At 46.2% G+C, this 576716-nt stretch overlaps 25 protein-coding genes, 1 long non-coding RNA gene and 7 gene segments (V, D, J or C); 9 read left to right on the top strand and 24 right to left on the bottom strand.

Annotated features, from left to right (window-relative positions):
* Positions 1-14574: 14574 nt before the first annotated feature.
* LOC136055764 (feather keratin Cos1-2-like) lies at positions 14575-15609 on the bottom strand. Its single transcript, XM_065747642.1, has 2 exons — positions 15490-15609; positions 14575-15107 (listed from the first exon to the last, which is right to left on the bottom strand). Exons 1-2 carry the CDS (start codon positions 15586-15588, stop codon positions 14781-14783), a joined length of 426 nt encoding a protein of 141 aa, XP_065603714.1. The 5' UTR covers positions 15589-15609; the 3' UTR covers positions 14575-14780.
* A 6463-nt stretch (positions 15610-22072) lies between these two features.
* LOC136055802 (feather keratin Cos1-1/Cos1-3/Cos2-1-like) lies at positions 22073-22378 on the bottom strand. The gene has a single exon (XM_065747678.1). It carries the CDS (start codon positions 22376-22378, stop codon positions 22073-22075), a length of 306 nt encoding a protein of 101 aa, XP_065603750.1.
* Positions 22379-33888: 11510 nt separating this feature from the next.
* On the top strand, positions 33889-36764 carry LOC136055801 (T cell receptor alpha variable 4-like). The segment is given in 3 exon segments: positions 33889-33931; positions 34110-34393; positions 36669-36764. Coding segments are annotated over 3 exon segments (423 nt in total).
* Positions 36765-39775: 3011 nt separating this feature from the next.
* LOC136055800 (feather keratin Cos1-1/Cos1-3/Cos2-1-like) lies at positions 39776-40081 on the bottom strand. The gene has a single exon (XM_065747677.1). It carries the CDS (start codon positions 40079-40081, stop codon positions 39776-39778), a length of 306 nt encoding a protein of 101 aa, XP_065603749.1.
* Positions 40082-47854: 7773 nt separating this feature from the next.
* LOC136055847 (feather keratin Cos1-1/Cos1-3/Cos2-1-like) lies at positions 47855-48688 on the bottom strand. Its single transcript, XM_065747729.1, has 2 exons — positions 48590-48688; positions 47855-48207 (listed from the first exon to the last, which is right to left on the bottom strand). The coding sequence occupies exons 1-2, from the start codon at positions 48686-48688 to the stop codon at positions 47881-47883; spliced, it is 426 nt and encodes a 141-aa protein (XP_065603801.1). The 3' UTR covers positions 47855-47880.
* Positions 48689-55167: 6479 nt separating this feature from the next.
* On the bottom strand, positions 55168-55473 carry LOC136055799 (feather keratin Cos1-1/Cos1-3/Cos2-1-like). The gene has a single exon (XM_065747676.1). The coding sequence runs from the start codon at positions 55471-55473 to the stop codon at positions 55168-55170; it is 306 nt and encodes a 101-aa protein (XP_065603748.1).
* Positions 55474-65768: 10295 nt separating this feature from the next.
* On the bottom strand, positions 65769-66074 carry LOC136055798 (feather keratin Cos1-1/Cos1-3/Cos2-1-like). The gene has a single exon (XM_065747674.1). It carries the CDS (start codon positions 66072-66074, stop codon positions 65769-65771), a length of 306 nt encoding a protein of 101 aa, XP_065603746.1.
* A 7748-nt stretch (positions 66075-73822) lies between these two features.
* Positions 73823-74656, bottom strand: LOC136055829 (feather keratin Cos1-2-like). The gene is made up of 2 exons (XM_065747704.1): positions 74558-74656; positions 73823-74175 (listed from the first exon to the last, which is right to left on the bottom strand). Exons 1-2 carry the CDS (start codon positions 74654-74656, stop codon positions 73849-73851), a joined length of 426 nt encoding a protein of 141 aa, XP_065603776.1. The 3' UTR covers positions 73823-73848.
* A 6520-nt stretch (positions 74657-81176) lies between these two features.
* On the bottom strand, positions 81177-81482 carry LOC136055797 (feather keratin Cos1-1/Cos1-3/Cos2-1-like). Its single transcript, XM_065747673.1, has one exon. The coding sequence runs from the start codon at positions 81480-81482 to the stop codon at positions 81177-81179; it is 306 nt and encodes a 101-aa protein (XP_065603745.1).
* A 10296-nt stretch (positions 81483-91778) lies between these two features.
* On the bottom strand, positions 91779-92084 carry LOC136055796 (feather keratin Cos1-1/Cos1-3/Cos2-1-like). Its single transcript, XM_065747672.1, has one exon. It carries the CDS (start codon positions 92082-92084, stop codon positions 91779-91781), a length of 306 nt encoding a protein of 101 aa, XP_065603744.1.
* A 7785-nt stretch (positions 92085-99869) lies between these two features.
* Positions 99870-100677, bottom strand: LOC136055794 (feather keratin Cos1-1/Cos1-3/Cos2-1-like). Its single transcript, XM_065747671.1, has 2 exons — positions 100579-100677; positions 99870-100196 (listed from the first exon to the last, which is right to left on the bottom strand). Exons 1-2 carry the CDS (start codon positions 100675-100677, stop codon positions 99870-99872), a joined length of 426 nt encoding a protein of 141 aa, XP_065603743.1.
* Positions 100678-118660: 17983 nt separating this feature from the next.
* LOC136055793 (feather keratin Cos1-1/Cos1-3/Cos2-1-like) lies at positions 118661-118966 on the bottom strand. The gene has a single exon (XM_065747670.1). The coding sequence runs from the start codon at positions 118964-118966 to the stop codon at positions 118661-118663; it is 306 nt and encodes a 101-aa protein (XP_065603742.1).
* Positions 118967-129344: 10378 nt separating this feature from the next.
* Positions 129345-130178, bottom strand: LOC136055736 (feather keratin Cos1-2-like). Its single transcript, XM_065747603.1, has 2 exons — positions 130080-130178; positions 129345-129697 (listed from the first exon to the last, which is right to left on the bottom strand). The coding sequence occupies exons 1-2, from the start codon at positions 130176-130178 to the stop codon at positions 129371-129373; spliced, it is 426 nt and encodes a 141-aa protein (XP_065603675.1). The 3' UTR covers positions 129345-129370.
* Positions 130179-139974: 9796 nt separating this feature from the next.
* On the bottom strand, positions 139975-140280 carry LOC136055792 (feather keratin Cos1-1/Cos1-3/Cos2-1-like). Its single transcript, XM_065747669.1, has one exon. The coding sequence runs from the start codon at positions 140278-140280 to the stop codon at positions 139975-139977; it is 306 nt and encodes a 101-aa protein (XP_065603741.1).
* A 7771-nt stretch (positions 140281-148051) lies between these two features.
* LOC136055846 (feather keratin Cos1-2-like) lies at positions 148052-148885 on the bottom strand. The gene is made up of 2 exons (XM_065747728.1): positions 148787-148885; positions 148052-148404 (listed from the first exon to the last, which is right to left on the bottom strand). The coding sequence occupies exons 1-2, from the start codon at positions 148883-148885 to the stop codon at positions 148078-148080; spliced, it is 426 nt and encodes a 141-aa protein (XP_065603800.1). The 3' UTR covers positions 148052-148077.
* Positions 148886-162392: 13507 nt separating this feature from the next.
* LOC136055791 (T cell receptor alpha variable 4-like) lies at positions 162393-164905 on the top strand. The segment is given in 3 exon segments: positions 162393-162435; positions 162593-162876; positions 164810-164905. Coding segments are annotated over 3 exon segments (423 nt in total).
* A 1959-nt stretch (positions 164906-166864) lies between these two features.
* Positions 166865-167170, bottom strand: LOC136055790 (feather keratin Cos1-1/Cos1-3/Cos2-1-like). Its single transcript, XM_065747668.1, has one exon. The coding sequence runs from the start codon at positions 167168-167170 to the stop codon at positions 166865-166867; it is 306 nt and encodes a 101-aa protein (XP_065603740.1).
* A 7703-nt stretch (positions 167171-174873) lies between these two features.
* On the bottom strand, positions 174874-175717 carry LOC136055737 (feather keratin Cos1-1/Cos1-3/Cos2-1-like). The gene is made up of 2 exons (XM_065747605.1): positions 175619-175717; positions 174874-175237 (listed from the first exon to the last, which is right to left on the bottom strand). Exons 1-2 carry the CDS (start codon positions 175715-175717, stop codon positions 174911-174913), a joined length of 426 nt encoding a protein of 141 aa, XP_065603677.1. The 3' UTR covers positions 174874-174910.
* Positions 175718-180775: 5058 nt separating this feature from the next.
* LOC136055762 (T cell receptor alpha chain MC.7.G5-like) lies at positions 180776-359542 on the top strand. Of its 9 annotated transcripts, none has more exons than XM_065747637.1 (7): positions 180776-180818; positions 180997-181277; positions 340337-340409; positions 356665-356928; positions 357348-357395; positions 358476-358581; positions 359087-359542. In XM_065747637.1, exons 1-7 carry the CDS (start codon positions 180776-180778, stop codon positions 359115-359117), a joined length of 846 nt encoding a protein of 281 aa, XP_065603709.1. In that variant the 3' UTR covers positions 359118-359542. The 9 variants fall into 9 exon arrangements, with proteins under 9 accessions (XP_065603709.1, XP_065603707.1, XP_065603710.1 ...); XM_065747635.1 differs by lacking the exon at positions 340337-340409 and adding an exon at positions 330774-330833 and having other exon boundaries at positions 180997-181290; XM_065747638.1 differs by lacking the exons at positions 180776-180818; positions 180997-181277; positions 340337-340409 and adding exons at positions 242722-242785; positions 242950-243232; positions 340717-340772.
* LOC136055850 (feather keratin Cos1-1/Cos1-3/Cos2-1-like) lies at positions 198548-199391 on the bottom strand. Its single transcript, XM_065747734.1, has 2 exons — positions 199293-199391; positions 198548-198911 (listed from the first exon to the last, which is right to left on the bottom strand). The coding sequence occupies exons 1-2, from the start codon at positions 199389-199391 to the stop codon at positions 198585-198587; spliced, it is 426 nt and encodes a 141-aa protein (XP_065603806.1). The 3' UTR covers positions 198548-198584.
* LOC136055784 (T cell receptor alpha variable 4-like) lies at positions 212729-224010 on the top strand. The segment is given in 2 exon segments: positions 212729-212771; positions 223571-224010. Coding segments are annotated over 2 exon segments (483 nt in total).
* Positions 220237-221080, bottom strand: LOC136055735 (feather keratin Cos1-1/Cos1-3/Cos2-1-like). The gene is made up of 2 exons (XM_065747602.1): positions 220982-221080; positions 220237-220600 (listed from the first exon to the last, which is right to left on the bottom strand). Exons 1-2 carry the CDS (start codon positions 221078-221080, stop codon positions 220274-220276), a joined length of 426 nt encoding a protein of 141 aa, XP_065603674.1. The 3' UTR covers positions 220237-220273.
* LOC136055783 (T cell receptor alpha variable 4-like) lies at positions 230701-231427 on the top strand. The segment is given in 2 exon segments: positions 230701-230783; positions 230958-231427. Coding segments are annotated over 2 exon segments (522 nt in total).
* LOC136055765 (feather keratin Cos1-1/Cos1-3/Cos2-1-like) lies at positions 238227-239070 on the bottom strand. The gene is made up of 2 exons (XM_065747643.1): positions 238972-239070; positions 238227-238590 (listed from the first exon to the last, which is right to left on the bottom strand). The coding sequence occupies exons 1-2, from the start codon at positions 239068-239070 to the stop codon at positions 238264-238266; spliced, it is 426 nt and encodes a 141-aa protein (XP_065603715.1). The 3' UTR covers positions 238227-238263.
* On the top strand, positions 255391-256308 carry LOC136055782 (T cell receptor alpha variable 4-like). The segment is given in 2 exon segments: positions 255391-255433; positions 255869-256308. Coding segments are annotated over 2 exon segments (483 nt in total).
* On the top strand, positions 263234-263754 carry LOC136055767 (T cell receptor alpha variable 4-like). The segment is given in 2 exon segments: positions 263234-263276; positions 263456-263754. Coding segments are annotated over 2 exon segments (342 nt in total).
* On the top strand, positions 293413-315710 carry LOC136055768 (Ig heavy chain Mem5-like). The gene is made up of 7 exons (XM_065747644.1): positions 293413-293499; positions 293770-294099; positions 307998-308042; positions 313233-313517; positions 314163-314225; positions 314602-314721; positions 315158-315710. Exons 1-6 carry the CDS (start codon positions 293448-293450, stop codon positions 314718-314720), a joined length of 894 nt encoding a protein of 297 aa, XP_065603716.1. The 5' UTR covers positions 293413-293447; the 3' UTR covers position 314721; positions 315158-315710.
* An 11830-nt stretch (positions 359543-371372) lies between the features above and the next one.
* DAD1 (defender against cell death 1) lies at positions 371373-374311 on the bottom strand. The gene is made up of 3 exons (XM_065747619.1): positions 374041-374311; positions 372052-372204; positions 371373-371560 (listed from the first exon to the last, which is right to left on the bottom strand). Exons 1-2 carry the CDS (start codon positions 374273-374275, stop codon positions 372074-372076), a joined length of 366 nt encoding a protein of 121 aa, XP_065603691.1. The 5' UTR covers positions 374276-374311; the 3' UTR covers positions 371373-371560; positions 372052-372073.
* Positions 374312-378741: 4430 nt separating this feature from the next.
* On the bottom strand, positions 378742-392987 carry LOC136055781 (olfactory receptor 10A7-like). Its single transcript, XM_065747664.1, is given in 3 exon segments — positions 378742-379351; positions 391903-392015; positions 392922-392987. Coding segments are annotated over 3 exon segments (789 nt in total).
* Positions 392988-396030: 3043 nt separating this feature from the next.
* LOC136055780 (olfactory receptor 6B1-like) lies at positions 396031-399662 on the bottom strand. The gene is given in 3 exon segments (XM_065747662.1): positions 396031-396086; positions 397427-397994; positions 399315-399662. Coding segments are annotated over 3 exon segments (972 nt in total).
* A 12069-nt stretch (positions 399663-411731) lies between these two features.
* On the top strand, positions 411732-433272 carry LOC136055763 (T cell receptor delta constant-like). The segment is given in 5 exon segments: positions 411732-411832; positions 431040-431324; positions 431987-432049; positions 432439-432555; positions 432999-433272. Coding segments are annotated over 4 exon segments (516 nt in total).
* A 36227-nt stretch (positions 433273-469499) lies between these two features.
* On the bottom strand, positions 469500-470835 carry LOC136055843 (cytochrome b5 domain-containing protein 1-like). The gene is given in 6 exon segments (XM_065747725.1): positions 469500-469936; positions 469939-469957; positions 470094-470205; positions 470207-470304; positions 470520-470596; positions 470706-470835. Coding segments are annotated over 6 exon segments (873 nt in total).
* Positions 470836-499008: 28173 nt separating this feature from the next.
* Positions 499009-499884, bottom strand: LOC136055845 (uncharacterized). Its single transcript, XR_010622887.1, has 3 exons — positions 499798-499884; positions 499295-499354; positions 499009-499200 (listed from the first exon to the last, which is right to left on the bottom strand). It is a non-coding gene; the product is annotated as an uncharacterized LOC136055845 (long non-coding RNA).
* Between the last annotated feature and the right edge of the window lie 76832 nt (positions 499885-576716).

Here is a 576716-nt window from a genome sequence, read left to right as displayed (position 1 = left end):
GTTTAAGCAGGTCCTTCTGACCAAAACATTTCTTCTAACCTTTTATCTTGTTTTGCAAGAACTCCAATCCTTACTTTGTTCATCCCAAAGTTTATTTGCAAGGACACCTTATCTTGTTTATCCTTCGCCGGGAAGGCTCAGGAAAATCTGATTCTCAGAAAAGGTAGTGAGTTACTGGAACAGGCCGCAGGGGAAGTGATGGAGTCGCTGTACCCGTAGGATTTCAAGGAAAAGATAAGCAGGGCCCGACCCCCAGCAACGCGAGCCCCACTACCGGCACACGATTGCCCAGCGCTCGCAGCCCGCACCAGCCCCGAGTGACGTCGGCGAAGGAGCAGCCCCGGGGCGGAGCTGTCCGCGGCGGCGGATTGGAGGAGGAGCAGAGACGGGGCTGCGGAGGGCAGCGGAGCGGTGATATGTGGCAGTGCCGGGCCACGGTGCTCTTGGGTGCGCGGGGCTGCTGCCGGCGGGGCCGGGACCGCTCTTGCCTCAGGCCCTCCAGCTACTTTCAGATCTGGTGCCACTCTCTCTTCCTCGCTGCATTCAGCCCGACTGTTTCCAGCGAGACCAGCCCACCGATCTCTCCCGACCGGCCTTTCTCGCTGCGCTACTTCATGCCTTAAAAATCCTTCCCCTCACTGCTGCATTCTGCGCGGCCTTTTGCTCTCATTCCCTTCCACCAGTGGACTGGATCCCGTGTCACATTTTCTCTTAGATCAAAGGGATTTTTTGAGTTCGCTTCTTGTTTTCTTCTCGGCAGTGGCTGTGAGCAGAGCCCAGGTGCAGCAGGATCTGTCGGCAAAGACCAGCGAGGGCACCGGCATCAACATCACCTGCTCACACCCAAAAATACAGTCCGACGACTACATCCACTGGTACCGTCAGCTCCCGGGCCGAGGCCCCGCATTCCTCATGGGCGCTATAAAGGGCTCCAAGGAGGTGCCGGACCCGCCGGGGCGGCTGTCGGTGTCGGCAGACCGCCGCTCCAGCGCCCTGTGGCTCGCCCGGCCCCGGCTCGGGGACGCGGCTGTGTATTACTGCGCGTTGGTAGCACGGGGAGAGGATCGGGGGCTGCGGCCGGGCACGAACCGCGGCGGGCGGGGCGGGGGCACAGTGACATTCGCGCTTGCAGGGGGCGCTGCCTCCAGGGCTGCTAAGCTCCGTGCTAGGCAGGGTGCACCTCCCTGAGTTCTTGAGATAAATGAGCACGGTATGCGTAGCATCAGTTCATCGAGGCCAATGTTAGTCAGACAGAGCTATGTTTGAGGTGGGCAGAATGACATAACATGAGTTCTGTTCGACTACAGAGTGACCTACACACAGTTCTATCTTCTATCCTCATCTACCTTCCCAGTGTAGCACTGATGACAATAGGAGGTGCAGCGTTCGTACGAGCCTCCGTGGCCTACCAGATACTCCTAGTTTTTCCTGTGAGCACAGGAGAGGTTATGTTCTCTCTTTGAATGTTCTGCGAGGATTGATGTGGGAAGACACACTGCAAGATGAAGGCTGATAGCCACTAGATGTGCTGTAATCAGGGATATCTTTTTCAGCAGCCCAAGGGAGGAGCCTTTGCAGGGTGTCACAACCTTCCATTCTTCTGGGAATGGAGTAGGGTCTCCTTCAACACCCATCTTATACCCAGCAAGAGCAAAGTTACTTTCCTTGGGTAGCTGTGTCACATGGAGTAGAGGCATCACAGTGCAGGATATGCCTGACCCCATGTTTGAGTTCATGCAAGGCAAGTGCCTGCCTTCCTTGCAGAGGATGTGTTCTTTTCTGAGGTGCCTCATTGCCCACAGGAGGACAGGGGAGGTGGGGGGGTGGGTTTTTAAACTCGTGTTTTTACACAAGTAAAAGCGAAGGAAGAGGTGAATAGAGGAGAAATAGAAGCAGAGACATGAGACATTGTCAGATGTCAGATTGATAGATTGTCAGGACTCCATCGCTGCTGAGGATGCTGCCAATGACAGCAGAGGTGGAGGATCTCACAGTGATCTGCAAAAATGAGCTGTGGATGGAGGCAGACAGGACTACTATCACAGGAGGGGACACAGTGATGACAGTGGACTTCAGACACTGCATCATTGTAGCTTTCGTCAAGGACGAGTCCACAAGAATGGAATGGCAGACATTGAGCACGGCAGACACTGGTCATAGCAGGACATGGATGAGGGCTGAAGTTGTACCTGGAAGATACTGCAGGGAGAAAACAGAGCACAGCGATATGTAAGTAGCAGTTCATCACCGTCCCATGAGCACACCAATGAAGCATTTTGTTTGGCTGGTAGAATCACAGAACTGTAGGTGTTGGAAGGGACATCTAGACATCATCTAGTCCAACTGCCATGCTAAAGCAGGTTCCCTAGATTAGGTTGGACAGAAAAGTGTCAAAGCAGGTTTTGAATATCTCCAGATAAGGAGATTCCAAAACCTTTTTGGGCAGCTTGATCCGGTGCTCTGCTGTTCCATGCTTGAAGTTAAGAAGTTCTTTCCCATGTTTGAATGGAGTTTCCTATGTACGCATTTGTGCCTGTTCCTATCTGTCCTACCACTGGGCATCACTGAAAATAACCAGGCCCCATCCTCTTTGACTCCTGAACTTTGGATATTTACAAGCATTGTTAAGATTCCCTCTTAATCTTCTCAAAGATAAACAGACCCAGAACTCTCATTCTTTGCTCCAAAGGAAGATGTTTGTGGCCCTATGAAACTTCACAAAGGGACAAAATGCTGTCTTTGCTTCATCCAGACATAACCTGAAAAGAGTAGCCAGATGCAACAAGGCTGCTGTCTTTCTCTCAGTGGAAAATCCATCTCAGCTAAGCCCCACAGAGGCATGATCAGAAAAGAATGTGGAAGAAGGGTTACACACAAGCTGATGACATGAGCTGTGTGGCTGATTCCTTTCATGCTACTTTTTCATTTCCTGTCTTATGCCACATTCATTCCCTCATGGAGGCTTCTTCTGAGAGGCCCTAGGACTTCTAGGCTGTGAATGAACCAGTGATGGCAGAGGACTCAGCTCAAATGCTGAGAGAGATCCATCTCACGCAAGTGATTCCGGCCTGGGTGGAAAAAGTTTCTATGGGAATCTGCTGGCTCCTTTGGGACGAAGTAGTCCTTATTTTCAGAGGGCTATTTTTTATTTTATTTTATTTTTGTCAGGGTGCAGCAGCTGGGATAGAAGGGAATACCTAGAAACTAGTAGGAGGGACATGGTGACCCTGTGTCTGGGGCCAAGGGCTTCAACAAAACAGCAGTGACCCTGTAAGGCTTAAAGCCATAGCAAAGGAGAAGATACCAGTGATCAGATTGATTCTTCTGGGCTTAAACTGAACACCCCAGCTGGGAAATGGTCCTGTTTGTCATTATCTTTCCCAAATGTCTCCTAATCTTGATGGGAATGGCCTCACCTTTGTCACTGTGGGAAGTGAGAGGCACGCGAGGATCCCAATCTACATCTTCCTCAACAAGTTCATCTTCACGCAGATCTGGTTTACAGTTGTTACAAAAACTCTGGAGAATTTCTGTGTCATCAGGAGAAACATTTGTGTTTCCTGGTGAAAGGTACAGCCATCTGAGTATTACTGAATGTCTAGTCTTCTCAGTGTTACCCTTTGATGCTATATACAATATAGTGCATTACAGCAGGAATATTGTCCACTTCTCCTGTGGTGCTGGATCTTTTCTGAGCCTGCCCTTTAGGACAGGAACCTTATTATCCAAAGTGATCTGCTTATCATGGTAGTTTCTGCCATCTGCATCATCTTCAGAGTTCTCCCTGTTCCCTCTCCTTTCACTCAGCAGAAGGCATTCTTCACTTGTGCTTCCATCTCACCACGGTTTCCTTTTTTTTTGGAAGATGTTGTGAAATAGATACAAAAGAATGGGTTGCAATTGAGACTCAAGAGTCTTATGGTTTAGTTCTTCATGAAGCCTGTGTGGAGAACGTCAATAGAATCAATCATTCCTGTCTGCTTGTCTGTTCTACCTCAGGATATCCTATGATTTATTGATTCCCTAATTTCACAGATGACAAGATGATCTGAGAACACTGTGGTTTATTTTTTTAATAGAAAAAGGATTCAAGAATGGCCTGGCTGAAGGTGTGACTGCAAGTCTCTAGGTGTAAAACAGCAGGAAAGGAAAGACACAAGGAACCTGTGGATCCTGTCATCTTGGGAACAACTGGACCAGGCAAGATACAGTGCTGAAGAGTGCTATGCTTGGGACGCCCCCGGCTGCAACACCATCCAAATCCAGCCCTGCCATCATCCCCTGTGGGGAAAGATGTAACTGTGAGTGAGTCAACAAAAACATTATTTGTTAAATCTTATCACTGTCAAGCCTTGGGAGATGGAATGTAAACTGTCTCTGAATATAAACAGTAGTTCTGGAATAGGTGCTGTAAATCCCATCACTGTTGGGAGGCCTGCTGGAAAGCCTGTCATCCTTTATCAATGCTGTGTGGGAGAAGCTGGGACCAATTAACTGATCAGAGGAACTGTTAGAGGAACAGGGACTTCTTGTTTGTAAAGTGAATGGTATATAATCATATATCTTATATATACATATAAAGTGAATGGTATATAATACATATATCTTATAGATGTCTTCTGAACACAATATATCAGATAGAACTGAGAGACTCTATAACTCTGTGCTTGCTGACAAGCCCCCAATTTCAACCTCACTAGAGACCTCTTAGGAGCAGCCTTTCTGCACAGCTGAGGTTTGCCTGAAGTGCAGGAGATCTGATTGCATGCACTCAGAGCCTGGGGGAGGCAGGGGAACTCCAGTATCGATTTACATCAGCCCTCAGGGAGAAACACATGCTTGCTATGCTTTGAAAAGCCTTCCCTTAAAAAAACATGCCTAGACTAAGTGGTTTGGCATTTGACAGATTTAACCCTTCCTTTGGAAATATTGCAAGTATTTTTTCTAATTATCCAGTGAGAACCACTAAGTCTAATTAGCTTTTGCCACTGTTGCAAGATTGCCCGGATCTGCCCATCTTCCAGGGAATGTACTGCAGCAGGAAACATCATCACTCACACATTTTCTGTGATGCTTTTCTTTAGACTCCATCAGCCCTGCTGCCTGGATGCTCTGGCCCTGGTGAAGTGGGGCAAGGACTAACTGTGGCATTTAATCCCTATGATATCATATAGATGGGGTCAGTGAATCACTCCCAACACCCCTAACCCTCTAGGCTCACCTGGACATAGAGTTCTTCCTCCACTCTAGATTTCTGAAGTGTGATCCATCTGTTCTTGAAATGCTCGAGCAGCCTTTGAAGGTTGGCAGTTCAGCAAATCTTTCTGGAATTCAAAAAGAGAGATCTTGCAGGGTAGATTCCCTGTGGAACTGTTCTCCTGGTGCCATGCAGAAGTGCTCAGGGTGCTCCCCTGCTGCCAGCATCTCCAGATGATCCTCCCTGACCATCTCTTATTCATTTCCTCTCCTCTGGCATGCGCGTCTGTTTTGTGCCTGCAAACATTGACATTTTCTTGGGGAAATAAGAGCTTGGTGGCTCTGAATGAAGCCATTACACCTTGTCTTCTTCTAGTTAACTGTGAAAAGAGGTTGACCATGCCTTGCTACCACATTCATTTAGGCATTTGTAGAGAGCGATAAAGTCTTTCCAGGCTGAACAGTCCTAGTTCCCTCGTCTGCTCTTCGTAAGACTTCACAGCTTTGTTGCCCTTTTTTGGACATGCTCCAGGACTTCAAAGACTTTGTAGTAGTGAAGGGGGCAAAAGTTAACACAGTGCTCAAGGTGGAGCTTTGCCTCTGCCAAGTACAAGGGGATGATCACATCCGTAGTCCTGCTGACTACATTATTTCTGGTACAAGCAAGGATGACATTGGCTTTCTTGGCCTCCTGAGTACACTGTTAGCTCATGTTTAGTTGTTCATTAACCAACACCCCCAGATCCTTTTCCTACGTGCAGCTTTCCAGCCACTCTGCCCCAAGCCTGTAGACATGCATAGGGTTGTGGTTACCAAAAAGCAGGATTTGGCATGTAGTATTGTTAAAACTCATACAATTAAGCTCAGCACAGTGATCCAGGTTGTCCAGGTCCCCCTATAGTAACATCAGAAAGATGAACACTTTCCTCCAACTTAGTGTCATCTGCAAACTTCCTGAAGGTATACTCAATTCCTTCACCCTCATCAGCAATGAAGGCATTAACCTGGATGGGCCCTAACACCAACCCCTGGGGAACACCACACATGACTGATCATCAGCTGGATTTAACTCCATCCATCACCACTCTCTGGGCCAGTTTTTAAGCCAGCAAAGAGTGCACCCATCCAGGCTGTGAGCTTCCAGTTTCTCCTGGATAATAATATGGGAGATGGTCCCAAAGGCTTTGCCAAACCTAGGTATTCTACATCAACAGCCTTTCTCTCATCTACCCATTGTGTCATCTAGTCATAGAATAGATGAGGTTGGTCAAGTAGGAATAGTTGCCAAGCCTCTCACAGTCATTTTTTAAAAGTCATGAATGTCATGTGAATTCCCCAGTGACTGGAGAAATGGAAACATCACTCTTTTATTTAAGAAAGTGAGAAAAGACCTGAAGAGCTATAGACTGGTGAGCCTTATGTCTGATCCGAAGAAGATCATGGAACTGGTCCTTGTAGAAGAAATGTTAAGGCAAGTAAGGGACGAGGAAGTGATCCAGAACAACCAGCATACCTTAACAAAGGTCTGATTGTGCCTGGCCAATCTGGTGGCCTTTCCTGATGGAGTGATGGCATCAATGGACCAAGGGTAATTGATGTAATCAACTTGGACTTATGGAAGGCCCTGGATATGGTCCCACAAAACATTTATTTCTCTAAACTGGGAAGATTTGAAGGATGGAACATTCAGTGGATAAAGAATTGGTTGGGTGATTGCAACAATTTTGCTGATTACACTAATCTGGGTGGTGCACAGAATGCAACAGAAGGAAGGAATGCCATCCAAAGAGACCCAGAAAAGCTTGAAAACTGGGCCCATGAGAACTTAATGAAATTCAACAAGGCCAAGTGCAGGCTGTTGTACTTACGCTGGGGCAATCTCAGCTATGTGTACAGACTGGGAGAAGACCTTAAGAACATCTCTGCATAGAAAGTCTTGGAGGTCTTGGTGGATAAAAACCTTGACATGAGTCAGCAGTGTGCACTTGCAGCCCGGATATCCAGTGGTATTTTGGGCAAGTGAGGTGACTGTCCCCCGCTACCCTGCCCTCATGCTTTCCCATGTGGAGAAGTACATCCAGCTTTGAGGCCCCAGCTCAAAAAGGGTGTATAGCCACTGAAGCATGTCCAGAGGAAAGCCAAAATACTCAGTGGAAAGCTGGAACAACCCTCCTACAATGACAGCCTGTGGGAGATGGTCTTGTTCTGCCTGGAGAAGAGAGCATTCTGGGGAGATCTCGTTGGAACCTTCCAGTACTTGAAAGGAGCTTATAAACAGGAGAGAGAACAATTTTTTACATAGGCAACTAGTGAAAGCACAGGAGGGAATAACTTCAAACTTAAAGAGGGGAAATGCAAGGGGGCTATACACCATAATGTTATTCAGACTACTGAATGCAGTGCAAGAACATCAGATGAGGCATTTGAGAAGGAAAGTGTGAATCCCCGAGGTATGAGTGTGCTGATCCAACTCAGAGCTCATTTTTCGATGGCAGATAATTCCAGAATCTACTGATCATTGTCTTAAGGTAGGCATTATGTATGGTACATATAGAATATGTCACTTCCAGGGTGAGAGCTGCAGCTATGATCCAGGCCCAGGTCAGATCCAAGAGTGTTCTGTCTAAAGACTCTACCCAATTACCACAGTGGACCAACAGAGTGCCTGGCCAAGCTAGGAAGTCTGCAGATGACGAGGAACAGGTTCTGTCATTTGTCAGGATTCTCATTCATGTGACATGCTCCAGGGTCTAGGGGACATATCTGAGCAGAGTTGCAGTAAGGCAAGGACTGAAAGTCATTGGTTATGGAGTAAGCAGAGATGACTTCCTCTCCTTCAAAATACAATGCCTGAAAAACAAAATCTCTGCAGTGAGAACTTCCCTCGTATACCTAGAGGACTAATCTATATGCAGACAGAAAAAAAAGCAGGAAAGGACACACTTAGGGTTGCAGCAAATGTTTAATGAGTCCGAGGAAGGAAATGATGCCACTTAAAGAGTGAACATCAAGTGTGGGGAGCAGCAGGAACAGACAAGAATAATTCCTATGGCAGTATTGCCATAGGGCCCCCATTTCGTGGCCAAGAATGGCAGAGAGGCAAGCAGGTCACTGGAGGCTGGTTTTGAGGGTACTAACAGATATCTATGAGGAGAAAAGACAACAAAGATATTAGATAGGAAAAGTGAGGGAAAGAAAGGACTGAGAGACTTCTCCCTGTTGACTAAGAAGTCAGGCTGGCTTCTTCCTTTACTTGTCCGATGTCATATTCAAAGTTACTGGGTGTCCTTGTTTAGGGCAGTGCACTGCATCTTTGGCAGGGGGGGCACCTTCTGCCACAGTAGCAGTTAGAAATGCAGGAGAGGTCAAAGCCTCTCAAGATGATGGGCAGTCCATTACAGTTGAGGATGCTGCCAACAGCAGTGGAGGAGGAGGCTCCCATGCAGTATTCTGCAGGAAGGAGCAGAGGATGGGTCCAGGCAGGGTCACCACCACGGGAGAGGGCTGGATGACGATGGTGGAATTCTGGCACTGCCTGACACAGGGCTCATTGCAGCTGCTGGCCAGAGGGTTTAGGCCACAGGACTGGCTTTGCTGGCACTGGTCACAGCAGGACATCTCTTGGAGCTGTAGTGCACCTGGGAGAGACGGCAGGAAGGAAGTAGAACATGTGGATGCATGAGGAGCAGACTGTCAACATGCCATGAGGGGAGTCAAGGCATATACACCTCCAGGAGCTGAATAGTTAAGGGCTTTTGGCCTCATCCTACCACAACCCATAAGGAAACACAGGGTTCTGTACAACTACTCTCTAGATTGCAGCTCATAGCGTACCTCAGTATAGACATAGAATGTCTCTATGACAAATCTTCTCAACACTTCCCTCCCCCGTGAAGAGCAATCACAAGATTTGGCATGGAACAGAGCTGATAGCAGCTGTGACCTCTATTTGGATGAGAAGGGGCTTCATGCTCACCAGGTTCCCAAGGAAGAGTCAAGAACAGTGGATGAGAGGGCAAGAAGCTGTACTGCCTTTTATAGTGGACCCCAGCTGACACATGTCCAGAGGCATCCCTTGCAGCAGTGATTATTTTCTGACAAGCTCCTCTTGAATGCAAAACATTCCAGATAATGATATAGACTGCAGTTTGGCTTTCTGAGCATTTGATTATCATTTCTGTCATTATACTATGTTCATTCCTCATTTAATGCATTTTTGAGTGGGAGGAAGAGAGATTCAAGCATTTCTGGGAAATATACATCCATTTGGACAAAAGATGCAGCTACCTTTTGGCAAGAAGTGGCCCAGCTCCTGGGTGTGACCTTATCCCTCTTGGGAAAATTCTTCTGGGCAGTTTTGAGTATGGGGGCAGAAGTTATGCAGGATCCTTTCCAGATCCCCAAAGAAAGGCACAGCATTAAATTGTGAAATTATGTGGTGGATTTAGTAAGACACAATATGAAGTGTTCTAGAGACAGCAAATATATCCTAACTGCCTTCTGGTGGTGGGAACCCCATCTTTGTTCAGCATCAGACAGAATCTGTGAAATCTACCCAAATCACACTGTGCAAACCCTTTCTATAGAGAACTCTATCTTCTCCTTATATGATGGAACTCTACTTCTGTCATTCTATCCTATGGCACTCAGAATGCAGCCTGCTGTGTTGCACTCTGGCTGATTCCATTGTTACATTTCCTCAGAGATAAGGGAAGGACTTCTCAAGCCCTAAATACAAGGCCCAAACACAGCAGAGTTGCCTAGCCAATGTCAACAGCTTCAAAGATTTAACAAGGCTCCTACACTTCACCTCTCTTCACAGTCTCTCTGGGTACCATAAAACATACGAGTACATATGAGAACATACATACATACATACATAGAACATAAGAGTTAAGGCACTGTCATGCACTGAAAATTATCCAGAGTCTTCCCTGATTGGAGTTCAGCTGCTGTAACAAGAAAGGGATCTCTGTGTCTTTAATGGAACGGGTGGGTCCTGGCGCACAACGAAGTGTGGCTAGGGAGGGTTTTATCTCTCTAAACAACAGGGTGTACCACAAAGGCTTAGAGATGTGAAGTTTAGCCCGAGGAAATTGAGTGGAATCGCTAGTTAAAGCTTGAGTGCAGGCAGATAAGAGAGGGGATAGATTGTCTGAGACCTCGTCAAAGGATCAGTGTCACCGAGCACAGCTTTGGTTCCGGTGGAGAATGTCAGGGACTCTATAAGCGTGCCTCCAGGTTTTTTCACGTCGTTTCTCCCACGCATTAAAACTTCGTATTCCCAACCACCCGTCCCGGCGCCGCTCCCGGTATTTCTCGGAGGATCACGAGCCACGCTATCCGCTCACAGACACGGACCAGCCCCGAGTGACGCCGACGAAGGAGCAGCCCCGGGGCGGAGCTGGCGGAGACGGCGGACTGGGGGACGAGGAGAGCCGAGGCTAGGGAGGGAAGAGCGGCGCGGGCGGTGGGGCGGCGGGATGCGGCAGTGCTCCTGGGTGGGCGGGGCTGCTGCCGGTGGGTCCCGGACGGGAGCTGAGTGGGGCCGGGATCCGGCTCGACTATGGCTGTCCGGCTTCTTTCCGACCGCGTTCCCCTCTTTCCCACTTCCTGCCTGAAATTCCTGTTGAAGCAAAGTGATTTTCTGAACTTTTCTTCTTTCCTTTCCCTTTCCTTTCCTTCTTTCACTTTTTATTTCGTTTTTTTTTTTTTTCCCCTCCCCTCCCATCTCCTCTCCTTTTATTCTTTTCTTCAGTGGCTGTGAGCAGAGCCCAGGTGCAGAAGGATCTGTCGGCAGAGACCAGCGAGGACACCGGCATCAACATCACCTGCTCACACCACAACATACAGCCCAACGACTACATCCACTGGTACCATCAGTTCCCGGGCCGAGGCCCCGCATTCCTCGTGGGCGCTCCAATGAGGTGCCGGGCCCGCCGGGGCGGCTGTCGGTGTCGGCAGACCGCCGCTCCAGCGCCCTGTGGCTCTCCTGGCCCCGGCTCGGGGACGCGGCGGTGTATTACTGCGCCGTGAACCCACGGGAAGCGGAGCCGGGGCTGCGGCCGAGCACGAACCGCGGTGGGCGGAGGTAGAACGGGGGCACAGTGCGGTCCGGGCCCGCAGGGGGCGCTGCCTCAACGGGCCGCCAAACTCCGTCCTGATCGGGGTGCACCTCCCTGAGTTCTCGAGAGAAATGAGCACGGTATCTGCAGCAGCAATTCATTGAGGCCAATATGAATCAGGCATACCTATGTTTGAGGTTGGCAGAATGGCCCAACTGACAACATGAGTGTCAAAGAGTGTTTTGATGTTGAAGAGCTTGAAGTTGGGAATGATAAAGTAGAGTGTCTATGGATGAGGATCAGAGGGATGGTCTGTAGGGGTGACATCGTGCTGGGGGTCTGTTATAGACCACCTAATCAGGATGAAGAGATAGATAAGGTGTTCTACAAGCAACTAGTAGATGTTGCACGATGGCCTGCACTTGTTCTCATGGGGGACTTCAACTTCCCTGATATATGCTGGAAATATAATACTGCGCAGAGGAAGCAGGCCATGAGATTTCTAGAGTGTGTGGAAGGTAGCTTCCTGACACAGCTGCTGCAAGAACCTACCAGGGATGTGCCCTGCTAGACCTGCTCGTCACTAACAGGGAAGGACTAGTAGGAGATGTGAAGGTTGGGGATTGTCTTGGCCAGAGTGACCATGAAATTGTAGAGTTTGTTATTCTTGGTGATGTCAAGAGGGTGACTAGCAAATCTGCTACCTTGGACTTCCGGAGGGCAGACTTTGACCTGTTCAGGACACTTGTGGCAAGGGTCCCTTGGGACTCGCTCCTGAGGGGTAAAGGGGTCCAGGAAGCCTGGATGCTCCTCAAGATGGAAATCTTAAAGGCACAGGAGCAGGCTGTCCCTGAGTCTCGAGTGTTGAGCAGGAGGGGAAGAAGGCCAGTGTGGATGAACTGGGAACTTTTGTTGAGACTCCAGAAGAAAAAGAGAGTCTGTGTCCTCTGGAAGATGGGACAGGCTACTTGGGGAGTCTACAGAGAGCTTGCCAAGATTTGCAGGCAGGAAGTTATAAATGCAAAAGCTCAGCTCGAACTTAGACTGGCTACTGCAGTAAAGGAGAGCAGAATATCCTTTTACAAATATATTAACAGTAAGAGAAAAACTAAGGAGAATTTCTCTCCTTTACTTGATGCGGCAGGGAATGTAACCACGGAGGATAAGCAAAAGGCTGAGGTTCTCAATGCCTTCTTCACATCTGTCTTTAATAGACAGAGCAGTTATCCTCATGGTACTTTTCGCCCTGACCTGGAAGTCTGGGATGGAGCCCATAATACACCCCCTGTGATACAAGCAGAGACGGTCAGAGACCTGCTCCTCCATCTGAACTGCCACACATCCCTGGGACCAGATGGGATCCACCCAAGGGTGCTGAGGGAGCTGGCAGAGGTGATTGCCAAGCCGCTTTCTACCATCTATCAGCATTCCTGGTGATCTGGAAGGTCCCACAAAATTGGAGGCTTGCCATTGTGACTCCCATCAACAAGAAAGTTTCTGGGAAGCACTTATAAGTGTGGGCTGTTCTGTTAGGATAAAGTAAGAATAATGTAATCAGACTGAGTTCACAGAGCTTCTTGTGGTTGTTTATTTCATTGTTATTTGTTTTTTATTTTTTTCAATATATTTTTACTGCAAGAAGTTAATGACTAGCCTTGAATTTCCACACCATTCTGCTGTGGTTTAACCCAGCTGGTGACTGAGCAACATACAACCATTCACACAATCCCTCCTCACTTCCCAGTAGGATGGGGGAGAGAATCAGAAAAGAAACAAGTAGAACATGTGGGTTGGGATAAATCTGGTACTAGCATAGAGAATAGGGAAAGGATTATATTTATGACTGTGTATATATACATATGAAGATAATTAACAAGGGATGCACAAGCAACTGCTCCCCACTCCCTGACCAATGCCTAGTTTGCCCCACAAACAGTGGAGTTTTCTGCCAACAAAGTTTGCTTTTCTCCCTTGGCAACTTGGGACTACCATAGAAAGGATCATTATGGAGGCAGAGGCTGGGATGCAGAAAACTCTTCCCATCCAGTCTGGCTTTGAACACTTCCAGGGATGGGAACTTCCCTGGGCAACTTGTTCCAGTGCCTCACCAAGCCTCACTTTGAAGAGCACCTTCCTTATATCTAATCCAAACATACCCTGTCTTCATTTAAAACCATTACCCTTTGTCCTCTCTCTGCATTCTCTGATATAGACCCTCCGCAGCTATCTTGCAGGCCCCATTTAGGTTCTGGAAGGCCTCACTGGAGCCTTCTCCTCACTTTGTGGCACCAGACACACAGACATTTGTCTCTAAATTAGATGCTTCAATTTATTTTAGTGTCCTTTCCTAGTAGAGGAGGCAGAGATGAGAAGAGGAGCAGTGTCCTCAGTTTCTTCAGGAAATGTCCCAAGGGTACGAAGTCTCTCTCTATGGAGGTGGACCTTGAACTATGTGCAGCTGCTTTGTCACCCTGATGTGAAGCAACAGTATCAAAAAGCTATCTGTTGGCCATACCAGGCCAGGCAGTATCTTGATGACATCTTTCATGCAGTTCCAGGGAGGAAATATATTTCTCTAAGAAGAGGTGCTGCCCAGCATTTCGGGCATTGAGTTCCCTGCACAATGGCTACAGCCCCTGAATCACGGGGTTGGAGGAATGGGAAAATGGGCCATCCACAAGAAAAAATACACTTTCCCAGTTCCTGCCAGCCTTTGGGAACATCTTTCTGTAAATCTCCTTTCCCAGCATAGCTCTACGCAAACCCAGTGGAACACTCCCATGAGAGTCTGTGGGAATGCTGACTTCCCACATACAGAAATGCACTCTTGAGGATATCATTTGTCAGGAATCCCATTCATATGATGTGCTCAGTGATCAAGGAGACCTGTATAAGGAGACACACAGCAATGCAGGGACTGATGGCCTTTGTCAGTGAGGAAATGTCCAGGAGTGACGGCCTCTACAGGGTGGAATAGTACCTAAAAATGAATGTCTGCAGTATGTACCAGTCTAGAATATCTAGAGGAGTGATGGAGATTCCCCAAGTAATTTCCACAAAAGTCAGTCATCTATACAACAACAGGAAAACAAACATGAATGGTCAGAATAAAGGATGCAGCAAATGTTTAATGAGCCTGAGGAAGGAAATGAAGTCACTCCAAGTGGAGGCTTTGAATGCAGCCAGCAGCAAGGGCAGACAAGAATCTATTCCCATTTCCTATGGCAGCATGGCCACAGAGTCCGATCTCCAAGCACAGGGTTTCAGGGAGATGAGGAGGTCATTCAGGAATAATTTTGGCAGATACTAACAGAGATCTCTAAAATGGAAAGACAATAATGGTATGAGGTAAGAAGAGTGAGTGAAACAGGGTATCAGTAGACTTCCTCGGTGCTGTCAGACAATCCAGGCTGGCCTGTACATGTCTGTCTTGCTGGGGAAAAACAGCCCCGCAACATTTGTTCTTCAGTCCAGTTTCATGTTCCTAAATTTCCTTGTCTGGGTGAGTGTACTGCATCTTTAGCAGGGGTTGCACCTTCTGCCACAGTAGCGGTTGGAAATGCAGGAGAGGTCGAGACCTCCAGAGTTGATGGGCACTCCCTCAGAGCTGAGGATGCTGCCAACAGCAGCGGAGGTGGAGGATCCCACGGCGGTGTTCTGCGGGAAGGAGCTGAGGATGGGTCCGGGCAGGGTCACCACCACGGGAGAGGGCTGGATGACGATGGTAGAGGGTTGGCACTGCCTGACACAGGGCTCATTGCAGCTGCTGGCCAGGGGGGTCGGGCCGCAGGGCCGGCATGGCACACACTGATCGTAGCAGGACATGTCTTGAGGATGCAGTTGCACCTAGCAGAGGAGGAGGAAGAGCAAACAAGGAATAAAACTATATTGAATTATGTGAAGCAGTCCATCACCACACTATGAGGGAATCAGTGCTCATGCAGTGCTGGGAGCTGAAGACCATTCACAAATGTACAAGGGATTCTTGCTTCCCTTTTGGTAGAGCCGAGTAACACCACTGATACCTACCCAGTTACTGCCTAGACGCTAGCCCGCAAGCCACCTCCTTACAGGCCCGGCCTTCACCCATGAGAAACATTCTCCCCACTTCTCTCTCTCATGACAAGTAGAGCCAGGCATGGAAAACAGCTAAAAGCAGCTGAGAGTTCCACTGAGCTCAGAACTCTGTTAGGAGAATGAAGAGCACAAGAAGGGGCTTCACACTCACCTGGATCCCAAGAAGAAGGAGGCAAGAGAAGTGAATGAGAAGGCAAGGAGCTGGCTTTGCTTTTATAATGGACTCCAGCTGCCCCACTTCCAGAGGCATCTCTTGCGGCAGTGATTATTTTCTGACAAGATCCTCTTGAATGCAAAACATCCCAGCTAATGATATGGTCTCTGTGTTGGTTTCCTGTGCTGCTACTTCTCACATCCTGATTTATTTCATTCCTCCCGAAAGGCATCTTTGGAGTGGCAGAAAGAAAGGCCCATGCGTTTCCAGGCAGTATGCATCAGCGTGGGCAGAGCATTCACCTCACGTGCTGAAAGAATCCAGCAGAGGGAAATGATGTCAGCCTGGATCACTCCTCAGGGATTCCTTGGGCCATTTCTTTCTTTTAATTTTGAGTAGCTGCAACAAAAAATCATTGATATTCGTATGGGCTTCTCAGGCCTCAAGGCAAGGCCCAATAGAGATGATTTCTCTCATCCAAGATCAATCACTTGATCTATTGTCTTCTGCATGGTTCCCTGGACACTTCTACTCTCTTTGCAGCCTCTCAGCATAATATAGAAATCCATTAGTACATTAGGGCATTGTCTTCACACAAATGCTTCTCAAAATCCCTGCTGAATTTTACCCCAGGGAGTCCTCAGCTGAGTGCACCCTCTGTCATGCTTATGCACGTGTTCCAATTTTGTTTCCTCTTGCCTGTAGTGGGTCTGGCTGGGGTGGAGTTAATCTTTCCCACACCAGTCTATGTTAGTGCTGTAGCTAGAACAGCATTGATATCCCACCCATGTTTTGTGCATTGCTCAGCAATGCTGGCACAAGAGCAAGGCTCTCTCCAGTCTCCTTGACAGCAGTAGGCTGAGGGTGAGCAAGAGGTGAGGAGGTGACAGATTCATGAGCATATTGTGAGAACAACTTGGGCTGATATAAGCTGAAGGACAGGAGGCTTATGTAAATGCAAGCTCAAGAACAAAATGCGGAGGCTGCAAAGCCTCTGCTGACTCATACCCAGGCTGAAACCTTGGGCCAAAGTGGCATCGAACCATAGGAACACGGCTCTGGTTGTTGCTGTGTCATGGGAGGATGGTTAGACTCTATAACAAAGTGGGGAAGAGTCCTTTGGTCATCAGCTGTCAGTGTAGTGCGTACAGTTCCAGAGTGCAAACCTTCTCCTAGAGATTTGTATATCTGGGCTCAGAGGAAGGTTAAAGAGAGCACAGCCAAGGACAGCCCCCTTCTGCTGGGTGACTGTGGAGATGCTGTTCCAGAGAGCTGCATGGCAAGACCTGACACTCATAGCATGACCTGTAAGAAGGGGGTTTCCAACCCAAGGGTAACTAGAAGTTATAGTAGTCAGATTGTGGCATTCTATAATATACCCAAACATGGAGTTATATTCTTCAAGGAATTGATAGTAGCAACTTAGAAGTAGTAAAAAGGCATTTTGAGATTTTAAAATTCAGAAACATAGCAACGACTATAGATTGATACTGATGTGTTTAACAAAATTCTCAGTAAGAAAATGGACTAACAATACTTACAGACTACAAACTTGCCAATCTTTTGAATAAAAACAATAATATTACAGGTTATGTATATCTACATGTATTCAGAATACACTGGAGACTCAAAGTGATCCCAGAAGTTCAGACCGACATGAAGGGGGTCCTGTTAAGAAACTGACTTCAGAGCGACTGACTTCAAAAGCAGCAATAAACTGATCACAGAAGAGATCAACCAGCCCAGGAATGAGACCAGAAGGGAATCACGGGAATCAACAGAGTCTTACTTTGAAACTTATCTCCATGATGAGCAGTGGATTGTCACAGGGTTCAGGAATTGATATCACAGCATGGCAGAGTTAACGTAACATTGCAGTGAAGTTTTGTCCCCTTTAGGGAGAAAAAATGGGGAAAAGAAAGAAGCAAACAAACAGTAGAGAGATAGGAGCACGTGCAGCATTGCAAGTTGGTAGGGTGGGGGTTGGGGCATCTCAATTTTGCACAAAGTTCAAGCACTTTTTCTATCACTGATGCATAAGTGGGCATAGGACATCACTGTCATTCAGGTATCCAATAGATTCTGTCCATGTCTGTCTTCCGGGTCCTACAGCTGTGAGGGGAGGGGAGGGGAGGGGAGGGGAGGGGAGGGGAGGGGAGGGGAGGGGAGGGGAGGGGAGGGGAGGGGAGGGGAGGGGAGGGGAGGGGAGGGGAGGGGAGGGGAGGGGAGGGGAGGGGAGGGGAGGGGAGGGGAGGGGAGGGGAGGGGAGGGGAGGGGAGGTGTAAAAAGAAAGCTAAGGAGACTGTATGTCCATGGGACCCTGAGAAAAGGGCTGTAATGAGAAGTAAATGTCTAGCGTAATTAATACTTTTTGTTCCTTTTTTTCTTTATCAGCCTTATAGTCAGAACTCCAACGTCTATGAGTAACTTTCATAAAACCCATGGAAATTATGTATTACACGCCATAAAGGAAGAAAACCTTGAGGAGAGCTTAATCCTGACAGACATACTTGTGTTCTTGAGAAGGGTTTGGACACATCCAAGGGCATTTGGTTGGATGATGTCATTGATCCACACAATCATTGGTAGAGAGCCTCCACAAAAACACTCCCGGCAGTTAACAGTTCTGCAAAACACATCCTGGAGATGGCAACTTCTGATTGTGATATCGTCCTAGTTCTGCTGACTCTCTGCTGAAGGTCAGCACCATGAGTCATTCCAAGCCATGCACTCTTCCTCCAATTAGGGTCTGCCATCCCACAGCTTACTTGAACTTGCTTTCCTTTTCATCTGGAAGTGTCCTTGGTTCTCAGCCTTTCATTCTCATGCTGTTTATCCTTTTCCACAGCTTCTGCACTAAATACACTTTCTTTTATTCCCACAACGTTCATGTGGAGGTAGAGTTTGGGAAGAAGACAACTGTAAGGACACTTAAGAGAAAAATGATCTCACTTAGAGAGAACATTGTCAGTACAGACAGTAACCAGGAGCTGACAGAAGTTTGTGCCCATCATCTGTTGCTGAGATCCTAACAAAAAACCTATCTGCCTGCCCCACAAAGGGAGAGAAGCCAGCAGAACCCTGGCAAGGCTTTTGTGGTCTTGAGACCTACAGGGACTGCAGAAAGGGAAGAGGGAAGAGAGAGCAGAAGACAGGGAAATTGGGCTTCGGTCATGTTTTCAGAGAGCCCAGCTGCCCTTCTGTTAGAAGAGAGCACCGGACACAGCCTTTCAGGCATCTATGGCCAGGATCTCAATCATCAGTCCAGCATCATCTTCTGGATTTTTAGGGGACCTGGGCTGGGCTCCACTCAGTAGCTTTAGCACAAGTTTGGAAACATCTGCTGCAGTAGCATCAGGCAATGCAGGAGAGATCACAGCACACAGAGGTGGTGGGGACTCCATGACTGCTGAGGATGCTGCCAAAGGCAGCAGAGGTGGAGGATCCCACAACAGTGCTCTGCAGAAAGGAGCTGTGGATGGGGTCAGACAGGACCACTATAACAGGTGGATTCACAGCAATGACTGGAGTTCTGGCAGTGCATCTTTGCAGCTTTTGAGCAGCAGTGTCAGACCACAAGGCTGGCATGGCAAGCATTGGGCATGGCAGAGACTGGTCATAGCAGGACATGGATGAGGGATGAAGTTGTAAATGGGAGAGACTGCAGGGAGGAAACAGAACACAGGGATGTGTAAGTAGAAGTTCATCACCTTCCCATGAGCACACCAGTGTACCATCTTGGCTGTCTGGATTCACCAGCCAACTGCAGAAAGTGACAAATTGCTGTCTTTGCTTCATCCAGAGATGATCTGAAAAGAGAAGCCAGACAAAAGAAGGCTGCTGTCTCTGTATTAGTTGAAAATCCGACTCCACCAAGCCCCACATAGACTGTGTCAGTCCTCCTCCTTTCCTCCTCATCCTGTAAGAAGCAGCACCAGAACCCAGCACACAAGTTATTGGCATAATCAGAAAAGGATGTGGGAGAAGGGCTTCAGGCTCACACGATTCCCAAGTAAAAATGAAAGAGACACAAAGATTAGACGGCCAAGGAATCAGGCTGCCTTTCATGGTGACCCTGTGCTTCCCCAGGACCAGACACAGCCTTCATGAATGTGACATTTTTCTAAGGTGCTTGTGATGAATAGAAAGCAGACGATGACATGGGCTGTGTGGCTGATTCCTTTAATGCTTCTTTTTCATTTCCTATCTTTTTTAGAAGGACAGAAAGGTGACCAAATTGATTCTCTTGGGCTTAAACAGAGTGCCCCAGCTGGCACATGTTCCTGTTTGTCGTTATCTTTCCCAAGTGTCTCCTAATCTTGATGGGAATGGCCTCACCTTTGTCACTGTGGGAAGTGAAAGGCACCTGAGGATGCCAATCTGCATCTTCCTCAACAACTTCATCTTCATGGAGATCTGCTATACAGTTGTTCCAAAAACTCTGGAGAATTTTTATGTCATCAGGAGAAACATTTGTGTTTCCTGGTGAAAGGTACAGTCATCTGAGTATTACTGAATACCTAATCTTCTCACTGTTGCCCTCTGATTGGCATACACAATATTTTGCATTGCAGCAGGAATATCATTGTCCATTTCTACAGTGATGCTGAGCCTGGCCTCTGGGACACTGTCCCAATCTGGCCCTGCCATCGTCCCCCAAATGCAACCTAAGACCTCCCAGCAGCAGCTCTTCCACACTGCTTTGGTTTGGATTAAGAGCAGGAGATCGGAATGGATTTGCACACACCCTGAGGGAGAGTGGGGATCTCCAGTATCAATTTACATCATCCTTGTGGAGGAAAAACATGATCTTGCTATGCTTTGAAAATCTTTCCCTTAAAAAACATGCCTAGACAAAATGGTTTGGCATTTGCCAGCCTTCTTCCACGGAATGTACTGTGGCCGTAAGCAACACCACGCACACATTCTCTTCAGACTCCCTCAGCCACTTCCCTTCAGACTCCTTTGGCCCTGCTGCCTCGATGCTCTGGCCCAGAAGAGATGGAGCAAGGACATACCATGGGCTTCTGTCTACAGCTGTCGTACATATGGGGTCAGGAAATTACACCATGCACCCTTAAGACTCCAGGCTAACCGGAACACACAGTTCTTCATCCACTCTTCGTAAAGTGTGCTCCATCATACCACGAAATGTTCAAGCAGCCCAATGAAGTATGGAAATTCAGCCAATCATACTGGAATTGGGAAGGAGAGATCTCGTCAGAGAAGATTCCCTGTGAAACTGCTGTCCTGCTGTTGTGAACTGCTGTCCTGGTGCTCAGACTATTCTGTTCCCCTCATTGTCAATATCTCCAGTGACCTTGGGTCCTCCCTGGCCACATGTCTGGCTCTTCCACTCTGGGGTTCTGCTTTGTTTTGTGACTGTATTTCTGGCACTCACTAGGGGAAGAAGGAGACTGGTGTTTCTGACTGAAGTCATTACATCTTGTCTTATTGCTAATTACCTGGGAAAAGAGGCCAACATTTTTATATTTCAACATTCTATGACCACTTTTCTGGAAAGTGCAGAAAGAGGTATAGTCACTCTAGAACCTCCTGTTCTTCAGAATCATCTCAGTGCACTCAGCTGTTTGTCATAAGACTTCACAGCCTCATCGCCCTTCTGAGGACATGCTCCACGACTTGAAGGACTTCCTCGTAATGAGGGGCCAAAAATTAATACAGTGCTCAAGGTGGAGCCTTGCCTTAGCCGAGTACAGGGGCATGATCACATCTATTGTTCCACTGCTTATGCTATTTCTGATACAAGCCAGGATGCTTCTGGCCTTCTTAGCAGCCTGAGCACACTGCTGGTTCATGTTCAGTTGGCTGTCAATCAACACAACCAGATCCTTTTCCTCTGTGCACTTTTCCAGCAGCTCCACCCCAAACCAGTAGCCATGCATGAGTTGTTGTAACCAAAGAGCTGGGTTTGGCACATGGTATTGTTAAAGATCACACAGTTAGCTCCAGCACAGTGTTTGAGGCTGTCCGGGTCCCACAGTAGTAAATTCAGGAAGATTAACTTTTTTAAACCACTAGGTGTCTTTCACAAATTTACTGAAGGTGCACTCAATTCCTTCACCATCATCAACAAATTTAATCGTTTGATCACATATAAGCATTCGGAAAAAGAAAAAGAAAAGAAAAAAAAAAAAAAAAGCATGGGCGGTCAGAATAAAGGATGCAGGAAATGTTTATTGAGCCTGAGGAAGGAAATGAAGTCGCTCCAAGTGGATACTCTGAGTGCAGCCAGCAGCAAGGGCTGCTGTATAATCTGTTCCTCTTTGCATTGCCACTGAGCCCTACCACCCAGGCCAGTGTTGTAGAGGGTCAAGCAGGTCACTCAGCGCTCATTTGGGCAGGTACTAACAGTGATCTCTAAAGGGAAAAGACAACAATGATATGAGATAGGAAGAGTGAGTAAAAATGTTGGTCAGTAGACTTCCTCGGTGCTGACAGAGGTGCCATAATGGGATCTGTCTTGCTGGGGAAAATCAGCATCACAACATTAGTAGCTCTGACAAGTGCCATCCTCAGTGTTCCTAGGTGTCTTTGTCTGGGTGAGTGTCCTGCATCTTTAGCAGGGGTTGCACCTTCTGCCACAGTAGCGGTTGGAAATGCAGGAGAGGTCAAGGCCCCCAGAGGTAATGGGCACTCCCTCAGAGCTGAGGATGCTGCCAACAGCAGCGGAGGTGGAGGATCCCACGGCGGTGTTCTGCGGGAAGGAGCTGAGGATGGGTCCGGGCAGGGTCACCACCACGGGAGAGGGCTGGATAACGATGGTGGAGTTCTGGCACTGCCTGACACAGGGCTCATTGCAGCTGCTGGCCAGAGGGGTGGGGCCACAGGGCCGGCATGGCACGCACTGGTCACAGCAGGACATGTCTCGAGGATGCAGTTCACCTAGCAGAGGAGGAGGAAGAGCAAACAAGGAATAAAACTATGTTGACTTATGTGAAGCAGCCCATCACCACACTATGATGGAATCAGTGCTCATGCAGTGCTGGGAGCTGAAGACCATTCACAAATGTACAAGGGATTCTTGCTTCCCTTTTGGTAGAGCCGAGTAACACCACTGATACCTACCCAGTTACTGCCTAGACGCTAGCCTGCAAGCCACCTCCTTACAGGCCCGGCCTTCATCCATGAGAAACATTCTCCCCACTTCTCTCTCTCATGAAAAGTAGAGCCAGGCATGGAAAACAGCTAAAAGCAGCTGAGAGTTCCACTGAGCTCAGAACTCTGTTAGGAGAATGAAGAGCACAAGAAGGGGCTTCACACTCACCTTGATCCCAAGAAGAAGGAGGCAAGAGAAGCGAATGAGAAGGCAAGGAGCTGGCTTGGCTTTTATAATGGACTCCAGCTGCCCCACTTCCAGAGGCATCTCTTGCAGTAGTGATTATTTTCTGACAAGATCCTCTTGAATGCAAAACATCCCAGCTAATGATATGGTCTCTGTGTTGGTTTCCTGTGCTGCTACTTTTCACATCCTGATTTATTTCATTCCCATTCCTCCCAAAAGTCATCTTTGGAGTGGCAGAAAGAAAGGCCCATGCGTTTCCAGGCAGTATGCATCAGCGTGGGCAGAACACTCACCTCACGTGCTGGAAGAATCCAGCAAAGTGAAAAGATATCAGCCTCCTTAGTAGGATATCGGCATGAAACAGCTAGAGCCTGCGTGCTAGATTTATGCAAGTGCCTGTGGGTATAGATGTTTGCATGATTCTGCACGTATTCATGAGTAGGTGAGTGTTCATGTGACTTGTGTGTCCCACAGAACAACACGTTTTCTGGTCACATCAGGGCCGCTCTCTACTGCTCTGTCCATGGACTCCAGAGACAAGCCGTGTCCAGAAGAAGCCTGAGCATAGCTGAACAACCTCAGATCAAACCTGGCAGAGATGCTTCCCAGCGCAGGCACAGAAATGAAAACGTTGGTATCTTCAGTCTCTTTTTCTTTTCAAAGCCTAAAACTGTCACCCTTTAATACTGCCGATCTCGCGCTTCAAGGACGGCCGCCTCACACTAGTTATGATCCTGAGATTAATTCCCCATAGTAATACTGAGCATGTTTTAGAAGGGTGATGTTCACCCCTCCCTGTCTCTCCAGGCCAGGAAAGAACAGCTCTCCTCAAGACTAAGTAGTTCCAAAGGGTGGGGTTAGCTTAATGTACACAGAGAAAGGTTGAGAAGTCCTGCCCACCTTATGTGAACCCACTGCTCAGTAAACATGCCTCCAATGCAGTCTCGTTGCTGTATAGGGCAGGACATGTGTCCCCCCTACTGAAACCAGCGGCACACCTTCTCATAGGCCTGGTGCAGATTCATGCCAGGAATGAAAGCTTGGGCAGAAGCAACAACAAACCAGAGCAGCATGGGTCCTTCTCTTGTCGTGCCATTGGAAGGAGGAAAGCCTCTGTGCCAAACTGGTAAAGCGTCCTTTGGTCATCATCCACCAGCACCTCTGTGTCCCTCACTGGAATTTGAGTCAGGGTACCCAGGAAATGCATCCAGATTTTAAGGGACATCTGGTTCATTGCCAGACACCCCAAAGCCTGCTGTGACAATGTCAGAAGGAGGCTGTTCTTCCACAAGGGTCACTGGGAAGTGTGTGAAATTCAAGAGTATGTTCCATCACGCACACATTTGTCTCTCTGGGCTCAGGTCCACTTTAGAGACCTGACAACCCCCTTCCACTGAGTGACTGTGGAGAGGTTGTTCCCACTTTGTAGGGGGAGACCTCAGGTACTCCTGACCTTCATGGCACCACCCAAAAGCAGGGGGTTCCCACCTTACACGTAAATTGAATTCACAGCATTCATTTTCTAGCATTCCATAATACACTCCAAACATAGAAGCTATATTCATTAAGGAATTAATAGTAGCAGTACATAGAAGTAGTATAAAGGCACTTCGAGTTAAAGAGTTAATGCTGCAGCTCTCTGGATTGTTGATAGTTGTGGATTTGCAACTATTTTTGTGGACATTTCTGAAATCCAAGGAAGACAATTTCTAAGTCCAGATAGCTGAGGAACTGATTAAGGGAGGCTGTCTATTGAAATTCTTCCTCACAAAAAAGGAGGATTATTGTATGGATAAAGGGATAGCCTTGGCTGCAGTGACCATGAGTCTGTGCAGCTTAAGACCCTGAGAGGACTTACCAAGGGCAGAACTGCAATTGTAGACTTCAAAATGTAAATCTTATGTTCTTCAGGAAGCCAGGTGTCAGAAGATGGAAAGTGCCCTGGAGGGGAAACAGTGCAGGAGATCTTGCTCATCTTTGAAGACAGCCTCCTCAAAGCACAAGACAAGCCCACTCCGGTGTGCAAGCAAAGGAGCTGGTATACCCAGTGGACCACGAAATGTGTAAAACGTTGAGAAGTAAATATCAAACACAATTAATGCTTATTTTTCCTCTGTTTTCATGTTGAGTCTTTGAGTAAGACCAACACGTTGTCTCAGCTTATTCACCGAATTCACGGCAATGAAGCAGCACTTGCTATGAAGAAAGGAAACAGTATGAGGCACATAACACAGTTGGACTTGCTTGTACCCTTGAGATGAGGTGAGATGCATCCAGGGGCATTTGGTTGAGAGATGTGATTGTGGTGCCGCTCTCTGTCAGCATTCAGGGGTCAAGACAGATGAGGAACAGTGCACACAGCAACGATAGAACAACATACAACAAACGTATCTTTAGAAGGCAGGACTCGGGAACTACTGAAATGATGCAACCCGTTCACTCCTTCTTCAACGATGTGTTTTGCAGCAGATTCCTTTAGATGCCATTCCTACACATCCGAAAGACAGCGATTCGCCTAGAACAGCTCAGACAAGCCCCCGAGAAACGGCGAAGGGCGCACCCCCGGGGCGGAGCTGAAGGCGACGGCAGATTCGGGGTGAAGCAGAGCCGGGGCTGGCAGGAGCAGCAGAGCGACGGGATGCGGCGGTGCGGGGCCGCGGGGCTGGCTGCGGTGCTCCTGGGTGCGCAGGGCTGACGCCGGCGGAATGGAATTTTCTCTTTTTTACAATTATTCTGAAATGGAATTTTCTGATTTTACTGCTTCTTTTCTTCTCGGCAGTGGCTGTGAGCAGAGCCCAGGTGCAGCAGGAGCCGTCGGCACAGACCAGCGAGGGCACCGGCATCAACATCACCTGCTCACACCCAAACATACAGCCCAACGACTACATCCACTGGTACCGTCAGTTCCCGGGCCGAGGCCCCGCATTCCTTGTCAGTGCCTTTAAGGGCTCCAAGGAGATGCCAGACCCGCCGGGGCGGCTGTCGGTGTCGGCAGACCGCCGCTCCAGCGCCCTGTGGCTCTCCTGGCCACGGCTCGGGGACGCGGCGGTGTATTACTGCGCGTTGGTAGCACGGGGTGAGGAGCAGGGGCTGTGGCCGGGCACGAACCGCGGCGGGCGGAGGTAGAACGGGGGCACAGTGCTGTCCGGGCCCGCAGGGGGCGCTGCCTCCAAGGGCCGCCAAACTCCGTCCTGATCGGGGTGCACCTCCCTGAGATCTCGAGAGAAATGAGCACGGTATCCGCGGCAGCGATTAATTGAGACCAATACGAATCAAACACACCTATGTATGAGGTGGGCAGAATGGCCCAACTGATAGCATGAGCATTGTTTCGCAGCAGTGGGGCATCCTCACAATTCTTTTCTGTTTTCTCACCTACTTGCCTTCTGCATCACTGATGAAAACAGTTGGTGCACCGTTTCTATGAGCCTGCAAGGTGTTTTGCTGCCGTGGCTCCCAGATACTGCTAGTTGGACATGTGAGCACAGCAGTGTTTGTGTTTTCTCTTTGAATGTTCAGAGAGGATTGATGTGGACAGACACGCAACAGGATGAGGGCTGATAGCCAATTGATGTGCTGCACTGAGAGGTATCTTTTTCATCCACAATGGACAGTCCCAGGAGAGGAGCCACTGCAGTGTAGCACAACCTCCCATTCTTCTGCGAATTAAGAAGGGACTCATGAAACACCCAACTTACACCCACCTAGAGCAAAGCTATTCTCCACGGTAAGCTGTGGAGTTGATACATGGAAAAAGTAACAACAAAAGCTCTAATGAGATGCAGAAATCTTTAATGAATATTTACAGAGGAAAACCAGGTCACACTGAGTAGAGGAACCGCAGTACAGGATTTGCCAGACCTCATGTTTGAGTTCATGCGTTGAGTGCCTGCCTTTCTGGCAAAGGATGTGGTTGGTTCTGAGGAGCCTCACAGACCACAGGAACACAGGGGAGTTGGGGGGTATGGAACAGAATTAAAAGTGAAGAAAAAGATATGTAAGTGAGTAGAGCAATAGAAGCAGAGACATGAGTCAGGTTGTCAGAAAGCCCTGTCTTGCCGTTTCCATTAAGCATATCCTGGATTAGCTGAGCACAGTCAGGAATTCTGAAAGCAGTGGCTGGTAGATTCCCTCTTGTTCCAGTGCCACGTTCCCAGTTTTTCAAAGAATTTCTCCAGGAGTATGGCCAGTGGCACTAGTACGTTGGGCAACTTCTGCCACAGTAGCGGCTGCTGAAACCAGACAAGTCAAAACCCCCCGAGGTGATGGGCACTCCCTCAGAGCTGAGGATGCTGCCAACAGCAGCGGAGGTGGAGGATCCCACAACAGTGTTCTGCGGGAAAGAGCTGAGGATGGGACCGGGCAAGGTCACCACCACGGGAGAGGGCTCAATGACGACGTTGGAGTTCTGACACTGTCTGACACAGGGCTCATTGCAGCTGCTGGCCAGTGGGGTTGGGCCGCAGGGCCGGCATGGCACGCACTGGGTGTAGCAGGACATGTCTTGGGAATGGGTTTATACCTGAGAGAGAGGGATAGAAGAAAGTAGAGTATGATGGTATGTGAGGGGCAGTCTGAATAGCCTCTCACAGACATAGCAAGACAACTGCTAAGGCTGGAGAAGATGGGTGAGAAAGGTCACACTCCTTTATTATGCCAGGGCTCTACAGAGAGCTGTGTCCCAAGTACTCTCTATGCAGACTTATGAGGATATATTCAGCACAGCTTGAGTAGCTTCTCACAAAGGTGCTGAGACAACTGCTAAGGCTGGAGGAGAAGGCTGAGAAAGAAGGTCAAAACCCTTCATTCACTATGTCAGTGCTACAAAGAGCAATGTAGCCCAGGCAGACTCACTTTGACTGCATCAATTAAAAGCCATATGAGCTGAGTCGCAAGCACTCTCTACGCAGACTTTATCCCCTCCGTTGAATCCCATGGCATGGAACTCCACTACCTGAATAGATTCCTATTGAGGCAAAGTCTCATTTAGCAAAAGGAGGAGGGAAGGCTTCACACTCACCTGGTTCCCAGCGAGAGGTAAGCAAGAGTAATGGATGGGAGAGGTGGGAATTTGGCTGCCTTTTATACTAGTCCTTCATTGCTTCAGCTATAGAGGCACAACTGACGCAGGCAATAATTTTCTGAGAAGCTAATCTTGAATGCAAGCTATCCCTTCTCATTATATGGGCAGTGATTTGGTTTCCTGCAGTGCTACCTTTTCATTTCCAGATTCATGCCATGCCCATCCTCTAATGAAGGATTCTGTAAAGTGTTGCTATGAATGGTACAGACATTTGTAGAGCTGAATTGGATTGGTGTGGCAGATGACTCAACTCAGGTATGCTCAGGTTCAGAGTATGCAAGTCATGTCAGTGGGGTTCAGTGCAGTGGGGCTGTTTGAAGTTCCATCCTCAGGATAAGCTCCTTCAAATATCAGCTGGATACTCAAGGCTTCCTGTAAACGAGGATATACTTCGACCTATTCTGCCTCCTCAAATCACTCTGATGACTAAACGTTTTGGCTCTCCCCTTTGTGTGGGTTTCCTATTGGGATATAGCTTCGTCCCAAGGATGAAGCAAACGTGTTAATGTTCCAAACACTTGATAGAAGATTATAAAGGAGGCAGTAGATAGGGAACAACTGGAGGAGGCCACGTTGCATATGTGAGACAACACTTCTCCAGACTGATTTCCTTATCTTGTGATAGTAAACCAAGCTTTTGAGCAACAGCAGGTACATTTAATGGAGGAGGGAGAGATCTCACAAACTCCACCTGCATGCCATGGAAGGCTTACTGGTGTTCATTTCAGCAGTGAGAGAGTGAGATCCCCTAAACCCCTGGAACCCACCAACAAAATTCCAGGCCATCGCTTTTTCCAGGCAAGATTCAGCCATTAGGACGTCTTCCAAACAATCACCAATCACCTCTCTATTCTCCATTTGCTTTTGTGTAGGTTTCAGGACAATCTACTTGTGATCTTGCAAGCTACAGAGCACAGAGTGACTGTTTTCCTTTTTGTTTTTGAGGTTGGACAGGAGTTCCTTATTCAGTCATGCAGGACTTCTGTCTTTTCTGCATGGCTTCCTATTTGCTGGGGTGTGCTCTTGAGCTCAGAAGAGGTGATTCCTAAATAGAAAATGGCTTTCTTGTGTCCCAGCTTGTTTCAGAGCTTTGTTCCGTGGTACTCCGCTAAGCAGAGCCTTGAAGAGGTGAAAGCGTAACCTCCTGAATTGCAGGAGATTTGTGAATTTTCTTGTTGCCCTACTCAATCTCCCGTGAGTGAAGACAGGGAACATTTCCATTTTTAAGTGTTCCCTCATAAGAGACGTATTCCATGCCTTTTATCATCTTTGTAGCCCTCTGCTGGACTCTTTCAAGGAGATCTCTGTGCTTTTTGTACCAGGGAGGCCAGAACCGGACACAGTACTCCAGGCAAGGCCTTGCAAGGACAGAGTAGAGGGGAAGGATCACTTCCCTTGACATGCTGGCCACGCATCTTGTAATACACCCCAGGATGCCATTGGCCTTCTTGGCCACCAGGGCACACTGCTGGCTCACAGCCAACCTGTTAACGTCCAAGGATACCCAGGTCCCTCTCCTCAGGGCTCCTCTCCAGCAGGTCATTCTCAAAAGTGTACCAGTGCATGAAGTTATTTCTCCCTAGCTGCAAGACTATTCACTTGCTCTTCTTAAATCTCATCTGGTTCCTTTCTGCCCAATTCTCCAGCCTGTCCGGGTCTCTCTGAATGGCAGCACAGACTTCTGGCATGTCAATCATTCCTCCCAGCTTTGTATCATCAGCAAACTAGCTGAGGGGAGACTCTTTCCCTTCATCAAGGCCATTTATGAAGATATTGAATAGGACCGGACCCAGAACAACCCCACATTTAGCAGGAGACACAGATTTTCAATAGCTTTCTAATTACTGCTGACATACTGGAAAAGGCCTTTCTTGTTATCCTCTATCTATTTTATTATCCTCTGTCACCATGTCCAGGTGGAGGCCAGTGGCAAGTGGCATCCCCTTAAGTTTCTGTCTTGGCACCAGTGCCCTTGAACATATTTGCCCAGGACAGAGTTGTTGGGATTGAGTGCACCCTCAGCAAGTTTGCAAATGAAACCACTCTCAGTGGTGAAGTTGATATGATAGAAGAAAGGGGTGGCATCCAAAGGGTCCTGATCAACCTTGAAAGATGGGCTCATATGAACGTGAATGAGATTCAACTAGGCCAAGTGCAAGGTGTTGCTCTTGTGTTGGGGAAACCCCAGGTATGCATACAGTCTGAGAGAAGAACTCCTTGAGAGCAGCCCTGCCAAGAAGGACTTAGGGATCCTTGTAAGTGAAAAAGTTAACAGGAATCAGTGGTGTGCACTTGCAGCTCAGAAGACCAAGGTTATCCTGGGCAGCATCAAAAGAGACGTGCCCAGCAGGGTGAGGGAGGTAATTGTTGTCCCCATTTAGAGTACTGAATCCCAGTCTGTGGCTCTCAACACAAGAAAGATGTCAAGCTCTAGCAGCATACAAAGGAGAGCCACCAGGATGACCAGAAGACTGGAGCACCTCTCCTGTGAAGACACAGGAGGGGATGCCACAGTAGCCCCACGAGATGATGGACAGTCCCTGACAGCTGAGGATGCTGCCAACAGAAGTGAAGATGGAGTATCTCACAGAGGTGTTCTGTGGAAAGGAGCCAAGGATGGGTTTGGGTAGGGTTACCACCATGGGAAGGATGGCTGGATGGCAGCGGTGGGGTTCTGGCACTGCCTGATGCTGTGATCATTGGAGCTGCTGGCTAGAGGGGTTGGCCACAGGACTGGCATGGCTGGCTCTGGTCTCAACTGGATATGGTTTGATGTCAGAGGTGCACTTAGGAGAATGGGTCAGTGTCGTCGGATGTAGCAGCCAGAGACATGACATGCACCAATATGTTTAACTACAAATGCTCTGTTTATTACCCAGACAGCCTCATTTTTATAGCACTTAAGACAGGGGCCTATAGAAAATGGCACACAATCTGCACATTGGCAGAAAACCTCAAGAAAAAACAACTCTAAAATCACTCCCAGCGGTTAAGAGTTCTGCAAACCACATCCCAGAGGAGGTTACTTTGGATTGCAGTATCGTCCTAGTTCTGCAAAGTCTCTGCTGAAGGTCAGCTCCATGAGTCCGTTCTGAGCCATGAACTCTTCCTCCAATTAGGGTCTCCCATCCCACAGCTCACTTGAGCTTGTATTCCTTCTCTTGTGGAAGTGTGCTTGGTTCCCAGCCTTTCATTCTCATGCTGTTTATCCTTTTCCACAGCTTCTGCTCTAAATATACTTTCTTGTATTCCCTCAGGTCAGGAGGAAGCATAAAATGAGGATGCCTGGGAAGCAGCCCTTCGCCACAACCCGAAGAAACCAAGGAACATGTAGTGCAGGGTTTTGGAATCCTTACAGGGTTGGTCAATGGCTTTATGATCAAGCCAAGCCAGGACCCAGAGAGAGCCATCACATCCTATCTAGCTACTGCTTAAGCCCTAGCTTGGTACAGGCCCAGCCTCCCTCTGTGCCACCTCTTCTCCCCATTTTCTTCTTCCATGACAAGCAGCTCCAAGATTGGACATAGAACTGAACTCATAGCAAATCAGAGGTCCACTGTGCTGAGATCTCTTTACAGAGAATGAGGGGTACAAGCAGGGAGTTCATGCTTGCCTGGTTCTATAAAAGAAGGTCGCAAGAGTAATGAATGAGAGAGCAAGAGCTGAACTGCCTTTAACAATGGACCTAACCTCACCCATATCCAGAGGCATTCCTTGTAGCAGAGATCACTTTCTGACAAGCTCCTCTTGAATGCAAGACATCCCATGCAAGACATGATATGGGCTATACACTAACTGTGGCTCTCCCCACAGGATATGCCTTCCAACCCCGGTACCAGCTCTGCTGCCCTCTTCTGGCCACTTCTTCACCTTCAAACGATTTATTCGTTGCGGAGCACAGAAATGCAAAAATTATTCCAGGTGAGGATAAATCAAAGCTAAATATACTGTCAGAATAACCTCTTTTGACCAGTTGGCTATGGGGTGTTCAATGCATCCTAAACGTGTTGGACGTCTTGGATGCCAGGACACAACGTCAGCCCTCAGTGAGCCAGTTGCCAGACAGCACACCCAGATCCCTTCAGGATGTCTGCGCTTCTCAGGTGCTCAGCTGTTCTTTAAGGGTGCCCAGAGTCTAAGACTAAAACCTGAACAACACAAAGAAAGGAAGGCACGGCAGGTGGTGGTTATGGCAAACATTTCATAGAGAGAGGCAGTCAGGGTGGTTGAGGCTGGAAGATGGTGATATCCTTGAACAGGAAAGAGGCTCTTGCTTTAGTCACAGACGTAAACATTCAGAGGAGGTATAGCCTCCCTGCTCACTAGAGATCACAAACAAGATCCACTGGGGATGCTCATCAGAAATGCCTGAACTCAAACCTAATGACTATAGGATGGAGAAATGTTGTGTGAAGCTTGAAGGAGACACCACTCTTTGGTAGCAGTTTAACTGTTTGAGTCTAGGCTGTTAGTTTCCCTTGGCATGGACTGACACCTGCAATGCTGCAGAAGGACTCCAAATGCTTGTCTGCATATCATTGTGTTTTCCCGAGTGTAGTATTGGGTAACCCAAATAAATGAGAGAAGGGAAGTATGGCTGGACATCAGGAATTCTGGAGATTTCTGAAAACGAAAAGAGGCAGGGGAACTGTGAGCAACTCAAAGACACTGCTCCCTGCCAGTGGTTTATTGACAGTTCAAGCCGTTTCTCTGGCAAATTTGTGTGTGTGGGGGTACCCATGAATCTTCTCCCCAGGAAAGGGAGAAGGGGAAAGGGAAAGGGTAGGGAGATGAGCCTAAAAACAAAAGAGCAGCAATGATCTGAGGATGGAACTAACTTACTAAATAAGATATTGAAATGCAAGATAACACAATATGATATAAGAGAAATTGAGGCTAATAAATCAAATATGATGAGATGGAGTTTGTCCAAAAACCAAAGGCCTTACTCTAATGCTGAGGGTGAAACAGTTAGAGAACACCACACACACTGGGGGGACAAGCTGTGAAAGAAGAGGGAGGTCTCATGACTTGTGAAATGCTTTGTCTTTTCCTCTGAATGTAAAATGGTAAGAGAGCGTGAAAAGTCCTCTGGGATATGCAGTTCTCTTCTGATACAGGGATACCCATAACTAATGACAATACACGGAACAAGAGCATGAACTCCTTAAATTCCTGTGCACCACATGATGTTATGATATGGAATACTGATAGCAAAATTCATAAAACCATGGCACTGCCCATGCGCAGCCAGGAACAGTACAGATGAGCCAGAGTTAAAAACTAGCCAGGGAACAATAATGAAAAAGGTGTCCTTAAGTCCACTGTGGCAGCAAAAAGAAAGCTAAGGAGATTGTGTGTCCACGGGACCATGAGAAAAGGGCTGTAATGAGAAGTAAATGTCTAGTGTAATTAATACATTTTGTTCCTTTTCTTCTTTATCAGCCTTATAGTCAGAACTCCAACGTCTATGAGTAACTTTCACAAAACCCATGGAAATTATGTATTACAACCCATAAAGGAAGAAAACCTTGAGGAGAGCTTAATCCTGTCGGATATACTCGTGTTCTTGAGAAGGGTTTGGACACATCCAAGGGCATTTGGTTGGATGATGTCATTGAGATGCTTCAATTTGTTATCTCTCAGGGGCAAGACAAGACAGTTGAGGGATGGCCTTAGCAGCTAAGAAAGAAAAATATGCATCAAACACATTGTTAGCGTGAGAAAGAAAGGGGATTCAGGGAACTACAGACCAACGGTTCTCCATTCACTCCTTCCTCATGTGAACTCTTGTGTGTTTTGGAACACGTATTTTTACATGCCATTACAACACATCCGAAAGTGAGCGATGGACTTAAAATCTCTCTCGAGAGGGCCCCTCGCGAGTAGGGCGAGAAGGACCCGCGGGGCGGAGCTGGCGGCGGCGTCAGATTCGAGGAGGAGGTGGAGCGGGCGGAGCAGAGCCGGGGCTGGCGGGACAGCGCGGCGCGGGCGGCGGAGCGGCGGGATGCGGCGGTGTGGGGCCGCGGGACTGGCCGCGGTGCTCCTGGGTGCGTCGGGCTGCCACCAGCGGGGCCGGGACGGGGACTGCGGTGGCCGGGACCGGGTTCTCGTCCGTTTGTCCGGTTTCTTTGCGTCTGCTGTCCTCTCCCTTCTTCCCTTCTTCACTGAAATTGCTGTTGGAGTAATGGAATTTTCTGATTTTACTGCTTCTTTTCTTCTCGGCAGTGGCTGTGAGCAGAGCACGGGTGCAGCAGGAGCCGACGGCAGAGACCAGCGAGGGCACCGGCATCAACATCACCTGCTCACACCCCAACATAAAGTCCAACGAGTACATCCACTGGTACCGTCAGTTCCCGGGCCGAGGCCCCGTATTCCTTGTGAGCGCCGTTAAAGGCTCCAAGGAGGTGCCGGACCCGCCGGGGCGGCTGTCGGTGTCGGCAGACCGCCGCTCCAGCGCCCTGTGGCTCTCCTGGCCACGGCTCGGGGACGCGGCGGTGTATTACTGCGCCGTGAACCCACGGGAAGCGGAGCCGGGGCTGCGGCCGAGCACGAACCGCGGCGGGCGGAGGTAGAACGGGGGCACAGTGCTGTCCGGGCCCGCAGGGGGCGCTGCCTCCAAGGGCCGCCAAACTCCGTCCTGAGCGGGGTGCACCTCCCTGAGATCTCGAGAGAAATGAGCACGGTATCCGCGGCAGCGATTAATTGAGACCAATACGAATCAAACACACCTATGTATGAGGTGGGCAGAATGGCCCAACTGATAGCATGAGCATTGTTTCGCAGCAGTGGGGCATCCTCACAGTTCTGTTCTGTTTTCTCACCTACTTGCCTTCTGCATCACTGATGAAAACAGTTGGTGCACCGTTTCTATGAGCCTGCAAGGTGTTTTGCTGCCGTGGCTCCCAGATACTGCTAGTTGGACATGTGAGCACAGCAGTGTTTGTGTTTTCTCTTTGAATGTTCAGAGAGGATTGATGTGGACAGACACGCAACAGGATGAGGGCTGATAGCCAATTGATGTGCTGCACTGAGGTATCTTTTTCATCCACAATGGACAGTCCCAGGAGAGGAGCCACTGCAGTGTAGCACAACCTCCCATTCTTCTGTGAATTAAGAAGGGACTCATGAAACACCCAACTTACACCCACAAAGCGCAAAGCTATTCTCCACGGTAAGCTGTGGAGTTGATACATGGAAAAAGTAACAACAAAAGCTCTAATGAGATGCAGAAATCTTTAATGATTTTTTTTTTAATTTTTCCGTTACAGAAGAAAACCAGGTCACACTGAGTAGAGGCACCACAGTACAGGATTTGCCAGACCTCATGTTTGAGTTCATGCTTTGAGTGCCTGCCTTTCTGGCAGAGGATTTGGTTTGTTATGAGGAGCCTCACAGACCACAGTAACAAAGGGGAGGTGGGGAGTATGGAACAGAATTAAAAGTGAAGAAAAAGATATGTAAGTGAGTAGAGCAATAGAAGCAGAGACATGAGTCAGGTTGTCAGAAAGCCCTGTCTTGCCGTTTCCATTAAGCATATCCTGGATTAGCTGAGCACAGTCAGGAATTCTGAAAGCAGTGGCTGGTAGATTCCCTCTTGTTCCAGTGCCACGTTCCCAGTTTTTCAAAGAATTTCTCCAGGAGTATGGCCAGTGGCACTAGTACGTTGGGCACCTTCTGCCACAGTAGCGGCTGCCGAAACCGGACAAGTCAAACCCCCCCGAGGTGATGGGCACTCCCTCAGAGCTGAGGATGCTGCCAACAGCAGCGGAGGTGGAGGATCCCACAACAGTGTTCTGCGGGAAAGAGCTGAGGATGGGACCGGGCAAGGTCACCACCACGGGAGAGGGCTCAATGACGACGTTGGAGTTCTGACACTGTCTGACACAGGGCTCATTGCAGCTGCTGGCCAGTGGGGTTGGGCCGCAGGGCCGGCATGGCACGCACTGGGTGTAGCAGGACATGTCTTGGGAATGGGTTTATACCTGAGAGAGAGGGATAGAAGAAAGTAGAGTATGATGGTATGTGAGGGGCAGTCTGAATAGCCTCTCACAGACATAGCAAGACAACTGCTAAGGCTGGAGAAGATGGGTGAGAAAGGTCACACTCCTTTATTATGCCAGGGCTCTACAGAGAGCTGTGTCCCAAGTACTCTCTATGCAGACTTATGAGGATATATTCAGCACAGCTTGAGTAGCTTCTCACAAAGGTGCTGAGACAACTGCTAAGGCTGGAGGAGAAGGCTGAGAAAGAAGGTCAAAACCCTTCATTCACTATGTCAGTGCTACAAAGAGCAATGTAGCCCAGGCAGACTCACTTTGACTGCATCAATTAAAAGCCATATGAGCTGAGTCGCAAGCACTCTCTACGCAGACTTTATCCCCTCCGTTGAATCCCATGGCATGGAACTCCACTACCTGAATAGATTCCTATTGAGGCAAAGTCTCATTTAGCAAAAGGAGGAGGGAAGGCTTCACACTCACCTGGTTCCCAGCGAGAGGTAAGCAAGAGTAATGGATGGGAGAGGTGGGAATTTGGCTGCCTTTTATACTAGTCCTTCATTGCTTCAGCTATAGAGGCACAACTGACGCAGGCAATAATTTTCTGAGAAGCTAATCTTGAATGCAAGCTATCCCTTCTCATTATATGGGCAGTGATTTGGTTTCCTGCAGTGCTACCTTTTCATTTCCAGATTCACGCCATGCCCATCCTCTAATGAAGGATTCTGTAAAGTGTTGCTATGAATGGTACAGACATTTGTAGAGCTGAATTGGATTGGTGTGGCAGATGACTCAACTCAGGTATGCTCAGGTTCAGAGTATGCAAGTCATGTCAGTGGGGTTCAGTGCAGTGGGGCTGTTTGAAGTTCCATCCTCAGGATAAGCTCCTTCAAATATCAGCTGGATACTCAAGGCTTCCTGTAAACGAGGATATACTTCGACCTATTCTGCCTCCTCAAATCACTCTGATGACTAAACGTTTTGGCTCTCCCCTTTGTGTGGGTTTCCTATTGGGATATAGCTTCGTCCCAAGGATGAAGCAAACGTGTTAATGTTCCAAACACTTGATAGAAGATTATAAAGGAGGCAGTAGATAGGGAACAACTGGAGGAGGCCACGTTGCATATGTGAGACAACACTTCTCCAGACTGATTTCCTTATCTTGTGATAGTAAACCAAGCTTTTGAGCAACAGCAGGTACATTTAATGGAGGAGGGAGAGATCTCACAAACTCCACCTGCATGCCATGGAAGGCTTACTGGTGTTCATTTCAGCAGTGAGAGAGTGAGATCCCCTAAACCCCTGGAACCCACCAACAAAATTCCAGGCCATCGCTTTTTCCAGGCAAGATTCAGCCATTAGGACGTCTTCCAAACAATCACCAATCACCTCTCTATTCTCCATTTGCTTTTGTGTAGGTTTCAGGACAATCTACTTGTGATCTTGCAAGCTACAGAGCACAGAGTGACTGTTTTCCTTTTTGTTTTTGAGGTTGGACAGGAGTTCCTTATTCAGTCATGCAGGACTTCTGTCTTTTCTGCATGGCTTCCTATTTGCTGGGGTGTGCTCTTGAGCTCAGAAGAGGTGATTCCTAAATAGAAAATGGCTTTCTTGTGTCCCAGCTTGTTTCAGAGCTTTGTTCCGTGGTACTCCGCTAAGCAGAGCCTTGAAGAGGTGAAAGCGTAACCTCCTGAATTGCAGGAGATTTGTGAATTTTCTTGTTGCCCTACTCAATCTCCCGTGAGTGAAGACAGGGAACATTTCCATTTTTAAGTGTTCCCTCATAAGAGACGTGTTCCATGCCTTTTATCATCTTTGTAGCCCTCTGCTGGACTCTTTCAAGGAGATCTCTGTGCTTTTTGTACCAGGGAGGCCAGAACCGGACACAGTACTCCAGGCAAGGCCTTGCAAGGACAGAGTAGAGGGGAAGGATCACTTCCCTTGACATGCTGGCCACGCATCTTGTAATACACCCCAGGATGCCATTGGCCTTCTTGGCCACCAGGGCACACTGCTGGCTCACAGCCAACCTGTTAACGTCCAAGGATACCCAGGTCCCTCTCCTCAGGGCTCCTCTCCAGCAGGTCATTCTCAAAAGTGTACCAGTGCATGAAGTTATTTCTCCCTAGCTGCAAGACTATTCACTTGCTCTTCTTAAATCTCATCTGGTTCCTTTCTGCCCAATTCTCCAGCCTGTCCGGGTCTCTCTGAATGGCAGCACAGACTTCTGGCATGTCAATCATTCCTCCCAGCTTTGTATCATCAGCAAACTAGCTGAGGGGAGACTCTTTCCCTTCATCAAGGCCATTTATGAAGATATTGAATAGGACCGGACCCAGAACAACCCCACATTTAGCAGGAGACACAGATTTTCAATAGCTTTCTAATTACTGCTGACATACTGGAAAAGGCCTTTCTTGTTATCCTCTATCTATTTTATTATCCTCTGTCACCATGTCCAGGTGGAGGCCAGTGGCAAGTGGCATCCCCTTAAGTTTCTGTCTTGGCACCAGTGCCCTTGAACATATTTGCCCAGGACAGAGTTGTTGGGATTGAGTGCACCCTCAGCAAGTTTGCAAATGAAACCACTCTCAGTGGTGAAGTTGATATGATAGAAGAAAGGGGTGGCATCCAAAGGGTCCTGATCAACCTTGAAAGATGGGCTCATATGAACGTGAATGAGATTCAACTAGGCCAAGTGCAAGGTGTTGCTCTTGTGTTGGGGAAAGTGTAACCTCTTGAATTGCAGGAGATTTGTGAATTTTCTTGTTGCCCTACTCAATTCTTTAAGGATTTAAAATCTAATTTGAAAAATTGCATTGTCAGGCAAAATCTCCCGTGAGTGAAGACAGGGAACATTTCCATTTTTAAGTGTTCCCTCATAAGAGACGTGTTCCATGCCCTTTATCATCTTTGTAGCCCTCTGCTGGACTCTTTCAAGGAGATCTCTGTGCTTTTTGTACCAGGGAGGCCAGAACCGGACACAATACTCCAGGCGAAGCCTTGCAAGGACAGAGTAGAGGGAAAGGATCTCTGGACTATGAGAAAAAGGGAAAAGGACAAAAATTTCCATTCAGAGCACCTGCTGGGAAGATCTGTGTGCCTGACCAACACAGCCCATTCTGTCTTCTTCTCAAGTCTTGAATTCTCTATGTGAGATTGAAGGTTGTGGTTGTGTTGAAGTCAGAGTTTTTGTTTTGTCTTTGAATATTCAGAGAGGGTTGATGTGGGCAGACACACTTCAATACGAAGGCTGAACGCCACTTGCTGTGCTGCAGTCAGGGCTATCCATTTCATCTGCAATGAACAGTGCCCAGGAGAGGAGCCTCTGCAATGCAGCACAACCAGCCATTCTTCTGGGAATGGAGAAGGGCCTCATGAAACATCCCTCTTATACCTACCAAGAGCAAAGACATTCTCCCTGGGCAGCTGTGCAGTTGATACATGGAAAAAGTAACAACAAAAGCTCTAATGAGATGCAGAAATCTTTAATGAATTTTTACAGAGGAAAACCAGGTCACACTGAGTAGAGGCACCACAGTGCAGGATACGCCAGATCCCATGTTTGAGCTCATGCAAGGAAAGTGTCTGTCTTTCTTGCAAGGGATGTGGTTGGTTCTGAGGAGCCTCACAGCCCACCGTAACACGGGGAAGGTGGGGGGTGAGGGGCGTGGGGAACACAACTAGATGTGAAGGGAGATTTCAGTAGAGAAATAGAAGCAGAGACATGAGTCAGGTTGTCGGAAAGCCCTATCTTGCCGTTTCCATTAAGAATTTCCTAGATTAGCTGAGGACGGTCAGGAATTCTGAAAGCAGTGGATGAAAGATTCTTTCTTGGTCCAGTGCCATGTTCGTGGTTAAGGAAGAATTTAACCGGGACCATGGCCAGCGGCACTAGGAAGGCGGACACCCTCTGCCACAGTAACGGCTGTCGAAGCCAGACAAGTCAAAGGCCCCGGAGGCGATGGGCACTCCCTCAGAGCTGAGGATGCTGCCAACAGCAGCAGAGGTGGAGGATCCCACAACAGTGTTCTGCGGGAAAGAGCTGAGGATGGGACCGGGCAAGGTCACCACCACGGGAGAGGGCTCAATGACGACATTGGAGTTCTGACACTGTCTGACACAGGGCTCATTGCAGCTGCTGGCCAGTGGGGTTGGGCCGCAGGGCCGGCATGCCACGCACTGGGTGTAGCAGGACATGTCTTGAGAATGGGCTTATACCTGAGAGAGAGGGATTGAAGGAAGTATGGCATGAAGGTATGTGAGGGGCAGCTGGGATAGCCTCTCACAATGGAGCCATGATGACTGCTAAGGCTAGAGCAGAAGGGTGAGAAAGGAGGTCATATCCCTTTATTATGCCAGGACCCTACAAACTGCTGTCTGACCCAGAGAGACTCTCTCTGAGTGCAGAAATCTAAAGCCAAGAAACCTGTCTCCCAAGCACTCTCTGAGCAGTCATTATCTCCTCCATGGTCTCCCATAGCATCGAGATCCACTGTCTGATAAGATTTATATTGACACACCAGGAGGAGAGAGGGTTTTGCATTTCCCAATGAGGAGTTTCCCAATGAGGAGAAAGCAGGAGAAGTAGATGGGGAAGTTGGGACTTGAGCTGCCATTTATAATGGTCCTTCGTTGCTGCAGGTCCGGAGGCACCGTTGATGTAGGTAATAATTTTCTGGCAAGCTAGCCTTCAATGCAAGCTATCCCTTCTCATTATACAGCCTTGGTTTTGGTTTCCTGCAGTGCTACCTTTTCATTTGCAGTTTTATGACGTGCGCATTCTCTAATGAAGGATTCTTTGAAGTGCTGTGATTTTAGGCTCAAAGATTTATAGGGCAGAATTGCACTGATGAGGCAGATGACTCATCTGTAGTGGTGATCAGGTCTGGAGGAGGCAAGTGGAGTCAGCCTGGTTTGGTGCATGCATACTGTCATGATTTTATGACTTTGGTTATCAGTACTACACATTATAACATCATGTAGTGCATGGGAAATTAAAGAATAAATTCTGCAGTTCAATAGATTGTCTATAGTTCCATTGCCTGTGTCAGAAGAGAAGCATGAGCTACAGCTCCCAGAAGATTTCACTGTTCCACTTCCATGTTCTGTTGGGAAGATTATACTTCCTGGGAGACACCACGCGTTTCTTTTTCACTGCATCATACACAGGTTCAAAAAACTAAAAGGGGGTCAGTCCAGACTCTTTGTAGATCTCACTAAGAGAGATCTTTGAGGAAAAAAATACTTCAGCCATCCAACCCACTGCTTCTCCTCTGTGTGAACCATCTACCAAATCCATACCTCTCCATCTCTCCAGAAAACGAAAGACACCCTTCATGTCCTCACCTTTGTACGTTTTTCGAGTTTGTACGAATTTGAGTGAATGTACGAGCATCCAAGCTAGATCTGTTTTAGTAGTGGGTATGTAGATGCAATCTGGATCAGAAGCTTGTAAAATTTGTAAACTATGTTGACCTTGTCATATTAGTATTGCAAACACCTCCACTCGTGATGTATTGGTTTTTGAAAAGGTATGCGGTAAGAATATCCATTCCAGGATAATGAGAGGATCGCTTCTTGAGGTATCCCACTGACATAACAAGCTATACAGCTGATAGGAATTTGTATTATTGTAAGAGATACTGGTAATGATAAACAAACACGATGGCTATATCGATGTTGCAGTGATGTTATTACAGAGTCTAAGCATTGTAGCTCTTGTGGTGTTAACTGTCTTTTAGAGGTTAAATCCTGGTCTCCTTTGAGTAGCTGGAACTGTTAGTGCAGCTCTTGAGTAATAATACCCAAAAGCGGTCGTAACCTAACAATTTTTGCAGATCATTCAATGTCTGTATGTGAGGTACTATTTTGAGGCTTTGAGGCTGAATGGTACGAGATGTATTTTTCCATCCTAAATATTTCCATAGAGAACTAAGTTGCACCTTTTCTTCTGCTATTTGTAAACCAACAGATTGAACTGCCTGCCGTATGAGCATTAAAGTGTCCTTTAGACTCTCTTCTCATTCTGCTGCTATTAATATATCATCCATGTAATGATAAATAAGGACGTGAGGCCTAGCCTTTCATACTGGTTGTAATGCATCTGTCACAGTCAGTTGGCATATTGTTGGGCTATTAAGCATTCCTCGTGGTAAAACAGCCCAATGATATGCCTGAGCAAGGCTTTGTTGGTTAATGCCAGCATCTATAACACCCGATAAAATAAAAAGTCCCATCTGTGTAACAGAAGAGCATCCTAACAAAGAGTGCTCTGCGTCCGTTCCCAAGGGGGCCCATGATAGCTGCTGGGATAAGAGTCAAGGTTGGTATCAGTCAGAATCACTGACTGGGCGGTGGCCACATCCACTCCTGTGCTGCCGGCGGTAGCTGGTCTCTGCGAGCTGGTCAGGCACGGGCCGGCTGATTCGGGACCGTATTTGTTGTCATAGCGCGCGGGCTCGCGCTCATTTTCCCCTTTCCCGACAGATCAGAGCACCGTGCAGCAACAGGGAGTTTAGATCGGCAGTCTCTCGCCCAGTGTAGCCCCTTCCCGCACCGGGGACAGGGTCGAGGCAGAACAGCACAAGCTTGCCTAAACTTTTAACAGTCCTTCTGTACATGACCGGGTTCCCCACAATTGTAACACTTCATTTTCTGAGCTATCCCTAGATCGAGTCGGGACACCAGCCTGCACTGCTCTAAAGCACCGCAGTACACTGTGGGTACAACAATATTTCTGTCTCCCGTTCCCTTCAAATTATCGTCAGGAGGGAAAAAGTTCGATTTGTCTTCCGGATCTACTAAACCAGGAACCGAAAGATCCTCTGGTTCCTCCTCAGCTTTAACCAAGTTACACGCAGACCGCAGAGACGCAGCAGTAGGCGACGTAGCCGGGGCGGAGGGCGGCAGGGGCGCGGCGATCGTTGGGGGCGGAGCGGAGGGCGGAACCGGCGCGGCTTGCGGAGGGGGGAGGGGGTTGCGGAGGGTGGCAGCTTGAGAAGGGGGGTTGGCGACAAGCGGCAGCGGCGCGGGGGAGGGGGGAAAGAAGCGGGGGTGCGGCAGGAGGTGTCGAGCTCCCTGCTCCCTGGGCGGGAGTGAGGTTGGAATCGCGGATCCCGTCCCGGCAGGAGCTGCTTCCCGTGCCGAGGGACGGCGGCAGGAGGGGGGGGGGGGATGGGAGCATGGGGAACAATCGAAAGAGTTTGCCCTTCATTGTTGAGTTCGTTTAAGCGCTTCCGAAATTTGGCGCCACACGAGGAAAAGTTTGGCGGCCGTTTTGTCTTTAGTAGCAGCCTCCCAGAGTGCGACACCAATTTTGTCCCAAAGCTCCTCATCAAAAGAAAACCCAATTATCGGAAACTCGGAGATATTTTTACTTATCCATTTAAGAGAATTAGCTAACGCTGAGCTAGATACAGATAGATTCTGAAACTATAAAATTGTTCGTAATGCTCCGAGAGGTACTTGTTGCTCCTTCATTAGGGCACTCCCCACAGTTCCCGACTGCTCACTACGTGTCCTGCAGAACGGTGCTGGCGCTCACGAAACCCCCTCTCTGTAGTTCAGTTGGGCGGCGCCGCAGTCCCGCAGCTTTTCAACGCTGCTAGATACATCTCTCTTAACTAAGCAAAAGTTGGATTGAGACCACTACCTCCATCTTATCTGTAACTTTACGCCAGCAATCCTTGACGAGCCGCGGGCACGTAGGGTCGCGATCCCCACCCCGCTCCTGCTACGCGGCACTTGCCTCACAGCTCTACTCGTCCTCCCCATCTCCGACGCCTCCATCTCCTGAGATCCCGTCAGGCGCGATCCACAGAGGTTTTGAGGTACAGCTCTATCGCTGTCCAGCTCCACCGCCAATGTGCGCATCCCGGTCCCTGTTCGGGTGCCACTTGTCGTCGGAGAAGACGGCCAGAGTCATGACATACACCAATATGATTAAACCATGCTCCGTTTATTACTCGGACAGCCTTATTCTTATAGTGTTTAAGACGGGCATATGGAAAATAGCACACAATCATTGGTAGAGAGCCTCCACAAAAACACTCCCAGCAGTTAACAGTTCTGCAAAACACATCCTGGAGATGGCAACTTCTGATTGTGATATCGTCCTAGTTCTGCTGACTCTCTGCTGAAGGTCAGCACCATGAGTCATTCCAAGCCATGCCCTCTTCCTCCAATTAGGGTCTGCCATCCCACAGCTTACTTGAACTTGTTTTCCTTTTCATCTGGAAGTGTCCTTGGTTCTCAGCCTTTCATTCTCATGCTGTTTATCCTTTTCCACAGCTTCTGCACTAAATACACTTTCTTTTATTCCCACAACGTTCATGTGGAGGTAGAGTTTGGGAAGAAGACAACTGTAAGGACACTTAAGAGAAAAATGATCTCACTTAGAGAGAACATTGTCAGTACAGACAGTAACCAGGAGCTGACAGAAGTTTGTGCCCATCATCTGTTGCTGAGATCCTAACAAAAAACCTATCTGCCTGCCCCACAAAGGGAGAGAAGCCAGCAGAACCCTGGCAAGGCTTTTGTGGTCTTGAGACCTACAGGGACTGCAGAAAGGGAAGAGGGAAGAGAGAGCAGAAGACAGGGAAATTGGGCTTCGGTCATGTTTTCAGAGAGCCCAGCTGCCCTTCTGTTAGAAGAGAGCACCGGACACAGCCTTTCAGGCATCTATGGCCAGGATCTCAATCATCAGTCCAGCATCATCTTCTGGATTTTTAGGGGACCTGGGCTGGGCTCCACTCAGTAGCTTTAGCACAAGTTTGGAAACATCTGCTGCAGTAGCATCAGGCAATGCAGGAGAGATCACAGCACACAGAGGGAATCCATGACTGCTGAGGATGCTGCCAAAGGCAGCAGAGGTGGAGGATCCCACAATAGTGCGCTGCAGAAAGGAGATGGGGTCAGACAGGACCACTATAACAGGTGGAGTCGCAGCAATGACTGTGGAGTTCTGGCAGTGCATCTTTGCAGCTTTTGAGCAGCAGTGTCAGACCACAAGGCTGGCATGGCAAGCATTGGGCATGGCAGCGACTGGTCATAGCAGGACATGGATGAGGGATGAAGTTGTAAATGGGAGAGACTGCAGGGAGGAAACAGAACACGGGAATGTTTAAGTAGAAGTTCATCACCTTCCCATGAGCACACCAGTGTACCATCTTGGCTGTCTGGATTCACCAGCCAACTGCAGAAAGGGACAAATTGCTTTCTTTGCTTCATCCAGAGATGATCTGAAAAGAGAAGCCAGACAAAAGAAGGCTGCTGTCTCTGTATTAGTTGAAAATCTGATTCCACCAAGCCCCACATAGACTGAGTCAGTCCTTATCCTTTCCTCCTCATCCCGTAAGAAGCAGCACCAGAACCCAGCACACAAGTTATTGGCATAATCAGAAAAGGATGTGGGAGAAGGGCTTCAGGCTCACACGATTCCCAAGTAAAAATGAAAGAGACACAAAGATTAGACGGCCAAGGAATCAGGCTGCCTTTCATGGTGACCCTGTGCTTCCCCAGGACCAGACACAGCCTTCATGAATGTGACATTTTTCTAAGGTGCTTGTGATGAATGGAAAACTGACGATGACATGGGCTGTGTGGCTGATTCCTTTAATGCTTCTTTTTCATTTCCTATCTTTTTTAGAAGGACAGAAAGGTGACCAAATTGATTCTCTTGGGCTTAAACAGAGTGCCTCAGCTGGCACACGTTCCTGTTTGTCATTATCTTTCCCAAGTGTCTCCTAATCTTGATGGGAATGGCCTCACCTTTGTCACTGTGGGAAGTGAAAGGCACCTGAGGATGCCAATCTGCATCTTCCTCAACAACTTCATCTACATGGAGATCTGCTATACAGTTGTTCCAAAAACTCTGGAGAATTTTTATGTCATCAGGAGAAACATTTGTGTTTCCTGGTGAAAGGTACAGTCATCTGAGTATTACTGAATACCTAATCTTCTCACTGTTGCCCTCTGATTGGCATACACAATATTTTGCATTGCAGCAGGAATATCATTGTCCATTTCTACAGTGATGCTGAGCCTGGCCTCTGGGACACTGTCCCAATCTGTCCCTGCCATCATCCCCCAAATGCAACCTAAGACCTCCTAGCAGCAGCTCTTCCACACTGCTTTGGTTTGGATTAAGAGCAGGAGATCGGAATGGATTTGCACACACCCTGAGGGAGAGTGGGGATCTCCAGTATCAATTTACATCATTCTTGTGGAGGAAAAACATGATCTTGCTATGCTTTGAAAATCTTTCCCTTAAAAAACATGCCTAGACAAAATGGTTTGGCATTTGCCAGCCTTCTTCCACGGAATGTACTGTGGCCGTAAGCAACACCACGCACTCATTCTCTTCAGACTACCACAGCCACTTCCCTTCAGACTCCTTTGGCCCTGCTGCCTCGATGCTCTGGCTCAGAAGAGATGGAGCAAGGACATACCATGGGCTTCTGTCTACAGCTGTCATACACATGGGGTCAGGAAATTACCCCATGCACCCTTAAGACTCGAGGCTAACCGGAACACACAGTTCTTCATCCACTCTTCGTAAAGTGTGCTCCATCTTAGCCCTATGAAGTATGGAAATTCAGCCAATCTGACTGGAATTGGGAAGGAGAGATCTCGTCAGAGAAGATTCCCTGTGAAACTGCTGTCCTGCTGTTGTGAACTGCTGTCCTCGTGCTCAGACTATTCTGTTCCCCTCATTGTCAATATCTCCAGTGACCTTGGGTCCTCCCTGGCCACATGTCTGGCTCCTCCACTCTGGGGTTCTGCTTTGTTTTGTGACTGTATTTCTGGCACTCACTAGGGGAAGAAGGAGACTGGTGTTTCTGACTGAAGTCATTACATCTTGTCTTATTGCTAATTACCTGGGAAAAGAGGCCAACATTTTTATATTTCAACATTCTATGACCACTTTTCTGGAAAGTGCAGAAAGAGGTATAGTCACTCTAGAACCTCCTGTTCTTCAGAATCATCTCAGTGCACTCAGCTGTTTGTCATAAGACTTCACAGCCTCATCGCCCTTCTGAGGACATGCTCCACGACTTGAAGGACTTCCTCGTAATGAGGGGCCAAAAATTAATACAGTGCTCAAGGTGGAGCCTTGCCTTAGCCGAGTACAGGGGCATGATCACATCTATTGTTCCACTGCTTATGCTATTTCTGATACAAGCCAGGATGCTTCTGGCCTTCTTAGCAGCCTGAGCACACTGCTGGTTCATGTTCAGTTGGCTGTCAATCAACACAACCAGATCCTTTTCCTCTGTGCACCTTTCCAGCAGCTCCACCCCAAACCTGTAGCCATGCATGAGTTGTCGTAACCAAAGAGCTGGGTTTGGCACATGGTATTGTTAAAGATCACACAGTTAGCTCCAGCATAGTGTTTGAGGCTGTCCGGGTCCCACAGTAGTAAATTCAGGAAGATTAACTTTTTTAAACCACTAGGTGTCTTTCACAAATTTACTGAAGGTGCACTCAATTCCTTCACCATCATCAACAAATTTAATCGTTTGATCACATATAAGCATTCGGAAAAAGAAAAAGAAAAGAAAAGAAAAAAAAAAAAAAAAGCATGGGCGGTCAGAATAAAGGATGCAGGAAATGTTTATTGAGCCTGAGGAAGGAAATGAAGTCGCTCCAAGTGGATACTCTGAGTGCAGCCAGCAGCAAGGGCAGAGTATAATCTGTTCCTCTTTGCATTGCCACTGAGCCCTACCTCCCAGGCCAGTGTTGTAGAGGGTCAAGCAGGTCACTCAGGACTCATTTGGGCAGGTACTAACAGTGATCTCTAAAGGGAAAAGACAACAATGATATGAGATAGGAAGAGTGAGTAAAAATGTTGGTCAGTAGACTTCCTCGGTGCTGACAGAGGTGCCATAATGGGATCTGTCTTGCTGGGGAAAATCAGCATCACAACATTAGTAGCTCTTACAAGTGCCATCCTCAGTGTTCCTAGGTGTCTTTGTCTGGGTGAGTGTACTGCATCTTTAGCAGGGGTTGCACCTTCTGCCACAGTAGCGGTTGGAAATGCAGGAGAGGTCGAGACCTCCAGAGTTGATGGGCACTCCCTCAGAGCTGAGGATGCTGCCAACAGCAGCGGAGGTGGAGGATCCCACGGCGGTGTTCTGCGGGAAGGAGCTGAGGATGGGTCCGGGCAGGGTCACCACCACGGGAGAGGGCTCAATGACGATGGTAGAGGGTTGGCACTGCCTGACACAGGGCTCATTGCAGCTGCTGGCCAGGGGGGTCGGGCCGCAGGGCCGGCATGGCACACACTGATCGTAGCAGGACATGTCTTGAGGATGCAGTTGCACCTAGCAGAGGAGGAGGAAGAGCAAACAAGGAATAAAACTATATTGACTTATGTGAAGCAGCCCATCACCACACTATGATGGAATCAGTGCTCATGCAGTGCTGGGAGCTGAAGACCATTCACAAATGTACAAGGGATTCTTGCTTCCCTTTTGGTAGAGCCGAGTAACACCACTGATACCTACCCAGTTACTGCCTAGACGCTAGCCTGCAAGCCACCTCCTTACAGGCCCGGCCTTCACCCATGAGAAACATTCTCCCCACTTCTCTCTCTCATGACAAGTAGAGCCAGGCATGGAAAACAGCTAAAAGCAGCTGAGAGTTCCACTGAGCTCAGAACTCTGTTAGGAGAATGAAGAGCACAAGAAGGGGCTTCACACTCACCTTGATCCCAAGAAGAAGGAGGCAAGAGAAGCGAATGAGAAGGCAAGGAGCTGGCTTGGCTTTTATAATGGACTCCAGCTGCCCCACTTCCAGAGGCATCTCTTGCGGCAGTGATTATTTTCTGACAAGATCCTCTTGAATGCAAAACATCCCAGCTAATGATATGGTCTCTGTGTTGGTTTCCTGTGCTGCTACTTCTCACATCCTGATTTATTTCATTCCTATTCCTCCCAAAAGTCATCTTTGGAGTGGCAGAAAGAAAGACCCATGCGTTTCCAGGCATTATGCATCACAGTGGGCAGAACACGCACCTCACGTGCTGAAAGAATCCAGCAGAGGGAAATGATGTCAGCCTGGATCACTCCTCAGGGATTCCTTGGGCCATTTCTTTCTTTTAATTTTGAGTAGCTGCAACAAAAAATCATTGATATTCGTATGGGCTTCTCAGGCCTCAAGGCAAGGCCCAATAGAGATGATTTCTCTCATCCAAGATCAATCACTTGATCTATTGTCTTCTGCATGGTTCCCTGGACACTTCTACTCTCTTTGCAGCCTCTCAGCATAATATAGAAATTCAATAGTACATTAGGGCATTGTCTTCACACAAATGCTTCTCAAAATCCCTGCTGAATTTTACCCCAGGGAGTCCTCAGCTGAGTGCACCCTCTGTCGTGCTTATGCACGTGTTCCAATTTTGTTTCCTCTTGCCTGTAGTGGGTCTGGCTGGGGTGGAGTTAATCTTTCCCACACCAGTCTATGTTAGTGCTGTAGCTAGAACAGCATTGATATCCCACCCATGTTTTGTGCATTGCTCAGCAATGCTGGCACAAGAGCAAGGCTCTCTCCAGTCTCCTTGACAGCAGTAGGCTGAGGGTGAGCAAGAGGTGAGGAGGTGACAGATTCATGAGCATATTGTGAGAACAACTTGGGCTGATATAAGCTGAAGGACAGGAGGCTTATGTAAATGCAAGCTCAAGAACAAAATGCGGAGGCTGCAAAGCCTCTGCTGACTCATACCCAGGCTGAAACCTTGGGCCAAAGTGGCATCGAACCATAGGAACACGGCTCTGGTTGTTGCTGTGTCATGGGAGGATGGTTAGACTCTATAACAAAGTGGGGAAGAGTCCTTTGGTCATCAGCTGTCAGTGTAGTGCGTACAGTTCCAGAGTGCAAACCTTCTCCTAGAGATTTGTATATCTGGGCTCAGAGGAAGGTTAAAGAGAGCACAGCCAAGGACAGCCCCCTTCCGCTGGGTGACTGTGGAGATGCTGTTCCAGAGAGCTGCATGGCAAGACCTGACACTCATAGCATGACCTGTAAGAAGGGGGTTTCCAACCCAAGGGTAACTAGAAGTTATAGTAGTCAGATTGTGGCATTCTATAATATACCCAAACATGGAGTTATATTCTTCAAGGAATTGATAGTAGCAACTTAGAAGTAGTAAAAAGGCATTTTGAGATTTTAAAATTCAGAAACATAGCAACGACTATAGATTGATACTGATGTGTTTAACAAAATTCTCAGTAAGAAAATGGACTAACAATACTTACAGACTACAAACTTGCCAATCTTTTGAATAAAAACAATAATATTACAGGTTATGTATATCTACATGTATTCAGAATACACTGGAGACTCAAAGTGATCCCAGAAGTTCAGACCGACATGAAGGGGGTCCTGTTAAGAAACTGACTTCAGAGCGACTGACTTCAAAAGCAGCAATAAACTGATCACAGAAGAGATCAACCAGCCCAGGAATGGGACCAGAAGGGAATCACGGGAATCGACAGAGTCTTACTTTGAAACTTATCTCCATGATGAGCAGTGGATTGTCACAGGGTTCAGGAATTGATATCACAGCATGGCAGAGTTAACGTAACATTGCAGTGAAGTTTTGTCCCCTTTAGGGAGAAAAAATGGGGAAAAGAAAGAAGCAAACAAACAGTAGAGAGATAGGAGCACGTGCAGCATTGCAAGTTGGTAGGGTGGGGGTTGGGGCATCTCAATTTTGCACAAAGTTCAAGCACTTTTTCTATCACTGATGCATAAGTGGGCATAGGACATCACTGTCATTCAGGTATCCAATAGATTCTGTCCATGTCTGTCTTCCGGGTCCTACAGCTGTGAGGGGAGGGGAGGGGAGGGGAGGGGAGGGGAGGGGAGGGGAGGGGAGGGGAGGGGAGGGGAGGGGAGGGGAGGGGAGGGGAGGGGAGGGGAGGGGAGGGGAGGGGAGGGGAGGGGAGGGGAGGGGAGGGGAGGGGAGGGGAGGGGAGGTGTAAAAAGAAAGCTAAGGAGACTGTATGTCCATGGGACCCTGAGAAAAGGGCTGTAATGAGAAGTAAATGTCTAGCGTAATTAATACTTTTTGTTCCTTTTTTTCTTTATCAGCATTATAGTCAGAACTCCAACGTCTATGAGTAACTTTCATAAAACCCATGGAAATTATGTATTACACGCCATAAAGGAAGAAAACCTTGAGGAGAGCTTAATCCTGACAGACATACTTGTGTTCTTGAGAAGGGTTTGGACACATCCAAGGGCATTTGGTTGGATGATGTCATTGATCCACAAAATCATTGGTAGAGAGCCTCCACAAAAACACTCCCGGCAGTTAACAGTTCTGCAAAACACATCCTGGAGATGGCAACTTCTGATTGTGATATCGTCCTAGTTCTGCTGACTCTCTGCTGAAGGTCAGCACCATGAGTCATTCCAAGCCATGCCCTCTTCCTCCAATTAGGGTCTGCCATCCCACAGCTTACTTGAACTTGTTTTCCTTTTCATCTGGAAGTGTCCTTGGTTCTCAGCCTTTCATTCTCATGCTGTTTATCCTTTTCCACAGCTTCTGCACTAAATACACTTTCTTTTATTCCCACAACGTTCATGTGGAGGTAGAGTTTGGGAAGAAGACAACTGTAAGGACACTTAAGAGAAAAATGATCTCACTTAGAGAGAACATTGTCAGTACAGACAGTAACCAGGAGCTGACAGAAGTTTGTGCCCATCATCTGTTGCTGAGATCCTAACAAAAAACCTATCTGCCTGCCCCACAAAGGGAGAGAAGCCAGCAGAACCCTGGCAAGGCTTTTGTGGTCTTGAGACCTACAGGGACTGCAGAAAGGGAAGAGGGAAGAGAGAGCAGAAGACAGGGAAATTGGGCTTCGGTCATGTTTTCAGAGAGCCCAGCTGCCCTTCTGTTAGAAGAGAGCACCGGACACAGCCTTTCAGGCATCTATGGCCAGGATCTCAATCATCAGTCCAGCATCATCTTCTGGATTTTTAGGGGACCTGGGCTGGGCTCCACTCAGTAGCTTTAGCACAAGTTTGGAAACATCTGCTGCAGTAGCATCAGGCAATGCAGGAGAGATCACAGCAAACAGAGGTGGTGGGGACTCCATGACTGCTGAGGATGCTGCCAAAGGCAGCAGAGCTGGAGGATCCCACAATAGTGCGCTGCAGAAAGGAGCTGTGGATGGGGTCAGACAGGACCACTATAACAGGTGGATTCACAGCAATGACTGGAGTTCTGGCAGTGCATCTTTGCAGCTTTTGAGCAGCAGTGTCAGACCACAAGGCTGGCATGGCAAGCATTGGGCATGGCAGAGACTGATCATAGCAGGACATGGATGAGGGATGAAGTTGTAAATGGGAGAGACTGCAGGGAGGAAACAGAACACAGGGATGTGTAAGTAGAAGTTCATCACCTTCCCATGAGCACACCAGTGTACCATCTTGGCTGTCTGGATTCACCAGCCAACTGCAGAAAGGGACAAATTGCTGTCTTTGCTTCATCCAGAGATGATCTGAAAAGAGAAGCCAGACAAAAGAAGGCTGCTGTCTCTGTATTAGTTGAAATTCCGACTCCACCAAGCCCCACATAGACTGTGTCAGTCCTCCTCCTTTCCTCCTCATCCTGTAAGAAGCAGCACCAGAACCCAGCACACAAGTTATTGGCATAATCAGAAAAGGATGTGGGAGAAGGGCTTCAGGCTCACACGATTCCCAAGTAAAAATGAAAGAGACACAAAGATTAGAGGGCCAAGGAATCAGACTGCCTTTCATGGTGACCCTGTGCTTCCCCAGGACCAGACACAGCCTTCATGAATGTGACATTTTTCTAAGGTGCTTGTGATGAATAGAAAGCAGACGATGACATGGGCTGTGTGGCTGATTCCTTTAATGCTTCTTTTTCCTTTCCTATCTTTTTTAGAAGGACAGAAAGGTGACCAAATTGATTCTCTTGTGCTTAAACAGAGTGCCTCAGCTGGCACATGTTCCTGTTTGTCATTATCTTTCCCAAGTGTCTCCTAATCTTGATGGGAATGGCCTCACCTTTGTCACTGTGGGAAGTGAAAGGCACCTGAGGATGCCAATCTGCATCTTCCTCAACAACTTCATCTACATGGAGATCTGCTATACAGTTGTTCCAAAAACTCTGGAGAATTTTTATGTCATCAGGAGAAACATTTGTGTTTCCTGGTGAAAGGTACAGTCATCTGAGTATTACTGAATACCTAATCTTCTCACTGTTGCCCTCTGATTGGCATACACAATATTTTGCATTGCAGCAGGAATATCATTGTCCATTTCTACAGTGATGCTGAGCCTGGCCTCTGGGACACTGTCCCAATCTGGCCCTGCCATCATCCCCCAAATGCAACCTAAGACCTCTCAGCAGCAGCTCTTCCACACTGCTTTGGTTTGGATTAAGAGCAGGAGATCGGAATGGATTTGCACACACCCTGAGGGAGAGTGGGGATCTCCAGTATCAATTTACATCATTCTTGTGGAGGAAAAACATGATCTTGCTATGCTTTGAAAATCTTTCCCTTAAAAAACATGCCTAGACAAAATGGTTTGGCATTTGCCAGCCTTCTTCCACGGAATGTACTGTGGCCGTAAGCAACACCACGCACACATTCTCTTCAGACTACCACAGCCACTTCCCTTCAGACTCCTTTGGCCCTGCTGCCTCGATGCTCTGGCCCTGAAGAGATGGAGCAAGGACATACCATGGGCTTCTGTCTACAGCTGTCGTACATATGGGGTCAGGAAATTACACCATGCACCCTTAAGACTCCAGGCTAACCGGAACACACAGTTCTTCATCCACTCTTCGTAAAGTGTGCTCCATCATACCACGAAATGTTCAAGCAGCCCAATGAAGTATGGAAATTCAGCCAATCATACTGGAATTGGGAAGGAGAGATCTCGTCAGAGAAGATTCCCTGTGAAACTGCTGTCCTGCTGTTGTGAACTGCTGTCCTGGTGCTCAGACTATTCTGTTCCCCTCATTGTCAATATCTCCAGTGACCTTGGGTCCTCCCTGGCCACATGTCTGGCTCTTCCACTCTGGGGTTCTGCTTTGTTTTGTGACTGTATTTCTGGCACTCACTAGGGGAAGAAGGAGACTGGTGTTTCTGACTGAAGTCATTACATCTTGTCTTATTGCTAATTACCTGGGAAAAGAGGCCAACATTTTTATATTTCAACATTCTATGACCACTTTTCTGGAAAGTGCAGAAAGAGGTACAGTCACTCTAGAACCTCCTGTTCTTCAGAATCATCTCAGTGCACTCAGCTGTTTGTCATAAGACTTCACAGCCTCATCGCCCTTCTGAGGACATGCTCCACGACTTGAAGGACTTCCTCGTAATGAGGGGCCAAAAATTAATACAGTGCTCAAGGTGGAGCCTTGCCTTAGCCGAGTACAGGGGCATGATCACATCTATTGTTCCACTGCTTATGCTATTTCTGATACAAGCCAGGATGCTTCTGGCCTTCTTAGCAGCCTGAGCACACTGCTGGTTCATGTTCAGTTGGCTGTCAATCAACACAACCAGATCCTTTTCCTCTGTGCACCTTTCCAGCAGCTCCACCCCAAACCAGTAGCCATGCATGAGTTGTCGTAACCAAAGAGCTGGGTTTGGCACATGGTATTGTTAAAGATCACACAGTTAGCTCCAGCACAGTGTTTGAGGCTGTCTGGGTCCCACAGTAGTAAATTCAGGAAGATTAACTTTTTTAAACCACTAGGTGTCTTTCACAAATTTACTGAAGGTGCACTCAATTCCTTCACCATCATCAACAAATTTAATCGTTTGATCACATATAAGCATTCGGAAAAAGAAAAAGAAAAAAAAAAAAAAAAAAAAAAAAAGCATGGGCGGTCAGAATAAAGGATGCAGGAAATGTTTATTGAGCCTGAGGAAGGAAATGAAGTGACTCCAAGTGGATACTCTGAGTGCAGCCAGCAGCAAGGGCTGCTGTATAATCTGTTCCTCTTTGCATTGCCACTGAGCCCTACCTCCCAGGCCAGTGTTGTAGAGGGTCGAGCAGGTCACTCGGTGCTCATTTGGGCAGGTACTAACAGTGATCTCTAAAGGGAAAAGACAACAATGATATGAGATAGGAAGAGTGAGTAAAAATGTTGGTCAGTAGACTTCCTCGGTGCTGACAGAGGTGCCATAATGGGATCTGTCTTGCTGGGGAAAATCAGCATCACAACATTAGTAGCTCTGACAAGTGCCATCCTCAGTGTTCCTAGGTGTCTTTGTCTGGGTGAGTGTACTGCATCTTTAGCAGGGGTTGCACCTTCTGCCACAGTAGCGGTTGGAAATGCAGGAGAGGTCAAGGCCCCCAGAAGTAATGGGCACTCCCTCAGAGCTGAGGATGCTGCCAACAGCAGCGGAGGTGGAGGATCCCACGGCGGTGTTCTGCGGGAAGGAGCTGAGGATGGGTCCGGGCAGGGTCACCACCACGGGAGAGGGCTGGATAACGATGGTGGAGTTCTGGCACTGCCTGACACAGGGCTCATTGCAGCTGCTGGCCAGAGGGGTGGGGCCACAGGGCCGGCATGGCACGCACTGGTCACAGCAGGACATGTCTCGAGGATGCAGTTCACCTAGCAGAGGAGGAGGAAGAGCAAACAAGGAATAAAACTATGTTGACTTATGTGAAGCAGCCCATCACCACACTATGATGGAATCAGTGCTCATGCAGTGCTGGGAGCTGAAGACCATTCACAAATGTACAAGGGATTCTTGCTTCCCTTTTGGTAGAGCCGAGTAACACCACTGATACCTACCCAGTTACTGCCTAGACGCTAGCCTGCAAGCCACCTCCTTACAGGCCCGGCCTTCACCCATGAGAAACATTCTCCCCACTTCTCTCTCTCATGAAAAGTAGAGACAGGCATGGAAAACAGCTAAAAGCAGCTGAGAGTTCCACTGAGCTCAGAACTCTGTTAGGAGAATGAAGAGCACAAGAAGGGGCTTCACACTCACCTTGATCCCAAGAAGAAGGAGGCAAGAGAAGCGAATGAGAAGGCAAGGAGCTGGCTTGGCTTTTATAATGGACTCCAGCTGCCCAACTTCCAGAGGCATCTCTTGCGGCAGTGATTATTTTCTGACAAGATCCTCTTGAATGCAAAACATCCCAGCTAATGATATGGTCTCTGTGTTGGTTTCCTGTGCTGCTACTTTTCACATCCTGATTTATTTCATTCCCATTCCTCCCAAAAGTCATCTTTGGAGTGGCAGAAAGAAAGGCCCATGCGTTTCCAGGCAGTATGCATCAGCGTGGGCAGAACATTCACCTCACGTGCTGGAAGAATCCAGCAAAGTGAAAAGATATCAGCCTCCTTAGTAGGATATCGGCATGAAACAGCTAGAGCCTGCGTGCTAGATTTATGCAAGTGCCTGTGGGTATAGATGTTTGCATGATTCTGCACGTATTCATGAGTAGGTGAGTGTTCATGTGACTTGTGTGTCCCACAGAACAACACGTTTTCTGGTCACATCAGGGCCGCTCTCCACTGCTCTGTCCACGGACTCCAGAGACAAGCCGTGTCCAGAAGAAGCCTGAGCATAGCTGAACAACCTCAGATCAAACCTGGCAGAGATGCTTCCCAGCGCAGGCACAGAAATGAAAACTTTGGTATCTTCAGTCTCTTTTTCTTTTCAAAGCCTAAAACTGTCACCCTTTAATACTGCCGATCTCGCGCTTCAAGGACGGCCGCCTCACACTAGTTATGATCCTGAGATTAATTCCCCATAGTAATACTGAGCATGTTTTAGAAGGGTGATGTTCACCCCTCCCTGTCTCTCCAGGCCAGGAAAGAACAGCTCTCCTCAAGACTAAGTAGTTCCAAAGGGTGGGGTTAGCTTAATGTACACAGAGAAAGGTTGAGAAGTCCTGCCCACCTTATGTGAACCCACTGCTCAGTAAACATGCCTCCAATGCAGTCTCGTTGCTGTATAGGGCAGGACATGTGTCCCCCCTACTGAAACCAGCGGCACACCTTCTCATGGGCCTGGTGCAGATTCATGCCAGGAATGAAAGCTTGGGCAGAAGCAACAACAAACCAGAGCAGCATGGGTCCTTCTCTTGTCGTGCCATTGGAAGGAGGAAAGCCTCTGTGCCAAACTGGTAAAGCGTCCTTTGGTCATCATCCACCAGCACCTCTGTGTCCCTCACTGGAATTTGAGTCAGGGTACCCAGGAAATGCATCCAGATTTTAAGGGACATCTGGTTCATTGCCAGACACCCCAAAGCCTGCTGTGACAATGTCAGAAGGAGGCTGTTCTTCCACAAGGGTCACTGGGAAGTGTGTGAAATTCAAGAGTATGTTCCATCACGCACACATTTGTCTCTCTGGGCTCAGGTCCACTTTAGAGACCTGACAACCCCCTTCCACTGAGTGACTGTGGAGAGGTTGTTCCCACTTTGTAGGGGGAGACCTCAGGTACTCCTGACCTTCATGGCACCACCCAAAAGCAGGGGGTTCCCACCTTACACGTAAATTGAATTCACAGCATTCATTTTCTAGCATTCCATAATACACTCCAAACATAGAAGCTATATTCATTAAGGAATTAATAGTAGCAGTACATAGAAGTAGTATAAAGGCACTTCGAGTTAAAGAGTTAATGCTGCAGCTCTCTGGATTGTTGATAGTTGTTGCTCTCAGAAGAGAAGAATGCACTACAGCTCTCAGGAGACTCAGAGGAAACCTTAGAAGTGACTGGGAGTCCCAAGACTGTCCTCTTTTAATGCTGGCCTCTGTAGTGTGTGCTCCATAGCCATCCCATCTTCATCATTAGAGTAAGGCCTCTGTTTTTGACAATCTGACTCTCATTTTATTTTGCTTATTAGCTACAATTCCAGTTATACTATATAATACTGTGTTCTATGGGAGGGGGTTTGGAACTAGATGATCTTAAAGGTCCCTTCCAACACAAACCATTTTATGTTTCTATGATGCTGTGATCTTACATTCCACTATCATATTGAGTAGATTAATTTTTGACATTACCTTGTTTCTGCTGTTTTCCTTCTCTGGACCCACCTCCTTGTCTTTACCCTTCTCCCAATCCTGGGTTCTGGGTCCATCAGTCCCTCCACTCCACTCCATTAGTCACAAAGCTAGACCTAATCGGGCTGGCACCATGGCTCTCCTTAACGAGAAAAAAAAAAAAAAAACGTGAAAGGAAGATAAAGTATGGGAAGTTCTGAAGAGACGGAGATCTCCAATTTGTGAAAAGGTTGAGAGATATTTATATCATTGATGCAAAACTTGGCATAGGACATCATTGCCGCTTCAGGCAACTGATAGATTCTGTTAAGCTCTGTCTTTCTGCTAATACAGATAATGGAGAGGAGAGGAACTGGAAGGTGCTTTCAAATATCATCAGGTTCAACTGCCTGACATATTTAGCACTAACCACAAGGAAAAGCATACTAATAAAAGCACTGTCCAAATGTTTCTCAACGCTGACAGACTTGGGGCATCATCCACGTGCCTGGGAAACTTGTTCCAGTGTTTGACCACCTTTACATTGAACTAGTTTTTCCTAGTGATACAATCTGTAGCAAGATTCTTAAGCTTGCTAATGCTCATTTGTAGATAGCCCTGGAGTTTGTTTAGAAAACAGGAAGAATCTGTGCCCCTGTACCAAGTAGATAACAATGACATACCTAACTTAATATTGAGTAGATAAGGAAAATTTTACCTTGATTCATCTAATTCTGTGAGTGCAAGTACTGTGTGATCAAGACAAGGAGCTAACTGAGCATTGATGAAGGTACAGTTCAAGCAGTGACCACAGGTAGGAAGAGTACTTGACTTGGTCCAGCCAGTTGCAGTTCTAGCACCACAAGAACACTGGACATGTACAAGGAGGCAGAACTCCAGGTTAATGATTTAGGGGGAAAAATAGAGTACGTATGTTCTGAACAGAGAAAACATTTGTGTATGCAACTGAAGTAACATATATAAACTGAAGACCATTTATGTAAGATATGCATGAAAAGGGGTGCTTACCCCCCATGTGTCCTGAAAATAAAGAATGACTGCTTTGTAACACTCCAATAGGAGTCTTAGTGTGTTTCACAACTGGCTGATTTATGGCATCATTATTATCCAGCCCAAACTTCTACTGGTGGTGTTTTTTGCCATTCCCTCATGTGTCCTGTCACCAGCCACCCGGGAGAACAGACTGGCACCTCTCATTCTGCTTTCCTTCCTCATGATGTTGTAGAGAGCAATGAGGTTGCCTCTATGCTTTCTCTTCTCTAAACTGGGCAATGCGCCCGTCCTCAGGCTCTCCTCACAGGATTGGCCTTCCAACCGCACTTTCAGCTCTGCTGCCCTCCTCTGGCCATTTATACGTCTTTAACACCGTTCTTACATTTAGAAACTCAGAACTGCAAAAAATATTCGAGGTATTGCTCGATATTCGAGGTATTGATCGAATATTCGAAGACACAGCAAGGCTAGCTATAGCGAGGGAATGAATTTTTGACCAGTTGGCCATGGAGCGTTCAATGCATCTTAAAATTCAGTGGGAATTCTTGGATGCTGGACCACAATGCAGACTCTTCTTGAGACTGATGTCAACTCCAGGATGTCTGTGCTTCTCAGGTTCTCAGCTGTTCTTCAAGGGTGTCCTTAGATTAAGACTAGTGCCCAAACTACACAAAGCAAGGAAGGTGTGGCAGGCGGTGGCCATGTCCAAAATGTCACAGAGGGGCAGAGAAGATGGTTGAGTCTGAAAGATGGTGATATCCAGAAACAAGAAAAACACTCTTGCTTTACTCACAGTCATGCAGCTTCAGAAGAGGCATAGCCCTCTGGGCACTGGGGAGGACAAATTAAGTCCGTTGTGTGGGCACTCATCAGAAGTGACTGAACCCAAGCTTTATGCCCATGGGAAGGAAAAAAGCTGTGTGAGATTTAAGGGAGACAACTCTTTTTTTTTTTTTTTCCTAGGGGATACACTAATTCAGTGAAGTCTTGGCTGTTCATCCTTGGCAAGGACTGGTACCTTGGATGCTATAGAGGGACTCCCAGGGCTTGTCTGCATATCAGTGTGTTACCCCCTGTAGCTCTTCCTTGCGGGTCATCTTCCAGACAGCAGTGACTTAACCACCCCAATAAATGCTAGGAGGGCAGTATGGCTGGAAATCGGGAATTGTGGACATTTCTGAAATCCAAGGAAGACAATTTCTAAGTCCAGATAGCTGAGGAACTGATTAAGGGAGGCTGTCTATTGAAATTCTTCCTCACAAAAAAGGAGGATTATTGTATGGATAAAGGGATAGCCTTGGCTGCAGTGACCATGAGTCTGTGCAGCTTAAGACCCTGAGAGGACTTACCAAGGGCAGAACTGCAATTGTAGACTTCAAAATGTAAATCTTATGTTCTACAGGAAGCCAGGTGGCAGAAGATGGAAAGTGCCCTGGAGGGGAAACAGTGCAGGAGATCTTGCTCATCTTTGAAGACAGCCTCCTCAAAGCACAAGACAAGCCCACTCCGGTGTGCAAGCAAAGGAGCTGGTATACCCAGTGGACCACGAAATGTGTAAAACGTTGAGAAGTAAATATCAAACACAATTAATGCTTATTTTTCCTCTGTTTTCATGTTGAGTCTTTGAGTAAGACCAACACGTTGTCTCAGCTTATTCACCGAATTCACGGCAATGAAGCAGCACTTCCTATGAAGAAAGGAAACAGTATGAGGCACATAACACAGTTGGACTTGCTTGTACCCTTGAGATGAGGTGAGATGCATCCAGGGGCATTTGGTTGAGAGATGTGATTGTGGTGCCGCTCTCTGTCAGCATTCAGGGGTCAAGACAGATGAGGAACAGCGCACACAGCAACGATAGAACAACATACAACTAACGTATCTTTAGAAGGCAGGACTCGGGAACTACTGAAATGATGCAACCCGTTCACTCCTTCTTCAACGATGTGTTTTGCAGCAGATTCCTTTAGATGCCATTCCTACACATCCGAAAGACAGCGATTCGCCTAGAACAGCTCAGACAAGCCCCCGAGAAACGGCGAAGGGCGCACCCCCGGGGCGGAGCTGAAGGCGACGGCAGATTCGGGGTGAAGCAGAGCCGGGGCTGGCAGGAGCAGCAGAGCGACGGGATGCGGCGGTGCGGGGCCGCGGGGCTGGCTGCGGTGCTCCTGGGTGCGCAGGGCTGACGCCGGCGGAATGGAATTTTCTCTTTTTTACAATTATTCTGAAATGGAATTTTCTGATTTTACTGCTTCTTTTCTTCTCGGCAGTGGCTGTGAGCAGAGCCCAGGTGCAGCAGGAGCCGTCGGCACAGACCAGCGAGGGCACCGGCATCAACATCACCTGCTCACACCCAAACATACAGCCCAACGACTACATCCACTGGTACCGTCAGTTCCCGGGCCGAGGCCCCGCATTCCTTGTCAGTGCCTTTAAGGGCTCCAAGGAGATGCCAGACCCGCCGGGGCGGCTGTCGGTGTCGGCAGACCGCCGCTCCAGCGCCCTGTGGCTCTCCCGGCCCCGGCTCGGGGACGCGGCGGTGTATTACTGCGCGTTGGTAGCACGGAGTGAGGAGCAGGGGCTGTGGCCGGGCACGAACCGCGGCGGGCGGAGGTAGAACGGGGGCACAGTGCTGTCCGGGCCCGCAGGGGGCGCTGCCTCCAAGGGCCGCCAAACTCCGTCCTGAGCGGGGTGCACCTCCCTGAGATCTCGAGAGAAATGAGCACGGTATCCGCGGCAGCGATTAATTGAGACCAATACGAATCAAACACACCTATGTATGAGGTGGGCAGAATGGCCCAACTGATAGCATGAGCATTGTTTCGCAGCAGTGGGGCATCCTCACAATTCTTTTCTGTTTTCTCACCTACTTGCCTTCTGCATCACTGATGAAAACAGTTGGTGCACCGTTTCTATGAGCCTGCAAGGTGTTTTGCTGCCGTGGCTCCCAGATACTGCTAGTTGGACATGTGAGCACAGCAGTGTTTGTGTTTTCTCTTTGAATGTTCAGAGAGGATTGATGTGGACAGACACGCAACAGGATGAGGGCTGATAGCCAATTGATGTGCTGCACTGAGAGGTATCTTTTTCATCCACAATGGACAGTCCCAGGAGAGGAGCCACTGCAGTGTAGCACAACCACCCATTCTTCTGCGAATTAAGAAGGGACTCGTGAAACACCCAACTTACACCCACCAAGAGCAAAGCCATTCTCCACGACTAGCTGTGGAGTTAATACATGGAAAAAGTAACAACAAAAGCTCTAATGAGATGCAGAAATCTTTAATGAATATTTACAGCGGAAAACCAGGTCACACTGAGTAGAGGAACCGCAGTACAGGATTTGCCAGACCTCATGTTTGAGTTCATGCGTTGAGTGCCTGCCTTTCTGGCAAAGGATGTGGTTGGTTCTGAGGAGCCTCACAGACCACAGGAACACAGGGGAGTTGGGGGGTATGGAACAGAATTAAAAGTGAAGAAAAAGATATGTAAGTGAGTAGAGCAATAGAAGCAGAGACATGAGTCAGGTTGTCAGAAAGCCCTGTCTTGCCGTTTCCATTAAGCATATCCTGGATTAGCTGAGCACAGTCAGGAATTCTGAAAGTAGTGGCTGGTAGATTCCCTCTGGTTCCAGTGCCACGTTCCCAGTTTTTCAAAGAATTTCTCCAGGAGTATGGCCAGTGGCACTAGTACGTTGGGCACCTTCTGCCACAGTAGCGGCTGCCGAAACCGGACAAGTCAAACCCCCCCGAGGTGATGGGCACTCCCTCAGAGCTGAGGATGCTGCCAACAGCAGCGGAGGTGGAGGATCCCACAACAGTGTTCTGCGGGAAAGAGCTGAGGATGGGACCGGGCAAGGTCACCACCACGGGAGAGGGCTCAATGACGACGTTGGAGTTCTGACACTGTCTGACACAGGGCTCATTGCAGCTGCTGGCCAGTGGGGTTGGGCCGCAGGGTCGGCATGGCACGCACTGGGTGTAGCAGGACATGTCTTGAGAATGGGCTTATACCTGAGAGAGAGGGATAGAAGAAAGTAGAGCATGATGATATGTGAGGGGCAGTCTGAGTAGCCTCTCACAGACATAGCAAGACAACTGCTAAGGCTGGAGAAGATGGGTGAGAAAGGTCACACCCCTTTATTATGCCAGGGCTCTACAGAGAGCTGTGTCCCAAGTACTCTCTATGCAGACTTATGAGGATATATTCAGCACAGCTTGAGTAGCTTCTCACAAAGGTGCTGAGACAACTGCTAAGGCTGGAGGAGAAGGCTGAGAAAGAAGGTCAAAACCCTTCATTCACTATGTCAGTGCTACAAAGAGCAATGTAGCCCAGGCAGACTCACTTTGACTGCATCAATTAAAAGCCATATGAGCTGAGTCGCAAGCACTCTCTACGCAGACTTTATCCCCTCCGTTGAATCCCATGGCATGGAACTCCACTACCTGAATAGATTCCTATTGAGGCAAAGTCTCATTTAGCAAAAGGAGGAGGGAAGGCTTCACACTCACCTGGTTCCCAGCGAGAGGTAAGCAAGAGTAATGGATGGGAGAGGTGGGAATTTGGCTGCCTTTTATACTAGTCCTTCATTGCTTCAGCTATAGAGGCACAACTGACGCAGGCAATAATTTTCTGAGAAGCTAATCTTGAATGCAAGCTATCCCTTCTCATTATATGGGCAGTGATTTGGTTTCCTGCAGTGCTACCTTTTCATTTCCAGATTCACGCCATGCCCATCCTCTAATGAAGGATTCTGTAAAGTGTTGCTATGAATGGTACAGACATTTGTAGGGCTGAATTGGATTGGTGTGGCAGATGACTCAACTCAGGTATGCTCAGGTTCAGAGTATGCAAGTCATGTCAGTGGGGTTCAGTGCAGTGGGGCTGTTTGAAGTGCCATCCTCAGGATAAGCTCCTTCAAGCATCAGCTGGATACTCAAGGCTTCCTGTACACGAGGATATACTTCGACCTATTCTGCCTCCTCAAATCACTCTGATGACTAAACGTTTTGGCTCTCCCCTTTGTGTGGGTTTCCTATTGGGATATAGCTTCGTCCCAAGGATGAAGCAAACGTGTTAATGTTCCAAACACTTGATAGAAGATTATAAAGGAGGCAGTAGATAGGGAACAACTGGAGGAGGCCACGTTGCATATGTGAGACGACACTTCTCCAGACTGATTTCCTTATCTTGTGATAGTAAACCAAGCTTTTGAGCAACAGCAGGTACATTTAATGGAGGAGGGAGAGATCTCACAAACTCCACCTGCATGCCATGGAAGGCTTACTGGTGTTCATTTCAGCAGTGAGAGAGTGAGATCCCCTAAACCCCTGGAACCCACCAACAAAATTCCAGGCCATCGTTTTTTCCAGGCAAGATTCAGCCATTAGGACGTCTTCCAAACAATCACCAATCACCTCTCTATTCTCCATTTACTTTTGTGTAGGTTTCAGGACAATCTACTTGTGATCTTACAAGCTACAGAGGACAGAGTGACTGTTTTCCTTTTTGTTTTTGAGGTTGGACAGGAGTTCCTTATTCAGTCATGCAGGACTTCTGTCTTTTCTGCATGGCTTCCTATTTGCTGGGGTGTGCTCTTGAGCTCGGAAGAGGTGATTCCTAAATAGAAATTGGCTTTCTTGTGTCCCAGCTTGTTTCAGAGCTTTGTTCCGTGGTACTCCGCTAAGCAGAGCCTTGAAGAGGTGAAAGTGTAACCTCCTGAATTGCAGGAGATCTGTGAATTTTCTTGTTGCCCTACTCAATTCTTTAAGGATTTAAAATCAAATTTGAAAAATCACAGTTGTCAGGCAAAATCTCCCGTGAGTGAAGACAGGGAACATTTCCATTTTTAAGTGTTCCCCCATAAGAGACATGTTCCATGCCCTTTATCATCTTTGTAGCCCTCTGCTGGACTCTTTCAAGGAGATCTCTGTGCTTTTTGTACCAGGGAGGCCAGAACCAGACACAATACTCCAGGTGAAGCCTTGCAAGGACAGAGGGGAAGCATCTTGGGACTATGAGAAAAAGGGAAAAGGACAAAAATTTCCATTCAGAGCACCTGCTGGGAAGATCTGTGTGCCTGACCAACACAGCCCATTCTGTCTTCTTCTCAAGTCTTGAATTCTCTATGTGAGATTGAAGGTTGTGGTTGTGTTGAAGTCAGAGTTTTTGTTTTGTCTTTGAATATTCAGAGAGGGTTGATGTGGGCAGACACACTTCAATACGAAGGCTGAACGCCACTTGCTGTGCTGCAGTCAGGGCTATCCATTTCATCTGCAATGAACAGTGCCCAGGAGAGGAGCCTCTGCAATGCAGCACAACCAGCCATTTTTCTGGGAATGGAGAAGGGCCTCATGAAACATCCCTCTTATACCTACCAAGAGCAAAGACATTCTCCCTGGGCAGCTGTGCAGTTGATACATGGAAAAAGTAACAACAAAAGCTCTAATGAGATGCAGAAATCTTTAATGAATTTTTACAGAGGAAAACCAGGTCACACTGAGTAGAGGCACCACAGTGCAGGATACGCCAGATCCCATGTTTGAGCTCATGCAAGGAAAGTGTCTGTCTTTCTTGCAAGGGATGTGGTTGATTCTGAGGAGCCTCACAGCCCACCACAACACGGGGAATGTGGGGGGTGAGGGGCGTGGGGAACACAACTAGATGTGAAGGGAGATTTCAGTAGAGAAATAGAAGCAGAGACATGAGTCAGGTTGTCGGAAAGCCCTGTCTTGTGGTTTCCATTAAGAATTTCCTAGATTAGCTGAGGACGGTCAGGAATTCTGAAAGCAGTGGATGAAAGATTCTTTCTTGGTCCAGTGCCATGTTCGTGGTTAAGGAAGAATTTAACCGGGACCATGGCCAGCGGCACTAGGAAGGCGGACACCCTCTGCCACAGTAACGGCTGTCGAAGCCAGACAAGTCAAAGGCCCCGGAGGCGATGGGCACTCCCTCAGAGCTGAGGATGCTGCCAACAGCAGCAGAGGTGGAGGATCCCACAACAGTGTTCTGCGGGAAAGAGCTGAGGATGGGACCGGGCAAGGTCACCACCACGGGAGAGGGCTCAATGACGATGTTGGAGTTCTGACACTGTCTGACACAGGGCTCATTGCAGCTGCTGGCCAGTGGGGTTGGGCCGCAGGGCCGGCAAGGCACGCACTGGGTGTAGCAGGACATGTCTTGAGAATGGGCTTATACCTGAGAGAGAGGGATTGAAGGAACTATGGCATGAAGGTATGTGAGGGGCAGCTGGGATAGCCTCTCACAATGGAGCCATGATGACTGCTAAGGCTAGAGCAGAAGGGTGAGAAAGGAGGTCATATCACTTTATTATGCCAGGACCCTACAAACTGCTGTCTGACCCAGAGAGACTCTCTCTGAGTGCAGAAATCTAAAGCCAAGAAACCTGTCTCCCAAGCACTCTCTGAGCAGTCATTATCTCCTCCATGGTCTCCCATAGCATCGAGATCCACTGTCTGATAAGATTTATATTGACACACCAGGAGGAGAGAGGGTTTTGCATTTCCCAATGAGGAGTTTCCCAATGAGGAGAAAACAGGAGAAGTAGATGGGGAAGTTGGGACTTGAGCTGCCATTTATAATGGTCCTTCGTTGCTGCAGGTCCGGAGGCAACGTTGATGTAGGTAATAATTTTCTGGCAAGCTAGCCTTCAATGCAAGCTATCCCTTCTCATTATACAGCCTTGGTTTTGGTTTCCTGCAGTGCTACCTTTTCATTTGCAGTTTTATGACGTGCGCATTCTCTAATGAAGGATTCTTTGAAGTGCTGTGATTTTAGGTTCAAAGATTTATAGGGCAGAATTGCACTGATGAGGCAGATGACTCATCTGTAGTGGTGATCAGGTCTGGAGGAGGCAAGTGAAGTCAGCCTGGTTTGGTGCATGCATACTGTCATGATTTTATGACTTTGGTTATCAGTACTACACATTATAACATCATGTAGTGCATGGGAAATTAAAGAATAAATTCTGCAGTTCAATAGATTGTCTATAGTTCCATTGCCTGTGTCAGAAGAGAAGCATGAGCTACAGCTCCCAGAAGATTTCACTGTTCCACTTCCATGTTCTGTTGGGAAGATTATACTTCCTGGGAGACACCACGCGTTTCTTTTTCACTGCATCATACACAGGTTCAAAAAACTAAAAGGGGGTCAGTCCAGACTCTTTGTAGATCTCACTAAGAGAGATCTTTGAGGAAAAAAATACTTCAGCCATCCAACCCACTGCTTCTCCTCTGTGTGAACCATCTACCAAATCCATACCTCTCCATCTCTCCAGAAAACGAAAGACACCCTTCATGTCCTCACCTTTGTACGTTTTTCGAGTTTGTACGAATTTGAGTGAATGTACGCGCATCCAAGCTAGATCTGTTTTAGTAGTGGGTATGTAGATGCAGTCTGGATCAGAAGCTTGTAAAATTTGTAAACTATGTTGACCTTGTCATATTAGTATTGCAAACACCTCCACTCGTGATGTATTGGTTTTTGAAAAGGTATGCGGTAAGAATATCCATTCCAGGATAATGAGAGGATCGCTTCTTGAGGTATCCCACTGACATAACAAGCTATACAGCTGATAGGAATTTGTATTATTGTAAGAGATACTGGTAATGATAAACAAACACGATGGCTATATCGATGTTGCAGTGATGTTATTACAGAGTCTAAGCATTGTAGCTCTTGTGGTGTTAACTGTCTTTTAGAGGTTAAATCCTGGTCTCCTTTGAGTAGCTGGAACTGTTAGTGCAGCTCTTGAGTAATAATACCCAAAAGCGGTCATAACCTAACAATTTTTGCAGATCATTCAATGTCTGTATGTGAGGTACTATTTTGAGGCTTTGAGGCTGAATGGTACGAGATGTATTTTTCCATCCTAAATATTTCCATAGAGAACTAAGTTGCACCTTTTCTTCTGCTATTTGTAAACCAACAGATTGAACTGCCTGCCGTATGAGCATTAAAGTGTCCTTTAGACTCTCTTCTCATTCTGCTGCTATTAATATATCATCCATGTAATGATAAATAAGGACGTGAGGCCTAGCCTTTCATACTGGTTGTAATGCATCTGTCACAGTCAGTTGGCATATTGTTGGGCTATTAAGCATTCCTCGTGGTAAAACAGCCCAATGATATGCCTGAGCAAGGTTTTGTTGGTTAATGCCAGCATCTATAACACCCGATAAAATAAAAAGTCCCATCTGTGTAACAGAAGAGCATCCTAACAAAGAGTGCTCTGCGTCCGTTCCCAAGGGGGCCCATGATAGCTGCTGGGATAAGAGTCAAGGTTGGTATCAGTCAGAATCACTGACTGGGCGGTGGCCACATCCACTCCTGTGCTGCCGGCGGTAGCTGGTCTCTGCGAGCTGGTCAGGCACGGGCCGGCTGATTCGGGACCGTATTTGTTGTCATAGCGCGCGGGCTCGCGCTCATTTTCCCCTTTCCCGACAGATCAGAGGGCCGTGCAGCAACACGGAGTTTAGATCGGCAGTCTCTCGCCCAGTGTAGCCCCTTCCCGCACCGGGGACAGGGTCGAGGCAGAACAGCACAAGCTTGCCTAAACTTTTAACAGTCCTTCTGTACATGACCGGGTTCCCCACAATTGTAACACTTCATTTTCTGAGCTATCCCTAGATCGAGTCGGGACACCAGCCTGCACTGCTCTAAAGCACCGCAGTACACTGTGGGTGCAACAACATTTCTGTCTCCCGTTCCCTTCAAATTATCGTCAGGAGGGGAAAAGTTCGATTTGTCTTCCGGATCTACTAACTTTAACCAAGCTTTAACCAAGTTACACGCAGACCGCAGAGACGCAGCAGTAGGCGACGTAGCCGGGGCGGAGGGCGGCAGGGGCGCGGCGATCGTTGGGGGCGGAGCGGAGGGCGGAACCGGCGCGGCTTGCGGAGGGGGGAGGGGGTTGCGGAGGGTGGCAGCTTGAGAAGGGGGGGGGGCGACGAGCGGCAGCGGCGCGGGGGAGGGGGGTAAAGAAGCGGGGGTGCGGCAGGAGGTGTCGAGCTCCCTGCTCCCTGGGCGGGAGTGAGGTTGGAATCGCGGATCGCGTCCCGGCAGGAGCTGCTTCCGTGCCGAGGGACGGCGGCAGGAGGGGCGGGGGCATGGGGAACAATCGAAAGAGTTTGCCCTTCCTTGTTGAGTTCGTTTAAGCGCTTCCGAAATTTGGCGCCACACGAGGAAAAGTTTGGCGGCCGTTTTGTCTTTAGTAGCAGCCTCCCATAGTGCTACACCAATTTTGTCCCAAAGCTCCTCATCAAAAGAAAATCCAATTATCGGAAACTCGGAGATATTTTTACTTATCCATTTAAGAGAATTAGCTAACGCTGAGCTAGATACAGATAGATTCTGAAACTATAAAATTGTTCGTAATGCTCCGAGAGGTGCTTGTTGCTCCTTCATTAGGGCACTCCCCACAGTTCCCGACTGCTCACTACGTGTCCTGCAGAACGGTGCTGGCGCGCATGAAACCCCCTCTCTGTAGTTCAGTTGGGCGGCGCCGCAGTCCCGCAGCTTTTCAACGCTGCTAGATACATCTCTCTTAACTAAGCAAAAGTTGGATTGAGACCACTACCTCCATCTTATCTGTAACTTTACGCCAGCAATCCTTGACGAGCCGCGGGCACGTAGGGTCGCGATCCCCACCCCGCTCCTGCTACGCGGCACTTGCCTCACAGCTCTACTCGTCCTCCCCATCTCCGACGCCTCCGTCTCCTGAGATCCCGTCAGGCGCGATCCACAGAGGTTTTGAGGTACAGCTCTATCGCTGTCCAGCTCCACCGCCAATGTGCGCATCCCGGTCCCTGTTCGGGTGCCACTTGTCGTCGGAGAAGACGGCCAGAGTCATGACATACACCAATATGATTAAACCATGCTCCGTTTATTACTCGGACAGCCTTATTCTTATAGTGTTTAAGACGGGCATATGGAAAATAGCACACAATCATTGGTAGAGAGCCTCAACAAAAACACTCCCGGCAGTTAACAGTTCTGCAAAACACATCCTGGAGATGGCAACTTCTGATTGTGATATCGTCCTAGTTCTGCTGACTCTCTGCTGAAGGTCAGCACCATGAGTCATTCCAAGCCATGCACTCTTCCTCCAATTAGGGTCTGCCATCCCACAGCTTACTTGAACTTGCTTTCCTTTTCATCTGGAAGTGTCCTTGGTTCTCAGCCTTTCATTCTCATGCTATTTATCCTTTTCCACAGCTTCTGCACTAAATACACTTTCTTTTATTCCCACAACGTTCATGTGGAGGTAGAGTTTGGGAAGAAGACAACTGTAAGGACACTTAAGAGAAAAATGATCTCACTTAGAGAGAACATTGTCAGTACAGACAGTAACCAGGAGCTGACAGAAGTTTGTGCCCATCATCTGTTGCTGAGATCCTAACAAAAAACCTATCTGCCTGCCCCACAAAGGGAGAGAAGCCAGCAGAACCCTGGCAAGGCTTTTGTGGTCTTGAGACCTACAGGGACTGCAGAAAGGGAAGAGGGAAGAGAGAGCAGAAGACAGGGAAATTGGGCTTCGGTCATGTTTTCAGAGAGCCCAGCTGCCCTTCTGTTAGAAGAGAGCACCGGACACAGCCTTTCAGGCATCTATGGCCAGGATCTCAATCATCAGTCCAGCATCATCTTCTGGATTTTTAGGGGACCTGGGCTGGGCTCCACTCAGTAGCTTTAGCACAAGTTTGGAAACATCTGCTGCAGTAGCATCAGGCAATGCAGGAGAGATCACAGCAAACAGAGGTGGTGGGGACTCCATGACTGCTGAGGATGCTGCCAAAGACAGCAGAGGTGGAGGATCCCACAATAGTGCGCTGCAGAAAGGAGATGGGGTCAGACAGGACCACTATAACAGGTGGAGTCGCAGCAATGACTGTGGAGTTCTGGCAGTGCATCTTTGCAGCTTTTGAGCAGCAGTGTCAGACCACAAGGCTGGCATGGCAAGCATTGGGCATGGCAGCGACTGGTCATAGCAGGACATGGATGAGGGATGAAGTTGTAAATGGGAGAGACTGCAGGGAGGAAACAGAACACGGGAATGTTTAAGTAGAAGTTCATCACCTTCCCATGAGCACACCAGTGTACCATCTTGGCTGTCTGGATTCACCAGCCAACTGCAGAAAGGGACAAATTGCTTTCTTTGCTTCATCCAGAGATGATCTGAAAAGAGAAGCCAGACAAAAGAAGGCTGCTGTCTCTGTATTAGTTGAAAATCTGATTCCACCAAGCCCCACATAGACTGAGTCAGTCCTTATCCTTTCCTCCTCATCCCGTAAGAAGCAGCACCAGAACCCAGCACACAAGTTATTGGCATAATCAGAAAAGGATGTGGGAGAAGGGCTTCAGGCTCACACGATTCCCAAGTAAAAATGAAAGAGACACAAAGATTAGACGGCCAAGGAATCAGGCTGCCTTTCATGGTGACCCTGTGCTTCCCCAGGACCAGACACAGCCTTCATGAATGTGACATTTTTCTAAGGTGCTTGTGATGAATGGAAAACTGACGATGACGTGGGCTGTGTGGCTGATTCCTTTAATGCTTCTTTTTCATTTCCTATCTTTTTTAGAAGGACAGAAAGGTGACCAAATTGATTCTCTTGGGCTTAAACAGAGTGCCTCAGCTGGCACACGTTCCTGTTTGTCATTATCTTTCCCAAGTGTCTCCTAATCTTGATGGGAATGGCCTCACCTTTGTCACTGTGGGAAGTGAAAGGCACCTGAGGATGCCAATCTGCATCTTCCTCAACAACTTCATCTACATGGAGATCTGCTATACAGTTGTTCCAAAAACTCTGGAGAATTTTTATGTCATCAGGAGAAACATTTGTGTTTCCTGGTGAAAGGTACAGTCATCTGAGTATTACTGAATACCTAATCTTCTCACTGTTGCCCTCTGATTGGCATACACAATATTTTGCATTGCAGCAGGAATATCATTGTCCATTTCTACAGTGATGCTGAGCCTGGCCTCTGGGACACTGTCCCAATCTGTCCCTGCCATCATCCCCCAAATGCAACCTAAGACCTCCTAGCAGCAGCTCTTCCACACTGCTTTGGTTTGGATTAAGAGCAGGAGATCGGAATGGATTTGCACACACCCTGAGGGAGAGTGGGGATCTCCAGTATCAATTTACATCATTCTTGTGGAGGAAAAACATGATCTTGCTATGCTTTGAAAATCTTTCCCTTAAAAAACATGCCTAGACAAAATGGTTTGGCATTTGCCAGCCTTCTTCCACGGAATGTACTGTGGCCGTAAGCAACACCACGCACTCATTCTCTTCAGACTACCACAGCCACTTCCCTTCAGACTCCTTTGGCCCTGCTGCCTCGATGCTCTGGCTCAGAAGAGATGGAGCAAGGACATACCATGGGCTTCTGTCTACAGCTGTCATACACATGGGGTCAGGAAATTACCCCATGCACCCTTAAGACTCCAGGCTAACCGGAACACACAGTTCTTCATCCACTCTTCGTAAAGTGTGCTCCATCTTAGCCCTATGAAGTATGGAAATTCAGCCAATCATACTGGAATTGGGAAGGAGAGATCTCGTCAGAGAAGATTCCCTGTGAAACTGCTGTCCTGCTGTTGTGAACTGCTGTCCTGGTGCTCAGAATATTCTGTTCCCCTCATTGTCAATATCTCCAGTGACCTTGGGTCCTCCCTGGCCACATGTCTGGCTCCTCCACTCTGGGGTTCTGCTTTGTTTTGTGACTGTATTTCTGGCACTCACTAGGGGAAGAAGGAGACTGGTGTTTCTGACTGAAGTCATTACATCTTGTCTTATTGCTAATTACCTGGGAAAAGAGGCCAACATTTTTATATTTCAACATTCTATGACCACTTTTCTGGAAAGTGCAGAAAGAGGTATAGTCACTCTAGAACCTCCTGTTCTTCAGAATCATCTCAGTGCACTCAGCTGTTTGTCATAAGACTTCACAGCCTCATCGCCCTTCTGAGGACATGCTCCACGACTTGAAGGACTTCCTCGTAATGAGGGGCCAAAAATTAATACAGTGCTCAAGGTGGAGCCTTGCCTTAGCCGAGTACAGGGGCATGATCACATCTATTGTTCCACTGCTTATGCTATTTCTGATACAAGCCAGGATGCTTCTGGCCTTCTTAGCAGCCTGAGCACACTGCTGGTTCATGTTCAGTTGGCTGTCAATCAACACAACCAGATCCTTTTCCTCTGTGCACCTTTCCAGCAGCTCCACCCCAAACCTGTAGCCATGCATGAGTTGTCGTAACCAAAGAGCTGGGTTTGGCACATGGTATTGTTAAAGATCACACAGTTAGCTCCAGCATAGTGTTTGAGGCTGTCCGGGTCCCACAGTAGTAAATTCAGGAAGAATAACTTTTTTAAACCACTAGGTGTCTTTCACAAATTTACTGAAGGTGCACTCAATTCCTTCACCATCATCAACAAATTTAATCGTTTGATCACATATAAGCATTCGGAAAAAGAAAAAGAAAAGAAAAGAAAAAAAAAAAAAAAAGCATGGGCGGTCAGAATAAAGGATGCAGGAAATGTTTATTGAGCCTGAGGAAGGAAATGAAGTGACTCCAAGTGGATACTCTGAGTGCAGCCAGCAGCAAGGGCTGCTGTATAATCTGTTCCTCTTTGCATTGCCACTGAGCCCTACCTCCCAGGCCAGTGTTGTAGAGGGTCAAGCAGGTCACTCAGGACTCATTTGGGCAGGTACTAACAGTGATCTCTAAAGGGAAAAGACAACAATGATATGAGATAGGAAGAGTGAGTAAAAATGTTGGTCAGTAGACTTCCTCGGTGCTGACAGAGGTGCCATAATGGGATCTGTCTTGCTGGGGAAAATCAGCATCACAACATTAGTAGCTCTGACAAGTGCCATCCTCAGTGTTCCTAGGTGTCTTTGTCTGGGTGAGTGTACTGCATCTTTAGCAGGGGTTGCACCTTCTGCCACAGTAGCGGTTGGAAATGCAGGAGAGGTCGAGACCTCCAGAGTTGATGGGCACTCCCTCAGAGCTGAGGATGCTGCCAACAGCAGCGGAGGTGGAGGATCCCACGGCGGTGTTCTGCGGGAAGGAGCTGAGGATGGGTCCAGGCAGGGTCACCACCACGGGAGAGGGCTGGATAACGATGGTGGAGGGTTGGCACTGCCTGACACAGGGCTCATTGCAGCTGCTGGCAAGGGATGTCGGGCCGCAGGGCCGGCATGGCACACACTGATCGTAGCAGGACATGTCTTGAGGATGCAGTTGCACCTAGCAGAGGAGGAGGAAGAGCAAACAAGGAATAAAACTATATTGACTTATGTGAAGCAGCCCATCACCACACTATGATGGAATCAGTGCTCATGCAGTGCTGGGAGCTGAAGACCATTCACAAATGTACAAGGGATTCTTGCTTCCCTTTTGGTAGAGGCGAGTAACACCACTGATATCTACCCAGTTACTGCCTAGACGCTAGCCCGCAAGCCACCTCCTTACAGGCCCGGCCTTCACCCATGAGAAACATTCTCCCCACTTCTCTCTCTCATGAAAAGTAGAGACAGGCATGGAAAACAGCTAAAAGCAGCTGAGAGTTCCACTGAGCTCAGAACTCTGTTAGGAGAATGAAGAGCACAAGAAGGGGCTTCACACTCACCTTGATCCCAAGAAGAAGGAGGCAAGAGAAGCGAATGAGAAGGCAAGGAGCTGGCTTGGCTTTTATAATGGACTCCAGCTGCCCCACTTCCAGAGGCATCTCTTGCGGCAGTGATTATTTTCTGACAAGATCCTCTTGAATGCAAAACATCCCAGCTAATGATATGGTCTCTGTGTTGGTTTCCTGTGCTGCTACTTCTCACATCCTTATTTATTTCATTCCTATTCCTCCCAAAAGTCATCTTTGGAGTGGCAGAAAGAAAGACCCATGCGTTTCCAGGCAGTATGCATCACGGTGGGCAGAACACGCACCTCACGTGCTGAAAGAATCCAGCAGAGGGAAATGATGTCAGCCTGGATCACTCCTCAGGGATTCCTTGGGCCATTTCTTTCTTTTAATTTTGAGTAGCTGCAACAAAAAATCATTGATATTCGTATGGGCTTCTCAGGCCTCAAGGCAAGGCCCAATAGAGATGATTTCTCTCATCCAAGATCAATCACTTGATCTATTGTCTTCTGCATGGTTCCCTGGACACTTCTACTCTCTTTGCAGCCTCTCAGCATAATATAGAAATTCAATAGTACATTAGGGCATTGTCTTCACACAAATGCTTCTCAAAATCCCTGCTGAATTTTACCCCAGGGAGTCCTCAGCTGAGTGCACCCTCTGTCGTGCTTATGCACGTGTTCCAATTTTGTTTCCTCTTGCCTGTAGTGGGTCTGGCTGGGGTGGAGTTAATCTTTCCCACACCAGTCTATGTTAGTGCTGTAGCTAGAACAGCATTGATATCCCACCCATGTTTTGTGCATTGCTCAGCAATGCTGGCACAAGAGCAAGGCTCTCTCCAGTCTCCTTGACAGCAGTAGGCTGAGGGTGAGCAAGAGGTGAGGAGGTGACAGATTCATGAGCATATTGTGAGAACAACTTGGGCTGATATAAGCTGAAGGACAGGAGGCTTATGTAAATGCAAGCTCAAGAACAAAATGCGGAGGCTGCAAAGCCTCTGCTGACTCATACCCAGGCTGAAACCTTGGGCCAAAGTGGCATCGAACCATAGGAACACGGCTCTGGTTGTTGCTGTGTCATGGGAGGATGGTTAGACTCTATAACAAAGTGGGGAAGAGTCCTTTGGTCATCAGCTGTCAGTGTAGTGCGTACAGTTCCAGAGTGCAAACCTTCTCCTAGAGATTTGTATATCTGGGCTCAGAGGAAGGTTAAAGAGAGCACAGCCAAGGACAGCCCCCTTCCGCTGGGTGACTGTGGAGATGCTGTTCCAGAGAGCTGCATGGCAAGACCTGACACTCATAGCATGACCTGTAAGAAGGGGGTTTCCAACCCAAGGGTAACTAGAAGTTATAGTAGTCAGATTGTGGCATTCTATAATATACCCAAACATGGAGTTATATTCTTCAAGGAATTGATAGTAGCAACTTAGAAGTAGTAAAAAGGCATTTTGAGATTTTAAAATTCAGAAACATAGCAACGACTATAGATTGATACTGATGTGTTTAACAAAATTCTCAGTAAGAAAATGGACTAACAATACTTACAGACTACAAACTTGCCAATCTTTTGAATAAAAACAATAATATTACAGGTTATGTATATCTACATGTATTCAGAATACACTGGAGACTCAAAGTGATCCCAGAAGTTCAGACCGACATGAAGGGGGTCCTGTTAAGAAACTGACTTCAGAGCGACTGACTTCAAAAGCAGCAATAAACTGATCACAGAAGAGATCAACCAGCCCAGGAATGGGACCAGAAGGGAATCACGGGAATCGACAGAGTCTTACTTTGAAACTTATCTCCATGATGAGCAGTGGATTGTCACAGGGTTCAGGAATTGATATCACAGCATGGCAGAGTTAACGTAACATTGCAGTGAAGTTTTGTCCCCTTTAGGAAGAAAAATGGGGAAAAGAAAGAAGCAAACAAACAGTAGAGAGATAGGAGCACGTGCAGCATTGCAAGTTGGTAGGGTGGGGGTTGGGGCATCTCAATTTTGCACAAAGTTCAAGCACTTTTTCTATCACTGATGCATAAGTGGGCATAGGACATCACTGTCATTCAGGTATCCAATAGATTCTGTCCATGTCTGTCTTCCGGGTCCTACAGCTGTGAGGGGAGGGGAGGGCAGGGGAGGGGAGGGGAGGGGAGGGGAGGGGAGGGGAGGGGAGGGGAGGGGAGGGGAGGGGAGGGGAGGGGAGGGGAGGGGAGGGGAGGGGAGGGGAGGGGAGGGGAGGGGAGGGGAGGGGAGGGGAGGGGAGGGGAGGGGAGGGGAGGGGAGGGGAGGGGAGGGGAGGGGAGGTGTAAAAAGAAAGCTAAGGAGACTGTATGTCCATGGGACCCTGAGAAAAGGGCTGTAATGAGAAGTAAATGTCTAGCGTAATTAATACTTTTTGTTCCTTTTTTTCTTTATCAGCATTATAGTCAGAACTCCAACGTCTATGAGTAACTTTCATAAAACCCATGGAAATTATGTATTACACGCCATAAAGGAAGAAAACCTTGAGGAGAGCTTAATCCTGACAGACATACTTGTGTTCTTGAGAAGGGTTTGGACACATCCAAGGGCATTTGGTTGGATGATGTCATTGATCCACAAAATCATTGGTAGAGAGCCTCCACAAAAACACTCCCGGCAGTTAACAGTTCTGCAAAACACATCCTGGAGATGGCAACTTCTGATTGTGATATCGTCCTAGTTCTGCTGACTCTCTGCTGAAGGTCAGCACCATGAGTCATTCCAAGCCATGCCCTCTTCCTCCAATTAGGGTCTGCCATCCCACAGCTTACTTGAACTTGTTTTCCTTTTCATCTGGAAGTGTCCTTGGTTCTCAGCCTTTCATTCTCATGCTGTTTATCCTTTTCCACAGCTTCTGCACTAAATACACTTTCTTTTATTCCCACAACGTTCATGTGGAGGTAGAGTTTGGGAAGAAGACAACTGTAAGGACACTTAAGAGAAAAATGATCTCACTTAGAGAGAACATTGTCAGTACAGACAGTAACCAGGAGCTGACAGAAGTTTGTGCCCATCATCTGTTGCTGAGATCCTAACAAAAAACCTATCTGCCTGCCCCACAAAGGGAGAGAAGCCAGCAGAACCCTGGCAAGGCTTTTGTGGTCTTGAGACCTACAGGGACTGCAGAAAGGGAAGAGGGAAGAGAGAGCAGAAGACAGGGAAATTGGGCTTCGGTCATGTTTTCAGAGAGCCCAGCTGCCCTTCTGTTAGAAGAGAGCACCGGACACAGCCTTTCAGGCATCTATGGCCAGGATCTCAATCATCAGTCCAGCATCATCTTCTGGATTTTTAGGGGACCTGGGCTGGGCTCCACTCAGTAGCTTTAGCACAAGTTTGGAAACATCTGCTGCAGTAGCATCAGGCAATGCAGGAGAGATCACAGCAAACAGAGGTGGTGGGGACTCCATGACTGCTGAGGATGCTGCCAAAGGCAGCAGAGCTGGAGGATCCCACAATAGTGCGCTGCAGAAAGGAGCTGTGGATGGGGTCAGACAGGACCACTATAACAGGTGGATTCACAGCAATGACTGGAGTTCTGGCAGTGCATCTTTGCAGCTTTTGAGCAGCAGTGTCAGACCACAAGGCTGGCATGGCAAGCATTGGGCATGGCAGAGACTGGTCATAGCAGGACATGGATGAGGGATGAAGTTGTAAATGGGAGAGACTGCAGGGAGGAAACAGAACACAGGGATGTGTAAGTAGAAGTTCATCACCTTCCCATGAGCACACCAGTGTACCATCTTGGCTGTCTGGATTCACCAGCCAACTGCAGAAAGGGACAAATTGCTTTCTTTGCTTCATTCAGAGATGATCTGAAAAGAGAAGCCAGACAAAAGAAGGCTGCTGTCTATGTATTAGTTGAAAATCCGACTCCACCAAGCCCCACATAGACTGTGTCAGTCCTCCTCCTTTCCTCCTCATCCTGTAAGAAGCAGCACCAGAACCCAGCACACAAGTTATTGGCATAATCAGAAAAGGATGTGGGAGAAGGGCTTCAGGCTCACACGATTCCCAAGTAAAAATGAAAGAGACACAAAGATTAGAGGGCCAAGGAATCAGACTGCCTTTCATGGTGACCCTGTGCTTCCCCAGGACCAGACACAGCCTTCATGAATGTGACATTTTTCTAAGGTGCTTGTGATGAATAGAAAGCAGACGATGACATGGGCTGTGTGGCTGATTCCTTTAATGCTTCTTTTTCCTTTCCTATCTTTTTTAGAAGGACAGAAAGGTGACCAAATTGATTCTCTTGTGCTTAAACAGAGTGCCCCAGCTGGCACACGTTCCTGTTTGTCATTATCTTTCCCAAGTGTCTCCTAATCTTGATGGGAATGGCCTCACCTTTGTCACTGTGGGAAGTGAAAGGCACCTGAGGATGCCAATCTGCATCTTCCTCAACAACTTCATCTACATGGAGATCTGCTATACAGTTGTTCCAAAAACTCTGGAGAATTTTTATGTCATCAGGAGAAACATTTGTGTTTCCTGGTGAAAGGTACAGTCATCTGAGTATTACTGAATACCTAATCTTCTCACTGTTGCCCTCTGATTGGCATACACAATATTTTGCATTGCAGCAGGAATATCATTGTCCATTTCTACAGTGATGCTGAGCCTGGCCTCTGGGACACTGTCCCAATCTGGCCCTGCCATCGTCCCCCAAATGCAACCTAAGACCTCTCAGCAGCAGCTCTTCCACACTGCTTTGGTTTGGATTAAGAGCAGGAGATCGGAATGGATTTGCACACACCCTGAGGGAGAGTGGGGATCTCCAGTATCAATTTACATCATTCTTGTGGAGGAAAAACATGATCTTGCTATGCTTTGAAAATCTTTCCCTTAAAAAACATGCCTAGACAAAATGGTTTGGCATTTGCCAGCCTTCTTCCACGGAATGTACTGTGGCCGTAAGCAACACCACGCACACATTCTCTTCAGACTACCACAGCCACTTCCCTTCAGACTCCTTTGGCCCTGCTGCCTCGATGCTCTGGCCCTGAAGAGATGGAGCAAGGACATACCATGGGCTTCTGTCTACAGCTGTCGTACATATGGGGTCAGGAAATTACACCATGCACCCTTAAGACTCCAGGCTAACCGGAACACACAGTTCTTCATCCACTCTTCGTAAAGTGTGCTCCATCATACCACGAAATGTTCAAGCAGCCCAATGAAGTATGGAAATTCAGCCAATCATACTGGAATTGGGAAGGAGAGATCTCGTCAGAGAAGATTCCCTGTGAAACTGCTGTCCTGCTGTTGTGAACTGCTGTCCTGGTGCTCAGACTATTCTGTTCCCCTCATTGTCAATATCTCCAGTGACCTTGGGTCCTCCCTGGCCACATGTCTGGCTCTTCCACTCTGGGGTTCTGCTTTGTTTTGTGACTGTATTTCTGGCACTCACTAGGGGAAGAAGGAGACTGGTGTTTCTGACTGAAGTCATTACATCTTGTCTTATTGCTAATTACCTGGGAAAAGAGGCCAACATTTTTATATTTCAACATTCTATGACCACTTTTCTGGAAAGTGCAGAAAGAGGTACAGTCACTCTAGAACCTCCTGTTCTTCAGAATCATCTCAGTGCACTCAGCTGTTTGTCATAAGACTTCACAGCCTCATCGCCCTTCTGAGGACATGCTCCACGACTTGAAGGACTTCCTCGTAATGAGGGGCCAAAAATTAATACAGTGCTCAAGGTGGAGCCTTGCCTTAGCCGAGTACAGGGGCATGATCACATCTATTGTTCCACTGCTTATGCTATTTCTGATACAAGCCAGGATGCTTCTGGCCTTCTTAGCAGCCTGAGCACACTGCTGGTTCATGTTCAGTTGGCTGTCAATCAACACAACCAGATCCTTTTCCTCTGTGCACCTTTCCAGCAGCTCCACCCCAAACCTGTAGCCATGCATGAGTTGTCGTAACCAAAGAGCTGGGTTTGGCACATGGTATTGTTAAAGATCACACAGTTAGCTCCAGCATAGTGTTTGAGGCTGTCCGGGTCCCACAGTAGTAAATTCAGGAAGATTAACTTTTTTAAACCACTAGGTGTCTTTCACAAATTTACTGAAGGTGCACTCAATTCCTTCACCATCATCAACAAATTTAATCGTTTGATCACATATAAGCATTCGGAAAAAGAAAAAGAAAAGAAAAGAAAAAAAAAAAAAAAAAGCATGGGCGGTCAGAATAAAGGATGCAGGAAATGTTTATTGAGCCTGAGGAAGGAAATGAAGTGACTCCAAGTGGATACTCTGAGTGCAGCCAGCAGCAAGGGCTGCTGTATAATCTGTTCCTCTTTGCATTGCCACTGAGCCCTACCTCCCAGGCCAGTGTTGTAGAGGGTCGAGCAGGTCACTCGGTGCTCATTTGGGCAGGTACTAACAGTGATCTCTAAAGGGAAAAGACAACAATGATATGAGATAGGAAGAGTGAGTAAAAATGTTGGTCAGTAGACTTCCTCGGTGCTGACAGAGGTGCCATAATGGGATCTGTCTTGCTGGGGAAAATCAGCATCACAACATTAGTAGCTCTGACAAGTGCCATCCTCAGTGTTCCTAGGTGTCTTTGTCTGGGTGAGTGTACTGCATCTTTAGCAGGGGTTGCACCTTCTGCCACAGTAGCGGTTGGAAATGCAGGAGAGGTCAAGGCCCCCAGAAGTAATGGGCACTCCCTCAGAGCTGAGGATGCTGCCAACAGCAGCGGAGGTGGAGGATCCCACGGCGGTGTTCTGCGGGAAGGAGCTGAGGATGGGTCCGGGCAGGGTCACCACCACGGGAGAGGGCTGGATAACGATGGTGGAGTTCTGGCACTGCCTGACACAGGGCTCATTGCAGCTGCTGGCCAGAGGGGTGGGGCCACAGGGCCGGCATGGCACGCACTGGTCACAGCAGGACATGTCTCGAGGATGCAGTTCACCTAGCAGAGGAGGAGGAAGAGCAAACAAGGAATAAAACTATGTTGACTTATGTGAAGCAGCCCATCACCACACTATGATGGAATCAGTGCTCATGCAGTGCTGGGAGCTGAAGACCATTCACAAATGTACAAGGGATTCTTGCTTCCCTTTTGGTAGAGCCGAGTAACACCACTGATACCTACCCAGTTACTGCCTAGACGCTAGCCTGCAAGCCACCTCCTTACAGGCCCGGCCTTCACCCATGAGAAACATTCTCCCCACTTCTCTCTCTCATGAAAAGTAGAGACAGGCATGGAAAACAGCTAAAAGCAGCTGAGAGTTCCACTGAGCTCAGAACTCTGTTAGGAGAATGAAGAGCACAAGAAGGGGCTTCACACTCACCTTGATCCCAAGAAGAAGGAGGCAAGAGAAGCGAATGAGAAGGCAAGGAGCTGGCTTGGCTTTTATAATGGACTCCAGCTGCCCAACTTCCAGAGGCATCTCTTGCGGCAGTGATTATTTTCTGACAAGATCCTCTTGAATGCAAAACATCCCAGCTAATGATATGGTCTCTGTGTTGGTTTCCTGTGCTGCTACTTTTCACATCCTGATTTATTTCATTCCCATTCCTCCCAAAAGTCATCTTTGGAGTGGCAGAAAGAAAGGCCCATGCGTTTCCAGGCAGTATGCATCAGCGTGGGCAGAACATTCACCTCACGTGCTGGAAGAATCCAGCAAAGTGAAAAGATATCAGCCTCCTTAGTAGGATATCGGCATGAAACAGCTAGAGCCTGCGTGCTAGATTTATGCAAGTGCCTGTGGGTATAGATGTTTGCATGATTCTGCACGTATTCATGAGTAGGTGAGTGTTCATGTGACTTGTGTGTCCCACAGAACAACACGTTTTCTGGTCACATCAGGGCCGCTCTCCACTGCTCTGTCCACGGACTCCAGAGACAAGCCGTGTCCAGAAGAAGCCTGAGCATAGCTGAACAACCTCAGATCAAACCTGGCAGAGATGCTTCCCAGCGCAGGCACAGAAATGAAAACTTTGGTATCTTCAGTCTCTTTTTCTTTTCAAAGCCTAAAACTGTCACCCTTTAATACTGCCGATCTCGCGCTTCAAGGACGGCCGCCTCACACTAGTTATGATCCTGAGATTAATTCCCCATAGTAATACTGAGCATGTTTTAGAAGGGTGATGTTCACCCCTCCCTGTCTCTCCAGGCCAGGAAAGAACAGCTCTCCTCAAGACTAAGTAGTTCCAAAGGGTGGGGTTAGCTTAATGTACACAGAGAAAGGTTGAGAAGTCCTGCCCACCTTATGTGAACCCACTGCTCAGTAAACATGCCTCCAATGCAGTCTCGTTGCTGTATAGGGCAGGACATGTGTCCCCCCTACTGAAACCAGCGGCACACCTTCTCATGGGCCTGGTGCAGATTCATGCCAGGAATGAAAGCTTGGGCAGAAGCAACAACAAACCAGAGCAGCATGGGTCCTTCTCTTGTCGTGCCATTGGAAGGAGGAAAGCCTCTGTGCCAAACTGGTAAAGCGTCCTTTGGTCATCATCCACCAGCACCTCTGTGTCCCTCACTGGAATTTGAGTCAGGGTACCCAGGAAATGCATCCAGATTTTAAGGGACATCTGGTTCATTGCCAGACACCCCAAAGCCTGCTGTGACAATGTCAGAAGGAGGCTGTTCTTCCACAAGGGTCACTGGGAAGTGTGTGAAATTCAAGAGTATGTTCCATCACGCACACATTTGTCTCTCTGGGCTCAGGTCCACTTTAGAGACCTGACAACCCCCTTCCACTGAGTGACTGTGGAGAGGTTGTTCCCACTTTGTAGGGGGAGACCTCAGGTACTCCTGACCTTCATGGCACCACCCAAAAGCAGGGGGTTCCCACCTTACACGTAAATTGAATTCACAGCATTCATTTTCTAGCATTCCATAATACACTCCAAACATAGAAGCTATATTCATTAAGGAATTAATAGTAGCAGTACATAGAAGTAGTATAAAGGCACTTCGAGTTAAAGAGTTAATGCTGCAGCTCTCTGGATTGTTGATAGTTGTTGCTCTCAGAAGAGAAGAATGCACTACAGCTCTCAGGAGACTCAGAGGAAACCTTAGAAGTGACTGGGAGTCCCAAGACTGTCCTCTTTTAATGCTGGCCTCTGTAGTGTGTGCTCCATAGCCATCCCATCTTCATCATTAGAGTAAGGCCTCTGTTTTTGACAATCTGACTCTCATTTTATTTTGCTTATTAGCTACAATTCCAGTTATACTATATAATACTGTGTTCTATGGGAGGGGGTTTGGAACTAGATGATCTTAAAGGTCCCTTCCAACACAAACCATTTTATGTTTCTATGATGCTGTGATCTTACATTCCACTATCATATTGAGTAGATTAATTTTTGACATTACCTTGTTTCTGCTGTTTTCCTTCTCTGGACCCACCTCCTTGTCTTTACCCTTCTCCCAATCCTGGGTTCTGGGTCCATCAGTCCCTCCACTCCACTCCATTAGTCACAAAGCTAGACCTAATCGGGCTGGCACCATGGCTCTCCTTAACGAGAAAAAAAAAAAAAAAACGTGAAAGGAAGATAAAGTATGGGAAGTTCTGAAGAGACGGAGATCTCCAATTTGTGAAAAGGTTGAGAGATATTTATATCATTGATGCAAAACTTGGCATAGGACATCATTGCCGCTTCAGGCAACTGATAGATTCTGTTAAGCTCTGTCTTTCTGCTAATACAGATAATGGAGAGGAGAGGAACTGGAAGGTGCTTTCAAATATCATCAGGTTCAACTGCCTGACATATTTAGCACTAACCACAAGGAAAAGCATACTAATAAAAGCACTGTCCAAATGTTTCTCAACGCTGACAGACTTGGGGCATCATCCACGTGCCTGGGAAACTTGTTCCAGTGTTTGACCACCTTTACATTGAACTAGTTTTTCCTAGTGATACAATCTGTAGCAAGATTCTTAAGCTTGCTAATGCTCATTTGTAGATAGCCCTGGAGTTTGTTTAGAAAACAGGAAGAATCTGTGCCCCTGTACCAAGTAGATAACAATGACATACCTAACTTAATATTGAGTAGATAAGGAAAATTTTACCTTGATTCATCTAATTCTGTGAGTGCAAGTACTGTGTGATCAAGACAAGGAGCTAACTGAGCATTGATGAAGGTACAGTTCAAGCAGTGACCACAGGTAGGAAGAGTACTTGACTTGGTCCAGCCAGTTGCAGTTCTAGCACCACAAGAACACTGGACATGTACAAGGAGGCAGAACTCCAGGTTAATGATTTAGGGGGAAAAATAGAGTACGTATGTTCTGAACAGAGAAAACATTTGTGTATGCAACTGAAGTAACATATATAAACTGAAGACCATTTATGTAAGATATGCATGAAAAGGGGTGCTTACCCCCCATGTGTCCTGAAAATAAAGAATGACTGCTTTGTAACACTCCAATAGGAGTCTTAGTGTGTTTCACAACTGGCTGATTTATGGCATCATTATTATCCAGCCCAAACTTCTACTGGTGGTGTTTTTTGCCATTCCCTCATGTGTCCTGTCACCAGCCACCCGGGAGAACAGACTGGCACCTCTCATTCTGCTTTCCTTCCTCATGATGTTGTAGAGAGCAATGAGGTTGCCTCTATGCTTTCTCTTCTCTAAACTGGGCAATGCGCCCGTCCTCAGGCTCTCCTCACAGGATTGGCCTTCCAACCGCACTTTCAGCTCTGCTGCCCTCCTCTGGCCATTTATACGTCTTTAACACCGTTCTTACATTTAGAAACTCAGAACTGCAAAAAATATTCGAGGTATTGCTCGATATTCGAGGTATTGATCGAATATTCGAAGACACAGCAAGGCTAGCTATAGCGAGGGAATGAATTTTTGACCAGTTGGCCATGGAGCGTTCAATGCATCTTAAAATTCAGTGGGAATTCTTGGATGCTGGACCACAATGCAGACTCTTCTTGAGACTGATGTCAACTCCAGGATGTCTGTGCTTCTCAGGTTCTCAGCTGTTCTTCAAGGGTGTCCTTAGATTAAGACTAGTGCCCAAACTACACAAAGCAAGGAAGGTGTGGCAGGCGGTGGCCATGTCCAAAATGTCACAGAGGGGCAGAGAAGATGGTTGAGTCTGAAAGATGGTGATATCCAGAAACAAGAAAAACACTCTTGCTTTACTCACAGTCATGCAGCTTCAGAAGAGGCATAGCCCTCTGGGCACTGGGGAGGACAAATTAAGTCCGTTGTGTGGGCACTCATCAGAAGTGACTGAACCCAAGCTTTATGCCCATGGGAAGGAAAAAAGCTGTGTGAGATTTAAGGGAGACAACTCTTTTTTTTTTTTTTTTCCTAGGGGATACACTAATTCAGTGAAGTCTTGGCTGTTCATCCTTGGCAAGGACTGGTACCTTGGATGCTATAGAGGGACTCCCAGGGCTTGTCTGCATATCAGTGTGTTACCCCCTGTAGCTCTTCCTTGCGGGTCATCTTCCAGACAGCAGTGACTTAACCACCCCAATAAATGCTAGGAGGGCAGTATGGCTGGAAATCGGGAATTGTGGACATTTCTGAAATCCAAGGAAGACAATTTCTAAGTCCAGATAGCTGAGGAACTGATTAAGGGAGGCTGTCTATTGAAATTCTTCCTCACAAAAAAGGAGGATTATTGTATGGATAAAGGGATAGCCTTGGCTGCAGTGACCATGAGTCTGTGCAGCTTAAGACCCTGAGAGGACTTACCAAGGGCAGAACTGCAATTGTAGACTTCAAAATGTAAATCTTATGTTCTACAGGAAGCCAGGTGGCAGAAGATGGAAAGTGCCCTGGAGGGGAAACAGTGCAGGAGATCTTGCTCATCTTTGAAGACAGCCTCCTCAAAGCACAAGACAAGCCCACTCCGGTGTGCAAGCAAAGGAGCTGGTATACCCAGTGGACCACGAAATGTGTAAAACGTTGAGAAGTAAATATCAAACACAATTAATGCTTATTTTTCCTCTGTTTTCATGTTGAGTCTTTGAGTAAGACCAACACGTTGTCTCAGCTTATTCACCGAATTCACGGCAATGAAGCAGCACTTCCTATGAAGAAAGGAAACAGTATGAGGCACATAACACAGTTGGACTTGCTTGTACCCTTGAGATGAGGTGAGATGCATCCAGGGGCATTTGGTTGAGAGATGTGATTGTGGTGCCGCTCTCTGTCAGCATTCAGGGGTCAAGACAGATGAGGAACAGCGCACACAGCAACGATAGAACAACATACAACTAACGTATCTTTAGAAGGCAGGACTCGGGAACTACTGAAATGATGCAACCCGTTCACTCCTTCTTCAACGATGTGTTTTGCAGCAGATTCCTTTAGATGCCATTCCTACACATCCGAAAGACAGCGATTCGCCTAGAACAGCTCAGACAAGCCCCCGAGAAACGGCGAAGGGCGCACCCCCGGGGCGGAGCTGAAGGCGACGGCAGATTCGGGGTGAAGCAGAGCCGGGGCTGGCAGGAGCAGCAGAGCGACGGGATGCGGCGGTGCGGGGCCGCGGGGCTGGCTGCGGTGCTCCTGGGTGCGCAGGGCTGACGCCGGCGGAATGGAATTTTCTCTTTTTTACAATTATTCTGAAATGGAATTTTCTGATTTTACTGCTTCTTTTCTTCTCGGCAGTGGCTGTGAGCAGAGCCCAGGTGCAGCAGGAGCCGTCGGCACAGACCAGCGAGGGCACCGGCATCAACATCACCTGCTCACACCCAAACATACAGCCCAACGACTACATCCACTGGTACCGTCAGTTCCCGGGCCGAGGCCCCGCATTCCTTGTCAGTGCCTTTAAGGGCTCCAAGGAGATGCCAGACCCGCCGGGGCGGCTGTCGGTGTCGGCAGACCGCCGCTCCAGCGCCCTGTGGCTCTCCCGGCCCCGGCTCGGGGACGCGGCGGTGTATTACTGCGCGTTGGTAGCACGGAGTGAGGAGCAGGGGCTGTGGCCGGGCACGAACCGCGGCGGGCGGAGGTAGAACGGGGGCACAGTGCTGTCCGGGCCCGCAGGGGGCGCTGCCTCCAAGGGCCGCCAAACTCCGTCCTGAGCGGGGTGCACCTCCCTGAGATCTCGAGAGAAATGAGCACGGTATCCGCGGCAGCGATTAATTGAGACCAATACGAATCAAACACACCTATGTATGAGGTGGGCAGAATGGCCCAACTGATAGCATGAGCATTGTTTCGCAGCAGTGGGGCATCCTCACAATTCTTTTCTGTTTTCTCACCTACTTGCCTTCTGCATCACTGATGAAAACAGTTGGTGCACCGTTTCTATGAGCCTGCAAGGTGTTTTGCTGCCGTGGCTCCCAGATACTGCTAGTTGGACATGTGAGCACAGCAGTGTTTGTGTTTTCTCTTTGAATGTTCAGAGAGGATTGATGTGGACAGACACGCAACAGGATGAGGGCTGATAGCCAATTGATGTGCTGCACTGAGAGGTATCTTTTTCATCCACAATGGACAGTCCCAGGAGAGGAGCCACTGCAGTGTAGCACAACCACCCATTCTTCTGCGAATTAAGAAGGGACTCGTGAAACACCCAACTTACACCCACCAAGAGCAAAGCCATTCTCCACGACTAGCTGTGGAGTTAATACATGGAAAAAGTAACAACAAAAGCTCTAATGAGATGCAGAAATCTTTAATGAATATTTACAGCGGAAAACCAGGTCACACTGAGTAGAGGAACCGCAGTACAGGATTTGCCAGACCTCATGTTTGAGTTCATGCGTTGAGTGCCTGCCTTTCTGGCAAAGGATGTGGTTGGTTCTGAGGAGCCTCACAGACCACAGGAACACAGGGGAGTTGGGGGGTATGGAACAGAATTAAAAGTGAAGAAAAAGATATGTAAGTGAGTAGAGCAATAGAAGCAGAGACATGAGTCAGGTTGTCAGAAAGCCCTGTCTTGCCGTTTCCATTAAGCATATCCTGGATTAGCTGAGCACAGTCAGGAATTCTGAAAGTAGTGGCTGGTAGATTCCCTCTGGTTCCAGTGCCACGTTCCCAGTTTTTCAAAGAATTTCTCCAGGAGTACGGCCAGTGGCACTAGTACGTTGGGCACCTTCTGCCACAGTAGCGGCTGCCGAAACCGGACAAGTCAAACCCCCCCGAGGTGATGGGCACTCCCTCAGAGCTGAGGATGCTGCCAACAGCAGCGGAGGTGGAGGATCCCACAACAGTGTTCTGTGGGAAAGAGCTGAGGATGGGACCGGGCAAGGTCACCACCACGGGAGAGGGCTCAATGACGATGTTGGAGTTCTGACACTGTCTGACACAGGGCTCATTGCAGCTGCTGGCCAGTGGGGTTGGGCCGCAGGGTCGGCATGGCACGCACTGGGTGTAGCAGGACATGTCTTGAGAATGGGCTTATACCTGAGAGAGAGGGATAGAAGAAAGTAGAGCATGATGATATGTGAGGGGCAGTCTGAGTAGCCTCTCACAGACATAGCAAGACAACTGCTAAGGCTGGAGAAGATGGGTGAGAAAGGTCACACTCCTTTATTATGCCAGGGCTCTACAGAGAGCTGTGTCCCAAGTACTCTCTATGCAGACTTATGAGGATATATTCAGCACAGCTTGAGTAGCTTCTCACAAAGGTGCTGAGACAACTGCTAAGGCTGGAGGAGAAGGCTGAGAAAGAAGGTCAAAACCCTTCATTCACTATGTCAGTGCTACAAAGAGCAATGTAGCCCAGGCAGACTCACTTTGACTGCATCAATTAAAAGCCATATGAGCTGAGTCGCAAGCACTCTCTACGCAGACTTTATCCCCTCCGTTGAATCCCATGGCATGGAACTCCACTACCTGAATAGATTCCTATTGAGGCAAAGTCTCATTTAGCAAAAGGAGGAGGGAAGGCTTCACACTCACCTGGTTCCCAGCGAGAGGTAAGCAAGAGTAATGGATGGGAGAGGTGGGAATTTGGCTGCCTTTTATACTAGTCCTTCATTGCTTCAGCTATAGAGGCACAACTGACGCAGGCAATAATTTTCTGAGAAGCTAATCTTGAATGCAAGCTATCCCTTCTCATTATATGGGCAGTGATTTGGTTTCCTGCAGTGCTACCTTTTCATTTCCAGATTCACGCCATGCCCATCCTCTAATGAAGGATTCTGTAAAGTGTTGCTATGAATGGTACAGACATTTGTAGGGCTGAATTGGATTGGTGTGGCAGATGACTCAACTCAGGTATGCTCAGGTTCAGAGTATGCAAGTCATGTCAGTGGGGTTCAGTGCAGTGGGGCTGTTTGAAGTGCCATCCTCAGGATAAGCTCCTTCAAGCATCAGCTGGATACTCAAGGCTTCCTGTACACGAGGATATACTTCGACCTATTCTGCCTCCTCAAATCACTCTGATGACTAAACGTTTTGGCTCTCCCCTTTGTGTGGGTTTCCTATTGGGATATAGCTTCGTCCCAAGGATGAAGCAAACGTGTTAATGTTCCAAACACTTGATAGAAGATTATAAAGGAGGCAGTAGATAGGGAACAACTGGAGGAGGCCACGTTGCATATGTGAGACGACACTTCTCCAGACTGATTTCCTTATCTTGTGATAGTAAACCAAGCTTTTGAGCAACAGCAGGTACATTTAATGGAGGAGGGAGAGATCTCACAAACTCCACCTGCATGCCATGGAAGGCTTACTGGTGTTCATTTCAGCAGTGAGAGAGTGAGATCCCCTAAACCCCTGGAACCCACCAACAAAATTCCAGGCCATCGTTTTTTCCAGGCAAGATTCAGCCATTAGGACGTCTTCCAAACAATCACCAATCACCTCTCTATTCTCCATTTACTTTTGTGTAGGTTTCAGGACAATCTACTTGTGATCTTACAAGCTACAGAGGACAGAGTGACTGTTTTCCTTTTTGTTTTTGAGGTTGGACAGGAGTTCCTTATTCAGTCATGCAGGACTTCTGTCTTTTCTGCATGGCTTCCTATTTGCTGGGGTGTGCTCTTGAGCTCGGAAGAGGTGATTCCTAAATAGAAATTGGCTTTCTTGTGTCCCAGCTTGTTTCAGAGCTTTGTTCCGTGGTACTCCGCTAAGCAGAGCCTTGAAGAGGTGAAAGTGTAACCTCCTGAATTGCAGGAGATCTGTGAATTTTCTTGTTGCCCTACTCAATTCTTTAAGGATTTAAAATCAAATTTGAAAAATCACAGTTGTCAGGCAAAATCTCCCGTGAGTGAAGACAGGGAACATTTCCATTTTTAAGTGTTCCCCCATAAGAGACATGTTCCATGCCCTTTATCATCTTTGTAGCCCTCTGCTGGACTCTTTCAAGGAGATCTCTGTGCTTTTTGTACCAGGGAGGCCAGAACCAGACACAATACTCCAGGTGAAGCCTTGCAAGGACAGAGGGGAAGCATCTTGGGACTATGAGAAAAAGGGAAAAGGACAAAAATTTCCATTCAGAGCACCTGCTGGGAAGATCTGTGTGCCTGACCAACACAGCCCATTCTGTCTTCTTCTCAAGTCTTGAATTCTCTATGTGAGATTGAAGGTTGTGGTTGTGTTGAAGTCAGAGTTTTTGTTTTGTCTTTGAATATTCAGAGAGGGTTGATGTGGGCAGACACACTTCAATACGAAGGCTGAACGCCACTTGCTGTGCTGCAGTCAGGGCTATCCATTTCATCTGCAATGAACAGTGCCCAGGAGAGGAGCCTCTGCAATGCAGCACAACCAGCCATTTTTCTGGGAATGGAGAAGGGCCTCATGAAACATCCCTCTTATACCTACCAAGAGCAAAGACATTCTCCCTGGGCAGCTGTGCAGTTGATACATGGAAAAAGTAACAACAAAAGCTCTAATGAGATGCAGAAATCTTTAATGAATTTTTACAGAGGAAAACCAGGTCACACTGAGTAGAGGCACCACAGTGCAGGATACGCCAGATCCCATGTTTGAGCTCATGCAAGGAAAGTGTCTGTCTTTCTTGCAAGGGATGTGGTTGATTCTGAGGAGCCTCACAGCCCACCACAACACGGGGAATGTGGGGGGTGAGGGGCGTGGGGAACACAACTAGATGTGAAGGGAGATTTCAGTAGAGAAATAGAAGCAGAGACATGAGTCAGGTTGTCGGAAAGCCCTGTCTTGTGGTTTCCATTAAGAATTTCCTAGATTAGCTGAGGACGGTCAGGAATTCTGAAAGCAGTGGATGAAAGATTCTTTCTTGGTCCAGTGCCATGTTCGTGGTTAAGGAAGAATTTAACCGGGACCATGGCCAGCGGCACTAGGAAGGCGGACACCCTCTGCCACAGTAACGGCTGTCGAAGCCAGACAAGTCAAAGGCCCCGGAGGCGATGGGCACTCCCTCAGAGCTGAGGATGCTGCCAACAGCAGCAGAGGTGGAGGATCCCACAACAGTGTTCTGCGGGAAAGAGCTGAGGATGGGACCGGGCAAGGTCACCACCACGGGAGAGGGCTCAATGACGATGTTGGAGTTCTGACACTGTCTGACACAGGGCTCATTGCAGCTGCTGGCCAGTGGGGTTGGGCCGCAGGGCCGGCAAGGCACGCACTGGGTGTAGCAGGACATGTCTTGAGAATGGGCTTATACCTGAGAGAGAGGGATTGAAGGAACTATGGCATGAAGGTATGTGAGGGGCAGCTGGGATAGCCTCTCACAATGGAGCCATGATGACTGCTAAGGCTAGAGCAGAAGGGTGAGAAAGGAGGTCATATCACTTTATTATGCCAGGACCCTACAAACTGCTGTCTGACCCAGAGAGACTCTCTCTGAGTGCAGAAATCTAAAGCCAAGAAACCTGTCTCCCAAGCACTCTCTGAGCAGTCATTATCTCCTCCATGGTCTCCCATAGCATCGAGATCCACTGTCTGATAAGATTTATATTGACACACCAGGAGGAGAGAGGGTTTTGCATTTCCCAATGAGGAGTTTCCCAATGAGGAGAAAGCAGGAGAAGTAGATGGGGAAGTTGGGACTTGAGCTGCCATTTATAATGGTCCTTCGTTGCTGCAGGTCCGGAGGCAACGTTGATGTAGGTAATAATTTTCTGGCAAGCTAGCCTTCAATGCAAGCTATCCCTTCTCATTATACAGCCTTGGTTTTGGTTTCCTGCAGTGCTACCTTTTCATTTGCAGTTTTATGACGTGCGCATTCTCTAATGAAGGATTCTTTGAAGTGCTGTGATTTTAGGCTCAAAGATTTATAGGGCAGAATTGCACTGATGAGGCAGATGACTCATCTGTAGTGGTGATCAGGTCTGGAGGAGGCAAGTGAAGTCAGCCTGGTTTGGTGCATGCATACTGTCATGATTTTATGACTTTGGTTATCAGTACTACACATTATAACATCATGTAGTGCATGGGAAATTAAAGAATAAATTCTGCAGTTCAATAGATTGTCTATAGTTCCATTGCCTGTGTCAGAAGAGAAGCATGAGCTACAGCTCCCAGAAGATTTCACTGTTCCACTTCCATGTTCTGTTGGGAAGATTATACTTCCTGGGAGACACCACGCGTTTCTTTTTCACTGCATCATACACAGGTTCAAAAAACTAAAAGGGGGTCAGTCCAGACTCTTTGTAGATCTCACTAAGAGAGATCTTTGAGGAAAAAAATACTTCAGCCATCCAACCCACTGCTTCTCCTCTGTGTGAACCATCTACCAAATCCATACCTCTCCATCTCTCCAGAAAACGAAAGACACCCTTCATGTCCTCACCTTTGTACGTTTTTCGAGTTTGTACGAATTTGAGTGAATGTACGCGCATCCAAGCTAGATCTGTTTTAGTAGTGGGTATGTAGATGCAGTCTGGATCAGAAGCTTGTAAAATTTGTAAACTATGTTGACCTTGTCATATTAGTATTGCAAACACCTCCACTCGTGATGTATTGGTTTTTGAAAAGGTATGCGGTAAGAATATCCATTCCAGGATAATGAGAGGATCGCTTCTTGAGGTATCCCACTGACATAACAAGCTATACAGCTGATAGGAATTTGTATTATTGTAAGAGATACTGGTAATGATAAACAAACACGATGGCTATATCGATGTTGCAGTGATGTTATTACAGAGTCTAAGCATTGTAGCTCTTGTGGTGTTAACTGTCTTTTAGAGGTTAAATCCTGGTCTCCTTTGAGTAGCTGGAACTGTTAGTGCAGCTCTTGAGTAATAATACCCAAAAGCGGTCGTAACCTAACATTTTTTGCAGATCATTCAATGTCTGTATGTGAGGTACTATTTTGAGGCTTTGAGGCTGAATGGTACGAGATGTATTTTTCCATCCTAAATATTTCCATAGAGAACTAAGTTGCACCTTTTCTTCTGCTATTTGTAAACCAACAGATTGAACTGCCTGCCGTATGAGCATTAAAGTGTCCTTTAGACTCTCTTCTCATTCTGCTGCTATTAATATATCATCCATGTAATGATAAATAAGGACGTGAGGCCTAGCCTTTCATACTGGTTGTAATGCATCTGTCACAGTCAGTTGGCATATTGTTGGGCTATTAAGCATTCCTCGTGGTAAAACAGCCCAATGATATGCCTGAGCAAGGTTTTGTTGGTTAATGCCAGCATCTATAACACCCGATAAAATAAAAAGTCCCATCTGTGTAACAGAAGAGCATCCTAACAAAGAGTGCTCTGCGTCCGTTCCCAAGGGGGCCCATGATAGCTGCTGGGATAAGAGTCAAGGTTGGTATCAGTCAGAATCACTGACTGGGCGGTGGCCACATCCACTCCTGTGCTGCCGGCGGTAGCTGGTCTCTGCGAGCTGGTCAGGCACGGGCCGGCTGATTCGGGACCGTATTTGTTGTCATAGCGCGCGGGCTCGCGCTCATTTTCCCCTTTCCCGACAGATCAGAGCACCGTGCAGCAACAGGGAGTTTAGATCGGCAGTCTCTCGCCCAGTGTAGCCCCTTCCCGCACCGGGGACAGGGTCGAGGCAGAACAGCACAAGCTTGCCTAAACTTTTAACAGTCCTTCTGTACATGACCGGGTTCCCCACAATTGTAACACTTCATTTTCTGAGCTATCCCTAGATCGAGTCGGGACACCAGCCTGCACTGCTCTAAAGCACCGCAGTACACTGTGGGTGCAACAATATTTCTGTCTCCCGTTCCCTTCAAATTATCGTCAGGAGGGAAAAAGTTCGATTTGTCTTCCGGATCTACTAAACCAGGAACCGAAAGATCCTCTGGTTCCTCCTCAGCTTTAACCAAGTTACACGCAGACCGCAGAGACGCAGCAGTAGGCGACGTAGCCGGGGCGGAGGGCGGCAGGGGCGCGGCGATCGTTGGGGGCGGAGCGGAGGGCGGAACCGGCGCGGCTTGCGGAGGGGGGAGGGGGTTGCGGAGGGTGGCAGCTTGAGGCGGGGGGTTGGCGACGAGCGGCAGCGGCGCGGGGGAGGGGGGAAAGAAGCGGGGGTGCGGCAGGAGGTGTCGAGCTCCCTGCTCCCTGGGCGGGAGTGAGGTTGGAATCGCGGATCCCGTCCCGGCAGGAGCTGCTTCCCGTGCCGAGGGACGGCGGCAGGAGGGGGGGGGGATGGGAGCATGGGGAACAATCGAAAGAGTTTGCCCTTCCTTGTTGAGTTCGTTTAAGCGCTTCCGAAATTTGGCGCCACACGAGGAAAAGTTTGGCGGCCGTTTTGTCTTTAGTAGCAGCCTCCCAGAGTGCTACACCAATTTTGTCCCAAAGCTCCTCATCAAAAGAAAACCCAATTATCGGAAACTCGGAGATATTTTTACTTATCCATTTAAGAGAAGTAGCTAACGCTGAGCTAGATACAGATAGATTCTGAAACTATAAAATTGTTCGTAATGCTCCGAGAGGTGCTTGTTGCTCCTTCATTAGGGCACTCCCCACAGTTCCCGACTGCTCACTACGTGTCCTGCAGAACGGTGCTGGCGCGCATGAAACCCCCTCTCTGTAGTTCAGTTGGGCGGCGCCGCAGTCCCGCAGCTTTTCAACGCTGCTAGATACATCTCTCTTAACTAAGCAAAAGTTGGATTGAGACCACTACCTCCATCTTATCTGTAACTTTACGTCAGCAATCCTTGACGAGCCGCGGGCACGTAGGGTCGCGATCCCCACCCCGCTCCTGCTACGCGGCACTTGCCTCACAGCTCTACTCGTCCTCCCCATCTCCGACGCCTCCGTCTCCTGAGATCCCGTCAGGCGCGATCCACAGAGGTTTTGAGGTACAGCTCTATCGCTGTCCAGCTCCACCGCCAATGTGCGCATCCCGGTCCCTGTTCGGGTGCCACTTGTCGTCGGAGAAGACGGCCAGAGTCATGACATACACCAATATGATTAAACCATGCTCCGTTTATTACTCGGACAGCCTTATTCTTATAGTGTTTAAGACGGGCATATGGAAAATAGCACACAATCATTGGTAGAGAGCCTCCACAAAAACACTCCCGGCAGTTAACAGTTCTGCAAAACACATCCTGGAGATGGCAACTTCTGATTGTGATATCGTCCTAGTTCTGCTGACTCTCTGCTGAAGGTCAGCACCATGAGTCATTCCAAGCCATGCCCTCTTCCTCCAATTAGGGTCTGCCATCCCACAGCTTACTTGAACTTGCTTTCCTTTTCATCTGGAAGTGTCCTTGGTTCTCAGCCTTTCATTCTCATGCTGTTTATCCTTTTCCACAGCTTCTGCACTAAATACACTTTCTTTTATTCCCACAACGTTCATGTGGAGGTAGAGTTTGGGAAGAAGACAACTGTAAGGACACTTAAGAGAAAAATGATCTCACTTAGAGAGAACATTGTCAGTACAGACAGTAACCAGGAGCTGACAGAAGTTTGTGCCCATCATCTGTTGCTGAGATCCTAACAAAAAACCTATCTGCCTGCCCCACAAAGGGAGAGAAGCCAGCAGAACCCTGGCAAGGCTTTTGTGGTCTTGAGACCTACAGGGACTGCAGAAAGGGAAGAGGGAAGAGAGAGCAGAAGACAGGGAAATTGGGCTTCGGTCATGTTTTCAGAGAGCCCAGCTGCCCTTCTGTTAGAAGAGAGCACCGGACACAGCCTTTCAGGCATCTATGGCCAGGATCTCAATCAACAGTCCAGCATCATCTTCTGGATTTTTAGGGGACCTGGGCTGGGCTCCACTCAGTAGCTTTAGCACAAGTTTGGAAACATCTGCTGCAGTAGCATCAGGCAATGCAGGAGAGATCACAGCACACAGAGGGAATCCATGACTGCTGAGGATGCTGCCAAAGGCAGCAGAGGTGGAGGATCCCACAATAGTGCTCTGCAGAAAGGAGATGGGGTCAGACAGGACCACTATAACAGGTGGAGTCGCAGCAATGACTGTGGAGTTCTGGCAGTGCATCTTTGCAGCTTTTGAGCAGCAGTGTCAGACCACAAGGCTGGCATGGCAAGCATTGGGCATGGCAGCGACTGGTCATAGCAGGACATGGATGAGGGATGAAGTTGTAAATGGGAGAGACTGCAGGGAGGAAACAGAACACGGGAATGTTTAAGTAGAAGTTCATCACCTTCCCATGAGCACACCAGTGTACCATCTTGGCTGTCTGGATTCACCAGCCAACTGCAGAAAGTGACAAATTGCTGTCTTTGCTTCATCCAGAGATGATCTGAAAAGAGAAGCCAGACAAAAGAAGGCTGCTGTCTCTGTATTAGTTGAAAATCCGACTCCACCAAGCCCCACATAGACTGAGTCAGTCCTCCTCCTTTCCTCCTCATCCTGTAAGAAGCAGCACCAGAACCCAGCACACAAGTTATTGGCATAATCAGAAAAGGATGTGGGAGAAGGGCTTCAGGCTCACACGATTCCCAAGTAAAAATGAAAGAGACACAAAGATTAGACGGCCAAGGAATCAGGCTGCCTTTCATGGTGACCCTGTGCTTCCCCAGGACCAGACACAGCCTTCATGAATGTGACATTTTTCTAAGGTGCTTGTGATGAATGGAAAACTGACGATGACTTGGGCTGTGTGGCTGATTCCTTTAATGCTTCTTTTTCCTTTCCTATCTTTTTTAGAAGGACAGAAAGGTGACCAAATTGATTCTCTTGGGCTTAAACAGAGTGCCCCAGCTGGCACACGTTCCTGTTTGTCATTATCTTTCCCAAGTGTCTCCTAATCTTGATGGGAATGACCTCACCTTTGTCACTGTGGGAAGTGAAAGGCACCTGAGGATGCCAATCTGCATCTTCCTCAACAACTTCATCTACATGGAGATCTGCTATACAGTTGTTCCAAAAACTCTGGAGAATTTTTATGTCATCAGGAGAAACATTTGTGTTTCCTGGTGAAAGGTACAGTCATCTGAGTATTACTGAATGCCTAATCTTCTCACTGTTGCCCTCTGATTGGCATACACAATATTTTGCATTGCAGCAGGAATATCATTGTCCATTTCTACAGTGATGCTGAGCCTGGCCTCTGGGACACTGTCCCAATCTGGCACTGCCATCATCCCCTAAGACCTCCCAGCAGCAGCTCTTCCACACTGCTTTGGTTTGGATTAAGAGCAGGAGATCGGAATGGATTTGCACACACCCTGAGGGAGAGTGGGGATCTCCAGTATCAATTTACATCATTCTTGTGGAGGAAAAACATGATCTTGCTATGCTTTGAAAATCTTTCCCTTAAAAAACATGCCTAGACAAAATGGTTTGGCATTTGCCAGCCTTCTTCCACGGAATGTACTGTGGCCGTAAGCAACACCACGCACACATTCTCTTCAGACTACCACAGCCACTTCCCTTCAGACTCCTTTGGCCCTGCTGCCTCGATCCTCTGGCTCAGAAGAGATGGAGCAAGGACATACCATGGGCTTCTGTCTACAGCTGTCATACACATGGGGTCAGGAAATTACCCCATGCACCCTTAAGACTCGAGGCTAACCAGAACACACAGTTCTTCATCCACTCTTCGTAAAGTGTGCTCCATCTTAGCCCTATGAAGTATGGAAATTCAGCCAATCTGACTGGAATTGGGAAGGAGAGATCTCGTCAGAGAAGATTCCCTGTGAAACTGCTGTCCTGCTGTTGTGAACTGCTGTCCTGGTGCTCAGACTATTCTGTTTCCCTCATTGTCAATATCTCCAGTGACCTTGGGTCCTCCCTGGCCACATGTCTGGCTCCTCCACTCTGGGGTTCTGCTTTGTTTTGTGACTGTATTTCTGGCACTCACTAGGGGAAGAAGGAGACTGGTGTTTCTGACTGAAGTCATTACATCTTGTCTTATTGCTAATTACCTGGGAAAAGAGGCCAACATTTTTATATTTCAACATTCTATGACCACTTTTCTGGAAAGTGCAGAAAGAGGTATAGTCACTCTAGAACCTCCTGTTCTTCAGAATCATCTCAGTGCACTCAGCTGTTTGTCATAAGACTTCACAGCCTCATCGCCCTTCTGAGGACATGCTCCACGACTTGAAGGACTTCCTCGTAATGAGGGGCCAAAAATTAATACAGTGCTCAAGGTGGAGCCTTGCCTTAGCCGAGTACAGGGGCATGATCACATCTATTGTTCCACTGCTTATGCTATTTCTGATACAAGCCAGGATGCTTCTGGCCTTCTTAGCAGCCTGAGCACACTGCTGGTTCATGTTCAGTTGGCTGTCAATCAACACAACCAGATCCTTTTCCTCTGTGCACCTTTCCAGCAGCTCCACCCCAAACCAGTAGCCATGCATGAGTTGTCGTAACCAAAGAGCTGGGTTTGGCACATGGTATTGTTAAAGATCACACAGTTAGCTCCAGCACAGTGTTTGAGGCTGTCCGGGTCCCACAGTAGTAAATTCAGGAAGATTAACTTTTTTAAACCACTAGGTGTCTTTCACAAATTTACTGAAGGTGCACTCAATTCCTTCACCATCATCAACAAATTTAATCGTTTGATCACATATAAGCATTCGGAAAAAGAAAAAGAAAAGAAAAAAAAAAAAAAAAAAAAGCATGGGCGGTCATAATAAAGGATGCAGGAAATGTTTATTGAGCCTGAGGAAGGAAATGAAGTCGCTCCAAGTGGATACTCTGAGTGCAGCCAGCAGCAAGGGCAGAGTATAATCTGTTCCTCTTTGCATTGCCACTGAGCCCTACCTCCCAGGCCAGTGTTGTAGAGGGTCAAGCAGGTCACTCAGGACTCATTTGGGCAGGTACTAACAGTGATCTCTAAAGGGAAAAGACAACAATGATATGAGATAGGAAGAGTGAGTAAAAATGTTGGTCAGTAGACTTCCTCGGTGCTGACAGAGGTGCCATAATGGGATCTGTCTTGCTGGGGAAAATCAGCATCACAACATTAGTAGCTCTGACAAGTGCCATCCTCAGTGTTCCTAGGTGTCTTTGTCTGGGTGAGTGTACTGCATCTTTAGCAGGGGTTGCACCTTCTGCCACAGTAGCGGTTGGAAATGCAGGAGAGGTCGAGACCTCCAGAGTTGATGGGCACTCCCTCAGAGCTGAGGATGCTGCCAACAGCAGCGGAGGTGGAGGATCCCACGGCGGTGTTCTGCGGGAAGGAGCTGAGGATGGGTCCAGGCAGGGTCACCACCACGGGAGAGGGCTGGATAACGATGGTGGAGTTCTGGCACTGCCTGACACAGGGCTCATTGCAGCTGCTGGCAAGGGATGTCGGGCCGCAGGGCCGGCATGGCACACACTGATCGTAGCAGGACATGTCTTGAGGATGCAGTTGCACCTAGCAGAGGAGGAGGAAGAGCAAACAAGGAATAAAACTATATTGACTTATGTGAAGCAAGCCATCACCACGCTATGAGGGAATCAATGCTCATGCAGTGCTTGGAGCTAAAGACCATTTACAGATGTACAAGGGATTCTTGTTTCCCTTTTGGTAGAGCCGAGTAACACCACTGATACCTACCCAGTTACTGCCTAGACGCTAGCCCGCAAGCCACCTCCTTACAGGCCCGGCCGTCACCCATGAGAAACATTCTCCCCACTTCTCTCTCTCATGACAAGCAGAGCCAGGCATGGAACAGAGCTAAAAGCAGCTGAGAGTTCCACTGAGCTCAGAACTCTGTTAGGAAAATGAAGAGCACAAGAAGGTGCTTCACACTCACCTTGATCCCAAGAAGAAGGAGGCAAGAGAAGCGAATGAGAAGGCAAGGAGCTGGCTTGGCTTTTATAATGGACTCCAGCTGCCCCACTTCCAGAAGCATCTCTTGCGGCAGTGATTATTTTCTGACAAGATCCTCTTGAATGCAAAACATCCCAGCTAATGATATGGTCTCTGTGTTGGTTTCCTGTGCTGCTACTTTTCACATCCTGATTTATTTCATTCCTCCAAAAAGGCATCTTTGGAGTGGCAGAAAGAAAGGCCCATGCGTTTCCAGGCAGTATGCATCAGCGTGGGCAGAACACTCACCTCACGTGCTGGAAGAATCCAGCAAAGTGAAAAGATATCAGCCTCCTTAGTAGGATATCGGCATGAAACAGCTAGAGCCTGCGTGCTGGATTTATGCAAGTGCCTGTGGGTATAGAAGTTTGCATGATTCTGCACATATTCATGAGTAGGTGAGTGTTCATGTGACTTGTGTGTCCCACAGAACAACACGTTTTCTGGTCACATCAGGGCCGCTCTCCACTGCTCTGTCCATGAACTCCAGAGACAAGCCGTGTCCAGAAGGAGCCTGAGCATAGCTGAACAACCTCAGATCAAACCTGGCAGAGATGCTTCCCAGCGCAGGCACAGAAATGAAAACGTTGGTATCTTCAGTCTCTTTTTCTTTTCAAAGCCTAAAACTGTCACCCCTTAATACTGCCGATTTCACGCTTCAAGGACGACCACCTCACACTAGTTATGATCCTGAGATTAATTCCCCATCGTAATACTGAGCATGTTTTAGAAGCGTGATGTTCACCCCTCCCTGTCTCTCCAGGCCAGGAAAGAACAGCTCTCCTCAAGACTAAGTAGTTCCAAAGGGTGGGGTTAGCTTAATGTACACAGAGAAAGGTTGAGAAGTCCTGCCCACCTTATGTGAACCCACTGCTCAGTAAACATGCCTTCAATGCAGTCTCGTTGCTGTATAGGGCAGGACATGTGTCCCCCCTACTGAAACCAGCGGCACACCTTCTCATGGGCCTGGTGCAGATTCATGCCAGGAATGAAAGCTTGGGCAGAAGCAACAACAAACCAGAGCAGCATGGGTCCTTCTCTTGTCGAGCCATTGGAAGTAGGAAAGCCTCTGTGCCAAACTGGTGAAGCGTCCTTTGGTCATCATCCACCAGCACCTCTGTGTCCCTCACTGGAATTTGAGTCAGGGTACCCAGGAAGTGCATCCAGATTTTAAGGGACATCTGGTTCATTGCCAGACACCCCAAAGCCTGCTGTGACAATGTCAGAAGGAGGCTGTTCTTCCACAAGGGTCACTGGGAAGTGTGTGAAATTCAAGAGTATGTTCCATCACGCACACATTTGTCTCTCTGGGCTCAGGTCCACTTTAGAGACCTGACAACCCCCTTCCACTGAGTGACTGTGGAGAGGTTGTTCCCACTTTGTAGGGGGAGACCTCAGGTACTCCTGACCTTCATGGCACCACCCAAAAGCAGGGGGTTCCCACCTTACACGTAAATTGAATTCACAGCATTCATTTTCTAGCATTCCATAATACACTCCAAACATAGAAGCTATATTCATTAAGGAATTAATAGTAGCAGTACATAGAAGTAGTATAAAGGCACTTCGAGTTAAAGAGTTAATGCTGCAGCTCTCTGGATTGTTGATAGTTGTTGCTCTCAGAAGAGAAGAATGCACTACAGCTCTCAGGAGACTCAGAGGAAACCTTAGAAGTGACTGGGAGTCCCAAGACTGTCCTCTTTTAATGCTGGCCTCTGTAGTGTGTGCTCCATAGCCATCCCATCTTCATCATTAGAGTAAGGCCTCTGTTTTTGACAATCTGACTCTCATTTTATTTTGCTTATTAGCTACAATTCCAGTTATACTATATAATACTGTGTTCTATGGGAGGGGGTTTGGAACTAGATGATCTTAAAGGTCCCTTCCAACACAAACCATTTTATGTTTCTATGATGCTGTGATCTTACATTCCACTATCATATTGAGTAGATTAATTTTTAACATTACCTTGTTTCTGCTGTTTTCCTTCTCTGGACCCACCTCCTTGTCTTTACCCTTCTCCCAATCCTGGGTTCTGGGTCCATCAGTCCCTCCACTCCACTCCATTAGTCACAAAGCTAGACCTAATCGGGCTGGCACCATGGCTCTCCTTAATGAGAAAAAAAATAAAAAACGTGAAAGGAAGATAAAGTATGGGAAGTTCTGAAGAGATGGAGATCTCCAATTTGTGAAAAGGTTGAGAGATATTTATATCATTGATGCAAAACTTGGCATAGGACATCATTGCCGCTTCAGGCAACTGATAGATTCTGTTAAGCTCTGTCTTTCTGCTAATACAGATAATGGAGAGGAGAGGAACTGGAAGGTGCTTTCAAATATCATCAGGTTCAACTGCCTGACATATTTAGCACTAACCACAAGGAAAAGCATACTAATAAAAGCACTGTCCAAATGTTTCTCAACGCTGACAGACTTGGGGCATCATCCACGTGCCTGGGAAACTTGTTCCAGTGTTTGACCACCTTTACATTGAACTAGTTTTTCCTAGTGATACAATCTGTAGCAAGATTCTTAAGCTTGCTAATGCTCATTTGTAGATAGCCCTGGAGTTTGTTTAGAAAACAGGAAGAATCTGTGCCCCTGTACCAAGTAGATAACAATGACATACCTAACTTAATATTGAGTAGATAAGGAAAATTTTACCTTGATTCATCTAATTCTGTGAGTGCAAGTACTGTGTGATCAAGACAAGGAGCTAACTGAGCATTGATGAAGGTACAGTTCAAGCAGTGACCACAGGTAGGAAGAGTACTTGACTTGGTCCAGCCAGTTGCAGTTCTAGCACCACAAGAACACTGGACATGTACAAGGAGGCAGAACTCCAGGTTAATGATTTAGGGGGAAAAATAGAGTACGTATGTTCTGAACAGAGAAAACATTTGTGTATGCAACTGAAGTAACATATATAAACTGAAGACCATTTATGTAAGATATGCATGAAAAGGGGTGCTTACCCCCCATGTGTCCTGAAAATAAAGAATGACTGCTTTGTAACACTCCAATAGGAGTCTTAGTGTGTTTCACAACTGGCTGATTTATGGCATCATTATTATCCAGCCCAAACTTCTACTGGTGGTGTTTTTTGCCATTCCCTCATGTGTCCTGTCACCAGCCACCCGGGAGAACAGACTGGCACCTCTCATTCTGCTTTCCTTCCTCATGATGTTGTAGAGAGCAATGAGGTTGCCTCTATGCTTTCTCTTCTCTAAACTGGGCAATGCGCCCGTCCTCAGGCTCTCCTCACAGGATTGGCCTTCCAACCGCACTTTCAGCTCTGCTGCCCTCCTCTGGCCATTTATACGTCTTTAACACCGTTCTTACATTTAGAAACTCAGAACTGCAAAAAATATTCGAGGTATTGCTCGATATTCGAGGTATTGATCGAATATTCGAAGACACAGCAAGGCTAGCTATAGCGAGGGAATGAATTTTTGACCAGTTGGCCATGGAGCGTTCAATGCATCTTAAAATTCAGTGGGAATTCTTGGATGCTGGACCACAATGCAGACTCTTCTTGAGACTGATGTCAACTCCAGGATGTCTGTGCTTCTCAGGTTCTCAGCTGTTCTTCAAGGGTGTCCTTAGATTAAGACTAGTGCCCAAACTACACAAAGCAAGGAAGGTGTGGCAGGCGGTGGCCATGTCCAAAATGTCACAGAGGGGCAGAGAAGATGGTTGAGTCTGAAAGATGGTGATATCCAGAAACAAGAAAAACACTCTTGCTTTACTCACAGTCATGCAGCTTCAGAAGAGGCATAGCCCTCTGGGCACTGGGGAGGACAAATTAAGTCCGTTGTGTGGGCACTCATCAGAAGTGACTGAACCCAAGCTTTATGCCCATGGGAAGGAAAAAAGCTGTGTGAGATTTAAGGGAGACAACTCTTTTTTTTTTTTTTTTCCTAGGGGATACACTAATTCAGTGAAGTCTTGGCTGTTCATCCTTGGCAAGGACTGGTACCTTGGATGCTATAGAGGGACTCCCAGGGCTTGTCTGCATATCAGTGTGTTACCCCCTGTAGCTCTTCCTTGCGGGTCATCTTCCAGACAGCAGTGACTTAACCACCCCAATAAATGCTAGGAGGGCAGTATGGCTGGAAATCGGGAATTGTGGACATTTCTGAAATCCAAGGAAGACAATTTCTAAGTCCAGATAGCTGAGGAACTGATTAAGGGAGGCTGTCTATTGAAATTCTTCCTCACAAAAAAGGAGGATTATTGTATGGATAAAGGGATAGCCTTGGCTGCAGTGACCATGAGTCTGTGCAGCTTAAGACCCTGAGAGGACTTACCAAGGGCAGAACTGCAATTGTAGACTTCAAAATGTAAATCTTATGTTCTACAGGAAGCCAGGTGGCAGAAGATGGAAAGTGCCCTGGAGGGGAAACAGTGCAGGAGATCTTGCTCATCTTTGAAGACAGCCTCCTCAAAGCACAAGACAAGCCCACTCCGGTGTGCAAGCAAAGGAGCTGGTATACCCAGTGGACCACGAGATGTGTAAAACGTTGAGAAGTAAATATCAAACACAATTAATGCTTATTTTTCCTCTGTTTTCATGTTGAGTCTTTGAGTAAGACCAACACGTTGTCTCAGCTTATTCACCGAATTCACGGCAATGAAGCAGCACTTGCTATGAAGAAAGGAAACAGTATGAGGCACATAACACAGTTGGACTTGCTTGTACCCTTGAGATGAGGTGAGATGCATCCAGGGGCATTTGGTTGAGAGATGTGATTGTGGTGCCGCTCTCTGTCAGCATTCAGGGGTCAAGACAGATGAGGAACAGCGCACACAGCAACGATAGAACAACATACAACAAACGTATCTTTAGAAGGCAGGACTCGGGAACTACTGAAATGATGCAACCCGTTCACTCCTTCTTCAACGATGTGTTTTGCAGCAGATTCCTTTAGATGCCACTCCTACACATCCGAAAGACAGCGATTCGCCTAGAACAGCTCAGACAAGCCCCCGAGAAACGGCGAAGGGCGCACCCCCGGGGCGGAGCTGAAGGCGACGGCAGATTCGGGGTGAAGCAGAGCCGGGGCTGGCAGGAGCAGCAGAGCGACGGGATGCGGCGGTGCGGGGCCGCGGGGCTGGCTGCGGTGCTCCTGGGTGCGCAGGGCTGACGCCGGCGGAATGGAATTTTCTCTTTTTTACAATTATTCTGAAATGGAATTTTCTGATTTTACTGCTTCTTTTCTTCTCGGCAGTGGCTGTGAGCAGAGCCCAGGTGCAGCAGGAGCCGTCGGCACAGACCAGCGAGGGCACCGGCATCAACATCACCTGCTCACACCCAAACATACAGCCCAACGACTACATCCACTGGTACCGTCAGTTCCCGGGCCGAGGCCCCGCATTCCTTGTCAGTGCCTTTAAGGGCTCCAAGGAGATGCCAGACCCGCCGGGGCGGCTGTCGGTGTCAGCAGACCGCCGCTCCAGCGCCCTGTGGCTCTCCCGGCCCCGGCTGGGGGACGCGGCGGTGTATTACTGCGCGTTGGTAGCACGGAGTGAGGAGCAGGGGCTGTGGCCGGGCACGAACCGCGGCGGGCGGAGGTAGAACGGGGGCACAGTGCTGTCCGGACCCGCAGGGGGCGCTGCCTCCAAGGGCCGCCAAACTCCGTCCTGAGCGGGGTGCACCTCCCTGAGATCTCGAGAGAAATGAGCACGGTATCCGCGGCAGCGATTAATTGAGACCAATACGAATCAAACACACCTATGTATGAGGTGGGCAGAATGGCCCAACTGATAGCATGAGCATTGTTTCGCAGCAGTGGGGCATCCTCACAGTTCTGTTCTGTTTTCTCACCTACTTGCCTTCTGCATCACTGATGAAAACAGTTGGTGCACCGTTTCTATGAGCCTGCAAGGTGTTTTGCTGCCGTGGCTCCCAGATACTGCTAGTTGGACATGTGAGCACAGCAGTGTTTGTGTTTTCTCTTTGAATGTTCAGAGAGGATTGATGTGGACAGACACGCAACAGGATGAGGGCTGATAGCCAATTGATGTGCTGCACTGAGAGGTATCTTTTTCATCCACAATGGACAGTCCCAGGAGAGGAGCCACTGCAGTGTAGCACAACCACCCATTCTTCTGCGAATTAAGAAGGGACTCGTGAAACACCCAACTTACACCCACCAAGAGCAAAGCCATTCTCCACGACTAGCTGTGGAGTTAATACATGGAAAAAGTAACAACAAAAGCTCTAATGAGATGCAGAAATCTTTAATGAATATTTACAGCGGAAAACCAGGTCACACTGAGTAGAGGAACCGCAGTACAGGATTTGCCAGACCTCATGTTTGAGTTCATGCGTTGAGTGCCTGCCTTTCTGGCAAAGGATGTGGTTGGTTCTGAGGAGCCTCACAGACCACAGGAACACAGGGGAGTTGGGGGGTATGGAACAGAATTAAAAGTGAAGAAAAAGATATGTAAGTGAGTAGAGCAATAGAAGCAGAGACATGAGTCAGGTTGTCAGAAAGCCCTGTCTTGCCGTTTCCATTAAGCATATCCTGGATTAGCTGAGCACAGTCAGGAATTCTGAAAGTAGTGGCTGGTAGATTCCCTCTGGTTCCAGTGCCACGTTCCCAGTTTTTCAAAGAATTTCTCCAGGAGTATGGCCAGTGGCACTAGTACGTTGGGCACCTTCTGCCACAGTAGCGGCTGCCGAAACCGGACAAGTCAAACCCCCCCGAGGTGATGGGCACTCCCTCAGAGCTGAGGATGCTGCCAACAGCAGCGGAGGTGGAGGATCCCACAACAGTGTTCTGTGGGAAAGAGCTGAGGATGGGACCGGGCAAGGTCACCACCACGGGAGAGGGCTCAATGACGATGTTGGAGTTCTCACACTGTCTGACACAGGGCTCATTGCAGCTGCTGGCCAGTGGGGTTGGGCCGCAGGGTCGGCATGGCACGCACTGGGTGTAGCAGGACATGTCTTGAGAATGGGCTTATACCTGAGAGAGAGGGATAGAAGAAAGTAGAGCATGATGATATGTGAGGGGCAGTCTGAGTAGCCTCTCACAGACATAGCAAAACAACTGCTAAGGCTGGAGAAGATGGGTGAGAAAGGTCACACTCCTTTATTATGCCAGGGCTCTACAGAGAGCTGTGTCCCAAGTACTCTCTATGCAGACTTATGAGGATATATTCAGCACAGCTTGAGTAGCTTCTCACAAAGGTGCTGAGACAACTGCTAAGGCTGGAGGAGAAGGCTGAGAAAGAAGGTCAAAACCCTTCATTCACTATGTCAGTGCTACAAAGAGCAATGTAGCCCAGGCAGACTCACTTTGACTGCATCAATTAAAAGCCATATGAGCTGAGTCGCAAGCACTCTCTACGCAGACTTTATCCCCTCCGTTGAATCCCATGGCATGGAACTCCACTACCTGAATAGATTCCTATTGAGGCAAAGTCTCATTTAGCAAAAGGAGGAGGGAAGGCTTCACACTCACCTGGTTCCCAGCGAGAGGTAAGCAAGAGTAATGGATGGGAGAGGTGGGAATTTGGCTGCCTTTTATACTAGTCCTTCATTGCTTCAGCTATAGAGGCACAACTGACGCAGGCAATAATTTTCTGAGAAGCTAATCTTGAATGCAAGCTATCCCTTCTCATTATATGGGCAGTGATTTGGTTTCCTGCAGTGCTACCTTTTCATTTCCAGATTCACGCCATGCCCATCCTCTAATGAAGGATTCTGTAAAGTGTTGCTATGAATGGTACAGACATTTGTAGGGCTGAATTGGATTGGTGTGGCAGATGACTCAACTCAGGTATGCTCAGGTTCAGAGTATGCAAGTCATGTCAGTGGGGTTCAGTGCAGTGGGGCTGTTTGAAGTGCCATCCTCAGGATAAGCTCCTTCAAGCATCAGCTGGATACTCAAGGCTTCCTGTACACGAGGATATACTTCGACCTATTCTGCCTCCTCAAATCACTCTGATGACCAAACGTTTTGGCTCTCCCTTTTGTGTGGGTTTTCTATTGGGATATAGCTTCGTCCCAAGGATGAAGCAAACGTGTTAATGTTCCAAACACTTGATAGAAGATTATAAAGGAGGCAGTAGATAGGGAACAACTGGAGGAGGCCACGTTGCATATGTGAGACGACACTTCTCCAGACTGATTTCCTTATCTTGTGATAGTAAACCAAGCTTTTGAGCAACAGCAGGTACATTTAATGGAGGAGGGAGAGATCTCACAAACTCCACCTGCATGCCATGGAAGGCTTACTGGTGTTCATTTCAGCAGTGAGAGAGTGAGATCCCCTAAACCCCTGGAACCCACCAACAAAATTCCAGGCCATCGCTTTTTCCAGGCAAGATTCAGCCATTAGGACGTCTTCCAAACAATCACCAACCACCTCTCTATTCTCCATTTGCTTTTGTGTAGGTTTCAGGACAATCTACTCGTGATCTTGCAAGCTACAGAGCACAGAGTGACTGTTTTCCTTTTTGCTTTTGAGGTTGGACAGGAGTTCCTTATTCAGTCATGCAGGACTTCTGTCTTTTCTGCATGGCTTCCTATTTGCTGGGGTGTGCTCTTGAGCTCAGAAGAGGTGATTCCTAAATAGAAAATGGCTTTCTTGTGTCCCAGCTTGTTTCAGAGCTTTGTTCCGTGGTACTCTGCTAAGCAGAGCCTTGAAGAGGTGAAAGCGTAACCTCCTGAATTGCAGGAGATTTGTGAATTTTCTTGTTGCCCTACTCAATCTCCCGTGAGTGAAGACAGGGAACATTTCCATTTTTAAGTGTTCCCTCATAAGAGACGTGTTCCATGCCCTTTATCATCTTTGTAGCCCTCTGCTGGACTCTTTCAAGGAGATCTCTGTGCTTTTTGTACCAGGGAGGCCAGAACCGGACACAGTACTCCAGGCGAGGCCTTGCAAGGACAGAGTAGAGGGGAAGGATCACTTCCCTTGACATGCTGGCCACGCATCTTGTAATACACCCCAGGATGCCATTGGCCTTCTTGGCCACCAGGGCACACTGCTGGCTCACAGCCAACCTGTTAACGTCCAAGGATACCCAGGTCCCTCTCCTCAGGGCTCCTCTCCAGCAGGTCATTCTCAAAAGTGTACCAGTGCATGAAGTTATTTCTCCCTAGCTGCAAGACTATTCACTTGCTCTTCTTAAATCTCATCTGGTTCCTTTCTGCCCAATTCTCCAGCCTGTCCGGGTCTCTCTGAATGGCAGCACAGACTTCTGGCATGTCAGTCATTCCTCCCAGCTTTGTATCATCAGCAAACTTGCTGAGGGGAGACTCTTTCCCTTCATCAAGGCCATTTATGAAGATATTGAATAGGACCGGACCCAGAACAACCCCACATTTAGCAGGAGACACAGATTTTCAATAGCTTTCTAATTACTGCTGACATACTGGAAAAGGCCTTTCTTGTTATCCTCTATCTATTTTATTATCCTCTGTCACCATGTCCAGGTGGAGGCCAGTGGCAAGTGGCATCCCCTTAAGTTTCTGTCTTGGCACCAGTGCCCTTGAACATATTTGCCCAGGACAGATTTGTTGGGATTGAGTGCACCCTCAGCAAGTTTGCAAATGAAACCACTCTCAGTGGTGAAGTTGATATGATAGAAGAAAGGGGTGGCATCCAAAGGGTCCTGATCAACCTTGAAAGATGGGCCCATATGAACGTGAATGAGATTCAACTAGGCCAAGTGCAAGGTGTTGCTCTTGTGTTGGGGAAACCCCAGGTATGCATACAGTCTGAGAGAAGAACTCCTTGAGAGCAGCCCTGCCAAGAAGGACTTAGGGATCCTTGTAAGTGAAAAAGTTAACAGGAATCAGCGGTGTGCACTTGAAGCTCAGAAGACCAAGGTTATCCTGGGCAGCATCAAAAGAGACGTGCCCAGCAGGGTGAGGGAGGTAATTGTTGTCCCCATTTAGAGTACTGAATCCCGGTCTGTGGCTCTCAACACAAGAAAGATGTCAAGCTCTAGCAGCATACAAAGGAGAGCCACCAGGATGACCAGAAGACTGGAGCACCTCTCCTGTGAAGACACAGGAGGGGATGCCACAGTAGCCCTGCGAGGTGATGGACAGTCCCTGACAGCTGAGGATGCTGCCAACAGAAGTGAAGATGGAGTATCTCACAGAGGTGTTCTGTGGAAAGGAGCCAAGGATGGGTTTGGGTAGGGTTACCACCATGGGAAGGATGGCTGGATGGCAGCGGTGGGGTTCTGGCACTGCCTGATGCTGTGATCATTGGAGCTGCTGGCTAGAGGGGTTGGCCACAGGACTGGCATGGCTGGCTCTGGTCTCAACTGGATATGGTTTGATGTCAGAGGTGCACTTAGGAGAATGGGTCAGTGTCGTCGGATGTAGCAGCCAGAGACATGACATGCACCATTATGTTTAACTACAAATGCTCTGTTTATTACCCAGACAGCCTCATTTTTATAGCACTTAAGACAGGGGCCTATAGAAAATGGCACACAATCTGCACATTGGCAGAAAACCTCAAGAAAAAACAACTCTAAAATCACTCCCAGCGGTTAAGAGTTCTGCAAACCACATCCCAGAGGAGGTTACTTTGGATTGCAGTATCGTCCTAGTTCTGCAAAGTCTCTGCTGAAGGTCAGCTCCATGAGTCCGTTCTGAGCCATGAACTCTTCCTCCAATTAGGGTCTCCCATCCCACAGCTCACTTGAGCTTGTATTCCTTCTCTTGTGGAAGTGTGCTTGGTTCCCAGCCTTTCATTCTCATGCTGTTTATCCTTTTCCACAGCTTCTGCTCTAAATATACTTTCTTGTATTCCCTCAGGTCAGGAGGAAGCATAAAATGAGGATGCCTGGGAAGCAGCCCTTCGCCACAACCCGAAGAAACCAAGGAACATGTAGTGCAGGGTTTTGGAATCCTTACAGGGTTGGTCAATGGCTTTATGATCAAGCCAAGCCAGGACCCAGAGAGAGCCATCACATCCTATCTAGCTACTGCTTAAGCCCTAGCTTGGTACAGGCCCAGCCTCCCTCTGTGCCACCTCTTCTCCCCATTTTCTTCTTCCATGACAAGCAGCTCCAAGATTGGACATAGAACTGAACTCATAGCAAATCAGAGGTCCACTGTGCTGAGATCTCTTTACAGAGAATGAGGGGTACAAGCAGGGAGTTCATGCTTGCCTGGTTCTATAAAAGAAGGTCGCAAGAGTAATGAATGAGAGAGCAAGAGCTGAACTGCCTTTAACAATGGACCTAACCTCACCCATATCCAGAGGCATTCCTTGTAGCAGAGATCACTTTCTGACAAGCTCCTCTTGAATGCAAGACATCCCATGCAAGACATGATATGGGCTATACACTAACTGTGGCTCTCCCCACAGGATATGCCTTCCAACCCCGGTACCAGCTCTGCTGCCCTCTTCTGGCCACTTCTTCACCTTCAAACGATTTATTCGTTGCGGAGCACAGAAATGCAAAAATTATTCCAGGTGAGGATAAATCAAAGCTAAATATACTGTCAGAATAACCTCTTTTGACCAGTTGGCTATGGGGTGTTCAATGCATCCTAAACGTGTTGGACGTCTTGGATGCCAGGACACAACGTCAGCCCTCAGTGAGCCAGTTGCCAGACAGCACACCCAGATCCCTTCAGGATGTCTGCGCTTCTCAGGTGCTCAGCTGTTCTTTAAGGGTGCCCAGAGTCTAAGACTAAAACCTGAACAACACAAAGAAAGGAAGGCACGGCAGGTGGTGGTTATGGCAAACATTTCATAGAGAGAGGCAGTCAGGGTGGTTGAGGCTGGAAGATGGTGATATCCTTGAACAGGAAAGAGGCTCTTGCTTTAGTCACAGACGTAAACATTCAGAGGAGGTATAGCCTCCCTGCTCACTAGAGATCACAAACAAGATCCACTGGGGATGCTCATCAGAAATGCCTGAACTCAAACCTAATGACTATAGGATGGAGAAATGTTGTGTGAAGCTTGAAGGAGACACCACTCTTTGGTAGCAGTTTAACTGTTTGAGTCTAGGCTGTTAGTTTTCCTTGGCATGGACTGACACCTGCAATGCTGCAGAAGGACTCCAAATGCTTGTCTGCATATCATTGTGTTTTCCCGAGTGTAGTATTGGGTAACCCAAATAAATGAGAGAAGGGAAGTATGGCTGGACATCAGGAATTCTGGAGATTTCTGAAAACGAAAAGAGGCAGGGGAACTGTGAGCAACTCAAAGACACTGCTCCCTGCCAGTGGTTTATTGACAGTTCAAGCCGTTTCTCTGGCAAATTTGTGTGTGTGGGGGTACCCATGAATCTTCTCCCCAGGAAAGGGAGAAGGGGAAAGGGAAAGGGTAGGGAGATGAGCCTAAAAACAAAAGAGCAGCAATGATCTGAGGATGGAACTAACTTACTAAATAAGATATTGAAATGCAAGATAACACAATATGATATAAGAGAAATTGAGGCTAATAAATCAAATATGATGAGATGGAGTTTGTCCAAAAACCAAAGGCCTTACTCTAATGCTGAGGGTGAAACAGTTAGAGAACACCACACACACTGGGGGGACAAGCAGTGAAAGAAGAGGGAGGTCTCATGACTTGTGAAATGCTTTGTCTTTTCCTCTGAATGTAAAATGGTAAGAGAGCGTGAAAAGTCCTCTGGGATATGCAGTTCTCTTCTGATACAGGGATACCCATAACTAATGACAATACACGGAACAAGAGCATGAACTCCTTAAATTCCTGTGCACCACATGATGTTATGATATGGAATACTGATAGCAAAATTCATAAAACCATGGCACTGCCCATGCGCAGCCAGGAACAGTACAGATGAGCCAGAGTTAAAAACTAGCCAGGGAACAATAATGAAAAAGGTGTCCTTAAGTCCACTGTGGCAGCAAAAAGAAAGCTAAGGAGATTGTGTGTTCATGGGACCATGAGAAAAGGGCTGTAATGAGAAGTAAATGTCTAGTGTAATTAATACATTTTGTTCCTTTTCTTCTTTATCAGCCTTATAGTCAGAACTCCAACGTCTATGAGTAACTTTCACAAAACCCATGGAAATTATGTATTACAACCCATAAAGGAAGAAAACCTTGAGGAGAGCTTAATCCTGTCGGATATACTCGTGTTCTTGAGAAGGGTTTGGACACATCCAAGGGCATTTGGTTGGATGATGTCATTGAGATGCTTCAATTTGTTATCTCTCAGGGGCAAGACAAGACAGTTGAGGGATGGCCTTAGCAGCTAAGAAAGAAAAATATGCATCAAACACATTGTTAGCGTGAGAAAGAAAGGGGATTCAGGGAACTACAGACCAACGGTTCTCCATTCACTCCTTCCTCATGTGAACTCTTGTGTGTTTTGGAACACGTATTTTTACATGCCATTACAACACATCCGAAAGTGAGCGATGGACTTAGAATCTCTCTCGAGAGGGCCCCTCGCGAGTAGGGCGAGAAGGACCCCCGGGGCGGAGCTGGCGGCGGCGTCAGATTCGAGGAGGAGGTGGAGCGGGCGGAGCAGAGCCGGGGCTGGCGGGACAGCGCGGCGCGGGCGGCGGAGCGGCGGGATGCGGCGGTGTGGGGCCGCGGGACTGGCCGCGGTGCTCCTGGGTGCGTCGGGCTGCCACCAGCGGGGCCGGGACCGGGCTCTCGTCCGTCTGCCCGGTTTCTTTGCGTCTGCTGTCCCCTCCCTTCTTCCCTTCTTCACTGAAATTGCTGTTGGAGTAATGGAATTTTCTGATTTTACTGCTTCTTTTCTTCTCGGCAGTGGCTGTGAGCAGAGCACGGGTGCAGCAGGAGCCGACGGCAGAGACCAGCGAGGGCACCGGCATCAACATCACCTGCTCACACCCCAACATAAAGTCCAACGAGTACATCCACTGGTACCGTCAGTTCCCGGGCCGAGGCCCCGTATTCCTTGTGAGCGCCGTTAAAGGCTCCAAGGAGGTGCCGGACCCGCCGGGGCGGCTGTCGGTGTCGGCAGACCGCCGCTCCAGCGCCCTGTGGCTCTCCTGGCCCCGGCTCGGGGACGCGGCGGTGTATTACTGCGCCGTGAACCCACGGGAAGCGGAGCCGGGGCTGCGGCCGAGCACGAACCGCGGCGGGCGGGGGCAGAACGGGGGCACAGTGCTGTCCCGGCCCGCAGGGGGCGCTGCCTCCAAGGGCCGCCAAACTCCGTCCTGATCGGGGTGCACCTCCCTGAGATCTCGAGAGAAATGAGCACGGTATCCGCGGCAGCGATTAATTGAGACCAATACGAATCAAACACACCTATGTATGAGGTGGGCAGAATGGCCCAACTGATAGCATGAGCATTGTTCTGTGAATTAAGAAGGGACTCATGAAACACCCAACTTTCACCCACAAAGCGCAAAGCTATTCTCCACGGTAAGCTGTGGAGTTGATACATGGAAAAAGTAACAAAAAAAGCTCTAATGAGATGCAGAAATCTTTAATGATTTTTTTTTAATTTTTCCATTACAGAAGAAAACCAGGTCACACTGAGTAGAGGCACCACAGTACAGGATTTGCCAAACCTCATGTTTGAGTTCATGCATTGAGTGCCTGCCTTTCTGGCAGAGGATTTGGTTTGTTATGAGGAGCCTCACAGTCCACAGTAACAAAGGGGAGGTGGGGAGTATGGAACAGAATTAAAAGTGAAGAAAAAGATATGTAAGTGAGTAGAGCAATAGAAGCAGAGACATGAGTCAGGTTGTCAGAAAGCCCTGTCTTGCCGTTTCCATTAAGCATATCCTGGATTAGCTGAGCACAGTCAGGAATTCTGAAAGCAGTGGCTGGTAGATTCCCTCTTGTTCCAGTGCCACGTTCCCAGTTTTTCAAAGAATTTCTCCAGGAGTATGGCCAGTGGCACTAGTACGTTGGGCACCTTCTGCCACAGTAGCGGCTGCCGAAACCGGACAAGTCAAACCCCCCCGAGGTGATGGGCACTCCCTCAGAGCTGAGGATGCTGCCAACAGCAGCGGAGGTGGAGGATCCCACAACAGTGTTCTGCGGGAAAGAGCTGAGGATGGGACCGGGCAAGGTCACCACCACGGGAGAGGGCTCAATGACGACGTTGGAGTTCTGACACTGTCTGACACAGGGCTCATTGCAGCTGCTGGCCAGTGGGGTTGGGCCACAGGGCCGGCATGGCACGCACTGGGTGTAGCAGGACATGTCTTGGGAATGGGTTTATACCTGAGAGAGAGGGATAGAAGAAAGTAGAGCATGATGATATGTGAGGGGCAGACTGAGTAGCCTCTCAGACATAGCAAGACAACTGCTAAGGCTGGAGAAGATGGGTGAGAAAGGTCACACCCCTTTATTATGCCAGGGCTCTACAGAGAGCTGTGTCCCAAGTACTCTCTATGCAGACTTATGAGGATATATTCAGCACAGCTTGAGTAGCTTCTCACAAAGGTGCTGAGACAACTACTAAGGCTGGAGGAGAAGGCTGAGAAAGAAGGTCAAAACCCTTCATTCACTATGTCAGTGCTACAAAGAGCAATGTAGCCCAGGCAGACTCACTTTGACTGCATCAATTAAAAGCCATATGAGCTGAGTCGCAAGCACTCTCTACGCAGACTTTATCCCCTCCGTTGAATCCCATGGCATGGAACTCCACTACCTGAATAGATTCCTATTGAGGCAAAGTCTCATTTAGCAAAAGGAGGAGGGAAGGCTTCACACTCACCTGGTTCCCAGCGAGAGGTAAGCAAGAGTAATGGATGGGAGAGGTGGGAATTTGGCTGCCTTTTATACTAGTCCTTCATTGCTTCAGCTATAGAGGCACAACTGACGCAGGCAATAATTTTCTGAGAAGCTAATCTTGAATGCAAGCTATCCCTTCTCATTATATGGGCAGTGATTTGGTTTCCTGCAGTGCTACCTTTTCATTTCCAGATTCACGCCATGCCCATCCTCTAATGAAGGATTCTGTAAAGTGTTGCTATGAATGGTACAGACATTTGTAGGGCTGAATTGGATTGGTGTGGCAGATGACTCAACTCAGGTATGCTCAGGTTCAGAGTATGCAAGTCATGTCAGTGGGGTTCAGTGCAGTGGGGCTGTTTGAAGTGCCATCCTCAGGATAAGCTCCTTCAAGCGTCAGCTGGATACTCAAGGCTTCCTGTACACAGGATGTACTTCAAACTATTCTGCCTCTTCAAATCACTCTGATGACTAAACGTTTTGGCTCTCCCCTTTGTGTGGGTTTCCTATTGGGATATAGCTTCGTCCCAAGGATGAAGCAAACGTGTTAATGTTCCAAACACTTGATAGAAGATTATAAAGGAGGCAGTAGATAGGGAACAACTGGAGGAGGCCACGTTGCATATGTGAGACGACACTTCTCCAGACTGATTTCCTTATCTTGTGATAGTAAACCAAGCTTTTGAGCAACAGCAGGTACATTTAATGGAGGAGGGAGAGATCTCACAAACTCCACCTGCATGCCATGGAAGGCTTACTGGTGTTCATTTCAGCAGTGAGAGAGTGAGATCCCCTAAACCCCTGGAACCCACCAACAAAATTCCAGGCCATCGTTTTTTCCAGGCAAGATTCAGCCATTAGGACATCTTCCAAACAATCACCAATCACCTCTCTATTCTCCATTTACTTTTGTGTAGGTTTCAGGACAATCTACTTGTGATCTTACAAGCTACAGAGGACAGAGTGACTGTTTTCCTTTTTGTTTTTGAGGTTGGACAGGAGTTCCTTATTCAGTCATGCAGGACTTCTGTCTTTTCTGCATGGCTTCCTATTTGCTGGGGTGTGCTCTTGAGCTCGGAAGAGGTGATTCCTAAATAGAAATTGGCTTTCTTGTGTCCCAGCTTGTTTCAGAGCTTTGTTCCGTGGTACTCCGCTAAGCAGAGCCTTGAAGAGGTGAAAGTGTAACCTCCTGAATTGCAGGAGATCTGTGAATTTTCTTGTTGCCCTACTCAATTCTTTAAGGATTTAAAATCAAATTTGAAAAATCACAGTTGTCAGGCAAAATCTCCCGTGAGTGAAGACAGGGAACATTTCCATTTTTAAGTGTTCCCCCATAAGAGACATGTTCCATGCCCTTTATCATCTTTGTAGCCCTCTGCTGGACTCTTTCAAGGAGATCTCTGTGCTTTTTGTACCAGGGAGGCCAGAACCAGACACAATACTCCAGGTGAAGCCTTGCAAGGACAGAGGGGAAGCATCTTGGGACTATGAGAAAAAGGGAAAAGGACAAAAATTTCCATTCAGAGCACCTGCTGGGAAGATCTGTGTGCCTGACCAACACAGCCCATTCTGTCTTCTTCTCAAGTCTTGAATTCTCTATGTGAGATTGAAGGTTGTGGTTGTGTTGAAGTCAGAGTTTTTGTTTTGTCTTTGAATATTCAGAGAGGGTTGATGTGGGCAGACACACTTCAATACGAAGGCTGAACGCCACTTGCTGTGCTGCAGTCAGGGCTATCCATTTCATCTGCAATGAACAGTGCCCAGGAGAGGAGCCTCTGCAATGCAGCACAACCAGCCATTTTTCTGGGAATGGAGAAGGGCCTCATGAAACATCCCTCTTATACCTACCAAGAGCAAAGACATTCTCCCTGGGCAGCTGTGCAGTTGATACATGGAAAAAGTAACAACAAAAGCTCTAATGAGATGCAGAAATCTTTAATGAATTTTTACAGAGGAAAACCAGGTCACACTGAGTAGAGGCACCACAGTGCAGGATACGCCAGATCCCATGTTTGAGCTCATGCAAGGAAAGTGTCTGTCTTTCTTGCAAGGGATGTGGTTGATTCTGAGGAGCCTCACAGCCCACCACAACACGGGGAATGTGGGGGGTGAGGGGCGTGGGGAACACAACTAGATGTGAAGGGAGATTTCAGTAGAGAAATAGAAGCAGAGACATGAGTCAGGTTGTCGGAAAGCCCTGTCTTGTGGTTTCCATTAAGAATTTCCTAGATTAGCTGAGGACGGTCAGGAATTCTGAAAGCAGTGGATGAAAGATTCTTTCTTGGTCCAGTGCCATGTTCGTGGTTAAGGAAGAATTTAACCGGGACCATGGCCAGCGGCACTAGGAAGGCGGACACCCTCTGCCACAGTAACGGCTGTCGAAGCCAGACAAGTCAAAGGCCCCGGAGGCGATGGGCACTCCCTCAGAGCTGAGGATGCTGCCAACAGCAGCAGAGGTGGAGGATCCCACAACAGTGTTCTGCGGGAAAGAGCTGAGGATGGGACCGGGCAAGGTCACCACCACGGGAGAGGGCTCAATGACGATGTTGGAGTTCTGACACTGTCTGACACAGGGCTCATTGCAGCTGCTGGCCAGTGGGGTTGGGCCGCAGGGCCGGCAAGGCACGCACTGGGTGTAGCAGGACATGTCTTGAGAATGGGCTTATACCTGAGAGAGAGGGATTGAAGGAACTATGGCATGAAGGTATGTGAGGGGCAGCTGGGATAGCCTCTCACAATGGAGCCATGATGACTGCTAAGGCTAGAGCAGAAGGGTGAGAAAGGAGGTCATATCACTTTATTATGCCAGGACCCTACAAACTGCTGTCTGACCCAGAGAGACTCTCTCTGAGTGCAGAAATCTAAAGCCAAGAAACCTGTCTCCCAAGCACTCTCTGAGCAGTCATTATCTCCTCCATGGTCTCCCATAGCATCGAGATCCACTGTCTGATAAGATTTATATTGACACACCAGGAGGAGAGAGGGTTTTGCATTTCCCAATGAGGAGTTTCCCAATGAGGAGAAAGCAGGAGAAGTAGATGGGGAAGTTGGGACTTGAGCTGCCATTTATAATGGTCCTTCGTTGCTGCAGGTCCGGAGGCACCGTTGATGTAGGTAATAATTTTCTGGCAAGCTAGCCTTCAATGCAAGCTATCCCTTCTCATTATACAGCCTTGGTTTTGGTTTCCTGCAGTGCTACCTTTTCATTTGCAGTTTTATGACGTGCGCATTCTCTAATGAAGGATTCTTTGAAGTGCTGTGATTTTAGGCTCAAAGATTTATAGGGCAGAATTGCACTGATGAGGCAGATGACTCATCTGTAGTGGTGATCAGGTCTGGAGGAGGCAAGTGGAGTCAGCCTGGTTTGGTGCATGCATACTGTCATGATTTTATGACTTTGGTTATCAGTACTACACATTATAACATCATGTAGTGCATGGGAAATTAAAGAATAAATTCTGCAGTTCAATAGATTGTCTATAGTTCCATTGCCTGTGTCAGAAGAGAAGCATGAGCTACAGCTCCCAGAAGATTTCACTGTTCCACTTCCATGTTCTGTTGGGAAGATTATACTTCCTGGGAGACACCACGCGTTTCTTTTTCACTGCATCATACACAGGTTCAAAAAACTAAAAGGGGGTCAGTCCAGACTCTTTGTAGATCTCACTAAGAGAGATCTTTGAGGAAAAAAATACTTCAGCCATCCAACCCACTGCTTCTCCTCTGTGTGAACCATCTACCAAATCCATACCTCTCCATCTCTCCAGAAAACGAAAGACACCCTTCATGTCCTCACCTTTGTACGTTTTTCGAGTTTGTACGAATTTGAGTGAATGTACGAGCATCCAAGCTAGATCTGTTTTAGTAGTGGGTATGTAGATGCAATCTGGATCAGAAGCTTGTAAAATTTGTAAACTATGTTGACCTTGTCATATTAGTATTGCAAACACCTCCACTCGTGATGTATTGGTTTTTGAAAAGGTATGCGGTAAGAATATCCATTCCAGGATAATGAGAGGATCGCTTCTTGAGGTATCCCACTGACATAACAAGCTATACAGCTGATAGGAATTTGTATTATTGTAAGAGATACTGGTAATGATAAACAAACACGATGGCTATATCGATGTTGCAGTGATGTTATTACAGAGTCTAAGCATTGTAGCTCTTGTGGTGTTAACTGTCTTTTAGAGGTTAAATCCTGGTCTCCTTTGAGTAGCTGGAACTGTTAGTGCAGCTCTTGAGTAATAATACCCAAAAGCGGTCGTAACCTAACAATTTTTGCAGATCATTCAATGTCTGTATGTGAGGTACTATTTTGAGGCTTTGAGGCTGAATGGTACGAGATGTATTTTTCCATCCTAAATATTTCCATAGAGAACTAAGTTGCACCTTTTCTTCTGCTATTTGTAAACCAACAGATTGAACTGCCTGCCGTATGAGCATTAAAGTGTCCTTTAGACTCTCTTCTCATTCTGCTGCTATTAATATATCATCCATGTAATGATAAATAAGGACGTGAGGCCTAGCCTTTCATACTGGTTGTAATGCATCTGTCACAGTCAGTTGGCATATTGTTGGGCTATTAAGCATTCCTCGTGGTAAAACAGCCCAATGATATGCCTGAGCAAGGTTTTGTTGGTTAATGCCAGCATCTATAACACCCGATAAAATAAAAAGTCCCATCTGTGTAACAGAAGAGCATCCTAACAAAGAGTGCTCTGCGTCCGTTCCCAAGGGGGCCCATGATAGCTGCTGGGATAAGAGTCAAGGTTGGTATCAGTCAGAATCACTGACTGGGCGGTGGCCACATCCACTCCTGTGCTGCCGGCGGTAGCTGGTCTCTGCGAGCTGGTCAGGCACGGGCCGGCTGATTCGGGACCGTATTTGTTGTCATAGCGCGCGGGCTCGCGCTCATTTTCCCCTTTCCCGACAGATCAGAGGGCCGTGCAGCAACACGGAGTTTAGATCGGCAGTCTCTCGCCCAGTGTAGCCCCTTCCCGCACCGGGGACAGGGTCGAGGCAGAACAGCACAAGCTTGCCTAAACTTTTAACAGTCCTTCTGTACATGACCGGGTTCCCCACAATTGTAACACTTCATTTTCTGAGCTATCCCTAGATCGAGTCGGGACACCAGCCTGCACTGCTCTAAAGCACCGCAGTACACTGTGGGTGCAACAACATTTCTGTCTCCCGTTCCCTTCAAATTATCGTCAGGAGGGGAAAAGTTCGATTTGTCTTCCGGATCTACTAACTTTAACCAAGCTTTAACCAAGTTACACGCAGACCGCAGAGACGCAGCAGTAGGCGACGTAGCCGGGGCGGAGGGCGGCAGGGGCGCGGCGATCGTTGGGGGCGGAGCGGAGGGCGGAACCGGCGCGGCTTGCGGAGGGGGGAGGGGGTTGCGGAGGGTGGCAGCTTGAGAAGGGGGGGGGGCGACGAGCGGCAGCGGCGCGGGGGAGGGGGGTAAAGAAGCGGGGGTGCGGCAGGAGGTGTCGAGCTCCCTGCTCCCTGGGCGGGAGTGAGGTTGGAATCGCGGATCGCGTCCCGGCAGGAGCTGCTTCCGTGCCGAGGGACGGCGGCAGGAGGGGCGGGGGCATGGGGAACAATCGAAAGAGTTTGCCCTTCCTTGTTGAGTTCGTTTAAGCGCTTCCGAAATTTGGCGCCACACGAGGAAAAGTTTGGCGGCCGTTTTGTCTTTAGTAGCAGCCTCCCAGAGTGCTACACCAATTTTGTCCCAAAGCTCCTCATCAAAAGAAAACCCAATTATCGGAAACTCGGAGATATTTTTACTTATCCATTTAAGAGAAGTAGCTAACGCTGAGCTAGATACAGATAGATTCTGAAACTATAAAATTGTTCGTAATGCTCCGAGAGGTGCTTGTTGCTCCTTCATTAGGGCACTCCCCACAGTTCCCGACTGCTCACTACGTGTCCTGTAGAACGGTGCTGGCGCTCACGAAACCCCCTCTCTGTAGTTCAGTTGGGCGGCGCCGCAGTCCCGCAGCTTTTCAACGCTGCTAGATACATCTCTCTTAACTAAGCAAAAGTTGGATTGAGACCACTACCTCCATCTTATCTGTAACTTTACGCCAGCAATCCTTGACGAGCCGCGGGCACGTAGGGTCGCGATCCCCACCCCGCTCCTGCTACGCGGCACTTGCCTCACAGCTCTACTCGTCCTCCCCATCTCCGACGCCTCCGTCTCCTGAGATCCCGTCAGGCGCGATCCACAGAGGTTTTGAGGTACAGCTCTATCGCTGTCCAGCTCCACCGCCAATGTGCGCATCCCGGTCCCTGTTCGGGTGCCACTTGTCGTCGGAGAAGACGGCCAGAGTCATGACATACACCAATATGATTAAACCATGCTCCGTTTATTACTCGGACAGCCTTATTCTTATAGTGTTTAAGACGGGCATATGGAAAATAGCACACAATCATTGGTAGATGACTCAACTCAGGTATGCTCAGGTTCAGAGTATGCAAGTCATGTCAGTGGGGTTCAGTGCAGTGGGGCTGTTTGAAGTGCCATCCTCAGGATAAGCTCCTTCAAGCATCAGCTGGATACTCAAGGCTTCCTGTACACGAGGATATACTTCGACCTATTCTGCCTCCTCAAATCACTCTGATGACTAAACGTTTTGGCTCTCCCCTTTGTGTGGGTTTCCTATTGGGATATAGCTTCGTCCCAAGGATGAAGCAAACGTGTTAATGTTCCAAACACTTGATAGAAGATTATAAAGGAGGCAGTAGATAGGGTATGCATCACAGTATGCATCACGGTGGGCAGAACACGCACCTCACGTGCTGAAAGAATCCAGCAGAGGGAAATGATGTCAGCCTGGATCACTCCTCAGGGATTCCTTGGGCCATTTCTTTCTTTTAATTTTGAGTAGCTGCAACAAAAAATCATTGATATTCGTATGGGCTTCTCAGGCCTCAAGGCAAGGCCCAATAGAGATGATTTCTCTCATCCAAGATCAATCACTTGATCTATTGTCTTCTGCATGGTTCCCTGGACACTTCTACTCTCTTTGCAGCCTCTCAGCATAATATAGAAATCCATTAGTACATTAGGGCATTGTCTTCACACAAATGCTTCTCAAAATCCCTGCTGAATTTTACCCCAGGGAGTCCTCAGCTGAGTGCACCCTCTGTCGTGCTTATGCACGTGTTCCAATTTTGTTTCCTCTTGCCTGTAGTGGGTCTGGCTGGGGTGGAGTTAATCTTTCCCACACCAGTCTATGTTAGTGCTGTAGCTAGAACAGCATTGATATCCCACCCATGTTTTGTGCATTGCTCAGCAATGCTGGCACAAGAGCAAGGCTCTCTCCAGTCTCCTTGACAGCAGTAGGCTGAGGGTGAGCAAGAGGTGAGGAGGTGACAGATTCATGAGCATATTGTGAGAACAACTTGGGCTGATATAAGCTGAAGGACAGGAGGCTTATGTAAATGCAAGCTCAAGAACAAAATGCGGAGGCTGCAAAGCCTCTGCTGACTCATTCCCAGGCTGAAACCTTGGGCCAAAGTGGCATCGAACCATAGGAACACGGCTCTGGTTGTTGCTGTGTCATGGGAGGATGGTTAGACTCTATAACAAAGTGGGGAAGAGTCCTTTGGTCATCAGCTGTCAGTGTAGTGCGTACAGTTCCAGAGTGCAAACCTTCTCCTAGAGATTTGTATATCTGGGCTCAGAGGAAGGTTAAAGAGAGCACAGCCAAGGACAGCCCCCTTCCGCTGGGTGACTGTGGAGATGCTGTTCCAGAGAGCTGCATGGCAAGACCTGACACTCATAGCATGACCTGTAAGAAGGGGGTTTCCAACCCAAGGGTAACTAGAAGTTATAGTAGTCAGATTGTGGCATTCTATAATATACCCAAACATGGAGTTATATTCTTCAAGGAATTGATAGTAGCAACTTAGAAGTAGTAAAAAGGCATTTTGAGATTTTAAAATTCAGAAACATAGCAACGACTATAGATTGATACTGATGTGTTTAACAAAATTCTCAGTAAGAAAATGGACTAACAATACTTACAGACTACAAACTTGCCAATCTTTTGAATAAAAACAATAATATTACAGGTTATGTATATCTACATGTATTCAGAATACACTGGAGACTCAAAGTGATCCCAGAAGTTCAGACCGACATGAAGGGGGTCCTGTTAAGAAACTGACTTCAGAGCGACTGACTTCAAAAGCAGCAATAAACTGATCACAGAAGAGATCAACCAGCCCAGGAATGGGACCAGAAGGGAATCACGGGAATCGACAGAGTCTTACTTTGAAACTTATCTCCATGATGAGCAGTGGATTGTCACAGGGTTCAGGAATTGATATCACAGCATGGCAGAGTTAACGTAACATTGCAGTGAAGTTTTGTCCCCTTTAGGGAGAAAAAATGGGGAAAAGAAAGAAGCAAACAAACAGTAGAGAGATAGGAGCACGTGCAGCATTGCAAGTTGGTAGGGTGGGGGTTGGGGCATCTCAATTTTGCACAAAGTTCAAGCAATTTTTCTATCACTGATGCATAAGTGGGCATAGGACATCACTGTCATTCAGGTATCCAATAGATTCTGTCCATGTCTGTCTTCCGGGTCCTACAGCTGTGAGGGGAGGGGAGGGCAGGGGAGGGGAGGGGACTGGAGGGGAGGGGAGGGGAGGGGAGGGGAGGGGAGGGGAGGGGAGGGGAGGGGAGGGGAGGGGAGGTGAGGGGAGGGGAGGGGAGGGGAGGGGAGGGGAGGTGTAAAAAGAAAGCTAAGGAGACTGTATGTCCATGGGACCCTGAGAAAAGGGCTGTAATGAGAAGTAAATGTCTAGCGTAATTAATACTTTTTGTTCCTTTTTTTCTTTATCAGCATTATAGTCAGAACTCCAACGTCTATGAGTAACTTTCATAAAACCCATGGAAATTATGTATTACACGCCATAAAGGAAGAAAACCTTGAGGAGAGCTTAATCCTGACAGACATACTTGTGTTCTTGAGAAGGGTTTGGACACATCCAAGGGCATTTGGTTGGATGATGTCATTGATCCACAAAATCATTGGTAGAGAGCCTCCACAAAAACACTCCCGGCAGTTAACAGTTCTGCAAAACACATCCTGGAGATGGCAACTTCTGATTGTGATATCGTCCTAGTTCTGCTGACTCTCTGCTGAAGGTCAGCACCATGAGTCATTCCAAGCCATGCCCTCTTCCTCCAATTAGGGTCTGCCATCCCACAGCTTACTTGAACTTGTTTTCCTTTTCATCTGGAAGTGTCCTTGGTTCTCAGCCTTTCATTCTCATGCTGTTTATCCTTTTCCACAGCTTCTGCACTAAATACACTTTCTTTTATTCCCACAACGTTCATGTGGAGGTAGAGTTTGGGAAGAAGACAACTGTAAGGACACTTAAGAGAAAAATGATCTCACTTAGAGAGAACATTGTCAGTACAGACAGTAACCAGGAGCTGACAGAAGTTTGTGCCCATCATCTGTTGCTGAGATCCTAACAAAAAACCTATCTGCCTGCCCCACAAAGGGAGAGAAGCCAGCAGAACCCTGGCAAGGCTTTTGTGGTCTTGAGACCTACAGGGACTGCAGAAAGGGAAGAGGGAAGAGAGAGCAGAAGACAGGGAAATTGGGCTTCGGTCATGTTTTCAGAGAGCCCAGCTGCCCTTCTGTTAGAAGAGAGCACCGGACACAGCCTTTCAGGCATCTATGGCCAGGATCTCAATCATCAGTCCAGCATCATCTTCTGGATTTTTAGGGGACCTGGGCTGGGCTCCACTCAGTAGCTTTAGCACAAGTTTGGAAACATCTGCTGCAGTAGCATCAGGCAATGCAGGAGAGATCACAGCAAACAGAGGTGGTGGGGACTCCATGACTGCTGAGGATGCTGCCAAAGACAGCAGAGGTGGAGGATCCCACAATAGTGCGCTGCAGAAAGGAGCTGTGGATGGGGTCAGACAGGACCACTATAACAGGTGGATTCACAGCAATGACTGGAGTTCTGGCAGTGCATCTTTGCAGCTTTTGAGCAGCAGTGTCAGACCACAAGGCTGGCATGGCAAGCATTGGGCATGGCAGAGACTGATCATAGCAGGACATGGATGAGGGATGAAGTTGTAAATGGGAGAGACTGCAGGGAGGAAACAGAACACAGGGATGTGTAAGTAGAAGTTCATCACCTTCCCATGAGCACACCAGTGTACCATCTTGGCTGTCTGGATTCACCAGCCAACTGCAGAAAGGGACAAATTGCTGTCTTTGCTTCATCCAGAGATGATCTGAAAAGAGAAGCCAGACAAAAGAAGGCTGCTGTCTCTGTATTAGTTGAAAATCCGACTCCACCAAGCCCCACATAGACTGAGTCAGTCCTCCTCCTTTCCTCCTCATCCTGTAAGAAGCAGCACCAGAACCCAGCACACAAGTTATTGGCATAATCAGAAAAGGATGTGGGAGAAGGGCTTCAGGCTCACACGATTCCCAAGTAAAAATGAAAGAGACACAAAGATTAGACGGCCAAGGAATCAGGCTGCCTTTCATGGTGACCCTGTGCTTCCCCAGGACCAGACACAGCCTTCATGAATGTGACATTTTTGTAAGGTGCTTGTGATGAATAGAAAGCAGACGATGACATGGGCTGTGTGGCTGATTCCTTTAATGCTTCTTTTTCCTTTCCTATCTTTTTTAGAAGGACAGAAAGGTGACCAAATTGATTCTCTTGGGCTTAAACAGAGTGCCCCAGCTGGCACATGTTCCTGTTTGTCGTTATCTTTCCCAAGTGTCTCCTAATCTTGATGGGAATGGCCTCACCTTAGTCACTGTGGGAAGTGAAAGGCACCTGAGGATGCCAATCTGCATCTTCCTCAACAACTTCATCTACATGGAGATCTGCTATACAGTTGTTCCAAAAACTCTGGAGAATTTTTATGTCATCAGGAGAAACATTTGTGTTTCCTGGTGAAAGGTACAGTCATCTGAGTATTACTGAATACCTAATCTTCTCACTGTTGCCCTCTGATTGGCATACACAATATTTTGCATTGCAGCAGGAATATCATTGTCCATTTCTACAGTGATGCTGAGCCTGGCCTCTGGGACACTGTCCCAATCTGGCCCTGCCATCATCCCCCAAATGCAACCTAAGACCTCTCAGCAGCAGCTCTTCCACACTGCTTTGGTTTGGATTAAGAGCAGGAGATCGGAATGGATTTGCACACACCCTGAGGGAGAGTGGGGATCTCCAGTATCAATTTACATCATTCTTGTGGAGGAAAAACATGATCTTGCTATGCTTTGAAAATCTTTCCCTTAAAAAACATGCCTAGACAAAATGGTTTGGCATTTGCCAGCCTTCTTCCACGGAATGTACTGTGGCCGTAAGCAACACCACGCACACATTCTCTTCAGACTACCACAGCCACTTCCCTTCAGACTCCTTTGGCCCTGCTGCCTCGATGCTCTGGCCCTGAAGAGATGGAGCAAGGACATACCATGGGCTTCTGTCTACAGCTGTCGTACATATGGGGTCAGGAAATTACACCATGCACCCTTAAGACTCCAGGCTAACCGGAACACCCAGTTCTTCATCCACTCTTCGTAAAGTGTGCTCCATCATACCACGAAATGTTCAAGCAGCCCAATGAAGTATGGAAATTCAGCCAATCTGACTGGAATTGGGAAGGAGAGATCTCGTCAGAGAAGATTCCCTGTGAAACTGCTGTCCTGCTGTTGTGAACTGCTGTCCTGGTGCTCAGACTATTCTGTTCCCCTCATTGTCAATATCTCCAGTGACCTTGGGTCCTCCCTGGCCACATGTCTGGCTCTTCCACTCTGGGGTTCTGCTTTGTTTTGTGACTGTATTTCTGGCACTCACTAGGGGAAGAAGGAGACTGGTGTTTCTGACTGAAGTCATTACATCTTGTCTTATTGCTAATTACCTGGGAAAAGAGGCCAACATTTTTATATTTCAACATTCTATGACCACTTTTCTGGAAAGTGCAGAAAGAGGTGTAGTCACTCTAGAACCTCCTGTTCTTCAGAATCATCTCAGTGCACTCAGCTGTTTGTCATAAGACTTCACAGCCTCATCGCCCTTCTGAGGACATGCTCCACGACTTGAAGGACTTCCTCGTAATGAGGGGCCAAAAATTAATACAGTGCTCAAGGTGGAGCCTTGCCTTAGCCGAGTACAGGGGCATGATCACATCTATTGTTCCACTGCTTATGCTATTTCTGATACAAGCCAGGATGCTTCTGGCCTTCTTAGCAGCCTGAGCACACTGCTGGTTCATGTTCAGTTGGCTGTCAATCAACACAACCAGATCCTTTTCCTCTGTGCACTTTTCCAGCAGCTCCACCCCAAACCAGTAGCCATGCATGAGTTGTCGTAACCAAAGAGCTGGGTTTGGCACATGGTATTGTTAAAGATCACACAGTTAGCTCCAGCACAGTGTTTGAGGCTGTCCGGGTCCCACAGTAGTAAATTCAGGAAGATTAACTTTTTTAAACCACTAGGTGTCTTTCACAAATTTACTGAAGGTGCACTCAATTCCTTCACCATCATCAACAAATTTAATCGTTTGATCACATATAAGCATTCGGAAAAAGAAAAAGAAAAGAAAAAAAAAAAAAAAAAAAAAGCATGGGCGGTCAGAATAAAGGATGCAGGAAATGTTTATTGAGCCTGAGGAAGGAAATGAAGTCGCTCCAAGTGGATACTCTGAGTGCAGCCAGCAGCAAGGGCAGAGTATAATCTGTTCCTCTTTGCATTGCCACTGAGCCCTACCTCCCAGGCCAGTGTTGTAGAGGGTCAAGCAGGTCACTCAGGACTCATTTGGGCAGGTACTAACAGTGATCTCTAAAGGGAAAAGACAACAATGATATGAGATAGGAAGAGTGAGTAAAAATGTTGGTCAGTAGACTTCCTCGGTGCTGACAGAGGTGCCATAATGGGATCTGTCTTGCTGGGGAAAATCAGCATCACAACATTAGTAGCTCTGACAAGTGCCATCCTCAGTGTTCCTAGGTGTCTTTGTCTGGGTGAGTGTACTGCATCTTTAGCAGGGGTTGCACCTTCTGCCACAGTAGCGGTTGGAAATGCAGGAGAGGTCGAGACCTCCAGAGTTGATGGGCACTCCCTCAGAGCTGAGGATGCTGCCAACAGCAGCGGAGGTGGAGGATCCCACGGCGGTGTTCTGCGGGAAGGAGCTGAGGATGGGTCCTGGCAGGGTCACCACCACGGGAGAGGGCTGGATGACGATGGTAGAGGGTTGGCACTGCCTGACACAGGGCTCATTGCAGCTGCTGGCCAGGGGGGTCGGGCCGCAGGGCCGGCATGGCACACACTGATCGTAGCAGGACATGTCTTGAGGATGCAGTTGCACCTAGCAGAGGAGGAGGAAGAGCAAACAAGGAATAAAACTATATTGACTTATGTGAAGCAGCCCATCACCACACTATGATGGAATCAGTGCTCATGCAGTGCTGGGAGCTGAAGACCATTCACAAATGTACAAGGGATTCTTGCTTCCCTTTTGGTAGAGGCGAGTAACACCACTGATACCTACCCAGTTACTGCCTAGACGCTAGCCCGCAAGCCACCTCCTTACAGGCCCAGCCGTCACCCATGAGAAACATTCTCCCCACTTCTCTCTCTCATGAAAAGTAGAGCCAGGCATGGAAAACAGCTAAAAGCAGCTGAGAGTTCCACTGAGCTCAGAACTCTGTTAGGAGAATGAAGAGCACAAGAAGGGGCTTCACACTCACCTTGATCCCAAGAAGAAGGAGGCAAGAGAAGCGAATGAGAAGGCAAGGAGCTGGCTTGGCTTTTATAATGGACTCCAGCTGCCCCACTTCCAGAGGCATCTCTTGCGGCAGTGATTATTTTCTGACAAGATCCTCTTGAATGCAAAACATCCCAGCTAATGATATGGTATCTGTGTTGGTTTCCTGTGCTGCTACTTCTCACATCCTGATTTATTTCATTCCTATTCCTCCCAAAAGTCATCTTTGGAGTGGCAGAAAGAAAGACCCATGCGTTTCCAGGCAGTATGCATCAGCGTGGGCAGAACATTCACCTCACGTGCTGGAAGAATCCAGCAAAGTGAAAAGATATCAGCCTCCTTAGTAGGATATCGGCATGAAACAGCTAGAGCCTGCGTGCTAGATTTATGCAAGTGCCTGTGGGTATAGATGTTTGCATGATTCTGCACGTATTCATGAGTAGGTGAGTGTTCATGTGACTTGTGTGTCCCACAGAACAACACGTTTTCTGGTCACATCAGGGCCGCTCTCCACTGCTCTGTCCACGGACTCCAGAGACAAGCCGTGTCCAGAAGAAGCCTGAGCATAGCTGAACAACCTCAGATCAAACCTGGCAGAGATGCTTCCCAGCGCAGGCACAGAAATGAAAACTTTGGTATCTTCAGTCTCTTTTTCTTTTCAAAGCCTAAAACTGTCACCCTTTAATACTGCCGATCTCGCGCTTCAAGGACGGCCGCCTCACACTAGTTATGATCCTGAGATTAATTCCCCATCGTAATACTGAGCATGTTTTAGAAGGGTGATGTTCACCCCTCCCTGTCTCTCCAGGCCAGGAAAGAACAGCTCTCCTCAAGACTAAGTAGTTCCAAAGGGTGGGGTTAGCTTAATGTACACAGAGAAAGGTTGAGAAGTCCTGCCCACCTTATGTGAACCCACTGCTCAGTAAACATGCCTTCAATGCAGTCTCGTTGCTGTATAGGGCAGGACATGTGTCCCCCCTACTGAAACCAGCGGCACACCTTCTCATGGGCCTGGTGCAGATTCATGCCAGGAATGAAAGCTTGGGCAGAAGCAACAACAAACCAGAGCAGCATGGGTCCTTCTCTTGTCGAGCCATTGGAAGTAGGAAAGCCTCTGTGCCAAACTGGTGAAGCGTCCTTTGGTCATCATCCACCAGCACCTCTGTGTCCCTCACTGGAATTTGAGTCAGGGTACCCAGGAAGTGCATCCAGATTTTAAGGGACATCTGGTTCATTGCCAGACACCCCAAAGCCTGCTGTGACAATGTCAGAAGGAGGCTGTTCTTCCACAAGGGTCACTGGGAAGTGTGTGAAATTCAAGAGTATGTTCCATCACGCACACATTTGTCTCTCTGGGCTCAGGTCCACTTTAGAGACCTGACAACCCCCTTCCACTGAGTGACTGTGGAGAGGTTGTTCCCACTTTGTAGGGGGAGACCTCAGGTACTCCTGACCTTCATGGCACCACCCAAAAGCAGGGGGTTCCCACCTTACACGTAAATTGAATTCACAGCATTCATTTTCTAGCATTCCATAATACACTCCAAACATAGAAGCTATATTCATTAAGGAATTAATAGTAGCAGTACATAGAAGTAGTATAAAGGCACTTCGAGTTAAAGAGTTAATGCTGCAGCTCTCTGGATTGTTGATAGTTGTTGCTCTCAGAAGAGAAGAATGCACTACAGCTCTCAGGAGACTCAGAGGAAACCTTAGAAGTGACTGGGAGTCCCAAGACTGTCCTCTTTTAATGCTGGCCTCTGTAGTGTGTGCTCCATAGCCATCCCATCTTCATCATTAGAGTAAGGCCTCTGTTTTTGACAATCTGACTCTCATTTTATTTTGCTTATTAGCTACAATTCCAGTTATACTATATAATACTGTGTTCTATGGGAGGGGGTTTGGAACTAGATGATCTTAAAGGTCCCTTCCAACACAAACCATTTTATGTTTCTATGATGCTGTGATCTTACATTCCACTATCATATTGAGTAGATTAATTTTTAACATTACCTTGTTTCTGCTGTTTTCCTTCTCTGGACCCACCTCCTTGTCTTTACCCTTCTCCCAATCCTGGGTTCTGGGTCCATCAGTCCCTCCACTCCACTCCATTAGTCACAAAGCTAGACCTAATCGGGCTGGCACCATGGCTCTCCTTAACGAGAAAAAAAAAAAAAAAAAACGTGAAAGGAAGATAAAGTATGGGAAGTTCTGAAGAGACGGAGATCTCCAATTTGTGAAAAGGTTGAGAGATATTTATATCATTGATGCAAAACTTGGCATAGGACATCATTGCCGCTTCAGGCAACTGATAGATTCTGTTAAGCTCTGTCTTTCTGCTAATACAGATAATGGAGAGGAGAGGAACTGGAAGGTGCTTTCAAATATCATCAGGTTCAACTGCCTGACATATTTAGCACTAACCACAAGGAAAAGCATACTAATAAAAGCACTGTCCAAATGTTTCTCAACGCTGACAGACTTGGGGCATCATCCACGTGCCTGGGAAACTTGTTCCAGTGTTTGACCACCTTTACATTGAACTAGTTTTTCCTAGTGATACAATCTGTAGCAAGATTCTTAAGCTTGCTAATGCTCATTTGTAGATAGCCCTGGAGTTTGTTTAGAAAACAGGAAGAATCTGTGCCCCTGTACCAAGTAGATAACAATGACATACCTAACTTAATATTGAGTAGATAAGGAAAATTTTACCTTGATTCATCTAATTCTGTGAGTGCAAGTACTGTGTGATCAAGACAAGGAGCTAACTGAGCATTGATGAAGGTACAGTTCAAGCAGTGACCACAGGTAGGAAGAGTACTTGACTTGGTCCAGCCAGTTGCAGTTCTAGCACCACAAGAACACTGGACATGTACAAGGAGGCAGAACTCCAGGTTAATGATTTAGGGGGAAAAATAGAGTACGTATGTTCTGAACAGAGAAAACATTTGTGTATGCAACTGAAGTAACATATATAAACTGAAGACCATTTATGTAAGATATGCATGAAAAGGGGTGCTTACCCCCCATGTGTCCTGAAAATAAAGAATGACTGCTTTGTAACACTCCAATAGGAGTCTTAGTGTGTTTCACAACTGGCTGATTTATGGCATCATTATTATCCAGCCCAAACTTCTACTGGTGGTGTTTTTTGCCATTCCCTCATGTGTCCTGTCACCAGCCACCCGGGAGAACAGACTGGCACCTCTCATTCTGCTTTCCTTCCTCATGATGTTGTAGAGAGCAATGAGGTTGCCTCTATGCTTTCTCTTCTCTAAACTGGGCAATGCGCCCGTCCTCAGGCTCTCCTCACAGGATTGGCCTTCCAACCGCACTTTCAGCTCTGCTGCCCTCCTCTGGCCATTTATACGTCTTTAACACCGTTCTTACATTTAGAAACTCAGAACTGCAAAAAATATTCGAGGTATTGCTCGATATTCGAGGTATTGATCGAATATTCGAAGACACAGCAAGGCTAGCTATAGCGAGGGAATGAATTTTTGACCAGTTGGCCATGGAGCGTTCAATGCATCTTAAAATTCAGTGGGAATTCTTGGATGCTGGACCACAATGCAGACTCTTCTTGAGACTGATGTCAACTCCAGGATGTCTGTGCTTCTCAGGTTCTCAGCTGTTCTTCAAGGGTGTCCTTAGATTAAGACTAGTGCCCAAACTACACAAAGCAAGGAAGGTGTGGCAGGCGGTGGCCATGTCCAAAATGTCACAGAGGGGCAGAGAAGATGGTTGAGTCTGAAAGATGGTGATATCCAGAAACAAGAAAAACACTCTTGCTTTACTCACAGTCATGCAGCTTCAGAAGAGGCATAGCCCTCTGGGCACTGGGGAGGACAAATTAAGTCCGTTGTGTGGGCACTCATCAGAAGTGACTGAACCCAAGCTTTATGCCCATGGGAAGGAAAAAAGCTGTGTGAGATTTAAGGGAGACAACTCTTTTTTTTTTTTTTTCCTAGGGGATACACTAATTCAGTGAAGTCTTGGCTGTTCATCCTTGGCAAGGACTGGTACCTTGGATGCTATAGAGGGACTCCCAGGGCTTGTCTGCATATCAGTGTGTTACCCCCTGTAGCTCTTCCTTGCGGGTCATCTTCCAGACAGCAGTGACTTAACCACCCCAATAAATGCTAGGAGGGCAGTATGGCTGGAAATCGGGAATTGTGGACATTTCTGAAATCCAAGGAAGACAATTTCTAAGTCCAGATAGCTGAGGAACTGATTAAGGGAGGCTGTCTATTGAAATTCTTCCTCACAAAAAAGGAGGATTATTGTATGGATAAAGGGATAGCCTTGGCTGCAGTGACCATGAGTCTGTGCAGCTTAAGACCCTGAGAGGACTTACCAAGGGCAGAACTGCAATTGTAGATTTCAAAATGTAAATCTTATGTTCTTCAGGAAGCCAGGTGTCAGAAGATGGAAAGTGCCCTGGAGGGGAAACAGTGCAGGAGATCTTGCTCATCTTTGAAGACAGCCTCCTCAAAGCACAAGACAAGCCCACTCCGGTGTGCAAGCAAAGGAGCTGGTATACCCAGTGGACCACGAAATGTGTAAAACGTTGAGAAGTAAATATCAAACACAATTAATGCTTATTTTTCCTCTGTTTTCATGTTGAGTCTTTGAGTAAGACCAACACGTTGTCTCAGCTTATTCACCGAATTCACGGCAATGAAGCAGCACTTCCTATGAAGAAAGGAAACAGTATGAGGCACATAACACAGTTGGACTTGCTTGTACCCTTGAGATGAGGTGAGATGCATCCAGGGGCATTTGGTTGAGAGATGTGATTGTGGTGCCGCTCTCTGTCAGCATTCAGGGGTCAAGACAGATGAGGAACAGCGCACACAGCAACGATAGAACAACATACAACAAACGTATCTTTAGAAGGCAGGACTCGGGAACTACTGAAATGATGCAACCCGTTCACTCCTTCTTCAACGATGTGTTTTGCAGCAGATTCCTTTAGATGCCATTCCTACACATCCGAAAGACAGCGATTCGCCTAGAACAGCTCAGACAAGCCCCCGAGAAACGGCGAAGGGCGCACCCCCGGGGCGGAGCTGAAGGCGACGGCAGATTCGGGGTGAAGCAGAGCCGGGGCTGGCAGGAGCAGCAGAGCGACGGGATGCGGCGGTGCGGGGCCGCGGGGCTGGCTGCGGTGCTCCTGGGTGCGCAGGGCTGACGCCGGCGGAATGGAATTTTCTCTTTTTTACAATTATTCTGAAATGGAATTTTCTGATTTTACTGCTTCTTTTCTTCTCGGCAGTGGCTGTGAGCAGAGCCCAGGTGCAGCAGGAGCCGTCGGCACAGACCAGCGAGGGCACCGGCATCAACATCACCTGCTCACACCCAAACATACAGCCCAACGACTACATCCACTGGTACCGTCAGATCCCGGGCCGAGGCCCCGCATTCCTTGTCAGTGCCTTTAAGGGCTCCAAGGAGATGCCAGACCCGCCGGGGCGGCTGTCGGTGTCGGCAGACCGCCGCTCCAGCGCCCTGTGGCTCTCCCGGCCACGGCTGGGGGACGCGGCGGTGTATTACTGCGCGTTGGTAGCACGGAGTGAGGAGCAGGGGCTGTGGCCGGGCACGAACCGCGGCGGGCGGAGGTAGAACGGGGGCACAGTGCTGTCCGGGCCCGCAGGGGGCGCTGCCTCCAAGGGCCGCCAAACTCCGTCCTGAGCGGGGTGCACCTCCCTGAGATCTCGAGAGAAATGAGCACGGTATCCGCGGCAGCGATTAATTGAGACCAATACGAATCAAACACACCTATGTATGAGGTGGGCAGAATGGCCCAACTGATAGCATGAGCATTGTTTCGCAGCAGTGGGGCATCCTCACAATTCTTTTCTGTTTTCTCACCTACTTGCCTTCTGCATCACTGATGAAAACAGTTGGTGCACCGTTTCTATGAGCCTGCAAGGTGTTTTGCTGCCGTGGCTCCCAGATACTGCTAGTTGGACATGTGAGCACAGCAGTGTTTGTGTTTTCTCTTTGAATGTTCAGAGAGGATTGATGTGGACAGACACGCAACAGGATGAGGGCTGATAGCCAATTGATGTGCTGCACTGAGAGGTATCTTTTTCATCCACAATGGACAGTCCCAGGAGAGGAGCCACTGCAGTGTAGCACAACCACCCATTCTTCTGCGAATTAAGAAGGGACTCATGAAACACCCAACTTACACCCACCAAGAGCAAAGCCATTCTCCACGACTAGCTGTGGAGTTAATACATGGAAAAAGTAACAACAAAAGCTCTAATGAGATGCAGAAATCTTTAATGAATATTTACAGCGGAAAACCAGGTCACACTGAGTAGAGGAACCGCAGTACAGGATTTGCCAGACCTCATGTTTGAGTTCATGCGTTGAGTGCCTGCCTTTCTGGCAAAGGATGTGGTTGGTTCTGAGGAGCCTCACAGACCACAGGAACACAGGGGAGTTGGGGGGTATGGAACAGAATTAAAAGTGAAGAAAAAGATATGTAAGTGAGTAGAGCAATAGAAGCAGAGACATGAGTCAGGTTGTCAGAAAGCCCTGTCTTGCCGTTTCCATTAAGCATATCCTGGATTAGCTGAGCACAGTCAGGAATTCTGAAAGTAGTGGCTGGTAGATTCCCTCTGGTTCCAGTGCCACGTTCCCAGTTTTTCAAAGAATTTCTCCAGGAGTATGGCCAGTGGCACTAGTACGTTGGGCACCTTCTGCCACAGTAGCGGCTGCCGAAACCGGACAAGTCAAACCCCCCCGAGGTGATGGGCACTCCCTCAGAGCTGAGGATGCTGCCAACAGCAGCGGAGGTGGAGGATCCCACAACAGTGTTCTGTGGGAAAGAGCTGAGGATGGGACCGGGCTAGGTCACCACCACGGGAGAGGGCTCAATGACGATGTTGGAGTTCTGACACTGTCTGACACAGGGCTCATTGCAGCTGCTGGCCAGTGGGGTTGGGCCGCAGGGTCGGCATGGCACGCACTGGGTGTAGCAGGACATGTCTTGAGAATGGGCTTATACCTGAGAGAGAGGGATAGAAGAAAGTAGAGCATGATGATATGTGAGGGGCAGTCTGAGTAGCCTCTCACAGACATAGCAAGACAACTGCTAAGGCTGGAGAAGATGGGTGAGAAAGGTCACACTCCTTTATTATGCCAGGGCTCTACAGAGAGCTGTGTCCCAAGTACTCTCTATGCAGACTTATGAGGATATATTCAGCACAGCTTGAGTAGCTTCTCACAAAGGTGCTGAGACAACTGCTAAGGCTGGAGGAGAAGGCTGAGAAAGAAGGTCAAAACCCTTCATTCACTATGTCAGTGCTACAAAGAGCAATGTAGCCCAGGCAGACTCACTTTGACTGCATCAATTAAAAGCCATATGAGCTGAGTCGCAAGCACTCTCTACGCAGACTTTATCCCCTCCGTTGAATCCCATGGCATGGAACTCCACTACCTGAATAGATTCCTATTGAGGCAAAGTCTCATTTAGCAAAAGGAGGAGGGAAGGCTTCACACTCACCTGGTTCCCAGCGAGAGGTAAGCAAGAGTAATGGATGGGAGAGGTGGGAATTTGGCTGCCTTTTATACTAGTCCTTCATTGCTTCAGCTATAGAGGCACAACTGACGCAGGCAATAATTTTCTGAGAAGCTAATCTTGAATGCAAGCTATCCCTTCTCATTATATGGGCAGTGATTTGGTTTCCTGCAGTGCTACCTTTTCATTTCCAGATTCACGCCATGCCCATCCTCTAATGAAGGATTCTGTAAAGTGTTGCTATGAATGGTACAGACATTTGTAGGGCTGAATTGGATTGGTGTGGCAGATGACTCAACTCAGGTATGCTCAGGTTCAGAGTATGCAAGTCATGTCAGTGGGGTTCAGTGCAGTGGGGCTGTTTGAAGTGCCATCCTCAGGATAAGCTCCTTCAAGCATCAGCTGGATACTCAAGGCTTCCTGTACACGAGGATATACTTCGACCTATTCTGCCTCCTCAAATCACTCTGATGACTAAACGTTTTGGCTCTCCCCTTTGTGTGGGTTTCCTATTGGGATATAGCTTCGTCCCAAGGATGAAGCAAACGTGTTAATGTTCCAAACACTTGATAGAAGATTATAAAGGAGGCAGTAGATAGGGAACAACTGGAGGAGGCCACGTTGCATATGTGAGACGACACTTCTCCAGACTGATTTCCTTATCTTGTGATAGTAAACCAAGCTTTTGAGCAACAGCAGGTACATTTAATGGAGGAGGGAGAGATCTCACAAACTCCACCTGCATGCCATGGAAGGCTTACTGGTGTTCATTTCAGCAGTGAGAGAGTGAGATCCCCTAAACCCCTGGAACCCACCAACAAAATTCCAGGCCATCGTTTTTTCCAGGCAAGATTCAGCCATTAGGACGTCTTCCAAACAATCACCAATCACCTCTCTATTCTCCATTTACTTTTGTGTAGGTTTCAGGACAATCTACTTGTGATCTTACAAGCTACAGAGGACAGAGTGACTGTTTTCCTTTTTGTTTTTGAGGTTGGACAGGAGTTCCTTATTCAGTCATGCAGGACTTCTGTCTTTTCTGCATGGCTTCCTATTTGCTGGGGTGTGCTCTTGAGCTCGGAAGAGGTGATTCCTAAATAGAAATTGGCTTTCTTGTGTCCCAGCTTGTTTCAGAGCTTTGTTCCATGGTACTCCGCTAAGCAGAGCCTTGAAGAGGTGAAAGTGTAACCTCCTGAATTGCAGGAGATCTGTGAATTTTCTTGTTGCCCTACTCAATTCTTTAAGGATTTAAAATCAAATTTGAAAAATCACAGTTGTCAGGCAAAATCTCCCGTGAGTGAAGACAGGGAACATTTCCATTTTTAAGTGTTCCCCCATAAGAGACATGTTCCATGCCCTTTATCATCTTTTTAGCCCTCTGCTGGACTCTTTCAAGGAGATCTCTGTGCTTTTTGTACCAGGGAGGCCAGAACCAGACACAATACTCCAGGCGAAGCCTTGCAAGGACAGAGGGGAAGCATCTTGGGACTATGAGAAAAAGGGAAAAGGACAAAAATTTCCATTCAGAGCACCTGCTGGGAAGATCTGTGTGCCTGACCAACACAGCCCATTCTGTCTTCTTCTCAAGTCTTGAATTCTCTATGTGAGATTGAAGGTTGTGGTTGTGTTGAAGTCAGAGTTTTTGTTTTGTCTTTGAATATTCAGAGAGGGTTGATGTGGGCAGACACACTTCAATACGAAGGCTGAACGCCACTTGCTGTGCTGCAGTCAGGGCTATCCATTTCATCTGCAATGAACAGTGCCCAGGAGAGGAGCCTCTGCAATGCAGCACAACCAGCCATTTTTCTGGGAATGGAGAAGGGCCTCATGAAACATCCCTCTTATACCTACCAAGAGCAAAGACATTCTCCCTGGGCAGCTGTGCAGTTGATACATGGAAAAAGTAACAACAAAAGCTCTAATGAGATGCAGAAATCTTTAATGAATTTTTACAGAGGAAAACCAGGTCACACTGAGTAGAGGCACCACAGTGCAGGATACGCCAGATCCCATGTTTGAGCTCATGCAAGGAAAGTGTCTGTCTTTCTTGCAAGGGATGTGGTTGGTTCTGAGGAGCCTCACAGCCCACCACAACACGGGGAAGGTGGGGGGTGAGGGGCGTGGGGAACACAACTAGATGTGAAGGGAGATTTCAGTAGAGAAATAGAAGCAGAGACATGAGTCAGGTTGTCGGAAAGCCCTGTCTTGTCGTTTCCATTAAGAATTTCCTAGATTAGCTGAGGACGGTCAGGAATTCTGAAAGCAGTGGATGAAAGATTCTTTCTTGGTCCAGTGCCATGTTCGTGGTTAAGGAAGAATTTAACCGGGACCATGGCCAGCGGCACTAGGAAGGCGGACACCCTCTGCCACAGTAACGGCTGTCGAAGCCAGACAAGTCAAAGGCCCCGGAGGCGATGGGCACTCCCTCAGAGCTGAGGATGCTGCCAACAGCAGCAGAGGTGGAGGATCCCACAACAGTGTTCTGCGGGAAAGAGCTGAGGATGGGACCGGGCAAGGTCACCACCACGGGAGAGGGCTCAATGACGATGTTGGAGTTCTGACACTGTCTGAAACAGGGCTCATTGCAGCTGCTGGCCAGTGGGGTTGGGCCGCAGGGCCGGCAAGGCACGCACTGGGTGTAGCAGGACATGTCTTGAGAATGGGCTTATACCTGAGAGAGAGGGATTGAAGGAACTATGGCATGAAGGTATGTGAGGGGCAGCTGGGATAGCCTCTCACAATGGAGCCATGATGACTGCTAAGGCTAGAGCAGAAGGGTGAGAAAGGAGGTCATATCACTTTATTATGCCAGGACCCTACAAACTGCTGTCTGACCCAGAGAGACTCTCTCTGAGTGCAGAAATCTAAAGCCAAGAAACCTGTCTCCCAAGCACTCTCTGAGCAGTCATTATCTCCTCCATGGTCTCCCATAGCATCGAGATCCACTGTCTGATAAGATTTATATTGACACACCAGGAGGAGAGAGGGTTTTGCATTTCCCAATGAGGAGTTTCCCAATGAGGAGAAAGCAGGAGAAGTAGATGGGGAAGTTGGGACTTGAGCTGCCATTTATAATGGTCCTTCGTTGCTGCAGGTCCGGAGGCACCGTTGATGTAGGTAATAATTTTCTGGCAAGCTAGCCTTCAATGCAAGCTATCCCTTCTCATTATACAGCCTTGGTTTTGGTTTCCTGCAGTGCTACCTTTTCATTTGCAGTTTTATGACGTGCGCATTCTCTAATGAAGGATTCTTTGAAGTGCTGTGATTTTAGGCTCAAAGATTTATAGGGCAGAATTGCACTGATGAGGCAGATGACTCATCTGTAGTGGTGATCAGGTCTGGAGGAGGCAAGTGGAGTCAGCCTGGTTTGGTGCATGCATACTGTCATGATTTTATGACTTTGGTTATCAGTACTACACATTATAACATCATGTAGTGCATGGGAAATTAAAGAATAAATTCTGCAGTTCAATAGATTGTCTATAGTTCCATTGCCTGTGTCAGAAGAGAAGCATGAGCTACAGCTCCCAGAAGATTTCACTGTTCCACTTCCATGTTCTGTTGGGAAGATTATACTTCCTGGGAGACACCACGCGTTTCTTTTTCACTGCATCATACACAGGTTCAAAAAACTAAAAGGGGGTCAGTCCAGACTCTTTGTAGATCTCACTAAGAGAGATCTTTGAGGAAAAAAATACTTCAGCCATCCAACCCACTGCTTCTCCTCTGTGTGAACCATCTACCAAATCCATACCTCTCCATCTCTCCAGAAAACGAAAGACACCCTTCATGTCCTCACCTTTGTACGTTTTTCGAGTTTGTACGAATTTGAGTGAATGTACGCACATCCAAGCTAGATCTGTTTTAGTAGTGGGTATGTAGATGCAATCTGGATCAGAAGCTTGTAAAATTTGTAAACTATGTTGACCTTGTCATATTAGTATTGCAAACACCTCCACTCGTGATGTATTGGTTTTTGAAAAGGTATGCGGTAAGAATATCCATTCCAGGATAATGAGAGGATCGCTTCTTGAGGTATCCCACTGACATAACAAGCTATACAGCTGATAGGAATTTGTATTATTGTAAGAGATACTGGTAATGATAAACAAACACGATGGCTATATCGATGTTGCAGTGATGTTATTACAGAGTCTAAGCATTGTAGCTCTTGTGGTGTTAACTGTCTTTTAGAGGTTAAATCCTGGTCTCCTTTGAGTAGCTGGAACTGTTAGTGCAGCTCTTGAGTAATAATACCCAAAAGCGGTCGTAACCTAACAATTTTTGCAGATCATTCAATGTCTGTATGTGAGGTACTATTTTGAGGCTTTGAGGCTGAATGGTACGAGATGTATTTTTCCATCCTAAATATTTCCATAGAGAACTAAGTTGCACCTTTTCTTCTGCTATTTGTAAACCAACAGATTGAACTGCCTGCCGTATGAGCATTAAAGTGTCCTTTAGACTCTCTTCTCATTCTGCTGCTAGTAATATATCATCCATGTAATGATAAATAAGGACGTGAGGCCTAGCCTTTCATACTGGTTGTAATGCATCTGTCACAGTCAGTTGGCATATTGTTGGGCTATTAAGCATTCCTCGTGGTAAAACAGCCCAATGATATGCCTGAGCAAGGTTTTGTTGGTTAATGCCAGCATCTATAACACCCGATAAAATAAAAAGTCCCATCTGTGTAACAGAAGAGCATCCTAACAAAGAGTGCTCTGCGTCCGTTCCCAAGGGGGCCCATGATAGCTGCTGGGATAAGAGTCAAGGTTGGTATCAGTCAGAATCACTGACTGGGCGGTGGCCACATCCACTCCTGTGCTGCCGGCGGTAGCTGGTCTCTGCGAGCTGGTCAGGCACGGGCCGGCTGATTCGGGACCGTATTTGTTGTCATAGCGCGCGGGCTCGCGCTCATTTTCCCCTTTCCCGACAGATCAGAGGGCCGTGCAGCAACACGGAGTTTAGATCGGCAGTCTCTCGCCCAGTGCAGCCCCTTCCCGCACCGGGGACAGGGTCGAGGCAGAACAGCACAAGCTTGCCTAAACTTTTAACAGTCCTTCTGTACATGACCGGGTTCCCCACAATTGTAACACTTCATTTTCTGAGCTATCCCTAGATCGAGTCGGGACACCAGCCTGCACTGCTCTAAAGCACCGCAGTACACTGTGGGTACAACAATATTTCTGTCTCCCGTTCCCTTCAAATTATCGTCAGGAGGGAAAAAGTTCGATTTGTCTTCCGGATCTACTAAACCAGGAACCGAAAGATCCTCTGGTTCCTCCTCAGCTTTAACCAAGTTACACGCAGACCGCAGAGACGCAGCAGTAGGCGACGTAGCCGGGGCGGAGGGCGGCAGGGGCGCGGCGATCGTTGGGGGCGGAGCGGAGGGCGGAACCTGCGCGGCTTGCGGAGGGGGGAGGGGGTTGCGGAGGGTGGCAGCTTGAGAAGGGGGGGGGGCGACGAGCGGCAGCGGCGCGGGGGAGGGGGGAAAGAAGCGGGGGTGCGGCAGGAGGTGTCGAGCTCCCTGCTCCCTGGGCGGGAGTGAGGTTGGAATCGCGGATCCCGTCCCGGCAGGAGCTGCTTCCCGTGCCGAGGGACGGCGGCAGGAGGGGGGGGGGATGGGAGCATGGGGAACAATCGAAAGAGTTTGCCCTTCCTTGTTGAGTTCGTTTAAGCGCTTCCGAAATTTGGCGCCACACGAGGAAAAGTTTGGCGGCCGTTTTGTCTTTAGTAGCAGCCTCCCAGAGTGCTACACCAATTTTGTCCCAAAGCTCCTCATCAAAAGAAAACCCAATTATCGGAAACTCGGAGATATTTTTACTTATCCATTTAAGAGAAGTAGCTAACGCTGAGCTAGATACAGATAGATTCTGAAACTATAAAATTGTTCGTAATGCTCCGAGAGGTACTTGTTGCTCCTTCATTAGGGCACTCCCCACAGTTCCCGACTGCTCACTACGTGTCCTGCAGAACGGTGCTGGCGCGCATGAAACCCCCTCTCTGTAGTTCAGTTGGGCGGCGCCGCAGTCCCGCAGCTTTTCAACGCTGCTAGATACATCTCTCTTAACTAAGCAAAAGTTGGATTGAGACCACTACCTCCATCTTATCTGTAACTTTACGCCAGCAATCCTTGACGAGCCGCGGGCACGTAGGGTCGCGATCCCCACCCCGCTCCTGCTACGCGGCACTTGCCTCACAGCTCTACTCGTCCTCCCCATCTCCGACGCCTCCGTCTCCTGAGATCCCGTCAGGCGCGATCCACAGAGGTTTTGAGGTACAGCTCTATCGCTGTCCAGCTCCACCGCCAATGTGCGCATCCCGGTCCCTGTTCGGGTGCCACTTGTCGTCGGAGAAGACGGCCAGAGTCATGACATACACCAATATGATTAAACCATGCTCCGTTTATTACTCGGACAGCCTTATTCTTATAGTGTTTAAGACGGGCATATGGAAAATAGCACACAATCATTGGTAGAGAGCCTCAACAAAAACACTCCCGGCAGTTAACAGTTCTGCAAAACACATCCTGGAGATGGCAACTTCTGATTGTGATATCGTCCTAGTTCTGCTGACTCTCTGCTGAAGGTCAGCACCATGAGTCATTCCAAGCCATGCACTCTTCCTCCAATTAGGGTCTGCCATCCCACAGCTTACTTGAACTTGCTTTCCTTTTCATCTGGAAGTGTCCTTGGTTCTCAGCCTTTCATTCTCATGCTGTTTATCCTTTTCCACAGCTTCTGCACTAAATACACTTTCTTTTATTCCCACAACGTTCATGTGGAGGTAGAGTTTGGGAAGAAGACAACTGTAAGGACACTTAAGAGAAAAATGATCTCACTTAGAGAGAACATTGTCAGTACAGACAGTAACCAGGAGCTGACAGAAGTTTGTGCCCATCATCTGTTGCTGAGATCCTAACAAAAAACCTATCTGCCTGCCCCACAAAGGGAGAGAAGCCAGCAGAACCCTGGCAAGGCTTTTGTGGTCTTGAGACCTACAGGGACTGCAGAAAGGGAAGAGGGAAGAGAGAGCAGAAGACAGGGAAATTGGGCTTCGGTCATGTTTTCAGAGAGCCCAGCTGCCCTTCTGTTAGAAGAGAGCACCGGACACAGCCTTTCAGGCATCTATGGCCAGGATCTCAATCATCAGTCCAGCATCATCTTCTGGATTTTTAGGGGACCTGGGCTGGGCTCCACTCAGTAGCTTTAGCACAAGTTTGGAAACATCTGCTGCAGTAGCATCAGGCAATGCAGGAGAGATCACAGCACACAGAGGGAATCCATGACTGCTGAGGATGCTGCCAAAGGCAGCAGAGGTGGAGGATCCCACAATAGTGCTCTGCAGAAAGGAGATGGGGTCAGACAGGACCACTATAACAGGTGGAGTCGCAGCAATGACTGTGGAGTTCTGGCAGTGCATCTTTGCAGCTTTTGAGCAGCAGTGTCAGACCACAAGGCTGGCATGGCAAGCATTGGGCATGGCAGCGACTGGTCATAGCAGGACATGGATGAGGGATGAAGTTGTAAATGGGAGAGACTGCAGGGAGGAAACAGAACACGGGAATGTTTAAGTAGAAGTTCATCACCTTCCCATGAGCACACCAGTGTACAATCTTGGCTGTCTGGATTCACCAGCCAACTGCAGAAAGGGACAAATTGCTTTCTTTGCTTCATCCAGAGATGATCTGAAAAGAGAAGCCAGACAAAAGAAGGCTGCTGTCTCTGTATTAGTTGAAAATCTGACTCCACCAAGCCCCACATAGACTGAGTCAGTCCTTATCTTTTCCTCCTCATCCCGTAAGAAGCAGCACCAGAACCCAGCACACAAGTTATTGGCATAATCAGAAAAGGATGTGGGAGAAGGGCTTCAGGCTCACACGATTCCCAAGTAAAAATGAAAGAGACACAAAGATTAGAGGGCCAAGGAATCAGGCTGCCTTTCATGGTGACCCTGTGCTTCCCCAGGACCAGACACAGCCTTCATGAATGTGACATTTTTCTAAGGTGCTTGTGATGAATGGAAAACTGACGATGACTTGGGCTGTGTGGCTGATTCCTTTAATGCTTCTTTTTCCTTTCCTATCTTTTTTAGAAGGACAGAAAGGTGACCAAATTGATTCTCTTGGGCTTAAACAGAGTGCCCCAGCTGGCACACGTTCCTGTTTGTCATTATCTTTCCCAAGTGTCTCCTAATCTTGATGGGAATGACCTCACCTTTGTCACTGTGGGAAGTGAAAGGCACCTGAGGATGCCAATCTGCATCTTCCTCAACAACTTCATCTACATGGAGATCTGCTATACAGTTGTTCCAAAAACTCTGGAGAATTTTTATGTCATCAGGAGAAACATTTGTGTTTCCTGGTGAAAGGTACAGTCATCTGAGTATTACTGAATGCCTAATCTTCTCACTGTTGCCCTCTGATTGGCATACACAATATTTTGCATTGCAGCAGGAATATCATTGTCCATTTCTACAGTGATGCTGAGCCTGGCCTCTGGGACACTGTCCCAATCTGTCCCTGCCATCATCCCCCAAATGCAACCTAAGACCTCCCAGCAGCAGCTCTTCCACACTGCTTTGGTTTGGATTAAGAGCAGGAGATCGGAATGGATTTGCACACACCCTGAGGGAGAGTGGGGATCTCCAGTATCAATTTACATCATTCTTGTGGAGGAAAAACATGATCTTGCTATGCTTTGAAAATCTTTCCCTTAAAAAACATGCCTAGACAAAATGGTTTGGCATTTGCCAGCCTTCTTCCACGGAATGTACTGTGGCCGTAAGCAACACCACGCACACATTCTCTTCAGACTACCACAGCCACTTCCCTTCAGACTCCTTTGGCCCTGCTGCCTCGATCCTCTGGCTCAGAAGAGATGGAGCAAGGACATACCATGGGCTTCTGTCTACAGCTGTCATACACATGGGGTCAGGAAATTACCCCATGCACCCTTAAGACTCGAGGCTAACCAGAACACACAGTTCTTCATCCACTCTTCGTAAAGTGTGCTCCATCTTAGCCCTATGAAGTATGGAAATTCAGCCAATCTGACTGGAATTGGGAAGGAGAGATCTCGTCAGAGAAGATTCCCTGTGAAACTGCTGTCCTGCTGTTGTGAACTGCTGTCCTGGTGCTCAGACTATTCTGTTCCCCTCATTGTCAATATCTCCAGTGACCTTGGGTCCTCCCTGGCCACATGTCTGGCTCCTCCACTCTGGGGTTCTGCTTTGTTTTGTGACTGTATTTCTGGCACTCACTAGGGGAAGAAGGAGACTGGTGTTTCTGACTGAAGTCATTACATCTTGTCTTATTGCTAATTACCTGGGAAAAGAGGCCAACATTTTTATATTTCAACATTCTATGACCACTTTTCTGGAAAGTGCAGAAAGAGGTATAGTCACTCTAGAACCTCCTGTTCTTCAGAATCATCTCAGTGCACTCAGCTGTTTGTCATAAGACTTCACAGCCTCATCGCCCTTCTGAGGACATGCTCCACGACTTGAAGGACTTCCTCGTAATGAGGGGCCAAAAATTAATACAGTGCTCAAGGTGGAGCCTTGCCTTAGCCGAGTACAGGGGCATGATCACATCTATTGTTCCACTGCTTATGCTATTTCTGATACAAGCCAGGATGCTTCTGGCCTTCTTAGCAGCCTGAGCACACTGCTGGTTCATGTTCAGTTGGCTGTCAATCAACACAACCAGATCCTTTTCCTCTGTGCACCTTTCCAGCAGCTCCACCCCAAACCAGTAGCCATGCATGAGTTGTCGTAACCAAAGAGCTGGGTTTGGCACATGGTATTGTTAAAGATCACACAGTTAGCTCCAGCACAGTGTTTGAGGCTGTCCGGGTCCCACAGTAGTAAATTCAGGAAGATTAACTTTTTTAAACCACTAGGTGTCTTTCACAAATTTACTGAAGGTGCACTCAATTCCTTCACCATCATCAACAAATTTAATCGTTTGATCACATATAAGCATTCGGAAAAAGAAAAAGAAAAGAAAAAAAAAAAAAAAAAAAAAGCATGGGCGGTCAGAATAAAGGATGCAGGAAATGTTTATTGAGCCTGAGGAAGGAAATGAAGTCGCTCCAAGTGGATACTCTGAGTGCAGCCAGCAGCAAGGGCAGAGTATAATCTGTTCCTCTTTGCATTGCCACTGAGCCCTACCTCCCAGGCCAGTGTTGTAGAGGGTCAAGCAGGTCACTCAGGACTCATTTGGGCAGGTACTAACAGTGATCTCTAAAGGGAAAAGACAACAATGATATGAGATAGGAAGAGTGAGTAAAAATGTTGGTCAGTAGACTTCCTCGGTGCTGACAGAGGTGCCATAATGGGATCTGTCTTGCTGGGGAAAATCAGCATCACAACATTAGTAGCTCTGACAAGTGCCATCCTCAGTGTTCCTAGGTGTCTTTGTCTGGGTGAGTGTACTGCATCTTTAGCAGGGGTTGCACCTTCTGCCACAGTAGCGGTTGGAAATGCAGGAGAGGTCGAGACCTCCAGAGTTGATGGGCACTCCCTCAGAGCTGAGGATGCTGCCAACAGCAGCGGAGGTGGAGGATCCCACGGCGGTGTTCTGCGGGAAGGAGCTGAGGATGGGTCCGGGCAGGGTCACCACCACGGGAGAGGGCTGGATGACGATGGTAGAGGGTTGGCACTGCCTGACACAGGGCTCATTGCAGCTGCTGGCCAGGGGGGTCGGGCCGCAGGGCCGGCATGGCACACACTGATCGTAGCAGGACATGTCTTGAGGATGCAGTTGCACCTAGCAGAGGAGGAGGAAGAGCAAACAAGGAATAAAACTATATTGACTTATGTGAAGCAGCCCATCACCACACTATGATGGAATCAGTGCTCATGCAGTGCTGGGAGCTGAAGACCATTCACAAATGTACAAGGGATTCTTGCTTCCCTTTTGGTAGAGGCGAGTAACACCACTGATACCTACCCAGTTACTGCCTAGACGCTAGCCCGCAAGCCACCTCCTTACAGGCCCAGCCGTCACCCATGAGAAACATTCTCCCCACTTCTCTCTCTCATGAAAAGTAGAGCCAGGCATGGAAAACAGCTAAAAGCAGCTGAGAGTTCCACTGAGCTCAGAACTCTGTTAGGAGAATGAAGAGCACAAGAAGGGGCTTCACACTCACCTTGATCCCAAGAAGAAGGAGGCAAGAGAAGCGAATGAGAAGGCAAGGAGCTGGCTTGGCTTTTATAATGGACTCCAGCTGCCCCACTTCCAGAGGCATCTCTTGCGGCAGTGATTATTTTCTGACAAGATCCTCTTGAATGCAAAACATCCCAGCTAATGATATGGTATCTGTGTTGGTTTCCTGTGCTGCTACTTCTCACATCCTGATTTATTTCATTCCTATTCCTCCCAAAAGTCATCTTTGGAGTGGCAGAAAGAAAGACCCATGCGTTTCCAGGCAGTATGCATCAGCGTGGGCAGAACATTCACCTCACGTGCTGGAAGAATCCAGCAAAGTGAAAAGATATCAGCCTCCTTAGTAGGATATCGGCATGAAACAGCTAGAGCCTGCGTGCTAGATTTATGCAAGTGCCTGTGGGTATAGATGTTTGCATGATTCTGCACGTATTCATGAGTAGGTGAGTGTTCATGTGACTTGTGTGTCCCACAGAACAACACGTTTTCTGGTCACATCAGGGCCGCTCTCCACTGCTCTGTCCACGGACTCCAGAGACAAGCCGTGTCCAGAAGAAGCCTGAGCATAGCTGAACAACCTCAGATCAAACCTGGCAGAGATGCTTCCCAGCGCAGGCACAGAAATGAAAACTTTGGTATCTTCAGTCTCTTTTTCTTTTCAAAGCCTAAAACTGTCACCCTTTAATACTGCCGATCTCGCGCTTCAAGGACGGCCGCCTCACACTAGTTATGATCCTGAGATTAATTCCCCATCGTAATACTGAGCATGTTTTAGAAGGGTGATGTTCACCCCTCCCTGTCTCTCCAGGCCAGGAAAGAACAGCTCTCCTCAAGACTAAGTAGTTCCAAAGGGTGGGGTTAGCTTAATGTACACAGAGAAAGGTTGAGAAGTCCTGCCCACCTTATGTGAACCCACTGCTCAGTAAACATGCCTTCAATGCAGTCTCGTTGCTGTATAGGGCAGGACATGTGTCCCCCCTACTGAAACCAGCGGCACACCTTCTCATGGGCCTGGTGCAGATTCATGCCAGGAATGAAAGCTTGGGCAGAAGCAACAACAAACCAGAGCAGCATGGGTCCTTCTCTTGTCGAGCCATTGGAAGTAGGAAAGCCTCTGTGCCAAACTGGTGAAGCGTCCTTTGGTCATCATCCACCAGCACCTCTGTGTCCCTCACTGGAATTTGAGTCAGGGTACCCAGGAAGTGCATCCAGATTTTAAGGGACATCTGGTTCATTGCCAGACACCCCAAAGCCTGCTGTGACAATGTCAGAAGGAGGCTGTTCTTCCACAAGGGTCACTGGGAAGTGTGTGAAATTCAAGAGTATGTTCCATCACGCACACATTTGTCTCTCTGGGCTCAGGTCCACTTTAGAGACCTGACAACCCCCTTCCACTGAGTGACTGTGGAGAGGTTGTTCCCACTTTGTAGGGGGAGACCTCAGGTACTCCTGACCTTCATGGCACCACCCAAAAGCAGGGGGTTCCCACCTTACACGTAAATTGAATTCACAGCATTCATTTTCTAGCATTCCATAATACACTCCAAACATAGAAGCTATATTCATTAAGGAATTAATAGTAGCAGTACATAGAAGTAGTATAAAGGCACTTCGAGTTAAAGAGTTAATGCTGCAGCTCTCTGGATTGTTGATAGTTGTTGCTCTCAGAAGAGAAGAATGCACTACAGCTCTCAGGAGACTCAGAGGAAACCTTAGAAGTGACTGGGAGTCCCAAGACTGTCCTCTTTTAATGCTGGCCTCTGTAGTGTGTGCTCCATAGCCATCCCATCTTCATCATTAGAGTAAGGCCTCTGTTTTTGACAATCTGACTCTCATTTTATTTTGCTTATTAGCTACAATTCCAGTTATACTATATAATACTGTGTTCTATGGGAGGGGGTTTGGAACTAGATGATCTTAAAGGTCCCTTCCAACACAAACCATTTTATGTTTCTATGATGCTGTGATCTTACATTCCACTATCATATTGAGTAGATTAATTTTTAACATTACCTTGTTTCTGCTGTTTTCCTTCTCTGGACCCACCTCCTTGTCTTTACCCTTCTCCCAATCCTGGGTTCTGGGTCCATCAGTCCCTCCACTCCACTCCATTAGTCACAAAGCTAGACCTAATCGGGCTGGCACCATGGCTCTCCTTAACGAGAAAAAAAAAAAAAAAAACGTGAAAGGAAGATAAAGTATGGGAAGTTCTGAAGAGACGGAGATCTCCAATTTGTGAAAAGGTTGAGAGATATTTATATCATTGATGCAAAACTTGGCATAGGACATCATTGCCGCTTCAGGCAACTGATAGATTCTGTTAAGCTCTGTCTTTCTGCTAATACAGATAATGGAGAGGAGAGGAACTGGAAGGTGCTTTCAAATATCATCAGGTTCAACTGCCTGACATATTTAGCACTAACCACAAGGAAAAGCATACTAATAAAAGCACTGTCCAAATGTTTCTCAACGCTGACAGACTTGGGGCATCATCCACGTGCCTGGGAAACTTGTTCCAGTGTTTGACCACCTTTACATTGAACTAGTTTTTCCTAGTGATACAATCTGTAGCAAGATTCTTAAGCTTGCTAATGCTCATTTGTAGATAGCCCTGGAGTTTGTTTAGAAAACAGGAAGAATCTGTGCCCCTGTACCAAGTAGATAACAATGACATACCTAACTTAATATTGAGTAGATAAGGAAAATTTTACCTTGATTCATCTAATTCTGTGAGTGCAAGTACTGTGTGATCAAGACAAGGAGCTAACTGAGCATTGATGAAGGTACAGTTCAAGCAGTGACCACAGGTAGGAAGAGTACTTGACTTGGTCCAGCCAGTTGCAGTTCTAGCACCACAAGAACACTGGACATGTACAAGGAGGCAGAACTCCAGGTTAATGATTTAGGGGGAAAAATAGAGTACGTATGTTCTGAACAGAGAAAACATTTGTGTATGCAACTGAAGTAACATATATAAACTGAAGACCATTTATGTAAGATATGCATGAAAAGGGGTGCTTACCCCCCATGTGTCCTGAAAATAAAGAATGACTGCTTTGTAACACTCCAATAGGAGTCTTAGTGTGTTTCACAACTGGCTGATTTATGGCATCATTATTATCCAGCCCAAACTTCTACTGGTGGTGTTTTTTGCCATTCCCTCATGTGTCCTGTCACCAGCCACCCGGGAGAACAGACTGGCACCTCTCATTCTGCTTTCCTTCCTCATGATGTTGTAGAGAGCAATGAGGTTGCCTCTATGCTTTCTCTTCTCTAAACTGGGCAATGCGCCCGTCCTCAGGCTCTCCTCACAGGATTGGCCTTCCAACCGCACTTTCAGCTCTGCTGCCCTCCTCTGGCCATTTATACGTCTTTAACACCGTTCTTACATTTAGAAACTCAGAACTGCAAAAAATATTCGAGGTATTGCTCGATATTCGAGGTATTGATCGAATATTCGAAGACACAGCAAGGCTAGCTATAGCGAGGGAATGAATTTTTGACCAGTTGGCCATGGAGCGTTCAATGCATCTTAAAATTCAGTGGGAATTCTTGGATGCTGGACCACAATGCAGACTCTTCTTGAGACTGATGTCAACTCCAGGATGTCTGTGCTTCTCAGGTTCTCAGCTGTTCTTCAAGGGTGTCCTTAGATTAAGACTAGTGCCCAAACTACACAAAGCAAGGAAGGTGTGGCAGGCGGTGGCCATGTCCAAAATGTCACAGAGGGGCAGAGAAGATGGTTGAGTCTGAAAGATGGCGATATCCAGAAACAAGAAAAACACTCTTGCTTTACTCACAGTCATGCAGCTTCAGAAGAGGCATAGCCCTCTGGGCACTGGGGAGGACAAATTAAGTCCGTTGTGTGGGCACTCATCAGAAGTGACTGAACCCAAGCTTTATGCCCATGGGAAGGAAAAAAGCTGTGTGAGATTTAAGGGAGACAACTCTTTTTTTTTTTTTTTCCTAGGGGATACACTAATTCAGTGAAGTCTTGGCTGTTCATCCTTGGCAAGGACTGGTACCTTGGATGCTATAGAGGGACTCCCAGGGCTTGTCTGCATATCAGTGTGTTACCCCCTGTAGCTCTTCCTTGCGGGTCATCTTCCAGACAGCAGTGACTTAACCACCCCAATAAATGCTAGGAGGGCAGTATGGCTGGAAATCGGGAATTGTGGACATTTCTGAAATCCAAGGAAGACAATTTCTAAGTCCAGATAGCTGAGGAACTGATTAAGGGAGGCTGTCTATTGAAATTCTTCCTCACAAAAAAGGAAGATTATTGTATGGATAAAGGGATAGCCTTGGCTGCAGTGACCATGAGTCTGTGCAGCTTAAGACCCTGAGAGGACTTACCAAGGGCAGAACTGCAATTGTAGACTTCAAAATGTAAATCTTATGTTCTTCAGGAAGCCAGGTGTCAGAAGATGGAAAGTGCCCTGGAGGGGAAACAGTGCAGGAGATCTTGCTCATCTTTGAAGACAGCCTCCTCAAAGCACAAGACAAGCCCACTCCGGTGTGCAAGCAAAGGAGCTGGTATACCCAGTGGACCACGAAATGTGTAAAACGTTGAGAAGTAAATATCAAACACAATTAATGCTTATTTTTCCTCTGTTTTCATGTTGAGTCTTTGAGTAAGACCAACACGTTGTCTCAGCTTATTCACCGAATTCACGGCAATGAAGCAGCACTTCCTATGAAGAAAGGAAACAGTATGAGGCACATAACACAGTTGGACTTGCTTGTACCCTTGAGATGAGGTGAGATGCATCCAGGGGCATTTGGTTGAGAGATGTGATTGTGGTGCCGCTCTCTGTCAGCATTCAGGGGTCAAGACAGATGAGGAACAGCGCACACAGCAACGATAGAACAACATAACAACTAACGTATCTTTAGAAGGCAGGACTCGGGAACTACTGAAATGATGCAACCCGTTCACTCCTTCTTCAACGATGTGTTTTGCAGCAGATTCCTTTAGATGCCATTCCTACACATCCGAAAGACAGCGATTCGCCTAGAACAGCTCAGACAAGCCCCCGAGAAACGGCGAAGGGCGCACCCCCGGGGCGGAGCTGAAGGCGACGGCAGATTCGGGGTGAAGCAGAGCCGGGGCTGGCAGGAGCAGCAGAGCGACGGGATGCGGCGGTGCGGGGCCGCGGGGCTGGCTGCGGTGCTCCTGGGTGCGCAGGGCTGACGCCGGCGGAATGGAATTTTCTCTTTTTTACAATTATTCTGAAATGGAATTTTCTGATTTTACTGCTTCTTTTCTTCTCGGCAGTGGCTGTGAGCAGAGCCCAGGTGCAGCAGGAGCCGTCGGCACAGACCAGCGAGGGCACCGGCATCAACATCACCTGCTCACACCCAAACATACAGCCCAACGACTACATCCACTGGTACCGTCAGTTCCCGGGCCGAGGCCCCGCATTCCTTGTCAGTGCCTTTAAGGGCTCCAAGGAGATGCCAGACCCGCCGGGGCGGCTGTCGGTGTCGGCAGACCGCCGCTCCAGCGCCCTGTGGCTCTCCCGGCCCCGGCTGGGGGACGCGGCGGTGTATTACTGCGCGTTGGTAGCACGGAGTGAGGAGCAGGGGCTGTGGCCGGGCACGAACCGCGGCGGGCGGAGGTAGAACGGGGGCACAGTGCTGTCCGGGCCCGCAGGGGGCGCTGCCTCCAAGGGCCGCCAAACTCCGTCCTGAGCGGGGTGCACCTCCCTGAGATCTCGAGAGAAATGAGCACGGTATCCGCGGCAGCGATTAATTGAGACCAATACGAATCAAACACACCTATGTATGAGGTGGGCAGAATGGCCCAACTGATAGCATGAGCATTGTTTCGCAGCAGTGGGGCATCCTCACAATTCTTTTCTGTTTTCTCACCTACTTGCCTTCTGCATCACTGATGAAAACAGTTGGTGCACCGTTTCTATGAGCCTGCAAGGTGTTTTGCTGCCGTGGCTCCCAGATACTGCTAGTTGGACATGTGAGCACAGCAGTGTTTGTGTTTTCTCTTTGAATGTTCAGAGAGGATTGATGTGGACAGACACGCAACAGGATGAGGGCTGATAGCCAATTGATGTGCTGCACTGAGAGGTATCTTTTTCATCCACAATGGACAGTCCCAGGAGAGGAGCCACTGCAGTGTAGCACAACCACCCATTCTTCTGCGAATTAAGAAGGGACTCATGAAACACCCAACTTACACCCACCAAGAGCAAAGCCATTCTCCACGACTAGCTGTGGAGTTAATACATGGAAAAAGTAACAACAAAAGCTCTAATGAGATGCAGAAATCTTTAATGAATATTTACAGCGGAAAACCAGGTCACACTGAGTAGAGGAACCGCAGTACAGGATTTGCCAGACCTCATGTTTGAGTTCATGCGTTGAGTGCCTGCCTTTCTGGCAAAGGATGTGGTTGGTTCTGAGGAGCCTCACAGACCACAGGAACACAGGGGAGTTGGGGGGTATGGAACAGAATTAAAAGTGAAGAAAAAGATATGTAAGTGAGTAGAGCAATAGAAGCAGAGACATGAGTCAGGTTGTCAGAAAGCCCTGTCTTGCCGTTTCCATTAAGCATATCCTGGATTAGCTGAGCACAGTCAGGAATTCTGAAAGTAGTGGCTGGTAGATTCCCTCTGGTTCCAGTGCCACGTTCCCAGTTTTTCAAAGAATTTCTCCAGGAGTATGGCCAGTGGCACTAGTACGTTGGGCACCTTCTGCCACAGTAGCGGCTGCCGAAACCGGACAAGTCAAACCCCCCCGAGGTGATGGGCACTCCCTCAGAGCTGAGGATGCTGCCAACAGCAGCGGAGGTGGAGGATCCCACAACAGTGTTCTGTGGGAAAGAGCTGAGGATGGGACCGGGCAAGGTCACCACCACGGGAGAGGGCTCAATGACGATGTTGGAGTTCTGACACTGTCTGACACAGGGCTCATTGCAGCTGCTGGCCAGTGGGGTTGGGCCGCAGGGTCGGCATGGCACGCACTGGGTGTAGCAGGACATGTCTTGAGAATGGGCTTATACCTGAGAGAGAGGGATAGAAGAAAGTAGAGCATGATGATATGTGAGGGGCAGTCTGAGTAGCCTCTCACAGACATAGCAAGACAACTGCTAAGGCTGGAGAAGATGGGTGAGAAAGGTCACACTCCTTTATTATGCCAGGGCTCTACAGAGAGCTGTGTCCCAAGTACTCTCTATGCAGACTTATGAGGATATATTCAGCACAGCTTGAGTAGCTTCTCACAAAGGTGCTGAGACAACTGCTAAGGCTGGAGGAGAAGGCTGAGAAAGAAGGTCAAAACCCTTCATTCACTATGTCAGTGCTACAAAGAGCAATGTAGCCCAGGCAGACTCACTTTGACTGCATCAATTAAAAGCCATATGAGCTGAGTCGCAAGCACTCTCTACGCAGACTTTATCCCCTCCGTTGAATCCCATGGCATGGAACTCCACTACCTGAATAGATTCCTATTGAGGCAAAGTCTCATTTAGCAAAAGGAGGAGGGAAGGCTTCACACTCACCTGGTTCCCAGCGAGAGGTAAGCAAGAGTAATGGATGGGAGAGGTGGGAATTTGGCTGCCTTTTATACTAGTCCTTCATTGCTTCAGCTATAGAGGCACAACTGACGCAGGCAATAATTTTCTGAGAAGCTAATCTTGAATGCAAGCTATCCCTTCTCATTATATGGGCAGTGATTTGGTTTCCTGCAGTGCTACCTTTTCATTTCCAGATTCACGCCATGCCCATCCTCTAATGAAGGATTCTGTAAAGTGTTGCTATGAATGGTACAGACATTTGTAGGGCTGAATTGGATTGGTGTGGCAGATGACTCAACTCAGGTATGCTCAGGTTCAGAGTATGCAAGTCATGTCAGTGGGGTTCAGTGCAGTGGGGCTGTTTGAAGTGCCATCCTCAGGATAAGCTCCTTCAAGCATCAGCTGGATACTCAAGGCTTCCTGTACACGAGGATATACTTCGACCTATTCTGCCTCCTCAAATCACTCTGATGACCAAACGTTTTGGCTCTCCCTTTTGTGTGGGTTTTCTATTGGGATATAGCTTCGTCCCAAGGATGAAGCAAACGTGTTAATGTTCCAAACACTTGATAGAAGATTATAAAGGAGGCAGTAGATAGGGAACAACTGGAGGAGGCCACGTTGCATATGTGAGACGACACTTCTCCAGACTGATTTCCTTATCTTGTGATAGTAAACCAAGCTTTTGAGCAACAGCAGGTACATTTAATGGAGGAGGGAGAGATCTCACAAACTCCACCTGCATGCCATGGAAGGCTTACTGGTGTTCATTTCAGCAGTGAGAGAGTGAGATCCCCTAAACCCCTGGAACCCACCAACAAAATTCCAGGCCATCGCTTTTTCCAGGCAAGATTCAGCCATTAGGACGTCTTCCAAACAATCACCAATCACCTCTCTATTCTCCATTTGCTTTTGTGTAGGTTTCAGGACAATCTACTCGTGATCTTGCAAGCTACAGAGCACAGAGTGACTGTTTTCCTTTTTGCTTTTGAGGTTGGACAGGAGTTCCTTATTCAGTCATGCAGGACTTCTGTCTTTTCTGCATGGCTTCCTATTTGCTGGGGTGTGCTCTTGAGCTCAGAAGAGGTGATTCCTAAATAGAAAATGGCTTTCTTGTGTCCCAGCTTGTTTCAGAGCTTTGTTCCGTGGTACTCTGCTAAGCAGAGCCTTGAAGAGGTGAAAGCGTAACCTCCTGAATTGCAGGAGATTTGTGAATTTTCTTGTTGCCCTACTCAATCTCCCGTGAGTGAAGACAGGGAACATTTCCATTTTTAAGTGTTCCCTCATAAGAGACGTGTTCCATGCCCTTTATCATCTTTGTAGCCCTCTGCTGGACTCTTTCAAGGAGATCTCTGTGCTTTTTGTACCAGGGAGGCCAGAACCGGACACAGTACTCCAGGCGAGGCCTTGCAAGGACAGAGTAGAGGGGAAGGATCACTTCCCTTGACATGCTGGCCACGCATCTTGTAATACACCCCAGGATGCCATTGGCCTTCTTGGCCACCAGGGCACACTGCTGGCTCACAGCCAACCTGTTAACGTCCAAGGATACCCAGGTCCCTCTCCTCAGGGCTCCTCTCCAGCAGGTCATTCTCAAAAGTGTACCAGTGCATGAAGTTATTTCTCCCTAGCTGCAAGACTATTCACTTGCTCTTTTTAAATCTCATCTGGTTCCTTTCTGCCCAATTCTCCAGCCTGTCCGGGTCTCTCTGAATGGCAGCACAGACTTCTGGCATGTCAGTCATTCCTCCCAGCTTTGTATCATCAGCAAACTTGCTGAGGGGAGACTCTTTCCCTTCATCAAGGCCATTTATGAAGATATTGAATAGGACCGGGCCCAGAACAACCCCACATTTAGCAGGAGACCCAGATTTTCAATAGCTTTCTAATTACTGCTGACATACTGGAAAAGGCCTTTCTTGTTATCCTCTATCTATTTTATTATCCTCTGTCACCATGTCCAGGTGGAGGCCAGTGGCAAGTGGCATCCCCTTAAGTTTCTGTCTTGGCACCAGTGCCCTTGAACATATTTGCCCAGGACAGATTTGTTGGGATTGAGTGCACCCTCAGCAAGTTTGCAAATGAAACCACTCTCAGTGGTGAAGTTGATATGATAGAAGAAAGGGGTGGCATCCAAAGGGTCCTGATCAACCTTGAAAGATGGGCCCATATGAACGTGAATGAGATTCAACTAGGCCAAGTGCAAGGTGTTGCTCTTGTGTTGGGGAAACCCCAGGTATGCATACAGTCTGAGAGAAGAACTCCTTGAGAGCAGCCCTGCCAAGAAGGACTTAGGGATCCTTGTAAGTGAAAAAGTTAACAGGAATCAGCGGTGTGCACTTGAAGCTCAGAAGACCAAGGTTATCCTGGGCAGCATCAAAAGAGACGTGCCCAGCAGGGTGAGGGAGGTAATTGTTGTCCCCATTTAGAGTACTGAATCCCGGTCTGTGGCTCTCAACACAAGAAAGATGTCAAGCTCTAGCAGCATACAAAGGAGAGCCACCAGGATGACCAGAAGACTGGAGCACCTCTCCTGTGAAGACACAGGAGGGGATGCCACAGTAGCCCTGCGAGGTGATGGACAGTCCCTGACAGCTGAGGATGCTGCCAACAGAAGTGAAGATGGAGTATCTCACAGAGGTGTTCTGTGGAAAGGAGCCAAGGATGGGTTTGGGTAGGGTTACCACCATGGGAAGGATGGCTGGATGGCAGCGGTGGGGTTCTGGCACTGCCTGATGCTGTGATCATTGGAGCTGCTGGCTAGAGGGGTTGGCCACAGGACTGGCATGGCTGGCTCTGGTCTCAACTGGATATGGTTTGATGTCAGAGGTGCACTTAGGAGAATGGGTCAGTGTCGTCGGATGTAGCAGCCAGAGACATGACATGCACCAATATGTTTAACTACAAATGCTCTGTTTATTACCCAGACAGCCTCATTTTTATAGCACTTAAGACAGGGGCCTATAGAAAATGGCACACAATCTGCACATTGGCAGAAAACCTCAAGAAAAAACAACTCTAAAATCACTCCCAGCGGTTAAGAGTTCTGCAAACCACATCCCAGAGGAGGTTACTTTGGATTGCAGTATCGTCCTAGTTCTGCAAAGTCTCTGCTGAAGGTCAGCTCCATGAGTCCGTTCTGAGCCATGAACTCTTCCTCCAATTAGGGTCTCCCATCCCACAGCTCACTTGAGCTTGTATTCCTTCTCTTGTGGAAGTGTGCTTGGTTCCCAGCCTTTCATTCTCATGCTGTTTATCCTTTTCCACAGCTTCTGCTCTAAATATACTTTCTTGTATTCCCTCAGGTCAGGAGGAAGCATAAAATGAGGATGCCTGGGAAGCAGCCCTTCGCCACAACCCGAAGAAACCAAGGAACATGTAGTGCAGGGTTTTGGAATCCTTACAGGGTTGGTCAATGGCTTTATGATCAAGCCAAGCCAGGACCCAGAGAGAGCCATCACATCCTATCTAGCTACTGCTTAAGCCCTAGCTTGGTACAGGCCCAGCCTCCCTCTGTGCCACCTCTTCTCCCCATTTTCTTCTTCCATGACAAGCAGCTCCAAGATTGGACATAGAACTGAACTCATAGCAAATCAGAGGTCCACTGTGCTGAGATCTCTTTACAGAGAATGAGGGGTACAAGCAGGGATTTCATGCTTGCCTGGTTCTATAAAAGAAGGTCACAAGAGTAATGAATGAGAGAGCAAGAGCTGAACTGCCTTTAACAATGGACCTAACCTCACCCATATCCAGAGGCATTCCTTGTAGCAGAGATCACTTTCTGACAAGCTCCTCTTGAATGCAAGACATCCCATGCAAGACATGATATGGGCTATACACTAACTGTGGCTCTCCCCACAGGATATGCCTTCCAACCCCGGTACCAGCTCTGCTGCCCTCTTCTGGCCACTTCTTCACCTTCAAACGATTTATTCGTTGCAGAGCACAGAAATGCAAAAATTATTCCAGGTGAGGATAAATCAAAGCTAAATATACTGTCAGAATAACCTCTTTTGACCAGTTGGCTATGGGGTGTTCAATGCATCCTAAACGTGTTGGACGTCTTGGATGCCAGGACACAACGTCAGCCCTCAGTGAGCCAGTTGCCAGACAGCACACCCAGATCCCTTCAGGATGTCTGCGCTTCTCAGGTGCTCAGCTGTTCTTTAAGGGTGCCCAGAGTCTAAGACTAAAACCTGAACAACACAAAGAAAGGAAGGCACGGCAGGTGGTGGTTATGGCAAACATTTCATAGAGAGAGGCAGTCAGGGTGGTTGAGGCTGGAAGATGGTGATATCCTTGAACAGGAAAGAGGCTCTTGCTTTAGTCACAGACGTAAACATTCAGAGGAGGTATAGCCCCCCTGCTCACTAGAGATCACAAACAAGATCCACTGGGGATGCTCATCAGAAATGCCTGAACTCAAACCTAATGACTATAGGATGGAGAAATGTTGTGTGAAGCTTGAAGGAGACACCACTCTTTGGTAGCAGTTTAACTGTTTGAGTCTAGGCTGTTAGTTTTCCTTGGCATGGACTGACACCTGCAATGCTGCAGAAGGACTCCAAATGCTTGTCTGCATATCATTGTGTTTTCCCGAGTGTAGTATTGGGTAACCCAAATAAATGAGAGAAGGGAAGTATGGCTGGACATCAGGAATTCTGGAGATTTCTGAAAACGAAAAGAGGCAGGGGAACTGTGAGCAACTCAAAGACACTGCTCCCTGCCAGTGGTTTATTGACAGTTCAAGCCGTTTCTCTGGCAAATTTGTGTGTGTGGGGGTACCCATGAATCTTCTCCCCAGGAAAGGGAGAAGGGGAAAGGGAAAGGGTAGGGAGATGAGCCTAAAAACAAAAGAGCAGCAATGATCTGAGGATGGAACTAACTTACTAAATAAGATATTGAAATGCAAGATAACACAATATGATATAAGAGAAATTGAGGCTAATAAATCAAATATGATGAGATGGAGTTTGTCCAAAAACCAAAGGCCTTACTCTAATGCTGAGGGTGAAACAGTTAGAGAACACCACACACACTGGGGGGACAAGCAGTGAAAGAAGAGGGAGGTCTCATGACTTGTGAAATGCTTTGTCTTTTCCTCTGAATGTAAAATGGTAAGAGAGCATGAAAAGTCCTCTGGGATATGCAGTTCTCTTCTGATACAGGGATACCCATAACTAATGACAATACACGGAACAAGAGCATGAACTCCTTAAATTCCTGTGCACCACATGATGTTATGATATGGAATACTGATAGCAAAATTCATAAAACCATGGCACTGCCCATGCGCAGCCAGGAACAGTACAGATGAGCCAGAGTTAAAAACTAGCCAGGGAACAATAATGAAAAAGGTGTCCTTAAGTCCACTGTGGCAGCAAAAAGAAAGCTAAGGAGATTGTGTGTTCATGGGACCATGAGAAAAGGGCTGTAATGAGAAGTAAATGTCTAGTGTAATTAATACATTTTGTTCCTTTTCTTCTTTATCAGCCTTATAGTCAGAACTCCAACGTCTATGAGTAACTTTCACAAAACCCATGGAAATTATGTATTACAACCCATAAAGGAAGAAAACCTTGAGGAGAGCTTAATCCTGTCGGATATACTCGTGTTCTTGAGAAGGGTTTGGACACATCCAAGGGCATTTGGTTGGATGATGTCATTGAGATGCTTCAATTTGTTATCTCTCAGGGGCAAGACAAGACAGTTGAGGGATGGCCTTAGCAGCTAAGAAAGAAAAATATGCATCAAACACATTGTTAGCGTGAGAAAGAAAGGGGATTCAGGGAACTACAGACCAACGGTTCTCCATTCACTCCTTCCTCATGTGAACTCTTGTGTGTTTTGGAACACGTATTTTTACATGCCATTACAACACATCCGAAAGTGAGCGATGGACTTAGAATCTCTCTCGAGAGGGCCCCTCGCGAGTAGGGCGAGAAGGACCCCCGGGGCGGAGCTGGCGGCGGCGTCAGATTCGAGGAGGAGGTGGAGCGGGCGGAGCAGAGCCGGGGCTGGCGGGACAGCGCGGCGCGGGCGGCGGAGCGGCGGGATGCGGCGGTGTGGGGCCGCGGGACTGGCCGCGGTGCTCCTGGGTGCGTCGGGCTGCCACCAGCGGGGCCGGGACCGGGCTCTCGTCCGTCTGCCCGGTTTCTTTGCGTCTGCTGTCCCCTCCCTTCTTCCCTTCTTCACTGAAATTGCTGTTGGAGTAATGGAATTTTCTGATTTTACTGCTTCTTTTCTTCTCGGCAGTGGCTGTGAGCAGAGCACGGGTGCAGCAGGAGCCGACGGCAGAGACCAGCGAGGGCACCGGCATCAACATCACCTGCTCACACCCCAACATAAAGTCCAACGAGTACATCCACTGGTACCGTCAGTTCCCGGGCCGAGGCCCCGTATTCCTTGTGAGCGCCGTTAAAGGCTCCAAGGAGGTGCCGGACCCGCCGGGGCGGCTGTCGGTGTCGGCAGACCGCCGCTCCAGCGCCCTGTGGCTCTCCTGGCCACGGCTCGGGGACGCGGCGGTGTACTACTGCGCCGTGAACCCACGGGAAGCGGAGCCGGGGCTGCGGCCGAGCACGAACCGCGGCGGGCGGGGGCAGAACGGGGGCACAGTGCTGTCCCGGCCCGCAGGGGGCGCTGCCTCCAAGGGCCGCCAAACTCCGTCCTGATCGGGGTGCACCTCCCTGAGATCTCGAGAGAAATGAGCACGGTATCCGCGGCAGCGATTAATTGAGACCAATACGAATCAAACACACCTATGTATGAGGTGGGCAGAATGGCCCAACTGATAGCATGAGCATTGTTCTGTGAATTAAGAAGGGACTCATGAAACACCCAACTTTCACCCACAAAGCGCAAAGCTATTCTCCACGGTAAGCTGTGGAGTTGATACATGGAAAAAGTAACAACAAAAGCTCTAATGAGATGCAGAAATCTTTAATGAATATTTACAGCGGAAAACCAGGTCACACTGAGTAGAGGAACCGCAGTACAGGATTTGCCAGACCTCATGTTTGAGTTCATGCGTTGAGTGCCTGCCTTTCTGGCAAAGGATGTGGTTGGTTCTGAGGAGCCTCACAGACCACAGGAACACAGGGGAGTTGGGGGGTATGGAACAGAATTAAAAGTGAAGAAAAAGATATGTAAGTGAGTAGAGCAATAGAAGCAGAGACATGAGTCAGGTTGTCAGAAAGCCCTGTCTTGCCGTTTCCATTAAGCATATCCTGGATTAGCTGAGCACAGTCAGGAATTCTGAAAGTAGTGGCTGGTAGATTCCCTCTGGTTCCAGTGCCACGTTCCCAGTTTTTCAAAGAATTTCTCCAGGAGTATGGCCAGTGGCACTAGTACGTTGGGCACCTTCTGCCACAGTAGCGGCTGCCGAAACCGGACAAGTCAAACCCCCCCGAGGTGATGGGCACTCCCTCAGAGCTGAGGATGCTGCCAACAGCAGCGGAGGTGGAGGATCCCACAACAGTGTTCTGTGGGAAAGAGCTGAGGATGGGACCGGGCAAGGTCACCACCACGGGAGAGGGCTCAATGACGATGTTGGAGTTCTGACACTGTCTGACACAGGGCTCATTGCAGCTGCTGGCCAGTGGGGTTGGGCCGCAGGGTCGGCATGGCACGCACTGGGTGTAGCAGGACATGTCTTGAGAATGGGCTTATACCTGAGAGAGAGGGATAGAAGAAAGTAGAGCATGATGATATGTGAGGGGCAGTCTGAGTAGCCTCTCACAGACATAGCAAGACAACTGCTAAGGCTGGAGAAGATGGGTGAGAAAGGTCACACTCCTTTATTATGCCAGGGCTCTACAGAGAGCTGTGTCCCAAGTACTCTCTATGCAGACTTATGAGGATATATTCAGCACAGCTTGAGTAGCTTCTCACAAAGGTGCTGAGACAACTGCTAAGGCTGGAGGAGAAGGCTGAGAAAGAAGGTCAAAACCCTTCATTCACTATGTCAGTGCTACAAAGAGCAATGTAGCCCAGGCAGACTCACTTTGACTGCATCAATTAAAAGCCATATGAGCTGAGTCGCAAGCACTCTCTACGCAGACTTTATCCCCTCCGTTGAATCCCATGGCATGGAACTCCACTACCTGAATAGATTCCTATTGAGGCAAAGTCTCATTTAGCAAAAGGAGGAGGGAAGGCTTCACACTCACCTGGTTCCCAGCGAGAGGTAAGCAAGAGTAATGGATGGGAGAGGTGGGAATTTGGCTGCCTTTTATACTAGTCCTTCATTGCTTCAGCTATAGAGGCACAACTGACGCAGGCAATAATTTTCTGAGAAGCTAATCTTGAATGCAAGCTATCCCTTCTCATTATATGGGCAGTGATTTGGTTTCCTGCAGTGCTACCTTTTCATTTCCAGATTCACGCCATGCCCATCCTCTAATGAAGGATTCTGTAAAGTGTTGCTATGAATGGTACAGACATTTGTAGAGCTGAATTGGATTGGTGTGGCAGATGACTCAACTCAGGTATGCTCAGGTTCAGAGTATGCAAGTCATGTCAGTGGGGTTCAGTGCAGTGGGGCTGTTTGAAGTGCCATCCTCAGGATAAGCTCCTTCAAGCATCAGCTGGATACTCAAGGCTTCCTGTACACGAGGATATACTTCGACCTATTCTGCCTCCTCAAATCACTCTGATGACTAAACGTTTTGGCTCTCCCCTTTGTGTGGGTTTCCTATTGGGATATAGCTTCGTCCCAAGGATGAAGCAAACGTGTTAATGTTCCAAACACTTGATAGAAGATTATAAAGGAGGCAGTAGATAGGGAACAACTGGAGGAGGCCACGTTGCATATGTGAGACGACACTTCTCCAGACTGATTTCCTTATCTTGTGATAGTAAACCAAGCTTTTGAGCAACAGCAGGTACATTTAATGGAGGAGGGAGAGATCTCACAAACTCCACCTGCATGCCATGGAAGGCTTACTGGTGTTCATTTCAGCAGTGAGAGAGTGAGATCCCCTAAACCCCTGGAACCCACCAACAAAATTCCAGGCCATCGTTTTTTCCAGGCAAGATTCAGCCATTAGGACGTCTTCCAAACAATCACCAATCACCTCTCTATTCTCCATTTACTTTTGTGTAGGTTTCAGGACAATCTACTTGTGATCTTACAAGCTACAGAGGACAGAGTGACTGTTTTCCTTTTTGTTTTTGAGGTTGGACAGGAGTTCCTTATTCAGTCATGCAGGACTTCTGTCTTTTCTGCATGGCTTCCTATTTGCTGGGGTGTGCTCTTGAGCTCGGAAGAGGTGATTCCTAAATAGAAATTGGCTTTCTTGTGTCCCAGCTTGTTTCAGAGCTTTGTTCCATGGTACTCCGCTAAGCAGAGCCTTGAAGAGGTGAAAGTGTAACCTCCTGAATTGCAGGAGATCTGTGAATTTTCTTGTTGCCCTACTCAATTCTTTAAGGATTTAAAATCAAATTTGAAAAATCACAGTTGTCAGGCAAAATCTCCCGTGAGTGAAGACAGGGAACATTTCCATTTTTAAGTGTTCCCCCATAAGAGACATGTTCCATGCCCTTTATCATCTTTTTAGCCCTCTGCTGGACTCTTTCAAGGAGATCTCTGTGCTTTTTGTACCAGGGAGGCCAGAACCAGACACAATACTCCAGGCGAAGCCTTGCAAGGACAGAGGGGAAGCATCTTGGGACTATGAGAAAAAGGGAAAAGGACAAAAATTTCCATTCAGAGCACCTGCTGGGAAGATCTGTGTGCCTGACCAACACAGCCCATTCTGTCTTCTTCTCAAGTCTTGAATTCTCTATGTGAGATTGAAGGTTGTGGTTGTGTTGAAGTCAGAGTTTTTGTTTTGTCTTTGAATATTCAGAGAGGGTTGATGTGGGCAGACACACTTCAATACGAAGGCTGAACGCCACTTGCTGTGCTGCAGTCAGGGCTATCCATTTCATCTGCAATGAACAGTGCCCAGGAGAGGAGCCTCTGCAATGCAGCACAACCAGCCATTTTTCTGGGAATGGAGAAGGGCCTCATGAAACATCCCTCTTATACCTACCAAGAGCAAAGACATTCTCCCTGGGCAGCTGTGCAGTTGATACATGGAAAAAGTAACAACAAAAGCTCTAATGAGATGCAGAAATCTTTAATGAATTTTTACAGAGGAAAACCAGGTCACACTGAGTAGAGGCACCACAGTGCAGGATACGCCAGATCCCATGTTTGAGCTCATGCAAGGAAAGTGTCTGTCTTTCTTGCAAGGGATGTGGTTGGTTCTGAGGAGCCTCACAGCCCACCACAACACGGGGAAGGTGGGGGGTGAGGGGCGTGGGGAACACAACTAGATGTGAAGGGAGATTTCAGTAGAGAAATAGAAGCAGAGACATGAGTCAGGTTGTCGGAAAGCCCTGTCTTGTCGTTTCCATTAAGAATTTCCTAGATTAGCTGAGGACGGTCAGGAATTCTGAAAGCAGTGGATGAAAGATTCTTTCTTGGTCCAGTGCCATGTTCGTGGTTAAGGAAGAATTTAACCGGGACCATGGCCAGCGGCACTAGGAAGGCGGACACCCTCTGCCACAGTAACGGCTGTCGAAGCCAGACAAGTCAAAGGCCCCGGAGGCGATGGGCACTCCCTCAGAGCTGAGGATGCTGCCAACAGCAGCAGAGGTGGAGGATCCCACAACAGTGTTCTGCGGGAAAGAGCTGAGGATGGGACCGGGCAAGGTCACCACCACGGGAGAGGGCTCAATGACGATGTTGGAGTTCTGACACTGTCTGAAACAGGGCTCATTGCAGCTGCTGGCCAGTGGGGTTGGGCCGCAGGGCCGGCAAGGCACGCACTGGGTGTAGCAGGACATGTCTTGAGAATGGGCTTATACCTGAGAGAGAGGGATTGAAGGAACTATGGCATGAAGGTATGTGAGGGGCAGCTGGGATAGCCTCTCACAATGGAGCCATGATGACTGCTAAGGCTAGAGCAGAAGGGTGAGAAAGGAGGTCATATCACTTTATTATGCCAGGACCCTACAAACTGCTGTCTGACCCAGAGAGACTCTCTCTGAGTGCAGAAATCTAAAGCCAAGAAACCTGTCTCCCAAGCACTCTCTGAGCAGTCATTATCTCCTCCATGGTCTCCCATAGCATCGAGATCCACTGTCTGATAAGATTTATATTGACACACCAGGAGGAGAGAGGGTTTTGCATTTCCCAATGAGGAGTTTCCCAATGAGGAGAAAGCAGGAGAAGTAGATGGGGAAGTTGGGACTTGAGCTGCCATTTATAATGGTCCTTCGTTGCTGCAGGTCCGGAGGCACCGTTGATGTAGGTAATAATTTTCTGGCAAGCTAGCCTTCAATGCAAGCTATCCCTTCTCATTATACAGCCTTGGTTTTGGTTTCCTGCAGTGCTACCTTTTCATTTGCAGTTTTATGACGTGCGCATTCTCTAATGAAGGATTCTTTGAAGTGCTGTGATTTTAGGCTCAAAGATTTATAGGGCAGAATTGCACTGATGAGGCAGATGACTCATCTGTAGTGGTGATCAGGTCTGGAGGAGGCAAGTGGAGTCAGCCTGGTTTGGTGCATGCATACTGTCATGATTTTATGACTTTGGTTATCAGTACTACACATTATAACATCATGTAGTGCATGGGAAATTAAAGAATAAATTCTGCAGTTCAATAGATTGTCTATAGTTCCATTGCCTGTGTCAGAAGAGAAGCATGAGCTACAGCTCCCAGAAGATTTCACTGTTCCACTTCCATGTTCTGTTGGGAAGATTATACTTCCTGGGAGACACCACGCGTTTCTTTTTCACTGCATCATACACAGGTTCAAAAAACTAAAAGGGGGTCAGTCCAGACTCTTTGTAGATCTCACTAAGAGAGATCTTTGAGGAAAAAAATACTTCAGCCATCCAACCCACTGCTTCTCCTCTGTGTGAACCATCTACCAAATCCATACCTCTCCATCTCTCCAGAAAACGAAAGACACCCTTCATGTCCTCACCTTTGTACGTTTTTCGAGTTTGTACGAATTTGAGTGAATGTACGCGCATCCAAGCTAGATCTGTTTTAGTAGTGGGTATGTAGATGCAATCTGGATCAGAAGCTTGTAAAATTTGTAAACTATGTTGACCTTGTCATATTAGTATTGCAAACACCTCCACTCGTGATGTATTGGTTTTTGAAAAGGTATGCGGTAAGAATATCCATTCCAGGATAATGAGAGGATCGCTTCTTGAGGTATCCCACTGACATAACAAGCTATACAGCTGATAGGAATTTGTATTATTGTAAGAGATACTGGTAATGATAAACAAACACGATGGCTATATCGATGTTGCAGTGATGTTATTACAGAGTCTAAGCATTGTAGCTCTTGTGGTGTTAACTGTCTTTTAGAGGTTAAATCCTGGTCTCCTTTGAGTAGCTGGAACTGTTAGTGCAGCTCTTGAGTAATAATACCCAAAAGCGGTCGTAACCTAACAATTTTTGCAGATCATTCAATGTCTGTATGTGAGGTACTATTTTGAGGCTTTGAGGCTGAATGGTACGAGATGTATTTTTCCATCCTAAATATTTCCATAGAGAACTAAGTTGCACCTTTTCTTCTGCTATTTGTAAACCAACAGATTGAACTGCCTGCCGTATGAGCATTAAAGTGTCCTTTAGACTCTCTTCTCATTCTGCTGCTAGTAATATATCATCCATGTAATGATAAATAAGGACGTGAGGCCTAGCCTTTCATACTGGTTGTAATGCATCTGTCACAGTCAGTTGGCATATTGTTGGGCTATTAAGCATTCCTCGTGGTAAAACAGCCCAATGATATGCCTGAGCAAGGCTTTGTTGGTTAATGCCAGCATCTATAACACCCGATAAAATAAAAAGTCCCATCTGTGTAACAGAAGAGCATCCTAACAAAGAGTGCTCTGCGTCCGTTCCCAAGGGGGCCCATGATAGCTGCTGGGATAAGAGTCAAGGTTGGTATCAGTCAGAATCACTGACTGGGCGGTGGCCACATCCACTCCTGTGCTGCCGGCGGTAGCTGGTCTCTGCGAGCTGGTCAGGCACGGGCCGGCTGATTCGGGACCGTATTTGTTGTCATAGCGCGCGGGCTCGCGCTCATTTTCCCCTTTCCCGACAGATCAGAGGGCCGTGCAGCAACACGGAGTTTAGATCGGCAGTCTCTCGCCCAGTGTAGCCCCTTCCCGCACCGGGGACAGGGTCGAGGCAGAACAGCACAAGCTTGCCTAAACTTTTAACAGTCCTTCTGTACATGACCGGGTTCCCCACAATTGTAACACTTCATTTTCTGAGCTATCCCTAGATCGAGTCGGGACACCAGCCTGCACTGCTCTAAAGCACCGCAGTACACTGTGGGTGCAACAACATTTCTGTCTCCCGTTCCCTTCAAATTATCGTCAGGAGGGGAAAAGTTCGATTTGTCTTCCGGATCTACTAACTTTAACCAAGCTTTAACCAAGTTACACGCAGACCGCAGAGACGCAGCAGTAGGCGACGTAGCCGGGGCGGAGGGCGGCAGGGGCGCGGCGATCGTTGGGGGCGGAGCGGAGGGCGGAACCGGCGCGGCTTGCGGAGGGGGGAGGGGGTTGCGGAGGGTGGCAGCTTGAGAAGGGGGGGGGGCGACGAGCGGCAGCGGCGCGGGGGAGGGGGGTAAAGAAGCGGGGGTGCGGCAGGAGGTGTCGAGCTCCCTGCTCCCTGGGCGGGAGTGAGGTTGGAATCGCGGATCGCGTCCCGGCAGGAGCTGCTTCCGTGCCGAGGGACGGCGGCAGGAGGGGCGGGGGCATGGGGAACAATCGAAAGAGTTTGCCCTTCCTTGTTGAGTTCGTTTAAGCACTTCCGAAATTTGGCGCCACACGAGGAAAAGTTTGGCGGCCGTTTTGTCTTTAGTAGCAGCCTCCCAGAGTGCTACACCAATTTTGTCCCAAAGCTCCTCATCAAAAGAAAACCCAATTATCGGAAACTCGGAGATATTTTTACTTATCCATTTAAGAGAAGTAGCTAACGCTGAGCTAGATACAGATAGATTCTGAAACTATAAAATTGTTCGTAATGCTCCGAGAGGTACTTGTTGCTCCTTCATTAGGGCACTCCCCACAGTTCCCGACTGCTCACTACGTGTCCTGCAGAACGGTGCTGGCGCGCATGAAACCCCCTCTCTGTAGTTCAGTTGGGCGGCGCCGCAGTCCCGCAGCTTTTCAACGCTGCTAGATACATCTCTCTTAACTAAGCAAAAGTTGGATTGAGACCACTACCTCCATCTTATCTGTAACTTTACGTCAGCAATCCTTGACGAGCCGCGGGCACGTAGGGTCGCGATCCCCACCCCGCTCCTGCTACGCGGCACTTGCCTCACAGCTCTACTCGTCCTCCCCATCTCCGACGCCTCCGTCTCCTGAGATCCCGTCAGGCGCGATCCACAGAGGTTTTGAGGTACAGCTCTATCGCTGTCCAGCTCCACCGCCAATGTGCGCATCCCGGTCCCTGTTCGGGTGCCACTTGTCGTCGGAGAAGACGGCCAGAGTCATGACATACACCAATATGATTAAACCATGCTCCGTTTATTACTCGGACAGCCTTATTCTTATAGTGTTTAAGACGGGCATATGGAAAATAGCACACAATCATTGGTAGAGAGCCTCAACAAAAACACTCCCGGCAGTTAACAGTTCTGCAAAACACATCCTGGAGATGGCAACTTCTGATTGTGATATCGTCCTAGTTCTGCTGACTCTCTGCTGAAGGTCAGCACCATGAGTCATTCCAAGCCATGCACTCTTCCTCCAATTAGGGTCTGCCATCCCACAGCTTACTTGAACTTGCTTTCCTTTTCATCTGGAAGTGTCCTTGGTTCTCAGCCTTTCATTCTCATGCTATTTATCCTTTTCCACAGCTTCTGCACTAAATACACTTTCTTTTATTCCCACAACGTTCATGTGGAGGTAGAGTCTGGGAAGAAGACAACTGTAAGGACACTTAAGAGAAAAATGATCTCACTTAGAGAGAACATTGTCAGTACAGACAGTAACCAGGAGCTGACAGAAGTTTGTGCCCATCATCTGTTGCTGAGATCCTAACAAAAAACCTATCTGCCTGCCCCACAAAGGGAGAGAAGCCAGCAGAACCCTGGCAAGGCTTTTGTGGTCTTGAGACCTACAGGGACTGCAGAAAGGGAAGAGGGAAGAGAGAGCAGAAGACAGGGAAATTGGGCTTCGGTCATGTTTTCAGAGAGCCCAGCTGCCCTTCTGTTAGAAGAGAGCACCGGACACAGCCTTTCAGGCATCTATGGCCAGGATCTCAATCATCAGTCCAGCATCATCTTCTGGATTTTTAGGGGACCTGGGCTGGGCTCCACTCAGTAGCTTTAGCACAAGTTTGGAAACATCTGCTGCAGTAGCATCAGGCAATGCAGGAGAGATCACAGCACACAGAGGGAATCCATGACTGCTGAAGATGCTGCCAAAGGCAGCAGAGGTGGAGGATCCCACAACAGTGCTCTGCAGAAAGGAGCTGTGGATGGGGTCAGACAGGACCACTATAACAGGTGGATTCACAGCAATGACTGTGGAGTTCTGGCAGTGCATCTTTGCAGCCTTTGAGCAGCAGTGTCAGACCACAAGGCTGGCATGGCAAGCATTGGGCATGGCAGAGACTGGTCATAGCAGGACATGGATGAGGGATGAAGTTGTAAATGGGAGAGACTGCAGGGAGGAAACAGAACACAGGGATGTGTAAGTAGAAGTTCATCACCTTCCCATGAGCACACCAGTGTACCATCTTGGCTGTCTGGAATCACCAGCCAACTGCAGAAAGGGACAAATTGCTGTCTTTGCTTCATCCAGAGATGATCTGAAAAGAGAAGCCAGACAAAAGAAGGCTGCTGTCTCTGTGTTAGTTGAAAACCCGACTCCACCAAGCCCCACATAGACTGAGTCAGTCCTCCTCCTTTCCTCCTCATCCTGTAAGAAGCAGCACCAGAACCCAGCACACAAGTTATTGGCATAATCAGAAAAGGATGTGGGAGAAGGGCTTCAGGCTCACACGATTCCCAAGTAAAAATGAAAGAGACACAAAGATTAGAGGGCCAAGGAATCAGGCTGCCTTTCATGGTGACCCTGTGCTTCCCCAGGACCAGACACAGCCTTCATGAATGTGACATTTTTCTAAGGTGCTTGTGATGAATAGAAAGCAGACGATGACATGGGCTGTGTGGCTGATTCCTTTAATGCTTCTTTTTCCTTTCCTATATTTTTTAGAAGGACAGAAAGGTGACCAAATTGATTCTCTTGGGCTTAAACAGAGTGCCCCAGCTGGCACATGTTCCTGTTTGTCGTTATCTTTCCCAAGTGTCTCCTAATCTTGATGGGAATGGCCTCACCTTTGTCACTGTGGGAAGTGAAAGGCACCTGAGGATGCCAATCTGCATCTTCCTCAACAACTTCATCTACATGTAGATCTGCTATACAGTTGTTCCAAAAACTCTGGAGAATTTTTATGTCATCAGGAGAAACATTTGTGTTTCCTGGTGAAAGGTACAGTCATCTGAGTATTACTGAATACCTAATATTCTCACTGTTGCCCTCTGATTGGCATACACAATATTTTGCATTGCAGCAGGAATATCATTGTCCATTTCTACAGTGATGCTGAACCTGGCCTCTGGGACACTGTCCCAATCTGGCCCTGCCATCATCCCCCAAATGCAACATAAGACCTCCCAGCAGCAGCTCTTCCACACTGCTTTGGTTTGGATTAAGAGCAGGAGATCGGAATGGATTTGCACACACCCTGAGGGAGAGTGGGGATCTCCAGTATCAATTTACATCATCCTTGTGGAGGAAAAACATGATCTTGTTATGCTTTGAAAATCTTTCCCTTAAAAAACATGCCTAGACAAAATGGTTTAGCATTTGCCAGCCTTCTTCCACGGAATGTACTGTGGCCGTAAGCAACACCACACACACATTCTCTTCAGACTCCCTCAGCCACTTCTCTTCAGACTCCTTTGGCCCTGTTGCCTCGATGCTCTGGCCCTGAAGAGATGGAGCAAGGACATACCACGGGCTTCTGTCTACAGCTGTCATACACATGGGGTCAGGAAATTACCCCATGCACCCTTAAGACTCCAGGCTAACCGGAACACACAGTTCTTCATCCACTCTTCGTAAAGTGTGCTCCATCTTAGCCCTATGAAGAATGGAAATTCAGCCAGTCTGACTGGAATCGGGAAGGAGAGATCTCGTCAGAGTAGATTCCCTGTGAAACTGCTGTCCTGGTGCTCAGACTGTTCTGTTCCCCCCATTGTCAATATCTCCAGTGACCTTGGGCCCTCCCTGGCCACATGTCTGGCTCCTCCACTCTGGGGTTCTGCTTTGTTTCGTGACTGTATTTCTGGCACTCACTAGGGGAAGAAGGAGACTGGTGTTTCTGACTGAAGTCATTACATCTTGTCTTATTGCTAATTACCTGGGAAAAGAGGCCAACATTTTTATATTTCAACATTCTATGACCACTTTTCTGGAAAGTGCAGAAAGAGGTATAGTCACTCTAGAACCTCCTGTTCTCCAGAATAATCTCAGTGCACTCAGCTGTTTGTCATAAGACTTCACAGCCTCATTGCCCTTCTGAGGTCATGCTCCACGACTTGAAGGTCTTCCTCGTAATGAGGGGCCAAGAATTAATACAGTGCTCAAGGTGGAGCCTTGCCTTTGTGGAGTACGGGGGTATGATCACATCTATTGTTCCACTGCTTATGCTATTTCTGATACAAGCCAGGATGCTTCTGGTCTTCTTAGCAGCCTGAGCACACTGCTGGTTCATGTTCAGTTGGCTGTCAATCAACACAACCAGATCCTTTTCCTCTGTGCACCTTTCCAGCAGCTCCACCCCAAACCTGTAGCCATGCATGAGTTGTTGTAACCAAAGAGCTGGGTTTGGCACATGGTATTGTTAAAGATCACACAGTTAGCTCCAGCACAGTGTTTGAGGCTGTCCGGGTCCCTCTGTAGTAAATTCAGGAAGATTAACTTTTTTAAACCACTAGGTGTCATCTGCAAATTTACTGAAGGTGCACTCAATTCCTTCACCCTCATCAACAAATTTAATCGTTTGATCACATATAAGCAGACGGAAAAAGAAAAAAAAAAAAAAAAAAAAAGCATGGGCGGTCAGAATAAAGGATGCAGGAAATGTTTATTGAGCCTGAGGAAGGAAATGAAGTCGCTCCAAGTGGATACTCTGAGTGCAGCCAGCAGCAAGGACAGAGTATAATCTGTTCCCCTTTGCATTGCCACTGAGCCCTACCTCCCAGGCCAGTGTTGTAGAGGGTCGAGCAGGTCACTCAGGGCTCATTTGGGCAGGTACTAACAGTGATCTCTAAAGGGAAAAGACAACAATGATATGAGATAGGAAGAGTGAGTAAAAATGTTGGTCAGTAGACTTCCTCGGTGCTGACAGAGGTGCCATAATGGGATCTGTCTTGCTGGGGAAAATCAGCATCACAACATTAGTAGCTCTGACAAGTGCCATCCTCAGTGTTCCTAGGTGTCTTTGTCTGGGTGAGTGTCCTGCATCTTTAGCAGGGGTTGCACCTTCTGCCACAGTAGCGGTTGGAAATGCAGGAGAGGTCAAGGCCCCCAGAGGTAATGGGCACTCCCTCAGAGCTGAGGATGCTGCCAACAGCAGCGGAGGTGGAGGATCCCACGGCGGTGTTCTGCGGGAATGAGCTGAGGATGGGTCCAGGCAGGGTCACCACCACGGGAGAGGGCTGGATAACGATGGTGGAGTTCTGGCACTGCCTGACACAGGGCTCATTGCAGCTACTGGCCAGAGGGGTGGGGCCACAGGGCCGGCATGGCACGCACTGGTCACAGCAGGACATGTCTCGAGGATGCAGTTGCACCTAGCAGAGGAGGAGGAAGAGCTAAAAAGGAAGAAAAATATGTCAATAATATGAAGCAACCCATCACCACGCTATGAGGGAATCAATGCTCATGCAGTGCTTGGAGCTAGAGACCATTTACAGATGTACAAGGGATTCTTGTTTCCCTTTTGGTAGAGCCGAGTAACACCACTGATACCTATCCAGTTACTGCCTAGATGCTAGCCCGCAAGCCACCTCCTTACAGGCCCAGCCGTCACCCATGAGAAACATTCTCCCCACTTCTCTCTCTCATGACAAGCAGAGACAGGCATGGAACAGAGCTAAAAGCAGCTGAGAGTTCCACTGAGCTCAGAACTCTGTTAGGAAAATGAAGAGCACAAGAAGGTGCTTCACACTCACCTTGATCCCAAGAAGAAGGAGGCAAGAGAAGCGAATGAGAAGGCAAGGAGCTGGCTTGGCTTTTATAATGGACTCCAGCTGCCCCACTTCCAGAAGCATCTCTTGCGGCAGTGATTATTTTCTGACAAGATCCTCTTGAATGCAAAACATCCCAGCTAATGATATGGTCTCTGTGTTGGTTTCCTGTGCTGCTACTTTTCACATCCTGATTTATTTCATTCCTCCAAAAAGGCATCTTTGGAGTGGCAGAAAGAAAGGCCCATGCGTTTCCAGGCAGTATGCATCAGCGTGGGCAGAACACTCACCTCACGTGCTGGAAGAATCCAGCAAAGTGAAAAGATATCAGCCTCCTTAGTAGGATATCGGCATGAAACAGCTAGAGCCTGCGTGCTGGATTTATGCAAGTGCCTGTGGGTATAGAAGTTTGCATGATTCTGCACGTATTCATGAGTAGGTGAGTGTTCATGTGACTTGTGTGTCCCACAGAACAACACGTTTTCTGGTCACATCAGGGCCGCTCTCCACTGCTCTGTCCATGAACTCCAGAGACAAGCCGTGTCCAGAAGAAGCCTGAGCATAGCTGAACAACCTCAGATCAAACCTGGCAGAGATGCTTCCCAGCGCAGGCACAGAAATGAAAACGTTGGTATCTTCAGTCTCTTTTTCTTTTCAAAGCCTAAAACTGTCACCCCTTAATACTGCCGATTTCACGCTTCAAGGACGACAACCTCACACTAGTTATGATCCTGAGATTAATTCCCCATCGTAATACTGAGCATGTTTTAGAAGCGTGATGTTCACCCCTCCCTGTCTCTCCAGGCCAGGAAAGAACAGCTCTCCTCAAGACTAAGTAGTTCCAAAGGGTGGGGTTAGCTTAATGTACACAGAGAAAGGTTGAGAAGTCCTGCCCACCTTATGTGAACCCACTGCTCAGTAAACATGCCTTCAATGCAGTCTCGTTGCTGTATAGGGCAGGACATGTGTCCCCCCTACTGAAACCAGCGGCACACCTTCTCATGGGCCTGGTGCAGATTCATGCCAGGAATGAAAGCTTGGGCAGAAGCAACAACAAACCAGAGCAGCATGGGTCCTTCTCTTGTCGAGCCATTGGAAGTAGGAAAGCCTCTGTGCCAAACTGGTGAAGCGTCCTTTGGTCATCATCCACCAGCACCTCTGTGTCCCTCACTGGAATTTGAGTCAGGGTACCCAGGAAGTGCATCCAGATTTTAAGGGACATCTGGTTCATTGCCAGACACCCCAAAGCCTGCTGTGACAATGTCAGAAGGAGGCTGTTCTTCCACAAGGGTCACTGGGAAGTGTGTGAAATTCAAGAGTATGTTCCATCACGCACACATTTGTCTCTCTGGGCTCAGGTCCACTTTAGAGACCTGACAACCCCCTTCCACTGAGTGACTGTGGAGAGGTTGTTCCCACTTTGTAGGGGGAGACCTCAGGTACTCCTGACCTTCATGGCACCACCCAAAAGCAGGGGGTTCCCACCTTACACGTAAATTGAATTCACAGCATTCATTTTCTAGCATTCCATAATACACTCCAAACATAGAAGCTATATTCATTAAGGAATTAATAGTAGCAGTACATAGAAGTAGTATAAAGGCACTTCGAGTTAAAGAGTTAATGCTGCAGCTCTCTGGATTGTTGATAGTTGTTGCTCTCAGAAGAGAAGAATGCACTACAGCTCTCAGGAGACTCAGAGGAAACCTTAGAAGTGACTGGGAGTCCCAAGACTGTCCTCTTTTAATGCTGGCCTCTGTAGTGTGTGCTCCATAGCCATCCCATCTTCATCATTAGAGTAAGGCCTCTGTTTTTGACAATCTGACTCTCATTTTATTTTGCTTATTAGCTACAATTCCAGTTATACTATATAATACTGTGTTCTATGGGAGGGGGTTTGGAACTAGATGATCTTAAAGGTCCCTTCCAACACAAACCATTTTATGTTTCTATGATGCTGTGATCTTACATTCCACTATCATATTGAGTAGATTAATTTTTAACATTACCTTGTTTCTGCTGTTTTCCTTCTCTGGACCCACCTCCTTGTCTTTACCCTTCTCCCAATCCTGGGTTCTGGGTCCATCAGTCCCTCCACTCCACTCCATTAGTCACAAAGCTAGACCTAATCGGGCTGGCACCATGGCTCTCCTTAACGAGAAAAAAAAAAAAAAAAACGTGAAAGGAAGATAAAGTATGGGAAGTTCTGAAGAGACGGAGATCTCCAATTTGTGAAAAGGTTGAGAGATATTTATATCATTGATGCAAAACTTGGCATAGGACATCATTGCCGCTTCAGGCAACTGATAGATTCTGTTAAGCTCTGTCTTTCTGCTAATACAGATAATGGAGAGGAGAGGAACTGGAAGGTGCTTTCAAATATCATCAGGTTCAACTGCCTGACATATTTAGCACTAACCACAAGGAAAAGCATACTAATAAAAGCACTGTCCAAATGTTTCTCAACGCTGACAGACTTGGGGCATCATCCACGTGCCTGGGAAACTTGTTCCAGTGTTTGACCACCTTTACATTGAACTAGTTTTTCCTAGTGATACAATCTGTAGCAAGATTCTTAAGCTTGCTAATGCTCATTTGTAGATAGCCCTGGAGTTTGTTTAGAAAACAGGAAGAATCTGTGCCCCTGTACCAAGTAGATAACAATGACATACCTAACTTAATATTGAGTAGATAAGGAAAATTTTACCTTGATTCATCTAATTCTGTGAGTGCAAGTACTGTGTGATCAAGACAAGGAGCTAACTGAGCATTGATGAAGGTACAGTTCAAGCAGTGACCACAGGTAGGAAGAGTACTTGACTTGGTCCAGCCAGTTGCAGTTCTAGCACCACAAGAACACTGGACATGTACAAGGAGGCAGAACTCCAGGTTAATGATTTAGGGGGAAAAATAGAGTACGTATGTTCTGAACAGAGAAAACATTTGTGTATGCAACTGAAGTAACATATATAAACTGAAGACCATTTATGTAAGATATGCATGAAAAGGGGTGCTTACCCCCCATGTGTCCTGAAAATAAAGAATGACTGCTTTGTAACACTCCAATTGGAGTCTTAGTGGGTTTCACGACTGGCTGATTTATGGCATCATTATTATCCAGCCCAAACTTCTACTGGTGGTGTTTTTTGCCATTCCTTCACGTGTCCTGTCATCAGTCACCCGGGAGAACAGACTGGCACCTCTCTCTCTGCTTTCCTTCCTCATGATGTTGTAGAGAGCAATGAGGTTGCCTCTAAGCTTTCTCTTCTACAAACTGGGCAATGCACCCGTCCTCAGGCTCTCCTCACAGGATTGGCCTTCCAACCGCACTTTCAGCTCTGCTGCCCTCCTCTGGCCATTTATACGTCTTTAACACCGTTCTTACATTTAGAAACTCAGAACTGCAAAAAATATTCGAGGTATTGCTCGATATTCGAGGTATTGATCGAATATTCGAAGACACAGCAAGGCTAGCTATAGCGAGGGAATGAATTTTTTGACCAGTTGGCCATGGAGCGTTCAATGCATCTTAAAATTCAGTGGGAATTCTTGGATGCTGGACCACAATGCAGACTCTTCTTGAGACTGATGTCAACTCCAGGATGTCTGTGCTTCTCAGGTTCTCAGCTGCTCTTCAAGGGTGTCCTTAGATTAAGACTAGTGCCCAAACTACACAAAGCAAGGAAGGTGTGAGGGTGGTGGCTTTGTCTAACATGCCACAGAGAGGGGCAGAGAAGATGGTTGAGTCTGAGAGATGGTGATATCCAGAAACAAGAAAAATACTCTTGCTTTACTCACAGACATGCAGCTTCAGAAGAGACATAGTCCTCTGGGCACTGGGGAGGACAAATTAAGTCCGTTGTGTGGGCACTCATCAGAAGTGACTGAACCCAAGCTTTATGCCCATGGGAAGGAAAAAAGCTGTGTGAGATTTAAGGGAGACACCTCTTTTTTTCTTTTTTTTTTTTTTTTCTAGGGGATACACTAATTCAGTGAAGTCTTGGCTGTTCATCCTTGGCAAGGACTGGTACCTTGGATGCTATAGAGGGACTCCCAGGGCTTGTCTGCATATCAGTGTGTTACCCCCTGTAGCTCTTCCTTGCGGGTCATCTTCCAGACAGCAGTGACTTAACCACCCCAATAAATGCTAGGAGGGCAGTATGGCTGGAAATCGGGAATTGTGGACATTTCTGAAATCCAAGGAAGACAATTTCTAAGTCCAGATAGCTGAGGAACTGATTAAGGGAGGCTGTCTATTGAAATTCTTCCTCACAAAAAAGGAAGATTATTGTATGGATAAAGGGATAGCCTTGGCTGCAGTGACCATGAGTCTGTGCAGCTTAAGACCCTGAGAGGACTTACCAAGGGCAGAACTGCAATTGTAGACTTCAAAATGTAAATCTTATGTTCTTCAGGAAGCCAGGTGTCAGAAGATGGAAAGTGCCCTGGAGGGGAAACAGTGCAGGAGATCTTGCTCATCTTTGAAGACAGCCTCCTCAAAGCACAAGACAAGCCCACTCCGGTGTGCAAGCAAAGGAGCTGGTATACCCAGTGGACCACGAAATGTGTAAAACGTTGAGAAGTAAATATCAAACACAATTAATGCTTATTTTTCCTCTGTTTTCATGTTGAGTCTTTGAGTAAGACCAACACGTTGTCTCAGCTTATTCACCGAATTCACGGCAATGAAGCAGCACTTCCTATGAAGAAAGGAAACAGTATGAGGCACATAACACAGTTGGACTTGCTTGTACCCTTGAGATGAGGTGAGATGCATCCAGGGGCATTTGGTTGAGAGATGTGATTGTGGTGCCGCTCTCTGTCAGCATTCAGGGGTCAAGACAGATGAGGAACAGCGCACACAGCAACGATAGAACAACATACAACTAACGTATCTTTAGAAGGCAGGACTCGGGAACTACTGAAATGATGCAACCCGTTCACTCCTTCTTCAACGATGTGTTTTGCAGCAGATTCCTTTAGATGCCATTCCTACACATCCGAAAGACAGCGATTCGCCTAGAACAGCTCAGACAAGCCCCCGAGAAACGGCGAAGGGCGCACCCCCGGGGCGGAGCTGAAGGCGACGGCAGATTCGGGGTGAAGCAGAGCCGGGGCTGGCAGGAGCAGAAGAGCGACGGGATGCGGCGGTGCGGGGCCGCGGGGCTGGCCGCGGTGCTCCTGGGTGCGCAGGGCTGACGCCTGTGGGGCCGCGACGGGGACTGCGGTGGCCGGGACCGGGCTCTCGTCTGTCTGCCCGGTTTCTTTGCGTCCGCTTTCCCCTCCCTTCTTCCCTTCTTGACTGAAATTGCTGTTGGAGTAATGGAATTTTCTGATTTTACTGCTTCTTTTCTTCTCGGCAGTGGCTGTGAGCAGAGCCCAGGTGCAGCAGGAGCCGTCGGCAAAGACCAGCGAGGGCACCGGCATCAACATCACCTGCTCACACCCAAACATACAGGCCGATTACATCCACTGGTACCGTCAGTTCCCGGGCCGAGGCCCCGCATTCCTCGTGAGCGCCGTTAAAGGCTCCAAGGAGGTGCCGGACCCGCCGGGGCGGCTGTCGGTGTCGGCAGACCGCCGCTCCAGCGCCCTGTGGCTCACCTGGCCCCGGCTCGGGGACGCGGCGGTGTATTACTGCGCCGTGAACGCACGGGGTGAGGAACCGGGGCTGCGGCTGGGCACGAACCGCGGCGGGCGGAGGTAGAACGAGGGCACAGTGCTGTCCTGGCCCGCAGGGGGCGCTGCCTCAACGGGCCGCCAAACTCCGTCCTGATCGGGGTGCACCTCCCTGAGACCTCGAGAGAAATGAGCACGGTATCCGCGGCAGCGATTAATTGAGACCAATACGAATCAAACTCACCTATGTATGAGGTTGGCAGAATGGCCCAACTGATAGCATGAGCATTGTTTCGCAGCAGTGGGGCATCCTCACAATTCTTTTCTGTTTTCTCACCTACTTGCCTTCTGCATCACTGTTGAGAACAGGCGGTGCACCGTTTCTATGAGCCTGTAAGGTTTTTTGCTGCCGTGGCTCCCAGATACTGCTAGTTGGACATGTGAGCACAGCAGTGTTTGTGTTTTCTCTTTGAATGTTCAGAGAGGATTGATGTGGACAGACACGCTACAAGATGAGGGTTAATAGCCAATTGATGTGCTACACTGAGAGGTATGTTTTTCATCCACAATGGAAAGTGCCAGGAGAGGAGCCACTGTAGTGTAGCACAACCACCCATTCTTCTGTGAATTAAGAAGGGACTCGTGAAACACCCCTCTTAAACCCACCAAGAGCAAAGCCATTCTCCACGGTTAGCTGTGGAGTTGATACATGGAAAAAGTAACAATAAAAGCTCTAATGAGATGCAGAAAATTTTAATGAATTTTTTCTTTTTAATTTTTCCTTTACAGAGGAAAACCAGGACACATTGAGTAGAGGCACCACAGTACAGGATTTGCCAGACCTCATGTTTGAGTTCATGCGTTGAGTGCCTGCCTTTCTGGCAGAGGAAGTGGTTGGTTCTGAGGAGACTCACAGACCACAGGAACACAGGGGAGTTGGGGGGTATGGAACAGAATTAAAAGTGAAGAAAAAATTAGGTAGGTAAGTAGAGAAATAGAAGCAGAGACTTGAGCCAGGTTGTCAGAAAGCCCTGTCTTGCCGTTTCCATTAAGCATATCCTGGTTCAGCTGAGCACAGTCAGGAATTCTGAAAGCAGTGGCTGGTAGATTCCCTCTTGTTCCAGTGCCATGTTCCCAGTTTTTCAAAGAATTTCTCGAGGAGTATGGCCAGTGGCACTAGTACGTTGGGCACCTTCTGCCACAGTAGCGGCTGCCGAAACCGGACAAGTCAAACCCCCCCGAGGCGATGGGCACTCCCTCAGAGCTGAGGATGCTGCCAACTGCAGCGGAGGTGGAGGATCCCACAACAGTGTTCTGCGGGAAAGAGCCGAGGATGGGACTGGGCAAGGTCACCACCACGGGATAGGGCTCAATGACGACGACGGAGTTCTGACACTGTCTGACACAGGGCTCATTGCAGCTGCTGGCCAGTGGGGTTGGGCCGCAGGACTGCAGGACATGTCTTGAGAATGGGCTTATACCTGAGAGAGAGGGATAGAAGAAAGTAGAGCATGATGGTATGTGAGGGGCAGCCTGAGTAGCCTCTCACAGACATAACAAGACAACTGGTAAGGCTGGAGGAGAAGGCTAAGAATGTCAAAACCCTTCATTCACTCTCAGTGCTACAAAGAGCAATGTAGCCCAGGCACACTCTGACTGCATCAATTAAAAGCCATATGAGCTGAGTCGCAAGCACTCTCTACGCAGACTTTATCCCCTCCGTTGAATCCCATGGCATGGAACTCCACTACCTGAATAGATTCCTATTGAGGCAAAGTCTCATTTAGCAAAAGGAGGAGGGAAGGCTTCACACTCACCTGGTTCCCAGCGAGAGGTAAGCAAGAGTAATGGATGGGAGAGGTGGGAATTTGGCTGCCTTTTATACTAGTCCTTCATTGCTTCAGCTATAGAGGCACAACTGACGCAGGCAATAATTTTCTGAGAAGCTAATCTTGAATGCAAGCTATCCCTTCTCATTATATGGGCAGTGATTTGGTTTCCTGCAGTGCTACCTTTTCATTTCCAGATTCATGCCATGCCCATCCTCTAATGAAGGATTCTGTAAAGTGTTGCTATGAATGGTACAGACATTTGTAGAGCTGAATTGGATTGGTGTGGCAGATGACTCAACTCAGGTATGCTCAGGTTCAGAGTATGCAAGTCATGTCAGTGGGGTTCAGTGCAGTGGGGCTGTTTGAAGTGCCATCCTCAGGATAAGCTCCTTCAAATATCAGCTGGATACTCAAGGCTTCCTGTACACGAGGATGTACTTCGACCTATTCTGCCTCCTCAAATCACTCTGATGACCAAACGTTTTGGATCTCCCCTGTGTGTGGGTTTTCTATTGGGATATAGCTTCATCCCAAGACCCCATTTCAGGACAAACTACTCGTGATCTTGCAAGCTACAGAGGACAGAGTGACTGTTTTCCTTTTTGTTTTTGAGGTTGGACAGGAGTTCCTTATTCAGTAATGACGGCCTTCTGTCTTTTCTGCATGGCTTCCTATTTGCTGGGGTGTGCTCTTGAGCTCGGAAGAGGTGATTCCTAAATAGAAAATGGCTTTCTTGTGTCCCAGCTTGTTTCAGAGCTTTGTTCCGTGGTACTCTGCTAAGCAGAGCCTTGAAGAGGTGAAGGTGTAACCTCCTGAATTGCAGGAGATTTGTGAATTTTCTTGTTGCCCTACTCAATTCTTTAAGGGTTTAAAATCTAATTTGAAAAATCGCAGTTGTCAGGCAAAATCTCCCGTGAGTGAAGACAGGGAACATTTCCATTTTTAAGTGTTCCCTCATAAGAGACGTGTTCCATGCCCTTTATCATCTTTGTAGCCCTCTGCTGGACTCTTTCAAGGAGATCTCTGTGCTTTTTGTACCAGGGAGGCCAGAACCGGACACAGTACTCCAGGCAAGGCCTTGCAAGGACAGAGTAGAGGGGAAGGATCACTTCCCTTGACATGCTGGCCACGCATCTTGTAATACACCCCAGGATGCCATTGGCCTTCTTGGCCACCAGGACAACTGCTGGCTCACAGCCAACCTGTTAACGTCCAAGGATACCCAGGTCCCTCTCCTCAGGGCTCCTCTCCAGCAGGTCATTCTCAAAAGTGTACCAGTGCATGAAGTTATTTCTCCCTAGCTGCAAGACTATACACTTGCTCTTGTTAAATCTCATCTGGTTCCTCTCTGCCCAATTCTCCAGCCTGTCCGGGTCTCTCTGAATGGCAGCACAGACTTCTGGCATGTCAGTCATTCCTCTCAGCTTTGTATCATCAGCAAACTTGCTGAGGGCGGACTCTTTCCCTTCATCAAGGCCATTGATGAAGATATTGAATAGGACCGGGCCCAGAACAACCCCACATTTAGCAGGGGACCCAGATTTACAATAGCTTTCTAGTTACTGCTGACATACTGAAAAAGGCCTTTCTTGTTATCCTCTATCTATTTTATTATCCTCTGTCTCCATGTCTAGGTGGAGGCTAGTGACAAGTGGCATCCCCTTAAGTTTCAGTCTTGGCACCTGTGCCCTTGAACATATTTGCCCAGGACAGAGTTGTTGGGATTGAGTGCACCCTCAGCTGTGGGAATATAAAAAGTATATTTAGAGCTGCAGCTGTGGAACAGGATAAATGGCATGATAAAGGAAGGCTGAGAACCAAGGACACTTCCAGAAGAAGAGAAAAACAAGTTCAAGGAAGCTGTGTGATGGCAGGCCCTAATTGGAGGAAGAGTGCATGGCTTGGGAAGATTCACAGCCCTGATTGGATCATCGCCTGTATGCACTGTTAAGGACTGTTTTGGGAAGTTACATTGTTGATATGTAAAGGCGGGTGGGAAAGTCACAAGAGAGAAATTGTGAAAGTATATAAGGGATGTAAAAACCTGTAATAAACGATTTGGATCGTTCACATCTGAGTCCGTGCCCGAGGCACTGCAAATGGCGCCCACTGCGTGGTGCAAATCAAGCCGCGGCTGAGCGAGCCCGGTCCGGCAGCGTCGCCCGACTGAACTTCAGAGAGATTGTTTCGCGCGCGCCCGCACCATTCTGCAGGACAGGAGGTGAGCAGTCGGGAACTATGGGGAGTTCACTAACGAAGAAGCAACAAGTAAATCTCGAAGTAACTACGGTTAGTTTTAAACTTCTAGGATCAGCCTGTATCTAATTCGGAACTAGCTACTTTTCTTAAATGGATAAGCAAAAATGTCCTCGAATTTCCGAAAACTGGGTTCTCTCTTGATGGAGAACTCTGGGACAAAATTGGCACAAAACTCTGGGAGGCTTCTAGTACTAAAGACAGAACGGCTGCTAAACTTCTACCTGCTTCGCACCAAATAATGGAAGGGCTTAAACAAATTCGACAAGGAAAATGTTCTTCTGGCTATTCTCTATCGCCCTCCATCCCACCCCCGCCTCTGACTTCCGATTCGGGAAGCAGCCCCTGCCCGGACCCGATCCGCGGCTCCGACCCTCCCCGCGACCGGAGAGAAGAGAAATCGCAATCCCCCCCCCGCGCTCCTGCCCTCCCCCACGCGTCCGTCGTTCATCTCCGCTCCGCCCGACGCTCCGCCTCCTACGCTCCCCCCGCTCCCGCCCTCTGCTCCGCCCCCGATGGTCGCCGCTCCCCTGCCGCCTTCCGCTCCGGTTACGTCGCTTACTGCTGCTGCTCCTCAGCCTGCCTGTAACTTGGTAAAAAATGAGGACGAACCAGAACCAGAGGATCTTTCAGTAGATACGGACGACAAATCGAACATTTTCCCCCCGATGATAACTTGAAGGGAGCGGGAAAGAAAGATTTTTCTACAGCATACTATGGTGCTTTAGAGCAGTGCAGAAAAGAAGCAATATTACGGGGTGATGCTGACACGTTGCAAGCCTTTCCTGTGTTGTATCATGCAAATCAGCCCCCCCAGTGGGAATCCCTGCCTTACGAGGCAGTGAAGGAACTAAGGAAGTCAGTGAGAGATTATGGAATTCAGCCTCCCTTTACATATCATCTTTTGGCTGCAATTGGTGACAGTTACATTATGACCCCTCACGATTGGAAAATTTTGTTACGAACAATTCTGTCTCCCATGCAATACACCGTGTTTATGACAGAGTATCGGGAACTGGCTACCATCCAGGCTATGAATAATCTGAATAACCTTAATCACATTGGCATAGAGGAACTCATGGGGGAGGGGGTCTGGGCAATACCTCAGGCTCAGGCACAGATGGACATGCAATGCTTTGAACAAGTTAAGACTTTGGTGTTGCGTGCTATCCGTCGGATACCCGACACTAATTCATCTAACACATCATTTACATCAATTAGGCAGGAGGCTGCCGAGCCCTACATTAAATTTCTTGACCGTTTACAAAATACGCTAGAGAGACAAGTAGAAAATCAAGCTGCTCGGGAGGCTTTGCTTAAGCAATTAGCAATAGAAAATGCAAATGCAGACTGTAGAAAGGTCCTACAATCCTTAAAGAATGCAGATCCATCCATTACTGACATGATTAAGGCCTGTCAAGATGTAGGGACAGAAAGCCATAAAATGGCCTCGCTAGCAGACACCCTGGCAGCCTGACTTGGTGCAGGGACAGCTCAAAAAATAAAGTGCTACAACTGTGGGGAACCTGGTCATGTACAAAGGGACTGTAAAAAGCCTAAAAAAGCAGATAAAAATGCTTCTGCTCTTCCTACTCGACCCTGTCCCCGGTGCGGGAAGGGGCTACACTGGGCGAGAGACTGCCGATCTAAGCCCCCTGTTGCTGCACGGCCCTGCGATCTGCCAGGAAACGGGAAGAAGAGCGCGAGACCGCGTGCTATGACAGTAAATACGGTCATGAATTGGCTGGCTGCTGCCTGGCCAGCGCACTCAGACCAGCCACTGCCAGCAGCGCAGGAGTGGATTTGGCCACCGCCCAGTCAGTGACGCTGACTGATACCGATGTAACTCTTATTCCAACAGGAGTAATGGGCCCCCTTGGGGACGGGCACAGTGCCCTCCTGATAGGACGTTCTTCTGTTACACGGATGGGACTTTTTGTTTTACCAGGAGTTATAGATGCCCCCCCCCCCCCCCCCCAGCTTTATCCCCAAAGGCCAAAAAATAGCACAATTAATCCCTTTTCATTCTATGACTAAACCTGGTATTGGGGATCGAATTGGGGGATTTGGAAGCATGGACAAGCCTGCCGTGCTATGGACTACACAAGTATCAGAAGACAAACCATTATTATCATGTCTAGTAAATGGCAGGCAGTTATTAGGCCTAGTGGATACTGGAGCTGATGTTACCATCATTAAGTCAAGCGACTGGCCCTCTTAATGGCCACTAAAATACCTTAATTCTGCTATTGTAGGAGTTGGGGGCTTACAGCAGCCCAAACAAAGTGCCCAAATTTTATCTTTTGAAGGGCCTGATGGTCGCATTGCTCACACTGCTCCTTACATCTTGCCAGTTCCTTATACTCTGTGGGGTCGTGATCTTCTAAGTCAATGGGGCATGATTTTGCAAACAAATTTTCAATAAGGGTTATTGATTGGCAGCAACCTATACCCCTAGTTTGGAAAACAGAACAACCAACCTGGGTAGATCAATGGCCCTTAACAAAGGAAAAGTTGCTGCATTTACATGAGCTAGTTCAAGAACAACTGGCTGCTGGTCACATAGTGCCTACCACCAGCCCTTGGAATACTCCAGTGTTTGTTATCCTCAAGAAGAGTGGAAAATGGAGGCTTCTACAGGACCTGCGTGCTGTCAATGCAGTAATTGAGCCCATGGGGGCACAGCAGCCTGGTCTCCCTTCACCTTCAATGTTACCATCGAATTGGCCTATAGCAGTCATTGACTTAAAAGACTGTTTTTTTACCATTTCGCTTCATCCAAAAGACGCACCACGATTTGCTTTCTCAGTGCCCTCCATCAACCAACAAAGCCCTGCTCAGCGCTATCACTGGACTGTGTTACCACAAGGAATGCTTAATAGTCCAACGATATGTCAACTGACTGTAGCAAATGCATTACAACCAGTACGAAAAGCTAGACCCCACGTCCTTATTTATCATTACATGGATGATATATTAATAGCAGCAGAACGAGAAGAGAGTCTAAAGGACACTTTAATGCTTGTAAGGCAGGCAGTTCAATCTGTTGGCTTACAAATAGCAGAAGAAAAGGTGCAACTTAGTTCTCCATGGAAATACTTAGGATGGAAAATTACATCTCACACCATTCAGCCACAAATCCTCAAAATAATACCTCACGTACAGACATTGAATGATCTGCAGAAGTTGTAAGGAACCATCAACTGGTTACGACCGCTTTTTGGATATTACTACTCAAGAGTTGCACCCTCTGTTCCAGCTACTCAAAGGAGACCAGGATTTAACCTCTAAAAGACAGTTAACACCACAAGAGCTACAATGCTTAGACTCTGTAATAACATCACTGCAACATCGATATTGCCATTGTGTTTGTTTATCTCTACCAGTATCTCTTGTAATGATATCAAATACCTATCAGCCATATAGCTTGTTATGTCAGTGGGATAACTCAAGAAAAGATCCTCTCATTATCCTGGAATGGATATTCTTACCACATACCTTTTCAAAAACCATTACATCACAGGTAGAGATGTTTGTAATGCTAATACAGCGAGGTCATCATCGTTTAGAAATTTTATGAGCTCTTGACCCTGATTGCATCTACATACCTGCTACTAAAAAAGATTTAGATTGGTTGCTTGCACAGTGACTCACTTTACAAACTGCTATGGCAGGCTATACAGGACAGATCTCCACCCATCCCCCCAAACATCAGTTACTGCATAATTTGAGTGATCTGTCCCTTTCTCCTAATATTTTACTTTCACATGTTCCAATACCTAATGCTGTTACTGTATTTACAGATGGCTCCGGCAAGACACATCGAGCAGTGGTTCTCTGGCGCGCGACTGCTACACAGTGGCAGTCAGATGTACATGTTGTTAATGGATCACCTCAAGTTGTAGAACTCGCTGCTGTAGCCCGAGCATTTCAACTTTTTTCAAATCAAAAGCTTAATATAACTGATTCTTTGTACGTTACAGGTATCATTCAGCAGATTGAAGGATCTTTTCTTAAGGAAGTTAACAACCCTGCTTTGTTTGCGCAGCTCAAGCGAGTTTTACATTATGTCTCTCACCGTACTCTCCCTTATTTTATTATGCATATTCGATCACACACTACATTGCCTGGTCCTGTAGCTGAGGGCAACTGTAAAGCTGATCAAGCCACTGTCACCTTTGCTACACCTCAATTGTTCCAGCAAGCGCGACTCTCTCATCAATTTTTTCATCAGAATAGGAGAGCTTTACAAAAACAATTTCAACTAACAGCAGATCAGGCCCGTAACATTATTCTAACATGCCCAGACTGCCAGGCAATTGCCCCTTTGCCTCAAATTGGGACAAATCCCCGTGGCACAGTGCCTCTTCAACTGTGGCAGACAGATGTTACTCATGTTCCCGAATTTGGCCGTCTAAAATTTGTTCATGTAACAATAGATACTCATTCTTCATACATATTTGCCACAGCACATACAGGTGAACGCAGTCGCGATGCCCGTAAACACTGGTTATCTGCCTATGCTGCTATGGGAATCCCACATACTATAAAAACAGATAATGGGCCTGCGTATACTTCTAAGGCCACTCGAACTTTCCTCCAAGATTGGGGCATTAAACATATTACAGACATTCCTCATTCCCCCACCAGACAAGGTATCATTGAGCATGCTCATCGAACACTGAAATCCATTCTTAATAAACAAAAAAGGGGGAATACGGGAGATACACCACAAGAAAGATTATCTAAAGCTTTGCTTGTGCTGAATTTTTTGAATCGTGATCACACAGATAGAACTCGTGTGGACCATCATTTTGGGGCCTCCCCAATGCTCAAGGAACGGCCAATGGTTAACGTTCGGAATATGGCCACAGGGCATTGGGAAGGTCCCTTACCACTGATAACTTGGGGTCGTGGATATGCTTGTGTTTCCACAGGGACTGGTCCTACATGGGTTCCAGCACGATATGTTTGGCCTCATCTCAAGGCAGAAAATAGCATCCAGCCTTTATGATTACTGTGATTGTGTGCTTCTTCTATTTTAGTGGTAGATCGAGTGTGAAGAATTATTAGGCATTATCTAGGTTGTTGTGTGCTTTTTCTGTTTCAGTAGTAAATCAAGTGTGAATTAGACAGGATTTGATGTTGCCAACGCTGGAGTTTATGGAAATAGCACTTTTAATGTGCGGTTATGATGTTATTAGCCCATCAATTAGCCTTTTTTCTAATTTGCAAAGACAAAAACCTGGAAAAGAATCCTATGCAAAGGGATGATTTTGTGTTTTAGAATGATCAACTCTCTTTCAATTCGCTAATCAAAATATTTTTTTATAACCATGCATCATTTGAGACAAAGGCATATGCTAAGAGAGCTAACCTTGATAGTTTATTCTGTTTTGCAAGCAGGTGTTCCACTTGGGCTCTGCATCATGCACTGGCCATGCGGATTCGGTGTACAAATGGAAAAAACTCTGCAGACCTTGAGAAGAGTAGGAGCAGGGGGGAGTCTGTGGTGGATGGGAGAGGAAAAGTGCACCTTGAAGCAGGGGTCGCCCTGCTGGCACTGCCTATCGCGCCCAACGCTGGCATGTTCCTTTTCTCTCTTCTTTCTGGTGGTTTGCCATTTCTCAAGGGTCAATAGCTAATAATGCGTTTGCTTAGGGAGTTTCTGCTTCTTGCTTATCTAAAATGGATGTCTGCATGTGTGTAAGTGTGTGTATGTTGGCTAAAACCCTAACCCTCTGTGTTGCTCTGAATACACAATTTGCTTGCTTCTGCTCTTGAGATGTCTTGTCTCTCAGACCCAGGATACCCTGAAACAGCACCACTCAAGCTTCAGCCACAATCACCAAGTTAGGATGTTAGCTGGCAAAGGAAAGCAATACCCCAAGTGATACTCTAGCAGGCCTACCCACTGATGTTGATTCCATTTGACATGCAACTTTATATCTTCTAATCAGTTAGTGGTACACAAAGAATGGGACCCTCAGGGATTCTTTTCCAGGTTGCAGGAACATAAAGACATGGGTGATAGGTGTGTTTGTTCACTTCTTATTAAGTTTAAGAATATTTCTTGTCCTTACAATATGATAACCTTGTCTCTTTCCTTACATTCAGCGTCTTATTAATTGAAGCCTTGATTAAATTGTGATAGCCTAAATGCATTCAGAAATACTGCTACAGAGCGTAATTCATTTGTAGTATGTTAATAGTTTGCTAATAAATAAAAAAGGGGGAATTGTGGGAATACAAAAAGTATATTTAGAGCTGCAACTGTGGAACAGGATAAACAGCATGAGAAAGGAAGGCTGAGAACCAAGGACACTTCCAGAAGAAGAGAAAAACAAGTTCAAGGAAGCTATGTGATGGCAGGCCCTAATTGGAGGAAGAGTGCATGGCTTAGGAAGATTCACAGCCCTGATTGGATCATCGCCTGTATGCACTGTTAAGGACTGTTTTGGGAAGTTACATTGTTGATATGTAAAGGTGGGTGGGAAAGTCACAAGAGAGAAATTGTGAAAGTATATAAGGGATGTAAAAACCTGTAATAAACGATTTGGATCGTTCACATCCGAGTCTGTGCCCCAGACACTGCACTCAGCAAGTTTGCAAATGAAACCACTCTCAGTGGTGAAGTTGATATGATAGAAGAAAGGGATTGCATCCAAAGGGTCCTGATCAACCTTGAAAGATGGGCCCATATGAACGTGAATGAGATTCAACAAGGCCAAGTGCAAGGTGTTGCTCTTGTGTTGGGGAAACCCCAGGTATGCATACAGTCTGAGAGAAGAACTCCTTGAGAGCAGCCCTGCCAAGAAAGACTTAGGGATCCTTGTAAGTGAAAAAGTTAACAGGAATCAGCAGCGTGCACTTGAAGCTCAGAAGACCAAGGTTATCCTGGGCAGCATCAAAAGAGACGTGCCCAGCAGGGTGAGGGAGGTAATTGTTGTGATATAATGGAACAGGAAAGAGGCTCTTGCTTTAGTCACAGATGTGCACATTCAGAAGAGGTATAGCCCCCCTGCTCACTAGAGATCATAAACAAGATCCACTGGGGATGCTCATCAGAAATGGCTGAACTCAAACCTTATGACTATATGAAGGAGAAATGTTGTGTGAAGCTTAAAGGAGACACCACTCTTTGGTAGCAGTTTCTCTAACTATTTGGAGTCTAGGCTGTTAGTTTCCCTTGGCATGGACTGACACCTGCAATGCTGCAGAAGGACTCCAAAGGCTTGTATGCATATCAGTGTGTTATCCTGAGTGTAGTATTGGGTAATCCAAATAAATGACAGAAGGGCAGTATTGCTGGACATCAGGAATTCTGGAGATTTCTGAAAATGAAAAGAGGCAGGGGAATTGTGAGCAACTCAGAGACACTGCTCCTTGCCAGTGGTTTATTGACAGTTCAAGCTGCTTCACTGGCAAATTCTGGGAGGGGGGGGGCGGGGGTAACCATGAATCTACTCCCCAGGAAAGGGTGAAGGGGAAAGGGAAAGGGTAGGGAGATGAGCCTAAAAACAAAAGAGTAGCAATGATCTGAGGATGGAACTAACTTACTAAATAAGATATTGAAATGCAAGATAACACAATATGATATAAGTGAAATTGAGGCTAATAAATCAAATATAATGAGAGGGACTTTGTCCAAAAACCAAAGGCTTTACTCTAATGCTGAAGATGAAACAGTTAGAGACCACCACACACACTGCGGAGACAAGCAGTGAAAGAAGAGGGAGGTCTCATGACTTGTGAAGTGCTTTGTCTTTTCCTCTGAATGTAAAATGGTAAGAGAGAGTGAAAAGTCCTCTGGGATATGCTGTTCTCTTCTGATACAGGGATACCCATAACTAATGACAATACACGGAACAAGAGCATGAACTCCTTAAATTCCTGTGCACCACATGATGTTATGATATGGAATACTGATAGCAAAATTCATAAAACCATGGCACTGCCCATGCGCAGCCAGGAACAGTACAGATGAGCCAGAGTTAAAAACTAGCCAGGGAACAATAATGAAAAAGGTGTCCTTAAGTCCACTGTGGCAGCAAAAAGAAAGCTAAGGAGATTGTGTGTCCACGGGACTATAAGAAAAGGGCTGTAATGAGAAGTAAATGTCTAGCGTAATTAATACTTTTTGTTCCTTTTTTTCTTTATCAGCCTTATAGTCAGAACTCCAACGTCTATTCACTTCCTCAAGTGAACTCTTGTGTGTTTTGGAAAACGTATTTTTAAATGCCATTACAACACATCCTAAAGTGAGCGATGGACTTAGAATCTCTCTCGATAGGGCCCCTCGCGAGGAGGGCGGGAAGGACCCCCGGGGCGGAGCTGGCGGCGGCGTCAGATTCGAGGAGGAGGTGGAGCGGGCGGAGCAGAGCCTGGGCTGGCGGGGCAGCGCAGCGCGGGCAGCGGAGCGGCGGGATGCGGCGGTGCCGGGCCGCGGGGTTGGCCGCGGTGCTCCTGGGTGCGCAGGGCTGACGCCGGCGGCGCCGTGACGGCGGCTGCGTGGGTCCGGGACCGCGTTCGCCTCTTGCTATCCGGCTTCTTTCCGTCCGCTTTCCCCTCCCTTCTTCCCTTCTTCACTGAAATTGCTGTTGGAGCAATGGAATTTTCTGATTTTACTGCTTCTTTTCTTCTCGGCAGTGGCTGTGAGCAGAGCCCAGGTGCATCAGGATCTGTCGGCAAAGACCAGCGAGGGCACCGGCATCAACATCACCTGCTCACACCCAAACATACAGCCCACCGACTACATCCACTGGTACCGTCAGTTCCCGGGCCGAGGCCCCGCATTCCTCGTGAGCGCCTTTAAGGACTCCAAGGAGATGCCGGACCCGCCGGGGCGGCTGTCGGTGTCGGCAGACCGCCGCTCCAGCGTCCTGTGGCTCGCCCGGCCTCGACTCGGGGACGCGGCTGTGTATTACTGCGCCGTGAACCCACGGGAAGCGAAGCTGGGGCTACGGCTGGGCACGAACTGCGGCGGGCGGGGCGGGGACACAGTGACGTCCGGGCCCGCAGGGGGCGCTGCTTCTAGGGCTGCCAATCTCCGCCCTGACCGGGGTGCGGGTCCCTGAGTTCACGAGATGAATGAGCACGGCACCTGCAGCTATTCATTGAACCTGTACGAATCAGGCATACCTATGTTTGAGGTGGGCAGCACGGCATAACTGACAACATGAGCTGTGTTTCGCAGCAGTGGGGCATCCACACAGTTCTTTTCTGTCTTTTATCCTCACCTATGTGCCCAGTGCATCACTGCTGTGAACAGAAAGTGCACTTTTCCTCTGAGCCTGCAGCGTGTTTTGCCTTCCTGGTCTCCCAGATACTCCTAGTTTTTCCTGAAGGACAGGAGAGGTTGTGTTCTCTCTTTGAATGTTCAAAGCGGGTCGATTTGGTCAGACACGGTGAAAGACGAAGACCAAACACCACGTGCTGTACTGCAGTCAGGGGTATCCATTTCATCTGCAATGAGCAATGCCCAGGAGAGGAGCCTCTGCAATGTAGCACAACCTCCCACTCCTCTGGAAATGGAGAAGGGCCTCATGAAACATCCCTCTTATACCTACCAAGAGCAAAGACATTCTCCCTGGGCAGCTGTGCAGTTGATACATGGAAAAAGTAACAACAAAAGCTCTAATGAGATGCAGAAATCTTTAATGAATTTTTACAGAGGAAAACCAGGTCACACTGAGTAGAGGCACCACAGTGCAGGATACGCGTGATCCTATGTTTGAGTTCATGTAAGGCAAGTGACTGCCTTTCTTGCAGAGGACGTGGTTGGCTTCGAGGAGCCTCACAGACCACCGTAACACGGAGAATGTGGGTGGTGGGGGGCATGGGGAGCACAAATAGACGTGAAGGGAGATTTGAGTAGAGAACTAGAAGCAGAGACATGAGTCAGGTTGTCAGAAATCCCAGGCTTGCCTCTTCCATTCAGTGTTTCCTAGATTAGCCAAGGATGGTCAGGAATTCTGAAAGCAGTGGCTGGAAGACTCCTTCTTCTTCCAGTGCCATGTTCGTGGTTTCTGGTAGAATTTCTTGGGGACCATGGCCAGCGGCTCTAGCACAGCAGGCACATTCTGCCACAGTAGCGGCTGCCGAAACCGAAACCGGACAAGTCAAACCCCCCCGAGGTGATGGGCACTCCCTCAGAGCTGAGGATGCTGCCAACAGCAGCGGAGGTGGAGGATCCCACAACAGTGTTCTGCGGGAAAGAGCTGAGGATGGGTCCAGGCAGGGTTCGGGCCACATGGCACGCACTGGATGTAGCAGGATGTCACTGCCCATGCACAGCCAGGAACAGTGCAGATCAGCCGGGGTGAAAAACTAGCCAAGGAACAATAATGAAAAAGGTGTCCTAAAGTCCACTGTGGCAGCAAAAAGAAAGCTAAGGAGATTGTGTGTCCATGGGACTATGAGAAAAGGGCTGTAATGTGAAGTAATTAGTTGAAGTATTAGAATTATTAGAAGTAATTAGTATTAGAAGTAATTAGTAATTAGTATTAGTATTAGAAGTATTAGTTGAAAATCCGACTCCACCAAGCCCCACATGGACTGAGTCAGTCCTCCTCCTTTCCTCCTCATCCTGTAAGAAGCAGCACCAGAACCCAGCACACAAGTTATTGGCATAATCAGAAAAGGATGTGGGAGAAGGGCTTCAGGCTCACACGATTCCCAAGTAAAAATGAAAGAGACCCAAAGATTAGACAGCCAAGGAATCAGGCTGCCTTTCATGGTGACCCTGTGCTTCCCCAGGACCAGACACAGCCTTCATGAATGTGACATTTTTCTAAGGTGCTTGTGATGAATGGAAAACAGACGATGACATGGGCTGTGTGGCTGATTCCTTTAATGCTTCTTTTTCCTTTCCTATATTTTTTAGAAGGACAGAAAGGTGACCAAATTGATTCTCTTGGGCTTAAACAGAGTGCCCCAGCTGGCACATGTTCCTGTTTGTCATTATCTTTCCCATGTGTCTCCTAATCTTGATGGGAATGGCCTCACCTTTGTCACTGTGGGAAGTGAAAGGCACCTGAGGATGCCAATCTGCATCTTCCTCAACAACTTCATCTTCATGGAGATCTGCTATACAGTTGTTCCAAAAACTCTGGAGAATTTTTATGTCATCAGGAGAAACATTTGTGTTTCCTGGTGAAAGGTACAGTCATCTGAGTATTACTGAATGCCTAATCTTCTCACTGTTGCCCTCTGATTGGCATACATAATATTTTGCATTGCAGCAGGAATATCATTGTCCATTTCTACAGTGATGCTGAGCCTGGCCTCTGGGACACTGTCCCAATCTGGCCCTGCCATCATCCCCCAAATGCAACCTAAGACCTCCCAGCAGCAGCTCTTCCACACTGCTTTGGTTTGGATTAAGAGCAGGAGATCGGAATGGATTTGCACACACCCTGAGGGAGAGTGGGGATCTCTAGTATCAATTTACATCATCCTTGTGGAGGAAAAACATGATCTTGCTATGCTTTGAAAATCTTTCCCTTAAAAAACATGCCTAGACAAAATGGTTTAGCATTTGCCAGCCTTCTTCCACGGAATGTACAGTGGCCGTAAGCAACACCACGCACACATTCTCTTCAGACTCCCTCAGCCACTTCCCTTCAGACTCCTTTGGCCCTGCTGCCTCGATGCTCTGGCCCTGAAGAGATGGAGCAAGGACATACCACGGGCTTCTGTCTACAGCTGTCATACACATGGGGACAGGAATTTACCCCATGCACCCTTAAGACTCAAGGCTAACCGGAACACACAGTTCTTCATTCACTCTTCGTAAAGTGTGCTCCATCTTACCACGAAATGTTCAAGCAGCCCAATGAAGAATGGAAATTCAACCAGTCTGACTGGAATTGGGAAGGAGAGATCTCGTCAGAGTAGATTCCCTGTGAAACTGCTGTTCTGCTGCCATGAACTGCTGTCCTGGTGCTCAGACTGTTCTGTTCCCCCCATTGTCAATATCTCCAGTGATCTTGGGTCCTCCCTGGCCACATGTCTGGCTCCTCCACTCTGGGGTTCTGCTTTGTTTTGTGACTGTATTTCTGGCACTCACTAGGGGAAGAAGGAGACTTGTGTTTCTGACTGAAGTCATTACATCTTGTCTTATTGCTAATTACCTGGGAAAAGAGGCCAACATTTTTATATTTCAACATTCTATGACCACTTTTCTGGAAAGTGCAGAAAGAGGAATAGTCACTCTAGAACCTCCTGTTCTCCAGAATAATCTCAATGCACTCAGCTGTTTGTCATAAGACTTCACAGCCTCATCGCCCTTCTGAGGTCATGCTCCACGACTTGAAGGACTTCCTCGTAATGAGGGGCCAAGAATTAATACAGTGCTCAAGGTGGAGCCTTGCCTTTGCCAAGTACAGGGGAATGATCACATCTATTGTTCCACTGCTTATGCTATTTCTGATACAAGCCAGGATGCTTCTGGTCTTCTTAGCAGCCTGAGCACACTGCTGGTTCATGTTCAGTTGGCTGTCAATCAACACAACCAGATCCTTTTCCTCTGTGCACCTTTCCAGCAGCTCCACCCCAAACCTGTAGCCATGCATGAGTTGTTGTAACCAAAGAGCTGGGTTTGGCACATGGTATTGTTAAAGATCACACAGTTAGCTCCAGCACAGTGTTTGAGGCTTTCTGGGTCCCACAGTAGTAAATTCAGGAAGATTAACATTTTTAAACCACTAGGTGTCATCTGCAAATTTACTGAAGGTGCACTCAATTCCTTCACCCTCATCAACAAATTTAATCGTTTGATCACATATAAGCAGACGGAAAAAGAAAAAGAAAAAAAAAAAAAAAAAGCATGGGCGGTCAGAATAAAGGATGCAGGAAATGTTTATTGAGCCTGAGGAAGGAAATGAAGTCGCTCCAAGTGGATACTCTGAGTGCAGCCAGCAGCAAGGACAGAGTATAATCTGTTCCCCTTTGCATTGCCACTGAGCCCTACCTCCCAGGCCAGTGTTGTAGAGGGTCGAGCAGGTCACTCAGGGCTCATTTGGGCAGGTACTAACAGTGATCTCTAAAGGGAAAAGACAACAATGATATGAGATAGGAAGAGTGAGTAAAAATGTTGGTCAGTAGACTTCCTCGGTGCTGACAGAGGTGCCATAATGGGATCTGTCTTGCTGGGGAAAATCAGCATCACAACATTAGTAGCTCTGACAAGTGCCATCCTCAGTGTTCCTAGGTGTCTTTGTCTGGGTGAGTGTCCTGCATCTTTAGCAGGGGTTGCACCTTCTGCCACAGTAGCGGTTGGAAATGCAGGAGAGGTCAAGGCCCCCAGAGGTAATGGGCACTCCCTCAGAGCTGAGGATGCTGCCAACAGCAGCGGAGGTGGAGGATCCCACGGCGGTGTTCTGCGGGAATGAGCTGAGGATGGGTCCAGGCAGGGTCACCACCACGGGAGAGGGCTGGATAACGATGGTGGAGTTCTGGCACTGCCTGACACAGGGCTCATTGCAGCTACTGGCCAGAGGGGTGGGGCCACAGGGCCGGCATGGCACGCACTGGTCACAGCAGGACATGTCTCGAGGATGCAGTTGCACCTAGCAGAGGAGGAGGAAGAGCTAAAAAGGAAGAAAAATATGTCAATAATATGAAGCAACCCATCACCACGCTATGAGGGAATCAATGCTCATGCAGTGCTTGGAGCTAGAGACCATTTACAGATGTACAAGGGATTCTTGTTTCCCTTTTGGTAGAGCCGAGTAACACCACTGATACCTATCCAGTTACTGCCTAGATGCTAGCCCGCAAGCCACCTCCTTACAGGCCCAGCCGTCACCCATGAGAAACATTCTCCCCACTTCTCTCTCTCATGACAAGCAGAGACAGGCATGGAACAGAGCTAAAAGCAGCTGAGAGTTCCACTGAGCTCAGAACTCTGTTAGGAAAATGAAGAGCACAAGAAGGTGCTTCACACTCACCTTGATCCCAAGAAGAAGGAGGCAAGAGAAGCGAATGAGAAGGCAAGGAGCTGGCTTGGCTTTTATAATGGACTCCAGCTGCCCCACTTCCAGAAGCATCTCTTGCGGCAGTGATTATTTTCTGACAAGATCCTCTTGAATGCAAAACATCCCAGCTAATGATATGGTCTCTGTGTTGGTTTCCTGTGCTGCTACTTTTCACATCCTGATTTATTTCATTCCTCCAAAAAGGCATCTTTGGAGTGGCAGAAAGAAAGGCCCATGCGTTTCCAGGCAGTATGCATCAGCGTGGGCAGAACACTCACCTCACGTGCTGGAAGAATCCAGCAAAGTGAAAAGATATCAGCCTCCTTAGTAGGATATCGGCATGAAACAGCTAGAGCCTGCGTGCTGGATTTATGCAAGTGCCTGTGGGTATAGAAGTTTGCATGATTCTGCACGTATTCATGAGTAGGTGAGTGTTCATGTGACTTGTGTGTCCCACAGAACAACACGTTTTCTGGTCACATCAGGGCCGCTCTCCACTGCTCTGTCCATGAACTCCAGAGACAAGCCGTGTCCAGAAGAAGCCTGAGCATAGCTGAACAACCTCAGATCAAACCTGGCAGAGATGCTTCCCAGCGCAGGCACAGAAATGAAAACGTTGGTATCTTCAGTCTCTTTTTCTTTTCAAAGCCTAAAACTGTCACCCCTTAATACTGCCGATTTCACGCTTCAAGGACGACCACCTCACACTAGTTATGATCCTGAGATTAATTCCCCATCGTAATACTGAGCATGTTTTAGAAGCGTGATGTTCACCCCTCCCTGTCTCTCCAGGCCAGGAAAGAACAGCTCTCCTCAAGACTAAGTAGTTCCAAAGGGTGGGGTTAGCTTAATGTACACAGAGAAAGGTTGAGAAGTCCTGCCCACCTTATGTGAACCCACTGCTCAGTAAACATGCCTTCAATGCAGTCTCGTTGCTGTATAGGGCAGGACATGTGTCCCCCCTACTGAAACCAGCGGCACACCTTCTCATAGGCCTGGTGCAGATTCATGCCAGGAATGAAAGCTTGGGCAGAAGCAACAACAAACCAGAGCAGCATGGGTCCTTCTCTTGTCGAGCCATTGGAAGTAGGAAAGCCTCTGTGCCAAACTGGTGAAGCGTCCTTTGGTCATCATCCACCAGCACCTCTGTGTCCCTCACTGGAATTTGAGTCAGGGTACCCAGGAAGTGCATCCAGATTTTAAGGGACATCTGGTTCATTGCCAGACACCCCAAAGCCTGCTGTGACAATGTCAGAAGGAGGCTGTTCTTCCACAAGGGTCACTGGGAAGTGTGTGAAATTCAAGAGTATGTTCCATCACGCACACATTTGTCTCTCTGGGCTCAGGTCTACTTTAGAGACCTGACAACCCCCTTCCACTGAGTGACTGTGGAGAGGTTGTTCCCACTTTGTAGGGGGAGACCTCAGGTACTCCTGACCTTCATGGCACCACCCAAAAGCAGGGGGTTCCCACCTTACACGTAAATTGAATTCACAGCATTCATTTTCTAGCATTCCATAATACACTCCAAACATAGAAGCTATATTCATTAAGGAATTAATAGTAGCAGTACATAGAAGTAGTATAAAGGCACTTCGAGTTAAAGAGTTAATGCTGCAGCTCTCTGGATTGTTGATGGTTGTTGCTCTCAGAAGAGAAGAATGCACTACAGCTCTCAGGAGACTCAGAGGAAACCTTAGAAGTGACTGGGAGTCCCAAGACTGTCCTCTTTTAATGCTGGCCTCTGTGGTGTGTGCTCCATAGCCATCCCATCTTCATCATTAGAGTAAGGCCTCTGTTTTTGGACAATCTGACTCTCATTTCATTTTGCTTATTAGCTACAATTCCAGTTATACTATATAATACTGTGCTCTATGGGAGGGGGTTTGGAACTAGATGATCTTAAAGGTCCCTTCCAACACAAACCATTTTATGTTTTTATGATGCTGTGATCTTACATTCCACTATCATATTGAGTAGATTAATTTTTAACATTACCTTGTTTCTGCTGTTTTCCTTCTCTAGACCCACCTCCCTGTCTTTACCCTTCTCCCAATCCTGGGTTCTGGGTCCATCAGTCCCTCCACTCCACTCCATTAGTCACAAAGCTAGACCTAATCGGGCTGGCACCATGGCTCTCCTTAACGAGAAAAAAAAAAAAAAAAACGTGAAAGGAAGATAAAGTATGGGAAGTTCTGAAGAGACGGAGATCTCCAATTTGTGAAAAGGTTGAGAGATATTTATATCATTGATGCAAAACTTGGCATAGGACATCATTGCCGCTTCAGGCAACTGATAGATTCTGTTAAGCTCTGTCTTTCTGCTAATACAGATAATGGAGAGGAGAGGAACTGGAAGGTGCTTTCAAATATCATCAGGTTCAACTGCCTGACATATTTAGCACTAACCACAAGGAAAAGCATACTAATAAAAGCACTGTCCAAATGTTTCTCAACGCTGACAGACTTGGGGCATCATCCACGTGCCTGGGAAACTTGTTCCAGTGTTTGACCACCTTTACATTGAACTAGTTTTTCCTAGTGATACAATCTGTAGCAAGATTCTTAAGCTTGCTAATGCTCATTTGTAGATAGCCCTGGAGTTTGTTTAGAAAACAGGAAGAATCTGTGCCCCTGTACCAAGTAGATAACAATGACATACCTAACTTAATATTGAGTAGATAAGGAAAATTTTACCTTGATTCATCTAATTCTGTGAGTGCAAGTACTGTGTGATCAAGACAAGGAGCTAACTGAGCATTGATGAAGGTACAGTTCAAGCAGTGACCACAGGTAGGAAGAGTACTTGACTTGGTCCAGCCAGTTGCAGTTCTAGCACCACAAGAACACTGGACATGTACAAGGAGGCAGAACTCCAGGTTAATGATTTAGGGGGAAAAATAGAGTACGTATGTTCTGAACAGAGAAAACATTTGTGTATGCAACTGAAGTAACATATATAAACTGAAGACCATTTATGTAAGATATGCATGAAAAGGGGTGCTTACCCCCCATGTGTCCTGAAAATAAAGAATGACTGCTTTGTAACACTCCAATTGGAGTCTTAGTGGGTTTCACGACTGGCTGATTTATGGCATCATTATTATCCAGCCCAAACTTCTACTGGTGGTGTTTTTTGCCATTCCTTCACGTGTCCTGTCATCAGTCACCCGGGAGAACAGACTGGCACCTCTCTCTCTGCTTTCCTTCCTCATGATGTTGTAGAGAGCAATGAGGTTGCCTCTAAGCTTTCTCTTCTACAAACTGGGCAATGCACCCGTCCTCAGGCTCTCCTCACAGGATTGGCCTTCCAACCGCACTTTCAGCTCTGCTGCCCTCCTCTGGCCATTTATACGTCTTTAACACCGTTCTTACATTTAGAAACTCAGAACTGCAAAAAATATTCGAGGTATTGCTCGATATTCGAGGTATTGATCGAATATTCGAAGACACAGCAAGGCTAGCTATAGCGAGGGAATGAATTTTTGACCAGTTGGCCATGGAGCATTCAATGCATCTTAAAATTCAGTTGGAATTCTTGGATGCTGGACCACAATGCGGATTCTTCTTGAGACTGATGTCAACTCCAGGATGTCTGTGCTTCTCAGGTTCTCAGCTGCTCTTCAAGGGTGTCCTTAGATTAAGACTAGTGCCCAAACTACACAAAGCAAGGAAGGTGTGGCAGGCGGTGGCCATGTCCAAAATGTCACAGAGGGGCAGAGAAGATGGTTGAGTCTGAGAGATGGTGATATCCAGAAACAAGAAAAATACTCTTGCTTTACTCACAGACATGCAGCTTCAGAAGAGGCATAGTCCTCTGGGCACTGGGGAGGACAAATTAAGTCCGTTGTGTGGGCACTCATCAGAAGTGACTGAACCCAAGCTTTATGCCCATGGGAAGGAAAAAAGCTGTGTGAGATTTAAGGGAGACACCTCTTTTTTTTCTTTTTTTTTCTTTCTAGGGGATACACTAATTCAGTGAAGTCTTGGCTGTTCATCCTTGGCAAGGACTGGTACCTTGGATGCTATAGAGGGACTCCCAGGGCTTGTCTGCATATCAGTGTGTTACCCCCTGTAGCTCTTCCTTGCGGGTCATCTTCCAGACAGCAGTGACTTAACCACCCCAATAAATGCTAGGAGGGCAGTATGGCTGGAAATCGGGAATTGTGGACATTTCTGAAATCCAAGGAAGACAATTTCTAAGTCCAGATAGCTGAGGAACTGATTAAGGGAGGCTGTCTATTGAAATTCTTCCTCACAAAAAAGGAAGATTATTGTATGGATAAAGGGATAGCCTTGGCTGCAGTGACCATGAGTCTGTGCAGCTTAAGACCCTGAGAGGACTTACCAAGGGCAGAACTGCAATTGTAGACTTCAAAATGTAAATCTTATGTTCTACAGGAAGCCAGGTGGCAGAAGATGGAAAGTGCCCTGGAGGGGAAACAGTGCAGGAGATCTTGCTCATCTTTGAAGAAAGCCTCCTCAAAGCACAAGACAAGCCCACTCCGGTGTGCAAGCAAAGGAGCTGGTATACCCAGTGGACCACGAAATGTGTAAAACGTTGAGAAGTAAATATCAAACACAATTAATTTTTCCTCTGTTTTCATGTTGAGTCTTTGAGTAAGACCAACATGGTGTCTCAGCTTATTCACCGAATTCACGGCAAATGAAGCAGCACTTCCTATGAAGAAAGGAAACGGTATGAGGCACATAACACAGTTGGACTTGCTTGTACCCTTGAGATGAGGTGAGATGCATCCAGGGGCATTTGGTTGAGAGATGTGATTGTGGTGCCGCTCTCTGTCAGCATTCAGGGGTCAAGACAGATGAGGAACAGCGCACACAGCAACAATAGAACAACATACAACTAACGTATCTTTAGAAGGCAGGACTCGGGAACTACTGAAATGATGCAACCCGTTCACTCCTTCTTCAACGATGTGTTTTGGAGCAGATTCCTTTAGATGCCATTCCTACACATTCGAAAGACAGCGATTCGTCTGGAACAGCTCAGACCAGCCCCCGAGAAACGTCGGCGAAGGGCGCACCCCCGGGGCGGAGCTGAAGGCGACGGCAGATTCGGGGTGAAGCAGAGCCGGGGCTGGCAGGGGCAGCAGAGCGGCGGGATGCGGCGGTGCGGGGCCGCGGGGTTGGCCGCGGTGCTCCTGGGTGCGCAGGGCTGACGCCGGCGGGGCCGCGACGGGGACTGCGTGGGTCCGGGACCGCGTTCGCCTCTTGCTATCCGGCTTCTTTGCTTCCACCTTCCCCTCCCTTCTTCCCTTCTTCACTGAAATTGCTGTTGGAGCAATGGAATTTTCTGATTTTACTGCTTCTTTTCTTCTCGGCAGTGGCTGTGAGCAGAGCACAGGTGCAGCAGGATCTGTCGGCAGAGACCAGCGAGGGCACCGGCATCAACATCACCTGCTCACACCCAAACATACAGCCCAACGACTACATCCACTGGTACCGTCAGTTCCCCGGCCGAGGCCCCGCATTCCTTGTCAGTGCCTTTAAGGGCTCCAAGGAGATGCCGGACCCGTCGGGGCGGCTGTCGGTGTCGGCAGACCGCCGCTCCAGCGCCCTGTGGCTCTCCCGGCCCCGGCTCGGGGACGCGGCGGTGTATTACTGCGCGTTGGTAGCACGGGGTGAGGAGCCGGGGCTGCGGCCGGGCACGAACCGCGGCGGGCGGAGGTAGAACGGGGGCACAGTGCCGTCCGGGCCCGCAGGGGGCGCTGCCTCCAAGGACCGCCAAACTCCGTCCTGAGCGGGGTGCGCCTTCCTGAGATCTCGTGAGAAATGAGCACGGTATCCGCGGCAGCGATTAATTGAGACCAATACGAATCAAACTCACCTATGTATGAGGTGGGCAGAATGGCCCAACTGATAGCATGAGCATTGTTTCGCAGCAGTGGGGCATCCTCACAATTCTTTTCTGTTTTCTCACCTACTTGCCTTCTGCATCACTGATGAAAACAGGTGGTGCACCGTTTCTATGAGCCTGTAAGGTTTTTTGCTGCCGTGGCTCCCAGATACTGCTAATTGGGCATGTGAGCACAGCAGTGTTTGTGTTTTCTCTTTGAATGTTCAGAGAGGATTGATGTGGACAGACACGCTACAAGATGAGGGGTGATAGCCAATTGATGTGCTGCGCTGAGAGGTATCTTTATCATCCACATTGGACAGTGCCAGGAGAGGAGTCACTGCTGTGTAGCACAACCACCCATTCTTCTGCGAATTAAGAAGGGACTCATGAAACACCCAACTTACACCCACCAAGAGCAAAGCCATTCTCCACGACTAGCTGTGGAGTTGATACATGGAAAAAGTAACAATAAAAGCTCTAATGAGATGCAGAAATCTTTAATGAATATTTACAGAGGAAAACCAGGTCACACTGAGTAGAGGAACCACAGTACAGGATTTGCCAGATCTCATGTTTGAGTTCATGCGTTGAGTGCCTGCCTTTCTGGCAGAGGATGTGTTTGGTTCTGAGGAGCCTCACAGACCACAGGAACACAGGGGAATTGGGGGGTATGGAACAGAATTAAAAGTGATGAAAAAGGTAGGTAGGTGAGTAGAGCAATAGAAGCAGAGACATGAGTCAGGTTGTCAGAAAGCCCTGTCTTGCTGTTTCCATTAAGCATATCCTGGATTAGCTGAGCACAGTCAGGAATTCTGAAAGCAGTGGCTGGTAGATTCCCTCTTGTTCCAGTGCCATGTTCCCAGTTTTTCAAAGAATTTCTCCAGGAGTATGGCCAGTGGCACTAGTACGTTGAACACCTTCTGCCACAGTAGCGGCTGCTGAAGCCAGACAAGTCAAACCCCCCCGAGGTGATGGGCACTCCCTCAGAGCTGAGGATGCTGCCAACTGCAGCGGAGGTGGAGGATCCCACAACAGTGTTCTGCGGGAAAGAGCTGAGGATGGGACCGGGCAAGGTCACCACCACGGGAGAGGGCTCAATGACGACGTTGGAGTTCTGACACTGTCTGACACAGGGCTCATTGCAGCTGCTGGCCAGTGGGGTTGGGCCGCAGGGCCGGCAAGGCACGCACTGGGTGTAGCAGGACATGTCTTGAGAATGGGTTTATACCTGAGAGAGAGGGATAGTAGAAAGTAGAGCATGATGGTATGTGAGGGGCAGTCTGAGTAGCCTCTCACAGACATAGCAAGACAACTGCTAAGGCTGGAGAAGATGGGTGAGAAAGGTCACACCCCTTTATTATGCCAGGGCTCTACAGAGAGCTGTGTCCCAAGTACTCTCTATGCAGACTTATGAGGATATATTCAGCACAGCTTGAGTAGCTTCTCACAAAGGTGCTGAGACAACTGCTAAGGCTGGAGGAGAAGGCTGAGAAAGAAGGACAAAACCCTTCATTCACTGTCAGTGCTACAAAGAGCAATGTAGCCCAGGCAGACTCACTTTGACTGCATCAATTAAAAGCCATATGAGCTGAGTCGCAAGCACTCTCTATGCAGACTTTATCCCCTCCGTTGAATCCCATGGCATGGAACTCCACTACCTGAATAGATTCCTATTGAGGCAAAGTCTCATTTAGCAAAAGGAGGAGGGAAGGCTTCACACTCACCTGGTTCCCAGCGAGAGGTAAGCAAGAGTAATGGATGGGAGAGGTGGGAATTTGGCTGCCTTTTATACTAGTCCTTCATTGCTTCAGCTATAGAGGCACAACTGACGCAGGCAATAATTTTCTGAGAAGCTAATCTTGAATGCAAGCTATCCCTTCTCATTATATGGGCAGTGATTTGGTTTCCTGCAGTGCTACCTTTTCATTTCCAGATTCATGCCATGCCCATCCTCTAATGAAGGATTCTGTAAAGTGTTGCTATGAATGGTACAGACATTTGTAGAGCTGAATTGGATTGGTGTGGCAGATGACTCAACTCAGGTATGCTCAGGTTCAGAGTATGCAAGTCATGTCAGTGGGGTTCAGTGCAGTGGGGCTGTTTGAAGTGCCATCCTCAGGATAAGCTCCTTCAAGCGTCAGCTGGATACTCAAGGCTTCCTGTACACGAGGATGTACTTTGACCTATTCTGCCTCCTCAAATCCCTCTGATGACCAAACGTTTTGGCTCCCCCCTGTGTGTGGGTTTTCTATTGGGATATAGCTTCATCCCAAGGATGAAGCAAACGTGTTAATGTTCCAAACACTTGATAGAAGATTATAAAGGAGGCAGTAGTTAGGGAACAACTGGAGGAGGCCACGTTGCATATGTGAGACAACACTTCTCCAGACTGATTTCCTTATCTTGTGATAGTAAACCAAGCTTTTGAGCAACAGCAGGTACATTTAATGGGGGAGGGAGAGATCTCACAAACTCCACCTGCATGCCATGGAAGGCTTACTGGTGTTCATTTCAGCAGTGAGAGAGTGAGATCCCCTAAACCCCTGGAACCCACCAACAAAATTCCAGGCCATCGCTTTTTCCAGGCAAGATTCAGCCATTAGGACATCTTCCAAACAATCACCAATCACCTCTCTATTCTCCATTTGCTTTTGTGTACATTTCAGGACAATCTACTTGTGATCTTGCAAGCTACAGAGCACAGAGTGACTGTTTTCCTTTTTGTTTTTGAGGTTGGACAGGAGTTCCTTATTCAGTAATGACGGCCTTCTGTCTTTTCTGCATGGCTTCCTATTTGCTGGGGTGTGCTCTTGAGCTCGGAAGAGGTGATTCCTAAATAGAAAATGGCTTTCTTGTGTCCCAGCTTGTTTCAGAGCTTTGTTCCGTGGTACTCTGCTAAGCAGAGCCTTGAAGAGGTGAAGGTGTAACCTCCTGAATTGCAGGAGATTTGTGAATTTTCTTGTTGCCCTACTCAATTCTTTAAGGATTTAAAATCTAATTTTAAAAATTGCAGTTGTCAGGCAAAATCTCCTGTGAGTGAAGACAGGGAACATTTCCATTTTTAAGTGTTCCCTCATAAGAGACGTGTTCCATGCCCTTTATCATCTTTGTAGCCCTCTGCTGGACTCTTTCAAGGAGATCTCTGTGCTTTTTGTACCAGGGAGGCCAGAACCGGACACAGTACTCCAGGCGAGGCCTTGCAAGGACAGAGTAGAGGGGAAGAATCACTTCCCTTGACATGCTGGCCACGCATCTTGTATTACACCCCAGGATGCCATTGGCCTTCTTGGCCACCAGGGCACACTGCTGGCTCACAGCCAACCTGTTAACGTCCAAGGATACCCAGGTCCCTCTCCTCAGGGCTCCTCTCCAGCAGGTCATTCTCAAAAGTGTACCAGTGCATGAAGTTATTTCTCCCTAGCTGCAAGACTATTCACTTGCTCTTGTTAAATCTCATCTGGTTCCTCTCTGCCCAATTCTCCAGCCTGTCCGGGTCTCTCTGAATGGCAGCACAGACTTCTGGCATGTCGGTCATTCCTGTCAGCTTTGTATCATCAGCAAACTTGCTGAGGGCAGACTCTTTCCCTTCATCAAGGCCATTGATGAAGATATTGAATAGGACCGGGCCCAGAACAACCCCACATTTAGCAGGGGACCCAGATTTTCAATAGCTTTCTAGTTACTGCTGACATACTGAAAAAAGCCTTTCTTGTTATCCTCTATCTATTTTATTTTCCTCTGTCTGCATGTCCAGGTGGAGGCCAGTGGCAAGTGGCATCCCCTTAAGTTTCAGTCTTGGCACCTGTGCCCTTGAACATATTTGCCCAGGACAGAGTTGTTGGGATTGAGTGCACCCTCAGCAAGTTTGCAAATGAAACCACTCTCAGTGGTGAAGTTGATATGATAGAAGAAAGGGATGGCATCCAAAGGGTCCTGATCAACCTTGAAAGATGGGCCCATATGAACGTGAATGAGATTCAACAAGGCCAAGTGCAAGGTGTTGCTCTTGTGTTGGGGAAACCCCAGGTATGCATACAGTCTGAGAGAAGAACTCCTTGAGAGCAGCCCTGACAAGAAAGACTTAGGGATCCTTGTAAGTGAAAAAGTTAACAGGAATCAGCAGCGTGCACTTGAAGCTCAGAAGACCAAGGTTATCCTGGGCAGCATCAAAAGAGACGTGCCCAGCAGGGTGAGGGAGGTAATTGTTGTCCCCATTTAGAGTACTGAATCCTGGTCTGTGGCTCTCAACACAAGAAAGATGTCAAGCTCTAGGAGCATACAAAGGAGAGCCACCAGGATGACCAGAAGACTGGAGCACCTCTCCTGTGAAGACACAGGAGGGGATGCCACAGTAGCCCTGCGAGGTGATGGACAGTCCCTGACAGCTGAGGATGCTGCCAACAGAAGTGAAGATGGAGTATCTCACAGAGTTCTGTGGAAAGGAGCCAAGGATGGGTTTGGGTAGGGTTACCACCATGGGAAGGATGGCTGGATGGAAGCGGTGGGGTTCTGGCACTGCCTGATGCTGTGATCATTGGAGCTGCTGGCTAGAGGGGTTGGCCACAGGACTGGCATGGCTGGCTCTGGTCTCAACTGGATATGGTTTGATGTCAGAGGTGCACTTAGGAAAATGGGTCAGTGTTGTCGGATGTAGCAGCCAGAGACATGACATGCACCAGTATGTTTAACTACGAATGCTCTGTTTATTACCCAGACAGCCTCATTTTTATAGCACTTAAGACAGGGGCCTATAGAAAATGGCACACAATCTGCACATTGGCAGAAAACCTCAAGAAAAAACAACTCTAAAATCACTCCCAGCGGTTAAGTTCTGCAAAACACATCCCAGAGGAGGTTACTTTGGATTGCAGTATCGTCCTAGTTCTGCAAAGTCTCTGCTGAAGGTCAGCTCCATGAGTCCGTTCTGAGCCATGCACTCTTCCTCCAATCAGGGTCTCCCATCCCACAGCTCACTTGAGCTTGTATTCCTTCTCTTGTGGAAGTGTGCTTGGTTCCCAGCCTTTCATTCTCATGTTGTTTATCCTTTTCCACAGCTTCTACTCTAAATGTACTTTCTTTTATTCCCTCAGGTCAGGAGGAAGCATAAAATGAGGATGCCTGGGAAGCAGCCTTTAGCCACAACCCGAAGAAACCAAGGAACATGTAGTGCAGAGTTTTGGAATCTTTACAGGGTTGGTCATTGACTTTATGATCAACTCAAGCCAGGACCCAGAGAGAGCCGTTGCATCCTATCTAGCTACTGCTTAAGCCCTAGCTTGGTACAGGCCCAGCCTCCCTCTGTGCCACCTCTTCTCCCCATTTTCTTCTTCCATGACAAGCAGCTCCAAGATTGGACATAGAACTGAACTCATAGCAAATCAGAGGTCCACTGTGCTGAGATCGCTTTACAGAGAATGAGGGGTACAAGCAGGGAGTTCATGCTTGCCTGGTTCTATAAAAGAAGGTTACAAGAGTAACGAATGAGAGAGCAAGCAGCTGAACTGCCTTTAACAATGGACCGAACCTCACCCATATCCAGAGGCATTCCTTGTAGCAGAGATCACTTTCTGACAAGCTCCTCTTGAATGCAAGACATCCCATGCAAGACATGATATGGGCTATACACTAACTGTGGCTCTCCCCACAGGATATGCCTTCCAACCCCGGTACCAGCTCTGCTGCCCTCTTCTGGCCACTTCGTACTCCTTCAAATGATTTATTCGTTGCGGAGCACAGAAATGCAAAAATTATTCCAGGTGAGGATAAATCAAAGCTAAATATACTGTCAGAATAACCTCTTTTGACCAGTTGGCTATGGGGTGTTCAATGCATCCTAAACGTGTTGGACGTCTTGGATGCCAGGACACAATGTCAGCCCTCAGTGAGCCAGTTGCCAGACAGCACACCCAGATCCCTTCAGGATGTCTGCGCTTCTCAGGTGCTCAGCTGTTCTTTAAGGGTGCCCAGAGTCTAAGACTAAAACCTGAACAACACAAAGAAAGGAAGGCACGGCAGGTGGTGGTTATGGCAAACATTTCATAGAGAGAGGCAGTCAGGGTGGTTGAGGCTGGAAGATGGTGATATCCTTGAACAGGAAAGAGGCTCTTGCTTTAGTCACAGACGTGCACATTCAGAAGAGGTATAGCCCCCCTGCTCACTAGAGATCATAAACAAGATCCACTGGGGATGCTCATCAGAAATGCCTGAACTCAAACCTAATGACTATAGGATGGAGAAATGTTGTGTGAAGCTTGAAGGAGACACCACTCTTTGGTAGCAGTTTAACTGTTTGAGTCTAGGCTGTTAGTTTCCCTTGGCATGGACTGACACCTGCAATGCTGCAGAAGGACTCCAAAGGCTTGTATGCATATCAGTGTGTTATCCTGAGTGTAGTATTGGGTAATCCAAATAAATGACAGAAGGGCAGTATTGCTGGACATCAGGAATTCTGGAGATTTCTGAAAACGATAAGAGGCAGGGGAACTGTGAGCAACTCAGAGACACTGTTCCCTGCCAGTGGTTTATTGACAGTTCAAGCCATTTCACTGGCAAATTCTGGGAGGGTGGGGGGGTACCCATGAATCTACTCCCAAGTAAAGGGTGAAGGGGAAAGGGAAAGGGTAGGGAGATGAGCCTAAAAACAAAAGAGCAGCAATGATCTGAGGATGGAAATAACTTACTAAATAAGATATTGAAATGCAAGATAACACAATATGATATAAGTGAAATTGAGGCTAATAAATCAAATATAATGAGAGGGACTTTGTCCAAAAACCAAAGGCCTTACTCTAATGCTGAAGGTGAAAAAGTTAGAGACCACCACACACACTGTGGAGATAAGCAGTGAAAGAAGAGGGAGGTCTCATGACTTGTGAAGTGCTTTGTCTTTTCCTCTGAATGTAAAATGGTAAGAGAGAGTGAAAAGTCCTCTGGGATATGCAGTTCTCTTCTAATACAGGGATACCCATAACTAATGACAATACACGGAACAAGAGCATGAACTCCTTAGATTCCAGTGCACCACATGATGTTATGATATGGAATACTGATTACAAAATTCATAAAACCATGGCACTGCCCATGCACAGCCAGGAACAGTACAGATGAGCCAGAGTTAAAAACTAGCCAGGGAACAATAATGAAAAAGGTGTCCTTAAGTCCACTGTGGCAGCAAAAAGAAAGCTAAGGAGATTGTGTGTCCACGGGACTATGAGAAAAGGGCTGTAATGAGATGTAAATGTGTAGCGTAATTAATACTTTTTGTTCCTTTTTTTCTTTATCAGCCTTATAGTCAGAACTCCAACGTCTATTCACTTCCTCAAGTGAACTCTCGTGTGTTTTGGAAAACGTATTTTTAAATGCCATTACAACACATCCGAAAGAGAGCGACGGACTTAGAATCTCTCTCGATAGGGCCCCTCGCGAGGAGGGCGGGAAGAAACCCCGGGGCGGAGCTGGCGGCGGCGTCAGATTCGAGGAGGAGGTGGAGCGGGCGGAGCAGAGCCTGGGCTGGCGGGGCAACGCAGCGCGGGCTGCGGAGCGGCGGGATGCGGCGGTGCCGGGCCGCGGGGTTGGTCGCGGTGCTCCTGGGTGCGCAGGGCTGATGCCGGCGGCGCCGGGACGGGGGCTGCGTGGGTCCGGGACCGCGTTCGCCTCTTGCTATCCGGCTTCTTTCCGTCCGCTTTCCCCTCCCTTCTTCCCTTCTTCACTGAAATTGCTGTTGGAGCAATGGAATTTTCTGATTTTACTGCTTCTTTTCTTCTCGGCAGTGGCTGTGAGCAGAGCCCAGGTGCAGCAGGATCTGTCGGCAAAGACCAGCGAGGGCACCGGCATCAACATCACCTGCTCGCACCCAAACATACAGGCCGATTACATCCACTGGTACCGTCAGTTCCCGGGCCGAGGCCCCGCATTCCTCGTGAGCGCCTTTAAGGACTCCAAGGAGATGCCGGACCCGCCGGGGCGGCTGTCGGTGTCGTCAGACCGCCGCTCCAGCGCCCTGTGGCTCGCCCGGCCTCGACTCGGGGACGCGGCTGTGTATTACTGCGCCGTGAACCCACGGGCAGCGAAGCTGGGGCTACTGCTGGGCACGAACTGCGGCGGGCGGGGCGGGGACACAGTGACGTCCGGGCCCGCAGGGGGCGCTGCTTCTAGGGCTGCCAAACTCCGCCCTGACCGGGGTGCGGGTCCCTGAGTTCACGAGATGAATGAGCACGGCACCTGCAGCTATTCATTGAACCTGTACGAATCAGGCATACCTATGTTTGAGGTGGGCAGCACGGCATAACTGACAACATGAGCTGTGTTTCGCAGCAGTGGGGCATCCACACAGTTCTTTTCTGTCTTTTATCCTCACCTATGTGCCCAGTGCATCACTGCTGTGAACAGAAAGTGCACTTTTCCTCTGAGCCTGCAGCGTGTTTTGCCTTCCTGGTCTCCCAGATACTCCTAGTTTTTCCTGAAGGACAGGAGAGGTTGTGTTCTCTCTTTGAATGTTCAAAGCGGGTCGATTTGGTCAGACACGGTGCAAGACGAAGACCAAACACCACGTGCTGTACTGCAGTCAGGGGTATCCATTTCATCTGCAATGAGCAATGCCCAGGAGAGGAGCCTCTGCAATGTAGCACAACCTCCCACTCCTCTGGAAATGGAGAAGGGCCTCATGAAACATCCCTCTTATACCTACCAAGAGCAAAGACATTCTCCCTGGGCAGCTGTGCAGTTGATACATGGAAAAAGTAACAACAAAAGCTCTAATGAGATGCAGAAATCTTTAATGAATTTTTACAGAGGAAAACCAGGTCACACTGAGTAGAGGCACCACAGTGCAGGATACGCGTGATCCCATGTTTGAGTTCATGTAAGGCAAGTGACTGCCTTTCTTGCAGAGGACGTGGTTGGCTTCGAGGAGCCTCACAGACCTCCGTAACACGGAGAATGTGGGTGGTGGGGGGCGTGGGGAGCACAAATAGACGTGAAGGGAGTTTTGAGTAGAGAAATAGAAGCAGAGACATGAGTCAGGTTGTCAGAAAACCCAGGCTTGCCTCTTCCATTCAGTGTTTCCTAGATTAGCCGAGGATGGTCAGGAATTCTGAAAGCAGTGGCTGGAAGACTCCTTCTTCTTCCAGTGCCATGTTCGTGGTTTCTGGTAGAATTTCTTGGGGACCATGGCCAGCGGCTCTAGCACAGCAGGCACATTCTGCCACAGTAGCGGCTGCCGAAACCGAAACCGGACAAGTCAAACCCCCCCGAGGTGATGGGCACTCCCTCAGAGCTGAGGATGCTGCCAACAGCAGCGGAGGTGGAGGATCCCACAACAATGTTCTGCGGGAAAGAGCTGAGGATGGGACCGGGCAAGGTCATCACCACGGGAGATGGCTGGATGACAATGGTGGAATACTGGCACTGCCTGACATGGGGCTCATTGCAGCTGCTGGCCAGAGGGGTTCGGGCCACATGGCACGCACTGGATGTAGCAGGATGTCTTGAAAATGGAGATATAGCTGAGAGAGAGGGATAGAAGAAAGTACAAATGAGGATATATTCAGCACAGCTTGAGTAGCTTCTCAGAAAGATGCTAAGACAACTGCTAGGGCTGCAGGAGAAGGCTGAGAAAGAAGGTCAAAACCCTTCATTCACTATGTTAGTGCTACAAAGAGCAGTGTAGCCCAGGCAGACTCACTTTGACTGTATCAATTAAAAGCCATATGCGCTGAGTCGTAAGCACTCTCTACGCAGACTTTATCCGCTCTGTTGTCTCCCATACCATGGACTTCCACTACCTGAGTAGATTTTTAATGTGGCAAAGTTCCATTTAGCAAAAGGAGGAGAGGGGACTTCACACTCACCTGGTTCCCAGTGAGAGGTAGGCAAGAGAAGTAGTTGGGAGAGCTGCGAATTTGGCTGCCTTTTTCCTAGTCCTTCATTGCCTCAGGTCTACAGGCATCATTGATATTGGCAGTTACTGTCTGACCAGCTAACCTTGAATGTATGCTGTCCCTTCTCATTACATATGCTGTGTTTTGGTTTCCTGCAGTGCTACCTCTTCATTTCCACATTTATGCCATGCCCATTCTCTAATGAACGATTCTTTGAAGCACTGCAATGAAAGGCCCAAACATTTATAGGGCTGAATTGCACTGGTGTGGCAGTAGTGGATGTGTTTGGAGCATGCAAGTGATGTCAGCCTGGTTCAATGCAGTGGGTCTGTTTGAAGTACCATCCTCAGGATAAGCTGCAGAAAGCATCAGATTAGTACACAAGTCTTCCTTTATATGAGGATGTGCCTTGTCCTTCTCTTTCCCTGCCTCTTCAGCTCATTCAGATGGCCATTTGTTCCTTGCCTTCCAGTGTGTGTGGGTTTTCTGCTGCGATTTAATGTTCCAAACACTTGATAGAAGATTTAAAAGGAGTTAGGAGACAAGGAACAACTGGAGGAGGCCACAGTGCAAATGTGAGACAAAATTTCTCCAGACTGATTTCCTTATCTTGTGATAGTCAACCAAGCTTTTGAGCAACAGCAGGTACATTTAATGGGGGAGGGAGAGATCTCACAAACTCCACCTGCATACCAAGGAGGGGTTTACTGGTGTTCATTTCAGCAGTGAGAGAGTGAGATCTCCTAAAGCCCTTACAACCCACCAACAAAATTCCAGGTCATTGCTTTTTTTTCAGGCAAGATTCAGCCATTAGGATGTCTTCCTGACAATCCCCAATCACCTCCCTATTCTCCATATTCTTTTGTGTAGGTTTCAGGACAATCTACTCATGATCTTGCAAGCTACAGAGGACAGTGTGACTGGTTTCCTTTTTGTCTTTGAGTTTGGACAGGAGTTCCTTATTGAGTCATGCAGGCCTTCTGTCTTTTCTGCCTGGTTTCCTATTTGCTGGGGTGCGCTCCTCTTGACCTTGGAGGAGGTGTTTCCTAAATAGAAAATGGCTTTCTTTGGTCCCTGCTTGTTTCAGAGCCTTGTTCCGTGGTACTCTAGTAAGCAGATCCTTGAAGAAGCCCATGTCTGACCTCCTGAAGTGCAGGAGATTTGTGAATTTTCTTGGTATCTTAGTCATTGCTTTAAGGATTTAAAATCTATTGTGTTTGAACAATTGCAGTTGTCGGGCAGTATCTCTCGAAAGCGAAGAAGGGAAATACTTCAATTTTTAAGTAATCAAGAAAGAAAGACCTGGGGAACTAATGTCTGGTAAACTTCACCTCTGTGCCTGGGACAACCATGGAACAAATCCTCCTGGAAGACACGTAAAGGCACATGAGGGATGAGCAGGTGATCAGAGACAGCCAGCATGGCTTCACCAAGGGCTGTACCAATCTGTTGGACTTCTATGATGGAGTGGTGGCATCAGTGGACCAAGAAAGGGCAACTGATATCATCTCTCTGGACATGGCCTTCGACATAGTCCCACACTGGATATGTTGTTGGACTGTTTCCTGAGTGGGCATTTCTAGAGAACCTAATGATGCTGGTACACGTCTTCAGCAACAATTCGATTCCCCTGGCTCCATCTGAAATCTCCTAGTAGAGAGGAGATGCTGAAAGATTTTCTTATGCATTTGACAAATCTCTGTGGAAATGTCACCCACACTGTTCCATTCAGGATGACCACAGCAGGACATTCACATGAAAATATGGTCTATTCTGACTGACTTCAATATCAGCTTGAGAGTTCTTTCAACCCTGCAAAACTATCCATCTGCTGGGATGTGCACTCAACTCCTTCTGACCCGTGCAAAATGCCTTTTCATTTTTCTCCAACTAATTATCAAGCCATTGACTGCAACTCTCAAGTGAAACCATCAAACACAGCTTATCCACTAAGCAGACCACCTTTCAAATCCATAACTATCCAACTAGTCTATGACTATGAGTCAGCCTGGTTTGGTGCATGGGGACAGTCATGGTTTTATGATTATTGATATCAGCACTCCACATTATAACACCATGTAGTGCACGGGGAGTTAAAGAATAAATTCCGCAGTTCAACAGATTGTAGTTCCATTGCCTGTCTCAGAAGAGAAGCATGAGCTTGTACCCATGTATCTTCATGTAACTTCATGAATCTACTCCCCAGGAAAGGGAGAAGGGGAAAGGGAAAAGGGTAGGGAGATGAGCCTAAAAACAAAAGAGCAGCAATGATCCGAGGATGGAAATAACTTACTAAATAAGATATTGAAATGCAAGATAACACAATATGATATAATATAAATGAAATTGAGGCTAATAAATTAAATATGATGAGAGGGAGTTTGTCCAAAAACCAAAGGCCTTACTCTAATGCTGAAGGTGAAACAGTTAGAGACAACCACACACACTGCGGGGACAAGCAGTGAAAGAAGAGGGAGGTCTCATGACTTGTGAAATGCTTTGTCTTTTCCTCTGAATGTAAAATGGTATGAGAGAGTGAAAAGTCCTCTGGGATATGCAGTTCTCTTCTGATACAGGGATACCCATAACTAATGACAATACATGGAACAAGAGCATGAACTCCTTAAATTCCAGTGCACCACATGATGCTATGATATGGAATACTGATTACAAAATTCATAAAACCATGGCACTGCCCATGCACAGCCAGGAACAGTACAGATGAGCCAGAGTTAAAAACTAGCCAGGGAACAATAATGAAAAAGGTGTCCTTAAGTCCACTGTGGCAGCAAAAAGAAAGCTAAGGAGATTGTGTGTTCATGGGACTATGAGAAAAGGGCTGTAATGAGAAGTAAACGTGTAGCGTAATTAATACTTTTTGTTCCTTTTTTTCTTTATCAGCCTTATAGTCAGAATTCCAACGTCTATGAGTAACTTTCACAAAACCCATGGAAATTATGAATTACACCCCATAAAGGAAGAAAACCTTGAGGAGAGCTTAATCCTCTCGGATTGTCACTGTGGGAAGTGAAAGGCACCTGAGGATGCCAATCTGCATCTTCCTCAACAACTTCATCTTCATGGAGATCTGCTATACAGTTGTTCCAAAAACTCTGGAGAATTTTTATGTCATCAGGAGAAACATTTGTGTTTCCTGGTGAAAGGTACAGTCATCTGAGTATTACTGAATGCCTAATCTTCTCACTGTTGCCCTCTGATTGGCATACACAATATTTTGCATTGCAGCAGGAATATCATTGTCCATTTCTACAGTGATGCTGAGCCTGGCCTCTGGGACACTGTCCGAATCTGGCACTGCCATCATCCCCCAAATGCAACCTAAGACCTCCCAGCAGCAGCTCTTCCACACTGCTTTGGTTTGGATTAAGAGCAGGAGATCAGAATGGATTTGCACACACCCTGAGGGAGAGTGGGGATCTCCAGTATCAATTTACATCATCCTTGTGGAGGAAAAACATGATCTTGCTATGCTTTGAAAATCTTTCCCTTAAAAAACATGCCTAGACAAAATGGTTTAGCATTTGCCAGCCTTCTTCCACGGAATGTACAGTGGCCGTAAGCAACACCACGCACACATTCTCTTCAGACTCCCTCAGCCACTTCCCTTCAGACTCCTTTGGCCCTGCTGCCTCGATGCTCTGGCCCAGAAGAGATGGAGCAAGGACATACCATGGGCTTCTGTCTACAGCTGTCATACACATGGGGTCAGGAAATTACCCCATGCACCCTTAAGACTCCAGGCTAACCGGAACACACAGTTCTTCATCCACTCTTCGTAAAGTGTGCTCCATCTTAGCCCTATGAAGAATGGAAATTCAGCCAGTCTGACTGGAACTGGGAAGGAGAGATCTCGTCAGAGTAGATTCCCTGTGAAACTGCTGTCCTGGTGCTCAGACTGTTCTGTTCCCCCCATTGTCAATATCTCCAGTGACCTTGGGCCCTCCCTGGCCACATGTCTGGCTCCTCCACTCTGGGGTTCTGCTTTGTTTTGTGACTGTATTTCTGGCACTCACTAGGGGAAGAAGGAGACTGGTGTTTCTGACTGAAGTCATTACATCTTGTCTTATTGCTAAGTACCTGGGAAAAGAGGCCAACATTTTCATATTTCAACATTCTATGACCACTTTTCTGGAAAGTGCAGAAAGAGGTATAGTCACTCTAGAACCTCCTGTTCTCCAGAATAATCTCAGTGCACTCAGCTGTTTGTCATAAGACTTCACAGCCTCATCGCCCTTCTGAGGTCATGCTCCACGACTTGAAGGTCTTCCTCGTAATGAGGGGCCAAGAATTAATACAGTGCTCAAGGTGGAGCCTTGCCTTTGTGGAGTACGGGGGTATGATCACATCTATTGTTCCACTGCTTATGTTATTTCTGATACAAGCCAGGATGCTTCTGGCCTTCTTAGCAGCCTGAGCACACTGCTGGTTCATGTTCAGTTGGCTGTCAATCAACACAACCAGATCCTTTTCCTCTGTGCACCTTTCCAGCAGCTCCACCCCAAACCTGTAGCCATGCATGAGTTGTTGTAACCAAAGAGCTGGGTTTGGCACATGGTATTGTTAAAGATCACACAGTTAGCTCCAGCACAGTGTTTGAGGCTGTCTGGGTCCCACAGTAGTAAATTCAGGAAGATTAACATTTTTAAACCACTAGGTGTCATCTGCAAATTTACTGAAGGTGCACTCAATTCCTTCACCCTCATCAACAAATTTAATCGTTTGATCACATATAAGCAGACGGAAAAAGAAAAAGAAAAACAACAACAACAAAAAAAAGCATGGGCAGTCAGAATAAAGGATGCAGGAAATGTTTATTGAGCCTGAGGAAGGAAATGAAGTCGCTCCAAGTGGATACTCTGAGTGCAGCCAGCAGCAAGGGCAGAGTATAATCTGTTCCTCTTTGCATTGCCACTGAGCCCTACCTCCCAGGCCAGTGTTGTAGAGGGTCGAGCAGGTCACTCAGGGCTCATTTGGGCAGGTACTAACAGTGATCTCTAAAGGGAAAAGACAACAATGATATGAGATAGGAAGAGTGAGTAAAAATGTTGGTCAGTAGACTTCCTCGGTGCTGACAGAGGTGCCATAATGGGATCTGTCTTGCTGGGGAAAATCAGCATCACAACATTAGTAGCTCTGACAAGTGCCATCCTCAGTGTTCCTAGGTGTCTTTGTCTGGGTGAGTGTCCTGCATCTTTAGCAGGGGTTGCACCTTCTGCCACAGTAGCGGTTGGAAATGCAGGAGAGGTCAAGGCCCCCAGAGGTAATGGGCACTCCCTCAGAGCTGAGGATGCTGCCAACAGCAGCGGAGGTGGAGGATCCCACGGCGGTGTTCTGCGGGAATGAGCTGAGGATGGGTCCGGGCAGGGTCACCACCACGGGAGAGGGCTGGATAACGATGGTGGAGTTCTGGCACTGCCTGACACAGGGCTCATTGCAGCTACTGGCCAGAGGGGTGGGGCCACAGGGCCGGCATGGCACGCACTGGTCACAGCAGGACATGTCTCGAGGATGCAGTTGCACCTAGCAGAGGAGGAGGAAGAGCTAAAAAGGAAGAAAAATATGTCAATAATATGAAGCAACCCATCACCACGCTATGAGGGAATCAATGCTCATGCAGTGCTTGGAGCTAGAGACCATTTACAGATGTACAAGGGATTCTTGTTTCCCTTTTGGTAGAGCCGAGTAACACCACTGATACCTATCCAGTTACTGCCTAGACGCTAGCCCGCAAGCCACCTCCTTACAGGCCCAGCCGTCACCCATGAGAAATATTCTCCCCACTTCTCTCTCTCATGAAAAGCAGAGCCAGGCATGGAAAACAGCTAAAAGCAGCTGAGAGTTCCACTGAGCTCAAAACTCTGTTAGGAGAATGAAGAGCACAAGAAGGGGCTTCACACTCACCTTGATCCCAAGAAGAAGGAGGCAAGAGAAGCGAATGAGAAGGCAAGGAGCTGGCTTGGCTTTTATAATGGACTCCAGCTGCCCCACTTCCAGAAGCATCTCTTGCGGCAGTGATTATTTTCTGACAAGATCCTCTTGAATGCAAAACATCCCAGCTAATGATATGGTCTCTGTGTTGGTTTCCTGTGCTGCTACTTTTCACATCCTGATTTATTTCATTCCCATTCCTTCTGAAAGTCATCTTTGGAGTGGCAGAAAGAAAGGCCCATGCGTTTCCAGGCAGTATGCATCAGCGTGGGCAGAACACTCACCTCACGTGCTGGAAGAATCCAGCAAAGTGAAAAGATATCAGTCTCCTTAGTAGGATATCGGCATGAAAAAGTTAGAGTCTGCGTGCTGGATTTATGCAAGTGCCTGTGGGTATAGATGTTTGCATGATTCTGCACGTATTCATGAGTAGGTGAGTGTTCATGTGACTTGTGTGTCCCACAGAACAACACGTTTTCTGGTCACATCAGGGCCGCTCTCCACTGCTCTGTCCATGAACTGTCCATGAACAAGACAAGCAGTGTCCAGAAGGAGCCTGAGCATAGCTGAACAACCTCAGATCAAACCTGGCAGAGATGCTTCCCAGCGCAGGCACAGAAATGAAAACGTTGGTATCTTCAGTCTCTTTTTCTTTTCAAAGCCTTAAACTGTCACCCTTTAATACTGCTGATCTCGCGCTTCAAGGACGACCACCTCACACTAGTTATGATCCTGAGATTAATTCCCCACCGTAATACTGAGCATGTTTTAGAAGGGTGATGTTCACCCCTCCCTGTCTCTCCAGGCCAGGAAAGAACAGCTCTCCTCAAGACTAAGTAGTTCCAAAGGGTGGGGTTAGCTTAATGTACACAGAGAAAGGTTGAGAAGTCCTGCCCACCTTATGTGAACCCACTGCTCAGTAAACATGCCTTCAATACAGTCTCGTTGCTGTATAGGGCAGGACATGTGTCCCCCGCCCCAGACTGCTGTTGGAGCAATGGAAAATGAAAAGAGGCAGGGGAACTGTGAGCAACTCAGAGACACTGCTCCTTGCCAGTGGTTTATTGACAGTTCAAGCCGTTTCACTGGCAAATTCTGGGAGGGGGGGGGGGGTACCCATTAATCTACTCCCCAGGAAAGGGAGAAGGAGAAAGGGAAAAGGGTAGGGAGATGAGCCTAAAAACAAAAGAGCAGCAATGATCTGAGGATGGAACTAACTTACTAAATAAGATATTGAAATGCAAGATAACACAATATGATAAAATATAAATGAAAATGAGGCTAATAAATTAAATATGATGAGAGGGAGTTTGTCCAAAAACCAAAGGCCTTACTCTAATGCTGAAGGTGAAACAGTTAGAGACAACCACACACACTGCGGGGACAAGCAGTGAAAGAAGAGGGAGGTCTCATGACTTGTGAAATGCTTTGTCTTTTCCCCTGAATGTAAAATTGTAAGAGAGAGTGAAAAGTCCTCTGGGATATGCTGTTCTCTTCTGATACAGGGATACCCATAACTAATGACAATACATGGAACAAGAGCATGAACCTCCTAAATTCCAGTGCACCACATGATGTTATGATATGGAATACTGATTACAAAATTCATAAAACCATGGCACTGCCCATGCACAGCCAGGAACAGTACAGATGAGCCAGAGTTAAAAACTAGCCAGGGAACAATAATGAAAAAGGTGTCCTTAAGTCCACTGTGGCAGCAAAAAGAAAGCTAAGGAGATTGTGTGTTCATGGGACTATGAGAAAAGGGCTGTAATGAGAAGTAAACGTGTAGCATAATTAATACTTTTTGTTCCTTTTTTTCTTTATCAGCCTTATAGTCAGAACTCCAACGTCTATGAGTAACTTTCACAAAACCCATGGAAATTATGTATTACACCCCATAAAGGAAGAAAACCTTGAGGAGAGCTTAATCCTCTCGGACATACTCGTGTTCTTGAGAAGGGTTTGGACACATCCAAGTGCATTTGGTTGGATGATGTCATTGAGATGTTTCAATTTGTCGACTCTCAGGGGCAAGACAAAACAGTTGAGGGATGGCCTTAGCAGCTAGGAAAGAAAAATATGCATCAAACACATTGCTAGCGTGAGAAAGAAAGGGGATTCAGGGAACTACAGACCAACGGTTCTCCATTCACTCCTTCCTCATGTGAACTCTTGTGTGTTTTGGAACACGTATTTTTACATGCCATTACAACACATCCTAAAGTGAGCGATGGACTTAGAATCTCTCTCGATAGGGCCCCTCGCGAGGAGGGCGGGAAGGACCCCCGGGGCGGAGCTGGCGGCGGCGTCAGATTCGAGGAGGAGGTGGAGCGGCGGGATGCAGCGGTGTGGGGCCGCGGGGCTGGCCGCGGTGCTTCTGGGTGCGCAGGGCCGACCCCGGCGGGGCCGGGACGGGGACTGCGGGGGCCGGGACCGGGCTCTCGTCTGTCTGCCCGGTTTCTTTGCGTCCGCTTTCCCCTCCCTTCTTCCCTTCTTGACTGAAATTGCTGTTGGAGTAATGGGATTTTCTGATTTTGCTGCTTCTTTTCTTCTCGGCAGTGGCTGTGAGCAGAGCCCAGGTGCAGCAGGAGCCGTCGGCAGAGACCAGCGAGGGCACCGGCATCAACATCACCTGCTCACACCCCAACATTCAGACGGGCTACAACATTCACTGGTACCGTCAGCTCCCGGGCCAAGGCCCCGCATTCCTCGTGAGCGCCTTTAAGGACTCCAAGGAGGTGCCGGACCCGCCGGGGCGGCTGTCGGTGTCGGCAGACCGCCGCTCCAGCGCCCTGTGGCTCGCCCGGCCCCGGCTCGGGGACGCGGCTGTGTATTACTGCGCCGTGAACCCACGGGAAGCGAAGCCGGGGCTGCGGCCGGGCACGAACCGCGGCGGGCGGGGGCAGAACGGGGGCACAGTGCCGTCCGGGGCCGCAGGGGGCGATGCCGCTCCTCCCGCTGGGACCTCCTTTTCTCGTGTCCGGCCCCGCCCTAGCTGACATTGCTGACATGGAACATATCACTCGCAGTGCTCGGCATCCACAGTGACTGTTTTGAGACCAAGAGATTATGTGACAGGATTCGGGCTTTCTGGAGCTGAGGCCAAGGACTACTTTTTATTAAAATTGCCAGAGGTAATTGCCAAGCCATTTTAGGGATTCAGGGGAGACACATAATTAATGCTTATTTTTCCTCTGTTTTCATGTTAAGTCTTTGAGTAAGACCTACATGATATCTGAGATTTATTCACAGAATTCATTGCAATGAAGCAGCACTTCCTATGAAGAAAGAAGATGGTATGTAGCACATAACCCATTTGGACTTGCTTGTACCCTTGAGATGAGGTGCGATGCATTCAAGAGCATCTGGCTGATTGATATGATTGTGCTGCTGCTCTCTGTCAGCTCTCAGGGATCAAGACAGATGATGAAAAGCTCTCACAGCAAGGATAGAAGATACAATAAATGTGTCTTTAGAAGGAGAAAGGAACAGGACTCAGGGAACTACAGACAAGATGAAACACATTCACTCATAGGTTCATAGGTTCATAAGGTTGGAAAGGACCTACAAGATCATATAGTCCAACCATTCTCCTATCACTATCCCTACCCAACTACTAAATCAAATCCCTTAGCACCTCATCTAAACACTTCTTGAACAGTGCTAGGGACGGTGCCTCAACCACCTCCCTAGGCAGGCCATTCCAGTGCCTGACCACTCTTTCAGAAAAGAAATGCTTCCTCAGGTCTAATCTAAATCTTCCCCGGCGCAACTTCTGGACATTCCCTCTCGTCCTGTCATTATTTATCAGGGAGAAGAGGCCCACCCCCTCCTCACCACAACCCCCCTTCAGGAAGTGGTAGAGTGCAATAAGGTCTCCTCTGAGCCTCCTCTTCTCCAGACTAAACAATCCCAGCTCCCTCAGCCGCTCCTCATAAGACTTGTGCTCCAGACCCCTCCCCAGTTTTGTTGCCCTTCTCTGAACACGCTCCAGGGCCTCAATGTCCTTCTTGTAGTGAGGGGCCCAAAACTGAACACAGTACTCGAGGTGCGGCCGTACCAGAGCTGAGTACAGGGGGATGATCACCTCCCTGCTCCTGCTGGCTGCACTATTTCTAATACAGGCCAGGATGCTGTTGGCCTTCTTGGCCACCTGGGCACACTGCCGGCTCATGTTAAGCCGAGCATCAACCAACACCCCCAGGTCCTTTTCCTCTCTACATTCTTCAAGCCATTCTGCCCCAAGCCTATAGCATTGCATGGGGTTATTGTGGCCAAAGTGCAGGACCCAGCACTTGGTCTTATTGAACCTCATCCCATTGAGCTCAGCCCAGCTGTTCAGCCTATCCAAATCCCTCTGAAGGGCCTCCCTACCCTCAGGCAGTTTGACACATCCTCCCAACTTGGTGTCATCTGCAAACTTACTGAGGGTACACTCAATTCCCTCATCTAGGTCATCAATAAAGATATTAAACAAGATGGGCCCCAAAACTGACCCTTGGGGAACACCACTCGTAACAGGACGCCAGCTGGACTTAACTCCATTAACCACTACCCTCTGGGCACGGCCTTCCAGCCAGTTCTCCACCCAGAGAAGGGTGAACCTGTCCACACCACGGGCTGCCAGTTTCCTCAGGAGAATACTGTGGGAGACCGTGTCGAAGGCTGAAGTCCAGGTAGACTACATCAACAGCCTTTCCCTCATCTACCTGTCTGGTCACCCAGTCATAGAAGGAGATGAGGTTGGACAAGCACAACCTGCCCTTGGTGAACCCGTGCTGGCTGGGTTTGATCCCCTTGTTCCCATGCACGTGTCGTGTGATTTCCCTCAAGATCATCTGCTCCATAACTTTCCTTGATACCGAGGTCAGGCTGACAGGCCTGTAGTTCCCCGGGTCTTCCTTACGGCCTCTCTTGTAGATGGGAGTCACATCGGCAAGCCTCCAATCTTGTGGGACCTCTCCAGATAACCAGGAATTCTGATAGATGGCAGAAAGTGGCTCGGCAATCACCTCTGCTAGCTCCCTCAGCACCCTTGGGTGGATCCCATCTGGCCCCATGGACTTGTGGCAGTTCAGATGGAGGAGAAGATCTCTGACCGTCTCTGCTTGGATCACAGGGTGCTGCGGATATCAGGGTCCGAGTGGATTGCTCTCAGGCGGGGAAGCACGACAGGACTCAATACATGAATGATCAGGCTTCAGTTCATTACCCAGACAGCCTTATTCTTATAGTGTTTAAGACAGGGGCGTATAGAGAATAGCACACAATCATTGGCTGAGAGCCTCAGAGAAAGACAACTTTAAGCAGTTCCCAACAATTAACAGCAGTGAGAAACCATCCTGAGGGAGGTAACTCTTGTTATCATACTAATCCTAAGAAACCAGGCAGGAATGCGTCGGCAGTGAATGTGAAAGGCAGTGCTGGCAGGGCGTCCCCTGTTCAAAGTGCACTTTTCCTCTCCCACTCGCCACAGACCGTCTCCTGCTTTTATTTTTCTCAAGGTTCAAACAGTGTAGTTTCCTTTGAGCACCGTATCAGCGTGGCCAGTGCATAACACAGAGCCCAAAGGGAACACCTGCTAGCTAAACAGAATAGACTACCAAGGACAGCTTACTCTAAAAATACCTATAGTTACAATTATCAACAGTCCTGTGAAGCCTTCTTCACTGAAAGCAGGCTGAACAACATAATCACAGAAGTTTCCCATAGACATCTTGGCAACTTGGGTTGCTCAGCTGAAGCAGTTCATGTCCTCTTTGAGTTGTTTGTCACTTGGCCCAGGAGCATCATGACCTCCTATCAACATCTAATACTTTTCCATGAGTATAGTCTGTGCTGCAGTGCAAACTATGATTGTACATATCACCGTGACCTCCCTGCTCCTGCAGCCATTTCCCAACAACAGGGGGTGCATTATGCGCCCCGTCCCGGACTTCCAGGTCAGGGCAAGTACCCTGTGGACAACTGTTCTGTCTATTAAAGACAGATGTGAAGAAGGCATTGAGAACCTCAGCCTTTTCCTTATCATCTGTGGTTACATTTGTCGAGTAAAGGAGAGAAATTTTCCCTAGTTTTTCTCTTGCTGTTAATATATTTGTAAAAGGGTTTCCTGTTCTCCTTTACAGCAGTAGCCAGTCTAAGTTCAATCTGGGCTTTAGCATTTCTAATTTTCTGCCTGCAAATCTTGGCCAGTTCTCTGTAGTCACCCCAAGTAGCCTGTCCCATCTTCCAGAGGACACAGACTCTCTTTTTCTCTCGGAGTCTCAACAAAAGTTCCCGGTTCAAAAAAAAAAAAAATTCCAAACAGATGGGATGTCCCCAGACACACCCGGCAGTGTGAGCTGTGCCGTCCCGGTGCCGCGCTCACTCGGCCAGTGCCGGAGCACCAGGGGCAGCGGGCGGGGGAAATCCAGGGGAAATCCACTCCTTCCACAACGATGTGTTTTGGAACAGATTCCTTTAGATGCCATTCCTAAACAACCGAAACACAGCGAATCGACTCGAACAGCTCGGACCAGCCCCCGAATGACGGCCGGTGAAGGGCGAAGCGCCGAGGCGGAGCAGGCGGCCGCGGCGGTATGGGGGTGGAGCAGAGCCGGGGCTGGCGGAGGTAGCGCGGCGCGGGCGGCGGAGCGGCGGAATGCGGCATTGCCGGGCCGCGGGGCTGGCCGCGGTGCTCCTGGGTGCGTGGGGCTGCCGTCAAAGGGGCCATGACGGGGTCTGCGGGGAGCCGAGACCCCGCAGGGAGCCCTGTTCCTAAGATCCATCAGGGTAGCTTGCGCCCATGGCATCCCACATAGTCATAACTTTTCCTCTAAGCAAAGAAGAGGTTGTGTTCTTCCTTTACAGGTCTTTTTGGGGTAGCTATGGACAGAAACACTGCAAGGCAAAGGCCGACAGCCACTTGTTCTGCCATAGCTAGGGATATCTTCTCAGTTGCAAAGGACAGTGACAGAGAAAAAGCATCCGTAGTGCATTGCAACCTCCCATTCTCCCGGGTATGTAGAAGGATTTCCTTAAGTATCCATCTTATACCTAGCAGGAGCAAAGCCATGGTCTCTGTGCAGCTCTAGAGGTCACACACTGTGGAAAGTAGCATCAAAACCTCAATTTGAATGCTGGCAATAAGCCCAAACTTCAAGGCCTGTGAACGAGGCCTGCAATACAGATAAGCTTCCTAACAAAGCTCTCTGAGAGTACAGAGAGGTACTTTCCCTGGCCAATGAACCAAAAAATGTCACAGTTAAGTCCAGTAAGGCCCAGTTCCATGTCAGAGGATGAAAGGACCCATGGTCCCAGACCACTGAAAAAGGGGAAGAGGGATAGGAAAAAGATAGGAAGAGAGGCAGGGAAACAAAACATTGGCAGTGCACTAAGGGAGAAAACTGATTTACTAAATACGCTAGTGGAATGCAAGATAACACAATGTAATACAATATAATTGGAATTAAAACTAATAAATCAAATAAATGAGACTGTCCAAAAACCAAAGGCCTTGCTCTAATGCTTAAGGCAAGATGGCTAAGGAGTGCACAGCATGGAGATGAGCAGAAAGAGCATCCCATGTCTCCCAAGCAGTTTTATTTTTCCCTCTGAATGGAAAATGGAAATGGAAATGTTAAGTCTTCTGGGAGCTGTAGTTCTTCTCTTTTGAGACAGAAACCAGAACTATTGACAGTCATAGGACTGCAGCAGTCCTCCCAGTGCACTACATGATGTTATGATGTGGAATGCTGATAATAAAAATCATAAAACCATAACACCAGTATGATGGGCTGGACTGGTGGGTTTCAGTTCTCTTCATCATCCAGCTGCCCTCCAGAGAAATTGCTTTATCTTCTTGGCCTACTCTCACTGGGCTGTCCCTGCACATCTGCAGCCCGTGTTGTCATCTCATCTGGAGACTTCTCCATCTCAGAGTACTGCAGCACTGCCCTGCCAGAAAGGTGCCCAGTTTCTCCACAGTCAGCTCCCCATGGACTCAGCCCCTGCCTCTTCATATATTTCTGTGCATAAGCACGAGTGATGAGCGTGCACACATACCTGAAGTGTTCATGGGCTTCGGTTTCTGTCTGTTCATTGTTTGCAAGTGCATTTGTGAGCATACTGATGTAACTACACCTGTGTGCATGCACATGTCTACCATAGGCTGAGAAATCTTCAGCTGCAATGGACTGTGCCCAAGAGAGCAGCCTCTGTGGTGTGTCACACCCTTCCATTCTTCTTGGAATGGAGAAGAGTTTCCTTAAAAACTCATCTTACACCCACCAAGAGCAAAGCCGTTCTCCCTTGGAAGTTCTGGAGGCCATACACTGTGTAAAGTAACATCAAAAGCTCAAAGGAGACGCAGAAATCCTTAATGAATGTTTACAGCGCAAAACGAGGTCACTCTGAGCAGAGGCTCCACACTGCAGGATTCATCCAATCCCATGATTGAGCTCATGCAGGACTAGGGCCTGCCTTTTTGAAAGGGTACAGGTTGGTTCTGAGGTGCCTCTTAGCACACAGGAGCTGAAGGGTAGGAAAAAATAAAATAAAGGAAAAAGAAAAAAAAAAGAATAAGGAGAGAAAGGAAAGAAGCAGAGACACGAGTCACGTTTTCACAAAGACCAGGCTTGACACATCCTCTTAACATTTCCTGGAGTAGTTGAGGACGGTCGTAGTTTCTTGAAGAATTTTTCCACCCTGGATGGGTGGAAGGGGAACCATGGCCAGCGGCACTAGCACAGCGGGCACCCGGAAGAAAAAAAAAACCAAACCGCACTGTCGGTGGCCACGCGGCCGCCCGAGCAGAGCCGTGGGGGAGGGGGGGAGCGGAGGGGTATGAGGGAAGGGTACCGAGACCCTTTTTGAAGGGTCAAAAAAGAAAAAAAACAACGGCAGCGATTTAAGGAGGAATGGTAACTTTACTGAATCTAAGGAGAGAAAAAAAGTTTCCAAACCAAATCTGAGAGCTTACGTTAGAAAAACTGCAGGGGAAGCACACGTGCTGAATCTCCGCGGCAGCCAAGAGAGCACGCCGAGCCAGAGAGAGTTTGGTGTCCAGTCCACAGCTCCAGTCCTCTTCCGCACCCCGCCAGAGCATCAGCTCTTTAACTCCCAGCGTGATGTCCTGATGTGGAATGCTGGCATCAAAACCACAAAACCACAACATTCCACCCCTTTTTCCACATCATCACATCATGCTTAGCATATATCTATGTAGATGGCTCTGAGCAGCCTGCTTCAGAGGTTGGCGACCCTGCCAATGGCAGGGGGTTGAAACTAGATCATCTTTGAGGTCTTTTTTAACCCATGTCATTGTATGATTATAAGATAAAACTGCTTTTACATTCTCAGATCCTTTCTTCACTGCTCTTCTGTGTGACTCTGCCTTCAGGGTCTATCATTTTCATTGTGCTATTTCTCTGATGGAGGAATTGGAGGCAGCTTTAATCACTACATCCCCCAGCAGCTGTTTTCCTTTCTTAACCGTTCCCAGCTCTCTGCTCACGAGCCCGTTCCCCGAGCTACGCAGAAGGACGAGTAAAGCCCAGTTCGCAGCAGCCCGAATCCCGCCAACCGCACACAGGCGACTAACATTCGCAGCCCGGACCAGGCCCGAGCGATGCCGGCAAAGGGCGCACCCCGGGGCGGAGCTGGAGGCGGTGGCAGGTACGGGGAGGAGCAGAGCCGGAGCTGGCAGGGGCCGCGCAGCGCGGGCGGCGGAGCGGCGGAATGCGGCAGTGCCGGGCCGCGGGGCTGGCGGGACTGGCCGCGGTGCTCCTGGGTGCGCAGGGCTGCCGCCGGCGGGGCCGGGACGAGGGGCTGCGGGGGACCGGGACCCGGTTCGCCTCTGGCTGTCCGACTTCTTTCCAACCGCTTTCCCCTCTTGTTCTCTCTTCTTACCTGAAATTCCTGCAAAGGGATATTCTGAGTTTGCTTCTTCTTTTCTTCTCGGCAGTGGCTGTAAGCAGAGCCCAGGTGCAGCAGGAGCCGTCGGCAGAGACCAGCGAGGGCACCGGCATCAACATCACCTGCTCACATCCCAACATAAAATCAAGCTACACTCACTGGTACCGTCAGCTCCCGGGCCGAGGCCCCGCATTTCTCGTCAGCGCCGTTAAAGGCTCAAAGGATATCCCGGAACCCTTGGGGCGGCTGTCGGTGTCGACAGACAGCCGCTCCAGCGCCCTGTGGCTCGCCCGGCCCCGGCTCGGAGACGCGGCGGTGTATTACTGCGCCGTGAACCCACGGGAAGCGAAGCCGGGGCTGCGGCCGGGCACGAACCGCGGCGGGCGGGGCAGAACGGAGGCACAGTGCCGTCCGGGCCCGCAGGGGGCGGTGCCGCTCCTCCCGCTGGGACCTCATCTCGTGAGCGACCCCTCCCAAGATGTCATTACTGATATTGGAACATCTCTCCCGCAGTGCTAGCCATCCAATGGAGTTAGGCATGTTTAGGTCATGTATGTGTCACAGACGCCATCAAGTGATATCTACTTCAAGGCGTGTTGCCTGTGAGGGTTTCTGGCTCACGAAGGCTGTGGATCAAGTCCTGTTTCTGTTCAAAGGGAATTGCACATAGAAGGGAAAGTGATAAAAAAGGAAAGAATGGCATCAATCTCTATCCAAATAGTAAGACAAGACCGAGCCCAGAACTATTCAGTCCCACACTGGTGTACTGTAAGGGAGCTACAAGTGTGAAGATGAGCCTGAGATTTCTAGAGGGGCCTGTGTGATCCATGCAGAATTTTAAAGGAATGCTTAGGGGAAGGGTCAAAGGAATGGGAAAAGTGGCAATGGGAGAAGTAAAGGGATGCAGTGCAGAGGAGAAAGGACAAAAATTTCCATTCAGAGCACCTGCTGGGAAGATCTGTGTGCCTAACCAACACAGCCCATTCTGTCTTCTTCTCAAGTCTTGAATTCTCTATGTGAGATTGAAACTGTGCTCTCTTTCTCATGTGGGAGTCCCCAGTGTGTAGGCTAGTAGAAGCAGAGATTAGTGTGCAGGAGAGATCTGGGTGCTAGCTGCCAGGATAACATCGATGGCACATCAAGATTAAACCACTCACTGGGAAGAAACTGTTTTTAAGTCTGGGATAGAAGTGGGTAAGGAAATCCAGAGCCTGGGAGTGAAGGTTAGGAAGGCTGAGATTCCATGAGAATATTGGAGGGATCATCATGAGTGTGGGGATGTGTGTGAGAAGAGTGGGTGACTGCACGCATCTGCTGGCCAGCAATCACCAAGCTGGCCTAGCCCAAACAGAGGAGGTGACCCATACACTGGGTAAGAGAACCCAGACTCCAGACAGAGTTATTGGATGTGCTAAGGGCCTGTGCTAACACTGATCGGATTTGTGACTGTGGGAGTGCTGGTGAATCCAGTGGGTGAAGGTGTTCTTCTAATGTGGAGCTGCAATCCCTATTAGCCAGAGAGGAGGAACTGGGCTTGGCTCTGTGCTTAAGGCTTCTAAGAGAAATGGTGGTGTTACATGCAGGTGTTGCTAATGGCAGGGATTCCTTGCTTGTGGCTGTCTGTGTGGGCAGCTGTGTCCTGTGTGTGTACCCATGTGTGTGCCTTCCTTGGACACATGGTCAGGATTGCAGTGTTTTGTTTACATGGCAAGTATTTGGAAGAAGGGGAGGGTATGTGTGCCTGTGTATCAAGGAGGCATTCCTGAAAAGATTTCAGAAGCAGTCCCAAGTGACAGATTATTATCTAAGCTGGGTCAGCTCAGTGCTTGAAATTGAGGATGAGAATACTGTTGATAACAGCCTGATGTTTCCATTGTTGCTGAGGAGCACTTACAGCAAGTCAAGGACTTTCCTGCTCTCAGACTGCCCTGACAGCATAGACATTTCCAGCAGCTCTGTCATCTTGGGGCTGGGAGGTGGTTTTCTCACTCTTTCTCATTCAGCCAACAGGATGGACAGTCTCAGCACGCACCACAGCTCTCTCTTCCGCACTGCCTTCCTGGGATAATTGCTGGGTAAGTGCTGGCTTTTAACCAAGGCATCCATCTTCTCCCCAGGAAATCCTCACCAGCCTCACCACGTCTTTGTGGCAAACAGCTCCTGAGTAACAAGAAACCTTGGGCAAAAATTGACTGACTGCTGTGACTTTGCACCAGTTCTCTCAAGATACTTCTACTGTTGGAAATGATGAGGGAAGATGGAGAAGGAACACCTCAAGACCCTCTACTGCTCTTCCCTTCTCTCTCTGCCTTTCTCTCCTGGCCCACCTGTTGTCATTCCCAGAGATCATTGCCATCTCTGCAGTCCCACATTTCATCCTTTCCCACAGAAAGGAGCAGATCCTGTCAAAGTCATAACAGTGACATTAAACAGCTCATGCCATCAGCATTAAGGGGATGCTGCTTGGTGCATATCAAATGTGGACTACAGAGCTCTCCTGGTTGTCAACACAGCCAGAGATCACACTTGTCACCCTTCACCTCAGCTTTGTGTATTTTGATGGACTTAGGAGCTCTCCAAGATGACGTGGATGGGGAAGGAGGATGCAAGTTTTCCCAATAGCTCCATGGGTCCATCGCCCAGAAGAGGTGTTCCCTGTTCCTCTCAGCAGGGGCACAGCTCAGAATCAGCTCTGGCCTACAAGCTTAGAGCTCCTTCCAGAAACACCTTGCTTTACCTCAAGAGCTTTCTGCAGGACAAAGGACATGGATCCTTTTCTCCCACTGTTTTGTATCCTCTCCATGTTTTCAGCCTGGAGCCTTCCCTTCAGAGCTGCTCACTTTTGCTTTCTTCTTTCAGATGCCATGGAGTAGACCATCATCACTCAGCAAGAAGGACATGTCACAGTGGAGGAGAAAAACACCTTCCAGAGCACCTGCACATACCAAATCTCCAGCTTTGATGCCTTGCTTTGGTATCAGCAGAAGAAAGGCCAAGCCCCCCAGCTGGTCACATATCTGGCAGCAGCAGGCCTCAAGCAGAACGGCCATTTCACCACGAGGCTGAACACCACCGAGAAATACAGCATCCTGCGGCTGGCAGAAGTCGAGCTCTCTGACAGCGCCTTGTACCTGTGTGCTGTAGGATGCAGTGGTGCAGGGAGTGGCTGTGCAACAACCCCTGGATGGGTGGAAGGGGGTGTCTGTGCAAGGTGGATGTCACACTCCAATATAAAGGAGGGAAGCGAGTCATGGAGATTATCCTGCCGACTACGCCATTAAAAAAGTCACGCTCCAATATAAAGGAAGGCGACGAAGGTTCTTTGATTATGTGTATACCCAGCGTGAGATTAAGAAGCAATGGTTCAAATGTTGGTCTGACCAGTTTATTACCAATATTGACCAGGGAGATGGGGAAGGCAGACACTGTTAGGGTGATGGGGAAGGGAAGGCGAGCGATAGGAAAGATAGGAAAGAAGCAAGGATTTGTACAACGCGGGGAAAGTCACCAGCCAGGATCCCAGGGATGGTCCGGTTACAAGCAGCTCCGACGGTCCGAGGCAGAAGAGCAGGGGTGGCAGAAGCGGGGAGAACAGCAGCAGCGACGGGCAGCCTTGAGCAGCAAGCAGTTGTCCTGGAGAAGCGGCACCAGGTCAGCACAGGAGAAACAGCATAATATTTGGATGCCTGGAAAAAAATGGGCAAATATTTCTATACCTGCACCTGTGGAAGAAGGGAGAGAGAGAGGAGTTGGAGAGAGACTGATATGAGCAATGGACAGCAGAAGCCAAGAGAAGAACACATAAGCCAGGTGAAGACATCCCGTTTGAAGCTTGCTGCTGCTCTTATTGAGCTATAATACCTCACCCTGAAATCACCTCCTTCTGAAATCATGGTGCCATGGCAAAGGAGAACATGACTTTTGCAACTGAATTCATTCTCCTGGGCAAAACAGACCATCCCACGTGTCACAAGGTCCTGCTTGTCAAAATCTACTCCACATCTCACCTAAGTCTGTCCTCACCTTTGTCATAGTGTGTGGGAATATTGCCTTGGGACTCAGCAAATTCTGAGGCTGGCAAAAACATCGGACTCCTGACCTTGAAACCCTAGGAGAGATGGTAGAGAAAAGAAGATACAAAGGATGTGGTGAAGAATCCTTGGGCACCTTGTAGTCAGACATTGCTTTTTTATGTGCATATTGACCAGAATTCACAAAACTCTTGGTGTTGTTTAGCAGGAGAGTTATTGTTAGTGGATAAGAACTATCTGTAAGCACAAAGATATAAGAAGAGACCCTGTTCACAATTAAAAAAAAACCAACAACTTTCTCCCTGACTCCTTGACTGTTACCTAGCATCCGTGTGCTCTCCCAGGCACAATAGTGGGGAGTGATCAGCACCTATGGATCTCAACAGTTTCCTTGCTACCAGGAATATCACTGTCCCTGGTCTATGAATGGGTAGCAATACTGACATGTGGAAGGCCTTGACTGGCGAGTAGAAGGGTTGGGAAAGTGGAACTGAGACAGTGGGCCATCCCCGAGAAAAGAGTGCCTTCCCAGTCCTTGATGGCCTTTGAGAACAGCTACCTCTGAGTCTCCTTCCCAAGCACAGCTCCTCCCAATGCCAGAGGAACAGATTTCACCGGAGACTATGGGACTTGTGTCTCCCTTGTGCCTCCCCCATTCACAGACACCCTCCCTTGAGGATGTCATTGGTGATGACTCCCATTCACCCGACATGCTCAAGGGTCAAGGAGACCTGTGTAAGCAGAAACAAAGCAAGGCAGGAACTGATGGTCATTGGTTGTGGAGGAACACCTAAGAATGTCTTCCTCTCTAAAAAAGATTAGAGGGCCAAGGAATCAGGCTGCCTTTCATGGTGACCCTGTGCTTCCCCAGGACCAGACACAGCCTTCATGAATGTGACATTTTTCTAAGGTGCTTGTGATGAATGGAAAACAGACGATGACATGGGCTGTGTGGCTGATTCCTTTAATGCTTCTTTTTCATTTCCTATCTCTTTTAGAAGGACAGAAAGGTGACCAAATTGATTCTCTTGGGCTTAAACAGAGTGCCCCAGCTGGCACATGTTCCTGTTTGTCATTATCTTTCCCATGTGTCTCCTAATCTTGATGGGAATGGCCTCACCTTTGTCACTGTGGGAAGTGAAAGGCACCTGAGGATGCCAATCTGCATCTTCCTCAACAACTTCATCTTCATGGAGATCTGCTATACAGTTGTTCCAAAAACTCTGGAGAATTTTTATGTCATCAGGAGAAACATTTGTGTTTCCTGGTGAAAGGTACAGTCATCTGAGTATTACCGAATGCCTAATCTTCTCACTGTTGCCCTCTGATTGGCAGACACAATATTTTGCATTGCAGCAGGAATATCATTGTCCATTTCTACAGTGATGCTGAGCCTGGCCTCTGGGACACTGTCCGAATCTGGCACTGCCATCATCCCCCAAATGCAACCTAAGACCTCCCAGCAGCAGCTCTTCCACACTGCTTTGGTTTGGATTAAGAGCAGGAGATCAGAATGGATTTGCACACACCCTGAGGGAGAGTGGGGATCTCCAGTATCAATTTACATCATCCTTGTGGAGGAAAAACATGATCTTGCTATGCTTTGAAAATCTTTCCCTTAAAAAACATGCCTAGACAAAATGGTTAGGCACTTGCCAGCCTTCTTCCACAGAATGTACTGTGGCCGTAAGCAACACCACACACACATTCTCTTCAGACTCCCTCAGCCACTCCCCTTCAGACTCCTTTGGCCCTGCTGCCTCGATGCTCTGGCCCAGAAGAGATGGAGCAAGGACATACCATGGGCTTCTGTCTACAGCTGTCATACACATGGGGTCAGGAAATTACCCCATGCACCCTTAAGACTCCAGGCTAACCGGAACACACAGTTCTTCATCCACTCTTCGTAAAGCGTGCTCCATCTTAGCCCTATGAAGAATGGAAATTCAGCCAGTCTGACTGGAATCGGGAAGGAGAGATCTCGTCAGAGTAGATTCCCTGTGAAACTGCTGTCCTAGTGCTCAGACTGTTCTGTTCCCCCCATTGTCAATATCTCCAGTGACCTTGGGCCCTCCCTGGCCACATGTCTGGCTCCTCCACTCTGGGGTTCTGCTTTGTTTTGTGACTGTATTTCTGGCACTCACTAGGGGAAGAAGGAGACTGGTGTTTCTGACTGAAGTCATTACATCTTGTCTTATTGCTAAGTACCTGGGAAAAGAGGCCAATATTTTTATATTTCAACATTCTATGACCACTTTTCTGGAAAGTGCAGAAAGAGGTATAGTCACTCTAGAACCTCCTGTTCTCCAGAATAATCTCAGTGCACTCAGCTGTTTGTCATAAGACTTCACAGCCTCATCGCCCTTCTGAGGTCATGCTCCACGACTTGAAGGTCTTCCTCGTAATGAGGGGCCAAGAATTAATACAGTGCTCAAGGTGGAGCCTTGCCTTTGCGGTGTACGGGGGTATGATCACATCTATTGTTCCACTGCTTATGTTATTTCTGATACAAGCCAGGATGCTTCTGGCCTTCTTAGCAGCCTGAGCACACTGCTGGTTCATGTTCAGTTGGCTGTCAATCAACACAACCAGATCCTTTTCCTCTGTGCACCTTTCCAGCAGCTCCACCCCAAACCTGTAGCCATGCATGAGTTGTTGTAACCAAAGAGCTGGGTTTGGCACATGGTATTGTTAAAGATCACACAGTTAGCTCCAGCACAGTGTTTGAGGCTGTCTGGGTCCCACAGTAGTAAATTCAGGAAGATTAACATTTTTAAACCACTAGGTGTCATCTGCAAATTTACTGAAGGTGCACTCAATTCCTTCACCCTCATCAACAAATTTAATCGTTTGATCACATATAAGCAGACGGAAAAAGAAAAAGAAAAACAACAACAACAAAAAAAAGCATGGGCAGTCAGAATAAAGGATGCAGGAAATGTTTATTGAGCCTGAGGAAGGAAATGAAGTCGCTCCAAGTGGATACTCTGAGTGCAGCCAGCAGCAAGGGCAGAGTATAATCTGTTCCTCTTTGCATTGCCACTGAGCCCTACCTCCCAGGCCAGTGTTGTAGAGGGTCGAGCAGGTCACTCAGGGCTCATTTGGGCAGGTACTAACAGTGATCTCTAAAGGGAAAAGACAACAATGATATGAGATAGGAAGAGTGAGTAAAAATGTTGGTCAGTAGACTTCCTCGGTGCTGACAGAGGTGCCATAATGGGATCTGTCTTGCTGGGGAAAATCAGCATCACAACATTAGTAGCTCTGACAAGTGCCATCCTCAGTGTTCCTAGGTGTCTTTGTCTGGGTGAGTGTCCTGCATCTTTAGCAGGGGTTGCACCTTCTGCCACAGTAGCGGTTGGAAATGCAGGAGAGGTCAAGGCCCCCAGAGGTAATGGGCACTCCCTCAGAGCTGAGGATGCTGCCAACAGCAGCGGAGGTGGAGGATCCCACGGCGGTGTTCTGCGGGAATGAGCTGAGGATGGGTCCGGGCAGGGTCACCACCACGGGAGAGGGCTGGATAACGATGGTGGAGTTCTGGCACTGCCTGACACAGGGCTCATTGCAGCTACTGGCCAGAGGGGTGGGGCCACAGGGCCGGCATGGCACGCACTGGTCACAGCAGGACATGTCTCGAGGATGCAGTTGCACCTAGCAGAGGAGGAAGAAGAGCTAAAAAGGAAGAAAAATACGTCAATAATATGAAGCAAGCCATCACCACGCTATGAGGGAATCAATGCTCATGCAGTGCTTGGAGCTAAAGACCATTTACAGATGTACAAGGGATTCTTGTTTCCCTTTTGGTAGAGCCGAGTAACACCACTGATACCTATCCAGTTACTGCCTAGACGCTAGCCCGCAAGCCACCTCCTTACAGGCCCAGCCGTCACCCATGAGAAATATTCTCCCCACTTCTCTCTCTCATGAAAAGCAGAGCCAGGCATGGAAAACAGCTAAAAGCAGCTGAGAGTTCCACTGAGCTCAAAACTCTGTTAGGAGAATGAAGAGCACAAGAAGGGGCTTCACACTCACCTTGATCCCAAGAAGAAGGAGGCAAGAGAAGCGAATGAGAAGGCAAGGAGCTGGCTTGGCTTTTATAATGGACTCCAGCTGCCCCACTTCCAGAAGCATCTCTTGCAGCTGTGATTATTTTCTGACAAAATCCTCTTGAATGCAAAACATCCCAGCTAATGATATGGTCTCTGTGTTGGTTTCCTGTGCTGCTACTTTTCACATCCTGATTTATTTCATTCCCATTCCTTCTGAAAGTCATCTTTGGAGTGGCAGAAAGAAAGGCCCATGCGTTTCCAGGCAGTATGCATCATCATGGGCAGAACATTCACCTCACGTGCTGGAAGAATCCAGCAAAGTGAAAAGATATCAGCCTCCTTAGTAGGATATCGGCATGAAACAGCTAGAGCCTGCGTGCTGGATTTATGCAAGTGCCTGTGGGTATAGATGTTTGCATGATTCTGCACATATTCATGAGTAGGTGAGTGTTCATGTGACTTGTGTGTCCCACAGAACAACACGTTTTCTGGTCACATCAGGGCCGCTCTCCACTGCTCTGTCCATGAACTCCAGAGACAAGCCGTGTCCAGAAGGACCCTGAGCATAGCTGAACAACCTCAGATCAAACCTGGCAGAGATGCTTCCCAGCGCAGGCACAAAAATGAAAACTTTGGTATCTTCAGTCTCTTTTTCTTTTCAAAGCCTAAAATGGCCCCCTTTTAATATTGCCGATCTCGCGCTTCAAGGACGACCACCTCACACTAGTTATGATCCTGAGATTAATTCCCCACCGTAATACTGAGCATGTTTTAGAAGGGTGATGTTCACCCCTCCCTGTCTCTCCAGGCCAGGAAAGAACAGCTCTCCTCAAGACTAAGTAGTTCCAAAGTGTGGGATTAGCTTAATGTACACAGAGAAAGGTTGAGAAGTCCTGCCCACCTTATGTGAACCCACTGCTCAGTAGACATGCCTCCAATGCAGTCTCGTTGCTGTATAGGGCAGGACATGTGTCCCCCCTACTGAAACCAGCAGCACACCTTCTCATAGGCCTGGTGCAGATTCATGCCAGGAATGAAAGCTTGGGCAGAAGCAACAACAAACCAGAGCAGCATGGGTCCTTCTCTTGTCGAGCCATTGGAAGTAGGAAAGCCTCTGTGCCAAACTGGTGAAGCGTCCTTTGGTCATCATCCACCAGCACCTCTGTGTCCCTCACTGGAATTTGAGTCAGGGTACCCAGGAAGTGCATCCAGATTTTAAGGGACATCTGGTTCATTGCCAGACACCCCAAAGCCTGCTGTGACAGTGTCAGAAGGAGGCTGTTCTTCCACAAGGGTCACTGGGAAGTGTGTGAAATTCAAGAGTATGTTCCATCACGCACACATTTGTCTCTCTGGGCTCAGGTCCACTTTAGAGACCTGACAACCCCCTTCCACTGAGTGACTGTGGAGAGGTTGTTCCCACTTTGTAGGGGGAGACCTCAGGTACTCCTGACCTTCATGGCACCACCCAAAAGCAGGGGGTTCCCACCTTACACGTAAATTGAATTCACAGCATTCATTTTCTAGCATTCCATAATACACTCCAAACATAGAAGCTATATTCATTAAGGAATTAATAGTAGCAGTACATAGAAGTAGTATAAAGGCACTTCGAGTTAAAGAGTTAATGCTGCAGCTCTCTGGATTGTTGATGGTTGTTGCTCTCAGAAGAGAAGAATGCACTACAGCTCTCAGGAGACTCAGAGGAAACCTTAGAAGTGACTGGGAGTCCCAAGACTGTCCTCTTTTAATGCTGGCCTCTGTGGTGTGTGCTCCATAGCCATCCCATCTTCATCATTAGAGTAAGGCCTCTGTTTTTGGACAATCTGACTCTCATTTCATTTTGCTTATTAGCTACAATTCCAGTTATACTATATAATACTGTGCTCTATGGGAGGGGGTTTGGAACTAGATGATCTTAAAGGTCCCTTCCAACACAAACCATTTTATGTTTTTATGATGCTGTGATCTTACATTCCACTATCATATTGAGTAGATTAATTTTTAACATTACCTTGTTTCTGCTGTTTTCCTTCTCTAGACCCACCTCCTTGTCTTTACCCTTCTCCCAATCCTGGGTTCTGGGTCCATCAGTCCCTCCACTCCACTCCATTAGTCACAAAGCTAGACCTAATCGGGCTGGCACCATGGCTCTCCTTAATGAGAAAAAAAATAAAAAACGTGAAAGGAAGATAAAGTATGGGAAGTTCTGAAGAGATGGAGATCTCCAATTTGTGAAAAGGTTGAGAGATATTTATATCATTGATGCAAAACTTGGCATAGGACATCATTGCCGCTTCAGGCAACTGATAGATTCTGTTAAGCTCTGTCTTTCTGCTAATACAGATAATGGAGAGGAGAGGAACTGGAAGGTGCTTTCAAATATCATCAGGTTCAACTGCCTGACATATTTAGCACTAACCACAAGGAAAAGCATACTAATAAAAGCACTGTCCAAATGTTTCTCAACGCTGACAGACTTGGGGCATCATCCACGTGCCTGGGAAACTTGTTCCAGTGTTTGACCACCTTTACATTGAACTAGTTTTTCCTAGTGATACAATTTGTAGCAAGATTCTTAAGCTTGCTAATGCTCATTTGTAGATAGCCCTGGAGTTTGTTTAGAAAACAGGAAGAATCTGTGCCCCTGTACCAAGTAGATAACAATGACATACCTAACTTAATATTGAGTAGATAAGGAAAATTTTACCTTGATTCATCTAATTCTGTGAGTTCAAGTACTGTGTGATCAAGACAAGGAGCTAACTGAGCATTGATGAAGATATGGTTCAAGCAGAGACAACAGGTAGGAAGACTACTTGACTTCATCCAATGGGTTGCAGTTCTAGCACCACAAAAAGACAGAACGCAAGCAATTGATTTGGTATACCCACTGGACCACGAGATGAGAAAAACAATGAGAGGTAAATGTCAAACACAATTAATGCTTATTTTTCCTCTGTTTTCCTGTTAAGACTTTGACTAAGATCTACATGTTAACAGATAGAAACTGCAGCACAGGACGTTCACACGAATGTGCGCAAGAACTTCTTTTCAGTAAGGGTAACAAAGCACTGGCACAGGCTGCCCAGGGGGAGTTGTGGAAACTCCTTCTCTGGATATTCAAGACCCGCCTGGATGCCTACCTGTGCGACCTGGTGTAGGGTGCCTGCTTTGGCAGGGTGGTTGGTCTCGATGATCTCTCAAGGTCCCTTCCAACCTGTATGATACTATGATTCTATGTTGTGTGAGCCTTATTCACAGAATTCGTGGCAATTAAGCAGCACATCCTATGAAGGAAGAAAACGGTATGTAGCACATAACCCAGTTGGACCTGCTTGTACCCTTGAGATGAGGTGAGACACATCAAAGGGTATTTGGTTGAGAGATGTGATTGTGGTTCTGCTCTCTGTCAGCAGTCGGGGGTCAAGATAGATGAGGAACAGCACACACAGCAAGGATAGAACAACATGCAACAAACGTATCTTTAGAAGGAGAAAGAAACAGGACTCGGGGAACTACAGAAAAGACGCAATCCGTTCACTCCTTCCTCAACGATGTGTTTTGGAACAGATTCCTTTAGGTGCCATTCCAGCACATCCAAAAATGAACGAGTTGTCTCGCACAGTTCGGACCAGCCCCCGAGAAACACCGGCGAAGGGCGCAACCCCGGGGCGGAGCTGAAGGCGACGGCAGATTCGGGGTGAAGCACAGCCGGGGCTGGCAGGGGCGGCAGAGCGGCGGGATGTGGCACTGCCGGGCCGCGGGGCTGGCGGGGTTGGCCGCGGTGCTCCTGGGTGCGTGGGTCCGAGACGGGAGCTGCGGGGGGTCGAGACCGTGTTCGCTTCTTGCTATCCAGCTTCTTTCCGACAGCTTTCCCGTCTCTTTTTCCCTTCTTGTCTGAAATTCCCGCTGTAGCAAATGAGTTTTCTAAGTTTTCTTCTTCTTTTCTTCTCGTCAGTGGCTGTGAGCAGAGCCCAGGTGCAGCAGGAGCCTTCGGCAGAGACCAGCGAGGGCACCGGCATCAACATCACCTGCTCACACCCCAACATTCAGACGGGCTACATCATTCACTGGTACCGTCAGCTCCCGGGCCGAGGCCCCGCATTCCTTGTCAGTGCCTTTAAGGACTCCAAGGAGGTGCCGGACCCGCCGGGGCGGCTGTCGGTGTCGGCAGACCGCCGCTCCAGCGCCCTGTGGCTCGCCCGGCCCCGGCTCGGGGACGCGGCGGTGTATTACTGCGCGTTGGTAGCACGGGGTGAGGAGCCGGGGCTGTGGCCGGGCACGAACCGCGGCGGGCGGGGGCAGAACGGGGGCACAGTGCCGTCCTGGTCCGCAGGTGGCGCTGCCTCCAAGGGCCGCCAAACTCCATCCTGAGCGCGGTGCACCTCCCTGAGTTCTTTAGAGAAATGAGAACGGTATCCGCAGCAGCAATTCTTTGAGACCAATATGAATCAAATGTAACTATGTATGGGGTGGGCACAATGGCCCAACTGATAACATGAGCATTGTTTCGCAGCAGTGGTGCATCTACACAGTTCTATTCTGCTTACTCACCTACTTGCCCAATGCATTACTGATGAGAACAGGAGGTACACTGCTCCAATGAGCCTGCAGGGTGTTTTGCCTCCGTGGCTCCCAGATACTGCTATTTTTTTCTGTAAGCACAGTAGAGGTTGTGTTCTCTCATTGAATGTTCAGAGAGGATTGATTTGGACAGACATGCTGCAAGATAAAGGCTGATAGACATTTGATGTGCTGCACTGAGATATATCTTTTTCATCTACAATGGACAGTGCCTAGGAGAGGAGCCTCTGCAGTGTAGCACAACCTCCCATTCTTCTGGGAATGGAGAGGGGCCTCATGAAACACCCATCTTACACCCACTAAAAGCAAAGCCATTCTCCCTAGGCAGATGTGGAGTTGATACATGGAAAAAGAAACATCAAAAGCTCTAATGAGATGCAGAAATCTTTAATGAAAACAGGGGAAAACCAGGTCACACTGAGTAGAGGCACCGCAGTGCAGGAAATGCCTGACCCTATGTTAGAGTCTATGCAAGGCAAGTGCCTGCCTTTCTGACAGAGGATGTGTTTGGTTCTGAGGAACCTCACAGCCCACAGGAACACAGGGGAGTTGGGGGGTTGGGGAACAGAATTAAAAGTGAAGAAAAAGGTAGGTAGGTGTGTAGAGAAATAGAAGCAGAGACATGAGTCAGGTTGTCAGAAAGCCCTGTCTTGCCATTTCCATTAAGCATATCCTAGATTAGCTGAGGACAATCAGGAATTCTGAAAGCAGTGGCTGGATGTTTCCTTCTTGGTCCAGTGCCATGTTTAAGGAAGAATTTCTCCAGGACCATGACCTAGTATGGTGGGCACCTTCTGCCACAGTAGCGGCTGCTGAAGCCAGACAAGTCAAAACCCCCCGAGGTGATGGGCACTCCCTCAGAGCTGAGGATGCTGCCAACAGCAGCAGAGGTGGAGGATCCCACAACAGTGTTCTGCGGGAAGGAACTGAGGATGGGTCCAGGCAGGGTCACCACCACGGGAGAGGGCTCAATGACGACGTTGGAGTTCTGACACTGTCGGACACAGGGCTCATTGCAGCTGCTGGCCAGTGGGGTTGGGCCACAGGGCCGGCATGGCACGCACTGGGTGTAGCAGGACATGTCTTGAGAATGGAGATATACCTGAGAGAGAGGGATAGAAGAAAGTAGAGTATGAGGGTATGTGAGGGGCAGCCAGGTTAGCCTCCCACAATGGTGCCAAGACAACTACTAAGGCTGCAGAAGGGTGAGGTCACATGCCTTCATTATGCCAGGGTTCTTCAAACTGCTATCTGTCTGAGAGAGACTCTCTTTAAATGCATAAATCAAAAGCCAAGAAACATGTCTCCCAAGCACTCTCTGAGCAGTCATTATCCCCTCTGTTATCTCCCATCCTATCGAGATCTCCTATCTGATAAGATTTATACTGACACATTAGGAGGAGAGAGGGTTTTGCACTTACCAGTTTAACAACGAGGAGAAGGCAGGAGAAGTAGATGGCAGAGTAGGGAACTGGGCTTCCTTTTATAGTGGTCCTTTGTTGTTGCAGGTCCAGAGGCACTGTTGAGGTAGGTAATAATTTTCTGGCTAGCTAACCTTCAATGCAAGCTATCCCTTCTCATTATACAGCCTTGGTTTTGGTTTTCTGCAGTGCTACCTTTTCATTTGCAGTTTTATGATGTGCCCATTCTGTAATGAGGGCTTATTTGAAGTGCTGTGATTAAAGGCTCAAAGATTTTTAGGGCAGAATTGCATTGGTGAGGCAGAAAACAGGGAAATTAGGCTTTGGTCATGTTTTCAGAGAGCCCAACTGCCCTTTTTCTTAGAAGAGAGCACTGGACACAGCCTTTCAGACAAAAATGGCCAGGATGTCACTCATCAGACAGGCATAATCATATGGATTACCAGGAGACATGGACTGGGCTGCATTCAGTTGCTTTAGCACAAGTTTGGAAACATCTGCTGCAGTAGTGTCAGACAGTGCAAGAGAGATTACAGCACCCAGATCTGAAAAGGACTCCATGACTGCTGAGGATGCTGTCAAAGGCAGCAGATGTGGAGGATCCCACAGTAGTGCTCTGCACAAAGGAGCTGTGGATGGGGTCAGACAGGACCACTATAACAGGTGGAGTTGCAGCAATGACTGTGGAGTTCTGGCAGTGCATCTTTGCAGCCTTTGAGCAGCAGTGTCAGACCACAAGGCTGGCATGGCAAGCATTGGGCATGGCAGAGACTGGTCATAGCAGGACATGGATGAGGGATGAAGTTGTAAATGGGAGAGACTGCAGGGAGGAAACAGAGCACAGGGATGTGTAAGTAGAAGCTCATCACCCTCCCATGAGCACAGCAGTGTACCATCTTGGCTGGCTGGATTCACCAGCCAACTGCACAAAGGGACAAAATGTTGTCTTTACTTCATCCAGAGATGATCTGAAAAGAGAAGTCAGACAAAACAAGGCTGCTCTCTCTCTCTGTATTAGTTGAAAATCCGCCTCCACCAAGTCCCACATGGTGGCATAATCAGAAAAGGGTGTGGGAGAAGGGCTTCAGGCTCACATGATTACCAAGTAGAAATGGAGGAGACATAAATTAGAGGGCCAAGGAATCAGACTGCCTTTCATGGTGACCCTGTACTTCCCCAGGACCAGACGCAGCCTTCATGAATGTGACATTTTTCTAAGGTGCTTGTGATGAATGGAAAACAGATGATAATGAGCATTTTAACTGATTCCTTTAATGCTTCTTTTTTATTTCTTGTCATTTACCACACCCATTCCCTCACAGAGGCTTCTTCTGAGTGCTGTGATTGAGAGGCCCTAAAATTTCTAGGCCAGGAACGAGTCAGTGATGGCAAAGGACTTAGCTTATTGCTGAGAGGAATCCATCTCAGGCAAGTGATGGTGAGATAAGACACTGTTACCCTTTAAATAGCTGAGTTTCTACAGGGCATCCATCTCCTAGGCACAAAACTGGAGAGAGGTAAGTAGGTCAGTCTTGTAGGTGTATCTAAAAGAAATCTTTGAGGAAAAAAGATTGTAAAGAATTGTGAGAGTACGAGTGAATGGGAGAGAGAAATAGTAGCCTTTATCCATGTTGTCAGAGAAGGCAGGGTAGAATCTTCTTCTCATGCACAACCATACAAACTACTGCTACTCCAATCAGTGAACCATCTATCAAATCTGTATCTCTGCATCTCTCCAAAGGATGAAAATTCCCCTTCTTGTCCTCACCTTACCCCCTGCCAACAAAGATTGCTCCACAGAGGGAGAACAGCCAGCAGACCCCCCAGGAAGTCTTTTGAGGCCAACAAGGACAGAAGACAGGGAGGAGACAAGAGGATGTGGAAGACAGGAAAATTAAGCTTTAGTAATTTTTTCAGAAAGCCCTAGCTGCCCTTCTTTAGATGACAGCACTAGTCACTCAGTCTTTCAGACAGTTAAAGGCCAGGATCTCAGTCCCCAGTTCAGCATCATCTTCTGGATTCACTTTATCTGTGGATGATATGAATGATCAGAAAAGACCATGGGTGAAGGACTTTCAAGAAGAAACAAGGGAGAGGTATTTGATAAAGGGTCAAGGAATCAGACTGCCTTTTTTGGTGACCCAGTACTGCCCCAGGCCCAGACACAGCCGTTGTGGTTGTGACAAATTCTAAGGTGCTTGTGATGAATGGAAAACAGTCAGTGACATGAGCTGGGTGGTTGGTTCCCTTAATGCTTCTTCTTAATTTCCTGCCTTTTGCCACACCCATTCCCTCATGGAGGCTTCTTCTGAGTGCTGGGATTGAGAGGCCGCAACACTTCTGGGCCAGGAGTGAGTCAGTGATGGCAGAGGACTCAGCTTAGAGGGATCCAGCTCAGGCAAGTGCTGCTGGCCTGTGGTTACTCTGCATGCACATTTCCTGTGTCTTTCTCTCCATCCCAACTTGCTCCAGTGGTCTCATGTTTTGATGCCAAGGCAAGTGGGCTAGACTGCTGGGTGTCTATTCTCCTCCTCATCATGCTGTCCTCTGGATAAGTTGTGTGACCTCCTAGCGCTCCCCTCAATGGGCTGTCCCTGCACATCTGCAAACTGTGCTATCAGCTGATCAGAGCTGATCATCCTGCTCAGAGCACCGATCACTTGTTCTGCCATAAAGATCCCGTCTCCTCTGTCAGCTCCCCATGGCCTCAGCTGTTGGCTCTCCAGCTCTGTGTGTGCACAAGCACAAGTGATGAATGCACACATGTACCTGACATGTGCATGAGCTTTTGTTTCTGTGCGTGCATTGTTTGCATGTTCTTTAGTGAGTGCATTGATAACAATGCCTGCATGCAGGCACAGGTATGTTTGTGTGTATGCACACATGGTACATGCTAAGTGCACACATGCACAGAATTGAATTGACCCTGTGCACGGGTCCAACAGGCCCCAAGCCCCATAGTGTTCTCTCTGTGTACTGGAGTCAGTTGCTGGTGCACCCTGGATACATCAAAGGCTGAAAAGGTGGAGAAAAGGCTGGAGTGTTTGGGTTTAACAGATTACTGCCTGCAGCCTAGATCTGGTCTTTCCCCAGTGCCTCTCAGTGGCTCCCAACACTCATCCTGTTTCCTGGCTGAGGTGGCAAGAAGTTTCTTTGGGAATCCGCTGACTCCTTCGGAAAGAAGTAGTCCTTTTTTTAGAGGGCTTTTTGTCAAAGGATGCAGCAACTGGGAGAGATGGGATTATTTAGAGAGACCAGGAGGGACAAGATGGCACTGTGTCTGTGGCCAAGGGCTTCAACAAAAGAGCAGTGACCCTGCAAGGTTTAGAGCTGTGGCAAAGGAGAGCAGTATATCGGTGATCAAATTGATTCTTTGGGGCTTAAACAGGCCACACCAGTTGACACATGGTTGTGTTTATTATCTTTTCCAATGTCTGCTAATCTTGATGGGAATGGCCTCACCTTTGTCAGTGTGGGAAGTGAAAGGCACCATCTGCATCTTCCTCAACAAGTTGATCTTCTTGGAGATCTGGTATACCACTGATCCCAAAACTGGAGAATTTATGTGTCATCAGGAGAAGTATTAGTTTTTCCAAGTGAAAGTTACAGTCATCTGAGTATCTCTGAATGTCTAGTCTTCTCAGTGTTACCCTTTGAATGACATATACAATATAGTGCATTGCAGCAGGAATATCATTGTCCATTTCTCCTGTAATGCTGGGTCTGTTCTGAGCCTGGCCTTTGGGAGAGGAACTTGATGGTTTCTGTCCTTATTGTTCACAGTGCTCTACTTTTCACAGAAGTTTCTGACACCTGCATCATTTTCAGAGTTCTCCCTACTCCTTTCACTCACCAGAAGGCATTCTCCATTTGTGCTTCCATCTCACCATGATCCTCATGTTTTCAGGGAGATTTCTTGAAATAGATGCAAGACAATGTGATGCAATTGGGACAGAACTGAAGAGACTTATGATTTAGTTATTCATTAAGCTTTTGTAGAGAAAGGAAATGGTGTCAATGATTCTTGTCTGTTTGTCTGTTCTACCTCAGGATATCATGTTTTAATGATTCCCTGCATTTCACAGATGACAAGATGATATGTGAACACTGTGGGTTTTTTTAGTAAAATAATAACCCAGGAATGGCCTGGCTGAAGGTGTGACTACAGGTTTCTAGGTGGAAAACAGCAGGAAAGGAAAGGCACAGGGAACTTGTGGTTCCTCTCATCTTGGGAACAACTGGACCAGGCAAGGTACTGTGCTGAAGAGTGATATGCCTGGGAAACCCTCGCAGGCAACATTCAAATCCAGGCCTGTCATCATCCGCCAATTGCAATCTCTCTAGAGACCTCATAGGAACCGCCCTTCTGCACTGCTGAGGCTTGTCTGAAGTGCAGGAGGTCTGATGACATGTGCACAGAGCCTGGGGAAAAACAGGGGAACTCCAGTATCAATTTACATCATCCCGCAGGGAGAAACACATGCTTGCTGTGCTTTGAAAATCTTTCTCTTAAAAAACTTGCATAGACAAAATGGTTTGGCATTTGCCAGATTTAATCCTTCCCTTGGAAACATTGCATGTATTTGTTCTAATTATCCAGTGAGATCCAGTACTAAGTCTAATTAGCTTTTGCTACTTTTGGAAGATTGTCTAGAAGCCACCCTTATTCCAGGGAATGTATTGCAAAAGGAAACATCTTCACCCACACATTTTCTGCTGTGCTTTTCTTTAGATTCCATCAGTCCTGCAACCCAGATGCTTTGGCCCTGATGAGATGAGGCAAGGGCTAACCATGGGCTTCCATCCCCACATCTTCATAGGGATGGAGTCAGTGAATCACTCCATGCACCCCTAACCCTCCAGGCTAACCTGGACATACAGCTCTTCCTCCATTATTTCTAAAGTGTGATCCATCTTTTCTTGTAATGCTTATGTGACCACTGAAGTTTGGCAGTTCAGCAAATCTCACTGCAATTGGGAAAGAGAGATGTCATCACAGTAGATTCCTAGTGAAATTGCTGTCTCAGTGGCATCAGGCTGTTCTGCTTCCCCTGCTGACAACATCTCCAGAGGTATTGGGCCTCTCTGACCACTTCCCAGCTCCTCCTTTCTGGGGTGCAGCTCTGTTTTGGACCTCCATTACTGGCATTTGCTTGGGGAAAGAGGAGCTGGGTGGTTCTGAATGAAGCCATTATACCTCATCTTTTTCTAGTTACCTGGGAAAAGAGGCCAACCTCCACCTTGCTACAACATTCATTCAGGAATTTGTAGAGAGCAGTAAGGTCTCTTGTTAACCTCCTGTTCTCCAGACTAAACAATCCCACTTCCCTCAGCTGCTCCTCATCAGACTTCACAATTTCATTGCCCTTCTCTGGACATGGACCACAAAACCTTCCTAGTAGTGAGGGGCCAAAGCTGAACATGGTACTCAAGGTACAGCCTCAACAGTGCTGAGTACAGACAAATGATCGCCTCACTAGTCCTGCTGTCTACTGTACTTCTGACGCAAATCAAGATTACACTGGCCTTCTTATGTTCAGCTGACAGTCAACCAACACCTCCAGATCCTTTTTCTCTGCGCATCTTTTCAGCCACTCTTCCCCAAGCCTGAAGCCATACATTACGTTGTGGCCAAAAAGCAAGACTTGGCATGTGATCTTATCGAAGTTCAACCAATTGCCCTCAGCCCATTGATTCAGCCTGCACAGGTCCCACTGTAGTAACATAGTAACATCAGGAAGATGAACACTTGCTCCCAACTTGGTATCATCTGCAAATTTACTGAAGGTGCACTCAACTCCTTCATTCAGATCTGCAATAAAGACATTAAACTGGAAGCGCCCCAACATCGACCCCAGCAGAACACCACTCATGGCTGGTCCCAGCTGGATTTAACTCCATCCATCACCATCCTCTGGGCCAGTATTTTACCCAGCAAAGAGTATACCTATAATGCCATGAGCTGCCAGCATCTCCAGGAGAATACTGTGGGAGATGGTGTAAAAGGTTTTGATGAAGTCTAGCTGGACTACTTCAGCAGCCTTTTCCTCATCTACCAGAAGGGTCACCTGGTCATAGGAGATGAGGCTGGTCAAGTAGGAGTAGTTGCCAAGCCACTCTCCATCATCTTTTAAAAGTCATGTCTGTCAGGTGAAGTCATCGGTGATAAGAAAAATGGAAACGTCTCTCCTGTATTTAAGAAAGGGAAAAATAAGACCTGAAAAGCTATAGGTTGGTGAGCCTTATGTTTGTGCCTGGGAAGATCATGGAGCAGATCCTCCTGGAATAGGTGTTAAGACACACAGAGGGATAAGGAAGTAATCCAGAACAACCACCATGGTGTCACCAAGGGCTGAGTTTGCCTGACGAATCTGGGAGCATTTAATGGTGGAGAGATCACATAAGTGGATCAAGGAAGGATAACTTACATCATTTACCTGGACTTAAGGTTAACTGATGTCATTTACCTGGACTTCTGCAAGGCTGTTCACATAGTCCCACAAAATATTACTTTCTCTAAACAGGAAAGGAGGGTGAAACTTTCAGTGGATAAGTTGGATGGTCACAAGGATTTGGCTGATGAAACTAATCATAGTGGTGCACTGAATGTAAGAGAAGAAAGGGATGCCATGCAATGTGACCTAGACAAGCTTGAAAAATTGGCCCATGAAAACCTAATGAAATTCAACAAGGCCAAGTGCAAATTGTTGTGCTTGAGTCGGGGTAATCTCAGCTATGGGTACAGACTGGGAGAAGAACTCCTCAAGAGCAGCTGTTTGGAGAAGGGCTTGGGGGTCTGGCATGAGCCAACAGTGTGTGCTTGTAGCCTGGACATCCAACTGAATCACTGTCTGCATCAAAAGAAGGGTGGCCATCAGGTCAAGGGAGGTGACCATCCCTTTCTGTATGGACCTCAGGATTCCCCATCTGGAGAAATACACCTAGACTTGATGCTCCAGCACAAGAAGGATGTAGAGTCATTGGTGCAGGCCTAGATGAGGGCCAAAAAATTCAGCAGAGAGCTTTAGCATCCCTCCTGCATTGATGGTCTGTAGGAGCTGGGCTTGTGCAGCCAGGAGTGATTGTGCTTGTGCTCTGGGGAGACCTCATTGTGGCCTTTCAGTACTTGAAGGTGGCTTATGAACAGGAGGAAGACCAACTTTTTACATAGGCAATTAGTGATAGGACAAGGGGGAATGGCTTTAAACTAAAAGAGGGGAAACAAAAAACGGGGTATACACTGTAATGGGCTTGAGACCAATGAAAGCAGTGCATGAACTATCAGTTGAGACATTTGAAAATCATTTTACCATTATGAAAGGTGAAGCCCCAAAGTGTGTGTTGACCCAGCTCAGACCTCCTATTTAGATGGCAGATAATTCCAGCCCACAAGAATCTACTGATTATTGCCCTACAGTAGGCAATAATGTGTATCGTGAAGATAATGTCAGGATGAGAGCTGGTGCTAGGATCCATGCCAAGTCCAGATCCAATTGTGGCCTTGCTAAAGAGTCCACCCAGTGACTGCACTGAACCTCCAGGGAGCCTGGCTAAGCTAGGAGATCAGCAGAAATCAGAAAATAAAACAGCTCTGTCATCTTTCAGGTTTCCCATTCACATGACATCATCCAGGGTCTAGGGGATGTGTCTAAGCAGAGACACAGTATGGCAAGGACTGAAGTCCATTGGTTATGAAGTAACTAATGATGATTTCCTCTGTCTGTAGATGAGAGGATGAGGAGTTGCACTGTCTTTTATACAGAACCCAAGCTGACCCATGTCCAGAGGCATTACTTACAGCAGTGACTATTTTCTGACAAGCTCCTCTTGTATGCAAAACTTTGCAGATAATGATATAGACTGCACGTTGTTTTCCTATGCTGTTTAATTTTATTTCAGGCTTATGTTGTGTTCATTCCTTATTGAAGTCATCTTTTGATTAGCAGGAAGGGAGAGTCAAGCATTGACAGGCAATACACATGCATTTGGACAAAAGATTCAGCTTCAGCCCTGAAAGAGTCCAGTAAAGGGAAACAATGTCAGCCTGGGTCACTCCTTTGCAGCTCCTTGGGGTCCTTTTGGCAAAAAGTGGCCCAGCTCCTGGGTGTGTCCTTATCCCACCTTACACTGTTCTCAGGAAAATTCTAGTGGCCTAATCTGCCTCCTTCTGTTCTGCCCCAGGGTAGAAGTTGGGGGCAGAAGTTGTGCAGGGGGCAGAAGTTGTGCAGGATCCTTTCCAGATCCCCAAGGAAAGGCACAGCAGTAAATTGTGAAATTAAGTGGTGGATTTAGTAAGACATGATAAGAAGAGGTTTAGAAACAGCAAATACATCTGGTGATGGGAACCTCACCTTTAATCAGCATCAGATAAATTCAAGGGAATTTACTCAAGACGCACTGTGCAGATCCTTCCTATAGAGAGCTCTATCTTCTCCTTATATGATGGAACTCTGTTTCTGTCATCATATCCTCAGGCATACGGAGCACAGCATTGTAGGTCGCACTCTGGCTGATTCTATCACTGCATTTCCTCAGGGATAAGGGAGGGGCTTCTCAAGCCCTAAATGCAAGGCCTAACAGAGCAGATGTGTCTAGCCAAGGTCAATGTCGTCAGCGTCTTTGGCAGGGCTCCCACTACACTTTCCATCACTTCACAGTCCTTTTGGGTAACCTGCAGCACCAAGTGCATATTTAGGCCATTGCCTTTGAATATTTCTCTGGAATCTCTGCTGTATGTGGTTGAGTACACCATGTTCCATGTTTCTGAATATCTTCCTCACTTGTGTGCACTTGTCTGTACTGGGTCTGGTAGAGAGGCAGTCTCCTCTGGCTGTGAAGAATGTGTGCCCACTGGTCCATGAAGCAGCTGAAATTATGAGAAGCAAAATGGAAATGGCTGAAATACTGGTGGAAGGAAGAGGATCCAGAGAATCACAGGACAACTGTATTCCCTTCACTCATTCCTGAAGCAAGTATTTTGAAAAAAAAAAAATCTTCAGATATTGCTAAATATACAAAGGACAACACAGTGATTAGCAGCAGCCAGCCTGGCTGTACAGAGGACAAATAATGTGTGAGCAACCTCAGTGCATCCTGTACACGACTGTGGAGACAGTGAAAAAATGGAGGACAGTGAATGTTACATGCTTAGATTTTGGTGTGACCATTTCCACTGCCTGTTGTGTAGTCCCTTCACAACCAAATGGGTGAGTTATGGGATGGGTAAATGTATATGATAATGTAGGTGGAAAACTAGATGATTTGCTGTCTCTAACTGCCACGACCAGCTATTCAGAGTATAGCTGAGTATACAGATTTATAAAGGGGTCTCTCGGGGTCAGTGCAGGACCAGTACTGTTTAATTTTCCATTAATGCACTGTGACTGGATGAATAGGACAATAAACATATGTGTATGCTCCAACAAAGAGTGTTCCTGTCTCACTAATGGAACAGAGATCAAAACGCAGAAGTCAAAGCCTGATGCTGCACACAGCCAGCTGCCCGTCCTGGCACCCCTGCCAGTCAAGCTCCTCCAGCAGCGATACCAGCTCAACGGCAGCAACATCCTGAGGAACCCGGGCCTCGGGGGATATCTCGGGGTGCCGTGTCCTCATAAGCAGCACACGACCAGTTCCCATTGCCGGGTTTCCATATCCGTATCAGTGCCAGGAACAGCCTGGGATCAGGGCTCAGATGTGTCCCACTACCCATCTGGTCCCATCTTTCTGTGCTCTCTCCTTCCCCTCTTACTGGGGACTCAACTTTGGTTCCTGATGAGACCATCAGGGACTCTGCAACTATGCCTCCAGGCACCATATCCACTTTCCCACACATTGAAAGCCTGGCACTCCACATTCCCAGATGCCTGTCCCGGTACGACTGCAAGCCTTTCTTGGGTCCCTCGAGTGGCGACACCAGCTTCACGGGCAGCAGCAGCCTGCAGAGCCTGGGGCATGGGGAGCTCTCAAGGAACTATGTTTCCCGGCAGCAGCACACGACCCATTCCTGTTGCCGGGATCAGGCCGCGGGATCAGGGCTGTGCAGCGCAGTGCTCTCGGATCCGTGTCTTCCCAGCTCTCTGCCCTCACGCCTGCCTCACTCACTGGTGATGCTGCAAGAGGGCAACTGCTTTCTCCTGTGCCGAAGGAGCATTCGCAGCCGTTTCCCAACTCTCCCCGCAGTCGGACGTGCCCCGGGCTGCGCCCCAGGACGCGCAGAGCCCAGCTCACATCAGCCAGAGCCGCGCTGCCCGCACGCGGACGCCCAGCGCACGTAGCCCGTTAAGAGCCCCGAGCGATGACGGAGAAGGACGCAGCCCTGGGGCGGAGCTGGCGATGGCGGCAGTATCGGGGCGGAGCAGAGCCGGGGCTGGCGGGGGCAGCGGAGCAGCGGGATGCGGCAATGCCGGGCCGCGGAGCTGGTCGCGGTGCTGCTGGGTGCGCCGGGCTGCCGTCGGTGGGGCCGGGCCGGGGGCTGCCGGGGCCGGGAACGCGCTCGTCTCTGTCGCTCCGGCTTCTTTCCGACGCTGTGCCCATCTCTTTCCGCTCCGTTCAGCCCGGCTGCCTCCAGTGAGCTCAGTCCTCCGTTGCCTCTCGTTCGGCATTTCTCCCTGCGCTACTCTGTTCCTTTAAAAATCCCTTCTCTCACTGCTGCTTGCTGCACGGCCTTTTGCTTTCCTTTTTCATTCTGGTTTGGACAATCCTTCCAAACATCTGGAGTCTTTCTTTGTTCCCCAAATAACCAGTCACTAAGATTTTCTGTCTTCTCAGATAGCGGTCCTCTGTGAACAGTTTTCTTCTCTCTCTTCTGCATAACATTTCTGTGGGAGCAAAGGGATTTTCTGATTTTCCTGCTTCTTTTCTCCTCGACAGTGGCTGTGAGCAGAGCCCAGGTGCACCAGGAGCCGTCGGCAAAGGCCAGCGAGGGCACCGGCATCAACATCACCTGCTCACACCCCAACATTCAGACAGGCTATTACATCTACTGGTACCGTCAATTCCCGGGCCGAGGCCTGGTATTCCTCGTGAGCACCGTTAAAGGCTCCAAGGAGGTACCGGAACCGCCGGGGCGGCTGTCGGTGTCGGCAGACCGCCGCTCCAGCGCCCTGTGGCTCGCCCGACCCCGGCTCGGGGACGCGGCTGTGTATTTCTGCGCCGTGGACCCACGGGAAGTGAAGCCGGGGCTGCGGCCGGGCACGAAACTGGGCGGGCGGGCGCAGAACGGGGGCACAGTGCCGTCCGGGCCCGCAGGGGGCGATGCCGCTCCTCCCGCCGGGACCGCCTCGTCTCGTGCCCGGCCCCGCCCGAGCTGACATTGCTGACATGGAACATATCACTCGCAGTGCTCGGCATCCACAGTGACTGTTTTGAGACCAAGAGATTATGTGACAGGATTCGGGCTTTCTGGAGCTGAGGTCAAGGACTACTTTTTAATTAAAATTGCCAGAGGTAATTGCCAAGCCATCGAATCCACACAGTCCTATACATTCTATTATCCCTCTCCCTCCTCTGGCTGAGGGCAGGGCCCTCCTATTGGTTACCTGTAGTGACAGGAACAACTTCACTGGTAGTTGGTCTGTGTTGTAATTCTCTCACCCGTGCTCGCAGTGCAGGGGTGGGCTCTTTATGCCATTCCTTCATACCTTCTCCATTTGCAATTAAGTAACTCCACAGAGCCACACATGACATGAGGTTAGTGAAGTTAGTGCTGTCATTTGCTCAAGCAGGACAGCGTTTGCTTCTGATAGCTGCCACAGATTCAATCAATCGGGATAATTTTTTAACTGCCAATACACCACATGATGTTATGATGTGGAATATCAATAATATAACAAAAATCATAAAACCATAACACCCTTGGAAACATGCTACTTCCATCTGCAGCCATCATGCCAGGTGCTGAGTAAATTGCCCTGTGGTAAAAAATAAAAATAAAATAAAAAAATCCTGTGTTTGCAGCAACTTCTAAGCCATTTATGTATGAGGTGGGTTTTTTGGATCCTCTCAGTATCCTTCCCTACCACTGAAGGTATAGAAGAAAAAAACACCTGCACATCTGTTCCTTCAACTACCTGTCCCAGTTCCCTGAAGTCTTTCTTGATAGTTCCCAGAATTTTCTCAGCAGCTTTGCCACTGCCAGCCTGAAATATAAAAAAAGGGGTAATAATCAGAAGGGCGGATCAGTCCGGGAAGTTTCCTAGAAATGTGCCTGACCCATGCCTCAGGGAGGCAGCACACTTCTATGACTGGGTGACCAGACAGGTAGATGAGGGAAAGGCTGTTGATGTAGTCTACCTGGACTTCAGCAAGGCCTTCGACACGGTCTCCCACAGTATTCTCCTAAGGAAACTGGCAGCCCGTGGTGTGGACAGGTTCACTCTTCTCTGGGTGGAGAACTGGCTGGAGGGCAGTGCCCAGAGGGTAGTAGTTAATGGAGTTAAGTCCAGCTGGCGTCCTGTTACGAGTGGTGTCCCCCAAGGGTCAGTTTTGGGGGCCATCTTGTTTAATATCTTTATTGATGACCTAGATGAGGGAATTGAGTGTACCCTCAGTAAGTTTGCAGATGACACCAAGTTGGGAGGATGTGTCAAACTGCCTGAGGGTAGGGAGGCCCTTCAGAGGGATTTGGATAGGCTGAACAGCTGGGCTGAGCTCAATGGGATGAGGTTCAATAAGACCAAGTGCTGGGTCCTGCACTTTGGCCACAATAACCCCATGCAATGCTATAGGCTTGGGGCAGAATGGCTTGAAGAATGTAGAGAGGAAAAGGACCTGGGGGTGTTGGTTGATGCTCAGCTCAACATGAGCCGGCAGTGTGCCCAGGTGGCCAAGAAGGCCAACAGCATCCTGACCTGTATTAGAAATAGTGTAGCCAGCAGGAGCAGGGAGGTGATCATCCCCCTGTACTCAGCTCTGGTACGGCCGCACCTCGAGTACTGTGTTCAGTTTTGGGCCCCTCACTACAAGAAGGACATTGAGGCCCTGGAGCGTGTTCAGAGAAGGGCAACAAAACTGGGGAGGGGTCTGGAGCACAAGTCTTATGAGGAGCGGCTGAGGGAGCTGGGATTGTTTAGTCTGGAGAAAAGGAGGCTCAGAGGAGACCTTATTGCACTCTACCACTTCCTGAAGGGGGGGCTGTGGTGAGGAGGGGGTGGGCCTCTTCTCCCTGATAAATAATGACAGGACGAGAGGGAATGGCCACAAGTTGTGCCGGGGAAGATTTAGATTAGACCTGAGGAAACATTTTTTTTTCTGAAAGAGTGGTCAGGCACTGGGATGGCCTGCCTAGGGAGGTGGGTGAGGCACCATCCCTAGCGCTGTTCAAGAAGCGTTTAGATGAGGTGCTAAAGGATTTGATTTAGTAGTTGGGTAGGGATAGTGATAGGAGGATGGTTGGACTAGATGATCTTGTAGGTCCTTTCCAACCTTATGAACCTATGAACCTATGAACTTCTCTACTGGTAGGATCAAGCTGACATATAGGACATTCCGTTCCTCTCAGAAGGGAGTCACCTATGACAACCACCCTTCTGTCCTTCTGGGTGGAGGCATCACCTTGATGCCTTTCTGGGAGAGAGATACATTGTTTTTGCCACTGCCCCACACCCCCCAATTCATTACTACTGTTGATAGGGGGAAGAGAGGACAGGGAGCTCACTGCAGCAGGAATACCATCTGCCTGCCAGTTCCCCTCTACCATCTGCTTGCAAGGCATTAGGGGATGACATGCTGTGCGCCAAGATCTTGGGGCTGACAGGGACTGGCACCACCAATCAATCTCCCTCTCACATCTCTCTATGGTCCTCAGCCTCTCCCCCTTCTTCTCCAGGTCGACCATAAAGCTGAGTCACATCTTACACAGCTGCTGCCTCCATTGCCTGGCACTGCAAAGGCCAGGCTCTGGCACTCAGCCAGTGACCTGTACACTAGCACTTTGTTTCAGGACCTCAGCCTGACTCTCCACATCATTCTTAGCAACAGCCTTCCTTTCATATGTGCATGGGACCACAGTCTGGGTCTCCACATTCTTCTTGGCTGCAGTATTACTTTTAAATGTGCATGGGACTTCTCTCTGGATCTCCACAATTTTCATGGCAGTGACTGGGAGGAAAGTGTTTTAAAGTCTTGGACAGAGGTGGGTAAGGAAATCCAGGGCCTGGGAATGAAGGTTAGGAAGGCTGAGATCTTTTGGGAATATCTGAGCAATCACCATGAACATGGGGATGTGTGTGAGAGGAGTGGGTGACTGAAAGCATCTGCTGGCCAGCAATCACCAGGCTGGCCTAGCTCAAACAGAGGAGGTGACCCATGCACTGGGTAAGAGAACCAGGCTCCAGGCAGTGTTACTGGATGTGCAGAGGACCCGTGCTAACATAGATTGGATTTGTGACTGTGGGAGTGCTGGTGAATCCAGAGGGTGAAGGTGTGTACTTCAACTGGGGAGCTGAAATCCTGATTAACCAGAGAGGAGGAAATGGACTTGGCTCTGTGCTTAAGGCTTCTAAGAGAAATGGTGGTGTTACATGCAGGTGTTACTAATGGCAGTGAGTGCCTTGCCTGTGGCTGTCTGTGTGGGCAGCTGTGTCCTGTGTGTGTATCCATGTGTGTGCCTTCCTTAGACACATGGTCAGAATTGCTGTGTTTTGTTTACATGCTGAGATTTTTGTAGCAGAAGAGGGTGTGTGTGTGTATGCATGTATGTAAGGGAGGACTTTCTGAAAAATTTCAGAAGCTGCCCCAAGTGAGAAAGACATAATTACCAAATTCTTAGCTGGGATGGATCAGTGATTGAAACTGAGGATGAGAATACTGTTGATAACAGCCTGATGTTTCCATTGTTGCTGAGGAGCACTTACAGCAAGTCAAGGACTTTCCTGCTCCTCAGACTGCCCTGACAGCACAGTCATTTCCGGCAGCTCTGTCATCTTGGGGCTGAGAGGTGGTTTTCTCACTCTTTCTCATTCAGCCAACAGGAGGGTCGGTCTCAGCATGCACCACAGCTCTCTCTTCCTCACTGCCTTCCTGGGACAATTGCTGGGTAAGTGCTGGCTTTTAATCAAGGCATCCATCTTCTCCCCAGGAAATCCTCACCACGTCTTTGTGGCAAACAGCTCCTGAGTAACAAGAAACCTTGGGTAAATACTGAGTGACTGCTGCAGCTTTGCACCAAATCTCTCAAGATATTGCTGCTGTTGGAAATGATGAGGGAAGATGGAGAACAGAGACCTCAGAACCATCTCCTGCTTTTCTATTCCCTTCTCTCTCCCTCCCCTACTTTCTCTCCTGGCCCACCTGTTGTCATTCCCAGAGATCACAGCCATCTCTGCAGTCCCATATTTTACTCCTTCCCACAGAAAAAGGCAGATCTTCTCAAAGCCACAACAGTGACATTAAACATATCATGCCATCAGCATTAAGGGGATGCTGCCTGGTGAATTCTTGCCATAGCCTCCAGTGTTTTGGTTGTCAGCAAGGCCGGAGATCACACTTGTCACCCTTCAGCTCACTTTTGTTTATACTGAGGGCATTAAAGCTCTCTGAGGTGTCAGGGATGGGGAAGGAGGATGCACCTTTTCCCAAGAGATTCTTGGGTCCCTCACCCTGCAGAGGTATGACAATATGTTCCCTGTTCCTCTCAGCAGGGGCACAGCACTGAATCAGCTCTGGCCTACAAGCTCAGAGCTCCTTCCAGAAACACCTTGCTGTGCCCAAGCCTCAAGAGCTTTCTGCAGGACAAAGGACAGAGAGCCTTTTCTCCCACTGTTCTGAATCCACTCCTTGTTGGCAGCCTGGAGCCTTCCCTGCAGAGCTGCTCACTTTTGCTTTCTTCTTCCAGATGCCATGGGGCAGACCATCATCACTCAGCAAGAAGGACATGTCACAGTGGAAGAGAAAAACACCTTCCAGACCACCTGCACATACCAAATCTCCAGCTTTGATGCCTTGCTTTGGTACCAGCAGAAGAAAGGCCAAGCCCCCCAGCTGGTCACATATCAGGCAGCAGCAGGCCCCAAGCAGAACGGCCGTTTCACCACGAGGCTGAACACCACCGGGAAATACAGCATCCTGCGGCTGGCAGAAGTCGAGCTCTCTGACAGCGCCTTGTACCTGTGTGCTGTAGGACACCGTGGTGCAGGGAGCTTCCTCGGCTGTGCAACAACCCCTGGATGGGTGGAAGGGGGTGTGTCTGTGCGAGGCGGAGCTCTGGGGAAGGGGTCCTCAGCTCTCCTCTGTCACCACTGCTTCACGTGTGCACACAGAGATCTGCAGGTCAACGTCCTCTTCCAGAAGGGGATGATGTCTGTGCCTTCAGAGGAAAAACAGAGGAGAAGGGCAGCAAAACAATCCCTTCTCCATTGGCAGCAGAGGTAGGTGGAGGCATCTGACTGTGAGTTCTGGATGGCAGGGGTAGATCACTGGTGACACTCTTTGCTGGGACTGGCTGTGACTATCAGGAAGGGCAAAGCAAGACAAGTACATACTGGTCACATATGGGACTTTTTACCTTATTGCTGACTGGGTGAGCTTCAAAACCAGCAAATTCAGCTGTGACCTGACTGTACAAGGCAGTTGTACTTGAAGATCTCTGTAGGTCGTTTGCAACCATTCCATGTAAGAAACTCCCAGTTCTGAAAATTCTGTGCCTGACCATTGATAACTCTCTCCACAGGACAGACTGATGTCTGTCAGAGGAACAAAATGTGATGAAAGAGACCCTGATCTGGTAATTCTCTTCCTTTATGCTCCTGGATGATGTTTTCCACGGGCTGTGCAGAGAACTCTATTGTGATTTGTGTGCTCTGCTGTGCACCGAGGGCTTTAAGGAACTGATTAGAAAGTCACCTGAGCTTTGTCCTGTGCAGAATGCTTCTTTATCCTCTTGACTTTTTGCCCAAAGTCTAGACAGGGTGTACGTTCCTGGAGTGGCACTTTCTGGAGACCTCAGTGCTGCTGACACACAGCTTCAGTAAGAACTACCTTCCCTGTGCTCCATGTGGAAATCCCCTAGTTGGGAGGAGCACAGGAGATGACACAGGCTTTTCTTGTATATTTGACAAATCTCTGTGACTGTGTCCCCTGCTGTGCTCAGTTCATGATGACATCAGGGGGATATTCACATCAAAATACATTTTTAATCAGATTTTCTTTTTTCCTGAGGAAATTCCTGCAATCAAATGTAGCAGTGTTGGATGATGAACGTTCAGTTGAGCAGTAATTGTAGTTTCTGTGATCCTCATGTATGATCCTTGTACATCTGCAAAGAACAAATGATTCTCAGACATTGATGTTTTATCCTTGCAGAGTCAGGGTCTGAGAAGCTAAGCACCACAGAGCATCCATGGGCAGATTGGATATTGTCCATGGGTGACCCTGTCTGCTTGGAGCTGTGGATGTGGAAAGGGACTGAAGGCAATGCGTCCTGGCTGAATTCAATATCAGCCTGTGATTCCCCTCAGATGTGAATGCTGTGCAACTGCTGGGCTGAGCAGGCGACTTCTTGGAGCATGGAGGTGCCTTGTGGGTGGATGACCTGCCCTTGTGACCCTTGCTCTTGGGTGCAGAACACATCTCAACATCCTGCAGACAGATTCAAGGATTAGGAAAATTCGTAACAGCCAGGGGCTGTTTCTCTCACCATCTCCACTCCTGCATCCTTTGGGGCCAAATTCCGATGACGCCTCATTTCCTAGCCCATTGCTATCAAGAGTGGAGATGCTCCTACTGCATCAACTTGAGCTGCTGATCTGTGAGTCTTCAGCAGCACTGGGCTCCTCTCTCGAGGATAAATAAGTATCTGGTATACCCAAATGCATGACAGATGGAAACCAGTGTGGGTAGAGATGTCAGCAAGGGAAGGCTTCGCTGCCACTGACTCGGGAGGAGCTGGAGAGATCTTCCTCAGCTCTCTCAGGGGTCAGGACAGATGAGGAATAGCTCTCACAGCAACGATACAATAAATGTATCTTTAGAAGGAGAAAGAAACAGGACTCAGGGAACTACAGACAAGATGTAACACATTCATTCCTTCCACAGCGATGTGTTTTGGAGCAGATTCCATTAGATGCCATTCCTAAACATCCGAAACACAGCGAATCGACTCGAACAGCTCGGACCAGCCCCCGAATGACGCCGGTGAAGGGCGAAGCCCCGAGGCGGAGCAGGCAGCCGCGGCGGTATCGGGGTGGAGCAGAGCCGGGGCTGGCGGAGGTAGCGCGGCGCGGGCGGCGGAGCGGCGGGATGCGGCACTGCCGGGCCGCGGGGCTGGCCGCGGTGCTCCTGGGTGCGTGGGGCTGCTGCCGGCAAGGCCGGGACGGGGACTCCCTGGGACCGGGACCGCGTTCGTCTCTGGCTGTCCGGCTTCTTTCTGACCGCTTTCCCCTCCCTTCTTCCCTTCTTGCCTGAAATTGCTGTTAGAGCAATGGAATTTTCTGATTTTACTGCTTCTTTTCTCCTCGACAGTGGCTGTGAGCAGAGCCCAGGTGCACCAGGAGCCGTCGGCAAAGGCCAGCGAGGGCACCGGCATCAACATCACCTGCTCACACCCCAACATACAGTCCAGCGAGGTCATCTACTGGTACCGTCAGTTCCCGGGCAGAGGCCTGGTATTCATTGTGAGCGCCGTTAAAGTCTCCAAGGAGGTGCCGGACCCGCCGGGGCGGCTGTCGGTGTCGGCAGACCGCCGCTCCAGCGCCCTGTGGCTCGCCCGGCCCCGGCTCGGGGACGCGGCGATGTATTACTGTGCGTTGGTAGCACGGTAAGAGGAGACGGAGCTGCGGCCGGGCACGAACCGCGGCGGGCGGGGGCAGAACGGGGGCACAGTGCCGTCCGGGCCCGCAGGGGGCGATGCCGCTCCTCCCGCTGGGACCGCCTCGTCTCGTGCTCGGCCGCGCCCGAGTTGACATTGCTGACATGGAACATATCCCTCGCAGTGCTCGGTATCCTCCGGCGTAAGGTGTTCCAGCTGCGTACCTTCATGAGCAGGGCATGTCGAGGTTACTGACACTTTCAGGTGGTTCCACAGTGACTCTGTTTTGAGACCAAGATATTGTGTGATAGGATTCGGGCTTTCTGGAGCTGAGGTCAAGGTCTACTTTTTAATTAAACCCCCGTAGGCAGTTCAGCACCACACAGCCTCAAGGTCGCTTGGTGGGATGGAGGAGAGAATGAGGAATGGTAAATGCACAAGAACTCTTGGTCTGAGACAGTATATAAGGCAAGCTAAATGGAAAGCATGCAATAAAGCAAAACAATGAACTACTTCTGGTAGGCAGATATTCAGCTACTTCCTGAAAAGCACCACACAGAACAGTTTCTTGGGAAGACAAACACCATCTGTCCAAATATCCCCACTGTCTTTCTTCTTTCACACAGCTCTTGTTGCTGAGCATGACTTGTGATGGCATGGAAAGTCTGTGGTTGGTTTTGGTCAGCTGCTCTGACAATGTCTCTTCCCAGATCTTCATGCACTCCCTGACTCCTTGTTGTCAGGGTAGTATAAGAAGCAGAAAAAATCCTTTACTCTCTATAAGCACTGGAAAAACTACAACCAGGATGAGGAGATAGGATAAGAACTAGGAGTGGATGCGCTGCAGCCTCAAAAGTTGCCAGGCTCATATGCAGGATGGATCGACTCAGAGAGAGATGTGCTATGTTCTAAGCAGTTGAATGTCCGAGGTTAGTGAGAGGTGAAGCAACACCTCTGGAAAGAGGCTCTGAGACCCAGATGGTCACAGGGAGAATCTGTGTAGCTCCACCAGCTGTTTAAGGCCCATGTTCAGAGGCTTCAGAAGCAAAGTATCAGCCCCTAAACTTTTCCTTCCCATAAACATTCCAATGTCCAGTGCAATTCCCAAATACATTTGTGGAAATGTATCAGCATCTCATAGAGAATCTGAAATGTGATGGTTCTACACCACCTCAGGGTTGAGGTAAGGACAGAGCATGTGTCAGAAAGAGAGATGGACAGAGGGAAAAAGAAGGGAAAGAGAAGGAGGCACCTAGAGAAAAGCATCTCTGAGAGGTACTGGAAGGTGTATTAGATGAACCATTCCTGCCTGGGTGGAATAAGAAAGCCATGGTCTGCATCCCATCTGGAGGTACAATTCAGGTCTGTCCTCATGCTGGGATGGGCCCTAAGGCTTGTGAGGGAGGACTCAGGATCTTGCAGGAAATACACAGATTTGAGGCAGCAAAGAATAATAAACATTTTGTAAAAGAGAGAACGCAACTTGATTACATTCAGGAAGGAATTTTAAATTGGCTGGAATTCATATTTGCACATATGCTCCATTTGCAACTGTTATTTGATGATCTCTTTCCATTTTTCTTCATGTAACATCCTCCTTGTAAAATTTCATTCGATGAAAATTGAATGCCATGACCTTCTGAAGGTGCTGCACAGAGGCACTTCAAAGCCTGAACTCACTGTGGGGTTACTCCCCAAAGTTTTGACTCAAGGCACTCTGTTTTCTCTGTGAACAGACACCTTTCAGCACCTTGAGGAACCTGTAAAACACTGTAAGGTGTGCTGGCTGTGAGGGCTACTGGCTCATGAAGGCTGTAGATCAAGTCCATTATCAATTCAAAGGGAATTACAAGTGACAGGGAAAGTGGTAAAAAACACAATGGCACAAATCTTTAAGTAAAAAGGGAGACAAAGGGACAAGAACTCTTCAGCCCCTAACTGATGGGCCATCAAGAAGCTATAGCTGTATCTTTGACATGGGTGAGCCTGAGCTTTGTGAGTGACAAGATGAAAATGAAAATTAGGAATGTCTGAGAGGGTCCTGCAGGAGTGTGCAAAAGTTCTAAGTAGAAAGGATTAGGGGAAGGATCAAAGGTGTGGGAAATGGGCGAGTGGGGAGGTGCAAGAGGATGCACTGCAGAAGAGGAACAAAAAGGGCCAGCACATAGGGCAGCACAGAAGCACGTGCCAGTCAGTACACATTCTGGGATGAACCCTGTGCTCCAGAGAATCCAGGCTCTACACGAGGTATTAGAGGTGCTGAGGGCCTGTGCTAACATTGGCAGGATACATGAATGCGGGAGTGTTTCTGAGTATAATGGGTGAAGGTGTGTGCTTCCACTAGGAGGAAAATATGTTCCCTGTTCCTCTCAGCAGGGGCACAGCACTGAATCAGCTCTGGCCTACAAGCTCAGAGCTCCTTCCAGAAACACCTTGCTGTGCCCAAGCCTCAAGAGCTTTCTGCAGGACAAAGGACAGAGAGCCTTTTCTCCCACTGTTCTGAATCCACTCCTTGTTGGCAGCCTGGAGCCTTCCCTGCAGAGCTGCTCACTTTTGCTTTCTTCTTCCAGATGCCATGGGGCAGACCATCATCACTCAGCAAGAAGGACATGTCACAGTGGAAGAGAAAAACACCTTCCAGACCACCTGCACATACCAAATCTCCAGCTTTGATGCCTTGCTTTGGTACCAGCAGAAGAAAGGCCAAGCCCCCCAGCTGGTCACATATCAGGCAGCAGCAGGCCCCAAGCAGAACGGCCGTTTCACCACGAGGCTGAACACCACCGGGAAATACAGCATCCTGCGGCTGGCAGAAGTCGAGCTCTCTGACAGCGCCTTGTACCTGTGTGCTGTAGGACACCGTGGTGCAGGGAGCTTCCTCGGCTGTGCAACAACCCCTGGATGGGTGGAAGGGGGTGTGTCTGTGCGAGGCGGAGCTCTGGGGAAGGGGTCCTTAGCTCTCCTCTGTCACCACTGCTTCACGTGTGCATACAGAGATCTGCAGGTCAACGTCCTCTTCCAGAAGGGGATGATGTCTGTGCCTTCAGAGGAACAAAATGTGCTGAATGAGCCTCTGCGCAGGAGCTCTTCCCACATACGCCATTTTTTCCATGGGCTGTCCAAGTGGTTTGTTCTGATATGTACTCTGCCCAAGGGCTGGCAGAAACTGGTCAGACACTCACCCAATCCTGTTAGTCCCATGCAAAACGCTTCTTTGTCCTTTGTCTACTGCCCAAAGTCCCAGTAAATTGGACCTTCCCAATGCGAGCCTTTCTGGAGAACATAATGATGCTGCCACACAGCTTCAGCAAGAGCTTGATGCTACATGCTCTATGTGGAAGTCCCAGAGTGAGAAGCACGAGAAATGACAATATGACAAACCCCTGAAACAGCGTCTCTCAATCTGTTCAGGCTGATTACAGGAGTGCATTCATGTGAAAACACAGCTTGCGGCATAAGGTTTTGTCCTCTGTTGAAGACCTCAAGGAACAAGCAGACCAGCAGGCTGAGGTTGGCTAAGCATACAATTCAGAAAGGGGCTGAACTTGGGGAAAGCTGGGCACCTCATGCCTGGGGAAAGGCAGGCACCTCAGAGTACCTATGCATGGTTGGGTAGTGGATGCTGTCCTTGGATGGCCCTTTCCAGTGGAAGCTGGGGGAGTGCAAGGACTGAAGGCTCTTGTATGTTGCCTGTGTACTGTCATCAGCTCTGCAAAGCTGCACAAGTGCTATGCTACGTAAGGAATTCGTTGAGGTATATATGGTATACAGGTGACCTGCCCTTGCCCTTCTTGCCCTAGGATTGCTGGGGACATACGAGAGGAAAAAGTTCAAGGCTGTTGCAAAGGCTTTTTCTCATACTGTCCTCAATCCTACATCTTTTGAAGTGATCTTCTGATGGAGCCTTTTTCCCCAGCACAGTGCCATCCAGAGCAGGAGGAGGTCCCTTCTGCACAAGCTTCTGAGCTGCTGATCTCCCAGAACCTCCAACAGCACCAGAGTCCTCACTTGTGGTTAGCAGAAGTCAGGTTTCCCCAGCTGCAGGATATGCTCTGAGGCCATCAGGCTGTACCTGGGCAGAGATTCCAAATGGCACAGCCTGGTCACCACTGGATCTGGAGGATTTGGAGAGGTCTTCCTCAGCTCTAAAGAGCAGTGCCTGAAAGGACCCCAGGTGAACATGGGAGAGAGGGTAGGGAGGAAGCAGCATATAGGGACATGTCCATCAGCCTGCAGTGAATGTGCCAAGGCCTGGACATGTCCCAAGGCCAAGGTGTAAGCTGCACAGAGAGGTAAAAGGGTTACTTGGCTTCACCCAGACACAATTCTAAAAGAGCAGCTAGGTCCATCAAGGTTGCTGTCTGTTTATTAGGAAAAAAATCCACCTCAGCTAAGTCCCACAGGGTCTCCGTGCCAGACATTTTCCCTTTCCCCACCTCTGAAAATAAGCAGCACCAGGACGCAGCATGGCAGACATTGGCATTAGCAGAAAAGAAGATGGGGAAAGACCCACTTGATTCCCAAGATGAAAGAGGCAATAGAATTGGATGATTATCAAGACTTGGGCTGTCTTTTATGGCACTGCAGCAGCCTCAGTTTCAGCCTCTAGAGAAAATACAGTTTTCTAGAGTGCTCATGACAACTCAGCTACTGACACGGGCAGGGTGGCTGTTACCCTTTACATTTTCCCTTCATTTCTTGCTTCATGCCAGGACAGCCTCACTCATTGACATGTCTTCTGAGTGCTGGGATTGAGAAGACCTGGGATTTTGGGCCAAATGTCAGAGGAAACCCCTGTCTACCACCTTTCTTTTCCCCCATTCCACTAGCAAGCAGCAGATGACCTGAACATGGAAGGATTCTAACCAGCTGTTAAGTTCTGGGAGCCAGCCTTGCAGACTCTGCAGCAGCTGATTCTTTCCCTTTTGCAGTAATCAGCTCAATTTTGCAGAAACTGTCCACAGCACGATTCCCTTTCTGAAGTTCTTCAGTAGTCAGTTCCCTCTGCGCATGACTAAGCAATTCCAAAAAAACACTTTATCAAGTGGGACATGTCCCAGTTGAAACACAAACATAGTTTAGCAGTCCATCAAGAAAATCCCTAAGACTCAAGTGGATAGAGTATCTCAATCTTCTACAAATGTGGGTTGTTCTAGGCTAGGTGTCTCTGGAATCCATGGTTAGCAGCAGTACTGGTTGATTCATTCAAGGGGAAAGCAGCGCTGCACCTTTCAGCCCTGGTCTATGGGTACGGTGCTGAGTCCCCAGAGCTGGGCAGGAGGGGCCTGGGCCAGGACAAGGCAACAAGTGCTCCTGTCATCTTTTATTATATGTTTTACATTATATAGGTGCATGTGTAAGCATCACAGACACCTCTGTCATCAGCTGTGATCTTTAAATTTTCAAAATATTCTCTTTTTAAATGAAAAGCAAGTATTCTTCCAGATTTAGCCAATCTTTTTTTTTTTTTTTTCTCCCCACATAGTTCATAATATGTTGCACCCACTCTTGTTGTACTTGTAACAGGAGGAGCTGGTTTCTCCAAATCTCTTCTTTTTGGGCTCTGTCCCTGTTTCTTTCACACCTTCAAAGCCTGATGCTCCAAGCTCCCAGGCGGCCTTTCTCGGGTTCCTCGAGCGGCGACACCAGCTCCATGGGCAGCAGAAGCCTGCGAGACCCCGGGGCTCGGTTAACTCTAGGGGTGCCACGTTCCCTGGAAGCAGCACACGACCCGTTCCCGGGTTCGAGTTTCCGGCCGGAGACCAGGGATCGGCCGCACCGCGCTCCACGTCTCGACACGCTGCCCTCTCGCTGGGGACGCTGCAGGAGGGCAGCTGCTTTCTTTTGTACCAGAGGAGCGTTCGCAGCTCTTCCTCAGTTCTCCTCGCACATGGCCATACCCTGGGCTGCACATCAGGTCACGCACGGCTCAGCACTCACAGCCCGGACCAGCCCCCGAGTGACGGCGGCGCAAGGAGCAGCCCCGGAGCGGAGCTGGCGGCGATGGCGGGGAGGAGGCGGCGTTGGCGGAGCACTGCCGGGGTTGGCGGGGCAGCGGAGGGGCGGGAGGCGGCAGTGCCGGGCCGCGGTGCTCCTGGGTGAGCGGGGCTGCAGCCGGCGGGGCGAGAACGGGGGCTGCACTCTCCTCTGGCCCTCCGGCTTCTTTCCGACCGCATGCCCCTCTCTTCCTCCTTTCTGTTGGACTAAGGGGATTTTCTGAGTATGCTTCTTGTTTTCTTCACGGTAGTGGCTGTAAGCAGAGCCCAGGTGCAGCAGGAGCCTTCGGCAGAGACCAGCGAGGGCACCAGCATCAGCATCACCTGCTTACACCCCAACATACAGTCTTATGATTACATCTACTGGTACCGTCAGCTCCCGGGCCGTGGTCCCGTATTCACTGTGAGCGCCTTTCACGGCTCCAAGGAGGTGCCTGACCCGCCAGGGCGGCTGTCGGTGTCGGCAGATCGCCGCTCCAGCGCCCTGTGGCTCACCCGGCCCCGGCTCGGGGACGCTGCGGTGTATTACTGCGCCGTGGACCCACGGGGAGAGGACCTGGGACTGCGGCCGGGCACGAACCGCGGCGGGCGGCAGAGTCGGGCCCGCAGGGGGCGCTGCCGGTGCTGGAAGACTTCTACTAGACCAGGTGTTTAATGATAGGCACCCGTGGGATCACTTTCACTTTCCTGGGTTTTCTTTAGCGACCGCTTTCCAAGAGTATGAGTTTTTTGAAAAGGGTTTCCTCTTGCCCCAAACACAGCACCTTTGGCATAGAGATGATTTCCTGGCAGTACCACAGGTATTTGCACTTGACACTCATTCTGATGACCCCTTTTATAAGCTCATTTCTTGCCACAGTGCTGATTTATCCCCACAGTGTACTCACAGAGAAGAGCTGGTGGGCTTCTGTTCTCACTGCGTTTGAGAGAGCATTCAAGATGTTCAGTTTTAGTGCTTGGCTGAGACAGAGGGTTTCTGCAATCCATGTTTGATCAGAAGGCTCTGTGTGCATATACTTGGCAGCTAAGTAGAGCATTGTGGTGAGATGTCCTCTCCTGCCTGAGCTGGAGAGCGTGTCTTCCCCTGTGAGAAAGTTGACACCTGTGTCTAGGTTCTTTTGTGCGTGTCTGTTCCTGCTTCCATCCAGACAGTCCCTAGGGAAACAGAGGAGAAGGGCAGCAAAACAATCCCTTCTCCATTGGCAGCAGAGGTAGGTGGAGGCATCTGACTGTGAGTTCTGGATGGCAGGGGTAGATCACTGGTGACACTCTTTGCTGGGACTGGCTGTGACTATCAGGAAGGGCAAAGCAAGACAAGTACATACTGGTCACATATGGGACTTTTTACCTTATTGCTGACTGGGTGAGCTTCAAAACCAGCAAATTCAGCTGTGACCTGACTGTACAAGGCAGTTGTACTTGAAGATCTCTGTAGGTCGTTTGCAACCATTCCATGTAAGAAACTCCCAGTTCTGAAAATTCTGTGCCTGACCATTGATAACCCTTTCCACAAGACAGACTGACGTGATTTCTTTCTTGATAGGTTTAGCCAGTAGTCCCTTCTCTTGACATCCTCGCTGTGGGAGGTGTGCTTCTAGGAGCAGCAGAGAGAGAGCTTTGCTCCACCCCCATTGTTGAGGTTTAGGAGCTGCTTGTAGCAGGCAGAGGAGAAGCTGAGAACTTGCCAGCTTCAGCTCTCTCATTCCAAGCACTGCGTACCCAGTGAAGGCAAGAGTGTGACATGGTCCTGCTTTTTCTGACAGCCTTGATGGGACTGGCAGACTTTGGTGAGATGTGATCTTCTGAAGGGGAAGATTGGGGCATCCTGTCATTTCTGGACGGGAGAAAATACAAGTGCTATCTCCCTGGTAGAACTGGAAATGTTTTCTGTAGGAAGAGCAAGGTCTGCAGATGGGTACAGCAAATAATCTGGCAGATGTCAAGAACAATGACAGTATGGAGATGAATAAGTTTCTGGCCTTTTCTTCTGCAGATACCTAGCATTTTACATGGACTGTTCATAAGTATGTGTGGTGAAAGAAGGATTGCTGCTAGTGAACAGGTCAGAACAGTAGACAGGAACTTGTACTCTCCTGGATATACTGGAGAAAATTCTGATAGTCTGTGTGGAGATGGGTATAATCCTTGATAGAGCAGGAAAGAAGGCTAAGTTCATGCAAGGACTTAGAAGCAGCTCAAGGACAAAGGAAGGACAGAATATGTAGGATGAAGTAAGGAGTAAATTTCATACTAAGAAATCATGAAGTGAGATGGGACAGGAATAGCTAATCTCTTCTGCCAAAAGAGAAATAGAGTTAATACAGCTTAGGGATGGACAGAACAGATGGACTCAGAGCCTACTGTCAGCAGGTAAGCAGACAGCCTTGGGTATGAGCAGTGAAAGAAAAGTGCATGTGTACTTTGCTCATGATTTTACAGCCTGTGAAAAGTGAAATGGAGAGTGAAGACAGTGATCTGGTTGGTACAATGATAGATGCATGAGAGAGAGAATGGATATACAGTCAAGCTGTGCTGATATATCTTTCTGGCTTTGCAGGTCACACACAGAAGGATTCTGTGCTGCAGTACCCACAAGAAACAGCCATCCAGGCAGGACATGACACAAGTCTGCACTGCAATTTCTCCACCAGCAGCTCACTTTTCTATGTCTACTGGTACCAGCAGTACCTGACCCAGTCTCCTCAGCTATTGTTGTGGGTGAATGCATTTAGGCCTCGTATGAGTTCTGGGAGGTACTCCTCTGTGCTTTCTATGGAAAACTCCCATGTGCTTCTCCATGTGCAGGATGTCAAGTTTCAGCACAGAGCTGTCTACTTCTGTGCGCTGAGCACACACTGGTGCCTGCAGCGTGCAGCTGTATACAGGAATGTGTGGGTGCTCTGAGAAGCAGTTGCCTCTCACCACCATTTGTGTGCAGCCCTGAGCCCAGCCTGCCCAGCAAGGACACCTGGGGCTTGTGGTGATGCTGAGTCTCTGACTTCCCAGCCTGTGCAGCAGGGACAAGTATCATTAAGAACATACTGTTTTGTTTTTTACATGTGTGTCCAAGCTCATGGAAATGAGTAAAGAAGTCCAGTGAAGCTCTCCTGGGTTGAAGGAGAGAGACTAACCAAAAAAATGCTATTGAGGGTTGCTACATGAGGTGATGCTACTTGGGGCATGGGAACGAGTATTAATAATACACATCTGACCTGCTCATCCTTCTTTTATGCTTTGCACTGTCCCCTTTAACTACTGTTGGGGAAGGGAACTCTTTCTGGGAAAGATGTCTCTCTTCACAGAACGATAGAACATCTTGAGTTGGAAGGACTGTCAAGTCAAGGACATGGGATATCAAGGACTGTTAAGTCTAATCCCTGTCTGCATGCAGAACAATCCAAAATTCAAACCATATCTCTGAAATCATCGTCTAAATTGTCCAAAGTCTGGGGCCATGACTCAAAAAAACAGGGACCATTACCTTTGTGGATTTAACTGCCAGGCAAAATACCACAAGGAAGAAAACCTTTTCAGCCCAACAGTTTTCAGTCAGCTAAGCCCTTAGCATATGAGAAATCTCCATTGGCCTGAGACTGGGGAAGACTTCCTGTTCACGGCAGAGAGGTGTTCATACTTGTACCTCTGCTCTGGAGAATCACCAGTGCATGGCTGGGAGTGTTCCTGAATCTGTGCAGGTTACTCTGCCCAACAGAAAATTGATAGTCATCCAAATTTGAGGATTCTTTTTTTTTTTTCCTGTCTGCACACAGTAATCTTTTCATGCTGCCTACAATTAACCATCCCTGAACAGCAGCTGTAGTGGAAGGAAACAGTACAAGTTATGGTGGCTTAAACATGAATTCAGTTGAGTTTTGCTCCCAGCAGGAGGAAATGTGTGTTTGAGCTGAGGCCTTCCAAAGTTGAACACAGAGCATCCACCTGGGGGAAGGATGAGTCACAAGGAGAGGCAGGATGGGCTGAATAGGAAGGATGAAGGAAAGAGGCACTTGAAACAAAGGTAACCCATGCCAGCAGTAGAGGAGAAGTATGTGGCTAGACCCAGTCCCACTGCTGGAAGGATCAAGGAAGTTGTGGTTTGGATGTTAGCAGGTTTGGCTGTTCGTTATGCTTGAGAACTACTCAAGTACGTGAGGGAGAGTTGAAAGTTTTGTAAGAAAAGGAGAACAACTGGAAGACCAAATAGTAAATGTGATAAAAGATGGAGGACACCACTAGTTCATTCCAAATTACATTTTAAATGTTTTTTCTCCCATTCTTCCATCTGATACTGATTGTTCATTAGGTTAATATTTCCCTGTTCCTTCACAGTGGTATCCTCTCATAAATGCTGAAAGGCAGTGTCAGGCCTTAGCATTGCTGTAGGGCACACTATGTAGTCTGAAAAGTCATTGAAAAGTGCAAACAGAGATCCTGAGTTACCCTGACAAGTTAAAATGCTCACACCTTCCGTTCTTCCTTGACTCTATTTGGATTGTAGAGGTGGAAACATATAATGGCTGCAGAGAGCTCCAGGGAAGATTCTTCCCAATGGCCTTCTGCATTACATCTGACAATGCCTCCTGCTGTGAGTGGCTCACTTTGCCCAAAGTCTGACTACAGCAGAGAAAATTTCTGGTCAGTTATTTCCTCTATCGACTGTCAGATAGGAAGGAATAGTTTACCCACCACAGGTGTTCCTCAGAAAGGCTTGACTCAATAGAGAATAATTCCTCCAGTGAGAGGAAATCTGCAATTTCCTGAGGCAAAGATACAACGGGATGAGAAGTGTACAAGAGACTCATATTGTCATGGTGCTGGAGAACATGACATGAGGAGAGTAAGAGAACTAGGAACTAGCCTGCAAGAAGTACCAGATGGACTGGATTCATGCTGAGAATGCCTGACAGCCTCCAGACTTCATGCCATGAAGAGAGACTTTGTCTTAAATTAGCCCTAATCCCAGGACCTGTTTGGTGAGTATTGTATTGATTGCACTCCAAAGTATATATTATAGCCATGCATGTTAATAAGTAATCAAAAGTATACGTAAGTATATACTTTACTAGTGAGAGTTTGTGGTTACTTGCAACTGATCAAAGATCTCCATAATCTTGCCATTCTGGGCAAAGACCAGCATGGACACATTACCTATTCATCAACTACTTTGGGTCACACCCCAACATACAGTCAAACAAATACATCTGCTGCTACCATCTGCTCCGAGGCCAAGGGTCCACATTCACTGAGAGCAATTTTTGAGAATCCCAAGAGGTTCTGGACCTGTCAGAGAAGATGTAGGTGGCAGAAAAACAGTGGTCCACTGCCCTCTGGCTCATGTGACTCTGGCACAGGGATGCAGTGGAGTATTACTACATCCTGGGAGACCAAAGGAACAGGTCAGGGCTGTTTCCAGGCCAGAAGAGCATTCTGACCCAGATGGTGAGGTATATCACTGCTTGTCCCATATGCTTTGCTGAAGTCCTGGTTCCCAGCACTAGGGCATGCCTCTCTATGTATTGCCACACAACAGTACTGCATCATCTTTCCTTTACACTGCAGTCCCTAGTCAGCCTTGTCACTTTGTAGTACAAGCAGCAGGGTGAGAGAAATGGAGAAATCAGGAAGAACAGTGAGCAGAGGATGGTGGGCAATCACGCTGATATGAGCAGCTGTGGAATCCTTGTCAACCTTCTACAGGTGTTGCACCAAAACAACTCCTTCCCATCACCACTCTCCAGGTTCTTACATCAGTCAGAGAGTCTGTCACAGAATCCTTGAACCAAAATCCCTTCTTCTTTTGGTAGGGTACTACCAGATCTGCATATTCACCACCTGGGTGGATTTTGACTGAGGGTCTGCACCTTATGGGGCAGACCTCACCTTGCACAAGAAGAATATTGCCTTCACTGATAGAATACATTACTGCAGAATTAGATGTGCAGCGATGAAAGGGCCTCTTTACTTCACGTACAAATTACCCAACAAAATGAGAATCAGAGCAAAGACTGTGGATCTGTCAGGAGGCTGGCACGAAATATGCTGCCCTGGAGCTCTTGTTTTCAGTGCTAGATTTGGTCCTCAACACTTCTCCACACATTGGCTCCAAACTTTAGGATTTTGTCTCCCACTTCTTTCCTAATCCTGATCCTGATCCCTTTCCTTTGTGCTGTGTCAGCAGCAGTTAGAGAGCACTAAGTTCTCCCCTTGTGTCCTGCACAGGTTCACTACGGTGCTGCAGATGGGGCTGCATCTACCCCTGCTCTGCAAACCTGTCAGCCTGCCCTGCTGCAGCCAGTACTAAGTCACCAAAATCAGGACTCTATTCTCTTATTATAGGAATTGATACACTCATCTATTCAAATACCTGTCTTCTTTACCATCTTCCTCCTTGTGTCTCCAAATCCTCATGTGCGGAAAAATACAAAATTCCTACTTCCAGAATTACAGAAGCTCAACCAAGAGAAACATGAAACCTTTAGAAAAGAATGCTTACACCTGTGTTTCTGAAAGCTTTGAACTTTACAAAGAGCTGTTGTACTTTCAAAAGCCCTCCCACTAACAAATAGCACACTAGAGAACATACACTCTGCAGTGAAGGAGCACTGCTCCTTTGTAGAATATATCTTACGATTTGAGAGAGAAACCAGGAAAACTGTGCAGGAAGTCACTGAGACTTTATCCATCCTCTGCTGGCAAGACAAGCTAATGCAAGATGTGAATGGGCCTTATTCTTCCCCTTCCCATCCTGAAGGTGTGACTCTGTAATGCGCACCCCAGCAGCCTGCAGGATGTAACCATTTCAATGGGCTGCCAAGAGCACCTTGTTACTCAGTGTACTTAGAGTCCTTCAAAGGGAAGGGATTTTGGAGCTCGGAAAGATGATCTTCACCATGGCTGTGTGTGTCCTACTAATCCACTCAGGTGTGTATATTTATGTGCTTTCTATTGTTTCCTGCAGTTTCTAACGGCACATGGAGGTCTATGCAGACAAAATGATTAAATCAGGGAGAAATGCAGAGGGATGTTGAAGGAACGTATCTGTACTTTCCCTTTCCATGAAAGACAGAAGGGTTGAGGACAAGCACAGTCATAAACATGGAGTAAATGAGAGAAGGAAGCAAGCTGCTTTGTGAACATATTTCTGCCTGTGTTGCAGGTCTCACTGGAGGCAACCCCCAGAAGGAATTCTTCTCCGAGTTGTCAGCCACAGTTGGGCAGCATGTGGTTCTGCCCTGCCAGTACACATCTGAGGACAGTTACAAGACTTTGAATTTCTTTTGGTACCGACAGCTTCCAGGATATTCCTTTGAATATGTAATTGAAGCGTTTGGATCTTTAGGGGACAATAAGTTTCGTAATCACCAATTTTCTGTGACAGTCTATGAAAATAAAACAGCCCCCTTAGAAATAGCAACTGTTTCTTTCCAGGACACGGCAGTTTATTACTGTGGTGTGAAACACCCTGGTGAGCTAAGCTCTGTTTCTGCCCGTGCAAAATCTGCATAACCAAAAAAAGCACTGGAGGGCAGGCTTTGCAAAGTCTATCTTGGCACTGCTTTCATCCCTGAAATGATTCTCTTCTTGTCATATGAACATTCCAACATCTTCTCCCATCCCAATACCTCTCTACATTTCTTGAAGACCCCATCTGTGCAGAGGTGTTCAGATCAGGGACTACAGGACTGTTTGCAGATAAGCCAGCAACACTCATAGCTTCCCCCACATCCCAATTCAAGTAGGGCAGCTGGGGCAGTGCCCCTGGTCAGGGGCTTTGGCAGGAGAGAAGAGAATGGTCTGTATCTGTTCTGTACTAGCGTTGCTGGAATGATGTGGGAATGTTCTGCCTGTCTGTGCACTCACTGCCCAGCTCCTCATGTTCTCTGTCTGCGGGGGTATAGGAACAGCTGAGCTGTTGAAGCCAGTGGTGTTCTGTGAGCACCTGGGAGACTCCATGCTCCTTTCCTGCCAGGGATATGGCTTCACCTTGATAAATCATTTTTGGTAATATCACCAGGCACTCAGTGGCAGTCTTGAAAGCATCTCTTATATCAGCTATGATTCTTCAACCATTCAATACTTGTTGGGAGCAAAAAGCAAAGCCATGGCTTCCAAGGACAATTCTCAGTCCGTGGCATCTCTGCTTTTGTGTGTCCTGCACCCTGAGAACTCAGCTTGCTACTTTTGCCTGGTTAGCAAAGCCACGGGAAATCCAACGGGATTGAAATCTGATTCCGTGCCTTCCGCAAAGGCGCCAGAGGAAGTAACAGCGCCCAGCCTTTCCCCGCAATGCCTCTAGGTGTCGTCGTGGTTTAACCCTGACAGGCAGCTAATCACTACAGAGCTGCTTGCTCTCTCGTCCCAAGGTGGAGGGGAGCAGAATAAAAAAAATTGAAGAGAATTCTTGGGTTGAAATAAAAGGAGTGCATGCTGTCAAAACAAAGTAAGCTAAAATAACTGACTACTTCCCATCAATAGTTAGATATTCCACCATGTCTAGGAAAGCAGGGCTTCATTATCATAGAATCATAGAATCATAGGTGTTGGAAGGGACCTCAAGAGATCATCGAGTCCAACTCCCATGTTATGCCATATGTATTACTGAATACACCATCGTATGGTGCAGAATATTCCTTTGGTCACCTGGGGTCAGCTGTTCTATCTGTGCCCCAATCAATTTCCTGTGGACCATTAATCTACGCACTGGCAGTGCAATATAAGAAACAGAGGGCCTTAGCCCTGTGTTAGCTGTCACGGTGTTGTCCGTGACAGTAACCCAAGGGAAACCGAGAAGGGAGAGGGGAGAGAAAAAAAAAAAAAAAAAGAAACTGCGTCAGTGGCCGCGCGGCCGCCCGAGCAGAGCCGCGCTCCGGGAGGGGGAGGGGGAAACGGCGGGAAGAGATGGGTCTACAAGAAAACAACGGCACGATCTGAGAAGGAACGGTAACTTTACTAAATCTAATAAAATTGAACAATTGAAAGAGAGAGAAAAATTTTCAAACCAAAAGCTATGAGCTTACGCTAAGGAGGACCCGCAGGGGAAGCACACGTGCTGAACCTCCACGGCAGCCCAGAGCAACGCGCCCAGACCGAGCGCCTCCTGCATCCGGTGCGGAGCTCCGCCCCTCCCCTCTGCTGCTCCCACAGCATTAACTCCTTCACTGCTGCATGATGCTCTGATGTGGAATACCGGCATCAAAAACACAAAACCACAACATTCCACCCCTTATTCCACATCATCACATCATGCTTAACACACATCTATACATAACCAAACAGTAATAACATGAGTTACATTGAAACATATATATATATATACATACATACACACGTAATTACAGACTGCATTCCCCCAGCATCAAATTCCCTTGTGGGACACACTGGACGTCCCCATTTTTATCCATTACCCACCAGGTGCACCCAGGTCCCTGTGCAAAAACGGTTCCACGGACGGGTTTGCCCTTTCCAGAGGCTGGAAGGACCCACACCGCTTTTCCCAACATGCTCCTCACATGTACCACAGGGACCTTATCTCCCTCTATGATCTGTAGGGAGCTGGACTGTGTAGGACCCTCTCGGTTGACTGATCCCCTAGTGTTGACCAACCAGGTGGCTTCTGCCAGATGCTTCTCCCAGTGCTTGAATGTCCCGCCACCCATTGCTCTCAACGTGGTTTTTAACAACCCGTTGTAGCGCTCGATCTTACCAGCAGCTGGTGCATGGTAGGGGATATGGTAGATCCATTCAATGCCGTGTTCTTTGGCCCAGATATCCACAAGAGAATTTTTGAAATGAGTCCCATTATCGGACTCAATTCTCTCTGGAGTGCCATGTCTCCATAGGACTTGTCTCTCGAGCCCTAAGATGGTGTTTCGGGCGGTAGCATGGGGTACTGCGTATGTCTCAAGCCACCCAGTGGTCGCCTCCACCATGGTGAGCACGTAACGCTTACCATCGCGAGTTCGTGGCAAGGTGATATAATCAACCTGCCACGCCTGCCCATATTTATACTTTTCCCAACGCCCTTCCTGCCAGAGGGGTTTCATCCTCTTGGCCTGTTTAATTATGGCACATGTGTCACAGTCATGGATAACCTGTGCAACGGCATCCATAGTTAAGTCCACCCCTCGGTCTCTAGCCCACTTATAGGTCGCATCCCTTCCTTGATGGCCAGAGGTCTCATGGGCCCACCGAGCTAAAAATAGCTCTCCTTTGTTTTGCCAGTCCAAATCGATCTGAGACACCTCAATTCTGGCAGCTCGATCTACCTGATGGTTATTTTTCTGCTCTTCAGTAGCTCGATTCTTGGGCACATGAGCATCTACATGGCGCACCTTTACACCCAACCTTTTTGTTCAGGCAGCAATGTCTTTCCACAGTTCAGCAGCCCAAATAGGTTTACCCTTCCGTTGCCAGTTGTCCTGTTCCCACTGCTGCAACCACCCCCATAAAGCATTTGCCACCATCCAAGAGTCAGTATAAAGATATAGCATGGGCCACCTCTCCCGTTCAGCCACATCTAAGGCCAGCTGGACAGCCTTTACCTCCGCAAATTGGCTTGACTCTCCTTCTCCTTCGGTGGCCTCTGCAACTCGTCGTGTGGGGCTCCACACAGCAGCCTTCCATCTGCGATGCTTCCCAACAATACGACACAATCCATCAGTGAAGAGGGCATACGTCTTTTCATTCTCTAGTAGTTCGTTATATGGTGGGGCCTCTTTAGCACGTGGTATCTCCTCTGATGGGGATGTTCCAAATTTCTTGCCTTCAGGCCAGTCCATGATCACCTCCAGGATTCCTGGACGGTTGAGGTTCCCCATCCGAGCTCGCTGCGTAATCAGTGCAATCCACTTACTCCAGGTGGCATCGGTAGCATGATGGGTGGGGGGAACCTTTCCTTTGAACATCCAATTCAGCACTGGCAGTCGAGGTGCCAGGAGGAGCTGTGTCTCAGTACCAATTACTTCAGAGGCAGCCCGAACCCCCTCGTATGCGGCCAAAATCTCCTTCTCAGTTGGAGTGTAGCACTCCTCTGAACCCCTGTACGCTCTGCTCCAAAATCCAAGGGGTCGGCCTCGGGTCTCCCCAGAGGCTCTTTGCCACAGACTCCAAGTGGGACCTTTCTCTCCAGCAGCAGTGTAGAGGATGTTTTTCACATCCTGTCCCAACCGAACTGGCCCCAGGGCCACAGCACGGGCTATCTCCTGCTTGATTTGCTCAAAGGCCTGCTGCTGTTCAGGACCCCATGCAAAATTATTCTTTTTCCGAGTCACTTGATAGAGGGGGCTTACTATGAGGCTGTAGTTTGGGATGTGCATCCTCCAAAAACCTACTACACCCAGAAAAGACTGTGTCTCTTTCTTGCTAGTGGGTGGTGACATACTGGTGATTTTGTCAATCACATCTCCTGGAATGTGACGACGTCCATCTTGCCATTTTACTCCAAGGAATTGAATTTCTTGGGCAGGTCCCTTCACTTTGTTCCGTTTAATAGCAAAACCAGCACCCAGAAGAATTTGGATTATTTGCTCTCCTTTTTTAAAAACTTCCTCTGCTGTATCACCCCACACAACAATGTCATCAATATACTGGAGGTGCTCAGGTGCCCCACCCTGTTCCAGTGTGGTTTGAATCAGCCCATGGCAGATGGTTGGGCTGTGTTTCCACCCCTGGGGCAAACGGTTCCAGGTGTACTGAACGCCCCTCCAGGTGAAAGCAAACTGTGGTCTGCACTCTGTGGCCAAAGGAATAGAAAAGAATGCATTGGCAATGTCTATAGTGGCATACCACTTGGCTGCTTTTGACTCCAGTTCATACTGCAGCTCCAACATATCTGGCACAGCAGCACTCAGTGGGGGTGTGACTTCATTCAGGCCACGGTAATCTACCGTCAGCCTCCATTCTCCACTGGCTTTACGCACCGGCCATATGGGGCTGTTAAAAGGTGAGTGAGTCTTGCTGATCACTCCCTGGCTCTCTAGCTGACGGATCAAGTTATGAATGGGGAGCAAGGAATCCCTGTTGGTGCGGTACTGCCGTCTGTGCACTGTTTTTGTAGCGATAGGTACCTGCTGCTCTTTCACTTTCAGTACCCCCACAACAGACGGATCTTCTGACAGGCCAGGTAAAACAGACAGCTGCTGAATGTTGTCTGCATCTACAGCAGCTATTCCAAAAGCCCATCGGTACCCCTTGGGATCCTTGAAATGTCCCCTTCTGAGATAGTCAATACCGAGTATGCATGGAGCCCCCTGTCCAGTCACTATGGGATGCTTCTGCCAGGTTTTACCGGTGAGGCTTATTTCTGCCTCCAACACAGACAGTTCCTGAGAACCCCCAGTCACTCCAGAAATATGAATCAACTCTGTCCCTTTATAACTCGAGGGCATCAGAGTGCACTGTGCACCAGTGTCCACCAGTGCCTTATATCTTTGTGGCTCTAATGTGCCAGGCCATCTAATCCACACAGTCCAATACACTCTGTTATCCCTTTCCCTCCCCTGGCTGAGGGCAGGGCCCCTCTATTGGTTACCTGCAGTGACGGGAGCAATTTCATTGGTGGCTGATCTCTGCTGTAGTTCTCTCACCCGTGCTCGCAGTGCAGGAGTGGGTTTTTTATGCCACTTCCTCATGTCCTCTCCGTTTTCTCGTAAGAAGCTCCACATGGCCACACGTGACATGATGTTACTGCCGTCATTTGCTCGTGCAGAGGGGCGGTTGCCTTTGGTGGCCGAGACTTTCAACAGTTTGATAAATTGCTTCATCAGATTCTTTGCGTCATGCTCGTCTTCATCAGGTGTTTCCAATACTGACACAGGTTCATCCCTATTCATCAGTAATGACAGTTCGTCCAGTATAGTTTTCTGTGTCTCCTTAATCTCACCTACTTCTTCTGCTACTATAGCTGCAATGGAAGCACGTGATGGTGGAAACTGCTGTTCAAAGTTTTGGAGTGTAATAGTCAATTCATAAACTGGGAGTCTCCTGTCTTGACCCTCGAATCTATGGAACATTGCTACCAGTGTACTTGCGTACCTCTCTGGTGCTGTTTTTGAGAGCTTGCGATATACATCAGGTGTGCACCTTACTCTATCAGGATCACGGTCCTGGTGTGGATTGTTAGGGACGAAATTGGGATCATACAGCATCTCTACTACGGCTGTTTCTCTCAAAAATTGGATGCCTTTCTCCACGGTGTTCCATCTTTCCACCTTAGGCTCCAGATCATCTTTGTAAGGGTATCTATCCTTTACAGCCACTAGTACTCGTTCCCAGAGGGTAGCGACTCCATTCAGACATCTGCCAATTCCTCTGTCGATAGCTGGGTCTCGGGCAATGCTTGCCAGTTGGCGGGCTTCGCTGCCATCTAGGGACACACTGCTGGCACCGCTGTCCCAACACCGCAGCAACCAGGTGACAATAGATTCACCCGAGCGCCGTACAAACTCCTTTCTTGAACCTTGTATTTCAGTCATCTTTAGGGGCCGACGAGTAGTGGTAACAGTGACTCCATCATCATCGCTGTCTTCTCCATGTCTCTCACTTTTCTTAGTGGCCTTTTTAGGTGGTGGTGGTGGTGGTGGTGGTGGTGCTGAGGAGGGCCCCTCGCCTGGATCTTCCTTTTTTTTCTCTGCTTCTTCTTCTTTCCGTTCTAGGCGCGAAGACGGCCGTGTCCATTTCTGGCCTTCCACAGGGGCAACCGACACTGATACCGGTGCTTCCTGTGATTGGCCAGGTCTAACTTCGAGGTTTTCATTTTTGCTTTGGACCTTGGTTTGGAAACCATTTCTCTCCAAAATATCAATTATGGCTCGATAAGCACAAGCCAGACCCCAAACAATACATTCCTTCTCAGATCGTCCTGAGTCCCATGACTCCTTACCTAAACACTCACTGAATTTCTCAGGGTCCCACAGGTGTTCAAGATCAAAATTGCATAACACCGGGGGTCCCCACGCTTCTAATTTCTTTCCTAATTTTTTCCACTTTCCCTGCCATTCAACACTCTCTGGTTTTGAGGAAGGCTTCCTCCACATGATATAAATTACCAAGAGAGCATTCAGAAAAATAGATAACACAGCTGCCACAACTGCCAGGCTGACATCCTGAATATAGGTAAAGACCTGAAAAGAGTAACTGGAAACCATTCCAAATGCCGCATAATCTGTCACGTTAGCCAGGGTGTTTAGGTAGGAGGCATGTAACCCCCTCAGCGCACTAAAGTAGCTGCATATCCACATTACTCCGGTGCTGAACGCGAGGAGCTTAAAAAGACGCCAGCATGCTGTAAGGTACATGAAAAACCTTAGTCCACTCTGCACCAGATTTACAATGGAGAGCCAATACTGCACTGCCCGCATTCTCCACCAATAATTGTCACGGTGTTGTCCGTGACAGTAACCCAAGGGAAACCGAGAAGGGAGAGGGGAGAGAAAAAAAAAAAAAAAAAGAAACTGCGTCAGTGGCCGCGCGGCCGCCCGAGCAGAGCCGCGCTCCGGGAGGGGGAGGGGGAAACGGCGGGAAGAGATGGGTCTACAAGAAAACAACGGCACGATCTGAGAAGGAACGGTAACTTTACTAAATCTAATAAAATTGAACAATTGAAAGAGAGAGAAAAATTTTCAAACCAAAAGCTATGAGCTTACGCTAAGGAGGACCCGCAGGGGAAGCACACGTGCTGAACCTCCACGGCAGCCCAGAGCAACGCGCCCAGACCGAGCGCCGCCTGCATCCGGTGCGGAGCTCCGCCCCTCCCCTCTGCTGCTCCCACAGCATTAACTCCTTCACTGCTGCATGATGCTCTGATGTGGAATACCGGCATCAAAAACACAAAACCACAACAGTTAGCACTGCTATCAACAGTCTTTTTATTACAAATACAAAAGAGAGCAACATGCAAGCTGCCCTGAAGAAAACTAACTGTATCCTAGCCATAACCTGTGCTGGAGACAGGGGCACACAGAGTGAAGGCCTCATAGACAACAGCAGTGTCAGAAAAATGGCAAGGTCAGCTTGGAGTGCAGCAGAAAGGGATGCACAGGCTTCCTGTTTAAGGGAAGTCCATATATTGGGCCTATGTGGCAAGGTTTTGGTAGTTAACTGCAGGTTTGACCTCTGTGAAGACAGTCCAGAAGTTGTCCTGTGTTAGGTTAAGAGCCAGATCCAGTCAGCTGAGAAAGGGAATTGCTGCTGACCAAAAATGAGCCTATAAGCAATGCAATCTGTGAGTTCACGATGCCATAGAATCATACAATAGTTGGAAGGGACACTCATCCCCAGGTGTAGAACTCCACACTTGCCCTTGTTGAACATCCTATAATTCCTCTCCACACAACTCTCCAACCTGTCCAGGTCTCACTGGATGGAAGCACAACATTCTGGTGTGTCAGCCACACCTCTCAGCTTTGTATCATCAGAAAACTTAATGAGGATGAACTCTATCCCTTCATCTAGGTCATTGATGAAGTTGTTAAACAAGTCTGGACCAAGAAATGATGCATAAAGCAAATGCCTACTGCCTGCTGACCAATGTTCAGCCAGTCCCCAAGCAGTAGCCCTAGGCCAACTCCTCTCAGTTTTACTGTTCAACATGACATAATATGGTAGGGAATATCAATTTGTCCAGTTTAGGTCAGCTGTCCTGATTCCATCCCCTCCTAGCTGCCTGTTCACCTTCACCCTTTTTTCATGCAGGACAGCCTGAGAAGCCAAAAAGTCCTTGACTTAATGTGAGCACTGCTCAGCAACATTTAAAACATCTGTGTGTTACCAACATGATTCTCATCTTAAATCCAAAACACAGCACCATGTCAACCAGCCGCATGAAAGTTAACTCTATGCCAACTGAAACCATGATACTTGCTCACAAGGAGCTATGTTCATGATATCCACCAGAAGAAGGCTCCTTTCTTGGCATCCCTTGTGACATCTACAACCACAGGAACAAACATAGCTACCCAGACAGACATACAGCTGATGTACTATTTTAGGATGTCAGCAAAGCTTTCAATGTTGTTTCTCACATTATCCTTCTGGAAAAACATGTACAGCATATAACTAGGCAAAAACGAACAAAAAAAAAAAAAAAAAAACCCACGTAGTGTAATGAGTAAATAACTTGCTGATTGATTAACTGGCACAAAGTGTTATAGTAAATAGAGTTACATCAAGCTGGTGACCAGTAACCAGTGGCGTTCTCCAGGGCCTGATTTTAGAACCAGCTCTCTTTAATGTTTTTATAAGAGATCTGGATACAGAACTTGACTGCTTACTAAGTAAGTTTGCAGATGATACAAAACTGATAGGAGCTGCTGACTCTATTTAAGGTACAGAGGACCTTACAGAAGAGACTCTATTTAAGGACTTGCAGAGAGATACTGATGAATTAGATTACCAGCTGTGTGAAGTTTAACAAGATCAAGTGACAGATTCTGCATCTGGGACAGGGCAACCCTGGGATGACAGGTTGGAAACCACCTCTCAGGAAGAGTTATGGGAGTTCTGGTTGACAGAAATTGAATCTGAGTCAACAATGTACCATAGCAGCCAAAAGGGCCAACAGTGTCCTGCAGTGCATCAGGCACAGCATTGGTATCTGGTCAAGAGAAAGTGATTGTCCCACTCTGCTCTGTGCTGATGTGGTCTCACCTCAATTACTGTGTGCAGTTTTGCATGTCACACTATAAGAAGATTAAAGAACATCCAAAGGAGGGCAACAATAGAAGGAAAGAGGGATGAGGACTCAGCTCTTGTGAGGCCCATATGAAGTACTGCATACAGACCTGGGGACCCCAACACAAGAAAAATGCAGAGCTCTTGAAATGGGTCTAGAAGAGGGCCATTAAAATGATCAGAGGGCTGGAGCACCTTTTCTATGAGGAAAGGTTAAAGGAACTGGGCATGTTTAGATTGGAGAAGAGAAGGCTCCTGGGAGACCTCATTGTGGCCTTCCAATACTTAAAGGGAGTGTATAAACAGGAGAGGGAATGGCTGTTTACATGGGATGATAGTGATAGCACAAGGGGGAATGGCTTTAAAGTAAGAGAGGGGACATTCAGGTTAGATGTTAGGAGGAAGTTTTTCACTCAGAGTGGTGATGCACTGGAACAGGTTGCCCAGAGAGGTTGTGGATGCCCCATCCCTGGAGGCATTCAAGGCAAGGCTGGATGTGGCTCTGGGCAGTCTGGTCTAGTGTTTGGCGACCCTGCTCATGTCAGGGGGTTGAAACTAGATGATCTTTGAGGTCCCAGGCTATTTTGCAATTCTATGATTCTATGATAACCTGGTCACTCGGTATTATTTTCAGCCCAGAATAGAGATCTAGGGGAACTCTCATTGCATTCTACAGCTCCCTTATGGGGGGGAGTGGAGGGACAGGTGCTGATTTATTTGGTGACAGTAATAGGACCCAGTGAAGGTTCAAGTTGGATATTAGGGTCACATTGTTCTCCAAGAGGGGAAATGGGCACTGAAACAGACTACCCAGGAAGCAACCAAAGCGCCAAGAAGCACTTGGACTTCACTTTCATACGTATGGCTTGAATTTTGAGCAGCTCTACATGGAGCCAGGCATTGCACTTGAATCATCATGTTTTGAAAACTTTTTGGGTTTCTTCCAACTTAGTGCATGCTATTTTTCATTACCTTCCAATCAGCCCATTTCCCCAGCCTATGCATGCCCCTCTGGACAACAAAAGAACTCTGGTGTATCTGCCACTCTTCACAGTGTTGTGTCTTTTGCAAACTTGCTGATGGCACATGGAACCCAGATCATCATTGTCAAACAAGACTGGACTTAGTACTGACTGGTGGCTACACCACCAGTTACTGCCTTCTGACTACATTTCTTTGCCACTGACTACCATTTGAGCCTATCCATTCATACATTTTCTAATCCACTTCACTGTCAGCCCATCCAACCTATACTTTAGCAGTTCACATAGGTGCTGGAGGTGACAAGTCAAGTCTCATTCTGTTGATTTTATGATTCCTCTCTGTCAACTACTGTCAATTGCCCAACAGTCATTCCTCACTAACCCTGTCCGTTACTCCCTTACATGGCTCCCAGATGCTCTCCACCTCCTCCCCTGTAGCCAAGAATATATTTGCCCCCACTGTGTGAGTTAAGTATCCACATTGCAAAGAGGACTGAAAAGGAAACATAGCTCTATTCTCCTCATGACCTCTTGCCCACACCAGTTCCGCAGACAGGGTGCACACTCCTCCAAGACCCTTCCCCTCACGATCAACATAATCTGTGACAAGAGGAAGCATTTCTGAGCTCGTTCCTAGCTGCAGAATACCAGATAGGTGAAAGAGGCAGTGGCATCTCAACAACACTCAGCCGCATTCCTCTTGGCACAGCAGGCAGCGAACAGCACAGCAACTTCTCCTTCTGCCTCAGATCTGACCGGCCCCTCGTGCAGGGCAGCACGGACATCAGCCCAGGGCCCGCAGCCTCCGAGTGCCGGAGCGCCGCCTTTGCCCACTGCGCTGCCCCGCATCCAGCCCCACACCCGCCCCCTCCGCCGCTCCTCCGCTCTTACCAGACCAGAGGTTACCAGACCTTGTACATCCCACTGACTTCTACCTATGGCTGCTGTTTCATGTCAGCACCAGTGACACAGCTGTGAGAAACCTGAAAAATACAAAGGGGAATACAAGGAGCTGGGAGCAGCAATGAAGGACTCAGGAGCAGGGGTGGTCTTTTCTTCAGTCTTCTCAGTTAAAGGGATGGGGAGGGAAAGGGTTGATAGAATTAAGAAAGTCAATAAATGGTTAAGAGACTGGAGTCATGAACAAGGCTTCGGCTACCTATGCCATGGAACTAGCTTTTGAGAAATTCATCTTCTGGGAGCAGATGGGGTTCATAACTGAGAGAATGGGACCACCACCTTTGGCAACAATCTTTCTAATTGAGTCAGGAGGGCTTTAAACCAAATTGGCCAGGGAGGAGATCCTCAACCTTCCCCACTTTGAGGCTGATGATGGTACTGGATGCCCTGGGCCTGCAGTTGGATAATAGGCCAGGAAGGCAGCACCTAAAGTGCAGGATAAGGGAACTCCAATGGGTAAATCAGCCTCACTGGGGGCCCAACTCAAATGCCTGTACGCTAATGCAAAGAGTATGGGGAACAAGGAAGAATTACAGTGTGCACATGCCTACAGGGCTACAATGTCACTGGCATCATTGAGACACTGTGGGGTGGTCATCATGACTAGCATGTAGGAATAGATGGGTATAAACTCTTTAGGAAAGACAGGCAAAGGCGAAGGGAAGGGGATGTTGCTCTCTCCATCAGCAACCTGCTGGAGTCCATGGAGCTCAACCTAGGGATGGATGAATAGCTAACAGAGTGCTTATGGGTTAAGGGAAAAGGGAAGGCAAGGGAAGGAAATATCATAGTCCAGGAAGAAAAAGTGGCAGAGGACTTCCATAAACAGATAAAAGCAGCTTTGCATTCACAAAACATGGTTCTCAACATGGTTCTCATGGGTGACTTCAATCATGCTGGTATCCGCTGGAGGAACAACACAGCAGGGCGATAGCTATCAAATGTGTCAACAACAGCTCCCTCTGCCAAGCGGTACAGGAACTCATTAGAAAAGGGGCACTGCTAGACTTTATCCTCACCAACAAGGAGGGGCTGGTAAGTAATGGTTCAGTGGTTCAAGGGCAAGCCTTGGCTGAGATGACCGCCAAATGGTGCAGTGCGAGATCCTTAGGGCATCAAAGAGGGTGCACAGCAAGCTCTGTAGTCAATGTGAAGAGAGAGGACTCAGACCTCTTCAGGGAACTGTTTGTCAGGGTGACATGGGATAAAGCCCTGGAGGGAAGAGGGGCCCAAGAAAGCTGGTAAGTAAGAACCATCTCCTTCTAGTGCAGAAGCAGTGAATCCCAAGAAAGAGGAATGTGGGCAGGAATGCCAGGAAGCATCTGTGGATCAACGAAGTAGCTCCTGGACCTACTATGGGGCAAAAAGAAAGTCTACAGAGAGCGGAAGCAGGAACGAGTTACCTGGGAAGACAGAAAAGAAGCTGTCCAAGCAGCCAGAGATCAGGTTAGGAAAGCTAAAAGCCAGATAGAATTAAGTCTAGCCAGGGACATAAAAGGGGAACAAGAATATATTCTACAGCGGAAACAAGATATATTCTACAGGTGTATCAATGATAAAATGTCAGCTAGGGGAGATGTGGGCCCTCTCCAGGAGGAAAATGGAGGCCTGGTTTGGAGGGATATAGAGAAAGCTGATCTGCTCAATGACTTCTTTGCTTCAGTCCTTACTGGCAAGGCTGTGTCACCCATGTTGCAGAAAGTGAAGGTAAGAACTGGGGGAAGAAAGATTTGCCCACTGTATGTGAGGGTCAGGTTCAAGATCATAGGTGCACAAGTCCATGGGACCTGAGAAGATCCATCCATAGGTTCTGGGGGAACTGGCAGCTGAAGTTGCCAAACTATCCATTGTATTTGAAAGGTTATGGCAGTCTGGTGGAGTTCCCACTGAGTGGAAAGGGGGAAACATGACCCTCACTTTCAAGAAGGGGAAAAAAAGAAGATCCAGTCAGTCTCCTTCTGTGCCTGGCAAGATCACAAAGCAGATCCTCCTGAAGCCCCTTGTAAAACCCATAGAAAATAAAGATGAGGTGATTGGTGATAGACAACGTGGCTTTGCCAAGGGTAAATCATGCCTGACTGACTTGGTAGCCTTTTATTATGGAGTTCCAGCATCTGGAGGACAAAGGATGTGCAACTGATGCCATCTACCTGTACTTATACAAAGGACTTGACATCCCTCCCAACACCCTCATCACCAAATTGTAGAAGAATAGATTTGACAAATGAACCACTTGCTGGAGAAGGAATTGGCTGGATAGTTGCACTCAGAGAGTTGCAGTACATGGCTCAGTATGCAAATGGAGACCTGTGACGAGAGGCATTCTTCAGGGGTCAGTGCTGGGACTGGTGCTAGATAGCATGTCTGTAGGTAACAGGTATATTAGGATCTAGTGCACCCTCAGCAAGATTGCCAACAAAACCAAGCTGAGTGGTGCAGTTGACACACAAGAGGGAAGGGATGCCATCCAGAGGGACCTGGACAGGCTGGTGATGCAAGCTGCATTAAGTTCAACGAGTCCAAGAGAGCAAGGTCTCGCATCTGGTTTGGGGCAATCCCAAGTAGGATATACAGAAATACAGACTGGTTGGAGAATGGCTTGAGAGCAGCCCTGAGGTGGACGATATGAGGTGTTGGTTGATGAAAGACTCAGCTTGAGCTGACAGTGTGTGTTTGCAGCTCAGGTCAACTGAATCCTCAGCTGCATCAAGAGAAGTGTGACCAGCAGGTTAAAGGAGGTGAAGCTGCCACTCTTTTCTCATGATACCCAACCAGGAGAACTGAGTCCAGCTCTGGGGCCCCCAGCAGAAAAAGGACAGGAAGCTGTTGGAGTGGGTGCAGAGGAGGGCCACAAAGATGATGAGAAAGCTGATGCAACTCCCGGGTCCCTACATCGGGATCAACCCAGGGCCCACAGCCTCCGAACACCGGAGCGCCGCCCTCCGCCTTTGCCCACCGCGCTGCCCGCATCCCGCCCCGCGCCCGCCCCTTCCGCCGCTTCTCCCCTCCTCCGGGGCCCGGGCCGGGTGGAGCGGCGGGCGGAGCCCCGCGAGGGCCCGAGGAGGGGCGGCCCGGGCGTGGTCTCGTTCCGCTCCTATCCGCCTCCCGCCCGGACGTCAGCGGCGCGGCAGGGCACGATGGCGGTCGGGCTGGGGCCGTGGCTGCTGGCCTTGGCCTTGGGGCCGGCAGGTGAGAGGCGGGCACGGAGGGCAGCGAGGCCGGGGGTTCCGCTGCTGGAGTGCGGGCACTCTGAGACCTGGAGCTCGCTTTCCCTGCCAGGCAGCGGCTGCTGGGCGCGGCACAGGGAGGGTGTGCGGGGACAGGGATGCTGAAGTAGCGGCCCTAGCTGATCCCCAAGGAGGGCGCCTGGGGCAGTGCCCCTGAAATGGGGTTTTGCTTGGAGGAAATGCAGTGGTGGCTCTGCCTTTGCTGGACAGGATGGGTCAGAGCACCAGGGGAACATTATCCCTCCATGGATAGTCAGTACCTCGTTGCCTTATGTGTTTATGAGAGGTCACTGAGTGTTTGTGCTTCTCTCCTACAGACATATAGCATCAGCTTCAGAGATTATTGTGTTTGCTGGTACTGTCAGTCATTTGGTGGCCATCTCAAATAGCTCTCCTACATTAGCTCCAGCTCATTTATTGGATTCCAACTGAAGGTACAGTGCCATGCCATGGCCTCTCAAGATGGTTCCCAGTTTGAGGCACCTCTGTCCCTGCACCCCTCGACTCAGCCCGCCATTTCTGTGCTGTTCTCATGGGAATGAGATATCCTACCGAGCTTTAACAGAAAACTACTTATTGATAAAGCCACGGCAGCAGGAGCTGTAAGGCTGAAAAGAGATGGAGCAGCTCGTCACTGCTCTAGGGGAGTGATTGGACATCACAGCATACCACAGATGGCCCTGTCATTTAGGCATGAGCTCCTTCCCTTCAACACTCTTTTCATTGCATTGTGTCTGAAAGGCACTGTTGTAACCCAACAATTCTATTTGGAGTATTTCTGGTCACCAAACCAGCGTGGCCACTTGCCTACAGATTTTCTGGATCTCACCTTAGTTCCCCTCTTCCCCCAAGTATTCAAAAGCGTTTGGCTTCTAATAACAGCATTGCTTTCTTCCATCAACAGCTGTGGGCTATTCTTTCCAAGTGCATGTGAATAAAGCTGTGGGTAAATAGCTCTGATGTGGTTTCAGGTGCATTTCTGAGAGATGAAATCCAAGCGAAGAAGAATGCAGTGATGGTGCAAGAAGGGCAAACAGAGACTCTGCAATGTATTTATAGCTCCAGCGCTTCCTATATTTATGTGGCCTGGTACCGGCAGCTTCCCAAGAGACCCCTGCAGTATTTGCTTCAGAGCAAGGGCCGGGGAGGTTCATACAACCATACGGCCCCTTTTGCCCGCCAGAGGTTTTCATCCCAGGCTGATGAGAGCTCTGGGACCCTGGTAATCACTGGGCTGGAGCTGGAAGACAGTGCACTCTACTTCTGTACCCTGCTGGGATCACGGTGAGAGACATCCCAGCGTTGCTCTGACAATATCAACATCATCCACTCCTCCCCACTCTCTTCCATGTTTGCAGCCCAGCATGAGCCTGGTGGTGACAGAGACAGGAGGAAAGATCCCAGAGCTGCAGGGAGCAACACAGGGGATGTAGATGGAGCTGAAAGGGAAAACATGGGACAGAAAGCTTCGAGGGGGTTTCTGCATGATGCATCTTGAAAAGGAAGGGGAGGGAGGCCGTAGAGGAATGGCAGTGTGGGGTCAGGGAGGCACACGCAACGAGACGCTGCGGACCAAGAGCCCGAGTGTGGGGGCAGCCGTGCTGTGAATGGCCGAGGCCGGGCCCCTCGCGCAGGGCAGCGCGGACATCAACCCAGGGCCCGCAGCCCCCGAGCACCGGTGCGCCGCTCTCACCCTTTGCCCGCCGCGCTGCCCCGCGCCCGCCCCTTCCGCTGCTTCTCCGCGCCTTCGGGGCCGGGCCGGGCGGAGCGGCGGGCGGTGCCCCGCGAGGGCCCGAGGAGGGGCGGCCCGGGCGCTCCTATCTCCGCTCCTATCCGCCTCCCGCCCGGACGTCAGCGGCGCGGCAGGGCACGATGGCGGTCGGGCTGGGGCCGTGGCTGCTGGCCTTGGCCTTGGGGCCGGCAGGTGAGAGGCGGGCACGGAGGGCAGCGAAGTCGGGGTTCCTGCTGCTGCAGCGCGGCTCCTGCTGCTGGAGCGCGGGCTCTCTGAGACCTGGAGCTCGCTTTCCCTGCCAGGCAGCGGCTGCTGGGCGCGGCACAGGGAGGGTGTGCGGGGACAGGGATGCTGCGGGAGCTGCTTCGGCATCTGTAGCAGTGCCCGAATGTTAGGGTGGCTGGGGAACGTCCTCCTGCCATGGACACCAACTGCCTGCCTCCTGCTGCTGTCCTTCTACAGGAGTGTGTGCACAGCTGAGACTGGAAACGTCTGGTGGGGGTGTCCGAGCACCTGGGGAGTCTGTCCAGCTCTCCTGCCACGGATCCGGCTTTAACTTCAGAGATTATCATGTTCTGTGGTACCGTCAGGCACTCGATGGCCATCTCAAGTGGTTGTCCTTCATCAGCACCGGCTCGTATATTAGATCCAGCCCTGAGGTGGAGGGTCGATCCACAGTTTCTCGAGACAATTCCCGATCTGTGTCCTTTCTGTCTGTTCGTGCTCTGCGCCTCCAAGACACAGCGCAGTACTTCTGTGCTGTCGCACGGGAACAGGAAATCCTGCAGATCTGTAACAAAAAACACCTTCTTGGGCACAGCAACGGCTGCGGGAACCACAGGGCTGGCAGGAACTGGAGTGGCTCTGGGCCACTCCTGGACAGTGAGGGGACGGACATCACTGCACACCACAGAGCACCCTGTCCTGTCTGCAAGGTCTCCTTTCGTTTCATCACTCCTTTCATTCTCCTGAGTTCAGAAAGCAGTGTTGTAACCTGTGGATTACGTTCAGCATATTTCTGGACACCAAAGCATCTTGGCCACTTTGCCCACCTTCCTACTTGCTGCATGTCCACAGCTGTTCATTGTTTCCTTCTCTTGTCAATGGTTTGTGGGCCTGTTCAGCCCAGTTCCATGAGTAATGGCGCTGGGGAACCCATGGACCCATGCCCTGGGAAAGGGAGAACTGGAAAAGGGGAAAAGGTATGGGGATGGGCTCAAAACAGAGGCAACAATCTGAGAAGGAGTGTTAATTTACTAAATATGATAGTGGAATGCAAGATAACACAATATAATATAACATATTTGGAATTGAGGCTAATATATCAAATAAAATGGAATAGAGTCTCCAAAATCTGAAGACCTTACTCTAATGCTGAAGGCAAGATGACTATGCACACAATGCAGAAACGAGCAGAAAGGGAGAAGGGGACATCTTATGAATGGCAAATAGTTTTATCTTTCCCTCTGAATAGAAAATGAAAACAGAGCAGTGAAAGTACTCTGAGATATGCTGTTCTCTTCTATGAGAAGTATAGACAGAACTATCAACAATCCACAGAACTGGAGCTGTAATTCGTGCTGTAATGCACTATATTGTATATGTCAATCAAAGGGTAACACTAAGAAGACTAGACATTCAGAGATACTCAGATGACTGTAACTTTCACTTGGAAAAACTAATACTTTTCCTGATGATACATAAATTCACCACAGTTTTGTGAACAACGGTATAACAGATCTTCTAGAAGATCAGCTTGTTGAGGAAGATACAGATGGTGCCTTTCACTTCCCACACTGACAAAGGTGAGGCCATTCCCATCAAGATTAGCAGACATTGGAAAAGATAATAAACAGGACCATGTGTCAACTGGGGTGGCCCGTTTAAGCCCCAAAGAATCAATTTGATCACCAATGTACTGCTCTCCTTTGCCTCCTCTAAACCTTGCAGGGTCACTGTTCTTTTGTGCCCCTGGCCACAGACACAGTGCCATCTTGTCCCTCCTTCTGGTCTCTCTAAATAATCCCATCTCTCCCAGTTGCTGCATCCTTTGACAAAAAGCCCTCTAAAAATAGGACTACTTTCCAAAAGAAGTCGGCGGATTCCCATAGAAACTTCTTGCCACCTCAGCCAGGAGACAGGATGAGGAGCCACCGAGAGGCACTGGGGAAAGACCAGATCTAGGCTGCAGGCAGTAATCTGTTAAACCCAAACACTCCAGCCTTTCCTCCACCTTTTTAGCCTTTGATGTGTCCAGGTTTGTCAGCGGTTTACAGGCTGGTTCAGCCTGGTTCTGTGATGATTGGTGCAGAGGACCCATGGACCCATGCCCCTGGATAGGGGACGGGGGAAAGGGAAAAAGGAGATGGGCCCAGAAACAAAATAGCGGCAAGATCTGAGGAAAAAAGCTAATTTACTAAACAAGATATCAGAATGCAAATAAAAACAATATCATACAATATAATTCGAATTGAAGCAAATAAATAAAATAAAATGAGCAAGAGAGAGTGTCCAATAAACCGAAGGCTTAACGCTAAACGCTGAAGGTGAGACAGCAGCAAGCACTCAAACCACTTTTCCCAACAAGTTCTTTACATGTTCTACAGGGATCTTATCTCCCTCTACAGTAGGTAGAGTGCTGGACTGGGCAGGACCATCACGATTGATGGTTCCTCCAGTGTTGACCAACCAGGTGGCTTCTGACAAATTCTTCTCCCAGTGCTTAAATGTTCCACCACCCATTGCTTTCAGCATTGTTTTTAAAAATCCATTGTATCTTTCAATTTTACCAGAAGCTGGTGTGTGATAGGCTATATGGTAAGTGGATTCTCAATGCCATGATCTTTCATCCAAGTATTTAGAAGAGAATTTTTGAAATGAGTCCCATTATCTGACTCAGTTCTTTCTGGAGTGCCATGTCACTATATGACTTGTTTCTCGAACCCTAAGATGGTGTTTCGGGTGGTAGCATGGTGTTCTGCATATGTTTCAAGCCACTCAGTGGTTGCTTCCACCACGGTGAGTACATAATGCTTATCATCACAAGCTTGTGGCATGGTGATATAATCATCCTTCCACACCTCCCCATATTTATACTTTTGCCATCATGCTTACCCCCTAGAGAGGTTTCATCCTCTTGGCTTGTTTAATTGTGGTGCATGTATCACAGTCATGGATAACCTGTGCAATAGCATCCATAGTTAAATCCACCCGCATTCTCTAGCCCACTTATATGTTGTATCTCCTCTTTGATGTCCCAAGGACTCATGGGGCCACTAAGCTAAAAATAATTCACCTTTTTGTTGTCAGTCCAAGTCTACTTGAGCCACCTTAACTTTGGCAGCTCGATCTACCTGATGGTTATTTTGTTGTTCTTCAGTAGCCTGACTCTTGGGCACATGAGCATCTACATGACATACCTTTACAACCATATTCTTTATTCGGGCAGCAGTGTCTTTCCACAGTTCAGCAGCCCAAATAGGTTCCCCTTCCAAGCTCACTGTGTAATCAGAGCAATCCACTTACTCCAAGTGGCATCAGTAGCATGACTGTAGAAGGAACCTTTCCCTTAAACATCCAGTTCAGCACTGACAATCAAGGTGCCAGAAGGAGCTGTGTTTCAGTTCCGCTTACTTCAGAAGCATCTCAAACCCCCTCGTATGCAGCTAAGATCTCCTTTTCAGTTGGAGTGTAGCACTCTTCAGACCCCCTGTACGCCCAACTCCAGAATCCAAGTGGTCGGCCTCTGGTCTCTCCAGAAGCTCTTTGCCACAAACTCCAAGTGGGACCTTCCTTTCCAGCAGCAGTGTAGAGGATGTTCTTTACATCCTGTCCTGTCCGTACTGACCTCAGGGCCATGGCATGGGCTATCTCCTGTTTAATTTGCTCAAAAGCTTGATGCTGCTCAGGACCGCATGCAAAATTATTGTTCTTCTGCATCACCTAATAAAGGGGGCTCACAGTGAGGCTGTAGTTTGGAACATGCATTCTTCAAAAGCACACTACACCCAGAAAAGCTTGGGTTTCCGTCTTCCTAGCGGTTAGAGATATGGCAGTGATTTTCTTAATCACATCTGTTGGGATGTGATAATGTCCATCTTGCCACTTTATACCTAGAAACTGGATTTCCTGTGCAGTTCCTTTCACTTTGTTTCACTTAATACCAACGCCAGCTTGCAGGAGGATCGGGATTATTCTCCCTCCTTTCTCAAAAACATCTCCTGCTGTATTGCCCCACACAGTGATATAATCAATGCCCTGTTCCAATGCAGCTTGGATCAACCCATGGCAAATGGTTGGGCTGTGCTTCCACCCTGGGGCAAATGGTTCCAGGTGTACTGAACGCCCCTCCAGGTGAATACAAACTGCGGCCTACATTCTGTGGCCAAAGGAATTGAAAATAATTCATCAGCAATGTCAGTGGTGGCATACCACTTGGCTGCTTTTGACTCCCGTTCATACTGGAGTTGTAGTGTATCTGGCACAGCAGCACTCAGTGGTGGTTTGACTTCACTCAGGCCACGGTAATCTATTGCCTGCCTCATTCTCCACTGGCTTTACGCACTGGTCATATGGAGCTGTTAAAAGGTGAGTGAGTTTTGCTGATGACTCCCTGGCTCTCTAGCTGATGAATCAAGTTATGAATGGGGAGCAAGGAATCCCTGTTGGTGCGGTACTGCCGTCTGTGCACCGCCATGGTAGCAATTGGTACCTGTTGCTCCTTCACTTGTAGCAACCCCACAACAGATGGATCTTCTGACAGGCCAGGCAAAACAGGCAGCTGCTTAATGTTGTCCATGTCCACAGCAGCTATTCCAAAATCCCATTCCCCTTGGAATCCTTGAAGTGCCCCCTTCTGAGATAATCTATACCAAGTATGCATGGAGCCCCCTGTCCGGTCACTATAGGATGCTTCTGCCAGTCTTTACCAGTGAGGCTTATTTCAGCTTCCAACATGGTCAACACTTGGGAACCCCCAGTCACCTCAGAAATATAGATTAATTTTGTCTCTTGGTGACTCGAGGGCATTAGAACACACTGTGCACCAGTGTCCACCAGTGCCTTATATTTTTTTGTGGTTCTGACGTGCCAGGCCACCAAATCCACACAGTCCAATACACTCTTTTATCCCTTTCCCCCACCTGGCTGGGGGCAGGGACTATTGTGGCTGGTAGGCATCTTGCTCTGTTCTGATGGAGTCCCATTCAGACAGGAGAGTGTCTCGCTCAGTCTGGAAGGTATCTATGTTGTGAGAGTGTCTCAGTCAGACTGGAGACTGTTTAAATTATACTGGACAGTCTGTCAGCTAGAAGGATTCCCTTTCTGGATCTAGAGACTCCCTTATGGCTCAGAGTCTCCTGCTCTATTTCGAAAACTTTATGCCTCTCTGGGATAGTATTTAGTAAGGTCCGATAGGCATAAGCCAGACAACAGATAATTTGGGCTCCTCAGATTTGTCTGAGCCACAACATCCCTGTCTCACATATCTGATTAGATTCTCAGGATCTTGCAGGTATTCAGGAGAAAAGTCCTAGTATGTTTTGAACATTAAAAGGGGAAAAAAGATGAAATGCAGTCCTTTTAAGAGCAGTTTTAAAAGAGAAAGTCTTTTTTGTTTGTTTTTGTTTGTTTTCTCTTTACTAAAACAAGCTGGCAACACCCAAAAAAGTTTACAAATATCCCAGAAAAATTGGCAATATGCCTGGACTTCAAGGCTGTTTTGCAGTACAGCATCTGCAGTTCAGATAAGCTTCCTAACAAGAGAGAGATTTGCTATAAAATTATGTCTCTACCCAGCTAAGGCATCAAAATTGCTCCACGTTGGGCACCAAAAAATGTCAACAGTTTACAGGCCGGTTTGGCCCATTTCCATGACAATATGCAGTGGGGGACCCATGGACTCATGCCTCAGGGAAGGGGAAGGGAGAAAGGAAAAAAGGAAAAGGGAGATGGGCCTAAAAACAAAACAGCGGCAGCAACCTGAGGAGTAAAGCTAATATACTAAACAAGATATTGGAATGCAAATAAACACAATATAATAGAATATAATTGGAATTGAAGCTAATAAATCAAATAAAATGAGCAAGAGAGAGTGTCCAATAAACTGAAGGCGTTTAGCTTTACTTCAGCCAAATGCTGTAGGAGAGACAGCAGTGAGCACTTGCTGCTGAGTCAATCCCCAAAAGGAAAGGAAGTGTTTTGTGACACCCAAACAGGTTTATCTTTCCCTCTGAGCAGAAAAGCGTAAAAATACAATGCAACACAAAGTCCTCTTGGTATGTAGCTTTTCTGAGACATGTATTCCTGGAACTATTGATGGTCCATGGAGCTGGGGCATTAGCTCTTTTACTCCCAAAGCACTACAAGATGTTATGATGTGGAATACCAGTAACAAAAACCATAAAACCATGACAGAGGAATTGAAGAGCAGAGCACAGAGCTGTGGGGAGGGTAATGAATATGGAGGTTTCCAGAATCACTTTAAGGGAACAGTGGACATCTCCCACAACAGATTCCAAATTCAGATCCAGGCAACAATAAGTGGGGATGACGCAGTGTTTCACTCTGGTGCTAAACTCACATTGGAGCAGCTCTGCAGGTGGACAAAGTGATGGTAGAGAATCTAGAATTCTTAGGGTTTCTTTGTAGCAGCCATGAATCAGATGGTGTCACCCAACAGTGAGGCTGAAAACAGACTTTTCCCAAGTATGTATTAATATCCAGTTGTTCTGCCAATTTCAGTACAAAGCTCACAAACATCACATTAAAGAAGCGCATTTATCTTTACCTGAGCAATGAGATAAGAAGTGATACAGAAAGAATAAAACAGAAAAAACAATAGAACTAATCATTACTACATAAGATAAGCTATAGTAAGATTATCTGTTCTATACAGTTCATGCCTAGGACCCCCAGCACAAGAAAGACACAGAACTCTTGGAATGAGTCCAGAGGAGAGACACTAATATGATCAAAGGGCTGCAGCATCTCTCCTATGTGGAAAGATTGAGGGAACTGGGCTTGTTTAGATTGGAGAAGAGAAGGCTCCTGGGAGACCTCATTGTGGCCTTCCAATACTTGAAGGGAGCATATAAACAGTAGGGGGAATGGCTGTTTGCATGGGTTGATAGTGATAGGACAAAGGGGAATGGTTTTAAACTAAGACAGGGAAGATTTAGGTTAGATATTAGGGGGAAGTTTTTCACTCAGAGGGTGGTGATGAACTGGAACAGGTTGCCCAGAGAGGTTGTGGATGCCCCATCCCTGGAGGCATTCAAGGCAAGGCTGGATGTGGTTCTGGGCAGTCTGATCTAGTGTTTGGCGACCCTGCCCATGTCAAGGGGTGTTGAAACTAGATGATCTTTGAGGTCGTTTTCAATCCAGGTCATTCTATGATTCTAAGATTCAATTCAGTAGTCAATAAATCTAGTTCACTATATCAGATGCTGACAAAAATAAAAATAAAAACAAACAAAAAAAGGAAAATGAATTAGGACAAAAACAGCTTCAAAAGACCCTTATAAAAACTGTTCACACTCAAACAAGAAATACTGTAGATCAAATATCTTAATAAACAGATTTAGCATGTCCATACATACAGAATCCACTAAACCACCGTCAGCTAAAGAAGCATTTGGAAAGAAATATAAATGTCATAGTATTATAAAATCATAGAATGGCTTGGCTTGCAGGGGTCTTCAAGGATCATTAAGTTCCAGCCGTCCTGCCACATGCAGAGTTGCTAGATGCTAGATCAAATACCAGGTCTGATTGCCCGGGGCCCCATCCATCCTGGCCTTCAAAACCTCCAGGAACATATCTGGGATTACCTCAACCCAAGTGGAAAACCTTGCACTTTGCTATGTTGAAGCTCATTATGTTCACTAGGTTCTACCTTTCGGGTTGATCAGGGTCCCTCTGCATGGCATCCCTTCCTTCTGCTGTATCAATTGCAGTATGGACTCTTTCTGATTTTGTATGAAACATGAATACTTTAAGGTCTAGAAACAGCTAAGTAATATAGAATAAAATAAAATTGAGAATCTGTAGGATTGGTATAACTGATTCCCCAGTGTACTTTAATATGTGACATCCTAACTTCCCTGATATTTATTAAAAGACAAATGAGAAATAAGGTCCCTCGGGTAAGAACAGCTCTAACACTCCAAAAAGAACAACATCCCTTTTTGACAAATATAGACTTGATAGTTATAAATTAATATTTCTGCCCCCCCAAAAATAAAGTAGTACTGATAGATTTGTTTTTAGTGTATAACAGCCTCTCTGCAACAGCTTTAAATTGTTAAAAAGTGTAACAGTATAGAGAAAGATGAAAAAAAAATAATCTCTTCAAAGGACATGAAAGAGGAAACCACCTGGCTGTGAAGGAAATAACTAAACAAAAAAATGTTTTTGTAGAATTCTCTACTACTGTGGGTTACGTACCACTGTGACTGGAAAAGACTGAATTACTGCACACAAATGGGCTTACTTACTGACTTTTCTTGAAGGCAGTGTCCTGCAGTCTCTTTTTCTTCAGAGAACTGTAAGCACAAACAGAAATTTAATTCCTAGCATGATTCAGCAGGAAGACTTTTCTACACAAGGTCGGTTTCCCTAACATTCAGTATCCAGTCTTTGAGATTATGTGATTTTGGGCATGTGCATGTCAGCTCAAGTGGGTAGCTACTGTATTTTAGATATTTCTATTTAACTTCATCATTGTGATCTCTTCTTAGAAGATGTACGATTTGTTGACTCTCTTGATAAAATCAAAGATCCTTTTAGCTCTGTACTGAACAATGGCCAGAAGCAGATGCATGAAGAAAACTGCAAGCAATAGATTGCAAAGAATACTTCCCAATAGTGATTTCCCATCTACCAGACATCAGCAGGAGGACTTTGAATCACATGCAACTCCTCTATACAAAGACTGCTCTAAAGTAATGACTCCTATTTTATTATGTTGGCCTGTGACATCAGAGATGGATGTTGATGGTATGGCAGGAGAAAATTGCACCACTGACATTCATTGACAATTGCTGAACATTTACAGAAACCAGATAGTGCATGTGAGTACAGTGGTGCATGTCAGCTGTGTCAGCAGTGTCGTGAAAAACAAGCTTCATTCCAAACTGGCATGCAGATGTCAGTGGGTGCAATTTTTTCCACATGGAGGAATTCATTTCCATATTTTTGCTTCATAGGCACTTCCATCTCAGACACCATTTCGTCAGGCTGCCATCTGCTATCATCTGTTGCATGGCAACAAAATGTAATGGAAAAATGTGAGGAAGGTTCAACCTCTACTGCCATACCACCAACATCGACCTCTGACTTCACAAGCCAACAGAGTAACATAGGAGGCATTACTTTCAGAGTAGGATCTTTATTGTTGCCCTTCACATGCTCTACCAGATTCAGCTCCAGATCAGCTCTGACTTTTCCAACCCTAACCCTGCATGAACAGACAGTGTCTCTGTATCCATCCCAGATCACCTGCCTCTGTTTCCAACTCTTGCACATTACCTTAACCATATCTGAGTTTGTTCATCATTTTGGCCTCCTGCTACCTTTGCTTTGTTTTTTGTTTAGTCCAGATAAACCATTCTTCATCTCCAAAAGTTAAGTAGCTCTCCTAGACTTCTTCTCTGTTCAGGATCGTAACTCATGGGATCTTCCAAACAAATCCTTAAAGATGATAAATTCTGCTCTCCTCAATCCTGGGGCTGTGATTCTGTTTTTTGCATTTCTCCCTCTTCCCTGGATTCTGAGGTCAAACACTGCCGCAGATATCAGGGTCCGAGTCAATTGCTCTCAGGCGGGGAAGCACGACAGGACTCAATATATGATTTATATATATGGCTTTAATTTATTACCTGGACAGCCTTATTCTTATAGTGTTTAAGACAGGGGCGTATAAAAAATATCACACAACCATTGGTAGACAGCCTTGAGAAAAACAACTTTAAAACAACTTCCAACAATTAACAGCAGTGAGAAACACATTCTGGAGGAGGTGGCTTTTGATATCATCCTAATACTAAGAAACCAGGCAGGAATGCGTTGACAGCAGATGTGAAAGGCAGCGCTGGCAGGGCGTCCCCTGCATCAAAGTGCAGTTTTCCTCTCCCACTCGCCACAGACCATCTCCTGCTTTTACTTTTCTTAAGGTTCGATCAGTGTAGTTTCCTTTGAGCACCGTATCAGTGTGGCCAGTGCATAACACAGAGCCCAAAGGGAACACCTGCTAGTTAAACAGAATAGACTATCAAGGACAGCTTACTCTAAAAAATACCTATGGTTACAATTATCAGCAGTCCTGTGAGGCCCTCTTCACTGAGGGCAGGCTGAACAACATAATCACAGAAGTTTCCCTTCAAGTTACATCTTGGAGACTGGGGTTGCTCAGCTGAAGCAGTTCATGTCTGCCTTGAGTTGTTTGCCACTTGTCCCAGGAGCATCGTGACCTCCTATCAACATCTAATACTTTTCCATGAGTATATAGTCTGTGCTGCCATGCAAACTATACTCGTACATATCATCGTGACCTCCCTGCTCCTGCAGCCATTTCCCAACAAAACACTATGTGATCACTGCAGCCAAACCTGCTCCTGACCTTCACATCTACGGCTGATTCTTTCTCATTTGCAAGTAGGGGGTCCATCTCCTTTATCTTCTATTTCAGTATGATTTCATTGGTAAACTCTAGAAAAAGTGCTGGATTGCATTTGCCTCACAGTACTGCCCCTCCAGCAGATATCTGGCACGAAGTCCCCACTGTAAGGACCAGGGCTGGTGAACTAGAGGCATCTTCCAGTTGCCTGAAGAAGGCCGCATCTATTTCTTCCAAATCATGTTGTCTGTCATAGCCATCCACCATGTCACTTGTTCTGATCTGCCCTCTAATCCTGACCCATATTCAATCAGCAGACTAACTCCTTGTTCCAGAGCAGAACAGGATTCATTTCAGATGCTCTCACGGAAAAAGCAATTCCCTCTCCTTGCCTTTCCAGTGTGTCTTTGCTAAAGGGCCCATTTCCATTCACTGCAGTACTTCTGCAAGGTATAATACAAAAACTCTATGATCTCTATGAGCTTTGCAGTCAGGCCATGAAGGAAAAACTGGGTCAAGCTTGATAAAACATCCAAACCTAGACTTTGAGATGCGTTACATTTGTTGAGTCATGTGAACTATTCCACCCTATCTCCATGATCATAGACATGCTACTGCAAACTGAGATTAGATTTATCATGTTTCCTCCTGGGTTTGCATACGTTGTTGCACAGGCTCTGCAGATAAATAGGCACCTAGTCATGCTGCCTAGAAAAGGTATGAAGATTTTCTTTTGCCTCAGGTTGGTCAGTGTGTTGGCAAAGATGTTTTTTGCCCAGTTTGTAAGGTGGATCCCATCTCTTCCACAATGTCTTCAGTTCTCAAATGGGTCTGATGTCCTTAGAAACAAAGTCTATTGACCAGTGATCTATCTCATCCTCCTTCTAACCTCCTTCCCCCACACCAATGAGATGAAATGGAAACCTGCCTGGTCCCCATGTCATTGATCACAACAACCGAAGAAATGCACTCATCCTTTGCTAGTTTCCAGGATTTTCCTGACAGGTTCATTAGTACTCACCAGCAAGAGTGTGCAGGTGTAGTAAGTTTTATCTGTGTCCTGGATTTGAGACTTGGGCAAGTTTTAAACCATCCTAGATGACAGATCATGTTGTTGGATACCGTGGCACAGGGAGCTTCTCAGTACTAACAATCATGAGTTTTTCTAGTGCTCTGGTGAGGCTCATGGTTAATGGGTACAAATACCTCATTTCACAGATCTCCTACTTCCTTCTTTGTTATGACAGTGATGATCTATTCTGTAGTTACAAATCCTTAGGTGGAGCAAGAGTATTCAGAAGTCTCAAGCTCTCAGCTCTCACCATGGGAGTCTTATTTTCCCAACCTGACTGACAGAAACAATTTGTGTCAATTTTGTCAGGAACAGGGAGTTGGACCGCTGAAACTGCAGGATCCTAGAGGTGAAATCCATTGGTTTTCATTTCTGTTGCTCTCCTTATATAGTTCCTTTGGTGACGTAGATCTTCAAGCACCACACATTTTCTACAAGCTGGAAGACCCTGGCACTCTAACTCTGGTCTTAATAGCTGCAATCTCAATCTTTCTTCTTTCTACCATGAAGAACATTTTAAGGATTATTCTACAAGCTTCCCACTTGCAGGATTCCCACATTCAGTTCCCTTGCTGTCAGAAAAAGGATAAATAAATTGCTCCCTTAAGCCCTCAGAGGCACCATAGAAGAGGGGGAGATAAAGTATCTATCATTACAAAGTTTTAAGAAATCCTCTGAAAAGCACCAGTGGGAATTGGTATTGCATTAAGGATGCAAATCTGATGTGGCTAATCGAGGAAGCCCTCCTGCTGAACCCAAGTCAATAGAATGTCTCCTGTCAGTGAAGCACTGGCAGAGGGCCAGATTTATGCTCTTAATGAGGTGGGACTGAGGCATCTTAACAAGTTTTGTTGTGTTTTTAATTAAGGGGGAAGTTGAGGCCGATGTTTGCTACAGAGGTGGTGGTATTCTCTTGGCTTTGCTGAAGAGAAATCTTCACTGAAACACTGGGCTGTGGGGCCTCTGCTCCGGACACCACTCAGTTGCTTTAAGTCCTATGGTTTCCAGGCCCTAGGTGAGATGTTAATCCACACATCTTCAGTCTGTCCAGTGCTTGCCAGATAAGCAAGTTCCTCTGCTCCCACCTTTGCTCAAGCCCAGTGCAAGATAACCACATTGATTAAGTCACACTTTTGCTTAAGCTGTAATTCTATGCTGATTCTTTATTTCAACACAGCAAGTCTGATGATTTCCTAGGAGTGGTCCAGGGAGCTGATCTAGCTGACATTGCACAGCAGAATGGGCTAATTCATTGCTTGGGTCCGTTTCCAGCTGTATGTTTCTTATACCTCTTTATTCTGTGGTCAATAGCAAGAGATTCTTTTAGTTTTTAACCCTAGTTAACTCCCTGTGCTAGCTGTCAATTCCAAGTTTTAGACAGTCAAAAGTTTTACATCCTCCCACATGATCCTCTGGCTTTGACCTCTTCAGTTTTAACAGTTTTAACTTACTATTTCACAAATATCAAGGTTTGTTTGTTTGCTTGTTTGTTTTCCCTAGTTCAACAACTGTTGGAGAACAGCACTCACACCTTCCCTTGTTATTCTACCTGCATCTGCCCACACCAATTTTTTTAATCCTATATTTTAGGTAGAGAAGCAAGATGCTTTTAATGCTGGGTAAGCTAGTGTTAAATTTTATCTCACAGTAAGAAAGGTGTTGGTATTTCAGACTTTGTTCTTATATCCTTTAATGCAATGAAAGAACATTCACAGAAGTCCCTGTGTATATACCAAGGGGTTACTGTGTTACTTAAACATTCCTTTGTCTGTTGTCTCATGTTTGTGATAGTATATTCTTGTGTTGAAATACAGCTTCAGTAGGGACTTCCATTTTAATTCTATAACATCTTAGACAACAATAAAAAAGCACCAAATCTCCACAGCTCTGATTTATAGATCAACAGTTGCCAAATAAAGTGCCACATAGTTTTAAATCAGTCCACCAAAGACAGGTACTCTCACACATAATGTGTCTTCCTCTATTTATTATATTCCATATCATTTTATATGTCCAGATAATGTTAATGGTACACAGCTTGATCAGTATGAAGGATTTGATCCAGTTACTGCAAACTCTTTATGATAGCTGCTCTCATGGGTACAGAATCTCTACCTAACAAACAGCAAGCATTTTCCCTACTTTCTCCTCTTATCTAAAACAGTATTAAGACTTCCTAAGGTCAAGTGATTCCCAGACACCAACTCTAAGTACCTTTATCAGGCACATTCCTCACTCTCCTGAGCACTGAAAAAGGTGAAAAAACAGACAACTTTATGCAGCTTAGAATTTTCATAAGTTGTTTCACATAGGATTAAAAATATGGATTTTTTTCCTGCTTAACTCCATGAGATTTTCAGAAACATTATGTAATCCCAAATATTCCACATAAAATTCAGCCTTCTTTATCCTATTTTAGACTATTCATTGAAAGCTATACCATATTTCTTCATGTGGTGTGTAAGACAGAAACCACTCGAGAAGTCACGTGACTGTATAATCCAAAGTTCTGTGTAGTCAAAACAAAGGAAGGCATAATTTTTGTTATGAAGTATGTCACTGTGTTTGGGAGCTGGAGTACCACAATGGTGTAATCAACACAGGGCCCTGTACAAAAACCTAAAGGTGGAAAAATAGGTTTTATGTTTCTTTGGGAAGGAAGAATATAAGAGCCTGAAATACCTCAGGAGATAAGTCTAACATTCTTCTTGCTTATTGATTTATCCTGAATGTATTGAGCTGATGGAGTTTTAACAAAAGGGTGAAAAACAGAACTTGGGAATTCAGTACTTGATGAAGATATTTGACATCATTATTGTTTTCTCCTTTCAAGGTTCTAAAGAAAACATAACTCTAAATAACCTCTTGGAGTTGCAGACATGAGTCAATAAGATAAGCATATCGATTTTCATCTTTTTTTAAAACAAAACAAAACAAAGCAACTTCTGAATGCACCAAGGGAAGGGTTATTTATTTGACTTGGTATTAACAGTGTGAGAACAGATAAGCTCGTATTTGGAAATGGAACCACTCTCACAGTTGAACCAAGTAAGTATCCTCATTTTTACTTGTAAAATCATGTTTAAGGATTCAGTAGTTTGTGTGCATTGTAAGAATTTTGTGCTGTAGTAATTCCTGGTGTGAACACTTCCTAGCCTGTGTTCCAGACTGATTCCTCAGCTTGTATATGCTTAGGAAGGCTCCACAGGAATGGCTGTGCTACTTCTGTGTATCACCTTTACTCTGTGTTCCCCAAACACCTGACCAGCAATCCTTAAATTTAGCATGTCATAGTTTATTCCCATTCTCAATAGCATTTATTGAGCAACTTTATTGGCAAGTGTCCTGTTCTCATCAGTACTTCAGAAGTGCATAACTCTGCAAAGAACAAAGAAGTGCATAATTCTGCAAAGACAGAAAATTTGAGATGCATCCTTAGCTCAGATAGTTTTGGGCACTGATGTTACACTCATTGTGTCAGCAGTTCAGTAATTCCATTGGCACTGAGAAAGAGAAGAAAAGAGGTTAAATAACCTTGGGATCAAGTTTTCACAAATGGCTCACATCCAAGAGCAAGCTGAATGAAGAAGATTTGGCTATATAGCTGAATAGGCTTTAAAAATGTAGAGGTAGTGGGTAGGGATTACAACATGCCTTAGTTGTTCTTGACTTAATTTGAAATTTTGTCAGGTACAATAAAGGCAAATACTACTCCAAGCATTTGTGCAAGTGTAAATGGTGGACAAGAGGAGTTTGATAGGTTGATCTTTGCTATCCTGCAAATATCACCTGCTATTCAGGTGAATAGTTTAGAAGTTGTTGTGTTACTTTCAGAAGTTGTTGTGGCTTTACAATTCTGAAAAAAAATGTCCTGCATCATTTTATATTCCTAGAGTCATTCTAGAAAGAGATCATGGGGCTCTCTTAGGTGATGATTAATATTTTTCCACGTTTGTAGGATATCTTGAATGGAAATAAAAGTCTATTTTAGAACAATTGGATCCCACTCCAAATTCCAAGGGAACAAAGAAATATAAATTTATTACTCTGAAGGAACAAACCCTCAGCTGTCACTGCAGGACCAGTTTATATTATTCTAAAATCAACCTGTTTCAAAAAAGTTCAGCAAATTCCTATGACCTCTTATACTGGCAAATGCTGTGTAGTGGCTCTTGTTTTCTTTAAAAAAAAAAAAAAAAGGACAAAATTTGTTCTCCAAAATGTAGGGTTTTAAGAGTGTTCATTCTGCCAATCACAAGAAAAAAAAATGTTTCTAATCACCCGAAGGTAGCATGTGAATCATTGACTCTGGCAAGATATTCTTGGTCAGAGAAAACCTTACAGTACATTACCCATGTTTTTAAATTTTCTTCACTGAGTTTCCTACAATGTGTATTAGAGAACAATTCATTTGAGAAATGAAATATGATCTTCTCTCCCCTGAAATACTTCAAGTCGTTCTTACTCTTCTTTTCCTTTCTATTTTTGATGCTTTTTTTTCTTGCTGAGAGTGGGATGAAAAGCTGCACCAAGATTTTAGGATGAGATGTTAGACAGTGAAAGATAATGAGTCTTAAGCCTCTAAGTCACTCAATTGCTTTCTGAAATACTTTGTATGTCAAAGCCATAATTTCTAGAATTCTGCAGTCTGATCCTTTTGTTGATCATTTCTTTCAGTGAACCTAAAAGCATTTAAAGATACTTTTAGGATAAAAAGTAAGTATACTTTTAAGTATAGACTCATCTGGTTCTCTGATTCTTCTGAGAATCCCCAAACACAAAATTATGTAGAAAACATGCACGATTATCCACTGTACTATTCCCAAGGCATGTTCTCCTAATGAAAGCTCACCTAAGGACGCATATGGGTTTTGCCTTTGGTTTAGCTTCTTCTATATAAGACTTCTATTAGGAAAACTAAATCCCATGGCATTATGGAATACGTAATGTAAGATTAAAGAAAAAAAAGAATTATGACTTTTTGTAATAATAAAATATCTCTTCCTGAATGTAATATAAAAATCACTCACCAAAGGAAACAATGCAAGGAATTCACAGATGTATTTTCAGGTAATGCAAAATAATTGGACTCTGTTGAGACTCCTGAGCTTGATAAAGAAGTAATACTGCTTTACTAACAATAATTGCACAGTGCACATTTGTTCTTGCTGAGAATCTTATGCAGTCGGTTATGCCTTGTATACTGGTTGCTTGGAAATACTAGAGATTAGAAAACATGAAGGGACTTCAAATATCAGATAACAAAAAAACAAACAAGGCTAACAGTAGCTGACAAAAACGTTACACCTGGAAGGGAAATGTAGGAGGAAGAATAACAAAATGAGCCTTTTTTTGATTTAGCCATTGTAACTGTGTGTAACTGCTGGTCTAATCTTCGGGAAGGGGACTCAACTGACTGTGGAGCCAAGTAGGTATTCTTTATGCATTAACCTTTTCTGAGTTGTTACTGTTTGGATTTCAACTTTTTCTTCTCATCTTCCTCCTAAAATTCAAGTAGCAACTTCCTTATACATCAAGTCATTACTTAGAAATTAGGATTTCTATGCAGAATCCTTTGACCTGAATTAGACAGTTATAAAAGTATAAAAAACATGCTGATTCCTCTTCATGGGAATCGCCAAAGAATCTGGGCTCTGCAAGGAGAAGCCCATGCTGAATATTTTGGGGAGTATGTCCAGGGAAGGGCAGCGAAGCTGGTGAGGGGTCTGGAGCACAGCCCTTATGAGGAGTGGATGAAGGAGCTGAGATTGTTCAGTCTGGAGAAGAGGAGGTTAAGGGGTGACCTTACTGCTCTCTGCAATGACTTGAAGGGAGGTTGCGGTGAGCTCGGGATCATCTTCTTCCACCATATAACTAGCAATAGGACTAGAGGGAATGGACTCAAATTTGTGTTGGATGATAGAAAATACTTCTCTGAGAGAATGGTCAGGTGCCTGAACGGGCTACCCAGGGAGATGGTAGAGTCATTGTCCCTAGAGGTGTGCAAGAAATGTTTAGATATTCTACTGCAGAACATGGTTTAGAGGGCAATTTGGTGATAGGTGGATGGTTATACCAGATGATCTTAGAAGTCTTTTCCAACCTTGATGATTCTATGATTCTATGATCTACCCATTTAGGCATTTTCACAAGATTGTAATATTCGTTATTAGGTTTCACACCCGTGGCTGGGCAGTTTTATAGGAACAAAAGATTCTGTGGAAGGATGACATACAAAATCCTAAGAATTTTAATTATCTCAGGGTTAGGAAGGCAACAGTAAGCAGAGAAATGGGTAATGCTACACAAAAGAATTAAAAGAAGTTTAATCTATTAGTTTAAGCTTACTAAATGGTTCAGTTTGGGTTAAACTACATAGGTCCAAGGAAGTCAATGAAGACATGAATTTGGATATCTGTTTATGTGTTTACAGAGTTGTGTTTTTTCTCATTAGCAGAGACAGCTCATGATGTTATGTCTGAGTATTTTTCAATTTGCACTTTTTTGGGATGTAAGTAGTGTAGGAAAGAGTAAATTCGGAGTGCCTGTTCAGGAACTTGCAAAGATAAATGTTCTGATCTGAGGGGACATTTGAGACACAGATGCCATGCAGAATGCATAAACTAGTGCTCTCTTCAACAATCAGGTGGCTCTTGTTAAATTGGACACATTCTATTCTGTATAAATACCTTTCAAAAATATTTGATAAGCTGAGATCATTTTGGCAAGGAGGCATACTAGAAGAATCATTCAGTTTCATGTTATTATTTTAATTTACTCTCCTAGTCTTGTCCTGGCATTGTTATGTGGAGTAACTCAAGTTACTTCATATATAAGCTGAAGGCAGAGATATTTGCTTTTTAAAAATTATGATGGTATATTATTTAGGGAGACCATTTGCTTCTTGAAAGATGTCCACTCCAAATTTAAGCAATCTTATTTCATAACTTCTGTGTCCTATAAGAAATTCCCAGAGAAGGCAGCTGCAGTATAATTGAAATTCTGGCTTCTGCAGGGGTCAAGTTGTTGGTATTCATGTTGCTTAAAATTCAGATATAACTCCTAGATGGTTTCAAAGCTAAAAAAATACATCAGACAGTTTCAGAAGAGCTCTTCTAAAAGGTGCAGGGGATCTAGGATACCAAATCCTGGGAATCCTGTCACTACCTTTTAGATTTTCAAAAACTCCTGTTCTAGGGCATGTATTTTTGTTAGTCTCTTAATCCTAAAGAACTACTATTGAAATTAATACACTAATTAATACTGTAAAATCATTTGTCCACGGGCATCAAGTTTACAGGCCTCAGGGTGTTCTGCCCTTCAAATCAATTACATGTCATACTAAATCTGTGCTGTACTACTGATAGCCCTGGATTTGTCTGACTAGCAGTACAGCGCAGGGGACAACACAGGGGTGATTGTTAAACCAATTACCAAACCTACTATCCTTATCTACTATCTGTAGACTGGATTGGAATGATTTAAATGTATATAACATTTTGTAGGGAAAATCTCACCTACAATTTAAAGTATTTGACCTTATTACAGGAGAAATGGAAATAAACAATTCAGAGACTCCCGATTGCTTCTCTCCTAATTTCTTGTTTTGGAGACAAAAAGCCTTCCTGTAAATGATCATTTATTAACAAAAAGATCATCCTTGTCCTCCTTTCTAGCAGCAGCACTTCATTTCTGCAAGTAATGCCATTCATCAGTGCAGTAATTTTACACAGCAGTGATGCAACGAACTGACTTCTCTCTTTGCCTTGACACTTTTGCTATGGTTACACCTTATAGCCACATCAGAAGAAGATTTGGAGGAGGTGCAAGAGAGTAAAGGAAAAGCAGTTAATCCCACACGTATCATGAACATACAAAACTGCCTTTAATAAATCTTTTATTTTTAGGAATTAGATTGTTGAGAAAGCAGAATAATTTGACTCTTGGAGCTGAATCCTTACAAGTTCTAATTTTCAGATGTCTTATCAAATAAAGAACTCACACATAGGCATTAGTTCTACGAAAAGGAAGCTTAGGATCCTGTAGAATTAAAGCTCCTTGTACTATATTTCTGTCTTTTACCTGCTCTTCTGGAGTAAGCAGTAAGAAATAAAGATAAAAGAAAGGCTGATAGTCAGTGACGGAGAGCACCTGAAAAGCAGGTGATTTAACTGCCAGGCAAGATTGCAATAAAATCAGATCACATACATAGAATTTTATTTATTTATTTTCAAACAGGTGATCAGAGAGATTCTGTTCCAGAGGTCATTGTGATGAAATCAAGGAAACTGGAAGAAGATGGCAGCACTGAGAATGCAGTTTGTTTGGCAAGGAATTTTTATAAAAAGAACATCAGTTTGGATATGTCCTCTAATGAAGTTGTATATGAACCAAAAGCACCCATTCTGACTTCAAATGGGATGTATAATACTATTAAAGTGGTTAAAGTGACAAAAAAATTGGAGGCAACGTGCGTGGCCAGGTTAAGCAATGGCAATTTTACAGCCAACTCATCATTATCAGGTACAGTTCTATGGTACAATTGCAACTCATTTCTGGAGGCAGTGTCTTCCAACATTTGCTAGCCTTCCTGCTAATTAGCATGCCTCCTGCACACCCAGCAGAAATGGGAAGGAAGTCTAGATACTGAAGCAGGTAGAACTGCATGATATTAGAAACAACTTAAGCTTTCTACAGTTTAAGAACCTGAAGTTTCTTGAAAAAAGAAAAAACACCACACAGACTTTTTTCTTAATTCATATTTACTTATGACTAAATAATTCAACACACAGCATAAATCTCCTAGAAAACAATAGGAAGTAGCCTTTCTAAAAGCAAGTGTTTTTATTGATTTCTTAAACCACTTTTTATATATTTGATTTATAATTTTTCTTCCATTGTGAAGCTCATTGAAAAAGGTGATAACAAACCAACAACAAACCAAATCAAGATTTCCTCCCTTTCCTGCAATGGTACTGAGAATTTTCTCCTCAGATTTATATTGTGACTTGTCAGCCAAACCTCAGGCCTTCCCACAAATCCGTTACAGTGAGAAAAGTGAGATGGACACTTTAGTATTTTTTAACATTCAGATTCTGTTTATAATGCTACATATATATAATAATACATTATATTTTTATATAATAATATATGTTTTTCATGCTACAGAAATGAAAGCTGAAGAAATAAACCCAACAAATATTTGCAACACCACAGACACCTCTGGAGAAGGTTAGTTACCTAAAGAAATTGTGAAATTCTGTATGAAATTACTGTGTTAGGGATAATAAGGGATAAAAGCATGGAAATACATTTTCTCAAGGGTGGAGGAATTTGAATACCATGCACTCTTCAAACACAGCTTGGTTTGTTTTTTTGTTTGTTTGTTTTTCAGTGTAACTAGGAACAGACAAGATTTCTTACAGAAAATAAACAAAAGGAGGCAAAACATAATCGAAAGAATTGTCTTTCTCCTTTGTTTGTCATCTTTACTGCCATTTCTCTCCCTGACATTACTGACAGTATATTTTTTCCCTACTTTTATACCCGTATCACAACATCCCACTCTAGACCGTAATCTCTCTCTCCTCTTTTCTCTCTCTTTAAGCAGATATCAAAATGAAGAAGGTGAATATGTTGTCCATGGCCGTGTTGGGTTTGAGAGTACTGCTGGCAAAAAGTATTGCTTTCAACACACTCATGAGTATCAAGTTGATTCTTTTCTGAGGTAAGGAAACATACAGCTTGGTCTGTGGAAACAGTAGAAATGTGTCTGAAATGACCACTTGGCTTTGTGTACTTCTTTGAACAACACAAGCAGTTGCCTGTTCATATACTTCTATTTCCATTAAAAATATGTATACCGCATGTTTCTGGAAACAAGCAATCAAAACCAGACATTTTATGTGCTCAGTTTTGGTTGCTGGTTCCCAAGTGTGCTTTGCAGCAAGCTTGCTTTGCCAGAGCACCTCAGGTTTTATCACAAACGTCTAAGAAATATTTCACTGACTGGCTCAAAACACAGAACCTGAGGCTTGGAGAACAATCAAGATGAGTAAGGAGTCAAAAGGATGGCTCCCAAACAAAAAAAAATGTGAGGGGGTGGCAGGAAAGAGGGAAGGAGAAAATTTTATTAAAACATGCAACATACTTTGTTCTTCCAGGCAGTGGAGAAACAAGGCAGCAGAAATGTAAGGAAAAGCCGGAGAGAGTATTTACCAGCAGTACCGATTTCAGGTGTGGAAAACCTGCCTAGACAGTTTATGTAATTGTTAGAGTTGCAACTGATTTCAATATTTCTTGTTCTCTGTGAACTGAGGAGAGCATATTTTTCTTCATTCCTTTAATAAGTAGGAATTGTCTTTCCCACTCTTTTATACTTTTCATAGAAGCATGGAACCAGCATTGATAGTTTCAAAAATCAAAGCCTCGCCATAGGTATATGGTCATGGTAAAACACCTTTTACAGGAATGTAATGTCCGGGAGAGGCTAGTAATGGCCTTCTTGCTTTTTAGATAGCTTCAATCTTTTTCTAGTGTAGATGAGGAGATATGTGTTGGACCTGAAGTGATTTAGTGCAATATGATAATGTTCAACTGTAGTAACAGTTTTATTTTAATTTCTGTATTAAACTTGTATCACTTCCACAAAGTGTACAACACCTCCATTTTAATTTTCTGTAGTAATTACCCAAATAAAGTTTCAGTATGCCAGAATGCTTTAGTTTTTGCTGCATTTATTCCTCTGAATTTGGAAGGGAGATTGCTAAAATCTAGTTGTTCCCATGAACAGTGAGATCAGAAATGGAGTTTTGATAACCTGAATATACTGTTGACTGAATTTGTTTCCTAGGGTTCTTACTGAGAAGTGAAGGGGTTCTTTGGCACATAAACTTTAGGAGGACCAGATCAAGGGAATTATTATTATTATTATTTTACCTTTCAGATTATTTTATTAAGAATCCAGTGTGATATTCTAGATCACATCAAGAAGATACATAGGGAGAAATCACTTCAGAGACATAGGTTCATAAGGTTGGAAAGGACCTACAAGATCATCTAGTCCAACCATCCTCCTATCACTATCCCTACCCAAGTACTAAATCAAATCCCTAGACATGTTGATATGAGCACGGGGAAGAAAAGCAGATGAGAACAGGCAATTTTCTTCCACTCACCGTTACCAGGAAGGAGCCTGCAGGAAACAATGTTCGTTGATCTGATGGAGAGATATAGTTTCTATAGCAACTTATCAAAGAGACACTCAGCACACAAATTCCCCAACTCATCCTTCTCTCAGAAGCAACAGGCAGGATGCTGCGGTTAACACAACTGACTTGCAACATACAAGGTAAACTCCCCCTTGTTTTGAAAAACAAGTTAGCCACATCCTGAAGGGAAAATTAGTTCTTTCAGCTACCAACTGAGTTGTTACTGCCTTCAAGACAGGCTCTAAAAAGAGTACTTAATAACTTGGTCAGGTTAGTCTTTCACACTGCAGACACCTAGAGGAAAACCTTCATCACATTGTAGAATCAATGGGGACAGACTTTTTTTTCTTCAGGGTGTCTGGTATGATGCCATATTTTGGTTCTAGGAGAAAAACAATGCTGATGACACACTGATGTTTATAGTTGCTGCTAAGCAGTGCTGTACAGAACCAAGGCCATTTGCAGTGAAGGACCCAAGGAGCAGAGGAGGAACAGATTTAGGACAGCTAATTTAGATTGTCCAAAGGGATATTCCATACCATATGACATCATGCGGAAGTAACCTTGAAGGGAGTGGGGAGTGGGAGTTCATCTGACTCTATTCCACTGCTCTGGTGGCTAGCTAGGCATCAGTCGAGGGGTAGTGAGCAATTGACCGTGCATCTCTTATTATATACATTCAAAGATACACATATTTGTCAGAATTATTATCCTTTTCTTGTAGTAAATAATCTTATCTCACTGTAACATGATGAATCTCAAAGATGATACTCAAAAAATAGTACTGATGGTGGCACATTTAAATAGGTCTAGATAGATTGTACACAAATAATACAAAAAGGAAGATAGCTCACCTTTAAGATGACAAAGGTTCACAGTAGACTCCACATAGGAGGGATCTCCAAGAAGAGATCCTTCCCTGGTGGTGGTCAGCCCTTAAATGGGGTTTGGGAGAGGTGGAGCCAGGCCCAAACCCTTCCAATCACACAGGTATATCACCTCCACCTGTGGCCCCATGGCTGACTTGGTGCTCACCTCAGGTGACCAATCAGTGGTTCAGGCCGTGATTCAGCAGTTCCCATACATCTCGCATGTTCTACTTTGATCTGGTGTTTTTTTTCTGATAATCTACCCCATCCCACTGGGAGTGGGGGAGAGTGAGCAAATGAACAACTGCATGGTGCTCAGCCATCTGCTGGGTTAAACCACTGCCATGGTTTTATGATTTTTGTTATTGGCATTCCACATCACATCTTGTAGTGCATTGGGAGTAAAAGAGTTAATGCTCCAGCTCCATGGACCATCCATAGTTCCAGGTATACCTGTCTCAGAATAGAAGAACTACGTACCCCAGAGGACTTTGTGATGTGTTGTATTTTTACGTTTTTCTGCTCAGAGGAAAAGATAAAAACTGTTTGGGTGTGTCACACTCCAATATAAAGGAGGGAGATGAGGTTCTTTATATGTATACCCAATGGAGAGATTAAGACACAATGGGGCAAATGTTAACCCAACCAGTTTATTACAATTACCAGTTGCTTAGGGATATGGGGAAGGGAAGGTGGGCAATAGAAAAGAGATGAAAATCAAGGAGACTTGGCAGAAAACAAGAGAGAGAGAGAGAGCATCACCACCGTGGATCCAGCAAGGTCTGTAGTCCGTTGATCTCAGGAACTTGTCTGGTCACCACGGGGGATGGGAGAAAGTCGGGAAGATTCACGGCAAGCAGGCACCATGCCGAAGGGGGTGGTAGGGGGGGGGGTGGTTCTTCCAAAGAGGTTTTTCCCTCAGGGAAGTCTCTTCTGCAAAGTCTTGGTTTAGTGGTGCCAAGAAAACCAACTCAGCAACTTGACACACCAATGAGTTATGTCAAGCAGCTATTCACCCCGTTACAGCGCTGGGTACATGGGAGATATCATGGTTTTATGATTTTTGGTACTGGTATTCCACATCATATCATCATGTAGTGCATTTGGAGTTAAAGAGTTAATGCTCCAGCTCCATGGATTATCAATAGTTCCAGGTATACCTGTCTCAGAAGAGAAGAAGAACTACATTCCCCAGAGGACTTTGTGATGCTTTGTGTTCTTACGTGTTTACGCTCAGAGCGAAAGATAAAAACTGTCACAGTCACGGGACACTCTCTTTCCTTTGGGATCGACTCAGCAGTGGGTGCTCGCTGCCGTCTTGCCTTCAGCGTTAGCATAAGGCCTTTGGTTTATCGGACACTCTCTCTTGCTCATTTTACTTGATTTATTAGCTTTAATTCCAATTATATTGTATTATATTGTGTTATTTTGCTTTCTGATATCGATTTAGTAAATTAGCTTTCCTCCTCAGATTGTTGCTGCTGTTTTGTTCCTAGGCCCATCTCCCTTTTCCCTTTTCCCTTTCCCCCTTCCCCTTTCCTGGGGCATGGGTCCATGGGTCCCCCGCAGCTATCGTCACGGAACCGGGCCGAACCTGCCTGTAAACCGTTGACAGAGATCACTCCACCAAAAATGCACACCAAAGAGAGAAACGAATACATATTTATAGGTATGGCATATGCATAGTCATCACATTCCAAACTCTGGTTAACGAGGGGATTAAACCTAATGGTCGATTTTGCTGTAAATTTTTCAAACCTTGAAGGGAGAGAGCTCCTCATTATTCCTGAAGAGAGACATCTGTTTGGTTATCTTGTTGGGACAACAGGATGTCCATCCTACTTTCTTAATGACGTTGATTAGTTTGATTTATGCCCACCCCCATTTCTAAGTTTTGTTCTCTGTTTGTGTAATACATGCAGCCCAACAAATAAATCAACAGGGAGTAGCACCTTTGGTGCCATGCACAAGTATTATCGTCCTTTGTAGTGGTCAGCTTCTCCAAGCTGTACCCCGAAAAAGACTACTTGCCCATATTTCTGCTTATCTTTACAACCATAAACAGAGACATTGAGGCGCCATGACAAACATCTAAATGATTTGCAATTGTCAATAAGAGTCTTATAACCAGAAAGACCTCGTGAAGCAAGCTTTGAGACAACAGAAGTAAAAACAGTTTCTGTCCTTCAAAGGGTGTCAAGAGACCTTTCCTTTGGGGATTGACCCAGCAGTGGATTTGGTGGCCTGGCACATCAGAACCACAAAAAAATATAAGGCACTGGTGGACACTGGTGCACAGTGTGTTCTAATGCCCTCAAGTCACCAAGAGACAAAATTAATCTATATTTCTGAGGTGACTGGGGGTTCCCAAGTGTTGACCATGTTGGAAACTGAAATAAGCCTCACTGGTAAAGACTGGCAGAAGCATCCTATAGTGACTGGACAGGGGGCTCCATGCATACTTGGTATAGATTATCTCAGAAGGGGGCACTTCAAGGATTCCAAGGGGAATGGGATTTTGGAATAGCTGCTGTGGACATGGACAACATTAAGCAGCTGCCTGTTTTGCCTGGCCTGTCAGAAGATCCATCTGTTGTGGGGTTGCTACAAGTGAAGGAGCAACAGGTACCAATTGCTACCATGGCGGTGCACAGACGGCAGTACCGCACCAACAGGGATTCCTTGCTCCCCATTCATAACTTGATTCATCAGCTAGAGAGCCAGGGAGTCATCAGCAAAACTCACTCACCTTTTAACAGCTCCATATGACCAGTGCGTAAAGCCAGTGGAGAATGAGGCAGGCAATAGATTACCGTGGCCTGAGTGAAGTCAAACCACCACTGAGTGCTGCTGTGCCAGATACACTACAACTCCAGTATGAACGGGAGTCAAAAGCAGCCAAGTGGTATGCCACCACTGACATTACTGATGAATTATTTTCAATTCCTTTGGCCACAGAATGTAGGCCGCAGTTTGTATTCACCTGGAGGGGCGTTCAGTACACCTGGAACCATTTGCCCCAGGGTGGAAGCACAGCCCAACCATTTGCCATGGGTTGATCCAAACTGCATTGGAACAGGGCAGTGCTCCCAAGCACTTACAATACATTGATTATATCACTGTGTGGGGCAATACAGCAGGAGATGTTTTTGAGAAAGGAGGGAGAATAATCCAGATCCTCCTGCAAGCTGGCGTTGGTATTAAGTGAAACAAAGTGAAAGGAACTGCACAGGAAATCCAGTTTCTAGGTATAAAGTGGCAAGATGGACGTTGTCACATCCCAACAGATGTGTTTAACAAAATCACAACTCACATGTTCTACTTTGGTCTGGTGGTTTTTTTATGATTGTCTACCCCATCCCACTGGGAATGGGGGAGTGAGCAAATGAACAACTGCATGGTGCTCAGCTACCTGCTGGGTTAATCCACTGTCATTTTATTGGTATTCTACATCATAACGTCTTGTAGTGCACTGGGAGTAAAAGAGTCAATGCTCCAGCTCCATGGATCATCTCATACCTGTCTCAGAACAGAAGAACTACGTACCTCAGACTTTGTGTTGCCTTGTAGTTTTACATTTTTCTGCTCAGAGGCAAAGATAAAAACTGTTTGTGTAACACGGTACAGTCTCTTTCCTTTGGGGATTGACCCAGCCGCGGGTGCTCTCTGCCATTTCATCCTCAGCGTTTAGCATAAGGCCTTCAGTTTATTGACACTCTTGCTCACTTTATTTATCTTAAGTTTATTTATTTATCTTAAGTTCCCATTAAATTATATTGTGTTAATTTGCATTCTCATATCTTATTTAGCAAATTAGCTTTTTTATTTAGTAAAAATTATTAGTCATTATTTAGTCATTGCCGCTGTTTTGTTTTTAGGCCCACCTCCCATTTCTTTTTTTTCCTTTCCCCCTTCCCTGAGCCATGGGTTGATGGATCCCCCACTGCAATTGTCATGGAACCAGGCCGAACCGGCCTGTAAAATGTTGACAACCACAACAGCATAGAATGGTTTACATTGGAGAGGACCTTAAAGACCACCTAGTTCCACCCCCTCTGCCATGGGCAGGGTTGTCAGTCACTTGATCAGGCTGCAAGGAACCCATCCAACCTGGCTTTGAAACCTCCAGGCTCATGTAAAGCTTTTCATATACCAGAACCCACAAGACATTCTCTGTGGTGCTGCTTGCAATCAGTTCTCCCAGTCTGTGCACTTATCTGGGATTTCTCTGATCGAACTGCAACAGTTTATGCTTGGCCTTCTTGAACCTTATTTGGTTCAGATGGACATGCTTTTCAGGCTTCTCCAGGTCCCTCTGGATGGCATCTCTTCTTTCTATTGTGTCGATTGCACCACTCAGCTTGGTGTCATCAGCAAACTTGCTGAGACTGCACTTGATCTCATCTCTATGTCACTGATAAAGATGTTGAAGAGTGTCTGTCCCAGGACAGACCCCTTGGGTTCACCATCACTTTGTCACTGAGACATAGAACCTTTGATCACAAGCCTTTGTCAGCCATCCTAACAGTTCCTTGTCCACTAATAGTCCAGCCTTCAAATCTATATTTCTCCGATTTAGAGACAAGGATGTGATGTGAGACCATGTCCAAGTCCTTGCAGAAGTCTGGATTGATGACATCAGTTGTACTTCCTTTTTCCAATGCTGCTGCCATTCCATCATAGAAGGCTACCAGACTGGTCAAGCATGGTCTGCTCTTGGTGAAGCATTCTGTCTGTCTCAGATCAACTCTTCATCTCACATGTGGCTCATGATACCTTCCAGGAGGATCTATTCCATGATCTTCCCAGGTACAGACATGGGGCTCACGATTCGTTTGGTCCTTGGGTCTTCCTTCCTCTCTTTCTTGGAAACGGCAGTGATGTTTCAATTTTTCCAGTTCCACCTGAGACCCATCACTTTTCAAATATGATGTGGCTTGGCAACCACAACAACCAGCTCCCTCAGTATTCCAGAATGCACGTTGTCTGTCCCCATAGACTTGTACAAGTTCAACCTCATGAGGTGGTCTCTGACTTGCTCTGCTCTTACAGTGGAAGGCATTTAGCTCCCCTGACCCCCACATAGAGGTTCAGGGTCATGAGAGACATCCTCTTGCAACTGAAGCAAGAAGGCCTCATCAGTAGGATTGCCTTATCAGGTGCCCTGCACCAGATGCCCTTTCTTGATCTGGTACCTAATTTTAACCCACAAGCTCTCAACCTGGTCATGGCTGTTTCTCTTATGATCTATTTCTTAGCATAGGGGGCCACTCCACTACTCCTCTTGTTCTGCCTATCCCTCCTAAAAAGCTTGTAACTCTCAAATACGGTATTCCATCCCGTCCTGCTCATTTCCCACACTGCAGGCTCTGTTGTAGAGGCCCTTCACCTGGGCTATTACCTTCTTGGAGGAGCCCAACACAATTCTCCTGAGGTTTTTTCCTGCTGTTTCCTAAATTGACAGTGTTCCTTAGCTCTTCTCATTCCTCTGTACATCCACTTCCCCCATCAAATCCAGTTTAAAGCTCTAGTGATAAGTGCAGCCAGTTTGCTGCCTCTTATATTCTTGTTCCTCCTGATTAGTTGTGCCCCAGCCAACATCAAAATGTCTGGTCTATTGAAGGTGTGTCCTGGACCATAGAACCCAAAGCCCTCAGCATGATACCATGCATGCAGCCATTGATTCAACTGATCTGTTCTCCTGCCCACATCCCAGAAACATGTGGAGTATGCAAATATTTTAAAGGGTTTTCAGGGCAAAAACCCAGTATTTCTTGGAGTTTTAACTAGATGAAAGTAATGAAAACGAATGAGAACTGGGCAAAGAAATCTCAAAATGTTTCTCCAGGATGTATCAGTTTCTACCAGTCTACCCTTTTCCATACAAACTTTGAAATTGGGATGCAGAGTTTATTTCACTTTCAATCATACAATTTTTACAGATGTTTTAGGTGTTTATGGAGAAGATAAACAAATTGCTGTCTTGTTGTTATTTTAAACAATAAAAAAATGCATGAAAAGATTGTATTACTTTTGTACAACTGAATCCTTATGTTGTTTTACACAGCATTATGAATATGATAGGAATAGCTCTGGCTCCTTCTGATAATAGACTCATCTGTGTGCTCTATTTCCCTGAAATACTAAAGTGGTCCTTATAAAATCCTTATAAAATCATATATAAAATCAAACTGAATTTCTTTCCTTGATCTCTCCTGCTACCTGCTGGTCGGCATGTTAATTTTTCTGCTCATTTATATTTGATGAATTCCAGTAAGTACGTTGAATGGGGAAAAAGCAGACAAACACAACCTAAAAGCAAAACCAAAATAAACAAACAAAACAAACAAACAAAAAAACAACCTACAAATAAAATAATTACAAAAGACAACAAAACAGAAACACAAAAAGCAAGATCAAACCAAACCAAAATGAAGAGAATGCTGCCTCTGCACATGCCACAGATTAAACTAATTTGATCTCACTTTGCATTCTTGAATTGCTAACAAGTTATATGATAAAAAAAGCTTTAAGAAGTTGACTGCCAGAATGTATATGTGAGAAGATGAATAATTCGACTGATATGCAAATATGCCTTATTTGTATGTGTAAGTTAAAGTCGTTGTACAGAAAAGTAAGTGACTTCTTAAGAATGAAATGATGTAGAACATGGCAAAGGCTTGCAGAACTGCTTTTGAAATCAACTTCTAGAGGGGCTTTGAATTGTAGATTAAAGAAAACTAACGTCAGCAGTTAGAACAGGTCTTTTGAGGATATGGATGTCTTGCTAAGCAAAAATGAAGTGTGAAACAGCAAGGAATGAAGTAGAAGCTTTCTGGCTTCAGTAAATGAAAGGACTGATGAGAAGATGGGTGAATATTAAGTGCCAAGCTGTCTGGTGCCCTGCAAGGAAGAAATTAGAAGACAAATTCTTGCACCTAGGAAGGCTACAGAGGAGATGCACTCAGAATCTGTGTTGGTATGGTGACACTCTTTGCTCCTTTGAATGTTGAGAGTATTTCTGCACAGGAGATTCTCACTCTGGAAGGACCCAAGCACATCAGTCCTACTTATGGACCTGGCTGTTTCTTGAAACAGGTCAGTTTCTTTGTTGTTTACAAGGAATTTCTCTTGACACAAAATGGTCAAAAATATAGTCTTTCTTTACTTTTACTGAGATTTAAAGGATTAAGTTTCTTCCTTGACAAAAGGGGTTTTCAATTTGGGTGGTCCTCTGTTCTTTGAGAAATACTGTGGCATCCTTTATTTCATTAGCTACACTGCAATCAATAATGACTAAGCAGAGGTGCAAGGCACCATCCAAAAGCTGTGCTCTTGCACAGAAGTAATTGGATACAACCAACCAAGGGGTAGGAGGATGTGAAGGTCTGTGGGGTATTCAGCTATAGGACTGTGCTATAATGATTTATTCTTTGTTGTCCACTGTGCGTGAAATGATGTAGAGGAATTCTTTAAAACTCATTATGTGCCAAAATGGTTAGACTTGGAGGAGGGTGGGATGACTTAAGCAGAAAGGTAGAATGGGACTGCTCTTGTTTCTACTTCTGATTCTATTTCTGTATTAGAATTGGATACTTAATTGGTTGACTTAATGTCAACCAATTTTATCTACTGCTTTTCATTCTTTAGGGAATTGGACAAGTTTTCCTTCCAACCCCTCAGGCAGTTTTTAGCTGAAAGCGTTTGACTTTAGTAAAGATTGCACATGCAAGGCAGATTAGAAAAAGCCATTTTATACATAAATAATTATTACATGGATGGCAACAGAGGTTTCCCAGCACAAATTTTGTAACTAAGTTGATAGTGATAACTTCCTCCCTCCCTCCCTCCCTCCCTCCCTCCCTCCCTCCCTCCCTCCCTCCCTCCCTCCCTCCCTCCCTTCCCTCCTTCCCTCCTCCTCCCTCCCTCCCTTCCTCCCTCCCTCCCTTCCTCCCTCCCTCCCTTCCTCCCTCCCTCCCTTCCTCCCTTCCTCCCTTCCTCCCTTCCTCCCTTCCGAATTCCTTCCTTCCCTCCTTCCCTCCTTCCTTCCTTCCTTCCTTCCCTCCTTCCTTCCCTCCTTCCTTCCCTCCTTCCTTCCTTCCCTCCTTCCTTCTTCCTAATTCCTTCCTTCCATTCCTCCCTCCACAAGTTGTGCAATGGCTAGCTTACAGAGAAAAATCGATTGGGACAAGATAAGAAGGGATTCTTAGAAAACAGTTTTGCACTGTGATGCTAGAAATGGAAAAGGAATTTACTGCTGGCAAAGAAACCATATTTCCTCTTTAATTCAGCTATAACAACACTGTGCTGCTGAGCTAACTACACAAGAAAAAGTCTGTTCAGCTGTTGGTTCTATTTTTTCTTTTTCTTTTGATTCACTGCATGTAATTAGGAGATTGCAGTGCTTGACAGGAGTGGAACTGATTGCCTAAGCCATTTTGGAACAAGTGCTCAGATATTACGCAGCTGATTTATACTTGTTCAAAATGTTTTTCTTCTCTGTGATACAGAAAAAAAAGTATTTTTAAAAATGTTTGCATTTATAATGACAAGTGTTTCAGCATAATTTTTCTCTTTTGAAGAAAATTTACAGATATTGAATTATCTTAGAGTTACTATGTGATTAATTTATTTAACCACTTATACCAATTTTTCTTCTCAGCAGATGAAGGTATTTCTCAAATTGCTTTAAATTTCAAGTTATCAATACCTTTATGTGTTAAGAAATCATGAATAAAACCTCTTAAATGTCAGGAGAGTATGGACATCCTGTTTTTGTAAAGGTCTGAGCTACAGTGCATGCAGCTGTTGAAAGGAATATATTTGTGCAGGCAGTACGTCTCACGGTGCTTTCAGGTAAGATGCTGTGTTTTAACTATCGAAAAATGAGGATGACATTTCCAAGGAACAAATATGGGAAGAATTCCCAGTAGCACAAATCATATTTCCACCAGATTTGTGAAGTTAAAGAAAGGTCGTGATAAAAATCCTGTTCGCAGTAGGTACTTCCTAAGCTGTTGTTGAATACAGTTATGAAGCATCTTCCCAGAGGGGATATTTAGAACCAGAAAGTTCAGTCAGATAAGAAGGGGAGAAAAACTTCTGCATACATAGGGATTTCAGTGTAATTGTGATTAAATTAGCCAGTGGTGGGTATTATTTTTCAAAGCCACCATCAGTTGAGATCATTTATATAAAACCATTTGTTTTCAGTCTGATTTGGTTCTGTAAACTCACGGCAACTTTCTGACTGTATAAAAACTCATCATAATTGCCAGGCCAGTCCCACCTTAGGAAGTTTTGAATGTTACTTTTTATTTAAAGAGAGAAGCAAGGCTTGGACAGGTTGTACTCTGGGGACGGATTAAGGCTTTAGATCTTTCCTTGGGCACTTCTTTTCTTCCCATCATCAACTTGAAAAAATTAGAAGTTCATGAGATTCAAAGAATAGTCAAATGTGTTAGCCTGCTGAGTCTTTTTCTCCTTTTTATTCATCTCTTTTCTCTTCTTCTATTTTCTTCTTTGTTTGTTTTCAAACTCCAATGAGTCTTTGCAAAACTTGCTATAGTAGCTAAAAACATTTGTGGCAGATAGCAACTTAATTTTTGTCAGGGAGTATATCTGACACTAGATCCCACTAGATATGTTTTGAATTTCAGATGTTAGAATGTTAGAATGTTTAGAATTTCAGATTTTTTTTCCTGTTCTTATTTTATTCCCCTTAAATATAGATTCAACCTTCTTAATTTGAGACAGAGCAGTTGATTTTGTCTGACGATGTCAGGAAGGCTTTTGGTGTTTGTGTCCCCTAAATACTTCATAGACAGACACATAGACAAAGCTATTGATGTATGGGATGGATGAGCAGACATCTGTGTAGGTTGAAAACTAGCTGAGCAATGTGGCCTGGAGTGTGGTGACCAGGGGTATGAAGTTCAGCTGGAGGCCAGCAACTAGTGCTGTACTCCTAGGTAGTATCTAAAATTTTTTTAAGGATGCTCAGTTTTCTGGTTACACAAAACAGGGGAAAAGGCAGATATACCAAGAGTTGTGGTGTCATTCAGAGGGACTACAACAGATAGAGAAGTGGGCTGATAGGAACATCACAAAGTTCAAGGAGACATGCATAGCCCTGTATCTGTGGAGGAACTTCTTCAGGCACAAGGACATGCTGGCGGCCACTCAGCTGGAGAGCAGCCTGGAAGAGGAAAACCTGGGGATCATGGTGGACACAAAGAGTAGGAGTCAATAATGTGCCCTTGCCACTAAAAGGTTGGCAGTTTTCTTGGCTGCATTAGGCAGTCTTACTAATATGTCAAGAGAGATGGTCCTTCCGCTCTACTCAGCACTGCTGAGGGCACACTTGGAATACTGAGTCCAGTTCTGGTCTCCGCAGGCAGACAGACACAGATATAGCAAAGGGAGTTCAACAGAGGACCAGATATTGGAAGCAATATTCAGAATGTGCCTTAAAGAAGAGGGCATCTCTTGCGCCAAAGCCATAACAAGTGAATCTCCTTGCTTAAGTTGTGAAAATTCAGTAACTTTGAAGTTTGTGTTTCTGTAAACTTGAACAACATAAAAGAAACTGATCATTTTATGATAACCACGTGACAGCAGTATAGGTCTGTCTGGAGCAGGCTAACATCCGTAAGTTTTTAAATGTAAGATATGAGTGGCATTTTGAGGTGGTTCATTGTAATGGCAAAGCTGTAAGTGACTATGTGATTAACTTCGAGACAGAAATACTTCTAAAGCTAAATCCAAGTGAATATTTTGGAAGAAGAAAGAAGCTCTACTGGAATAAGAAATTTCCTGAATATAATTAACTGTAAAGGTGGCATTTCAGTTTTCAGGCTAGGTTTTGTATATCTAGTCATGTATGAGCAAGAAGAGGGTAATACTGAATTCTGGGGTTGCAGCACCAGCTCCTGTTTCAAGGAAGCTCTATTTCTTCTACTGAAATGAAAACAGAGGCAGTAAAACTGGGTTGCTTTGTAGAGCCTCTATCTTTAATTTCAGCTACAAAGGAAGTTAATTGAAGTGTTTGCCCTGCTCTCCCACCCGCTATCACCTAAAACATTAGAATGAGAGAACGGAGGCAAATTCATGTCTGAGGTAGGAACAAATCCTTTCCTCATCATTTTGGTCAGGGGAATTAGGGGAATCTGAAAAAAAGGACCAAAGTGAAGAAATATCATTGTTTCATTGTTGAGTTTAGCCTGCACTGAATAAGGAGTTTCACTGTGAATTATCTCAGTGTAGCTGGTTGGTATATGATGCGATATGCTCTAATTGAGGTGGATGAAGAAGATACTATAGGAAAACTTCCCCTGTCCTGCTTTTGTTTACCCACCTTCACGGCTGCCGTGAACAAACACTGTAGAAGATTGAGTAATTATTGTAGAATGATACAACTACTTTATGTTCTGTGGTGGATACAAGTTGGGCTGGTGAGGGAATCCCACACCAGATGACATGGAGGAAAGGCAGCAAAGTAGCGAATTGTCATGACAGGATGTTTGAGAAGAAACCCTCAGGAGTTGTATGTATACACAAAAAGCCAAAAAACTCTCCTCTCTGTTAACAGCTACTATCAGAATATCTGATAAAGCTCTTTGTCACAGAATAACTTCATAAATGCTTATGAAATGCTCAGGTTTGGCAAGAGGATAAAGCTGTCTGTTCATCCAAGTGAATTCAAAAAACAAATATCTCAAAAGCAGATCTTGCTAACGCTGAGAGAAGCTTTGGTATTTGTGAATCTAACGATAACTTAATGAAGAAATCTTGATGAAGAGTGAGTGTTATTGTTTGTCTTGAGATTACAGGTTTAGTCTCTTTAATGCTAAATATCTAAGGTCAAGTCTTCTAACCGTAGGTGATTTTTTACATCTATTTCCATCAATTGAATTAGCATGATTTCTTTTTCTTTATTTGCTTTTTTCTTAAAGAGAGATTTTATTTGTTTGTATTTATAAGATGAGAACTGGGCTTCAGTAATGCCTGTGTATTTCTACTAACTGCAGAGAGGCAGTCGGACATTGGTACTGAATTTAGATAACTCAGATGTGCAGGATTTACACCCCGTATGTCATAAGGCATTTAATTTCCTTGAACACATAGTCTAGATTCTCAGTTTCTTTATACCATGTGAAGGCTAGGAGGGGCAGGAAAAACAAAACAATGTGAAAAACCCACTTGCAAACAAAGATTTTTACTAGTTTCACAATTAAGTGGAAATAGAATTGGAGAAGTACTGTTCTGGGTCGAAAACTTTCTGTGGACAGGATCTTGTAAACTTCTGTGGGTGTGACTTTCAAAAATCTGGCAAAACTCAGGATTCATCTCATCTCCAGCAGCTCAGTGCTATATGGTATGGAATATCTCTTTGGCTAGTTTGGGTCCTGGATGTGTCCCCTCCCAGCTCCTTGTGCATCCCTGGCCTCCCTACAGGCAGGGCAGTCTGAGGAAGCTGAAAAGATCTTGACTTAGGGTCAACACTACCCAGAAAAAACTATAATGCTGGGTTGTTGTAAGTACTGTTTTTATCAGAAATCCCAAACTTAGTAACATGCAGGCTACTATGAAGAGAATTAATACTTCATTCACCTCAGGGAAAGCAAATAAACTGATGGTAAATCAGGTGATTTTTCCTAGTGAAGAAATGCATTGTTAATGTTTAGAAGTAGATGTATAGGTAAGATGGAATTATAATTGCTCCTTGGTGAAATAGCATACTTCCCATCTTAAAGTGGAAAGAAAAGAAAGGCAGATATCTATAGGCATTTTAAGAAGAAACATGTAATTACTGCGATTTATATCTAAAGAATTTATATATAGCTTGTAGGGGAGTCATCTCCTTTGCCAAGCCACAAGACACATTCGGTAATAAACTACAGATATTCTCAACTGCATTTAATTAAGTTTTCTGCTAGGTAAGAATGAGTTATAAAGACGTACATATTTCTCTGCATGTTTTTTGTAAAGCTCTTGTTGGCTGTGTGAATACAGGAACCTTGAGGACTGTAACCTTTGGCCAAGGAACAAGTCTTTTCATAATACCAAGTAAGTGAAGAGGGAAAGAATTTCATACATAAGTATTTGCAAACTAGCTTTAGTTTCCAAACTTCAGCCTGCTATATCAAAGCAACTTTACTCATTTCACTACAATTTTTTGTTTATTTGTTCTTAAGCATTAAATTTGTTTGGAAATCTTGTGACTGTTCTGCAGAATATCTTTAAGGTTGAAAAACTTCTCAGTATTGCTTCTTTTTATTCCAATTTCCCAAATGTATTGTCTTAGAAGGATGATGGGTAAGGAATAATTAAGACATTTTTTTTTCGTCTTTAATATTAGTACACCACCATACCAATGTTTGTATGGAAACATTTGATGCTAACTGAAGTCCTCATTTTATACCCATATTTGATTTAAAATATCTCAATTGGAAGAAACTTGGCCTCAAGCATGTACTGACATTGATAGTAAAGTATTATGCTGTTTGTGATAAGATTTGGTTCAGTGTATTTTTAACTTACTAAAACTAAATTTCAGAGCATACAGTGATCAGCACAGAATGTCATATTGCTTCTAAGGATTTTGGAATGAAAACATATAACTCTGTAATTCAGCAGTGATTCAGAATCTTTGAAACTCTTACAGTAAGGTTTTATGTAAAGCGCCTTATCACAGTGAGCTACTGGTAGCTATGGAAAGATAACTTTTGGTGGAGGAACTCACTTGTTTGTGCTTCCAAGTAAGTAAAAAGTGTGATCTCAAATCATATAGTTTCAGCATATTTCCAGTTCCAGACAGAGTCCACATGACTTCAGTGGAGCTGGGTATGCAGAAACGTTCTTGTGTCTTGGCATAGTTGTCTCCTTCCAATGCACCTGCATGCCTCTCTGATGAATTCAGATCCATCCTGAAAGTGTGTAGTAATATAATAATAGGCTAGCTTCAGCTTTCTCTTAAATTCTCTTCTCCCCTTAACATTGCAGTGAGGAGACTGTATTAGAGCCCTTCAGTGACAGGCTTTTATTTACAAGCTATATATTGGATAAATTTAAGGCACTTTTTCAGGGACTGTAAAACAATTTCTACTAGTTTTCCATGTATTTTGATACTTCAGTTCTTGTTCACAGTTGTTTAATTGCCCATGTAATATTTAGAAGTGAAAAGCAAACTTAACTGACTGTCCTTTCAGCCTCAGACACTTAAACTACTTAAAAACTTGTTCAGTGAAGATGACTGACTTTATTGTCTATTGAATGATTGTGACAACATGATCATTTATGTTTCTGTTGAGAAGCAGAGAAATAATAGGCAAGTACACCTGAAATATGTAAAGTAAATTGAACTGTATGCTCACTTACCAGAAAGGATCTGGAACAGTCATTCATGAAGAGGACAGAAAATTCCTATTTGTGGCTTTAATTCAAAGAAAGTATTGGAGAGGCAATGGAAGAAAAACAATCCAGATGACATTTAAAATGTTATATTCTTTTATTTTTCCATATGTAGCTATATATTCTTTCTATTTTGTCTTTGAAAGTCACAACTTTTGCTTTGCAGTCAGGTCCTGGTGTGACTAGGAGGTTTTTAGCAAAGAAGTTCTTAAGTTCAGACTTCAGAGCTGACTTTTTAGAAGATGTTTGGGCAATGAAACTGCAGGAGGAAGAGAACAGGTAATTGGGCAAAGCACACAAAAATAGTGATACCAGAAGCACGGTCTAATTAACAGCACTCTTTGATTGTTTTTACCTGCTTCCTGTAATAGATTTCCTGTTGCTGTGAAGATAAAGTGCAGGGGAAAGCTAAATGTAAATCATTACATACTCAGTGTTACCATGGTGCTCATTCTAGTGAGTGCATGTTTTCCGAGAAGAAACAAGAATTCCTAATGTATTGTTCTGCAGAAGGGTCAAAAGGATAGGATGCCAGGATTCAGTAGGCTAAGGTGATCAGATTTAATGAAGGGTATTAAAACGGTGTTTGAAGGGACAGTTCACTTGCTCTGAATTACAGCAAAAAATGTCTAACATTTTCCAAAGTTTTTCTGGAGAGGTACCTAGCTCAAGTTACTGGTTCATAATGCTAACATGTAGGGTGCCATTTTGTTTCTATAATAAGAGTTTCAAGACCTGAAGGAATCTTACACTCTGTCTACTTTCCTTTGTTATGCAGGGATCAGGCTAAACAGTTGTAATTAATCCTGACTCCTGATTTGTGACCAATATGGCATCCCTGGTAGATTTTGCCTTGTATTAGTAGTTGAGGAATCATGCTTCTGCTGAAATCAGTGGCAATCAGTGTGTGTCTGTCTATGCTGGGGAGAGGGATATTGATAATGAAAAGTGAAACGTAAAAAAGTGATGGAAAAAATCAAAGGCTTTCTTAGTAAGTGAGCACCAACATATTTTGTATGTGATTTCACTTAGAAGCTTGACTTGATTCAGTTCCCATTTTAAATGCAGTGAGTAGTTTATGTCTTGAGGTGATGGGAAAAGGAGGAATATGTGTTGCATTCATAAAGTCTTCATTACTGCATCTCTGAAAACTATACAGTAGAAGTCATTCTCTTAGGTAAACATGAGACTGCAGAATTAATGCATGTGAACAGCTGAGACACGCATATCCTTCATGCTAACTCATTAAAAACATGATTAATTAGTGTACTGGAAAGGCAAGTTCTCTTATTTCTTTTCCGTTTATGTTTTAATCCACATCTAAAATCTGAACTCTAAATTAGGAATTAAGAATGAAGACTTGTAGTTAGGAGTGCGATAAAATTTCTTGTCCAGAAATTCTTGTCCAGACAAATATTTTTCATGAGAATTCTTTTTGGGGTTGAATAAGTCTGGGATGGGGATCATCTTGGTCCATTCCTGTCCAGAACTTATTATAGATAAGGTGTTTCCCTGCTTAATGAACAGTAAAGGTATTTTCAAAGGAGCTAAATGATGTGTGACTGCAGGAGAGGGCTACAATGAGTTAAAGTTTTACGAAGGAACAAGGCTCAGTGTTAAACCAAGTAAGTGGATGATCTGAACAAAATATTTTGAGAAGTGTTGGCAAACTTGATGCTTGGAAATGGTACTACATAATGATCCTGGAAAGGGGATCTTCTTCCACATCAGCTACTTTTAGGGCTGGAATGAATGTGTGCTGGAACCTTTAGTTCAAGGGGCTAGCAAGAGGAGTGATGGAGTTTATACTTAGTACTCTGAAAGTGCTAAGAAACATGTGGATATAGGATTTAGTGGTGAATTTAGTACTGTTAGGCTGATGGTTGGACTTGATCTTTTCCGACCCAACTGATTCTACAATTCAATTTTGATGACTCCAGACATGAGATTTTTTTTTGTAAAGGAGATTTTGACTGTGTATATTCAGGAAATGCAGACAGACTCAGCTTTGGAAGAGGAACTAGACTGCTGGTAAAGCACAGTAAGTATATTTTCACAAGTACAATCAATTAAAAACATAGTACTTAGTTTGCTGTTTTTGTTGGTTTGTTTGTTTGCATTAGATTCCCCTTAAAATACAGAGGGAAGGGCTTTTTTAAATGAAAAGGAAGAGGGCATGGGGAAGAAGAGCACATTCGAAATAACTCACTTGTAACTTCTCTGTCCTGTTGATGTGACTGGAACAAATCAGAATTACTACTGTTCTGCTAAAATACATAAATTACCTCTGTGTCATGGAAACATCATGTTGGTAAGAATTAACCGTACAGGAAAATGCATTTGAGATGAGGGTTCGTAAGTAACCCTCATCTCAAATGTTAGTTAGGTGAATGTTAGTTATGTTAGTTAGAATGTTAGTTAACTCAAATGTTAGTTAGGTGAAACTAGCTTCTGGGTCTTTGGTCTATTTTGGAGCCTTCACCTGACTTAACTGCCCACTGAATAAACAAGAAAAAAATAGGATTTGATTTTTTTTTCTATGGTAGTTTCCTTCTGTTTAGTTTCTCATGGCTTCTTAATGACTCTTCTGTTGGCCTAGTTTCTGTGATTGACTGAGAGTGAAGGAATTTATACAGATTTCCCAGTGAGAGAAGTGTTAGAACTGCTATGTTGTTCAAAATCTCTGCTGGCAATTCTACTCCATTCAAGCTTTATCTAACAGTGTGTTCAGACTTTTAAAAGCTGAGATTTGCCTCCTTGGCAAATTTTACGTATAGGAGTTTCATGAGGGGATTTTGTTAGTGAATGTATCACTGTGTTTTCAACATCCAACTGGAAAGTTACCTTTGGAAGTGGAACACAGCTGTTAAACTTGGTAGATGGAAACCCAGCCTGAGTAAGTAGAGATGGGGAAGTCAAATTCTCCGTTCTATGAAATAGCTATCAAAATTCCACTGTTCTCTCATTTTGTGGATGATCAAAAATTGAGCTTGACCTTCCATCATGAACAAAACCTTTTAGAAAACTGAATAGCTGTTTAGAGGTAATGGGTAAGTCTTATAAGTTTTCAGTTTTTCTGTCTTACTGACAGCTAAATGTTTTGTTTCATATGCCAATATTCAAAACGAGTTTAATAAGGTTATAGAGCAATAATTAGAATATATTTCTGGGAAGCCTCTACTAATGTCTATTGTCAACTGGAGGATAGAGATCAACCATACCAAAAGTCAGTCTGCATGCTGGATGTTTCTTTTTCTATAAAAATAACTCAGTTACAGGGCTGGAATTTTTTTTGTTTGTTTTTGTTTTGTTTTGTGGAGAAAGGAGCCCCATCTTATACACTGCTTCCTTATTTATTACACACTTTTAAATATATGAGCAATACGTACCTATGATTTTGAGAAAAGATATAATAAAATAGACTCACAGTGATTCCATTCTATCCGTACTCCAGTCATTAGAACAGATAAATGAAGTTCCAAAAACAATACTTGTAGGGAAAAAGCTTTTCAGCCATGGCAATCACAAGCCGTGATATTTGGGCTGTGCCAGAATACTCTCACTCTCAGAAGTCCTGAGTGCTTGGCCTTTGCACCCTTTTGTAGAAAAGCTGGAATTTTTGTTTGCACACAGTACTCTTCCTTCCCATAGATGAGACTCCCCAAGAAATACTGGTGAGAGTGCTAAACTCGTGTTAAATTCCAGTACTCATAGCAGCAGCAAGCTTTGAAATTGCTTGTGATTTGTGCTGCTGTCAGTTGTTAGAAACATGGACGCTGTGAGCAGCAGGTCCAAGGGAAATGTAACAATGATCCAGGTCTGAGAGTGGAACACCCGTGGTCTGTCCTGAGCTGAGCTCAGCTGCATTATTCTTCATTCCCAACTTAACTACTCTTTGTCAGTTCATGCATCAGCACCTGTTTTGTCAGGAATCTGCACCATAGAATGGGGAGCGGCCTCTGAAGCATCTGTGTGGGATTTTTGTAAGGAAAGGAAGTGCTGTGTGATTATAACTACGACTCTGGCAAGCTGACATTTGGCTCAGGGAGCAGACTTTCAGTACAGCCATGTAAGTGCATGTCTTCTGAAGGTCTTCCATAGGTAATTTTTCAAACTGTAGCAGTTTCATGTTTCACCTGTTAATTTCACATTTGGCTGGTTTTAATGGGAAGATGTTCTCCTCGAGTTGCTTTGTGGAGTCAGTGGCATGAGAACCAATGGTTGTTTTTGCCATGGTGTGAAGGACTGTGTGAATGCAGGAAACTACAAAGTGGTGTTGGGCACAGGGACGCACCTCATTGTGAAGTCCAGTGAGTACAAGTTCTGTTCTGCTTTTTTGTTCTGCTGTAGAGCTCATCATTTTCCAAGTCCCCCAGCGTTCCCTTTACCTTGTCAGAGCAGGAATGTTTTTGCCTCTGGCAGCCCCCTGAATGCCCACGGCCTTCCTAGAGCTGAGCTCAGCTGGGCTTCTCTTTCCCATCTTAAACTACTCTTCCTCAACTCGTGGATCAGCACCTGGTTTGTCAGTAGAGTGCACCGTAGAATGGGGTCAGGTGCTGCCTCAAAGGGGCTTGGGTGAGCTTTTTATTAGGGAAGGAGATGTGTGATTCTAACTATGACACCAAGCTGACCTTTGGCTCAGGGGCCAGGCTTTCTGTCCTTCCACATAAGTGTGCAGCTTCCATAGTTACCTTTTCCAGTAGATGTAAATTTGTGTTCTGATTTTGATTATAGACTTACAGAGCTGAAATCAATTCTGCACCATTGCAGGTTCTGAGAATGCCTTCCTTGCAGCATTTATGTAGTTCTGGGTGGTGGGAGCAGAGTGGAATTAGAGGTCTGCAGGTTTTCAGGAGAGGCTCAGACAAGTATTGATGGGAAAGGCCTTGGCCAGCCACACTGAGAGTTTCCTTGTTATGTGAAAAGGAGAGCATTTGTGTAAGGGCTTGTGTTACTGTGAGTGATAGCTCAAGAAGGCTGACCTTTGGAGCTGGCTCAAAGCTTTCTGTAACGCCTTGTGAGTACAGTTGCTGGTATTTTCAAGCCAGAATTACCCAAGAGAATAATGTTAATGTATTGGTTTAGAACAGGCTTCTAAGGAGCATGCACAGTCCTTTGTCTTCTGTTTGGTTATGGCAAGAGTTGCAACTTGTGTGGGAAGGAGGGGAGACAGAGTAGAGTTTTACAACTGGTCAGGGGAGAAGACTGCTTACAAAGGATAGTCAGTGCTGTGGACTGAGGGAAGAACATTCTTCTCCACAGGAATGTCCGAGTCAGAACTTGCCACTCCTGAATGAGCGCAAGGGCAAATATCTTCTGGATAAGAGTCAGTGGACAAAAATAAAATAAAATAAAATAAAAACCCAGAAAAAGAAAAAAACGTCCGAATGAGAAAGGATAGGAAATTTGCTTTTCCTCTCTTGTGTTAACTAGCTGTACTACCATGGAAACTGGTCCCCGCTGGGATGGAGTCTGTGTGTATGTGCTCATGTGTGCATGTTGGGCACGCTGCAGTCACTTGTTAAGAAAGGCAGGCACTGTGAGCAGCAGGTCCAGGAGAAATGGTCTGATTGTAACTCTGATTCAGGTCTGAGACTGAAATGTCTGTGGCCTGTCCTGAGCTGAGTTCACCTGCATTCTTCTTTCTAACTTGAACTATTCTTCCACAACTCATCGGTCCATGAGTGTTATATCTGGAGAGTGCACTATAGAATGGAGAAAGCTGCTGCTTCTCAAATGCCAGCGTGGGCTTTTTGTTAGGGAAGGAAATGCTGTGTGATTATAACTATGGCACCAGCAAGCTGACCTTTGGCTCAAGAACCAGACTTTCTGTTCAACCACGTGAGTGTTCAGCTTCCAAACATCTGCCATATGTGCTTTTGAAGTCAATGTACTGTAGTGTTCCTCCTTTTGATTCCACCCATGCAGAGCTGAAAACCTTCTGTGCTATTGCAGGTTCTGGAAATGCCTTCCTTGCAGTAGTTAAGTAGGTGCTGTGAGGAGTGCTGAGCTGGAGGTCTGAGCGCATTTGGGCAATGGTCATTAGTGCTTTCAATCTATGCTGTTTCACACTGGCATTCTCACATCTTGTCAGGGATTTGCCTTTGTGATGGCAGCATTGAGGACAGCTTGGATGGGAGGTGATGAGAGGAGGTGAAGAAAGCTTGGTGATGCCCCTCAGTTACAGCTCCAGCCTCATCCCATACAACCAACCTGGTAACTTCCACTCTTGCTTTGGGATGAGAAGGGCCCGCCTCAGCCTTCTGCTTCCCCTCCATGACTTGGCATGGTCAGACTAAGCCTTGAAGACCAGTATTGGTTCTCAAGTGTCTGGATGGGCTTTTTGTTAAGGAAAGCAATGCTGTGTGAATACAGGATCTGGCTATGCTGACCTTAAATTTGGCTCAGGGTCCAGACTCTCTGTCCGACCCAGTAAGTACAGAGTTTCCACAGGTGCTTTTTCCAATAGATGCAATGTTGTGCTCTTTGGATTTCAGACTTGCAGAGCTGAAATCCCTTCTCTACCATTGCAGGTTCCAAGAATGGTCTCACTGCTGCAGTTAATATGGTTCTGGGTGGTGGCAGCAGTTCTTAACCGCGGGTCTAAGCTTTTGGAATTGGTCAGCAGAGTGCTTATTGGGAAGGGTCTTGGCCAGCCACACTAAGGGCTACCTTGTTATGGGGAGAGGAGAGTGTGTAAGGGCTTGGATTGTTGTGAGTGTTGGCTCAAGAATGTTCATCTTTGGGGATGGAAAAAGCTTTGTGTAAAGCTCTGTGAGTACTGTTGTCAGTATTTTGTAGCCTTGCATGATAATGCAGAAATACCCAAGACAATAATGTTAGCATTTTCTTTAAGAAAGGCTTCTAATGAGCATGCAGAATCCTTTATCATCTGTCAGGCTACGGCAAAAGAGTTGCAGGATGGTGTGGTAATAAGAGGAGACAGAAAAACTTCCACATCTGGTCAGGGGAGAAGGCTATCTACAATGGATGGTCAGCACTGCGGATTGAGAAAAGAATATTCTTCTCCACAGGAATGTCCCAGGCAGAACTTGTCACTCCTGAATGAGCACAAGGGCAAATATCTTCTGGATAAGGGCAGTGCAGGTGACAGAGTCTCTATTTTTTGGGAATGGCACATGTGAAAGGATCTTGTAGATCTGAAAGAATTGATCACCTTTGTCCTTCACCATTTTGTTCTGGAGAAGAGGAGGCTCAGGGGAGACCATATGGCTCTCTATAACTACCTGAAGGGAGGTTGTAGTAGCCGGGGGGTCCATCTCAAGGGAATTACTTCAAGTTGTGCCAGGGGAAATTCAGACTGGATGCTAGGAAATACTTCTTTGAAATAGTGGTCAGGAGCTGGAATGGGCTGCCCAGGGTGGGGATGGAATCAGTGACACTGGAGGTATTCAAGGAACATTTAAACATTGTGTTGAGGAACACCGTTTAGAGAGACCTATTTGTAATAGGTGGACTTTTGGACTGGATGGTCTTGTAGGTCTTCTCCAACCTTGGTGATTCCATGATTCCATGCTTTATCATGACTTACAAACGTGTGCATCTTCTGAGGGTGACAGTGTTTCTTTTCTATGAGATGAGGGGTTTCTGTAAAGCAGGCTGTGATTGTGGCAGTTTGGAGGGTCAGGTTTAGGCAAGCTCACCTTTGGGCATGGAAGCAGGCTTTCTGTGAAACCCAGTAAGTACCTCTTAGGTCCTTGCACCGGTTAAACTGAATTGCTGAGGTGGGGCAGGGAGTCGTTAAGGTGAAGTTTGAACTGTCCCAAAGGAATATTTATGTCTTCCCAGAAGGTCCCTGTGAAGCCACTATCACTGGCATTCCTGAGGTTACACTGTCTGTTCAGATCTCCTAGCTGCTGCTTGTGCTTGTTGTGGTTCAGCTGTAAAGCCTCAGCAGTGCTGGCTGAACTATGGACAGAGGAGCATGAGAGTGACCTCTGGGCAAAATGTAGACCTCAGAGCTCCCCACTGCTGCTTGTGCTTGTTGTTTTTCTGCAGTAAAGCCTCATCTTCCTCAAGATGTCAATCAGTGCCTGTATTATCAGGAGTGTCCACCACAGAATGGGGACAACGGCTGCTTCCCAGGTGCTTGGGGGTGCTTTTAGTTAGCTAAGGAAATGCTGTGTGATTCTAACTAGAACACCAAGCCGAACTTTGGCTCTGGGACCAGACTCCATCCAACCACATGAGTGTACAGCATTTTCCATAGGTCTTCTATAGGTGCTCCTTGTGTTAGATGTAGATCCACCTTTTGATCTCAAAGTTGCAGAGCTAAAATTTCTTATTTGCCTTTAAAGGCTCTGTCATTGTCTTCATTGTAGAAGTTAAGGGTGTGTTATGAGGAGAGCTGAACTTGAGGTTTGTATACTTTTGGGAAAGAGTCACTTGTGTTTTTGGACAGTCCTCTGCTGTCACACTGGTGTTCTAACATCTTTTCAGGGATTTGCCATTGTGATGCATATGTACATATGGTATGTATGCATATGTACATGTACATATGCATACATATGTATATGTACAACATTGTATATGTACAGTATGCATATGTACAATATGTACAATATATATGTACAATATGCATATGTACAGCATAGAGGAGAGCTTGGATGGACTTGAGTTCAGGAGATGGAGGAGAATATTTTGAAGTGCCCCTCAGCTTCAGCACAGCCTCATCACATAGAAACAGCCAACTTCCAGTCATGCATTGGGATGAGAAGGTCCCTCCCTCATCCTTCTGCTGTCCCTCCTTGACTTGGCATGGTCAGACTAATCTTTGGGAACTGGTGTTGGTTCTCAAGTGTCTGGATGGGCTTTTTGTTAAGGAAAACAGTGCTGTGTGAATACAGGATCTAGTGTCATGAAGCTGACCTTTGGCACAAGGACCAGACTCTCTGTTCGACCCTGTAAGTGTGAGGTTTCCATAGGTTTTCCATAGACACATTTTTCAAAAGATGCATTTTGTGTTTCTCTTTTGGACTTAAACATGACAGGGCTAAAATCCCTATTGTGCCATTTAAGGCACCAAGAATGCCCTCCCTGCTGCATTTAATTTAGTTTTGTTTGGTGGGAGAAGATCTGAATTGGAGGTGTCAGTGCTTTAAGTAAAGGGTCACGCAAGTATTGCTAGGATAGGGCTCGACCAGCCACACTGAGGACTGGCTTGCTGTGGGGTGATGAGCATGTTTGTGCAAAGGTTTGTGTTGCTGTGAGTGTTGACTGGAGCACCTTCACCTTTGGAGCTGGCACAAAGCTTTGTGTAAAGCCCTGTGAGTACTGATGGTGGTATTTTGTATCCTTACATGTAAATCCAGATATGCCCAGGTCAATAATGTTACTCTGTACATCGTGTGATGCTTTCAGCATGTCAGCATGAACAATCTTTTGTCTTCAGATTTCTTGTGGCAAATGGAGAGTGGTGCAGGAAGAATGCATGATTGAGCAACAATTTTACTACAACACAAGTGGATGTTTATGATGGGATGTCAGAGGTGATTGTATGAATGGACTGACATGCACTGTGAGCAGTAGGCCCAGGGAAATGGTCTGATTGTAATGCTGATCCGGGTCTCAGAGTGGAATGGCCATGGACTTTCCAGAACTGAGCTCAGCTGCATTCCTCTTTCTCAACTTCACCTCCTCTTTCTCAAGACATCAATCGGCACCTATTTTATCAAGAGTGTGCACAACAGCATGGAGACATGTTACTCCCCAGATGCCAGGGTGGAGGGGGGGCTTTTTGTTAGGGAAGAAAATGCTGTGTGATTCTGACTCCAAGCTGACTTTTGTCTCGGGGACCAGACTCTCTGTCCCTCCATGTGAGTGTGCAGCTTCCAAAGGTCTTCCATAGGTGGTTCTTCCTATTGAAGTAGTTCGGTATTTCACTTTTTGATTTCACATTTGCTGAGCTGAAAGCTTTTCCTTGCCATTACAGGCTCTGAGAATACCCTCACTGCTGCAGTTATTGTGGTGGTGGGTGTAGAGCTGAACTGGAAGTCTGCATGCTTTTGGGACTGAGTCACCTTTGGTCACAGAGTGTGCTCTGTGACACTGATTTTCTGAAATTTAGGAGGACTTTACCATTGTGAGGGCAACCTAGGAGACGGTCTGGATTGATAGGAGACAGGAGAAGTCTTGCTGGGATGGAGGTCACCAACCACACTAAGGACTTCCTTATGGAGGGAGGAGAGTGTTTGTGTAAGGGCTTGTGTTGCTGGAAGTGATGGCTTGAGCAGGCTTACCTTTGGAGCTGGAACAAAGCTTTGTGTACAGCCCTCAGAGTACTGACAGTGGTGTTCTGTAGCCTTGCATGGTAATGCAGAAATACTCAAGCCATTTATGTTAGTACACATGTTATGGACAGCATGCACGATCCTTTGTGTTCTGTCTGGTTATGGCAAAAGAGCTGCAGGGTGGTGTGGGAAGAAGGTGACAGAGCTGAAGTTTCTCTCTGGACAGGGTCAAGTCTATTTACAAGAAAAGGTCAGAAGCAGTTAATTGAAGGCATGAATTAGAGTGGGGGTGAGCCAAGGCTTGAGTTTTTGAGGCAGCAGGAAACACTGTGGATATAATGCAGCTGGTGGAAAGGTGACATTTGGTGAAGGAACATTGCTGACTGTAAAGTTCTGTGAGTACAAGCACTGAGCCCACACTGGCACTTTGCAGCCTATGAGGCTACCAGGTGCTTGCTTTCCCTATGGCTTTTCCTTTTTTTTTTTTTTCTTTTTGTAAGCTAAGGTAATTTAAGGGCTTCTACTGGTGTACTCTTTAACTGGTAAAAACCTGTCTGTATGGCCTGGCACAGAGAATATTTTGAGCGAAGGTGGGTCAAATTAAATCTAGGCTGCAATAGGTAGTGTAGTGGGGCTCTTCCTGTTTAATATCTTCATTGAATAGGCTGCATCAATGGGCTGAGGTGAATTGTATCAGGTTCAACACAACCAAGCACTGGGTCCTGCATTTTGTGTGCAACAACTCCATGCATCACCTCAGGCTTGGGACAGAGTGGCTGGAAAGATGCACAGAGGAAAAATATCTGGAGGGGTTAGTCCATAGCCAGTTGAACATAAATCATTAGCGTGCCCAGGTGGCCGTGAAGGCAGATGGCATCAGGGCTCAAATCAGAAACACCATATCCAGCAGGAGCAGGGAAGTCATCTTCCCTTCATACCCAGCAGAGGTGAGGCTGCACCTTGAATACTGTGTTGTTGTTGTCCCCTTACTAGAAGAAAGACTTTGAGGCCCTGGAGCAAGTCCAGAGAAGGGCAAGGAATCTGGTGAGGAGTCTGGAGCACACAAGTCTTATAAGAAATGGCTGGAGGAACTGGGATTGTTCAATCTGGAAGAGGCTCATAGGAGACCTGATTGCCCACTACAGCTACCTGAAAGGAGGTTTTGGCGAGGTGGGGGTCGGCCATGTAACTAGTGATAGGACTAGAAAGAATGGCCTCATGTTGTACCAGGGAAGGTTCAGGTTGGGCAATAGAAAAAATTCTGCTTAGAAAGAGTAGTGATTCATTGGAATAGGTAGCTCTAGAAGTAGTGAAGTCACCATTCCTGGAGATGTTCAAGAAATGTGTAAATGTGGCACTTAAGGACATGGTTTAGTGGGCATGGTGGCAATAGGTTAATGGTTAACAAAACAGATGATCTTAGAGATCTTTTCTAACTGCTGATTCTATGATTCTAAAAGTAGGAGCTTGGGTTCTCAAGGAGATGGGGTTGACTTTCTCACAAAGGATGTGGAAGGGCTTATGTTCTTGTGAAGGTGAAAACTACTGTGCAAACTATGGCAAGCTCACCCTTGGGCAGGGGACTCAACTTCAGGTTTTGCCCAGTAAGTTCAGCTGCCTCCCACTGCCTTGGTTTCCCATGCTATGTGTTATGGCACTTAAACTTCCTTACATACTTGTTTCTACTTCTCCCCTCACCCTGAGCATAGATGAATGTGTGTTCTACCCTTTCTGGCTTTGGCATTGCTGGGCTAAGCCTTGAGAGCAGGTGCTGCTGCTCAAGAGGTTGAATGGGCTTTTTGATATGGAAGAAAATGCTGTGTGATTATGGCTCTGCATATGGCACAGTGACCTTTGGTTTGGGAGCCAAGCTGTCTGTCCAGCCAAGTGAGTGTTCAGTTTTTCTGTGTGTCCTTTGTCATAATCCCTTATGTATCCACTGTAGCACCCTCTAGATGTTTCTGTGGCATCCATATCACTTTATAGAAGCAGAGGAGAAAATAGACGCTATTTCATTTTATGCAGATGATGTAGGCATCAGAGGACTCTCTGGGAAAATGACCTTGCATGAAGTCCCTACACAAGTTAGAGGCAGCCACGGAAATGTGGTCTTGTCCTTAGAAATGTTACTATGAGGTGAACTTATGATTTTGGGAGAATGATGCTGTGAACATTGCTCTCCTGGTTGCTGATGGTCTGTGGGTGAGCAGAAAAAGTGTTGTTTAGGGCAGAGGAACAGATAGATCAGCTTATGCCCAGTGCCTGTATGTGGCTATGAAAGGTGATTGGGGATGCAAAATTGGGTTTTGGTTCTCTTTCTTACTTTTGTCCTTTCAAGTATCTGTTAAGGCTCAGAGTTTACTTGGTACAACTCTTTCCTGATAGTTAAGCTAAATAGCACTCAGTATGTAGACTTTTATGAGCATAACCAGAGAGAAAAGTGCACCACAGTTGCTTTCAGCCTAGATAAGTGTGAACAGAGAAAGGGGGCACCTTATGTGGGTGAGCAGACAGCCAGAAGAGGGAGGAGGACTCCAGATAAAGCCAAGCAAGTCCATCATCAGTCCAGCCTTCAGAAAGGCAGGCTGTTTCCACCTGAATGTGAGCATTCTACATGCCCAGGCTGCATACAAGGAGGCTACTAGTACATCCCCAGAGCTGGTTTCACCTGCTGGCAGCTGAACCCTCCAGGTTTATGTCAATTGCCATGCTGTTGTGACAACACCTTCAAATTCACCGTTGGCTCAGGGACTTAAATCACCATCTTGCCAATTAGGTGAGTTAATGGTGCAATCTCTCCTTACGGTCATGTCCTGTGGCTGTGTTCTAGCAACAACACAGGATAGAAAAGTAACCCAAGCCCTCGTAAATGCTTATTTTGTTGCTAAATCATAAAGATGATGGCAAGAACACTATATTTTATTTTGCATAACAGCACAAGTCCAATGCCTTTTGGCTCTGTGATTCAAAACCAGAGTCAGTGAATGGCTGGGATTCTCAAAGATGCCCCACTCAGTTGAGCAAATATATTTGAAACATTGTTTAGGGAACAAATTCCACTGTGTTCCATGTAATTACACTGTCTTTGAGCACGTCGTGACAGAACTTTGCAAGAGCTTTTTGCACAAGGCTGTGTCCAAGGACACAGAGATATTTGTGTAATGAAATATGTTGGAGTGAGTATATTGCAGACAAAGTCACATTTGGAAAGGGAACTTTGCTTTCAGTTGTAGCCTGCAAGTAGCCAAGTACACTAGAAACTAGAATTCAGGTCATTTTTTCTCTTCATACTTCTTGTTTAATGGAGGCAAACTTGTGAGTTGGACTATGAAATTCCCCAGAAGCTTTTAGAAAATGTCTGCAGGCATGTCTCCCATTGCCATGGCCTTTTCTGCACTATTTTATAGTGTCTAAGTTAATATTTTGCCAGTTCTGACACTTGATATTTCAGGATAACCGACATGTTGACCTCAACAGAAGGGCTGCTAAGTTTGCTACCTCCTTGGCCATGATGTGAATGTTGGTGTGGGGAAGGTGGTGTTTGTCTGGAAGGGTTATTTTAACCCTGGCAAGTGGCATAACATTTCAAGTAATCAGTAATTTACATGTTCAGTACTGAGCTGGGCACTCAGCTTGAAAGACCTACATATCTAAGAATGCTGAAGAATTTTTCCAAGGGCCTCAACTCCTCCACAACATTACAGGAGCCTATTAAGCAGCAAAGCAAAGCAGGTACCGAAACCATCCAGTGCTTGGCTACCCTCAGACTGCAGATAATTTTGCTGTTCTTCTGGTTCTTTTGGTTTGAGTACTTTTTTATGAGATAGTCTTGCTAATGGTGTAGGAAAGAACTGAAAGCAGGCGATATAGCATGCGTAGGTCTCAGGGTGCAAGTACAAGCTTCTGAAGGACAATCAAAATGTATCTGGAGCCTAAGTATACAGAAACAGTTTGGCATCTTTACTGCCAGTCTGTTGATAAATAATGGGATTTGTAGAGGGAATGACAGTGTCTGTGTAGAGATTTTGACAGAGTGTATTGCACTGGGTGTATGATGCAGGAAGAAGGGTTCTCTTTGGTTCTGGAACAAGGTTGTCTTTGTCATCTGGTAAGTACACAATGTTATTTTCTGGAGAAAATGGTCATGAATGAGCCTGAAGAACAAAATGTATATTAAATTCAAGGGTAGGGATGCAGATGCATGACAGCAAGTTCTGTCCTTAAACTTATCCTATGGTCATCATATATTGAAATCCTGTTCTGGTAAAAACAGTGGTTGTATAAATTAGATGTGGATCAGTTTGTCCCTTACATGCTTTCTCCTGAACATATGTCTAGTTTCATTTCTTGAGAGGTCACTTACTGATGACAGTGGAAAAAATTGTAGTGTATGTGGAACTAAACTGAAAGTTGATCTTTTTAAGTAGTTATAAACCCAAGATTTGACTCTGTATATATAGAGAAGGAATGAATAGGAAATGCTATACCTCAGCAGACCATTAAGCCTCAGTTTTATTCCATTCTGAATTATATCCCCATTGCAGTGCAATCCATTAAATTGGGAAAACTAAAAATGTCTGTTTTAAAACAAGTCTAAATAAAGTTGACAAATTCCTGCTGAATTCTGTGGTAATTTGTGAAAATTTACAGACAAAAGATTGAAAAAAATATTCAAACATGGGTGGGAAAAGATAAGAGGGTGTAAGAAATAGATAGGTCCAAATAACAGTCTTCACAAAACCAAGAGTTAATTTGATAAAAATGTCCTAAATATATTGAAAATATGGGCAAAAAATAATTTTTATGCAGTAGAAAATTGGAAGACTCAAGACCAAAAGCTTAGACTTGGAAATTAAAAAAAAAAAAAGCCTAAAGGAAATGGAGTGTAGTTTGCTTTCTTTAAAATGTAGGGCTGTGTTGTTGCTTAGTTTTTCTATGACTTTGGGCCATTATTGCATGAGAGCAGTACTGTGGCATAGTGGATTCTTGATGTTCTGCATGTAGGGATTTTCAAATGATGGTATGAGATAAGACAATGTTTCAAGCACATCTGATAGAGGAATAACACTGGACATTTAAATTCCCGTATCACCGTCTTTCCATGAAGGATCTACTGTATTTCATGATTAAATTTCCTGATAGATCAGACAAGCTGTAGTTTCTGTGATGGCTTCAAGGATGATTTTTGTTGGCTTGTTTTTCACTGTGTGAACACTGACTATAAAGTCATCTTTGGAAAAGGGACAAAGTTTATAGTGAAACCAAGTAAGAAACTTTTATACATGCTTGTGTTTTTTATTGTGAATTTAGTCTTGAATAGCAGAATGGCTTTTCAGATTGTGACTTGGTAGTTAAAGGAACAGGCTAGTTGAAATGTGTAGATTTTAATTACTGTATTCTTGCATTATCTACCCATCTGATGTATCATGGAAAAAAAGTTGTGGAGGGAAAAGTGGGCTGATAGGAAGATGGTCTTCATCAGTTACTCTGATCCTAAACCATGGTTAGTTCTTGTTCCCATCCCTTTTTACCATTCCAGCCCAACAAGGCTTTGTGGTGAAGCTCTGTAACACATCTAACAGCAAAGTCAACAGATGGTTTTGTTTCAGCAGGAACCATAAGCAGCTTCATTGCTAAGTATCTGTTAGTACAGTTCAAAGAGTTCCCATCTTTTATTGGTTGTGGTAGGGAACACTGCCAGCAAGGATGAGGAAAAGGTGGGAATACTCAGTGTCTTCTTTACTTCAGTAGTTATCCTCAGGGTACTCAGACCTGTGAGCTGGGAGGCAGGGATGGTGAGCAGAATACACCCCTCACAATTCTGGAAACTGTATGCAGATATTTGCTATGCCAAACCTCACTGTGTGTCTACGAATACCTACCAGCTTACCTTTGCGGATGGAACCAGACTTGTGGTAAAACCAAGTAAGATTTCTGAGACTCCGAGCTTTGAATTGTTTGGTGGAAAACATCCAGCCCACCAGAAATAAAGTGAAAGTTTGCTAAAAGAGTAACAAAATGCAGTTCAGATGCATGTTGTTGCCAAAAGAGAATTGCAAGGATTTCATTCTTACTATAATATCTGCTAGATATAGTAGGACAGAGATCTTCCTCAGTGCAATTATTTTAATTTCACAATCTGTGGAGATTTCCTAAGGGAGAACATTCAAAATCTGACAACATAGGCACATGCAAGTCATCTTCCTGCGGTTCCACATTTGCATTATGGAACGCAAGCCTTGTGTACTGGTGTTTCTTGAAATTTTAAACAAATTACATTTGGAGTTTTTTTCTCCAGATACATGAAACTTGTTAGGTTAGGTAAATACCTAACTATGGGTATGCTTGGTTTGCAAAATATTCACAGAAAACTCTTCAGTCTATTCCTTCACTTGATCTGAAATAAAATTGGCAATAAGAAAATTGCTCCCTAAATGTAACCAAGCAGATACTTCCTACTTATAGCTGCTTAAATTTGGAGTAATACTTCAGTAATACAGAAAGAAATTTTATATATATATTTCCTCCTTTGAAAGTTGTGTGTATATTCTCATACCTAACAAACTTTCCTGGGCATTTTAATCAGAAACCTCAAGTTAATTTTTCATTGCTTCAATTAAATCCCAAGCAAATTTTCAGTACTTCTGTAGATTCATGAGGGAATTTCTGAATTTGGAAAAAAAACAAAACTATTCAAGAAAAGCAAAATTGTTCAGGAAGATAGTCAAAATACCTTTGTTTTCCCCCCATTGGAAGAGAGTGAAAAGAATTAAAAGTACGTCACCTGTGTCTTACATGTTATCTCTACTTTCTCAGAAATTCAGTCCCATTTTCTTTTTGGGACGGACAGCACAATTAATTATGGTCTAGGTTTTGCAGAAAGAAGAAGAGAGAGGTGTCACTGGTGACTGCATTTTGTTCACATATTAATTAATGATTTAATTATGATCTCATTCTCCATTTAATTTGTAACAGGGTCTCCTATGGGTTGTATTCTTCAAGCATTTGGCTTGATGTTAGCTGGTGACAGAACTTTTGATGTGCTTTGCCCTAATGTCCACTGTTGTGTGAATGTATTTTTCCAGTTTCATAGAACATGGCATATAGAGCTTTCATCATGTTTAGCTCACTTTTGTCATGCAAAACTAGATAGCCCTGCAAATTAGGAGCATGTATTTGGGCACCCTTGGCTAAATTATGCAACTTTGTCTCTGATTAGTTTCTTGTTGTATTGTTTTTCTCTTTTTTATTTATTTCATGGAATGAATCGTAGAATGACCTGGGTTGAAAAGGACCTCAAAGATTATCTAGTTTCAACCCCCCTGCCATGGGCAGAGTTGCCAACCACTAGACCAGGCTGCCCACATCCAGCTCTGCCTTGAAAATTATGTAATTATTTTTAGATCAAATGCAAACTCCCATTAATATATGTCCTGAATTCAAGTTCTGATATTTGATTTTTCTGCGTTATTATTTTTTTTCAGTCCTTCACATTAGTCATACTGTTCGTTTTTTCTGCCCTCTAGGACAATTGTAGTTTCTGGCTCTTGATAATGGAAAACTGACTCTATAAGCACTGAGAAAGTGCTTACTTGTGTGTGTGTAGATGTATGACACATCAGAGTTCAGCCCAAGCTGCTGTGGAAGACCTAGGAGGAGAGATTTCTATTGCATGCTGAAAGACTGGGTAGAATTTAGGGCAAGATCCAAGCTCATGTTTGGTAGTGAAATCCACCTTTGGCTGAAACCAAAGAAGTATTAAATAATACAACATAAAGTGAAGCCTGGAAGAGGAGGATGGACAACACAAGTGAACTGAGCAGAAAGGCAGCACAGACAGGTCAGACTCAATAGCAGTGTTCAGAGGGCTTTTAAACACTCTCTGGAAGGTTATATGTATGCATTCACTGATTGACAGAGGCTACTAGAGTATAGATACAGAGGAAAGAATAAGCAGATGTCTGAATAGATTATGGGCAAAGGCTAGAACAGTGAGTGTCAGAAATGATTAGACACACAGAATGGATCTAACGTCTTTATTTCACTATATGTATTGAGGAGGTGGCAGTAACTTGCCTTCCTTATATTATTCCAATAAGCATCTTGCACTGGTATGTGTACAGTGCAGCATATGAGCATACAAAGGCACCATTTTGCAAAGCATGGTGTCACAGTGTAATACTGGGGATTACGGCAAACTCATATTTGGAACTGGAACCAAACTTACGGTTTCTCCAGGTATGTCTGAATTCTCAGATGTGATTTATCTTGAAAATACTTTTGTCACTTTGCAAGTTACTTTGCCTCTTTAATTGCTTTACAATGTAGTAAAAATAGGACTGTACCTATTCAGCTGGTGCAAAAGTGACTTGCATGACTGTATATAAATTTTCCCCTTCCTATGGTTGATGATGCCCAAATCAGACATTTAAAATATTCAAGACAAATTTTATTGAAAAGTTGAAAAGATGTGACTGTTCCTGGACTAACAGTCCCGACTAACAAAAATCTTAATGAGGCAAAGGGAGATGTGGAAGTCAGCACACAGTGAGCAAAATTTAGAGTGGTGAGAACTATCTCATAAAATTATAGTATGTAAAAATGGACTTTTCTGGTATGAGGATGCTAACACTTTAAAATAAGAGGTTCTTCGGTATACATTGATGCATACTGATAAGCATGAATTCTACTTAAAATCTAAATGGTAGATTTGATTTGGAATCACGCTTGACTAAAACAGAAAGCAAATCCAAGAAAATGGGATGCTGGGGTTTATATTACTCCATCAGACCTTGTGTGAGCTTACTTCTTAGGGATTAATCTGTTTGACAGTGAGAAAAAGTAAATGAGGAATGAGGTGAAGAACAGCTTTGTGATGCAGGTGGTCTTGTGGAAGCAAAATTGTGGAGTCTCCTTCTCTGGAGATGTTCAGGACCCATCTGGACACTTATCTGTGCAACCTGGTCTAGGGAGCCTGCTTTGGCAGGAGGGTTGGACTAGGTGATCTCTGAAGGTGCCTTCCACTCCCTACAATGCTGTGATTCTATGATTGTGTGACTATGAAAATAGTTACAAACTCACATTTGGATCTGGGAGAAGGTTTTGCCAGGTATATGCATCCTAAATTTTTGCCTAATTTGCAAGCTTGTTGAGGATACACATGAAGATCTGGGAAAATGCTATAGTAGCCTGAGGTTTCACCCTCACTGGTGGGAATTATTCCAGGGAAGATGTCATAGCAGTATTTCTGGACAGATATACTCTTCATTGGGTAAGGAACTGGCTAGAGGGCCGTGCCCAGAGGGTAGTGGTTAATGGAGTTAAGTCCAGCCGGTGACCCATTTCAAGTGATGTCCCCCAGGGGTCGGAACTGGGGCCCATCTTGTTTAATATCTTTATTGATGACCTAGATGAGGGCATTGAGTGTACCCTCAGTAAGTTTGCAGGTGACACCAAGTTGGGAGATAGTGTCGATCTGTCTAATGGTAGGGAGCCTCTTCAGGGGGACCTAGATAAGTTGGATCGCAGGGCTGAGGTGAATGGGATGAGGTTCAATAAGGCCAAGTATTGGGTCCTGCACTTTGGCCACAATAACCCCATGCAGCACAATAGGCTTGGGGATGTGTGGCTGGATGACTGTGAAGAGGAAAGGGACCTGGGGGTGCTGGTTGATGCTCGGTTGAACATGAGCCGGCAGTGTGCCCAGGTGGCCAAGAAGGCCAATGGCATCCTGGCCTGTATTAGAAATAGTGTGACCAGCAGGAGCAGGGAGGTAATCATCCCACTGTACTCAGCACTAGTGAGGCCGTGCCTTGAGTACTGTGCTCAGTTTTGGGCCTCTTCACTGCAGGAAAGACGTCAAAGCCCTGGAACGTGTCCAAAGAAGGGCAATGAAAATGGTGACAGGTCTGGAGCACAGGTCTTATGAAGAGTGACTGAGGGAGCTGGGGTTGTTTAGTCTGGAGAAGAGGAGGCTCAGAGGAGACCTCGTTACACTCTACAAATTCCTGAAGGGAGGTTGTGATGAGGAGGCATTTGGCCTTTTCTCCCAGGCAACAAATAGGACCTGAGGAAATGGCCACAAGTTGTACCAGAGCAGGTTTAGGTTAGATATAAAGAAAAACAACTTATCTCAGCGAATGGTCAGCCACTGGAATGACCTGCCCAGGGAGGTGGTGGAGTCACCATCCCTAGCAGTGTTCAAGATGTGCCTGGATGAGGAGCTACAAGATATGGTTTAGTGCTTGTAGCAGCAATGGAGATATGAGGATGGTTGGACTGGATTATCTTGTAGGTCATTTCCAAACTTGTGTTTCTATGTTTCTATGATTCTAACTGAAGGAAGATGTGCTTACAATGCTCTTCAGTCAGTTGGGTTCCTGTAATAAGCTAACACGAAGACAAATTTTGTTCTTCTGACAAGTCATATGCATTTCTTCTATCCATGTCACTCCCATTGGCCTCAAGCAAGGTCACTGATGATATGTCAGATGAACAAATGTTGAAATAAAAGAATTGCAACAATATTTAGAAAATATCTACTTGTATAACACCATTTTATCTTTACTTGCAGGAGAATCTACCAAAGTATAATATACTCATTCCTTTTTAAAATATTAGTGTCAGAATGGGAACTATCTTTTGTCTTGTTGGATGATAGTGGTATTAGCCAGATGCTTCATGTGGATTCTGTACATGACTGGGACATGAATCCAGATTTACCAAGCTGTCTAAGCTACAAGTCCATCCTTTAATCCTTATTTCTGCTACTGCTTACCTGAGTGAGAGTGTAGGAACCTTGAAGTAAGTTAAAAGGCTCAGGTGCCCTTGCAACTCCTCTGTGAAGGTGCAAGATCTGGATAGGATATCAGTGTGCCATTGAAACTTGGAAGGAGATAAATACAAGCAGGGTCAAAGGTTTCCTGGAACATAGGAGTTATAGGTGTGGAGAGGATACAAGCTGACATTATCAAAAGGAACCCTGCTGATGATTAAACCAGTAATAAGTAATAAGCAGTGAAATTTTAAGAAAGAAGTTGGACTGATGAGAAATGTTCTTAACCATATGGCATGCTGAATAGGATTTTAGGTGATTTTTACAGATGGAGAAACACAGATTGCTCTAGCATCACTTTCAAAATGTGCAATACACAACTGTAACTGAGAAATAAATTATAGTTTTTTTGTCCTCCTGCTCCTGTCTATTTTTCTTGTAGTTTTCTTTTGTACTTATTTAAATCAGTGTGTTTTGCCACTGCTCCCTTAAGTTACTCCCTGTTCTGGAATGGCTGTTGTCCTGACTATCAGTATGAGTTTGGAAAACACGCCTATGTTTTTGTAGAGATTGGCATCAGTGTGCCAATCAGAGATATGCAAAACTGGCATTTGGAGCTGGAACAGAACTTCTTGTTACCCCAAGTAAGTTTAAAATTTCTCTACCATATTAACACCAGGAGTGGTAATTACTTGTTCTTTAGGTAGATGGACTAGGGAATTACAGCAGAGCATTTTCCCATCCTCTTTTAGGCTTCAACTGACAAAAATATGTTGAAATAGAGATGCTGTCTTGAAAGCCAAGGAGTGCTTGTATACGGTGTGACAGAAACTCACTACAGAAAAGAACAGATACTCGTGTTTCTTATGGCTTTCTATTGCCAAAAAAGTTTACCAATATTTAGCTGTCACATCATGGTGTGGTCATGCATACAGTGTGGCACGCTACCGAGTAATGTATAATAAATTGAATGCATGTGTTGAGTTTTTGGTTATTAGCACATTCAGATTAGATCTATCCATCATTAAAATAATAATTATATGATATTTTGGAGTCATTCATCCTAATGGCCTTAAGATTGGATTTTCTAACTCTTGGCCTAAGTATATATCAAGATTTTTTTTTGTTTTAAAATCTGAAAGTGAAGCCCCTGCCCATATTTGTCTGAACTAATGTTGGAGTGTGAGCAGTTAGGAAGTAGAAAGGTTGCATTTGCAAAGCAGACCGAATTTCTTGTGATGCTTTTCAAGCCTTTTTCCTTTCCTTAGTAAAATTTTAAAAGGCTGTACAAAGCTGAAAAGACAGAAAGAAGTTTTGAAAAACTGTGTCTACTAGATATCTTTCCTATGTGTTTTGGATTGAGAAGGCACTGAAATATGCAGCTACTGGGCAACAATTGTTTGCAAAGTCTTATTGTTGAGTGAGAAAGATATAATGCATTTATAAGAGGAACTAGACTTAAAGTCAGCTCAAGTGCTTAAGATCTGGAGGCTACAAACACAGGAGCAGTGACCACTAATTTCTATTTCTAAGTACAACTACCTTTATGGAGTATGACGATACCCTCTAGACGAGGAAGGGAAGAGAGGAGGCTGAAAGAAAATGAAGCTAAGATTATTTTTCAAAAGTGTGATGGTGAAGATGCATCAGGGATCCTGTGAATACTGGGAAATGAGGTAGCATCATCAGTTTCTTAGACCAGCGACACTGGCATGTCACTGACCTTAATTTAGAGTCTTGTCAGACAGTGCGAAGTCTCATGCTGTTGTGTTCCAAAAAGGAAAATGTTAACCTGGGCTAACTTTGTTGCACCAACACCAGAAGCTGCATTTTTTTTACTTAGATGAAGGTAAAAAAATCAGACACTTCTGGGTTCATGTTTAAGTCATAGTTTTACACTGGATAAAGAAGAAATTTCCAAAGTGACTTTAGCTATGCCATTTGTAACGATTTGAACTCAGATGTCTGGGATACAGGAGCTATGAGGGTAATTTTTGGAAATTGCACAAGGCTGTTTGTAATCCCAAGTAACTTATCTAATTAAGAGTGCCCATTAGATAGAATGATCACTGAACGGTATCATTTTGTTGTAAAAAGCACATTGTATCTGAGGCAATACCACAAATATAGAATCAGACATTCTGACAAGAGTATCAACAAAAACACTATCTTCTTCCACCTGTAACCACAGAGAGGGATTTTAAGATTAATCGTTTGAATACTTTTTTTCTTGTTCACTACACAAGTTGGAGTTTTATTTATTTATTTATTTATTGGCTGAATGGATAGTTAATCTCAGCTTAAGCAGTTTATTGTTTTGAGTCGAAATTATTTATTCCCCCCTACAGATTAAATTTCTGGCATAAAATACTGAAAGCTGTTTCTGACAGTTAAAATCCACACTGATTTTGGAAGAGAAAGCCTACACAAACATTTTAAGAAAACAACAGTTCTCAGGAAGCTAATGAGCTGCCCCCTCAAGCCTCTCTGTTTTCAGAGACAGTTATTGCAAAAATGGTTAGACTTTAAATGGTCAATTAACTCCATTACAATAATTCCATTCTGACCACAGACTGAGAGAATCTGCTTTGGAGGGAATGGATAATAATTCTCTATAGAATACCAGTTCTATGTTAAGTTCAGCTTTCTGTTTGGGGAAAAAATAAAAGACATAAATCTTTGATGCTGAAGCAGACTCAAACTGAAATCTACTGATTTCCTGAGTTGGCTTTCATTGTAGAGTGGTCAAGTATGGTGTTTAGATAGGTCTTGTTTATCCACCTGGAAGATATCCTCCAGCAAGGATGCTGTTAGGCAGGGTGGAGAGATCAGAGCATCCTTATTTACTTCTCAAACTTTTCTGCAAATAAAGGTCATAGATACCAACACAGCAACTCCAAAGCATCAACTAACCTGCTAAGGCAGAATGACAGGAAATGTAGGTCACAGTGCTGTGCTCATAATAGCTGGTGTTTACCATGTCTGCTATCTGCATTTTTTTAAAACAGTATGCAGATATGCAAAGGAACATATTGGAAAATGACTCTAGTGACAAAACAAAGCCAGAAACCACTCAGAGCAAGAATGAGAAATGAGTGTTTTGCAAAGCAAAAAAGCATTGCAAAGGCAGTGGGGAAAAAAAAACACACATACTAATTTAAAGAGTTGTATATGCAGCTCTTCTGAAAGCAGAGCACTTGTTGTGAGAGAGAACAGATATACCAATTTCTATATTTTTTTTGTATTCTTGTATTCCATATTGATGATACAGACTGGTTCGTTTGTTTGGTTTTTTTTTGTTTTTTTTTTTTTTTTGCTGTCATTAATGTTTTTTTAAATGGGGTTTTCCATCCATCTTTTTTACATTAAAATCTATTCCTAAAAGAATGACTGTATTATAAAAAAAAAAAAAGTAATAATAAATTGTACTGTCAGTTGGTGAAACATAATGAAACATTTATTTCATTTTTCTTTCCCTAAATGCAACCATCTGTTGCTACTTTGCAGTGGCTTTCATCTCTTTTTCCCACAGGAGCACGGTTAGCTAGACTGGCAGTAAATATGGACACCTTTAAGATCTGGCATTTTAACCAGTGTCCTTCAGGACAGCTGGAGAAAGTGGGATTATGGATATCAGTGTTGGATTTGACAATGCATCTGCAGAAAGGGGAGAATGCCCCTGGGCCAGTCAGTCCTCCCCAGACACATGACATCTAATAGCCATGAAGCAGGAGGAGAGTGTTCTCTGCCTGTTGCACACATGCCTGAACACAGTCAGGTCATGATTCTAAAGGAATCCCAAGCTGCAGTGTAGAGTTGAACAAGCTGTTACAGTGAGGGATGACTAGGTTAGATGTAGACCTTTAGGATGTGAGTGGCGACATGAGTATCATTTGAGATGCTCTGAGGATCCAGATTGACCACCTGTGGCTCCCTTGCATAATCTGTCAAAGTCTCATGCAGCTCCTATGTCATCTACTGTGAGAGCCTTTGTTTGCAAATGGTGTCCTAGTCAAGATCCCTATGATTAGACAGCTTCCCATTGGAATCAGAGAGGAATATCCATACCTAAAGTGTCTGTGTGTCAAGATTGACACAGCTAATGTGTGTTACCTAATGTTCTAATCTCACCTAATATCTCTTCTCTATTTTCAGATATTACTCCATCTCCTTCAGTCTACAGGCTGACCACTGCAGATGACAAGGATTTGGAAATGTGCCTTATCACAGATTACTCCCCTGAAAAGCTTGATCTTAGCTCAGTTGATAGTAAGACAGAAACTGTTGTGGAGGTGGCAACATCCAAGAACAAACATGAAGCGAGCTACCTGTCAACCTACTGGGCCAAGAAAGATGAAATGAAGTGTGATGCTAAGCATGAGGGATTTGGAGTACTAAAAGGAGAGGATCCTGAAGCTGGTAATGTCGGATGTGTGTTCAGGTCTCTCTACTGTTAGAATGAACAGGACTTATTCACATCTCCCAACGCTGTGAGCTGTGCTCCCACTCTCTAGAGGAACTGTATCTTGTTGCCTCTGCTTTCTTTTCTACTATTCCTTGGTAGAAATGAGATGAAGGGTCAGTAGGCCTGGACGGTAACAGCAGAGAGATCTCAAAATCACACCATGGGAGATATAAAGCTTCAAAATCCTTTGTCTGATGGGACACAAAATTTTAATTAGATCTTACTATATGCTTGCACTGAGAATAGCATATATGAGTATTTATGTTTTAATGGACAGAAACTGAAGTTCAGCCCATCTAAATAGAAATGCCTTTGTGAACTTCTTCACAAGTCAATTTCTGTTATTAATTAAATTTCTTGATACTATCTTCAGGTGCCAGCACTGTCTGCATTACAGGGATGTCGTTACACTTCAAGACAGGTATGAACATTTTGCAAGTAAAGCTTGATTTAAGGAGATTCTTCCCAATTTTTTGCTAATGTCCCCCATATGCAGATGTAAGGTACAGATATGTCAGCTTCTCTGAGTGCCTGTCTGTATTTCAGAAGAGATGTTTTTCTTTTTGGGCGCATACCTAATGAACGAAAAGAGAAGTTGTTTTCTGCAGCGTGTGCACTGCAGATATAGCTCATAAGAGTAAGATCTTTAAGTTCAAAGGAGCTGAGCCTGCCTCTGCACTAACCCAACTTGCAGAATAACTTTACTCTTGCAAACATGCAGCCTTGCTGGAAAAAAAAAATAGAGAGGAGCAACTAAAAACAAAAATAACAGCAAAGCACACCAAAAAACAGTTAGCCAAATATTTCCAAAACAGTACGTCAAAAAAAAAAAACAAAAAAACACACCCACAAACAAAACCAACCAACCAAACAAAAAAAACTTGTAAGCAAACTTGGCTGATTGGACCAGATGTTTCAGAGAGTGGTTTTCAAAGAGAACTTTAAAATGTTTTTTTAGTGACCACATCCTGCTTCTTCAATATAGATCAGTGTATTTTCAGATGAAAATGACATTGTAGATAAGATTTACATGCTCAAGAAATGTGTAGATGTGGCATTTAGGGACTTGGCTTAGTGGGCAATATTAGTGTAGGTGAATGGTTAGGCTAGGTGCTCATGGAGGTCTTTTCTAACTTGAATGATTCTATGATTAATAGAACATCTGGATAGACTCTGTTCTTTGAACAGAATTTAACTTGTTTTTCCTTCTGTCACTCTTAGAAAATGTGGGGGGAGAAGACATATAGACTCTTCCAGAACCTCTGTTTCCATACTACACTGTTGATTAATAACTATCAAATGGTTGGCAGTCCTCCTTGTAGAATGAAAGCCTGTCCTTTGAAACAGACTCTCAGTGGGATGGTTCTGTTCATTGCTTTATTAGTGCCCTACCAGCTCAGCCATGTAAAGCAGAAAAAGCTTCATTAAGAAGCACTGTTAATGTCTGGAAGTGAGGATGTCACTGTGCTTTTATGACTTTCACTCCTTGTTACTTTGACAGATGAAAACCTGAACATGCTGACCTTCTCACAGCTAGGCCTGAAAATAATTTTTATGAAAGTAATAATCTTTAATGTGCTGATGACAATGCTTATGTGGAAAAAAAAGTGAGTATATGAAGGGGGTGGTAAGGCCTCTGACAGAAAGCACCTGAATCAATTCATTATCTATGCTCCCTCTCTGTAACTGTGCAGTTTATTCAAATCCACCTTTAACAGGTCAACAGTAAAATCCCTCCAATTCTTTGCAGATCATCATGCTATCGTATTCCCCATTCTTCAGATCTAATTACTCTTCCTTTTCCTCATGCAAATTTAAGTTCTTTCTAAACATCTCTCCTTTTCCTGCATCCTTCTTCTCCCTTGCCTGTACTCATTTCTTCAGATTCATCCCCTGGCAGTCTCCAGACGTGAAAGTTTGATGGGCGTTTACTTTAAAGTCCTCGGAATAATATGTTAGTTGTGGTCCAGTGTCTATCTCCTCTTTCTATTGTCCAGATGCTTCAGGTGTACAATTATGTAGATGTAACTCAAATAATGTCTTAACTTACATTTAATTTTTATAGTTTTTAATTTTTTTTATTTTTTATTTTTGTTTGTTTGTTTGTTACAGGAATGAATGTAACTGGACAGTGCAGATGTAAAATTCTGAAAAAAATCTGTTGAGGAATCATTACTGGAGTGTTGGGTGCAAGAGGTTTTCCTACTGCCGTAGATATCACTTAGTTTTTCTGTATATCACACCAGCCATTATAGTTTAAATTGCTTTATGTGCATTTTTATAAAGCTACTCAGAAATTTGCTTACAGTTCTCAGCATTCTGCTCATTTATCACGACAGCCTCTTTTTCTTTTGGGATGTAGCAGAGATTGCTGTAACTATGTACTGTCAAACATCTCTAATACTTGCATTAAAATGACATAAAATTTCTGCCTGAATTAACATTCTCACTTCACTATCACTCACTTCTTTATCACAGAAGAATGATTTTATCAAATGTTTAAGGTCTATGTGGCATTTCTTTAGGCTTTTTAAATAATTACTAATAAAAAGAAACTTGTTAATCTTTTATGTCTCTCATTGGAGCAGCTTGTTTATCTTTCACATGAGCTTTAGAATCAGGTTAGCCTTTGGGATGAAGGAGGGAAGGTGTGCCAGGAAAGGCAGAACAAAGTTGGCCACCAGGTACTGTTTGCAGAAATCAGCTTGGTTAACTGCAGAAGGAATGTCTACCAACTCCCTTTCAGGACACCTACTTCCCTGCTGAGCTTGGGGTAGGATAGCATGACTGTCCCAGAGAGAGGGGAACAAGGTGTATGCTTTCCATTACATACATCACTTGACTGGCATATCTCTCCAGGTTCAGGCTCTTGCTAGTAAGACTGGAAATGCTGGAGCCTTGCTTGTACCTCACACAACTGCCCTTCCATCATAGAATCATAGAGTGGCCTGAGTTGAAAAGGACCTCAAAGATAATCTAGTTTCAACCCCCTGCCATGGGCAGGGTAGCCAACCACTAGACCAGACTGCCCTGAACCACATCCAGCCTTGCCTTGAATGCCTACAGGGATGAGGCATCCACAACCTCTCTGGGCAACCTGTTCCAATGCACCACTCTCTGAGTGAAAAATTTCCTTGTAACATCTAGCCTGAATCTCCCCTCTCTTAGTTTAAAACCATTCCCCCTTGTTCTGTCACTATCAACCCACGTAAACAGCCATTCCCCCTCCTGTTTATACACTCCCTTCAAGTAATGGAAGGCCGCGATGAGGTCTCCCAGGAGCCTTCTCTTCTCCAAGCTAAACAAGCCCAGTTCCCTCCACTTTTCTTCATAGAAAAGATGCTCCAGCCCTTTGATCATCTTAATGATCCTCCTCTAAGAGGAGATCATTCCAAGATTCCCATTCTCTGCCTTTCTTGTGCTGGGGACCCTAGGCCTGGACACAGTACTCCAGATGTGGCCTCACAAGAGCTGAGTAGAGGTAGACAATCACCTCCCTCTCTCTGCTGGCCACCTCTTTTTTAATGGAGTCCAGGGTATAGTTGGCCTTCTGGGCTGCAAGTGCACAATGCTGGCTCATGTCCAGCTTCTCATCCACCAGGACCCCTAAATACTTCCCTGCAGGGCTTCTCTCCAGGAGTTCTTTTTCCAGTTCTGTCCTGGCCCAAGTGAAACTCCTTGCACTTGGCCTTGTTGAACCTCATTAGGTTCACACAGGCCCACTTCTTCAGCCTGATCAAGTCCCTCCAAATGGCTTCCCTTCACTCCAACGTGTCAACTGCACCGTTCAGCTTGGTGTCATTTGCAAACTTGCTGAGGGTGCACTCAATTCCATCGTCTATGTCACTGATGAAGATGTTGAAGAGCACCAGTTCCAAGACTGATCCCTGGGGGACACCACTTGTGAGTGGTAGGGTAAGCCTTACTATACTGAGGACCATGATTCCCTCTCACATGATAGAATAGTATAATAGAATCATAGCATGGCTTAGGTTGGAGGGGTCCTTAAACATCATCTAGATCCAATTCCCTGCTATGGGCAGGGTTGCCAACCCTAGGTCAGGCTGCTCAGAGCCCATCCAACCTGTCCTTGAGCACTTTCAGGGATGAGGCACCCATATCTCTGTGCCTCACCACTATCTGAATAAGGAAACTAAATCTCCTCTATTTTAGTTGAAAAGTTCCCTCTTGTCATATTGCTAGCAGACCATGTAAAAAAATCAGTTTCCCTCTCGTTTATAAACTCCTTTCAAGTACTGGAAAGCTCAATAAGGTCTCCCTGGAGCCTTCTCCTTTCCAGACTGAACAAGCCTAACTCGTTTAGTCCATCTTCACAGGAGAACTGTTCCAGACCATCTTCATGGCCCTCCTCTGGACCTGCTCCCTCAGTTCCGCATCCTTCCTGTGTTGGGAACCCCAAGCCTGGATGTAGTACTCCAAATAGAGCCTCATAAAGGCAGAGGAAAGGGGGACATTCACTTCCCTCACCCTACCAGTCACCTTTCTTGTGATGCTGCCCAGGATACTGTTGGTCTTCTGGGCTGCAAGAGCACATTGCTGGCTGTCAGCGGTTTGCGGGGCAGTTTGACCTGGTACCGTGACAATTGAGGCAGGGGACCCACGGGCCCACACCCCAGGGAAGGGGAAGGGGAAAAAAGAGAAGGGAGATGGGCCTAGGAACAAAACAGCAGCAACAATCTGAGGAGGAAAGCTAATTTACTAAATAAGATATCAGAAAGGAAAATGACACAATATAATATAATATAATTGGAATTGAGGCAAATGAATCAAATAAAATGAGCAAGAGAGAGAGTGTCCAATAAACCGAAGGCCTTACGCTAACGCTGAAGGTGGATGGCTGCAACAAAAACCCACTGCCGAGCTCGGTCCCGAAGGGAAGAGAGAATCCCGTGACTGCAGACAGTTTTTATCTTTCCCTCTGAGCGTAAACACGTAAGAACACAGAGCATCGCAAAGTCCTCTGGGGAATGTAGTTCTTCTCTTCTGAGACAGGTATACCTGGAACTATCGATGATCCACGGAGCTGGAACATTAACTCTTTAACTCTAAATGCACTACATGATGTTATGATGTGGAATACCAGTACCAAAAATCATAAAACCATGACACTGGCTCATGTCCAGCTTTTCATCCACCAGGACACCGAAGTCCTTCTCCACAGGTCTGCTCAAGGAGTTCTTCTCCCAGTCTGTATATATATCTGGGATAGCTCCAACCCAATTGCAACACTTTTGTCTTGGCCTTGTTGAAGGTTCACATGGGACCACTTTTCAAGCCTGTGCAGGTCCCTCTAGATGACATTTCTTCCATCTTATCAACTCCAACACTCAGTTTGGTGTCATCAGCAAACTTGCTAAGAGTGCACTCTCACTATGTCTACGTCATTGGTAAAGATGCTGAAGAGCACCAGCCTCAAAACAGATCCCTGTGGGACACCACTTGTCACGTGGACATGATCACAACCCTCTAACTGTGGCCATGCAACCAATTCCTCACCCATCTTGTAGTCCACCCTCCAAATCCACTCTCCTCTCCAGCTGTAAAAAGCCCATGGCTATTTCAACTCTAAATTCCAGCCAGTTCTTGAATCTTCAATTTTGCTCACCATGAGGGCTGCTGCATCAAAAGAAAGCAGCTCTTGAACCTACCTAAACGATTTCCGCATTACAAAGCAAGAGTTGCCCCACTTCCACACACTTTCAACTGACTAACCTCATTCAGAAAACCTTCAGAGATGTGGAAGTTTCCATGCACATTTACCTTTAATATACTTTTTATTGTGTTGTAATTCAAACCATTTTCTAGCTGTAAGGATAGTTTGCAGCCTGTGTCATGGTTTTAGATTTTTGGTATTGGTATTCCACATCATAACATCACGTAGTGCATTGAGAGTTAGAGTTAATGCTCCAGCTCCATGGATCATCAATAGTTACAGGTATACCTATCTCAGAAGAGAAGAACTATGTACCTCAGGGGACGTTGCTTTGCATTTTTATGTTTGTCCGCTCAGAGGGAAAGATAAACACTGCATGTCAAGAGACACTCTTTTTTTCCTTTGGGGATTGACCCAGCAGTGGGTGCTCAGTGGTGTCTTGCCTTCAGCAATAGCATAAGGCCTTTGGTTTATTGGACACTCTCCCTTGCTCATTTTATTTGATTTATTAGCTTCAATTCCAATTATATTGTATTATATTGTGTTATTTTGCGTTCCAGTATCTTACTTAGTAAATTAGCTTTCCTCCTCAGATCGCTGCTGCTTTGTTTTCAGGCCCCTCTCCTTTCTTCTTTTTCACTTTCCCTCTTCCCCTTCCCTGGGGCATGGGTCCCCCGTCCCAATTGTCACAGAACCGGGCCGAGCCATTCCGTAAACCATTGACACACATCTCAGTATTTTCCAGGCTAAAAACCCCATTTATAAGATCAGCATATAGCTAAAGTTAAGTGTTTTGACTGAAGTGGCTCTTAACACATGATCTTCAAAGCACTGAATTTGTAGGCCTAGTTCAGAGGTACTTTCAGAGATTGGGGTTTTGATCTCCCACCACCACTATGTACCCCCCTCCTACTTTCAACTTAGTGGTTTCTTGTTTATTTCAAGAGAGAAAACCAGAGTGCAAAGCAAAGGCAGGAAATAATACTGCGAGACAGGATGTGGAATGGATCTCATAGCTCAGGTGGCACAGGAAAGGACACAGCACTGGTTCCATGACGTCAGTGCTGAGATCTGGGTCAGCTTTTGAAGCTCCTCTATACATTTACCACAAAAACCTCTTCCTCTGGAAAGTGGAGTGTAAAGTGGTGTGGGGGGAGCAGGGCTGGTGTGGCATGTAGCAGGGAGGAAGAGAAGCATGTGGAAAATAACAGACGTTAGACCACAAGCCAATGTTGAAAGAGATAAAGAAATCCCCTCTTAATACCTCCTCACCAGAGCCTGCTCTTGGGTGTGCGGAGGGGGGGGAAGTTGTTCTGCAGATAACAGGAAAGACTGAGCTATGTATAGCACAGGCAGAGAGGACAGGAGAAAATAAATTATAAAGCTTTGAGGGCTGCAAGGGGAGGTCTTAGAAGAGTTTAAGACTTCTGGATTTGCCAATCAGTGTATGCACTCTATTATACAGGTAGTGAAACAATTGAGGAAAATCCTTCCACTTCTGACCTAGAAGACAAAGCAGGAAGATGGAGGAAGCCAGAATCTTCTCATATTGGCAGGAAAGGAGATGTTTCCATGACCCACTTACAGTACCCTCTCCCCTGTGCTAGCTCCTTGTTCCCTAATGCCTTCCCACAGGTTGGAGATGAATTTGCATATTTTCTAAGGGTCTTGGAGAAAACACCCTGCCCTGTGTTTGTTATCCCTCACTAAACACGGCCCTGTACACAAAACAACCTCTCTTCTTGCCTTTTTCTGTGTGGTGAACGAGAATGGTCTTTCTTAGGAGTACAGACTGAAGAAAATTACAGACTTGTTGAAGATCTTTCAGGTGTGAGAACACTTCTAATAGCACCTAAATATATAAGCTTAGCTTGTAGCAACAAGAGGCATTGAAAGCAAATAGAACAAAAAGGGTTTTTCTCTTCCCACAGGCCACAGAAGGGCCTCAGCTTCTCATCCTCCCCACACCCAAGCATCAGGAGACACAGGGAGGCACTGGTGGCTTGCAAATGCAGCAACTGCAGTGGCAAAGGGGAAATCTTGTGTGTGTTCCTCCTTCTGTGATGGCTGTCTGCAATGGGACTGGATCAAAAGGCCTTTCTTCCAGGAAAGAAAAAAAAAGCTCATTTACAATTTCTGTATGCTGTTGAGTCCTCTACCTGCTCCCAGCACCTTAATATTGGTACTGAGATGGTACTGTCATCATAAATAAATGCAACTTAATGCAAGTAATAAGATCTTGCATGAACTTTCTGCTCCTGCCACAAATCAACATCATTCAAAACAGTAAAGACCCTGCTCCCTTATACCTTACTATTCAGTCTACACTAAGCAAGTGCTTAGGAGCTCCATGTTTCCATTTTCACTGGTTTAATAGCTTTAGCAGAGCTGGAAGTGCTAGGTCAGATAAGACAGTTAGCAAACCATGAGCAAGTATTAAATGTTGAACCTTTTGCATCACTTGTCTGAAGGCCTCAATGTCAGCAGAGAAGCATTCTTTTAACACAGAGCATTAATGTATGTTTCCTACTCTGTATTCCAGCTGCACAACAAACAAAACAGGCATAAAGCAGAATCAGCAGAAGGATGGAGCTTCAAGCCTCAAGGTGATCATGGTTCATTCCTCATCCAAAGATCTAGGGTAGCTAGAGATAATGTATCACCCTGCGCCTATAATCTGATCACTGCAGGGCTCTATTCCATTAGAACTAAGAAGCAATTGGCCTGAAACAGTGTATGGGAACTGTTGAATCACAGCCTGAACCACTGATTGGTCACCTGAGGTGAGCATTGAGTCAGCCACAAGGGGCACAGGTGAAGGTGATATACCTGTGTGATTGGAAGGGGTGAAGCCTGGCTCCACCTCTCCCAAACCCCATTTAAGGGCTGACCACCACCACCATCTTCTTGGAGGTCCTTCCCATGTGGAGTCCATAGCAAGCCTTTATCATCCTAAAGGTGAGCCACCTTCTTTTGCTCACTATTTGTGTACTATCTTCTATACCATTTTTGAGTACCATCCTTGGGGATTATTTACCCTACGTTTGGTGAGCCAGGAAGGCTTAAAAAATATATATTTATATCAAACATGTCTTTCATTTGGAATATGTTCAAATGGGGCAGGGGGGCGAACGTTACTCCCCTAGATCAAACAATCCCTGGTTAAATTCTAGGGTTTATGGGGTCACCCTATTATGGATTCTCAACATTTATTGAGAAATGGGGACCCCTGCAGGTTCCAGGGAATGCCTCTCCCTCCCCAGCCTATTTGACAGATTATTTTCAGGGTCTAGACAGAGATATACTTGTTACGAAGGAGTAGTGGCTAGCTGCTTCAGCAGTAGCCTGGCCTCCAGTAATGGCCTTACACAAATCAGAAACTGCAAATACTAACATAGAAACAGAAAACCAATTATTGAGGGAATGCACTGAAAAACTAGAACTGTTGGATACATTAATGACCAAAAAACCTGGCCTAAATGTTCCAACAAGGCAAATACAAAGCATATCAGTAGAAGACATCCAGGACCCAGAAGTAGCAGACCTAGATATTTCAGAAAATAAGATTTCTAAGGCACATCTTGAAACTCCATCTATGATGGATCCATTTGAGATCTGACCAATTATAACTCAAAAAACAAAGAAGATACAAGGTAGACCAGCAGGGGTGCCTCCTGACTAATGGCCCCCTGCTAAAACTTGCCTACATGTGACAGCTCGTCCATATGCAGCTAAGGAGTTGATGGACCTAGTACAGCGGTTCCATCAAAAACCAAGAGAAAGCATACCATCATGGCTCCTAAGGTTATGGGATGCAGGAACTGAAAGTGTACTAGTTAATGAGGCGGAGATGTCAAAATTAGCATCCATAACTATATACCCAGCCTTGAGGCAAAGGTTATATGCAGCCTTCCATTATAATGATAAAAACCATTCTATTATAGATTGGTTGATGGCAGCATGCCTCCTAACATGGCCTAATAAGACCGATGTTCCTCTCAATACTGGTTTATGGTCCTCTATGGAGGACCTCCAGACATACATCTGGGAATTAGGTATGAGGAAGGCTATGTACTCAGAAACATTTGAAAGCCCTGATAAAGAAAAATTTACAGCAGGCATGCGAGACCTAATATTGCAGCAGACCCCTTCCCACCTATATGGGACATCAGTTTCCATTCTAAACCCGTTGGTGGCTTCAGAGGCCATCATACAACAGGCAGCCTAGTTGGTGGCAGATTTAGGGGAAACAGAGCACATAAGAACCAAGCACAACGTTTGTATAGTGGAAGAAGCTGAGGCCTTCCCAAGTAAAATTTAAAAGCCTGCTCCACGTATACCCCAATCAGGTCCCATATGGGTATCCTGAAAGACTATGTTCAACGACCTCATACGGGCCGGGGTTGCATTTGTCAAAATTGATGGGCAACCCAACCATGTTTTATTACAGCTGTGGAAACAGCTTAGGAATGATCAAAAATTTCAGAGTGCTCCCAGAAAAACAGGAGTATGAATAATACAAGAAACATCGACAACAACCTGAAATCTGGCCAATTTCATAATACCTAACAGAAGAAAAAAACATCCGCAGGTGTTGCGAGCTACAGTGCCTGAGCCACCTGTGGCAAAAGATCTGGATCTAGTGAAATTCATGGATTAACGAAAAACATTGGTCTCCTTAGGACCTCCAGATGTGACCGGAGGCCCTATGTAGAATTAATTAACAATATTTTGGTCTAAGACAAATGTTCAGAAAGTGATGGCTCTAGTGGATACTGGTGCAGAAACATCAATTATATATGGAGATCCAATGAAATTTAAGGGCAATAGAGTGATGATTGGTGAGTCTGGGGGACAGACTATTCCAGTCACCCAAACATGGTTGAAATTGGGGGTTGGGCATCTCCCGTCTCGGGAGCATAAAGTGTCAATTGCCCCAATTCCAGAATACATCCTGGGCATAGACATTTTATGGGGTCTGGCTCTCCAGACGACTGTGGGAGAGTTCAGACTTTGGCAGAGGTACATTAGTATCTGGTATATACAGACAATATTGAGGAGCCATGTGAAACATGAGACCATTTGTTTGCCGAAACCACACCGGATTACTAATTTAAGACAGTATAGACTCCCGGGGGGTGGCAGGAAGAAATATCGAAGACGGTGCAGGAATTAGAGAAAGTAGGTATTATAAGACCTGCAAGCAGTCCATATAATTCCCCCATATGGCCAGTATAGAAGTCGGATGGAACATGGAGAATGATGGTGGATTATAGGGAACTAAATAAGGTCACGCCGCCCATCCATGCGGCCGTACCCAATATTGCTTCCCTAATGGACACTCTCAGTAGGGAAATCAAAACCTACCATTGTGTCCTGGATTTAGCAAATGTGTTTTTTAGTATACCTATTGCTAAAGAATCACAAGATCAATTTGCATTTACGTGGGGAGGCAGGCAGTAGACCTTTCGGGTCCTACCACAGGGGTACGTGCATTCACCAATGTATTGTCGTAACTTGGTGGCACATGACCTGGCTAATTGGAGGAAACCAAATAACTCAAACCTATACCACTATATCGATGATCTCCTGTTAACATCTGACTCACTGGAAGCAGTAGGGGAGGCGGCAGATTCATTAACCGCCTACCTAAGTGAAAGAGGATGGGCTATCAGTCCTCAAAAGGTGCAAGGTCCAGAGCTGTCTGTAAAATTTCTGGGGGTAGTCTGGTCAGGAAAGACTTAAGTGTTACGTAGTGCCATTGTAGATAAGGTTCAGGCATTTCCAGTCCCTACAACACCAAAGCAGCTGCAGGAATTTCTAGGTATATTGGGATATTGGTGTTCCTTTATACCTCATTTGGTGCAGCTGCTGAGGCCTTTATATAGACTTACAAAAAAAGGCCAATTATGGGATTGGGGAAGAACAGAACAGGATGCTTTTCAACAAGCAAAACAGGAGGTTAAACAAGCCCAGGCACTGGGTATATTTGATCCTACCCTCCCAGCTGAGTTAGATGTTCATGTGACTCAAGATGGCTTTGGCTGGGGCCTGTGGCAACGTCAGAGTTCTGTTCGGACCTCCATTGGATTTTGGTCTCAGGTGTGGCACGGAGCAGAGGAAAGATATAGTATGATTGAAAAACAGTTATTGGCTGCCTACTCCTCATTACAAGTGGTAGAGCCAATAACCCAAATGGCCAAAGTCATAGTTAAGACTACGTTGCCAATTCAGGGGTGGGTAAGAGATCTGACCCACCTTCCTAAGACAGGGGTGGCCCAGGCACAGATGGTGGCATGATGGGTCGCCTATCTGAGTCAGAGGAGTAGTCTGTCTTCCTCACCGTTGAAAGAAGAGCTCCAGAAGATTCTAGGTCCAGTAATGTATCACAGTGATGCACCGAAACAAACTTTGGTTGCTCTGCCACAGAAGAGTCCTGTCCAGGAAGGAAAATATCCCATTCCTGAAGATACCTGGCACATGGATGGGTCTAGGAAGGGCAACCTAAGTAAGTGGAGAGCAGTAGAGTACCATCCTGCCACAGACACAGTATGGTATGAAGAGGGAGATGGTCAAAGCAGCCAGTGGGCAGAGCTGTGGGCTGTGTGGATGGTTATTACCAAAGAACCTGGTGATGGTATCCTGAATATTTGCACAGATAGTTGGGCTGTGTATCGGGGGCTCACTCTTTGGATTGCACAGTGGGCCACCCAGGATTGGACTATCCACTCCTGACTGATCTGGGGCAAAGATATGTGGTTAGACATATGGAATGCAGTTAAACACAGAACTGTACGTGTCTAAAATGTTTCTGGTCACTGACCCCTACAGTCACCAGGAAATGATGAAGCCGACACACTGGCCAGAGTTAGATGGGTTGAGAACTCACCATCCGAGAACATCACTTACTGGGTACATCAAAAGCTGCAGCATGCTGGACAGACCATGTGGGCAGCTGCTAAAGCATGGGGACTGCCTGTACAACTATCAGACATCGCTCAAGCATGCCAAGACTGTGACGCTTGCTCTAAAATAAGACCGAGGTCGTTGCCTGAAACAACAGCCCATCTTGCTAGAGGACACAATCCTATAAAGAGATGGACCATGATGGTGTGGCCTACTTGCACCTTGGGGGAGATTATTGGAGGCAGCGGGTTTGGTAGCCCCTCCGGTAATTGGTACATGACCTACTGAAATCATGATCAACACTCCAGCCTTTATTGCTAAGGGGACCCCTATCATGTCTCTGTGGCAGATCAGGACACCCCCTGTGGTGCCTGATATAGTCGTGCAGCCACAGACATCGGGTCAAAGGGTTTGGTACAGGCAGCCAGGGCATGCCCCTGTACAAGCTGAAGTGTTGATCCAAGACAGGAATACGGCCTGTATCTTACCCTGGAGGGTGGATCTTCCCCTCTTGGTACCTTTGAAACACTTATATTACTCCCCGTAAGTCTAAGAGTCACCAGAAGGAACCAAATAATGCTGAAGTGTTCCAGAGTTGCTATAAGATCATGTATAGCATCTGGTGATGGTCTAACTGGGACTGATGGAGCATAAGATGGACCTGCACCATATGATCACATGCTTCCAGTAGACACCACTGAGCACTGGCCCAAAGAACTTATATGCCAATCATCACTCATCTCGGATTACATCGATATGCACTGCAACGGGCAATTATGTAAGCGGCGCAATGTATTGGGTCTCTGTATCAAGGGGAGTTCACCCTATAGTTACTTGATCAGTGGTTCACGTCGTGAAGGGGTGGAGTGTATGGGAACTGTTGAATCATGGTCTGAAACACTGATTGATCACCTGAGGTGATCACCGAGTCAGTCACAAGGGGCACAGGTGAAGGTGATATACCTGTGTGATTGGAAGGGGTGGAGCCTGGCTCCACCTCTTCCAAGCCCCATTTAAGGGCTGACCACCACCAGGGAAGGATCTCTTCTTGGAGATCCCTCCTGTGTGGAGTCCACAGCGAGCCTTTATCATCCTAAAGGTGAGCCACCTTCTTTTGCTTACTATTTGCATACCATCTTCTATGCTATTTTTGAGTACCATCCTTGGGGATTATTTACCCTACAACCAGACAGTAGCTGAGGCCAAGGTTCAAAGCCATTGAATTTATGTGTATCATAAATGCCTTAGAGGTGAGGGACTGTCAAGGTTGAACTTGGGAAGCCCTTCTTCACTGAGCCAGGTCAAATCAAGCAAAGCTCTGTCCCAGGCCATGACAAAACCTGACAGCCTCTTCCAACATCAGACTGCAGAAAAACTCTGTCCTAAGGTGTATTACTACTGAACCTTAAGGTTCAGCTGGCACATCTAGGTGTGCTCCCATATATCCTGAGGAATATGGGACGGCCTGTGGGAACAGGAGGGGATGTGCTGGAGAATATCTGCAGCTTCCTTCCATGATCACTCATGATCACTAACCACAGTCTAAAACAAGTTCTCCATAGCTTTGAAGCCTGGAGGCATGATGGCAATGTACTTGCAATATGATAAAGGGGCACAAAACAAGATGAAAAGGGAGGATGATAATTTTGTTTCCTTGACAATTTGTTTCCTGCTTTCCCCTGAAATTAGAGAATACAAAAGAAAACAAAAAAGCCCAAAGAGTACCAAGGGGGAAGGAGAACAGGGTGTCACACTTGAGCAGGAACTTAAGCATCACGAGAAACACTCTATTTGTCAGCAAGAAGTAAAAGACTGCAGTATTATGAAGGGCTTTATTTTAAAGAATTAAAGCAACTGGAATGAGGCAGCAGACCACTCCATAAAACAGACTGTCGATTCCATCTTTGATTTCTGCTTCTCCCCTTCCTCACAAAAGCAGCAGCTACTGCTGGAGAACAGCACTTCCCTCTAGCAGGATTTCGCATTAGAGTTCTAGAATTCAAGACCTGGAAAGAAAGAAAGATAACGTGGAGATAACGTGAAAGATAACATCTGCAGAGGGAGAAAAACCATACACCACAAACTTCAACAACAGAACATCCTCTCCCCATTCTGGTATGCAATTCTCCCTAATTCTTAACTCACTTCTTTCATCCACTTAGATACCAGCCATTCCAAAGCCTCTAAAAAGGACAAGTCTCAAGGACAGAGCTTTGGGTTCTCAGACCACAGAGACCCTTCTGCAAAGAAAAACGGAGGTATTTCTCATCTCTGAGTGAAACGTGGTTAGATTTCTGTGCCAAACCTAGTTACCCTGACTTTTAAATGAGAAAAGCAAAAAAAAAAAAAACATAAAAACAAAAAGCAGGGAAGTCTTATCCCTATATCAACATAACTGAACTTCCTCATAGGAAAGCTTGGGAGCTCTCTAGTTTTCTCCCAGATCTACAAAATTAGAAAAAGTGTTACCCCTTTCTGTGGCCCCATGGATCAGTACCTTGCACTCTTCTAAGAAGAGTTCAGCCGACAAAATTGATAACGACGAGATGCAGAATGGTGTTAGCGAAGAGGAAATCAGCAAACGCCCGCTCTGGTGAAATGCCTTGGAACTCGCCTTTATTCTGGGGATTAATCTGGATCCGGAGGCAAACTACATGGCAGAAAGAAAACGACACATCAGAGATCACAAAGGGAAGCTATGGCATGAAGCCTGGTCTTGTTAAAGCAGTCCACCCTAGTCCAGGTCATTGTTCCTCTAGGATATAACAAGCAAAAGCAACTCTATCTTTGTTATAAAAAGAGCAAAACACTGACAGGGGGATTTGCATGCGTCTGATAGGCAGCCAGCTCTCTCACAGCACTACACTCACAGATGGTCATGGAAAACGTCAGGGAAATGGGCTTACAAGAGGATTGGCTTGGCACAGAAAAGGAGCCAGTAACACACTATTAGTTGTGCTGGGAAGGGCAGCGCAGGGACAAGGTGTTTTTAAAAGGGTGTAATATAGGGGATCACCATCCTGAAGCAGCTACTGCTAGGGCTGGGTTCACTATAGAATGGATGCTAAGAAAAGACATCAATACAAAAACGGTAAAAGGGAAGAGTCCCTGACCACTCTGGAAAAGGAGGGACACCTGGAACTCATTAGGAGCTGGGTTTTGTGGTGCACAAGGGCAGAACCATGCAGACTCACAGTCTGCTGCAGAGCAACCTGCTGTGGGGCAGAACCAGCACACCAAGACGAGCCCTCAGTAATGGGGCACAGATCTGGGCACTGCCAGACAGACCTCGAGGGGTGTGCTGGGAGCAGAGCTGGTTGCCTTAACGTTACCAGGGAACATCTTGGAGTACTCAGGTTTTATCCTTTCTCAGGATTTTTATCTTTCTTATGGCAACTCTCTGATTTCTTCGAAGGGTCTGGAATCACCTGAGAAATGCCAAACTCCAGCACCGCCTGCCAGCTGGGCAGGCTGGGGGCTGCTGCTCCCTGGGCTGCAGGTTTGGCCAAGTGGGGGGCCTGCAGTTGATGTAAGAGATGTCATCCAAAGGGACCATGCCAAACTCGAGAAGTGGGCCCACATAAACCTAATAGGTTCAACAAAGCCAAGTGCAAATTGTTGCACTTGGGTCAGGTCAATCTCAGATACGTATACAGACTGAGAGAAGAACTCCCTGAGAGCAACCCTGTGGAGAAGGACTTACAGGTCCTGGAAAAGGAAATACTTAACATGAGCCAGCATCATGCACTCGCAATCCAGAAGGCCAACAGTTTCCTAAGCTGCATCAAAAGAGAGGAGGCCAGCAGGGCAAGGGAGGTGATTGTCTCCCTCTGCTCTGCTTTTGTGAGGCCCCATCTGGAGTACTGCATCCAGGTTTGGGACCCCAATGCAAAAAAGATATGGAGTTTTTGAAGAGGGCCAGGAGAATGCTCAGAGGGCTGTCTGATAAAGACAAGCAAAGAGAGCTGGGCTTTCTTAGCCTGGAGATGAGAAGGCTGCAGGGAGACCTCACTGCAACCTTCCAATATTTAAAAGATTATAAACAGGAGGGAAATAAACTTTTGAACATAGTGACAGGATGAGGGAAAATAGTCTTAAACTGAAAGAGGGGAGATTTAGATGAGGTGTAAGGGGGATGTTTTTCAAAGAGAGGGTGGTGATGTGCCAAAACAGACTGCCTAGAGAAGCTGTGGATATCCCTGAAGCTGTTCAAGGCCAGGCTGGATAGAGCCCAGGGCAATATGATCTGGTAGCTGACCACCAGCCCAGAGCAGAGGGGCTGGAGCTAGGGGATCTCTGAGGTCCCTTGGAACCCAAGCCATTCCGTGAGTCTATGTAGCCATTTCTGAGAGAACTGCGATAGTTACGGGGCTTTGTGAGCTGTGGGGAGCTCCCTGGTCGCTGCGGAACCTACAGGCAGCGCCGCGGAGAAACCCTAACGGGACGCCCTGGCTGGCGGGGGGAACCGCGCGAGGTTCTCACTGACCGCCGAGGATGAAGCTGCCGACGGCGGAGATAAAGCCGCTGAGGAAGGAGTTGAAGGGAAAGGTGCCGACGCCCAGGCAGTAGCCAAACTGCAGCGCCCCGGTGAGCATCACGTACAGCAGGTAGGCGTCCAGCACCTTCAGACGGCTCGGCGTGCCGCTGCCGTACTCCGCCAGGAACCGCCGCACTACGGAACCCACGGAACCCGCAGCCCCCGAACCTGCCCCGCCCGACATGATCCCCTCCAAGGAAAGCTGAGGTGGCCGGAAGCAGGGTGGACAAACGCTTCCGGAACACAGCCGAGAGACACGACTGCATGGCCACTCAACTTCCGGGTTAGGGACACTGCGCAGGCGCAGTTGTGCTGCCCGCAAAAGGGTGGAACTGAGGGTCTACTAGAAATAATACGTATGCGCCTAAGTACGCGCTGATTGGCTGAAACGTGTTCCTGGCAGGCGCGTGCGCAGAAGCTGTGCAAACCTGGCCTAAGGTCAGTTCGGGGTGGTAGGAGGTGGGGTTTGTGGGGTGAATTTGCTAGGACGCCCTATGGGGGTTTATTTTACTTTCTTCTTCTACAACACCTGGCATGCTGAAGTCCCAGCAGTCCTGCAGAAAATTGTGCTGTGAGCATGAGGGTTTTCCCAGCTTTTATCTACAGTGCCTGGAATGGGATTTGGGACATTCCCCCTCCTCTACTCCACTCTTATGAGACCCAACCGGAAATACCCTGTTCAGCCCTGTAGCCCCCAGGATAAGAAGAACGTGGCCCTGTTGGATGAAGTCTGAAGGATGATCAGAGGGATGGAGTGCCTTTCTTAGGAAGAAAGCATGAGAAAGTGGGATTGCTCAGCCTCAAGAAAGCTTTCAGGAATCCTTAGAGTGGCCTTCCATTACCAAAACAAAGCCTACAGGAAAGTTGGAGAGTGACTTTTATCAGGGATAATTTAGTGATAGGACGAGCAATAATAGCTTCAAACTAAGAGATTTTAAATCTCTCTTTCTGTGGCATGGAACTGGGTACCTGTTAACTAGTACAAGTGGTACTGAGAGCATCTGAAACAGCGGAGCTTATCTAGGTATTGTTTGATTTGTAGCGCAGAAAGCACAAAACCTTTTCTGATTTATTCGTGTCACTTTTTCCAAGGGACTCTTAGAGTGACCTATTCTACAAACTTGTTCTGTTTCACTTCAGGTGGATACAGGTAAGCAACTACAGTTCTACACTGCATATTCAGAGAGCGAGATCCCAAGGGTGAACAGATGCATTTACAGTAGTAAAAAAAAAATCCTTTTTTTCTGAGAAAGGCAATCTTCAAAAGACTATGTGGTGAAGAATTTGTTTTCAGCAGAATGGTGGGGGAAGATAAAACATGTTTTCTTTCTCTAGGTCTTTTAGTATGTCACCGGTTTATGGGCCAGTTCAACCCAGTTCTGTGACTAATGGGGTGGGGGGACCCGCGGACCCAGGGAATGGGAAGAGAGAAAAGGGAAAGAGTAGGCAGATGGGCCTAAAAACAAAATAGCAGCAATGACCTGAGGAGGAAAAGTAATTTTCTAAATAAGATATTGGAATACGGAATAACACAACATAATACAATATAATTGGAATTGAGTTGAATAAATCAAATAAAATGAATGTCCAAAACTGAAGGCCTTACTCTGAAGCTGAAGGTGAGATGGCTAGGGATCACACACTGCCTAGAGGCACAGCAAGAAGAGGCAGTCTCAGTACTTTTAAGCAGTTTTACCTTTCCCTCTGAGTGGAAAATGGGAATGCAAAGTCCTCAGGGCCTCTTCTGAGAACCAGGTACCCAGAAATTCAGCAGTCCACGGAACTGGAGCATTAACCCTTTAACTCCCAGTGGCTTAAATGATGTTATGATGTGGAATACTGATAACAAAAATCATAAAATGACAGTAAAAATTCAGTGCTCAGCTTCCATTTGCTTATGAAAGCACCTCGATATAGGTGTTCATAATACTTACAGTTACTTCACAGTTAGTGAAGAACTCTCCTTTACAGAAGATAGCACAATTTGGCTGTATATAAAGTATAGGCAATATCGAGGTGAAGATGAAGATAGTTAAATTCTAGGTATCAAGAAGAAGGTGTAGTTTGGTCATTTAAATCTCTCTTACTATCCCTCTAGTTACAGTCAATACAACTAAAGGAGTTAGAAGAGTTATGTTATTTAACAATGAAAATCCTGGTTTTCAGTGACCTTGGGAAGGGACAAGGGACAATGTAAATTTCACAGATGATGCTAAATTGAAGGGAGTAATCAATATGCCTACAGGTAGGAATGCTGTTCAGAAAGATGTAGGAAATGTAAGGAATGGGCTGTTGACAGCTCTAGAAAATTAGAATGGACAAATGGACCTGAGTCTTTGGCAAAAGTATGATCTGAGGACTGGTTGTTCTTGGAACAGCTCTACTGGTGAGCCCTTGGAGGACCCTGCGGATAGGAAGGTGAATGTAAAAAGGCGGTGTGCCCTGGGAGCAAAGAAAGCCAACAGTATACTGGGCTCCATTGACCGGATGTGAGACCAAGTGATCAAAGAGATCATGAGGTACCTTAACATTGTCTGCTTAAGTGGTCTCCAAACTTTTATGGTCACACATCCTGTCAGTAAAAAATTTTTGAACATACACCTTCAATATATGTATATTTATTTATAGTTTATACACATGTAGTACCATATTCTGTGTACATTATCAAACACAGCAACAACAGCAACACCACGACCATCTCATGATGGTCGATCCCTCTTTTATCCTTCATTTCTCTTGCCTACGTGGCAAATCCTGTGCTGGCCTGCCAGGCAAGCTTCTCCTGAGATGGCTATCTCCCCACGGAGATGAGTACCACACAAAAGAGTGTTCAGCGGCCATTGAGCTGCAGCTTATCTCTCTTTCGTTGCCCCAGGACATGCCCATCTGCTTGTCCCTTAGACAAAGGATTCCACAACCCTTTCCTAGGTCTAGCTTGGACATGTTCGGACATGTTCATCAGCAAACTTTGAGGCAATGATATAAAATATTAGTCTCTTACAGGGGACAAGGACAGGGATGGGGTTGGGGACTGCAGTGGGGATGGGGACTGGGGCAGTGCTGGGGACATTGGTGACAGAGGGACAGGGAAAAGAGCAGGGACGGGGTTGGGGACAGCGATCGCAACACGGATGGGGATGGGGATGGAGATGGGGATGGAGAAGGTGACAGCGGTGGGGACAGGGACAGTGCTGTGGATATTGGTGACAGAGGGATGGGGAAAAGAACAGGGACAGGGTTGGGGACAGCAATGGGGACACGGATGGGGACGGAGATGGAGATGGGGACAGGGGAGAGGGACAGGAGCAGAAGGAGCAGGGACAGGAATGGTGTGGGATGAGGGGACGGGGACAGGGGACTGAGGTGGTGCGGGGACGGGGAGACAGACTAGCACAGACCAGTAAAAGGTTTGTCTCCTGGTTTACAGATTAGTTTCATAAAAAGAAAGCTGTATAACTGAAATGTCACAAAATAGAATGTGATTTTCTAACTTGCAGTTTGTAAAACAAGAAATGGTTATCCCAGGAATATTTGTTTTTCTCTGTCTGCATGGTGGGTATTTCTCTTCCTTCTATATAACTATATATATGTAGCAAAGATAATCTGATGAATGATATAGTTCCTTCCCATCCACAAACACAAGGTGTTTCTAGATACCTATCTTTATGTGACTGATCAGTCATGAACCTAGAAGTTTTTTCCAGCCTCTCCCTCACATTCTGCATTTTCTTATCAACTCCTTCAGCACTCATCTGCTTCCCTTTCCCTGGATGGCCACCCATGTATCTAACTACAAATTTACTCATCCATTCTCCTCTCCATATTCCCATATGTTCATTTTTTTTCTGCCATTCACTCCTTCCAACTCTAAATACAGTCCTCTCCAACCATTCAGCACTGCCACCTGCCTCACACAAATCCATGTATGCATGCACTCATCCATCTGGACTATTTCATCTATTCTGTTTGTCCACCTCTCTCCCCATTTCTTCCTCTGTCAGCATTGATGCTGGTTTTGTCAAGGTGCAATATTATGTTTTCATTTCATGAAACAGGTAAAGGAGAAGACATGATGTGTGAGTAATCCCATGAGTGAGTTAGGGAGGTGCTGTGGTTTAACCTGGCAGATGGCTGAGCACCACACAACCTTTTGCTCACTCCCACATATACCAGTCAAATAATGAGATGCTTGACTATTAAAGATGCCAGGGGTTGGGATAGAAAATGTATATTTCTTGATGAAATAATGCATATTTCTTCCATGTAGCAAGGTAAAAAGTCACAAAATAACAAAAGAAAAAACACCAGTATCTGATACAAGGTGATAAATCCATGTATACTGAATTAGTAATTAATATGCACTCATAGTGAACAAAAGAAGCACTAGGATGCTAAGCACACTTTGAAATCCATTTTCCTAGAATTTTAAGTTGTTGGGGCATTTAAAAACAGTCAAACACAAAATAAAACAAACAGAAATGTACAGAGGAGGAGAAAGATTCCCTTCAATAGTGTGTGTTTATATCTTGCTCAGGTCAGCTAAAATTTTGATTAGTATTCCTTTCACTTCTTTATTCCTCAGGCTGTCGATCAGGGGATTTAGTGTGGGAATTACAGCTATATATATGAGAGCTAAGACTTAGTGTCCTGTCAATTACTGGACTTGAGCTGTAAGTAAATCAAGGTCCCATTGCCATAATAAAGCGTTACAAGAATAAGATGTGAAGAACAGGTGGAGAAGGTCTTGTGTCTGCCCTCTGCTGAGGAGATCTTGAGGATGCTGGAGATGATGCAGGCATAGGATACCAGAATGAGACAAAATGGTGTAAAGATGACGAGCACTGTGGCTGTAACTATCTGCTTTTCATACAAGAAGGTGTCAGTGAAGGAGAACATAATGAATGGAGGAATATCACAGAAGTAGTACTTAATCATGATGGGTGCACAAAATGGTGGTGTGAACACCACAGACACTACATTACCACTGCAGTATGACAGCAAGTCTAGGAAAAGACTAGCTCTTCTGTTTATGATGATGGCATACCTAAGGGGATTGCATATGGCCAGGTAGCGATCCTAGGCCATAGCTACCAAAATGCAGCATTCAGTGGCCAATAAGATAATCAAAAAGTAGAGTTGTATGACACAGCCCACATAGGAAATATACCTGTCCTCTGTCTGGAAGTTTACTAGCATCTTGGAGACAACTATGGATGCTGTGGAAATATCCAGGAAGGACAGGACCCGGAGGAAAAAGTACCTGGGCATATGGAGGGTAGGATACAGTGTGACCAGGAAGATGAGAATGGGCTGTACTGATAAATCTCAAGGCACAGATATTTGGTGACAGAAATCTGTCCTTATTTGGATAGAGTTCTGAGGAAGTACGTTTTCAAACATACACACAGAGTCACAAGAGTTACACGAGGATCTGGTCAGCAGTTCACAAATGATGGAGAATACATCTTCAAAGCAAGAGCAATGCTCACAATGCTATTACATTCACCAACCTGGCTTAACTCAGTTTTTCTGTCTGCTGTAATTTACCTCACACAAGGTGTCCTTCAGTCAGTGGGATTTTTAACATCAGCAAGAAACTGGGAACTGTGAAAACAAGAGTCATGGATGATTTTAAGATATATATAAAATAAGGAAATGTAACACTTTTAGGTAGTTAAAATCTGATATATTTAAAAGGGATTTTTTCTGTTTTTCCTTGTTTCCTTTGGCATAGAAATAAAATAACAGTACATTACTGAAGTTCCAAATTTTGAGAGGCACTGCTATATAACCTACTCAGAATAGAGAGCATTAAAAGGTCCTCTTAGTCTGTAGTAGCATCTATTTATAATACTTTCCTTTAAGATCCACGCAGCTGAAGTAGTATCTACCTAAGCTCTGTGATCACTTTCAAGTTTTTAACTTATTGCCTTGGTTATGAGATGTTACTTAATTAAAGGGTGGTCATTGTTTTAGTGATAGATTAGTGTTTTATTACTTCAGAACACCTCTAAAAAACAACTTGTGTACTAAAGTATGCCTTGTGTACTGCTTGTTTAGTGGATATCAGAACCAGTAAATTTGGGTCTTAGATCTTCCTCAGATTTGCTTCATATCACAACAATGAGTATTTTGAAGAAAGTATCCTACCTTCAGCAGTTCTGCCATCCATTGCGTTCAAGACAGATTATATGAATTTCACCAGAAAAATATAGTTTGTTTTCTTATATTAAGGACAGTATTGGACTGACAGGTCATACAGACAGCTAACACTGCAGATTTAAAATCATATTTTAAATGCAGACACTGTTCTGCCACAGCTTGAATAGTCTGTGGCATTAGCACAGTATGTATTTTCCATGAAACATTAGGCATTATTTCTCCTGAGCATGATAAAGGGAATTAATCTGTCCTTGACACAGATGCTATCATTGCAGTTTCCAAAGTCTGATCTCACATTGAAGAAGAAAATTGTTAACGTTGATTAAATTTAATTGAACTGGATACAACGAAAAAAAAGGGGAGGCCTTAATTCATCTGTTTATTTATTTTTTGTTCAGGAGTACAGCTGAGCTCCCTCTGAGTCATGAATTACTCCAGGCTTAAGTAGACTCTCTTGACATCCCTATTACTCTTCTGGGTGGGACAAATTTCAGCCAATTTTGGAAAGGTATTATTGCTCAGAACTTGAGTCTCTTTCTGTAGTCAATGGAAAGCAAAAAATCAATATACACTTTTAATAGATTATTTGCTATTTTGAGTGGCAATTTTCTCTTGCTTGTCTGTTAAGGAGAATCAGAGCAACTTCTTCAGACTTAGTCATATCATATCTTACATATTTGATGTTATGAATGGTGCATCCTTAGCCAGGTGATGAACATTGTTAACCAAGAGGGTCTGAAAAATAGCCAAAAACATCAAGGGATTTGTGACTCAAATGACAGAATTACAGGAGGGAAAACTGTGCTTTAGCCTTCATAAATTGCTGATCTAGCCTGCTGTCTTTGTCTAATTGGATTGCCTACCTTTAGAGGAACTATATGAGATTTCATTCACTGCTAGCTAATGACTTTTGAACCTTAAGTCTTAACTAATTACTTGTAAACTTTGAATCTTTCTCCTTTTACCTTCCCTAATTTTCCCTTCTATCACAGTTACAGTGTGTTATGTTCCACAATGGAATTCAAGACACTCGCAGAAATAATCATAATGGTTCAAGATGCCCAAGTAATCAACATATTACTGCATTCCATTAGCACAGCAAGGAGGGGTGAAAAACCATGGGAGCATCTAGAATGACACAAAAGGAGGAATTTCTGAGTCTACCTTATACACTTTAATAACCCCTAACTTGGGCACTGTTTTCGTGTCCATTTTCAGATGGACCCACTGCATTAAAAGAAAAATTAATTACTGAAATCAATATTTTACAGATTGCATTGATTTCAGTAGACTCTGAGATGTACGATTAGATGTTTAGTGTCTTTTGGATGACTTAGGATAAGCAAGATAGGAGTACAGGACAAGTAGATATGCCTAACAGGAAACCAGTAACTTTTCACAGCTGCAACTGGACTCTGAAGAGGATTCTGTGTATGCATATGTGTATATGTTTGTGTGTGAATTGCACATCTTCTTATTTTTGCTATCAGTCCTGTATTTATTTCAGAGCTTATCTGTCTACTCCTTCTGTTTAACTATCAGTCCGTTCCTGGATAACCTGCAGTGCCTTTCTTTCTTCTTTCCCACTCGCCTACACAGTTTATTATCATGCGGTTCTTTCCTCAGCTGATTTACTTTATTTCTGAATGTCCACATTTTTTTACCAATATTCTTTGCCTTGCCTGTCCAAGGAAACAGAGCAAGATTTACATTCCCATCTCAGTCTCAATTTGCTCAATTTGCCACTTTAGAAAATTACAGATCTGGCTTGTTTTCTGTGTCATATTGAAATAAACTGAACTTAAAATGTTGCCAGGAAAAAAAAGTCTCCATATGGACAGCTGAATAAAATATCAGATTCTTTATTTTCAGATCTTTAAAGCAGATGCAAATGATTCTCATTTAAAATATATGTTTCTCTTTTTTTTTCCCAAAAGTCAGAATATGTTTTTAAATTTGCATTGAGTTAATTGTTCCAAAAAATAAAGGAATAAGTTACATTTCTTTTAGACTTCTCTTCCTTTAAGTGCTTTGAGTATCAGAGGCCATAACATGGTTATGTTTTCATTCTCCTGCCCATAGTATTTGAAACTATTACTGTTCATGTTTTTTCTCATCACGTAAATGTTGTTGATCCTGGGAAGGTTTTCCATCATGGTCTCTTTTCCATACAGTCATCTTTCCCTTGACTAATTCCACGATCTACTCCCTTTATAACAAGGAGATCTAAAGCTCAGTGTGGAATCTGGTCAGCAAACACATGCTTTGGGTATAGAATATTTTTAAAACACATTTAAAAAAAAAGTTTGTTTCTTGTTTTATTAATGTGATTTTCTTGGGAAAAAATGTGGACTGTACACTTTGTAACAGCACAATATGTTGTAATCAGTAAATTATTTTCTATCAATCAAAGCCCTAGGGTGATGCTAAAACTTGAGTGGGATAATGATGGTGGTGGTAATAAAGAGACAGAGTCTCCAGCTTGATGCAAGCAGGAAGCCCTTTTATTCTTGAAGCTGTTACAAGCTATTGCAGTCTATTACAATCCATTACATTCTCTGACATCTTTCTTTATCCTCTAACAATCACCATCACGATTTTTTCAACAATGCACACAGCTAAGCTTATATACCTTTTTCAGCTATCACTATACAATAGCATTCGTGCAAGGAGGCTATAGTGTTTAATATGTAACTAAGTAACATTGCGATTAAGTGACATTGTTTGATCAATGCCTTGTTCCAAGCAAACCAGGTGCACACAGTACACCTCATACCAAAAATTCTTTTATTCCACTTTCTCTTGCCAAGATTTGTGGCCTACAGTGGCTAATAAATCTATGTTGGTTTTTACAAGCTGAGCTTCTAGTCCTAATCTCTAACTATATCTCCATAGGATAATTTAAGGTAGAAACAACCTGTGTAAAATGTTCAACTCTGTTGCTGTAAAGGACCAACTAAAAGTACTTTCTAATTTTCTGGGGGTGTTCACGGTATGTCTCAAAGCTTTGCAGTGCAAGGCCATCAGTCTGAGGAGGCTATGAGGGAGGTATTGGATCCTGCTCTCTCACAAGATAGTCCTGTTCAGTAACAAACCGGTCAAGCCTTCCCACAATAAATTTTTGACTACAGACTTATTTTTAATGAACTTGTTATTCTGAACTCAATAGTTTACAACCTTGGATGATGCACCTGCAAAACTAGCAGGCATAGAAGGACGCCTGAGAGGAAGCCCAGGGGGGTTGTTTTTGTCATCTTCTTTGTCTTATTGTGGTCACCATTGCTGTTTGCCAGTTTGAGACTGCAACCTCCAGACAAGTGGGCTCCCCCCACAATTCCTTCTCCAGCACTGTGAGCCAACACTGGAACTCCTCAAGACAGACCTTTGCAATAGACATTTAATCAATCTTTTCCCTGTCTGTTTTATAACTCTTGCTCTTTAACTGTTTTCCTCATTTTTTTTTCTGTTCATTCTTTTCCTTTCATAAAGTGATTATATAATTGTTTATTTTGTGTAGTTGTATAGTTTGTATAGTTGTTAAGTCATAAAGTTGTTGTTTCGAGGCTTTTTTCAGTTCCTGTCACAGAATTAGCTGCACAGTCTGAGATCGATTCTAAGTGTTAGAGGGTATTTTATGGATAATTATGTGGCAGTATTTTTGGGATACTTGTAGAATATAGACTCTCATTAAAATTGATGATTGTGTATGAACCTCTGTGTATCATTTTACCATAACTTATCCGGGAATATTCATAAATTTGGTCAGCTCTTCTCTCCCCTTATGGGCAGGATGTGATAGTTGTGCTATTAAGTTATTGATAAAAATCTTTCAACTCAATTAGAATTATTCAGTATTATAATTATTTGATATATTATTCAATATTATCTCAAATATTGAATTATTTGAGACTTCGTAAAACCATTAATGAACTACTGCTTCATGTACATGCATATTAGTTCAAGATTTCAGCTTGATTTTCAGTCAGATTTTCAGTATTGATGCTGCCTTCTTGTTAGACTCTTTCATGATTTTGCCATTGAATGAGATGATTATTTTTCCACAGGCTGCTGGATGATCTAGCTTGTAGGCCAGCTTTTTTTTTCATACAGCATAGGTAGGATGTTGCAATCTGAAATCAGAAGATGATTATAAAGTAAAAATCAAAGACAGTGGAGTCATGGCCTTACAGGAAATACTGATCATAAACTTTAACAATACAGTTACAGACATCTGCAGAACAGAAGACAGTGACTGAATTAGTCACTAAGTATTCCTGAAGAACTAATAGGCATTTCTTGGCAGAAATTCCGCTAACTCTTTTTTAATTTCTTCTTTGAGAAGTAGTAAAACATGCCTTAAACGTTTTTGTCTTGCCCTTTGTACTTGCCCTGTAATCCACTTCTTAGTTTGGCTTTGAGATGGAGTCAGACAAATAATTTCTTTTGTTGGGAAACTGTGATTTCAGAGAATGTGGTTTTCTTAAGGAAGTGTAACTTCTTTACACAGTGTAGACGCTGAGTTAACTAAATATGGCTCCATCTACTAAGTTCTCCAGTAACATTCCAGAAGGCATTGTACCCTACAAGTCATAGAATTCTCAGTTCTCATGTACCATTATTCATGGCATGCTGTAGAAATCCAAATATATTTGCCTGTGAAGTAGGGATTTCTTGTTGTCATTATTTACCCCCTACCTTAACTAATCTTGAATGTATCTCTTGACAAAAGATAATGTCACAAAGTCAAAAGTGCTTTTCTCCTAATGTCAGAAGCCACAAGCATCCATCCGGGAGAGACTTCATCACCACTTGATCAAGTGTAACCTCTTAGCTATCACTCCTTCGTTGCAGCATGAGACTAAGGCTATTGCCTCAGCTCTGTCCCCTCTTGCAATCCTGTTCTGATTCTTTGTAAGTGCATTGTCTGCTCACTTTATTCAATTGTTCCTTCACTTGGCAACTCAGTGCCATGAAATAGCATGTCTCCCCCAGATGAAGTCACAATTTCCTCTATTCCCAGGAAGAGGCTTCCACTTGGGCTGTAGCATCCTTCCTCTGGAATTGTGTCCATGATCAGATCTCTGAAATGCAGGAGAAGTTTCTTCAGCAAGGACTGGCAACTGAATTTAATAGAACATGATTACAAAAATTCCAAGCAGTCCCACATTTTTGGGGACATGATTGCAGTCCCTTTGGGTCAGTAGCTGGCTGATATCTTTGCATGACTTCTCTTAATTAGTTTTCAAAGGTGAGAAAGTCCCAGTTGACTAGAAGCTGGCAAACACTGTCCCATTTTTCAAGAAGGGCAAGAAGACCATGCTAGTTACAGGTCCATCGGTCCTACCTTGGTGCATGGTAAAATTACAGAGATTATTTCAGGAGTTATTGAAAAACAGCTACAGCTGAAAGACAGTGCACTTGTTGGTCATAGCCAACATGGGTTCACAAAGTAAAAATCCTGTTTAATGAACTTAATCTCCTAGGCTACCCACGTAGCTAATCAAGAAGATGTAATCTTTTTTGCTTTCTACGAAGCTTTTGACAGTGTTTTCCATAGCATCCTTCAGGACAAAATGCCCAGCATACAGCTATACAAGTACGTAATAAAATGGATGAACTGGCTGATGGATTGGTCTCAAAGGATTGTAATAAATGGGGTTATATAAGGCTGGTGGCCAGTCACTACTGGGGTTCCAAAGGGCTCAGTTTTAGGGACAGTTCTCTTTATTGTTTACATAAATAATCCAGATGCAGAAGTCAGATGTACACTAGGTTTGTAAATGATACTTAAATGGTAATCTCAGTGGTGAAAGTAATTTTCTCATGGAAATGTGAGATCTTAACTCTTTGAATCTGCTATTTGGTCTGCATTCTGTATCCTTCATGAGGGAAAGATTTTTCTCAGTGTTCTCCTGATGACATTTTTCATCTCAGTATTTGATTGTGTCAGTCACCACGATTAGCACTGAGGAGATCACAGTATTGAATGAGATTGTATTATGCTGTGCTGAGTGAAAGTCCTGACAGCAGTCTGGGAATGTTGACTGAAGAGTCACTGACACTGAGAAAAGCCAAGTTGGCTAATAGGAAATACGTAGGTTTATGGAGCTAGTGATCAGCAACTACAGTTGCAGTGATGGTGAGATTTCCCAACAAGGTGATTATACAGATCACAGAGATGATTACACAAAAACTATACTGCAGTTTGCAACTTTGTGTCATTCCAAGCAAGACAAATTCTGTCACAGAGGTGGCGATATTGTTCAACTCCATTCTTTATTCCAGCACAAACAAGAGCAATGAAGATAGTAACAAACACTACGCCAATGCGTAGAATCATAAATTCACAAAGTCATAAGATAATTTAGTTTAGAAGTAACCTCTGAATGGCATCAGGTTTGATCCTTTCTTCAATACAGAGTCAACTGGAGCATACTTAGGGAATTTTTACACACTCCCGGGGATGGAGATCTCAGACTGTTGCAGTCTCATGAAAAAAAAATAAAAAAATAAAAAAAAAATCCATAAAATTTAGCACATTCCCACTAGTGGTCTGTTGCCTTTCATCCTGTAGGTGTATAGCTCCAGGAAGATTCTGTCTCCATTTGCTCTGCATCCTTCTCAAATCTTTTAGTTATAAACAGCAAGAAGGTGTCCCCATATCACTGTGTACTTAAGAAATCTTGTTCAGCCTGACCTTCCTGGCCAATTGCTTGATGGTCTTCCAGGGCATTCACTCCAGTATGCCGTCATCTTTCTTGTCCTGGAGAGCCCCATACTGAACACAGTACTGCAGATGGAGTCTGTCAAGCACTGAACAGAGGGATCCCTCTCTTTTTCTGCAATGTCTGCTGTTTCACAAACTCAGAAACCTAAGACACATAAAAACAATCATTACTGCAGTACATTGATGGAAAAATATTGAGTAAATCAGAGATTTCCACAAGCCTTGCCACTAGGCCTCCTGCTCCACTACACAGTGAGAACATGCTCTTCTTAATCTTCCTTTTGCTTCCAATGCACTGTAAGAAACCTTTATTTTTGCACTTTCACCTCCCTTGCAAATTTCAGCTCCAGATGAGCGCTACCTTTTTCTGGACTGCATGTAATGCAAAAGCACCAGTGCTTCTAAGCAAGGTTTAGTTGTCCCAAAGAAAGTATGTGGAGGTCAATTAACATTCATCAGTTTAATAGAGAAGTATTCAAGTCATTGGGAGTGAGTGACTGGTAGAATTTCCACCAAGTCCTCATTAATGGGTGAGGCCAGCCAGTAGAGTGTCCTCCATGGGGCTTCCCCCAGCTGATACTGGTGTCCCAACAGTTTATAGGCCAGTTTGGCCCTGTTCTGTGACTAATGGGGAGGGGGACCTACAGACCCATGTCCCAGGAAATGGGAAGGGGGAGAAGGGAGAAGGTGGAGTGCAAAAAAACACAATGTAATACAATATAATTGCAGTTGAAGCTAATAAATCAAAGAGAGAGAGTGCCTGAAACCGAAGGCCTTATGCTAAAGCTGAAGCTGAGATGGCTAGGAAATCTCCACTGCTGAGAAGACCAGCAAAAGAGCTTCCTCGGACTCGGGACTTGCGTGCAGTTTTATCTTTCCCTCTGGGTGAAAATGGGAACACAAAATCCTCTGGGGTATGTAGTCCTCTTCTGAGAGCCAGGTACCAGGAAATTCAGCAGACATGGAACTGGAGCAATAAGTCTTTAACTCCAAATGCCTCATATGATGCTATGATGTGGAATATCAGTAAAAAAAAGTCATAAAACCATGACATGGTGTCAGCCAGTCAGCAAGATGCCTATGTCGCCAACTTAGTAATGTAGCCATATATTTATGGCAAGAGATAATAAAGCATTGCATATCAACATAAGCAAAGTTCACAAAAAGTAAGGGTATTTGTTCACAGCTGCAGAACAATTTCTCACAAACAAATTCTATCTATGTGCAGAAGCCAGGGACAGTTTACTTGTTTTCCCAGACTAATAGGCTCTTTCTCATGGGTCAGTTGCCTCTTCAGGCCAAGATCTGTATTTTTCCACACACTCTATTTCTGCATATATAAACAGTGTCCCTGTATTGATCTGAAGTAGGTCATTCTTGCTTTTAACTTCTGTGTAGGCTTTTCTTGTGTTTGAGCTAAGTCAGAAGATACATGTTGATATATACTAGTCTCCTTCTGCACTTGCTTGGTTTACTGCAAATTTGGATGGGCTATCTTTCTACTCCAGAGGGACTACCCCTGAAGATTAACAAGTTTTCCTGTGTCTCTTTACCTTCAAAAGGTAGTTCTCCATGGGATCCTACCAAGCAGACACCTGAACAAGCCAAACCTTGCTCTTCTGAAGTCCAAGGATGTGATTTTATTGTTTCACTTCCTTACTCTTTTCAGGATCTCAAACTTCAGGGTCTGTTGCTGCAGACACTGAGAGTACTCTTAAACTTCTTATCTTCATCTACTTCTGTTTCCTTATTTCTCTTCTGAAATGACCCATCAAGTTAGTAATAATGCAATGATAAATATTGCTGTAATTTTTTTCTGTTTATTTTTTTGATACATTTTTATCATATAGTCCCTCTGCAAGCCTGTTGGAACACCATCTCTACCATGTCCCTGTATTTGAAGAGAGATCTGGTTATTTACATAAGTTTCAGCTAGACACAGTTTCAGTTTTATCTCCCTAAGATTTGCATTCATTAAGTCCCAGGCTTTAAAACACCAAGGGAACACAATAGTCACTCAGTGTGAAAAGCACAGTCAAGGGCACAGTGCTACACAGGGAAAGGCTCCAGAGCACTATCACTGTCACTGCGCGAAATACATTTTTGCCCAGAATGTGCTTTACCTAGAACAATTACTAGCAAGTTAAGATGAACTGGAGATTTCTTATGGAACTATGGGTTCTGCATCTAGATACAGACAGCAGTCACACACAGGACCTGCTTTCCCAAAGTGTCCACTCTCATCACTCTGATTGACCTGAAGTGTGGGTTCACATTAAGTTAGGTGGGTTGTACGCTGAAAAACAAATAAGGACAAATGGGATAGACGTCTCAGCTCTCACCAGCACATAGAAGTCTAGAGAATGAATTAGATAAAGGCTGGTCAGGCCACTTCTTACTATACTCCATGGCTTAGAATTGTTTGTGTTGGAAGGGACCCTTAAAGGTCATATAGTCCAATTCCCCCACAGTGAACAGTAACATCTGCAGCTAGATCAGGCTGCTCAGAGCCCTGTCCAGCCTGACTTTGAAATCTCTAGCAACAGGGCAACCATCACACCTCTGAGCAACCCATTCCAGAGCCTCACTACCCTTATTGTAAAAAAAACATTTTTCTTATATCTGATCTAAATCTCCATCTCCCCTTGTTCTGCCACAGCAAACCCCACTGAAGTCTGTCCTTTCTTACAGTCTCCCTTTAGATACTGAAAGGCTGCTAGCAGGTCTTCCTGGAACCTAACTAGTGGGCTGTACAGTTGAAGGGTATAGTCATGATGAGAACATGAAACATAAGAGCATGAAAACAATCATATCAGGATTATTATTATTTTTTGTCCTCAAAAATAGCTTTGAAATTTTCTTTTGAAATGTTTAAGTACTATCAGCATATATATTCAATACCCATATATAATTCTGTTGGGAGAAAAAGAACAAACTCTGGCATTTTATGAAAGTGATGACAGAGACAGTTGATTGGAAAAAACACAACTCTTAAATAATACAAAGTGTACTTCTGATTGGTTGCAGGTGTGAATCACATGTAATGCCTCCATAATTGAACGTCTAGTAAGGGGTTAGCATGCAGCAATCACACACCTAAGTTTCTTCTGTGATTTGTTGGTAGCAAGCAGTTTCTTACCTCACCCTAAATTGTAAATTTTTGTTCTTCTGCTAGCACAGCTCTTTCCCTTGTCAAGGACTGTGACTGACCAGAGTCAGTATCACGAGCACCACAACACATAGGCCTTATTCCCTAGCCTAGGTTCATATAATCATGTCTTCCACTAACCAAGAACGACTCTATAATTCCCCCTGTTTCTGTTTGAACTAAAAAGACTGCGGAAACAGCCTTATGAAGCGCCTTCTGCACACAGCTAAGAATGCATGGGATAGTTGTGAGTGCAATTAGGATTGCAATCATGATTACCATTCCATGTGTTAGTAAATCTTTCAGCCATCCTGTAATGCCTAGGCTTGCCAGCCACTGCCCTAAAGGGGAATTTTCCACAACTAACTTTTGAGATAATTTTTTCAAATCTTGTATGGAGTTATGAATAGATTGTGAATGATCTGATAGATTCATACAACACATACCATCAAGGTCTTCACAGCCATGACTGTGTGCAAGAAGGAAAACATCTGTAGCAGCACAATTTTGTAACGTGGCATGTCTCACAGAATCTACATTTAATAGCAGTCCGCTCAGAATCAGAGAAGTAGCATTTGTTTGTTTAGCTAGCCAACATCCAAGTTTATTAAGCATGGTCAATGCTTCGTCTGATGCAAGTGGAGCTAAAAAGGATGCTGCTGTTACTCTTCTGTGGCTCCAAAATTCTACATTATCCTTGCAGTCTGATTTAAATGCATGCATAACTCTTTTCTGGTGTCTGTGATTTCTCCTGTGTTCATAGATCTTAGTAAGATTGGGTGCTAATAAGGTTAGTTTCCCTGAACTACACGAACCTCCTCTAATTTGCGAAGGAATGCCAGGCCATGCCCTGTGCCTGCAGATGAGGAAAACAACTGCTGGTAAGTTAAGTGGGTGGTTAGTAGATCTCAAAATGTTAGGTGAAGTGTAATTGCACCAGGCAGAAACACTCCTATAAGCAGCTAAGGTAGAATTAACACTGAGTTACTGATTGATCCTTTCAACTATAGTTAAAATACATAAAATAGGCAATTTAAACTGATCCCAATAATTCAAATTCCTGTGACTTGAGGTTACCCTGTTGCAAGTAAGATTCCCGCTCATCCCATCAATCAATTACATCACTCACCTTTGATGACATCCGAAGAGTGAACCTCAGGAATGAGCTTGGCATGGGCTATTTATGAAGTGTCTGTCCGACAAAAATGTTGACAATAGGTTCTCTGGTAACATAGTCAACAAGCAGATGGTCTCTTGTCCTGTCGCACTGGCCAAGGTAACCCACACATTCTGTTTTGGCTGTGCAGGTACCCAAAAGGCCATCACTGTGGTGCAGGTACATGTGAGGATGATGAGCAATTACAGATGTGGCTTCACCCATTTTGTTGGTACTCATCTCAGTCCAGTACCTGTGGAAACATGCATAAGCTCAACCCCAAGTCAGTAACATAAAAGAACCTGACCACTGACCTGTCATTGCATCCCGTGTCAATACTTTCAGTTCATTTTTAACTTCTACAAGACTTCCTGTCATACCCTTGGCATGCTGTACCATTGGAGGAAGGCTCTCACTGTCCACAAGTCACATGTAATTAATTACATATAATGCCTTATTCAGACAATCATGTAGACTTACTGCCTCCCCCTTTTTCTGTTTAAGAAGCTGCTCTTTTTACACTCTGTGCACTTGTTCTACTAATGCCTGACCTGAAGGTGAATGGGGTATACCTGTAGAATGAGCAACACCCCAAAGAGCCAGGAGTGTTTGTGTTACCTTACTGACATACCCAGGCCCATTATCAGTTTTGATAAATCCAGGAACACCGAGTACTGCAAAAGCAGACTGAAGATGACACTGGACATGGTGGTCTGTTTTACCAGTTTGCCCTGTAGACCATATGGCATGTGAAAATTTATCAATACAAACATGTACATGCTTCACATTCCCAAATTCTGGCACATGAGTAACATCCATTTGGCATATTTGTAAGGCGTGTAAACCCCGTGGGTTAATGGATTGGGCAGGCACAAGGCCTTGGCAATCCAGACAAGACTGGACAAAACCTCCTGCCTCCACTAGGGGTAGGTCAAACTGTTTTGCAAGAACTTTTGCCAATTAGTGAAAGAAAACATGAGATATTCAGGCTTGAGTGAACTTATCTGGTGGGGGCCCTGACCAAATAGGTGTAACAAGCTTATCAGTGTGGTTATTGCCCTCCACTAGAAACCCTGTAAGACTAGAATGGCTGCAGATGTGGCAAATGAAATAATCATGTGTTCTCTGTTCAAGTATGAACCACAAAATGAAAAATAATGCATACACTTCCTGCTGTTTACATTCTTCAAGCACCAGTCATTCCAGCCATCTAACCACCCCCACTACATACAGAGAATCTGTCACAATACTCCCAGGAACATTAAACCATCATCTTGTAGTTTTTTAAAACTACAAGAACCACTTTTAATTCAATTTGTTGCACTGATCCCGTGCCACTTAACACCTGCTTGTGTCATAAAGCATCATGTTGCCACACAAGACCTGCCTTTTTGGCTCGACCCCCCGCATCTGTAATCACAGTCAGTCCATTGACAGGAGTCTCTCTGCTTTTTGTAGTTTGCTTCAACAGAGTAGTTGACAGAAATGAAGACATGCGATGAGTTGTATAATGAGAGGAAATCTCGCCAATTTTCTGCATTCAGCAACATCAGCATTGCACATTAACAAGTGAAACGAAGGACACGTCCTCATTTGTTATGCCACAGATATTTCTGATCCAGTTAATACCTCCTTACCAATTGCTGTACATCGCTCAGGGTCTGAATTTGATCTTTTATTCGCAACTTCAGTGCTGTTACCATGGCCCAGGTAATTTTCCATCCCAGGTATTTCCATGGTGGGTCTTTTTGCACCTTTCTAGGTGCAATTTGTAGCCCCTTTTCTGTGAGCACTTGTTCCATTTCCTGAATTATTTTTTCCTTATCTAAATGCTGACCGGCTACCAAGGTATTGTCCATATAATGGTAAATTAAACAGTATATCCAGCGTGCTCAGAGAGGAGACAGAGCTGCAGCTGCAAACAATTGACACACTGTAGGAGAGTTTTTCATACCTCAAGGCAGCACAGTCCAATGATACGGTCACCTTGGTTCAACTGGTACTGAGAAAGCAAAGTGAGGCGTGTCTGCTGGATGCAATGAGATTGTGAAAAAACAGTCTTTAAGATCAATTATTAAGATATCTCAATCTTGTGGAATCATTGTAGGTGAAGGTAACCCTGGCTGTAGTGCCCCCATGCCCTCCATAACTTCATTTACCCTGTGGAGGTCATGTAATAAATGCCACTTTCCATTGTTCATCGGTATTACAAATACTGGAATGTTCCAGGGACTAGTTGTAGTACCCTTCATTGTAGATGGAATGCACTGTACAGATGTTTCCCTTAATGTAACTTCTACTTCTGTTCTGAGGTCTACTGCAGCACTTCCTGAAGTGCTGGTGGAGCTGCCATCCAGGCACCCTGGGATGACGCTATTTGTTGTTTGGTGTGCCAACTCACCATGCTGCATGACCCGTTTCCTGGCCCCACAAGAGGAGAACCATTTTGATGGTACTTTGAAAAACATTTTTCTGCCCTGTGCCCTTCCTTTTTACAACACATGCCTATCTCTCTCTGTCCTGTCTTGGGTCTTGCTTTGCATGAGAAATTCCTTTTCCTACACTGTGCTCTAAGATGACCTTGTTTCCCTCAGTTGTAACATTTTTGACCTGTACGCAGGGCTGCTGCAAATGCATCTGTTAGCATTAACATAGAGCGCTTAGTTGAGCCGACTGCATTACAAGCTTCAATCCTATCAACAACAGTAGCATTTTGAGGAAAGCTTAACAAAACCTGTTTACAATCGACATTAGCATTCTCAACTGCTAATTTCATAAGAATGTTATCTTTCGCTTCATCATCAGATATTTGTTTATTCAAAGCATCTCGATCAATAAACTGCATGTATAACTCTCCATTGCTTTGTTTTACTTGCATAAAGACTCAGACTGTGTTTTCTTTCACTCTTCTGGCAAAGATAACAATGCCTTTCAAGCAAAACACAGTCAAAAACAGTCTATGGGAGAGACAAAGGTGAAGATTTTCTTCTGCTTCTTTACCCTGCCTTTGTTCTTCACCTCTCCTTTCTCCTCCAGGGAGAGAATTCAGAAAATCCTTGGGATATTCAGACCAACATGTTTCTAATACTATGTTTCCTGAATGTATCCCACATTTTATTTAAGGTTAAATAGTTATTTAAGAATATCACCTGGGTAACTGACCTGAGGCAGGATAGTTATGAGTGGCAGGGAGTGTGGGAGGGAGGATATTAGCAAGCACCTAGAACACCATTGGACACCAATGTTTTGGAACTTCATACCTGAACAAGTGCAGAATCCTGAAAAACTGGTAGAATGTTTGCACGCTAGCTGGTAATGGTGACCTGGAAAGATGGTATGGCCATGTCCCTCGGAAGCAGCTTGAGAGAATGTTTGCTTCCCAGCCAGTAGGGATCAGTGTCTCAGCTAATAGAAGAAATCTCTGCTCAAGAGAGATGATGATATGGTGGGTACACATCATGTGCCACCCAGTGCTTTTACCTGGGTGACCTTGGAGATGATATGAGGAAACTGGATGGAAAATCTATTTTGATCCTAGAGGCACAAGTACATGAGTTGAAAGGAAAAACAACAGGGGATTCTACCATGAAAATTACTGCTTTGGTTTCAGCTATCAATATGGAAAGCCAAAGTGATCCTAATTGGGAAGGAGTGGCTAGAGCTAAGGAGTGATGAGCAGAAGTTGCTCATGCCTTGATAGTCCCATACAGCCAGTGGAAAAGTCTAATGTGGAGCAAAAGAGAGTGAGAGAGGGAAACAAGGTAAATAACTATGCTGAGGCACATGGAAAACAGAGGTGACTTGTTGCAACAAATCTGTCTTCACAGAAGACAAATCATGACTGAGATGGAATGGGCTACCCAAGGAGCTAGTGAAGTCACCGATCACGGAGGTGTTCAAGGAACATTTAGATGTGCTGAGGGACATGGTTTAGTGAGAAATATTGGTGATAGGTGAACAGTTGGACTGGATTATCTTGTTTTCCAACCTTGCTGATTCTGTGATTCTATGATTTGGTGGCTTTCTACAATGGAGTTACAGCACTGGTGGATGAGGGAAGAGGAACTGACATCATCTACCTGGATTTGTGCAAAACACTTGATACTGTTCCACACAACATCCTTGTCTCCAAATTAAAGAGCCATGGCTTTTGTAGGTGGACTGCTCAGTGGATAAAAAACTGGCTATATTGCTGCAGTGAAAGAGTTGTAGTCAATATCTCGAGATCCAGGTGGAGACCAGTGGTAAGTGGTATCCCTCAAGGGTCTGTATTGGGTTTGATGTTATTTAACATGCTTGTCATTGACATGGATAGTGGCATTGAGTACACACTCAGAAAGTTTGCTGACAACACCAAGCTGTGTGGTGCAACCAATATGCTGGAGGGAAGGTATCCATCTAAAGGGACTTTAAGAGGCTTGAGAGGTTGACCTGTACAAATGTCATGGAGTTCAATAAGGCCAACTGTAAGGTCCTGCATCTGGGCCAGGGCAGTCTCAGACATGAATACAAGCTGGGTGACAAGTGGATAGAAAGCAGCCCTGTGAAGAAAGACTTGGGTTTCTGGTGGATGTAAAGCTTGGCATGAACCAGAAGTGAGCACGTGCAGCCCAGAAGGCCAACTGTATACAGGGCTTCATAAAAAGAAGCTTGATTAGCAGGTTGATGGAGATGGTGACACTCCCAAGGCTCCACCTGCAATACTCTGTTCAGATCTGGGGCCACCAACCTAAGGACATGGATTCATTACACTGAATCCAGTGGAGGCCCACAAAGATGATTAGAGAACTGAAGAACCTCTCCTATAAAGACAGGCTGAGAGAATTAGGGCTACTTAGTCTAGAGAAGAGAGAGCTCTGGGGAGACTTGCTAGGGTTCTCCAAGGCAGATGAGGAAGGATTCTTTATCAGGGAGTGTAGTGATGGCACAAAGGATAATAGTTTCAAGCAAAAAGAGGGTAGATTTGGATTAGATACTAGGAAAAAAAAAAGTGTCACTATGAGGGTGAAAAGGCAGAGGAACAGGTTGCCCAGACAAATTATAGATGCTTCATCCCTGGATATGTTCAAGGCCAGGTTGAATGGCCCTTTGGGCAATTCTAGTGAATGGTATCTCTGTCTGTCCTTCCTTAATCTGATGCACTTTTACAGTGAAAAGACTGACTCAGTAGGTGGAGAACAGTGGGTGTTTTATACCTTGAGTTCAGCAAGGTTTTTGGATCCCATACTATCCTCAATTCATGAACTGTGGATTACATAAGTGAACAGTGAAGTGAATAGAAAGCAGGCTAAACTGTCAGACTTAAAAGGATTGTTACCAGGCTCACAAAATCCAACTGGAGGCCAGTCTCTAGTGGTGTCCCCCAGAGGTTCATGAAGATGATCAGAGGGCTGGAGCTCCGTTCCTACTAAGAAAGGCTGATGGAGCAGGGCTTGTTGATCCTGGAGAAGACTTTAGGTGACCTCATCATAGCCTTCCAGTACTAAAAGGGAGCTTATTAACAGGAGGGAGACCAACATTTTACATCTGCAGATAGTTATTAGACAAGGAGGAATGATTTTAAACTGAAACAGGAGATATTTATATTAGATATTATGAGGGAATCCTTTATTCAGAGAGTGCTAAGGTGCTGGATCAAGTTGCTTATAAGATTTGAATACCTCATCCTTAGAGATGTTCAAGACAATTATATTACATGATTCTATAAGTAGTTGACCTTTAGGGGAAATGTAGAGAAAAAGTTATGGTCAGCTTAGAGACCTTAGCTCTGGATAGAATTCTGAGTCTTAATAAACACTCATACAGGAGTAGGGAGCAAAGACACTGGGAACAGTTTGTGAGACCCATAGCTGAGCTCCCTTCTGTTTTTACCCAACTGTTAGGCTCTGTTCCCATAGCCACTTGCTTTCCTCATATGAGATAATGGACTTTCCTCTGTATTCTCTCTGCTTTTTCTTCAGGATCTTCCAAATCTTTTAGATCTCAGAGGTGAACATCAGAAAATTCATCACAACCTGTTACATATTACTGTTGCACAATGGAATGAGAGTTATGATGGAATTTTATAGTAATTAAAGAGAATTCTTGCAAATCTCCACCTGAAATTTCTAGGAGAAAACATCCCTCTGGCATGTTGTTTTACTAAGAGCCATCTTGAATTCCTCATTCCTCAGACAATAGATGATTGGATTGACTAAAGTTGTTAAGACAGTGCGTATCACAGAAACCAGTTTGTTGGAGCTGAAGGAATCAATAGGCTGGGGCCTGGTGTAGGAGGCTGTGTAGAACACTGTAACCACTAAAAGATGAGATGCACAGGTAGAGAAGGCCTTGTGATGGTCCTGGGCTGTGGGAATGCCCAAGACAGCAGAGCTGATGCACACATATGAGACCACAATTACAGTGAGTGGTACCAGAAGGATGAGTAGGGCTAGTAAGAAATCCATGAGCTCAGCTAGCGATGTGTTGGTGCAGGCTAGCCTCAGTAAGGGGGAGACATCACAGAAGAAGCGGTTGATGATGTTGGGCCCACAGTAGGTCTGATGTGAAATGAAATAAACCTTCCCTGCATGAATCAGGAAGCCACTCACCCAGGAGCCAATAGACAGATGGCCACAAAGAGTGCAATTCATGATTACTGGGTAGTGCAAGGGCTTACAGACAGCCACATAGCGGTCATAGGTTCATAGGTTCATAAGGTTGGAAAGGACCTACATCTAGACCTACATCTAGTCCAACCATCCTCCTATCACTATCCCTACCCAACTACTAAATCAAATCCTTTAGCACCTCATCTAAACGCTTCTTGAACAGTGCTAGGGATGGTGCCTCAACCACCTCCCTAGGCAGGCCATTCCAGTGCCTGACCACTCTTTCAGAAAAAAAATGTTTCCTCAGGTCTAATCTAAATCTTCCCCGGCACAACTTCTGGACATTCCCTCTTGTCCTGTCATTATTTATCAGGGAGAAGAGGCCCACCCCCTCCTCACCACAACCCCCCTTCAGGAAGTGGTAGAGTGCAATAAGGTCTCCTCTGAGCCTCCTTTTCTCCAGACTAAACAATCCCAGCTCCCTCAGCCGCTCCTCATAAGACTTGTGCTCCAGACCCCTCCCCAGTTTTGTTGCCCTTCTCTGAACACGCTCCAGGGCCTCAATGTCCTTCTTGTAGTGAGGGGCCCAAAACTGAACACAGTACTCGAGGTGCGGCCGTACCAGAGCTGAGTACAGGGGGATGATCACCTCCCTGCTCCTGCTGGCTACACTATTTCTAATACAGGCCAGGATGCTGTTGGCCTTCTTGGCCACTTGGGTACACTGCCGGCTCATGTTAAGCTGAGCATCAACCAACACCCCCAGGTCCTTTTCCTCTCTACATTCTTCAAGCCATTCTGCCCCAAGCCTATAGCACTGCATGGGGTTATTGTGGCCAAAGTGCAGGACCCAGCACTTGGTCTTATTGAACCTCATCCCATTGAGCTCAGCCCAGCTATTCAGCCTATCCAAATCCCTCTGTAGGGCCTCCCTACTCTCAGGCAGTTTGACACATTCTCCCAACTTGGTGTCATCTGCAAACTTACTGAGGGTACACTCAATTCCCTCGTCTAGGTCATCAATAAAGATATTAAACAAGATGGGCCCCAAAACTGACCCTTGGGGAACACCACTCGTAACAGGACGCCAGCTGGACTTAACTCCATTAACCACCACCCTCTGGGCACGGCCCTCCAGCCAGTTCTCCACCCAGAGAAGAGTGAACCTGTCCACACCACGGGCTGCCAGTTTCCTCAGGAGAATACTGTGGGAGACCGTGTTGAAGGCCTTGCTGAAGTCCAGGTAGACTACATCGACAGCCTTTCCCTCATCTACCTGTCTGGTCACCCAGTCATAGAAGGAGATGAGGTTGGACAAGCACAACCTGCCCTTTGTGAACCTGTGCTGGCTGGGTCTGATCCCCTTGTTGCTGTGCACGTGTCGTGTGATCTCCCTCAAGATCATCTGCTCCATAAATAGGCAGTGACATAGGCAATGACAGCCAAGAGAGTGCACTCTGTGCAGGCCAGAGCCAGGAAGAAGAATAGCTGGGCCATGCAGCCTGTGAAGGAGATGCCTTGGCTCTTAATCTCCAAGCTCACAAGCACTTTGGGCACTGTGACAGAGATGTACCAGATCTCCAGAATGGAAAGAGTGACGAGAAAAACAAACATTGGCTTGTGAAGCTGGATATTTGTCCAGACAAGCACAACAATTATTACATTTTCTGTCACTGTCAGCACATAAACCGGGAACAATATCAAAAAGAGCAGAAGCTGGATCTGTGGTTTACCTGGAAAACCAACCAAAATGAATCCAGTCACGTAGGTCTGGTTATCTGAGGGCATGCTGGTAATCCTACACAAGTTGCTGTGAATTTTGTGGGAGAAGCAGATGTAGCAGCAATTTGAACATTCAGTCAGGCTAGTTTATATGCAGACTGGGAGCTGGAAGCCTTTGTTTATAGTAAGAGCTGACTGGATTTAAAATAAAAATAAAAATATATCTATTAGTTACAATTAGATTTTCAAAATGAAGGTCAAACAAAACCGAAACAAAAAATCGCAGCCACCAATGTTAACAATACAGAAGCTTCGTAAACTAACATTAAGAATTACAGGAATCTTGACCAGCCAATAATGTGTACATTCATAGAGGGGATTTCACAAAGCAGATAGGATTTTTCAAGGACACTTTCTGGAAATACAATTAGGATCATAATCAAACAACTGTCCATTATATTACTGATCTAGGTTTCAAGTGTCTCATGAAACAACACCACACAGGCTCCTACATACCATATATGGGAAGGAGTACAATATGTATATGTGTGTATTTTGTGTTCTTTTGCTTTACATGAATTTTTTACCCGTCCCCTACATTTCTCCTCATCCACAGCTCCTCCAGTTATTGTTGTATCACCATTCACAATACTGAGCTTTAGTGCCTCTGAGCTTTTAAGGACAGTTTTAACTAAATGTTAAGGTTAGTCATACTCATGCAAATTATCAGGGCATCTTCACGGAATGTTTCATGTGAATTGCTTTAATGTAGCTTTTAAATGTAGTCACCTATCTTCTATTGCTAGTCTAAGATTGAGACAGGACCTGTCTCTGCTCGAGTTAGGGTAGTTAGATCTCCTCATGAGTAATAATGAATATGGTCCTTGGCCTCTAAACTGTGATTCATCTGGCCCTGACTATGTTTCTAGTTAGGAATGAATTAAACATTTCTGGACCACGTTGTCTATATGGCTTACACTTACGCTACTTTATATGTAATTATACAACTGTAATTGGAATATAGACACCTAGCATTACATATGGTTACTGCACTGTGGGGACTCATGGCAGCATTGAGGCATCTATACAAAGTGAGTGCAATTTTAGTTGCCAAAGATATCTTAGTCACTTGCTTGGAGTTAACAGATATGACACAAGTCCTGCAGAAGATCTGTGGCTTTCCAGAGCAGAGCTGAAGGCCTTCCAGAGTACTTCAGGAGGCCTGAAATAGCACTAGTTGACTGTGTTTAAGGACTTGAATTCTTAGTCCATTGTTACACATAATTAGTAGGTGAAATAGCAGAGATTGCCTAAAACTGTGCTGTTCTTGCTGCCTGGGGAGTTGATTATGCCACCCAGCTTTCAGAGGGTGCAGGTTTCTTAAAGGCTCTATACAGATATCTTGGATAACCTGCAAAACATCACTGGGCATTTATTTTTAATAATTGTTTTTGAGACACTAAGATTAGCTACAGTTAATTAGACCTACCTTCTGGATAGTTTATGGAAGGTGACAGAATTCCCATACTGAGATAAAACTAACATGAATGCGCAAAGTCACTGTTTCATATGCAGATAGCTTGTTAAAACTTACACACACGTTGTATACTATTTGTAGTTAACTCTGAGGCTAATTTGTTTTACAAGATGTGCTATGAGATTATAGACACGCACACTTACCTGTTTACCTACTCATTCATCTCTGCTTATACCAATATATTAACGTACTGTAGCTGATAATTATCTTTCTTTCTATAATTGTTTTAGGATATGTGTCTCTATTGTCAGACTTTGCCAGACTGAAAAGGATATGCTGGAACAGAAATGTAAAAAAGTCCACTGACGTGATTTCCCTTGTGGGAATATTATCTTTTTCCCGTTATTTCTTAATTGTAATTTTAATATTCCGCTGTTCCTTTGTAGCTCTATCTCCATATCTGCATCCTCAGCTCTAAAGAGGAAAAACAAAAAGCAAAAACATTGTATAATAATTTATAATTTATATTGAAATGTGTATGTGTGGGTGAATCTGCTTTAGAATTAAGTATTTCTGTATGAAATTTTTGAAACAGTGACATTTGTTTACTTCTCCATTAAAGACAGTGGCATAGGTTTACTTTGGCTGGCTATCTAATGCCTACCAAGGTTGTCTCTCACTTCTCCTCAGCAAGGTGGGACAAAATATGATGAAAAAGCTCATATGTCAAGATGATGACCTTATCACCTATCTCTTAGTTGCTATCATCAATTACTGGCAAAAGAGATGTGGCTTGAGAAGGTTCATTTATTGCCAATTAACAAAAGAGAGGAGAATAGTGAGAAACTAATATAACTAATATAAACTAATAAACACCTTGTCCCCACATCTCACCTTTACGCAGCCTTACACCTTTGTTTCCAACTCTTCTACTTCCTGATCGAGCTCAGCAGTTAGTATGGGGGATGAGGGTTTGTCACCAGTTGGTAACACATTCTCTCTGCTGTTCTTTTCTCACATTCCTCCTCAGCACCCATGGGATGCTGTACTTCCCAAACTGCATGAGACTCTTCTACAGGTTTCAAACCTTCAGGATCTGACTGCTCCAGCTTGAGTCGCAGTTCCTCCTAGATGAATTGCTCCAGTGTGGGATATCCACAGGCTGTAATTTCCTTTAAGGTTTATCCACTATCCACCCACTCCAGTGGACTCCTCCATGGGCTGCAGGAAGAATATCTGTTTTGATGTGGTCCTCCACTGCAGAGGCATTTCTGCTCCAGAACCTGAATCATCTCCTCCCCCTCCTCCTTCACTAACTTTGGTGTCTGCAAAGTTGTTCTCTCCTGCATTTTTTTCTCTCTTCTTTCTCACAGCTTCAGCACATAGGAGCTTTTGCCCTTTATAAATTGCGTTTTTACAGAGATGCTGCCAGCATCACTGATGGGCTCAGGTGTGTCCAGGAATGCATCCATTTTAGATCCAGATGGAACTGTCTGTTTTCAACATGGGAGAAGCTCCTAGTCTCTTTGCACAGAGGCCATCCTTGGAGTCCTCCACTTTCAAAACCTTGCCACACAAATGTAATACAAATTCACTTAAACGAGATTGTCAGAAAATGACAAGCAATTCTCTCCATTTGGGATCTGAAGATCTGTTTCCATCCATTAATTGGGCCAAATATTTTGCCTATTGTATTAAAAACAGGATGATGTCCCTAAGTAATAAAACTTTTATGCAGGAGAAATATCAGAGAGATTTGATAAGTCTGCTCACAGGAAGGGAAAATCTCATGTCTGCTTCATTTTAAGGTGCATTAAATTTTCTCATAATATAAGGAGCCTCACCAACTTATATATAAAATACAGATTTCAATTGATATATGGGTATATATAAGATTTTCTCTATATAGCGTGAACCACCTGAGTTAGACTTTAAAATAGTTTAAGTGAATTATATTCAAAGAGTAGCTGACTTCAGAAACACTGGCAGTGGAGATAAACTATGGAAAGCTGTGCTGATAATATTTATTTTTATTTTTTAGCTACAATTAAGTGAAATCCATCTCATAATTCTCAGATTTGAGGAATAAGGAAGGTTATAAATAAAAAGCTGTTTCAATAATAAACATGCATTAATATAAACACAAAGCAAAAAGCACTACTTTTGTGAAAATATAATGACAAATTTATTGGCCTATTGTTTATTTCTTGATTCTTGTTCTGAACAGATGGTAAAAAGAAAAAGAAGAATCAAGGGAAAATGTATCAAAATATGAAAATGGAAATGTGCAGGAAAAAAAATGTCATAATAAAAATATGTTAGAATAGCTTTATACTGATGTTAAAGGTCAAGAACTGTGCAAGGTTGAGAGAGCACTTTTTCCTCTTCTATTTTAAGGACAAATTTCAGTTACATACACTTTGTTCTCATTCTCTAACATAACAGGTAAAAAAAATCCATCCACCTGTAGCCAGTGACACCATTTTCATTTTTTTCAGCCAAATGAACGTTTCAGCACAAAAACCTTTACTTTCAGAACTCCTAAAATTCTGAGGAAATCAGTTCCACACAGAGGCTGTGCTAAGAGGAAAACACTTTTTTATATGTGTGATTATGTTCTGGGTCAACACTAATTCCCCTCCACTCTGCAGTCTGCTGTTCAAGTGTCTTAGAAGGAAAAATTAGCTAACCTTACTAATGCATATTCCACAAATTCAACATCTACATCCCATGTCTGAAGTTACTTGCAATGAACTGCTGTTCATTTGGATCCAGTCAAAAAAGTCACATCTGTAGGAAGTCTTCAATTTTGCATGGTTATTTGCAAAAATGTGGAAAACTCTGCTATATTCTCAGCTCAACTGATGGATAAATCATTCATAACATCTGTTTTGAGATGTCTTCTCCCTCACCTTCTGCATTACATCAGGATTACACACAAGATTTTTCATCTTCCTGTTTAAGGATCAGTTTCCTGGATAAATCTTCTTAAGACAAATCATTTAAGATCTTTCCTGCCTCCCAGTGTTTCCAAGAAAAGATTCCCACCACATGTTTCAAACTATTTTAAGGGTATTGGAAGCAATTAATGTTAAAGAGCAGCATTTAGAGGATACAGCTTGCTTCAATCTGACCAGAACAGAAACATGGAACTTTCATAAGAATGAGATTATTCATAAGTGTAAGGTTATAAAAAAAAAAACAACTAAAAGCAACTAAAGAACCCTTAACTTTAATTGTAAATAATTACTTTTGATAATTCAAGTCAAACATCATCTCAGAGAAATTCAGCACAAATTTCAATGAATATTTCTACAGCATGCGTTAACAGCTGAGAACTGCTGATGATTTCCTATGTAATGAATACATAGGAAAAGATCAGACTTAAACCGGGCCTGAAGCTGAAGGTTGTCCTTGGGAAGTGTTACAGGTGTGTGATGCTTGAATCACCAGCTGGATACTCAAGAAACACACTCCATTTGGGTTCTTTCCTTCCTGAAGTCACATCTTTTCAAAACAGAAATAGGAAGTTAAAAAAAAAAGAGGAAGTTTCTCAAGACTTCAGTAGAGAAATTTATGCATACCTACTGTGCACTGTTACATGGATCTCCAGATATGACCTGCTCCAGGTGGGGAAGCTGGCTACAGGGGGAAAATACGAAACTTTACTTAACAGGGAACTGCACAAACAAACATCCAGTAACTGAAAAACAACCTCCAGATACAAGACAGTGGTATGCTCACACGCTTCAGAGCAAAGTGATTCAATCCCCTCTCAGGTCCAAAAATAAGAATCATAATGCATGTTCCAGAAAAGTATCATTGATCTGATCACTGTGAAAAAGTCATACTTACATGACTCTAGATAGCCTGAACACAAAAGCCTTCCATGCAAGAGAAATTGGGTTTTTTTAAAAAAAACCATGATCTCCTGGGTCAGAGCCATTCAGAAAGTGCTCAAATACACCTGCCTGATCTGCAAAATTTGGAGCTTCTCTGAAAGGTGCATTACCTGTTCAGAGAATAAAATGCATGTCAACACCAAAACATGATTTTTCTTTTGTTTACTCTTGAAAGCAGGGATTTTCCCTAAAGATACCTTAAAGGCTGCTACCAGGTCTCCCTGAAGTCTTCTCTTCCCCACGCTGAACAGCCCTAGCTCTTTCAGCCTTTTGGTGTCTGAAGTGAAGGCCTTTAACATCACTTTACAGTGGAACTGTTTAAAATCCTGCTTACCTTCCTTCTAAAAGTTTATTTGCTATCTATGAGCTTTAACTTTCTGTCAAGAATCTTCAAAGCAGCCACCCAGTTAAGAGTTAAATTAATTTTATTTATTTATTTATTTAACTAAATACACCTCTTTATGAGCAAGGTATACAGACATAAATTATCAGCGAAACAGGGATGAATCGAAAAAAGAATTGAAACACACATTTGCATTACTTCACACGTCCTACACCAGATGATTCAAATACCATAGCTGCTATTTGCCTTCTCATGAGACTGTGTCTGCATGAGAATCGGGATTTTGGTAAGAGATCTGAGACTTACAAATATGGAAGTCTTCTTTCTAATTTGAAGGAAAGGGCTGAGGTGGTGGAGGCTCTGTTAAGCTAACTTTGGCAGCCATCGGGTGCTGTTATCCCCTGTGGGAGGGGACTGGTACAGTGACTGATTGAGACAGCACTATTGAAACAAATACCAATAGAGCCACCACCATACTCGAATAAGGTGATGATATTAGAGGAGTTGAGGAATAAAGAGAGGGAAGAAAAGGAAGAGTTCTATAAGAAAATGCCTTAAAATTAATATTTTAAAGAAAGAATTGCAGGAATCAACAATGTATAAAAAAAAAAGGGGGGGGGGAGAATTGTGGGAATAGAATGTTGTTTCTGCAGGAAAAGATGATAAGAATTTAGTTCATGGTCTCTGTGGCCATCTAGCATCACGGAAATTGGAAATAAAGATTGTAAATTGATTAGCAATATACAGGTATAGCTAGTAACAATTTACGTTTAGCCAACATGAATATATATGTAATATTTTGTAGTATAACATGCCCAAGAAAATGAGGGCAGATTGGAACTTGCCTGTCTGAAGAACCATAAGGAAGACCTGACACCCCCTGGTGCTCTTTGTTTAACAAAAGAAATGTCCCTTGGACAGAAGGGAAGAGGCCTTGGAAAGAATCACCATGTAAATACGATGAGTTCTGAGACACCTTGGAAACAACAGGATAGTGACTGGCTGGTAGCAAGGTAGAATAAGAACCACAATTTACAAATGTAAACCTTTGCTGGCACAAGGTAGAATACAAATTAGCAAGTGTCAGCATGTAATTAACAAATGTAAATCTGGTCAGATTGTGAACCTCGAATACCCAGCCAGTGGGAAAATAGGGCACGGGGTAAGTTTGGGGCAAAAAGTATAAAAGCTGTAATGGTGTACCCATAGATGTGCTCATGTTGGCAGGATGCCAGCCATTGGAATCATGAATTAAAGATTTCCTCACCAGAGATCCTGTTTCCTAAAAGTTATCTCAGATGTTGCTGACAGATATTACCATCATCAGTGAGGGAGAGGGAAGTGTTGTCAGACTGGGGAACTGGCATGGAGTGGATGTATGGAGTGTATTCTAGCATGAATCACAGTCCACTGAATGTGTGTAGCCCTTGATGGGGTTACTGGGGTGGTGGGACAGGGAACCCTAGGGGTCAGAAAAAGGGTTTGGTGTGTGTGTGGGGGGGAACAGAGGAACCTGGAGCTGAAAATGGGAGACTGAGGGGGGAGGGGTGGCGGGGGCAACTCTAGGGGTAAGAACGGGAGGGGAGGGAGGGATAGCAGACCCTATGAGTCAGGATAATAGGGAGACGGGGAGTGCGCTGGGGGAACAGAGGGAGGGGCAGAGGATTCCAGTGATCAGTATGGGTGACTGGGGGTGAAGGGGACAGGGTTGGGTCAGAATGGAGGACTGGGAGAGGCAAGACGGGCAGAAGACCCTGGGGGTGAGAAAAGGGGGTGGGGGTGGGGCAATGAGGTGCCCTGGAGAGGGGGGATTGATGGGAGGCACAGGAAATTTCCCGCCACCAAACAGAGGCCCTGAGTGTCACATAGGCCCCACAGGGTCGATGCAGAGCATGCCGCACCTCCCGAGCACCTCCACCTGAACACCCACTTGAAGAAGTAGAGGCAGTGCTCTTAGCCCCGGGGCTGCCCCACAGTGTTGGGGCAGTGCAGGGCACAGCAAGACTTCCGTATGGCTGCCTCCTCCCGCTCAGAGTGCAGGGTGATGACGTCAGGGCGCATAACTATAGAAACGACCAGATGCATGCGTGGTGAGGCGCTGTTGCTATGGAGACACTGTCACGCATGCTGCATGTGCACATCCAGTGAGGGCGCGCTGTCGCCATGGCAACGTGGCCTACACGCAGTGCTTCAAGCCTGACTGGGCCTCGAGGGGGGCAGAGAGGGGCGAAAGAGATGGGGTGGGGGCGGGGGGGAGAGAACAGATGGCAACAGTGAGTGGAGATGTGGGCTGGGAGATCCGCAGCAAGATGCAGGAGAAGCAATGGAATCTGGGCAAAACATGGAGGTGTGGGAAAAGCAACAAGGGGATCTAGACGACATACTGAGATCAAGACAGAAGGAAAGGAAAGAAAGGAAAGAGTCAATCAGAAATCTGGGAAGAAAACTATCTTCAATGTGGTGTTAGAAAGTGGCATTCCTTTATTCCTCACTACATGGATCAGGCGACTTAACAAGCAAGCACACCCTCTCAGAATTCAGGTTCTGCATTTGAATGGCTCAGACATGCATATGCACTACACTGGCATACATATTCATTCTTTTTCAAAGACTTGGAGATATGTGGTCATGTCCCTTTGGGCATGCTCAGCACTGTGAGAAATATTTCTGAAATAATTTTAGGAGACCGGATCTCTGGTGAAGAAAGTTTAATTTGCAACTGCAAAGGCAGGCATCCTGCAAACAGGAGCATGTGCAAAAACAGTGTGACATCTTTTATACTTGATTTCCCAGCACTTGTCTGTTTCTCCCCTGGTCTCCCATTGGCTGGGTACTTCAGGTTCACAATTTTCCCGATGCTAAATTAAACATGATGCTGGTCAAACATAAATTGTTGCTAGCTAAACATGTGTATTGCTAATTAGTTAACTTCTCTTTACGTTTTCTATCACACAGGTGTTGTCTGTCTGGTGTCAAAAATTAGTAGTTTTCATTGTCAAGGATTTTTGATTTGTAAAGGCATTATCACTGTATGGGAGTGGGTGTCTCACTTATTCCAGGTGTCTGCACAGACAACAGCTGCAATCTTTGTACCTATAAATTAGTCCATCTCCCTAATTTCTGTGACTATAATTTCTTTCTTATCTACTGAGCATGAGCCAATGTGGAAAGTTCATCTAAAGGGTGCAAGTGATGAAGACTATTAGAGACTCCCGATGAAGTGAAAAGACTCGCGAGAAGGACTATTAGTACTGATAAAGGACGCTAGATGGCAGCAGAGACCATGAAATAAAGTGATTCTCGTCGTTACAAAGCAGAAAGAACATTTCCATTCCTGCAGGTTGATAGGCTTGTACTGAGAGGCCTTTTCCAACCTCAACAGTTCCATGAGTTCATGATTCCAGTGCCTAACAACATTGCCTGGAGATCCCCAGTGACATCCCAGAGTGCAGCGTCTCAGGCACAGACTCAGATATGGATGATCCAAATGTTTATTACACGTTCTAACATCCCTTATATACATTCACAAGTTTTCTTTTAACTTTCCCACCCACCTTTACATGTCAACAAAATACACCACAAATGCTCCTTAACTGTGCATACAGGTGCTTATCCAATCAGGGCCATGAGTCATTCCAAGCCACGCATTCTTTCTCCTATCAGGGTCTGCCATCACACAGCTTACTTGAACTTGTTTTCCTTTTCTTCTGGAGGGTCCTTGGTTCTCAGTCTTCCTTTCTCATGCTGTTTATCTTGCTCCACAGCTTCTGCTCTGAATATACTTTCTTGTATTCCCACAGTTCCCCTGTTTTTGTTCATTAGCAAACTATTAACATACTGCAAAATAATAACAGTAATTGTATTAATAACATAATCATGCCTTGTACTCAGCATCCCAGCGATCTGATTTAGATCTTCCTCCTTCATTTTGTACAACATTTTGTAACAGTATTGCTGGATGCATTTACGTTATCACAACTTAATCAAGGCTACAATAGTTAACAGGTTGAATGTAAAAAAAGAGACAAAGCAATTATATCATAATGACAAGAAATATTATTGAACCAAAAATCATAAAACCATGACACACTGGATGGAAGCACAACATTCTGGTGTGTCAGCCATACATCTCAGCTTTGTAACATCAGAAAACTTAATGAGGACGGACTCTATCCCTTCGTCTAGGTCATTGATGAAGTTGTTAAACAAGTCTGGACCAAGAAGTGATGCATAAAGCAAATACTTACTGTGCTGACTGATGTTCAGCCAGTCCCCAGGCAGCAGCCCTGGGCCACCTCCTCTCAGTTTTACTGTTCAACATGACATAATATGGTAGGGAATATCAATTTGTCCAGTTTAGGTCAGCTGTCCTGATTCCATCCCCTCCCAGCTGCCTGTGCACCTTCACCCTTTTTTCATGCAGGACAGTCTAAGAAGCTGAAAAGTCCTTGACTTAATGTAATGTTACATCAGACTGGTGACCAGTAACCAGTGGGGGTCTCCAGGGTCTGATTTTAGAACCAGCTGCCTTTTTTTTTATAACAGATCTTGATAAAGGACTTGACTGCTTACTAAGTTTGCAGATGATACTAAATTGAGAGGAGCTGTTGACTCTCTTTATGGTACAGAGGCCTTGTGGAGAGATGCTGACGAATTAGATTACCAGCTGTGTGAAGTTTAACAAGATCAAGTGACAGATGCTGCACCTGGGACAGGGCAACCCTGGGATGACAGGTTGGAGAGCACCACTCAGGAAGGGTTCTGGGGGTTCTGGTTGATGGAAATCGAATCTGAGTCAACAATGTACCATAGCAGCCAAAAGGGCCAACAGTATCCTGCAGTGTATCAGGCACAGCATTGTTATCTGGTTAAGAGAAAGTGATTGTCCCACTCTGCTCTGTGCTGATGTGGCCTCACCTCAATTACTGTGTGCAGTTTTGCATGTCATACTATAAGAAGAACATTAAAGAACATCCAAAGGAGGGCAACAAAGATGGTAAAGAGCCTAGAAGGAAAGAGGATGAGGACTCATCTCTTGTGGGGCCCCATATGAAGTACTGCATACAGTCCTGGGACTCCAACACAAGAAAGATGGAGAGCTCTTGGAACGGGTCTAGAGGAGGGCCACTAAAATGATCAGAAGGCTGGAGCACCTCTTCTATAAGGAAAGGTTGAGGGAAATTGGCTTGTTTAGACTGGAGAAGAGAAGGCTCCTGGGAGACCTCATTGTGGCCTTCCAATACTCGAAGGGAGTATATAAACAGGAGGAGTAATTATTGTTTATGTGTTGATAGTGACAGGACAAGGGGGAATGGTTTTAAAGTAAAAAAATTCAGGTTAGATGTTAGGAGGAAATTTTTCACTCAGAGAGTGGTGATGCACTGGAACAGGTTGCCCAGAGAGATTGTGGATGCCACATACTTGGAGGCATTCTGTTTTTCATTACCTTCCAATCAGACCATTTCCCTAAGCCTGTGCAGGTCCCTCTGGACAACGGAAGAACTCTCTGGTGCATCTGCCACTCTTCACAGTGTTGTGTCTTCTGCAAACTTACTGACAGCACATAGAACCCAGATCATCATTGTCAAACAAGACTGGACTTAGTACTGACTGGTGGCTACACCACCAGTTACTGCCTTCTGACTACATTTCTTTGCCACTGACTACCATTTGAGCCTATCCATTCATACATTTTCTAATCCACTTCACTGTCAGCCCATCCAACCTATACTTTAGCAGTTCATGTAGGTGCTGGAGATGACACTGCTCAAGCCTCATTCTGTTGATTTTATGATTCCTCTCTGTCAAGTCACCCCACAATCATTCCTCACCAACCCTATCTGTTACTCCCTTACATGGTTCCCAGATGCTCTCCTCCTCCTCCACTGTAGCCAAGAATATATTTGCCCCCACTATGTGAGATAAGTATCTGCATTGAAAAGATGACTGAAAAGGAAACATATCTATATATTCTCCTCTTGCTCACACCAGCTCCGCTGACAGGGTTCACACTCCTCCATGACCTTTACCCATATCATCACAAACCGTGACAAGAGGAAGAGTTTCTGAGCTGTTTTCTAGCTGCAGAATACCAGAGATAGGAGAAAGAGCCAGTGGCAACTCAGCAACACCCAGCAGTACCCCTATTGGCACAGCAGGCAGCGAACAGCACAGCAACTTCTCCTTCCACCTCGGATCTGACGGTCCCCTCGTGCAGGGCAGCGCCGGACTTCAGCCCTGGGCGCGCAGCCTCCGGGTGCCGGAGCGCAGACTTTGCCCACCGCGCTGCCCCGCGTCCCGCCCCGCGCCCTCTCTCTCTGCCGCTCCTCCGCTCCTCCGGGGCCGGGCAGGGCGGAGCGGTGGGCGGTGCCCCGCGAGGGCCCGAGGAAGGGCGGCCCGGGCGCGGCCCCGCTCCGCTCCTATCCGCCTCCCGCCCGGACGGCAGAGGCGCGGCAGGGCACGATGGCGGCCAGGCTGGGGCCGTGGCTGCTGGCCTTGGCCTTGGGGCCGGCAGGTGAGAGGCGGGCACGGAGAGCAGCGAAGCCGGGGGTCCTGCTGCTGCAGCGCGGCTCCTGCTGCTGGAGCGCGGGCTCTCTGAGACCTGGAGCTCGCTTTCCCTGCCAGGCAGCGGCTGCTGGGCGCGGCACCAGGGAGGGTGTGCGGGGACGGGGATGCTGCGGGAGCTGCCTCGGCATCTGTAGCAGTGCCCGAATGTTAGGGTGGCTGAGGAACGTCCTCCTGCCATGGACACCAACTGCCTGCCTCCTGCTGCTGTCCTTCTACAGGAGTGTGTGCACAGCTGAGACTGGAAACGTCTGGTGGGGGTGTGCGACCACCTGGGGAGTCCGTCCAGCTCTCCTGCCACGGATCCGGCTTCAGCTTCAGAGATTATCATGTTCTGTGGTACCGTCAGGCACTCGATGGCCATCTCAAGTGATTGTCCTTCATCAGCACCGGCTCGTATATTAGATCCAGCCCTGAGGTGGAGGGTCGATTCACAGTTTCTCGAGACAATTCCCGATCTGTGTCCTTTCTGTCCCTGAATGCTCTGCGCCCCCAGAACACAGCGCAGTACTTCTGTGCTGTTCGCACGGGAACAGGAAATCCTGCAGAGTTGTAACAATAAAACCCTTCCTGGGCACAGCCACGGCTGCAGGAACCACAGGGCTGGCAGGAACTGGAGTGGCTCTGGGCCGCTCCTGGACAGCGAGGGTACGGACATCACTGCACACCACAGAGCACCCTGTCCTGTCTGCAAGGTCTCCTTTCGTTTCATCACTCCTTTAATTCTCCTGAGTTCAGAAAGCAGTGTTGTAACCTGACGATTATGTTCAGCATATTTCTTTCTTGCTTGCTGTCCAGAAGTCCAATGGTGTCCTGAGTTCCACCAGAAGAGGGGTGGCCAGCAGGACAAGGGAGGTGATTATTCCCCTCTATTCTGCCCTCATGAGGCCCCAGCTGGAGTACTGTGTCCATTTCTGGGTCCTCCAACACAGGAAGGATGTGGAGCTTTTGGAAAGGGCCCAGAGATGTGCCACAATGATGATCCAAGGGCTGGAGGGACTCTCCTATGGAAATAGTCTGAAGGAATTGGACTTACTCAGACTGGAAAAAACTGTGGGGAGACCTCATTGCGGCCTTCCAGTATTTCAAGGGAGTTTATAAACGTGAGGGAAATCAACTTTTTACATGGGTTGATAGTGTTAAGACAAGGGGGAATGGTTTTAAACTAAAGGATGGGAGATTTAGATGAGATGTCAGGGGGAAGTTCTTTACTGGGAGCATGGTGAGGTGCTAGAATAGGTTGCCCAGAGAGTCTGTGAATGCCTGTGGAGGTGTTTAAGGCCAGGCTGGATGGGGCCCTGGGCAGTCTGATCTAGTTCTTGATCTAGTGGCTGGCAGTCCTGCCTGTAGCAGAGAGGTTGGATCTTGGTGATCCTTGTGATCCCTTCAAACCCAAGGCATTCCATGATTCTATGACTCTGACTGTTTCAGGCTAGGGACATTAGGGTGGCTGGGAAACTTCTTCCTTCCATTAGTGATTATACTGCAGCTCATGGCGCTTTCTTTCTACAGGTATGTGTGCACAGCCGAGGATTGTGGAAGCTGGTGGTGGTCTACGAGAACCAGGAGAGTCTGTGCCTGTCTTCTGCCATGGATCTGGCTACAACTTCAGAAGTTATGATATTTTTTGGTACCGTCAGGCACCCAGTGGCCATCTTGAATGGCTGTGTTACGCTAGCACCTTCTCCTCTTACATTTCCTTCAGCCCTGAGATGGAGCATCGAGCCACAGCCTCTCGAGACAATATCCAAGCTGTGGCATTTCTGTCTCTACGCGGCCTGCACCCCCACGACTCAGCCCGCTATTTTTGTGCCATTCACACAGGAACAGGAAATCCTGATGAGCTTTAACAAAAATACCCCTTACTGAACACTGTCAAGTCTGCAGGAGCTGCAGGGCTGGCAGGTGCATTAGAGTTTCTGGATATTTCCTGGACAGTGAGAGGTCATCACTGCACATCACAGATGACCCTATCATTTCTGTAAAAGCTTATTTCACTTCACCACTCCTTTCATTCTCCTGAGTCACAAAAACATTGCTGCAACCTGAGGATTATGTTCAGCATATTTCTGCTCACCAAAGCTGTTTGGCCACTCTGCTCCCCCAGTTTCTACCTCCAGCCTGTGGATCAGCTCCTCATACCCTTCTTCCCTTGCATACTCAAAAGCATTTGTCTTCCAGAAACAGCATTGCGGGCTTCCATTAACAGCTATGGGCCCATTCCACATATCTGTGAGCAAAGCAGTGGGTGAATAGCTCTGATGTAGTTTCAGGTGCATTTCGGAGTGATGAAATCCAAGCAATGAGGTCTGTAGTGTTACAGTGAACAGGGCAAACAGAGAGACCCTGCAATTTAGATAGGTTGCTCTGATAGCAATGCCTCACCTTTGTTTCCATGGAAGCTACAAGAGATACAAAGAGCACAAAAACACTATTTGATAGAGCAGATTCTCAGCTCAAAAACGCTATTTTTCAGCATAGTCACCACTATTAGCTATGCATTCTTACCATCAATGAACAAGAGCCTTCACCTCACGCTTCTAAATACCTGCAGCAGTGGAGGCAGCCCACTGCTTCACAGCTGCTATGATGGCATAATTGACAGGGAAATGTTGACGACATGGTTATTTTTTCATCAGCCTGAACAGACAGAAGTTTAAAGGTGCCAAATCTGAACGATTTGTTGTGTGAGGCAGTACTGTGCAGTCAAAATAAGCAATGTCCTACATAGTCTTCAAGTTGGTATGGAGACTAGTATTACAAGTTGCAAGAGAAAGATTGTTGTCTTCTCTGACCTGAATCTGGAAATTTGAGCCTTCATCACTGTCAGTACCAAGACTGACTGATAAGGGTTGATGGATTGTCCAGGTTCTAGCAAATCCAATAGGATCACCCCTTCCTTTCCTATCCCAAAACGCAGTGCATGGCAGTATATCCACTGAGGACTGTGTCTTGAACTTTTTCTTCTATAGGGAATTCTTCTGACGCCGCTTCATGGACTCTGGCTCTTTTGAATCTGGCTCATAGTGAAAACACCACACAGTATCACTGGTAATGATGTGATCCAGGAAACTGTCACCTTAGCCTTGTATGGATTCAATTGTTCCTGAGAAACTTGCATGCAGTGTTCTTTCTGTTCCTGTGTGAGAGTTCATGGGATGCACCTGGTGCAAACTTTGCTGTATTTCAATGCACTGAAGACAGTGTTCATCTCTGTAACAGTTCCCTGGTCGTAATCCACTAATTTGAGCAGAAGCACTGATTGAGAAGCACGTCATTTCATTGTGTGACAACTAAGCATTGCCATCTAGAGCATTGCTGTCACCACTGCTGAAACATACCACTCACTGCATCTGCTGTTCGGTCTCACTGTCTGGGTCAGCAACAATTGATGAATGTCAAGGAATGCAATTTTTTCCACATGGAAATATTAAAATCCACACCTTTGCTTCATATGCATTTGATTTGAAAAAAGAGGCCACAATATATTTTGCAATATGTTTTTAGAAATGACTGGTTTGAAAAAGTAGATATACCAAATATTTCAGTAGCATATTTTTAGAAATGCAGTTGAATTCTTTTATTGATGTGATTTGTTCTTGCTTGCAAAACTGTATTAGCTTTCAGATGTTGAGAATAGTTGTGGATATAGAACAATATACTAGAAATCCTGTTGTAAGGCTATTCTGTTTCAGCAACAGACCCTCAGCAGACAAAACATAATAATGAAAGGCAGGTCCTCCACACAAGGCTAAATTCTCTTGCTCTGGGATTAGGTTGGGATGCAACAGGCAGACATCAAGATACTCCTCTCTATCCTCCTTATCTTCTAACACACCAGTACATAGCATTAAAATACAGGTTGCCAAAATTATCTCTATCCAAGGATGAGCAGATGTCCAGAAAGAATGTCCGAGTGCTGAGAGAGCAGATGTTACCATTTTGGTACCTATGAATTGTTTATAATAGTCATTCTACCCAGCATGTGTAAATTAAGAAAGTGCTTCTAGAGGACAAGTGAGGAAGACCAATGGATGAAATAGAGGGCTATCGATTGGACTATCATGGTTCCCTTACTGGGTGGGAAAGGTTATATTAAAGGTAGGAGACAGCGCAGTTAAAATAAAATACCTTTTGAGAAAACAAGTTTGTAAATGAATCAAAGGAATAACATATACTGTTTTAAAGACTGGATTATTAATTGGATGTGAATCTTAATAGAATACCACAATGTTCAGGTGGAAAAAAAAACAAACAGCAGCCCAGGGCGCGCAGCCTCCAAGTGCCGGAGCGCCACCTTTGCCCACCGCACTGCCCCGTGTCCCGCCCCACGCCCTCTCGCTCCTGGACAGCGAGGGGACAGACATCACTGCACACCACAGAGCACCCTGTCCTGTCTGCAAGGTCTCCTTTCGTTTCATCACTCCTTTCATTCTCCTGAGTTCAGAAAGCAGTGTTGTAACCTGTGGATTACGTTCAGCATATTTCTGGACACCAAAGCATCTTGGCCACTTTGCCCACCTTCCTACTTGCTGCATGTCCACAGCTGTTCATTGTTTCTTTCTCTTGTCAATGGTTTGTGGGCCTGTTCAGCCCAGTCCCATGAGTAATGGCGCTGGGGAACCCATGGACCCATGCCCTGGGAAAGGGAGAACTGGAAAAGGGGAAAAGGTATGGGGATGAGCTCAAAACAAAACAGAGGCAACAGCTTGATCTACCTGATGGCTACTTTGTTGTTCTTCAGTAGCCTGACTCTTGGGCACATGAGCATCTACATGACACACCTTTACAACCATATTCTTTATTGAAGCAGCAGTGTCTTTCCACAGTTCAGCAGCCCAAATAGGTTTATCCCTACATTGCCAGACATTTTGTTCCCATTGCTGTAACCACCCCCATAAAGCATTTGCCACCATCCATGAGTCAGTGTAAAGGTAAAGCACTGGCCACCTCTCATTCAGCAATATCTAAGGCCAGTTGGACAGTCTTTATCTCTGCAAATTTACTTGATTATCCTTTTCCTTCAGTGGCCTCTGCAACTCGTTGTGTGGGGCTCCACACAGCAGATTTCCATCTACAGTGCTTACCCACAATGTGACACAATCCATCTGTGAACAGGGCATATCTCTTTTCATTGTCTGGTAGTTCATTATATGGTGGGGCCTCTTTAGCATGTGATACCTCCTCTGCTGGTGATGTTCCAAACTTTTTACCTTCAGGCCAGTCCATGATCACCTCTAAAATTCCTGGATGGCTGAGGTTCCCCATCGGAGCTTGCTGTGTAATCAGAGCAATCCACTTACTTCAAGTGGCATCAGTTGCATGATGGGTGGAGGGAAACTTTCCCTGAAACATCCCGGTCAGCACTGGCAGTCGAGGTGCCAGAAGGAGCTGCATTTCAGTAATGATTACTTTGGAAGCAGCTTGAAGATTGTGGCTAAGATCTCCTTCTCAGTTGGAGTGTACTGCTCTTCAGACACCCCATACACCTGACTCCTGAATCCACGTGGTCGGCCGCTGGTCTCTCCAGAAGCTCTTTGCCACAAACTCCAAGTGGGACCTTCCTTTCCAGCAGCAGTGTAGAGGATGTTCTTTACATCCTGTCCCGTCCGTACTGGCCCCAGCACGGGCTATCTCCTGCTTAATTTGCTCCAAATCTTGATACTGTTCAGGACCCCACGCAAAATTATTCTTCTAAATAACCTGATAAAGAGTGCTCACAATGAGACTGTAGTTTGGAACATGCATTCTCCAAAAGCCTACTACACCCAAAAAAGCTTGGGCCTCTGTCTTACAAGCAGGTGGAGACATGGCAGTGATTTTGTTAATCACACCTGTTGAGATGTGACAATGTCCATCTTGACACTTTATACCTAGAAACTGGATTTCCTGTGCAGTTCCTTTCACTTTGTTTCACTTACTACCAAAGCCAGCTCACAGGAGGATCTGGATTATTCTCTCTCCTTTCCCGTAAACATTCCCTTCTCTTTTGCCCCACACAGTGATATCATCAATGTATTGTAAGTGCTCAGGAGCACCACCCTGTTTCAATGCAGTTTGGATCATGGCAAATGGTTGGGCTGTGCTTCCACCCCTGGGGCAAACGGTTCCAGCTGTACTGAACGCCCCACCAGGTGAAAGCAAACTGCGGCCTGCATTCTGTGGCCAAAGGAATTGAAAAGAAGTCATTGGCAATGTCAATGGTTGGCTGCTTTTGACTCCCGTTCATACTGGAGTTGTAGCCTATCTAGTACAGCAGCACTCAGTGGGGGTGTGACTTCATTCAGGCCACGGTAATCTACCGTCAGCCTCCATTCTCCACTGGCTTTAGGCACTGGTCATATGGGGCTGTTAAAAGGTGAGTGAGTTTTGATGATGACTCCCTGGCTCTCTAGCAGACAAATCAAGTTATGAGTGGGGAGCAAGGAATCCCTTTTAGTGCGGTACTGCCATCTGTGCACCGTCTTAGTAGTAATTGGTATCTGTTGCTCCTTCACTTGCAGCAACCCCACAGCAAACAGATCTTCCGACAGGCCAGGCAAAACAGACAGCTGCTTAATGTTATCTGTGTCTACAGCAGATATTCCAAAATCCCATCGATACCCCTTGGGATCCTTCAAATACCCCCTTCCGAGGTAGTCAGTACCAAATATAGATGGAGCCCCTGGGCCAGTCACAATAGGATGTTTTTGCCAGTTTTTACCAGTGAGGCTTACTTCAGTCTCCAACATGGTCAACCCTCGGGAACCCAAAGGCATCTCAGAAATACAGATTAATTTTGTCTCTTGGTGACTCGAGGGCATTAGAGTACACTGTGCACCAGTGTCCACCAGTGCTTTATATTTTTGTTGTTCTGATGTGCCAGGCCACTGAATCCACACAGTCCAATACACTTTTTTATCCCTTTCCCCCACCTGGCTGGGGGCAGGGACTATTGTGGCTGGTAGGCATCTCAATCAGTTCTGAAATAGTCCCATTCAGACAGGAGAGTGTCTTGCTTAGTCTGGAAGGCATCCATGTTGTGTGTCTCAGTCAGACTGGAGACTGTTTAAATTATACTGGACAGTCTGTCTGCTAAAAGGCTATTTTTCTGGATGTCACGGTGTAATCTGTGACAGTAACCCAAAGGAAAACCAAGAAAGGAGAGAGAAGAGAAAAAGAAAAAAAACTGCAGTGGCCATGCGGCTGCCCGAGCAGAGCCGCGTGCTCTGGGGGGAGGGGAAAACAGCAGGAATAGATGGGTCTACAAAAAAGAAAAAAAAAAAACAACGGCACTATCTGAGAAGGAACGGTAACTTTACTAAATATAATAAAATTGAACGATTGAGAGAGAAATGAAGTTTCCTAACCAAAAGCAGTGAGCTTACGTTAAGGAGGAATTGCAGGGGAAGCACACGTGCTGAGCCTCCACCAGCCCAGAGGAACGCGCCCAGGCAGAGCGCCGCCTGCATCCGGTGCGGAGCTCCGCCCCTCTGCTGCTCCCACAGCATTAACTCCTTCACTGCTGCGTGATGCTCTGATGTGGAATACCGGCATCAACACCGCAACACCACAACACTGGATCTGGAGATTCCCTTTTGGCTCGGAGACTCCTGCTCTATTTCAAAACCTCTGTGCCTCTCTGGGATAGTATTCAATAAGGTCTGATAGGTATAAGCCAGACCCCAAATAATTTGGGCCTCCTCAGATCTGTCTGAGCCACAACATTCCCTATCTCACATATCTGATTAGATTCTCGGGATCTTGCAGGTATTCAGGAGAAAAGTCCTAGTATGTTTTGAACATTAAAAGGGAAAAAAAGATGAAATGCAGTCCTTTTAAGAGCAGTTTTAAAAGAGAAAGTGGTGGGGTTTTTTTCTCTTTACTAAAACAAGCTGGAAACACCCAAAAAAGTGTACTAATTTCCCAGAAAAATTGGCAATATGCCTGGACTTCAAGGCTGTTTTGTAGTACAGCATCTGCAGTTCAGATAAGCTTCCTAACAAGATAGAGATTTGCTCTAAAAGTATGTCTCTACCCTGCTAAGGCATCAAAATTGCTCCACATTGGGCACCAAAAAACGTCAACGGTTTACAGGCTGGTTTGGCCCATTTCCGTGACAGTTGTGGTGGGGAACCCATGGACCCATGCCTCAGGGAAGAGAAAGGGGGAAAGGAAAAAAGGAAAAGGAGATGGGCCTAAAAACAAAACAGTGGCAGTGTTCTGAGGAGTAAAGCTAATATACTAAACAAGATATTGGAATGCAAATAAACACAATATAATACAATATAATTGGAATTGAAGCTAATAAATCAAATAAAATGAGCAAGAGAGAGTGTTTAGGCTTTATGCTAAACGCTGAAGGCAAGACAGCAGCAAGCACCTGCTTCTGGGTTGATCCCAGAAGAAAGGAAGTGTCTCATGACACCCAAACAGTTTTTATCTTTTCCTCTGAGCAGAAAAGCATAAAAATACAATGCAACACAAAGTCCTCTGGGGTACGTAGCTCTTCTCTTCTGAGACAGATATACCTGGAAATGTGGATGGTCTATGGAGCTGGAGCATTAGCTCTTTTACTCCCAATGCACTACAAGATGTTATGATGTGGAATACCAGTAACAAAAATCATAAAACCATGACAGAGGAATTGAACAGCAGAGCACAGAGCTGTGGGGAGGGTAATGAATATGTACGTTTCCAGAATCACTTTAAGGGAACAGTGGACATCTCCCACAACAGATTCCAACTGCAAATCCAGGCAGCAACAAGAGGGGATGACACAGTAATGCCAAAGAGGGGATGACTAGTGCTAAACCTACATTGCAGCAGCTCTGCAGGTGGACAAAGAAGTGTTGATAGAGAATCCGGAATTCTCAGGGTTTCTTTGTAGCAGCCATGAATCAGATGGTGTCATGCAACATTGAGACTGAAAACAGACTTTTCCCAAGTATGTATTAATATCCAGTTGTTCTGCCAATTATCAGGTTCAGTACAAAGCTCACAAACATCACATTAAAGAAGCGCATTTATCTTTACCTAAGCAATGAGATGATGGGTGAAGTGATGGATGTTGGTGGTATGGCAGGAGAAAATTGCACCATTGACATTCACTGGCAATTTCTAAACATTTATGGAGACCAAACAGTGAATGTGAGCACAGTGGTGCATGTCAGCTGTGTCAGCAGTGTTGTGAAAAACAAGCTTAATTCCAAACTGGCATGCTGATGTGCAGTTTTTTCCACATGGAGGATTTATTTCCATACTTTTGCTTCATAGGCACTTCCATCTCAGATACCATTTCATCAGGCTGCCGTATGCTGCCATCTGTTTCATGGCAACAAGATGTAATGGAATAATGTGAGGAAGGTTCAACCTCTACTGCCATACCACCAACATCCACCTCTGACTTCACAGGCCAACGGAGTAACATAGGAGGCATTACCTTCAGAGTAGAATATTTTTTGTTGCCCTTCACATGCACTACCAGATTCAGCTCCAGATCAGCTCTGACTTTTCCAACCCTAACCCTGCATGAACAGACAGTGTCTCTGTATCCATCCCAGATCACCTGCCTCTGTTTCCAACTCTTGCACATTTCCTTACCATATCTGAGTTTGTTCATCATTTTGGCCTCCTACTACCTTTGCTTTGCTTTTTGTTTAGTCAAGATAAACATGATTCCTGATGTCCAAAAATTAAGCAGCTCTCCTAGACTTCTTCTCTGTTCAGGATCATAACTCATGGGATCTTCCAAACAGATCCTCAAAGGTGATAAATTCTGCTCTCCCCAGTCCTGGGGCTGTGATTCTGTTTTTTGCATTTCTCCCTCTTCCCTGGATTCTGAGGTCAAACACTATGTGATCACTGCAGCCAAACCTGCTCCTGACCTTCACATCTACGGCTGATTCTTTCTCATTTGCAAGTAGGGGGTCCATCTCCTTTATCTCCCGTTTCAGTACGATTTCATTGGTAAACTCTAGAAAAAGTGCTGGATTGCATTTGCCTCACAGTACTGCCCCTCCAGCAGATATCTGGCACGAAGTCCCCACTGTAAGGACCAGGGCTGGTGAACTAGAGGCATCTTCCAGTTGCCTGAAGAAGGCCGCATCTATTTCTTCCAAATCATATTGTCTGTCATAGCCATCCACCATGTCACTTGTTCTGATCTGCCCTCTAATCCTGACCCATATTCAATCAGCAGACTAACTCCTTGTTCCAGAGCAGAACAGGATTCATTTCAGATGCTCTCACGGAAAAAGCAATTCCCTCTCCTTGCCTTTCCAGTGTGTCTTTGCTAAAGGGCCCATTTGCATTCACTGCAGTACTTCTGCAAGGTATAATACAAAAACTCTATGATCTCTATGAGCTTTGCAGTCAGGCCATGAAGGAAAAACTGGGTCAAGCTTGATAAAACATCCAAACCTAGACTTTGAGATGCGTTACATTTGTTGAGTCATGTGAACTATTCCACCCTATCTCCATGATCATAGACATGCTACTGCAAACTGAGATTAGATTTATCATGTTTCCTCCTGGGTTTGCATACGTTGTTGCACAGGCTCTGCAGATAAATAGGCACCTAGTCATGCTGCCTAGAAAAGGTATGGAGATTTTCTTTTGCCTCAGGTTGGTCAGTGTGTTGGCAAAGATGTTTTTTGCCCAGTTTGTAAGGTGGATCCCATCTCTTCCACAATGTCTTCAGTTCTCAAATGGGTCTGATGTCCTTAGAAACAAAGTCTATTGACCAGTGATCTATCTCATCCTCCTTCTAACCTCCTTCCCCCACACCAATGAGATGAAATGGAAACCTGCCTGGTCCCCATGTCATTGATCACAACAACCGAAGAAATGCACTCATCCTTTGCTAGTTTCCAGGATTTTCCTGACAGGTTCATTAGTACTCACCAGCAAGAGTGTGCAGGTGTAGTAAGTTTTATCTGTGTCCTGGATTTGAGACTTGGGCAAGTTTTAAACCATCCTAGATGACAGATCATGTTGTTGGATACCGTGGCACAGGGAGCTTCTCAGTACTAACAATCATGAGTTTTTCTAGTGCTCTGGTGAGGCTCATGGTTAATGGGTACAAATACCTCATTTCACAGATCTCCTACTTCCTTCTTTGTTATGACAGTGATGATCTATTCTGTAGTTACAAATCCTTAGGTGGAGCAAGAGCATTCAGAAGTCTCAAGCTCTCAGCTCTCACCATGGGAGTCTTATTTTCCCAACCTGACTGACAGAAACAATTTGTGTCAATTTTGTCAGGAACAGGGAGTTGGACCGCTGAAACTGCAGGATCCTAGAGGTGAAATCCATTGGTTTTCATTTCTGTTGCTCTCCTTATATAGTTCCTTTGGTGACGTAGATCTTCAAGCACCACACATTTTCTACAAGCTGGAAGACCCTGGCACTCTAACTCTGGTCTTAATAGCTGCAATCTCAATCTTTCTTCTTTCTACCATGAAGAACATTTTAAGGATTATTCTACAAGCTTCCCACTTGCAGGATTCCCACATTCAGTTCCCTTGCTGTCAGAAAAAGGATAAATAAATTGCTCCCTTAAGCGCTCAGAGGCACCATAGAAGAGGGGGAGATAAAGCATCTATCATTACAAAGTTTTAAGAAATCCTCTGAAAAGCACCAGTGGGAATTGGTATTGCATTAAGGATGCAAATCTGATGTGGCTAATCGAGGAAGCCCTCCTGCTGAACCCAAGTCAATAGAATGTCTCCTGTCAGTGAAGCACTGGCAGAGGGCCAGATTTATGCTCTTAATGAGGTGGGACTGAGGCATCTTAACAAGTTTTGTTGTGTTTTTAATTAAGGGGGAAGTTGAGGCCGATGTTTGCTACAGAGGTGGTGGTATTCTCTTGGCTTTGCTGAAGAGAAATCTTCACTGAAACACTGGGCTGTGAGGCCTCTGCTCCGGACACCACTCAGTTGCTTTAAGTCCTATGGTTTCCAGGCCCTAGGTGAGATGTTAATCCACACATCTTCAGTCTGTCCAGTGCTTGCCAGATAAGCAAGTTCCTCTGCTCCCACCTTTGCTCAAGCCCAGTGCAAGATAACCACATTGATTAAGTCACACTTTTGCTTAAGCTGTAATTCTATGCTGATTCTTTATTTCAACACAGCAAGTCTGATGATTTCCTAGGAGTGGTCCAGGGAGCTGATCTAGCTGACATTGCACAGCAGAATGGGCTAATTCATTGCTTGGGTCCGTTTCCAGCTGTATGTTTCTTATACCTCTTTATTCTGTGGTCAATAGCAAGAGATTCTTTTAGTTTTTAACCCTAGTTAACTCCCTGTGCTAGCTGTCAATTCCAAGTTTTAGACAGTCAAAAGTTTTACATCCTCCCACATGATCCTCTGGCTTTGACCTCTTCAGTTTTAACAGTTTTAACTTACTATTTCACAAATATCAAGGTTTGTTTGTTTGCTTGTTTTCCCTAGTTCAACAACTGTTGGAGAACAGCACTCACACCTTCCCTTGTTATTCTACCTGCATCTGCCCACACCAATTTTTTTAATCCTATATTTTAGGTAGAGAAGCAAGATGCTTTTAATGCTGGGTAAGCTAGTGTTAAATTTTATCTCACAGTAAGAAAGGTGTTGGTATTTCAGACTTTGTTCTTATATCCTTTAATGCAATGAAAGAACATTCACAGAAGTCCCTGTGTATATACCAAGGGGTTACTGTGTTACTTAAACATTCCTTTGTCTGTTGTCTCATGTTTGTGATAGTATATTCTTGTGTTGAAATACAGCTTCAGTAGGGACTTCCATTTTAATTCTATAACATCTTAGACAACAATAAAAAAGCACCACAGAGCTCCACAGCTCTGATTTATAGTTCAACAGTTGCCAAATAAAGTGCCGCATAGTTTTAAATCAGTCCACCAAAGACAGGTACTCTCACACATAATGTGTCTTCCTCTATTTATTATATTCCATATCATTTTATATGTCCAGATAATGTTAATGGTACACAGCTTGATCAGTATGAAGGATTTGATCCAGTTACTGCAAACTCTTTATGATAGCTGCTCTCATGGGTACAGAATCTCTACCTAACAAACAGCAAGCATTTTCCCTACTTTCTCCTCTTATCTAAAACAGTATTAAGACTTCCTAAGGTCAAGTGATCCCCAGACACCAACTCTAAGTACCTTTATCAGGCACATTCCTCACTCTCCTGAGCACTGAAAAAGGTGAAAAAACAGACAACTTTATGCAGCTTAGAATTTTCATAAGTTGTTTCACATAGCATTAAAAATATGGATTTTTTTCCTGCTTAACTCCATGAGATTTTCAGAAACATTATGTAATCCCAAATATTCCACATAAAATTCAGCCTTCTTTATCCTATTTTAGACTATTCATTGAAAGCTATACCATATTTCTTCATGTGGTGTGTAAGACAGAAACCACTCGAGAAGTCACGTGACTGTATAATCCAAAGTTCTGTGTAGTCAAAACAAAGGAAGGCATAATTTTTGTAATGAAGTATGTCACTGTGTTTGGGAGCTGGAGTACCACAATGGTGTAATCAACACAGGGCCCTGTACAAAAACCCAAAGGTGGAAAAATAGGTTTTATGTTTCTTTGGGAAGGAAGAATATAAGAGCCTGAAATACCTCAGGAGATAAGTCTAACATTCTTCTTGCATATTGATTTATCCTGAATGTATTGAGCTGATGGAGTTTTAACAAAAGGGTGAAAAACAGAACTTGGGAATTCAGTACTTGATGAAGATATTTGACATCATTATTGTTTTCTCCTTTCAAGGTTCTAAAGAAAACATAACTCTAAATTACTCTTGGAGTTGCATACATGAGTCAATAAGATAAGCATATCGATTTTCATCTTTTTTTAAAACAAAACAAAACAAAGCAACTTCTGAATGCACCAAGGGAAGGGTTATTTATTTGACTTGGTATTAACAGTGTGAGAACAGATAAGCTCGTATTTGGAAATGGAACCACTCTCACAGTTGAACCAAGTAAGTATCCTCATTTTTACTTGTAAAATCATGTTTAAGGATTCAGTAGTTTGTGTGCATTGTAAGAATTTTGTGCTGTAGTAATTCCTGGTGTGAACACTTCCTAGCCTGTGTTCCAGACTGATTCCTCAGCTTGTATATGCTTAGGAAGGCTCCACAGGAATGGCTGTGCTACTTCTGTGTATCACCTTTACTCTGTGTTCCCCAAACACCTGACCAGCAATCCTTAAATTTAGCATGTCATAGTTTATTCCCATTCTCAATAGCATTTATTGAGCAACTTTATTGGCAAGTGTCCTGTTCTCATCAGTACTTCAGAAGTGCATAACTCTGCAAAGAACAAAGAAGTGCATAATTCTGCAAAGACAGAAAATTTGAGATGCATCCTTAGCTCAGATAGTTTTGGGCACTGGTGTTACACTCATTGTGTCAGCAGTTCAGTAATTCCATTGGCACTGAGAAAGAGAAGAAAAGAGGTTAAATAACCTTGGGATCAAGTTTTCACAAGTGGCTCACATCCAAGAGCAAGCTGAATGAAGAAGATTTGGCTATATAGCTGAATAGGCTTTAAAAATGTAGAGGTAGTGGGTAGGGATTACAACATGCCTTAGTTGTTCTTGACTTAATTTGAAATTTTGTCAGGTACAATAAAGGCAAATACCACTCCAAGCATTTGTGCAAGTGTAAATGGTGGACAAGAGGAGTTTGATAGGTTGATCTTTGCTATCCTAAACATTCAGGTGAATAGTTTAGAAGTTGTTGTGTTACTTTCAGAAGTTGTTGTGGCTTTACAATTCTGAAAAAAAAATGTCCTGCATCATTTTATATTCCTAGAGTCATTCTAGAAAGAGATCATGGGGCTCTCTTAGGTGGTGATTAATATTTTTCCACGTTTGTAGGATATCTTGAATGGAAATAAAATCTATTTTAGAACAATTGGATCCCACTCCAAATTCCAAGGGAACAAAGAAATATAAATTTATTACTCTGAAGGAACAAACCCTCAGCTGTCACTGCAGGACCAGTTTATATTATTCTAAAATCAACCTGTTTCAAAAAAGTTCAGCAAATTCCTATGACCTCTTATACTGGCAAATGCTGTGTAGTGGCTCTTGTTTTCTTTAAAAAAAAAAAAAAGGACAAAATTTGTTCTCCAAAATGTAGGGTTTTAAGAGTGTTCATTCTGCCAATCACAAGAAAAAAAAAAATTGTTTCTAATCACCCGAAGGTAGCATGTGAATCATTGACTCTGGCAAGATATTCTTGGTCAGAGAAAACCTTACAGTACATTACCCATGTTTTTAAATTTTTTTCACTGAGTTTCCTACAATGTGTATTAGAGAACAATTCATTTGAGAAATGAAATATGATCTTCTCTCCCCGAAATACTTCAAGTCATTCTTACTCTTCTTTTCCTTTATATTTTTGATGCTTTTTTTCTTGCTGAGAGTGGGATGAAAAGCTGCACCAAGACTTTAGGATGAGATGTTTGACAGTAGAAGACAATGAGTCTTAAGCCTCTAAGTCACTCAATTGCTTTCTGAAATACTTTGTATGTCAAAGCCATAATTTCTAGAATTCTGCAGTCTGATCCTTTTGTTGATCATTTCTTTCAGTGAACCTAAAAGCATTTAAAGATACTTTTAGGATAAAAAGTAAGTATACTTTTAAGTATAGACTCATCTGGTTCTCTGATTCTTCTGAGAATCCCCAAACACAAAATTATGTAGAAAACATGCACGATTATCCACTGTACTATTCCCGAGGCATATTCTCCTCATGAAAGCTCACTTAAGGACGCATATGGGTTTTGCCTTTGGTTTAGCTTCTTCTATATAAGACTTTTATTAAGAAAACTAAAGCCCATGGCATTATGGAATACGTAACTATTTATATGTCTTTGTAAGATTAAAGAAAAAAAAGAATTATGACTTTTTGTAATAATAAAATACCTCTTCCTGAATGCAATATAAAAATCACTCACCAAAGCAAACAATGCAAGGAATTCACAGATGAATTTTCAGGTAATGCAAAATAATTGGACTCTGTTGAGACTCCTGAGCTTGATAAAGAAATAATACTGCTTTACTAACAATAATTGCACAGTGCACATTTGTTCTTGCTGAGAATCTTACGGTTATCTTAAGGTTATGCCTTGTATACTGGTTGCTTGGAAATACTAGAGATTAGAAAACACGAAGGGACTTCAAATATCAGATAACAAAAAAACAAACAAGGCTAACAGTAGCTGAGAAAAACGTTACACCTGGAAGGGAAATGTAGGAGGAAGAATAACAAAATGAGCCTTTTTTTGATTTAGCCATTGTAACTGTGTGTAACTGCTGGTCTAATCTTCGGGAAGGGGACTCAACTGACTGTGGAGCCAAGTAGGTATCTTTATGCATTAACCTTTTCTGAGTTGTTACTGTTTGGATTTCAACTTTTTCTTCTCATCTTCCTCCTAAAATTCAAGTAGAACTTCCTCATACATCAAGTCATTACTTAGAAATTAGGATTTCTATGCAGAATCCTTTGACATGAATTAGACAGTTATAAAAGTATAAAAAACATGCTGATTCCTCTTCATGGGAATCGCCAAAGAATCTGGGCTCTGCAAGGACAAGCCCACGCTGAATATTTTGGGGAGTGTGTCCAGGGATTGGCAGCGAAGCTGGTGAGGGGTCTGGAGCACAGCCCTTATGAGGAGTGGATGAAGGAGCTGAGATTGTTCAGTCTGGAGAAGAGGAGGTTAAGGGGTGACCTTACTGCTCTCTGCAATGACTTGAAGGGAGGTTGCGGTGAGCTCGGGATCATCTTCTTCCACCATATAACTAGCAATAGGACTAGAGGGAATGGACTCAAATTTGTGTTGGATGTTAGAAAATACTTCTCTGAGAGAATGGTCAGGTGCCTGAACATTTAGATGTTGTACTGCAGAACATGGTTTAGAGGGCAATTTGGTGATAGGTGGATGGTTATACCAGATGATCTTAGAAGTCTTTTCCAACCTTGATGATTCTATGATTCTATGATCTACCCATTTAGGCATTTTCACAAGATTGTAATATTCGTTATTAGGTTTCACACCCATGGCTGGGCAGTTTTATAGGAACAAAAGATTCTGTGGAAGGATGACATACAAAATCCTAAGAATTTTAATTATCTCAGGGTTAGGAAGGCAACAGTAAGCAGAGAAATGGGTAATGCTACACAAAAGAATTAAAAGAAGTTTAATCTATTAGTTTAAGCTTACTAAATGGTTCAGTTTGGGTTAAACTACATAGGTCCAAGGAAGTCAAAGAAGACATGAATTTGGATGTCTGTTTATGTGTTTACAGAGTTGTGTTTTTTCTCATTAGCAGAGATAGCTCATGATGTTATGTCTGAGTATTTTTCAATTTGCACTTTTTTGGGATGTAAGTAGTGTAGGAAAGAGTAAATTCGGAGTGCCTGTTCAGGAACTTGCAAAGATAAATGTAACGAACAAAATGTCAGATCTGAGGGGACATTTGAGACACAGATGCCATGCAGAATGCATAAACTACTGTGTCTTCAATGTCTTCAACAATCAGGTGGCTCTTGTTAAATTGGACACATTCTATTCTGTATAAATACCTTTCAAAAAATACTTGATAAGCTGAGATCATTTTGGCAAGGAGGCATACTAGAAGAATCATTCAGTTTCATGTTATTATTTTAATTTACTCTCCTAGTCTTGTCCTGGCATCGTTATGTGGAGTAACTCAAGTTACTTCATGTATAAGCTGAAGGTAGAGATATTTGCTTTTTAAAAATTATGATGGTATATTATTTAGGGAGACCATTTGCTTCTTGAAAGATGTCCACTCCAAATTTAAGCAATCTTATTTCATAACTTCTGTGTCCTATAAGAAATTCCCAGAGAAGGCAGCTGCAGTATAATTGAAATTCTGGCTTCTGCAGTGGTCAAGTTGTTGGTATTCATGTTGCTTAAAATTCAGATATAACTCCTAGATGGTTTCAAAGCTAAAAAATACATCAGACAGTTTCAGAAGAGCTCTTCTAAAAGGTGCAGGGGATCTAGGATACCAAATCCTGGGAATCTTGTCACTACCTTTTAGATTTTCAAAAACTCCTGTTCTAGGGCATGTATTTTTGTTAGTCTCTTAATCCTAAAGAACTACTATTGAAATTAATACACTAATGTAGGGAATACTGTAAAATCATTTGTCCACGGGCATCAAGTTTACAGGCCTCAGGGTGTTCTGTCCTTCAAATCAATTACATGTCATACTAAATCTGTGCTGTACTACTGATAGCCCTGGATTTGTCTGACTAGCAGTACAGCGCAGGGGACAACACAGGGGTGATTGTTAAACCAATTACCAAACCTACTATCCTTATCTACTACCTGTAGACTGGAATTGAATGATTTAAATGTATACAACATTTTGTAGGGAAAATCTCACCTACAATTTAAAGTATTTGACCTTATTACAGGAGAAATGGAAATAAACAATTCAGAGACTCCCGATTGCTTCTCTCCTAATTTCTTGTTTTGGAGACAAAAAGCCTTCCTGTAAATGATCATTTATTAACAAAAAGATCATCCTTGTCCTCCTTTCTAGCAGCAGCACTTCATTTCTGCAAGTAATGCCATTCATCAGTGCAGTAATTTTACACAGCAGTGATGCAACGAACTGACTTCTCTCTTTGCCTTGACACTTTTGCTATGGTTACACCTTATAGCCACATCAGAAGAAGATTTGGAGGAGGTGCAAGAGAGTAAAGGAAAAGCAGTTAATCCCACACGTATCATGAACATACAAAACTGCCTTTAATAAATCTTTTATTTTTAGGAATTAGATTGTTGAGAAAGCAGAATAATTTGACTCTTGGAGCTGAATCCTTACAAGTTCTAATTTTCAGATGTCTTATCAAATAAAGAACTCACACATAGGCATTAGTTCTACGAAAAGGAAGCTTAGGATCCTGTAGAATTAAAGCTCCTTGTACTATATTTCTGTCTTTTACCTGCTCTTCTGGAGTAAGCAGTAAGAAATAAATAAAGATAAAAGAAAGGCTGATAGTCAGTGACGGAGAGCACCTGAAAAGCAGGTGATTTAACTGCCAGGCAAGATTGCAATAAAATCAGATCACATACATAGAATTTTATTTATTTATTTATTTTCAAACAGGTGATCAGAGAGATTCTGTTCCAGAGGTCATTGTGATGAAATCAAGGAAACTGGAAGAAGATGGCAGCACTGAGAATGCAGTTTGTTTGGCAAGGAATTTTTATAAAAAGAACATCAGTTTGGATATGTCCTCTAATGAAGTTGTATATGAACCAAAAGCACCCATTCTGACTTCAAATGGGATGTATAATACTATTAAAGTGGTTAAAGTGACAAAAAAATTGGAGGCAACGTGCGTGGCCAGGTTAAGCAATGGCAATTTTACAGCCAACTCATCATCATCAGGTACAGTTCTATGGTACAATTGCAACTCATTTCTGGAGGCAGTGTCTTCCAACATTTGCTAGCCTTCCTGCTAATTAGCATGCCTCCTGCACACCCAGCAGAAATGGGAAGGAAGTCTAGATACTGAAGCAGGTAGAACTGCATGATATTAGAAACAACTTAAGCAAGTGATCTTAGCTTTCTACAGTTTAAGAACCTGAAGTTTCTTGAAAAAAGAAAAATAAAACACCACACAGGCTTTTTTCTTAATTCATATTTACTTATGACTAAATAATTCAACACACAGCATAAATCTCCTAGAAAACAATAGGAAGTAGCCTTTCTAAAAGCAAGTGTTTTTATTGATTTCTTAAACCACTTTTTATATATTTGATTTATAATTTTTCTTCCATTGTGAAGCTCATTGAAAAAGGTGATAACAAACCAACAACAAACCAAATCAAGATTTCCTCCCTTTCCTGCAATGGTACTGAGAATTTTCTCCTCAGATTTATATTGTGATTTGTCAGCCAAACCTCAGGCCTTCCCACAAATCCGTTACAGTGAGAAAAGTGAGATGGACACTTTAGTATTTTTTAACATTCAGATTCTGTTTATAATGCTACATATATATAATAATACATTATATTTTTATATAATAATATATGTTTTTCATGCTACAGAAATGAAAGCTGAAGAAATAAACCCAACAAATATTTGCAACACCACAGACACCTCTGGAGAAGGTTAGTTACCTAAAGAAATTGTGAAATTCTGTATGAAATTACTGTGTTAGGGGTAATAAGGGATAAAAGCATGGAAATACATTTTCTCAAGGGTGGAGGAATTTGAATACCATGCACTCTTCAAACACAGCTTGGTTTGTTTTTTTGTTTGTTTGTTTGTTTGTTTTTCAGTGTAACTAGGAACAGACAAGATTTCTTACAGAAAATAAACAAAAGGAGGCAAAACCTAATCGAAAGAATTGTCTTTCTCCTTTGTTTGTCATCTTTACTGCCATTTCTCTCCCTGACATTACTGACAGTATATTTTTTCCCCACTTTTATACCCGTATCACAACATCCCACTCTAGACCGTAATCTCTCTCTCTCCTCTTTTCTCTCTCTTTAAGCAGATATCAAAATGAAGAAGGTGAATATGTTGTCCATGGCCGTGTTGGGTTTGAGAGTACTGCTGGCAAAAAGTATTGCTTTCAACACACTCATGAGTATCAAGTTGATTCTTTTCTGAGGTAAGGAAACATACAGCTTGGTCTGTGGAAACAGTAGAAATGTGTCTGAAATGACCACTTGGCTTTGTGTACTTCTTTGAACAACACAAGCAGTTGCCTGTTCATATACTTCTATTTCCATTAAAAATATGTATACCGCATGTTTCTGGAAACAAGCAATCAAAACCAGACATTTTATGTGCTCAGTGCTCAGTTTTGGTTGCTGGTTCCCAAGTGTGCTTTGCAGCAAGCTTGCTTTGCCAGAGCACCTCAGGTTTTATCACAAACGTCTAAGAAATATTTCACTGACTGGCTCAAAACGCAGAACCTGAGGCTTGGAGAACAATCAAGATGAGTAAGGAGTCAAAAGGATGGCTCCCAAACAAAAAAAAATGTGAGGGGGTGGCAGGAAAGAGGGAAGGAGAAAATTTTATTAAAACATGCAACATACTTTGTTCTTCCAGGCAGTGGAGAAACAAGGCAGCAGAAATGTAAGGAAAAGCCGGAGAGAGTATTTACCAGCAGTACCGATTTCAGGTGTGGAAAACCTGCCTAGACAGTTTATGTAATTGTTAGAGTTGCAACTGATTTCAATATTTCTTGTTCTCTGTGAACTGAGGAGAGCATATTTTTCTTCATTCCTTTAATAAGTAGGAATTGTCTTTCCCACTCTTTTATACTTTTCATAGAAGCATGGAACCAGCATTGATAGTTTCAAAAAATCAAAGCCTCGCCATAGGTATATGGTCATGGTAAAACCTTTTACAGGAATGTAATGTCCGGGAGAGGCTAGTAATGGCCTTCTTGCTTTTTAGATAGCTTCAATCTTTTTCTAGTGTAGATGAGGAGATGTGTTGGACCTGAAGTGATTTAGTGCAATATGATAATGTTCAACTGTAGTAACAGTTTTATTTTAATTTCTGTATTAAACTTGTATCACTTCCACAAAGTGTACAACACCTCCATTTTAATTTTCTGTAGTAATTACCCAAATAAAGTTTCAGTATGCCAGAATGCTTTAGTTTTTGCTGCATTTATTCCTCTGAATTTGGAAGGGAGATTGCTAAAATCTAGTTGTTCCCATGAACAGTGAGATCAGAAATGGAGTTTGATAACCTGAATATACTGTTGACTGAATTTGTTTCCTAGGGTTCTTACTGAGAAGTGAAGGGGTTCTTTGGCACATAAACTTTAGGAGGACCAGATCAAGGGAATTATTATTGTTATTATTTTACCTTTCAGATTATTTTATTAAGAATCCAGTGTGATATTCTAGATCACATCAAGAAGATACATAGGGAGAAATCACTTCAGAGACATGTTGATATGAGCACGGGGAAGAAAAGCAGATGAGAATAGGCAATTTTCTTCCACTCACTGTTACCAGGAAGGGGCCTGCAGGAAACAATGTTTGTTGATTTGATGGAGAGATACAGTTTCTATAGCAACTTATCAAAGGGACACTCAGCACACAAATTCCCCAACTCATCCTTCTCTCAGAAGCAACAGGCAGGATGCTGCGGTTAACACAACTGACTTGCAACATACAAGGTAAACTCCCCCTTGTTTTGAAAAACAAGTTAGCCACATCCTGAAGGGAAAATTAGTTCTTTCAGCTACCAACTGAGTTGTTGCTGCCTTCAAGACAGGCTCTAAAAAGAGTACTTAATAACTTGGTCAGGTTAGTCTTTCACACTGCAGACACCTAGAGGAAAACCTTCATCACATCATAGAATCAATGGGGACAGACTTTTTTTTCTTCAGAGTGTCTGGTATGATGCCATATTTTGGTTCTAGGAGAAAAACAATGCTGATGACACAATGATGTTTATAGTTGCTGCTAAGCAGTGCTGTACAGAACCAAGGTCATTTGCAGTGAAGGACCCAAGGAGCAGAGGAGGAACAGATTTAGAACAGCTAATTTAAATTGTCCAAAGGGATATTCCATACCATATGACATCATGTGGAAGTAACCTTGAAGGGAGTGGGAGTTCATCTGACTCTATTCCACTGCTCCGGTGACTAGCTAGGCATCGGTCAAGGGGTAGTGAGCAATTGCTTGTGCATTTCTTATTATATACATTCAAAGATACACATATATTTGTCAGAATTATTATCTTCCAAAGAGGTTTTTCCCTCAGGGAAGTCTCTTCTGCAAAGTCTTGGTTTAGTGGTGCCAAGAAAACCAACTGAGCAACTTGACACCCCAATGAGTTATGTCAAGCAGCTATTCACCCCGTTACAGCGCTGGGTACATGGGAGATCGCTCCACCAAACATGCACACCAAGGAGAGAAACGAATACATATTTACAGGTATAGCACATGCATATTCATCACATTCCAAACTCTGGTTAATGAGGGGATTAAACCTAATGGTCAATTTTGCTGTAAATTTTTCAAACCTTGAAGGGAGAGAGCTCCTCATCATTCCTGAAGAGAGACATCTGTTTGGTTATCTTGTTGGGACAACAGGATGTCCATCCTGCTTTCTTAATGACGTTGATTAGTTTGATTTATGCCCACCCCCATTTCTAAGTTTTGTTCTCTGTTTGTGTAATACATGCAGCCCAACAAATAAATCAACAGGGAGTAGCACCTTTGGTGCCATGCACAAAAATTATCATCATTTGTAGTGATCAGCTTCTCCAAGCCGTACCCCGAAAAAGACTACTTGCCCATATTTCTGCTTATCTTTACAACCATAAACAGAGACATTGAGGCGCCATGACAAACATCTAGATGATTTGCAATTGTCAATAAGAGTCTTATAACCAGAAAGACCTCGTGAAGCAAGCTTTGAGACAACAGAAGTAAAAACAGTTTCTGTCCTTCACAGGGTGCCATCCTGTCCTGCTCATTTCCCACACTGCAGGCTCTGTTGTAGAGGCCCTTCAGCTGGGCTATTACCTTCCTGAAGGAGCCCAACACAATTCTCCTGAGGTTTTTTCCTGCTGTTTCCTAAATTGACAGTGTTCCCTAGCTCTTCTCATTCCTCTGTACATCCACTTCCCCCATCAAATCCAGTTTAAAGCTCTAGTGATAAGTGCAGCCAGTTTGCTGCCTCTTATATTCTTGTTCCTCCTGATTAGTTGTGCCCCAGCCAACGTCAAAATGTCTGGTCTATTGAAGGTGTGTCCTGGACCATAGAACCCAAAGCCCTCAGCATGATACCATGCATGCAGCCATTGATTCAACTGATCTGTTCTCCTGCCCACATCCCAGAAACATGTGGAGTATGCAAATATTTTAAAGGGTTTTCAGGGCAAAAACCCAGTATTTCTTGGAGTTTTAACTAGATGAAAATAATGAAAACGAATGAGAATTGGGTAAAGAAATCTCAAAATGTTTCTCCAGGATGTATCAGTTTCTACCAGTCTACCCTTTTCCATACAAACTTTGAAACTGGGATGCAGAGTTTATTTCACTTTCAATCATACAATTTTTATAGATGTTTTAGGTGTTTATGGAGAAGATAAACAAATTGCTGTCTTGTTGTTATTTTAAACAATAAAAAAATGCATGAAAAGATTGTATTACTTTTGTGCAACTGAATCCGTATGTTGTTTTACACAGCATTATGAATATGATAGGAATAGCTCTGGCTCCTTCTGATAATAGACTCATCTGTGTGCTCTATTTCCCTGAAATACTAAAGTGGTCCTTATAAAATCCTTATAAAATCATATATAAAATCAAACTGAATTTCTTTCCTTGATCTCTCCTGCTACCTGCTGGTCGGCATGTTAATTTTTCTGCTCATTTATATTTGATGAATTCCAGTAAGTAAGTTGAATGGGGAAAAAGCAGACAAACACAACCTAAAAGCAAAACCAAAATAAACAAACAACAAACAAAAAACCAACCTACAAATAAAAAAATTACAAAAGACAACAAAACAGAAACACAAAACACAAGATCAAACCAAACCAAAATGAAGAGAATGTTGCCTCTGCACATGCAACAGTTTAAACTAATTTGATCTGACTTTGCATTCTAGAATTGCCAACAAGTTATATGATAAAAAAAGCTTTAAGAAGTTGACTGCCAGAAATGTATATGTGAGAAGATGAATAATTCGACTGATATGCAAATATGCCTTATTTGTATGTGTAAGTTAAAGTCGTTGTACAGAAAAGTAAATGACTTCTTAAGAATGAAATGATGTAGAACATGGCAAAGGCTTGCAGAACTGCTTTTGAAATCAACTTCTAGAGGGGCTTTGAATTGTAGATTAAAGAAAACTAGCGTCAGCAGTTAGAACAGGTCTTTTGAGGATATGGATGTCTTGCTAAGCAAAAATGAAGTGTGAAACAGCAAGGAATGAAGTAGAAGCTTTCTGGCTTCAGTAAATGAAAGGACTGATGAGAAGATGGGTGAATATTAAGTGCCAAGCTGTCTGGTGCCCTGCAAGGAAGAAATTAGAAGACAAATTCTTGCACCTAGGAAGGCTACAGAGGAGATGCACTCAGAATCTGTGTTGGTATGGTGACACTCTTTGCTCCTTTGAATGTTGAGAGTATTTCTGCACAGGAGATTCTCACTCTGGAAGGACCCAAGCACATCAGTCCTACTTATGGACCTGGCTGTTTCTTGAAACAGGTCAGTTTCTTTGTTGTTTACAAAGAATTTCTCTTGACACAAAATGGTCAAAAATATAGTCTTTCTTTACTTTTACTGAGATTTAAAGGATTAAGTTTCTTTCTTGACAAAAGGGGTTTTCAATTTGGGTGGTCCTCTGTTCTTTGAGAAAAACAGTGGCATCCTTTATTTCATTAGCTACACTGCAATCAATAATGACTAAGCAGAGGTGCAAGGCACCATCCAAAAGCTGTGCTCTTGCACAGAAGTAATTGGATACAACCAACCAAGGGGTAGGAGGATGTGAAGGTCTGTGGGGTATTCAGCTATAGGACTGTGCTATAATGATTTATTCTTTGTTGTCCACTGTGCGTGAAATGATGTAGAGGAATTCTTTAAAACTCATTATATGCCAAAATGGTTAGACTTGGAGGAGGGTGGGATGACTTAAGCAGAAAGGTAGAATGGGACTGCTCTTGTTTCTACTTCTGATTCTATTTCTGTATAAGAAATGGATGATTAAAAATGTCAACCAATTTTATCAACTGCTTTTCATTCATTAGGGAATTGGACAAGTTTTCCTTCCAACCCCTCAGGCAGTTTTTAGCTGAAAGCATTTGACTTTAGTAAAGATTGCACATGCAAGGCAGATTAGAAAAAGCCATTTTATATATAAATAATTATTACATGGATGGCAACAGAGGTTTCCCAGCACAAATTTTGTAACTAAGTTGATAGTAATAACTTCCTTCCTTCCTTCCTTCCTCCCTCCCTCCCTCCCTCCCTTCCCCCCTTCCTCCCTCCCTCCCTCCCTTCTTCCGAATTCCTTCCTTCCGAATTTTTTCCTTCCTTCCGAATTCCTTCCTTCCTTCCGAATTCCTTCCGAATTCCTTCCTTCCGAATTCCTTCCTTCCTTCCAAATTCCTTCTTTCCGAATTCCTTCCTTCTGAATTCCTTCCTGTCATCAGGGAAAACGGACAGAGACATGACATACAGTAATATGGTTAAATCATGCACCCCTTTATTACCTTGACAGCCTTATTCTTATAGTGTTCAAGACAGGGGTGTACAGAGAATAGCACACAATCATTGGCTGAGTGCCTCAGAGAGAAAGACATCTTTAAGCAGTTCCCAACAATTAACAGCAGTGAGAAACCATCCTGAGGGAGGTAACTCTTGATATCATCCTAATCCTAAAAATCCAAGCAGAAATGTGTTGACGGCAGATGTCAATGGCAGTCCTGGCAGGGTGTCCCCTGTTCTAAGTGCACTTTTCCTCTCCCACTCGCTACAGACCATCTCCTGCTTTTACTTTTCTCAAGGTTCAAACAGTGTACTTTCCCCTGAGCACCATATCAGCGTGGCCAGCGCATAACACAGAGCCCAAAGGGAAGAACACCTGCTAGTTAAACAGACTAGACTACCAAGGACAGCTTATTCTAAAAATACCTAAAGTTACAATTATCAGCAGTCTGTGAGGCCTTCTTCGCTGAAGGCAGGCTGAACAACATAATCACAGAAGTTTCCCATAGATGTGGCAGCTTGGATTGTTCAGCTGAAGCAGCTCATGTCCACCTTGCTGTTGCAGGAATTCAACACTGAATCTTTTGCAACTGTCTGAAATCATGGCTCAAAGATGATCTGCTGTCTTCTATCAAATATTACAGGAGTTCATGGTATTTATGATAAACATCTACAGGTGTCTCCCAAACACTGCTTGTAATCACTCGTACACAATTGACTTCTGCAGCGATGTGGAAAATGTACAGCTTCACATCTTACATGCAGGGGGCAACGAGAAAATAGACGGCGGCCCTGCTGGCTTCAGGAAGCAGAGAGCAATACCACCTTGACCTTGAAAGTTTGTCCTGATGTGAACTATCCTTTCAACTCTGCTGTGTTTCAGCTCTTTTGGGGCCAATGGAGTAAAAGGAGATCTCAGGAGCGCCCTCTGTGCGGTGGTTTGCAGAGCTCACCTTGTGTCTGGTCGGACCAGGTTTGGCACTGTGTTGTGACACTGCCCAGGAGATGTCACTACCACCTCAGTGTGCACAGTGGTTTTGCAGCTCTTTGCTGCGATGGTGTGAAATGAGAGTGAAGTGTAAACTTAGAGGTTATATGAAGTTCTTTTAACAAGGGAACAGCTTGAATTAATCCTTAACAGCTGTTCAAGAAGTGGTTAAATCAATGAGAGTATATGGGGAAAGCTGCTGTTCAGGCAGAGCAGGTGGTGTGGGGTGGCAGGTAGGCTCTGGGCTCACCTGTACTACAAGTAGTGGGGAAGGTGCTGTGAGGCTGCTCCTTGCTCTGCCAGAGCTTGTGCCCTGCTGTGCTGGCAGGCACTGAGGGACTCCTTAGCAGGGTTGGGCTGGTTCTCTGTGACTTCTGCACACCATGTTAGGGCAGTCAGTGCTTGCAGTTGCTCTTCTTGAGGTGCTGATGAAGTGCTGCATCATTGGTGTCAGTACCAGGTGGTCTGCCTAGTGGTCTGCCTTGTCTTGTGCATGCACACTAAATCCTGACTGTATCTAGGATGTTGCTGTGGTCGCTAGTGCAGCAAACAGCTCTGAATCCCTGTTCCCAGCCATGGAAACTTTCGATTTTCACAGGTCAGATGGTGCTCCAGCATCATGGTTGTACTTCCTCATGAGTGTCTATCATTCAGCCCAAGGGCTCCGTGCTCGCTCGTTTGTTTCTAGCTAGGATGTGCTGCATCTGTGGGGATGCCCTGGTGTGGGGTAGCTGTGTGTCATTCTGAGCCTAATGTGGAGTGGACTCAAAAGCGCATCCCATGTGCTGAGGGAACCCTGGAGCACTGTGCAGGTAAACCTCTGGAGTTTCAAGCATGAGAGTCATCTTTGAGTAACTTCTCTGGTCTGCTTCTGTGGGTGCTATTAAAGCTGAGACCAGCGATCCCCAGGGACTCCCTCTGGCTGTGCTGGGTTTGACGTGTCTCCCAGCCTGTCCACGTGTCAGTAGGCCAAGGGCTGCTATCCTTGCTCACCCTCCTCCCCCAGCTCTGTGGCCTGTTTCTGAAGAAGTGGCAGCATACACTTAGCATGAGCTTGCAAGGGGATACTTCAACTCATTCTCCTCTAGCAGTTCTGCATGGTCTCTGCTCCCCCTGCTGTGTGATGAGAAAGCTGTAAGGGTTGCAGCATGGGATGGCTGCAGAGAAGCATATCTTCTGTGTGATCTACAGCCCTCCTCTTGTTTATTCTCAGGGAGATATAGAAGGGGGGAATAGGGTTTCTCAGGTATGGAAACTGCTTTCTCCTTTTGTGAGCCTGCAGGTGGAGCAGGAGGAGCAGCAGTGCTGCTGTGGGGAGGGGTCACTGATGGCCAAGGCCCTTCCCAGGGGATGGGGAGGGGGACATGAGCCAGCACCCTGCAAGGTTGGAGTGCCAGGGCAGAGGCAACAAGTAGAGCATCTGTGGGAGCTACCACGGAGTCATTTGAGGGTTGCCTTGGAGGCCCTGTGTGGTGTGTGGCTCTTGGCTTTGCACTAAAGCAAACCAGGGAGTGTGATTTCACCAGCCTGGGAGCCTTCAGCTCAGTTTGTCAGCCTGCATACTGTTCATGCAGTTTATGCCTTTTGACATCTGAGTGACTGCAGCCCTGAGTCATCTGCAAGAGCTGGAGCCCCACAGGTGCACACATTTGTTGTCCTGTGCATGGTGTGTGGGCATGGGGCACAGCAGGGAGAGCTGTCCTCTGAATCTCCAGCAGTGCCCCCTCACCCACTGCGTCTGATGCTTATCACCCATTGTGCAAGGAGGGACTGGAAGAGCGCAGGGCTGCACTTCTAGAGGAGCTGGCAAGAGCAGCAGATTCAGTGCTGGTCATGTTCTGGCTTGTTTCCAGACCTCTCCCTCCATCACAGTGCAGCACAGCAGGACCCTGGCTATGCAAACTGGGCTCTGGATCTTTTGCTTGTCATGCTTTGCTTTTGGCAGCACTGGCAGCTCAGGGGTTTGACAGGAGCTGCAAGTGGCCAGACTTTCTAGCAATGTTTGGAATTTTTTGTGTGTGCACAGCTTCAAAAAGAACAGCTATAGCTGCCTTTCAGGATTGCTGGGTCCTCTTTGGTGTGTGCAGGGCAGGATGCAGAGCTCCAGCCCAGGATCTCAGTGGCCATGCTGCAGGGAAGCTCACGTGCATCTGGCTTCCTCCTTGCATGTTTACTGGGTCCTATTTTACTGTTCATGGCATCTACTTGGACCTACTGCTTCACATGGGCTTGGAAAATTTGTGACACCTTGTAAAAGCCCATTCCTTTCTGTAGGTCTAGGAACACATTGCTCCCACAGTAGTTTTTTTGCCTGTAGCAAACCTGCTATCTGTCTAACCCACCTCTTTTTTGAGTTGCAGTGCCACTTTTTTGTCCTTGTTTATACACGCAGATACACGTGCACACACATAATGACAACTAATGCATTTTGGCTTCCATTCATTCAAAGTGATCCTGTTTTGTTTTTGGGTTCTTTTTTTTTTTTTGAGTGGTTTTTTGTCTTTTCTTGCAGCTTCTGAAGTTGCCCTGTAGTTGGTTGACTCCTCATCACATGCCTAGTGCCCGAGTCTGGTCCATGTTGGCCCTTCTAGTTCACCATAGATCTGTCATTTTGACTTACCTGTCCCATGGTGGTGATCATTGTTGTCCTTTTTTGTTTTATTGTCCCTTTGTTGTTTTGTTGTTGTTGTTGTTTGTTGCTTTTTTGTATCTTCTCCTGGGAGCTGCAGCCTCTTGTGGCCACTACTAACCCCTCTTTCATTTATTCCCATGCTCTGTACCCTCGCCTGCTGGCAGATCAAGGTGGTGAATGCGTTCCGTAGCTCCTTGTACGAAGGCCTCAAGAAACCTGAGTCCAGAAACTCCATTCATAACTTCATGACTCACCCAGAGTTCATCCTGGAGGAAGATGAGCCTCAAACACCATTCCTTGACAGCGCTGAAGACGACCCTGAGACTGACGGACTCAAAAAGCAAGGTGGGGGCAGCCTGAGTGGATCTTCATCCCTCAACAGAAATAACAATGCAGTGGACAGCGATCAAACTGAGGTCAACTTTGTGGAGCCTGAAAGCCCCTTTCACAGCTTGGAGACATCAGTTTGACCTTTGACATCAGTTTGAACTTTGATACCCCCTCGCCCCCCATTCACCTTCGCCCTATGTCCAGTGTGATGTTGACATCAGTAACTGATCACACACTGCAGTCACTTTGTGTCAAACTGCTCATATGTGTATTATTTGGTTGTTTTTTTTTTTTTTTTCTAATGATTTAGCTGTGGGAACCAGAGTACCATGATGCTGAGTATTAGGAGAGGGGGCAAGCCAAAATTGTGTATCTTCACCCCTAATTTTCAGTGGTACTCACCCAAGTGAAACAGCCAGGTTATTTCTTCTCTGAGAGTTGGGCTCCATATGTCTGCAGGGGGTTTTTACATTGAAAAATGCACGTTACAAGGAAGCTCGAATTGTAGTTTTACATGCATGGTCCCTGACTGAGGGCTTAGGTGCATTTGTGATTTTTTCCACTTGTGTTTTATAAGGTTTTCTTCCAATGTTAGGGATTTGTTCTTTGCTTGTGGGATTTGCCCCCCGGTAACTTCACAGTGGCAAGTTGGGGGTGTTAGCACTGTAGTGCGATAAGCTAAAAACAGTAAATAATAATAATTAAAACAAGCAAACAAAACAACAACAACAACAAAAAAACAGTCAGGAGGAAGGTGTTTACTTACAGTTTGCTCAGACAGGGATGTACACCAGTCTTCCACCTTGACAAATGGTACCCAGCCTTTGCAGCTCCCCCTCTTGCATGCACACACTGCTCTCTATTTCCAAAGCAGCCTCTGACAGACAAAGAATGAAGGTGTCTTGGCTGGATGTGAGGGGGTGATTTTATTTTTTCCTTTTTTTCTTTTCCTCCCTGCCATGAAGTAAGGTGGAGGTTAATGGCAGTTCAAGCGTGGTGGGGAAAAAAAACAACAAACAGATGGCAGTGAGAAATGGGCTGCTTTCTTTTGGAGGAGCAGAAGGAATGCATCTCTTCTGCTCATGAACACCTGTGAAATGTTTTGCAAGAGCTCTGGGAAGCTTTAGCAGCTCCCATTGTCAGGAGCAGAGGGACTTTTGCCTGTTCTGGCCTGTGTGTTCTCCTGGGCTGAGTAATCCTCAGCCTTGCAGGTGCAAGCTGTGTTAGGTGCTGAGGAATGCAGAGGATGCTCCAGCTGTACCCACCAGCTCCGCATGTCACTTTGAAAGTGAATAAGTGTTGTTGGTGTGGCTGGGGCAGCTTTCAGATTGTAAAAAGGACAAGCTGGGTTGTGCCCTAGAAGGGATGGGATCTCCCTGGCCACTGGGAGGCCCTTTGATTTCTACAGCACTACTGCAGCTGATGTTGGTGCAGGGTTGGTTTGTTGGTGGCAGCTTTTCTAGCAGAACTGCTGTGGGCCTTGCTTGCTGCTTGTTGGAGGTCATCTCACCCTACACTCTACCTCCCCTTGGTCAGTAGTAAATGTTCCTCTGCAGGGCAAGAGCCTTGAGTTGTAGAGCAGATGTCCCATGTGTCCTGGCTCTAACCATTATGCAAAACCAAGAGTGGGCCAGAGCAGGAGGCAGGAATTTGCTTTGCTTAGTTTCTGTCCCTTTGAGTGTACCCTTCATCACTGTCCCCCAGTGTGCAGGGCTGAAAAGAACTCTGCTGCTTTCTGTCCGTTGTCCTGCTTGTTTTGGTTGGAAGCAGAGAGAACATGGTGGTAACTAGCTGTGCTGTCTGCCTGGCCTCTGTCCCTGTAGGTGTCCATGTTGGGGGGAGGAGGCTGTCTGGTTTCTTCTTTTCTTTCCTTCAAGAGCGCACAGCAGAATCTCCCGTGCCTTCTCCGAGCACTGCCTGCCACACAAGGGCCCACTACTTCGCCAAGAAATAAGTTTTCCTTAATGACAACAGCAAAAACCAAGTGTCTTTGTTTTGTTTCCAGCCCAGCACTGACCCATCCCTTCCTTGGGGTGGAAGGAGGGAAGGACCCAGGTGCTGACATAGGGCCCCACTGCCTTGCCCAGTGCTTGCCAAGGGGGAGATGAAGGCTGGGCTCTGTACACTGCCAGCAGCAAGGAGAAATTGCCACCACTGCCCATCTCTATTGCAAATTCAGTTTTGAGACACCAGCCCCTGCCTGTGCAGAAAAACCCATTGCTGTCCTCCCCTTTCTCTGCAAGCAAGACAAACAAATGCTGTGGGTAGGACAGGGTACAGCATGTCCCGCTGTACACTGGTAGTGGGGAGAAGAGGGTGCTTGTGGGGTTTGGTTCCATACTGAAGATGACATTGCTCAAAAGATCACTTTTTTTTTCTATTTTAAATACTTGCCAAAAAAAAAAAAAAAGAAAAGAAAAAATCTTAGAGGCTTACATGAATATTTATTATACATGTTGGGGGAGGGAGGGTACTTTTTTTTTCCTTTTTGATATTTTTTTTATTACCTCAGATCTATTTAAAAACCACCAACAACAGAAGACTTAAACCAGTAACAAACACAAAGCCAACTCTAGAGGTGCTTAATTCCCTCCCAGAGGCCTGTGACCAGCAGGTTGCCATAGGGGTCTGGTTGTTCATTTGTCGATACATTACTGTTGCTCTAGTTTCCATATTAGGAGGGGTGGGGGGGAAATAATATATATAAATATTATGCAAAAAAAGTATAGTTTTCTTTAGATCAGAAACTGATATTTTTACGTCAGCCATATGTATTTTGTTTAAAGTAAAAATAAAAAAATAAAAATAATCATAGAGTTCTGCATCTCAGCGGCTCCTGAATGCAATGGCAATTCCCAGAGAAGGGTGTATTGCCATCAGTGCCAGTCAGCTTCCTTTTTGCTGAGCAGCCATCTAAAGCATTTACTGTGCATACATCTTTTATGTAAAGTACTTTTTTCCTATTTAGTTTCAGTGATATACTGGCAGCAGATGACTACTGGGTTGAGTTATGGTGGACATTATAAAAACAAGAAACAATGTTTGGGGGAGATGGGCGCTTTGTTGGAGAGGCATGGTCAGCAGCGTGGACTGTGGGGACTCTGCAACGTGCCTTTGAAGAAGGGGAGATGTTCTTTTATGCATTGTTTGAACTGCCATGTGTGCCATTGCCGGACAGGAACTGAAGACATACCCTGTGATCCATGTGAACTTGTCTTGGAATGCTTTGTTATTAAAACACTCCGAACATTCTTTTGCATCCAGTTCTTAATAGAAGAAGTACGGTACCTGGTGGTGGTGGTTTTCTGTGAAATAAATGGGTAGATTGGTACCAAAGATATTACATCACATCCTGTGTGCAGTGCTGAACAGGCATTCTTAACCTCATCACAGAATGCAGAAGCCTTTCTTTGATTTGCACAGGGGCTATACTTAATTTTCAAAGGCTTTTGTGCAATAAGCTTTGAGGAGAATTTTTAAAGAAAAAAACTAAACTAGATTTTAGCATGGGCAGCCTCTGGCTTCCCCTTACCAAGTTGTGGATGGCCTGCAGTGCTCAGCCCCTCTAGAACCACTTCTTGCTGTGACAGGACTTGAGGGCCTCATCCCAGCCCCAGGGAGTGCACCTTTGATGCCATAGGCTGCATGGCTGCAGGGACTGAGTACCTCCATGGCACATCCCTGCAGGTGAAGGATGCTTGTACTGCCAGCAGCTGCTGCTCACCGCTGTGCCTAGATGCCATGCAGTCATCGCCCCCTGGAGAATGGGAGGCAACGTGGTTTGTGGCATGCAGCTCTTCCTGTCCAGCACCTCTTTGCCGAGGCTGTCCCCTGCCTCTCTCATCCTCCTTCTCAGTGAAAAGAAAACCAGTTTTTGTTCAAAGAAGCCCATGGCTAAAACTGCCTTTAGTTTATTTCTGACCCCTAATTATATATATATTTATATATGTATGTGTATATATATATTTATATATATATACAGTATTAAACCAACATTTGTGTGTGTACATATATATTTAACCAGTGCTTTCACAACAAAATTTTCATTTGAAGAGAGCACTCATAGCCGGGTTTCTTTCTTTTCCAGTAACTAGTATAGTAAGCACTGGTATTTTTGTATAAAAACAGAAAAATACAAAACAGAAGACTGAATATTATGTAGTATGCATGACATTTAAAAAAAAAAAAGTGGTTTCAAAGCAGTATGTACCCTGGTGTGTTTGCCATATCCTAGAGTCCAGCTTAAAGTGCACCTGATCTGTATTGCATTTTGATATTAATCTCTATGTACAATGTTTTGCATGTAATTTATATGGTTATTGGGAGAAAAAACTAAGTTGTCATTTGGCTTCAAATCAGAAATCTAAGAGGGGCTAAGGGGTAGTAAAGGGCATATGCAGGCAAAAGAATAAAGTGGGGTGAGGTGGGGAGAAGGATAATGGTTTTGAATCAATAAAGCTTTGGCTGTTGAGCAGAAACATTGAAAACGGAGAATAAAATGTGCCCACATTTAATCATGATGTCCTCAGTGTGTCTGCCAGCTCATGACATCCATTCCACGGTCTCTCCTGGAACTGAAACAGTGGCTGTGCTTCCCTGTGGAGACAGTGGGGTGACAAAGGATGGGAACTGAGGAGCAACCCCACTGCTATGGAGTCAGCATGGATTTTCACTATGTCTAAGCCTTCTTATCCAGAAGCAGGGAGGGGTAGCTGCTTCCATCTCATGACAAGATCCAGAACAGCTGTCTAATGCCATCCAAAGCCAATGCCTCCTGGGGCCCCAGAACAAAGCATCCCCATCCCCTCCCCTGGTACCAATTGATGGACGAATTCTTTATTGAGCTCTGCTGTGATAGGAAAGAGGGAAATGGTGTCCAACTGAAAGAGCTGGACCAGATGCCCTGATTTAGGCTGGTTTAGTGAAAGGGATCAATAGCTTAATGTAAAACATGTGAATGTGACTGGTGTCAAAAGACACAGTGTCAAGGATGCTGATACAGTAACTGTAAACTAGCTTTAACCACAATCGGCAGAGAAAATTGCTTAAAGGAGTAAAATTTCCTTATAAGGCATGAAAGGCTAAACTGAGAGCAGAACTCTATCTGCATGTCAAACCTTACAAGATGGAGATCTCGGAGTGCACATTCCTCAAATCAAGGGGTGGCAGAGATAAGCATCTCAAACACAGACCTTGCAAGAGCGAGCCTGGAGTGCACCAAGAGATGAATCAGAGGGCACTGAGGGAGACAAACAGACTTCATCCCAAAGACCACCTGCAGGAATGTGCAACCCCCTACCAGCCATGCAAGTGTAGAAGAAAAAAATGGCTAATTGAAAGGAGGAGGGGACTTTGGGGAATTTTATATAAGACACTATATAAAGGAAAAGGGAAACATCTTCTGGTGTGCGCCGTTGGTGGAGCAGAGACTCCCCGGCACACCCAGCTTTTTTTGCCTTTTGATGTAAATAAAATATTCCAAAAACTCCAATTGGACTCTGAGCATTTATGAGGCTTAAGCATCTATCTCTCTCTACATATAGATATATTTATATATATTGATGTGGTCTACCTAGACTTCAGCATAGCCTTCAACACTGTCTCCCACAGTATTCTGCAGAAGCTGGTAGCCTGTGGCTTGGACAGGTATACTCTTGGCCAGATCCAGAAAGTGGTGGTGAATGGAGTTAAATGCAGCTGGCGACCAGTCATGAGTGCTGTTCCCCAGGGGTCGATACTGGGGCCTGTCCTCTTCAATATCTTTACTAATGACCTGGATGAGGGCTGTGAGTGCACCCTCAGTCAATTTGCAGATGACACCAAGTTGGCTGGAAGTGTCAATCTGCCTGGAGGTAGTGAGGTCCCACAGAGGGATCTGGACAGGCTGGATAGCTGGGCTGAAGCCAATGGGATGAGGTTCAGCAAGATCAAGTGCTGGGTCCTGCACTTTGGCCACAACAACCCCAGGCAATACTACAGGCTTGGTGTAGAGTGGCTGGGAGACTGTGTAGAAGAAATGAACCTGAGGGTACTGGTCTTTACTGGGTCTGAGGCTTCACTGAACATGAGCCAGCAGTGTGCCCAGGTGGCCTAGAAGGCCACTGGCATCCTGGCTTGTATCAGAAGTAGCATTGCCAGCAGAAGCAGGGAAGAAATTGTCCCTAGGTACTCAGCACAGGTAGGCTGCACCTCGAGTACTGTGTTCAGTTTTGACCCCTCACTACTACAAAGACATTTGAGGCTCTGGAGTGTGTCCAGAGAAGGGCAACGAAGCTGTGAGGGATCTGGAACACAGGACTATGAGGAGTGGCTGAGTGCTGGGATTGTTCAGGCTGGAGAAGAAGAGGCTCAGGGGAGACCTCATTGCTGTCTATAACTACCTGAAGGGAGGTTGCAATTAGCTGGGGGTCGGCCTCTTCTCTTGTGTAACTATGATAGGACAAGAGAGTAAGGTTTCAAGTTGCAGCAGGGAGATTCAGGCCGGATGTTAGGATATACCTCTTTTCCAAAAGAGTGGTCAGGCACTGGAATGGGCTGCCCAGGTAGAGTCACTGAACCTGGAGATGTTCAAGGAACATTTAGATGTAGTGTTGAGGGACATGGTTTAGTGAGAACTATTGGTGGTAGGTGGATGGTTGAACTCGATGATTTGTAGGTCTTTTCCAACCTCGGTGATTTTATGATATTAGTTTGGGAAAGGATTGATATGTGCTAGTTAAGTGAAATTTTCATGTGCTAGTTAAGTGAAATTTTCATGTTTAGCTTTTGCTTGGTATGTACAGACCTAGATAGTGCACAGTCTTGCTTCTCCTAACCCACCGATGCCAACAGAGCACTTCTGATCTGTTTGGTATGTACTGGGAGCTTTGTATCTATCACGTGCCATTTTGCGTTCATGCGCATATTTTGCGTCAATGTGCATGCACATTTGGTTGCGCAAGTTCTGCTCCTCTGCAGACATCTACATCCCTTTAAACTGTAATGAGGCAGAGTTTGGCTTTTACCCTCTTGTAGTATTTAAATCATATTAACTATTTTCTTCTTTCTTTTCTTTTCAGTCTTCTATCCCCACCCCATCCTCTCTGACTCCAGCTCCCATCACTGCACGGGCAGAGACCAACACAGATCTCCAACACTTCCAAACCTGCTACTGGAAGAGGAGGTCAACAATACAGTTCCTGTGATGAAGAAACAGTGATGATCCAACCAAGAGATGAAGAAAAAAGGTACAGATGAGGTAATGCTGAGGACCCAGTAGAAGACAGCTAAATGGGAGAAAATACAGAGCAAGATCACATCTGCTCTCTGCTCCACCAAGTGCCAGATCCAATGGAATGAGAAGGAAAGCTCTTGTGTGCTACTGTTCATGGTTGGTTTGTGTGCAGTGCTGGGAATTCTCATCCACCTGCTGGTGTCTGGAAGAGGGCTAAGGGAAGGTTCCACATCTATCCAGAAAATTAGGCATGAGATCAAATCCAACTTTGGAGTGCAAAACACAACTGTCTCGACACATCATACACCTGTTTTGCCCAAAAATTCACACAGTGGCAGAGCTATGAGAAGGTGCCTTTGGGTAAAGCTCCAGGCTGGGGATGGACAGTATTATGCACCCATGTGAGTGATGCGGTTTTCCAGGTGCTGGATGATGGCCCCAAGCCACCTCCCCTAGGGGGGCTGCTCCCACTTCCTGAAGGATGGTGAAGGGGAGTAGGAGGATGGTACCCAAAGGTGCTGGGGGCTGCTGGGCTGGTCCTCCAGGCAGCAATTGTCCATCTCTTGGACAATTCCCCCAGAACAGTACCCTGGGAGGGCCACTCCCTTCCCCTGAGGGATGGTGGAGGGGAAGAGGGAGGGGGCAGTGGGGATGCCTGAGGGAGCTGGGGGTGGCCAGGCCTGTTGTTCTGGGGGGGGGGGGGGAGGGCAGCATTCTCAGTCCTGGTGCTGAAGGATCATGGAGGGGAGTGGGAGGGTGGTGACAGTGGCTGGGGAGACGGGGCTGCTGGGCTGGTCCTGCTTCCTCTGGGCAGTGGTTGTCTGTCTGGTGGACAGCATTCTTAAGTCTACACTGTGCGGGGGTTGCCTCCATCCCGTGATGGATGGTGGAGTGGGAGGGCAGAGGTGGTGCTGGGAGGGGGCTGGGGGCTGCCGGGCCTGTCATACTTCCCCCTGGCAGTGGTTTTCCAGATGTTGGCCTCTGGGCAGCCTGGACCAGGGACTCGCTGCCTCTGGGTGAGGAATTTCCTCTACAGATCTACCTCAATTTCTGCTCTTTGAGTTTAAAGGCATTCCCACTCGTCCTATCACTATCTGCCAATGCTACGTGAAATGCAAGGTCTGGCAGTGGGTCAGGCAGCAACAGTAGACAAAAGTACAATGTGGACAGCTGTGCTACCAATTGCTGTTTATTAGTAGAGCAGAGCCTGGAAAGCCCCAGTTGATGTCAGCAGCAGTTCTCTGGCTGTCAGATGATGTCCCCAGACCCACACACCAGGGGTGCTCCCACCTCGTGACAGTTGCTGGAGAGGAGTGGGAAGGCAGAGGTGGTGCTGGAGAGGGCTAGGGGGTGTTGGGCCTGTTGTGCGTCGCCCTGGCAGTGGTTTTCCAGACATTGGATGATGTCCCTGGATGAACATCCTGGGGGGGCTGCCCTCACCTCCTGACAGATGGTTGAGACAGGTGGGAGGGCAGAGGTGGTGCTGGGCGGGGTGGAGGGTGGCCAGGCCTGTTGTTCTGGGGGGGGCCTTCCCAGTCCCTGAAGGATCATGGTGGGGAGTGGGAGGGTGGTGACAGTGGCTGGGGAGATCGGGGGCTGCTGGGCCAGTCCTGCTTCTCCTGGGCAGTGGTTGTCTGTCTGTTGTTCAGTATTCCTAAGTCTACGCTGCGCAGGAGTCGCCTCCATCCCCCAATGGATGATTGAGAAAAGTGGGAGGGCAGAGGCGGTGCAGGTGGGGGCTGGGGGCTGCCGGGCCTCTCAAGCTTCCAGATGTCAGTGGTTTTCTGGGTATGACAGGATCCATCTGAGGTGTCACTCTGAGGGGACCACTCCTGTCCCCTAAGGGAATGTAGTGGGGGGCAGAGGGGTGGCGTTGGTGCCTGGGGAGGCTGGGGGCTGCTGGGTCTATCGCTCATGTGCCATGGAGGCACTGTTAGGGTGGCCGCCAATACCGACAAGCCTTCACTTTGGACAGGTTTCTCCTGTCCCCTGAAAGAGGGTGGAGGAGGACGTGGGGGGGCATTGACATCCGGGGTGGCTGAGGGCTGCTGGGCTTGTTGTACTTCCCCGAGGCAGTGGATATCTGGGTACTAGGGGATGTATCTGAGCTCACTCTCTGAGGGGACCACTCCTGTCCCCTGAGGGAATGTGGTGGGGGACTGGGGGATGGTGTAGATGCCTGGGTCTGCTGTAGGTTGTTGGGCCTGTCGTGCATTCCCTGGGTACCCATTGCCTGCCTGCTGGATACTGCAGTCAAACCTACAGCCTGGGGGAGCCACTCCTGTTCCCTGATGGATGGTGGAGGGGAACAGGGGGGCGGTGTCGATTTCCGGGGAGGCTGGGGGCTGCTGGGCCTGTCGCTCATGTGCAATGGAGGCATTGTTTGGGTGGCCCCCGATACACACAAGTCTTCACCCTGGGCAGGTTTCTCCTGTCCCCTGAAAGAGGGTGGAGGAGGATGTTGGGGTGGCATTGACTTCTGGTGGGGCTGGGGGCTGCTGGGCCTGTCACTCACGCTCCAGGGAGGCCTTGTTCGGGTGGCCATCAATACCAACAAGCCTTCACCCTGGGTAGGTTTTTCCTGCCCCCTGAAAGAGGGTGGAGAAGGACGTAGGGGTGGCATTGACTTCTGGGGGGGGGATGGGGGCTTCTGGGCCTCCCCTGGGATGCGGAGCCTGGGCTGGTGGGGTGCGGGGGCCAAGGTGGGGGCAGCTGAGCCCGGTAGCTGTCTGGCCTGGCTGGCGCCGCTCTAGTGGTGCTCTGGTGCTGGTGGGCAGGTTTTCCCTGCACAGGCGCTGTGTCTGTCCGTCGGGCATCTTGATGCAGACAGGCTGTCTGTCCAAGTGTGAGGTCTGGCCCTTGGCATCGGACTGGGCTCCGGCAGCTGCAGCAAGGTGCCTGCAGAGAGAGGAACCTACTGAGGGCACAGGAGAGGCCCCTGCACTCCTTCCTCAAACCACCTGGCAAAGAGCTGCTCTCAGCCCCCAGCCTGTCTCAGGCCCAACAGTAAGAACAGGCTGCAGGAATGGTGAGGCCAATTAAAAACATCTGGCAGTGTAAATCTCCAACAGTGTCAGCTAGCAGCTAACTGGCCTCTCTACACTGCTTTACTAGAAATGCTGCCTGGCACACAGCAGCCCTGTGGGAAAGAGGTGGAGGCAGGATGGGGGGTGGGGGTGAACAACAACTCTGTCTTTTCTGCCTCCACTTCCGGATAAGCAAGCCACATATAATGATCCCTAGCAGTATGGGAACCAGGACAGCTGCAGCCATTTCCAGGCAGTATTTCTTTGTATCTTTAACTTATTTGACCTTCACCAGCCACACCTGTAGGAAACAATGCAGTCATTTCTTTGTCTTGTGCCCCACTGGCAATCTTACATAAGATCTGACATTGCCACTAAATGTTCTTTTTCATTTTGCTGGCCTGCTGAAGCAAGTGAAAATCCCTGCACCGCAATGCTTCCCTGATTGCAGGGGAAGCAAAGGCAGCTCCCAAAGGCACTTCACATCAAGGCACGCTGGAGCCTCTGTTTTGCCTTCCAGCTTTGTTTATACTCTGGCACTGCCACGGTCCAGATCTTTCAGAACCATGGATTTGCTTCTCCGTCGTGCTCTAAGATTCCTTTTGCACTTGCCCAGCCTCGCCTTGTGAAGCTTGCTAGTGCTGCTGCAGGCAGGCACACTGTGACCCTTTGGGACATGTCTGAATAAACTAAATTCATTAGAGCAGAAGGAGAAAGTGTGGACCAATTTCTGCTTTGAGTGACATGGACAAGAACCACTGCTGCATTGGACAGGGAGTGCTGTCCCAGCTTCCCCCTCTCGCTCAGAACCCACTCCTCCGGCCCTCTCAGCAGACACCTGAACCTGTCTCTCCACTTTTGCCTTTCCCATAGTGATCCATAGCGCCTCATAGCACCCACATATCCCCCCCCCAATACCTTTCCTGCTCTCACCCTACAAACTCCCCCTTCCATCACCCCATATTTCCCCCCATCAACCCACACAATCCATCCCCTCACACCATGTATCCCCCCCGACCCCCATGTCCTCCCCATGGACCCCATTTCCCCCCACCCCACACTCTACAAGTCCCCCCTCCTCACCCCACACAATTTCTCCCCCCTCCCCCTACAGAATTCTAGTCCTCCCACCCCACATTTCTCCCCCCCACCCACATATTCCCCCCCCTCCCCACATCCCCGCAGACTCCTTGTGCTCCTTGTGGTCCCCGGATGGAGCCATTGGTTTCTATGGGGCACTATGGGGCACCACTAAGTTCTATGGGGCACTACTGGGTTCTATGGGGCGCTATGGAGCAACTTTGGATTCTATGGGGCACCATTGTGTTCTGTGGGCACTATGGGGCACCACTGCGTGCTACGGGGCAACTTTGGTTTCTATGGGATGCTATGGGGCAAAACTAGGTTCTATGGGGCACTATGGGGTTCTATGTGGCACCATTGGGTTCTATGGGGCGCTATTGGGCACCACTACGATCTATGTGGCACCATTGGGTTCTATGGGGCGCTATGGGGCACCACTACGATCTATGGGGCACCACTGGGTGCTATGAGGCAGCATTGTTTTAATTGGTTCCCATTGTGTTCTATGGGGCGCTATGGGGCACCATTCGATTCTATGGGGCACTGTTGGGTTCTATGGGGCACCATTGTGTTCTGTGGGGCTCTGTTCATACATTCATAGATACCTTAGGTTGGGAAGGACCTACAAGATCATCTAGTCCAACCATTCTCCTATCACCATCCCTACCCACTAAACTATTAAACCAAATCCCATAGTACCTCATCTAAATGCTTCTTGAACAGTACTAGGGATGGTGCCTCAACCACCTCATGTTAAGCTGAGCATCAACCAACACCCCCAGGTCCCTTTCCTCTCTACATTCTTCAAGCCATTCTGCCCCAAGCCTATAGCATTGCATGGGGTTATTGTGGCCAAAGTGCAGGACCCGGCACTTGGCCTTATTGAACCTCATCCCATTGAGCTCAGCTCAACTGCTCAGCCTATCCAAATCCCTCTGAAGGGCCTCCCTACCCTCAGGCAGTTTGACACATTCTCCCAACTTGGTGTCATCTGCAAACTTACTGAGGGTACACTCAATCTCCTTGTCTAGATCCTCAATAAAGATATTAAACAAGTTGGGCCCCAATACTGACCCTTGGGGGACACCACTCGTAACAGGACGCCAGCTGGACTTAACTCCATTAACCACTACCCTCTGGGCACTGCCCTCCAGCCAGTTCTCCACCCAGAGAAGAGTGAACCTATCCGCACCACGGGCTGCCAGTTTCCTTAGGAGAATACTGTGGGAGACCGTGTCAAAGGCCTTGCTGAAGTCCAGGTAGACTACATCAACAGCCTTTCCCTCATCTACCTGTCTGGTCACCCAGTCATAGAAGGAGATGAGGTTGGACAAGCACGACCTGCCCCTGGTGAACCCGTGCTGGCTGGGCGTGATCCCATGCATGTGCTGCGTGATTTCCCTCAAGATCTGCTCCATAACTTTCCCTGATACCAAGATCAAGCTGACAGGCCTGTAGTTCCCCGAGTCTTCCTTACGGCCTTTCTTGTAGATGGGAGTCACATCGGCAAGCCTCCCATCTTGTGGGACCTCTCCAGATAACCAGGAATTCTGATAGATGGCAGAAAGTGGCTCGGCAATCACCTCTGCTAGCTCCCTCAGCACCCTTGGGTGGATCCCATCTGGCCCCATGGACTTGTGGCAGTTCAGATGGAGGAGCAGGTCTCTGACCATCTCTGCTTGGATCACAGGGGGTGCATTATGCGCTCCGTCCCGGACTTCCAGGTCAGGGCAAGTACCCTGATGATAACTGCTCTGTCTATTAAAGACAGATGTGAAAAAGGCATTGAGAACCTCAGCCTTTTCCTTGTCCTCTGTGGTTACATTCCCTGCCGCATCAAATAAAGGAGAGAAATTCTCCTTAATTCTTCTCTTGCTGTTAATATATTTGTAAAAGGGTGCAAAGCACCAATGCTGCTTTGTTTCCCACAGCTCAGACAGATGCTCAGGAGGGCACCAGAGACACTGGTGCAGCCTCTACACCACAGAAGGGCTCAGAAGGGCAGGCAGGTCCTGCAAAAGAACAGAACAAGGACAAGAAAGCAAACTTGACTCTCGCTGATGTGACCGGACTGAAATGACAAAGAACCGTTTCCTAAGACATTGCAGCTAACAGAACTGACAATTGGATTGAGTACAAGGTACTGTGACTCACATACTCAGTTCCAGCATTTATCTAATCCTTCCAAATGTTCTTAGAAAATGTTCCATTGGACATATTTAAACCAGAACTCTGTGGAAGAACTCAATTTGTGTGTTCCATCTAAAAATAATAAAATTCCACAGACCCGGCTGTGGGCTAAGCTCTTCCTGATAACTTCCAGTTAACCCAAGTGTATGGTGTATGGTTAACAGAATGTATAATACCAAATAGAATTTTGCCAAGATGTTTTTTCAGTGGTTCAGTTAGAAAGATTATCATGACACACTTACCCGTGTCAGGATCCGCGTCGTCCACTGCCTGCCTCCCCATGTAAGCACCAATTGGTCCTGTGATTCTTCAGCAGTGGGAATACCAAAGAATGCATTTGCCAAATCTAGGACGCAATGGGAGGCTTTTATTTCAGATCACTCCCTTTTATTTTGCCAATTAACTAAGAAGAACAGAACAAAATTCAGGTGCAGCTGGAGGGGCCCACTTTGGGTCAGTTAGTGGGGATGAGAGTAGATAGATTGGGGTGAGGGAAGTACAGGTAAGATGTGAATTTTAACTACTGCTACTTCCAAATCCACAATAAAAGGGCCATGCACCTAAAGGAAATTTAAGTCTATCTGGAATGATTAAATACAAAGAACTCAAGTGTAAATCACCCCATCCCAGTACAGCTGTTGAATAGCAGAAGGTCTCAGATTTGGTGCCTCTCAGGTAGCCTACACTTGCAGGTGTGGCTGGTACTCTAAAACAAAGCAGTCAGAGCCCCTTTCTTTAAAACAGTAACAAAGATGCTTCTGCCTAATTCTTCCCCCAGGTTTGGAGGTAAAGGCCCTAATGTCCCCCAGTCTTTTCTTTCAGTCATACCTAAAAATATTATTACGTGAAAACATGGTTGTATATTTCTACATTATGAGTGCCTACTTTGAAAATTATCTGCATCACTTGCATGCACAGAAGATGCACACAACATGAGAAAAACATGGTGGCTGCTGGCATGTCACTGTAAAAAAATACACAATGAAACAAAAAAGGCTGAAGAAGATTTCATTTTCTTTTTTCCCCTGAGCTTCATGGAATAAGAAGTCGAATTACTCCATCTAACAAATCTCTGTGACTATAAGTTACTTCCTATATTCTACTAAACATGCACCAGTGCGGAACATTCATCTAAAGGACAAGTGATCAAGACTATCAGAGACCCCCAGTCAAGTAAAAGGATGCCTAGAAAGAACTATTGGTACTGACAAAGGATGGCAGCAGAGACCATGAAACAACACTTATCTTGTTAGTTCTAATGCAGAAACAACATTCCATTCCTACAGGCTCAAGACAGTAGGTTAACATTCATGGACTGCTTTCTCCAGGCTCAAGATCAGAGCATCCTAACAGGTAGGAATTCAAGAAAGGGAGCCAGGAGACCTGCATTGTTAAACAGGGAACTGCTGTGCAAACTCAAGTGGAAGGAAAGACTAGAGATCATGGAAGGAGGAGATGGCCATTTGCAAAGAGTAAGTTCATAAGTTCATAAGACCGTTGTCAGAGGATGTAGAGAGGCAACTAGGAAAGCTAAGGCCTCCTTAGAATTAAACCTTGCAAGAGGGTCAAGGACAACAAAAAGGGCTTTCAAACACACTGCAGATAAAACTAAGACCAGAGGCAGTGTTGTCCCACTGATGAATGAGGTGCCTGCCCTGGTGACAGAAGATACAGAGAAGGCAGAGTTACTAAATGCCATTCAAAACCCATCTGTCCGTGTTCCTGTGAGACTTAAATCTAAGTGTTCCTGGTTTGGCAGGGGATTGGACTAGATGATCTTTCAAGGTCTCTTCCAATTCCTGACATTCTGTGATTCTGTGGTAATGTTTTGGAACTGATAACCTCCCTCCTCTCTGAGACATTCAGAGTGCTGAGAAGTGGCAGATGAGGAGTGTGAGCTGGGTTTCCTTTGCCCTGCAGAGCGAGTAGTGGTCTGGGATGCGGTGGCATAAACAAGAGGTAATAAAGAATGAGAGAGAGATTACAGGTTGATGGGATTAGAATGTAGATACAATAGTAATTTTTGCCAGTCTTTACCAGTGAGGCTTATTTCAGCCTCCAACATGGTCAACTCTTGGGAACCCCCAATCACCCCAGAAATATAGATTAATTCCAGTGTCCACCAGTGCCTTATATTTTTATGGTTCTGATGTGCCAGGCCATTGAATCCACACAGTCCAATACACTCTATTATCCCTTTCCCCCAGCTGGCTGGGAGGCAGTGGCTATTGTGGCTGGTAGACATCTCATTCAGTTCTGAGTGAGTCTCATTCAGACAAGAGGACGCCTCGCTCGGACTGGAGGGTGTCTCTTTCAAATTGGAGGGCATCTTGCTCAGATTGGAGATCATCTTGTTGAGACTGAGGGCTGTTGAGTTTGGACTTGAGGGCATCTTGCTCAGCTTGGAGGGCATCTCTCTTGGTCTGGAGGGTATCGCTCTCAAACCAGGAGGCATCTTGCTCAGTCTGGAAGGTGTCCATGTTGGATTGGAGAGTGTCTCAATGAGACTGGAGGGTGTCTGGTTAAGTCTGGAGACTTTCTTGTTGAGACTGAGGGCTGTCTGAATTGGTCTGGAGAGTCTGTTTGTCAGCTAAAGGACTCTTTCAGCTCGGAAACTCCCTTGCTCTATTTTAGATACTCTGTGTCTCTCTGGGATACTATTGAATAAGGTCCCATACGCCATTATTTGGCCAGACCCCAAATAATTAGGGCCTCCTCAGACCTGTCTGAGCCCTAACATCCGTGTCTCAAATATCTGCTTAAGTTCTCAGGATCTTGCAGGTGTTTGGGAGAAAAGTTCCAGTATGTTTTGAGCATTAAGGGAAAACACAATGAAATGCAGTCCCTTTAAGAGCAGTTTTAAAAGAGAAAGCATTTTTTTTTCCTCTTTCCTAAAACAAGCTAACAGCACCCCAAAAAGTTCTGAAATATCCCAGAAAAATTGGCAGTACGTCCAGACTTCAAGGCTGTGATTTGCAGTACCACACCTGCAATGCAGATAAGCTTCCTAACAACGGAGAGATTTGCTCTGAAAGTACATCTCTACCTGGCTAAGCAGCTAAAAACTGCCCTATGTAGGGCGTCAAAAATGTCAATGGTTTATGGGCTGGTTTGGCCTGGTTCTGTGATAGTTGGTGCAGGGGACCCATGGACCCAAGCCCTGCGAAAGGGAAAGGGGGAAAGGGAAAAGGGAATAGGGAGATGGACCTAGTAACAAAACAGTGGCAACAATCAGAGGAGAAATGCTAATGTACTAAATAAGATGTCAGAATGCAAAATAACACAATATAATACAATATAATCAGAATTGAAGCTAATAAATAAAAGGGGCAAGAGAGAGTGTCCAATAAACAGAAGGCCTTATGCTAATGCTGAAGGCAAGACGGCAGCGAGCACCCACTGCTGAGTCAATCCCATAGGAAAGAGAGTGGTCTCAGGACACACAGTTTTTATCTTTCTCTCTGAGGGGAAACACATAAAAATGCAAAGCATCGCACAGTCCTCTGGGGAACGTTGTTCTCTTCTAAGACAGGTATACCCATAACTATCGATGATCCATGGTGCTGGAGCATTAACTCTTTAATTGTCAGTGTACTACATGATGTTATGATGTGGAATGCCAATCCAAAAAGCATAAAGCCATGGCAGTTTTCATTTGGCTTTTCATTGTCCAGGTTTGCTGATTTGGAACAATAAGGAGTAATTTTTATACACTTTCAAGAAAGTGTGATGTGAGATCAAAGAAATATGTAACTTCTCCTATGAGAAAAGGTTTGTACTTCTCTTTCAGTGCTGTTGGAATTTATGATTGAAGCTGTTTGTCCTGATTGAACACAAAGGTTAAGCATATTTAAGTCTTCCTTATTGTTTTGCAGTGTATCTAATTTCTCCAAGAAAGACATTCCTGTTAGTGTCTTCACAAAATTCCATCCCTGCTCTATGGTTCTCTGCTTAACTGTTAATGAATCTGATAAATGTCTCTACATTTGATAACCTGTTTGAAATAACTCATTTCCATATTCATTTGAATGTTAATTTTTCACAAGAGATCCTGTAAGTGCACATTAATAGGTAGATATGTTGTGTAAATACTCAACTGGCATATAACATTTTTACCAAAAAAAAAACAACACCTCAATCTGACATTACTAGTGTAATTACTGAAAATATCATGCAAAAAGAGAGTAAGTTCAGAGGAAGCTATATATCATAGTAACCTATTATGGTAAATAAAATAGCATTTTGATGAGGAAAGTTTGTAAATGCTACAAAACGAACTAATATTTTAGGTGAATTTATTTGTCAGAAATACTTGAATATTAAGACAATTTGTCAGTAGCAGACAGCTAAGCACCGCAGAGCTCTTCCCTCCATTCTCCTGGGTGGGTTGGGGGAGAGAATTACAAAAAAAATGAAACTTCTGTGTTGAAATAGTTACACAATAAATACAGATAGACACATACAGAAAATGAAGGGAAAATAATAATGGTGGTAATAAAAGAATACACAAAACAATGGATGTGCATTGCAATTGCTCCTCATCCCCTGAACTGATGTCTAGACACACCCTACCCAGCTCCCCCCAGTTTTATTGTTCAGCATGATGTCATATGGTGTGGAATGTCCTTTTGGCTCTCCTAGTCTCCTTGATAGCAGAGTGGCATGAGAAACTGAGAAAAACTAACTAAATAAAAACACCTACTAGGAAGAAATCAATTCTATCATAGCTGAATGTAGAATAGTGCATTTAAATTAGCAGTACAGAAATTTCGAGATAACAGTGTGATATTACCCATGATACACAGATTAATATTAGATACCTTGAAATATCTCCAGGCTGAGTTTTTGAGCCTTGAATTTGGTAGAACAAGGGTCACGAAGATGAATGGGTATTGCACATTCTCTAGGACAATTTTTCCACTTATCACAGACTTTCACAACCTTTCTGTTTCTTTACATTCAACAAGGAAATATATATATTTTTTTTCTTATGGAATCTCGCTGTCATAACTTACTTATACAGCCTAGATTCTATGTGCAGGTGTCACGACAGTAACATAAGAACTACCAGAAACGAGCAAAACCTTAAATTGAATTTGGTGCATGTGGAAAACACTGCTGGGGAGATTAGGTATAGTAAAGTTTCCACCTTCCAAAATAAATGTTTATTTTCCTTCTTTTGAAGAAAAAGGAGAAAGGTGTGTTACATTTTATGCCTGTTTTGTTCCTTCCATCCACTCTTTTTCATGTCTTACTGGTTTGAAAGTCTTTCTAAAATCATGGAGGCACGGAAATGCGGTTAAGTATGTAAAATGGATGTAATGTACATGTACAGAAATGACAGCAATATTCATGATGTAAAAATCAGGGGCTAGATCTCATTCACTGTAACGTTATTTGGACTCTTGTCATTGAATTCTGTGTGATAAAGATCTCCTGGGAACGAGATATGTGTCCCCAGTTATCAGTTTTTAAACTCATTTTCTGCTAAGGTAAAAATGGGCACATTTTTTTCTTAAGAATTAGTGTCACACAACTCTTTAACCCAAAGATCGTATTTATGTGTTCTGTCCAAACTTCTTAAAAAACAGTAAAGCTCCTGATTTACTTGCCATCCTATGATGTGCATCAAAGAAATGAAATGAAAATCTGTGAGCTTTCACTCAGTAAAGAAGCATTTTTTTAAATAGAAATGAAGGGAATAGATTCATGTTTTCATACAAAAGTGAAATGACAGTGAAGGTATAACGCAGCTAGATTTGTTTATTCAATTATTAATAATCTGTATTAAGGCGTAGTCTAATAACTAGAAAAAATGGCTAAGACTTTAAATCACATATCTGTAGAACATATACTGTGTGATGAGATACCTTGGTTAATTTTCTGCTTTGTGGTCTTACACCAAACAACTGTTTGCTTCATAATGATATGTACGTGCATCTAATGTAATAATATTACTCATGCTTTCCTAGAGATTCTATAATTCAGCTGCATATTTGTGGCTCCTAATTATATAATTTGAAATAGAGTTTAGGTATGAGATCTGATCGTTGGAAGGAATAGTTCTGTAGCAACAGAACACACAGTAGGAAAAATGAAATTACCTACATATTTCAGTACTGTACTACTACAGCTAGGCACATTTGCGGAATTTTACATTATCTGGAAATGTTCTGTTCATGTCTGTTTTGATTGCTTCAACCAGCTTGTCATTTTTCTCTCCTTCAAGCAGCCTCTGGTAGTATCCATGGTTTTGCTCCATGTTGGTTTGAGCCCCACTCACGATCATCCAGATCAGTGCACGGTGTTCGTTGGGAATGCCTTTCCTGATATATCTCTTCACTTTTAAACTCTTCTGTACGCTGTTCTTCCCCCTCAGGAGCTTGGACCATTTTATTGCTCTTCTGGTGAGCACCACGATGTATCTGGAAAAGAACGCTTCATAGGATGCATAATCAAAGTCTTCTGGCCTCTCAAACCCATATGGATTGACCCTGTACGCCCACTCCTGGCCGTCATCCAGCCCGGCCATCACCTGTCAGCGCTCGGCCCCCTGCAGGACAGAGCAGCCTGTGTTAGAAAGAAGAGCTCCTGGATGTAGAAAGGGAACTAAAATAAAAGATAGACATATATCAAACATAAGTGAATTCAAGAGAGTGTAGAAAATAGGTATGTTGAATCAGTAAAAGCAGTTTGTTATTCATTTTATTGATTCATTGTCAAACTTTTGCTTTTGCTGATATTTTGGTTAAAGGTAATTTCCCCTTACCCTCTGAAAGGATAGGCACTTTGAAGTTCTAGCCTCTCCTTTTCTATGGTGATTGAGCTGCCTTGACCATCTACCACCCATTTTGCAGCCGTCAACTCTTGTAATCTTGCCAAACAGATTCCTGAATGAAGAGGAAAAGGGAGCATTGTTTTAAAATTCTCAAGTTTTTCTTTATTTTACAATGAAAGAAGACAAGAAACACTGAAGGGTCCAAAAGAACTGGTCTGAGTTTCACTTCCATGTGAAAAGAAGAGGTGAGAGACTATGAACTTAGGACCTGGATAAGCAATAGGGTGAATTTGCCTGGATTGGACTGCTTTAGGTAACACGGACAGCTAATTTAGCATGTTAACTGTGTGAGGTGCAGGTGGCTATGTTGTGCTGCAGCATGTGAGTTTTAGCGTATGATACTGTGTAGGTAAATAAGAAAGCAAACCTTCCTTTAGAAGAATAGTAATAGGATAATTCTGTGGCATGTTGCTGAAAGAAATCTAAGAATGGCCTCGGTGAAGAGAGAATGAGAAACAAATTATTGCAGCAATTAATTTCCTCTTCTGGTGAAATGTCAAAAACAACAACATAAGCAACAAAGAACAGATTACCAGGGAACAAATTGTAGGGTCCCTTGACACCACAGAGTTGGCACTGATGCAAAAGAGACATGTTTTGTTTGTAGGATTGATGCCACATTCCCGTTCCATCTGAGCTCCTTTTTCAAAAGGCAGCTGTGTTCCTTTGCTCAGGAGACTTCCCTGAATTGGTCTTTCCCCTGAAAAAAGCTGCCAAAGTTGATCGTGTCAGTGAAATTACACACTTACGTTGAGCATAATTTAAAAGCAAGATTGCTCTACACGGTAAAGACATAACAATTCCTCCAAACACTTAGTGAGGTTGGTATAACTAGTGTATCAAAGTGCATGAGGTTGTCTGAACAATTCCAGTTTTTCAAGTCTAACTTTTAGTGCTCTGTTTGTCCTGATCAATTGAGGTAATATTACTGGGAAGTATGAATTTTCTCTCCCAGATATTCCTGTCTGTTTCTTCTAAGGCAAATTCAATCACTTCAGTTTTAATGTAAAATGCCAGTCTTCTATTTTATTAGGCTCTTAAACCATGATGTTTAGTGTTTTTGCCAAAAAAAGAGAAATACTTCATTGCTGCCAGTGTTGAAACAGTGATTTTTGAGAAGTCTCAAAAGTTAAACTAGAAAGGCTATATATATTGTATACATGCTTCCCAATCCACACATGCTGTGCAGTTCCACAGTACAGAACCTAAATTCATGCTGTTCTTCTTTGCTTTTGCAGCTGTGTGACATAGAGCTTGTTTGAAAATTTGGATGACTGAGTGTTGAAGAAGAATGTGGCTTCTAGCATTATGTTACCTGAAAACAATATCCAGTGTCACCAGCGCTGCTGCTGACATGCTAACACTAAACATCCTTGTGAAACTTGGAAGCAATGTAGGAACACTTCTTAGAAGGCCATATACAGAAAGTGAAGCGCCTTGTACGCTTCTGATAGGCACTGGGGAGATAAGAAAAAAAAGGCTTCCAACAGCCATGATGTACTCCTTTCCTTGTGTACCTGCTGTGGACAGAAGAGCAGGCAAGACTGAATAAACCAGTTAAACTTCATTTCCCTGATATGCAGTGCATGTATTATACTCCCGCTCCAAGATTCATCTTCCCTTTTCCGGAAAGCTTTTGGACTGAGAACTTTCTAGAGTTTGTGATAATTAGTCTGATTTTATCTGAACATAATAGTTCAGTGTGTTGCATTTACTCAGTAGTCAGATGACTATTTTTTGAGCGTTTGTTTTCCTTCCAAAGAGAAGAACTCTTGCAACCATTTGATCAGAGCATTCAAGCCAGTGAAAATTGCTGGCTTCACTGTACTAACTGAAGCTATAATGCAGTACTTGCACTTTGGAATACTTTTGAGAAATAGTATGATGCAATGTCCATAAAGGGTAATTATCAAAATACGTTCATCTTCTACCATTCAGCTATATTACTGATACAAAATGTGTGGATAATATCATCATTTTAGATGATATTTTACATGGAGACTAATCTGATTATCACCAGAAGTTTTTCAGCATTTTTTTCATTTAGCCTTATGCATTTTTAACATGACAGCTGAAGCACAGCATGCACATGGCATACTAATCTTGAAGGCGGCTGATAGCGGGTACTGTCTATCTGTTTGTGAAAAGGAAAAGAGATGATCAGGAAATAAACAAAAATGTTTGATTGACTGCTGCTGGTTAACAGTAACAGACTGCATGGAATCAGTGATCAGATATTACTCCATTATTTAGTACCCTGTTTGTTTTTCAGGGGCTAGCCAATTTTCTTTGTTAGTGTTTCCAATTAAACAGATCTATCATTTATGTGTGAAATAGAAAGTTGTGCTGGAAATACAGCTTCACTGTAAACTCCATTTACTGTTCCTCCTCACTTTTCAAATAAGTCCTTTGGAGCTGAAATTTCTTATTTGTATCATGGTATTTTGGTGCTTGTTTGTTTCGGCAAAATGGGGACTTATTCAGCATTTTTGAAACTAGTCTTAAAAACCAAACATACACTAACTGATTAAGTGCATGAAAACAACTGTTTTCACTTGATTTTTTCCTTTATACTGGGGATGGGGGGAGGGAGAACGGGGAGAAAACCATGTAGAGAGTCCAGTATTTTTAGAGAATATAAGCTCACAAGCTTTATAGAATAACATGTATTCATGTCCCCCATTCTCTCATAATATTCTCAGTACAATTTTTTCTGGTAGATCCAGTTTTGCATGCTAAATTTAAAATGCATGCAGTTTTTAGATGAAAAATGCTGCATATATGTATATATATATATTTACAGCTATTCTCATTAATTTGGTGGATTCTAAATGAGCTCTCAAAACTCAACTGCCTCAAAGCTGGATATATTTCAAAGAAAACAAATTATAGTTTCATAATGACTCTAAAATTATGAAAAAAATTGTTTCTAACTATTTTGCTGTTTTTAAAGGAGAAAGTAAATGTAATATAAAAACAAAGGAGATGTTAAGAAATCATCAAAAAAGAATTCCAAGTTGGAGAACATAGGGTTAGCTTCAATAAACGATGTTTTGACTATAGCCTAGATTTAACATGAATTGTCTCTTAATTTTTAATTATGTCAAATAAGGACAAGAGCAATTTACAGAAAATATTTTTAAATCCAAGATTTTACAGAGTTATTACTTTAAGAGCCACAAATATTTCACTGTCTTGTGATTTCTGCACAGATTCATTGGTGTTTTGCCCATCTGTTACAATTACAAACTCACTACTTTGGCCTGAGTTGCTTCTGAGCAAGAGAATCTGTCTGACTCCATGCTCTGAACCTGCATTTTGTTCCTGGCTTCAGTACTGGCAAACTGACAAGCATTCAACAATTTTCTTCTTTCTCACTAGAAATAACAGTCCTGAGTTATCTTTGTATTTGAAATACACAGATGAAAATTATTATAGAGCATCAAATATGACTTATTTTGACTTAAATCATTTCTTCTCAGCACTGTGGAAAACAAGAGGAAAGTCAGAGTAAATAGATCTATAGTGCAGCATCTTCATCTTTTACACAAAAATTCTATCCTTCTGAAACATGAAGGCATTAAATGTCACTGGCATTAAGCATACATCATCAACCTGTTGTAAGACATTAAAAGAGAGCAATATTTTACTTCATTTTACTTTGAGTATCTGCTAATGGCCAGTGTGACCTGGGCTCAGAATTTCAAGTTGAATTTCAGGTTGGTTTGTGGCCAAGTTGAAGTAACATAGCACTCTGAGAAGGTAGTTTATGTTGATTGCACTATGGATGCACATGAACCAGGTAAGAGGAAACAGCTAGAGGTATTGAGGTTAATAACTACAACTGAAACAAAACAGCAAAGATGTCAAATTTGCCTGACTGTGTCTCATGAGCAACTGAAATTCTGATATGGATGAGGAAAATAATTAAGTTTATAATCAGACATAATAAATAATAGTATATGTATTTATATATATATATAGTCAAGTTATAGTTACAGTTCAGTAACAGTTATAATATATAATATATATATGGTTAATACCACTGGGTTGAATGCAATAATATATATACTGATATATTCATAATATACATAATAATAATATGATTGTAATAATTATATATATATATATATATATATATATAAATTCAGCTTTATTACATGCTAGCATATTGAGAGTTTAGTAATTTAAGGAATATGAATGCTAGCCAGTTAGAATGTAAGTTTCACTCCAGTCCTCTGGCCATTCTAGAACTACAGCAACAGGCATCCTATCTCATGAAAGGTCAACTCAAAACCTAAGTCAAGAAGAAACTTCAGCAGACTCAAGGTATTTATTTTAAAAAACACTGTCTCCTACGCTATGGTGTAAATAAATCTACAGATGCTTAAAGCACCTTCCCGTCAAGTTCTTCTGCCTACATTCACACCAATAACTACTTCACATTTATTGGGATGATTAACTAAGAACTTATCCCGATTCTAAAATTCTCTGTTTCCCTGCTTAAATCCTCATGGGGCATTCCTGGCGGGGGCTCTCAGAATAAATCTAGTATTTGATGGTCACAGACTTGAGCTCTAACTGCTCAGACTTTACCTCCTTTCATTCAGTAGTATAGTGCCTAGATCATTTGTCCAGGAAAATAAGAGCTTTGGATTTGTTTCTCCTTTCTGCAAGTGGTATTTAAACTGTAGGTTTTCCAGATGGAAATATATGTAGTGAGTTCTATTTGGTATTTTCAAAGAAAAATTGATGCTCCTTCTGGATAGGTAGAACTTCCAAGGATAGGTACATTTTCTTTCATCACTGAGTGAAGGCTTTATTCTCCTGTCTCTCACTACATATGCAATCCTGCAATCCCTTCTGTCAAGAGTCCTCTTTTTTTTAGATTCCAGCAGCTTCCAAGTTTTCAACTTGGATCTTTTTGCAGGGAGTTTAACTCTCCATGTACAGGATGCCTCCATACCTAGCTGAACTTTCTGTACCTGAGGTAAAGCATCTAAACGGATGTAGTGCTGTGATAAGCTCAGGCGACTGGAATTTATTATTATAAATCATCTGCAGCTACGAATAAAGAAGGAATTGTTTTAGAAAAATGTTAGATTGCTAGGTACCTGGTACAGATCCTGATGCTCAAAGGAGCTAAGATACGCGTGCATGATAAGCCTCTGCCCCGTTTTCTCCAGTTGATTTCATGAAATGAATGCTGGAAATTGCAGAACAAATCTCTGCTCTTGCTCTATACCTGCACCCTCTTAACACAGAATCATAGAATTGCTCAGGTTGGAAAAGATCTTCAAGGTCATCAAGTCCAACTGCAACCTAACCATACTACCATAACTCAACAACCCACTGCTAAATCATGTCCCTGAGCAGCGCATCCAGACGGCTTTTAAACACATTCAGGGATGGTGACCCCACCACCTCCCTGGTTGACCTATTCCTGTGCTTAACAACCCTTTCTGTAAAGAAGGTTTCCTTATATCCAACCTGAATCTCCCCTGGTGCAACTTGAGACCATTTCCCCTTTTCCTGTTACCAGTGAGAAGGGACCAACCCCTCCCCCCCCCCCCCCCCACCCCACTGCAATTATCTTTCAGGCAATTGCAGAGAGTAATAACAAAAAGCAAAAGAGTTAGCTTTTCCATTCATGACTATTAAGCATCCAGCTGTCCATCTCAGGTGCGTAGTTTGTGTTGTGTGGTATGGGTAAATGCACGCCAAAAGAATCTAAATCCCAGAGGATGTGTCTTCAGCAGCTGTTGTCTCAAAAAATCCTCTTGAGGACTGGAGATTTATAACTGGACTGCATTACTGACTTCATCAGAAAAGATGAATGAGTCTCTTATAAGCTTGGAAGCTATGTGTAGTAAAACCAAGTTATCAGGTATTTGCTTGTTGTGGAGCTTCAGTGTACCACAATCATGGAAATCTGCATGATTACAAGATTCAGAATACCTTAGAGGTTTGTAAAAAATCTCAAATCTGGAAGCTCCTATGGAGAATCCAACAGCAAAATGGATGTGTAACAAAGCATCAGATGTATCTTTGCCTGAATTTTAATTCCCTTGATATATGCTTGCATTTTTACATAGATGTACTTAACGTCCAAGCCATCCCATTCCTCCTGAGATGCAGAGTATTCTATCTCAGTGTTCAGTTAATGGAACTATAGGCTTTTTGATATAGTTTGTACTAGTTTGTACTCAGTCAAATCAGTGTGTCCCAGCTCCATCCTCACTCGCGTCCTCTGTTTGTCTCCATATCCTAGTGGTGACATGACCTAATAGCAAACACAGAAGCGTGGTTGGATGATTAACATGACTGGAGCTTGATGAGGGAATTGCCCTCTAAGCTAAGGAGTAGATGGATTGCGAAGAGCTGCCTATGAAATACAGTCATGATCGGGTTGAGAGCTCGTGGATTAAACTTAGGAGTGTTTGGGAGCTCTAGGTAGATAGGGATGCTATAGATGGTTCTAAGAGCTATAGGGAGCACTCTGAGGGTACATTAAGAGGTCCTAGGAGTAACAGGGGCCTGTGTCCCATTGGGTTCCTGGGAGCTATAGAGATGCTGTGAGGGTACTCTAGGTGATTATGACAGCCATATGAATGCTGTAGGGATATTGTCTTGTGTCCTGTGGCACTGTTGAGGCACAAATGGGAGGTGTGCATGCCAGATTGGTACACACAGGTGAGAGCGTTCAACAGTGACCTACAACATCTTTGGGTCCCCACAGGAGTTCCTCAAGGCCAGAGGGATAGAGTAATGGAGGGGGGACAGCAGGATCATAGGTTGGGGGGGATAAAGGCTTCATTTGCCCTCTGTTAGCAGGGCTGCTCGTTAGCACCAGGCTCTTCCTTGCAAACAGACTGCTGGGGGTTCCTGTAACCCACAGGATCCTGGTTCGCCCCACCATGACCCTGATCGTGCACAAAACAATTTTTCAACAACAAATCATAATGAAGAAGAACAGCTTTAGTGCACTGCATAAACACGACTGGAGTCCAAAATGGGGGCAGTGCCCCCACAGCACCATCTGCAGCTCAGAGTGGGAAAGATGTTACTGTGGGGCTGGAAGAGTGGGGTGGCATTTTGGGGGTGATCTGCTGGTCCTGGGAAGTTTTGTGGCCATCTTAAGGGTTTTAGAGGGTCTTAAAATGATGGAGTCCTGGGGCCTTTTTTCGGCAGTCTTGGGGTGTCGTGTGCATTCTGTGAGGGGAGGGAGGGGGGGGGCTGGATGTTTTGAGGAGGTGAGAGATGTATCCTTAGAGTTTTTGGGGATGCTTAGAGGTCCTACCTTCCCTAGGTAGCTAGCATCGTCATTGAAATAGAGAAGCACGGTGGGGATGAAGTCCTTTGGGTCAAGGCGCAGGCTGCAGAGTTCGGAGGTGCTGTCAGGGATCCCGTTCAGCTCCAGGGTGAGGTGGGGGCACAATGGGACGCCCCCATAGCACGCTGTGTATCTCTTCAGCTGCTCATTCCAGGCTCCTCCCTGCACACCGGCTCCTCCCTGCACACCTGGGCTCCCCAAGAAAGGAAGGGGATAGGGTAAGGACTGTGGGCCTCTGGTTCGCAGCACATCGGTGGTGACAGCAGGACCCCACCAGGAAGCAGGGTCATATCTTGGGGTCCAGGTATCCCCCATCCCGCTGACCTCGATGACGTGGTTCTGGCCCGTCAAAGTGCTGCAGAGGTGCAACAGGTGGAGGGTGGCTGTCAGGTGCCCCACATGCAGCCGGGAGTCCCGCCACCACACATGGCGGGGCCCCATCTGAAGGTGGCGTATGGGGCGGGGAGCTGCCCGAGGTCCCCATCGGGTACCTGGAGCTGTTCTGGCCAGTGCAGGGCTCCACGCGGGGCAACGGCTGCCGGTGGGAGGGAAGCCTGAAGTGCGCAGCAGGGATTTGAGGGCCCCTCCCTTCCCGCCTGTACGGGGATCCCCATCCTCACACCGGCGTCGCTAAGTTTGCATCCCCACTGCGCCGGTACCCCTCCCCCACTTCACCAGGACGCTCCACCCCGAGTCCCCCCCGCGCCCCATACGCTGGGACGCTCCCAGCTTCCCCTCTCCACCACTCACGTCACCGCTCTCGGGGTCAAACCGGTGACTGACGTCGGTGACGACGGCGTCCAGCAGGGGGGGCGGGGTGACGTCACCTGGGGGGGGCGGGTCAGACTCGGACCCCCCGCACCGAGACCCCCTCCACACGGCGCCTACTCCCCCTCCCCCTCCCCCTCCCCCTCCCCCTCCCCCTCCCCTCCGTACCGCGGCGCTCACGCAGCAGCAGACCCAGCTCGTAAACGCGGCCGAGAGCGCTGAGCCGAGACCGCCCGGCCTCCGCCACCTCCCGCGCCATGAAGTAACGGGACCTCCGCTCCGCGCCGCCCGCGGCCATTGCGACGCCGCCGGAAAGCGGTGCCGTTTCTATGGCGACGCCGACGCCAAGTGCTGTCTCCCGATTGGCTGCGTGCAGTCCCCGCCCACCCCGGCGCCGCTCTGCTCGGAGTTCCGTGCCGTGGAGGGTGCGGCTCGGAGGAGTGCTGTGGAGCTGCGGAGCCCGTAGGGATTGGGCCGTTGTGGGGGTGTTGTGGGGTCCTAGGAGCTGTCGGGGTGCGGTAGGGACGCTATAGGGGCCCGAAGAGGCCCTCTAGATTTTGTAGGGAGCCAATGGAAGGCTGCGGGGGGCTATAGGGCACAGATGGAACTTAGGAGCTGTGAGGAGGCTGCAGAAGCTGTAGTGGGGCAGTGTGATATACAGGGGTGCATGAGTGGGCCCCTTTCTATTACTACTAACAGAGTTCAGAAAGAGGCTAGACGTGGCACCACGAGGATTTTGAAGGTGCTTTGTGACAGAGCTCTGCACAGAGCTGCATGCTGTGGGAAATACCTTTGCACTGCCCTTTGCCTCCTCTGCCTCTGCAGTGAGTCTGCAAGCAGTAAGGAAAAAGAGCAAGCTTCTCCCTAATGAGTACAGTCTCAGAATGAAATATCTAATGCTACTATGATAGTGTTTAGAAAAAGCAATGTTAAGCCTAAAGGCTCTTGAGGTGACGTTGGGATTAACATTCCTATTCTCAGACGTAAGGTCTGTTTTCCAGATGAATGTGCTGACCAAGGAAATCAGGCTGCAGAGAGGAATGGTCATTTAATATTCCAGGGACTTACAATAGCAATTTGCAGAGTAGAAGTATTTGGCTTTCAGCAGCAGTCTCTTTTCCTATATGTCTTCCTTTATTTTTCGTATTTATTTTGCCAAACCAACCAACATTACTGTGGGACATTCCAACAACAAAAAAATGGTTTCCAAATTTTTGTAAAAACTTCTACTGAAAAAAGTCCATCTTAGAACAGTCAAGACTATTACATTCCCTCAACTTTCATTTTATAAAATAAATATACGACAAATATAACATTTTGCTTTTATCACATTCCTGCTATTCCATCAGTCCCATTTCATTTCTGATGCGCAATTTGTGAATGTCTCTTACATACAAATAATGTAATGTGTGCTAGACGAAATTTGACTTGTGCCATCATCTAAAGGGCGTGTTAGTCAAGAATTCTTGTGCCTTTTTCTCAAAAGTCTGCACTACAACATTTTTTTCATTTTCAGCAGAGAGAAATCTGTCTCTCCAGTAGTAGCTGGGAAGCCAGATGCAGAGTCTGTGTCTTCATTTTTTTCCCCTTCTTTCTTTAAATTAAGTTCTCTAACAGATTAATTTAGAGAACATATTCGTATTCAATCTATCTGTTGTTTAATTTCATTTGTTCCACCTGACTGCTTGCCTGGGGCCTATATGGGGTGTGCAGTTGTCAGCCAAATCCTTGTAGCTTATTAACCTGTTGAACTAGTCGTGCATGTAAAATGAGTGCCTCTGTCTGATGATATCACATCAGGCACCCCAAACCTGAGTATTATTTCATTCAGTAATACCTAGGAAACCTCCCTTCCCTTATTTGTCCTTCAAGGAAAGGCTTCTGGCCACCAAGAAAAGTGTCTGTTAAAACCAGCATGTACAGATTCCCCCTTCACTAAGAAATACTGATCTATTTGCCATTGTTGTCCTAGAATGTTCCCTTTCCTGATAGGCCCCTCTTGTACCCTGTTCCTGGTACTAGGATTGTACAATTACTTTGTTCAAAAACTTAGAAAGAATGTCTGCCCCCCCTCCCCCCATATGTTTTAACTAATTTCCATAAGATACTAATGGGCATGACAACACATCCACATATGTCCATCCATCAGTTTGCTCCTTTCTTTCTACGTAATTAATTAAATTCCTATCTTCCTCCAATTGATTTACAGATTCTGACTCAGGTTAATCAATTTTAAGTTTACCATGTGGAATTAAAGCCAGTTCCCTTCAGCTGCCTGTCCTGCCGCTTGATCTGCCACCTTATTTCCAGTTCCCTGTACAGTGTGACCTTTCTGATGTCATTTTCAATAGATACAAGCTTTCTTTGTCATCTTTGTATGTTCAATCCTGGTTCTTTCCAAATGTTACTGTGAGCATGTACTACCCCAACTGCATACTTAGAATCTGTCCATATATTTAAAGCTCTCATCGAAGCAGTTATTTCAACCTTCTGAGAGGAAGTCCCCGCTGGCAGCAGTTTTGCTTCGATTACCTTGTACTGCATATATTATCTTATGGTTTCTGTGTCTCATAAAACTGCTTCCGTTGATGAGTTCAGGAATCCTCAGCACCATCCAATGGTTCCTCCTTTAGGTCTGGCCAACTGGCATAGACAGTCTCCAAGTAATTGCACTGCTGGATCAGAGGGAGCTCCGCGTCAGAGTTCTGGGTGTTCAGCAAATTATTTCCTTCTGTTCTGATCCAAGTCCTCTTTGATCAGTTGTGCTTTCTGTTGAGAAACTTGATAACCATTTAAACCAAGAAAATTCAGACACACAGTCCATTGTACACAGTCCTCTTTTGTTAGTGTGGCATCCACATTTTGCAGTAAAGTTCTACCTTGGGATGGAGGATCCCAAATCTCGAGTTCATAAGCTGACTGGTTCTCCAAATCCAGGGCTGTTCTCAACAACCCTGGGTAACACTGTCCAGGTTAACTGAGTCTTCTCTCCCCCTACTGGGGCTTTCCAATTCAAAAGCAAATTACTGTAGACTGTCCCAGGCAGAAAAGGCATCCTTCAGTTCCAGAATGGTAAACCCCACCTACTCATTCCTTAACTTGGTTAATTAAGTATATGGATTTATTTATCTTAACTGACCTCAATTTTTGTACCAAATGGTAGCTCTTGCCATCCAGTTTTTTCACCAGCAAGATGTTGCATTTAGATTCACATCCCATTAATAACTGAACTCCAAAAAAGTTATCTATTATTTCTTTTATCCCTTTACAATCTTGTACCCTCAAGGAGTACTGCTTTTACCCTGTCTGGGCTGACTCCTTCTCTTAACTCCTATTTTGGTTCTTCCAGGAGTCCCGATGACCACATTCCTGGCTATACCTAATTCAGGATTTCTTTAACTTCTGGGGAAACAACTTTGTTTTTCCCAGTATGGGTTATAGCCAGACTTAAATTTCAATCAATCCTTGACCCTTAGCTCCAATTTTCTTTAATCTCTGCATCCTTTTGTTCTAATAAGTCTCACTTGAGTAATGGTTTCAGTGAACCTGACTTGTACAGGAATTTTTTGTTTTCCTACTTGTTTTCCCCACCTCTGTGGGAATACAAAAAGTATATTTAGAGCTGCAGCTGTGGAACAGCATAAACAGCATGAGAAAGGAAGGCTGAGAACCAAGGACACTTCCAGAAGAAGAGGAAAACAAGTTCAAGTAAGCTGCACAACAGCAGACCCCATGGCCATGCCATGAATGTTGCTGCCATGCAGATGGCAGCCAGTGGCCCTGGCCTCCTTGCAGGGCCACAGGAGCAGAGGGTCCCCAAGGTACCATCCCTCACCCTGTGCCCTGAGTTGCTGCTGGCAGTGGTCAGGGGTGACAGGGATAACATCCTGAGGCTGCCGGAACAGGACCCCAGCCTGCTTAGCGTGGCTGACCCTGTGACAGGGTTCACCGCCCTGCACTGGCTGGCCAGGCACGGCCAGCACACAACTCGCACCAAGGCTATGCCGTCAGCGTGGACACCCACACAGCCATGAGTGGGTTCACCCCACTGCACCTGGCTGCCCACCAGAGACATGGAGTGCTGGTGGATGATCTGGTGAAGGCATACAAGGTGGACATCGGCCTCAGGGATCACAGCGGGCGCAAGGCCTGGCAGTAGCTGTGGGCAGACACCTCCAGCAAGCTGATAGAGCTGGCAGGGGCTTTGGCAGTGCCTGGCAACCACGGCATCGGCTCTGAGGGAAGAGCCCCGCACCACTGGAGAGAGCTGTCTGTGCCCACGTGTGTCAGAAGAGTATTTGATTTCTTCCGTCCGTAGCTTGAGTTTACTTTTCTTTTGGACTGTTGTTTGTTTATGAAATAATAATTATTTCTTGGTAGAATAAAAGTTATAGGGGTTTGTCAGTGCCCAGATCTGTCTTTCAGTGCGCTCCCAATCCCTCTGGTAATCTCCCAGTCCTGTTCCCTAAGGACCTCTGTCCATGGGGAGGAAAAGGGAGCCTGAGCTGCTCAGCCCCACGGGGAGGAAGGGAAGGGGACGCCCCATAGGGCAGTGAGCGGTGGCTCCCGCTTGGGACCGGGATCCAGGAGCAGCTCCCACAACATGACAGTTGCTGCAAACCATGGGAAATGCATGAAGCCCACGAGATCACCTCTGCTGTTGCCCCTACAAACATAAACACCCCTATAAACAGCCCTACAGCAGCACAACTCACAGCGTACTGCTAACAGCTCCCAATCGCTCCACCCTCTGCGGTTCAGGTACACACAGAGAGGCAGCTGCTTTATAAATGTAGACAAATATCAAGTTCATAAGTTCATAAGTTCATAAGTTCATAAGGTTGGAAAGGACCTACAAGATCATCTAGTCCAACCATCCTCCTATCACTATCTCTACCCAACTACTAAATCAAACCCCTTAGCACCTCATCTAAACGCTTCTTGAACAGCGCTAGGGATGGTGCCTCAACCACCTCCCTAGGCAGGCCATTCCAGTGCCTGACCACTTTTTTTTCAGAAAAAAAATGTTTCCTCAGGTCTAATCTAAATCTTCCCCGGCGCAACTTGTGGCCATTCCCTCTCGTCCTGTCGTTATTTATCAGGGAGAAGAGGCCCACCCCCTCCTCACCACAACCCCCCCTCAGGAAGTGGTAGAGTGCAATAAGGTCTCCTCTGAGCCTCCTCTTCTCCAGACTAAACAATCCCAGCTCCCTCAGCCACTCCTCATAAGACTTGTGCTCCAGACCCCTCACCAGTTTTGTTGCCCTTCTCTGAACACGCTCCAGGGCCTCAATGTCCTTCTTGTAGTGAGGGGCCCAAAACTGAACACAGTACTCGAGGTGCGGCCGTACCAGAGCTGAGTACAGGGGGATGATCACCTCCCTGCTCCTGCTGGCTGCACTATTTCTAATACAGGCCAGGATGCTGTTGGCCTTCTTGGCCACCTGGGCACACTGCCGGCTCATGTTGAGCCGAGCATCAACCAACACCCCCAGGTCCTTTTCCTCTTTACATTCTTCAAGCCATTCTGCCCCAAGCCTATAGCATTGCATGGGGTTATTGTGGCCAAAGTGCAGGACCCGGCACTTGGTCTTATTGAACCTCATCCCATTGAGCTCAGCCCAGCTGTTCAGCCTATCCAAATCCCTCTGAAGGGCCACCCTACCCTCAGGCAGTTTGACACATCCTCCCAACTTGGTGTCATCTGCAAACTTACTGAGGGTACACTCAATTCCCTCGTCTAGGTCATCAATAAAGATATTAAACAAGATGGGCCCCAAAACTGACCCTTGGGGGACACCACTCGTAACAGGACGCCAGCTGGACTTAACTCCATTAACCACTACCCTCTGGGCACGGCCCTCCAGCCAGTTCTCCACCCAGAGAAGAGTGAACCTGTCCACACCACGGGCTGCCAGTTTCCTTAGGAGAATACTGTGGGAGACCGTGTCGAAGGCCTTGCTGAAGTCCAGTATCCAATATCAAAGATATTGCTCACTGATGCCATCAGCTCTAACTTTGCTTCTCATCCAGAAAACAAGAGAACATTCACCTAAAAGGAATGGAGGAGAGCTGGGACTGTTCCTCTTGTCAAAGAGAAGGCTCGTTATTCTAGAGGGCCCTCTCAGGGCTATAATCTGCTTCCCTGTCTGTGGTTTGCTCCTCAAACAGACCTCAATCCACTCTTATCACACAGGAGAAGAAACCTGACGTGTCCCAAAGCAGGGAACAATCTGGTAAAAATCCCTATGCCCTCTTTGAGAGGGAGAGATGGTTGCAATATCTGAGCAAAGCACGTGCTTAACAGACGTTTGTCTGCTTGGCATACAACATGCAGATCTCACTGACCAGTATCAGCTTCACATTTACACTGCCAGGACAAACGTTGTTGTTTAGCAGGCTCGTTAGTGAGCTGTTAAGTACTGTCTGTAGGCAGAAAGGGGGACAACGCAGCATGAATTGAGAGTCACTGTGAATCCATACTACAGGAATTTTGCCCTCAAGCAGAAAAAAAAAGTATTAAAACTCACCCTTGAAATCTTGTGAGCCCTTCACCGACAAGTTCTATTGACAAAGATTCAGCACTGCGATTCATAGAGATGGCCACTGGATAAGCAATGGCTTTATGAGCAGGTGTTACCATTACTGTTAGGCACCAGCACGTCTAAGATAAAATACTTTGACATATCTCATTCAGTGCTTTTTACACTACTGGTGTGTTTCTGCTAGAGTTCATTTCTCCATAAAACATCTTCACTGAAAGACATTCAATGACGGACAGTCACCACATGTGTAGATATCTCCCAGTGTTGTTTACTACAGAAGATAAAGAATAAAAACGTACAGAAACTGAAGCATTGCAAATTGCGCACAAGTGTGTGTGAGAACTCCTTCATGGAGGGGGTGACGGAGCACTGGGACAGGCTGCCCAGGGAGGTAGTGGAGTCTCCTTCTCTGGAGATTCTCAAGACGTGCATGGACACTGAGCTGTGCAGCCTGCTGGAGGGAGCCTGCTTGGCAGGTGGGTTGGACTTGATGATCTGTGGAGGTCCATTCCAAGCCCTCCAATTCTGCGATAACGTCGTTGTTATCCTCCAATTCTATGATAATGTCAATTTGTCTAATGCCCGACACCTTACAGCCACTGCCCCGCCCTCCATTATGTGCTGGCTAGCATGCAGCATATAAAGCCGCTGGTGCATGACCCATCACGGCACTCGCAGTCTCTGCACCTACACAACAGGTGGGACGGGAGGCAGCAGACACTCTGGGGTCAGGGGCAGCTGTCCTTGCAGACCCCAGGAAGTAGATCAACTGTTGGTGGCCCTCGACCACAGCTTTCGGAGACGGCGGGTCTCTTGTGAACCCCGTGACCATGCTGCAGAGCAGTGCGGGACGGGGACAGGCAACGCACAGCCGGACCTCTGTACGCCAGGGCCCGGCACGGCCCCCTGCCAGCCCTGCACAGCTGGAAGAGTACAGGCGGGAGCTGGAGGAGCACAGGTGGCAGTTGGAGCTGCTGCGAGCCCAGCTGCAGGGTGAGCGGCTCCACTCCCAGGAGCTGGCAGCGCTTCTGGGCCACCAAGAGACGTGAGCTGCAGGAGATGGCAGAGCGGGAGTGGTGGCTGCTGGCCAATCGGATGCGCTCCACATGGGAGCAGGAGCGGACGATGAAGCTGCAGTGGCTGAGGGAGCTGAGGAAGAGGCAGCGGGCAGCTGAGATCTGCCAAGTGCTGCAGGCGAAGGAGGTCAAGCTCCGCAAGATGCAGAAGCAGCTGCAGCAGTGCAAGGACACCATGCAGCGGGCCTGGGCCATGCAGAGGCAGCTGGCAGAGGAGCTGGCGAGGTGCGGCACAATGCGTGGTGAGGTCTCTGAGATGCAGGAGGTTTACTGGCAGCTCTGCTGGAAGTCCCATGCGCAGCAGGCCACCCATGTCCTGCGCATGCGGTGTGAACTGCAGGGGCAGAGAAGATGCTTCGTGCAGTACATCCTGAAGAGGGGTGTGGAACAGCTGCCCGCCTCCCACAAAGGGCCTGGGCCACAACAGGTGGGCCGTGCACACAGGGAAGGACAGACAGACATCAAGCTGTAGCACAAGAGGGTGGGTGTTCAGGCTGCAGAGCAGTGAGCGGATAGCTCACATGAACGCAGGGAGACGCTGGAGCAGCCCATCTGCAGAGAGAGGAAAGTGAAGGACCAGCAAAGGCAACGCAGCCTCCTTGGAGAAGAGAACAGAGAACTGCTGTGGAACAGCAGCTCTCAGGAGGTGAGGGAAGAGGTGGAGGGGCTCAAGGAAGGAGACGCGTACACTTGGACTCCTTATCGAGCAGCTGTGGCACGTTGTCTGGCAGCTCAAGTAGGCATCTTCCACATCCTGAGAGCCTGCAGGACAGGCAGAAGAAAACAACCAATGGCTTGGGAGGGAGAATGGGCAAAGGCTGAGGCCACACAGAAATCCAGAACAGGAATGATCCTACCCTCAGAAAACGGTGGAGGAGTTGGAACTGCCACAGGCAGAGATGGCAGTGGTCAACCTGCATTCTCACAGACAAACAACCAATAATTCAAGGATTCCTAGGTTGTCATAGCTATGATTCTTTCAAGGGCCCTAATGAGGACCCAGAAAGCGAGCTTCCTTTGCCCGTTGGAGAGTATGTTTATATCCTTGGAGACATGAATAGGGATGGATGGTTTCTGGGAAAGCTGACGGATGGCACAAGAGGATTGGTCCCTCCCGGTCTGGTGGAAGAAGTTTCAGGTGATGATCGGATAAAACCATGCCTCCAGCGCTCCAGATCTCCAATTGGATATGGATGATGAAGACAGATCTGAGCATAGGAGCAGTGACAGAAAGTGATGGTCAGTATCCAGGAATCAGTGTCTGCGTGTTGGCTGAGACTGGGGAATGGAAAGATTCCTCACTGCAGCAACATCCCACCAAATTTCTGCAACAATACTTTGCTTTACTTTACTTTACTTCATCTGCAAGGCTACCTCCTGGCTTCGTTTGATGTCCAAGTGAAGCGTGGTCCATCAGCAGGAAAAACTTGAAACTTCATCAGATGTGTGACTGAGATTTTATTACTTTGCCCTGGAATAAAACAAAACAAAATAAAACAACAATCCCAAAGAGCGTGTAAATTCTTCTTGTTTTCTGGCAGTCCACTCCTGTGCTAGGAAAGAAAGCGGCTGGGTGTCAATGGTATACTGGGCTGGTTTGGCCCGGTACTGTGATGATTGGTGTGGGGGACCCACGGACCCATGCCCCAGGAAAGGGGAAGGGGGAAAGGGAAAAGGGAGATGGGCCTAGGAACAAAACAGCGGCAACGTTCTGAGGAGGAAAGCTAATTTACTAAATCGATATCAGAAAGCAAAATAATATAATACAATATAATTGGAATTAAAGTTAATAAATCAAATAAAATGAGCAAGAGAGAGTATCCGATAAACCGAAGGCCTTACGCTAACGCTGAAGGCGAGACGGCAGTGAGCACCCACTGCTGAGTCGATCCCAAAGGAAAAAAAATTGTCCTGTGACTGCAGAGAGATTTTATCTTTCCCTCTGAGCGTAAAATCCAAAGCATCGCACAGTCCTCTGGGGAATGTAGTTCTTCTCTTCTGAGACAGGTATGCCCAGGACTATCCATGATCCACGGAGCTGGAGCATTAACTCTTTAACTCTTAATGCACGACATGACGTTATGATGTGGAATGCCAATACCAAAAATCATAAAACCATGACATTCCACCCCTTATTCCACATCACTACAGAATGCATCATATATATATAGTGGTACAGTGATTAACATGCATTTAATACACACACGCACGCACACACACACACGCACACACACATACACACGCAACATATATACATGTGTATACATAGAATTACTGACTGCACTCCCCCATCATCAAATACCCTTGTGGTACACATTGAACATCCCCATTCTTCTGCATCACCCACCAAGTGGACTCAGGTCCCTGAGCAAAGACAGTTCCCCAGAGAGGTTTGCCCTTTCCAGAAGCTGGAAGGACCCAAACTGCTTTTCCCAACATGTTTTTCACATGTACTACAGGGACCTTATCTCCCCCTACAGTAGGTAGAGATCTGAATTGGGCAGGATCATCATGATTGATGAATCCTCTGGTGTTGACCAACCAGGTGGCTTCTGACAAATGCTTCTCCCAGTGCTTAAATGTTCCACCACCCATTGCTTTCAACATTGTTTTTAACAACCCATTGTACCTTTCAATTCTACCAGAAGCTAGTGTGTGATAGGGGATATGATAAATCCACTCGATGCCATGATCTTTGGCCCAAGTATTTACAAGAGAATTTTTGAAATGCGTCCCGTTGTCTGACTCAGTTCTTTCTGGAGTGCCATGTCGCCCTAGGATTTGTTTCTCTAGACCTAAGATGGTGTTCTGGGCAGTAGCACAGGGTACTGCATATGTTTCAAGCCACCTAGTGGTTGCTTCCACATGGTAAGCAGCCCGAACCCCCTCATACGTGGCTAAGATCTCCTTCTCAGTTGGAGTGTAGCGCTCCTCAAGACCCCTGTACACCCAATTCCAGAATCCAGAGGATTAGATGGCCTGGCACATTAGAGCCACAAAGATATAAGGCACTGGTGGACACTGGTGCACAGTGCACTCTGATGCCCTCGAGTTATAAAGGGACAGAATTGATTCATATTTCTGGAGTGACTGGGGGTTCTCAGGAACTGTCTGTGTTGGAGGCAGAAATAAGCCTCACCGGTAAAACCTGGCAGAAGCATCCCATAATGACTGGACAGGGGGCTCCATGCATACTCGGTATTGACTATCTCAGAAGGGGACATTTCAAGGATCCCAAGGGGTACCGATGGGCTTTTGGAATAGCTGCTGTAGATGCAGACAACATTCAGCAGCTGTCTGTTTTACCTGGCCTGTCAGAAGATCCGTCTGTTGTGGGGGTACTGAAAGTGAAAGAGCAGCAGGTACCTATCGCTACAAAAACAGTGCACAGACGGCAGTACCGCACCAACAGGGATTCCTTGCTCCCCATTCATAACTTGATCCGTCAGCTAGAGAGCCAGGGAGTGATCAGCAAGACTCACTCACCTTTTAACAGCCCCATATGGCCGGTGCGTAAAACCAGTGGAGAATGGAGGCTGACGGTAGATCACCGTGGCCTGAATGAAGTCACACCCCCACTGAGTGCTGCTGTGCCAGATATGTTGGAGCTGCAGTATGAACTGGAGTCAAAAGCAGCCAAGTGGTATGCCACTATAGACATTGCCAATGCATTCTTTTCTATTCCTTTGGCCACAGAGTGCAGACCACAGTTTGCTTTCACCTGGAGGGGCGTTCAGTACACCTGGAACCGTTTGCCCCAGGGGTGGAAACACAGCCCAACCATCTGCCATGGGCTGATTCAAACCACACTGGAACAGGGTGGGCACCTGAGCACCTCCAGTATATTGATGACATTGTTGTGTGGGGTGATACAGCAGAGGAAGTTTTTAAAAAAGGAGAGCAAATAATCCAAATTCTTCTGGGTGCTGGTTTTGCTATTAAACGGAACAAAGTGAAGGGACCTGCCCAAGAAATTCAATTCCTAGGAGTAAAATGGCAAGATGGACGTCGTCACATTCCAGGAGATGTGATTGACAAAATCACCAGTATGTCACCACCCACTAGCAAGAAAGAGACACAGTCTTTTCTGGGTGTAGTAGGTTTTTGGAGAATGCACATCCCAAACTACAGCCTCATAGTAAGCCCCCTCTATCAAGTGACTCGGAAAAAGAATAATTTTGCATGGGGTCCTGAACAGCAGCAGGCCTTTGAGCAAATCAAGCAGGAGATAGCCCGTGCTGTGGCCCTGGGGCCAGTTCGGTTGGGACAGGATGTGAAAAACATCCTCTACACTGCTGCTGGAGAGAAAGGTCCCACTTGGAGTCTGTGGCAAAAAGCTCCTGGAAAGACCCGAGGCCAACCCCTTGGATTTTGGAGCAGAGCGTACAGGGGTTCAGAGGAGTGCTACACTCCAACTGAGAAGGAGATTTTGGCCGCATACGAGGGGGTTCGGGCTGCCTCTGAAGTAATTGGTACTGAGACACAGCTCCTCCTGGCACCTCGACTGCCAGTGCTGAATTGGATGTTCAAAGGAAAGGTTCCCCCCACCCATCATGCTACCGATGCCACCTGGAGTAAGTGGATTGCACTGATTACACAGCGAGCTCGGATGGGGAACCTCAACCGTCCAGGAATCCTGGAGGTGATCATGGACTGGCCTGAAGGCAAGAAATTTGGAACATCCCCATCAGAGGAGATACCACGTGCTAAAGAGGCCCCACCATATAACGAACTACTAGAGAATGAAAAGACGTATGCCCTCTTCAATGATGGATCGTGTCGTATTGTTGGGAAGCATCGCAGATGGAAGGCTGCTGTGTGGAGCCCCACACGACGAGTTGCAGAGGCCACCGAAGGAGAAGGAGAGTCAAGCCAATTTGCGGAGGTAAAGGCCGTCCAGCTGGCCTTAGATGTGGCTGAACGGGAGAGGTGGCCCATGCTATATCTTTATACTGACTCTTGGATGGTGGCAAATGCTTTATGGGGGTGGTTGCAGCAGTGGGAACAGGACAACTGGCAACGGAAGGGTAAACCTATTTGGGCTGCTGAACTGTGGAAAGACATTGCTGCCCGAACAAAAAGGTTGGGTGTAAAGGTGCGCCATGTAGATGCTCATGTGCCCAAGAATCGAGCTACTGAAGAGCAGAAAAATAACCATCAGGTAGATCAAGCTGCCAGAATTGAGGTGTCTCAGATCGATTTGGACTGGCAGAACAAAGGAGAGCTATTTTTAGCTCGGTGGGCCCATGAGACCTCTGGCCATCAAGGAAGGGATGCGACCTATAAGTGGGCTAGAGACCGAGGGGTGGACTTAACTATGGGTGCCGTTGCACAGGTTATCCATGACTGTGACACATGTGCCATAATTAAACAGGCCAAGAGGATGAAACCCCTCTGGCAGGAAGGGCGATGGGAAAAGTATAAATATGGGGAGGCGTGGCAGGTTGATTATATCACCTTGCCACGAACTCGCGATGGTAAGCGTTACGTGCTCACCATGGTGGAGGCGACCACTGGGTGGCTTGAGACATACGCAGTACCCCATGCTACCGCCCGAAACACCATCTTAGGGCTCGAGAGACAAGTCCTATGGAGACATGGCACTCCAGAGAGAATTGAGTCCGATAATGGGACTCATTTCAAAAATTCTCTTGTGGATATCTGGGCCAAAGAACACGGCATTGAATGGATCTACCATATCCCCTACCATGCACCAGCTGCTGGTAAGATCGAGCGCTACAACGGGTTGTTAAAAACCACGTTGAGAGCAATGGGTGGTGGGACATTCAAGCACTGGGAGAAGCATCTGGCAGAAGCCACCTGGCTGGTCAACACTAGGGGATCAGTCAACCGAGAGGGTCCTACACAGTCCGACTCCCTACAGACCATAGAGGGAGATAAGGTCCCTGTGGTACATGTGAGGAGCATGTTGGGAAAAGCGGTGTGGGTCCTTCCAGCCTCTGGAAAGGGCAAACCCCTCCGTGGAACCGTTTTTGCGCAGGGACCTGGGTGCACCTGGTGGGTAATGGATAAAAATGGGGACGTCCAGTGTGTCCCACAAGGGAATTTGATGCTGGGGGAATGCAGTCTGTAATTACGTGTGTATGTATGTATATATATATATATATATGTTTCTATGTAACTCATGTTATTACTGTTTGGTTATGTATAGATGTGTGTTAAGCATGATGTGATGATGTGGAATAAGGGGTGGAATGTTGTGGTTTTGTGGTTTTGATGCCGGTATTCCACATCAGAGCATCATGCAGCAGTTAAGGAGTTAATGCTGGGGGAGCAGCAGAGGGGCGGAGCTCCGCACCGGATGCATGCGGCGCTCGGTCTGGGCGCGTTGCTCTGGGTTGCCGTGGAGGTTCAGCACGTGTGCTTCCCCTGCAGGTCCTCCTTAGCGTAAGCTCATAGCTTTTGGTTTGAAATTTTTTCTCTCTCTTTCAATTGTTCAATTTTATTAGATTTAGTAAAGTTACCGTTCCTTCTCAAATCGTGCCGTTGTTTTCTTGTAGACCCATCTCTTCCCGCCGTTTCCCCCTCCCCCTCCCGGAGCGCGGCTCTGCTCGGGCGGCCGCGCGGCCACTGACGCAGTTTCTTTTTCTCTCCCCTCTCCCTTCTCGGTTTTCCCTTGGGTCGCTGTCACGGACAACACCGTGACACTACTACCTTGGACTTCCGGAGGGCAGACTTTGACCTGTTCAGGACACTTATTGCAAGGGTCCCTTCGGACTTGCTCCTGAGGGATAAAGGGGTCCAGGAAGCCTGGATGCTCCTCAAGATGGAAATCTTAAAGGCACAGGAGCAGGCTGTCCCGGAGTCCCGTAAGTCGAGCCGGAGGAGAAAAAGACCAGTGTGGATGAACCGGGAACTTTTGTTGAGACTCCGAGAGAAAAAGAGAGTCTATGTCCTCTGGAAGATGGGTTAGGCTACTTGGGGTGACTACAGAGAACTGGACAAGATCTGCAGGCAGAAAATTAGAAATGCTAAAGTCCAGCTTGAACTTAGACTGGCTACTGCTGTAAAGGAGAACAGGAAACCCTTTTACAAATATATTAACAGCAAGAGAAAAACTAAGGAAAATTTCTCTCCTTTACTTGATGAGGCAGGGAATGTAACCACAGATGATAAGGAAAAGGCTGAGGTTCTCAATGCCTTCTTCACATCTGTCTTTAATAGACAGAACAGTTGTCCACAGGGTACTTGCCCTGACCTGGAAGTCCGGGACGAGGCGCATAATGCGCCTGTGATCCGCCTGTGATCCCCTGTGATCCAAGCAGAGACGGTCAGAGATCTCCTCCATCTGAACTGCCACAAGTCTATGGGGCCAGATGGGATCCACCCAAGGGTGCTGAGGGAGCTAGCAGAGGTGATTGCCAAGCCACTTTCTGCCATCTATCAGAATTCCTGGTTATCTGGAGAGGTCCCACAAGATTGGAGGCTTGCCGATGTGACTCCCATCTACAAGAAAGGCCGTAAGGAAGACCCGGGGAACTACAGGCCTGTCAGCCTGACCTCGGAATCAGGGAAAGTTATGGAGCAGATGATCTTGAGGGAAATCACACGACACGTGCATGGCAATAAAGGGATCAGACCCAGCCAGCACGGGTTCACCAGGGGCAGGTCGTGCTTGTCCAACCTCATCTCCTTCTATGACTGGGTGACCAGACAGGTAGATGAGGGAAAGGCTGTTGATGTAGTCTACCTGGACTTCAGCAAGGCCTTCAACACGGTCTCCCACAGTATTCTCCTGAGGAAACTGGCAGCCCGTGGTGTGGACAGGTTCACTCTTCTCTGGGTGGAGAACTGGCTGGAGGGCCATGCCCAGAGGGTAGTGGTTAATGGAGTTAAGTCCAGCTGGCATCCTGTTACGAGTGGTGTCCCCCAAGGGTCAGTTTTGGGGCCCATCTTGTTTAATATCTTTATTGATGACCTAGATGAGGGAATTGAGTGTAACCTCAGTAAGTTTGCAGATGACACCAAGTTGGGAGGATGTGTCAAACTGCCTGAGGGTAGGGAGGCCCTTCAGAGGGATTTGGATAGGCTGAGCAGCTGGGCTGAGCTCAATGGGATGAGGTTCAATAAGACCAAGTGCCGGGTCCTGCACTTTGGCCACAATAACCCCATGCAATGCTATAGGCTTGGGGCAGAATGGCTTGAAGAATGTAAAGAGGAAAAGGACCTGGGGGTGTTGGTTGATGCTCGGCTCAACATGAGCCGGCAGTGTGCCCAGGTGGCCAAGAAGGCCAACAGCATCCTGGCCTGTATTAGAAATAGTGCAGCCAGCAGGAGCAGGGAGGTGATCATCCCCCTGTACTCAGCTCTGGTATGGCCGCACCTCGAGTACTGTGTTCAGTTTTGGGCCCCTCACTACAAGAAGGACATTGAGGCCCTGGAGCGTGTTCAGAGAAGGGCAACAAAACAACTACTTTAATCATTCAAGATGTACTTAAATTTCCCCTAGGTGCGTGGCCCTTTTATTGTGGAATTGGAACCAGCAGTAGTTGAAAGTCACATCTCACCTGTTCTTCTCTCACCCCATTCTGTTTACTCTCATCCCCACTAACTGCCCCAAAACGGGCACCTCCAGATGCACCTGAATTTTGTTTTGTTCCTCTTAGTTAGCAAAATTAAAGGGAGCAGTCTGAAATAAAAACATCCCATTGTGTCCTAGACTTGGCAAATGCATTCTTTGGCATTCCCACTGCTGAAGAATCACAGAACCAATTGGTGTTTACATGGGGAGGCAGGCAGTGGGCCATGCAGGTCCTGCCACAGGAGTACAGGCATTCACCAACTTATTGTCACAACCTGGTAGCAAACGACCCAGCAAATTGGGAAAAACCTTGCAGTGTTAACTGATATCATTCTCTTGATGATCTCGTGTGTACGTCAGACTCACTGGAGGCATTAGGACAGGCAGTAGATTCACTGACCACCTACCTCCAGGGAGAAGGATGGGGTATAGACCCTCGGAAGTTGCAAGGTCCAGGCCTAGCTGTGAAATTCCTGAGGGTAGTTTGGTCAGGAATGACCAAAGTACTACCCAGTGCTGTCACAGATAAGGTTCAGGCATTCCCAGTCCCTGTGACACCAAAGCAGCTCCCAGCGCTCTTAGGTATATTGGGATGTTGGTGTTCCTTTAGACCTCATTTAGTGCAGCTGCTGAGGCCTATATATAGACTCACGAAAAAGGGGCAACTATGGGACCAGGAAAGAACGAAGCAGCAGGCTGTCCAACAGGCAAAGCTGGCTGTTAAACAAGCCCAGGCATTGGCTAGATTTGATCCTACCCTCTCAGCTGAATTGGATGCTCATGCCACTCCAGATGGCTTCAGTTGGGACCTGTGGCAACACCAGAGTTCCATTTGAACCCCGATCGGGTTTTGGTCACAGATCTGGCACGGAGCAGAAAGGAGATACAGTATGGTTGAGAACCAGCTCTTGGCTACCTATTGTGCATTGCGGGCAGTAGATCCAATAACTCAAACAGCCAAGATACAGGAGAGACAATACTGCCACTTCAGGGGTGGGTTAAAGGTCTGACCCACCTTCCTAAGAGAGCGGTGGCTGGAGCTCAGACTGTGGCACATTGAGTCACCTCCTTCAGCCAAAGGAGCAGTCTGTCTTCATCTCCGTTGAAGGAAGAACTTCAGAAGCTCCATGGCCCAGTGACATATTGTAGTGACATGTCAGAAGAGACAGTGGTCACTCTTCCAGAAAAGAATTGCCTTCAGGAAGGGAAATAGCCCATGGCGTGGTAACTGAGACATGACAAGTGCTCCTACCCTTGTTGACGAGGTGGCAGAAAGTTCAGAAGTAGATACCTCTCCACAGTGTCCCCACAATGTCCCCATAGACACCCACCCCACTGCCTGCACAGGTGCAGGCGGAGATACAGGGGCATGGGATACAATGGAGGAGGTCACTGGAAGGTCGGAGTCCTGGTTTGGTAAATGGAATGGGATGGTAGTATCCATATTTACTTCCTTGAATACAGGAGCAGGAGTCCTGGCGGCCACCGGATGCTTTGTTATCCCGTGTGTGAGGGCACTGGTACAGCAATTAATGGAGGCAGCACTGCTGAAGCAAACACCAGTGGATCCACCACCATACTCGGGAAATACAATGATATCAAAGGAGAGAGGGAATGAAGAAAGTGAAGAAGAGGAAAATGATGATATCGACATACTTAAAAAAGGAACTGCAGAAATCAACGACAGAGAACAAAAAGAAAAGGGAGGAATGGTAGGAATTCGGTGTCATTTCTGCACTGAAACAGAGAGAAGCATTTGATTTTATGGTCTCTGCTGTCATCCAGCGGCCTTTATCGGTACTGACAGTCTTTGTCTCGGGTCTTCTGACTTCATCGGGGGTGGGGGTCCTCTAATAGTCTTCATCACTCGTCCTTTAGATGAGCGTTCCGCATTGATGCACACTCAATAGATAGCGAAGTAATTATAGTGATAAGGAATAAAGGAGATGGAGTAATTTATAGGTACAAAGAACGCAGCTCTTGTCTGTGCCGCCACCTGGAATGAGCCGGATACCCTCTCCCAAGCAGTGATAACGCTGTTAGCAGTCAAAAGTCTGCTAAATGTTGGCAGTGGACAGACAAGATCTGTGTGAAGAAAACAGAAGAAGCAACTAAGGAGCAATACACACGTTTAGCCAGCAACCACTGGTGTTGGGTCAGCACGTGTATGTTTGATTCAGCGTTGGGAAGATGGTGAACCTGAAATACTCAGCCAATGAGGAACCAGGGGAGGAAAGAGAAGTGTAAGGCATAAAAGATGTAACGTTGTCTTTGTGTGAGCTCCTGTTCGCAGGATGCCCACCACTGACATTAGGAATTCAACATTTCCTTACCAGAGATCTTGACTCCTAAAATTAATGCAAACATTTTTCTGATGTTAACCCTAAGTTTAAACCTAACCCAGACCCTAACCCTAACACCAATTCTAACCCTAACCCTATAGTCCAACCCAGACACCAACACTAGTACTAACCACAACCCAAAGCTCAAGAGTAACCTACACTCTTTCACTGATGACTCCTTAGTGGTATCCATCACACCCACATTCAGCTGGCAAATGTGGCACAGGACCTTCAGGAAAGCCATGTCTAGGAGTGTTGGTGCTGGCTGGACAGCTCCAAGCCCCACCATGGCTCTAATGCCTGCGTGCCACCTTCTGAGCACCACTACCATGGTATAGACACCAGATCCAGCCAGAATACATCCAGTGATGCTTTGGGAATGGGAAGCTTTCTAAAGCGTCTTTACACTGATGAGAGCAACAAAACTATCCTTTTGCATTAGCAGGCCTAATGTCTTCTTGGATCACAGAGATGTGGCAGGATGGTTCCCACCTCTGAACGGTAGAAAAAGAGGAATACATACTCTTCACAGAGGGTGGTCAAGGAAGACAAGGATAGGCTACTGCTCTCTATATGAGAGCACACTGAGCTCTGCCTGGAGAGGGCAGAGTATCCAGCTGAGAACTGATGGAAATGACTTGAAGAGGAGACCAGCAGTGTATATTACTGGCTTCTTACAGTTACAGGTCCTGAATTGCTGGGGTCTTCTTTCTTGCTCTTCTTTAAAACTGCATCAACTTTTTTTGCCAGCTTCCTGTCAACTGGGAACAGACATATGCTTAGGCTTCTTCTGATGCCATACAAATGAGAGCCCAGAGCAAACCCAGGTGCCATCTCAGAAAGAATGGAGATGTGTCATAGCTTTGTAATGCCTTGAACTGCAGAGTATGCCGCATGTATGTAAGAGTATGTCTGCAGAGATGGAGCAGAGAGGAAGATGTGGCTCTTCTTTTGTGAGCTCATCCATTTGGTCAGTGGAATATCACTACATGCTCCATGGGGATAGGTGCAAAAGGGACAGTGGGTACACTAAACAAAGGGCTGTGGTGGCATTTAGGATGGCCAAGCATACCTCCTTCTTGCCCCAACCGATGCTCAGGAAGGAGGTGCCTGTCTCAGAGATTTTTCACCACAGTTCGCAAGCACTAGCACACAGCACCCCAGCACCCCAGGCACCTTCATCATCACTGAGTAGGTGTGTGAGCGACTGAGTTACTGTTGAATAAAGAACAAGGATTTGGATGTGGAGCTCACATGCAGGCACCTCATTGTACACATCTGAACTCAACTAAGAGGATTCCTGAGTGTCACAGTCCTGTGGGGAATTTAATCCAATTTCAACCCCGGGGTTTCCAGCAGCGAATGAGGTGCCTAACCCTAGAGTTAGGATGAGATCTTCTGATAGTAATAGGACAAGCTTTTGTAAGCGCCATCCAAACTTGGAGAGATTCAAGGCTAGGTTGGATGGGATCCTCGGGAACATGATCTAATGGTTTGCAACTCTGCCTGTGGTAGGGGCCAGAACTAGGTGATCTGTAAAGTCCCCTCCAACCTGAGCCATTCTATGATTCTGTAATGTTATGCCTACACTGCCTGAGCTGAATCACTGTGCTGTACAAGGGAGGCCAACCCCTCCCTGTCCTGATATGCGTCCTTTTTCATACAGACAATGAGCAGAGGTTTCCACATTGGACATCTGCTTCTCTCATGTGCAAACGTGACCAACCATGCTCCTGGAATCCAGTGGACATGTGGTGATTAACTGAGCTGACTTTGAAGTATGTTTTGCAGTGATGATTCATCTGCCTTTCAGGAGCTCTCAGCCCTGGAGCCCCCAGGCCATCTCAGGGGAGAAGAATGGGAAGAAGAAATCACATCCTCTGCTGCTGAGCTGTGCGGGGCACCTGGGACAAATGGAGCTTATATGAGTGCTGCAGAGAGACAGCTGTGCCCAGGAGCAGCACCTGTGCAGCACACAGCAGGGCTAGGGACTTGATCTGCAGGTGACAGGGAGAGAAGAGAAGGAAGAGAGCTTTCAGGCTGTGTGGCACATAAGCAGGCTGTGAGCTCACCGCAGGAACAATTCTCACAGCCCTTGACAAGGTAAGTCTCTCGTTGCAAGTGATGCAGCCCCTGTTCCTGGAGGGTTCTCACTAAATCTGGGACATCCTATTGCATGTCAGGCTGCAGACTCTCTAAGTTTCTTCATCAGGGAATAACTTCTGCTCCAGCTGAGGGCTTCCCTGCTGCAGCATCAAAGCACAGCCCTGGGGGCTGCATGTGCCAGGATGGCTGCAGGCTGTGCAGCCAGGTGCCCAGGGCTGTTGTGCAGAGCAGGGTCCCTGCTGTGCCCCAGGGACTGTGTGCCAGGGCAGGGACTCTGCTGCCTGCCAGGCTCAGCACTCAGCCTGCCCAGGGAGATGCCCAGGGGCAAAGAGCTCACAGCTCCACTGCACCAAAGGGGAATTTCCACAAGGAAGACCAATACTGGCATCTTCTGCTATGTTTTCTATTTTCTGCTTCTAGGGGAGTGTAACAATTTAATGTGAGAAATAGAACAGGGTATATCAAGTTTGAGTACACAGCTGAGAGTCCTGAAATGCATTCAGTCTCTCTTGTTCTTATGAGCACATATTTTCCTTGCTGAACCAATTGGGATTCTCTTATGTTCCCTTTCTCACTTGCAGACATGAACATGCACCTACACAGTGCCTACTAACAGGATGGGCTCTGAACAACAGACACATAATGTCTGAGCTGGTGTCTGTAGGTTCAGACAGGGAAAAGACAAGGAAACACTTTCCAGGAGAAAAATCTTCAGGCATCAGAGATATGATCAGGGAATGAGAGGAAAGTAAGAACTCAATCTTTTTGGAGGAAGAATTCACCAGAATAAAACATACAGCTCCCTTTAACCCAAACACTTTCTTCTGAGCAAGCCCCCACCCAGAAATGCCTCTGCTCTCACGGCTGTTGGGTCCTCTGCAGCCAGAGCTCCTGCAGAGCAGAGGAACACCTACTCAGGCACGTGTCCATCGCACTCTGCAGTGTCTGGAGCTGTGGACAATGCAGTCTGTGAGGCTGGGAAGGAGTTAGCTTTCCCTTAATGAGAAGTCATTGTTAGGACACGTCTCCCTGAGGTCCTTCAGAGCTGTGAGCTGACCTTCAGGGTGCAAATCTTTCCCATAGCCTGGATAACAAAGTGCAGGGAAGAAGCAGAGTGATGCTATATGCATGGAAATGCTGTGGGGTTGGTAAAATGGATGTTGTGTTCTTTGCAAGAAGTGCAGTCATGAGATCTTGCTCACATACTCTGAGAAAGGGTGGGTGTTGTGTGATGAGCAGTCCTTTCCTCTTCTCTCAGCATGGTCTGGTTTCTCTGGAAGGTAACATGGGAGTGTATTCACCCTCCATCTCCAAACTTTGAAATTTCAGAGGAATTGGAAACAAGCCCACAAGCTCCCCTTATCCTGCACTAAGCAGCAGTGAATATCTTTGCCTCTCAGGTCTCAATCACAGCCATTCACACTGAGTGCAGCAGAAATGCTCAGGATTTCTGACTTCACAGAACACCCTTCGAGAATCATGAGTAGGATGAGACCATGTAGTAGAAAAAGCATCCCTAAGACTTTGATTTACAACCCACATATTTCTACTGTCAGTAGTACAGATGCCTACAATTAATCCTGGCCTGTATTAGAAATAGTGTAGCCAGCAGGAGCAGGGAGGTGATCATCCCCCTGTACTCAGCTCTGGTACGGCCGCACCTCGAGTACTGTGTTCAGTTTTGGGCCCCTCACTACAAGAAGGACATTGAGGCCCTGGAGCGTGTTCAGAGAAGGGCAACAAAACTGGTGAGGGGTCTGGAGCACAAGTCTTATGAGGAGTGGCTGAGGGAGCTGGGATAGTTTAGTCTGGAGAAGAGGAGGCTCAGAGGAGACCTTATTGCACTCTACCACTTCCTGAAGGGGGGTTGTGGTGAGGAGGGGGTGGGTCTCTTCTCCCTGATAAATAACGACAGGACGAGAGGGAATGGCCACAAGTTGCGCCGGGGAAGATTTAGATTAGACCTGAGGAAACATTTTTTTTCTGAAAAAAAAGTGGTCAGGCACTGGAATGGCCTGCCTAGGGAGGTGGTTGAGGCACCATCCCTAGCGCTGTTCAAGAAGCGTTTAGATGAGGTGCTAAGGGGTTTGATTTAGTAGTTGGGTAGAGATAGTGATAGGAGGATGGTTGGACTAGATGATCTTGTAGGTCCTTTCCAACCTTATGAACTTTGATGAACCCTATGACCACTTTGTTGCCATCTACAAGCCCCTGTACTATGGGACCCTCCTGGGCAGCAGAGCTTGTGTCACCATGGCTGCAGCTGCCTGTGGCACTGGGGTTCTGCATTTCCTACAGCACGCTGCCAATACATTTTCTATACCACTGTGTCATGATAATTCTCTTGACAATTCTTCTGTGAAATTGCCCAGATCCTCAAGCTCTCATCGCAGTCATACCACCTCAGGGAAATCGAAATTATTTATTTTAGTTTTTGTTTAATGTTTGTGTGTTTTCTTTTCATTGTGCTGTCCAACATGCAGATCCTCAGGGCTGTGCTGAGGATGCCCTCTGAGCACGGCCAGCACAAGACCTTTTCCACGTGCCTCCCCCACCTGTCTGTGGTCTCCCTCTTTGTCTGCACTGGCACGTTTGCCTACCTGAAGCCCCCTTCTATCTCTTCTCCATCCTTGGACCTACTGGTGTCATTTCTGTACTCGGTGGTGCCTCCAGCAGTGAATCCTCTCATCTACAGCCTGAGGAACCAGAAGCTCAAGAATGCAGTGAGCAATATGTACTTCTTCAGCATCCAAAAAATGCACATCAGCCTAACAGGAGCCCCAAGGTAATTCAGAAATTGTTTGAATAATCCCTTGTTTTCATTTTCCTTCATTATTGTTTCCTCTGGCATGACTTTGATTTAAAAACTTTTCTTCTTGGGCTGCTACATTTCTGTTCTGTTTTGACACGCTCATCTCATGTACCTATAGATCAAGGCTCTCTGTTGATAAATACAATAAAGATGCCAGCAGAAATACGTGTGTCTCCATTCCCATGTTTTCCCATCTTCTCTGAAACTGGGTGAGCAACTCATGTATGCAGGAGCAGTTCAGGGGCCAAGAGCTCAGCTGCACCACGGAGCAGCAGCCTCAGTGCTCATGGGGGGCTGCCCCTCACTGCCCAGTGGATCTGTCCTCTCATCTGTGTTTGAAACTGGGCTGCTGCTTCCCAGGTCCAATGGCCACAGACAGCAGCAGGACACAGTCTTTGCAGTGCTGCTCTTTTTTCACTTCCATGCTTCCCTTCTTGTCTATGTCCTTGGGGACATGGGCAGACCAGGAAGGTGGCTCTGGATATTTGTCACCCCCAGCCTCTGGCATCGGCCATTTCCAGCACTGACTGCATGTTTATGGCAGAGCTTTTCCCTGGAGGAAGCCATCTCCATACTCCCGGTAGTAGAGCAGGGCTGTCTGCAGACCCCTGTGTGGGACACATGAGGGGCAGAAGTGGGGCTGCAAAGCAGGAGTGTTGGCAGCATGGAGCACTGAGGGCTGCCATGGACTCTTGTGCTGGGGAGCACTTCCCCACCCCAAACACACCTGTCCTGTGCAGTACAGGCATGGCAGGGGCAAGTGTGGGGCTGGGACAGTGCAGTGATGGGCCACAGATGGGAAACCCACCACGGCCATCAGGTGGTCTTGGTGTACAAGGAGCCGGGCAGGAGGCAGCCATGTGCCCTGGCCGAGCAGCCAGGGAAGGCTGAGGGCACATCACTGCAGGCTGTGAGTGCCTGTAAGGAGACCATGGATCATGTAGAGCACTGTCATGCACAGTGGGAGGATGGAAGACAACAGGTGATGGGTGAATCTGGAAATGTTCAGCATGAAGAGAAAGAAAAGATTTTTCATTTAGTTCAGGGCTCAGGGCTCATCGTGATCATGGTGGCTACTGTCTTGTCCCTGCTGGAATGGTTGGTTTTGGGATGTGCTTCATGTCCCAATTTGCCTCCTGCTGGACAAGCAGCCTCCTGACACAAATGAGTCCTCACCATCACCAACACAACTTGTGCCTCCCATGCTCTGCTTGCTAAGATATGTAGAATCAGCAAGGTTGGAAACCTTCACTGTTATCTGCATCACTTTCACCCCGTGGACTGTCAGAACTTGGGTGGGACGTGTTGCTTTAAGTCCTTGTGGGGTTCATGCACAATGCCTTAGAAAAAATGTGATGAAATTGGACCCTAAGGTGTAGAAAAAGTGCAGGGAGAAAAGATGATGTTAAACAGCACATTTTCAGATGGGAAGTTGGTTGAGCAAGTGAGGGCATCTGCACAACTAAGAAAAGGATCTACTACTGCCTATAAGCTTTTTGCTGCTTTTTTTTTTTTATTCCCATAGAAATGCCACCACTGACATTGCTAGCGCATTTTTCTCCATTCCTTTGGCCACAGAGGCACAGTTTGCTTTCACCTGGAGGGGCATTGGAAACATCCATCCAAACACATGGAATCGTTTGCCCCAGGGGTGGAAACACAGCCCAACCATTTGCCATGGATTGATCCAAACCACGTTGGAATAGGGCAGAGTTCCCAAGCACCTGCAGTACATTGATGACATTATTGTCTGGGGAGTTACAGCAGAGGAAGTTTTTGAGAAAGGAGAGCAAATAATCCAAATTCTTCTGGGTGCAGGTTTTGCTATTAAGTGAAGCAAGTGAAAGGACCTGCCCAGGAAATTCAGTTCCTAGGAATAAAGTGGCAAGATGGTGTCACCGGTTGCGGGACAGTTTGATCCGGTACCGTGACAATTGAGGCAGGGGACCCACAGGCCCACACCCCAGGAAAGGGGAAGGGGAAAGGGAAAAAGGAGAAGGGAGATGGGCCTAGGAACAAAACAGCGGCACCGATCTGAGGAGGAAAGCTAATTCACTAAATAAGATATCAGAAAGGAAAATAACACAATATAATATAATTGGAATTGAGGCAAATGAATCAAATAAAATGAGCAAGATAGAGTGTCTGATAAACCGAAGGCCTTACGCTAACGCTGAAGGTGGACGGCTGCAACAAACACCCACTGCTGAGCTCGATCCCGAAGGAAAGAGAGAGTCCTGTGACCGTAGACAGTTTTTATCTTTCCCTCTGGGCGGAAATATGTAAAAATGCAAAGCATCGCAAAGTCCTCTGGGGAATGTGGTTCTTCTTCTCTTCTGAGACAGGTACACCCAAAACTATCGATGATCCACAGAACTGGAGCATTGACTCTTTAACTCCCAATACACCACATGATGTTATGATGTGGAATATCAACAATACAACAAAAATCACAAAACCATAACAGATGGATATCATCACATCCCAGCAGATGTGATTAACGACATTACTGCCATGTATCCCCCCACCAGTAAGGAAGAAATTAAATCTTTTTCTGGGCACAGTGGGCTTTTGGAGAATGCATATTCCTAACTGTAGCCTCACTGTAAGTCCCCTTTATCAGGTATCAGAAAAAATACGATTTTGCATGGGGCCAAGAGCAGCAGCAGGCTTTTGAGCAAATTAAGCAGGAGATTGCCCATGCCATGGCTCTGGGGCCAGTGTGGATGGGACACAATTAAAGAATATCCTCTACACTGCTGTTGAAGAGGAATATTTCACTTGGAGCCTCAGGAGAGCCCTGAGGCCGACCCCTTGGATTCTGGAGTTGGGCATACAGGGGATCTGAAGAGCACTACACTACAATTGAAAAGGAGATTTTAGCGGCATACAAAGGGGTTCGATCTACTTCTGAAGTATTTGACACTGAAACGCAGCTCCTTCTGGCATCTCGACTGCCAGTGCTGAACTGGATGTTCAAAGGAACAGCTCCCTCTACCCATCATGCTACTGATGCCACCTGGAGTAAATGGACTGCGCTGATTATACAGCAAGCTTGGATGGGGAACCTCAGTCATCCAGGAATCCTGGAGGTGATCATGGACTGACCTGAAGGTAAAATTTTGGAACATCACCATCCGAGGAGGTACTACGTGCTAAAGAGACCCCACCATATAATGAACTACTGGACAATGAAAAGAGATATGCCCTGTTCACCGACAGATTGTGATGTACTGTGAGGAAGCATCGCAGATGGAAGGCTGCTGTGTGGAGTAGCACACGATGAGTTGCAGAGGCCACTGAAGGAGAATCAAGCCAATTTGCAGAGGTAAAGGCTGTCCAACTGGCCTTAGATGTGGCTGAATGGGAGAGGTGGCCAATGCTTTATCTTTATACTGACTCATGGATGGTGGCAAATGCTATATGGGGTGGGCTTGGTTCCATGCCTAACCTAATGGGACAAGGGACCCACAGACCCATGCCCCAGGAAAGAGGAAGGGAGAAAAAGGGAAATGGCAGAGAGATGGGCCTAAAACAAAACAGTGGCAACAATCTGAGGAGGAAAACTATTTTAATAAATATCAAAATACAAAATAACACAACATAATCAGTATCAAAGCTAGTAAATCAAACAAAACAAGAGAGAGAGAGAGGGTGTCCAAAGCTGAAGGCCTTATTCTGAAGCTGAAGGAGAAGCGGTGAGGGAGTTCTCATAGCTGAGACAAGCAGCAAAAAGAGGAGGACTCCGGGACTTGCGTGCAGTTTGATCTTTCCCTCTGGGTGGAAAACAGGAACGCCAAGTTCTCTGGGGCATGGAGTTGTTCTTCTCAGAGCCAGGTACCTGGAAAAATTCAGAAGTCTACAGACTCAGAGCATTAACTGTTTAACTCCCAGGGCCTTACACGATGTAATCATGGGGAATACCGATAACAAAAATCCCAGAATCACAGAACTGTAGGGCTTGGAAGGGACCTCCAGAAATCATCCGGTCCAACCCCCCTACCAAAGCAGGCTCCCTAGACCAGGTTGCACAGGTAATCATAAAACCATGACAGTTAGGGTTCAGAGTTTTGGGTTAGGATCATAGAATCCTAGAATCACCAAGGTTGGAAGACACATAAAAGATCATCCAGTACAACTGTCCACTATCACCAATAACTCTCAGTAACCCATGTTCCTCAGCACAATGTCTAAACATTCCTGTCCTGCTTCTCCTCACAATGTCTCTGCTCTTCTCCCAGACCATGATTGGAGAGGACTGGGGTTCAATAATGTACAACGGGATAATGGCTTGTGGGGGCCCATCCTTCCCTGGCATGCTGGTCTGCATCTACTTCATCGTTGTCTTTGTCTGAGGGAACCCTATCCTCTGATATCAAAGCTGTGTCGAGGCTCCCTCTGCCCAGCGCCATAGACTGCTCTAGCTTCACAGGACTGTGCAGATTGTTCTGTGTGTGTGTGTATGTGTAAGGACTGAGCTGAAGGATGGGGCCATCAGCTCAGAGCTCAGCACTCAAGTATGAGGGCTCATCTCCAGGAAGGTTTCTCAGAGATGATAGGCAGTCCTGGCCACGTCCACCAAATGGAACCAAGTTCATGTCCTTAGTGCTTAGGATTAGTGTTTGGATTACAGTAGGGTTAGGTTTAGGGTTACTACTAGGGGTAGGGATAGGGCTACGGTTAGGGTTTGTATTGGAATTTGGGTTAGGGTTAGGGTAGAGTTAGGGTTAGGGTCTCTCTGCAGAGAGCTAAGTTTAGGATTTGGGCTGAGTTTAGGGATAGGATTAGGGTGAAGGTTGAGGTTACTCCTGAGTTTAGAGCTGTGGTTAATATTGATATATATAGTTGGAATTGAAGGTAATTGATAAAATCAAGTGAGAGTGTCCAAAACCAAAGGCCTTACTCTAAAGCTGAAGTCGAGACCATGAGGGAACCTTCACTGCTGAGATGAGCAGCAAAAGAGGAAGACATCAGGACTTGCATGCAGTTGGATCTCTGTCTATGAGTGGAAAACGGGAATGCAGTGTCCTCTGAGGCACAGAGTTGTTCTCTTCTGAGAACCAGGGCCACAGTCCCTGCAGCACAGCACTACTCCATGCACAACCTGCGTAACCAGCAGCACAGCGCTGTGCACCTGGGCCTGGCGGGCTGCACATCTTCCAGCACGCGGAGGATCAGCAGCGTCTGGAGCACCAGGCAGCGCACGGCCGGCTCGCCATCCTCCTTCACGCTCTGCAGGGCTGTGAGGAGTGGAGCGGAGATGTGTCAGTGCCCCGGAGAGGAGCTGCATCACCACCCCTGCCCTGCACGGCACTTCCTAGGAGGACTGCTCACCTTTATGGATGTCCTGCACCTTCTGTGGGTTCTCATTCCTCAGCTGCCGCCCCAGGAGCCCTGCGCACACAGCACTGTCACCACTCACCTGGCAACACGGTGCCCAGGGGCGCCCATGGTGCCCCAAAGACCTTCAGAATCCCTGTGGTATATATACCAAAAATGCCCTCATCATCCCCAGGGACCTTATGGTGCCCCAGTGACCCCCAGAGACCTCACACAGCACCCCATGGACCCCTCAGCAACACACAAGAAACCTCACGGTGCCCCAGTGACCCCGCACCAACCCCAGTGGTGTCCCAGTGGCCACCACAGACCCTACACAATGCCACAATGACCCGCATAATGCTCCAATGACCCCCGTGGTGCTCCAACAACCCACAAGGACCCCAATAGTTTCCCCATCACCCCCCCCAGGGCCACTCCTGCCCCCTACGCACTGACCTCGCAGCATTCAGCCGTGGGGGACAGAGGGAGGGGGACCCACTGGGGCTGGGACTCACCCAGGAAGCGCACGGCTGCCTCCCGCACGGATGCCTGGGGGCTGTGCAGGTGCCCCACACTCTGCTGCAGGTACTGCTCCACAGCACTGCCCGCCTTCTGAACCTGCAGAGAGCACCAGGGTAGGGGTGGCACTCACAGAACACCACCTTTCACCTTCTGCCAGAGCTGGGGGAGTCTCAAGTTGGGGAAGTGGGGGTTGAGGGGATGGGCTTCTCTACCAGGCACTCAGCAATCTTCCATTTGTTTGCCATGCTGGCCAGGTGTCGCAGTTGATGCCAGTGCAGGAGCTCAGCAGCACGGGTCAGGGCTTTCTGAGCAGCCTGGGTGGTAGTGACAAAGAGGATCATCAGCAGGAGAGCCTGGGGACCCCTCCCACAACCCCACCCGGGGTGGGGGGGAATCTGGGAGGACTTTTGTAACCTAAGTCTCTACACTGGGTGTGGGGGGGTGGGGGATGTGGAGGGCTGAATGGGTGGGATGGTGGGGTGGTTGTTCCTAGTGACCACAGAGGCCCTTCCCAGCCTTCATGATGCAGTGACTCAAGGGACAGGCTGGGGTTACACGGGGTGACCCTGCGACCCCGTGACCTCAGGAGCAGCCCCCACCTGTGCAACTCTGGGGATCTCCTCGTTCATGTGGAAGAAGAGTGGCAGAAGATTCATCTCCGCATGCGAGAGCAGCTGCCTCCTGCCTGGTGCCACCAGCAGATGTGCAAAGATCTCTATGGAGAGCCAGCGCAGCTTCACGTTGTCCTGGGGATGGACGGAGACAGAGGGGGTTGGTGCTGAGCAATGCAAGGGGAGGGGTTTGGGTCATCTACTCCCCGTCACCCCATGTGCTTCACCTCATTAAAGCAGGATGTCAGGCGCACCGCCAGCTGTCTGAGTGCGTCCTGCATGTAGCTGAAGTGCTGAACCAAGATGTCGAGCAGCAGCTGTATGGCCTGCAGCTTGATGTCAGCCTGCGTGTCCTGCAGCCACGTCAGCACATCAGGCAGCAGCAGATGCATCCTCCCGGTGTACAAGTTCTGCAGCCCACGCAGCGCCAGCTCCTGGCTCTCAGGCTGTTTGCTGTAGATGATTTTCCTGAAGACCTTCTCAGTGCACTTGTTCTCCTCCTGGAGATCCAGGCATCTGTGTAGCTGTAATGCACAGAGGTGAGCAGGCAGCTGTATGGGAACTGCTGAATCATGGCCTGAACCACTGATCGGTCACCTGAGGTGAGCACCGAGTCAGCCACGGGGCCACAGGTGAAGGTGATATACCTGTGTGATTGGAAGGGGTGGAGCCTGGCTCCACCTCTCCCAAACCCCATTTAAGGGCTGACCACCACCAGGGAAGGATCTCTTCTTGGAGATCCCTCCCATGTGGAGTCCCCTGTGAGCCTTGACACCCTGAAGGTGAGACATCTTCTCTTTGTATTATTTGTATCATATCTATATAGAACAACTCAAAATATACCATCATCTATACTATTTCTTTGTGAAGTACCATCCTTGGGAGTTATTTACCCCACAGCAGCAGGGCAGGAGGGGACCTCAGCCCCCATCACCCTGAGGGGACCACCGTGCTATTCCAATGCCCACCTCCATGTAGAACACCATGGCGGGGACCTCCCTCCAGTACAGCTGGTGGTACTGCAGCAGCTTCTGCACATGGCTGAAGATCTGCAGGGACCGACCCCAGCAGTTCCTCACCATCAACCTGTGGGAAGGGGTGGGGGTTGAACACAGGTGGGAATCTGACCACACCAGCACCGATCTGTGCTGGGGGGAGAGCAGAGCAGCCCATCCCACCCCACCCCACAGTGTGGCTCTTCCAATCACCCACTACACATCAGCACCCCCTGCATGGTGCCCGTGTTGTACCCTATTGCAGGAGGGCTGCATGTGGGGCAGCGGGCGCAGTGCAGTGTGGGGCAGCAAGAGGGAGGGCCTTGGGGCCGTACCTGGCAAGGGTGTGCAGGCCATCCCGCCACGTGGCAGCACGCAGCAGCTGCCCCCACAGTTTGTGTCTCCCCATGGCATGTACCACGTGGTCCAGATCGGCGCACTGCAGCAATTTGTGCACCACCTCCACCAGAATCCTGCATGGAAATGGGGCAGCATGTGTGAGGTCAGGGCTCAGCGTGGGGTCAGCATGGGTCTTGCTGTGGGGTTGGTGGTGGGCACAGTGGCAGTACCTGACAGCAGAGGTGGGTGTGGATGGGCACATTGGGTCCTCCATGATGACAGCGACCTCTACTGGTGTGAGCCCCCCAGATGACACTATCTGGAAGATGAGCGCCATGAAGAGCTCCGGGAAAAACAGGTCGTACTGAAAGTGCTGCATGATCTTGTGCAGTGCCATGGCCGCCTGCAGAAAGCACCCAGGCAGTGCTCAGCACCAAACTGCTCCCTCGGGGTTGTTGGGTGGAAGATGGGGGAGAAAAGGGGAAAGGGGCTCCCTGGGGACCCCCAAACTTACAGCCAGGGGAAGGGTGCCAATCTCAGTCTCCTGGCTCAGCGGCGCCATCTCCAGCAGCCGCAGCAGCTCCTGCACCATCTGCGGCACCACATCCACCAAGGACAATATCATCTTCCACAGCACCCACGTGTCCCTGCAGCACAGAGCCAACCTCAGAGGGGGCCACATTGTGAGGGGCTTGGCAGTCTCTCTATGGGTGCTGGGGGTCCTTCTATGTGTGGGGCAGGGGGCCCACTCAGTGTGGGATGGAGGCTCCCCACTGTATGGGGTGGGGGTCCTTCTACTTGTGGGCTGAGGATTCCTCTCTGTGTCGGGTGGGAGTCCCTATCCACATGGGGTGGATGTCCCTGTCCATGTGGGGATGGGGGTCTCTCTCCACATGGAGGGGGGGGGAGGCAACTCACTCACTGCAGGTGGGGGAGCAGCGCAGTAGGCTGAATGTCACTGCGCAAGGATCAGAGACAGCCAGCCAGTGCAAGGCACCCTGGATGATCCACTGCGGCCGCTTCTCCGTGATCAGCTCCCTCCTCCTGTGGATGGCTGTCACAATCCACTGCACCTGGATGGGACATGGGAACAGCAGAGCTTTTGGGCTGCCCCAAGAGTGGCCAAGTGCCCTCATGTCCTGAGTCAGACTGGTGCTGTCTGGGACAGCCCAACCCAACACTCCCTTCCTGCACCCAACCCTACATGGCCTTCCTGCACCCAACCAATCCAACCCCAAGACCCAACTCAACCCTCAAGACTCAACCCAACCCCAGCCCCCAGTCCAACCCCAATCCCACCCCACCACGGGCTCAGCATCCCACCAAACAGTTGCCGGTTGCTCACATCATTAGGTGTAGGCTTGAAATTGCCCATCAAGGCAGCCATCATGGTGGCAGCCACCTGGGTGTTGTAGCTGCTGCAATCTCGCATGCCCTGCAGCGCCACAAGGATGAGGTCAGTGTTCTCCAAAGAGTGGAAATGCTTTGCAAAGTGCTGGGGGGAAATGAACACAGAAGGGGGGGAAAGAATGTCAGATGTGTTCCCCCCATTCCTGCAGATTCCTCGGTCACAAATCCCACTGCTGTGAGCCCTCCTCACCAGCACAACGGCTGTGGTGCTGGTGGAGAGGGAGAACTCATCGTTGTTTTCCCACTGCTTGAGATTCTCCTGCTCTTCCTCCTGTGGCACTTCCCAGCCTGAAAAGGAGAGGAAGCCACAGGTGAGTGAGCACTGAGTGCCTCCACCTCAAGCATGGGGCTGTGGGGCACAGCTCCTTGACCCCATGAACTTCTGCTCCTTTGCTGCTTTGTGCGGCAGCCAGCAGACATCGCCTTACGGGCTCTCCCCAGGATGAATGTGTAGAGGTGACGGAGAGCGCTGAGAGCAGAGCGGCGTGTCCTGTCCTCCTGGGAGGCGCAGCACAGCACGAGGCTTCCCACCAGCTGCCCCAGCACAGGCAGGCGGAGCTCCTCGTAGCGGGCCAAGCTGATTCGTCCCAAGGAGCGACGGGGCTGTGTGCAGAGAGCACGATGCTGAGTGCACCCCTTCCCCATCGGTGGGAGCAGGATGGGCAGAGCAGGGAGAAAGAGTGACTAAGACCCCTGCGTCAGGGGTGTCAGCCCCTTACCCCGGCCTGGCAGAACTGCGCCAGCGAATGGCTCAGCTTCCAGATGCGCTCCACTGCCCTCTGCCGCGTGGCCGCACGCTGTGAGCAGGTGAAGGGCAGCAGCACCTGTGGGAAGAGAAACAGCTGCTCTGCCTTGTGGCCCCCCAGCTCACCCCAGAAATTGAGGGGAGTGGGGTGGAAGGAACAGCCCTCCTCTGTGCAGCCTCTGCGGGCAGAGCCCACCTGGAAGACGCTCTGCAGCTCCTCACCAATGCTGGCGGTGGGGTGGACAAACACCAGTGTGTGCAGCATTTGGTCCAGAGCCCTCAGGGTCTGCAGGAGAGATGGAGGAGGGGAGTAAAAAGGGGAGAGGTAGGGGATGGGCACAGCGAGACCCTCTCCTGCAAGTCAGGGTGGTCCTGCAGCTTCCAGGTACTCACCCTTGAATAAAGGCTGATGTCCAGGTCTTGCTCCGAGGGAAGCAGGAGGATGCTCTGGAAGCATGTGGTGAGCAGAGGAATCTTGTCCTCCAGCACCGCCTTTACCGTGCTGCAAAAACAGAGTGTAACACTGGGAGCACTGCGCTGCACGACAGGGAGAGGATCCCCCCTTAGGCAGCACTCCACAGAGTGTGGAGAAAACAATGGGAGGAACCCCCTCCTCTACATAGATGTGTGGGGCTGAGGGAGTCCTGAGAGCTGCTGTGGTGGGAGTGGGTTGAGGTGTTGTAGGTTTGAGTAGGGGTTAGGGTTAGTGATAGGGTTAGGGTTAGAGTTAGGGGAAGGTTTAAGGTTAGGGTTAGGTACCAGTAGGACCATCCCCTGATGCTGTGGGGTCATGCAGACACTGTGAGGCCATCCTGGCCCAGGGCAGTACCTGAGGGCAGTGATGGCAGCCATGGCTTGTGGCCGCAGTTCACAGCACAGCTTTCCCCGTGGCTCCTCTGTCAGCAGTTCCTGTACAGCACAGTGGGATGGCACTGGGCACCCAGTACTCCCAGCACCGGGAAGACTGGAGCTGCCCATTTCCCCTCCGCCCCCCCCCCCAACTCAAGCAACCACCACTCCTCACCATGATGTTCTCCACAAGTTCATTACGGTGACAGAAGATGTGCAGTCCCTGCGCTGTGTTCTCCTCCACTGCTGTGTCACAGACAGTGCAGATGCTCCGCAGGAACCGCAGCTTCTGCTCCTTGTCCTGCAGCCACCAGAGAGTGAGAGGGACATGGGGGGCACAGCTCTCCCACAGCTGCAGGGAGTTTGGGGGGGATGGGGTACCGCTGCGATGGCAGCGTCCACTGTCACCTTCTCTGTGCTCCGGACAAAGGCCTCAATGGTGTCCACTGCACAATGCTTGGCGGTGTCCACAGGCAGCGTGGAGGCATCAGAGCAGGGATCTAGAATTGGGGTAGGGGGTGGCATGATGGGGTCAATGTTGGGGTGAGATTGGAATCCAGGTTGTGGTTAGTGTCAGGATTGAGGTTGGGGTTAGGGTTAAGGTTCAGGGTCAGGGTTGGGGAAGAGGAGCCTAGAGCAGAGTGAGGAGAAGAGGGGCTCTGCCCTCTGCCATCCCGTGCAACCCTGGCATCATGAAGAGGCCGCTCCATCCCCAGCCCTGTGTGGATCCTCACTCACTGGACGGCACAGGGGTGGAGTCCATCAGGGTCCTGCGCTTTTCCTCGGCCTCTGAGGGGCAGGAGGGGGATCTCTCCTCCACTGCACAGGATGAAGGCTGAGTTTGGGCACAGGACAGTGCTTGGGCGGACAAGGGCAGAGGGAAATGCTGTGGATTGCTCCAAGCAGAGTCTCTCCAAGCTCCGCTGGCCTGCTCCTGCTCTGTTCCACCAGAGTCCTAGCAGGAACTGTGGGGCACACTCAGCTGGTGGGGCTGGACCTGGGGGGCCCGGGAACGCATCACAATGGGCCCCACTGTGACGCACTACCCCGCCCCTCTCAGCTCTGCTCAGGGCTGCTCAATCCCCCATTCTGCATTGGGGAATGGAGACGTTATTATAATTACTGTGTTGCATCCTTCAAAAGGTGGGCAACAGAAGCATTAATTTCACACATCAGAAATGCGTGCTTCACACGGGAGCTGAGCCACTCCAGGAGCAGGGTCAGGGTTTCCCTGATGAGTTCACCAACTGAAGTTGGAGTTAGCGTTATGAATGGGGTTGGAGTTAGGATTGGGGTTGCAGATGGGGTTATGGTTAGGGTTAGGATTTGGGTTAGGGTTAGGATTTGTGTTAGGGTTAAGGTTACTCTTGAGCTTTGGGTTGTGGTTAGTACTAGTGTTGGTGTCTGGGTTGGACTATAGGGTTAGGGTTAGAATTGGTGTTAGGGTTAGGGTCTGGGTTAGGTTTAAACTTAGGGTTAACATCAGAAAAAATGTTTGCATTAATTTTAGGAGTCAAGATCTCCTAAAATAAGTAAGGAAATGTTGAATTCCTAATGTCAGTGGTGGGCATCCTGCGAACAGGAGCTCACACAAAGACAACGTTACACCTTTTATGCCTTACACTTCTCTTTCCTCCCCTGGTTCCTCATTGGCTGAGTACTTCAGGTTCACCATCTTCCCAACGCTGAATCAAACATACACGTGCTGACCCAACATCAGTGGTTGCTGGCTAAACGTGTGTATTGCTCCTTAGTTGCTTCTTCTGTTTTCTTCACACAGATCTTGTCTGTCCACTGCCAACATTTAGCAGACTTTTGATTGCTAACAGCGTTATCACTGCTTGGGAGAGGGTATCCGGCTCATTCCAGGTGGCGGCACAAAGAGCTGCGTTCTTTGTACCTATAAATTACTCCATCTCCTTTATTCCTTATCACTATAATTACTTCGCTATCTATTGAGTGTGCATCAATGCGGAACACTCATCTAAAGGACGAGTGATGAAGACTATTAGAGGACCCCCACCCCTGATGAAGTCAAAAGACCCGAGATAAAGACTGTCAGTATCAATAGATGACAGCAGAGACCATGAAATCAAATGCTTCTCTCTGTTTCAATGCAGAAATGACACCGAATTCCTACCATTCCTCCCTTTTCTTTTTGTTCTCTGTCGTTGATTTCTGCAGTTCCTTTTTTAAGTATGTCGATATCATCATTTTCCTCTTCTTCACTTTCTTCATTCCCTCTCTCCTTTGATATCATCGTATTTCCCGAGTATGGTGGTGGATCCACTGGTATTTGCTTCAGTAGTGCTGTCTCCATTAATCTCCATCTGGTCCCATGGACTTGTGGCAGTTCAGATGGAGGAGCAGGTCTCTGACTGTCTCCGCTTGGATCACCTGGGGTATATTATGCGCTCTGTTCCAGGATTCCAGGTCAGGGCGAAAAGTACCCTGAGGATAACTGCTCTGTCTATTAAAGACAGAGGTGAAAAAGAGAAAAGAGAACCTCAGCCTTTTCCTTATCCTCTGTGGTTACATTCCCTGCTGCATCAAGTAAAGGAGAGAAATTCTCCTTAGTTCTTCTCTTGCTGTTAATATATTTGTAAAAGGATTTTCTGTTCTCTTTTACTGCAGTAGCCAGTCTAAGTTTGAGCTGGGCTTTTGCATTTCTAACTTTCTGCCTGCAAATCTTGGCAAGTTCTCTGTAGTCTCCCCAAGTAGCCTGTACTCTCCTTTTCTCTCGGAGTCTCAACGAAAGTTCCCTGTTCATCCACACTGGTCTTTTTCCCCTCTGGCTCGATTTATGGGACTCCGAGACAGCCTGCTCCTGTGCCTTTAGGATTTCCATCTTGAGGAGCATCCAGGCTTCCTGAACCCCTTTACTCCTCAAGAGCAAGTCCTAAGGGACCCTTGCAACAAGTGTCCTGAACAGGTCAAAGTCTGCCCTCTGGAAGTCCAAGGTAGCAGTTTTGCTAGTCACCCTCTTGACAGCACCAAGAATAGCAAACTCCACAATTTCATGGTCACTCTGGCCAAGACAATCTCCAACCTTCACATCTCCTACTAATCCTTCTCTGTTAGTGGAGAGCAGGTCTAGCAAGGCATCTCCCCTGGTAGGTTCTTGCACCAGCTGTGTCAGGAAGCAATCTTCCACACACTCTAGAAATCTCATGGACTGCTTCCTCTGTGCAGTATTATATTTCCAGCATATGTCAGGGAAGTTGAAGTCCCCCATGAGAACGAGTGCTGGCCATCATGCAACATCTACTAGTTGCTTATAGAACACCTCATCTATTTCTTCATCCTGACTAGGCGGTCTATAACAGACCCCCACCACAATGTCACTCCTAAAGACCATCCCCCTGATTCTTATCCATAGACACTCTACTTTATCATTTCCAACCTCAAGCTCTTCAACATCAAAACACTCTTTGATATAGAGAGCTATGCCACCACCGTTTTTTCCCATCAATCCCTTCTGAAGAGCTTGTAGACATCAATTCCAGTACTCTAGTCGTGGGAGGGATCCCACCATGTTTCTGTAATAGCCACAAGGTCATAGTTAGCCTGCCTCACAATGGCTTCAAGCTCCTCTTGTTTGTTGCCCGTGCTGTGTGCATTGGTGTAGATGCACTTCAGCTGAGACATCTGCCTCACCCCTTGCTCCTGCACAGCCCCCTTAGGCTCTTTACTGGAGAGCCCTGTTTTATCCCCTTCCCCCGTCACAGCTAGTTTAAAGCTCTCTTGATGAGTCCAGCTAGCTCCTGTGCTAGGATTCGTTTCCCCCTTTGAAACAGGTGCATTCCATCAACAGATAACAGGCCAGGAGCCGAGTAAACTGCCCCATGGTCAAAAAACCCGAAGTGTCTGTCTCTACACCAGCCTCTCCAATTATTCATCACCTGTGTTTTCCTAGCCCATTCTGTGTCCTTCACTGCCCCAGAAGGTATGGAAGCAAACACCACTTGTGCTCCCACCCCTTGAACTAATCGCCCTAACCCCCTGAAATCTCTTTTCATAGTTCGCAGGCTTCTCTGAGTTATTTCATTGCAGTCTGCCTGAACTATGAGTAACGGATAGTAGTCAGTGGGGCGTATCAAATCCAGGAGTCTTCTACCTATGTCCCTGACCTGGGCCCCAGGGAGACAGCACACTTCATTACAGCTTGGGCCCGGCCTGCAAATGGGGCCCTCAGTTCCCTTGAGAAGGGAGCCACCCACTACGATCACTTTTCTTTCTTTCTTGGCAGCAGCAGTCTCAATGCGTGGAGTCGACTGCCTTGCTGTTGGTGACCTCCTGGGGGAATCTTCCTGCACCTCCCCCCTCATCTCCTCTTCAACATCCAACACTGCAAACCTATTGCTTAGGGGGACCTGGGGGCACGAGGTAGGCAGAGGGGGAGATTGCCCTCGGTACCGAGCAGGGACTCTGCCAGCCCTCCCCATCCCTCAGATACCCCCCTTCTGCCCAACACGGACAGATCAGGAAGTCTACCACCAATTGCGGGGGATCTCCCCGGCACCTTTCTCTCTGGTGCTCAAGGGAGCTACTCCACCAGTCAATCACCCACTCACAGTCCCTGATGGCCCTCAGTCTCTCAACCTCCTCTTTCAGTTCTGTCACCATGCTAAGCAGATCTTCCACCTGCTCACATCTCGCACAGGAGAACTGCTTGCCACCCTCATCCAGCAGCAGCAGGTTCTGGCACTCCCTGCAACCAGAGACCTGTGTAGCCACGTTTTTAGGCAGACCTTCTTTATGGGTTGCCACAGCCTTTTTAAGGCAAGCCCTCTGTCTAGTAGAGACCATGGCACAGAAAATAAAAGAATATAAATAAATAAATAAATAAATAAAAATAAAAATTTAATGAATAAAAAATAGTTTTTGATAATCACAAATATAGATATGAATGATAATAATAAAATAATATAAATATATAATAATGAGAAAAATTTACGGAAAAAAATATAATTAATTGATTAAAAAAAAAAAGAAAGCAGAAAGAAAAGCCACTGCAGACAGAGAGCAGCAATAAATAGGATGGATTTGCAAGAGAGAAGGGACAGTAATCCTGCACCCTGCCACACGAGCTCCCACACCTACAGCAGCAAAGTAAGGGGGTGGTACTCACGTGTAGATCGCTCCTCCCTGTGCCTGGTGCCTTTTCAGAGCTGAGGGGTGTGGGCAAGGGCGCCATTGCCCTGGCAACACCTATGCCATGTCAGCCTCTCGCGAGAGAGCTGCCAGGAGCTGAAGGGACTGGCTGCTCTCACTCCATTCCTATGAGAAAGGAACCTCCCAAACCCCCCCCCTGTACCTCAAAACCTGCCACTGCAGCTCCGGCTGTGCCAATTCCAAAGCAGTTGATCTCAAGGATTCACGCAGCGTCTCCATAGCAACCATCACACATTGTCACGATGGCAACCATTGCCGTGGCAACCATTACACTGTGTCACCATGCCAAACAGGAACAACGTCACCATGGCAACCATCACACTGTGTCACCACAGCAAATATCAGACTGCATCAGCAATGCAACTATTGTGCTGGGTCTCCATGGCAGCCATCAAACAGTGCCACCACGGCAACCATCACACAACATCAGCATGGCAACCACCACAGAGTGTTACCATGGCAACCATCACACAGCGTCACCATGGCAACAATCATACTGTGTCGCCATGGCAACCATCACAGTATTAGCATGGCAAAAATCACACGATGTCACCACGGCAACCATCATAATCTAACACCATGGCAACCAGGAGCAGCGTCACCATGTCAACCACCACAAAATTTCAGCATTGCAACCATCACACAGTTTCAACTTTGCTACTGTCACAAAGCACCACCATGGCAAAAAGGTACTGCGTCACCATGGCCACCATCACACAGTGCCACCATTTCATCCATCACACAGCATCACCATGGCAACCATCGTACTGTGTTGCCATGGCAACCATCACATTGTGTCACCATGACAACAAGGAACATTGTCACCATGGCAGCTGTCACTGTGTCACAATGGCAACCATCACACTGCATCAACACGGAAACCATCACATGTCACCATGGCAACCATCACACAGCATCACCATGGCAGGCATCAAAATGTGTCAACATGGCAAATATCATACTGCGTCAGCAATGCAACAATTGCACCGTGTCTCCATGGCAGTCATCAAATAGTGCCACCACGGCAACCATCACACAGCATCAGCATGGCAACAAGGAACACCACCACAATGGCAATCAACACACAGCATCAATATGGCAGCCGTCATCCCCTGTCACCATGGCAACAATCACACAGCTTCACCATGGCAACCATCACACAGCATCACCATGACAACTCACACACAGCGTCACCGTGGCAACAATCACACAGGTTCAGCATGACAACCATCACATTGTGTCACCACAGGAAACCATTTCCCCACATCAACATGGCAAACATCACACAGCATCTGACTCCATGGCAACCATCACACAGCATCACCATGGTAACCATTACACAGTGTCACCATGGCAAAAATAAACAGCGCCACCACAGCAACCATCACACAACATCATCTTGGCAACCATCACAAGGCATCACCATGTCAACATGGAACAGCACCACCATGGCAAACATCACACAGCGTCACCATGGCAACCGTCACACACCTTCACCATGGCAAGCATCACACAGTGTCACCATGACAACCATAACACACTGTCACCATGGCAACCATCACACTATGACACGATGGCAAAAATCATACTTTGTCGCCATGGCAACGATCACACTGTGTCTGCATTGAAACCATCACACATCTTCACCATCGCAACCCTCACATAGCGTCACTATGGCTACCATCATACAGCATCACCATGGCAACCATCACACAGCGTTGCCATGGCAATTATACCACAGTGGCATCATGGCAGCCATAACACCCTTTCACCATGGCTACCTTCGCACAGCTTCACCATGGCAACCATCACACACCTTCACCACGGCAACCATCAAACAGTGTCACCAAGGCAACTATCACACAGTGACACCATGGCAACCATCACACAGCTTCACCATTTCAACAATCACACAATGTCAGCACGGCAACAATCACAAAAGATTTCCATGTCAACCATCACATGGCATCACCATCTCACTCTGACAACATGGCAACCAGGAGCAGCATCACCATGGCAACCAGGAACACTGTCATGATGGCAACCATCACACAACGTCAGCATGGCAACCATCGCACAGCTTCACCTTGGCTACTATCACACAGCGTCACCATGACAACAAGGTACTGTGTCACCATGGCAACCATCTCATAGCGTAATCGTGGTGAAGATCTCCCTTTGTCACCATGGCAAAAATCAGTCAGTGTCTCAAAGGCAACCATTACAGAGCGTCACCATCGAAACCATCATAATGTGTCACCATGGCAACCATCACACAGCATCATGATGGCAACCATCACACAGCGTCACCATGGCAAAAATCATACAGTGTCACCATGGAAACCATCAGACAGTGTTGCCATGGCAACCAACACACTGTGTCACCATACCAACAAGGAACAATGTCTGCATGGCAACTATCACACAGCATCACTATGGCAACCATCACACTGTGTCACCATGGCAGCCATCACACAGGAAACCATCACACAGCGTCACCATGGCAAACATCTCACAGCATCACCATGGCAACCAACACAAAGCATCACCATGGCAACCATCATACAGCATCTCCCAGGCAACCATCACACAGCCTCACAATGACAACCATTACACAGTGACAAAATGGCAACCAGGAGCTTTGTTCCATGGCAAACATCACACAGCATCACCATGGCAACAATCATACTGTGTCGCCATGGCAACCATCACAAAAGATCTCCATGTCAACCATCTCACAGCGTAATCATGGCGAAGATCACCCTGTGTCACCATGGCAACCATCACGCAGCATCACCAGGATAACAATCACACAGTGTCACCATGGCAACCATCAGGCAGTGTCTCCAAGGCAACCATCACACAGCATCACAATGGAAACCATTATGATGTGTCACCATGGCAACCATCACAAAACATCACCATAGCAATCATCACAGCATCACCATGGCAAAAATCATACTGTGTCACCACGGAAACCATCACACAGTGTCACCATGGCAACCATCACACTGTGTCACAATGGTGACAACTAAAACGCGTCACCATGGACAATCACACAGCGTCAGCATGGCAACAATCATACAGTGTCACCATGGCAACCGTCATATTGTGTCAACACAGGAAAAACATTGCACCACATCACCATGGCAAACATCACACAGCATGACCATGGCAATCATCACACTGCGTCACCATGCCAACAAGGAACACTGTCACCATGGCAACTATCACACTGTGTCACGATGGCGACCATCACACAGTGTCACCATGGTAACAATCAAACTGCTTCACCATGGCAACCATCACACAGCATCTGACACCATGGCAACCATCACAGAGTCATCATAGCTACCATCACATAGCGTCACCATGGCAAACATCAATCAGCTTCACGATGTCAACCATCACACAGGATCAATATGGCAACCATCACACGGTGTCACGATGGAAACCATCATATGCCATGGCAACCATCAAAGTGTGTCACCATGCCAACAAGGAACACTGCCTCGATGGCAACCATCACACAATGTCACCATGGGAATCATCACAGTGTGTCATCACAGAAATCATCACACAGCATCACCATGACAACCATCATGACGCTACCATGGCAACTAACACACTGTGTCACAATTGCAACCATCACACGGAGTCATTTTGGCAACCATTACACAATGTTGCCATGGCAACCATAACACTGTGTCACCATGCCAACAAGGAACACCATCTCCATGGCAACTATCACACTGTGTCACAATGGCAACCATCAAAAATGGCAACCATAACAATGTGTCACCATGTCAATCATCACACACCACCACCATGGCAAAAAGGAACAGCGCCACCATGGCAACCATAACATTGTGTCAATGTGGCAATGATCACACTGTGTCACCATGGCAATCATTACACAGCATCACCATGGCAACCATCACCACACAGCGCCACCACAGAAGCCGTTGCACAGCGTCAACAATGCAACTATCCATGATTGTCACCATGGCAACCACCACACAGTTTCACAATTGCAATTATCGCACAGCATCACCAAGGCAACCATCACACAGCGTTACCATGACAACAAGGAACTGCGTCACCATGTCAACCATAACACTGTGCCACCATGGAAAGCCACCTACAGCATCTCTGTGACAACCATAAAACAGCATCACCATAGCAATGATCAAACAGGGTCACCATGCAAACATCACGCAGCATGACCAAAACAACAATCATGATGGGGAACAAAGAGGGGATGGAGGAGAGGAGAGTGAGGAGAGGAAAGAGAGTGGATGGAGGAGAGGGGAAAGAGGGGATGGAGGAAAGGGGAGAGAGGGGATGGAGGAGAGGGATGGAGGGGATAGTGGAGAGGGGATAGAGTGGAGAGAGGAGAGGGGATAGAGGGGAGAGAGGAGAGGGGATAGAGGAGATAGAGGGGATAGAGGGGATAGTGGAAAGGGAATAGAGGGGATAGAAGGGATGGAGGACAGGGGATAGAAGGGATGGAAGAGAGGGGAAAGGGGATGGAAGAGAGGGGATAGAGGGGCTGAAGGAGATGGGATAGAGGGGATGGAGGAGAGGGGACAGAAGGCATGGAGGAGAGGGGATAGAAGGGATGGAGAAGAGGGGATAGAAGGGATGGAGAAGAGGGGATAGAAGGGATGGAGAAGAGGGGAAAGGGGATAGAGGATAGGGGATAGAGGGGAGTGAGGAGAGGGGATAGAGGGGAGAGAAAGGAGAGAGGAGAGGGGAGAGAGTGCATAGAGGAGAGGGTAGAGAGTGGATAGAAGAGAGGGGAGAGAGGAGAGGGGACAGGGGAGATAGGAGAGGGGATAGAAGAAAGGGGATAGAGAACATAGTGGAGAGGGGATAGAGAAGAGAAGATAGAGGAGATAGAGGAGAGGGGAAAGAGGGGATGGAGGAGAGGGGATAGATGTGATGGTGGACAGAGGAGAGGGGATAGATGTGATGGTGGACAGAGGAGAGGGGATAGAGGAGAGGGGATAGAGGGGATAGAGGAGAGGGGACAGGGGGAGAGGGGAGATTAGGGTAGGGGAGAGGTGAGAGAGGGGATAGAGGAGAGGGGACAGAGTGGGGAGAGGGGACAGAGGAGAGGGGAATGAGGGGATAGAGGAGAGGGGGGAATAAGGGGATGGAGAAGAGGGGATAGAGGGGCTGGAGTAGATGGGATAGAGGGATGGAGGAGGGGATAAACTGATGGAGGAAAGTGGATAGGGAGGATAGAGGAGAGGAGAGAGATGAGATAGTGGGGATAGAGGTGATAGAGGAGAGGGGATAGAGGGGATAGAGGAGAGAGGAAAGAGGAGATGGAGGAGAGGGAAAAGAGGTGATGGAGGAGAGAGGAAAGAGGTGATGGAGGAGAGGGGAAAGAAGCGATGGAGGAGAGGGGAAAGAGGCGATGGAGGAGAGGGGAAAGAAGCGATGGAGGAGAGGGGAAAGGGGATGGAAGAGAAGGGAAAGAGAGGATAGTGGGGATAGAGGGGAGAGAGAAGGGTGTCAACGGTTTACGGGCAGGTTCGGCCCGGTTCCGTGACGATTGCTGCGGAGGACCCACAGACCCACGCCCCAGGAAAGGGGAAGGGGGAAAGGGAAAAGGGAAGAGGGAGATGGGCCTAGAAACAGCAGCAATGATCTGAGGAGGAAAGCTAATTTACTAAATAGATATCAGAAAGCAAAATAACACAATATAATACAATATAATTGGAATTAAAGCTAATAAATCAAGTAAAATGAGCAAGAGAGAGTGTTCGATAAACCGAAGGCCTTATGCTAACGCTGAAGGCGAGACGGCAGCGAGCACCCACTGCTGAGTCCGTCCCAAAGGAAAGAGGACGTGACTGCAGACAGTTTTTATCTTTCCCTCTGAGCGTAAACATGTAAGAACTCAAAGCATCGCAAAGTCCTCTGGGGAATGTAGTTCTTCTTCTCTTCTGAGACAGGTATACCTGGAACTATCGATGATCCACAGAGCTGGAGCATTAACTCTTTAACTCTAAATGCACTACATGATGTTATGATGTGGAATACCAGTACCAAAAATCATAAAACCATGACAAGGGGAGAAACGGGATAGTGAGGATAGAGGGGATAGAGGAGAGGGGATAGAGGTGATAGAGAAGAGGGAAAAGAGTGGATAGAGGGGGAAAAAGGGGATAGTGGGGATAGAGGGGATAGAGGAACGGGGATAGAGGGGATAGAGGTGAGGGGGTATAGGGGATAAGGGAGAGAGGAGAGGGGAAAGAGGGGCTGGAGGGGATAGAAGGGATGGAAGGCATAGAGGAGAGGGAATAGAGGAGAGGGGATTGAGGGGAGTGAGGAGAGAGAATATAAAGGGGATGGAGGAGAGGGGATATAGTGGGGATTGAGGATAGGGGATATACAGTGGATAGAGGAGAGGGGATGGAGGTGATAGAGGAGAGAGGATGGAGGGGACAGAGGAGAGTGGATGGAGGGGATGGAGTATTGGGGATAGAGGGGTGGAGAATAGGGGAGAGAGGGGATGGAGGAGAGGGGAGAGACGGGATATTGGGGAGAGGGGATAGAGGGGATGGAGGAGATGGGATAGAGGGGATAGTGGGGATAGAGGGGATAGAGGAGAGGGGATAGAGGGGATATAGGGGATAGAGGAGAGGGGATGGAAGGGATAGAGGAGAGGGGATGGAGGGGATAGAGGAGAGGGGATGGAGGGGATAGAGGAGAGGGGATGGATGGGATACAGGAGAGGGGATGGAGGGGATACAGGAGAGGGGATGGAGGGGATACAGGAGAGGGGATGGAGGAGAGGGGACAGAGGAGAGGGGACAGAGTGGGGAGAGGGGACAGAGGGGGGAGTGGGGACAGAGGGGGGGGAGGGTACAGAGGGGGGGGAGGGTACAGAGGGGGGAAGAGGAGAGGGGATAGACGGGATAGAGGAGAGTGGAAAGAGGGGATAGAGGAGAGGGGAAATAGGGGATGGAGAGGGTAAAGAGGGGATGGAGGAGAGGGGATAGATGGGATGGAAGAGAGGGGATAGAGGGGATGGAGGAGAGCGGATAGGGGGGATAGAGGGGATAGAGGAGAGGGGAAAGAGGCAATGGAAGAGAGGGGAAAGGGGATGGAGGATAGGGGATAGAGGGAACGGAGGAGAGGGGATAGAGGGGATGTAGGAGATGGAATAGAGTGGATGGAGGAGAGGGGATACAGGGGATAGTGGGGATAGAGGGGAGAGAGTAGAGGGGAGATAGGAGATGGGAGAGAGGGGATAGGGGAGTTAGAGGGGATAGAGGGGATAGAGGGGATAGAGGGGATAGAGGGGATAGAGGTGAGAGGGTAGAGGGGTTAGAGTAGAGGGTATAGAAGGGAGAGAGGAGAGGGGAAAGAGGAGATGGGATAGAGGGGAGTGAGGAGAGTGGATAAAGGGGAAAGAGTGGATAAAGGGGAAAGAGGGGATAAAGGAGAGGGTATAGAGGGGATGGAAGAGAGGGTAGAGAGGGGATGGAGGAGAGGGGATATAGAGGGGATTGAGGAGAGGTGGTATAGAGGCGATAGAGAAGAGGGGTTGGAGGGGATAGGGGAGGGGGATGGAGGGGATAGAGGAGAGGGGACTGAGAGGATAGAGGAGAGGGGATAGAGGGGATAGAGGAGAGGGAATAGAGGGGATAGAGTAGAGGGGACAGAGGAGAGGGGACAGAGGAGAGGGGATAGAGGAGAAGGGACAGAGGGGACAGAGGAGAGGGGACAGAGGAGAGTGGATGGATATAGGCAGCCGACAGATGCAAGATGGTTGGTATCGAGGTCGATAGCCAGATAGATGATAGTGGATAGTTGTTAGCAAAATAGGCAGGTGTTGGTGATACAGATAGATAGTGGGTAGACAAAACAGCAAAATAGGACTTAGGAGAGTTGGTTTGTAGCTAGCAAGATATTTTGTAGACAGCAAAATAGTTGCTAGTGATCCAGGTAGTTAGATTATAGCCAGATATGGGGAGATAGGGGATAAAAGCATAGTCACTAGTGAGGTAGTCGTTAGCTAGAGAGTAGATAAGAATGTAGAAAGTTGATAGTGATGTACCTTGTTGATTAACATCTTTTGTCTCTGCTGCAGATGAGCCGTGCGAGTCCACAGTCTGTGCAGACTTTGGCTGTGGGACCGCGACTGGAGCTCCATGGTCATCTACCAGGAGAAGTCAGAGCAGTTGGTGCAGCAGCAGCACCCGCTGTGGCCCTCCAGCCTTGTGGAGGAGGTGGCCCAGCAGCAGTACCAGAAAACTGCCCGCGCTTTCATGGAGCGGACGCTGCAGTTGAGTGAGGCCATGCAGCCCCTTATCCTGATGGTTAGTGAACTGCAAGTGATTGATAGAGAGCTGGCGGACAGCAAGAAACCTAGTGGATAGCAAGATAGTTGATAGAGACAGAGGTGACAGCAAGGTAGATAGTTGGCAATGAGATATTTAGTGCATAGACAGTGCATAGAAAGACAGGGAGTTGGTAGAGAGATGGTGGATGGACAGCTTAGTGGAAAGCAAAAGAGCTCTAGCATAGCTAGATATGTAATAGGAAAGTAGGTAGTGGAGAGAAACCTTCTTGACAGTGAGGAAGTTGATAATGAGACAGGCAGTGGCTAGGGATAAAGTTCCTTTGTCTGTGCTGCAGATGTGCTGCTCGAGTCCTTGGACGTTGCTTTGCCTCCTCCGGAGTTGGAGGCAGGAACAAGAGCTGATGCTGCCCAGCACCTGCAGAAGGCACGAGTGGCCAGAAGGTCGCCAGGGAGAAAAGGATGCGCCTTCATCCCAGAGTGAGGTACGGCTGTGTCTGTGCACGTGGCCCAGCTGCCAGAATGTTCTCCTGGCTGCGAGGGGTGTTCCTGTGGCAGTGGAGCCTGGGGCAGTGGAGGATGGCCAGAAATGCTCTGCATCTTCTTTTATTGCAAAGGGCACTTCTTGGGGAAAAAAAACACCACTGAGGTTTTTATTTTTTCAAAGTGCTTTAGCCTCACTTGGAGGCTGAAACAGAACCATGGACACTTTTCACTTTCATAGTTCAAAATTCCATAATCTCATTTCTCTCGTTGCTGTGGTTTTCTTGCTTTACTTGTGTGGCAGTAACTAACTCTTCTCCTTTGCATTTGCTTTAGTTACTCTTCTCCCATCTCACCCCACCATCGATGACGCCCGCCTGCCCCAAGAAGACCAACAAGGAAGAACTGGGTGGAAGAGAAGAACCTCAGCTGATGCTGTCAGACTGAACTGAGCTGTTGAAGACGAGACTGGCCCAGCAGAAGACTGATAGGGATCACAGGGACCTAGTTAACAACAAAATGTATTAGTTAGGAGGATCACTTCAAAAATCTCTGTAAATAAATTATATTATTTTGTTCATATCATTTTTATCTTGTGTTAATTAAACTTTTTTTTTTTTACTATACATGGACTGATACTTGTGGAAATAAATGTTGGAATCATAAACCTTTTCCACTTGTCTTGCTTGATTTGTTTTATTAGAAGGTGAAATCCCAAACTGCCAGAGCAGCTGTGTGTATACAAGCCAAGGGGACAGAGGGGATGGAGGATAGGGGACAGAGGGGACGGAGGGGATAGAGGAGAGGGGACAGAGGACATGGAGGGGATGGAGGAGAGGGGACAGAGGGGATGGAGGGGATGGAGGAGAGGGGACAGAGGGGATGGAGGGGATGGAGGAGAGGGGACAGAGGGAATGGAGGAGAGGGGACGGAGGGAATGGAGGAGTCAGAAGAGAGGGGATAGAGGGCATAGAGGAGAGAGGACAGAGGAGAGGGGACAGAGGGGATAGAGGAGAGGGGACAGAGGACATTGAGGGGATGGAGGAGGGGGGACAGAGGGGATGTAGGAGAGGGGACAGAGGGGACAGAGGAGAGGGGACAGAGTGGATGGAGGAGAGGGAGGAGGGGAGATGGAGGGGAGGGAAGAGGGGGGACTGAGGGGAGGGAGGAAGGGGGATGGAGGGCAGACTTCTACATCAATCTCTTGTGAACCTGGGCTGGGAGGGAGGTCAGGCTCCGAGCAAGGGCTGAGGCACTGCAAATTCAATTCACCGAGTGCTTTTACACTGAATGTTTTTCCAGGTCTCACACCATTACATAGGATGTAACATCATGATGATGTCATCTCTTGGACCAGGGAGCAAGCTGATTTAAGTTTTACGAGGGAAAGGATGAATACATTCAAAGGAATGATGAGTCAAATAATGCAGAACTGGTAGGATCACAGCTCAGGGAACTCGCTTTGAACTATTTTTAGCAAGGTACTGCGAGTTCAGGGATAGCAAGAGCTCAAGTGAAGCACAGCCTCTCAAAGCACTGACAAATTTCTGTCAATTTTGCTGAAAGGGGATCAGAATCTCTCTTGCGTTTCACTGAAGGTGACTGCTGTAGCAAGGCTGCTGCCTGCATAAAGCCAACTGTGTGTACGCACATGTGCAAGAAGCCTCCCTTCCTTGTGCTCCATCCAGGGATGAAGGACGAACACTGACCTCATGCTTGAAGCCACACAAACCCATCATCTCTGCTTCCTTTGGGATGCAGCAGGACCCAGGCTTTCTGCAGCCCTGGCACAGCTCCTCATCGTGCAGCACTGCCCTCCCATGGGCACTGGGACTTTGTTCCGCCCACCTACAGAAGTTCTTCCCCAGCTTGACTTCACTCCCAGTGCTTTTAACCTGTAGGGGAAAAGTAACAAACAAAACTACCTCAAATTCAGATATTTATAAACAAACAAGCAAACAAGAACCACATCAGCAGGTCAGTTTGCCATCCAGGTCTCAAAGCTGTTGCTGTTCCTGCAGTCAGAGCAGAGTAATAAAAATCTCCACCCAACTTTGGGGAGCTGCTGCAGATGCTTGTTTCTTGAAAGCTCTTATAAGATTATTACTTTTTTCTTTAAATGCACACTTCAGAGTACTGCAGATCTCCAGGAGTGCACAAGGAATGGATGGCTTTTTTAACAGGTTTTTCTTTATACACAGCAAAGCAAACCTTTAACTTACCAAAAAGGTTTTATGGGTGCAAATGCAAATTACACCAGTTTTACCTTCTTCTAAGTTGTCAAAGTAATGGAAACAGCATTCAGCTCAGCCTTTCTGAAACAGCCCTTTCCAGTGGAGTAGCAGATGCCCATCCCAGCTGCTACACAGACACTGCAAAGGAACAGCACTGTCAAGTCCTGTACCTTACTTACATGATGCATATCCATCCAAGTGAGCATCCGAAGGACTTCACGGGTAGCCCTGGCTGCTCTTCTCCAAAAGGGGAAAAGCAACGGGCCAGCTATGGAAATTCCATATTCACATAGAAGTAATAGGAGGGTACAAAACCCAAGCAAGACACAGCTTGAAGGGCCTGGCACAACCTGGAGAACACTGAAAGTTATTTCCAAGCCCAGAGACAGCAAGATCTGCATTTTATTGTGCTGGAGAGACTCTCTGCCCTATATGATATGCCCAGCTCTATGCTCTGAGGAGTTCAGAGTGCAAAGGGGTCCATTCTGATCCTCGTGACACAGCACGAGGGCCTCCTGCGTGTGAAATGCATTCCTGCTTCTCCCTTTGGAGCCGTCTCCTGAGTCTCAGAGGAACACCCCACAGAACAGCCCGTCCCCCTCAGCCCCACGGGCCCTCCACAGCACAGCAGCACGTCCCGAGTGCCGTGCTACCGCCTCCTCAGCTCACGTGACAGCCGCTGTGTGTCACGTCCAGTGACGTCACGCTGCCGTTGCCCGGAGTTGCCCTCACTCAGCATGGCTGCCTGGGCACCACGACCCGTTCTGAGCATGTGCAGAGCAGGCTGCTGGGCACGCTTGTCCAATGGAAAGCAAGAATGGCCTCCTCGTCCAATCGTCACTTCTCCCAGACTTTGAGTGACAGCCACCGCAACCAATTGATTCTGCTCAGACTACGGGGAGGACACGAGCATGGCGGCAGAGCTCTCCCGGAAGCAAGACCAGGGAGGGGGCATGCATATGACAGGCAACAGTGACAACCAATGAGAGGAGGGCCTGAAGGAACAGTTGGCCAATAGGAGAGGCGGTGAGGCGGAGAGGCGGGCAGTGTCCTTTGGTTCGGGTGGTGCTTAGATGCCTGCAGAGCAGTTAGGAGCTAACTTACATGCTTCCTTATTAAATTTGGTGGGATTGATGAGTACATTTGGCTAGGGTCATGCCATTACCTGTTCCACTATATACTGAAAGTGCAGCTCTTCTGTTGCATTTACTTGTTTGATTGTGTTTGATACTGTACACTGTAATGGGCAAATAAGTGATGGATGTTGTTTCATTCTAAAGGGATGCAAACTTTAGAAAACAGGCCAGTTTCCAACCAGTCGTAATTTTGTTATGGAAATCAGCAAGCAAAACCACCGATTAGTATCTCAGACATGATTTTATAAGATTTATAAATTATATTTTAATATTAAAATTTCACTGGTTTCTATGAAATGCAGTTCTGCATGTTTCCTTCTTTAAAGTTTTCTTAAAAATTACCCACTGATTGTTCTGTGCAGTTACTGTTTTTTTCAAATTTCTTATTGTATCCCTGATTTTATATTCAAAAATAACTTTATAGATTTATATTTAAGAAAAATTGAAATTCAGTGACAAATAATAAAGAATGCTCAACATAATTATAATTTTTATGGTCCTGTTGGATTAATTCTATAAATGCAATGTTTGTCTCTTCTGAAATTGTGTAGATCCTTTGCAGAGAACATCTTTGCTGGAATTTCATGAGAGAACGATGTTCAGATGTTCAAACTGAGCTGTCTGTGTTGGTGTGTGATGCCATGCCCCGTAGGCTGTTCAGAACACTTCTGTCTCCAACCTTGGTGATTCTGTGGACTTTTTCTTCCTCTAGGAACCCGCTGTAGCAGGTACATGATCTCCTTCCAACCGCTACAATTCTGTGTGTGATTCCACCCATACAACTTGACTGGTGATATAACTACCCTGACCTCTGAACTCTGGAGCTGATAGCAGCACTGTGAGTGAGTAAGGGGGGCTGCTGAGTCTGGCTTCCTCTTGAGAAGTGAGAAGAGCAAGAACTGATGTGTGCTTCCAGCATACACTGCGTCACTCACGGCATCTGGGGATAATTCTAGGGATAAGCAAACCTGACTCTGAGTTTATAATGGGCACTGAGTAATAGAAAAAGACAAAGAGTACAATATTTGGGTCTTAAATGTCAACATTCACTAAGAGTAATTGAGGGTAAAATTGGCCTACTGTATTTAACAGAAAGCCAGAGGACAGGTGTGTATGTGTATACACCGACCATCTTCCCACCCGGAGGGCAGTACCATCCATATCAAGCACTATGTGGTTATCCATGGCATCTGTGATACAGCCCTGCAGCACTCCTTTGGGCATTTCATTGTTCACTGGTGCTTCCATCTCTAAAACAGTGGATGTTAGACAATCAAAGTGACACTTCAAATTATTACCTAAGGGTTTTTTTTTTTATTGTTTTGTCATTTGTTTTTAACCTGTATTTTATCTGTCAATTCCTGCACAAGGCAGTGAGATGAGTCACCTTCTATTTTAGGGCTATTATTAATAGGCAGCTGAAACAGATACCTCTCAATATGCTCCAACTGCTGTGACTCCTGTTCATGTCCCATGCTGTCCCCAGAACTCAGGGCTGTTGGGCCATTTTTTAAGGGGTTGAACTTGGCAAATCTTACCCCAGTCCTGGTCAAGTGGTTCAGGGCTGGGATGTGAGCATTCCATCCACGGGCTCTGTCTCAAGTGTCTGCCTGGTTTTGTGGACTTAATAGCTTTGATGGAGTACTGATTGTTCCTTATCACATATAACTGAGAAATGTTCTGTAATACTTTTCACAATAAATTGCAAAAGAAAAAGTGCAAAAGCACATTTAAATTGTTTGTGTGTTTATGTGAACAAAGCATCCTTCTCACTCACTCCTTTGAGTGATATATCTTATTGAGGTAAAGTCTGAGGGAGGAAACCCTTTTTTTGTTATTTTTAAATCTGTATATGTTGTGGAATATAATTGGTAATGTTTATTGAATCAGAGAATCGGAGAATATCCTGAGTTGAAAGGGACTCATAATGACCAGCTTGTTGGGCTCCTGGCTCTACACAGGACCAGCCAAAAATCAGACCATGGATCTGAGAGCACAGGCCCTGCTGCTGTCACAGGGAGCAGAGCTCAGCACTGCTCCACCACACCCTGTGAAGAGCTGCTCAGCCTCCTCTTGCATCTTCCCCTTGGGATCCTTCTCCATCTTTGTAGCCCTCCTTCAGACACTCTCTAATAGCTTTATGTAGTTCCACAAATATCGATGCATCAGTGTCACACAGCTCCTTGTCCTGGTCTTGTGAGAGTAGTCCCTGTCTGCAGGGCATTGTACCTGAGGTCTTTCGCAACTCAAAGCATTCTTTTGGCCACAGGTTTTATATCCTGCACTTAGCTAAGTGCAGGTGCTTTTTTATACCTTTAATTTCTGGTATGTGGGTTTTTCTCACCACACAACACTCTCAGCTATAAAGTCTTCACATCTGGTCTCCCATGATACATTACAATTGGGCTCATCAGTTTAAGTGCTGTTGTGCTGTAGAGCAAATCTGCAAGCTTTGTGTGCACTCCAGGGGTATGTGGTATGCATAAGGGCAGAAGGACCTCAGGAAGTTTGCGATCAGGCATGCCAATGAGAAGCCCACTACTATCATGTCTCATCCTGGTCAGAATAAAGAAAATCCTCATCCAAATATCATGCGATCAAACCTGTGCCAACACCAACACAGCCCAGCGTGTCAAGCTCCTGCCCACATCTATGCAGGTATTTGATACTGCCCCCATGACATCCTTATAGCAAAGCTAAGGAAGTGTGGGATAGACGAGTGGACAGTGAAGTGGGTTGAGAACTGGAGACTGGCAGAGCACAGAGGGTTGTCATTGGCAGTGCAGAGTCCGGTTGGAGGACTGTAACCAGAGGTGTCCCGCAGGCATCCATGCTGGGTCCAGTCTTGTTCAACACCTTCATCAGTGACCTTGATGAGGGGATGGAGTCCTCCCTCAGCAATTTACTGATGATACAAAGTTGGGAGGATTGGCTGACACTCCTGAAGGCTCTGCTGTCATTCAGTAAGACCTGGACAGGCTGGAGAGCTGGGCAGTCAGAAACCAGATGAAATTTAACAAAAGCAAGTGTAGAGTCTTGCATCTAGGGAGGAATAATTGCATGCACCAGTACAGGCTGGGGGATGAGCTGCTGGAGAGAAGCTCTGTAGAGAGGGACCTGGGTGTCCTGGTGGACAACAGGTTGACCATGAGCCAGCAGTGTGCCCTCATAGCCAAGAGCGCCAATGGTATTCTATAATGGATGCATTAAAAAAAATGTGGCCAGCAGGTCAAGGGAGGTGATCCTCCCACTCTACTCTGCCTTGGTCAGGCCTCATCTGGAGTACTGTGTCCAGTTCTGGGCTCCCCGTTCAGAAAAGACAGGGATCTCTTGGAAAGAGTCCAGTGCAGGGCCACAAAGATGGTGAAGGGCCTGGAGGATCACCCCTGTGAGGAAAGGCAAAGTGAACTGGGTCTGTTCAGACTTGAGAAAAGAAGACTGAGGGGGGACCTGATCCAGGTTTTATAAATCTCTGAGGTGTGGGGGACAAAGTGGCAAGGCCAGACTCTTTTCAGAAGTGTGTGGAGACAGGACAAGGGGGAACGGAAAGGAACTGCAGCACAGGAGGTTCTGTACGAATGTGCACAAGATCTTCTTTACGATGAGGGTGACAGAGCACTGGCACAGGCTGCCCCGGGGTGTTGTGGAATCTCCTTCTCTGGAGATATTCAAGACCCACCTGGACGCCTACCTGTGCGACCTGGTGTAGGGAACCTGCTTTGGCAGGGAGTTGGACTCGATGATCTCTAGAGGTCCCTTCCAACCCCTATGATTCTGGGTTTCTGTGATTCTGTGGCTCATGTATTTTCTTCCTCCTCTGGAATGACATGGGTTTCCTCTGGGTTGACCTGGCCAATGTGTGTTCCCATTCCATGGTTGCAATGGGTTCACCTGGCCGATATCTTTGTGTTGTTTCCTAAAGGTTGACTTGGCTAACATCTTCGTGTTGTAGCTGAGGGTGATGGAGCACTGGAAGGGGCTGCCCTATTGGGTTGTGGGGTCTCCTTCTCTGGAGATATTCAAAACCCGCCTGGACGCCTACCTGTGCTACCTGGTGTAAGGAATCTGCTTTGGCAGGGGGATTGGACTCGATGATCTCTTGAGGCTATGATTCTAGATTTCTATTCTGTGATTCTCTGAAGTATTGCCTTTCTCTTTTCTAAAAGCAGGTGAATCAAAGATTTTGCAAAGAGGTCCCCAGAAACATCAAAACGAGAAAGCTACAATAAAATTCACTTGTAAGAAGAATGTCTCTCTGCCTTAATCTATAGCTCTAATCTGCAACTGTGTGGCTCAAGTGATACCTGGGTGAAACACATTGAAGGAGAATCAGGGGAGCAAATTTCAAGTGAAAAGTCAAAGATTTTTGACACTTAGAAGTTACTCCATGCTCTTCTTTCTGTGTAATTCTGTGTGTTTCATTTATTCACAGCTCTGATGGTAGCTCAATTACTGGCGTGATTTTGTATATGCAGAACATTTCCTTTCATGTATAAGGCAAAAGAGACTTATAGGAGTTTATTATCCTACAGCAGTGTAGATGTTTTTTTGTTTGTTTGTTTTGTGGGTGGGGAGTAATTTAATGCTTTTTCCATGGAATTCTTAACTACAAATGAAAAAGTTGTATGAAATAGATTTTACAAGGAAGAAATTATGCAAAAATATTGTTCACGTATTTAATGGTATAGCTATATAACGGTATAGGTAGTATAGTTTAGTTTCTAAGGTACTGTTCTTTCATTAACCAGTATCAGGACACTGCTGCTTAGACTAATTGTTTGTGCACAGGTAGAGCAGGAGCGTAGTGTTTCAATAATTCAGAGCACGGCTGTAGATGGATCCCAAGCAATTCCTGTCATCTTACCCTCTGTGCTCGTACTTGAAGATGTGACTGGTGTCTGTCTGAGTGGAACAGCATGCCAGGAATTCTTGGTGCATTTCAGTAGTATTTGAATCATAGAATCATGAGGTTGGAAAGGACCTACAAGATCATCTAGTTCAACTGTCCACCCATTCCCACTGATACCACAAGCTGCTAAACCATATCTCGTAGCTCCTCATCCAGATGCCTCTTGAATGCCACCAGGGACTGCGACTCTAACACCTCCCTGGGCAGGCCATCCAAAACTGAACACAGTACTTGAGATGCAGCCACTCCAGTGCTGAGTACAGGGGGATGCTCACCTCCCTGCTCCTGCTGGCCACTATTCCTGATGCAGGCCTCTTGGCCACCTGGGTACACTGTCAGCTCATGTTCAGCTGAGCATCAACCAGTGCCCCCAGGTCCCTTTCCTATCACGGTCATCCAGCCACTCATCCCCAAGCCTATAGCACTGCAAGGGGTTATCGTGGCCAAAGTGCAGCACCCGGCACATGGCCTTGCTGGACCTCATCCCATGTAGCTCAACTAAGCGATCCAGCTTGTCTAGATCCCTCTGGAGAGCCTCCCTACCCTCAGGCAGATTGACACCACATCCCAGCTGGTGTCATCTAAAAACTGACTGAGGGTACGCTCAATGTCCTCATCAAGGTAATCAATATTAAACAAGATGGGCCCCAGTACCAAACCTTGAGGGACACCACTCTTAACAGGTCGCCAGCTGGACATAACTCCATTAACCACTACCTGCTGGGCACAGATCTCTAGCCAGTTCCTTACCCAAAAAAGGGTATACCTGTCCAGGCCACTGGCTGCCCATTTTCCCCAGGAGAATACTTGCAGAGACCATGTCAAAGGCTGAAGTGCAAGTAGACTACATCAACTAATTCTAACCCTAACCCCAACCCTAACACTAACCCTCACCCTAACCCTTTACTATAACACTAAACCCTAAACCCAAAAACCTAACCCTAACCCTAACACTTACCCTAACCCTACCCTAAACCAAACCCCTACCTAACCCTAACCTTAACACTAACACTAACGCTAAACTTTACACTAACCCTAAAGCTAAACCTAAACTTAATCCTTACCCTAACCCAAACCCCTACACCAAATTAACCACTAACCCCTAACCTTACCCCTAAACCTAACAAAAACCCTAACACTAACCCTAAACACTTACCCTAAACTCTAGCCATATACCCTAAACATAACCATAAAACTAACCTTAAACCTAACCCTAACCCAACATCAACCCCAACCCCAAACTCATCCCAACCCTTAACCCCACCCCTTCCCTAAATCCAACCCAAATCTCTGACCCTTAACCTAACAAACACCAAATCCAACCCCAAACCCAACCTTGATACCTAACCCCAAAACTAAATCTAACCCTAACCCTAAACCCAACCACAACCCTAACCCACACACTAACCAAAAACTTTAAAATGAAACCTAAACCCAAACCCTAACACTAACACCAAACCTAACAATAAACCTAACCCTAACCCTATCCCGAACACTAACACTAACCCCAAACCCAACTCCAAACCCAACCCAAGCTCAAATTCCTAACACCTAACACTAAACCTAACCCTAACCCTTACGCCAAAACCTACCCCTATACCGTAAACCTAACCCTAACCGTAACCCAAACCCTTACCCTAAACCTAAACCTATTCCTACAGCTGTCCTTAACCGTAAACTAAAACCAACCTCAACCCCTAACCCTAAACCTTACACCAAACCTAACCCTAAACCTAACCTTAACGCTTACCCTAACCCTAACCCTAACACTCACCCTAAACCTACCCAAACCCTAACCCCTATCCTAATCCTAAACCTAACCCTAATTCTAACCCTAAAACCTTACCTTAAAACCTAACCCTATATCCTAAACCCAAACCCTAATACTAACCCCAAAATAGCCCTACTCCAACTCCTAACCCTACCCATAATACAAACCCAACCACAACCCCTAAACATAACCCTATCCCTAAACCTAACCTTAACACAAAAACCAACTCCACAACCCCAACCCAACACCAACATCAACCACAACCCAACGCCCTAACCCCTAATTCTAATCCTAACCCTAATCCCAAACCCAAACCAAACTCCTAACCCCTAAACCTAATGCTAACCCTAAGCCTAAAACCTAACCCTAACACTAAACATAACCCTAACCTAAAACAAAACCCTATCCAAAACCTAACCCTAACCCTAACGTTAAGCTTAACCTAACCCTAATCATAACCCTAAACCCAACCCCAACCTCAACCCTAACACCTAACCCCTAACCCTAACACTAAAGTAAACCTACTCCTACCCCTATCCCTACCAGTACCCCAAACACAACCGCAACACCTAACCCTTACCCTAACCTGAACCCAAACACTAACGCTAACTCTTACCCTAAACCTAACACTAACCCTAACTCTAACGCTAACCCTAAACCTAACCCTAACCCTGAACACTTACCTTAAACCATAACACAATACTCTAACCCTAACCCTAACCCTTAAAAAAACCTAACTCTACCACTACCCTAGTAGTGGTGCTGCACCTACCCCAAACCCCAGCAAAACCCTAACACCTAACCCTAACCCTAACTTTAAACCTAAACCTAACACTAACCACAATGGTTACCCAAACCATGTCCTAACCCAAAACCTTATCCTACCCTTACCACTTAGCCTATCCTACCCTAACCTAAGCCTAACCCTAACGCTACGCTTATTTTAAACCTAACCCTAACCAAACCCTAACCCTAAACCCAACCCCAACACCAAACTAACCCCTAAACCCTAACCCTAAACATAAACCTAAACCAAACCCAAACCATAAACATAACCCTAATTCAGGTAACCCTAACCCTGACACTAACCCTAACCCTAACCCTACACCAATACCAACCCCAGCCCCAACCCCAACCTCACTCCTACCCTTAACTCTAACCCTGAATACTAATCCTAATCCAAACTCCAATCCCAACCCAACCTCAACCCAAACCCAAACCTCTAACACCTAACCATAACCCTAACCCTAACCCTCACCCCTAAAACCTAACCCTAAACCTAAACATAACATTAACCCCTACCCCTAACTCCCTTACCATAAACACTAAACTTATACCCTAACAATAACCCAAACACAAAAACCAACCCAACCACAACCCCAAACCCATCCCAACCCTTAATCCTACACCTTCCCTGAATCCAACCCCAACCTCTAACCCTTAATGTAACCTGAACCCTAAACCAAAGCCCTAATCCTACACCCTAATTCGAACCCTAACCATAACCCTAACCCTAACCTTAAACTTAACCAACCCAAAACCCAACCCCAACCCCAACACCAACACCAAGCCCAACCCTTACCCCTAACTCCAAACCCTAACCCTAACTCATAACCCTAAACTTAACCCTAAATCTAACCCTAAACTCTTACCCTAAACCCTAACCCTAACCCTAAACTAACCCTACTCCTACCTGTACCCCAAAATCAACCACAACACCTAACCCTAACCCTTACCTTAACCCCAACACTAAACCTAACACGAACTCTAACTCTAAATCTATAAGACTCCAAACCCAAACCAAACCCCTAACCCCAAAACTAATACTAATCCTAATACTAATAATACTAATACTAATAATACTACTAATACTAATAATAATAATCCCAACCGCAATCCCAATCCCTACCCCAACCCAAAACCCTAACACCTAACCCTAAGCCTAACCCAAACACTAACCCTAATCCTAACCCTAAAGCGAACCCTAACCCTAAACACTTACCCTTAACAGTAACACTATACCCTAAACCTAATCCTAACCCTAACACTAACCCTTACCCTAAAACCTAACCCTAACTGTAACCCTAACCCTTACCCTAAACCTAACCCTACCCCTACAGCTGCCCTTACCCCTACCCCAAAACCAAGCCAAACCCCTAACCCTAACACTAACCCTAACCCTAACGCTCACCCTAAACCTACCTGAACACGAACCCCTATCCTAACCCTAAACCTAACCCTAATTCTAACCCTAAAACCTAACCTTAAACCCTAACCCTATATCCAAAACATAACCCTAATCCTAACCCTAAACTAGCCCTACTCCTACCCCTAACCCTACCCATAACACAACCCCTAACCATAACCCTATCCCTAACGCAAAACCCTACACCGAACCATAACCCAAACCCATAACCATAAACCCTAACCCTATCCTAATCGGGGTAACCCTAACCCTGTCACTAACCCCAAACCTACCCTACCCTAAAACCTACCCTAAAGCCTAACCCTAAAACTAACCCTAGCACTAACCTTAACCATAAAACTACCCAACCCGAAACCCAATCCCAACCCCGAACCCAATCCCAAACCTAACCCCTAACTCCTAAACCTAACCCTAAACCCTAACCATAAACTTACCTTAAATGTAACTGTAAAATCTTACCCTAATCCCTAACCACAACCCTAAACTAACCCTACTCCATCCCCTAGCTATACACCTACTCCAAACCCAACCACAAACTCTAACCCTAACCCTAACCCTAAACCTAACCCTAAAGCTTAATCTAACCCTAACCTAAACCAAACCCTAACCTAACCCTAACCCTAATCCTAACCCTAACCCTAACCCAACTCCTACCCCAAATTAACCCCTAAACCCCAACACTAAAACTAAACATAACAAAAACCCTACCCCTAACCCTAACCCAAACCCAAACCCTACCCATAACCTTAAACCCTTACCCTAAACCCAAACACTATACCCTCACCATAACCTTAAACCTAACCCTAAACCTAACCCTAATCCTAACCGTAACCCTAATGCTAACCCTAAACCTAAACTCACCGCAATCCCTACCCCTACCTATACCCCAAACACATCCACAACCCCTAACCCTTATCCTAACCAAAAACCTAACCCTAACCCTAACCCAAACACTACCACTAACCTTAACCCTAATTAATAGGGGTAACCCTAACCCTGACACTAAAACTAACCCTACACCAACACCAACCCCAGCCCCAACCCCAACCTCACCCCTACCCTTAACCCTAACCCTAATCCTAAATACTAATCCTAACCCGAACTCCAATCCCAACCCCAACCCCAACCCTATCCCTAACCTCTAAGAACCCTAACCCTAACTCCTAACCTTAAACTTAACCCTTTATCTAACCCTAAACTCTTACCCTAAAACTAACCCTTTCACTAAGACTAACACCAACCCCAACCTCTACACCTACCCCTACCCCATACCCAACCCTTACCCCTAACCCCTAAACTAATATTAACCCTAATCCTAACCCTAACCACAACCCTAACACTAAACTATAACCCTAAACCTTAAACTTGAACTCTTACCCTACCCTTAACCCTGACCCTAACCCTAACCATGACCCTAACCCTAACACTATCCCTAACATTAACACTAACCCCAAATGCAATCCTAATCCCTACCCCAACCCAAACCCCTAACTCCTAACCCTAACACTAAACCTAACCCTAACTGTAAACTGAACACTAAACTTAAACACTTATCCTAAAATCTAACCCTATACCCTAAACCTAACCATAACCCTAACCGTAAACCTCACCCTAAAACTAACCCTACCACTACAGCTGCCCTTACCCCTAACCCAAAACCAAACCAAACCCCTAACCCTAACCCTTATCCTAACCCTAACCCTAACACTCACCCTAAACCTACCCGAACCCTAACCCCTATCCTAACCCTATACCTAACCCTAATTCTAACCCTAAAACCTTACCTTAAACCCTAACCTCAACCCTAAACCTAAACCTTACCCAAACACAAATCCTAACCATAACCCTAAACCTAACCCTTACCCAACCCTAACCTTATCCAAACCCTTAATCCTACACCTTCCCTGAATCCAAACCCAACTTCTAACCCTTAATGTAACCTGAACCCTAAACCAAAGCCCTAATCCTACACCCTAATTTGAACCCTAACCATAACCCTAACCCTAACCTTAAACTTAACCAACCCCAAACCCAACCCCAACCCCAACACCAACACCAAGCCCAACCTTTACCCCTAACTCCAAACCCTAACCCTAACTCATAACCCTAAACTTAACCCTAAATCTAACCCTAAACTCTTACCCTAAACCCTAACCCTAACCCTAAACTAACCCTACTTCTAACCCCACCCCTACCCCAAACCCAACCACAACCCCTAACCATAACCCTATCCCTAACCCTAACCCTAACCTAACACTAAAACCAACTCCAATCACATCCCTGACCCCAACCTCAACCACAACCCAACCCCTCAACCCCTAACTCAACCATAACCCTAACACTGAACACTTACCGTAAACCGTAAACCTATACTCTAACCCTAACCCTATCCCTAACCCTTACACTAAACCTAACCCTACCCCTATCACTGCACTGTTGGAGAATTCTTGCAACAGCAAGGCGGACATGCGCTGCTTCAGCTGAGCAATCCAAGCTGCCACAACATCTATGGGAAACTTCTGTGATTATGTTGTTCAGCCTGCCTTCAGTGAAGAAGGCCTCACAGACTGCTGATAATTTAGATATTTTTAGAATAAGCTGTCCTTGGTAGTCTAGTCTGTTTAACTAGCAGGTGTTCTTCCCTTTGGGCTCTGTGTTATGCGCTGGCCACGCTGATACAGTGCTCAGGGGAAAGTACACTGTTTGAACCTTGAGAAAAGTAAAAGCAGGAGATGGTCTGTGGTGAGTGGGAGAGGTAAAGTGCACTTTGAACAGGGGATGCGCTGCCAGCACTGCCTTTCAAATCCACCGCCAACACATTCCTGCTTGGGTTTTTAGGATTAGGATGATATCAAGAGTTACCTCCCTCAGAATGGTTTCTCACCGCTGTTAATTGTTGGGAACTGTTGTCTTTCTCTCTGATGCTCTCAGCCAAAGATTGTGTGCTATTCTCTGTACGTCCCTGTCTTGAACACTATGAGAATAAGGCTGTACAGGTAATAAGAGAGAGCATGATTTAACCACGTTGGTAATTGTCATGTCTCTGTCCATTTTCTCTGATGAAAATGCACATATCACAAACCCAACCAAAACCCTAACTCCCTAGCCCTAACCCCCTAACCCTAACACTAAGCCTAACCCTAACCCTAACGTTTACCCTAAACCAACCCTAAACCAAACCCCTAACCAATACCGAACCCTAACCCTAACCAAAACCCTAACCCTAACCCTAAACCTAACCAACCCCAAACCCAAACCAGACGCCAAACCCAACTCCAACTGCAAACTGAACCTCTAACTCCTAACCCTAACCCTAAACTTAACCCTAAATCTAACCCTAAACTCTTACCATAAAGCCTAACCCTAACCCTAAACTAACTCTACACCTACCCCTACCCTTACCCATATCCCAAAGCCAACAACAACCCCTAAACCTAATCCTAACCCTAAACCTTACCCTAAACATAACCCTAAACATAAGCCTAACATGAACCCTAACCCTAACTCCAGCCCCAACCCCAACCCCAAAACTAACCCCTAACTCTAAACCTAATACTAACCCTAATCCGAACCCTAACACAAACCCTATCATTAACCCTCACCCGAAACCTAAACTATAATCATAAACCCTAAACCCGAACCCTAACCCTAAACTTAACACTAACACTAACCCTAACCCAGAACCAAACCCTAACTCTAACCCTAAAAATAAACCTAAACATATCCCTAATCCTAACACTAACCACAACACGAACAAAACCCAAACCCCAAACCCAACTCAAAACACTAACACCTAACCTTAAACCTAGCCCTAACCCTAAATCTAACACCCTAACCTTAACCCTAACGCTTACCCTAACCCTACCCTAACCAAAACCTCTATTCAAACTCTATTCAAACGTAACCCTAACCATAATGCTAAGCTTACCCTAACCCTAACCCTACCCCTAACCCCAACCCAATGCCAAACTAACCCCTAAACTCTAACCCTAATCCTAACCCAGACCCCAAAACCAACCCCAACCCGAACCCCTAAAATAACCCTAATGCTAAAATAACCCTAACACTAAAATAACCCTACTCCTACCCCTACACCTATTCATACCCCAAACACTACCACAACCCCTAACCCTTAAACTAACCCCAACACTAACTCTAACACTAACGCTAACCCTTACCCTAACCCTTACCCTAACCCTAACCCATACCATAATCGTAAACTATAACCCTAAACCCTAAACCCAAACCATAACACTAAACCTAACCCTAACACTATCCCTAACATTAACACTAACCCCAACCCCAACCCCAATCCCTACCCAACCCAAACCCCTTAGCCCTAACCATAACACTAACCTTAAACCTAACAATAAAACTAACCATAACCCTAAACACTTACCCTAAACTGTAATAATATAGCTAAAACCTAACCGTAACCCTAACCGTAAACATTACCCAAAAACAAAACCTAGCACTACCCCTAACCCTAACCCTAACCCTAACCCTAAACCTAACCCTAACTCTAAACCCTTACCCTAAAACTTAGCACTAAACCATAACCTTAAACCTAAACGTAACCCTAACCCTTACCATAAACCTAACCCTAAAGCTCACCCTAAACCTACCCGAACCCTAAACCCTACCCTAAACCTAACCTAGCCCAATTCCTACCTCTAACACTACCTAACACTAACTCTAACACTAACACTAACCCTTACCCTAACCCTACACCTAACACTAACCCTAACCTTAATACTAACTGTAACCCTAAACCTAACGCAGAACACTTACGCGAAACAGTAACCCTATACTCTAACCCCAACCCTAACCCTTACCCTAAACCTATCCTTACCCCTAGACCTGCACCTTCCCCAAACCCTAACCCTAACCCTAACCCTAACCCTAACCCTAACCCTAACCTTAACGCTTACCCTAACCCTACACTAAACCAAACCCCTATCCTAAAGGAAAACATAACCCTAACCCTTACCCTAACCCTAACCCTAACCCTAACCCTAACACTAACCCTAACCCTAACCCTAACCCTAACCTTAACGCTTACCCTAACCCTACACTAAACCAAACCCCTATCCTAAAGCAAAACATAACCCTAACCCTAACACTAAGCTTAGTTTTCCCTAACCCTAACCCTAACCGCAACCCCAACACCAAACTAACACCTAACCCCTAACCTTAACCCTAAACCTAACCCAAAACCATACACTAACCCTAACCCTAAACCCTTACCCTAAACCCTAACACTATACCTGAAACATAACCCTAAACCTAACCCTAAACGTAACCCTAACCCTTACACTAACCCTAACCCTAATCCTACCCATAACCCTACCCCTAACCCTAAACATAACCCTAACCCTAACCCTAACCCTAAGCCTAACCCTAACCCTCTTACCCTAACCCTACAGTAACACAAAAACCTATCCTAACCCTAATCCTAATCCTAACCCTAACACTAAGCTTACCCTAAACCCTAACCCTAACCCGAAACTAAACATATTCCTACCCGTAACCCTACACATACCCCAAACACAACCCCTAACCCTTGCCCTAACCCAACCCTAACTTTAACACTAAGCCTTACACTAACCCTAACTCAAACCCTACCACTAACCCAAACCCTGAACTCTTACCTTAAGCCATAAACCCTATACTCTAACACTAACCCTAACCCTAACCCTTACCCCAAACCTAACACAACCCCTACCCCTGCACCTACCCAATCCCGACCCAAAACCGTAGCACCTAACCCTAACTTTATCCTGAAACCTAACCATAATAATAACGCTTACACAAAAACCCTACCCTAACCCAAATCCCTATCCTAACCCTAAACCTAACCATAACCCTAAATCTAAGATTAAATTAACCCTAACCCTAATCCAAACCCTAACAATTACCCTTACCCTAACTTTAACCCTAACCCTAAAACTAATCCTAACATTAACACTAATTCCAAACCCAACCCCAAATCCAACCCTGACACCTAACCCCAAACCTAATACTAACCCTAAACCCATCCCTAACCGCAACCCTAACCCTAACCCACACATTAATCTTAAACTATAAACCTAAACCCTAAACTCAAACCCTAACATTAACCCTAACCCGACCCCTACACTTAATCCTGACCCTAACCCGAACCATAACCCTAACACTAACCCTAACCCTAACACTATCCTTAACATTAAAACTAACACCAACCCCAACACCAATCCCCACCCCAATTGAAACTCCTAATCCCTAACTCTAACTCTAACCTTAAACCTTGCACTAAACGTAACCCTACCAATACCACTGCCCATAACCTACCCCAAACCCAACCCCAACCCCTAACCCTAACTCTAAACCATTACCCTAAACCCTAACCCTAAGCCATAACCCTAACCCTTAGCCTAAACCTAAACCTACCCCTACAGCTGTCCTTACCTCTACACCAAAACCAATCCCATCCCCTAACTCTAACCCTTACCCTAACCCTAATGCTCACCCTAAACCTACCCGAACCCTACACCCTATCCTAATCCTAAACCTAACCCTAATTCGAACCCTAAAACCTTACCTTAAACCCTAACCCTAAACCCTAACTCTAACCCTAATCCTAACACTAAACTACCCTACTCCTACAACTAAACCTACCTATAACCCAAACCCAACCACAACATTTAACTTAACCCTAAACATTAACCTAAATCTAACTCTAAACTTAAACATAAATCTAACCCTAAACTCTTACCCTAAACCCTAACCCTAACCCTAAACTAACCCTAATCCTAACCCTACCCTTACCCCAAATCCCACCACAACCCCTAATCCTAACTCTAACCCAAACACTAACCCTAACCCTAAACCTAAACCTAAACCTAACCCTAACACTAACCCTAAACCTAACCCTAATACTAACCCTTACCTTAACCCTAACCCTACTCCTAACCCTAACCATAACCTTAACCCTAACCCTAAACTAACAATGCTCATACTTCTACTCCTACCCAAAACCCAAACCCAACAATAACCCCTAAAAATAACCCAAAACCAAACCCTAACCCCAATCCTAACACTAACACCAACTCCAATCCAAACCCAACCCCAGCCCCAACCCATCCCCAAACCAACCCCCTAACCCCTAATCCTAACAATAACCCCTAGCACCTAACCCTAAACCGAACCCTAACCCTAACCCTAACCCTAACCCAAACCCCAACACCAACCCTAATCCCTACCCTATACCCAAACTCCTAACCCTAACCCTTACCCTAACCCTAAACACTTACCATAACCCTATATCCTAACAGTAACCCTAATCCTAACCCAATCCCAACCTAATCCAACCACAACCCCAACCCTAACCTCAACCCTACCCTTTACCTTACCTCTTCACTCAATTCAACCCCAACCTCTAACATTTAACCTAACCCTAACCCTAAACATAATCCTAACCCTACACACTATTTCTAACCCTAACCCTAACAAAAACCCAAACCCTAACCATAACCCTAACCCTAACCCAAACCCCAACCTCAACCCCAACCCCAACCCTAACCCCAAACACCTAACCCTAAACCTAAAGCTAAACCCTTACCCTAACCCTATATCCTAACAATAACCCTAACCCTAACCCAACACCAATCCCAACCCCAACCCCAAACCTAAACTCACCCCTACACTTAACCCTACCTCTTCCCTCAATCCAATAACAACCACTAACCCTTAACCTAAACCTAACCCTAAATATAACCCTAATCCTACACACTAATTCTAACCCTAACCCTAACGGTAACCCTGCACATACACCAAACCCAAACCAAAATCCAAACCACTAAACATAACCCTAACCCTAACCCTAACGCTTTCCCTAACCCTACACTAAACCAAAACCCTATCCTATACCCAACCCTTAACCTAACCCTAACACCAAAATAACCCCTAACCCCTAACCCTAACCCTTAACCAAAACCTAACCCTACCCCTACCCCTGCACCTACCGTAAACCCCACACAAAACCGTAACACATAACCCTAACACATAACCCTAACCCTAACTTTAACCATAACCCTAACCCTAAAAATAACTTACCCAAACCCTACCCTAACTCAAATCCCTTTCCTAAACCTAAACCAAACACTAATTCTAATGCTAAGCTTACTTTAACACTAACCCTAACCCTAAACCTAACACTTACAGTAACCCTACCCCTAAACCTAACCCTAACCATAGCCAAAAACCTAACCCTAAACCTAAACAGACCCAACCACAAAACTAAAACCTAACCCCTAACCCTAACCCTAAACTCACTGTACTCCTACCCTTACCCCTAACCATACCACAAACCCATTCATAAACCCTAACCCTAACCCAAAACCAAATGCTTACCTTAACCCAAACCTTAACACTAAACACTAACATGAATCCCAACCCCAAACCCAAACACAAACCCAACCCAAACCCCTATTCCCTAACCCTAACCCTAACCTTTAACCCCTAACCCTAAACCTAAACCAAACCATAACACAAAAATTAAACTTAACCCGAACCCTAACCCTAATCATAAACCTTACCCTATCCCTAAACCAAACCCTAACTTTAACCCTAAACCTAACTCTACACTGATCCTAACCCTAAACCTAACCCTAATCCTGACCCAAATCGTAACTTTAAAACCAACCCCAACACCAACCCAAACCCCCAACCCTAACCCTAAACATTTACCTTAAACTATAACCCTATACCCTTACCCTAACCCTATTCCCTAACCTAAACCTAACCCTATCTCTAATCCTGCCCCTAACCCTACCCCAAACATAAACCCCAACCGCTAACCATAACTCTAAACACTTACCCAAAACCCTAATGCTAAACCGTAACCCTAAGCTTAAACGTAACCCTAACCCAGACCCTAATCCTAACCCTACCACTACAGCTGCCCTTACACCTACCTCAAAATCAACCCCAACCCCTAACCCTAACCCTAAAACTGATGCTAACCCTAACCCTAACCCTAACCCTAACCCTAACCCTAACCCTGACCCTAACACTAACACTAACACTGCAACCTCAACACCAAACCGAAAACCAACCCCAACCCAAACCCCTAACAAACCCTAACCGTTACTCAAACCCTAACCCTATCAATAACACAAAACGTAACCCTAACCCTTAACCTAACCCTAACCCTAACCCAAACCCTAACCATAACCCAACAACAAATGGAAACCTAACCCCAACCGAAACCGCAACACCAACCCTAACCCCTAATCCCTAACCCTAACACAAATTCTATCCCTAAACCCTAACCCTATACATTTACCCCAAACCCAACCCGAACCCAAACCTCTAAACTCTAACCCTAACCCTAACCCTAACCCTAACACTTCCCTCACCCTACCCTAAACCAAACCGCTATACTAACAGTAACACTAACCCTAAACTTAACACTAAACCTTATCCTATCTCTAACCCTAACCCTAACACCAACCCCTGCAGTGTCTCGGGCATGGACTCAGATGTGAACGACCGAAATCGTTCATTACAGGTTTTAACATCCCTTTCACAATCCTACTTTCACAATTTCTCTCTTGTAACTTTCCCACCCACCTTTACATATCAACAATGTAACTTCCCAAAACAGTCCTTAACGGTGCATACAGGCAATTATCCAATCAGGGCTGTGAATCTTCCCAAGCCATGCACTCTTCCTCCAATTAGGGCCTGCCATCATGCAGCTTACTTGAACTTGTTTCCTCTTCTTCTGGAAGTGTCCTTGGTTCTCAGCCTTCCTTTCTCATGATGTCTATCCTGTTCCACAACTGCAGCACTAAATATAATTTTGTATTCCCACAATTCCCCCTTTTTTATTTATTAGCAAACTATTAACATACTATAAATTAATAACTGTCTGTAACAGTATTTCTGAATCCATTTAGGCTATCACAATTTAATCAAGGCTTTAATTCATAAGACGCTGAATGTAAGGAAAGAGACAAGGTAATCATATCTTAAGGACAAGAAATATTCTTAAACTTAATAAGAAGTGAACAAACACACCTTTCACCCATGGCTTTAGGTTCCTGCAACCTGGAAAAGAATCCCTGAGGGTCCCATTCTTTGTGTACCAGTAACTGATTAGAAGATATAAAGTTGCATGTCAAATGGAATCAACATCAGTGGGTAGGCCTGCTAGAGTATCACTTGGGGTATTGCTTTCCTTTGCCAGCTAACATCCTAACTTGGTGATTGTGGCCGAAGCTTGAGCGGTGCTGTTTCAGGGTATCCTGGGTCTGAGAGACAAGACATCTCAAGAGCAGAAGCAAGCAAATTGTGCATTCAGAGCAACACAGAGGGTTAGGGTTTTAGCCAACATACACACACTTACACACATGCAGACATCCATTTTAGATAAGCAAGAAGCAGAAACTCCCTAAGCAAACGCATTATTAGCTATTGACCCTTGAGAAATGGCAAACCACCAGAAAGAAGAGAGAAAAGGAACATGCCAGCGGTGGGCGCGATAGGTAGTGCCAGCAGGGCGTCCCCTGCTTCAAGGTGCACTTTTCCTCTCCCATCCACCACAGACTCCCCCCTGCTCCTACTCTTCTCAGGGTCTGCAGAGCTTTTTCCATTTGTACATTGAATCCGCGTGGCCAGTGCATGATGCGGAGCCCAAGTGGAACACCTTCTTGGAAAACAGAATTAACTATTAAGGTTAGCTCTCTTAGCATATGCCTTTGTCTCAAATAATGCATGGTTATAAAAAACTATTTTGATTAGTGAATTGAAAGAGAGTTGATCATTCTAAAACACAAAATCATCCCTTTGCATAGGATTCTTTTCCAGGTTTTTGTCTTTGCAAATTAGAAAAAAGGCTAATTGATGGGCTAATAACATCATAATCGCACATTCCTAATACATTAAAAGTGCTATTTCCATAAACTCCAGTGTTGGTAACATCAAATCCTGTCTAATTCACACTTGATCTACTACTGAAACAGAAAAAGCACACAACAACCTAGATAATGCCTAATAATTCTTCACACTCAATCTACCACTAAAATAGAAGAAGCACACAATCCCAGTAATCATAAAGGCTGGATGCTATTTTCTGCCTTGAGATGAGGCCAAACATATCGTGCTGGAACCCATGTAGGACCAGTCCCTGTGGAAACACAAGCATATGCACGCCCCCAAGTTATCAGTGGTAAGGGACCTTCCCAATGTCCTGTGGCCATATTCCAAACGTTAACCATTGGCTGTTCCTTGAGCATTGGGGAGACCCCAAAATGACGGGCCACACGAGTTGTATCTGTATGATCACGATTCAAAAAATTCAGCACAAGCAAAGCTTTACATAATCTTTCTTGTGGTGTATCTCCCATATTCCCACTTTTTTGTTTATTAAGAATGGATTTCAGTGTTTGATGAGCACGCTCAATGATAGCTTGTCCGGTGGGAGAATGAGGAATGCCTGTAATATGTCTAACGCCCCATTCTTGGAGGAAAGTTCAACTGGCCTTAGAAGTGTACGCAGGCTCATTATCTGTTTTTATAGTATGTGGGATTCCCATAGCAGCATAAGCAGATAACCAGTGTTCACGGGCATCGCGACCGCGTTCACCTGTATGTGCTGTGGCAAATATGTATGAAGAATGAGTATCTATTGTTACATGGACAAATTTTAGACGGACAAATTTGGGAACATGAGTAACATCTGTTTGCCACAGTTGAAGAGGCGCTGTGCCACAGGGATTTGTCCCAATTTGAGGCAAAGGAGCAATTGCCTGGCAGTCTGGGCATGTTAGAATAATGTTACGGGCCTGATCTGCTGTTAGTTGAAATTGTTTTTGTAAAGCTCTCCTATTCTGATGAAAAAAATTGATGAGAGAGTTGCACTTGCTGGAACAATTGAGGTGTAGCAAAGGTGACAGTGGCTTGATCAGCTTTACGGTTGCCCTCAGCTATAGGACCAGGCAATGTAGTGTGTGATCGAATATGCATAATAAAGTAAGGGAGCGTACGGTGAGAGACATAATGTAAAACTCACTTGAGCTGCGCAAACAAAGCAGGGTTGTTAACTTCCTTAAGAAAAGATCCTTCAATCCGCTGAATAATACCTGTAACATACAAAGAATCAGTTATTATATTAAGCTTTTGATTTGAAAAAAGTTGAAAAGCTCGGGCTACGGCAGCGAGTTCTACAACTTGAGGTGATCCATCCACAACATGTACATCTGACTGCCACTGTGTAGCAGTCGCGCACCAGAGAACCACTGCTCGATGTGTCTTGCCAGAGCCATCTGTAAATACAGTAACAGCATTAGGTATTGGAACATGTGAAAGTAAAATATTAGGAGAAAGGGACAGATCACTCTATGCAGTAACTGATGTTTGAGGGGATGGGTGGAGACTTGTCCTGTATAGCCTGCCATAGCAGTTCGTAAAGTGAGTGACTGTGCAAGCAACCAATCTAAATCTTTTTTAGTAGCAGGTATGTAGATGCAATCAGGGTCAAGAGCTCGTAAAACTTGTAAACGATGATGACCTCACTGTATTAGCATTACAAACATCTCCACTCATGATGTAATGGTTTTTGAAAAGGTATGTGGTAAGAATTTCCATTCCAGGATAATGAGAGGATCTTTTCTTGAGGTATCCCACTGACAAGCTATATGGCTGATAGGTATTTGATATTATTACAAGAGATACTGGTAGAGATAAACAAACACGATGGCAATATCGATGTTGCAGTGATGTTATTACAGAGTCTAAGCACTGTAACGCTTGTGGTGTTAACTGTCTTTTAGAGGTTAAATCCGGGTCTCCTTTGAGTAGCCGGAACAGAGGGTGCAACTCTTGAGTAGTAATACTCAAAAGCGGTCGTAACCAGTTGATGGTTCCTAACAATTTTTGAAGATCATTCAATGTATGTACGTGAGGTATTATTTTGAGGATTTGTAGCTGAATGGTGTGAGATGTAATTTTCCATCCTAAATATTTCCATGGAGAACTAAGTTGCACCTTTTCTTTTGCTATTTGTAAACCAACAAATTGAACTTCCTGCCATACAAGCATCAAAGTGTCCTTTAGACTCTCTTCTCGTTCTGCTGCTATTAATATATCATCCATGTAATGATAAATAAGGATGTGGGGTCTAGCTTCTCGTACTGGTTGTAATGCATTTGCTACAGTCAGTTGACATATCGTTGGACTATTAAGCATTCCTTGTGGTAACACAGTCCAGTGATAGCACTGAGCAGGGCTTTGTTGTTTGATGGAGGGCACTGAGAAAGCAAATCGTGGTGCTTCTTTTGGATGAAGAGAAATGGTAAAAAAAACAGTCTTTTAAGTCAATGACTGCTATACGCCAAATATAGACCGTAGATTTACTTCGAGATTTACTTGTTGCTCCTTCGTTAGTGAATTCCCTATAATTCCTGACTGCTCACCTTCTGTCGTGCAGAACGGTGCGGGCGCGCGCGAAACAATCTCTCTGAAGTTCAGTCGGGCTATGCTGCCGGACCAGGCTCGCTCAGCCGCGGCTTGATTTGCACCATGCAGTGGGCGCCATTTGCAGCGTCTCGGGCACAGACTCAGATGTGAACGATCCAAATCGTTCATTACAGGTTTTAACATCCCTTACATACTTTCACAATTTCTCTCGTAACTTTCCCACCCACCTTTACGTATCAACAATGTAACTTCCCAAAACAGTCCTTAACGGTGCATACAGGCGATTATCCAATCAGGGCTGTGAATCTTCCCAAGCCATGCACTCTTCCTCCAATTAGGGCCTGCCATCATGCAGCTTACTTGAACTTGTTTCCTCTTCTTCTGGAAGTGTCCTTGGTTCTCAGCCTTCCTTTCTCAAGATGTCTACCTTGTTCCACAACTGCAACTCTAAATATAATTTTGTATTCCCACAAATCTCAATCCCAAACGAACCCCTATCACCTAACTCTAAACATAAACCAAACCCAACACTAACCCCAAAACCTAAATCCAGACACTAACACTAACACTGCATTCTAACACTAAACCTAACCAAAATCTAACCCTAAACCTAAACTTAAACCTAACCATAAACATAACCCTAACCCTAACACTAAACATAACCCTAACCCTAATACTAAACCTAATCCTAAACCCAGCCCTAAACCTAAACCCAAATCTAACCCTAACCCTAAATCTAATCCCAACCCCAACCCCAACACTAACCTCTAACCCCAAAATTAACACTAACCCAAAACAGAACCCTAACCCTAATGCTAACTCTAAGCCTAACCCTAAGCCAAAACATAAACCTAACCCAAATCCTAACACTAACCCTAACCCTAAATCTAATCCCAACCCCAACCCCAACACTAACCTCTAACCCCAAAATTAACACTAACCCAAAACAGAACCCTAACCCTAATGCTAACTCTAAGCCTAACCCTAAGCCAAAACATAAACCTAACCCAAATCCTAACACTAACCCTAACCCTAAATCTAATCCCAACCCCAACCCCAACACTAACCTCTAACCCCAAAATTAACACTAACCTAAAACAGAACCCTAACCCTAATGCTAACTCTAAGCCTAACCCTAAGCCAAAACATAAACCTAACCCATATCCTAACACTAACCCTAACCGTAACCCAAACCCTATATCGAAATCCTAAACCTAAACCAAACCTTAACCCTAACTCTATCCCTAACTCTAACCTTAATCGTAACCCTAAGCCTAAAACTAAACCTTACCCTAACCCTAACCCTAACCCTAATCCTAGCCCTAACCCTAACCCAAACAGAATCCCAAACCTAACATCTAACCCCTAACCCCTAACTCTAACCGTAACCCTAACACGAATTCTAACCCTATACCCATACACTAAACCATAACCCTACAAGCTAAACCTAACCCTAAATTTAATATAAACATACTCCTAAACCTACCCCAACCCATACACAAAACCAAATCACAACACCTAACCCTAACACTAACACTAACTACAACCCAACCTCAACCCCAACACCAACACCGACCCAAACCTCTAAACCCTAACCCAAACCTTAAGGCTTACCCTAACCGTACACTAAACCAAACCCAAATCCTAACCTAAACGTAAAACTAAAACTTATCCTAAACCTAACGTTAACTTTAAACCTAACACCTACACAAACCCCAAACTCGAAACTCCAAAACATAACCCCAAACTAACCCTAAGCCTAACAGTAACCCTCACCCCAAAACTTACCCCTAACCCAAACCTCACCCTACCCATTAACCCTCTCATTAACACTAACACTAATCCCTACTCCAACCCCAACCCCAAACCAAACCCAACCCCAAATTAAACCCTAAACCTAACCAAAACCCTAAATCTAAACACTAAACGTTAAGAATATAATAATATAAGAGTATACCCTAAAAATTACACTAACCCTAACCGTAAAACAAAACCTAAAGAAAACCCTAAGCCTACATACCCAGACCGTACCCTAAACCAAACCGCTATCCTAATCCAAACCCTGACCCTAAACTTAAGACTAACCCTTACACTAACCCTAACCCCAAACTAACCCCATCCCCTAACCCTAAACCTAACCCTAACCCTAATACTAAATCTAAACACTTACCCTAAAACATAATCCTAAACATAAACCCTTACCCTAAAACATAAAATTATACCCTAATCCCAACCCTAAACCTAAACCTAACCCAAATCCTAAACATAAACCAAACCTTAACCCTAACTCTATCCCTACCTCTAAACTTAACCCTGACCCTAAATTTAAAACTAAACCTCAACCTAACCCTATCCCTAAACAAAATACTAACTCCAACCTAACCCTATGACTAAACTTAGTACTAACTCTAACACTAACCTCCACCCTAACCCTAATCTATAACCCTGAAATATAACCTTAAACCTGACCCTAACCCTAATCCTAGAAATTTCTAGAAATTTTTATACTGGTTATAAAATCTTTCAAATCTTTTCAAGTAAGCAGGTCCGAATGGACGGCTAAGGGCTGGCTGTAATCACTCGTAAGCATGGATTAAGCTTGAAAAAAAATTGTGTCTTCTACAGATCAGACGGCTGACTTGCACTGAAAAGCGTCTCATCTCCAACTTGGTCAGATTCCAACATGGAACAGTTTACTCTTGTAACAGTCACCGGTAATGGTGTTTTATGAAATAATGGGCTGCTCCCCTATATTAGTGAGGGGGAATTTTCTGTTCTCGGCCGGCTATAGAAGCATTTGCAAAGACTGATAGCATCAGACCTTCATTTCAGTACACATATTCACAGTTTTCTTTAACATATCTTGATTTCCTTTTTGATTTCTCAGAAACACAACTTCAGTCAATTTTTCCTACTCATACACATGGACATTACTGATTCCTTCCCCAAAATTGTATGCTCTTCTGAGGTTAGTAGAAGCAAAATGTGAGTGAAGCTGGCTCCTCCTGCACATGTCTGCCGCACCAGATCGAATATTTCCCCAATAAACCTCATCGCCGGAGCATCGAAAATGAGCCCGCACGAACCTGAACAGAATCGGTAACGAAAGTCAAACTCGAATGGATGTCTGTTACTTTTCTCCCTGGAACATCTTCTCTCCCCGTTTATTTTTTAATCACACGGACATTCCTCATTCCTTTCCCAAAATTGTATGCTCTTCTTATTTTAGCAATGTAGATGCAAATTGAAATTTGAGTGAAGCTGGCTCCTCTCGCAGATTCTGGTGTCTGTCGAACCGGACCGAATATTTCCCAACAAACTTCATCACCGGAGCATCGAAAATGAGCCCGTACGAAAGTGAGCCGAATCGGCAACGAACGTCAAACTCGAATCGCTCTTAACCGCGGATTCCGCCTGAAACGCTTTAATCGCGGTTTCTGCTGCTTGAGCCGCTGGAGAGAGACGCGCCTCAGCCGGCTGCCGTGCGCTCAAGAGCGGCTTAAATCCGCAGCCTGCTGCAGTCTGATTCCAACGTAACAGTGATTACCCGTATGACAGACTCCGTTCCTGGCGTTGTCGATAGAGATGGGGAGGACCCCGATGTTAGTGTGGGGGAAAGATTCTGCTCCCTTTCTGCTCTGCTACCGTGTGCAATAGATGTCTGCATCAGACGTTCACCACCATCAACGTTTTCATCCTTTTTTTCTGACCGATTTGGGTGTCTGTTACTTTTCTCCCTGGAACATCTTCTCTCCCCGTTTATTTTTCAATCACACGGACCTTCCTCATTCCTTTCCCAAAATTGTATGCTCTTCTTATTTTAGCAATGTAGATGCAAATTGAAATTTGAGTGAAGCTGGCTCCTCTCGCAGATTCTGGTGTCTGTCGAACCGGACCGAATATTTCCCAACAATCTTCATCACCGGAGCATCGAAAATGAGCCCGTACGAAAGTGAGCCGAATCGGCAACGAACGTCAAACTCGAATCGCTCTTAACCGCGGATTCCGCCTGAAACGCTTCAATCGCGGTTTCTGCTGCTTGAGCCGCTGGAGAGAGACGCGCCTCAGCCTGCTGCCGTTCACTGAAGAGCGGCTTCAATCCGCAGCCTGCTGCAGTCTGATTCCAACATAACAGTGATTACCCGTATGACAGACTCCGTTCCTGGCGTTGTCGATAGAGATGGGGAGGACCCCGATGTTAGTGTGGGGGAAAGATTCTGTTCCCTTTCTGCTCTGCTACGGTCGGCAATATATGTCTGCATCAGACGATCTTTTCCGTATACGTATTCGTATTTTTTAACTGAATTTTCTTGATGTCTTTTTCTTTCACCACTGAATCATCACAAATCCCCGTTTATTTTTTAATCACACGGACATTACTGATTCCTTTCCCTTAAAGGGACTGCACTGTGCACTGTAGCCGATTCTGACCTGCTTAGCTGATGAAATTAGATACTTTTTATACAATTCATAAAACATCTATAAACTTTGTTGAATAGTATTTTTCATTTTATTTAATTGTGAACATTTTCAAATTTGTCAGTACTCATTTGTAATGCAGTCAAAAGTTGAAATATGTTTGAAATTAGTTGTCACGATCTTTTACATGCCGTGATAAGCTTCTTTCTTTGACTGATCGCGTGCGATTTTTAAAACAAGAGAAATGAGTACAGCCACGGATTGATTGCAAGTGTGTTTAATGAACAACACTTATGCAGAGCTTTATCTCAAGCAGAAAAAAAAAAATGTCATGTTCTATAATATGCCGATTTAAAGCTCACACCCATAATTGTATTTAGCAATAACAATAACATTCCAACTAATCCTAATCCTAAATCTATTCATAAAATGCAAACAAACCCTGTTCCTTTAGCAAATATTAGATCAAATCCTAACCCTAACATGAAATCCATCCCTAACCTTACCGTAAACGTAACCTTAGCTTTAACTGTAACACTAACACCCTAACCCAAACTCTACAACAAACCAAAACTCTAAACCGTGCACTATAGCAGATCATAACCCAATCCCTTTCTCTAGGACTAAAAACCAACTAAACTCGAATTCTATCCCTATGCCAAATACAAGCACTAAACGTGTTCAAAACACTACTCCTATTCCTATTCCTATTTTTGAACCTTACCCAATCACAAAACAAATCCAGGGCTTAACCCTTCTTTCACCCTAACGCTCAAACTTACCCTACACTACACAAGAAATACCTCTATTGTAATTTTGTCTAGGTAATGCCCTACCTCTATTCTTTAAACCTAGCACTAACTACACACCTAATAATACCCTATAATACCTAATATTACCTAATTATTAATAAATAATTACCTAATTACCTAATTTAAAAAATATTACCTAATTACCTAATACCTAATATTACCCTTAACCTAAACCTAAGCCCAACCCTAACCCTAACCCTAAGCTTAACCCTAACCCCTAACCCTAACCCCTAACCGTAACCCTAACCCAATCCCAACAATTATCCCAACTCCAACCCCAACCCCCAACACCAGCCCCAACCCTATCATTAACACAAACAACCCCAACCCAAACAATAACATCTAAAACCTAACGCTAACCCTAACACTAACCCCCACCAAAACCCCAACCCAAATCCCAACCCCAACCCCAACCCTAATCCTAACCCTAAACCTAACCCCAACCCTAACTGTAAACGTAAACCTAAACCCAACCCTAAGCCTAAGCCTAACCCTAAACCAAGCCATAATCCTAACCCTAAACTTATACTAACTTTAACCTTAACCCTAACACTAAACCTAACCCTAATCCTAACAACCCTAATCCCAAACCCAACCCAAAGACAAACTCCAAACTTAACTCTAACCCTAAAACTAACCTTACCCTAAGATGAACACTAACCCTAAAACTAAATCTAACCCTAACCATAACCCGAAACCTAACCCTAACCGTAGTCCTAACCCTAACAATAAACATAAACTGAATCTAACCCAAATTCTAATACTAACACTTAACCCTAACACTAACCCTAACCCAACCCCAAACCCAACCCCAACCCCAAGTCCAACAACACCTAAACCCTAACCCTAACCCTAAACATAACCCTATCTATAACCTAACCCAAACCCTAACGCTAACCCATAACCGTAAACCTAACCTTAACCCAAACCCATACCCTGACCCTAATTCAAAAAGTAACCCAAACCCAAACACTACACTAAACCTAACCCAACCCCAACTGCAATCCCATCCCCAAACCCAACACCAACAACACCTAAACCCTAACCATAACCTTAACCCACACCCTAAAATTAATCCTCACCTATACCTTAACCCTAAACCTACACCTATTCCTACCCTAACCCTACACCTAACCCTAACATTAACCCTGAACCTAACAATAACCCTAAACCTAACACTAATCCAAACCCTAACCCTGACCCTAACCATTAGCCTAACACTAACGCTAAACCTAACCCTAACCCTAACACTAACCCTAAACCTAACCCAATCCCAACCCCTACCCTAACCCCACCCGAACCCCAAACCCAGCTCCAACACTTACCCAACCCCAACAACAACACTAACCCATAAACAAAAACCGTAACGCTAACAATAAACCTAAATCTTACCCTAACCCATAAACCAACCCCAACCCCAAAATCGAACCCTAACCCTAACAAAACCCCAACACTAAACCCAACTCTAGCCCTAAACCTAATCCTTAACCCTAAACCAAACCCTGACCCTAAACCTAACCCTAACACAAAGCCTTAAACATAACTCTAACCCTAGCACTAACCTTAAATCGAAAACAAATCCTAACAGTAATATTAAAACCTACCCCAACCCCAGCCCCAAACCCAACACCAACCCCAAGTCCAACAACAACACCTAAAACCAAAACGTAACTCTAACCGTAACCTTAACCCCAAACCTAGCCCAAAAGATAACCCTAACCCTAACCCAAACCCTGACTTTAACCCAGACCCAAACACTAATGCTAAACCTAAACCAAACCCTAATCCAAACAACACTAACTCAAACCTAAATCAAACGTTAACCCTAACCCAACACTAACCCTAACCCTATACCTTAACCCTAACCCTAACGCTAACCCCAAGCCTAATCCTTACCCTAACCCTAACCCTAAGCCAAAACCTTACCCTAACACTAATCCAAAATATAAACATAACCCTATTAATAAAGCCAATCTTCACCTAACCCCCTTTAACACTTACTGCAATAATAAATCTTTAACCCTAAACCTTGCCTCAACCCCAACACTAACCCTAACAGTAACACTTACCCTAACCCTAAAATGCAACCATACACCTAACCCTATCCAATAACCTAAAAATTACCCTGAAACATACTCTAAAATTAAATCTTTAAACCTAACACTAACCCTAACGCTAATCCTAATACTAACCCTAACCCCAAACCTAACACTAACCCTACCCTAACCCTAACTTTAACCCTAACAAACCTAACACAATCCTAAAGCTAGCAGTAACACCAACCCTAACCCTAACCCTAAACCAAACCAAACCCTAACATAACCCTAATGCTAACAATCACTCTAACCATACCCTAACTGTATGGGAAATGCTGAATCATGGCCTGAAACACAGATTGGTCACTTGAGGTGAGCACCGAGTCATCCATGGGGGCAGAGGTGGACGTGATATACCTGTGTGATTGGAAGTGTTGGAGCCTGGATCCACGTCTCCCAAACCCCATTTAAGGACTGACCACCTCCAGGAAAGGATCTCTTCTAGGAGATCCCTCCCACGCAGAGTCCCCTGCGAGCCTTATCCTCCTGAAGGTGAGCCATCTTCTCTTTTGTATTATTTGTATACTATTGTTATGGTTTTATGATTTTGTTGTATTATTGATATTCCACATCATGACATCGTGTGGTGTACTGGGAGTTAAGGAGTTAATGCTACAGCTCTGTGCATCGTCTATAGTTCTGGGTGGACCTGTTTCAGAACAGAAGGACTACATTCCCAAGAGGACTTTGCAATCCTTTGAATTTTTACATATTTCCGCCCAGATAAAAACTGTCTGCGGTCACGGGACTCTCTCTTCCCTTCAGGACTGGGCTCGGCAGTGGGTGTTTGTTGCAGCCATCCGCCTTCAGCGTTAGCGTAAGGCCTTCAGTTTATCGGACACTCTCTCTCTTGTTCATTTTATTTGATTCATTTGCCTCAATTCCAATTATATTATATTGTGTTATTTTTCTTTCTGATATCTTATTTACTAAATTAGTTTTCCTCCTCAGATCGTTGCCGCTGTTTTGTTCCTAGGCCCATCTCCCTTCTCCTTTTTTTCCCTTTTCCCCTTCCCCTTCCCCTTCCCCAGGGTGTGGGCCTGTGGGTCCCCTGCCTCAATTGTCATGGTACTGGGTCAAACTGTCCCGCAAACCGGTGACATTTTTGGCGCCCAACATGGGGCACTACTAGCTGCCTTAGCCAGGCAGAGACATACTTTTAGAGTGAATCTCTGTCTTTTGTTAGGAAGCTTATCTCTACTGCAGGTCCTGTACGGCAAAACATGACCTTGAAGTCCAGGCGTACTGCCAGTTCTTCTGGGATATTTGTAAAATTTTTGGGTGCTGCCACCTTGTTTGAGTAAAAGAAAAAAAATGTTTTTACTCTTTCTGTTAAAAATGCCCTTACAGGGATTGTATTGCATTGCTTTTTCCCTTTTAAAGCTCAAAATGTACTGGAACTTGGTTAAGCTTGCCATTCTGATTCATGGAATCTGGTCCCTATAAGATAAACTAAAAGCTGTGATGGAGGCACCTGCCAGATACCTGGGCACCCTGGCTAATGTAACAAACGATACCATGTTAACAAACCAAACAATATTTGAATGGGTGTCCAGGTTCTTCTCTCAGTTCCTTATGAATTTTCAAGATTACAGCTTAGGGACTATGTTAGCATTTGGGATATTAGCCATTTTGAAAGTATCTCTTATAATAGCACTTTACACCATGTGGAGGAAGCTTTTCCCGGAAACAGAGAATGTTGAATGGCAGGGAAAGTGGAGAGTTTTAGGAAATAAATTAGAAGCATGGGGTCCCCCGATGCCATGCGATTTTACTCCTGAACACTTGCAGGATCCTGAGGAGCTAGGCCTGTATCTGAGTAATGGGTGTTGCGGCTCAGAAAGATCTGAGGTGGAACAGCTTATCTGGGGCTTGGCTTATGCTTACCGAGGTATATGTACTGTTCTGGAGAGGGAGAGTGTCCAAACTGAGGCTCAGAGCAAAGAGGAAAACCTCCCAGGCACATCTGACCAGCCAAAGAAAGCACCGGTATCAAAGTCAGTTGCCCCGGTGGAAGGCCAGAAATGGAAACGTGTGTCCTCACGCCTAGAAAGCAAAGAAGAGGTGGCGAAAGAAGAGGAAGATACAGGCGAGGGGGAGGCCTCAACACCACCACCACCAAGAAAGGCAACAGAGAAAAGTGAGAGGCGTGGACATAGTGATGATGAGGATGATGAAAGAGTCAAAGTTACCACGTTTCGTCGACCCATGAAAATGTCTGAGATCCAAGGCTCAAGAAAGGAGTTTATTTGACGTCCGGATGAGAGTATTGTCACTTGGTTGCTTTGGCGTTGGGACAACGGGGCCAAAGCGTGTCCCTCGACTGTAACGAAGCTCGCCAACTAGGAAACAATGCCCGTGATCCGGCTGTCGACAGAGGGATCAGCAGGTATATGGATGGAATCGCCAGCCTCTGGCAACAGTTAGTAGCTGTGAGGGAAAGATATCCCTACAAGAGTGACCTGGCACCTAAAAGTGAAAAGATGGAGAACTATTGAGGAAGGCATCCAGTATTTGAGAGAAACGGCTGTGGTGGAAATGCTGTATGATCCCACGTTTGATCCTGAAGATCGGGACCATGATCCGGAGAAAGTAAGGAGTACACCCAAAATATGTCAGAAGCTTCCAAAAACAGCACCAGAAAGGTACGCCGGTACACTAGTGACAATGTTCAACAGATATGAGGACCAAGACAGAAAACCCCCAGTTTTTGAACAGATTCTTACACTTCAAAACTTTGAACAAAAACTTCCACCATCACATGCTTCCATTTCAGCCATATCAAGGTTAGAAGGACAGATGGGAGACGTGTTAGAGAAAGTATCCCGACTGATTGATAGGGTTGAAATGATTGCAGCTATCAGAAGCAAACGCCGTCCTGCTCGAGCAAATGACAGCACTCACTTCACTAACTTCATGTCACGCGTGGCTCTGTGGAGTTACTTACTTGAAAATGGAGAAGATACGAAGGAATGGCATCAAAAGCCCACCCCTGCACTGCGAGCACGGGTGAGAGAATTACAACACAGACCAACGACCAGTGAAGTTGTTCCTGTCACTACAGGTAACCAATAGAGGGGCCCTGCCCTCAGCCAGAGGAGGGAGAGGGATAATAGAGTGTATTGGACTGTGTGGATTCGGTGGCCTGGCACATCAGAACCACAAAAATATGAGGCACTGGTGGATACTGGTGCACAGTGTACTCTAATGCCTTCGAGTTATAAAGGGACAGAACTGATCTATATCTCTGGAGTGACTGGGGGCTCTCAGGAATTGTCTGTGTTGGAGGCAGAAATAAGCCTCACTGGTAAAGACTGGCAGAAGCATCCTATAGTGACCGGAACGGGGAGGGGGCTCCATGCATACTCGGTATAGACTATCTCAGAAGGGGGCACTTTAAGGGCTTTTGGAATAGCTGCTGTGGACACAGACAACATTAAGCAGCTATCTGTTTTACCTGGCCTGTCAGAAGATCCATCTGTTGTGGGGTTGCTACAAGTGGAGGAGCAACAGGTACCAATTGCTACAGAAACGGTGTACAGATGGCAGTACCGCACCAACAGGGATTCCTTGCTCCCCATTCATAACTTGATCCGTCAGCTAGAGAGCCAGGGAGTGATCAGCAAAACTCACTCACCTTTTAACAGCCCCATATGGCCAGTGCGTAAAGCCAGTGGAGAATGGAGGCTGACGGTAGATTACCGTGGCCTGAATGAAGTCACACCCCCACTGAGTGCTGCTGTGCCAGACATGCTACAACTCCAGTACGAACTGGAGTCACAAGCAGCCAAGTGGTATGCCACCATTGACATTGCCAATGCCTTCTTTTCAATTCCTCTGGCCACAGAATGCAGGCTGCAGTTTGCCTTCACCTGGAGGGGCGTTCAGTACACCTGGAACCGTTTGCCCCAGGGGTGGAAGCACAGTCCAACCATTTGCCATGGGTTGATCCAAACTGCATTGGAACAGGGTGGTGCTCCTGAGCATCTGCAATACATTGATGACATTGTTGTATGGGGCAATACAGCAGAGGAAGTCTTTGAGAAAGGAGAGCAGATTATCCAAATTCTCCTACGAGCTGGCTTTGCTATCAAGCAAAGCAAAGTGAAAGGGCCTGCACAAGAAATTCAGCTCCTAGGTATGAAGTGGCAAGATGGACGTCGTCACATCCCAACAGATGCGATTGACAAAATTACTGCCATGTCTCCACCCACCAGTAAGACAGAAACCCAAGCTTTTCTGGGGGTAGTGGGCTTTTGGAGAATGCATGTTCCAAACTACAGTCTCATTGTGAGCCCTCTCTATCGGGTGACGCAGAAGAAGAATGATCTTGTATGGGGCCCTGAGCAGCAGCAGGCTTTTGAGCAAATTAAGCAGGAGATAGCCCGTGCTTTGATAGCCAGGGCCATTGCGGATGGGACAGGATGTAAAGAACATCCTCTACACTGCTGCTGGAAAGGAAGGTCCCACTTGGAGTTTGTGGCAAAAAGCTCCTGGAAAGACCCGAGGCCGACCCCTCGGATTCTGGAGTCGGGCCTACAGGTGGTCTGAGGAGCGCTACACTCCAACTGAGAAGGAGATCTTAGCCACGTACGAGGGGGTTCGAGCTGCTTCCGAAGTAATCGGTACTGAAATGCAGCTCCTCCTGGCACCTCGACTGCCAGTGCTGAGCTGGATGTTCAAAGGGACAGCTCCCTCTACCCATCGTGCTACTGATGCCACTTGGAGTAAATGGACTGCACTGATTACACAAGCGAGCTCGGATGGGGAACCTCAACCGTCCAGGAATCCTGGAGGTGATCATGGACTGGCCCGAAGCTAAGAAGTTTGGAACAATGCCAGCAGAGGAGGTGTCACGTGCTAAAGAAGCCCCACCATATAATGAACTACCAGACAACAAAAAGAGATATGCCCTGTTCGCAGATGGATCATGTTGCATTGTGGGTAAGCACCGCAGATGGAAATCTGCTGTGTGGAGCCCCACACGACAAGTTGCAGAGGCCACTGAAGGAGAAGGAGAATCAAGTCAATTTGCAGAGGTAAAGGCTGTCCAGATGGCCTTAGATATTGCTGAATGAGAGAGGTGGCCAGTGCTTTATCTTTACACTGACTCATGGATGGTGGCAAATGCTTTATGGGGGTGGGTACAGCAATGGGAACAAAATGGTTGGCAACGGAGGGGTAAACCTATTTGGGCTGCTGAACTGTGGAGAAACATTGCTGCCCGAATAAAGAATATGGTTGTAAAAATGCGCCACGTAGATGCTCATGTTCCTAAGAGCCAGGCAACTGAAGAACAACAAAATAACCATCAGGTAGATCGAGCTGCCAAAGTTAAGGTGGCTCAAGTAGACTTGGACTGGCAACACAAGAGTGAATTATTTCTAGCTCGGTGGGCCCATGAGACCTCGGGCCATCAAGGAAGAGATGCAACATATAAGTGGGCTAGAGACCGAGGGGTGGACTTAACTATGGATGCCATTGCACCAGGTTATCCATGACTGTGATACATGCGCCACAATTAAACAAGCCAAGAGGATGAAACCTCTTTGGGAGGAAGGACGATGGCAAAAGTATAAATATGGGGAGGCCTGGCAGGTTGCCTTTGCGTTATGTGCTCACCATGGTGGAGGCAACTACTGGGTGGCTTGAAACATATGCAGTACCCCATGCTACCGCCCGAAACACCATCTTAGGTCTAGAGAAACAAATCCTATGGTGACATGGCACTCCAGAAAGAATTGAGTCCGATAATGGAACTCATTTCAAAAAATTCTCTTGTAAATACTTGGGCCAAAGCTCATGGCATCGAGTGGATTTATCATATCCCCTATCATGCACCAGCTTCTGGTAAAATTGAAAGGTACAAAAACAATGTTGAAAGCAATGGGTGGCGGGACATTTAAGCACTGGGAGAAGAATTTGTCAGAAGCCACCTGGTTGGTCAACACCAGAGGATCCATCAGTCGCGATGGTCCTGCCCAATCCAGCTCTCTACCTACTGTAGAGGGAGATAAGGTCCCTGTAGTACATGTGAAGAACTTGTCGGGAAAAGCGGTTTGGGTTCTTCCAGCTTCTGGAGAGGGCAAAACTCTCCGTGGGACTGTTTTTGCTCAGGGACCTGGGTCTACTTGGTGGGTGAAACAGAAGAATGGGGATGTTCAGTGTTTTTACCACAAGGGAATTTGATGTGGGGAGAGTGCCCTCAGTAATTCTATTAGCATGTATATATGTATATACGTATGTTGTATGTGTTTGTATTTAATGCTTGTGAATCATTGTTTCTTTATGTATATATATATATTAAGCATGATGAAATGATGTTGAATAAGGGGTGGAATGTTATGGTTTTATGATTTTTGTTGTATTACTGATATTCCACATCATGACATCGCGTGGTGTATTGGGAGTTAAGGAGTTAATGCTCCACCTCTGTGGATCGTCGATAGTTCTGGGTGTACCTGTTTCAGAAGAGAACTACATTCCCCAGAGGACTTTGCGATGCTTTGCATTTTTACATATTTCTGCCCAGAGGGAAAGATAAAAACTGTCTGCGGTCACGGGACTCTCTCTTCCCTTCAGGACCGAGCTCGGCAGTGGGTGTTTGATGCAGCCGTCCGCCTTCAGCGTTAGCGTAAGGCCTTCGGTTTATCGGACACTCTCTCTTGTTCATTTTATTTGATTCATTTGCCTCAATTCCAATTATATTATATTATATTGTGTTATTTTTCTTTCTGATATCTTATTTACTAAATTAGCTTTCCTCCTCAGATCGTTGCGGCTGTTTTGTTCCTAGGCCCATCTCCCTTCTCCTTTTTTTCCCTTTTCCCCTTCCCCTCCCCTGCCTCAATTGTCACGGTACCGGGTCAAACTGTCCCGCAAACCGGTGACAACTACCTATAGAACAACTCAAAATATACCATCATCTATACTACTTCTTTGTGAAGTACCATCCTTTGGAGTTATTTACCCCACACTAACACTAACCCTAACTCAAGTCCTAACCCTAACAATTATTGTAAATCTAAATCTATAAACCTAACTGTGGAGAACTGGCTTAGGAAAGGAGGTTGTGTGTGCTTATCTTTGTAGCAGTGCGAACAAAACAGCATGTTCAGATCACTGAATTTTGAGAAGTAGTGCACCGTTGACCGGGCAACGATGAGGGAGTAAGTTTGCGGTGGAATCAGATGGCCCTGGTATGTGTGGGAAAAGAAGAACTAATTGGACACTACTTATCTTGCAAGGACAGAGCAAGAACCACTGCTTAACAATTATTCTAAAAATAGCATATGTTCAAGGGGTATAAAAGTATGTAACCTGCGCAATAAAGTGGGCTCAGCTGCATAATCATATTGATGTCTCTCTGAGTCCTTGCATCGGCACCTTAAGAAGATCGTTCCGGCGCGGCTGTGGCTCATCCTCCTGGGGTCACCGCAACACTAACAATAACACAAACCCTAACTCTAAACCTAACCTTAACCCTAAAAATAACCTAACCATTCCCTAACCCTAAATTTAACCGTTCCCTAACCCTAACAGTAACCCTAACCGTAGGGTTCTAAACCCTACCCTAACACTATCCCAAACCCAAACCAAACCCAAAACTTAACCCTAACCCTAAAACTAACTCAAGCCCTAACCCTAACTGTAACACTAAACATAATCCTAATCCTAACCCTACCCTACTCCTAACCTAAACGTTAACACTAACCGTAACCCTAACCCTAACCGCAACCCTAACCCTAAACTTATACCTAATCCAAAACCTTACACTAAGACTAATCCAAAATCAAAACGTAACCATATTACTAAAGCGAATCTTCACCTAACCCGCTGAAATTACCTATATCCTTCCCTAACACTTACTGTAAGACTAAATCTTTAACCCTAAACCTTACTCTAAACCTAACACTAATTCTAAAGCTATCACATACCCTAACCCTAACCCTAAATCCAATCATAGACTATCCAGTAACCTAAAATATACCCTAACACTTACTGTAAAACTAAAGCTTTAAACTTAAGCTTAAACCTAAGCCTAACCCTTACCCTCACATTAACCCTAAATCTTAGCCTAACCCTAACCCAAAACTTAACACTAACATAACCCTAACAGTAACACCAACCCAAACCCTAACCCCAAACCTAACCCTGAACATAACCCTAACCGTAACCCTAAGCCTAACCCTACCCTAACTGTATGGGAACTGCTGAATCACGGCCTGACTCATACCCTAACACTTACTGTAAAACTAAATATTTATACTTATCCTTAAACCTATCCCTCACCTTATCCCTCACCCTTATCCCTCACCCTAACCCTAAATCTTAGTCTAACCCTAACCATATAACTTAACCCTATCCCTAACACTAACCCCAACCCTAATCTGTACCCTAACCCTAACCCTAAGCCAAAACCTTACCTTAATACAAAATCAAACATAACCCTTCTACCAAAGCCAGTCTTCACCAAACCCGCTGAAATTACCTAAATCCTTCCCTAACACTTACTGTAAGACTAACACCAACACCAACAAGACAAACACCAACACCAACCCCAAACAAACGCGTAATCCCTATCCCTAACCCTAACCTTAACCCATAACCTTACCATTATCCTAACCATAACCCTAACCCTTACCAAAACCCCAAACACAACCCCAACCCTAAAACCTAACCCAAACGTAACCCTAACACTAAACCTAAACCTAACCCTAACCCTAAACCTAATCTATGACCCTAAACCTGAAGACTTACCCTAACCCTTAGCCTGACCCTAACCCTAATCCTGACCCAAAACCAAACTCTAACCCAAATCCTAACCCTAACCCTAACACTAAACCTAACCTTATCCTTAACATTAACACTAACCCCAATCTCTACCGGAACCTTAACCGAAACCCATACCCGTAACTCCTAACCCTAACCTTAACCTTAACACTAACCCTTCCCCAAAAGCAGCCACAAGCACTAACCCTAACCCTAACCCTAACCCTAACCATACCCATAAACCAAACTCTAACCCTAAACCCTTTCAAATCTTTTCAAATAATCAGGTCCGAATGGAGTGCAAAAGTCTGGCTGTAATCGCTCCTAACTGTGGATTAGGCTTGAAAAAATTTGTGTCTCCTACAGTTCATTAGGCTAATCAGTCGGCTGCCTTGCGCTGTAAAGCGGCTTATCTCCACTGCCAGCTGAGGTCTGATTCAAACATTACGCAGTTTACTCTTATATCAGACTTTGTTCATGGTGTATATAGAAAAGACGGAATGCCCCCTATGTTAGCCAGGGGGGAGTTCTGTTCCCTGCAGGCTCAGCAAGCATTCGCAGAGAATGATAGCATCAGACCTTCATTTCAGTACACATTTGCACATTTTTTCTTTAACATGTTTTGATGACATTTTATATTCCTAAGAAACAAAACTTCTCTCAATTTTTCCTTTTCATACAAACGGACATTATTGATTCCTTTCCCAAAACTGTATGCTGTTCTGATCTTACCAGTGTAGAGGCGAAATTTGAGTGAAGCTGGCTCCCCTCGCAGATTCTGGTGTCTGTAGAACCGGACCGAATGTTTCCCAACAAACTTCATCACCGGAGCATCGCAGATTAGCATTTACGAAACTTAGCCGAATCGGACACGAACGACAAACTGGAATCGCTCTAAACCGCGGATTCCTCCTGAAACACATCAATCGCGGTTTCTGCTGCTTGATCCGCTGAAGAAAGACGCGTTACAGCCTGCTGCCGTTCACTGAAGTGCGGCTTTAAAACGTAGCCTGCTGCGGTCTGTTTCCAACACAAAAGTGATTACCCTTTTGACAGACTCCGTTCCTGGCGTTGTCGATAGAGATGTGGAGGATCCCGGTTTTAAGCTGGGGGAAAGATTCGGTTCCCTTTCTGCTCTGCTACGGTCGGCAATATATGTCTGCAACAGACGATCTTTTCCGTCCTCGTATTCATACTTTTTTTTTGAATTTTCTTGATGTCTTTTTCTTTCACCACTGAATCATCGTATCTCCCCGTTTATTTTTCTGTCACTCATAGGTTACTGATTCCCTTCCTGAAAATGTATGCTGTTCTGATCTTACCAGTGTAGAGGCGAAATTTGAGTGAAGCTGGCTCCTCTCGCAGATTCTGGTGTCTGTCGAACAGGACCGAATATTTCCCAACAAACTTCATGACCGGAGCATCGCAGATTAGCATTTACGAAGCTGGCTCCTGTCGCAGATTCTGGTGTCTGTCGAACAGGACCGAATATTTCCCAACAAACTTCATCACCGGAGCATCGCAGATTAGCATTTACGAAACTGAGCCGAATCGGCAACGAACGACAAACTCGAATCGCTCTTAAACGCGGATTCCTCTTGAAACACATCAATCGCGGTATCTGCAGCTTGATCCGCTGAAGAAAGACGCGTATCAGCCTGCTGCCGTTCACTGAAGTGCGGCTTTAAAACGTAGTTTGCTGCGGTCTGTTTCCAACATAAAAGTCATTACCCTTTTGACAGACTCCGTTCCTGGCGTTGTCGATAGAGATTGGGAGGATCCCGGTTTTAAGCTGAGGGAAGGATTCTGTTCCCTTTTTGCTCCGATACGGTCGGCAATATATGTCTGCATCAGACGATCTTTTCCGTCCACGTATTCATACTTTTTAACTGAATTTTTCTTGATGTCTTTTTCTTTCACCACTGAATCATCGCATCTCCCCGTTTATTTTTCTGTCACTCATAGGTTACTGATTCCCTTCCTGAAAATGTATGCTGTTCTGATCTTACCAGTGTAGAGGCGAAATTTGAGTGAAGCTGGCTCCTCTCGCAGATTCTGGTGTCTGTAGAACCGGACCGAATATTTCCCAACAAACTTCATCACCGGAGCATCGCAGATTAGCATTTACGAAACTGAGCCGAATTTGACACGAACGACAAACTGGAATCGCTCTAAACCGCGGATTCCTCTTGAAACACATCAATCGCGGTTTCCGTTGCTTGAGCCACTGAAGAAAGACGCTTTTCAGCCTGCTGCCGTTTCCTGAAAAGCGTCTTTAAAACGTAGCCTGCTGCGGTCTGTTTCCAACATAAAAGTGATTACCCTTTTGACAGACTCCGTTCCTGGCGTTGTCGATAGAGATGGGGAGGACCCCGGTGTTAGGCTGGGGAAAGATTCTGTTCCCTTTCTCCTCTGCTACGGTCGGCAATATATGTCTGCAACAGACGGTCTTTTCCGTCCACGTATTCATACTTTTTAACTGAATTTTTCGAGATGTCTTTTTCTTTCACCACTGAATCATCGCATCTCCCCGTTTACTTTTCTGTCACACAGACATTTCTGATTCCTTTCCTGAAATTGTATGCTATTCTGATCTTACCAGTGTAGAGGCGAAATTTGAGTGAAGCTGGCTCCCCTCGCAGATTCTGGTGTCTGTCCAAGCGGACCGAATATTTCCCAACAAACTTCATCACCGGAGCATCGCAGATTAGCATTTACGAAACTGAGCCGAATTGGACACAAACGACAAACTGGAATCGCTCTAAACCGCGGATTCCTCTTGAAACACATCAATCGCGGTTTCTGCTGCTTGAGCCGCTGAAGAAAGACGCGTTTCAGCCTGCTGCCGTTTCCTGAAAAGCGGCTTTAAAACGTAGCCTGTTTCCAACATAAAAGTGATTACCCTTTTGACAGACTCCGTTCCTGGCGTTGTCGATAGAGATGGGGAGGACCCCGGTGTTAGGCTGGGGAAAGATTCTGATCCCTTTCTCCTCTGCTACGGTCGGCAATATATGTCTGCATCAGACGGTCTTTTCCGTCCACGTATTCATTTTTTTTTTCTGAATTTTTCTTGATATCTTTTTCTTTCACCACTGAATCATCGCATCTCCCCGTTTATTTTTCTGTCACACAGACATTACCTATTCCTTTTCTGAAATTGTATGTTGTTCTGATCTTACCAGTGTAGAGGCGAAATTTGAGTGAAGCTGGCTCCTCTCGCAGATTCTGGTGTCTGTCGAACAAGACCGAATATTTCCCAACAAACTTCATCACCGGAGCATCGCAGATTAGCATTTACCAAGCTGGGTCCTCTCGCAGATTCTGGTGTCTGTCGAACAGGACCGAATGTTTCCCAACAAACTTCATCACCGGAGCATCGCAGATTAGCATTTACGAAGTTGGCTCCTCTCGCAGATTCTGGTGTCTGTCGAACCGGACCGAATATTTCCCAACAAACTTCATCACCGGAGCATCGAAAATGAGCCCGTACGAAAGTGAGCCGAATCGGCAACGAACGTCAAACTCGAATCGCTCTTAACCGCGGATTCCGCCTGAAACGCTTCAATCGCGGTTTCTGCTGCTTGAGCCGCTGGAGAGAGACGCGCCTCAGCCGGCTGCCGTGCGCTCAAGAGCGGCTTCAATCCGCAGCCTGCTGCAGTCTGATTCCAACATAACAGTGATTACCCGTATGACAGACTCCGTTCCTGGCGTTGTCGATAGAGATGGGGAGGACCCCGATGTTAGTGTGGGGGAAAGATTCTGTTCCCTTTCTGCTCTGCTACGGTCGGCAATATATGTCTGCATCAGACGATCTTTTCCGTATACGTATTCGTATTTTTTAACTGAATTTTCTTGATGTCTTTTTCTTTCACCACTGAATCATCACAAATCCCCGTTTATTTTTTAATCACACGGACATTACTGATTCCTTTCCCTTAAAGGGACTGCACTGTGCACTGTAGCCGATTCTGACCTGCTTAGCTGATGAAATTAGATACTTTTTATACAATTCATAAAACATCTATAAACTTTGTTGAATAGTATTTTTCATTTTATTTAATTGTGAACATTTTCAAATTTGTCAGTACTCATTTGTAATGCAGTCAAAAGTTGAAATATGTTTGAAATTAGTTGTCACGATCTTTTACATGCCGTGATAAGCTTCTTTCTTTGACTGATCGCGTGCGATTTTTAAAACAAGAGAAATGAGTACAGCCACGGATTGATTGCAAGTGTGTTTAATGAACAACACTTATGCAGAGCTTTATCTCAAGCAGAAAAAAAAAAATGTCATGTTCTATAATATGCCGATTTAAAGCTCACACCCATAATTGTATTTAGCAATAACAATAACATTCCAACTAATCCTAATCCTAAATCTATTCATAAAATGCAAACAAACCCTGTTCCTTTAGCAAATATTAGATCAAATCCTAACCCTAACATGAAATCCATCCCTAACCTTACCGTAAACGTAACCTTAGCTTTAACTGTAACACTAACACCCTAACCCAAACTCTACAACAAACCAAAACTCTAAACCGTGCACTATAGCAGATCATAACCCAATCCCTTTCTCTAGGACTAAAAACCAACTAAACTCGAATTCTATCCCTATGCCAAATACAAGCACTAAACGTGTTCAAAACACTACTCCTATTCCTATTCCTATTTTTGAACCTTACCCAATCACAAAACAAATCCAGGGCTTAACCCTTCTTTCACCCTAACGCTCAAACTTACCCTACACTACACAAGAAATACCTCTATTGTAATTTTGTCTAGGTAATGCCCTACCTCTATTCTTTAAACCTAGCACTAACTACACACCTAATAATACCCTATAATACCTAATATTACCTAATTATTAATAAATAATTACCTAATTACCTAATTAAAAAAATATTACCTAATTACCTAATACCTAATATTACCCTTAACCTAAACCTAAGCCCAACCCTAACCCTAACCCTAAGCTTAACCCTAACCCCTAACCCTAACCCCTAACCGTAACCCTAACCCAATCCCAACAATTATCCCAACTCCAACCCCAACCCCCAACACCAGCCCCAACCCTATCATTAACACAAACAACCCCAACCCAAACAATAACATCTAAAACCTAACGCTAACCCTAACACTAACCCCCACCAAAACCCCAACCCAAATCCCAACCCCAACCCCAACCCTAATCCTAACCCTAAACCTAACCCCAACCCTAACTGTAAACGTAAACCTAAACCCAACCCTAAGCCTAAGCCTAACCCTAAACCAAGCCATAATCCTAACCCTAAACTTATACTAACTTTAACCTTAACCCTAACACTAAACCTAACCCTAATCCTAACAACCCTAATCCCAAACCCAACCCAAAGACAAACTCCAAACTTAACTCTAACCCTAAAACTAACCTTACCCTAAGATGAACACTAACCCTAAAACTAAATCTAACCCTAACCATAACCCGAAACCTAACCCTAACCGTAGTCCTAACCCTAACAATAAACATAAACTGAATCTAACCCAAATTCTAATACTAACACTTAACCCTAACACTAACCCTAACCCAACCCCAAACCCAACCCCAACCCCAAGTCCAACAACACCTAAACCCTAACCCTAACCCTAAACATAACCCTATCTATAACCTAACCCAAACCCTAACGCTAACCCATAACCGTAAACCTAACCTTAACCCAAACCCATACCCTGACCCTAATTCAAAAAGTAACCCAAACCCAAACACTACACTAAACCTAACCCAACCCCAACTGCAATCCCATCCCCAAACCCAACACCAACAACACCTAAACCCTAACCATAACCTTAACCCACACCCTAAAATTAATCCTCACCTATACCTTAACCCTAAACCTACACCTATTCCTACCCTAACCCTACACCTAACCCTAACATTAACCCTGAACCTAACAATAACCCTAAACCTAACACTAATCCAAACCCTAACCCTGACCCTAACCATTAGCCTAACACTAACGCTAAACCTAACCCTAACCCTAACACTAACCCTAAACCTAACCCAATCCCAACCCCTACCCTAACCCCACCCGAACCCCAAACCCAGCTCCAACACTTACCCAACCCCAACAACAACACTAACCCATAAACAAAAACCGTAACGCTAACAATAAACCTAAATCTTACCCTAACCCATAAACCAACCCCAACCCCAAAATCGAACCCTAACCCTAACAAAACCCCAACACTAAACCCAACTCTAGCCCTAAACCTAATCCTTAACCCTAAACCAAACCCTGACCCTAAACCTAACCCTAACACAAAGCCTTAAACATAACTCTAACCCTAGCACTAACCTTAAATCGAAAACAAATCCTAACAGTAATATTAAAACCTACCCCAACCCCAGCCCCAAACCCAACACCAACCCCAAGTCCAACAACAACACCTAAAACCAAAACGTAACTCTAACCGTAACCTTAACCCCAAACCTAGCCCAAAAGATAACCCTAACCCTAACCCAAACCCTGACTTTAACCCAGACCCAAACACTAATGCTAAACCTAAACCAAACCCTAATCCAAACAACACTAACTCAAACCTAAATCAAACGTTAACCCTAACCCAACACTAACCCTAACCCTATACCTTAACCCTAACCCTAACGCTAACCCCAAGCCTAATCCTTACCCTAACCCTAACCCTAAGCCAAAACCTTACCCTAACACTAATCCAAAATATAAACATAACCCTATTAATAAAGCCAATCTTCACCTAACCCCCTTTAACACTTACTGCAATAATAAATCTTTAACCCTAAACCTTGCCTCAACCCCAACACTAACCCTAACAGTAACACTTACCCTAACCCTAAAATGCAACCATACACCTAACCCTATCCAATAACCTAAAAATTACCCTGAAACATACTCTAAAATTAAATCTTTAAACCTAACACTAACCCTAACGCTAATCCTAATACTAACCCTAACCCCAAACCTAACACTAACCCTACCCTAACCCTAACTTTAACCCTAACAAACCTAACACAATCCTAAAGCTAGCAGTAACACCAACCCTAACCCTAACCCTAAACCAAACCAAACCCTAACATAACCCTAATGCTAACAATCACTCTAACCATACCCTAACTGTATGGGAAATGCTGAATCATGGCCTGAAACACAGATTGGTCACTTGAGGTGAGCACCGAGTCATCCATGGGGGCAGAGGTGGACGTGATATACCTGTGTGATTGGAAGTGTTGGAGCCTGGATCCACGTCTCCCAAACCCCATTTAAGGACTGACCACCTCCAGGAAAGGATCTCTTCTAGGAGATCCCTCCCACGCAGAGTCCCCTGCGAGCCTTATCCTCCTGAAGGTGAGCCATCTTCTCTTTTGTATTATTTGTATACTATTGTTATGGTTTTATGATTTTGTTGTATTATTGATATTCCACATCATGACATCGTGTGGTGTACTGGGAGTTAAGGAGTTAATGCTACAGCTCTGTGCATCGTCTATAGTTCTGGGTGGACCTGTTTCAGAACAGAAGGACTACATTCCCAAGAGGACTTTGCAATCCTTTGAATTTTTACATATTTCCGCCCAGATAAAAACTGTCTGCGGTCACGGGACTCTCTCTTCCCTTCAGGACTGGGCTCGGCAGTGGGTGTTTGTTGCAGCCATCCGCCTTCAGCGTTAGCGTAAGGCCTTCAGTTTATCGGACACTCTCTCTCTTGTTCATTTTATTTGATTCATTTGCCTCAATTCCAATTATATTATATTGTGTTATTTTTCTTTCTGATATCTTATTTACTAAATTAGTTTTCCTCCTCAGATCGTTGCCGCTGTTTTGTTCCTAGGCCCATCTCCCTTCTCCTTTTTTTCCCTTTTCCCCTTCCCCTTCCCCTTCCCCAGGGTGTGGGCCTGTGGGTCCCCTGCCTCAATTGTCATGGTACTGGGTCAAACTGTCCCGCAAACCGGTGACATTTTTGGCGCCCAACATGGGGCACTACTAGCTGCCTTAGCCAGGCAGAGACATACTTTTAGAGTGAATCTCTGTCTTTTGTTAGGAAGCTTATCTCTACTGCAGGTCTTGTACGGCAAAACATGACCTTGAAGTCCAGGCGTACTGCCAGTTCTTCTGGGATATTTGTAAAATTTTTGGGTGCTGCCACCTTGTTTGAGTAAAAGAAAAAAAATGTTTTTACTCTTTCTGTTAAAAATGCCCTTACAGGGATTGTATTGCATTGCTTTTTCCCTTTTAAAGCTCAAAATGTACTGGAACTTGGTTAAGCTTGCCATTCTGATTCATGGAATCTGGTCCCTATAAGATAAACTAAAAGCTGTGATGGAGGCACCTGCCAGATACCTGGGCACCCTGGCTAATGTAACAAACGATACCATGTTAACAAACCAAACAATATTTGAATGGGTGTCCAGGTTCTTCTCTCAGTTCCTTATGAATTTTCAAGATTACAGCTTAGGGACTATGTTAGCATTTGGGATATTAGCCATTTTGAAAGTATCTCTTATAATAGCACTTTACACCATGTGGAGGAAGCTTTTCCCGGAAACAGAGAATGTTGAATGGCAGGGAAAGTGGAGAGTTTTAGGAAATAAATTAGAAGCATGGGGTCCCCCGATGCCATGGGATTTTACTCCTGAACACTTGCAGGATCCTGAGGAGCTAGGCCTGTATCTGAGTAATGGGTGTTGCGGCTCAGAAAGATCTGAGGTGGAACAGCTTATCTGGGGCTTGGCTTATGCTTACCGAGGTATATGTACTGTTCTGGAGAGGGAGAGTGTCCAAACTGAGGCTCAGAGCAAAGAGGAAAACCTCCCAGGCACATCTGACCAGCCAAAGAAAGCACCGGTATCAAAGTCAGTTGCCCCGGTGGAAGGCCAGAAATGGAAACGTGTGTCCTCAAGCCTAGAAAGCAAAGAAGAGGTGGCGAAAGAAGAGGAAGATACAGGCGAGGGGGAGGCCTCAACACCACCACCACCAAGAAAGGCAACAGAGAAAAGTGAGAGGCGTGGACATAGTGATGATGAGGATGATGAAAGAGTCAAAGTTACCACGTTTCGTCGACCCATGAAAATGTCTGAGATCCAAGGCTCAAGAAAGGAGTTTATTTGACGTCCGGATGAGAGTATTGTCACTTGGTTGCTTTGGCGTTGGGACAACGGGGCCAAAGCGTGTCCCTCGACTGTAACGAAGCTCGCCAACTAGGAAACATTGCCCGTGATATGGCTGTCGACAGAGGGATCAGCAGGTATATGGATGGAATCGCCAGCCTCTGGCAACAGTTAGTAGCTGTGAGGGAAAGATATCCCTACAAGAGTGACCTGGCACCTAAAAGTGAAAAGATGGAGAACTATTGAGGAAGGCATCCAGTATTTGAGAGAAACGGCTGTGGTGGAAATGCTGTATGATCCCACGTTTGATCCTGAAGATCGGGACCATGATCCGGAGAAAGTAAGGAGTACACCCGAAATATGTCAGAAGCTTCCAAAAACAGCACCAGAAAGGTACGCCGGTACACTAGTGACAATGTTCAACAGATATGAGGACCAAGACAGAAAACCCCCAGTTTTTGAACAGATTCTTACACTTCAAAACTTTGAACAAAAACTTCCACCATCACATGCTTCCATTTCAGCCATATCAAGGTTAGAAGGACAGATGGGAGACGTGTTAGAGAAAGTATCCCGACTGATTGATAGGGTTGAAATGATTGCAGCTATCAGAAGCAAACGCCGTCCTGCTCGAGCAAATGACAGCACTCACTTCACTAACTTCATGTCACGCGTGGCTCTGTGGAGTTACTTACTTGAAAATGGAGAAGATACGAAGGAATGGCATCAAAAGCCCACCCCTGCACTGCGAGCACGGGTGAGAGAATTACAACACAGACCAACGACCAGTGAAGTTGTTCCTGTCACTACAGGTAACCAATAGAGGGGCCCTGCCCTCAGCCAGAGGAAGGAGAGGGATAATAGAGTGTATTGGACTGTGTGGATTCGGTGGCCTGGCACATCAGAACCACAAAAATATGAGGCACTGGTGGATACTGGTGCACAGTGTACTCTAATGCCTTCGAGTTATAAAGGGACAGAACTGATCTATATCTCTGGAGTGACTGGGGGCTCTCAGGAATTGTCTGTGTTGGAGGCAGAAATAAGCCTCACTGGTAAAGACTGGCAGAAGCATCCTATAGTGACCGGAACGGGGAGGGGGCTCCATGCATACTCGGTATAGACTATCTCAGAAGGGGGCACTTTAAGGGCTTTTGGAATAGCTGCTGTGGACACAGACAACATTAAGCAGCTATCTGTTTTACCTGGCCTGTCAGAAGATCCATCTGTTGTGGGGTTGCTACAAGTGGAGGAGCAACAGGTACCAATTGCTACAGAAACGGTGTACAGATGGCAGTACCGCACCAACAGGGATTCCTTGCTCCCCATTCATAACTTGATCCGTCAGCTAGAGAGCCAGGGAGTGATCAGCAAAACTCACTCACCTTTTAACAGCCCCATATGGCCAGTGCGTAAAGCCAGTGGAGAATGGAGGCTGACGGTAGATTACCGTGGCCTGAATGAAGTCACACCCCCACTGAGTGCTGCTGTGCCAGACATGCTACAACTCCAGTACGAACTGGAGTCACAAGCAGCCAAGTGGTATGCCACCATTGACATTGCCAATGCCTTCTTTTCAATTCCTCTGGCCACAGAATGCAGGCTGCAGTTTGCCTTCACCTGGAGGGGCGTTCAGTACACCTGGAACCGTTTGCCCCAGGGGTGGAAGCACAGTCCAACCATTTGCCATGGGTTGATCCAAACTGCATTGGAACAGGGTGGTGCTCCTGAGCATCTGCAATACATTGATGACATTGTTGTATGGGGCAATACAGCAGAGGAAGTCTTTGAGAAAGGAGAGCAGATTATCCAAATTCTCCTACGAGCTGGCTTTGCTATCAAGCAAAGCAAAGTGAAAGGGCCTGCACAAGAAATTCAGCTCCTAGGTATGAAGTGGCAAGATGGACGTCGTCACATCCCAACAGATGCGATTGACAAAATTACTGCCATGTCTCCACCCACCAGTAAGACAGAAACCCAAGCTTTTCTGGGGGTAGTGGGCTTTTGGAGAATGCATGTTCCAAACTACAGTCTCATTGTGAGCCCTCTCTATCGGGTGACGCAGAAGAAGAATGATCTTGTATGGGGCCCTGAGCAGCAGCAGGCTTTTGAGCAAATTAAGCAGGAGATAGCCCGTGCTTTGATAGCCAGGGCCATTGCGGATGGGACAGGATGTAAAGAACATCCTCTACACTGCTGCTGGAAAGGAAGGTCCCACTTGGAGTTTGTGGCAAAAAGCTCCTGGAAAGACCCGAGGCCGACCCCTCGGATTCTGGAGTCGGGCCTACAGGTGGTCTGAGGAGCGCTACACTCCAACTGAGAAGGAGATCTTAGCCACGTACGAGGGGGTTCGAGCTGCTTCCGAAGTAATCGGTACTGAAATGCAGCTCCTCCTGGCACCTCGACTGCCAGTGCTGAGCTGGATGTTCAAAGGGACAGCTCCCTCTACCCATCGTGCTACTGATGCCACTTGGAGTAAATGGACTGCACTGATTACACAAGCGAGCTCGGATGGGGAACCTCAACCGTCCAGGAATCCTGGAGGTGATCATGGACTGGCCTGAAGCTAAGAAGTTTGGAACAATGCCAGCAGAGGAGGTGTCACGTGCTAAAGAAGCCCCACCATATAATGGACTACCAGACAACAAAAAGAGATATGCCCTGTTCGCAGATGGATCATGTTGCATTGTGGGTAAGCACCGCAGATGGAAATCTGCTGTGTGGAGCCCCACACGACAAGTTGCAGAGGCCACTGAAGGAGAAGGAGAATCAAGTCAATTTGCAGAGGTAAAGGCTGTCCAGATGGCCTTAGATATTGCTGAATGAGAGAGGTGGCCAGTGCTTTATCTTTACACTGACTCATGGATGGTGGCAAATGCTTTATGGGGGTGGGTACAGCAATGGGAACAAAATGGTTGGCAACGGAGGGGTAAACCTATTTGGGCTGCTGAACTGTGGAGAAACATTGCTGCCCGAATAAAGAATATGGTTGTAAAAATGCGCCACGTAGATGCTCATGTTCCTAAGAGCCAGGCAACTGAAGAACAACAAAATAACCATCAGGTAGATCGAGCTGCCAAAGTTAAGGTGGCTCAAGTAGACTTGGACTGGCAACACAAGAGTGAATTATTTCTAGCTCGGTGGGCCCATGAGACCTCGGGCCATCAAGGAAGAGATGCAACATATAAGTGGGCTAGAGACCGAGGGGTGGACTTAACTATGGATGCCATTGCACCAGGTTATCCATGACTGTGATACATGCGCCACAATTAAACAAGCCAAGAGGATGAAACCTCTTTGGGAGGAAGGACGATGGCAAAAGTATAAATATGGGGAGGCCTGGCAGGTTGCCTTTGCGTTATGTGCTCACCATGGTGGAGGCAACTACTGGGTGGCTTGAAACATATGCAGTACCCCATGCTACCGCCCGAAACACCATCTTAGGTCTAGAGAAACAAATCCTATGGTGACATGGCACTCCAGAAAGAATTGAGTCCGATAATGGAACTCATTTCAAAAAATTCTCTTGTAAATACTTGGGCCAAAGCTCATGGCATCGAGTGGATTTATCATATCCCCTATCATGCACCAGCTTCTGGTAAAATTGAAAGGTACAATGGGTTGTTAAAAACAATGTTGAAAGCAATGGGTGGCGGGACATTTAAGCACTGGGAGAAGAATTTGTCAGAAGCCACCTGGTTGGTCAACACCAGAGGATCCATCAGTCGCGATGGTCCTGCCCAATCCAGCTCTCTACCTACTGTAGAGGGAGATAAGGTCCCTGTAGTACATGTGAAGAACTTGTCGGGAAAAGCGGTTTGGGTTCTTCCAGCTTCTGGAGAGGGCAAAACTCTCCGTGGGACTGTTTTTGCTCAGGGACCTGGGTCTACTTGGTGGGTGAAACAGAAGAATGGGGATGTTCAGTGTTTTTACCACAAGGGAATTTGATGTGGGGAGAGTGCCCTCAGTAATTCTATTAGCATGTATATATGTATATACGTATGTTGTATGTGTTTGTATTTAATGCTTGTGAATCATTGTTTCTTTATGTATATATATATATTAAGCATGATGAAATGATGTTGAATAAGGGGTGGAATGTTATGGTTTTATGATTTTTGTTGTATTACTGATATTCCACATCATGACATCGCGTGGTGTATTGGGAGTTAAGGAGTTAATGCTCCACCTCTGTGGATCGTCGATAGTTCTGGGTGTACCTGTTTCAGAAGAGAACTACATTCCCCAGAGGACTTTGCGATGCTTTGCATTTTTACATATTTCTGCCCAGAGGGAAAGATAAAAACTGTCTGCGGTCACGGGACTCTCTCTTCCCTTCAGGACCGAGCTCGGCAGTGGGTGTTTGATGCAGCCGTCCGCCTTCAGCGTTAGCGTAAGGCCTTCGGTTTATCGGACACTCTCTCTTGTTCATTTTATTTGATTCATTTGCCTCAATTCCAATTATATTATATTATATTGTGTTATTTTTCTTTCTGATATCTTATTTACTAAATTAGCTTTCCTCCTCAGATCGTTGCGGCTGTTTTGTTCCTAGGCCCATCTCCCTTCTCCTTTTTTTCCCTTTTCCCCTTCCCCTCCCCTGCCTCAATTGTCACGGTACCGGGTCAAACTGTCCCGCAAACCGGTGACAACTACCTATAGAACAACTCAAAATATACCATCATCTATACTACTTCTTTGTGAAGTACCATCCTTTGGAGTTATTTACCCCACACTAACACTAACCCTAACTCAAGTCCTAACCCTAACAATTATTGTAAATCTAAATCTATAAACCTAACAATAACACAAACCCTAACTCTAAACCTAACCTTAACCCTAAAAATAACCTAACCATTCCCTAACCCTAAATTTAACCGTTCCCTAACCCTAACAGTAACCCTAACCGTAGGGTTCTAAACCCTACCCTAACACTATCCCAAACCCAAACCAAACCCAAAACTTAACCCTAACCCTAAAACTAACTCAAGCCCTAACCCTAACTGTAACACTAAACATAATCCTAATCCTAACCCTACCCTACTCCTAACCTAAACGTTAACACTAACCGTAACCCTAACCCTAACCGCAACCCTAACCCTAAACTTATACCTAATCCAAAACCTTACACTAAGACTAATCCAAAATCAAAACGTAACCATATTACTAAAGCGAATCTTCACCTAACCCGCTGAAATTACCTATATCCTTCCCTAACACTTACTGTAAGACTAAATCTTTAACCCTAAACCTTACTCTAAACCTAACACTAATTCTAAAGCTATCACATACCCTAACCCTAACCCTAAATCCAATCATAGACTATCCAGTAACCTAAAATATACCCTAACACTTACTGTAAAACTAAAGCTTTAAACTTAAGCTTAAACCTAAGCCTAACCCTTACCCTCACATTAACCCTAAATCTTAGCCTAACCCTAACCCAAAACTTAACACTAACATAACCCTAACAGTAACACCAACCCAAACCCTAACCCCAAACCTAACCCTGAACATAACCCTAACCGTAACCCTAAGCCTAACCCTACCCTAACTGTATGGGAACTGCTGAATCACGGCCTGACTCATACCCTAACACTTACTGTAAAACTAAATATTTATACTTATCCTTAAACCTATCCCTCACCTTATCCCTCACCCTTATCCCTCACCCTAACCCTAAATCTTAGTCTAACCCTAACCATATAACTTAACCCTATCCCTAACACTAACCCCAACCCTAATCTGTACCCTAACCCTAACCCTAAGCCAAAACCTTACCTTAATACAAAATCAAACATAACCCTTCTACCAAAGCCAGTCTTCACCAAACCCGCTGAAATTACCTAAATCCTTCCCTAACACTTACTGTAAGACTAACACCAACACCAACAAGACAAACACCAACACCAACCCCAAACAAACGCGTAATCCCTATCCCTAACCCTAACCTTAACCCATAACCTTACCATTATCCTAACCATAACCCTAACCCTTACCAAAACCCCAAACACAACCCCAACCCTAAAACCTAACCCAAACGTAACCCTAACACTAAACCTAAACCTAACCCTAACCCTAAACCTAATCTATGACCCTAAACCTGAAGACTTACCCTAACCCTTAGCCTGACCCTAACCCTAATCCTGACCCAAAACCAAACTCTAACCCAAATCCTAACCCTAACCCTAACACTAAACCTAACCTTATCCTTAACATTAACACTAACCCCAATCTCTACCGGAACCTTAACCGAAACCCATACCCGTAACTCCTAACCCTAACCTTAACCTTAACACTAACCCTTCCCCAAAAGCAGCCACAAGCACTAACCCTAACCCTAACCCTAACCCTAACCATACCCATAAACCAAACTCTAACCCTAAACCCTTTCAAATCTTTTCAAATAATCAGGTCCGAATGGAGTGCAAAAGTCTGGCTGTAATCGCTCCTAACTGTGGATTAGGCTTGAAAAAATTTGTGTCTCCTACAGTTCATTAGGCTAATCAGTCGGCTGCCTTGCGCTGTAAAGCGGCTTATCTCCACTGCCAGCTGAGGTCTGATTCAAACATTACGCAGTTTACTCTTATATCAGACTTTGTTCATGGTGTATATAGAAAAGACGGAATGCCCCCTATGTTAGCCAGGGGGGAGTTCTGTTCCCTGCAGGCTCAGCAAGCATTCGCAGAGAATGATAGCATCAGACCTTCATTTCAGTACACATTTGCACATTTTTTCTTTAACATGTTTTGATGACATTTTATATTCCTAAGAAACAAAACTTCTCTCAATTTTTCCTTTTCATACAAACGGACATTATTGATTCCTTTCCCAAAACTGTATGCTGTTCTGATCTTACCAGTGTAGAGGCGAAATTTGAGTGAAGCTGGCTCCCCTCGCAGATTCTGGTGTCTGTAGAACCGGACCGAATGTTTCCCAACAAACTTCATCACCGGAGCATCGCAGATTAGCATTTACGAAACTTAGCCGAATCGGACACGAACGACAAACTCGAATCGCTCTAAACCGCGGATTCCTCCTGAAACAC

This window comes from Cyrtonyx montezumae, unplaced genomic scaffold, assembly GCF_038088225.1.
Source record: "Cyrtonyx montezumae isolate F1298 unplaced genomic scaffold, pur_monq_1.0 scaffold_48, whole genome shotgun sequence".
NCBI lineage: Eukaryota > Metazoa > Chordata > Aves > Galliformes > Odontophoridae > Cyrtonyx > Cyrtonyx montezumae.
The sequence above is the reverse complement of the archived record's forward strand: the minus strand, read 5'-3'. Positions and strand labels throughout refer to the sequence as shown.

Coding starts and splice junctions, on each gene's coding strand:
- LOC136055764 (XM_065747642.1), bottom strand. CDS start 15,588: ATGCCTCTGGAAGTGGGGCAGCTGGAGTCCATTATAAAAGCAAAGCCA. Junction 15,108..15,489: donor TCCTTCTTCTTGGGATCCAG/GTGAGTGTGAAG, acceptor CTCCTCTGCTAG/GTGCAACTGCATCCTCAAGA.
- LOC136055802 (XM_065747678.1), bottom strand. CDS start 22,378: ATGTCCTGCTGTGACCAGTGCGTGCCATGCCGGCCCTGTGGCCCCACC.
- LOC136055800 (XM_065747677.1), bottom strand. CDS start 40,081: ATGTCCTGCTACACCCAGTGCGTGGCATGCCGGCCCTGCGGCCCAACC.
- LOC136055847 (XM_065747729.1), bottom strand. CDS start 48,688: ATGCCTCTGGAAGTGGGGCAGCTGGAGTCCATTATAAAAGCCAAGCCA. Junction 48,208..48,589: donor TCCTTCTTCTTGGGATCAAG/GTGAGTGTGAAG, acceptor CTCCTCTGCTAG/GTGCAACTGCATCCTCAAGA.
- LOC136055799 (XM_065747676.1), bottom strand. CDS start 55,473: ATGTCCTGCTGTGACCAGTGCGTGCCATGCCGGCCCTGTGGCCCCACC.
- LOC136055798 (XM_065747674.1), bottom strand. CDS start 66,074: ATGTCCTGCTACACCCAGTGCGTGCCTTGCCGGCCCTGCGGCCCAACC.
- LOC136055829 (XM_065747704.1), bottom strand. CDS start 74,656: ATGCCTCTGGAAGTGGGGCAGCTGGAGTCCATTATAAAAGCCAAGCCA. Junction 74,176..74,557: donor TCCTTCTTCTTGGGATCAAG/GTGAGTGTGAAG, acceptor CTCCTCTGCTAG/GTGCAACTGCATCCTCAAGA.
- LOC136055797 (XM_065747673.1), bottom strand. CDS start 81,482: ATGTCCTGCTGTGACCAGTGCGTGCCATGCCGGCCCTGTGGCCCCACC.
- LOC136055796 (XM_065747672.1), bottom strand. CDS start 92,084: ATGTCCTGCTACACCCAGTGCGTGCCTTGCCGGCCCTGCGGCCCAACC.
- LOC136055794 (XM_065747671.1), bottom strand. CDS start 100,677: ATGCTTCTGGAAGTGGGGCAGCTGGAGTCCATTATAAAAGCCAAGCCA. Junction 100,197..100,578: donor TCCTTCTTCTTGGGATCAAG/GTGAGTGTGAAG, acceptor CTCCTCTGCTAG/GTGCAACTGCATCCTCAAGA.
- LOC136055793 (XM_065747670.1), bottom strand. CDS start 118,966: ATGTCCTGCTACACCCAGTGCGTGCCTTGCCGGCCCTGCGGCCCAACC.
- LOC136055736 (XM_065747603.1), bottom strand. CDS start 130,178: ATGCCTCTGGAAGTGGGGCAGCTGGAGTCCATTATAAAAGCCAAGCCA. Junction 129,698..130,079: donor TCCTTCTTCTTGGGATCAAG/GTGAGTGTGAAG, acceptor CTCCTCTGCTAG/GTGCAACTGCATCCTCAAGA.
- LOC136055792 (XM_065747669.1), bottom strand. CDS start 140,280: ATGTCCTGCTACACCCAGTGCGTGCCTTGCCGGCCCTGCGGCCCAACC.
- LOC136055846 (XM_065747728.1), bottom strand. CDS start 148,885: ATGCCTCTGGAAGTGGGGCAGCTGGAGTCCATTATAAAAGCCAAGCCA. Junction 148,405..148,786: donor TCCTTCTTCTTGGGATCAAG/GTGAGTGTGAAG, acceptor CTCCTCTGCTAG/GTGCAACTGCATCCTCAAGA.
- LOC136055790 (XM_065747668.1), bottom strand. CDS start 167,170: ATGTCCTGCTACACCCAGTGCGTGCCTTGCCGGCCCTGCGGCCCAACC.
- LOC136055737 (XM_065747605.1), bottom strand. CDS start 175,717: ATGCTTCTGGAAGTGGGGCAGCTGGAGTCCATTATAAAAGCCAAGCCA. Junction 175,238..175,618: donor TCCTTCTTCTTGGGATCAAG/GTGAGTGTGAAG, acceptor CTCCTCTGCTAG/GTGCAACTGCATCCTCGAGA.
- LOC136055850 (XM_065747734.1), bottom strand. CDS start 199,391: ATGCTTCTGGAAGTGGGGCAGCTGGAGTCCATTATAAAAGCCAAGCCA. Junction 198,912..199,292: donor TCCTTCTTCTTGGGATCAAG/GTGAGTGTGAAG, acceptor CTCCTCTGCTAG/GTGCAACTGCATCCTCGAGA.
- LOC136055735 (XM_065747602.1), bottom strand. CDS start 221,080: ATGCTTCTGGAAGTGGGGCAGCTGGAGTCCATTATAAAAGCCAAGCCA. Junction 220,601..220,981: donor TCCTTCTTCTTGGGATCAAG/GTGAGTGTGAAG, acceptor CTCCTCTGCTAG/GTGCAACTGCATCCTCGAGA.
- LOC136055765 (XM_065747643.1), bottom strand. CDS start 239,070: ATGCTTCTGGAAGTGGGGCAGCTGGAGTCCATTATAAAAGCCAAGCCA. Junction 238,591..238,971: donor TCCTTCTTCTTGGGATCAAG/GTGAGTGTGAAG, acceptor CTCCTCTGCTAG/GTGCAACTGCATCCTCGAGA.
- LOC136055762 (XM_065747632.1), top strand. CDS start 242,734: ATGTGGCACTGCCGGGCCGCGGGGCTGGCGGGGTTGGCCGCGGTGCTC. Junction 243,237..340,336: donor CGGTGTATTACTGCGCGTTG/GTAGCACGGGGT, acceptor TAAGGAAAACAG/TGCTGTGTGAATACAGGATC. Junction 357,396..358,475: donor GTCGTTACACTTCAAGACAG/GTATGAACATTT, acceptor TTACTTTGACAG/ATGAAAACCTGAACATGCTG.
- LOC136055768 (XM_065747644.1), top strand. CDS start 293,448: ATGGCGGTCGGGCTGGGGCCGTGGCTGCTGGCCTTGGCCTTGGGGCCG. Junction 293,500..293,769: donor CTTGGCCTTGGGGCCGGCAG/GTGAGAGGCGGG, acceptor GTCCTTCTACAG/GAGTGTGTGCACAGCTGAGA. Junction 314,226..314,601: donor CACAGACACCTCTGGAGAAG/GTTAGTTACCTA, acceptor TCTCTCTTTAAG/CAGATATCAAAATGAAGAAG.
- DAD1 (XM_065747619.1), bottom strand. CDS start 374,275: ATGTCGGGCGGGGCAGGTTCGGGGGCTGCGGGTTCCGTGGGTTCCGTA. Junction 372,205..374,040: donor CGGCAGCTTCATCCTCGGCG/GTCAGTGAGAAC, acceptor TCTGCCATGTAG/TTTGCCTCCGGATCCAGATT.